Genomic DNA, 466,544 nt, shown 5'->3' with positions numbered 1-466,544 from the left:
CTCCCCCCAAAGAGGCCCACAGATCGAGTTTCCCAGGCCGCTACGTCCAGGTGAGTCCCTGCAGACCTGGCCAATGTCCCCTTCTCTGCAGCCACTCCACAGAGATGCCAGACCAGCCCTTCAGCAGGTGAGCACCGGAGCATCTCTGCCAGCTCCAGCCGACACACCGATGAGGGAAGGCAGCGTGTCTCACCTCCCGCAAGCCCAGGGGATGCGAGAGCTGTGCCGGGCAGGGACTCGCCCCAGCAGAAATCAGATCTGGGCCGCTTCAGAACCAAAAATAACCTGCCAGCTGCCCGGGAAGAGAGGAGAGCCAAGCGTGCACAGATCACGCACATGTCAGGAGGAGAGTCATCTGCATCCATCTTCAGGGATAAGGGGGGGGGAGCACGGTTTTTGGTGCAATTCAATGGATAACAGGAGAGCAGCAGCACAAAACAGCCTCCAGGCTTTTTTGGGCAGCAAAGCAGCAGACGGCCAATACCCCCCCGGGCCCCGTCCTCCATCTGGGGAAGAGCTGCCATGCCTTGGAGCCACAGAAAGCCCCGGTGCAGCTGTGCCGAGGAGCAGAGACCCCTGCTCGGTCCCTCCTCTCCTCCCCCAAGAGGCAGCAGCAGCCAGAGCAGTTGGGAGCCCAAAGAACTTGCAAACTTGTGCTGGGTGGGAGGGCGTTCTCCTACCCCCGGTCGCTCCAGCAGCAATCACCCAGAAACGCTCTCCCAGCCTGAGCAGGGGTGAGCAGTGCTCGGAGCAGGCTGGAGAAGCAGTAAAGAAAATCCAGATGTGCAAACCAGAGTAAGGAGGCACCAGGGTCTGTTCACATCTCATGCCAGCCTCCTGCCAGAGGCTCTTGGTGCAGCCACACCTTGCGTTTTCGAGGAGCAGCAAGAGCCCTGATGCTCACAGCTTTCAGGGAGGAGAAGATAGAGCTCTTTGTCCCTTGGGTTAGCCATGATGGCCACACAGGGCTCAGGAGTGATAGGGGCACACAATCCAGAGCTGCCTTTGGGGTGAATGCAGGCAGTCAGACTCCATAAACAACAGCCCTTTGAGCAGACCCAGTCCATATCAGAAAAATATGTTTTTCCAATTTCCATAATTACGCACCAATCACTACCAGGGCCAGGGCATAGGGTTAGGCTGAACTAGAGGAGCAGCTGGTAACATTTCTGCATCAACCCATACCTCAAGGACTCATTTTTCCCTGATCATTCCCAAATCTTCCACTTCTCTTTACTTCTTCCTGCCAGCTAGGCACTCACAACTTGATGTGTTTCTGGACCTGTCACCTCAGAGCAGGTCAACACCTGCCCCAAAACCCAAGCAAGGAGCAGAAAGACCTGCCGCAAGTCACTCGGCGCCCCAACTTCATCAGTCTCCTGAAGGCACTAGCATTGCTCATCTCCAAGCACCGTTACCACAGCCCAAGGGAGGGCATTCGCAGGACACACCTCATGGAAAAGCTCTATAAAACAGGGCTGAGCCCTCAGCAGGTACAAGCCGACCTCGTAGAGCAGAGCCGCAGCAGAGCTGACCTCAAGAGGAAGGCAAGACCGTTTCCAGCCAGACTTGGGAGGGAAGCTGGCAAGAGCAATGCAAGAGTGCAGCGTTGCAGGATGCCAGCGCTTGCACTCACCCGCCGCCTCCCAGGGTTGTTCACAGGATCAAGGCTGCTCCCACTTTTCCTGAGACAGCCTCCCCGGGCAGGAGGAGACAAGCAGGAGCTTGGTGCTCCTGGAGCCGCCGTCCTCCCTGCTCCGGCAGCAGAAGAAAGCAGCATCAAACAAGTCTTGGGCTGTCAGCTTCCCAGCACCCTTGGCAGTGCTGCCCATGCCAGCACGGCGCTCCTCTGCCTCCCTCCCTCCTTGGCATCGCCGCGTCTGCAGAGAAAGAAGGAGCAGCTCCTGCTTCCCAACCCTGGGGTAACAGCAGCTGGGGAAGGATGGAGCCAATTCCTCCCCATTTCCCAGCCCCAGGGCACTGCCCCAGCCAGAGGGGAGCATCTCCTTCCTGCTGCCCTGACTCCTGGTGCAACAAGAGCCATGAAGGAAACCCCTGCGTGAGGCTGTCACTTCCCCAGGAAAAGTTCATCCACGCAGGGTGGAAGAGGAGGCCCTGGCACTTCCCAGCTCCATCGTCAGCTCATGGTGATGGTTTGGGCAGAGCTGCTTGTCCAGGTCTTCCTGCCCCTTGCTGGAGGGGGAAAGGCACTGGCCCATCTCTCACACCCAGACTCTGCTCGCTGTGCTTCATCAGGAAAGCCTCCATGCAGTTTTGCACCAGAGACTCCAGTTGCCACCTGTAAGTCTTCTGGGCAGGAGGTTTTAGAGCCTGGCTCTGCTCACTCTGCCCAACCAATCTTACTGGTGTGGGGAAAACCCCTTAACTCTGCTCTCCAATGTGGGTCCTCAAAGCACCCACCAGGGATTAAGCCCTTGCTGTCCTGACCCTCAGCATCCCAAAGGACTGAGTGCTAATTCAGACACACAAAGAAAGCAGAAGCTCCACATTGGTGCTCTGCACCATCTAAAAGCCTTTTATTTCATTTCACTTGCTCTCTCATTTTAAGCTAGCCGCCAATACCTTGGAAACACAGGCTAGAGAGACTTAGGATTTATTTTTGAGAGCTTAACATCCATTATGCTCTTAAAAAATTTATGCCCTTAAGCATCTCCACCGTGGCTGCTGAACACCCATTAAAAAAATTTCATCCGTTGCTTAAGCCTGACAAGTCTCACCTTCGAGAGATACCCGTAAAGACCTGGCAAGACACTCAGCTTGAGCCCTGGGCTCCTAAGGCCTGACCATAGCACAAACAGCCCTGGGAAAGACGTTATCCCCCCAAGAGAGCGAGACACCAGAGGTGAGGTTTATAACCTGAAGCAACCACTACGCGCTGGCTTTGCTGCAGACGACTGTGGCAGGACAGCTTGATGTGTCAGTTGGAAATGCAATTAACTTCGATGTGCAAGGGGATAAGGGAAGAACTGAGGTTCCTATGGATGCAGTTGCTTGGCTCTTAATTCCTCTAGCAATGCTAGCCTAGCGATGTTATCCACATTTCATTTCTACCCTTTCCAGAGCAGAAAAAGTTCCCTTCAGCCTTGGGAACGCCTGTGCACGTGGGGAAGTCATGCAGCATGCAAAGCGGCACTGCACCCAGGAGCTGTTTGCAAACAGCTTCACCTCCAGGACCCCCAACCCACAGCTCCTGCTGCTTTCTCCAGCAGCTGCGTTTCACCCTTTGGGGCTTCTGCTCCAACGTCAGAGCAGGAAGGGTCTGGGTTCGGTCTCGTCCAAGCAGGAGTGCGTCAGAAGCAATTGGCTTAGTGGACGCGGTGGGGTGCGCACCTCAGCAGCCTCTGTGCAGGGCTCCTCCAAGGCACCTGCTGCAACACAACTGTCATAACGTGTTAGGCAGCCGTGAGGCAGCTGGTACGAGGCTCCTGAATGGCAGGCAAAGGATGAAAAAGCAAAAAGGAACAAGCAACAGAGCTAGACAGGCCTGCAGGGGAGCCTTCCCCTGCACTCCTCCACCAGACAGCTTCACCAGGTCCCCACGCAGCTCATGAACCACCCCCCCCAAACGCTGTATCAGGGCTCACACAGCCTCGCTGGCGAGTCCCCACTGGGCCAGGCACCAGCACATGTACAGGAGCTGTTTGTGAGACTGGGAGTGTCAGTGACACAGCACCAAGGAGCACAGAGACCACAGGGAGTAAGTGACTGGACCAAGGTCAGGCAGCGTGGCTGCAGGCTGAGCTGTGCAGCCCAGTGCCCAGCACACACCATCTCACCCGGCCCCTGAACAGCCCCCCAGAGAGCAGGCAGGCACAGCAGGAGGTGTTAGACCCAGCGCCCACCGCCTCCCCTGCATCCACGTGAGACAAATTTGTTTCCTCCAACTCTATCGTCCCTGTTCACATGTCTCTATAAAGGATGCACTGGTCACTCTGTGCTCCCACGCATTGCTGTGGGCTGGCCACAGCTGGGAAAGGACCCCCCAGGCTCCTTATTTCAGCATCCATGAGGCAGCAGGCTGGCTGCACTCACAGCACAGAAGCAGCACAGTCTCCCTGCACCCTGGGCTCCTCGCTGCATGCAGCAGCCAGCAGCTCGCCACAGGCAGCCTCTCCCACTCCACTGCTTCCTTCTGCACAGAAAAGGACCTGGTGCAGACTACGCTGCAGCCCAGAAGGGTCTTTCTGTTGCCTTCAATGTGCCCAGGTCACAGCTGCATGGGTTGTGATCCAGCATCCAACCAGACAAGTCCCTGCATGCTGGGCAGCCAGGTCCTGGCACCACAGGTCCCTCCACAGCCACAAGCTCTGATGGGCTTCAGCCCTTCTGCTTGCACCATGCCACTCATGCACCAGGAGCCTTCTGCACCCCGGGGAAGAGCTACTCTGCTCTGGGTACGAATTTCACTCAGACAACCCCAAACCCAAGCAAGACCAGCAGCTCTGCCCACTGCCAGCCAGGCCAGGCACCGGGCTAGAAGCAGTATGGACATGAGTCTGAACTCACAGTATGGACCAGCTGGAGCCCAGTTCCAGGCAGGATCAGGCATGCCTGATACTCTCTCCAACACCTGCACCCAGGAGGAAAAAAAGGATCAAGTGCAGCCCCTCAGCAGGCAAGCACCCAATCCCCAGGCTGCGATGAGGCTGAGCTGTACCCAACAGCCCAGGAGGGAAAGGCTTGGCCAAGACCACCGGGATCAGCCCTGCCACCCAAGCCCTCCCCTTGCCTTCACACCAAAGACAGCCCAGGGGTGAGCTGCAGCATGTGACCCTGGGCAGCACAGGCAGGTCTGGGCCATCTACCCCAGAGCATCACCCAGCACCAGCCAGCTCAGCTGCCGGCTCCCTGCAGCGTCACAACCCTCTTCACCAGTTGCATTTTGGTGGTTATTCCTGCTTTTCCAGTCAGCAAAGTTCCTGTGCTGCGCTCCAGCAGCCCCTCTCCAGCACATTTCCCTGCGAGGGATTTCGTCCCCCTCCGCTGAGGCTCAGAGGGGCACGGAGGCAAGGACCGCCAGGACAGGGCAGCAGGGACAAAGCATTCAGAGGCAGCAAGGTGCCAGCCTGTGGCTGGCTGGCTCTGCCGGGGCAGATGTTTGACAAGACACCCCCATCGCCATCCCAGCACAGGGTCGCCCACCCAGCTGGGGCTCCTACCACGCACCCAAGCCAGCCCCGGCTGCCCCACAGCAGGCGGGAGTTGCCGGGGGCTGGATGCTTCGCTGTCATCTCCCTCCAGGTTTGTACAAGCTGTCTAGAGGTAGCTGCTGGCAAGGGGCCAGGCAAGCCGCGGTGGCTTTGATGTGGGTGTCTGCTGGGCACATGCCAGGGCCAGGCCAGGGTGTTTGGCTGGAGGCACCAGGTGCCAGACTGAATTATGCCAGGGGGGAAAGAAATCTCCAGGTCATGGCTGTGCCACAGCGGCATGAGAAATTGCCCTCGCTGCCCACATGGTCGCTGCTCCGCGCTTCACTCCAGAGCTCTTTATCTGCAGGGCTTACGAGCAGGGATGTCTCCCCTGCGAGGAGACAGCCGCAGCGCTGATTTTCCATGGCACGGAAAGCGCCGGAGGGTTCTGCACCCACCTCCCGGCCACAGAGCACCAGGAGAAGGATGCTCTGGAGGGGATGCAGGAGCAGAGGTGGTCCAGCATCGCGCACGCAGCCCCGCGGCGAGGCAGGCCCATCACCGTGCCGGGCTGGCGATGCCCAGGCACCGAAGGAGTTACTGAGAGCGGGAGATGTCATTAATAACAAAGGCCACGCGAGTGATTTTTATCTTTAAAAAGCCCACAGCCCAGGTTGCGCGGCTCCGCTAGGGAGCTCGCTCGGGCACAGCCACTGCTCCTTTAAGGTATTTAACAACAAAGTGGGTGAACACACTGGCTCCTCCCCGAGACTGCACATTCCCTCCGGGTCCCCCAGCCCCAGCCACGAGTGGCAGCGGGGACCCCCACACCAGGCCCCGGACTACCAGTCCCGGCATCCCCCGGGAACCCCTCAGGGGTTTGTTCCCTGCCGGGGATTGTAGTCCTCCTGCCACCGTCCATCCATCCGTCCGTCTGTCCATCCATCCACGGGGCATCGCAAGGCCACGCTCCTCCCCAGCTGGAAGGGCTCTGCTCGGGGAAGGCTGCAGTTTCCATCGCAGGCAGGCAGCGATTAACCATTTCGGAGCCCGGCATCAGCTGGCAGAATTAATTGCACACGCCTTGGGTCACTTTTAGCAAGGAAGGGGACCCCCACCGTACGTGGGGCCAGGAGCCCAGGCAGGTCCCGCACACCATCCTGACGTTCATTCCCCACTGGAGCCACAGCTCCAACTTTAATACAATTTTTGCCCCGACTGCCCTCCCTACGGAGTTGGCAAGCACAGGGAACACAGAAGAATCTGTCGCTTTGGTTGCTCTCAACCTGGCACCGCGAGCCCTGGGAAGGTGGTCTCACTGGAGATGAGCAACTCCTGTCGCAGGAGTTGCCCAAGGGCCCCTCGCACCAGACGCTGCCTGCATGGTAAGACAGGCCCTGCCCTGTGCAGATTAGCATCTAGAAACCACAGGACAGGGTAGGTGGGAGGGGAAACAGAGGCAGAGACACACAATTAGCCCTAGATCACAGACACCTGGTCTCCATGCCCTCCCATCACCATATAACAGCTTGCTGCCTGGGCTCCTCCAAGAGCCCGCTGGTCCCATCAGTAGGGAGCACAGCTACAAATCCCACTCAGTCCCCAGCAAGTCCCATCCTGCTCCACCTGGGACAGACAGCAAAGGGATCTGCAGGTAACATCCCTCATTCACACTGATGCTGGAGACAGACTTTCCAGTTAGGGTAAGGACTGTCCTCCAGCACAGCCACATTTACAGCTATAACATGGGGTCAGACCAAGCCCAGGGATCAACCCTTGGCTGCACATCACTTCGGGATATTTGACCTAGCAATTAAATAGGGTCTCTATCAGATACCACAGCCCAGCAAACAGCCCTGGACACCTGGGGCATCTCATCCCAGCTGGAAGTGATGCTCTGGGGTCACAGCAGGGAGACCCCAGAGCAGCTCCAGAGAGCCAGTTGCCACCAGCTGCTAGGGGATCCCCCCCTGCACAGACCTGCTTTCTCCAAGGAGGTGGTGGTCACGTCCACAGCCTTCAACAAAACCCACTCCAGGGACCTGGCACCAAATGCAGCAAACAACTTTGGGGCCTTTCTCTTGTTTTTTTCCCCAGGACAATCGGCTGACATGCCAAACACCAGCACAGAGAGGAAGCCTGACTGCTAAGAACACAGCCAGACCATGGGGACAAAAGCACATTTCCCAGGCAGGGACAGAGCTCAAAGCTGTGAACACCAGGCTAAAGGACCTCTTCATAAGCTCTAAGTGATATTTGTTCCTGTCCCTAACCCAAGAGCAACCACAGGTGAAAGCATCCTCCCAGGAGTGACTCCACAAGCCATGGTGACAAGTTCCCTGGGCGAGGGACCTACCCTGACCCCCCTGCAGCCCCAATCTCCAGCTCTGCCTAGATGAGAGCTAGTGCTGAGCACAGCCAGGTTTCACAGAAGCACCCTAAGTTTTCTAGCCCTTTGGCACAACTCCCACACCTGAGCTAGGAAAGCACCCAGGCAGCTGAGCCCAGCCTGGAGCCACACTGCCCTGTAGCCAGGCTGAACTTCTGTGGACTGAGATCACCTGCAAGTCACTATGGAGCAGGGCAGAGGCTGTGGGTACTTTGACCACTGCAGCAGCTCAGCAATACTCAGGGGAGCTCACAGGAGCTGACGCAAGGCTCCTGTGCAAGCTCCCAGGCACCCTGTGCAGGAAGCAGAGAAGTTCCCAGGATCCCTTGTGCCCCCGGGAGGGCAAACACCATATCCATCAGGGAGCTGTGACAAGCTCCCTGGGTGGCAGGGTCCAGGGGAACACCCAGTCCAAGGTGTGAAACACTAGCTTGCTGAAGGGAGTGGACTCCAACTTCATCCCCTTTTCCCAAAAGAGCGACTCCTAAGCTTGCTGCACCCAATTTATCTTGCAGCTTTAGCATCCTGCAATGGTTTTGCAGGAAATTCATGTCCTCCTAATGCCAGAAACAAGGAGACAAGGCACCAGCAGAGACCAGCACAGTAGGACAGGCTTGCTAGAGACCTGGGGAAGCACCTGTACCACAAGCTTTACAACGCTGCTGCTGCAGAGCATCACACCAATGGCTCTGGGTGCCAGGCGAGCCAAGCAAATCACACCAAGACCAACTGGGATGCTGCAGCCTCCCCATGAACACCCACAGCTCTGCTCACACCATTGGCAGCTCATTCCCACCCAGCTCTAGCAAGGAACAGATCTGCTACTGCAGACCAACCTGTGGGGACAGCAACAAAAGTGTGCATGGGCTAAAAAACATCGGTGGAGGCAGAGGCTCCCTCTTCCTTTGGGTCACGTCACCAGATGACCAACACAGCTAGCATTTGCCCAAACACAGCAGGATAGGCAGAGTCCATTGCAGAGATCAGCAATAAGATCCTGGTAGCAATCACCTCCTCAATTCCACCCTCCCAGGATTAGTCAAAGCAAGAGTCATGCAATTCCTGTCCAAGGGGACCATCCAACACCTCCGCAGGAGCACAGAAAGCACCGGGAGAGTTTGCAAACACCACCTTGGGCACAGGGATGGGTTAGGCTATGCTTGGCCATGCAGCAGTGAGAGGCTGTGAAGCAACGGCAGGGAAGCTTATGGGTTGCACCCGTACCCTGCACAGCAGTGCCCAGGGTACAAGACATGTAGGAAACGAGTCAGTGAAGTTAGGTAGGAACAGACCAGATCAAGGTACTGAACACTTCATCCATGTGCCCTGTGCCACAGTGGTGCTTGGAAGGCATTATACAGCTACCCAGCTAAAAGCACGGAGGAACGATAATTAAATGAATGATTTTTCTATATGGTTTCATCCCTATTTTCTCCAGGATTTCATACAAAGTATTTGACTGTGGTACTAGAGCTGTGAGAAAGAGCTAACAGCTACAACAGTGGGGTGACAGCCTTACCCACAGCCCACTCAATCAATACGGATGCATATGCTGCTCCCAAGGCTGCCGGCTTCTGGAGACAACGTGCCCCGTTCCCCACAATGCTGCAGCAGACCCTGTGGGTCTGTGCTACAGGTTCCCCACATCGGGAAGCAGCTTGGGGGGCCAGGCAACATTGCACCTGTCCAGCACAGAGCAGGGCGGGGGGGACAGAGGCCAGCCCTGCTCCCAGAACTCAACCTGAAAACCTTGTTCTGGCTTGTTTTCCCACTAGCTTTGGGTGCCTGACTTGTAATAAGTAAGCCTGAAAAGCAGGCTCCTTTTCAGACATGCCAGGCACCCACAGCTCCAACTCACAGACGCGTCTCCAGGGAGTTAAGTTCCAGGTGCACCCAAAAAACCCTCATGTTTCAGCCAATACCCAAATGCCTCCGCTTCCTTGTCTGAGAAAAGCTGGGCAATGCCCAGGCCCAGGACTCTAAGGCTCAAGGGGAAATTGCTCTATAGCAGCCAGTCTAATTGCACTGAAATTATGAGATCAAGCAGTAAATTCACGTCTGCGTTCATTGCTCTGGGTGGCAAAGCTGCACCGGCAAGTGCCTGATCTCCAATCGCTGCAACTTCACGTTTCATTGGAAAGGGAAGGAGGGGGTTAATGAAGGAGAGCATTGCCAGTTGGAAGTGCTACCTAAAAAGGGTTTCTCCTACTAGCTGAAGCAAAATGGTTTCTCTTGCCAGCTTGTTTACTCTGCAGCTGAGAGCAGCGGACCGCCAGGTTTTGCTGCTGGAGCCTGCTGCAGGATCGACGGCTGTGAAACCGGCCCTGGCACCAGGACATCAGCAGGGCTGGACAGACTGCGGTACAGCTGCACCAGCCCCAGCCCAGGGCCAGCCCCACGGCACTCACACCGCAGACCAGACCCCAGCACCAGCAGCATGTACACCAGGAAACATGCAGCTACAACCCTCCAGACAGCAAATCCTGGGCCCATCCTCGCTTTCCTTTGGGGAAGTAATGGTACTCGCCATTTAATGGCCAGTTAAGAGCTGCAATTACATTTAACCGAGATGGTTTTAGACCAACCGTCCCCTACAGCAGTAGGGTCCTTAGGGCCCTTTCTCATGGGAAGGGCACACAAACCCCAGCGGAGACCAGGGCATAGGGATGCTGGACAGGACACAGAGATTTTCCTGGGAAAGGCAAGCACCAAACCAACCCATCCTGCCCCAGCTTGCCACTGCAGAGCCAGGAAACGGACAGGACTCGTTATCCTCTTTTAGAAAAGCAGAGCTTACAGTCATGTGCCAAGACAGGTATCAGCCAGATTCCTGCCTCTGGGAGATTTTGGAGTCCACAGGCCAAACTGAAGCAGCACAGCTTTCACAGTGCGCAGCCCGTCCCAGCTCCAGGATTAAAGCCACCGTGTCTGCAAACAAAACACTCGCACCCGCCAGGAGAGCCAGCCGGGAAGGAGAGGCAGCCTGCAGCCACCGCCAGCATCGCCAGCCACAGCGCGGTGCCCGGCAGTCAGCGTGAGGATCAGGCCCATGTTTTATAGCCTTTATATTAATTACCCAAAGTCTAAATAAGATTAAAGTTTTAATTCCATCTTCATCTCCTAGAGAATCCTGCTGTGCTCTTGGGTTTTCCTGGTGCCACAAAGCTTCTCAGGCAGCTACAGCAGAGGGCACTTCTCTGACAAGCAGAGACAGCAGCATCTCCCCTGTCAGGCTTGCCCCACGATGCCCAAACAGCCTCGAGGATGCACCACCCTCTGCAAGGCCCTCTGCACCTACATAAACCCGGCACCCCTGCAGGCAGGGCCCTGCAAAGTCCACCTGACCCTTCACTTAAAGCCATGACCCAAGGCTAGCGATGATTAAAGAGCAAAGGGCCAGTGCTGGGCAGCATCCCGAGGCCACATTGCAAGTCTGAGCTGAGGCGGGATGGTGAGCAGGAACTCGAGGTGAAGGAAGTCTGCCAGAGCGATGCTTTGAGGCTGGCACCATCTGCACTGCCCAAGCCACCCCATAGCAGCCAGCCGATGGGCAATTCAGGCTCTTAGCCTGGACCACCTAGGCTGGAGTTTTACAGCTGGAGATGGGCCAGAGAGCAGCAAATGTCAGCTGAGCAAGAGAGGCAATCGCTGCCTGCACTGGCTGGGTGGAAGATGTGGCACGGGCTGGCAGCAACAGCACTTGCTGCCCTGGTTCCCCAGTGCCCAGGAGGCCACAGAAAACACTGCAGAGCCACAGCTGGGGCTCAGTCCACAAGCACCAATGACAACACCCTGCAAGGACAGAGCCTTTGATCTTGCTGACCAGGAGCGAGTCCTGGCTCCAGCCACCAAAACACCCAAAGCTCAGCACTGGTCCCAAGCTATGTGCCCCAAACCCCAGCCCTGCTGCACCCCATATTATCTGCACAGACCAGCTCCGGGTATCACCTCCTGGATCTCCAGCTGCAGTACAGCCACAGGCTTGGAAAAGCCAACCTGCAGGAAGGACTGCAAGGGAGAGAGAGTGGTGGAGGACAGGAAGGATACAGCACAATCCCCCATCTCCAATGCTGCCCATATCCACCACCTCGAGCTACAGCCACCCTCTGGACAGGCTTGTGATTATTTTTCACATTATGAACAAGGAAAGTGGGTCAAGAGCATCCTACAAGAGCTTGGGAATGCACAGTGTCATTCACCCCGGTTTGCGTGACTGAGGGCAGATTGTGGAGAAGGTTGCTCCACAAGCAAGGTTGCACAAGCAAGGAGGACCTAGCCAGCTGCCGCTCAGGGGGCAACGAGCTGCCCCAGCCCCACTGCTGTCCCAAGCACCCTTCCACATGGAGAAAAATCCTCCGTGGAGCTGGGCCTGCTCCCATTCCCTTGGACAGAACACACAAGTGAGCTGAGCCAGTGAAGTCCAGCCAGGCCAGGAAGCAAGCAAAGCCCCCAGCCCTCCGAGCATGCCCCCACAGCCCCGGGCTTTGCACGGTGTCCCCAAAGCTGATGAGTCCAATGACGACCTTGCACGACTGCCCCTGCGGTTTGGTGGTTGCGCTGCATCGGTGGGAGCGTCGGCGGTTTGCTATCCGGTGGACTCTCTACAACCTGCAGATACAAGGCTGCCTGTAGTCACTGCTAAGGTATGCACACTAGCACGTCCCCCAAAGCAGGCACCCAGCATGAGGAACCTCCGCAGTCAGTGGGGGAAACCCCCTCCTCTCTCCCATGCCTTCTGCTTTCTACAGAAGATGCTGTTTCAGAAGCAGCTTTGTAGCTCCCGTTGCCCCACCACTGCGGTCCCTCCCGGGCTCCCCAGCTCACTGCTCCTTTTCCCACCAAGACGCTGCAGCCCCCTGCTCCGAGCCCCCCCAGCTACACGCCTACCTCCAGCTCTTACCTGTTGGCCAAGGGCTGCTCCTCTGCAGTGACACCAGCTTCCCTGAGTACTGCTGCTCCCCAGGCAGATGGCTGGATCCCTCGGTGGCCAGGTCCTTTAGACCAACGACTACGGGGGCAGCCCTGACCCCCTGCACCCCCCAAACCCCATCCATCCATCCCAGAAGCGCCTGCCCGGACCCCTCCCATCGCATGCACCCTGAGGGGGCACCTGTTGGAGCAAGGTGTCCCCCCACCCACCCACGCCACCCTGCAGATTCAAGACCGCTGTGTGCAACAAGGTGGGATGGGAGACCTTAATTAGCAACAACCCGTGCACCGACCTGCTCCCACTTTGGGGGAAAACCAGGTGCGATGGGGGCTGGTGCACGCTCCTTGCTCCCACGCAGGGGGGGGGAACCTCTGGCTCTTCTCTGCCGGCTGTGGGGTGAAGGTGAGAGCTTGCAAAGCAGGAGAAGGGGGTCTCCCTGCCGGGGCGAGGGGGGAACCAGCAGTACTGAGGTGTCCTGAGCTCTTCTCATCCTTTAAGGCTGCAGGGCTGGGGAAGCCCAAAGCGGAGGGGGGATGCACCGGGGTCTGGGGAGGAGGGGGGCAAGGGGCTGCGTCCAGCCGGGGGTGGGGGGGGGTGCCGGTACCACTAAGGGTGCTGGGGATAAGACAGCGCCCCCGGGGGTGTCGCAGAGAGGGAGGTGCAGGGGGCCCGGTGCCCCCCAGAGAGCGGAGCGGGGCGGCCCGTACCGCGAACCCGGGAGGGAGGAGGAGGGGGGGGACACCCCCGCCCTCACGGCTGCTGGGGGCCGCCCACCGGGGCGGGAGCCGCCCCCCGCTCACCTGTGCTGAGGGGAGCGGCGCAGGGAGGCGGCGCCCCGGCCCCACCGCCGCTCCGGCGAGCTACCCGTAGGCCAGCCCGCCGCCGCCGCCCCCCGCCCGGCCCGGCCGAGCCCCCCGCCGGGTCCCCGCCGCCCTCCTGGGCCGCGCCGCGCCTGTCAGCATTTGAACGGCGCGAGGGGCCCGCCTCGCTCCTATTGGCCGCCGCGGCCGCCCGTCAGGCCGCCCGCCGCCGCCCCGTTGGCCAGGCGCGCCGGGAGGGCGGGGCGGGGCCGGCGCGGTGCTATAAAAGGCGGGGGCTGGGCGGGCGGGCGCTCAGTGCCGCTGCGCGACAGGTACCGGCCGGCGGGGGGAGGGAGGGAAGGAGGGGAGGGGCAGGGGGCGGGGCGGAGGGAGAGAGGGGGCGGGGCAGGCGCGCGCGCGCGCGGGGAGGGAGGCAGGGCGGGCAGGCGGGCGGGGGCGGCGCCGCGCGGGGAGGGCGGGGGCGCGCGCGGCGCTGGTGGCGCTGCCTGCACGCGCCGTTGCCTGCACGGAGCGCGGCAGCGGCCAGCAGCAGCAGCGGCAGCGGCAGCAGCGGGAGCCACCGGCGCGCACGGCGATGCCCGCTCTGCTCCCGCCGCTGGCCGCCCCCTGAAGACACCCCTCTGTATTTCCCCCCCCTCCTCCTTTCCCCTCCGCTCTCCAGCGACCTCAGGCTCTTCCCCCCCTTCCCCTTCCCCCCCCTCCCCTTCTTTTTCCCTTCCCTCCCCCCCCCCCCGCCTCTTTATCCTCCTTTTTTGCGACCCTCCGCACCCTCCCGGTTGCCGTGTGGATGCGGCCCGGGGTGCCTGGCTGCGCGGGTGGCGAGAGCAGATGCTGAGGGGCCGGAGGAGGATGGAGTGCACCCTCGATGCGCAGAGTTTGATCAGTATTTCCCTGCGGAAGATCCACAGCTCCCGCACGCAGCGAGGCGGCATCAAGCTCCACAAGAACCTGCTCGTCTCCTATGTGCTCCGCAACGCCCGGCAGCTCTACCTGAGCGAGCGCTACGCCGAGCTCTACCGCCGCCAGCAGCACTACCCCGACGGCGCTCCGCTCCTCGCCATGCCCGCCTGCCCGCCGCCCGCCGCCGCCGCCGCCCCGCCGGAGCTGGCGGCGCTCCCGCTGCCCGCCGACACGCAGGACCGCGAGGCGCGGAGCTGCGCGGCGGCGCGGGGCGGTGCGGAGCTGCTGGAGGTGCCGGTGTGCGCGGCGCCCCCGGAGCTGCAGCGAGCGCCCTGCAGAGACTCGTCCCCGGGCTTTTACCGGGCCGCCGGTAGCGCCGGTCCCGGCGGTGGCGGTGGCAGCAGCGCGCCCCCAGGGCTGCTCTACGCCGCCGGCTGTGACTTCGGGAGCGGCGGGGCGCCGCACTGTAGCAGCCGCACCACGGTGCTGGATTTGGACACTCACGTCGTGACCACGGTGGAGAACGGGTACTTGCACCAGGACTGCTGCTCGCAGTGCCCCTGCTGCTGCCAACCGGCACCGGGGCTCGCTTCCCCGCCGCCCACGCCGGGCACCAAGCGCAAGTATTACCCGGGGCAGGAGGAGGAAGAGGAGGGGGTGGAGGAAGGGGAGCCGGGGGGAGGCGGGGTGGCGGGCGGCCCCCCCTTCGCCCCGTGCACCAAACGCGCCCGTTTCGAGGAGTACAGCGCCGAGCACCCCCAGGACTCTTCCAACATCTCCAACTTGATCTCCATCTTCGGCTCCGGTTTCACGGGGCTGGTGAGCCGGCAGCAGGCGGACTCGGAGCAGCCCCTCAACGGGCAGCTGTGCAGCAAGCAGGCGCTGGCGAGCCTGGGAGCCTGGACTCGGGCCATCGTCGCGTTTTAGACAGGAGCGGGGAGCAAAAGGGGGGGGGGGCGGGTGTGTGCGTGTTTGCAAAACGGGGGTGCGATCCGAGGGACAGCGGTTCCGGAGGGGGGGGGAACCCTGAAACAAAGGAGGGGAGGGGGGGGTTGGGGCGAGGGGAGGGGGGGTGGGGGGTGCCGAGGGGTGCGCAGGGGAGGTGGGAGGGCAGAGCCACGCTAGTGTTTTATAAATTGTACAATAAAGAAAAAAAAATCTAAGATCTTGGGACTTTATTTTTGCAGAGATGAGAGAGAGAGAGAGAAAAAAAACAACAAAAAATAAGCAAACGGAAACAAAACAACAACAACAACAAAAAAACAACAACGAAGCACCTATTTAAATAATCCTCTTTGTGTCCGCTCGGGTTCTCTTCGCGGCGGGTTTCCCGGGGCCGGTGCTGGCGGCGGGGAAGCGCCACGTGAGAGCCGGGCCCCGGCCCCGGGACCCCGCGGCGGGGAGAGACCCCGGCCCCCTCCCCGCCCAGCGGGGTCCCTCCGCCCCCGGCTCCGTTGGTTTTGGGGTACGGGGAGGGGAAAAAGCAGCCGCTGCCGGTTGGCTTTTGTGCGTTTCTTTAGGTATTTAAAAGAAAGAAAAAAAAAAAGGGGGGGGGGCGCAGGAATGAAAACATTTCAACTTTCCTCCCAGAAGAAACGTGTGCGATGTGACTTCTCCTTCCCACCGCTTGTGCCAGGGTAAAGCTGGAGGGTTACGAGAGCTGAAATTTAGGGGAGGGGTGTGTGTGTGTGTGTGTGCGGGGTTGGGGGGGGGGAGTAGGGGGTAAAGCAGGGGCCGGGGGTCCCTCCGGGCTGCTCCCCGCCGCGCCGGGGAGGGGACGAGCCGCCCCCGGCAGCCCGGAGCCTCCGCCTCGGTGTGTGTTTGTGATGCCGCAGGTAACCGTGTAACACTACTCACGTCTCCGGTGTGCTGTGTCGGGTCTCTCACTCTCTTTTTTTTTCCCCCCCTTTTTTTTTTTCCTTAAGTTCAACTGTTCTGGTTTCAGCCTTCCCAATCATAAAACCAGCATTGTTTGGTCTTGTGAAGAGATCTGTCTCCTGTAGAGTCTCTTGATTTTTTTATATATCTTTTTTTTTAAAAAAAGAAAAACCTTTTGTTGTAAAAAGGTGGGTTTTCTGGTCGTCCCCCCACTCGTTTTTTTTGCAGCCTGCCCACTCTTAACTTCACGGTATCAGCAGTATGTATAACTGAGGATGCTTTGCCAAACGGTCTGTTGGGGTCTTTTTTTTTTTTTTTTTCCTCCTTTTTCTTTGTTTGTAAGCCTGTATTTTTGTGCATATGGAATTGTATATCACCGGGTAAAACTGTTCAGATTTGTTTAAATTTATAATCTTAATAAAAAGTCGATTATAAAAGTTGCTGTGCCTTCGCTTGCCTTCACACCGCAGCCTTCGGACACCCCTCTCCTGAGCCGCCGCTTCCCCTCTGCACCGGGGAGCCTTTGCGGACGCTCCGACCCCCCCCGCCGGCCAAACCCCCTTTGTCCCCTCCCCAGCACCATCCAGTTTCACCCTCGCCCCCCCCCGCCGCCGCCCCCCCCAGCTGACAGGAGACAACAAACCCCCCCACACACCCCCCCTTAGCTCTGGAGGTGCCACGCACGGCGAAGTCCCAGGTGGGGAAGGGGCCGGGGCTCCCGTCCCCTCCCCGCTTCCCTGGGCGGGGGGAGCCGGCAGCACCCCCCGGCCCTGCCCCTACCTGCGCGGGGCTCCGCGGCCCGGCCGCCCCCGGCACCTGGGCAGCGCCGCCGCCTCCGCGCTCCTCCGCGTCCCCCGATGGGCTCGGGAAGTTTTTTTTAAGTTGGAGTTTGTTATCACCGCGCGGGGCCGCTGGGTGGTGCGTGCGGGTTTTTCCTTTTTTTTTTTTTTTTTTTTTTTTTGCCCCCCCCTTTTTGTGTATTTTTTTTTTTTCCCCTCCTCTCCTTTACACCACACGAACGAAGCCGGGGGCGCTCCTCCCCCACCCCCGGCCCACCTCGGGGCGGGGGGAGAATTGTTTTGTTGTTTTTTTTTTAAACCCGTGCAAAACGCGCACTTCCCAGCATCCAGCGCAAAACCCGCAGCTGGCGCCGCTCCTCTGCCCCCCCCCCTCCACCCCCCCACGACCCTCCCCGAGCATCCCCAAACCCACACACGGACAAAACCCCCTCCCCAGCTCCGCGCATCCCCGCGGGAGCGCAACCTTCCCTTCTCCCGAAGAGAGAGAAGCCCTAAAAATGGAATTGCGGAGCCGGGAGGGGGGTGTTAAAGCGGGGGGGGGGGGGGGGGTGCCGCTCCGCGAGGGCGTTCCAGCCGCAGCCGCGCCGAGCCGCGGAGCGCTCCCCCCGCTCCGCGCAGCGCTCCGCCACTATAGCGCCCCCTGGCGACCGCCGCGGGAGCCGCAGCGCCCGGCTGGGGCTGGCGTGGGGGGGGGGACACGGACACAAACGCGGCCCCGACCCCACTGCGGGACAAGGGGCTGCCGCGCTGCTCCCGGTCCCGATGCTGCTACCCCCCGGGGTAGCCCCGTCCTGCTTAGGAAGCAGGAGCCCGCTGCGGGGGCTGAGCCACGCTCCCTTCTTCCTGCTGCTCCTCCAGTGAGCCCCAGAAAATAAAGTAAAATTTAAAATAGAAAACCCCTGTCCAGGCGCAGCAGCACTGGCGGGAGCACCGCTGAGCACGCAAACGCTCTGTGAGGCTCGGGAGTTGGATGCTTTGAGCAAGGGAGATGCACCTGTGGACTGGGGAGAAGCCATCTCCCTGCTCCAGGCCCCGGGGTGGGGAACCCAGGGCAGCCCCAAAGCCTCACCCGGCCCCATCCTGCTCCCCTGCCCCGGGAATCACAGCTCCCCAGCATGGAGGAGGCTGGAGAGAGGCCCCAGCAGTGGGATTATCTCCCGCATGCATAGCCTTGGCTGCTGCACACAGTATTTGGGGGAAGTTTTAAAAACCAGGTACTTCTGCAGATGCTTACAGGTCAGCACAGCTGGGTGCTGAATCCCAAACCTGAAAGAGCCCCTGCCCCGCAGCTCTCCATCACACAGCCCAGCCAGAGAGGGACAGAGCTTGCTTTAGCCAAACAGCCACCTGCATGCACTCATCAGCCTCCCAAACCGCTCCCTGTCTCCCAGACCTTGGGGTTTCCAGTGGTAAAGAGACCATCACCAGGAGAATCCCCCGTTCCTGCAGGACTCGACCACCCCAGGCACACCCATCCCTCTGAACGTCCCCTCTCCCGGGGGGAGCCAGCCCTCACCCCCACTCATGGTAGCAGTTTCTGGGGCTTCAGTCAAGGTTTCAAAGGCTGGAATTGGCAAAGACGCCTCTGCATCACCGGTAACCACGCAGGGTCGGGGAGACGGGGTGCATATGCCATAGGGACACTCATAAAAATCCCTGACACTGAGGAATGAGGAGATCCCACAGCTCCACAGAGCCGCAGAGACTCAGACGCTCTCGGCGGCGCAGTTATTTATTTATTTTAAACCCTGGTACATGACATTTCTCTTCTTACGAAGGCAGCAGCAGCAGAAAGCCCATCACACAGCCTCTCTCCTGAAAGCAGAGCCTGGAAACCAGAGTCTCATCTGCATATTCATAAGTACCTGATAAATTAATCATGATGGCAGAAGCATTCAGGCTAGAAGGGAGGTGACAGGGGAAGGTTGCACCCCCCAACACAAGCCCATCCTCACTCTCGCACACGCTCCTTGTCCTCCAGGCACAAAATGTTTTGATCCCTTCACAACTCGGTTGAACCACCTGGGCGCTCCCAGGGAAGGGGGCTGTGCCCCCCGCACATGCCGGTAGGCACCCATCGCCTTGACCCCCCCACCCCTCGGGTCCCTATCTCCGCTGAGAGATGCTGAACAGATGGGCTGGAGCAGGGTGGAGGTCCCAAAGTCTGGGGGAGCTCAGCTTCCACCGCCAGACCCCCCCCAGCCCAGCCGTGAGCTCTGCTCCCATATCAGCGCCCGTCCCCATCCCAGATCTGCCCCCCAGCACAGTTCAACGTGCCCCAGCGCTGCCCGACCTTAGCGCTGCCATTTGCCGATGCCGAAGAGTTTGAACCTAAAAATCCTTCCGTGTCCTCTCTTCTGCTAGTGCCCCCTTGGATGGGGGTGAATGGGCATCACCAGGATTTTGTGCCCGGCAGCCCTGGAGCAGAGCAAGGCACGGAGGGGGCTGGTGGAGTTTGGCGGGCGCAGACCTGGGGGAGGTGGGAGGTGGGGGGTCCTGCACCAAGCCACGGCAGAGGGAATCGCCTCCCCGCACACACCGCTCGCTCTGCCAGCTGTGAGACAGCTGTGGCCTTCCCTTCACCGCGCAAAATGCTCTCCACGGGCAGATCCAGTTCTTGGGGTGTCCTCAGTGTCACTCTGCTGAACCCCCTTGGTTTGGGGGAAGAGACACCCTGCCCCGCGGAGAGATGCTGCCTCCGGTAACAGAGGCAGAAATTCAACCTGAAGCTGGTGCAGCGCCTGAGCCCACCCGGCTTTCCCCAGGAGCTGCCCTCAGCAGAGCAGGCAGGAAGGGCAGAAAGCAGCTGGCAGCTGCCTGCAGAGCCCAGGAGGGTCCGGCACAGCTCTCGCCTTTATTTCTCCGACGTGGAGGCAATCACAGAGGTGGCTGCAGGGCTGGGCTGGGCTCACTGACAGCAGAGGGTCAGCGCAGTCGCCAGCACCCACCGGTCATGGGGCTCTGCCCAGCACCAGCAACACCCCACGGGCGTTTGGAGGGCTCAGGTCTGGCATTAGGAGGTCGTGCGTCAAATCCAGTGCCAAAGCCAACAGCCCGGCCAGGTCCTTGTGCCACTGGAGGGGCTCAGCCTGGGAGAGGACATCGCTGCACACCCAGCAAGTCCCTCCACACCAGGAGGGACGAGGATGGACACGGTGATGGAGAACTGACCCCTCTCACCTCCCAGGCTGCCAGCCCAGCTCTGCCCCCAGCTCTCCTGGGAGGGGTTGGGCACCCACCCAAGGAAAACCCACCCTTGCACCACGAGCTAGGCACTGTTTCCCAGGTGCTGACCCACAGATGGAGCTGCTTGATGTCCTCAACCACGAGCAGCAAGAATGAGACTGCACCCAGTCCCAGCAGCACGTCCCCAGAAGAGCAACTTTGTGCTCTGCCGGTCCCAGTGCAGGACCTGGCCGTCCTTCAATCTGTCGGCTGTGAGTCAGATCCCTCCCATCTCATCTCCCCTGCTCAAATACGAATGAGCAGAAGTATATTTTGGGATCTGCACGTGTTAGCAGATGTTTGGCGTCGTCCCCTGCAGAGAGAGCAGTAGGAGAGCTATGGAGGACACAGCAACGTGGTCGAGAGGCCACTCCTGTTAGCGGTGTGTTTAATATGTTGGGTTTGGTCTAGGCCTGGGTAATTAGCATCTGAGCAGTAATTATTCACACTTGGCCTTTCTATAGCCTGCTTATAGATTTGATGATTAATGTTGCTCCTTGAGTTAAGCCTACCCTGGGTTTACCAGCGCACGTTGGGAAAGTTAAGAGGAGGCTGTTGTGTGACAGAAGATGCTGTCCCTTATATCTAAGAGCAAAAACAATACGATAGAAAAATTAGAGTAAAAAGCACTTGGCACAGAAGCAGCAGACGCTGAGCACTAAGCAGCCATCTCAGCAACACACCGCTGCCACCATCGACGCACGAGTATCGCGGAGAAGAAAAGCCTCCCCCAGCATTCGAAAGATGCCACCGCCGGATGCTTTGGGGGTTTGCTGGCACCACAGAGACACAAGCTGGGCAGGTCCCTGCAGGAAAGCAGGGGCACACAGACCCCCTCAGCCACCTTTCCACCACATAAACCCAACGAGGTGTCTCCAGAGAAGGACCTGCTACCCCCACAAGCTGGGAAATGGGGAAACCCAGCTGCTAACATCTCCACAGCTCAGCCAAGCAAAATCCATAAGCCAGCAGTGGGCTTACCTGCTCTCCTGGGCACCAGTTCCCCCCAGCATCACTGCTGGCCCTGGGCGAGGAGGCTGCGCTGCCCATCGTGGTCCTGGTCCCCCCACAGAAGGACCTGGGGCAGGTTTGCAGCACCACTGGCCGAGACCCTCGGAGGCTGAGTGCTTTTCCAGCTGCTTCTCAGGGCAAAAGGCATTTCCAGCTGAGCTGCTCTCTGGGGTTTCTGTGCCAGGCAGGCAAGACAGCCACGACCTTCATCCAGGATCTTGCCCGATGCCAAACAGCACGGGGAGGTTGGCATGGAGAGAAGGAGCCAGCCAAGCCCAGAGGCAGAGGCTGGCTCCTCTTCCTCAGGGAGGGCACTGACTGACTCCAGGTCCTATAGAGGAAGGAGAGGAACAAAGAAGGGGAAAACCCCACCAAACCCTGCTCTTATCCCCACACCTGCAGGGACGAGGCAGAGCATTAACCCCGTATGTGCTACTGCCCAGAGGAGGAGAAAGGGCTTTCCCTGGAGTGATGAAACCCCCATGAGACACCCAGGATGCTGCTGTGGACCATCCCTGCTCCTTGCTACCCTCCTCCTGCACCTTTCTGATGTGGGAAATGGGGACCGTGGCTGCAGTGCAAAGCCAGAGGCACTTCTGAAGTCGGTCCCGACCAAATGGGCTTTTCATTCTCCCCAAGTGGGGTAAAGTGAAAACTCATGTCTTTTAAGCTTGGGGCTGGACTCCAGCAGCCGCTTCATGGCCCTGCTTGGGCTCAGCCCGGCACGGGCAAGAGCAGCCGCAGGCTTGAGGGCAGCCACACCTGCCTTGGGTCCCTGAGTATTTCCACACTTTCATTTTGGGGGTTGCTTTTTGTATAAACTACCACCAAAGAGTGCTTTCCCCTCCTTTTCCTCACCAAAATGAGGCTTTTGCATTGAAATGTGTGAAGCTGCTTTTTTTCCCTTTTTCCCCAGGTTTTACAACATGAAAGTAGATGTTGATGTGAACAGAATTTTGAAATTGGAGACGGGGAAGTTCTGCTCCGAGAGGCGACTATTTGTTCACAAAAATGCCTCTTTTCAAGCTCCCCGATGAAATTCTGCACAATTATTTTTTTTTTTTTCTCCTCCTCACCCAGCCAGCCTGGTGCCCTGCGCTGCTCCAGCTTTTGTTTCTCCTCCGCTCCCTAGTGAGGATGAACAAAACACCACCACGACGTGCCGTGCCCGTGCCCACTTCTCCTCCTCGCCACGGCTGCCTGCAGCGGCTGCCGCGCACAACCTGGTGCTGCCTGCACCCTGCCTGGTGCTGCCGGCGTTAGCACACACGCTCAGCAGCATTTGGGGCTGCACACCCCAAACAGGAACCTGCTCCTGCTCCATTTCCAAACGGGGTGCTGGGGTGTCAGGGTGCTCAGGATTCAGGGATATTCCTATGAACTCCCCACTAGCAAAGAGCCAGGGCTTGTTGGACGCACAGCTCGGAGATCGGCGTTTCAGAAACCCACTGTTTCATTTGCTTTGGTGCAGGAGAGCAAACGCCAGCCCAAAATCCTTGCGTGAAGTGACAGGCTTCACCCTCATCAGCCCCATGCTGGTGTAAGGCAAGGGAAAGCTTTGCAGATGGCTTCCAGCAGGGCTCGGGTCGGGATGCGGGATGGCCCTGTGCAGGGGCAAAGCGGCACCCTGAGTGTGGTCCTACAGATGCCACAAAAGCCAGGAGGACTCTCAGGGCCAGAGGACAACCCCCAGGTCCAGAGGACAACCCCCAGGTCCAGGCTCCACAGCTGCTCTCCTCCATCTGCTCCCAGCAAAGGCCATGCTTGTGGTCCCCGCAACACCACAAACATCCCGGCTCTTCCACTCCCATACGAACCAGAGGCGAGAACATGGTTAAAAAGCCCCAAAAGCCAGGACGCGAACATCCCAGGCTCTGCAGCGCTGTGTGCTGGGCTCGGTCCTCCGGCTTGGTGACAAGGAGAGATAAGGGGGAGGATTGAGCCTTCAGTTTGTCCCCCTGGAGCTACCGCTGGATTAACTCAGCCTAACATTGTTTAAGGAGCATTTACATGCAGAGCTTCTTCAGCTTGGCCCTCCGGTGCCTGCTGGGTTAGGCAATGCCTCTGGCTTATACCTTGGCTTGGAATCTGTTGACTCTGGAAAATCCCCAGGTTTTGGAGCACATCTATTAAAACAAGCAGCGCTGTGGTCATCCAGGCTCTTCCCCTTCTGCCCATGGACCACGGAGACCACGTGCTCCGGTCCAGCGTGAGAAACGGCGGAGCCGACTGCCAGCCGGAGCGGATCAGCGGTTCCTGGCATGGTGCTTCTAATGGGGCACCATCTCCACAGCCTCGCTGCTACTTTATTTGTCCCACGGTCCTTCAACACCAGCTGGAGCATCTCAGAGATGCATGTTCAGGACAGGCAGGATGAGGGATGCAACCAAAGGCTGGCAGCTCCAGCAAGAGCAGCTCGTGGAAATTCTGCAAGATGGGGGAAACCTGGTCCCTCTGCCCCCAATTTCAAATTTGTCTTTTTTTTTTTCTTTTTTTTTTTTGGTATCTTAGGTTGCAGTAAACAGGACCACACCACCAGGCTGGACTGAGTGGAAACACGAGGAGCTGTTAGAAGTCATGAGATGCTCCAGCCAGGCAGTGCAATGTGCAGAGAAGCCAACCCATGCCCCAGCTCTCTGGATTTCATGTTACTGATGTATTTCTGTCACCTCATGCCCAGATTTACTGGGTTTATAAAGTAGGAGAGTGCTTTTACTCTTGGTCACCAGGTGGGAAACTGAGGCAGTGTCCTTAGTTTAGGTTACAGCGGGGGTCTGCGGTAGAGTAGGCAACTGAGCCCACATCTTCTGAATCCATCCAAACCAGCGGGCAGCTCTCTCATGTATATGCAATTTATGTTTGACTCTCTCCCCTGGGACTCATCTCCCATCTTCCCCCTTTAATTATAAAAATTAGTAGGTTTGAGGTATATCTGAGGGGTTTTCTTTTCCTGTGTTGACAAAGTGCAATACTTGATGACTCTAACCCCAAATTCTCTGTGACACAGATACCCTGGCAATTATAAAATACTTCCAAGCTCGCTCCATAAACCCCTTTGCTGTTGCTATTAGTATGCATTAACATTTTATTGGTGTTACAGGATGAAACATCCAGTCTTGCAGCTCCAGTGGGCTTGGGGATTTCCAGCATCCTGCAATATGTATCCGTGCAGAGGAAATTAAAATGTGGATGGATCAGCAAGATACAGTCAAATCCTCTACAGTAATTTGGAGAAGACTAAACTCTGGTGCTAGTGGAGCATATTCCAAGCTATCTAATAGAGAGCTGATGATCTCTGTAACAGCCTTTTTGTAAGTTTTATTCTTGCCTACAAGGGAATTTTTTCAAAGGGGATATGTAATACCTAAACTAATATTTTTAAAGGTATATGCTCTGAACATGGAAAAGTAAGACCCTTTGCAGAGCAGTTGCTTTCAGTGATCAGATAGTACCCAATAAAAGAATACACTCCAGTATCTTACAGTCTAGCTGGAATTTCTTTCTAACCACCACGCCAGTCAATTTTATATAGTTTGTAGCCATTATAGGACATTATCGACTCTTAGAAACATTGCCATGCTTTGCTCCTTTAGCAATAGTACAACATATATTTCCTTTAGCAGCATTACCACTTGAAACCCAAAGTGTTGCGTCTACACGAAGGCTATAGAAGCGCAGTGCTGGTGTCCCTCATTAACTCTGCATACATGAAGTGGTCTACAGCTACGTAACTATTCACCAGGCTGGACTCCAGCACTGTAGACCTCACCATCTCCAAAAAAAATGTTTCCACACATAAAACTGGGAGGAATTCATGCCAAAATGGAGAATTTGGGCACCCTGACTTGTGCAGTGCAATCTGCTCAAGTTTCTCTCTCCCAGGTGTCTTAGAAACAGAAGAACTGACAAGGAACTGCTCCTCTGCTTTCTCTCCTTCCTCCATTTATAGGCTCAGCAAATCCTTGAGCACATCCTTAATCTATTTTTATAAAAGGAAGTGAGTATGCACTTAGGAGGACTTAAACACACACCTCGGTGCCTGCTGGATCAGGGCCCCGCAGTGTCATTCCCACAAGACCCCACTCCTGTTTCCATGGGTTTGCACACACCAAGCATTAAGGAGCCCGAATTCTGATGAGGGATTTCAATGTTATTTATTATCTGTGTTACAGTTGCAACTGGGAACATGGGGGGTGACTCGTTCCAATTTTAGTGACAACTGTATTTACGCCCTGCGTAGAGCCAGCCGATGTAGACATTCCCAAGCCTAGGCTTTTTATAGCAAGCAGAAGCACCCACTCCACCCCCTCAAAAGCCTTTTCTAACCTCTGAAGCCTGTTCACAGCCTCGTGCTCTTCAGAACAAGCGTATCTCCAAGCTGAAGATGCCCATCATGGTTCAGCCCTCGCTAAATCTCATGTGGAGGCAGCCCTTTTTCAATTTGGCTCATCCTATTTTGAAGTTTGGCACATTTTTTACAAGATCAGTCCAGGGAAAGACATGTCCGTCCCCAGGACGCTCAAGTTTGTTCCGATGTCAATGGGAAGAGTGCTCATCTACCAACAGGGGAGCAACGTTAAAGGATGAAGATCTCTCCTCCTGGCTATTAGAGCATGAAATGACCTCCAAAAGCCCCATTAAATTCTGTATCTGAGCTAGGAGAGTCCTTGTTGAAGCAGCATCAAAATTCCTGTGAGCTTCTCAACCGTAGAAGGTTCCCACCAGCACGGTGGCAGTGCAAGAGTTCAGGTTACGTTAGCAGTTATCGTTAACCACCAATTCCACCTTCTCCCACCCATTTCTGCCTCCTTCCCTTTCTGGGGAAGGAAGTCAACGCAGTTGCAGGGACACACTGCGGCATCCAGGGCTTTTGTGTGGTTCAACACCAGTTCCTTGGGGTACGAAGTACATCTTTGTCCTGGAAACTGCCAGCTCAGATTGTGCTGCTCAACAAATGCTGGTCCTGCAGCGGGGACTTCTTTGTTTATTTAATAGCAGAAACCCAGCACTACGTAATGGAACTGAGCCGCACACCAGGGACAAGTTAATACAGCAACAATGGCATGAAACAGTTCTATTTTTTATTCTTTTACTACTATCACCGCACGAGGCTGCTTCTCTTAACTCTTACTTCATTTATTACTGGCTGCCATGAACGATCATTTATAAAGGAGGGCTGCAAAGAAAGAGACAGGGGAAGGTTGACAGCGATTTGCGAAACGCGCCCCATGTAAAGGCAACAGCTGTTAACCAGAAACACAAACTGGCCTATGTATTGCAACCCCAAAGGATCCAGTTAGGAAAACTGAATTTAAAAAAACTGGCTTGGTCAGTGGGCTGAGCAGGAAGATGGTGAGAAACCCACACTACGTCTGCTTCCCCTTCACTGCACGTCATGTTCACCAAGGGACACGTTCAAGATGAATTCAAGTGCCTTCAAAGAAAACATCTGTGATCCAAGATGACATTTCTGCACACTATCCATCCCTCCACGCTGCTGCCACTTTTAGCAACATGCACTCACACAGTTGGTCTGCATTGATGGAGAAGATATAACCCAGTGACAAGAAAACCAGCATTTGCTAAGCACATCTACGCTAGCTCCAACCGCTCATGAGAAGGTCCAGGTATAATTTTCTATATAAATCCAGCAAAGCTGCTGAGCTAAACTGAAGCTGGAAGTCCTGAGTCAGCCCCTACAGCAGGACAGGAAAAACATCTGAAAAAAAAAGGTTCCAGTTCTCAGCCTGCCTCAGAAACAAGGCTCAAACATCCTTTGGTTATGAGAGTCTCTGATCTTCAAGAGGTATTTGCTGGCCTGGGAATAGGCTTTACACATCACCTACCTGCCAAATCCAAGCTGGGAGAGAGGGGGATGGACACAGCAAAAAAAGTTAAATAAATAAAACAAACATACTATATGACAGAAAGACACCTAGGAAGGATACAAAGACAGACTGGATATACTCGCTTCATGCAGTTAAATAACAAGTCAATTTTGGTGCAAGCAAGAGATAACCACCAACATGGCAAGTGCCTCCACAAAGCCTCTTCCCTGTGCCAAAGGCTCCAGCCATCGGCTTCACTGGCTCTGCTCCCAAAGCCGGAGCAAACCCCAGTCCAAGAGAGACCAACACAGTCACCAGTGCAAAAACACAGAGACTTTAATTAAAACCACAATGTAGGAGGAGATGGGGGAGTGCTGCTTTGGACATCGAGCAGCCCTGGGTGCTGCTATGTGTGCGGACCCACCAGGAGAGGAGCAGAGCCCCGAGAACCAGTGACGGACGTTGGTGGGAGTCAGAGGAAGGCAAGCAGCTGGCTGCCACGTAACGGGGGCACATACCAAGTGGGCTGATAAGACTCAAGAATTAGCTGCTTGAAGTCCAAAAATCCCTAGCAGGACAGATGTGCAGACTCAGGCAAGCAAGAAACACAGAGCTCTACGACAGCCTCCTCCCACCTCCTTGGCAGGTCCCAAGCCCAGGGACACCGTCCCCAGGGAGCAGTGGCTGCAGCTGCAGGGGAAGGAAGCACCTCCCCATCCTTTTTTGGGGCTGTATTTCACATTCTTGGTGTCCCTCCCATGCATGGAAGTCAACATTTCCACCCATCTTCTTGCATGGAAGCCCCATTTCTATAAGATGACCAGGAGAAATGTGTTCCCGACCCTTGGACAGCTTTGGGAAACCAGGGGCTTTAGCTTAGCCACTGCCAGCCAGATGCTGCACAGCTAGTTAAAGCATGGTGACGCTTGCCAAAAGCCACGCAGCAACACGAGGGGGCACAGGTGGAGATGCCTGGGGTCTCTGCTCTAGGCACTGGCTGCTGAACTGCTCTACTGGAGATGGACTCAAGTCCCAGACAACACACAGATCTCCAGAACCACTCCAGGATAGGATCCGTTTGGACAGCCAAAATAAAACATGTCCCATTTTGGAGCAAAACAAGACTTAACCCCAGTCTTCCATTTTCATTTAAAATGCAAGTTTATAGAGTTGTTTCAGGCAGGTGAGAAGATCCTTGCCCCCCACCTCCACCCAGGGCCAAGCCAGGAGCAGACTGGACAGTAGCAGTGCTAGAAAGCTCAGCTTTAGCTCTGCAGACACCTGTGTTTTACTGCCTCTTAATTTACTCTTTTCTTGCTCTTCCTCCCCTGAGCACCTGCAAGAACCTTTACAAGAGGGAGCAAGTAGGTCTGGCAAAAAGAAAATCGTGGGAAAAAAAAAAAATTCATCAACAGGCCTTTCCCTCCACACACCCCCCACAGTAAAGCAGTGCAGCAGCAAAAGCCAAGCAGCCTGGCTGGGGGCAGCACCACCGCCCCCTCCATGGTCTACAGGAGTACCAGAGAAAGGATCCCTGCTGCCCCCGACCCCCAGCAAACACCAGCCCAGAGCCGTGTGTCCCCCCTCCAACACCTGGCCTGGGAACCCCAAGAAAAAACATCCCCTCTCCAGCTGCGAAGCTGTGGACCACCTTGGTCAAGACCTGTGGACACGACAGCTCATCTCAAACCCAGCACCAGCCGTTTCTGCCCTCGTAGTGATGCTGCTGGTATGATCCGGACCACATCTCCATTCATTCACCTGCCTTCAAGACGCTGCTGCTGGTGGCACTGGAAGTGTGGTCCCTCTGCTCGAGGTCCAGCACAGCAACACCAGCAGGGAATGATTAAAAGAAAGAGCATTCTCCAGGTATAACCCGCTGTCCTGAGCTATTTATGCTTTTTGTTTCCAGCGCAAGTATATAAATGCATGTAAAGCTGCATGCTTGCCCCCCCATGCTGCTTTTGCTGCAGGGATGCCTCCCTAAAAGAGCAGGGGAACATGCTGCTTCGTGGGGAAATCCCTTTGCTATGGGGCTGTCACTACAATTTATGACCAAGCAGTAGCAACCACGGTCACCTTGTGCCACTGAGGCCAGCCCAGCCCCAGGGCAGCAAAGCATGGAGGAGGAAACAGGGAGTGCAGAGGGCAGGTTGGACCCAGAGATGGACGTGTGCGAACATGTGAGGTTCTGTGCCCGTTAAGAGGGAGCCTGAGCAGGCGCCGCTCAAGCAGTGTCTTTGCATAGCTGTTCCCACAGAGCCGGGTCCCTCCAGGGACCTTGTGTCCAGCTCCAGAGCCAGCTCAGACCCCTGCAGCCCAGAAGGTTCCCAGCTTCACCCGAGAAGAGGCGGTAGTGGGAAAGGAAGACCCAGGGAACCTTGCAGAAAAGATGGAGGGAGGGGGCTTTCCTTACCCAGAAAAAGGGAGAGATGGCATCCTGGGCTTCCAGCAACCCACAGACATTCCCTACAACTTCCTTTACCCATTTCAGACCTCCCCATGCAGGCAGAGGTGGCTGCCTACAGACACGTGCAGGCTCACACCTCACCCCTCACAGTGGTTTCCCAAACCAAACAGCAACAGGAAACTTAAGTGAAATTCAAAAGGGAAATTGCAGTTACCACTGCCCAACACATACACACGTGCCTTCCTCCCCTCCACATCCCCTCCCTTCCCGGAAGGCAGCCCCTACTCAAACCCCATTCACATGCCCAGAGCCGTACACAGCAGTTGTGCTGCCCATGGATGCAGCAGAGCGGAGAAGCACAGCCCCGGCTTGGTCGCTGGCAAGACATCCCCCATGCTGGGGATGTGCAGGAGGAGCCGCTCCGGGTCCCGTCTCCCGTGCAAGGCCGGCGAGTGCTTTGGATCTGTGGTTGCCGATGAGGATGTGCAGGAATGAATGGGCTGTGTGTAACGGGCAAGGTGATGAGGAGGGGGTGAGGGGAGGAGGAAGAGCGCCGCGCTACGCCTCCGCTGCCTCGACTCCTCCTGCGGCCTCCTTAGGACGTCACAGGCTGGATGGGGAGCAGGCTGCCGAACTTAAAGTGCTGGATCACAGGAAACTTCTCCAGGCACTGCAGGAGGGGAGATAAAGAGGGGTGAATTCGGGAGACATTTCCACCTTACAGACACAGCCAGAGCTATATCCTGCCACTGTGGTCAGGAGGCAGCGAGCTTGTGGCCACTCAGCTCAGCTATAGGCAGAGGGATCAGATCCATGCCTCCTCTTCCACATTCCTGCCAGGATCCTCAGGCCAGTAACACTTCACAACCCCATCCCCTTCCCTTCAGCCAGAGCATTTTGCTTGCTGAAATTCAGACCCGGAGCATGAGCAGAAGAGGCATGTTTATGTCAGCAGCTTTCTCTCTCACCACTTCTCCTTGCTCAAGCTGATTTCTTTGAAGAGCTTCACCCTACAAACACTTTGAGAACTGCAGAAACCCCCCGGGAAAAGACTCTCCCTCCTCAGGACAGTGCCCACACGCTGGGTTCAAGGCATCATCCTGCAGCTGCAAGGTGCTGCCCAAACCGCATTCCAGATTCTCAGGTCTTTGACAGACAAGCACCAGTGATTTTGCTGCCATAGTTTAAGACGTCATCCTCTTCCCAACAACCCCTTACCCCTGAAATTCCCACCCCCCATTGCAGAGTAATGATAGAGGGAGTGTGGATCACAGATCAGTCACATATGTCCACTACAAGGAAGCTTAGCTCAGAGCTGCTTCTTCCAGCTAAGCCCAGGCTCTGTGCAGGGAGACCCAGGCTGCGAAGGCACAGCCCCTTCTACTCACCATCCTGCCAGGGCAGGAAGGTCAGTGACTGTGGTCAATAACCACGTCAAAGTTTGCCAGCGCTCGCCTTGCAGAGCCACTCAGAGCTCTGTTTTTTTGAGTCACTGCAGATTCAGACTGCCCAAAACTCACAGAGAGCGTAGAGCAGACTCACCTCTAGACACACAAACCTCAGCAGTACGTGTACACCAACACAGCAGCTGCATCTACACTAACATCATCCATTTTAGTTGTGAGTAGTTGTGCTAAACAAGGGCCATAGACCACCCCACTGAGCTGCAATGGGGACTCATCTACCAGGTGACTTGGGGGCATGGCTAGTGAGATGGTGGCCACCTCCTTGCTGAAGGCAGAGGGGCAAGTTCTTCCCTCCCTAGACAGCACAATACGAAGAGGAGAAAAGAAACCCAAGTGCCTTGTGTCTTGGGAGGAGAGCCTTTCCTTTGTACGCAGCTGAGGCATGGGTCTGCTCACGGGAGTCTTATTCTACAGATGTGAGGTACATACAATGAAAGCACAGCAGCTACCAACTAACAGGACTCTGTCTAGTCCCAGCAATTCCTTGGCACAAACAGCATCTGCTCAGAGCCAGGGTGGATTGGATGCTGCACTAGGCAGGCGCTCAGCTCCCCACAAGCTGCAGACCCAGCAACAGGAGGGTGTCAAGGCCACACCGGCTCCTGCCTGCAACCAGCAGCCTCCAAGGCAGATCTTGGGGACAAGATGCACGGCTCATTCCTCCAGGCAATTCTTTGAAGCACAGTTTCTTCCTACCTAAGGAAGGCAAGAGCCATGTCGTAGTTACAACTCTCCATCAGAAGGAGCCTTGTGCCCTCCATGGAGCTGAGTTGAACCTGCTGCAGCAGGGAAGATCCCAACGCTGGGGATGGGGAAGAAGTCATGTGCTGCAGACCGCTCTTCACCCCAGGGCAGGGCACAGGCAGAGGCAGGCAGCCTGCCCTTGTGCTGTCGTCATGGGCAAGCAGGAGGATTTGTGCTCAGAAGACCAGGCCTATGGTAATCCCTTTGGAGCCAGAGGTCAGACAACTGGTTCCAGCACAACTGAACTGCCTGCAAGCACACTGGAGCCAAAACAAGTTTGGAGGTGGTGGAAGTACAGCACGGCTATATCCAATCCTGGGGAATAACAGCCATATAGAAAAACACAAGCCTTCATGGCAAGGCACCAAGAAATAAGTCCTGCGACCATCAGGGCACATCACCTTCAAAGCCTCCTAATGCTCAGAGCTGCTGCCATCTCCCAGCACAACCATTCAGACAAACCCTCAGAGGAAACAGTGCTGGATAACAGTGATGTGAGGGAAGAACAAAGAGAAATGAATATTGGAGATGTTGACAGCTAGAAATGTCAGCCCAACTAGCTCCAAGGAGTCCCACGGAAGACCAGACTGGTTTGGGGTCCAGATGAAGAGACTTTACCACCAGTGGGAAGAATGGATATCCATTCTACTTAATACATCTCCAGCCCAGGAAGAGACAAGCAGAGAAACTTCTCCTCTATCAAGCAGGACTAGCACAAGTTTACTGGATTATTAGAGGTGCCAAAAGACAGGACCCTCCTTGCATCACTTATGGGTGAAACTGATGTAGCCAACACTAGCTCAATGGAAGGCACAGGCTTATTTTCTTCTTGCCACCATCTTGATCACAGTGAAAGTCTGCTTGGGACTACTCAACTGGGGAGTAGGTTCATGCATCAAGTCCAACCTTCAAAGATGGAACTGGGACTAGATTAGTTACAGTGGAAAGTATTTCCTGACTGACTACAGCAGAGAAGGAAAGGTCAGGAGACTCAAAAGCAGGCTCAGGGGAAAAACATCAAGGCTGCTGCTTTAACCACACTCTATTCTGTCGACTTCTTAACTCGCCTTTGATGGAGAGAATAAGAAAAGCCCTTGCACTTTCAAGCAAACACGTCTTCACCCATTGTATTTATATTATAAATAGACACATTTGAGATTTCATAAACACACAGAGCTGAAGACACATTGTCTTCAGTCTGCTGCCCATCCACAGATCCTGCAGCAAGCACCCTGGAGTGCCTGGATCCAGACTAGAGCTTCCAGCCACATGGATGCACCTGAGCTTTCTGTCAGCTGTTTGAAATCATCCTATTGAGGGGACAGAGAAGAGACAAAGCATCCAGAGTGCTTTTTAAATGAACCAGGTCTAGGGACTGCCCCACTCCTACCAAGTAAGAACAGGTTGCGAGTGAGCATTTGATTTTTCCTGGGCTGCTTCCAGCAAGTGACCCCTTCGCCCTGCTGCTGCTTCCACTCAAAACCTGGTCACCACCAGTGCTGCCCGGCACCAAGCACTTCTCAGCCCCCTCAGATGTGTTAAGGAGCTGGAGCCTCCATCGGAGTGTCTGATTTCACCTGATCTAATTGCAACGGGTGATCAGAGGGGCAGGGAGAAGGGAGGAGGAAAAAAAAAAAAAAAAAGGAAATCTTGCTCTCAGCCAGTCAGACAAAAAGCAATACCACAACCCCAAACTTTCCCTCTCTTTACTATCACACGCTCTGAGCTCTGCCACAGAAGCTGCCTGCCTTGAGCTGGACGAAGACCCATGTCAGCACTTGGGGGCTGTTGGCTCACTTATCTTCTGCTAATGTTGGCAGTGGCATATTGGAGAAAGACTGCAACCGTGAAGGCTACACAGCTGGGTACATCAAGCAGAAACTTGCTCTGGGAGCCAGCAGCAGACAGACAAGATCTTCAGCAGTGACTCTGGATGCCTAGCCTGAAACACCCAGAAGGGTTCAGTTTTCAGAGGATGAAGCCTCAGCGACTCCTGAACATTGTCATTCCCAGAAAATCAGTCAAAGAGATCCTCTAGTTGCAAACGTTGGTAAAACCTGCACAGCCAGGCACACCATAACTGAAAGCGCTGCCCAGCCACACTGCCATGTTCATGTTCCTCTCGTCTCCCAAGCCAGGCAGGAACCAGCTGAGGCAGTAGCAGGGTGGGAGACTCCCCAGAGCAGATATAAAAAACTAGTGTGGACTCCTCAGCAGAAGTCCCCCCTCTCCTCTGCCCATCCCGGTGAACACGGGCACCATGCAGTGCCAGGAGAGAACATTGCTGCATGAGGATCACGTGCTTAGGAATAGTCCTTTAAGATCTACAAATGTTCTTTGAGGGAAAAAAAAAAAAATTTAAAGCGCTTTGGTTGACTCAACGTTTTCTATACCTTAGTCTAAATCTGTGTCGTTACGCTTCCTAGCAGTTTTTGCATTCTCCCCTTGATACAGCTACATCTCTAGATATTTCTAGAAACCCACCAGTACTGGATCCAGCATTTCCACACAGAATGTCATCTGCTATTCAAAACAGACCAAGGCCTCCAGAAAAGACCATGTCTGGGGTGCACCCAGAAGAGCCAGAGAATCTCCCAGTCTCTAGAGGATCCCCAAGCTGTGCTGTCCCCAGCAGGCCAGGAAGATTTGCCAGCACACGGTGGCCCCAAGACATCAGTGGACATGCACATTGCACTGTGGGCGCATCACTGCCAAGCTCCTCCGGCCATGTATGTGGTGCCCATGTGGGAGCAACCATACAGCACAGGGCACACAGGACACCAGGCAGGAGCACCTGAAGAGCATGGGGCACATGGGGTGACAAGGGAGTACCCAAACAGCATGCAAAGGAACTGGTCCAAATGAAAGGAAGGACCAAGGCAGGGCTGTTGAGGCAGCAGCAGATCAGGCTCCAGGTTTTAGGGGACCCATGTTTCACTTTAACAGCACTCCCAGGGCTGGGGTCTTTCCTGCAGACCCCCGGCTCTCACATCAGAGCCTCCAGCTCAGGGTTCCTGGCAGACAGTGTCTCCAGCCCCTGTGACCACACTGTGAGCGGGGACAGTCCCGGAGGGGCAGCCCAAGGGCACCCCTCTGAGGAGCAGCCAGCGGAGGGGGTTGACCCCCAGCCCCGCTTCTCCTCTTTGGAGGCCGGGAGGAAAGCTGAGCTGGGGGCGGAAGGAGCCAGCAGGCCTGGGAGTGACACCTCGAAGATTAGAGAGGTATGTGGCCTGGAACCTAAACACAGGATGTGCAGTGCAGAGGAAGGGCTGGGGGAGGGAGCACATTGAGTTCGGCACAGTTAACCCCTTTGTGCTCCAGGCCTGAGTAGAGCTGCCCGCTGAGCCTCTGCCATATGTCCCAGCAACAGGAGCATGGCTGATGTGAGCAGAGACCATGGGGTATAAGATTAACTCCTTCAAGCACCACCAGTCTCCCCGGGTGCAGCAGGGAGCTGCTCCATCCCTGCTCCTCCAGCGTCTTTAGCACAGCCAGTGCCTCCCTGAAGAACCAGCACGGTCCCATCCTTCCCAGCAAGAGATGCTGTCTGTCGGCCTGTCGGCCGTTCCCTCCAGAGGCCCAGATGTGGCGGTTCCTGTCCTGCTTCCTCAAGCTCAGGTTTAGCTTGAGCAGGAAGGAGAGATAAGGGAGAGCCAAAACTGCCCAGTTCCCCAGGTCAGGGTTCGCCAGGAAAGCCTGCTGGGGCACAGCCAGCAGAGCCCCGGCGGATGGAGGGCTGCCAAGCCGGTGAGGTAGCTGTGGCCTCACTGGTCCCGCACACTGCACAGAGACTCGTAGTGAGGGGAGATTGGTAGGAAGCATTCAGCCTGCTCTAGGGCTCTTGAAACATGGGATGATAATTTAAACTAAGTCTCCTCCAGCTGGTAAATAGCAGTGCGGGGACCAGAGGGACAAGCAGGTCAAGACATCGGCCCTAATTCAGGGACTTGCAACTTACGCTATGGGAAGACAAGAAATGGCAAAAGTCATGTCTGCAAGGAATGGCCATTTTGGGACTGTTTTTGGGGCAAACACTAGGCAGGCTGGAGCCTCCTTCTAGCCAGCAGCACCTAAACTGCCAAGGGCTCCCAAGCCACATTCAGCACAGGGTAGCAACTGGCTTTGATGGGGCCCCCACACCAAGGAGCAGCAGAAGAGAAGAGCTGACCCACAGTGAAGTGGAAGGGAGGAGGCATGTGGACAAGCAGCCTCCCCCTGCGCACAGCGCTCACCTCTGCCTTGTACATGCGGATGAGGCCTTGGTTGACCTTGGACCAGGAGGGCACAGCGCTGATGTTCCAGAGCTGGTTGGAGTGCTCAGCAAAGGGGCCCGTCTTCATCTGAAAGAGACCCGAGAGCAGGGCTGAGGGAGCCAGGCCAGCCAGGAAGCTCGTGCACCAGCAGTGACTCACGCTCACACTCTCTCCAAGCAAACATTCCCACCAAGCCCTGTGACCCACGCACCAGCCACCTCACTGCGCCTTCCTTCCCTCCCTCCCCGCTCCCTCCCGCTGTGGCCACATCACATGAAGCCGTGGCAATCCAGCTCCCCCCCTTCCCTGATAAAATTAAGCCTTTTCCTGCCACGCTTTCCTAATCAGGCCTCCCTCTGCACACCTCCCTTTTAACGACTGCATTAAAAAAGCCCCACGTCTCATTCTCCCCCCCAGTAGAACTCGGCTCAACGTTGTTCCTATTCTACCCAGAAACCTCCCAGTGCAGCACTGCTGGGCTTTCCAAGAAAATGACTCATTCCCCATTCAGATCAACAACAAGCAGCAGCGACAACCGCCACTGCCTTCCCTGAATACAGAGGGCAGTGCAGGTTGGCAGCAGCTCCGGTGTCCGCAGCCCACTCCACACCTGCCTCTAGCAGAGGGCTCTGGGGGGAGGCAGGAGCGGAGGGGACATGCTCCAGCCCTGCTCTCCAAACTGGCTCCAGAGCTGTGAGTTGCTAGTTTGCAGCAGATGCTTTACATTTTTTATTTTTTTTTTTTAATACTCCAGTGTTTCTCCTCCCAGGGCGAGGGATTTGGAGGAGGGAGGGCAGGAGGGAAGCTGCAATCAGGGACAGTTGCATGTAGATTCCCTGGGTAGTTGTCTCTCCTTCTCCTCCACGAACAAAAAACAGACCCTCGGGGAGAAAAAGAAATACAACGCAGCCACTCTGACTGAGTGAAGTTCCCATGACATCAGAAACCACAAGGCCGAAGCTCACGCTAAAAAGGAGCGTGGGGAGAGAGGAATCTCTTGGACTCTCGTTCTCAACTCAGGGCTCAAACAACTAACCCCTTCCCTCCACACACGCACAGGCCTGGAGTGAGGGTGGGAAAAGAGCCTACAAAATCACCTCTGCCTACTGTAAAAGCAAGCAAGGCTGATCAATCTGCTTTGGGAGATTGCTTGCTGCCTTTCTGCAAGGTCTGTGTAGCACCAGCCTGCAGCAGAGAAAGAAAGAGGCAAGGGAGCAGAGGAACCCCAAAAAGACCACTGCTTAGAGGACAATGTGTTTCAAACCCGCTGACCTCGGGGCTGGAGCACCGGGGGACGCAGGTCTGTAGTTTTGCCTGCTGCCGGGAGAGCGCAGACGCATCCCTGCTTCCCCTAGGCAGTTCTCGTGAGCTGGGGGATGACGGATGAGCCGCTCAGCCGTTCCCGCTCCCCTCTGCTGTGTGCGCTTTCCTTGCGGATACAAGATGAAACGTGCAGACACACAAAGCACGACGCTACCCAACAGAGCTGGCGCGTTAAGTGCAAGGATTTGGCACCAGTGGGCACCCAAGTTAAAGGCTGCCAGGGAGCTCAGCACCAGGCGGTTCGCTCAAAGTGTCCCCCCTCCCCATACGGGAGATCTGGCTGCATGCGTTTTGACAACAAACCTTCCTCCAGCATCGCCACCCTTTGCAGGGGCACAGCTTGCATCAGCCACCACCACCACACTTTGCTTCTCCCCCCTTCCAAAGCCGGAGCGAGTGTGCTGGAGAGCGCAGAGAAGGCGAGTGTGGCTGGCTGGCCCCATGCTCGTGCCTGGAGCCGTGCAACCACCTGGTACGGCCGCCACCATGGCCCTTCTCACCCAGAGCATCCGGCAACGACAGCTTGGCTACAGTTTCAAACTGGGGAGGGAAAAATAAGGGGGATGAGGGGGAACAAAAAAAAATCATCTCCTTCCAGCCACAAAGGGCGAAGAGGGAGAGCCGGGGGGGAGAGCGAGAGGCGGCGAGCGCGCTGCAGTCCCGCAGTGACCCCAGGGGAACAGAGTGAGTCAGAGCAGCCATATTGAGCAGGAAATTACTCACAGACGCGGCGTTCCTGCCTCTCGGTTCCCAAGAGAATCGGCCTTTTGTAAATGGTTCCTCTGTCAGTGCCGGGGGGAGGGGGACGGCTGAGGCCGTGCTTTCCTGTCAGCTCCTTCCCTTCCAGCAGAAACCCGAGCCCTCCCTTCCCAAACCTCCAAATTTAGAAGCCAGATTGAAGCTGAAATTCCTGCTGCCTGCCCTGGGCCCTCAGAGGAGCATCTGGGCGATTGTACTGATCCACCGCAACAGCCGGAGCGTACCCAGTACCCCTCTTCTGCACAAACACACAGAGCCCTGCCATCACTGCCATCCACAGTCTCTAGTGCAGTGGGCACCGCAGAGATGCTCCCAAATCCTCCTCATCCTTGCACCTATGGGTACCACACGCACCCCGCAGCACACTTTGGCTGGCAAGGCAGCAGCAGGGGGATAGCTCAAGTCCCAGCCGGCTCCGTAAATCTCACCCTATTCAAGAACCACACATTCAGGTCCAAAACCACCCCACAGATTTCCCTACAGCAGGCCAGCTTATGCAAGGCTTGCTGCCATGCCTGTGAGCCATGCAGGGTGGTGCTGCTGTAAGGAGGATACCTTGGTGGGTTCAGCCCGGACATCATCTCACTGCTACTTTAAGAGCCTGAGGTTTAAATATACACGTGGCAAACACCACGACAGTGTATATTCATATCCCTGAAACGTCACCCAGGGGCTGAGAAAAATATCTGCTCATGAGAATATTCTCTTGGTTGAAAGAAAACAACCTACCTCAGTTGTAACTTGCTGAAATAAAACCTGCTCTCATGTCGGTAAGATGTACCAGACCTGCTGTGGGAACTGTTGTGGTGCTTAACACCTTTAAAGGAGAGCTGTTTCCAGCTGACAAGCTCCAAAGAAAATAATATCGTTCATTGCTTAAAGTGTTTAATCCCTTCTATCTTTTTCCCTGCTATTTTGTTTTGTTGTTGATTTTGGAGAGAAAGCGTTTGGAGGGCACTCGAGACTGTCTCAGCCCCCCCTAGTGGCAGTAACAGCCTTCCCAGGCATTTGGGAGAGAAAAAACAAATTTTAAAAGCAAAATCTTTACAAAAAAGAAAGAGTGCCTGCATGAAGATGGATTGAAAATACCATGCATTTGATAATCCAGGTTGTTGCCATCCCTTAGCGGCTCACGCCAGGAGGGCCCGAGAGGAGGGCTCCTTGCCACCAGGTGGCACTGAGGAACTCAGCAGAAACACTGAATTCCATGATTCTCAACAAATGTGCGGAAAAAGAAGTGAAATCACTGATTTTAAAAGCCTACTAAATAGCTAACTTTCTGCAGGCAAAAGTAGAGTGACCTGAAGTAGTAGTATGGTGCTGTGTATTTGAAACTTTATGTGTCATCTGTGCACTGCAGAATTTTCTACACACATCAATAGATGTATGTTTTTATGTTTTTAATAGGTTAGTGCACTGTCTGGATACTACAGAGGCCCAAATTAAAATAAATCTTAGAGCATCCTTGGCTCCTGCTTTCCTGTCCTCATTTTGATCTCTTCTGCCAGTGCCTCTTTACTACCTGTGCCATGATTTATCTCTGCATTAAGGGTTAAACCCTGTGAGGTGCTAAGTACCTACAAACACTACTAGATTCAGCAGGACTTGACACAGCACCTCCCCGGGGTTTGGACCAAAAGCTCCTATGAAGATTCCTACACAAAAGGCTAAATTCATATTCTGTAACCTCCATTCTCATCTAATCACTAAATTAGAGAGGCGAGGAGGGGGGAAAAGTGAACAGAACAAAGAGGAAGCACCGAACTCTGTCCTTCAAAATTAATCCCATCAACTCTCTCTTGCCAGAGACAAGAAATCCCTCACCACAACAGAGCATGTGGTTCTTGCTCTCCCTGCCCAGACCGTGCAGCAAGGGGGACAGTAGAAACATGGCCATGTCATCTACTGCAGCTGAGGGCAGAAAGCCATGAGCTCCTTCACTGAGAAACACTGCCCGTGGCTGGCACCAAGCTGAATATCACCAGTTCCTCACCCAAGGGCTCTACAATGCCTGAGCAGAAACATGGTCCTGATAGCATTGCCAGCTGGGTAAATCTCAGCACCATCTCTGCTCTAGATTGTTTGCAAATAAGGTGCATTTAATGGGCAACTCTTTTGGTAGACTCTGGAGGAGACCAAGCTGCATGGAGGTTTAGGAGCCTGCCCTAAGCAAGGGAGGCCCAGCGCCTGCCAGGCAGCACCCAACGGCTGGAGGGAAGGGAGGTTATCTTGGCAAGCCCAGTCGTTTTGCAGCTCCTACTTCATCTTCCTTGCATACTTGCAGACACCAGCCTTCTCCATCCAAGTTCCCACTGACTGATCCAAGTGATGATCCAAGATTATTTGTTTGCTCTTGTTACAACTCCCTTCAGCTGCAATCCACAGCCCATCTAGCTTAATTACACTTTCCGCTCAGCATCCCTGTTCTCTCAATTCAAGGAGAGCACCTCAACCATGCAACAATGGTTCATCCACACAGTTCCATGAGAGCAAACGAGCAGAGGAGGAAGAGAAAACCACAGCCAGAGCCAAGTATCTAATATCAAGAGAACTTCCCTGTGGGACAAACCTTCCAGTCCTCACCTCTGTAATGAAGAGGATGCACTCCAGGAACATGAAGTCCTTATGGTTTTCATTTACCACCTTCTCATCAACAAAGTGCCGAGGCTCCAGATTTGGATGGTCTAAAAAGAGTGAGAGACAATAGAAAGTAACCTGTATGGCACCCCCCTTCTGAGATCAAGTTCAATCAGGTCTTGTCCTGCCCCTCTTCCAGAAGAAACACGATCCTCCCATTGGAGTTCTTCAGAAGTCAGCATAGAGCTGCTCCCTTTCATCTCATCTCCCACTCCAGTGCCTCAGCACTGAGAGCACCTGGTAAACTCCCCAGGGCAGAAAATGTGTTTTCTAGCACCAAAAACAAGACTCTCCATTTAAAAAGCTTGTAGTCATTGCAATAAACACAGATGTACTGTGCAAGGAAGCCTTCCATCTCTCAACCTAAGCAACTAGCTTTATTTGGAAAGCTGAGAAAAAAAAAAATAAATCCAAGCCCCAAGCAAACTCTTCTGCTGTATTACACACAAATCTGATATATTTGAATTTAAAAGTCAGTCCCAAGCCCCATCATCTTTGCAACCTAGACAGACAGGGCAGGGGGCAGGCTGGGACACAAGAAGATTTTTATTAGTACCTATCAGCTGGGAACTGCCCCATATGAAAGGTAGAAATTGGAAGTCATCCAAGCCCCACACGCCCTGGCTGCCAGCAGGTTCCATCCTGTAGGTCTTCTGAAGTTTTCGCATCACTTCTAGGTACCTGAGACCAAAGAGAGAAGGAAGGGTTAAGATAAGGCCGCCTTCTGTTTTCATTGACTTACATGAGGACAAGAACAACCAGTCTGGAGAAGGACACAACTTTATCACTTGCAAGCAGGACCCCCACATACAGAACAGTACACAGAATATATATTCAGCTCCTTTGCCACAGAAAGCAGCCTGATGGTATGTATAGTAGCAAATACAAGCACCTTTTAAAAATTGGGGTGTTTTTTACACCAAATTCACTAAGAAATCAAGTGGCAGGGGTTTATTTTATCTGCAGTGCCTTATGTTGGTGCAGATCTTTCCCCAACCCCACCGTTATCTGAAAACATTGACACTTTGCTCTCCTTCAACAACTTCCAAAAGAGCTCAGAAAGCTTTCCACCTTACAGCAACTGCTGCTTCCACTTTTCAGGTGGAAAATTAAAGCTGGAAGTACTATTGAAGGAAATTGTTTCCACATCACCAAACAGTGATACAGCTGGGATTACATCTCTGGACTCCAAACACCCATTCCACCAGTTCCATCACTACCAACTCTACCTCTTGGGCTGGAAACACATCTAGAACAGCAATGGAGGCCTGCCAGTTTCATAGATGGTTTTGCATTTTTTCTTTTTTAATGCCTGAAGAGATGTTAGATCCTCTGATCAGATACTCCTGTCTATTACAAAGCACAGAGCTTCACCCACATACCTCTGCAGAGCTCAATAACTTGTGCTCAGCTAAGGTAACTTTCCAGAAAGACACTCAGCCTCTAACAGACAAGGTGCTATCTCCTCTTTTGGAGATAGTTATGATGGGTCACCATACAGTCCATTAAAAAGTACATCTGCCTCCTAATTTTGCCTAAGTTTGTCTTCAGTTTTCCCATTCTGCCCTTTTTCCCTAGGCCAGCAAGCCGTTCAGCACTCACGTTCTCTAATTATGTACACGTCTTTGTAGAAGACCCTTGATTTGCCCAGCTCACACCCCAGGAGACTGCTCTTAAAATTTCTTACTCTCACATGGGTGTGGATGAGTGGAAGAAAGGGGGCACAATAAGCCCAGACTACAGGAGGAGTCTGGCATACAGAACAGGCAGTAACACCTCACACATCTCAGACAGCTGAAAGGGGACAGACACTGTCAGGGACCTGCCCCCAAACAGCCCAATGGTTCCAGCCTTTCTCCTTCCATTACCTCACCTGTTAAATACTTTAAAGACGATGGCCATCTGGTCATCCACTCTGAGCACACCGATTTTGCAGAGGCAGCAGAGAAAAGCTGCAAATGCAGCTTCGTGCCCTAGAGTTAAAAGACATAAAGAGGCATGACACTGGTGTCTCTAGTCCCCAGGACAACCTTTCTGTGGACACACAACAGCTCTTCAGAAATCACAGCAGTCACAGTCCCATCTCAAGAGCCCCAACCCTATTGCCCCTATTTAACACCATGAGCTGACAATATTTCATCCCCATGCAGCACCCGCCCAAAGTATATCTTCTAGACATTCATAAGGTGATTATTAACTTTGAGAAAAGACAACTTTTTGAGGAAAAACAGCTCCAACACTGGGCATGCTGGGAGCAAGGCAGGGCCTTCCCCAGGAGCTTGGCACAGCAGGGGAAGTGGAGCACCACAGAGTCATCTGCTTGGGGGATGCGAGAGAACCTCACATCTGCAAGTAAGCAGATTTACTCCCGCTTCAAAAATAACTCCGTGTTGGAAGGATGCAGATCCCATGACGCTGCCAGAAACAGTCTGTCCCAGAAGGTACTGGGATCTCAGGCTGAGCCTCTGCAGCTTGGTCCTCCAGCTAACATCAAGGAAAAGAAATAACCAGCAAACCCAGAAATGTCTTTTAGTGGAAAGGACCACAGAAGAAGGCAGAGTACAAAATCAGCAGCTCCACGCTATGAAGAAGCGCAGCTCCCAGTGTAGGAACAAAGTGCACGTATGGTCTAGCCACTGTGAGCTAGGACATAGGCCTCTGGCTTGGGACACACAGGAGGGGAGGAAAGACTGAATTTTGTTCCCTGAGCTGACAAAACCCCAGCCAGTGGGTCTCTTTCCAAAGACAACATCTCCCCCTGGTGCCGGCGAGCTGCAGCTTTCCTGGCAAGCACTGCACAGCCTCCAGCTCTTCATCCTTTTACCCACGTCCTCCTCTTCCTCTCCTTGCCCAGGTCCAAAGTCACATTTCCTTGCACCCACAGCGTCCTGCTCTCCTGCCTTTTGGTGAGGGAACACCTGTCCTCCAGACAGAGGAGCAGAGCATGTAGATGATTCTGGATTTAGGTCTAACTGAAGCCAGTGTGGTTACTTGAACCTGCAATTCAGTACCTCCTTAGCTGCAAAATGCTTCTACCTTCAGATTTCAAAGTCACTCTGTAAGCAGTGATGTCACTTCTAGGGAGCACCAGACCTCAAGACACCTGCTGCTGAACACGAACTTGGTTCCCACTCTAATTCCAATTCAAGCAATTGTATTTTATCCCTCTAAACTGCCTATGGCAGATCAGCAGGTGCAAGACTGCTGTATGCTTTAAAGCAGCTCCTACAGCTTATTCCAGAACAGCTTGCACAGCTCGGTTCACAATTCCTGGGATGACACATGAAAACGGTATCATAGCTCTAGCACAGCCCTGCTCCTAGCCCCAGCTCTCTCAGTCATAGCCCACATGGGACATAGGGGTGAGGAGGCCCTAGAAGGAAGGCATTTTTTTCAAGCTGGCACTAAAAATAGTGGCAATAACATATTTAAATAAATGCAACACCAGGCTCCAGAGGGTCACTACCACAGGGAGTCCAGCCTTGGCCAGCGTGCATGCCCAGCTACCTGTGCCATAGTCAATGCGGGTGGAGTTCCCCACAGACTCCTTCAGGTACACAGCCACTTCTGGTGCAGCATCAGCCAAATGCTTGGGAATCACTGTTGCGACCAACTTTTCTGCTTCCTGGAAGACACAAAAGACGCCCTCAAGTGAATGCAGATCTGTCACAGTCCCCAGGAACAGGTCACCCTCTGCTCAGACACTGTTGCAGAGTGGGAGCTGCAATGGTGCACTCCTACAATGGCCAGACCCAGCATGACAGAGGAGCAAATTCTCCTGTTGAAGAAGTCATCTCCAGAGGTGAAGCAATCCAGGGAGAGCTTGTCCTAACACTTATCCAGGCCACACGCATCCTGCAGGAAAAAAAAGCTTCACCATCCAAGTACATCAACGCAGTTACCCACCGAGTCACCTCCAGGACAAAAGCATTAACAGAGCAGACCACCTGCAAGCTCATTGCTGCTGGGACTGTGCCTGCACCACCTCCAGAGCTCAGTGCAGGGCAAGTGCTCTGAGCTGAAGGAAGTCAATCAGTTTCACAACCTTCCTGATTTTCTGTATCACCCATCAGCTAGAAGACACAGTGGGGAGTTACAGAGCACAGGAGTTCCTTGGGCTTGGAGGGCCCTCATGGCTCTTCCAGGACTTGGAGACCCAGCCAAGAGCATTTACATGGACCATATGCTCTCATAAGAGGAGAAGACAGCACAAGATCAGGGGTAGAGTGATGCATATCAAGAGGTGGATCCTTCACAGCTTATCTGATCAATTCCTCTGTAGGCTGTTCAGCTGCCACACAACGACAGAGCCATTCTGCTACACCCGCTGGGCACACTGCCCTTCTGTAGGAGCTGCGTGTAACACTACACGTGAAAGACATGCTCACCTGGTCTAGTTTGGCATACCAGGTCCTGAAGGCTTTGTTCCCAAAGCGAGAAGGTTGATCCACTGGCGGGGTTTCATCAATCCATCTGTCAAGGGTGTTCAGAAGAGCCACCAGCTTTTCAATGGGCTACAAAGAAGATGAGGGGTCACGGTGACATAAAACAGAGCAGTCCCTCAGGCTCCGACACCTCTGCCCTGGATTGGAGTCGTTAAAGCCAACACCATCCTTCCCAAGGGCGGCAAGCAGAAACACAACGTGCCAACCCTCCCCGAAATGCAGAGGGGCCGCAAAAGCCATCCTTCCCCTCAGAAGATCAGTCCAGTACAAAGCCCAGCCCGAGGCAGGCTCTCCAGTCGCCCACACAGTCTTTCATGAGCTGTAACAGCACTATGCTCTAAAACCTCTGGGAGAAGAGCTACAGCAAGCTTCTAGCTGTAGGGCATAGAGGACTGAGAAGCAAGAAAGTGCTACGCAATTCAGGGATCTCCAACACAAAACTCAGGCTCTGCATCTTGAGGGTCCTGTGTCCCCCGACAGGACACAGCACAGCACTTACTGTATATCCTCACCAGTGGCTGATGATGTGATTTAGAGGCCCTTCTCAAGGCCTCTAATCTTTGTCCTGAAGTGTCTCTTAGGAGCCACGATTAGCAGTGATAGTGTTAGCATTTGTACAGCACCCAGTGCAGCAGGGCCAAATCACAAGTCAACCTTCTCAGCGTGATTTGTGTTGCTTCAAACTCATACCAGCCAGACTGCCACAGCAGCTCCAACCCAGGTGGCTATCTAGGTGTATTGGGTTTGTGTGGCAAGGTTTTGGTAGTGGCGGGGGGGGGGGTTTACAGGGATGGCTTCTGTGAGAAGCTGCCAGAAGCTTCCCCTATGTCTGACAGAGCCAATGCCAGCCAGCTCCAAGACAGACCCACTGCTGGCCAAGGCTGAGTCCATCAGCGACGGGGGTAGTGCCTCTGTGATAACATATTTAAGAAGGGAAAAAAAGTTGCTCTGGCACAGAAACTGCAGCCAGAGAGAGGAATGAGAACATGTGGGAGAGACAACCCTGCAGACCCCCAGGTCAGTGCAGAAGGAGGGGGAGGAGGTGCTCCAGGTGCTGGAGCTGAGATTCCCCTGCAGCCCGTGGGGAAGACCCTGGTGAGGCAGGCTGTCCCCCTGCAGCCCAGGGAGGTCCATGGTGGAGCAGATCTCCACCTGCAGCCCCGGGAGGACCCCATGCCAGAGCAGGTGGATGTCCAAAGGAGGCTGTGACCCCGTGGGAAGCCCATGCCGGAGCAGGCTCCTGGCAGGACCTGTGGCCCCATGGAGAGAGGAACCCATGGAGCAGGTTTTCTGGCAGGACGTGTGGCCCTGTGGGGGACCCACGCTGGAGCAGTGTGCTCCTGAAGGACTGCACTCTGTGGAAGGGACCCATGCTGGAGCAGTCTGTGAAGAACTGCAGCCTGTGGAAAGGACTCACATTGGAGAAGTTCACGGAGAACTGTCTCCTGTGGGAGGGACCCCACACTGGAGCAGGGGAGGAGTGAGGAGTCCTCCCCCTGAGGAGGAAGGAGTGGCAGAGACAACATGTGATGAACTGACCATAACCCCCATTCCCCATCCCCGTGCGCCGCTGCAGGGGGGTAAGTATTCGGGAGTGAAGCTGTGCCTGGAAAGAAGGGAGGGGTGGGGGGAAGGTGTTTTTAAGATTTGGGTTTATTTCTCATTACCCTACTCTGGTTTGATTGGCAATAAATTAAGTTAATTTTCCCCAAGCCGAGACTGTTTTACCTGTGACGGTAATTGGTTGAGTGATCTCTCCCTGTCCTTATCTCGACCCACAAGCCTTTTGTTATATTTTCTCTTCCCTGTCTAGCTGAGGCAGGGAGTGATACAGCAGCTGCGTGGTGCTTAGTTGCTGGCTGGGGTTAAACCACAACACTGGGGGAAGAGGTAGGCTGGTTTGCCCACCAGTGGCCTCATCAGAGCAAGCATGAGAAGCTCTCAGCTCTCACAGAAATGTCTCAATACAGACACAAAGCTGATGGGAAGACAACAGCAACAGCAAGACAGCAGAGCCATCTTTCTTATACCTAGTGCTGGAAGGAGAAAATGAGGAACCTGCGCAGGATGTATGAGTGCGACTGGAGGTGGCACTGCTGTGGCCATGAAGGAAAAGAAGGCAGGTGCAACAGGCAATACAGCATGATGTCTCAAGCTGTACTGTTAGGACCAGGGCTGTCCAATGCAGGCAACCTCCTCCATGCCTTGCTCATACAGCTGGGGAATGGCTACACCCCACGCACCAAGAGGCAACACCATAGGCAGCACTTTAAGCAGCTCCAGTTTTAGGAGGCTCTGCCGACAAGCGGTCAAGCCTGCCAGAGGCTCTGGAATCCTCCTCGCCTGACTCCAAGCAGCCAGAGAGCCATCAGCCGCCACAGCAGCTGGCCAGGCCCCGGGCAATGTAGGCTCCTCTGTCTCGAGAGGGGATTCCTCCTTCAAGGGGACAAAGAGGACAGCAGAAGCAGCGGCTGGTTTGACTTTGCTGGAGGCATCGACCATGTGAAGCTGGCTGGTCTCCTGGGCTGTGGTTCAATTCTTCACGCTGCCTGCCGGGAGGACAAGAAAACAGCCGAGCCCAGCAAGTTTCCAGCCCTTGAAGTGCCACTCGAAGAGGGCGGGTGGAGAGACAGGCATGGCAGAGCTGTGCTGCCGCTGAACCAGCTGCACATCACTCCCCATGCTCTCCACTCCCAGAAGGAAGGGTCTCATGGCAGATACAGCCTTCTACAGACAGCAGCTCCCAAGGTGTCATGCCGAGGACATGGTGGGATCAGCCAGTGGGAAGCAGGATCGGGCAGAGGAGTATCCACCCACCCCACAGGACCTTGACACTTGGCCACTGAGCCAGGCTAGAGGCTGGGATAGAGGACAAGACCTGAGTGCACCAGGAACACAAGACCCAAGTGCCAAGGGACACGGGGGGGTCAGAAGCTCTGGGTGCCCTGATGAGGCTGCAAGCTGGAGCCGCTAACGGACAAGTGTCCCAGATTCAAGTGGACTGAGGCAGCATGACACACTCTGCCTTCAGCTCCCAGCTGCCCAAAATGCTGCAGAAACCCGGCATCTCCCCACTGCACTGGGCCAGGTTTGGACTCAGCTCTACTCCTTCCTGGCTACTGCATTCCCCTCCAATTAAGCAACAGCGTCCCCAGCACTGGGTTGCATTAAATAATTAAATCGTGCTGGTGATTTATCCGCCGGCACCAGCAGCTCATTATGAGCAGCCACCGTATTTCAAACCCCTCTCAGCAAGCACTCAGTGCTGCATGGATAAATGGCTGGCAAGGACTGGCTCCTTCCCCCTCCCCAGATCTGCCCGCAGGCCTTGGGGAGCACGAGAGTCAAACCTCCCCTTCCCCACTCACTTGCTTTAAAGGGATTAAAAAGCCTAGCCCCACTGAACACAGGAGAGCAGGACCCAGCTGCCGGCTCAGCCATGCCAGTAAATAATTAAAGAGATGCAGCTCGTTTTGGGCTCAAGGCCCTTTGAAAAGGGGGTTACTAGGAAGCAGCTTCCCATTGTCCAGCAGAGGAAACTTGTGCATCCAGAGCTGACCCCAGTGGGGGAGAAGGAGGGGAAGAGCAGAGCTTACGGGAACACAACCATCAGCACCACTGCAGCCTTGTTTTGCTTGGCTGCGTTTTTCAGCTCTATTTTTGCTTTACCTTTCCAGTGATCAAAGCAAGGGCAGCCTCCCCCCTGCTCTCCTTGCTCTTCTCATTGTGCTGATTTTGCATCCCCTTGACCCTGAGTCTGCCATCGGTCCCAAAGGCAAACCACAGAGCCTCCTGCAGAGCAGAGACCTGTCAGCATCTCTCAAGAGCAGGGGCCAGGCAGACGGAGGTGCTGAGAAGGCATCACAGCAGCCAGAGCTGCCCACGGGGACCAAGCCTGTCCCTGTGGGCTCCTTAGGCCTTGTCAGAGGGAGGACCTGCTAAAATCAGGGCATTTGCTTCTTCCCCCACTTCCCTCCTGGAACCAGAGCAAGTCACAAGGCCAGCCAATTTCCCCCAGCGCAGCAAACTGTTTGAAGGGAAGGTCTGCTCCTTGCATGGCCAAAATTAACCTCCTCCTTGCTGCACTGCTCCTCTGATCAAAGTCACAGCTTTGAAAAACTGCTCCAGGCTGCAGCCCCAGCAGTTGCTGCATGGATCCCCACGTGAAAAGCACTCCCTCCAGGAGGAGAAGGCAGGTCACAGCCTATCAGTCATACAACATAGTGCCAGACATAGTGTCTACGCCAGAGTCCTAAACAACAGCTCAGCTATCACTACATGTCAGATGCCTCCAGCAAAACCCCAGACAGCTCCATGCAATTTTTCAGTAAGAGCAGAGCAAGCTCAGCAAGTCTCAGAAGGGGTTCAGCCCCCAAAGGATCCAGCTCTCGCTCCGGCAGACAGTTTGGTATCGACACATGCTACTCTGGAAACCATTAAGCTGTCTCTTTCCAAGCAGAGTAGGCCATACTTTCTTTTTTTTCCCGCAGCAAAGCAATACCAGTAAGTTGCAGAGAGGATATATATTCAGCAGAAAGGATTCCAGGAGGTCATTTGCCAAAGGAAGGCGTCCCCAGCATTTGATCAGGGAAGAAGATGGGACGGCACAAAAGCATATCAGCAGCAGGTACGGCAAAAGAGAAGAAAGCAGAGCAGAGATGCAAGCAGAGGCCACAAGGGGCTGAGCCTTTAAAAGCACAGATAAGCAGTTTGATCTACAAATGAACCCGCGTGAACAGGCAACCTCATCAACAAGGCAACCCTGGGGATGCTCCACCTGTGCCTCAAGTCACAGGCTTCTGCTCTCCTCAGCGCAAGGGGAATGAGGCAAGTTCCCTGCCACTTCCCAAGCAGTCGGGATTGTGTCTCTTGTTTGTCACCTGGACTGGGACCATGGATGGAAAATATTCACTCCAAGAGGCATCTGCTGCACAGACACAGCCCTGATACAGCTTTTCCTAGATAGCTGACAGCTCAAAGGGGGTGGCAGAAGAGGGTTTCTCCCCTCCCCTTTGTTTTGCTCATTTTTAATGCTTTGTTTTCCTAGAACTGCTCTGTGAATGATTGGGAATGAGCGAGATCATGACAGAGACAAAACTCAAAAGTGAAACGCAAACAGCAGAAAGCAAGAGCAGCATTTGACAGCAGTTTCTACTGAATTGAAGGAACAAAAGGTGGACACAAAGCCTGTTAGGGAGGGACTCATTATCCCTGACGCCCCCCATGAACTACAAGCAAGTTTCTCATTCACACACTGGCTCCTAGAAGGGAAGGCTGGCCTTAACATGCCTGCTTCAAACATAAATGACTAGGTTAAAGATCATTGTAGGCTGCCTTCCCATCCGAGAATCAAGCTGTAAACACACAGCCTGCTTCCCATTCTGCCTAGATCTTTTTAGGCTATTCCCAGCTTTCTTGGACAGCCATGATAAGTTTGAACAGTAAAAACATAGCCAAGAATCTCCCCATTGCAATGCACAACAAGGGAGGGGGATCCAGCATGTGACACAGAAGCTAAGCTAGTGGCCGACATAAGCTCTGCAGATCACGGCAGCACCCGGAGAGATCTCAGGCCAACACTGAGCATGGCTGAGACCAGGCAGTAACACCAGTGAGGATGCCTGCCCTTCCCCTCTGGCTCCAAACAATCTCACCATGCCCTGATAAAGTGAATAGGCATTAAAACTGGCCACAGCAGCAGACAGAACCGGATGACTGTCACATTAATGCAAGGGGAAAAATAGATCCTTTCTGCTTAACACCTCAGAAGGGGTGATCCTGCCCCGCAGGCTAAACCTACCTCCCCAGCCCTCTTGCGTGCTCCGTAACCCTCAGCACAACCCTTGGTGAGGCAGGTCCACTTAATGACATGCCTTGAGCTCACATGCTGTCAAACCAGACCTCACACAGCTCAGCTACAGTGTGGACTGAGGAGATCGGTGCTGTTAACACAGTCTGAGCAACAAGGAAGCCTAGGAACAGGGAGACAAGTGGCTTGCCCGAGGTCCTACAGAAAAGCCAGTGGGAGAACAAGAATGGTACAGACATCTCAGCCTTTTGCCTGCAACCAGGAGGGAACACCACATCTTCAAAACATCACTGGTTGAAGCCAGACTGTGAAAACAGGGTCAAAACGTCCTTTCTGCATCCTCCTTGTCACTACCAGCTTCTCTCTACTTGTAACTTGCTTGATTTCCCATCTAGCAAGCACACACAGAGCCTCTGCATCCTGGGGCGACGACTGCAGTCTGACATTTGCATCCCCAAGCACAACCCAACCACATTTATTCTCCCTGGCTCACAGATAAGCTGCCAACTCGTTCCTCGCCTAGGAAATATTCACTGTAGAGCCAAAAAAAAACAAAAAAAAAAAAAAAAAAAAAAAAAAAAGAACCAAAAGAAAAGAAAAGAAAAAGGCAGAAAAGGAGAAACAAGGGGACCCAAACTCTTCTCCTACCTCTGAAACTTTGTATTCACAGGTCAGCTTCTTGCCCCTGACACCTTCATTCAGAGTGAGGATGAAGCCCATGTAATCTGCATATGCCTGCAAACATACCCGAGAGAGCAGGGCGTTAGTGAATACCCACGGTCTGTTTGAACAAGCAACACAGCATGGGAGCACTCGTGGACACCAAGGGAACCTTTCCCAACACATAGTGCTGCTTTCTTGGAGACACCCAGGGTGCAGGGCTTGCTGTGACGTTACTGCTATTTTTGGCAGACCTCAGAGGCAGATGGCGATTGCACCAGGAACTCTGCATCACTGTAAAAATTACAGAGAAGAGAATCCTAAAAAAGCTCGCACTCTGCCCGAAATCCTTCCCTCAGCTCCCTGCCTCCTATCAGGTCAAATTCAAACTCCTCGGCTCTGCAGAGTCTCAGCTGTGCCTAGACACCCTGCTCTGCACTGTTTTTCCCAGACCTGCGCTGTTATCTCCCCTTTCCTCCTTCTACTCTTCTCCCATGCTCACGCATGATAGAGAAGTGGGAGACAGCCCAGGATCCTCACTGCTCTTCTCTTTAAACTCGCTGCTTTTGAAACATCATATCCAGTGCAGCTCCACAGCTCTAAGTCTTTGAAAACACCGGACTAGCACACTGCCACCTCTCTCTCTCTTTGGGCCTCTCTTGCACAGAAATCCGGACCAGGAGCAAGCCCTTAAATGCAGGAGACTTAACAAAGGAAGCTGCACTCAGAAGTTTGCTTGAGACCTGGCTAGAACTTAAGCTTCTCTTAAGACATCAAGACGAGTCATCAAGCAAGAACTTACTCCTAAGAGGTGGGACAAGTCTGGGCTAACACACCAATCCCTCAAAGGGAGAGAGGGAAGAACCTGCCTGTTCCACCAGCTCCACACATAAACAAAAATTATCCAGCAAATTGAAGGCCTTGGCTCCAGAGCTCTTTCCAGTCCAGCAAGGTGGGAAGGCCCCAGGAACCAACCCACCCTGGAGCTATTAGAGGGCCAGGCAGCAGGACCATGTTCAGGCTGAGTTCAAACAGCACTGGGTATATCCAGTATTGATATAATGTACAGGCTAGGTAGGATGAAATAGTTAGCAACTTCTCATCTAGCTTGTTGGGAGGGAGCAGTAATAATTTTTAAGCATCTCTGGTCTCCTTCAACCTCTGGGCTCTTCCTAGCTCACTCCTTTGTTGGAGCATTTGGCTGCTAGACTCCACGTCTCATTGCCAAGTAATTTTCCTACAAACAGGCAGTGACTCTTCTGCTTTAAAACACAAATCAATTTATTTTCCATTACTTGCCCAAACCTGCTTTACCTCGTGGCTGTTCCCAGACCAGACTTGGCTGCCACTGAAACATCATAAGCACTTACCAGTTTTCCCTGACCCCCAAGCCATACCTGAGAGCGCTTCCACTTGGCCATGTCAGAAACCATGTTTATCTCCTTTTTAGGGATCATGAAGCTCTGCTGGAGGGGAGGAGCCACCTCCTCAGAGGTGCCTGGGAGATGCAAAAAAGAGGTAAAATAGAAGCAGTGAAGAAGAAAAAATCCTCTATCTTCCTTTCTTAGAAATCAACATTCATTTCTCCGGAGACAGAAAGCAAACAAATCAATCCCAGCTTGCACCGTTATCTCACCAAGTCCTCCTCACCAAACAATATCCTCCCGATCCCCAGATAATATACTCCTAAGGACACTGCAAGGCTTCAGAAAGTGGCATTACATTTGTTTTCACAACTAAAAACGCATTTTCCAGCTGGACAGAGAGGCTGGTGCAGGAGATAACAAAGACAACATCCAGCTACTTTAATTATTTCTGTCTTGTGAAGACAAGCTTTAGGTCATGCTGAAGCACTGAGCTCTCCTAACAAACTAACTGTGCCTTGTTTTTAGGGTGTTACACCTGAACTGCATTCCTCTAAAAAGGACAACTCCTGCAAAGACAAAGCTGGAGCAATTCAGTAGATGGCAGTCCAGAGCCACAGCCCCTGGTCCAGGCAGCACAGGGGCTTGGAGGATACTGGGACACAGTCTCTTCCAGGTGGAAGCTATGAAGATCATTTAATTTTAAAGCTCTCTCAGAGCCCAGGATGTAATATTTAATGCAAATGCAAGTTGTTAACGCATTAGAGGGGCTCTTTTCCCCAGCATCTGAACAAAGAACCCAATCCTGCTCTAAGGGTGAGCCCTACGCCACGCTCTCCAGAGTTCTGCTCTCAGCTGGCAGCCCCACAATAGGACACTGCAGAGCCAGAAATGCTCCATGAGTTTAGAGGTAATTTGCGTTGTGCTCCTACAAGTGCAACTTTTAATAGCAAGAGGTAGTGCAGCACACCACTGCTAATGTGAATTTATGAATTCTGTTAGAGCCACCCAGTTCATCTTTTTAATTCTAGAAAATCTGAAGACATTTGTTCAGCACCAGCCACCCTGGCAATGCTTCAGCAACTGCTCCCTACACTCCAGCAAGTTCAGGCACTGGCTCCCTAACATACATCACCAAACGCCAACTCCTTAAAATATCATTAGCTGCGTTTACATAGAAAATACTAGCCAGAAGTGTCGGCAGCCTTTTCTGCAGCAGACTGTGCTGTCTAGCAGGCAGATCAGGGAAAAAGAAATCCAAAGTCCCAGGAACAACGCAGAGTCTGCTACAGATTTGCCACATAACCTTAGAAAGTCATTTAACTTCTCTGCCTTTCAAGTTCCACATCTACAGAACAAATGCAGTCTCATCAACTGCCTAGGGTGTTACAACATTTGGTTCATTCCAACACGTAAGTTACAGTAAAACTTCCAGGTACAAGGGCAAGAGGAACAACACACGAGGAATTTAAATGAAAGACACGTGTACCTCTTCTGAAAATTCAGCACACAACTTACAATGGCTCATAGCATCATAATGATGGAGCTCTTATTTTAAAAGAGCTTATGACATGAAAACAATTAAAAACTCCAGAGCAGTGGTGTAAAAAGGCAAACACTGACTTGTCCATTAATACCGGTGATACATAAAAAACAGAGATGTGACCAGGGCAGTGTCTGGCACTGGGGGATCCAGGTATTAGCCCAAACTGTCTCATCACAGAACTTGTTTCATGTCTTTGTATTTGTTTCTCAACCATCACTTCTTCTGACACACACTTTGTGCATTTCCTCTTGGGGAGGAGACCATAGATACTCAAGGAAAGAAACACACTGAGGGCTGCAGGGGTTACAATATTACAAAATGAACACATACGCAAAAGTCCAAAACCAATGATGTGATGGAGACAGGAGCATGAGGAGTTAGTTTTATGATGAAAAGCAACTTGGACAAAGGAGACACTTTTAGTCTTACTCTCATGGTGTGGGGAGGGTGAATCAAACTCAGCCACGAGACGGACCTTCTACACCGGCAAACATCACCCATCTCAGCAACGGGAAACGGAGTCACAAAATATGGGCTACAGATGACAGGGAGCCCCAACTCCAGCTGCTCCAGCAGCCTAAATCCCAACCACCTTGCCCCTGGGATGTGCAGGACGGACACGCACACCCTCGTCAGCCCTCACGGGACAGAGGTTCCCCCCCGCCCCGTCCCCGATCCCTGCCGTGGGGTGCAGATCCCTCAGGGAGCACCAGCCCAGCCCTCTCCCTCTCGGGGGGAGCGGGCCCTAACCGTACCGGCACCTTACGGCCCAGCAGGCCTCAGTCCGGAGCGGGGCCGGGCGGCCGCTGGTGCCGGGTCTCCCCACCCCACCCGGCCGAGGGTCAGGGGGCTCCGGGGCTCCAGGGCCCCTTCGTAACCTCAGCAAAGCCTCCTCCCACCTCACCCCACCACCGGCCCGGGCGCTCGCTGCCGTCACCGCGCCGCAGCCTGGGGCCCGGCACCCCCGGCCCAAAGACCCCCGTGCAGCATGAGGCCCAACCACACACCCACCCCGTACACCCTGGGCCCGGCATCCCGGCCCCGAAGAACACCCCTCAAGGGCCCCGAGCGCAGCCTCCAGCCCAGAAAGCCCCGGAGCCGCCCCCGCCCCAGCCGCCCCTCACCTGCCCGCCGTTCGCTCTCTGCCATCTTCTCGGAGCCCGGCCACCGCCGCTGCCACCCCTCACCTCTCACCTCCGGACAACGCCGAAGCCGCCGGCGGCCATCTTTGAGCAGGGCACGCCGCCCAGGCCAGTCGCTCCCGGGGCTGTCAGTAGGAGGCGTGGCCCCTCCCGGCCACCGTCGTGGCCCACGCCGCCATGTTTGTGCGGGGCACGGCCTCCTCTGCCCACACAGGACAGCGGAGCGGCCATATTTGTGCGGGGCGCCGTGGCGAGTGGGTGTGCGGGGAGGAGAGGGGAGAGGAGGCGCGCCTCGGCGAGCCAGGAGGACTCTTCTCACCAACTCCCGGAGGAGGCAGCTGACAGAGGAGCCGCATCCCTGCTCCGACACCGGCAGCGGCGCTCCCTCCCCTCCCAGCGGGACCCTGCCCTTCCCCAAGATGGCGGCGCGGCCTTCGCCCCGCTCCAAGATGGCGGCGGGACGGCCCCGCCCCCTGGCGGCCGAGCGGGGCGGCGGCGGCGGCGGCCGGTGTCGCCGGTGTCCTTGCGGCGGGCGGCGGCCGGGGCCGCGGGCGGGCGCGGAGCCATGCTGGCCTTCGTGACGAGGGCTGTGGTAAGTGCCAGCCGCGCTCCGAGGGGACACCGGGTGGTGGTGAGGGGGGCTCTAACCAGTCCGGGACGCGGCGGGGGGGGGGGGGAGGATGTCGGCCGGGCCGCGCCACCGGACCTGGAGGGAAGGGGCTGGCGGTGACCGGGTGGCCCCGGGGGCTTTCCCCGTGCCGGGCAGGCGGCACACGGCCCCCGGCCATCCCTGGGCCTCGATAAGGGGCAGGAATCGCCGGCGGTCAGCAGCGGCCGGGGCGGGGGCCTGCGCCACGGCCCCGCCGCAGGGGTGTCGCGGGCCGGTGCCGCCGGGGGAGGCCTCCGCCAGCCCCAGTCTGCCGGTTCGAGCTGCCGGGAGGAGTTTAGAAGGGGCAGGGGAGGAGATGAAGGGGTTAGGGGGGAGATGGCTCCGCAAAGCTCCAGCACGAAGGGCCACCCTGACCCGGTTCCGTGGCATTGCTGCTGTCGGGGTCCGGCACCGCTCCCTAAACCCGGAGGGGAAGCACGGCTGCCTTCGTTAGGGCCATAAGGACGGTGATTAAGGCGCGCTGCAGACATGTGTTTCTCTCGGACGAGGATCCCAGTTGGGAGGAGGGCTGGAAAGGTCTTCGCCACCGGTGGGGAGCCGTGAGAGCGCTGCTTATCCCGGGGTGACAGGGAGGGATGCTGCTGAAGTTCATCTTCCAAGCCGGTTTGGTTTCTTCACGTGCCTTGAGGGAGCACTGCGTGCTGGAACATTCACCAGAGCTGTCAGAGATGGAGGGCTTGGGGCTGGACGACAGCAGGGAAGGTGGATGCTGGCCATGGCTGGTCAGGAGCGAGGGAAGCCCAAGAAGCAGCTGTCTGTAGCTGCAGGCTTCGCCTTTAAAACGTGCCTTTCACTGCGAGCAGGGGGAAGGCTACATACGCAGCAGAGCTGTCAGCCCCACATCTGGTCTTAGGAACTGTTTATTGCAGACACTGACGGATCACAGAGAGGAGGAGGCAGGGCGGGATGACATGATGGATTCACTCCCGGAGACACTTTCTGAGTGGCCAGGCAGGGCTGGTGGTCTCTGAGCTTGAGGGGTTCTGCAGCTTCTAATTTAAAAATAAAAGAAAAAGACAAACCTCTGTCTTCTGACCCTAAATGTTGTGGCCATGCGGGGAATCAGACACCGCTCTGAAGTTCCTCCTGTGCCCCAGCCCCAGACTACAGGTGGATTTCCCACCAGCTTTGCAGGCTCTGGAAAAGGTCATCTGCTGTGTTGGAACGTGGCTCAGGAGCAATGCCAGCCCACAAGCTGGCCATGTCTGCATGCCCTGCTCTCCGTTGGTGTTCATTTTCCCTGTTGCTTGTGGGGAAAGGTGGATTGTTTGCTCTACTTGCTGCCAGCTGCCGCCTCTGTAATCGCTGTTCGTCCTCCCACCAAACACTTGAGTGACCTCAAACCAAACAAGCAGAGGACATAAAAGAGGAAAGATACAAATCTGCTCCACATTTTAACATGCAGTGTTTTCAATTAATTTGGTTTGGGATTTTCACTGTTACCCCAGGGAAAATCTGAAACCATTTGGAATCATCATACTTGATCTTAGCTATGTAGAAGACTATGCTTGTTTGCCCCTCAATCTATTAGACTGACATGAAGGAGGGGGTGATTTTCCTTGTGACTGCACAGTTCTGTTATTGCCCTGCTTTGGAGATAACTTTTTTTTTTTAAGGGTTGACAACCCAGAACTCCCCAAAGTCTCTGCTTGCAATAATGACCGCACACACATGGAGCGTGAGGGTAGTTCCAAACTGAATTTTCTCCCATCTCCAATTAATCCTGCCATCACCTACAGTAATGCTGGGTGACTGTCCAGCTCCTACTGGAGATCTGTCCTCATCTGACACCCTCTGGCCACCTTTGCCTGAGCAAAAGGACTAAATTCCCCATTACCCGCATAAGTCTTCCCTGCAGCTTGTCCCATCTGGTGACAGCCCACAGTGTCACCTGCTTCCAGGATGTAAATTGGAGTCTCCCCTGCCTGATGTTCAGGCTTCTCTCGCAATGGCTGCTGTACTGCAGGTCCAGGCAAAGGCTGAGGGAACGACGTCCCCAGCACCTTCACTTCTGCCATGGCTGGAGGCCCAGAGCTATTGATCGGAGGGAGACTCTGCCCACACAGTATTGATCAGCAAGCACCGACTGGGCAGTGCAGGGCTGACGGTCAGTGGCCACGGGGGGACTTCCCAGAAAGACACCTTCATGGCAGTTGACGCAACCTGTTGGTCTGATTACCCCATCCTCTCCCAAGCCTGTGTCTGGCCTTGAGCCCTCTGATCAGAGCAGTCATGTGGCAGTTCGCTAATGAGGTGACGCCCTGCACGGGCAGCACATTGTCAGGTGGAAGAGGAAACCGAGACAGGCCGAGGGAGAGGTTTACGATCTTTTCTGTCCTACCAGCCATGGATAGGAATCAGAAGCAAGCAGACAAGGTACAGTATGCCCACACTGCCATGATTAACACCCTTCATTTCTTCCCAGCCCCACTCTTCTTTCATGCTTCAGTAATTCCCCCTTCTCTTTTTTTTAACATTCCTTTTCCAAATCTCAATCTCATAGTTCTTGCCAGGTCCTACAAAGAGCATAGGGCATTTTCTCTGGGGGCTCAACACCATGCAGAGGCTTTGTCACCTTGCAGATTTACTCTTTCTTCTTCTCTGTGCTTAACTGCTGGGAGGAGGTGGCGGGACAGCTATTTTCTCATTGCCTTGGAAATCAAAGGGTACGTTCTCACTGGCTTTGCATCCTCAGTACGCTGATGATGCAAAGTCCGGACTCCTGTAGGAGTGTGTCTGATTCAGTAGATCCAATAAAGAGGGAGGAGCAGAGGGGACTGAAAACCTTTAGAATACAATTTAAACATCTTCAAGCTGAAGGATGTCCAACCCTGTTTACCCAAGAGGATGTTGTTATTCTTTTGGGAGAAAACTGGCAAGTTAATTTCCTGGTTATCAGTTGGGTTTGCTCTGTTTCATTTCTCTGCCCAGGGAAATGGTACAGTGCTTTCTAAGGCATTCATTCCCACATGACCCCATCAGATCCCAGGAGTCTGTTGGCATCACCCACAATTTCCTGAACAGTTCTCCCTGTTTCCTCTCCAAAGACTCCTGTAATTTGGCCAGTCCCATACTGGTACAACTGGATAGAGGTTCTCTTAATATAGCTGGGTCCTCCAGTAACTGGGAGGTTCACCGGCGTAAAGGAGCATTGCTCCAAGGCCTAGACATCACAGCCAGTCCTTCTCTGACCATCGCTGGTGACGTACGATCCCTGGCCAGTCAGAGAAGAGGCATTTTAATCCTGCCCCAAACTCACCTAAATTCTGCCTCATCAAAGCCAAAAGGGCAGTTTGATTTGGCATAAGGGTTCTGCTTAACTTCCGAGCCTTACGCTGTTGTAAGAAGTCATGAAACAGTTTCTGACAGTACATAAGATGAATATTTCTTTCACAACTTACTTTCTTCCCACTTACCATGGGATGGAAGGGTTTGACTTTGTTGAACGCATGGAGGTTCTTAGCTGGAAGGTGCCTAGAGAGTGAGATGTCATTATCCTGGCAGCATTTCCTCTGATGAGCTGAGAATCAGTATTTTGGGAGATCAAGTTTCTCAGCTTTTCTGGATATCCTACAACCATCTCTAGCATGCTATCATTAGACCTGCGCCTTGCGTTTGCGCTTTGGGTGCTCTGCTCCCATGCTGAGACATCTGTGTGCCCTCAGAGAGGTTGGGATGGAGACTCCCAGATCCAGGTTATTTGCTACTTTGTGCACATCAGGGGGGAAGTTTTGTCTCGACATTTGCTCTGTGCTTTGCAGGCCAGGCCCTACGGCCTGCTGAAGCCGACAGCTTTAAGCAAGATCCCAGGCAGATTCCAACTTCATCAGGAAGCATTGCCCCATCTGCCTGTGCCACCGCTCCAGCAAACACTGGACCGCTACCTGCTGGCTCTGCAGCCCATCATCAGCGAGGAGGAGCTGAACCACACGCAGGAGCTGGTGGCTGAGTTCCGCAAGCCAGGAGGTGTTGGGGAGAGGCTGCAGAAAGGCCTGGAGAGAAGAGCCAAGAAAACAGAGAACTGGGTAGGTTGGGACTCTGGCCCCAGGCTCTGGTTAGGGAGGGTGGAGGTCTGACGCACACCTCTCCAATGTCCTGGTTGCATCCACTGACACCTGTGTTTTTATGGCATCACCTTCATGACCAGTCTGCTGCTGACCTCCCTGAGCTGTGCAAGCTCCTCACCAGGACTTGGGTGAGCAGATTTATGGCAGAACAGGGAGTCGCTGACCCTGTCTGTGGCCGCTGAAGCCTCTAACCTGTTAACATCACACAGCTGCCCCAAGAAGTTGAAGGAAACCCTCTGCTCAAGCCCTGCACCAAGAGCCCCCACTGCCTTGCTCAATTCCCCATCTACCATTCCATGTGCAAAGCATAAAACCCGAACAGTTTGTTTGCAAAGTGTGGGACAGAACTGGGGGCAGGATGCTGAGACCGTTCAGCCGGGCTTGGGTCAAACAGCAGCAGATGCCATGCCTGTTGCCTTTCTCCGTCCCAGCTCTCAGACTGGTGGCTGAAGACAGCTTACCTGGAGTATCGCCTGCCAGTTGTGGTCCACTCCAGCCCAGGTGTGGTTTTACCTAAGCAGGATTTTCTGGATCGACAAGGTCAGCTCAGGTAAAGTCCTCTTCTACCTTCCCCTAGGTTTCAGATGGGATGAGCTATCTATGCTGTACAGGGAGGAGGGTGTGTAGGCCGATTGGGAGAGCAATTACCATGTGGTCCCCAAGTTTGATAGCTGTTTGTGCTGTGCAGATAAAGAAAGGCTGCCAGGCTGTTAGGATACTCCTGGTTGCACCAGACTAAATATTTCATCAAGGGGGAAAAACAAGGAGTCCAGTGGTTCAGGTACTAAACAGGGACTAAAAGCCTACGTTTCAGTCTTTGCTCTAGCACAAATCTTCATTGCAAGATGGCGAAATCACTGGCTGGAGGCACTGTGAGGATATATCTGACACCCTAAAGACTAAGAAGCACTAAGATTGTGTGTGCAGTTGAAGGAGGCATAAAAAGTAGCCCAGGCATGTAAGGGAGACCAACCAGAAATGCCTCTGGAGTTTGCTAGTTTATAGGGATGAGGGAGCCTGCTGTAGGGACTGTCATTCAGTCTGTTCCTGCAGGGGACTGGCCCCTTCTGTATCATTTCACTTGTGATTTATGGTTTGGGAAACTTAACAGTGACCAGCCTCTGCACTCTGAGCTTTTCCTTGCAATCAAACCCTGCCATGTCCTCTCTTCCTTGTGGTCTCCTTTTAATTTTTAACCACCACTACCAGTGTGTTAAATCCACCTGCAAAGCTTTAGCATTGACCTTTATACAGAGTTACTAGTCATCACTGCTCTGGCAGATCAAAAGTACCACCAGGGGAGCAGTGAGGCTGAGAACAAATCCTCCCTTCCACTCCCTTGGGTACACCTAAGCTGAGGTGCAGAGGGTGAGCCTTATGGGGACAGTGCAAGACTAGACAAACATCTTTGAAACCTCTCATATTATTCACTCTTAAGTAATCCAAATAGAAGATAAGATCTGGAGCACTACCAGTGCCCCAACCAGTGGAATTGAGCAGCTGCATAAGAATCTGGGCTCCCATGTAAAATAGAATCTAAATGCGTGTTTGTACAGTTTGTGGCTGCAGAAGGAAGTTTGACAGCATGGCTTGACACTAAAGCTTCAGGAGCCAAGAGGCAAGTTTAGAAGGTGGAGTTCTCCATTCCTTAATCTGGCAACACTGCTGGCTGAAAACAAGTTGACTAACCCCTCCCCCTCAAGCCCTAACTCTGCTCCCAGGCTGTTTGCTCTCTGAAAAGGAACATAGGCTCTTTCACTGTTGTTTCCCAGCTGTTTTACTTCCTCACATTTTGCAATAAGGCTGGGAAATTTTCATTGAAAACTACTTTGCAGGATGTCTTATTTGTTTAACAGCCTTTAGGTTCTTGGAGTTATGTCCTTAGATTTTTACTAGGGATGGGTAGGCTGAGCAAATCTAGATGACACTGCCTGCAAATGCCAAATGCTTGCACCACTTTAAAGCCTTTGAAGCTCAGCTGACTGCAACCTCTTGTCACAGTGACCTCCTGCCCCCTTCCTCCCATGCATGGGTGGGAGCTCCCAGCTCAGAGCAGGCCAACCTGTCACTCTCAGCTAAGCAGTTTGATGTGGCTTGTCACAGCCTCCCTCCCTGCTGGGAGTTGGCAGTGGCAGTGCTTATGTTGATCCTGGTAAACACACCACCTCAGTGTCAGCACGCAGCATGTCTGCATTTGTTTCAGATCCCTCAATGTCAGAGAAATGCTCTTAAGAGTTGCATTAGCAGCAGAACATTCACTGGGTAGGAACTAAGTCGGCAGTGGTGAGTCTTGGATGCAGGGAGATACAGCTGCGTCTTGGCTTGAAACTCAGAGGTGGCCCCTGGCCAGAGAAGGACAGAAATCCCCTTTTCTTGGTGCTGTTTTAATGCTAAGACAGAACTAGGATGTGATAAAATCTCAACATGTCAGTAACAAATGCTGCTGTTAGAGGGTCATTTATATATACATCTGGACTGAACCCTGCTTTCTTGAAAGTTGTCCAGAGTTCCTTGGTTATACAGTAAGATACATAAAAAAGCGCTACATGGTAGAACTATCCAGCAATCTGAAATCACAACCCCAGAGTGGCTGTATCAACTAACCAGAGATGGGCACAATAGGGACTTGGCAGAAAGGCTTCACTTTCTAAGGAGCAGAGAGAAGCTCTGCTAGCCCTCCTTAGCTAGCTCCTGAGCCCCAGATGTTCTGTGTTTGAATCTCAACTTGTTACATTTGATATTTTTCCAGGTTTGCTGCCAAGCTGATCGAGGGCATCCTGGATTTCAAGACCATGATTGACAAGTGAGTGAGTGACCCTCCTGACTTCTCATGTGTCCTTTACTGTCATAGCAAGGCTGAGCCTAGTCAGTAAATCTCCCTTCCAAATAGAAAGGCAAGAGAAGACAGCAAATATCTGAAAAGAGATATTGTAATCAACATCACTGCTCACTGCCAAGGTCACCACCACTGGGAAAAAGCAAATTTACTTTTCTTTCTTCATGTTGTTTAACTTAATACTTTCATTGGCATGTGTATGTGCTTAGAGGGAGTGAGCCTGACTGACAGTCCTGTGGAGCTACATACTTTTGTTTGCGCATAGAACAAGTTACAGCTCAGGCAGCAGGAATTTGTTTCTCTCGTTTTGGGTTTCTGGTGTTTATCATCTCCCAGCTAGACAGGATGAACTCTGGAGAAATTTGCTCCTCCTTACTCTTTTTCTTCTGATCACCAACAAACCTCTGCTGACCATGCCTTATTTATATTCCAAAAATATGTTTACCAACACATTACCAACATCACACCTTTACATCCAAATTCAGACAAGGCTCAGGGCCAGCTGTGAGAAGGGTAGTTGGAATATGACTGCTCAAGTGATTGGTTGAGTCCCAGTCTATCTAGTTCGTGAGTCATAGATAGCACATCAGACAGTCACCACTCAAAATTATAGCTGAAAACCTCTTTCTGCCATTTCACAGGAAACAATACATCTCCCAGTATATTGTGCCCTGGATTCTTCTCTGCAGACAGCATGGTGTATGCTAAGCTATGTAGTAGGTCCAGAGATTTATTTTTCTGGTGTTACAGAGGATAATGGTTTTCCCCTTCCCAAATGAAAGGCCAGCAAACAGACTTTTTTTTGTACCCCCTACTAAGAAAGCCAGTAGCAGTAGGTAAGGACAGCCCCTTTTTTTATACCATCAGCACCAACATGTTTAGGTATTGCTGGAGTGAGTGACAGCAGCTGCATGGCTGAGCCTATGCCTGTCTTGTGTGGGGAGTGCAGGCCTTCTCACTGATCTGGTTTTTCTCCCCCTTCCTCCTTACCTTGCTGTGTCTCCAGTGAGACCCTTCCAGTGGAGTACCTGGGTGGGAAGCCCCTCTGCATGAACCAGTACTACCAGATCCTCTCATCCTGCCGCATTCCTGGGCCCAAGCGGGACTCCATTGTCAACTATGCCAAAGGCAAAAAGCAGTCCAGACACATCACAGTGGTTCACAACTTCCAGGTATGGCAGCTGATGAGCTTTCAAGGTTTGTTTAGATGCAGGTGTCCCTTTCAGCTAGCTGTAGTCCAGAGGAAAGGGAACAACAGAAAGTCTCTGCCTGCAAGGTTTGCCTCACCAGGGATTCATTCCTGCTCCCCTTATCTCCTTTGGCTTTAGCTGGCCAATAGCTGGGATTGCTGTGTGCAAGCAACAGACTATGAGGCAGAAAAATGCTCTTGTCCTGTTTCTTGTCCCTGCAGTTCCTCTCAAAGCCCAGAGATCATGTCTGGAATTGGAAATTGCAAGTGGAAATTGCATAACAAACCCTACCATCACAGCTGAGTCTCAGAAATAGGAATTCCTCATGTGTTTTGGCCCTTATTACCGTGGCTTCTGAGCTTCTTAAAACCTGGACTGTATTTATGCCCAGCAAGGGAAGTTGGACTTGGGTCTCTCAATTCTGAGCATCCTTTGAAGGTCTGCTTACAGGCTGAGTTCTTAAGTCAGGTCTTACCTTCTCAAAGTGGCTGTTCCCTGTTTCTGAGGCTGGACAATAAATATCTCTCATGTTCTGTCTCTGTCCTTGTCCACTCTTCTCACCTTCAGTTCTTTGAGCTGGATGTTTACAACAGTGATGGAAGTCCCCTTACCACTGATCAGCTCTTCATTCAGCTGGAGAAGATATGGAACACCTCCCTCCAAACAAACAAAGAACCCATTGGGATCCTCACCACCAACCACCGAAACAGCTGGGCAAAAGCCTACAATAACCTTCTGAAAGGTCTGTAGAGCCCCTAACATGCAAGTGCTAACAACCACGAATGCTTGAACTACCAACCTCACTGCTGTGCTCTGCTCAGTTCTTTCCTTTGGAAGGTTGTTCTGGACAGAGAACATGAGCTTTTCACCTCAAAGAAGCAACCTGATTTCATTGCAAAGTGTTGTTATTTTTTGTTTGGAAGGTACACAGGTGAAGTCCAAAGCTTGGTTTGTTAGACCTGAAATCCTAGAGTTTGTTGCCTTGCAAATGGGTGGGACGTAAGAAACATGAAAAAAGGAGGGTGAATGCAGCATGCTCACACCTGTAACAAACCAGCTGACTACAATTTTAATAACTGCATACACCTCTAAATGACCAGTACTGCATTGAGGTATAGTGGTAATCCAACACCGGGTCCTTCAAACCTGCTCTTTCAAATTTCAGTCTCCCTCCAATTAAAATGCAAGTTTTTCAACTCCCCTTCCTTATTTGCTGTTCATTTCTCTCCCAGATAAGACCAATAAGGAATCTGTGCGTACAATTGAGAAGAGCATTTGCACTGTCTGCCTTGATGCACCTATGCCACGGGTGTCTGAGGACATCTACAAGAGCCGTGTGGCTGCTCAGATGCTGCATGGTGGAGGCAGTCGCTGGAACAGTGGGAACCGATGGTTCGACAAAACCCTTCAAGTAAGTGCTGATGTTCTAAAGATCCTGAAGACATGGCTCTGGAGGAGATGCTTTCTCCTGAGACTACGAAGGTCCAAGAAATCCCAGAAACCTGTTGCAGGAAAGTTTTCCTCGTATTAAGAGAGTGGAGAAATAGGGGAGACAAGGTGTGGTGGCTGACAGTATGAGATCCTATGGTTTCCCTTGCAGTCACCACAAGCATTCATTCCTGCCTCAGGGACTTTTGTTTCTTTTACTGCATCTGCCCACGCTTATTCAGTGTAGTGGTTCTTTGTGTTCCTTGTGAATCAATTTTCTGCCTGCAGTGAACAATGCCGCCTCTGCTTGGAGGCAGCCCAAACGTAGGGAGGTCTGTTCCTTGTATCTCCTCTAGGCTTGTCACTTTTCCTGTTTCTGCCAGAAGCTGCCCAATGGCTTTTTGTTTTGTTTTGTCTTTTCAAACATAAGCTGCCATCCCATGGCATCCGTCTGATCTCTTCTCCATTCAGTCTTGTCAAGACCCTTCAACAGCAGCTGCTATTCAAGCTTCTCCTTCATTAGTTGGTATATCCTGGCTTGTGGATAGTAGCAGTAGTGCTTTAAAAGATTCTTCTCATATCTGCTGAACTCTTCATAATGTTTTCAGCTATTTTGTTCCTATTTGGAACTCTTCATTGATCGGATAATGCTTAGATGTTCCAGCTAACTGAAAAGTAAGAGTAAGCCAGCACATGATATTATTCCTGTGTTATGTGTGCATCAAAGTAAATTAAAACCATTGAACCACTCTGTATTGCCCGGACACTGATCATACCAATATGTCTATCAGGCACAGCACACTCTTAATCCAGTTAATTTTGCAAAACTGTAACAGTGCTATCAGATCTTCTAAGCCTGCTGAAAGGCTTCCAGTGTTGTTCTGCTAAATGAGACCTTTGTGGTACCTTTCCAGTGTGCAAGGATAGGATCACTGTCCATTCTGATACAGAGCAGTGAGATACTAACATCTCTCTGGATAGCTCCTGCTTCACACACTGGATGTCTGTCTTCAACACTGTCCTCTCATGCTTCTCTCATAGTTCATCATTGCTGAAGATGGCTCCTGTGGTCTTGTATATGAGCATGCTCCCTCAGAAGGCCCACCCATTGTCGCTCTTCTGGATCACATCGTGGAGTACACGTGAGTCCTGCCTCCTCTAATTTTTCTCAGCATTTGAGATAGATAGGTTTTAAACCACCTGCTCCCCAAAAACATGCCTCTTCACTGCTCACCCCCTAGGAACTTGTTCTGGAGGAAGGGTAGTGGTATGCTAATTAGGTATTGCAGTTCTTGTATTTGTGATGAGAATTAAGTGGTTGAGCTACTCTGCTAAGTTTTGCTGCTGCTTCCATTCTTAGGGAATTGCACTGTTCAAACAGGCCTTTTGCCTGGGAGAGGTGTTTCTTTTGGGCAGAAGGCACAGAAGACATTTCATTCATACCCTTCAAAAAACGCTGTAATGGCACTGTGAAGAATTTTTCAGCCTTTGACTAGTGTCACAAGGTGTTAGGGAAGATCTCCTGTGCATTTCTACTCAGGTTCTGATGTGCTTAGCTGTTCAAGGTCGGGTTAAACATAATCATTTCTCTATGCAGGAAGAAACCTGAGCTGGTAAGATCGCCCATGATTCCTTTGCCAATGCCCAAAAAGCTGCGGTTTAACATCACCCCAGAAATCAAGAATGACATAGAGAAGGCAAAGCAGAACCTCAACATGTAAGTACAAAGCTGTGGAGAGGTCTGGGGAGTGACTGAGGGAGTAATTCATGTCCCCTTTTGGAACATGACAGTGGTTTAAGTGAGGCTTCCCCCACTGCAGCCAGGGAGTCTTCCCAGTGACTTCTTGGGTCAACAGCATTGAACCTAGCTGAAAAGCATACTAAAGCCACCTGCCAGGAATAAAGTCAAAGGTGCTGGAAAGGGGTAATTACTGATTCATCCCATTTACTGAGAAAGAGCAAGGCTTTAGTGGATCTAACTAGGGATACTGGAGCATAAACACATATACACACACAAGCCCATCTAACCTGAAGATTTTCAGCAGTGGCCAGAAAAAGCTCATCTCTGTGGTGCTGCCCAAACAAATCTGTGTGTGATGGAGCGCTCTGTCCCTGCGTAGGTCAGATCCAGATAGCCTGTTCTCTCTGAGCCTTGTGAAAGCAAATCCATACCTTTATGTTACAAGTACAAGCAACAGACAAAGGAACACTTCCTTTTTCTTTCTTTGCAGAATGGTCGAAGACCTGGATGTCAAAGTCATGGTCTTTCATCAATTTGGGAAAACTTTCCCCAAGTCAGAGAAGATAAGTCCCGATGCCTTTATCCAGCTAGCCTTGCAGCTAGCATATTACAGGTAAGACCACCAATAGGTAGCTTCTCAACCTGTTCACCATCAGACTCAAATATGTAAGCTTGATAAAGGTGGCAAAGACAAGTCTCTCGCAGGCTGCTATGGCCTGCTTTCTAAGTCAGTCCCACGTTTTCCCCATGCACTGGGACTGAACAGCAGACTTTACTTGTGGCAACTGCCAAGCAACAGGTGAGATTTACCCTTCTGTACGTGTACAGTCCTAGTAAGGAAGCATCAGAGGTCAGCTGTCAGTGGGACTCACTCCTGTGAAGTCTTCCCCTTCCCTGCAGTTCTGCTTCACAAGAGGCCATTTCTCCCAGGGCAAACTCACTTTTGTGGCTTTCTTCTCCACCTTCCAGGATGTATGGCCACGTTTGTGCCACATACGAGAGTGCATCGCTAAGGATGTTCCGCCTGGGCCGCACAGACACCATCCGCTCCACTTCTGTAGAATCTCTTAAGTTTGTGCAATCAATGGACAGCCCTGACAAATCGGTGAGGATCCTAAAGAAGTGGAGTAAAAGGACTCCACTCCAGAAAAAGAGGAAAGCTGCTTATTTGGCTAACCCTGTGTCAGCTGCTTTCAGCTAAGCAGAACTGCACCTGATATGAAGTTGAGCTAAAACATTGCTTGGAGTGTATAGTCACGCACCTTGGGTTTAATTTGGCTTTATTTTCACGTGTATTGAAAGCCTGGGAAACAACACATGGACATTTCTAATCCCACCAAAAAGAAGTATGTTCCTTCTAGAAGTCTGTTTAGCTACTCAAACTAAGTTTTGCTACTGATGGATGGAGAACTCCATTCAGAATGAAGTAACGCAGCCAACAAAATGATTTAAAAATTAAATCTAGTAAATCTAAAAATTAGTCTAGGATAGACACACAAGGCAGAAATGCCCTCCATCCTAGAAGAACAGCCAAAATGAGGTTTTCCATTCTGCAGAAAAACTTACAGACAGATCTGTGTGTTCTCAGGACCAGGAGAAAGCAGACTTGCTGAGGAGAGCCACCCAGGCCCACAGGCAATACACTGATATGGTGAGTGCCCTCTATGCAGCCAGACTTGGGGTTTTACCTAGCAAATAAGGGTTCTGGTGAAAGTCAAGACTTGAAGAGTTTTCTCTGCTGACATAGCAATGTGGCTGTTAGTGCTGTTGCATATGTCTAACTGATTTGACAGTGTTCTAGGCCACAGACTGAATCCTTTCTCCCTAGCTAGTGGTTTAAGTGTCCCTTGTGACTGACCGAAAGGAGGGAATCAAATATGAAAATAGCTTCAGTTCTCACCGTCATTGTTGCTGATAAATGCTAAAGTTGCATGAGGACCCCTTAAACCACAGGGAGCCCGTAGGCAGGAACTGGTAAGGTTGGTTCCACTGGTATGTTTAATTTCACAGTCCTTACAAGCAAGACTGACTCTTGGTTCTAAAGGCAAAATCTAGTTTCCTTCTAACTTTAAACATTTAAAGATTTTTAGAAGTGTTCTTTTCTTTAACCCAAAGAAATTGATAGTTTTGCTCGCTTGCCTGCTAGACAGGCTTTCATCTAGTCTTCCTTCCTTACAGGCAATAAGGGGCAATGCAATAGACCGCCACCTCTTAGGCTTGAAGCTTCAAGCTATTGAGGACCTAGTGAGCATGCCTGAACTGTTCATGGACACAGCATACGCTGTTGCAATGCACTTCAATCTCTCAACCAGCCAGGTAGGACTCATCCAAGCAAAGACAGAAGTGCTTTCTTGGTTTCTTTTCATTGCCCTTCTTCTCCACATTTCTCCTTCGTTCCCTTATGTTAGAAACTAATCTTCATTTGGGGACAGAAATTTTTAAGGCTTCTACTAATTCCATAAAGCTGCAGATACGATCTTACAGCTGCTACAGTCCCTCTCAACCCTGTAAAAAAAAAAAAAAAAAAACAAAAAAAACACCACCCTAGCATAACCAAAGCCAAGATCACCAAAAGTGTTTGGTGTCTAAATGCAAGTGAGATCAATTGAAGTTAACTGCCAGAATAGCTTTATGTCCATCTGCTGTGCTGTGATTTTTACCAATAGAGTTCTGTTAGTAACCTATTACAAGCTTATCTTGGGGACAAGTACTCCGTTGCAAATGAATAGGAAAACACTTCGCTACTAAATGGTAGAATCCAGCATGCATGTGGTGGTAGGTGAGTGACCAAAAAGGCCCTCTTCTAGAGCATTTTAATGAGATGGCAGTTTCTTCTACTGTTGACAGAGCTGTTAGCATTTGATGGCTACATTTCTCTCTGGTTAGAAATTTTTAATCGCATTGTCTCCACAGGTCCCAGCAAAGACAGACTGTGTGATGTGTTTTGGTCCCGTGGTTCCAGATGGCTATGGAATCTGTTACAACCCTATGGATGAACACATCAACTTTGCAATTTCAGCATTCAACAGCTGTGCTGACACAAATGCAGCCCGCATGGCACATTATCTTGAGAAAGCACTGCTAGACATGAGGATCTTGCTCCAGTCCACTCCCAAATCCAAACTGTAAGAGGCAAACATGATGCAAAACCCCCAACTAAAGGGGCTATCCCTCATGCACTGAAGTTCCCAGTTCCTCAGAAAATGCTTGAGGGAACAGCTTGCCCTGGAACCTAGGAGGGCATCTACCATTTGTTTTCAGCAAGAGGTTACAGAATAGTCATCTGCAGATATTGGACTCTGTGGTGAGAGGAAACACTGTCTTAAGCTGAAGTAGAACTGACTGGTCCTCTTCCATCAATGCAAAGTACACCTTCCTGTTCTCAAAGAGGACTGAAATATGATTTTTATGGAACTTACTGTAAAGGAATACAGAAAGCACTCCCCTTATCAGTATCTAAATCCATTTGGTGAGGAAGGTAGCTCTCCTCCAGGAAAAGCAGGGAATGTTTATTATAATGATGGAACTACTATAAGACCAAGTCTTTTTGCTGGTTTCATCTTCTGAAGAGCACAGCATCTTTCAGAATTGACAGAAGATTTTTCTGCTGCTCCAGCAAAACTTCACCATTGAAATTTGGCAAGGGGAGAAAGAAGTTCTTAAGTCAGAGCAGATCCAGTTGTGTTCGAGTGCACTGCACTACTTATCCCAGGCACTCCAACCACTACCTGCTTTACAGGCCTAGGAATGTTCCCCTCATTTTAGGATGCTGGGTTCTCCTTTCTGTTGCACTGACCCTATTAACAACAGAATATCATTTGCTACAAAGTAAGGTGGTTTTTTTGTTGTTGTTGTTTTGGGCTTTGTTAAGCTTGCTGTTGTGGTCCTAGCCATTGATCTTCAGGCTCAGTATAAAGCTTTTTTCCCCACAAAGTTTCTACAAAACTTCTCTCACACAGGTTTTGCTAGCTTTGGCTTTATGTATGTTAACATTTGTGGAGATGAGAAGGGCTCGCCTATGCATTTAGCAGAACACTTGCTTCATTGTACCTTTCTTTGGAATTGAGGAAAAGAAAAAGATGCTGACGTCCTGTTTACTAGCCAGAAGGCCACATGCCTAGCCTCCTGCAGGGCATGCATGTGAACCTAATGTGATTTTATACCTTACCTTCAGAAACAACATATTTGTGCATAATGTGTTATGCCTAATTTGTGGACAAATAAGAATGTTTCTGATCAGGAACTCCAGAACATACTTCCATTTCTAGCCCACAGAGTTAAAATCTGTTAGAGTCAAAGGAAAAGCAGCTGCAGAATCACCCTTCTTTCACAGCACTCTGCTTTAACAAGGCAGAAAATCTTGAAAAGCAGGAAGAAAGCTGAGAACATGTGGGCAGTGTATATGTTTGTGCACTGTGGCAGCCATTGTTCCTGCAGTTAGCAGTACAGCACCTTTTCTGCCACTCTTCGGAGTTTTTTCTTCCTGCGGTGTTACTTAGATTTGTGCCAGCTCTATTCTGTGAGAGAATGATCTCATGATAGTGTTTTCATGTTCAGTTGACAAACTTGAGACAGTAAAAGATTATATATAAACATTAACATACAAGTGCAGCACAGGAATTTTTGTAAGCACTACTTCCAATGAATCTGCCAGAATCCAAGCTCCTGACTCTACTTTTATTTAGTAAAACTGTATGGTAATGAAGAACTCTAGTGCTATTTCTGCAACAGGAATTTAATATTTGAATTATACACCATTCAAGATGTGGCTGCTGGGACATCACCATAAACAAGAAGCATTAGGAGTCTGATGGCCTGTTTTGTTACCAGGGAAATACTTGATCGTAATTGCTACTTTTTTGATCATAGAACAGCAAGGGACATGATCAAAGTGCCTTGGTGAACATATATGAAGAAGTTTGCACTAAACCTGTTTAAAGAAAAAAAAAATCATTCTAATTTGCTTCTTGAAAGACACAAGCCAACACTACTGCATTTTTTTCCTAAAAGGATGTTATTTCAAAGCTTCTTATACCTAAATAAACCTTAAAGGAAAATTTAACTGAAACTCACCTGCACAGCCAGTGATTGTATGAACTGCCACTTTCGCATCATCTACATGGATTTAGTTGATCTTTTAGAAGAATCCTGAATGGAGTGAGATAATCTAAAAAAAAACCAATAGGAGCACTACAAACCTGCAAGCACACATCCCTGCTCTGTTGACTCCTCTGTATGAATTGGACTGAAAACTGCAAGAGGATACTCAGTATTATCAAAGTGTAAGTGATTGTGTAAATACTACATAAAAGACCAAACCTTGCTGGAATAACATCTGGGTTCATGGAGCCTTTTACATTGAAAAAATATTCCTTTTGCCAAAGTAACCCTCCCCCCATACTGAATCAACCTCTGTTGCTAGGGGATGAGTTATTTCTCCCTGTCTGCAATGCCTTCAACCACTGATGCTACAGTATTGCCACTTAAGTATTTGAGACTGGCCCTTTTCTACTGCTGTCTCAAAGGGGAAGGCTCTCAAAGGAAAGTGCCTATTAAAGATTAAGCAGAAGTATGCACTGCTGTGACTGTATCTCAGAAGATGGGATTGATCTATTCTGGATATCCCACTAGCTTCAGCAGAATACAGCTGCAAGAAGCAGACTATCACACTGAAAGAGATACAAGATTCATAAACCACTTAATGCATCCTTAATGATACACGGAACTGAAATTCAGATGAATGAAGCTGATTTGAAGTGCTTGAAAGGACACTAAAATCATTACAAGGTTTCTCCTTTAAAAAGTCTTTTCTTATTGTACAAGTTCTAAAATGTGATGTCCTTCTGATTCATACCTTCTTGATTTTTTTGCTGTTGACTTACTGAATACTATTTTCCTCCCTGTTTCTGATTGTCTGATTGTTTGATCAAGAGATGTCCATTGTCTTAAAGGCACATTAAGTACAAGAAACTTAAGATCCAGAAAAACCACCGATTTGGAACAAATAATTTAAGAAATGCATAGACTGAAAATATTCAGATAACTCTTGGGGTATGAGTGCAATTTATGACACAGCCTGGTAGTGTTGCATGCTTTGCTGGTTAGCTGTGTTAAATACTGTTTCAGTAGTGTAATCCATGTCATGCAAAGTTTTGAAATGTTCTTTGAATAAACTGAAACATAATAAACAGTAAGTGCTACAAAAATGCTTAAATCTCCTCAAACACTGCAGAAGTTACATAACTACCCTTACAGGAGGATGTTTGTGTGGGGACAGCAAGAACAGTGAACCACAGCATTCTGTCACCTTCCTTTTATTGTCTTAGTATCTCCATCCAGCCCCCTTGAGTACAGGGGAGGAATAGAAAGCATTTGCTTGCAAAGCCACATATTCCAAAGAAAATATTCCATTTCAGAAAACTAGTGGCAGGAGACTTCATACAAGTGTAGGATAATAAGGCAGAGCTCAAATCTTTTTCCTGCACAGCACCATTTAGTTAAGAAAATCCATGGGATCACTAAGGAATTTCTACTATATCAAGTATTGCAAAAATTTCTGGAAAGGTACAGCAAAAGTAGGCAGAAGATGCAGATTACAAACAACTCACAGAGAACAGAGGAGAGTTTATTACAGTGTCTTACAAGAGCTCTTCTTCCTCTCCCTTACTCCTAAGAATTACTGTAGGAAGCTTGGGTTTGAAGGCAACATGAAGTGGAACAGTTTTTTACACTACACTGCTCTCCATGAGGAGATGAAACCTCTTCCCTATGCTCTAGTTCTCAGTAGGTGTTTCCACATATAGTTTTTCCATCAGTCTGTCATAACAGCCTAAGAGAGGCTAGGGAAGTGCTAGCCACTCTTGAAACAATCCACTCTTTCAACCTTGTCCTTGGGGAAGAGAGTTGTGATCTCCCTTCTGGCTTTGTAAGTTAACTTACAAGAGATATAAAGAGAAAACAAATGGTTTTGCAAGACATAAGTGATTAGTACCAGCTTTCAAACTGAAACATATGGTACCACCATGTCATGTGGCCTATCTGATGTCCTGTCTCATTTTAATAGAGCTGTTCTAAGTCAGATCAAATGCCCTTGTGAAAGCTGCAAGATGCCTCTTTATTCTGATGCACCTTCAAAGCAGATCCAGTGCTCAGGTCATTCAGTTGTTAACAGGATTGCTCATGTTATGCAAATACTAAACAGTTCTTAAAAAAAATATTGCTGTAACAACTGAAAACAGTTAGTTTACTACCCATAGCTACTTTAACACAGAAATTTAAAACAGCCTTCATTCCTGATCTCCTAGATCAGGATCACTGCTTTCTACAGTTAACACTCCAGTTGTCCAACAGTTTCTACAGCAGCTCCCACTCCATACAAACACACAAACTCCTATGGCAACAGGCACAGATGAAAACTCAAAAAAATAAAAATAATCAAGATGAACAGAAACACATCTCACTTCAAGCAGCTTTATAATGCAGGAGTCTGATTAAAGTGGAGATAATAGAACAGGCAGCAAGACTGAGATGTGACAGTCATTTTACCTCTGCTCGCATGACTGCATCGAAGGCACACCGATGACCTTTGAGCCAGTTCAGAAGCTGTCCTTTATCTGTGAAAGTTCAAGTCAATTGTGCTTTGAATAAATACTTCTCTATAGTTACACTTGAACTGCTGCATTATGTACTAGAAATACAGAAAGTGTCCATGCACAGCCCTGAAGCACTTTGAGTATAGCCCTTGCCAGGTTAACTCATGGATGACAGAAGTTGTGGGCATCACCAGCACACACAGATGGCAGGCACACTCCCACAGAGACACAGCATCCAGAGAGCTGACTGGCCAAACAAAGAATCAGAACGGAAGAAGGATGGAAAGCAAAACTTGCTTGTAGGAGTTCGGCATTCAAGGTTACTACTGCAGAACCCCAACCAAGCCACTGTAATAACTGGTAGGAGTCTCATGCTAGGACAAGCTCACTACTTGAGTTCACAGTTGGATTCTAACAGGACTCTTCAAGAAATATTTCAGACAGCAGCTGAGCTAGTTATTAATCATTCACCTTGTTATTAATTTATGGTTGTCACTTTGTTCATTCTTAAAAATCCCTCCCTTAATCTTTAACAGGAAAAAAAAAATTTAAAATCCAGTGCTTAAGACAGAGACTAGCAACTGAATTTTGTAAGGCTTTGGGCTGACTCTTAACTGGAGCACAGCACTGCTTATAACCAATGGGCTTTCTAGTGCCATCGGTAGCCCACTCAGTACAACAGAAGCTGCACAGATCACAGCAACCCTGAGGTAATAAAAGTATAAAGGAAGAGATGGAATAAATGTGAGATATGTATGATCTTGCCACCTAGAAGAGATTCTGAGAAAGACACTCTTGCTAATTACACAACAGGAGCAGCAGTGGAAAAAAAAAATAATAGTATATTTCAGTTTTTCCTTTGTTTTACACACACACTCCCTTTAATGGTATCCGTGCAGGCTTCCCTGCAGAACCATCACTAGTGTTAAAAATCAGATCCTTAGTCTTTCTTTCTATCTGTACAAAGTGCAGTTGGAATTGATTTTGATCTCCCAAACTGGTTGCAGAAAGGACAAAAAGTCTTCCTTCCCTTTCTGCCTAGGTCACCCCATCCTAGTTCCCCTCCATACTAAGAAGTTTTTAAAAATTAGAAGCCCTAATTAAGCATGATCAACTTGAGATTAGTTTTGTCGTCTTCTTCCAAAAAAGAAAAACCCAAACAAAAAACAAAAACACACAATCAATGCCTCACCCACCCCCAAAAACAATAGTTCCATTTAAAAAAATAAATAAATAGTGTGTATATTTCATGCTAAAAAAAAAAGTCACAGAAAGGATTCATTTTTGGTTTTCCCTCCCCCAAACATGACACCAGGCATTTTCTCCCCCCTCCCCTGACGTAGACATGATGGTACATTCCAACCGGCAATGTGCATCTGTGTTGAAAATGAGTTTCTACTCCTGCACGGTCCCACATGCATCAGGGAGCATCCAGCTAGCTGCTAAAGCAGAGCAAAGGCTTTCAGGTTTTGGGTATGGTCCCTGCCTGTTCCTTTGGTCCGTCTGTTAAAAGGCTCCTTGCTGCTCCCAGGTCTCTGTTCTTGTCTGTCTCTTAAAACGTGCACTCAGGTCCCCGCACTTCTCGAGTCACTGGAGCTTCGTACCCAGCTTGCGCTGTCTGTTTCTGCAATGGCAACACAGAGGGCAAGGTGAGAGAGGCGGCCCCAACCCTATTGCAGGGTATCACAGCAAACCAGTGTGTAAAATACAGGAGGATTAAAGTAAGGCTCTGCTTAGCTCCACACAAAAATAAAGCTGCCCCCAGCATACTCTACAGGGAGATCAGTCCTTCCTACTCTTTACAGTCCTACAACATCCACTGGGCCTTAAGTGTGTACAAGCTCACATGTGGATGCAAGATTACGAACAATTGCTTGCAAAGAACATGGGCTAGGGAGATGAAATACTGCTGAAATGCAATATTCTTTACTCTCACACTCTGCAACACTCACCTTCCAGATGCAGTAGTTAACACACAACTTCGTATTTCTTTACTCTGCACTATTCTACACACAGCAGCTATCTACATATCAGAAAAATAACTACATCTGACAAGTCAAACCAGCTACAGCTCCTCCACCCCCCAATAAAACTTACCTTGCCTCTGCTCTCGTGACTGTGTATTCAAACCACAGGATGTTAGGAATGAGGCTGGTATCTCGGATTAAAAAGAACTCTGAAATTGGCCTGGAAACGGACAAGGAGGTGGAAAGGGGGAAATAATTAAGATTTTTTCTCCACCACAATTCTGATTAAAAAAAAAAAAAGGGGGGGGGGGGGGCACAAAAACTCCTCCAGACTTAACAATACTATTCTATTACCCTTCAGGCTGGCAAAAGGGCTCCTTGTTAAATTTAATCAAAAAACTCCTTTTTTCTTTCCTTATACAATGTTTCCAGAGTATCTTACATTTAAATGGCTTTGCAATTTCACCAGGTCATTAGATGTTCATTAGGAAAGATCAGTTCTGCATGAAAAGCTTCTCCAGCACTCTGCCACACCTCAACTTTAATAGGGCTTTACAAACTAACAGTTGCTTATACTTCCTCTCTCGCCCACCTGTATCAGGCAAGGATATGTATGGAGGAACAAGTAGGTTACACAACAGTCAGTATGCAAAACTGGAACAGAACCCAGGAATTCTCATTTCTAACATCTGTTACTTAGGTGGATCATAGAAGTTTGAGCAGCCCATTTACAGTCAGGGCTTGCACAGCTACAACTAAAATTTAGAGACTGAAGTATCTTTACATTTGTTTTACTTCAGATGCAAGGTACAATTTTTACACTGATTGATTAGGAAAATTTTCTTTTACCAGGTAATTCTACTATACCTGTGTTACCAACTCATTGCAAAGAACTCCTTTAATAAGCAAAACAGCAATCCACACAATGCAGACTTGCAGGAATAAAACCTCAACAGAATAAACGGACTTACCACGCAGCTATCCTTGGGAAGAGAGGGGTTAATATCTCTTGTGTGAAGGCAAACCAGGCTATGGCCATAATGCTTCCTGCCACACCGCCATATAAGACTTGGCTCCAGGTGTGATAAAGCAAATAAACCCTGCAGTGGAAGAGAAGAGTCACCAGACAGGCTTTAAAACAAGAGGAGGCATGACTCAAGGACTGATGTTTCACTGGACCCTCAGATGTCCTGAGCAAGTTATCCTCCAGATGTTAGAAGTGGCTATCTTACTTTTTTCACTAAAAAGCTGGGGAAAAAAAAAGTGGGGAAAAAACTTTGAAAAACTGTCTTCCCTGCTACAGCAGTTTTAGCTTAGAGCACTTCTAGTTTGAGCTTAAATCAATAACCCTCCACATTCTTTCTCATATATCTTTGGATTAGCTGAGGAACTATTACTGTTGGTTCCCACGAGACTTTTCCAAAGCCAGTAACAGGACAAGTTCCCCCCCCAAGCCACCAAAGCTGTGGCTTAAAGGCTTTTAAGAACATAAACAGCATTTTTGTTATGATTTTGCTGCTCTCAAAAGTGAGAGCAAGAAGGCTGCACTACCACAGCATGCTTACTGTGATTGCACCCATTCAGAAAGCTGTATTAATGGTCTGTTAAGTTATCCACACACATGAGCCATGTTCAAAATTCTTTTCACCCATGTATCATAAAGCCACTAAGATCATCTTATCTGACCCTCTGCCTAGCACAGGCCACCGGATTTCCTCAATTAATTTATTTGAATTAGACCATGTATCTCTTATGAAATTGTCCTGTCAATTTTTAAAATAACCAGTAATAAGGAATCATCTCTACTGTACAGTCAACTGTGCCAACAGGTAATTACTTTCCTGTGGAAAACACGGCCTTATTTTTTCTAGCCTGAATTTGTCTGGTTTCCAATCACTGGAGCTCATTTTATATATGCGTGTGGTTTGGGGTTTTTTAAAATCTTCTAAACAGAAAAAAATTATTATCAAAGTTTCATTTTCTTTATTCATCTTAATACAACTAAATCTTCCAAGTCAAACAGCTATAAATGTTTTTATTAACTAATGCTCAAGCAAAACAGACTGATCAACTGTAGCAATCCACATGCTGCAGATGCTAGTGTGCCAAGGCATGGTGCAATGCTTTCATTAGTGCTGGAAAGAGGGCAAGGCAGTGAGGCTAGAGCATGGCAATGGAACCAATGGGGAACTGGTACAAGCTCAGCTGATCTTGGTTTTTATAAATGCTTCTGTGAAGCACCACACATGTAGCACCTTTGCTTATTTGAAGAGTCTGACTGGCAACACAGCAACTTCCACAAAGCTCTGACTTGTGCAATGCAGTCATCAAGAATTAGATCAGAAATGCAGGATAAGGAATGACAGGTCTGCTGGCTGTTAAAGGCCACAGGACTGTATGAGAGCATAAGACAAACAATTGCTCCATACCTACTATATGAGACTAGCAAAGCCACTGTGACGAGGCAGATGGACAGCACATGTCGCCATAGTAAATCCAGAAACCTCGCATTGTTTGTTTGGTGCATTCTGAAAGAGATGGAGAGCCATTAGCACAGTGGCAGGGAGCTGAGCAGTCCCTATCTCTGTTCTCACTATCTCTGAAACCCTAGGAAAGGTCTACTCCAGTGGGGTCATGGGCAGCTCGATACCATCCCAGCAGCAATCTGTCCCACTGGCAGCAGTTAAAGAGAAGCCAAAAAGCCACACTTCTCTCTCTCCCACTGTTAACAAGGATTGCTGTGATGGAAGGCAGAATGATCACAATTACTGCAACTGATGTGAAAGGCACATGCTGAGCATATGCAACAGGGAGCCAAGACATCAGAGTCCCTCCATCATCCACAAAGCTAGGAGGAACTGTGAGTTTTGTCTTCCTCCACACATGGAGCCACAAGACAGAGCCATGCCCCAGCAAGAATTTCAGAAAAGCACAGCACAGCATGTAAAACCAGTACTTGGTAAGGGAGATGAACTAAAAGGTCATGCAAGTGGCCAACAGTTATTACCTAAAAGATCCCAGACAACCCCACTGACAAAACTGAGTAGACACATGAGAAAGCAGCTCTTCTCTCCTCCTCCCTATTCCCCCCGCACCTTCCCTCACACTGGCAGATAATCACAGCTTAGAAAAAGCAAATCAGGAGACCTGTACCCAGATAGGTGTAGGAGGCCCACCCATACCCTTCAGTTTTCAGCAATGGTAACTACAGTCCTACATTCAGGTTGAGACAGACATGCGTCATCCACCCTAGCCACAGTAAATTGTGTAGTTCCTCAGATTTAATACCATTATGCCTCTGAAGTGGCACACAGCAAGGGAGCCATCTATTTCAGGTGTTTCAACATATTAACAGCCAAAACCTGACATTGAATTTTTACCTTAAATAAAGGAACAGAAAGGAATAGACAGAGAAAAACCACATGAATTGGGAGTGGCTGGACGGCATCCCATATTTTGTGGTCACTGTTGAATGGGCTTCTGGGAAGAGAAGAAGAAAGAGTATGGTCAAGGTCTACTCTGTACATAGCAGCTGGAACACTCCAGATGTGAAGCCAGACCACTCTGCTGGAGTATGTGCACGAGTTCACAGGACATGTCTCTGCTCAGATGGCTCTGCCAGCCTTCTTACACCCAAACATCCAAAGCCAACATGAGGCAAAGGGGAAAACACCCTCTAACCCCCCACAGTTAGCATTCCACTCAAAACTCAACTGACACCATGACACCAATGGGCCATACCATACCTTCGCAGGGCCGAGGTTCCCGGATTACATTTTTTATTAACCAGTTCACTCCCTCGTTGAATGCCAGCCCTCCCAAGAAAGAGATCTGTAAAGGCAAGACAACTGTGTCATCCTATCTAAAAGATTCATCTACTTACCAGGCACTCTGTTGACAAGGCCCCAACCCATATGTTTCTAAATTTTTTTGACTGCTAGAGTTAAAACCAATAGCTTCAAAATTCCCTACCTGAGGAAGAAAAGCAACTTTTTCAGCCCACTTTGTGTATTTGGCAACACATTGTGTATATGCAGCTTTTCAGCAGATGCTACACAGAAAGAGATGAAGATGACACTATATAGCAATTCCAGTAGCATACTTCCACCAGCAAGTGTAGAAAGTGACATTTTTTTAACAGGGCAGGTTTTAAGGGATTGCCTTTCCCCGACGACCAACAGGGGGAGTGCATGCACTGTTATCTGTGTAAATAGCTTTTAAAAAGGTGACTTTTTAGGCTTTCTGGCTTTGTCCTCTATGAATATTTTCATCTTGAAGTTGCTGTCTTCAGTCTAAAATGAAGTCACATTCTGAACTGAGCCAGACTGGTAGCATTTATTTTTACTCTTTAATTCCATAGTCCATACACCTCCCCTAAATTAGTCCTGCTGCTGTGATCAAATTCCCAGCTGGTGATGATAATCTGTCTCCTTAACACTCAGTCCCATTCCAGATGATGAAGCAATTTGACACTATGTCCTGAGCTATGGGTTAAGCTGCTGCAAGCCAGCTAGCCTCTCTCCAGCTCAGTGGTGACTTCCCACATAAAGAACTGGGAATCAGCCTCAACACTTGTGTCGTTAACAACACCTAACAAGCCCCTGTATTCAGAAACCTATGAATTTGTGCAATAGTTACTCTAGCTTATTGTCTCTTTTGGATCAACAAGAAACCTTTGGGTTGCCAAAACATAACAGCTGTCTCTCCTAGCTAGCATTGGCTTAATAAACTAGAAGCCCCATTCCCAGGTCCCTTGAGCCACTGGTTCCCATGACACCATGGCCCTATATTAGAAATCTGCTGCCAAAATCCTTTCACTGGCCCCTATTTTATCTGTTTACTGAGGGCAAATGTACAAGAGGTTTATACCTCCTAAAGGGAATTTATCCATGACACTGATTCCCAACTACCTGCCAGAGCAGACAGAAAGCATTATGTATTACAAAAAAGTCCCTTGTTGGTCATTTGGACAGAAGCAAGTCTCTTCTGTCCCTGGTATTCGATTCACAGCTGGGAAGCAGCCTTTCTAGATAGATCCACTCCTTTGGGAATCTGTAGGTTTTGTATCCCCTTTTCTGCCTCAGTAGTTCAAAGAAAGCACATCCTACTGAGTTTCAGATGCCATCTCCTGCATATGCTGCCCATCTTGGAGGAACCTACTAGTACTACGATCTTACTGGATCTTAGGCGTGTTCCCACTTTGCAACAGCATTGCTTAGTTCCTCAAACATCTCCCTTGATGGTTTTGGACAGATAATGCCCAAAACATACCACAGAATAACAGAAAAGTCAGCAAAGGCTAAGCAGTCTTTTAACCTGGTACAGGTGATAACTGTCTCCTGCTGTTCTTTAACAGGAAGATCACCTTACCTAAGCTTGCTCTTTAAAGAGAGAAAAAGAAGTGTGAATACAGGAGGACCAGGTGACAAAGGAAAATACTTTTGTCATAAGGAGAAGCTGGGAAGGGAGAGAAGGACTCACCGTGTGAAGCTCTCTCTTGAATATGATGAGTGTTACAAAGCCAACAATAATGAATATTGGACCAAGACTCAAATAAGCTAAAAGCTGACCAGAGAAATCACCTAGGGAAACAAACAAGAGAAACAAATCAGTTTGAATTTCACAGGTACTTGCCTGCCACCAGAGCATGGGTCAGTTGGCGCCCTGAATCACTGAGAGCAGAGGGGCAAACTCAGCACTGCAGCAAGTCTCCATTTTGCAGACTACTGCTGCTCCAGCTCAAGAGGAGCCGAGGCAAGGAAGACAGCAGTGCTTACATGCAGGTTCAAAAGCAGGGATGAGAGGAGCTTGGCATCATTCAGCAGAGATTACTGCCAGCCAATTTACAACAATGACCATGGGTGTGGGCCCAGAGTCACTTTAATCCAACATAAGCACAGGCTGCTGCAAAAGAGGCAGCGTCTTTTCCTCCCCCTCATTCATATTGCCTCCCTGTGCCAGCAATTACCAGCAAACACTCCCCAAACAAATCCTTTCCCACTCCCTCACTAAAATGGGTTAGTTTTCAGCTGGATCAGCTCCCTAATCTGTCTCACCATGTGTCTGCACGAACACTAGCATTAGCAAAATGGGGAAGAAATAAATAGCTAAACATAGCGGAAGATAAAGGGAAAAAAAGGAGACTCTACTTTTTAACCAGCAGCCCACTTGTATCACACAGAAGTGACTTTGTGCCTCCACCCCAAATCGCTAACAATCTAGCTATCCCCAAGGGAGAATTGGGGAGCAGCAATGGGATCTCACAAGAGGTCATAAGGTACCTCAAAACCTTTATCTTGAACTACCACACAGAAGTAGACAACAGTAAAGAGCAACTATGTATTTTGATCTAAGTTTCTCTTGCCTCTGTTCCCTGAAAAAGGACACATACAAAAGTATTTGTAAAGAAGATGTCAGCATAAATTCTGAGGAAACAAAAAAAATATCAGAGTAATTTTGCTCCAAGATCAGCAATTCACATCAGGAGAGTGAGAACTATCTACCAGAGAATCTTTAAAGACAGTAGTCACTATAAAAATGTGATATGAACCCAGTGAGCAACTTAAGAGACAGGGTACTTTCTATATTGGTTCTCAGAGACTAGATCTTCACCATCCCATCACTGAACACAAAAGGATCAGCCCCCACATAAATTTATCCTTCCTCCCTCCCCTCATAAGGAAACAGGATGCCTCTGCAAGGCTGAGCATTGGACTCATTCCTAGATCAATTCCACTGCGAGATACTGAGTCTCCCCAGCCCACACACCCACATTTTAAAACTGCACTTGGCAAAATAGACTTTAACCTCAGCCTCTGAATATTGGAACTGATTAAAAAAAAAGTAGTTATTGCACTGCTACAAAGTTCACACTGCTGATGTTATTGCCACATACTTGTGGTTACATCAGGTACAGTGTACAGATCCCTCTTGAATTCCAGACTCTGGGTTAGATTTGGGAACCAGCAAAGTCATCAGCAAAGATTACTTGCAGTTTTAGTTTGCACCACCAGTGAAATTAGGAAGAGTTAGAGGACAAACCCCCTAAGAATACTGGGTTTTCACTTAAGTGAGGTTCTATTTTGGTTTTAACCTGAAAAGCATTAGAAGACACTGAATTTGAAACTTTTCTTGCACCATATCGCAGGTTTGCCTTGCATCAGGTGGGTTCCAAATGCTCCCAAAGCAGAACAGTATTATGGTAACGCAAAGTGGATCTAAGCGACAGTATCAGTTACCTGGCAATAGAGAATCAAGCCCCTTATGGTTTTACATAAATCACAAACTCTAAACAACATGAATCCTTTCTTAAATAAGAGAATTCATGAGACAAGCCACCAGACAATCAAAACTATCCTGAAAGCCTTAGGAATACTTTCCAGTAGTCTCAATTCCAGTGTTACCAGCTGAAGATACCTCATCATCAAGGAATCACCATGTTTCAGATCATTCACTCTGTTAATCCATGGTACATAAAGGCTTAGCACTTCAAGACTAAATGCCATAATTTCGTCAAGTAGAAAGCAAAACAGATTATTTACCTTCTCAGGGGGGTTCTATTTCTTGTGCAGATGGTAGAAGAATACCTAAGGAAGTAGTCTTTTAATTTAAATAGCATCAGTGGTACCAAACTCAAGATCCTTCATTATGTTACATGATAACATACCCAATAAATTAAGCCACCCAGACTTCACCAGCACACAACCCACACTTGAACCTGAGACAAAGAACCAAAAACCATCACTTGCAGATGCTTCCTGCAGGCAGAGTATCAAGTCCTTTACTCAGACAATCTTAACACAATAGCTCCCCAAACATTTAAAGTGGCCATTTAAAATGGAACAGAGATAGCATTAATAATATTTCATATTACTGTGGCTAACAGCAATCAAACAGAATCACATTCTGAAGCCACTTCTTCTAGAGGCGGCAGCAAATAAATAGCTGTGCGCTAACCGAAGGCAGCACTTTTGCTACGCCCTGGGAGCTACACCAGGAACTCACTAATGCCGTCATAAATGTACCTGCTAGAGTAGTGGTTCAAGGCAGAGCTGCATTAACTAAACCAGCTCCAAAATGACTGGAAACCCCCAGTGAAGAAGGCAAAGCAAGCTCTGAGAGAAAGGCGAGCACTGATCACCATACAGCACTCCCAGGGCCTCAGAGCGTGATCACTTGTGTCACTCCTATCTACTCTCATGCTCCAGTGCGCTTGGAGACTTATTCCCAGGGAAAGGGGACTTGCAGCAGAGCTGACAGTTTGAAGTTCAGTCAGATCTAGCAAGCAGGTCCCACCCACTACCTTTTTATAAAAATTAATTTTTCTTCATTTTACTAAACTTGGGAATTTTAAAGCAATTTAAAATTTAATTTTTAACTTTAAAATTTAAAACAATTCCTCCAATCAGTAAGAACAGAGACGAAACCTCTGGAAAAATGCAACAAGAAAATCTCTTTAATATATAGCTTGGGCTTTGTTTTGTTTTAAATTCTGCTTTTTTAAAGTCCAGCCTTCCCTGGACATCATTTGGGGCTCAAGAGGCAAAAATAAAGAACCCACTACCTCATTTTTAGGCACGCAAGATATAAATAGGTAAAACACTCTACATGGCTCAGAAGCACGCTATTTTTTTCAGCCTTCATTCAGCATCTACTTCTGCTCCAATTCAACATTTTACCCAGCATTCTTTCAGTGGAAATATCCAGGCTTTACCACATTAGCTTAACCTGTACATAATGTAAAAATGTGAATCAACAGCACTCTAACCACATCCTACCACAAGATCTAGCTTTACTACCACCACCACTGCTTCCTATTGAAGCATCTATTTGTGGCACTGCTGCTGGTCCTATGTTCTTGACTAAATGCATGTGTGCAAGTTGCACAGACAACATGCAGTGTATGTGTGTCACATGTATTTACACCAGTAAACATTCATGATGGATCATCATTTCCTCTACTTGCGTATATCCTGATACCACAAGCTGTGAGACAGTAAAAATATCTTCAGGAGGCTTTAAATTACCGCATAAAAGGCACACATCAGACAGTAAACTTCTGCAGGAAGATTAACATACAACCCTACATTAAAGAAGCCAAACAACTGAGTGGTATCTGCTTCTTTCAACAGTTACTACTTAGCTACAAAGCGAGCCCTGACTGGCAAGCTACCACCCTAAACAGAAATCACAGCAAGGGTTATCAGACCAAACATTCCTATAGGAGCAACACGTGCTGATACTGAGTAGAAATGAGAACTGCTGAGCCAAAGTACATACACAGCACAAGCACCTTTGCTCCAATGCACCTCTTCACCGACAGGTTGATTCTGCACACTTGCCTCTCCAACTCTGCCTGACTGTAGTAAACACCCTTCACAGCTGAGAAGATAGGAAGATACTCTGTCATTCTGCAGAGGAAGGGTTTGGCACACCAGGTTTCTCTCCTTAAAGAATTTGTCCAATGTGAGAAGAGGAGGTCCAGAAAGTCCCAAAGCTTTAAGAATTCCAGCTGCACTGAAGAGAGGAAGTTTGTTGTTGTTTTTTTCTCCAAATAATAATAAAAAAACCAAACAAACCAGGAACTCGATGTTTCTCCAGTGAAACTCACCCTACAGACAGGAAGTCCCTGAAGATGAGTTTTAAGTCTGCAACACAAAGTCATCCCATGCAAAGCAACACATACGGGAAAAAACAACCCTAATTATACACACAACGTAACAGGATTTAGTTTAGTTGTTATCAAACAAGAAACCCTCAGGCTTAGTACAAGCCCATACCTTCAGAGTACTATTCAATGCTCTGCAGCAGCCAAAAAGGCAAGAACAACATTTTTAAGAGCAAAACAAGTTACTGTTATAGCACTACAAAAATTTATTATGCAATGCTGGTGTCACTGTCTAAAAAAGTATAGTAAACACAGAAGAGGCAAATAGAAAGGGGACAAAGATAACAAGAATGAAACTGTAGCCACACAGAAAATATCAAATAATTCAGACTTTCAGCTAAAAAACAGAGGATACAACAGTTCTATAAAGTCATGAATGACACGGAGAAACAAACAGCAAACATTTGTTACCTCTCACTGCACAAGAGATGGAGAGTGTTTGATGAAATTACTGAACAGTGGACTGACTTGAAGGCAGAAAGAAACAACCACCACATTAAGTTACAAAGCTCAGTGCCAAAGATACTGAGATCCAAAGCAGAAATGGGTTCAAAGAACAGTTAGACAGAGTATAGCTTTTATATATCCATCAAAGGACTTAATCCTGATGCAATCACCATCTGATTACTGGAAAGACATACAGAAGAAGGATTATTCCTGCCTACCTGCCAGCAACCTGACACTACACCAGATCATTCCTTGGTCTCACCAAAGTACAGTTGCTGATATGTAAAGCTCCAGGACCAAACATTTCTAAAAGCGATATCAGGACGACATTTTTAAAGACTGTCTTCTCCAGCAGCGTGCTTCAACACACTGTCAAGTAACACTGCCATTGTTGGTTTCTTCTCCCTGTGTTTGATCTTGACATTTTCTATGGGTAATATTTCAGTTAGGTCTCCAAGATCCCATTACTGAGACCAGTTTGCAGTTGACTACTGCAGCGTTCATCCACTGTTTTGCATTTGATCTTGCTCAAAGCTGACATCACAGAAAGCCCTGGAGAACTGAGCAGCCACACAAGCAGTAAGGATGGGTGTTTGGCATTTTGCACTATATTGCTATTGATAAGGAAACATTAGATAAAGACAGGAGGACAAGCACCCTTCTGGAGACACCTCTCCCCTTCACAATTACAAGCAGAAGCCCAATAATGGGCTTCATCTGCCAGACAGAAATCAGCAGTGACTGCTTTTCACCTGGTCACAGCAAGAGGGACCATCACTCTTGGTAGATGAAAGCTGGGATGACAGCAGTTCTGCACTGGAAGTCTTTAGACGTGAGATTTTAAGAGCCGGTTGCCACAGTGGCTCAGCATGCCACACTCCAGGCCAGCAGCCTCTGGGATCAGCCAAGAGCAAAAGATGTTTGCCACACAACAGTGTATGACATGCCAAGACAGCTTAATAATTTCAGCTTAATAATTTATGTTGGTAAAAGCAGGATCTATTTCTCATTCTGACTCCTCTCTATTAGCACAAGGCTACATTAACTCCATTGTGCTGAGCATACTGCCAACATCACTATTTTATAAATATACATTATCTAGCAGCTTTATGGACCTGGACTTAAGCTATACACAGAACGTAAACTGCTTTCTAAATAAAGTTAGAGCACTTTCCCCAAATCCACGTAAAAGTATCAGACCTACCATCTTACTGCAACTCATTTTTCTAGACCAAAATAAATTAAGAAACTTTCGTACCTCCAGCTGTTTTAATGTTTTAGTCCTTTGTCTCCACTTTATAGGCTTCCATAATTACATGTTTTATCGAAGACAAACACAGTGTTTATCTCCTCAATACGTAACCCTAATCTCAGTGGTGATTTACCCCCTCCACACAATCATCTTCTCCATTTGCCTGTATAAAAGCACTCAATGCAGAGAGAAAATAATCGTGTTATGTCACATGCTTTAAGATCTGACAGATAACCCTTGTGCAGCAATTTCAACCACCTTCATTTCCCAAACCAATCCAACAAATAGTGCACAGGACGCTGTATATACTGCCAGGTTCAGACAAGGAGATAAGATACAAAGATGAATATATCTGTACTACCAGAAAGATTATTCCCCCATCTCCCCCAAACTGTCACATTAATATATTTGTGAAGGGGTATGGCAGAAGAATGTACAGTGTAAATGAAAATGCAAGACAGAAAAGGAAATACCAATCTTTCACACAAAGTATCACAGAAAACCACAAACAGCCATATGGGGGAGGTGGGGCAAGAAATAACGTATTTCCAGCACCAGATCTTTTCAGTGTTGTCACATTTCAAGTCTTCTGGCTAAATGGGTACTTTCAACCCAGAAGATCCCCAAGAACTTTAGATGCTTTAGGTATTGCACTACTGGGAGGAGGTTTCATCACGAACTAAAATCCAGCTATTGAAATAGGACATATAGCAACACTTTATGGCAAGATAGGGACTCACTAGGAGAGCTGGCAATACTGAGACCAGTGTTAACACCAAATATGGATTTTGACCAGATTGTCAATACTAACACTCTGACATTTCACACCCTGCTTTTTCTATTATCTTTGATTACAACAAGCAGCTCAAAAAAAAAGGTAGTTCTTCTATCTCACCCAAGACAGTGCAAAATGCTTGAAGAGGAGCTCCTAAATACAAGTTAGTAATGAGACAGCTGCTACGCGAACACAGACCCATTTGCTCTTGCACACTGATAGATCATAGATCTACCCTACCACAACGTGGGCCAGGCTGGTGGCAAGCAGTGCCACAGGGACACGGCACAGGACCTTCACGGATCATGCCACTGCCCCAGCTGAAACAGCCCATCCTGCACACAGGCACCCATCGCTTCTCATCACTGACTGTACCCAAACCCATTTTTCCAGACGGTGACCTACAAAGAGCCCCGTGCCTGTCATCCTCCGGGCATTTCCCACAGCGCTGCCTGACCAAAGCGCAACAGCGGGACCCACTCCCACCGCAGCCACAAGAGCCGCCTGGCAGCCAAGCCCACCTCAGGGGCACGGCTCCCGGGGATGCTGCGAGGGCCAGCTGGCCCTCTGACACACCAAGTCAGACCTCCGGCATCAACCCAGACACCCAACAGTGGGGCAAGGAGGGGACACCCGGCCCCGCCATGCCGCTGTGGGGAGCGGGCACCCCCTGGGTGGGGCCCGCACCTCGAGGCCCAGGGGCAGCCACACACGGCCAGCCACGCCACGGGGACGAGGCAGCGGTGTGGAGGGTGACAAGGGAGGGCAGGGCCGGTCCCGGGACCCCACGGCGGCGGGACAGGGCCGCACCGCAGCCACCCCCCCCGGTCCCCTTCACCGCCTGGGGCTCGGCAGCCCCTGGAGCACGGCGCCTCGCCAGGGCGCATGCGCAGCAGCGAGTCCCCCCGCGGCTCACTATCCGGCAGCGAGTCCCACCGCCCCCAGCGCGCACGCGCGCCTTGGCCGCCTCAGGGCGGCCGCTCAATGGCTCACTATTTCGCAGCCGCCAGCCCGGCCCTCAGGGGTGCCGTGGAGCGGCAGGCGGGGCCCGCCGCGGGGAGCGGCGCGGCGGCCACCGGGGAGGCCGGGCGGGGGCGAAGCGGAGCTTTACCTGCGGGATACTCGACGTGAGTGAGGGAGACCGGCCGCCACGGAGCGGGGAGCGAGCACTCTCCGACTGCGGCCATCTTACCCGGATACCGGGCCGGGCCAGCAGGGCCAATCGGAATGCACTTAAGGGGCGGTGCGACCAATGGGCGGGAGCGCGGAGAGCGGCGGGCCAATGACGCTGCGCGGCAGGTGAGGCGCCGGCCAACCCACAGCCACCCAATTAAAAATCCAACCCGGGGAGCGGCAGAGCCAATCGTCAACTAGCATCGGTGCCCAATAGGAGAGGGACGCAGGTAGCGGGAAAGCCAATCGAAAGAAAGGCGGGCGTCAGTGCCCTTCGTCATTGGCGAAAGGAGCGATGCAGTTTAGCCAATCACCAGCTTCCATTGCCGCCAGCTCTTAGCCAATCAGCTGCGGCGCTGGAGTGGTTGGCACGGGGGGCTGAGGAAGGGGCTTGTTGGCGACTTGGCGGTTAAAATGGCCTCCCCCTCCCGCCGCGGGCCTGGGGGGCCCCGGCTGGGACAGCCCTCGGGTGTCCCCCTTCGGAGCCGGGCTGGGCTGACGGGGAGCCGTGCCCACGGGAGGACTCCCCCTCACGACCTCCCTGCTGCCGCCCCAGCGTCTCACGGCCTCCTGCTGCGGGGCTTGTGTTCCCTGGCGCTGAGGGAAGGGTGCGGGGCCCGGAGAGGGACGGTGTGGGGCTGGCGTGCTGAGGAGCTGCTTCCTTCTGTGGCCCTGTTGTTAATGAATAAAAACCAAACCCTGCTTTTCTCACGTCACCCTTTTCAAGGGTGAAAAGGTGTGTGTTTAAAAAGGGAATCTTTTCATTTTATAAATGGTATTATTACAGATAGTACTACATAACAGGATTATTGCACTAGCCTAAGCATAACATCTCTACTTGCCCCTGCACAGGAGTGATTAGCTGACACGGCCTAAGCTCTGTTGAGAATGCCTTTTTTTTTTTTTTTTTGTTTAAAATAACACTAGGAGGAAGATGGATTTTGATAGCCACATCTCCTTTACAGGTCTGTAAAGTACAACCAGCTCCTGTGTGAACATGCACATGCTAAAACAAAGCGTGTTTTTGTTCCAGAATCTCAAGAGAAAGCAGGATGCTGATGCTCTGCATGTCCTTTAAAAGGTACTGCAAAGGCCAGGCAACACCTGGTCCAGGCAATACCTTTTCTTTTTTTCTTCCCACAAAATACCTTTTGCCACTGAAAACACCCACTTTTAAGACCAAACTGAAATGAATGTTCCCACGGGTGAGCCCAGAGAATAATACTTACATGGGGAGCCCGAGGAAAAAGCAGAACACAAACAGTGCAGCACTTCAAAAGTGAGATAAATGAGCAGCGTTACACAGAAAAGCTTGAAGGCAGCAGATACACCTTCAAACCAAACCATCAAAGTTAATTCAATTTTAAAAGATAAAACTGACAGAAAAATAAATATGCAAGAGCAGCACAGGAAGTGACAAACATAGCCAAAGGGTTGCCTTTAATTTTTATATGTCAGGAAAGCTCATGGACTAGGATTTCTATCCCTTAACACGTTCACTGTAAAGTAAGATTTCAGAACAGGGAGAACACCCCTTTTCCTGCAGTTGTAATATACCTGTTTTCAGATAGCAATTATGACTATGTCCAATTAATTTCAACAGCTCTTCAAAGCTGATACTTTTCCTGGCATTGCAAGAAGAAAAATAGTATTAAAGTCTTATTATTTTGAAAGAAAGAGCAAATATTTACTGCAGAAGTTCAGCTCTTTGCAGAAGACTGCTACAAGGTAGCATGAGTGATTTACTGCTTTCATTATTCAAGTTAAATAAATCTCCTCCTTTCTAAGCTATTGAATATAGAGTTATGCTGGCAGAGTGGATTACATTTGATCTATGTACCATGACAAGTACTGAAAATTGTGGGCTTCATTGCTATATTCACCCACTCCTTCCTGAACATAAGAAGAAAGTGTCAATACACAGAGCAGCCTTTGCTCTGTTCCTTCAGCATAAGAAAGCACAAAGCTGCTCTGGAGATGTAATGAGTATACAGTCTGACACCATGGAAACTAAGATAAACTCCGTTTAACTCTTTCAACTAACATTCAGGGTGTGGCATGAGACAAAAATTTTCCTATTCATGAACACTTTATTTGCATACATCGTAGTTCATGACAGGCTTGCATTAATGCTAACCGAGGCTTATTTTTTTTATTTTGAAGTGCACGGATGAAATCTTAACCAGTGTGGAAGTAAACAGCCTATCTGATTCAATCTGGTTTCTGTATCATTTGAAAATGAAAGTACTTAAACATACTGTAACTGCTTCAGAAGAGTGAGAAGATGAGTTTCCTGCATTGCTCAGCAGATGGGCATCTCTGATATCAACCCACAGTCTTTACTCTGGGTTTCTTTCACACAGTTTGGGAGGCTGATAATTATGCTACAAGAACTTGGACAATGTTTAAGAGATTCTGTTCCTTACTGGGATTTTTTTTATCACTTTATCATAGTCTGCTAACCTACCTACACCACACCCAAACACAAGCAAACCACCATGGAAAAAGAAAAATCCAAAAAATGAAACCCCACAGTTTTCAACCACTGCTCAAAGTACAATGCATTGTCTTGTTTATTTTATAGCCTGCTTAATTGAAGGACTTGTCTACAGTAGAACCAGGAAGACTCCCCATGCAAACAAAACCTTTAAGTTTACTTGCTGTAAGTTTAGCATTTTGACTCCACGAAGAAAGAGCCTTGTTTTATACCATCACTCTAGCACCAGAGGTGTCACCACAACTGTCACATAAATCAGAAACCAAAGACTGAGTTTCTAGCAAGTTTCACCAGGAAATTTAGAAACAAAAAACACAATCGTGAAGGAAAGTTTTATTTGATTTGTAATGCCCACATCCTAAGATTATAAGATTAAAGGTATTTAAAAAAAATTTAGCTGCAAAGAAAAAGAAAGAAGCAAAACAAGAACAGATTTTTACACCTTTAGGAAATCAAGAAAAAATAGGCACAAGTTTACATTCATTAGTTTCACATATGGCAGAGGAATGTTTTCATGAAGAGGGGTAAATAAAATCCTGCTTTCCCACCTCCTTGTATGAGACAGCACAAGTCATGCTTTTCAAAGCCACACTGATCTTGTAGATACAAGATAGATTTTTCCTCATTTTTTTGTATTAATGTATTTGTGCTTTAAAGATCATAAAGAGCATCCTAGAGCCATTTGGTGTAGTCTCTACGTACATACTAAAGTACTGAGTACGTACTTTAACCACTGGCGAAGCTTGTTACAACCTCCACATAAAAACTGAAAGTCATGCCTATTTGAAATTCTGTTTAAGCATCAGAAACTATGGAAGGATTTTATTTCATAGCTGCTAAGCCACTTTAAATCCCCATCAGTGTTAAAATCTTGCAAAATCAGCCCAGAATGATTTAACCCCTTGAGAATAAGGGTTTATTATAAAATAGGCAAATATCTTATCTCTAGAGATTCTACCTGAATATGTATCTCATCTGCTACTAATACTGAAGAATTTCCTTTGCTAAAACACAACATGCTGGGGAAAGAAGGATTTTCTAGTGATCTCTTACAAAGCCAGAGGGCGGGCAGGCAGTTGTTCCGTCATAACCTTTTACTCTACCCTGCAAAACAGACGAGTATGAGGTGGTTGCTATTTGGGCCAAGCCCTGCTCTGGATGGGATCAGTGGAAGCAGCCCGAGTTCCCGCTTGGGGTTGCATCCAAAGGAGCTGAACGCAGCAGGTCACTGACCACCACCCCTCAGGTCAGGGAGAGCTTCTTCCACAGGAACTGCTCCTCTGAACCCGCTGATCTGCAGTACCCTTCAGAGGCTGTGAACATCTTTCTTCTGCCTTTCCTCTCAAGCTACACTGGGATTGGGGAGGGAGAAAGAGCAGCAATGAAATAGCAGGGCAAGGGTGTAGAGAAGTTCAACATCCTCCCCAGTAAAGAGAAAATCAGTTTGTCTCAGCAGACATCCTCAGCTTGTGCAGGAGCAAGTTAGGGTTGGTGGGTGGAGGGGGAGAACTCAACGTTCAAGAAGCTGTGGACGTTCTCTAGGAAGATTCCTCTTTACCTTCACTGGGGGGGCAATGTACCCTATCTGCAATAAGGGCTAAGGAAAAGCATAAAGCTGTAATAAAACTGTCTTTCTTCCATTTGATTGATTATGAATTTACAATTTCTTAGCTTAAAAAGCTGCAGTGCAAGTTAGTGTTTGCTTCATGGGGACCCTGTTTCAGTATCTTCTCCCGCAAAGATGCAAAAAGACCAAAGTCAGCAGCCAGTGTTCTTGTCTGTACACAAAGCAGGCAGGCTGCCCCAAGCACTGAGGCCAAAATGCACTCAAAGTAGTAAATAAATACACATTAACACAATTCTAAAAATAAGAAATAAACAGCATTGATTGTTTAGAATTACAATCCATCTTATTACATTAATCTTCACATTTTAGCATCTTTTTAACCACTATACGAAGCTGCTGAATTTCTTCTAAACCAGCCATACAAGAGCACAAAGCACTATAAACATTATTTTTTTTTTGGCAAAGTAACTTGCTTTCAGAATATAATATACTTTTGAATCACAGTTTACATATAGCAGGTGTGTTGTGCTAATACAACATCCTCTCTTTCTTCTCTCACTGCATGGCTGCCAGGAGCAAGACACCTCAGAGAACTTTCCTAGTTTCAATTGCTGTCTCTTAAATCCTTCTCATAACAGTTTGTTTCATGCAGCCTCATTTGGGTCAGCTGCTCCTCACTTCTGCCTCAGCACTGTCTTGTTTATTGCATTAATCTGGTCTTCAGGATAAGCCACATCAGTCTGATGTGCTTACAGAGCAACAGATGTTACGTGCTCTACACTTACCCTCTTGCAAGCATCTCAGGAGCATTTATCTACTCCTTTTACATCCTCCTGTTTACTTTTTCCCTGCTTACTTCCTTCCTGCTTTTACCAGCAGAATCCATATTAGATATCTGCGGAGGAAGAACGACATTTGTATTCTCCAAGCCCATGCACTGACTTTCCACTCATATGGAAACTCCAGATTCTTACATATTTTTTTCCCCTTGCAAAAATACGGCTAGATAAGACTTATGCCTTTTACCTGAACAGACACAAGGGATAATTAATCGGTCTGGAGAAAAAACAGTGAAGCCTATGTTTTTGTTAAAGTCCTCATTTTCTCTTCCCTGAAGACCTCCTCATTCTGAGGCTGGGATTTGGAGCTCTATGTGGACTGAAACAGGAGAAACCATGAGCTGGACCCTCAACCTTCATCTGTGGCACTGCACTCACAGAGGACTCAACAAATCACTGCAAAACTCACACAAAATCCAGGACTGCCTCAAGTCCAGCACACTCCCCTGCTGCCATCCTATGCTAGTATCCAACTCAGCACATGTCCTAGAGCAGCCAGATTTCAAGTGCCAGCTGTGCAGTCAGGATCACATCATTTGAGAAAAGCCCATCCCAGCACTACAAGGTGTATGTATATACATATGCATTTGATCTATACCCAAAACTATGCTATGTTTCTTAGGACTGACAGATTATAAAGAGTCTTCCTCTCTAGCAGCTTGACCCCAGCTCTCCAGCTACCTGCACACATAACCCCTTTCATACATCACATCCAACATCTATACCTCTTACTACCTTGTGCATAATAGGAATAGGCATCACACTATACCAGTTCTCTCTGCTTGTGTACACCCCACACCTCCTACTGAGCAAAAACTGCTGCTGGCTCATTCTGAAATACAGCAAGGCACTTTGATGGATGTTAAAGACTTTGTGCATGCACAGGCAGGATGCAAATCCACCCCGTCCTCACACTAGCTTGCCTTAAGGGCAAACATAGACCTCAGCAATCTCCTAAGCAAGGATGACCACGGCACAGAGCCCGTCATCTGGCCTGCAAAGAGCAGCAACACAGAGGGAACAGAACAACTTCCTTAGAGTTTCAGACTGGTTACAAAAGTCTGCATTTTACTTCAGTGCTTTACAGAAGTATTTCTTCCTCCCTGGGAGAGAAATCTTTGCTAGTCACATTGCATGTGTTAAAACATGTAAGGTAAAAATCAGCAGTAATGTCTGTAGAAACACAGCAGAGAAGAACGATAATAAAAATCCCAAAGCAAACAAAGCCTCCTTGAGAAGCTAAGGGTCAAGTGGAGAATTTACCAATGATGTTCCCACTCCCACACACAATTGTAAACGTCAGGGATTATCTCCCAGAAAACGCACAGGCAAAACGGGTACATATGTTGCCCTATTCAAGAGAATTGGGCAAAAACCTGGGCCCAGGCAGTTCATGGTTTATATGACACATTAAAAATAATAATAATAAAAAGAACAGGAAGGTGGAACAAAGAAGAAATTCAAACCATAAGCTGGCAAGTGGTCCTGGATCCATCCCAGCAAACACTACTGGCTACAAAAAGCAGAAGGTCCCACCAGGTTGCTGTGTGTTGAGATAGTCTTGGTGCCACCAATGCACATTGCAGGTAGTTTTATCCATCTCTGGGAGGAAAAAGGTCCTTGTACAAAACTGTTTTCCTCCCCTGATTGACATCAGATGAGCTCCTTCAGTGGCTCATTTTCACCAGGAAGCATGCCATTCATCTCAGGGGAAGTCTCGGTGCCCAGATATCCCAAGAGGATCTCACTGCGCCGCCGCGAGAGCTGCAAAATATCTTCTGCCAGTGACTGCACTGTTGTGTATCTCACGTTGTCCAAATCAAACATGTCCTTCAGATATTGTACTATCTGGTGCTGCAAAGACAAAAGGAAGGTTTACAGTAAGGAGACCTCCTCCCACCTGCTGATACCAGCTGCCTGGACTGCAGCAAGCAGAGAACCCCATAAGGAATTTTGCATGTCTGCCATCCAAGCAAAGATCTGCTTCAGGCTGGGTATTACTTTTGTGGCTAGGCTAGATCCTCTCATGCCTCTGAAACAGGACAGCAGAGCTCCCGAAGTCAGGAAAGCAATGCTGATGTCCATGGCAATATCCATGCAAACATTCAATGAAGGCAACACAGCCTCTCATTATATTATCTACAAGAACAAGAGGATTTAGGCTTTAAGATCAAATACGTAACTTAAGATCCCATGAACTCTTAGACAAGATATTCTTTCAGTATATGCACCCATAATCTTTTCCAATACTGATGGTATAAACAGATCTTATCACACATTTTTGCTATCACCTATGGTAAATTGTGCTGGGAATTCTTATCAATCTGAATTCAGCAATCTGCATCCCAAAACCCAGTGATTTTTAGAAGGCTTTTGTACAGAGCCAAGTTTCTTAATGCCACATCAGTCACCAAAAGCACACATCTGCAGCTTTAAGGCAGAAGACAGCAGCAGTCCCACAGAGATTAGGTACAGAAAAGCCATCTTACCTTGAAGAAACTGCAGACTTCAGATAGTTGCTGCTTGGGCCCCAGAAAACCAAAGGCTAGAACAGGACTGACATGCTCCGATACGGAGTAGAAATGAGAGATAAAGCCATCTGGTACCTGCCATAGGGAAGGAAAGAATTGGTTGGTCTTGGTTCTCAGACAGAATTAGCAGCTGATTCCATATCAGCTACCAAATTCCCTGCCAGAAAGCACAGTGCTTTAGTAACTGAAGTTAAGAGCTACTTAAGAACATCTCTTCCTGCAGAATTACATTTATCTTTAGGATCCCTTGAAGGATGACTAGAGCTTTCTGTCTTCATGTTTCTGAACTACTATTTTGGGAGGAAAATAAATAGAAGAAAATGAAAGGCAACCATCAGGCAGCCTTTATAGACACTATTTATAATCTCTGGACCAAGCCAGGAAAGGGCATGCAAATATCCAAGACAGAGCTACTGCATGAGAGCACCAATACAGCTTCCAACACTCTCATTTATCTTTGTACCATCTCACAAAGCAAACCCAGTCATACCAGCTGGTTGTGGGATATGAGTTGAAAACTTGCCAGAGGCCACAGACCCCATGGCAGAACTGGGGTTATGAAGTTGCAGCTTCCTGTTCCCCAGGTCCAGTAACTCATCTGCTGTGATACTTTAGAAAGCCACAAATTTAAGGGAAGTGCATCAAGTAATAGCTAGTCAGCAATCAGTGCTGAGAAGCGGAGAAGCGCATGAGCCATTCATCGTGCTGCCAGCAGGGAAACTACAATTCAGGAGTAGTCCCTTGTTGTTTGGTGTCTGTGACCATTCCTACAGTATTGTGAGCTGGGAGAAGGAATACCTCTCCTTGACAGGCAACGTTGTCTTTTGAAACCTCACGTTAAGAAAAAGGGAGAATAAACTCAGATTGATTCAGTAAAACACTGGCATGGCACTGGAGCAATGACAGCAGGACCCCAGTGCTCTAAAGCATCACAAAAAATGATTCAGTTCAGTCTTATACCACTTAGATCTTGTATTTTGTCAAGATATAGGTGTTATCTTTTCAACTTCAAATACATTAGGTTCTCTCCCTTTTAATTAATTTTGCTTACCATCAGAAGCCTCCTTTTTGCTTTCAGAACTGACCAGCAGGCAGTTGCTAGAGCCTACAATTAATAGAGAGACACCATCAGTTACTGGGACTACTTTTAAAAAAAAAAAAAACAAAACAAAACCAAAACAAAAAAAAACAGTTTACCAACACATTGCCATCAAAATATCAAAGCAGTGGCCCTTTTGTGCCAACAACTCTAAAATTAGTAACAAAATCAAAATGAACTGAAAGTAGATTTAGCCACTCCAGATCCATTCCAGAAAAGCCGAAGTGTTTTTGAAGATTGCTAATATGATCTGACATAGTTGCCAAACACCCCAGAATGCAGACTGTAAGCAGACCGTTGTTAAAAGGTGCCTCCCAACCATCATCTTCTCAGTCTATGAAACTAATTGGTCTTAAATATGCAGCTGTGGGCCAGGACTAGAGGAAAGTGCTGCTATTTGAGCCTCAGTGTCTCCTGAGGTACCACCAGAATGAATAACCAGGCACAAAAAAACCACACACGTTTTTCCCTACATTTTGATCCTCTTATTCTCATTCATGAAAATATGCATTGTCATCTTTTAACATCTCCATGGCATCACTGATAAAGGCCGCTAGAGAAGTAAGTCTATTGGAGCCAACCAGATGCTTTCAAAATAAGGAAAGCTTTCCTGTACACAATTTACATGTACCAGAAGACTGTTGTTTAGAGCTTCAGGAAAGCACGGTATTTCTAAAGAGAAAACTCAGCTTAGCCAGGACAGCTGAGGTTTTACTCTCCTAGCCTTGGCACTGCGATCTCACGCTCAGCACATGGACTCCCTATTTAACGCACTGTCTCCTTGAAGCTGTCGGACAGCCAGCGGTTGCGCAGCACAGCCAGCACGGAGGAGGGTGGGTTCTCCAGATCCTCAAAAGCATCCATGAGGATGAAGTCCAGCACAATATCAAAGAAACTCATGCACACCACCTGTCAGAGAGCAGAACAGTCTGTAAAGGGAACAGGTTTAAAAGAAGAGACAGACTTTACTCTTGGTTTGAAGCAACAAAATGCAATGAGCTGAAATACACAATGTAATCATATTTCAGCAGCAGTTCTTTCACTCCCGGGGGGTTCCTACACATCCATTATCTTCCAACTCATCTGCAACTTTGTAGAGATAACGTCTTTACCAACCCCTCTTCCCTCCAGCTCCTGCTGAGTGGTCGGCCAGGTCTCTTGCTTCAGTGCATAATGCAGCATCTCCTCATAGCTTTCCAGAAAAGCTTTGGGATTCTGGGAGAATAGAGAAACAAAACACTTAGAAGGTACAACAGCTGTGGACACATTTCACCGAAGTTTGACTACTCTATTTCGAGCTAACATCAACACATGTGGGCGAAGTTTTTTAGCCAAAACACCTTTTGTGCAGAAAGAGAGAATTTATTTCTGGGAGGCATGGATGGCCCCCGGCTCAGCTATGACTCAAAGCACCTATGTTGCTCCACTTTCTTTAAGGAAGTAGCTAGGACATCTGTATGCAAACTGAGCCACTAAGGGACTAACACCGTGAAAGCAATGATCTCCCTGTTCAGGGCATGACCAGTGACTAAGCCAGTGATTTGAGAACTGGTACGTCGTAGTAACCAGCATACAGATGAAGTTTTCTTCTTTCAACACACTGGACAAGTTCTGGGTGGGAATGGAGGAACAAGTGTCCCTGTGCTCAAGACACAGCTGAGTCATTACACAAACTTCATACCTTTTCAGCTTTTGACATCAGTCCTATCACCATTTGCTTCCCAACCTCCCCAAAAAACAGCTGATTGCTTTCATCCTTCAGCAGCTCCTGCAAAGGGAACACAAGAATTCTCCTGTGAGTGCCTACGCCCACATGAATTCTGAGTTGGGAGAAAAAAAGGACAGGACACAAAGCAGTGCAATGCTGCATACACCAGTATCATTAACCTTTATTAAGCTGGAGTCTAGAAATCAAAACTGCTCTCTCCAGGAAGTGAGTTTAAAATTAGGCTGGAACACTGGAAGCGGCAAGAATGGAGGCACAGGAGCCACAGGGTGGCAGTGGGGCCAGGGCACAAAAGCTGCTGTTCAGGCTCTAGACACACATTGCCAGAAGAGGACTGCGGCAAGGAGAAGGAAACCTTGTTCCCCCCACCTCAGAGGTTTGACTCCAGCCCAGTGAAAAGCTCTTAAGTGGGAGTATCAGCTTCTGGGCAACTTTGAAATTCCCAAACTTTAAATTCCCAGAACTAAACCAGCATCAGTGGCCATGTAACCACTGCTCAAGCTGGGCACAGGGACCAGGGGATCCTCTCCCTCTCCAAATCAAACTGATCAGGATGGGATTAGAGCATTACACCAGGGGAGCTTGAGCTGCTGCTGCTTCTGCTTTTACTTGCTCTAGAGAGGCAAAGAGATCACCCCTGTGCTGACAGAGGAGAACGTGGAGAACAGGAACCCAGGAGCCTTGAGCTGTTCTCACCTGGAAGGCCTGCCTGACACAATGCAGCTTTGCAAGGAAATCCTGGTCGCTGTAGCAGCCAAGGAGCTCTGTCCTAGAGGGAAAGGGGAAGGACTGCATAAATTTCAGCTCTCCTGATGTCTGTGTTCCTAACAACTATGCTCCCCCCCCCCCCAAAAAAAAAAAAAACACCACACTTTCTCCTAGGCACAGACTGGGAATTAACAACTGCATTCCCTTTGCACAGCTCTCTGGGGGCCAGAGCATCTCCGCAAAGGCTGTTGCAGCGCAGGACTATGCCAGCCAGCCACACAGAACAGGTACATTTCTCTTTACTAATTTCCTGGAACAACTACCCTTTCCTAATATGTGTCCTAAAATCTGGTGCTAGTTCCCTGAGAAGTCCGAAACAGCAGGAAGGATGCTAAAAGTTTCCGTCCCCAAAGGGTTATTCTGGTTATAGGGCTGCTCAAAGGCAAATAACATGTTCACACTGCTCAAAGGAGCCTCGACACAAGGATCCACAACTCCAGCTGGCACTTCACCTCAGTGTCCGGCATGCAACTTTCCCTTCTTTCACTAACTGCAGAGCTTCTTCATATGCCGCCACTGGCTTAGAGAGGTGGAACGGTATTTCCTCAAAGTGGAGAGAGTCAAAGAGCTGTAGGGGTGGCAAGAGGCATGGGAGGAACAAAATGATCTTGTTAAATATTTGTAAATACTCAGAGACTGCACACAAGCAAGATGTGCCTTCTTCAGCTAGCAAACTTTTGTCAGTGCCAATTATTTCATGCAAAGATGTTTCTTTTCCCACCAGTTTCAAAGCTGTCTCAGCTCTGACACAGCTCAATATCCCCTAAAACTTACACAACCAAGCCACATTACATTAGATTTACAGTACTCTCCTATCTGTTATGGCATGTTTTCTACAGTAGATAGGAAGATGACATGGAAATGCTGGTTGGAAAGGGCTGCACTATGTCCCTAATTAAAAACCTTTTCCTAACATCCATCATGAACTTCCCAGCTTGGGGCTGTTGCTCCATGTTTTATCATCTTCCTCTACCAAGATGGGTTTATCTCCACTGCCTTTGTGGCTCCCCTCCAAGCAGCTGGACTGTGACAAACAGCTGAAACTTAAGTCACCTCTGCTGCAGAGAAGAAGGAGTCCTCGGAAACTGAGCTATCTTCATCATCCGTCCGAAGCCGCAATGACCCATCCGTCAATGGAAGCATTAAAGTCTTCTCTGGAGGAAAGGAAGAAGCTGCATGTATTGGAGTTTATGGACTACCATTCCTCTTAGCTCCTGCGCTCTCTCTCTCCCACCCCCACAAACAGCACTTTGTCACTACTTCATTGCCTGGCTTACAGAAAAGACATAAAACCAGACAGGAAACTGGCATTTTAATATATTTCTAACCCAGCTTCCATACCCAGATCCAGCAGCATGCTGTCTGATGGAAGTGAAGACCCAAACTCTTCCTGGAGGTGGTAGGCTCGGTGCAAGAGGGACTCCAGCTTCTCAGCGAACTCCCTTTTCTGGGACTCCTCCTTGAACATACATAAATGGCACCCTTAGTTAGCCAGCTGGGCAAAGACAGATTGACAGCACAAATATGGAAGGAAATTTTCAGTAAAATGGGATTTACAGTTTGCAGATTAAATGATGATAAGAGAGAGAGAGAGAGAGGACTCATTAATCCTACAATGCAGCTAATAATGTGAGGGAAGGGAAGCTTCTACACAGCCTATTCAAACCCTCTGGCTTTTTAGCTTCACAATTTTGGTTTCCTGATAAAAAAAGGAGGAAAGAACTTAAGAACTTTAACCTGCCATCCAGAAAAACAGGTATTTTAATGAGTTACAGATCACTTAATTCTCCTGACTTGTGACTTCAGCCTAATTTCAAGAGGGAATCACATCAGAAAATCTGTGCTGAATACAACAGAGTATCCAGAACTGGATAACAGAGTAAGAGTCCTTGGATTAAGGGGCTGGGCATAAGCAAAGTTTGCTGTAAGCAGCACAGTAGGACAGAAAAAAAAAAAAAGGAGAAAAATAAGACTTACACAGCATCTTGCCTTCATGCCCCTGTGTCTGCATGAGTATCTCACCCAGAAGACAGAAGCATTAACAAGAAGCATGAAATCTCTTTTGATAATGAATCAACTGTTTTTAAGTTAGTTTTAGAAATACTATATGACTGTTCAAGGAGAGACAACAAGAGAATCCAGATTTGACTTGGATAAATATTATCGACCACAAAAGACAAATATCCCACATAGTTAGTATACTAGACCCTGTTTATAAGAGGCGGGAACACTTTTTGCCAGCGAGAACTCCTGGAGAGTTGGGAGTTTAGCTCTTTTCACAGTCCTGGGCTACAGCTGCTCTCTTTAGCTTCGTGGTTGTCACTGAGCCATTCTAGTTTGAATCTCCTTATCAGAGGCCTTCCCTGCATAGTCCTCAAGTCCAAGACAACAAGGCGTTGTACAAAAATACTTGTTTCTGTAGCCGTAGGCAGAATGAGTTACTCATCTCCCTGACCCACTTGCTCAGTCAGCAGGGGCATACTTAGCTCCTGCCGAGTTCCCACTTTGCTTTACTCATTAATACACACAGGCAGCTGGCCTCTGCTTCTCCACCCAGCTTCCTAGGAAGTGATCATGACCATCAAGATCTCCATTTTCAAACATGTTAAAAAGTTACAGACACAACACTGCCAGGCAAAAAGCTATTTCTTTCTCTCCGGTGCTGTATGTGTTACAGCCTTTTCCTACCGCAGCCTCTGCTGCTGGAGGACTTGCATGACAGTGACTGACATGATGCTGGAAGGTGGGTAGAAAAGCTGGGGAATGAGGGGGCGAGACTTATTAAAAAGAAAAAGGAATTAAAAACACCCACTCACATTGCATAAGGAAGCCGCAGATATAGACAGCTCTTAAACAGAGTCTGGCCCAACTCTGCCCTTAATTTGCTCTTCTTTTAACCTCCTAATTACTGCTTCCCACACCCAGACTGGTCTTTCAGCATGTTCCTCAGCTGACAAATGCAAGGCGAAAGTGGGGACCTACCTCTGGGATGTTCTCAGACATGCCCTCTTGCTGTTTCTTGCTGTCCCAGGGCACGGGAGTGCTGGTACTCACACTGTCCCTCTGCCTGATGGTCAGTGCCTGCTCCCACTTCTGCAGGGCCTCCTCAAACAGCTCCATGCCTGGCAATACAACCAAATACAAGCTGTGAGAGTCCCAGGCCACTTAGGAACAAAGCAATACAGCACGAGTCTTTGCTCACTCAGACAATCCAGCGAAGATGGAAGCCTCTCCCCAGCTCATAAGAAAGAATAAATATATTCTATTTCTTTCCCTTTTAAATATGGTTTAATTTGGATTAGAAGTTAAGGAGAACATCCCTAAACTGGTTAAAACATCAGCTGTGTTACTTCCAAAATACTGTTCTCCAGGGATAAACAACCTCCGCAGGGCGATGTCACCCTTGGCTTGTTTACCTTGAATGTAGAGGCTTTCTGCACTGGAATCACCAATGGCTCCAGCATCTCCCATTGCCTGGGCCTCCCACATCCCTGCTGATGCTGGTGTTGGACTTGAAGAGTTGACTACTACCATCTGCAGGAAGGGAGCAGAGAGCAGCAAATGCCTTTTGAATTCTCTCCAAGGGTAGCAATGTTAAGACCACACAAACACCACCATCAGTTAAATTTCAACGATAAGCCATTTCCCTTCCCCATGTTTGCCCTTGTGTTTCCCCATATCAGTACTCCCTTGCCTGGGAAGGGGAAGGTGTCAAGGGTCACCAGCCCCCTCCCACTTGGGTTCACACTATGCTGTCAACTGCCAAGAGCCCCATGAGAGGGGAGACAAGGTGAGAAGTCCTCCCCTTCTCCACCCAGCACCACAGCGGTGTCTTTGACAGCACATAAAGTTGTGGGGAAATACCTTCCCAACCAATTTACACTGAAGTCTCATTAGGAAATGGTGAGCTGTACAATGATGAGCACTAGCAGGAGAGCACTGATGGAGGCGACAACCTGAGAAAGCTCCAAAGCCGTTGCTACAAAGGCACAAGGATTTTGATAGAAAGTTCCTATCAATCCCAGCTGCCTGTGCAAAAAACACTGGAAGTGGGGGGAAGTGACCACAGTCCAAACAAAGCAACAGATTACCAGCAAAAATGCAGCTCAGGACTTTGGCCAAGGGGATCCTCGCTCTTTTCTTTGTAAACAAACCTCCTGGGAGGGCTGAGCACTAAGGTCCACAGAGCAAATTGTCAGCTTTCTCCAATTTCACACTAGCGCATAAATGTCTTTTAAAGTCTGACTCAGTACAGTGCTGGGTTCAAACACTATCAGTGACCAGTGTTTTCATGTGGCTTAGAGAAAGAAGTCCAAATGTGAGCCTGATACTAGAAAAAAGCTACAATAATCGTCTGACAGATTAATTCTTGCCCTGGCTCCATTGGTTAATCTCTGCAGAGTATTAACAAGTAACCTTGAGATCCAGAACTGCAAATCATCAGTTCACTGCTGCTGACTTATTTACTAGATGGCAAAGACGACCCCCAGGAAGCAGATGAGAGAGCAGGCAGAAACTGCAGCTGTGTGAAGGATGAGCTGTTTTTCCATCAAGTAACATGAAAGCAATGAGTACAGTGTCACAGATGCTCAGCTCCCACACAATGAAGGGGGTACGGGAACAGATCCCTCTCCATGTGGATATCCCCACCCATGCACCAGCAGTGGAAAAAGGAATTTGCATAGTTTTTTATCTAAAGAGAAACAGACTTCAATGATACAAAACCCGGACGGCATCTGTGGGAAGGGAGAAGCCACAGGGGAATTAAATGGACGTCCCTGCAGGGGTAGGGAGGCCGGAGCTGGACACAGCTTGGTCCTCACTGACACATCCCATCATATCCCAGTTACCCCAGGGGAATATGGGTGCAGGGCTGCACGCCCAGCACCGTGCCAGCACTGCCGCCTGCTGGAGACACACTTTGGCCAGCACAGATTTTTGGCAACTTTCTGGTACTTTAAGCATACAGGACAAGCTAAAATACAGCAATGCCTGCACATACTGTAGGGTTCTGCTAGCCAACAGCTCCCTTCGAAGGGGTGATTTTTCCCTCTCTTGCCCCAGTATTGCTAATCAGCCACGGAGCCCAACTGGCTGATGCCGAGGGGGTGTTTCGCAGTAAGTTGCAGTGCACAAAACTGCAGAGGTTGCTTGTGCCACCTGCTGCTCCAACAGCAGTACACAGGGCTTTGAGCAAGGGGGATGTAAAACAGGTCTTGAAGCCACAAATGCTCCCCAATCCTTCTGTGTTTGGACTGACAAGAGGTGGATATAAGCAGTGATGACTTCTGCTGCCTGGTCAAGCCTGAATTACCTGTATTTATAGGCTGCTTTTGGCTTTGGAGGAAATAGAACGACTAGGCTGTGTTTTCAACCTGCACTGCTTCCTGAACAGAGCTATTGGATTTTGGTAGTTAACTTGGCTTTACCAACCAAGCAACCTGTGAGCAGCCCCAGCACAGGAGGGCTGTGCCGGCACAGGGGCTGCTGGGCCACCTAAGCCCCCACCACAGAGGGAAGCAAACAAGCTCCCCATTGCTGTGAGACCCAGCAACAACCCAGCCTCGCTCCTTGAGGGGTCACAGAAAGCCCCAACGAATCCCAGCCATGTCCCACACACAAGACCTTCCTGCAAGCCCCTGTTGACCAAAGAAGTGGGATGTACCCTGGGGCTCTTGGCCACAGGATAATGCTGCTCTAATTTCATGCAGGCAGCTCCAGACCATCAATTTGAGGTTAATATCAGAACCCACCCTATAATTGTGCCATAACCTGTTTTGCTCCAAAAACTTTGGCATTATCCATTGGCCAGCACAAGCCCAAGGACTTTGTGATCTTGTTCCAGGTAGGCGCACTTGCACAGGTAGGCGAGCTTGCATCTCCCAGCCCTGCTTCTCCCAGCCCAGCTGAGAAGGTCCTTACCGAGGTGAGGCTGTGGGAGGAACTGGAATGTTTGCTGGGCTCGATGGAGGAAATCCCACTGAGTGTGTCATTGCTCTTGCTGCCAGGACTCTGGACTCTCTTGCTGGAGTATCCTACAGTTGGGAAGGTCACACAAAAACAAGATTTTAGGCCAGGTCAACTGCAGCTGTGAACAGGGAGGGGAACATTGCCCTGTCAAGTGTGACTGTGGATGGGCAAAGCAGTATCCAATACCTAGAAATGAGTCACAGGTCTCCTGTATGCTCTATTTTGCTCCAAGAGACTAAAAAAGCTGGTATCAGTGGGGATCTGAGGCTCAGGAATGAGTATTTATTTACCACTTATGGATGGCAGGAGGCAAGCACAAGTGGAGAGCATCAAGGAAGAACCCCTCCAGCTTCCCTCAGGCCAGGCAGAGCATGGACATTGCTCCCTTAGTTATTATTAAAAATGCTTAAAGGTTTTCATATGTTTCATAAAACAAATGTTTAATCCCTAAAGTGCTTTGCTGAGGACCTGGGTGAGCCTTACCCCAAAAATCAATAGAATCAGGTGAAGAAGCTGCCCAAGGTCCGGGAGCTGCCACAGAGCTGGACAGACACTCCTGACTCCCCAGCCTGGCCCAAGCCACCCTCCCCTCCGGCGCCCAACCTCACTGACACGGCTGCACGTGGGACTCCTGGGTCAGACGTCATATTGGCATCACCAAGATCAATATGCAAACCAGGTCACCGTGTACTCGCATGCCATTATTATCGGGGGAAGCATGGTGTAACAGGTCCACGGTCTTCCCGTAGGAAGGGGGACGGGAACTGCAAACCTTGGTGAAAACCTCAGTGACACTTTTTTCTTGCAAGGGCTTTGAGCTCAGGGTCTCTCCCTTTCCTCCACTAACCCTGCATGCATGGCACTGTGCTTCAGGCTTCTAATTTCATTCTGCATCAATGCACTACACAAATGGCTTTGCTTTCCTCTCCTCCCAGCTGTCAGGAACTTCCCATCACTCCCTGTACACCCTCTTTACTCCCTCACGAAAGGCTTTTGGAGATTTTCCCTTTCTGCAAGGCCAACCTTTCTTCACGGAGGAGACCCTTCTGGTTGGCAAGATGGGCACTGTGATCCCTCCAGGCTTAAAGCCGCACTTCTCTGGAGCAATCTGCTTCTTTCGACGACGACGACGCTTCAGCTGATGAGCTGCAAGAGCCAACGCAACTGTCCCAAGAGCTGTAGCAAACAGCACCTTACGAAGGCCTGGAGAGAGCCGCAGCTGAGAGAAGACAGACTTTAAACACAAAAGATATGAAAGAGCAACAATGAAAAACCAATTCCACCACCCTTTTTTTTTTTTTTTTAAAAAAGCAGTCAAACATAAGACACCTTGACATTCCCCCTCCCACCCACAAAACACAGCCCCTGCTACACAACTAAGACTTAGCAACAGAGAAACTGCAGAGCATCATTTTGGCAGAAGCTAGAGAACCTGGTCTCAATTGTCATTACCAAAACACACTGCAAAATTTGCACACAGCTTGTAACAGATGCAATCCAGGCTACCCAAATTCAGCTGTGAAACCCTGGTAGCTGAGCTTTATTGCACTACTACAGGTGAGAAATGTATTACTCTTCTTTAAAACAAAAGTCTTTAAGTGTCTTTGACAACGAGGAAGCTTGAAGCTGGGCGTTTCTCCCAGGAAGAGATGTGGGAAGCCCTTCTCTCCCCTGTCCAAGCCCACCCTGAGCAGCTCTCTCCCACCACCCCAAACTGTTCATGCAAATCTTACAAACCCTCAAACTGCCTAGGTCCCCCAGCATCACCCTGTCATGCCTCTGTCCCTCACAACTAACACAGACAAAGCCCAAAGAGAAAACCCAAGGAATGCAACGGAAAAGCTTTTCCCACTTGTTGTACCTGTCCGAACGTTGTATAAACAAACACGGGGATCTCTGCCACGGTCATTGCCAGGGCCTGGATAATGGACATTCCCTCTGTCCTTCTAAATGCCATCTCTGCTCGAGGATCTCAGCACCTCCAGGAGTCACAAAGGGGAAGGGCACTTGTGGATGCTGCGTGAGCTGCTCACAAAGAAATCCAACTTTTCTCTGATATCTGGCTCAGAGTCCTGGGGTCAGCCTTCATCCAGCAATCCTCCTCCTGCAGAAAGAGGAGAAAAATCAAGTGAGTGAAGGGAACACATGACCTGCACCTCCTCATACCGCACTCCACAAACCACACACCGGGTCATTGGAGCAGCAATGCCGCTAGAGCCAAGGAGATCTAAAGCATCTTCTCACCAACAGCAGCATTTTTTTTTGCTTGTCCTACTAACCACAGGGGCAGATTCCCAAACTGCTCTACAGCAGCAGCATCCCTGGACTCCACAGCTGCCAGAGACCTCTACATACACTAAAATTGGCTGCACATGGTTGGGATTTTGTTTGCAGTCCCCACATAAAAAGGTTTCAATGCTGCTTGAGTTTACTCAGAGCTTTCCTGGCCATGCTGGGAGCTGGGGAGGAGGGACGTGCTTCACGTCAAGGACAGAGCTACAGAACGACGTACTGAAACTGGCGGGTGGTTGGTCTTTTAAACACCACAAAGTTATAAACCCTTTGGCCCTGCTCTCTGCCAGGCCAGCCTTTGCAGCAAGCCAGCTTCACTGCAGCGAGGAGATGCTGCTCTCACCCCGCGTGTGGCCATGCTCCAGCCACACAAGGCTCTGGCATCTCCCCACACCAACACGCTAAATCCACCCCGGGTGTTACAGCTGCGTGACAACCCCCCATTCCTGCCTGACCCCACGGCTGACAACAACCTCACACCCCACGGCCCATGGGTTGGCGTAACCCCATCTAGGAGCCGCGTTTGGAATGGTCTCGAGGTGGCAGGATCCCGCAGGGACCAGACACGGACAACGGACTCTCCCCACAAGGTTAAACGCAATGTTTTGGCCAGAACGGAGATGAGGAGAGCAAAGTGCAAGAGATTTTGGGCACAGAAAACAGCCTGGGGGTTACAACGCTTGGCTGGGGAGCACACGCAGCAAGGCACCAGTGAAACCCTTCTGTCCAGGGCATCTCCCCACAGCCCTGCGTGCCCTGGACTCTCAGGGCGAAGCAGTGATGGGACCCCAGGGCGCTGCGGGTGTTAAACCCACCGGCCATGCAGGGAGCTCCCCACGGGACACCCCGTACCAGCACTGCAGCAAGCTGGGGCCCTGCAAACAGGGTTCCCGGGCCCTTTGTCCCCCTGGAGCATCCCCACACCCCCTGCATCCCTGGGCACCCCCCATAACTCTGCGCCCTGAGGTCCCTCAGGCCCCTCGCACCCCTAGAGCATCCCCCGGGCCCCCTGCACTCATGCACCCCGGGGCACCACCCGCACCCCAGGCATCCCTAAACCTCCCGCACGCGTGCATCCCGGGGGGGTCCCGTACCCTCTGCACCCCGGTGAGTCCCCCCCGCCCCCAGGCCCGGTTCTATCCGGGGGTCCCCGTCTCCGCTCCCCCCCCCTCCCCAGCGATGGTGCGGCCCGCCGAGCCCGGCCCCCGCGAGGGAACGCGGGCGGCACCACTCACCGTGGCGGGGGGTGCGCGCGGCCCCGCTCGGCGCCCTCTCCCCCCGCCGCGCGCCATGGCCGCGGAAGGGCAGCGTCTCCTTCCCCCGCGCCGCAGCCTACCCTGGGCGGGGGCGGGGCCGACGGCGGCAGTGCAGAACCACCGCCCACCGGCCCCCCTCCAGCCAATAAGAGCGGGGAGCTGCCTGCCGGCGCACCTATCGGAACGCATCCCCGGGCCTGGCTCGGGGATGCGGCGGCGAGTGCGGCTGAGCGGCGAGGGGAAGGGGCGGGGGGGCGGCGCGAGCGCCCATTCGGCGGCGGCTGACAGCTCCCCCCACGGCCCCGGCTCTCCTTAAAGGGGCCACGGTCGCCACCCACGCCCCCGGCCCGCCGAGGGGCTCCCCGGGGACACCAGACCCCCTCACACCACCTCTGCGTTTCGACACTCCTCTGTTGCCGCCGTGCCTCCCGCTCGCCCGGCTGGCTTTGCTCCGGGAGGCCCCACCGGTGAGCCACAGCCCTTTTAAGAGTCCGCGGCGCGGCTCGAGGAGGGCATCGATCGGCGCTATAAAGGGCGGGCGGCGCGGCGGCTGCGGTGACAGCGGGGGGGCGCGGCGCGGCGGCGGCTCCAGCTCCCGGTGCTGCCATGGACTTCAACGTGAAGAAGCTGGCGTCGGACGCGGGGGTCTTCTTCTCCCGCGCCATGCAGGTGAGGCGGGCTGGGCCGCAGCGCGTCGCCGTGGTAACGGCGCCCGCCTGAGGCGGCGGAGGGGGGGGGGGGAATGGCTCGGGCCTGCCCGCCGCCGGGGCTCCCCTTGGGCCGCCGGGCCTTCCCCCGGTAGCGTCTTCCCGCTGCCTCCCTCCCTCCCATCGCACGGACACGGAGCGTTCTGTGCCGCAACCCGGGACCCGCGGTTCGAGGCCACGGCAGAGGCAGGGTGGGTTTCCCCCCCCGCCAGCCCGAGGGAGGCTGGAGAATGATTTTTTGGAGGTGGATGGGGCTGCCTGAGTGAGCCACAGCCCCTGGAGCAGCCACCTTCGGGCACTGCGGGCTCCGAGTGGTGCTGAATGATCCCGAGCAGGAGCTAAGGTAGACCCTGGTGCTGCTGCTGTGGTGAGACGGTCTGGTAAAGGTTAATAAGGCAAACAGCCCCAGAGATGCTTCTAACCAATATGTTGATTGGGGCACGGGAGAGAGGAGCGTGGAGAGGACTTTGCTTGCCTAATGGTTGTTCTTAAAGAAAAGCTTATCTTGCAAACAGCTGTTAAGTTAGCTGTGCCCAGACCCATCGGGGAACTTTCCCTCTTGCTAGGGAGATGTGGTAGAGATGGGCTTGCAGATGGTCTGCACCTCAGTCCCTCAGGAGGTCAGGTAACAGTAGCTCCCAGGCCCTGACAAAACATGGTACTCTTAAAAGTGATGGGAAGGAGCTGCTGAGACTGAGCAAGCAGTGTCTCGGTGGGCTAATGTGGCATCGGGACCGTCCTTCACAAACTTGAGATCAGGAGCTGCCTGGGGATGCAGTGACTCCCTGGAGCTGTGGCGTGAAGAAACGTGGCTACCCCTGAGGAGCAAAGTGTGCAGCAGGTGGTGAGGTGTGACTTCTGAGTCTGTCCACTTCTCGGACGTAACAACTGGAAAACTGCTTTAGGCTGGGCAGGAGAGGAAAGAGACAAGTCGGAGTTGATTGGGATCCTGCCTGAAAAGTGAAGTCCAGGTGGTGACTCTGGGATTGGGCTTCTTGTTCTACCTATTGTGTGGGGGTTGATAAACAAACAGAGCAGTGCTGTCTTGTTCCAAGCCTTCTGTGCAGTGGAGTAATTCTGGCTCTTTTAGGAACTGGTCTCCTGTAAACAGATATCACCTCCTGTAACCGTGCCAATGAGTCATATGTTATGAAAAAGGGAGATATTAACTACAGGTGCAAAATAAGGAGCAGATGGAAAGCTTAAAGATGCTGTTCTCATGCAAATGACCTTGGTAGCAGAAGAAAGGAAGAAATGCTGTAAAGAAATCTTGTGTTTAGAAGCCTTATTGTAAGTCTCTGATAAGTGGTTTTCAGCTTCAAGGCGTAGGAAGGAGACAGGCATGGGAACAGTGTCTGCACACAGTGATTCTAGAGCAAGGAGGCATTTATAAATAGTGGCTTCTGCCTGCTACACCTACTCCACATAATCCTGTATATGAATATTCATATGCCTAATTACAATAGTAATTTCTTGAAACAAAATGGGCACTGGTACTTGTAGACAGCGTGCAAGTGTTTGTGTAAGGAGGGGAGACTGGAAGGAAATGGATCACTGAGGCTGAAAACCACTTTCTGAGATGTAATTGCTGAGGGAATTAGGCCTATTTGGGCTGTCCCCACAGAGTCCTGCTGCTAGTGTGGGTGAGCACTGCCCTATCTCCACCAAGAGCCACAAATGACAGTTGAGATCTGCTGTTGGCAGTAAGGATTGGGTTTGTAGCACTCTAGCACAGCAGATCTAGGAGGGGAATAGGACCTGCCTAGAATAAGCTTGGTTTTCTATAGCATTGGAGATGCTTTCTTTGGCTCCAGGCATTTAACAAAGTGATGTTTTACTGGAACTGCAATGACTGGGAGATAAATGGACTGGCCATTATGTGCTGTGCCACTCAGACAGCATTAGCTATTGCTGTCTGGCCAACATGCTTCTTAACTCAAAGAAGGGCTGTAGCATTGCTTAGCGAGGGGGAAAGGAGACAGAGCATGGTCAGCATGCCATCTCTGGGCTGGCTTCTCTGAGGCTTAGGGCAGGAGCAGTCCTGGTTTGAAACTTGTCAAATACAACCTAATGTAGGTGCTGGATGGAGGATTTTGGACTAGGACCTCTCTCATGAGAGAAAAAAAACAAACAAACAAAAAAAAACACCCAAAAAACCCAAACAAACAAAACCGAAAAACAACCCAAAACCCCACTGCTGCCTTTACATGGCTCTTCCTAGCTCAGGCACCAGCTAGCAGGACTTCTACCAGAGGAGAAGCTAGGCAGCTTGACAGGCTTATGTGCTCCTGGGTGGATAAATCCTGTACTCATCTCAAGCAGGAGCAGGACAGAGGTGACTGTGAGGAAGCAGGTGATTAGTATCTCCCCAAAGCTGTATAAGCAGTAACTATCTTACTAGGCTTGTGTATGTGGCTCCCTGACCACTCAGTGTCCTGTGGACTTCATGGCATCTCTTATGACCTCCTTCAGAAAAGCAAAGCAGATGGTAGAAGTTGGGGTGAGAAGGTGGTGGTCAGCTCTGCTACCCAGGGAGTGGGGAACAAGCTTCTAGGCTTGGTCAGCTGCAAGGATATAGAACTCTTGTAGGATTCAGCATCTTGCTTGGGGATTGCACCACTGGTCGCAGCCATCGAGTTAGTATCCTCAGAGGGGATGCATCACATAGCCCCTAACACCTGCAGACAGACTTCAAACAGGTCATTCTCTTCATCTTTACTGAAGAAGTATAAGATCTTTCTCTTTGATCAGCTGCACCTTCCAGTTATCAGTAAGTGGGTTTGATCCCAAACTATGTGAACAGCTCCAGGTTCCCTACAGAACTGGCATCTCTCCTTTCAAAGGTAACACATTGGATGTCTCTGTTCTAGACAGGCTGCAAGCCAGGCTCTCTCAGGGTTGTCTGGAAATAATTGTATGTGTCTGTCTTTTGTCAGTTCTGATGTAAACTGGCTCTGGGTGAAATTGCCCAAGCGTGCGTACAGCTTTTGGGTGCTTATCCCACTGCTAATGTAATTACTACCAGCAGCTAGAGGTTGACTTACTCTATCTTGAAGCTCCTGAAGAAAGACAGACTCCCCCATCTCCCTGAACTGTGGTGATAAAATGGACTTTTATCTTTAATAGATAAAATAGACCTGCTGCTTGCTGAACTTACTGGGGTTGATACCTTGGTTGCTGGACACCTTAAAAGTCAAGAGAACAGGAGGTGACTTAAGAAAAGGGTTTTGAAGGCAAGAGGTATGGGCCAGAGCATGTTTCCCTTTGAAACATGCCTATGAATTTACAAGGGCAGTATTTTTTCCTCTTAAATGCCTTGCTCATGAGTTAACCAAGCTGTCCTGTTAATGGCTTCCTTCTGTCCTCTAGCACCATTTCACTTGGCTCACAGCCTAGCTTTCCTGACTCCTGGTGACCAAATACTTGAAACACTCTGTATCTGGTCCAGAGCCACTGAAATTCAGGTAGTTTTTAGATGCTGACTGAGTGGCTATAGCTTCTTTCCTAATGCAACCCTGTACAAGGTGGGAGGTAGATTTGCCTCAACTGATTCTGTCATGCCTCTGATCACCAAAAAAGCAAATGTTTCCACAACCTGGGCATTTTGAGCTGTTCAGAGGCTTCAGAAAATCTAATGGCCCAAATCTGCTGGCAGGTGCAGGAGACTATTCCTAGTTTAAGACTCCTGGCCCTAGCTTGATCTGTGATTTAAGGTGGAAAGTCATAAGTAATATCTAGTTGGAAGAACTGGGCACCCTGCAAGTGGTACAAGGACCTTAACTCTGCCACCAGATCCTCTGCAAGGGGGCTGCAGCTACCCTGTCAGAGCTCACAGCATACAGGCCTGGGCCAGCTGGAGGGGAGAGGGATGGAAAAAATCACAAAAGCCTGGAAGAGACACAAGTCAACTCAAGCTGCATTGTGCGAAACAGCTGTAGCATTGGCATAACTCAGTGGGAGCACTGGGATTTTATTGCCGTCTCTTTTAGGCGAGTAAGGTGCTAATGCTTTCAGCAAAGAAAACGATGCATGTGCTTTTTTAAAGCCTAACCTTGATGGCCTTTAGTCTCTAGGGCTGTAGGCACTGCCTTTTTGGGTATTGTAGCTGTAGTGCAGAGGGACCCATCCAGCTCAGCTCTACTTGCTTGCCCTCCTGACATCCCAGCAGGGTCTCTACCGACTCTCTTGGGGAAAGGGGATTTTTTTTTCCCCCAAGCTGTGAATGCAGACAGCTGCCCTATCTGCAATCCAGCACGGTCTTGCTTCTTTTGGGCCTGTCACCCAAGTGCTGCTCTCCTGATCTGTCAGCCTGTTTGCCCACAGGGGCCCTGATAATGCATCTAGCGTTCCTGCTGGCCAGCCAAGCCTCCCAGAGGAAACCCAACCTTTGGCTGAATTATTGATGCCCTGGAATGCAGCACGACTCTCCTCTTCCTGGAGAGTGAGAGTGGCACTTGACAAAAGGCTGCCCTGCATTATTAATCACCTCATCAGCTTCCCTGCACAAAGATGGGAGTGGTGCTCAGCTGGGTCAGCTGCAGGGATGCTTCCTGCATCAGTGGAGGCTCTCAGCACTGTCACCTGGCACGTGATCCCAGGATGCAGATCCTGGAATTGGTTCAGGGCAGGACTGTTGATCTAACCATCAGGTTTTCTAGAAAACAAATGGGAGTAGTTCTACCACAGCAGGATGGAGGAGCTTAAGGTTCCCAGGCATTGCAACTGCATGCGCTCAGCCCACCCTGACTCCATCCCAGGTGGATATACACCAAGCCTGGAGGTCAACTTGATAAAACCAAATAACCTTCCCATTTGTGGCAGTCTGGAGTATTTGGTGCTGCAGAAGGCAGCAATACCTCTAGTCCAGGAGCAGCAAGACACAAAATATTTTTAATCTGTCTTTTTACAGTCAGGAGGCATGAGTGTATGATCAGCTCATCTGTTCTCCTGCATCTCTTGGCCTCACAGTGAAATCTTATGTCTGTTCAATGGGAAGGAAAAATAATGAAATTTCTGTAAGTGTTATGAAAACAAATTCCTAGAAACAGAAATCCTTTATGGGAGAGTTCTGCCTGAAGTACTCAAGTAGCCAGACTTCATAAACTGCTGTTGTTCTACCTTGCTTTTCACTGGGGACACTGACTTGGGTAGCCAGTTAAGAGCAGATCAGCATCTGAGACCTGTTGCCACCTGAAAGCTCAGATCTCCACTTGCACCAGACAAGAAAAAGAACCAGCTCATAGGATAAGGTGGTGTAACTTACCTCTAATCTCCTTCGCTGGCTGTGCTTTCATGAGAAGCTTCATAAGATCTCACTGCAAGCTGCTCCTGCAAGAGGTGGTCCTGCTCTCCCCTGCACCTGATGGCACAGTCCCAGTAGTGGTGTGAAGTCAAATGAGTTCTCTGACCCATCTAAAAAGTCATGTTAGAGGTCAAGCTGAGCTGGATCAGTGACTCCCCATGCACAGAAAAAGAGGTAGAAGTGTGCTGCAGGGGAGGAAAAAGAGCACCCTCTGCAGAAACCTGCAATGAAATGGTACTAACTGCCCCGAGGCTGTGCCTGGCTCTGGACTTGGCAGCATAGCTGACTTCTGGGACAGGGGTGAGGGAGACACTAAGGGAATTAAGTGCAAATAGGGTAACAGTCTCACAGCATGTGAGTTACAGCTTCCCATGCACTTGCACCCACTTCATGACGTTCATGCTGTGCTTTCCAGTGCTGAAAGAAAGCCTGAATAAGAGATTGTTTTCCTGCCTGACCCTTTGGAGCCACAGGCTGTGACTAAGATTCCTGCCCATCCTCCCATTCTGGCATAGCCCCCAGGCTTGCCGTGGTCATGGTGCCTGTCCTCAGCCCTCCTGCAAGACAGACAGCTTTAGTGCCTGGCTTGAGACAAGAACTGAGTTTGAGTCCTGGCTGCTCCCTGGCAAAGTCCTGTGCAAATGACCCATGTTATTCCACTGCAGCAGGCGAAGGGGTGGGTTACAGAAAACAGCTGCAAATGACAGTGATGCCTGGAGATGCTGCTTGTGAATATAGCAAAGGACCCCAGAGCTGGAGTGATTTAAGAGGCTGGCAGTAGCACTGTGGAGATGCTGGAGGGCTTCAGCAGTGATCTGACTCTGCAGAAATGCTGTAAGAAGCTGACTAAATTCAGCTAATAAGAAACTGGGTTTAGGCTTGACAGCTCCAGGGCAGATGCTGGTGCAGGATGAGTCTAAACTGCAGGAAGAAGAGCTGGACTTGAAAGTGAGATGAGATCTCAAAAAAACTGTCTGGGAAAGGGGGGCGAGAGAGACTGTTATGCTTGCATCAAAGAGTCTTGGCTTGTTTAAGAAAGCTCTTAAACAGATGACTCGAATTGGTGCCAAATACCTGGGAAGCCCCAGTTTGCTGCATGGCAGTGACTCAGCCCAGCCTGGCAGAGTCTGAAAACAGCCCTGGGCTTCCAACAGTGACAGAGGAAGAGAGCCTCAGCCGCTCACGCATGTCTGATAGTCGTGTGTGTCCCCTAAAGACAATCATAGACGTTAGGTACAAAGCAATACAAACACCCTCTCACCTTGAATCTGCTTTTAGCCATGTCCAGCAATAGCCAGGGGACCATGGCAAGACTGAGCTGAAAATAAGTGCCAGTAACCAGGGACTACCGGTGCTGAGGAAGAGACGGGTGAAGCAATCCCTGGTTATGGATGGCTGCAATGACTCTGTCCTCACTGAGCTGCGGGAGGGAGTGTGACTGTCCTTGTAGTTGAGTATCTGTCACCACCGACATCTGGCAAAGCAGTTCACTGGCTCTAGCTCCAGTCTTGCCCAAACAGGTCACTGTGTAAACATACCTGTAGAGCTTATCTATCTCTGACATCTAGTAACATTTGTGCAGGGCTGGTAACAGGACTCCTAAAGGCTGTTTGCCTGCCTCACGTGCTGGTTCTGGGCTTGCTCCTTATCTCACTTTGTTCCCAGCACTGTACTGGATGTGAATGCAGCTGGGGCTGTTGGGGAGCCACAGGAACAGAGCTTGCCAGAAGGCCTTTCAGGAGGGGCAGCAGACACTAGACCAAGACCCCATGAAGAGGGCATCTTGGCCCACCTAGAGCTAGGGATAGGGGAGGGGAGAGGAGAAGGTACAAGTGGCAGATCAGACAGGAGTTGTATTTCATCTAAGAGTTTTAGCTAGGCTTTAATCTCTTGGCACCTGACCGTATCAGGTATTGTACAGTACCACGTCCTGATAACTCAACAGTGGCACCAGAGGCCAGCAACAAGGTCTAAAAGGACAGCTGCAACCTCTGTAGGATCCTAAGTGGCATAGCTGTCTAAAGGGATCTTTTAGTACGATCCAACAAGATGCTGGTTCCATCAAGAGCAGGAAATTGTGCTTAAAAAATACACTGAAGTTGGCCAACTTCACTGAGAGAAGCAAGTGGAAAATGGGGATGGGATGAGAGGGAATGGGCTGTTCTCTCAGAAATCCCCCACAGAAGCAATAGGGGGTATCCAGGCCATTGGACACTATACTTCCAGACTGACAAACCTTGCTTGTCAGATGTCACTGCCCAGTATGAAAACACTGAAGACTTGCACAGCCTGCTTTTCCCTGCTGCTAATTTTAAACTTAAAAGGAATCACAGAGGGAAGGAGAGTCCATTGCCAATATGAATCTGAGTCCTGAGAGAACTCGGACACCATTATGTTTCTCTCAACACCCTGCTTCAGAGTGTGTCCTAGAGGAAGAGTCACTTGCTGGAACCATTTTTATTTAAATCCTGAGTTTGAGCCTCCTTAAACCTCAGATGCTCAGTTGGCAGCTCACTGCCAGCAAAGCAGGAGGTGAGCTGGGAGGCAGTGCTTGCTCAGATGCTGTCAGTCTGATGGCTGTCAGAGGGCACTCACAAGCCCTGTAGCAAAACCGATGTTGTGTACATGCTTGTCTAATAAGATGAGACGAAAGCCTGACTTGTGAGGTGGTAGTGGCATTTCTGATCCCACTGGGTTTGCAGGACATAGAGTTGGTTTGGAGGAGGTGAAGGGAGTTGGCACCTTGCCTCACCGGAAGGATGCCTGTTGCTTTCCTGCATGAAGTACTGCAAGCTGTGTGCACATTTAAATAGATTCCTCACAACTAGAGTATTTTTGTACCAGACCGTATTAAAAGTTACTTATTCTGGAACACCTTTCAAACCTGGACTCTATTTTTAGCTGAAGGCTCGTTCTACTCTTGGGCAAAAATTTGCCCTCTTCCCCTGAAAGATGCCTGGGAACAAAAAAATGACACGTTGAAGGCTTTTTAGCTCTACTCTAAGATAAATGCATGAGACAGAAGAAGCCTCAGTGTCTCTTAATAGACCTGTAGCACACTGTAATTTTGCTTTAGTAGAACGGACCTTCTAATGACTACCTCCTTCCTGCAGTTTACTGAAGAAAAGTTGGGCCAGGCTGAGAAGACTGAACTAGATGCCCACTTTGAAAACCTTCTGGCCAGGGCAGACTGCACAAAGAACTGGACAGAGAAAATCTTGCGCCAGACTGAAGTTCTGCTACAGCCAAACCCTAGTAAGTCCAGCTTCCTCTAATGCTTGAAGGTCAAATATCACTTGCAGCTGAGTGTAAAAAGACATGCCCTCTGGCAGACAGCCCTGTTGCATTGAGTTTGTGGTGGTTGGAGGAAACATGTCTTTGCAGGGCCTGTTCTTCCTTCCCTATGTAGCTGAGATATGACTGGCTGCTGCCCTACACAGCCTGGCAGTGCTCCTGAGGATCAGGGAGGGGACACCTTCTCCTGGTGCTTGCTATCCAATGCATTATTGAGGCCTGCATGGGGTGGGCTGCCCTGAATGCCAGTTCCAAGGGCCCCTCCTTCATCCTCCATCCCGTAACACTGGTGGTATCCTCATTCCAGGTGCCAGAGTAGAAGAATTCCTCTATGAGAAGCTTGACCGGAAGGTGCCTTCCCGGGTCACCAATGGGGAGCTGCTGGCACAGTACATGACAGAAGCAGCTAACGACTTTGGGCCAGGGACACCTTATGGTAAGTCAGCCTGGCTAATTAAAAAGCCCTGGGAATCTACCCCTTCCTAAAGAGAGTATCCCCACTATGGTTTTGGGTTAAGACTTCTGCAGCATGCCTCTCGAAGGGGGCAGGGTAGCCTGCTCCCCCTGTGGCAACCTGCCTATTAGCATGTCAAAACTGTTGCCAGAGAAGAATCTTCTCTAGCACAGAAGTAAACACTACATCTGGAGTAGGAAGCCAAGTCTTACTCCACAGCAAAGCATGCTTCATGTTGTGGGAGAAAAGGGGCAGGGGTCCTTCCATTCCTAATAGTCATCAAGTCTGGCAGAGCTAGAGAAGAAATAGACACATGGATCCAGGGTAGCTAGTGGAACTAGTTACAGTACACAAACTGTTCTGTGCTATTTCTGTGGCTTTCTAAACTAGCCTGAACAGAGTTGCAGTGAATGGCTTTAGCTTTGTCCAGTTAGAGCATATTGTTGGTCTAAGGTGGTGTCTAGTTGCACAGACTTTCTCTAGACTCTGAACAGGAGAACCATCCTTTAACTGTGTCCTGCAAGTGGAGGGTGGAAATCTTTTTCAGCAGAAAGAGAATAAGAAAACAGACTTGGGAAGGTTGGTGCTTGGCTACAAGCCTCAACAGGCCCCTTCCCAACCACGCAGAGCATCTTTCTGCTCTTAAATCCTAAGTTGCCCCTTCGTGGTGGAATTTTGGGCTTCTTTAAGGAGCAGACCTGCACAGAAGCATAGCCTTAACTTCCAGCTGTCCTTGCCTCTGCCATGAGCTTTGTTACTGCTCTCCAAATCAATAGTTGTTCAATAGTGAGTCCTGTTACAGGCAGAACAGCTATAACTGCATCTATAGCCAGTGCTGCCTAATCAACTCATTTTTTTTCTGCTCTGGTGCTTTTTAATTTGCTGCTCTGTTCCTGTGTCTCTGTTTTATGAGACAAAGATCATTCTGTGCAAGCAGGTGTAGCAGTAAAAGGACATAAGTAGAGTAAGTGCCTCAGCAGATAGATAAGATCAAAGCTGCACTGGGAGCAGCTGAGAAGAGGCCTCAAGCTAAAAGCAAACTGTAGTTAGGACTGAAGCTGGTGTGGTATGGGTATGGTCACTTTGCCCAGGCAGAGTACACTGTGCTTTTGTCCCCCAACACTGGAGCATGGTAGCTCTGGGCAAGTTGGCTGAAGCCAACACAATGCTAATTGGTTTCTTCTGGAGTTGAAGGCTCCTGTTATTGCAGGGAAGACCTTGATAAAAGTTGGAGAGACTCAAAGGCGCTTAGGTGCAGCAGAACGGGACTTCATCCACTCTGCCTCAATCAACTTCCTGACCCCACTGCGCAACTTCCTGGAAGGGGATTGGCGAACCATATCTGTAAGTATGGTAGCAGCGAAGGGGAAGTTTGTCACATCACTGAAGATAAGAAGGGTGGGACGAGAGGGAAACAGTGCTGGAAGAACTCATTTTCCTTCCCTATGAGAACGGAGGACTCCATACCTCTCCCCTCAAAGAATGTAAAGATAGGGGAGTACCAATCCTAGATCTGCTCAGGGTTCCCTCTCTGGCAGGGAAGGATTGCCAGTTGATGTGCATGAGGAAGGTAACTCCTTTCCTGACTCCTGCAGCTTAGTGGGCACCACCCACCCGTAGGCTGACCTGTTTGCAGAAGGTTAGCCTGTATGCCTGGCAGCCAGGCCCAAAACTCTTGCTAATGAGATGAACATATCAACTGCTTCTTTCTCCCTAGCATTTTTTGATAAGGAAATGGGTTTGATTCCTTGCTGGTAGCTTGTCCCCAACAGCTCCTAAGCAGTCTGCTCTTACCCATTTTCTGTCCCTTCCAGAAAGAGCGAAGGATCCTGCAGAACCGCCGCCTGGATCTGGATGCCTGCAAAGCCAGGTTGAAGAAAGCCAAAGCTGCCGAGGCAAAAGCAGCGGTAACTTTTTTCCCATGTTTGCCTCTCTGTCCTTCTGGCCCCAGGGCTTGGCTCACATGGACAAAAATTAGGCTGCCCTACTATGTCCTGGCTCTGGCAGGCATGGGTGGGGGAATTCCTCATCTGGTATGCAAGGGAACTGGGAGCAGGAGCCATGTGCCTGTTCCTGAGATGTCCTCCCTTGGGGGAGCTGCTGAAATAAATAGTTCTGAGCTTCCAGAGTCTGGAAACTTGTACTTGACCCAGGCTCCTGCCTCCTGACTGGTAGTGGTTCCTGGATGATTTGTGCTAGTAACTAACAGGCTGTGTCTTCTGAGGACTTGCTAAGTTTCCCTGGGGATCTCAAAGCAAGTCAAGAGAGAGCTGAGCTGGGAGGTGTGCAAAGGAAGAGCATGCTGGGGCTCTGCAGCTGTCCCAGGCTTTCTGACTAGTTAGGATTTTGCTAACTCGGTCTTCCCCAGGCAGGAGTGCTGCAGGAGCCTGTAAGGAGTGGCTGGGGTCAGACTGGCTACCAACAGGTCCTTCCTTCAGCCTCTCTATTCACTTAATTCATGGTGCTGTCTAGTTACAGGCTAGTCTTGCCCTCTGGCTTTGGGGAAATCACGGCAAGTAAACTAGCAAAGGTCCTAGGTCAGAGCAGTGCAGAAGGGACTGTTAAGTCAGGCAGCGTCAGTGTCTGCAGCCCTGAACAATGGGGATAAGCACTTTAAAGTGCTTGTCTGAGGCTGACAAGGCCTGTCAGCTCAAGGTGCTCCCTGAGCCTGAGGCAGCTCCTGGAGCTGGGCTCTCCCTAGGCAGAGGCGGTGTAGCAGGAGGCAGAGATGGTGTAGCTGGGCACTGATAGGTTCCCTTGGAGGGCCTTGTTGAAGCAGATTGCCATCCTATAGCGCTCTGGCTGTTGGCACAAGGACTTGCCAAGTTCTGCTTCTAGCCTGGGGCCAGGAGCTCAACTAGCAAACGTGTGCAATCAGAATAGGCAGCAATCATTGTCAGTCAGTCTCTGGGATGCCAGCCTAGGAGCCCTGCCATGAGCCTGTTTTCTAGCCATCTGCTCAGCTGGGCTTCTGGCCTTGCAGCTCCCTGGGTGGCCAGTTCCCAGGTGTTTTCCCTTTTCTCCAGCTCTGACTGCATCCATGCCATATGGGGAAGCTGTGCTAAGCTCAGTGGCCTCCCTCAGCAGGTCTAACAGAAGTGCTCAGGCCTACGTGGGAAAGCCCTGAACAAAGCTTTGGGTTAACAAAAGTGATAGCTGCCTTTTTAAAAAAGCCTCCTCTCATCAGTCAGGTCACCCAGGTCCACTGAAGGTAACTTTAGGGATCTTTGATTCCCCTTCTGAAGGGGACAGTGCCCCCAGTCTCAGTGGGAAGTGGTGGCCACTGCTTTATCTTAAGCTCAAATCAGAGCAGGAATTCAGATACCTCCTGTGCTTCTTCCCTTTCCACCCTCTTTACCTTGCTTCCTATGTGAAGTGATCCCAAGCCCACTCGCCTGCACACAGACCCTTGGGTGAGGGAATTCCTTGTAGCTGGAAAAGAGAAACTTGGTTTCCTACTGGAACTGCAGGGCTGGGGTGCCCCTGGCAGGATGCAGAGCCAGTCCAGGCTTTCCAGGGTGTTCACCCCAAGCCATGTTTCAGCCACTCTGCTTCTTTGAAACAGAGATCACACAACAGAAGAGCAACCTCAGCTGTTGTTGTGGGCACCCATCTCTTACCCAGTTTAGCTTTAAGCTAGCACCCACCCACCCCCAGGTGGGGTCCCTGGCCTCAGGGCACCTCACTGACTACTGAAGGACAAGGCACAAGTGGAAGCTCCCAGTATGGGGGTGAGAACTGCTGCCTCTGCTCTAGGCATGTTAACTCATCATTAAACCACAATGTTCCCTATAACATGCCTGGAGTCCTGTGTCACACCTCTCCATCCAAGCTGGCCTAAAGTATCGCACCTCTCCCAGCTCACCACTCTCTTGCTGCTCTTCCCCTCTGTAGTGCAAACTTGTGTTTCTACAGCTTCTGTCTCGTGACTGACCCTCCAAGTGTGCTGCTGCCCAGACCTGTGAGCTGCTGTTCGAGTATCTGGGCTTGTGCATTTCCCTCAGACATTGTGCTTTGTCCTTCCTGTTGATGCTGTTTTGTTTACTAACCTTTTTGTTTTGTTTCTTTGTAATTTGCTCAGTGTGAGGGAGATGTGAGTATTGACTGTGCTAACAGTGCTGTGATTTTTTTTCTTTAACACCTCTCATTGTCTCTTTCCCATTTTAAATGAAAATTCATATCTCCCTTGTCCCATTGGGACTGGCCCTGGAGCATGTGCTGAGCGTGGTCAGGGCTGTGGCTGCCTGGGGAAGGTGCTCCAGAAAGATGGGAGCGTCTGTCGGGTGCCTGTAGCCCCTCTGGAGCATGCACTCAGTTCCATCGAAGCTGCTTGCAAGCAGTGCTCAAGAGAGGCAGGGGCTCCTGTAAAGACCCACTCAGGCTCCTCCAGCCATAGGCAGGAGGAGGTCAGGTTGGGTGGCAAGTCCCTCTCCTGAAAGGGAGGCAGCCCAGAGACAATGACAGGCAGGTTTATCTGGTTGTGGTGCTGTTCTGTCCTCCAGGCTCCAGGGCTCTGCTGTTTTTTCCCATTACAAGAGCAGAAAGGGGAGGGAGGGGGGTCCCTTTTGACCACTGCTTGCAAATACAACTTTTCCATGCATAGGAGTGCAAGAGCAGCTTGCCTCTTTCATCCCATGTGCTATGACTAGTTTTGGGACTCCCTGGAGACCAGGGAATGGGAGGAGAGGTTTCTTCAGTTGCTCTTGATCTTTTTTTTTTTTTTTTTTAAAAAAAAAAAAGCATAAGAAGCTATTTCTTTGAAACATATCTTCTCCTCACAGGGAGGAGTCAAGCCTTATTGCTGTCCTGGTCTCAAATCTCACTGGTGCACTTTTCTCCCTATATTCAGGTTTGACTTGTAATAGGAATCACTCCTCCTTATTCCTTCCTCTAGCCATCCCCAAAACTCCTAGATGGTTTAAAAAAAAATCTCATGTTGGGACTGCCTGACTGCTCTTCTACACACTGGTCACTCATTCCAGCAGCCTGCTCGGGGCTCAGCAAATCGGGTCAGCATGTGTATAAGTAGATCTGGGTGAGATGCAAAGAGATTAACCTGGACCTGGGAGAGGAAATGTGGGGCCTGAGAGGATTAACAACGTAGCTGGGTTACAGCTGGATTGTGTGCCAGCCTTGCACACCAACCCACTGCGCAGTAAAAGCTGACCAGGAGGATACCCTGATTCATCGCACCAGCATGATGGTCCTGATGTAAGCTAGCTTGTTGGCTTATCTGTTTGGGTGATGCTACAGCCAAAGGCTGTCCTAGGAGTCTTAGCTTAGCTGAATAGAGAGACCATGTTATGTGATGGTTAGGGAGCCCGCACAGGTGTGGGGATGGACTGGATCCCTTGTATTCCTAATAAGAAAAATATCCAGTGCTTAAGTCTTCCTGCCCCAGGGCAGAGGTTTAGCTATGGAGAAGATGGCTTGGAGGTTTTCTGACCTCTGGGATGAAAACTCATACACTGCCTTTGGCAACAGCAAGGCTTTGGATTAGATCTGCTTTGGCTAAGCCATGCCCCTTACTATAGCAGATCTGAGTCTGTTAGGAGGAAACATGCCCAGAGGCTTGGTGAGAGTAAGAACAAGTAGATGTGTTTCTTCAAAAGGCACAGTGGAAAGGGTGCTCTGATGCTAGTAAACATGCCCACTTTAATGACAAGGCCCTGTACAGGGACACTTCTAGGACTGTAAGTGGGAAGCAAGGGGAAAGAAGGTCCTGCCCACTGGACTGAGCCAACGTGACATGAGCAACCTGCTGGCTGCAAGGGAATGGGAAATGAATTTGAGATTGTGCTGTCTCATCTCCACTCCAACTGGTTGCTGTATGAGCGGATAGCTGTAAGTATAGGCAGAGTTTCTAACAGTAGAAATATCTGCTGTTCAAGTACCAGAGTGACTGCATGAGCCAGTCCACCTCCTCTTGCACAAGCCTGGCTTCCACCTGGGGAGAGCTTCCATGCGCCACTGCCCAGACTGTTGGGAGACCTCCTTCCTGCCGTCCCATAAGAATTGGAACTAAGCTCCCAGCACAGACAGGAAAAAAAAAACCACTAGTCCCTTCTTCCATCCATTGTCCGACTGACTCTTATCGACTCTTCTGCGTGACTTGTACATGAAACTCTATTCCCCCCACTAGGCTGTGCCTGACTTTCAGGAGACTAGACCTCGTAATTACGTTCTCTCCGCCAGCGCATCAGCGGTAAGATTGCCTCCTCCTAGATGTTGCCTCTCCAACCTTTTCCTGCCCCTCTCTCCACCTGACTTAAACTCAGGCCTAGTGCTCTGCTGTTTTCAACATTTTAATGTGACATGGGCTGCCCAGGGTTCCTCTGACTCAACCTTAAGGATGCAGATCACCCCTATTAGGGGTGCATGGTTAGGGTCTGGCACTTATGCTGCTTGGTTTGCTTTACAGTTTCTCTGCCAATCCTTTTCCACATTTCTAGTGGGAATCTTCTGACTTTTTTATTGCTAGTGGAGCAATTGAAAGGAAAAAACCTCAAAGGTTAGCCTTTCTGGATGGTTCCAGCTGTACATTGGCAATGTCACATGCATGACTGCCTGATCAGTACTGTGGTATCAGTGCTCAGAGGCTTTGTCACTGGTCAAGAGAAGCAAAGGTGGAGGAATCACTCTGCCACCCATCGTGTCAATAATGCAGTAGGCTGACAGTGCAGGCTTGTCTATTCTGCAAATAGAGGTCATTTTTTTCCTTTCATCTTGGGGCCAGTCTTTTGGCAGCTGTTATGCAGTCAGATGTGCTGAGGGTGGGTCACTAGCCCCTTGCATCTCTACTGTGTTGCACTGAGTGGTTGTGGTCAAGCGATTGACTTTCTGTGCTGTGTTCACGGCTCCCCGTTGCACAATGTCACATTTCTCGTTAAAATGTTGAAAACTGATCATCTTGCTTCCTAAATAGCATTCAGAACAACACTGATGCCTGTTAGTAGAGTAATTTGGGAGTGGGATCTGTAGATATGAAAAAGGACAGCCCAACCTTCTAGCAAACAAAAAACATCGTGGAAACAAGTTGGATTTGATTAATGGGAAACCCATCCCATTTGGAGAAAGAGGTATGTCCAAGCTGATAGCATCAGTGTTAGTTCCCAGGGGGATCTGTCCTGACCTTCTTGGAGAGTGATGCTGGGATCAGAAATAGCTTTGCAGAATAGCTAGAAAACTATTTCCACAGGTGACAGGCCCATGATGAGACGCCTTAGGAAGAAGCCGATACTGGTGATGCTGTAGCAATTGCTCAGTTTCCATCTCTCCTCGTGCAGCAACTAGCAGTGAGCCTGTGGCTCCAGCTTCTCCCTTGGAAAAGTCTGTTCCAAGGACAGCACAATAATGGACTAAAGCTGAGCTCTAAGAATCAAAGGAGAGAAACTGGGCTTTCCCTGCCTCTGAATAGCTGTGATCAGACCAGGGTTTCCTGATCATTCCCTGAGGCTTTCTAAAGCAGACCTGAAGGCAAGGATTTGTATAATATGCATTAGCATCTTGCAGAGTGCCCAAATGTTCAGTTGAACATGTCTAGTCATCACCAAACTGCAAGCTGATCTGCTTTTGCTGTATTGCAAAGCTGTTCTGGGGAGCAGATACCAAGTACAGTAACATGACAGGAGAAGTAGATTTGGGGTTTTTTTTAGACCACCCGTGTCTACCCTGGCACATCTCTGCCTAGTTCAGTGGTCCCTCTTCAGAGCTCTGCTAGAGAAGCTCTGACAGCAGCAATGATTATATCAGACAGTTAGAGCAGGGCTCTAGAAGACAGACTTGCTCTAGGTAAGCAGCCAGCACTGACCTTGATCACTTAATCATGTTTGATGGTTGCACAGCAGGGCCTTCTACCAGGGGCACCTGTAGGAAACCCACCGGCCTAGCCAGCAGTGGTCCTTGTGGCTTCCAAAACTATCTGTTTCAGAGGTTGCAATTGGTGGTTGAAGTGCCACCTCAAGTCCAGCTGCACTAGCAGGGGTGACTTGAATAACAATTGGCATCTCTAACAAAATATGGGCTGAGCCCAGACTGCTGCCCAGCTCTGTGCAGGCAGGACTGCTTTGCAACAAGCTCTCTAATCCCAGCATTCATTCCAAAGGGTCAGGCACTGCAGCAAGGTAGGAGCTCTTCATACTGTTGCTCTGCTTTTCTTCCAGAGTCCTTATGCTACTTTATCCTTAGTGCGTAGTGACAATATAGAGCAGTGGCTGCTGCTCACCTTGCTGTTGAGCTCTGCTCCTTTCTGGAGTGAGGGATTGCTTATGCCCAGGTAACAACTTTGTCTTACAGGTGAGCAAACAGGTCAGCTCTCTCCTCGACCATACGCTCTCAGCAGGGCTCCGATTTGGATTCTAAATTTATGTTGTTGCTTTTTTGAGAGGTGGATAACAAGGTGCTTTTATTTTTTCCCCCCTTCTATAACAGGGAGGGCTTAGATGGAATTAGATCCATCTGGAGACAAGCACCTCCCTTGTTTTGTATGAGTTGGAGGCTGAGGAGCCATTTCTCCTCTCTCCCACACTGACCTTTTGGTTTTGTGTAAGAAGGTGTACATGGGCTGCGTAAGCCTAAATATCCCTTTCTCTCAGACCCTGCCCCTTGTCACGTGCTGTACTCTTAGGAATGATTCCAAGAAAAACATATTGAGTGCCTTAAAGAGGGTTCCTCTGGCTTGAGCTGGGGTGGAGGAAGACAGGTGCAGATCATGGCCTTTTCTGCCCCCTGAGCTGTCTGAAATGCTTCTGACTAGAGCCACATAGTGCCTTAGCCCAGGGATAGATCTGGGCAAAGCTGGACTGCCCCAGAGCACCATAGGGTCAGAGCTGGAGGTTGCACAGCAAGGCCAACAGAAGAGAAACAGATCTGGCTATGAATTCACTGAGTACTACAATGATCAACTGGGCCTGAAATGGTTTCAGTACTGTCTACAGCATCTAAGTAGGAAGACCTGTGGCCAGAGAGCTTCCCATTGCCCCTATAGTAAACCTTGCTCCAAAAACATGAGGGTCTGCCACGAGAGGTCTTGTGCCAGAGCAGCAGTTCAGGCTGGGGCCTGCTTCTCAGCTGCCTACGAGGCTCTTCCCACCATCTGCCTTCCAGAGTAGGAGCTCTTAGACTGAGAAGGGAAGGGGGCTTATGTCCCCACACATGGCTGGAATTCTGCAAGCCTTGTTTGAACCAGTTTCTGATTTACAGTAACAAAACATCCACCTAAAGGTCAGAGGAGACACCCAGCTGCAGTGCACTGAGCACTGCACAGGGACAGCCTGTGATGGTAAGGGAACCAGCTACAATAACTCTGCAGAAGTAAGAAGAGATGCCAATCAGGCTGTGTACCATGGAACAGGAGCTGAGCTGCAGGCCAGGGGGTGGAAGCCAGAACAGGAGCCGGCAGAAAGCCAAGGAGCCTGGCACAACACCTTCCTCCTTCAGCCCTTCACTGGTGCAGGTAGCTCCTGCAGGTGCTCCTTATATTGGCTGGTGAAGTTGTTTCTGCACTTGGGGCTACCACAGCCCACCTGAGGGCAGTTGCTGGTGAGCAAACCTCAACAAGGCTCAGTTGGGAGATCCTGGGTCTAAACTGAGTGTGTTCTCCCTCTGACACCACAGATTCCAGCACAGGGCTCCTAGGTGCCTGCAGTGCAAATTCAGCCATGCTATGGTGAACTTCCCTAACCTGCAAAGGTGACATCGGAGGGTGAAGCTAAGGTCCTCATCTCTCCCTTGGCTCCACTGATGTGGGGTGTTGTTGGCAGGCTGGTGTGCTCCCAGTTGATCCAGGATGATTCCTCTTCATGTTGCGAGGGCTGAGGGAGTAGTAGTCTGCTGATGAAAGGCCAAGCCAAGGACCTCTGGGAAGGATCAATGTGTTTTTCTACCTCTTCCCTCCCTTTCCCATTGCTGTGTGTGACTTACGTTGCCAATTGTTTCATGTCCTGGAGCCAGATCCCAGCAAGCAGCTGGCAGTGTTGTGCTGCCCCGATCATGCCCCTGTGGGTGAGGAGAGCAGGAAGGAGTAGCGTGCTGTTTTGCCTGGCTCAAAGGCAGCATCCAGCCATTGCTTCCTCCTTGCTGTAGCTAAATGTGCCTGTTGGTAGCACAGATTGGCTGGATTATGATCCCGTTAACCTGAGCTCTCTAGACCAGTAGGTGAGAAACATTGGCCTCTGTCTGGCTTGAGCTCATGGCAGCTCCCAGGCCCTATTCATGGGCTCCAGCAGCTCACTTGCCACCCCACAATCCTAAAAGAAGGGCTGTCCTTCAACATCAGCCTCTGTAGGCTTCAGTAAAGTAACCCTTGCTGTTCAGAGAACTCTGCTGCTTAATTGCTTTCTTCCTGGAGCCCATTGAATGCAGTTGCTGTAACAGCCCTGGCAGGGAGCAGAGCTGGAGTGCTGCTGGCTCTGGTGGCATGGACTTGCTCTTCTATTGTGAAACTGAGCTCAGGGGTGCAGGAATGAGGGGAAGGGGCACCAGTCTGGCAGCTGCTGCTGGGTGAAGGGCTAGCTTGTCCCTGGAGCTGGCCTGTTGTGTCCACGGAGTGCCCTTGCCAATTGGTGTTAATGCCAAGTGCTTCTCGATGTCTCCAACACTGATCTCCTTTCCTGTTGCTCTGTGGCCGCTACAGCTTTGGAGCGACGAGGTGGAAAAAGTAAGTATCCAGCTGAAATTGTGCTCAAACCTTCTGGGAGTGCTGGCGGTGTTCAGGGGGGCGGGGGTGCTGTGGACTCCTTCCTGCTGGTGTGCCTGCACACACGCAGGGGAGGATCAGTGGGATGTTGCTGTTGTCAGCCCCGGTCCTGATCCTGCAGCTCTGTGGTTCAGTGTGACTCTGACAGCAGCTTGGGAAGAGCCTGCCTCGTGGGCCAGTTGGCTGTACCTGGTGTGAGAGACTTCCTAGGCAAACCAGGCGTGCGTTTGTATGTGATAAAAGGCAACTCTGAGAACGCTGCACTGGTGTCGCAGGAGCAGAGGTGATGCACTGTGATGTGATTCAGCTCTGCTCCTGTGGCAAAGGCCCTGCCTGCTCCAATTTTGCATGTGCTATGCAGTAGCCTCTAGTAGCCCCTTTGCCTCCTTGTTCTGGGGTCTGAAGAGGAGCTATAAGCAGAGCTGAAGCAAGGACAGAGGATTTCCCCATGAACAGCTCCAGCTGCTGGAGGGAACAGCTCTGTCAGGAGGGCAGGGTGGGAGGTTTGGAGCCTATTGTGGGGTTGATTCTGTCTGGGTGAGATGCACTTCCCCTTCTGAGTGGATCCATGGAGGCAAAGTCCCAGATCTTGTTTATTTTCTGGGCTCCACAAGGGGAGCGTGGCTTGTCCGTGAAGATGGATGGAGGGCTTCTAGTGGACTAGAGACCAGGGTGAGCTCTCTGTGGAGCTCTAGCATGGTATGGAGCTTCCAGAGACACCTTCTGGGATCCCATTGCCTTTCATACCTCAAACACCCCCAGCAGACGTTAGCCTGAAGCCTGAACTGCAAGGTGGTAGAATGGCACATTCCTGCATGCTGTGCATGATAGCAACCTCTTACTGCCTTATTCTAAATGCATCATCAGAGCAGACTGGCTGTTTTTGAACCAGCTCATCCTGTACTTTAAACCCTTCAGTCCCTCAAACAAATAAGCTGACCACAGTCACCTCTAAGTATGCAAGGCTCTGTTTGTCTATCCTAGTTGGATAGACCAAAGTATGTCAGTAAACTTCAAAGCTCTCTGCATCTTGGAGAAGCACAAGACTGGAAGGGATCTTCCAGGTCACAGTCTGGTGCTGGCTTTATAGGAAACTACATCCTGCAACTGCTCGGAGCTAGCGGGGAAAGGCAGTGGGTCAAATCCCAGGCAGTGCCAAATGGAGCTGGGTCTGCCTGTCACAAGTTTCAAATAGCTCTGCTGCTACTGAAGCCTCTGCTCGGCTCACTGAAGCAAGAATCTCTTGGTGTTTAGTAAGGCATTGCACTGGTATTTCTTGTAACATTCCCCCTTCTCCTTTAAATAATCCCTTTCATACAGAGGATGCAAGAAAATAGATCAGTTGTAGCTTAAAATAGACAAATCTGATTAGAAGACAGTCAAAGCATTTCTTTGTTCTAGCCTAGCTGTACAACAGTACTGGTAGTGCTGTTACCAGATGAGAGATGTAATGGCCCGCAGCAGCTCCTCTAGCTTGCCCTGCTGAGAAAGCTGGCTCTCCTCTGGTGAGACCTGGCTCAAACACCAGTGATGTGGCCTCTGCTCTGAGATTATCAGCCTGTCTGGGATTAGCCCTCTGGGGTCAATTCCAGACAAGTCACTCCGGTGCCAGAATGATCAGGGCATTTCCAAAGCAGCAAAAGGAGCTCTCTCCCAGGACTGGGGCCATGCAGGAACCACTGCACCAAGGCAGGCAGCCCTCCGATCGCTGTACCCTCCTGGAGAAGGGGAAAAGAACACAGAACCCATACTCCTTCCAGTAAACTGAAGCTGAGTGGACATCACTCTTCTGTGCTATCAGTCACAGCACATTCCAAGAGGGAACTGGCATGTTCTGAGTGGTATTAAGGAATAATGCATGCTAGAGAGAACAAATGTGCCTGTCACCTCTTTCCGTCTGGCAGTGGGAAGGGAGAGCAGGCACCAGAGCACCTGACTGCTCCAACACTTCTGGAGCTCTTTCTTTGCAAGGATCCACCTGGGTTTTCTGGTACTGCTAAACTGCCCGAGTGTAAATATGCTGTTTGCTGGTGCGGGAGATATGTTCTGTCTCTTTGGTAAAGGGGGTCTCCAGTATCAGTCTGTCTTTGAATTCCCAATGTCTGCTGCATAGTTCCTTCTATTAACTGTTGTTTAATTCCTCCTAGCTCAAAATAAGTAAGTAGCTTCAAAGGAGAGCCTTGGGTAGAGGTTGGATTGGGGTGTTCATCTCCATTGCAGAGAGATTTAGTTAGTAACATCAATTTGGTAAATGCTCTTGTGGTCTCAGCCTTTGTTCTGTGATGATAAAAAGGATACTGGCAGAAGTTGCACTGCTGGAGAGAAACTTAGGGAGGCAGTCACATTCCTACACCTTAGGCTTAGAAAGAGGGAGTTGAAATGACAAGTGCTGCCATGGGACTGGCTTTCCACATACCTCAGGATTAACAAAGCCTCTCCATCTTAATGTTCTAGTCTTGTGGGATTAGGAGCTTCCTAGCTTGATGCATCAGTCTTGAGCTGCCATTCCATGACCTGCAATGATCCAATGTAGGATCAAGCTGAAATACAGCCAGAGGCCTCTGGGATCCTAACCCAGGGTGTCTTGTGCCTGATGTTCAGTGTCACAGGTGCACGTGGATCCTACTGAGCCAGCAGCACACTTGTCTCGGTGCCAAAGGGGCATGCTGGTGGAGGAGGTGGGTGTTGCCTCTCCCTGGAAGAGGCAGAATAGGGGTCCTTGCCTTGTGCTGTCTTGAACACCCTGTCCTGTTTTGCAGGCAGAACACGAGCTGCGACTCACACAGACTGAGTTTGATCGACAGGCAGAGGTGACACGTCTCCTGCTGGAGGGGATCAGCAGCACACATGTGAGTCTTCCTAGGTAAATGGGGGGGTGCCAGGGACTACACAGATTCTTGGCTCCTTTCTAGAAGAATGCCAAGAGGATGATGGAATCCTGCATTGGGAGTAGAGGTAGAAGAGGTCATAAATTTGGATCCTACAGCAGCCTCATAAGACCTGGAACGCTCAAAGTAAAAACATAGTGAACCATGCACAAGCAGTGCCACTGTGGCATCTGCAGTTCTGCAGTCCTCAAAATGTTTCTAAGCCAGAGAAAAACTAGAGCTGTGGGCTAGCCACATGGGCATGGCTGGAGTGCCCCAAGCAGCCTTCTCTCTGAGATCACCCTTGGGCCTATGCAGCATTCCCAAACTTAACAAATTAGTGCATTCAAGCCAACCAAGTAACCCTTTTAAATGCTGGCCTGCACAAGTCTGCTTCCCTTGGGGTAGGAAGTAGCTGCAGCAAGAGGGTTCCTGCGCCTGGCACCCAAACTCACAGACCATCTTATGGTCCTTCTCCCTCCAGGTGAATCATCTTCGCTGTCTCCATGAGTTTGTGGAGTCTCAGACCAACTACTACGCTCAGTGTTACCAATACATGCTGGACCTGCAGAAGCAACTGGGCAGGTGAGAAAAGAGACTTCTTTTACTACTCCCTCATCTGGTTACCCCTAGCTCAGGCCTCCTTCCCCATCCCACATCATAATGTTGGGGAGAAGTTTTAAAGCCCCCTCCAAGCTCTGACAGAGCTTCTGAGCTTACAGAATGGTGACCAATCCCGATGGCAGTGCATTTAGAGCAGGCTTTGCCATTGGATTCATCTGGGTTTTATGCGTTCATCTCAAAGCACGATGGCTATGAGAGTTTGAACATTCTTCCTCTAGATTAGCCAAATCATATGGGAGACAAATTCCTGTTGCCAAGCAGCGAGCCTGAGTGTGCTCAGCTGCAGCAGTAACTAATTCTGTGCTGCTGGCTGCACATCCCGTGGGCACAGGCAGGGCTGTTTTGTCTGTTACCTGTCACATCAGCGCGGTGGCCTGACCCAGGAGGGGCTGTTGCCTCTACATGGTCACTCACTACTCCTGTTCCATTCTTTTCCATGCTTGCAGCTCCAAAGGAGAAATGTAAGTAAGATGTTGCACACAACTAGCTTTAACAGCTCTCTGACTCAGCCACACTCTGGAGTCTCTGCAGACTCGCTGCAAGGGCCTGAGCTGCACTCCCTTAGTGCAGAGGCGGGTATCTACAGATAAATGAGGCTTGAGCTGCCTCTGTCTAGAGAGCCCAGAAAGCCTGGCAGCCTCCAGTTGTGGTTATCCAGTTTAACAGCAACAATGAGTGTCCTTCTCCTGAAGAACTAGCAGACTAAACAGGTAACACTGGCCACGTGAGAGCAGGGCAAGGACACAGCACAATGGACCCAGTAAAACAGCTGCAGAGCCAAGAATAGCACCTGCCCAGACCCCTCTCTGGTGCCACGCTTCAGTCTTGTACTCTGCAAGTTAGGTACCAGCCCTGTATCAGGACACTGGAATCAAAATAAGCAGACAAATACTACCTGTTGCATAGTCTCAGCACCTGAGAACTGAGTGCATTTCCCCACTTGAAGGGCAGTGTAAATATGTTACAGTTGTTAGCTAGAACTCTTGAGCATCATCTCTGCAGTGTAATTACTGAACAAAAGAGCTCTTTCTTGCTTCCTCATACTACAGACATACTGAACTCTGCTTTTTTTTTATCCTCTGTCAGATTTTCAGGCACATTCGTAGGCAATGCCGAGTCCACATCTCCCCCAGCTGCTACCTCTCCTCCAGCTGTTGCTGCTGCCACACTCCCTGCTGTGCCTACTATTCCAGTTGTGCCCACGATTGTTGGGGTGCCTAATACCGTGGCAGAGAGTGTACTCAACCCAAATGAAGTCAAGCCTCCTGCCAGTGGGACACGGAAGGCCAGAGTCCTCTATGATTATGAAGCAGCTGACAGCACTGAGCTGGCACTTCTTGCAGATGAGGTTGGTAGCTTTCCTTTGCATTGAATTTTGCTATAACTGCCTAGCAGCACATTGCATGCTCAGCAACGTCTTGGTTACTTTTCCTGGCTCAAAAGCCCTGTTTTATGGAACTACTCATAGAGTCTTTTCCTTGACACTAGCAACCACTGAGTTGCAGTAAGCTTGTGCTTGTGGCCATTTGCTGTTTAAGAACACCACCCCAATAACTCTTCTATTCCTATTAGAGTCTAATTGTACTCAGCTAACAAAATACCCCAATACTTAGTGTCTTCACTGTGACCTGCAAATATAGCTACCTTATCTGAGAGCAATGGGATAAGCTACTGGCTGGAGGCCTGGTCTAATCATGCTGAGAAAAAAGGAAATTCAGCAAGTTGCAAACTCTTTTGTTCACTGGACTGAACTTTTGTATTCAGAAGGGATGACATGGCAATATCATGCTACTCTGTATGCAAAAATACCTTAAGTCAGTTTGGAGAATGAAAAGGCAACAGGGACATCACTGGGCAGATTTCTGTAGCTCTTTTATTAAAGCTGCAGATAGCTCTGGGGAAAGGCCACAGATGCCTGCTAAATGAACTTCAGGAATTATTGTTCTTTCAATACCTGTCTGAACTTCTGGGCTCTGACTAATGCCATCTTCTCTCCCCAGATGATCACTGTGTACAGCCTGCCAGGCATGGATCCAGACTGGCTCATAGGGGAAAGAGGGAACCAGAAAGGGAAAGTTCCTGTCACTTACTTGGAACTGTTAAGTTAATTTTCTCCAGGAAGAAGAATGTACAAGCAGAATGCACCCCTCATCTCCTGGCACTTCTAATGCGGATTTCTTCATCCGAGACCATTGCTCTCTTCAGGGTTGACACTCCATTGCTAATACAGGAATTGTGGGAAAGAAGTGGTAAAACTGTTGCAGGAAGGTTTTGGGAAAGGGCTGATGGCACCCAAGACTGAATTCCTTAACTACCAGTGCAGCCTGCTTGGAGGTTAGTCTTGATGGTGCAAGATTCCTTGATTACTTTTTTCCTACCCTACCCTAGCCTTGTTTATCACAGTGGCTTTCCCAGGGCCAGCAAGCTGTCTCCCTCAGCAGCTGCTCATGGAGTTTAAGTTATACTTCCCTTGTGTCTGGTGTGGGTTAGTGCCCGTCTGCCCCTCCTGTCCTCTCTCTTCTTCAGGCAATTCTACTGCTAAGTCAAACCATCAAGCATTCCAGTGGGGAAGTGTCCCACGCAAAACCCTCTGACCTGTCCTAGCTCTTAAGGCAAGGAAGCTGAATTTAAGAATTAAAAGCCTGTTAAAACCCATCCACCTTGCTCACCTGTGGGAGAACAGTAATGCAAGGCTTTCCAAGAGCCATGCTTACTGTCATGGTGCCTGATGGCTTCAGTCTAAAACTGTCCTCTGAAGCTGGAAGGAAATTTCTTTGTGAAGACTGACCTAATAACATAGGGCCTGTATGTCAAAAATCAAACCTCAGTGCAAGGGACCATGCATCTTGCTTGCATTTCCTCTGAGAAACTGCTCTTGGGACTGCAAAGAGTTTACAAGCCTTTTTTACAAGCTTTGCTCCCTGTGTTAATTGTCCAGGCTTTTCTTTCAGTGTGTCTGTTCCAGGCATGTTTTAGCCTGATTTTATTTTCACCCTAGATCACAGATTAACCTAATGCTTCCCCTCCCATCTCAGCAGTGAACAGACTTGGTGCATCCTAGTACAGTAAGGGGTAGTCACACTTGCTGTTATCTCCAACAATGAACTATTCTTGGCCATACACACACTAAACAATCCAGGCTGCCCCTTGATGTATGTGGTGGTTTAGCTCAAAGGGAGTGCTCAGGTGTGTATGCCTTTTAACCCTATAATGAGCTTTTTAGCTAGAGCTCGCCTAAAGGACTTCTGCTGCTGTGTAACTAGTTTTCCACTCAAGACGGATGGAAGAGAAACTCACCTGCACCAAGCTCTCTGTTCATAACCTTCCCCTCGGTATGTCAGAACTAACTTTGCTTGTTTATTATCTTTTGCACTTTCCCCATTGGTATTGTGACCACTCTAATGTAACAGGGCACTGAGCACCGGTGTATGTAGGGCTCATGGTTTTCAGCACTTATTTGCCAATAAACAAACTGCCTGACCTCCTGCCTCAGCATCTTGTGTGGGTTCAGGGCTGCCCTCACTCCCCAGCCATGCAACTGCAGGGACAAGCAGCGCTGGCACAGAGGCGAAGGGAGACATCTCAGATGGGAGCTGTGCCGTTCTGCTATCCCAGTCTTGGAAGCTGGATGTAAAAGCAAAACAAAGCTGGTAATCCTTCCTACCCCTGCTAACCCTCTCACCATGCCTTAAGATTGTTAATGTCTTGCAGTTCCTTTCCCAGATGACACATCTCAGTTGTACTACAGATTCAGGAACTCTAAGAAACAACAGCGCTCTCAACCTGAAGCAAAAATAGAGCAGCAGTATGACTTTAGCTGCTGAGAGACTGGAGATGCTATTCTAGATCTAACAGACTTTTTTTGTTGTTATGGAAACTAGATCTGCTGCTAATCTAAAATCCTAAAGCCTTGTCCCTAGCACCCAGCTGGGAAAGAACTCCTGGGAAAAGCAGCTGTTGAAATGCTCTGTAGTGTAACAACAACGCTTAGTTTTTCTGGTTAAACTCTAATGAAAGGGAACAGGGAAATCAAATCATATTACTATTTTAGTTAGTTTTACAATTGCCATGATTACCACTACCACAGTTTTACCCTTTTATAGATCTAACCTTGCTATTTCCCTTCCTGCTTCCAGTATGTATAGCTTTCCCTCAGGCCAGTGACATCCCTGTTTCCCTGTTATTCCCCTCCCTGGTGCATTAAAGAAAGAACAGCTTTAGCAAAAACAGCAGCAGCTTAATGATGCAGAAAATGGTGTCTCTTTCCTCAGAACAGCCAGAAGGAAGTCTGTTCCTGGCACCAGTGCTCCCTTCCCTCTGCATTAGGAAAGAGCACATGCAAAATCTATTGCTACTTCTAATGGGCTCTCTACAGAAAGATTACAGTCTCATGCTGCTTATTCACAGATGTCATGGTGAGCCACCCACGCTTGGCTGAAGGCTGTTCCATGCCCCTTTGTGGCTGAGGGGCAGGTAAAGGTACAGTTCAGGGCTGAGATGCTGCTGTCTAAAGTGAAGCTGTAGCTCTAAAACACAGATGTAACTAACAGCATCCACTGTGCTTTGCTATCTGGCACAAAGGACTCCTGCCTGGCACATAAACTCTCATTCTTGTGCTTAAGTAAATATCTAAAAGAATGTATTACTTCTCCCTAAATTCTTATTCTGTGCATTCTTGTTGAACATGAATAAAGTGATTAGCACACTGTGGGTAACTTCAAAGGCTGTAATAAAAGGAAAGATACCTACCAGAGCTTTCAAATAACAGCCCTAAGCACTACTGAACTTGCTTAGATGTACTGGCTTCTGGCTTTACTTCACTCCCCATAGCTACCTGTCACCAGTTTGCTATCTTCTCTGCACAGTTCTTCACCTTCAACTCTCCATGTTCGCACTCATAGTTGCCCTATGGCAGAAAGTGCTAACTGTTACAAGTAACCCCAGCTGAACATGATCAGGCCTAGGGCTGCCACACCACCTCCCTCACTGCCAGAACAGCTCACCTCAGTTTTTGGAAGGTTCTCCCTTCTATTTGAAGACCACTTTGCTCCAGCCAGCTAGTTCAAATCTCTCCAAAGCCTCTAGCGCAAGTAAAACTACATGAAACAAGTGTGCTAGAATATCACCATCACTTAAGCTTACAATGAAAAGAAAAAAAAAAAAAAAAAACCACCTCAAAGCAAGATAATCTAATTTTCTTGCTCTAGTCTCTTAAAACCATCAAGATTAAAAAGGTTCTGACTGGTAAAGCAATCAGGTGTCTTGTTAGGAAAGAATTGGTAGGTTACTAGCTCACAGCTACACTGAAATTTGATTTCTTAGCTTAGAAAAGTCTGTCTAGATTTCAGGCTTTATTTTAAGCAATAATCACTGACCTTCTCTTACTGTCTCCATCACACATTGAGTCTTAGAACCTTAAAGTTTGTTGATCTACTTGAGCACACTAGAACAGCACAATGCAACTTCACTGTAGATGGTGTCTTCTGGCTTGAACCAGTGCCCTCCCCTGCTGCTGCAACAGGCAGAGTAGCAGCTTGGACCTGCGCAGAGAGTAATCTGTGCACGTGGTCCACACCATCATGTGCAGAAGAACCATTCCTGAGGAGTATTTTATAGTGATGCTCATTTAAAACCTCCTACGAGTTCCCCAACATTGAGAGTAAGAGAAAGGGAGTGGGTGTGGGAAAGCTGAGGGAAATCAACCTTTGATTATAATCACTTCAAATGGTATCTGGATTGTCACTCACAAGCCACAACTCGCATCACTGTTAGCTGGGACGTCAGCCCAGTTGATGCAGCAGAACTACTACACAGAAGATGCAGAATTGGTGCTGCAGGCTGCTATGCCCAATGCAAAACCATGAACCCAGTTGCTGCCTATAAAGGTTTTAATATCAGTATAAATAGGGCACAGTTACAAAAAACTGCAAGACTGGAGCGATGGAATTTTGACTTAAAAACCTTGAGTGAGGCCTTGCTCTTCAGAAACACACACAACACACAGACTGCAGGGTGAAGGGAAGGCGTGAGCACACATACAACATCTTGCCTTGAACCATTCAGTACAAAAATAGCAGTAGAAAGATGGTCTCTGAATTGCTGGCTGATCCCTTGGTTGTGCCTTAACTGGACTCTGACTGCGAGGGAGAGGCAGATTGCACCTTATGTTACGAGCAGAGTTAATGCCCAGCAGAAAGTTTGTCTCCTCTCTCCATCCAGCCACAGCTTCCCCAGCTGAGGTACAAGCTACAAAAATAAAGGTTTTGACTGTTCAGCACTTGTACCCAGCCAGGATGCTCTAAGCAGATGGAGCGAGCAGCCTGTGCACGTGGGCTGATCACCAAAGAGCTGCTCTCCTTACATTCACTCTGCTACTGGGTTGCAAGAGTTCAACGGGATCTCGCTGCTGATATTACAGCTCGGTTTACACCACTGCCCACACCAGTCCTCCCTCCCTTGTTAGAAGCTCTGCCAAAGGTGATGCCTTCTGCGGTGGACATGAATCATTCTGGTGCACATCCTGAAAAGGAAGGCAGGGGCAGGATAGAATCTATCTCTGCACGTGCCGGACAAAGGCCTGCACAAGCTGAAACAAAGGCTCCTGCCCCTCAGGACCCAGCTTGGAGGCAGACTTTCCTTGGGGAGAGGGAAGAACCCCGCTGGCAGGTGAGGAGGGACCACCACGGCGGAAGTAACGAGACAGGCTGGAGAGCAGCGTACTCTGAAATCAGAAGCACGTAACAAGTTAGCTTCTTTCAAAAACATGCCCCTCTCCCTCCCCAAACAAGGTGCTGGTGGCAGAGGAACAGGCACCAGTATGTGCAGCCCAAGATGCTTAAGGCTGTTGACTCATGCTGGGCAGCCAAAGACAAATGACCTTCTCCCACAAGACACATTTACACTGAACAGCAGGAAGGATGGTACAAGCTGCTTACCAGCTCAGAGCTGAGCTCCTGTTTCATCCGCTGCTTATCACGGGGATGCACAGCTGGGTCTCTCAAGTACCGAACAGCCTGGGAGATGAGCAGGTAGAAACAGTTTTCCATTGTAAACATAAGCAGAGACCTGTGCAAATTAAAACACATCAGCAGGAGCCAAAAAGGTGAGCACACTCTAGTTTCAAGGTTAAATACTCTTAGAAAGACTTCACACACAGGGTACATATGAGGGAACACTGTTACTGTTCACATTCTGCTCAGTGATACCCAAAAGCTATGGTCTGCAGAGTAGAAACTCCTGTTGGCTGTCAGGGAAGTCTGATTTAAATGTACTGATAAATAAGCATCCAACTATCTACATTGCATCTTAGGATGGGATGGCTTCATACACCCTCCCCAAAAAATCCCTGCTTGCTTTGGAGAGCTTCTGATGGGCTATCTCAGCTCCCTGGATTCAGAGCGAGCAGCTCTGAAGCTACACAAATGCCTGTAAACCTCAGTTCTGATCTGAGGAGCATTAGGTTCTGCTCCTTGGCCATGACTAAAGCAAACAGCTAGAAACTTACTTGAGGGTTTTGGTTCCCTCTTGCGTATTCAGCCCTGCTGCCTGAGGGAAAGGTTCCTTCTTCTTATCCAGCTGAGACGGGAAAAAAAGACAGGCATGAGAGACAGGAGATACAAAGAGGAAATACTCCCACTCATCAAAATATCAGTTGAATGAGTGCTCTGAGATCACTGCAACTGCTGTGCTCTCACAAACAGAGAAATAGCTAGTACCTCTCCCAACATGTTAAGGGCCACATTGACTGTGGCAAGGAGGGTCCCGAAGGAAGGTGCGACATCTGAATCAAAGGCTGGTGTGGTGAAACTCAAAACGAAGAGCACATTGTACTCAGCAAGGTCCAGTGACTGTGGAGAAACAGAAAAAGGAGTGAGTGACCCCGAGGCCATGAGTATGTTATTGTCATAATAACAGGAATACCTAGTCCCTGTATCACACTTTTTGTATAGAGAACTAGAAGCACTGAGATAATTTCCCAAATCTCAAGTATACAGATGGAGCAGTAGAGAGCATTCTGTACAGCACTCCACAATCAGACTATATGGCTCTCCTCACATGAATGAACGTTCTCCAACTCCCAAGCTGTACAGCTTGCCACCAAGTGGCAAGCGAAAGTAATGACTGTTTCCAGGTATTTTTCAAACACCCAGGCATATGTACCTAGAGGCACAGGAAAAGGAAGTTAACTATCCAAAAGTTAGCAACAGAACACTGCCAGAATCAAGGATTAAACCTTCCTTTTCTGAACTTGAAGACCAGCCACTAGGTCACACTGACACAGAAGCATAACAAAAGGATGTCTCTTCTGAAGAGTGGCATACTGAGGATACAAACCTAGCTGGGTTATTAGTCTGCTTGAGTAAGTTTACACATACACAGCATTGTGCAGATCACACACAAGCTCAGCCAAGCCTTCCTTTCACACTCATCAGTGCCTGATTCTTAAGGGGAATTCCTTGTGTCCTGCCTTCCTGCTTTGTGCAGCAGAACAGCAGGCAGATGTATGGTGGGGTCACTGTCTCAAGCAGGACAGACTGTGCCTCACTACACAGACCCAGAACATCACTTGAAATGCTGGAAACTGCCCTCCTTCAGAAAGCAGCGTCTCTCCTCTTTCTCTACCTGATCAAGGAGGATCTGGCAGACATCAGGGGTGAAATGGCGCAGGGCGGCAAGAGATTTGCTGAGGATTTTCAAGAGGCTGTACTGCACTGTAAGCAGTGCTTTCTGCTCTGCTGCCTCTGACTCAGGACTGGGATGTTTGGAGGAGGCTTGGGGATTACGCTGCACTCGTGGAGTCACACTTGATGGAAGGGAATCACCATTTTTTGTCTGTGGAGAAAGAAAAAAGAAAATCTTGAATACAGGTACGATTATTTTGCACTAAGACAAATACTTTGAGGGGAAAAAAATGCTATGAACAAAAGGAACGAGGAAATAAGGGACCCAAAGTCTGTCACCTGCTAGAAGCACGAGAATCTACACTTAGTTTATATCAGGGGAGGCACTGCATTGCAGGGAGGCAGCTGCGGAGGCTATTTAGATTCCATATTCCAGAAAAAAGAATCTCTGATCAACACACTGAGCCTTAGCCATGCTGAAATAACGCATCAGTAGCAATGCATCATCTCCGCCTCATGAATCTAAGGATTCCCCATGAACAAGAGCTATCTCTCTTGAACAAATTAAATCAGATCAAGGACACGAGATCAACAGTGGCTTAATTAATGGCACTACAGAGTACCACAGCAATGCAGCCTTCTTGCTGCAGTGTAGGCAGCTATAAAATAACAACTTCATTCAAACACAGGCTGCTGTTTCTCTAGGACTGGCTTTACACAGTCCAGAGTTTTTAGAGTCCTGACTACTCTTTGCATATTTTTTTTTTTTTGCTGTGGAGAAATGCAAATCCTAACTATTGATAATTGTCATTAGTCATCACTAAGATTACTGACAATCAGTTCAATATCCAAGAGCCTGGATATTGAATAATATTTGCCTTTTAACAGGGAGCATGGGCATGCAACACTCCTAACTTACAGTTTGGCTTACAGTCCTCATCCTCACCTGCAGGTAGTGCTGGAGCATTTTGCGGCTGTGCAGGAGGGAGGTACAGGCCTGACATAGGTAACACAGATTCACCTGCAATAAATAAGGTGAGCGAGAAATCTCTTAAAAGCTCAAAACCCATTGTCCTGGTTTCAGCTGGCATAGCTAATTGCCTTCCTAGTAGCTGGTATAGTGCTATGTTTTGGGTTCAGTATGAGAAGAATGTTGATAGCACACTGATGTTTTCAGTTGTTGCTAAGTAATGTTTAGACTAAGTCAAGGATTTTTCAGCTTCTCATGCCCAGCCAGCAAGAAGGCTGGAGGGGCACAAGAAGCTGGGAGGGGACACAGCCAGGACAGCTGACCCAAACTGGCTGAAGGGGTATTCCATACCATGTCACATCAAGCCCAGTATATAAACTGGGGGGAGTTGGCCTGGGGTGCAGATCGCTGCTCGGGAACTGGCCATCTGTTGGCGAGTGGTGAGCAATTGCATTGTGCATCACTTGTTTTGTATATTCCAATTCTTTTATTATTGTCATTTTATTATTGTTATGATTATCATTATTATTTTCTTCCTTTCTGTTCTATTAAACTGTACTTATCTCAACCCGCTAGTTTTACTTTTTTTCCCACCAATTCTCTCCCCCATCCCACTGGGTGCGTGGGAAGTGAGTGAGCAGCTGCATGGTGCTTAGTTGTGGGCTGGGGTTAAACCATGACACCCATCTATTTACTACCATTGGTGGAAGCTAGAAAATCCAGTTAAACAGGACACTGATCATAAAGGATCAATGCAGTCTCTTGAATTCCCAGTATTTTCTCAGTCACCTGGCATTGAGAACTGAGAGTAAGACATTGAATTCCCCAAGTTATTTTTCCAAGCTATCATCTCTCTGTTCCCAACAGTTATCTTTCCTCACTCAATTCCGACAAGGTACTGACAGAACAGACATTTAAATTACCTCAGCAGTAGTTCCTCTTAAAAGAGCAGTAATAAAAGATGATATAGTGCCATTTGATCTTAACACATCTAAATCCCTGCACTCCAAGGCAATGTATTACCTACAGCAATATCCTGATGCCTACCTGCATGTCCCTCATAAGCTGTGGCAGGTGGAAATGCCACTCCTTTGTGAAATTTGAGAGCTGAAGAATGAAGCCAACAGTGTGATCGGCCTCTTCCAGACAGGCCAAGCTCTGTACTGTCCGTACTGCATTCAGGCACTGGGAAGGAGAGAGAAGTAAATCAGGGTAATGACAGGCAAATCACAAAAATCCCGTTCCCTCCTCTAGAAGAAAAAGCTGAAATGCATTCACGAAAGTAGCCACACAGCACATGGGTTAGACTCAGAGAACTTTGTATTTCTTAGTCAGAGGTCAATGCGTTTCATGAACTGTGCTGCCATAGGAGAAGACAGCTATTTTTCTAGGGAGCATGCTTATAAACAGGTAATTCAGCACCTATGTACAAATGACTCTTCAGCACGTCTGCACTGACACAGTCCAGCCAGTACAGGTATTTCAGTATTGCAGGATATGAGAGCCTGCTGACCCAAATGGCAATTGAACCCTGACCACAGCATCTTCATTCTTTGAGCAAGGCTGAGCTGAAGCCACCTCCAAGAACAGCTCTCATACTTTTCTTTCCAGAGCAGACAGCCACAAAGTGAGTTCCCACCAGACTCCCACTTCTGCTACTGTGTTGAGTAGGCATATTAAACACCTGTAGCAAAGTTATAACCCCAAGAGTGAACAGGATGAAGAGATGGTGACTGCCCAGCTCTAACAAATATCATAACAATCATCCCTGCCTGACCGCATGGCTTGTTATATTCTATTCTCCTTCTCCCACTATTGAATTATTTCCACTGTAAATCTTTCTGAGGCAGGAACCTCTTTTCAATGCTTCTGCACTGACATTTTTCCACTGCTATTGCAACACAGAAACCAAGCAAACGATCACAGAGGAAGTATGTGACATACCTGAAGAATTCTCTCTTGATGGACACCGACAAAGTCCAGTGCTTCCGTCAGAAAGTTGTATCTAAGTGTTTTAAGAAGGCGTTCCATCAGTGACATGGAGAGACGATAGACCCCAGGCCAAGAGGGGGCATCCAGAGACTTTCGAGATGAAGCAGATGTCTGAACAAATCAGATACAAAAATAAATGACTTATTTACACTGCTGCCCAGTGTGGCACACATCACAAACCCTCCACACCATTCTGGAAGTCTCCAGTGTGTAGGGGTGGCAGCTGTCCTCCCAGACTGGGAGGACTCTACTCCAACCATAGCCCGCAAGGCAGGGCATGGCAAGCTCTCCTGGTGCATTCCCACCCAAAAAGAAGCAGCACCCACCTGAATGGCTCCATTAGTGCTGAGCTGGTACACACTCAAGAGGGGCAGGCAGACACTCTGTGTGACACCAGCTCCAGCCACTGCTGCTGCTCCCTAAAAGACACAGAACAAACTACTGTTAAAATTTGCATATGTGTCTGCTCTCTGAGACTGAAGAGATTATTTTGCATTAGATATTTCTGTCCTTCGCACTGTCAACATCCTTTTAGAGAACTTTCATCTACACATAACTCTATGCTGTTAAAAATTCAGTATCAAGAAAAGCAACACTGTTCTTCCAGTAAAATCTAACCTGCATAACTGTACTATGAATCCCATTTCGACATCACCTGGTTTGGTACATACATAATCTTTGAAAAGAGTTGGCTTTGGAATGACCTTGCTTTCACCTAAAGCCCCACACAAGTTGAATTTCTGATAGATAAATAATGCTTCATTGCAACTAATCAGAAAGTAGGTTCCCACACTTAATGTCATTTTAACTCGGGGCAGGGGGATAATTTGCATTGCAGAAGAATACATTCAGTGAAAAGTGCCTGCTCTAAATTACAGGTCTGCTCTGGCTGGCTCAGCTCTTCCATCCAAGACATCCCAGTATCAAGAAGAACAAGGCAAACTAAGCAGGCGTACATACAGGACCTAGTGCTTGCCAGCCTCTAAAAAAACCCCTTTATCTACAGATCATTATTCAGCTGCATTGCAGACAGAATAATGAGATATACAGTTCCTATTAAAAATGTATAGCTATATGCTTTCAATTCGCTGCATCTCTCACCTGTTGAGTCCTTGCTAAGGTCAGAAGTAAATGTAATGAGGCCTCTGTGAAGTGAAGGTTTTGTTTAACTCTCAGGCTGATCTCCAATGCAGCAAAGATAGTAGGAAGTACAGGGACTTTCCTAGTAACCTGTAGCCAGTAGTCTCCATCTTCATCAGCTTCACAGAGCTCTTTAGCCAGATGCAGACCCAGAACACACACCTGCAGTGACAAGGAAATGAGAACGAGGTATAGGCTTGACATGGGTAGCAAGAAAATCTTGAAAGCATTTACTTGTGGGAGCAGCTTGGAACACCTAGCATTTGTTTTCAAGAGTGACCGTTAGAATTTGTTGTGCTGCATGTTTGCCAAGCCCTTGAAGAACTAGTTTTACAAGGTCAGGTTGGAGGATAGCCTTGTGTAGGCTTGGGAAGATGTGGCTGAAGACAGTCACAAGTATGTGTATGGAATGTTTTTATCTTTAACTGTTCTGAGGACTGGCAAACATTCCAGCTGAGCCAGATATGCGCTCCTGTGTTAGTAGTATAGGCTGTATGCCGTTAGTTCTTTCTAGATCTTTGTTGAAACATATATAAGTTTGATCCTTTTGTGAAATAAACGGAATCTTGGACAGAGAGCTTGAGCGCTTAATTCAGTCGCAGCATTTACTAACACAACCTAAAGTTCAGTCATTCTCAGAATCATAAACTAAGGCACCTGGTATCCCTCACATTACACTCTGCACACTTCCTGGCTGTATTAGCAATTGTCACAACATTTTTAGAACAGATCTGAAAGAGAGGCAGCAACAGCCAATTTCCCAGACCGACATATGCCAAAAAGACATGGAGTAATACTGAAATAGAAACTGCTGAAACTTCTTTTGAAGGCAGCAGGCTGCAAGGGACAGTTGTTCCAAGCATACATGGAACTTTTGTCTAGAGAGAAGAAACATGGCTGCAAAGCAGATGTACAGGTCCTTTACCCCATCTCGCTGGTCTTTGTGTTTAACTCGGGAGGCATCATCTGTTTCCATACTGTCCTTGTCATCTGTAGCATCTCCCAAGGTCAGGCTGTGTCGAGTCTGGTCAAAGAGTGCAATGACCTCATCTTGGAGTGTTCCACACACACTCAACACCAGCTGGGAGTACTGTGGGATCTCATTCACTGTGATACACACAGAATAGACAACAGTTAACACACAATTATTGTACTTAGATTTCTAGCTTAACTGATAACATCACTGGGCCACATTTCTTGGAGTTAGTATTTATTCTGTTTTCATTTCAAAACATACAAAATGGAATGTGAGGAACTGTGACTAAGTTAGATGACTAAGTCTAGGAGGATATAATAAGGGATTAGATGGACATCTGGATAACAAAAACATGTAGTTTTACCAAGAAGTCTCATAAACTCATGATATCTCAAAGCACAAACCAAGCACTACTATGGACAGATTATTCCATCACTGGTCACTACAGCATTTCCTACCCATTTCCAGATTGCTAGTACTGGCCCATGTAGATTGGGTGCAGTCTATGTTCTGTGAGTCTGTATAATACTACATTCTTATCAAAACCATTATAATAAATTGCACTACCTAAATTGCACTCCCTTTACCAGCATAACTAGAAACTCAAATTCAACAGCAAAGAAAAACATTTGAAAACAACCCAACCCTCCACTTTCTATTTATTTTCCAAAATATATGGGCTTGCAGAGCCCAAGCAGTGGGACAAGGAATACACAGAAAGGTAAGCTGATACAATTCTCCACACCACAGTTGCCTCTGTAGGTGTTGTACAGAGAAATACTGCCCAGATTCCACTGAGGGTCTTCAAGTGCTACTGCAACAGAAGATGCCCCACAAGTGACAGGAGTAATGACCAGACTAGTTTCTCTAGTTTGTAACAAGATGTATCCTCAGAAGACTTTCTTGTGTTTGGGTTTTTTGTTATCTCTAACTAGAAATCCATGTCAGAATCTAAGCTCTATAGTCACTCTGTGAGATGGCATTACTAGGGTGTCCCTCCCACACGTGCTGAGTTATTTTCAAAAATACATAGGAACCCTATCTTGTCTCTATCAAATTGATCAAACACATAAGTTATTGCTGGGGAAAGACAAGAGAACGGAAGACATACACATAGTGTGAACGATAAACCTCTTCTCTTTCTAAAACTAGCTAAAACAAGTAAGAAAAAAAGTAGAAAAGTCCCACAGGTTGGTGACTATTTCAGCATGCTGTACTACTACTAACACCATACACATTTTTATCTTGGAAACGCTAGAGTGTTAGAGTATATTCAGCCATGGCAGCCCTGCTCTTGACACTTGTACATACACCACCTCACCTTTCATCTCCTTCATTTGCAGAACAGTGATAAGAGCTGAGAACACTTTGGCTTTGGTTTTCTCCATCATCTGCTGATCTGCCTGTAGTACTCCCTCCAGAATCTGCGTCAAGGAGTTTATGATTTTATCCACAGAACCCAACTCGCTGACAACAAAAAGGGAGAGCTCTTCAGATTAGACAAGATCCCTCAAATATATTGGCTTGACTGAGCTGTGTGGATCATAAGTTGTACAATCCACACAAATAAAAACAGTGCTTCTAAGTGAAGTTTAAGTCACCACCTGGATCTCACTAAAAGACATTCCACAGTACAGTGAGAATGCAGGACTGACTACCACAAAAGCTTTTTTGATACACTTCACCAGGAAACAGGAAGCCAAACCATAAATGTATAGCTACAAGAAATTTCAGCAACAACCTACAGACATGTGCCATCCCAAAAGAGAACTCTGTGGTAAAGCTTCAGTTTCCTCCCCAAATCACTAAGGGAATCTCACTGGAGCAAAACACTTAAACATAATCTCCCAAGTTATTATATTTAGCAGTGATTAATGATTATCCAAACAAAATACCCACCTCTTCCACTGTTTGAGCAGGATCAGAAGAAGGGTACATAGCATAGACCCCAGTTGCAGACAGGATACTGACATGGGAACTAGGAGCTAAGAAGAAATACTGCAAGAGTTACAGTTGCAATAGTCACATGTAAGAACACTTAAGAAATCCTCAGCCCAAGCACCACCACCAAATGACCAGGTTTATTCTTCAGCAGCTAGCAGCATCAAGGCAACCAGAGTCAGGACCTTCTGCAGGGTCACTCAGTGATTACAAGAATGACATATACAAAATAAAGATTTATGAACAGCTCATCAATTCGGGGAGAGAGACTTTGTTTCAGCCCAATTTCACAGGATCTAAAAAAAACATATGATGGCAAGCAGCTACAGAAATAGAACTCCTCATAGTACAAAGATGAGCAATTGGGAAATTAAAGAACTGACAGGAAGCACCACCTACCAAAACCTTGGTCCCATTTAGCACATCCAGAAACAATTGCTGATGAACTGCAGAATCAGTCAGATGCATTATATCCGCCTAAGATCCACAAAGACAGAGATCAATCAAGCACAACAAAAGATGCACCTTTTTAGCAGTCTAACATCAGTCTACTGTTTTAATTTGTAACTTTAAGAATTCACCAAATTTTATAGCTGCTGCATGATGCAGTTTTACAGAAATCACTGAAGTATTACATAACAGTTGTCAAGAAGTCAGCAATGACTAATTTCCCTAATGGTGCATCCCGGCCTCACTTGATTCAGCAAAATCTCTTCAGGATTACAGAATTACTTAGAATTGCTATAAAAATTATTTACTACCTCCCTCCTCTGCTCAGACAGACAATATGCTCATTTTGATCAAACAGCAAAACACCACCTACTCTAACCTCTGGTACCATGCTCGTGCCAAGTTGTGTTGTAAGCATATATACAATAAAATTGAAAAAAAACCCCAGTGAATTCTTCATTATAACTTAGGTGGCCCTAAGAAGTTGACATTGTATTATTCAAAATGTTAATTTCAAGTTATCATGAAAGATGAAAGGTAGCTCTTACATGGCTAGTAGAGATTATCAGCAGCATCCGCCAGGCTGAGATGAGCATTTGATATTCTGTCACGGAGGCACAGCTGCTACCCTCTGTCTCTGCCACATGATATGCCAGTAACTTCACATATTCTGACCAATAAGCAAAGCGCTTTTTGGTGGAGAAATTCTTCAGCGTGTCTTTCAGGGACTGATCCAGTGAGCCCCTGACCAAATCAAGAGGAGAAGTTATCTTCATTTATTCTTTGGTCAGAAAATATACTTCTTCTGAGATTCAGGTAGGAAAAGCCAAGGACACAGCTTGCAAGTGAAGGTTATTCCACATATTAGACCTGTGCAGGGAATCCCACTTTTTGCATCAAATGTGAAGGAAAAACATGATCCCTGAAGAAAATCTATGGGTTTCTTTTTTTTTTTTTTTTAAGCAGAGATTTTAGTTAATCCTGACTTTTCAACTTATTAAAGGGCAGTTATGTTCAGGAAAACAAAATGAGTGGGAGAAAACTACTAAAATGTTAATTCAACAATTGCTATAGTAGGTGTACTTAGCTTAGTTTACAATTAGTTTTAATAAATACTGTATATTCTCATTCCAGGATACACGGAAAATACTAATAGCAACATTCTCACCTACAGGCTGCAGAAAGACTGTAACATCTCTTTCTGCAATTGGCAATTGCAAGAATCTCTAATGCGTGTTTGTAATTTGTTTATAAATCCCTGTTGCTCTCACATTTTCACAGGATTACATGTACTTTGTCCTTCAAAGCCTGCATGGTCTATCAAGACTTAACACACACGGTTTAGATAATTAAGAAGTACACGGACAAAGGAGAGGCTACCAAAGACTCACTTGACAACATAGTAGATCTCCAAACAGATGATTTTCATGATTAAGGCACAGGTATCCAAGACACTGAGCTATAAAGACAAAAAAAACAAAACAAAAAAACCCAAACAAAATCTGAGCACCTAGCTCTGCAGGGTAAGTGTAATTCTGGTTTATCACTACCCATCCACTTGCGATGACCGATACTCCAGTTTTGCAGAAGACTTGTTTTTCCCACAATAGCAATAGTTACGTCATTCGACCATGGACTAGTGATAATAAGGAAAGAATGCTGTGTTCAAAGTGGCACTCTGAGTCAGAGTACAGGACTTTCATAATGAAGGGGGAAACTTCCATAGAAAGGAAGAATAACAGGAACCTAAACTGATTCCTCTGTGATACTAGTCAGCCTCAGCTATGCATAAAAAAAAGGAGAGTTTCTTTTGCCAAATGGCACACAACATATAGTACGGACACACTACAGACAGCATTTCTTCCAAAGAGTACGTGTTACCACAGATGCTAGGTAACATCTATTTTTGTTTCACATGTGAATAAAGAGCAGAGAATTTCAAAAGACTGTTCATGGCTGTACAGTCTCTGCAAAGCCAGAAAGCATTCACTTCATCTCGTGCCTGTGTTTAAACCACTTGATCATACTTCCTTTTAGAAAACTGCAAGCAGAGGGAAGAGTCACATACATCACTTAGAAAGGTTTTCTAAGAAGTACGTAACTACCTTCATTTTGGTTGGATGTAACTCACCTCTGACGATTCTGAAGGTGGAGGAAGGGTCCCAAAGAGGGGATTGGTTAAATTTTCCCAAAACTTTGGCCTAAAACATATATACAGAAGTAATATCAGTTATATCCCTGATCCCACATGCCTAGCAGCATTTTGACTGCTCCAAACTTCATAGAAAAAATGCTTTGGTAAATACAAGCTTATATAGCTTTGTATAAAAGACAGAAATATATTTGCTTCTGCATATGCACATAGGGGCTTCTCATCTTCTTTCCTGAAAGACTAAGTTCAAAACCCATACACTGCATAACCTTATGAGGGCACACAAAGACTAAGATGCAAATGTCCCTGAAAAGTCTGATGAACCAAAGAAAAAACGTTTTGGAAAAAAGGAAGGAAAATGCACTGTAGAAAAACAGCAACTCACTTTGTCCTCAGAACTAGCATGGCACTATCTCGACGGTCCTGCCACAGAGCATGCAGGAAGGCAATGGCAGCACGGTGCAAGAGGGGAGGGCACCAGTACCTCTCCTGTTGCTTGGAGTCTATCAACTCTAAGACTACTTGGAGGCAACTCCACTCCCCTAAGCTGAATTCCTAAAGCAAAAGGAAACAAGGGGTTACATCGCCACAGAGCCACTATGTAGGCACCTATTAAAGCAGAATGTGCTTGATTCCACTTGAATAATACACAGAGAAATAAATCTTGAGTACATGATGCCATCATATATTTTGTATATGACTACAAGGAATGTAGTCACAACACAGGAAAGAAAAAAAAAAAATATTTTTAGAGGAATAAAAAATGAGTTATGCTAAGACTTAGTAAGATCAAGAGCCTTCAAAAGGTCCCAACCCAAGAAGTCCCTGAACTGCAAAGCACCAGAACAGGTATTCTGGAAAACTTGTATTGTCCATTCTACCTCTATCTTCAGCTTTCTCACTGACTGGCCGCTTGCAAGCACAAGCTACATTTATCTTTACATTAAGCACATCAGGTTACATGTAAGAACTATCAGATTTTAGACTAGTGCCATAACACTGCTATGAATGCTACGCTAAAAGGCTAGTGAGCCCTTGGGCAAGTATCTGCTATTCTACCTTTGACCCATCACTGCCATCCTTCACTTCCAAGTTCAGGAACAGCTCAATGAGCCCAGGTTGTGTCTCCACCGCAACTGTGAGGAACTCCAGTATCATGACCTTAATACGCATGTCCTCAATCTTGCTCTGCAGGCGGGTGAGAAAGGCATCACGGATGGCAGCAGCATCACTACCAAGGCAGGCATAAACAGACATGGGAGCAACCTGCAAAAGGAAAGGAACATCAGAAGGAAAAATAACCAAACTCTACAGAATGCTTCTTGTCTATATAAAAGGTGATTTGCATTTCAAATTGAAACTCCAAAATACTTGATATTGAATCTATGAACATATGTGAGGAAACTCAAAAGTAAGTTGTTGTCATTAAGCAGGAAGAAACCTGCAAAGTGATCAAAATTTTCCTTTTTAGCAATTCTGCTCTCTCTCTCACCTATTTCTCAAGGGTTATGACAAAACTGGAAAAGACAAAGAGAAAAACAGTTTTGGAATAATGTTTCTTGAAATAAATAAACCCAGAGCTGGATTTATATGCTTTAATAAAACTGCAAATACATTCTCAGAAGTTTAGTAGCCAAAAAGAGTAAGTCCAAAAGGCAAAGTTGAAAGCTCCCGACAAAAACTTAAATAAGATCCTCTACTCAGTAGGATGTTAAAGTTCCAGTTAAGAAGGCATAGGAATTGTATTTAAGAGTGTGACTTGAGAAAGTTGCTCAAAAAAGTGGAAAGAGATCAACTGGAGGTGCAAATACTTCGCAGAAAATACCCCACTCGTGAAGCCTTTCAGTGAGATGCTAAGTGACTTCTGAAAAGACAGATTATGTTAAAAAAATCATGTGATTTTTAACGTGTTCTACCTTACAGTTTTCAGTCCACACTGCCTTCAACTGATTTGCATTAAGCTCCCTTATACAAAAAAGCCTGAAGAAAGCCTGAAGAAATTATCTTGAAAGAATTGCAGTGGTAGAATCAGTCACAAGGGAAGAAGCAAAAGAGCACTTATATGAGTCTCATCTTACCGTAGCCAGTCGTTTGAGCAATTGGATGGCCAGGCGTGGAAGTGCAGGGTCATGCTTGTGGTAGATGTATTTGGCCAAGACTGCAATAAGGTTGTTTCCATGAGCACCTGGAGAGAACACAATTAATATCAAAGAGAAGAAACTGCAACAAGATGTAACTATTTACCAAATAATAACTTCCATAGCAAAAGTGAGACCTAAGTCAGTCTTCCAAAAGAACAAGGCATGGGCCCAGCCAGAGGTACTAATGGTAGCTGATTTACTATGTTCTTCAATTACACCCATCTCATTACAAAGCAGCAAACGACAAGCCATGTTTGCTTAATACTTTAGAAACTGTCCCAGAGGAGAAGAATGCCTTAGAGAAGGGAGAATAGGCCTTCTGCCATCACTAGAAACCACTTTTTGGAACCTTGAAATCTTAACTACTCTTTGTAACAAGACACACTGACTATTTGCAAATAACAAAAAAGCATAGCTTCCCAGGTTGCCCCCATGGAGAAATACATACCATGCTGAGTAAGTGCCTGTTCTAATGGAGATACCACGCTAGAGGGGGGTTTCAACCGGATGACATTATTGGTAACTGAGAATGCCAGCTTAACTGTTTGGATCAGAAGTTGACCTTGGCCTTGTGACTCATCACTGTTTCCAAAAAGAAACCAGAGTAAGTAACTGTGTTGACAATCAACATTTATTATTTGCCCAACATTCAAAGAGGAAATTCTATACTCTGTCAATCGTGGGTTATAAGACATTTTTACTCAGAGTGTCACATCACCACATAACAGCTGCTGCAATACACACTGTCACATATCCACAAAAAATACTGTCTACCTAGCCCTGAGTTTTCAACATCAAACAAAAAAGAAAGAGAGCCTGACAGCCTATGTCACTTTTTTTTCCCCTCTTTGGGATACAGAGATTTAAAATGTATTAAGACAGAGGGAGAAACATTTATAGAACCAATCTCCCAGAAATTACAGTGAACTAAAACTGTACGAAGAGATAAAACTGACTCTAAGTCTGTTTTTTTCCCTAAGATTTTCCTTGTCAGATAAACATTGTGGAGAGACATTAAAGCCAAAAAGGCTTCTCAGGTCTCACTTCTTCCTCAACAAGTCTAGATTCCCTTCCAGACTTGTTTTGAAAAAAAAAGCTGGCCGACTATCAGAAACAACCTGCTAGCAAGATTGGCTGGCTATGCGTCAAGTAAAGTTGGCCAGGAAAAGAGAACAGAGGAAAGGAGAGAACCATAGCTAAAGTAAAAGATTCAAGCCTTCAGAGAGCCACATAAGGAAGTCAAGGCGCTCAACACTGAAGACATCTTCAGTACTTTCACAGTACTTCAAAAGCTGCCTTCAGAACCATCCTGAATAGACTGATCATCCCTAGCACTTTCATAATCACACTTCAAGCTTTATCACGATTTATTCATCAGCACAGCTTGACTTGAACTCTGCTGTTACCTGAAGACACAGAACTTCTAACATTGGCTCTAATCCTCTCACTTCTAATTCAGTCATTCAATCTTATAAATTGAGTTCAAGTGAATTCTTTGTAAAAAAATGTAACCACTAGCAAACGTTTAACAATTGAGCACATTTACAGCCACCAGCATGCTCCAAATGTCATTTAGAAATAGAAAACTAAAACGACTGCATGAAGTGGAGAGTGTACAGCAAAGACTATATAGACAAGGCTTGTTCCTCCAGACCATACAAGGCAGGCTGCAACGGCTAGCTGCTACGCTGACCCCCCATTAAATGCAATCAAGTTAAAGCTACATTTTGAATATCATTTGCTTCTTTCCTCACACTACTGAAAAGAAACACACCACTCACCTACTAGACTGGGAGGCCATTACCATATCAATAGTGTCCACACCAATTCCCATGATGTTAATGACAGCTTGCCCTGCTTCAGTGTTGGCCAGGCTGAAGATGCACAAGGACTGAAGGCTGGGGGCATTGCTGCAAGACACAAACACAGGACATCATCATTAGGAGGACTTGCAGTATTTTGCCATGTGGCACTCAGAAAACTACCACAAAGTAACGTCGTAATTTCTACACCCCCGCTGACCGCTACTTTATTCTCCCTTCTACTTTCTTCAGAGTGGATACACCAAACAGTAAAGTGAATGGCAGTCTGTCCCAGGAAATCTATTTACTGTTTTCTCTTTCTTCACCAGGTATTCTAGAAACCAACGTGGTTTGCTCTGTCCCTAATCTTTTTATACCCTTCCTGTACTCAGTAACACAGAAAAGAGCTGAAACCAGCGCTACACAACGATGACAGTTCACTCCCAGTCATTTGCATTAAAAGCTGAAACAAAATGACAGTGACTCTGCACTGTAAGCCAGGCTAGTGCAGATCTGAAATCCATCACCTGTCTTACCTGCTGCGAGGATCCATTTCAGGGCATAAATTCAGTATAGCATGGATCAGCTGCAGAATTAGGCATCCTAAAACAGAGATGAAATGGACTACTCAGTTTTTGGGAAGATCTGTTGCCTCGTTCCTAAAATTTTCAAACAAATCACATCATCTAGTAATACTGGCAGATGTACAAAGCAAATCCCAAATGGCTGCTAGAAAAGGTATAATAAAAAAAAGAGGAAAGATTTGCACATTCTCTCTGAGATACAGGTGATCCTTTTTATCTCCTCCTCCTCCTTCTCCCTCCTCCCTCAACATCCTTACCAATTTTCTCTCTCACTCCATGAGAGTTATAACGCCATTTGTGGTAATTTGGTAACATCTCCTTCAGGACAAACACAATGCAGGGCACAAGTCCTTGGCTCTGGGTGCTACCAAGTTGTCCCTAGAAGAAACAGAAATGTTTTGTTCCCCTTCTGATTAAAAAGACAAGAAACCTTCTCCAGTAAGATATGCCATATATCTTTAAAGTGTGAGAAAACTATCGAGCATGGGGACACAGATTTACAAGTGACTTCTATTCTTCTGTAGATCAGATGAATCAAAAGTTTTTTGAAAGAATCAGACTACAGACAAAGCACAAACAGTACCATGGAAGAGAGTGTCAACCAACGATTACTCAGAGACCTGCTGCACAGGAGATCGATCTCAGACATGGCTGTATTTCATTTTTCTATCATAACAGCTTACAGCTGATTTCGCATGCAGATCATTCGAGAAGCACTCACCCGGACAAGAGTTGTTATCAGGTTCAGGAACGAGATGGTAACACTGTACTCGCCTTGAGGCTGTTCTATGCTCATCAATAGGTTTCCATAGCCCCCAGCATTCATTCCCTCTGCACTGTGAAATAAGCAAGAGGGTTTATTACATTAATAGCAGCATTCTGACATGAATGAGAGATGTCAGATGCACAGATTTCACACTGGCAAAAAGTTCTTATGACTTGTTATGAATAGGTTAGGCCAAAAAAAAAAAAAAAAAAAAAAAAAAAAAAAAAGAGGGGAGAGGATCATGAATACCTAATCACATGATTCATACTGGACACTGGATTGGCAACAAACGGTAAGAAGCCTGTATGGTGAAGGTCAGTCCAAACCTGCAAGAGAAAAAGTACAGATATTCCCTCTCATTCACATATACATGTCTACTAGTTCTCAAACCCAGCAAGCCCAGGTTATTTCCTCACCTTGGCTGGCATGCGAGCAGCCAGTACTGTCAAACAATTGACACAAGAAGCAATAACATCCACAGGGGGAGAGATAACAGTTGTTAGCCTACAAAAGAGAAATAGTGTGCATAAAATGCACTGCCACATGTGGTCTAGCCTATATACTGTTCTTTTAATCAGAAAAGCTTCTCTCTCACTGAAGTACCCAAGTATAAAATCTAAGCAGGTAAGCACAGACACCAGAGTATGCACTTTCAGTCTAGACTTGCGACCTCCCCCTCACACCTGAGTCAGATCAATTTACTGCAAGAGGCAAGGCTGGCAAGACAGCAGACTGTCACAGCAAACAATAATTATGCAGCAGAACATCAATTCCCAGGCAATTAACACTGAGAGGAGAATTAGTAAGTACAACTGGTTTAACACCTGGAAGTTACTGCTCTAATGATATGTTTTATTTCCCTTTCATGTATATATAGCCAGCAATAATAAAAAAAAAAAAAAAAAAGCCCTTAAATGGATAAAGTTGCACAACATTCACAAAGGAAGTGGAAGGGGGGCCATTCTGCTGCATCAAAGCATTAAACAGTGTGTAGCCAGAACAGTCTTTAGAACTGAACACAGGTCTTGGGAAATTCAAGCACTAAGACACACTTCTTGCAAAGCTCTTGGCAAAATTCGTAATTAGCCATTCTTCTAGCTCATTGTATCTTCTCAGGTACCTCCGCTGTTAAGTTACTTCATGCCGATCAGTGACTTACCTCTGCAGGAGCATGTAGATTCGTGACGTGATTGGCAGAAGGCAATCTGCTATTGACACATCAGTGCTGATGACTTTATGAACCAAATCAATTATTGGTTTGACCCTCTGGCAATGCTGAATCACATCTGGGTAAAGAAAACTAACACTAGAATGCGAAATCATACTTAAACAATAATCAAATCTGGAACAATGCACATTAATCTTACCACACATCCCCATGATCATTCCCCATATCAAAAAACATTTATTTTATCTGTCTCAACTTTTCCCTCATCTTATCTCATCTCACTACATGCTCTTGGCCTTTTGCAGTGAATTTTACAGTATTATAATAATAACTTAAAAAAATCAGGTTTCTGAAAAAACATTCCATGCTCTTTCAAAAGTATTTAGAGCTGTTCAATCCTACTATTAACTTCAAATTGATACCAATTAACAATTATTTATTCTTTTTTATAATCCCAGCCTATCTCACCTGCTGTCGATACAACATGGAGCAGCATCTCAATCTCACAGGTAAACAGTGTCCAGCTGCTGTAGGAGTACTCCCATCGTACCAAATAAGCCCGATCATCCAGCATCACTTGGCCCACTGTTCCCTGAGGTATCCGCAGATTTGTTTGACCTAAGCCTAAAGATTGAAGAAGCAGATGAAATAAAGTCACAAATTTACCCATGAATTAGAAGCCAGATAAAGAACTAAATTCCCCAAAGCATTTCAATAAGAGAAGCTTAAGTGCAGTTTCCTTACCAAGAGGATAGAGGAGCTTTGGAGCCTGTCTTCGCCAAAGTGTGCCGTCTTCATGAGAGATCACATCAGGAGGTTTACGCTTGTACAGTTCAATATAGAAGGACATTTTATCCAGGAAACTGTATACCTGCATAGACAGAGAGCTTAAACAATACAGCCGAAGAGCCAGACCTTCTTAAAAATTAATTAGCTGGGTCACTTCCAGGAATAGGGAAGTTTTCTTGACATGTACAATATCATTCCCGACCAAAATATTATTAGACAGCCCACATGTCCAGACAAGTCTCACCTAAAGAATCAGGAACTTGTTATGAGTAAAGTACAACCTGAAAAATTAGGCAGTATCTTAATCTCCAGCTATTAAAGTTGAAGAGTTTTCTAAAAGCCAGAAAACAGTGTCCTGCAACAGCACAGACTAAAAAGGAGCCCTGTCCACTGTTCTTTGACAAAAGCTTAATGTCTGTTATCTAAGATTGCAACTGAGATAAGCACGTCTAATGGAAAGAAAGAATCACACAGCATGTTATCTCTGTCTTGAAATAAATCATCTCCCAAACATCAAGAGAGATCCTGTACCTTTTTTGCAGTAGATTTATCAGACACAAGGGCTTGGAGCAGCTGAAGGAGGGGAGTAAGAAGATGGGGGAACATCCCACACACACTGTCCAGTATAATACCCAGACCTGCAGTAGGTTCCTGGTGGTGGAAACAGAAAACAAATGTCTTATTACTAAAAAAAAATGCTAAAATGGTCTCAGCATACCACAAGGATACAGTTTCTTTTTAAGTCATACATTTAACATTAATCATGCACAAAAGTATCACTCCAGTCCTTGCACAGACTAAAGCATGAGGCAGTGTGCAAGTATAAGGCAGGAAGTAAGACTGTAATGCATTACATATCATCCTAATTCTGTGACAACAAAAAAATAAGCATGATGCTTTTGCCAGCTGTTAGTTCAATCCTTGCAACCCCAGCCCTGGTTTAAACTATCACCTAGATTAAAACTTGTTCCAGTATCCTTCAAGAGTAAAGCCAAGGCTGTACCTAAAAGGCAGGAAAGGGCAAAAGTAAATCAAAGATACGAACAAACGCTAGCTCCTCAGGCCCTCCTAGAAACTAACTAACTAAATACAATCAGTCTGTTTCTTTCCTAAAAGACGATCTTTTATCGGGTTTCAGCTATAAGCAAGGTAGGTCAAAGAAGTTGCCAATACACTCACTGTCTTCCAGAAGAGCTGAGGAATGCTGGAAGCTGCCAGAACTTCACATGCAGCATCAATTATATCCTTCAAAGGAAGAAAGGACAGAGAAAATAAGTTACTTTACACAGGGGATTTCATCCCAACCAAGTTCTGCCACATCTTTGGAATTTAAGTTTCCATGTTACTAGCCAAGGTAACTACTTCCTCTAGTCAAAACAGAAAGAAACACCCAACACACCCAAACCCAGAACACATAGCCAGCCTAAAGCCGTGCTCCTCACCATGAACGGACTGGCCAGGACAAATATGTCCACTGTATCTACAAAGGGCTATATGATGTCTTCTCAAACTTGGAAATGGAGTATGTATTATTTTCATTGCTTTGGAAATAACGCATCAACAATTAGTGTAAAATCCGTAGGACTTCAAGTGCAAGATATGCTCTTTCATTATTATCAGGCAATCTGCAGAGGTGTTTACTAAGTTTGCATTGTGTAAATGCAGTAGGAAAACCAGCAAATTACTCTCTTAGATCTATCTAAGTCACATAAAGTTTGCAGTCTCAAATGCAGGATTATAATTTAACAAAAGTAATTAACATCAGTTATGGCAGGTTATTTTAAATTAGGTAACAAGATGCAATGAGCCTTGGATGCTTACCTGCTGATTGCCCAATGTATGTAATTCCAGTGATGTCAGGACAAAGGAAAGAAGTCCATAAATACACATGCAAGCTGTGCTGGCAGTACACTGGAAAGAAAGAATACACAAGGCCATTATAGGAAAGACTATGAATTACAGAACACACTGTAACTGTACTCAGTCTGCTTTACAAACTGAGCAACTGCCTTTTTCATACAACCTTGCTGCAGTCAGCAGAGGGGCAGCAAAACAGGAAGCAGTCGCTAGTTAAGCTGCACATTAACATGAAATATTTCACCAAAATGAGAAATCTTGCCACTACTATTATCATTAGAAATATATTTCAAACATCAAAAAAAGAAGCACTCAGTGTTCACAGAAATCAAAAGGATTTGCTTTCACTGGTTTCTGCCTACAAAGTAGTTTACCCTCATACACGGTATTGTCTAATGAAACCATATACAGAGAATAGTGCAGAGTTAAAACATCTAATGCTCGAGATCTACAATGGCAAGTACGCTTCCGGAGGCAAATCAACAAATGCGATTAAATGCAATCTATTCTGCTCAAAAGAGATGTAGTTCCTCAACTTATGAAATTTTTTTTTTATTCTTTGGGCATAAAAATCTGTTTAATTTCAGCTTGATTTCTCACTGAAAGAAGGTAAGATGATAAAACATGCTTTACTGCATACTCTGCTTAAAACCAGATTTAGTTTAAAAGAACATTGGTTCAAAATCATCCACTTCCCATCACACCTTTAAATCAGTAGCAGTTAAAAACCTTCAAGAGCTTACACATACAATTATAAGAAACTCACATTCTTCCCCCCACTGCTCAGCGATCGCAGAAGCTTTGTCAGATACTGGAAAACATTCAGCTGGATAGCAGTGCTGCCCATTCTCCTGATGATGTTTGTTGACTCCTCTGGGTTTACAGTGTGACGGAGGAGAGCCCAGGCCAAAAGCACCGGAGCATGATGTGAAACATCCCCTAACTGCAGCAGCTGATTGTCCATCTCCTGCGCAGAGACAAGAGAAAAGCAAAATAACTGAGATCTTCTGAAAGAAGTTCATACTTGGCATGTATATAGCTGATTGTGTCTTCTTGCTAACAGTCACCTTTCCCTTGCAGATAATTATTTCAAACATACAGCTGACCAAATTATATACTTGCAGCCTCAGTCTGTTTTTCTGCATGGTTTACTGACTTATAGTTGGTCTAACCTCAGATGTTCTCTGTCCTAAAAGCACTGACACTACAAATCTTTTGTTTCATTGCCTTCTGGAAACTTCACAATGCCTATTTCTTTGCACACATCTTTCTTTAGAGAAAGGCCCAGGATAACCAAGGAAATATAAGGGGGAGAGGAATTAATTTTGTTCTTATTTGCCCCAGAATGTTACGTGGATGCTAGTTCCTACACTTGGTCAACAAACTCAAGGATCAGAAACTTACAGACATAATCTTTAAACAGCACTGCTTGGGTAATCACAGTAATTTCTGTATTGTTAGACCTGATGAGGGGCTACTCTGCCAGTGCTTTACCTGGTGGATGCGCTCATTATTGGCTAACTTGTGCTCCTCCGTCCTGTCATCCAAAGCACGCTCATGGAGGGAGTCAATTTCCATGCCTTCCACCAGAATAAGAGCACTAAAGTAGCTACAAGCAGGAAAAGAATAAAAACAAGTAGGTCAGAAACCTTATTTAAGAATTCAGGTGTTTTTTTAAAATTATAAGTTGTCAAAAAACAACCTTTAGTTTACTTTTGTTCAGTTCTTTGAAGCAATAAGAAATCACATTAAATTAACAGCAGGTAATCCCAATTTTGTCTCAAAATGCTAGTATATGACAGATTACAATCTTCAGAACTACCATTTCTGGTTGAACAGACAAAAAAAGTCACTGAAATTTGAAGATAGCTATTCCACCTTTGTAACTCTCTGCCACCAGGCAGGATTTTCATTCCCCCTAGCTGCAGCTCGAGTTATGTCCCACGCAGCAAAATGAAGACATTACTGCCATTTGTAAGCAGACCCACAATAGCTTCAACTTAGGCAACACACTTAACAATACAGGTCAGAGAAAAAGTACTAGCCTCCATACAGGTAGCAGCCAGACTACCAGCACAGGACTGTGAAGACGCAATTTCACTTTACCACTAGACCATCTAAGGAGTGGCACTGTGTCTTCATTGCCATTCTTACGAGAGGCAAAATTATGTACTAGATTAAAGCTGGTATACGGATACCTCTCTACTTTGCAATCACACCTTCATTTTGCCACAAACCTCTAATGTGATCAGAAAAGCTATTCTGCCTTCAACACAATAAGCTTACCTTGAAATAGTGGTGATTTTAAGAGGCAGCAGCAAGAAATATAAATGCTTTTCTCCTGAGGAAAACAATTGTTTTGCTCTGTACACTTCACAAATATACATGATGCTTACCCAATACGATCCACTAAGTGATCCATGCTCTCATCTACCAAATGTCTGTTGGTTTGTCTAGTGCCAAATCCCTGTTCTTTGAACATCTTTGCAAATGCCAGAAGCTCATCAGGTGCCATTTCAAAGTATGCATAGTAGAGGAAGATGACTTCCAGGAGCATGGACTGTTCACGGAGGCATTGCACAAACCAACGGGAAACCTGACGTTCTGTCTGCAGAAGAAAAAGTTTCACCATCATATGTCGAAGTTCACAGGTCAGTCAAAGCAACTAAGAAGTGTTGAAGCATTTCAACAGCTAGTGTAGCCAGCTGTTTTTATCAATGGCAAGGAAAGCCACTATAAATACAGAGTGTGCTGATGAAGAGAGATTATGAACAACTACATATAAATGGATCTGTTAGCCTAGGGCTATTAATGGATTTATTACAAGTAACAATACATTTCATGCAGCACTCTGTTTCTTAGCAAAAGTGTGTTCTGTTAGAGAGAAAAAAAATGTTAGGTTTCTTGGATCAGAAGAAACATCCTTTTTAACTGCATCTGCACATACACATTTTCCAATACACTACATATAAGGAAAGACTTTGTAAGTTTGATAAATAATAGCAAAAACCAAAATACCATGAGATTTCCATGTGTTTCCCATGTAGGAGCTTCTGCTTTGTACAGTGCTTCAAACTGTTTCCGGTAATTAGGAACTAGTTCCTTGTCCAACTTTTCAACACACTGGAAGTATTGTGCCTTAAATAAACAAATAAATAAATGAACTTCTCACATACACACTCATGTGCTTTTCACAATCACAAGTGGACAATTACTACACAACTTAAATATTTAGCTTATTTCAATGACATCACAGCCAGGAAAAGGTTCCTGTACTCACTGTGTAAGGGTGCCTCTCATCCTGAAAATAAGTGAGTAGATGGAGGACACAGCGCAGAATGCAGATCCTCTCTTCATAGTAATAGTCAGCAAGCTGTGAATATATAGTGTGATCACTATCAATTTGGTATTGTGTCTAACTCCCATACACTTTCCTTTCCCATACGCTGCCAAGGCCTTCATCACAAGAATATACAGTGCTCAAACATCACTACAGATGGAGTTTCAACTAAGCAGTTAGTAAGTTATCTGAAAAAAAATACTTAATTAACTTTAGAGAACTCAATAAAACATGCCCATAGGGACATGTCTATAATTACACTGCTAAGTGAGAAAACTTGGAAAAGAAAGGCAAAAAGACAGAGAGAGATGATCTGATTCCTTATCCCTATTATCCTCTGTCAGATATGATCATCAGTCTCCATTTCAGAGTTACCACTTCAGACCATAACATATAAACCTATAAGGTTTGGAAAACATGGGAGCGTACGTCTGCCCAGCTAAATTCCCTGAAGCCTATAATTTCCTTTCTGTAACAACTACTAACACTGTTCAAATCTATATGCACATCCCTCTATTTCAGAAGCATCTTCTAAAATTTGTTCTTTATATGAAGGAATTCTAAGATTTTCTAGATCTACAGAAATAAAATTGGTTCTCTGCCAGCAGACCTTTTCGACAGAAAATACAAATGGAAATAACTAACCTTCAGCATCAGAGCCTGACTCTGCCTTTCATCCTGAAGAACTGTCTGTAAGCAAAACATAACAAAATAAAGAAGTATCTACTGCAGAAATACCTACTGACAAAATACATATTCACAAAAAAAAGACTGAAATAAACAAAAGACAATTTTTCTTTCCATTTCTTTTGCAAAGACAGATTCCAAAAGCACAAAGCCAAAACGCTCATTTTTAACTACGTATTTGTTCTTCATCTCCACTCACTCCTTCACAGATCTGTAGTTTTCCTGTATTGCTGCGATAGAGAGAGGAGCTGAGTTCCTGCAGAGAGACTCAAGCAGGAAGAGGTACTCAAAAATTAGCCCTGGATATCTGCTATCCCATTTCCTTAAAGCAGCACTTGAGCATTGTAGGTTCAGAGAAGAAAAGCTACAAAGCCATTTCCAAATCAGAACTCAGACTCACATGTGACCATATGCATCAAACAACTACTGGTATTAAGGAGAAATGTGAAGTAAATAGAACACAAATGGGAGCTATGGACCTTCAGGGAGTCCCTTGTTCCTCTGTAATCCTCTTGAAGATAACACTGTAACAACTGCACACTCTGCTCTTCATCCAGACCCTGGGGGGGAGGAAAAAAAAAAGAGATGCTCTGAAATGAATAGAAGGCAACTGAATTCATTAAAGATGAAGATTCTCTCCAAATATTCAGGCAGCTCTTCTCTTCAAAACAAGTAATTTCCAAAATATGCCAAAAGAAAATCTTTGCATCAGGCAGATGCTTGCTTTAGTCAGCGCTACTGTTTAAAGCAAAATAGGTAAGCTCTGATGTCACTTAGATGTATCCAGTTTAACTTCAGCAAAAGGAGCATAACAGTCATTTAAATAAAGGTATCACCAGCAGTCACTGAATTCTAAACTTCTGGCTTGAAGGAACATAACTTTGCAGGTAAACTGACAGTATTTTGAAACATGGCAACTGATTTAAGGGACATCAGTTTTTAGGTGAGCAGTTTCAGGTGTCTTGAAAGAACCCAAGAAAGACCAAAAGCGAGTGACTGCTTCTGAAAAGCAGGGCCCTTTGCAGCAGAAAGGGATGTTAACCAGAAAAAGAAAAGCACCTCGAGATCACTAATAACTTTTGAAAATTTTGACCTACAGCTTCAACATGTACTTCTAACATTCTCTAGATTATTTTGAACTGAAAGGAACTTAAGTTTGCCTCTATTCAACATCAAGAAGCTTACTTAAATATCAGAATCCCAGTAACAATGCATTCCAAGTACAGGGATAAAACTAATCAGATAGCACCTTCACTTACCAAAAACTTGCTGACCCTCAGACCCAATTCTTTTAGTGGAACAGCTACATCTTTATCAGCTTTTATTTTTTCTGCTGAAGTCGTACTAAAGAAAAAAGAAATTTTAGTCATTAAAAATGCAGCAATCCCAAGGAATGAACTAAATAGGCTTAATTTCAAAGTCCTCAGTTTTATCAGTTTAAACTGAAGATTTGCTTTTTCCTCAATAGCCTTTCAATATTTCATACAACAATATTCTGTAACCTTCCCAGCAGATAAAACTCAACATTGTTCACAATCTTATTACTATAATAAATGCAAGCTATATTCATTCCACCGTTTCCAGTGAGGGAATCTGGATACCTTTCTGGGATAACTGAGTGCCAAGAGGAGTCACTTCTCCACAGGCCACGTACTTGCACGCGATTGCTGCAGCTCAGCGGGGGCAAGGGTTAGGAGCTACCTAATGTTAGTAATGACAGCAGAAACTGCTGTTATTTCTTTCTGGTCTGTATTTCATGCCCCATGTATTTCATGTGGATTAAGTACTTTCTCTTGCTACTCCTCTCCTGAAACCTCTAGTCATGTAAGAGAGTAAATATCTATTTTTATGTAATCAGGTACAAATATTCAACATGCTCCTCTACTTATTAGGAGACCCCATTTTAGAGGTTAATTTCTAAAATCAGGCAATTACAATACCTTGGCGGTTTATAGTATGAAAGTCCCTCTAACAATCTCTGCCAGTGCTTGTTCAATTCTGCTGCAATCTGTGCCTAAAAAAAGAACCAAATACTACTGAACAGGTTCCTCAATGTACACTGCTGAGTATCAGATTTGTTAAATTTAAGCAAAGCAAAGGAATTCCACCACCACAGAGAAACAGGAACACCACAAGACAAGAATCTATGAATCAGACTGATTCAAGGCACATTATTGTATGAGACAGCTCGCTGCCTTGCCTAATCACAGAAAGGAAGAAGAAATAGGAGGCAATGGACTGGGTACAGAAACATTTGGATTTCCAACCTCTGGGCCAATTCTTGAAAGCACGGGCTCTGTCCCTGAAAATAAGGAAGCAGGCTGTGCCACTCATGAATACCCCAGGCCAGCCAGTCTAGAAAGTAGCATTTGTATCCGCTCCAGAAAGGGAATGACCTTTTCACATACGCCCTTCCAGGTAGTTCATGAAGCAACTATAAACAAGGAGTGGAAGAATGAACAAGTAGTGGAAACAGAGGAACAAAAATTGCACTGAGGAAGAGGGAAAAGCAGCAAAACATATTTTCACTAATATTCAAAGAGATGTACAAATGATATATTTGACTATGGAGTCCATTCAGTGATGGACAAACCTGCTTAGCAAGACATGGACTTACTGGTTCTCTTAAAGCTGATCTGCCCAGAAGAATTGTCCATAATTCTCTGCTGCTCCTGTAAACAAAGGGAAAAGGTGGTGAGTATTTTAATGATTAACACTATATCAGGCTTCCATTTAGCTTACACCTTTTCAAACCTGCAATTAACTCAGAGCAGGTCACATTGCATTGTAAGATATAAGAAAAATTATTTAAGGAACATTAGTTTTTAGCTGACCAGTTTCAGATGTCCTGGAAGAACCCAGGAAAGACTGATACAGCAAGGCTTGCAAACTCATATCAAAGAAGCATCACATTTTTATCAGTTTACCAACTCAATTTGATTTTGCTACTTGGACATTAGAGGTTAGTAAAAAGAAACCTAATTAAAGTATAGAGCAATATTTTATTCAGTTACATTCAGTGCTCTCCCCCAAACAAACTATTCCATAACAGTTTCATCCTTCACTCTAAGTGGAACATAAAACTGGGTGAAGTGAAAAATGGCAACACTTTACATAAGGTAGAATGACTGCCACATTTACCCTGGGCTTCTTGTTTCTTTCTGAGAACTCTGTAGAAAAGCCAACCTGCACTACAAGGTATGACAGATCAAATCCTGACCCTGGCACATGCACCCAGAAAAATGGGTCTCCCTACAACAGCTCTGAAAAAAGATGTCTGCCAAAAAGAGCATTTCAGGAACTTAGACAAATGATTATTTGTTAGCAACACAATACAAATCGGGAGTTAAACTTCACAGCTCCCTATACAAAGCCTCTCTACAAAAGCAAGAATACTCATTAACTTGTTTTTAGAATAGCATCATCAAAATAACTCACTATGGCAGTGAAAGTCATCTGCAACTTCTGACACATGGTGCCACTTAAATGAATGACAAGAATCATTATTTCCAGTACACCTATCAACATAATTTCTACCTGCTAATTCCTCGATAGTTAGGTGCACCTCCCTGTGTATAACAAGCTAACAAACCTCTCCTGACTTGGTCAGCTGTGGGTGCAACCTCTCCAACCCACACAGAGCACCAAAAGGCCATACAATTTTACCATGAGAAGAATCGCTTTGTGGAACTGAGCACCAGCCTAGCAGAGCCAACATTTCTACTTCTCATTCCCTCCTAACCTCTTCTGTGAATAAAACAGACCATAGTTTGTTGCCAGTTCATTAATTAGACTCCAAGACAGCTACGGAAGGAAAGCTCTCTTTATGCGATCACATGTAACACTGGTGTTTGTGTCCCCATTAGGGCTTATAGACATTATTTTAATAAAAATCAGACATCTAGGAACACTGCAGAGCATAAAAACGTTACAATAAATGTCAAAAAACATGCTCAGGACAAAAGAAGGCACCGATCTGAAGCGACCACTGAACCCGGGACTCACTGAATAGCTTCCTTTACACATCTTCCACATCTCTATTTTGATTTTCGTATTTACAAAGAGTTCCCCAAACGGTGAAAGCCGACCCCCTGCTCTTCCGAGCAGCTCTGGGGCTGGCAGGAGGTCTGACAGGCACCTCCGAGATCTCAGCCGAAATCGAGACTTCAGCTTCGCAGAAGCTTTTAAAGAGCGCTGCTGAGCGTTCCACCTTTCACAATACGGCAGAATAAAAGAAAGGCAAAACCACCAAACAGTCGCTCCTGACACCGAAATTTGGCCGCCTGGAGGGTCCCCGAGGGGCCCCTCAGCGAGGGACGGGGCGGGGCCTCGCTGCGCGCGCGAGGGGCGGGGCCAGGCCGGCGCGGGCCCCGCTGCCGTTAACCCTCCCCAACCCGCTCCCCCCCCCCCCCGCGACCCCCTCTCCGCCACCCCCCCCCGCCCCGCGGAGGGGGGTCCGCGCGCAGCGAGGGACGGGGCCGCCCCCACCTTCCCCCCCTCTCCCCACCCCCCGCCCGCCGGAGCAGCCGCCGCGTTCCCGCACCTCGCGCACAGCCCGCCCGCCGCCATCTTCGCTCCCCTCTCACGTGACCCGCCGCGCAGAGTCGTTCCCCCCTCCTTCTCCCCAGCGCCGGTGTCACGTGATGGGGGGCCACCGCTCCGCCTCCGGCCCCCAACCTGGCGTTTTGGGTCATGTGACAGGCGGCAGCGCCAAGATGGCGGCGTCCCGTGAGGTGGGTCCGCGCTCCGCTCCCGGGTTTGCGGGGCGGGGGGGGGGCGGTCGGGGAAGGGCGCAGCTCCTCGGCGGGACCCGGGGCTTTCCCGGGCAGAGCTTCCGAGCGGCTCCGAGACCTTCCAGGGGCTAACGCAGGTCCGCCATCCCTGCTGCGGCCCGTGCCCTGGGGCAGCTTCCTAGTAATGACGGCTGGGCTGCGGGGTGCCGCGGCTGAGGGGAAGAGGAGGCGGAGGGCGGCGTGGAAGGAGAGGGCAAGGGGAGCCCGCAGCGCTGCGGGGGACACAGGTAAGAGAGGGAGGCGGCAGGTGGCGCAGCGAGGAGAGGGCTACCGGGCGTTTGGGAGCACGTCAGGGGGAAGCATCCCTACGCAGAGCAGCCGGGATGCTGATCGCGAAACGGGCAGAAAACGCTTAGTCTGGCTTGAAACTGGGGGCGATGGGTCCCATTCGGTGTGTGAGAGAGCAGGAGTGCTGAGGAGCTTCACGTTACGTGAAAGAAGGTGTGGAGGAGGGAATCGCAGCAGGCACAAGAAAAATGAAACAATTCAGCAGTGAAAGACATCGTGTTGCAAATTCACAGGTCACCGGCTTTCAAAGCTGCTGCAATAGAGTAGGAGACCTGCGTTTCACATGGTGAAATTCTTCCTTGTCTTATAGGCCAGCTGGCGGGCTGCCTGCTGGGGGAAGCTGTCATTATTGATGCAAGAGCTGGGTTGCAACCTTAAAGTTGCCAGACTGAGTGGGAGGTCTTTTTCAAGCTTTGGCTAGCGTGTGGTGTTTACCCTGCCTCTTCTCAAATAAGCCTTAAGCTTCCCCCTCCCCTGTGCTCAGAAACAACAAGGAGTGGGACCCCAAAACCATTATTGGTTGTAGGTAGATATTGCCCATGCCAGTTCTGTTTTATTGACTATATGATTAATTCTTCTCCTGTTCTGTTTAAAAATGAATTGTGATGGCAAAAAGATTGTACTTGGCCTGATCTAGCTGTATAGCAACAGTAAATGCAATGAAGTTGTTTGGCAATCAAGTATTTCAGCCTATGTGAATAAGGATGCCAAAAAGCAATCTAGTAATAATTGTGAGTTTTCAATACAAAGTCATAAATAACTAAACTGCTCCAGACCCACAGTGTAAGGGAGTTTGATGGTACAAACTTTAATAGTTACCCAGTAATATTACTGCTAAGATCTCTATCAGCTTTATAATCTGGTGACACCATTCAACACTGGATGAAAACCCAAGCCAAAACTTTAAATAAACTTCTAGCCTTCCATGAGGGAGCTAATGGCTAATGTATATATTAGTAATGAGACTGGGGGAGCAGAATTTAATAAGGGTTTACTGCTAAGGGTGGGCCAGAAAGGATGAAGCCATCCAGAGTTTCAGCTGGAGATATCTTACACAGCAGGGATACATACAACTGGATCAGCCATTCTATTGCCAAAAGACATACAGAAACTGATACCTTCAAAGAACGCAAAAGAGATGTTAGTGTACTGGCATTGGCTTACGTATGGCTAAGACTTAACATCAGATTATGGATAAGGAGAAACAAAGGTTGCCAGAAAGCAATAAATGCTGGTGAGAATTTCACAACATTGTGAACGCCCACAGTACTTCAAAGAAGATAAGATATGATTTAACCTATAGAGTAATTGTGTGCATTGCTGATTATCTCAACTATTTATCTTATAGTCCAAAAGTTTAAAGGAGTTTAGTTTGCAATGCAGCTGTCATTGGCTGTGAGCCTTGACTGAGCGAAGGTGAAGAGCTGTAAATGCACTAAGTCTTAGTAAGACAAGGGAGTGAGGGGATGTAGAAAACAATGACAGCTTTAGATCATGATCAAGAATGTCTTACAGGGTTTACTTACTCTTGAGGAATTTGAGGAAAATAAATCGTACCAGAGGTTAGTTAAACAAATCACTTATAAAGTAATGATGCGGTTTTGGGATGAGACTTGCTAGTATTTGTCTAGTGTCATTAATGACTGACTAACATTAAAATACTTCACTTATTTATACAGATCTAGAGTCTGTGTAGAACAGGCATGCAAGGTTCTCGCTTGGAAAACAAGAGTCAAGAAAGCCGACAGGGAAGAGGCCGTGCCATGTGTTAAAGAGAAATGAAGCCAATACCTTTCTTTAAAAATAAGGAAGAATAAATCAGACTCATTTACTCACCTATGAAGCTGTATAATAATTAAATCATATGGCTACAACACATCCTAGAGTTAAACGGAATATTGCCAATACATCAAGATGGTCTAGAAGCGTATTTCAGAATAGATATCTTTGTAACAAATATGACCCAGCAGTGCTGTAGAAGCAAAACAAATTAGGCTGCTTAATATTAAGGATGTGATAAACATCCTCTCACAGCTACAGGCAAGATGAGGTGTGTTCACTTAATTTTTCTGTGCTCAGATCTCCAACTTAGCTTATCTTGACAGTTCTGCTAATAGATCAAAATTAGATAAAGTATGCCATTTGACAATTTTTTTAAGTGATTGTGATGTTTTCTTTCCTACTTCTATTCTAAATACTATATAGCATTATAAAACACCTACTACACTAATGGGAAGTATTCAATCATAACACCAGTGACAGAAGGAGAGAGGTACATAGGGGGTTTTGCACAGCAGTGGGAAGATAAATATTTAATAAAGGAGGAACATTCTGTAAAAATACAGTGAAAACTGCATATAAAATTAGGTTCTAAAATTACCTTTAAACTTTTAAATTAATTATATTTCAAACTCACATCATCACAATGAAGCCTTCTGGGAATATTTATGGTTTGTTTGCTTCACATTTTCATTCAAAGACACTGCAACAGAAATATTTAAAACTGTATCTGAATACCCCAGCACTCAGTGGTTCATTTCTGTCACTGCAGGCTGACTTCTCCGATTCTCAAAAGGGGATGACAGTTTTGGCTGATCTACTACCTCACTGGTTCTATATTTTTTTTTATTCACCTGTGGGTTAACATTAACAACTGGCACATAACTATCAGTTTAAATTGAGCTTAAGAACAAAACAGCTGTGTGAAAGCTTTAGCTTTTCTAGTTGTGGCTTTAATTGTTTGCTCTTTTTTATTTTTAATAGGAATTGCAGTAACATGAAAGGGAATTCTTCATAATGGACAATTATTGAGCACATCGGGACTCCTGAGAAAGAGTTTGAAAGCTTGAGCCACGTTGGACTGGAATCATGTTAAACAAGCCAGTGCTCGTGGAATCCCTGATAGTGTTCATCATCGTTCTCTTTGTGCACGCAGTGGTGTGGGACCGGTATTCCTGGTGCGCCGTCGCTCTCGCTATCCAGGCTTTTTATGCCCAATTCAAATGGGACCGTCTGCTCCAGCTGGGTGGGGCTGTATTCCAGTTCCGTACAGCAGCGAACAGTGGCCTCCTGCCAGCTAGCATGGTCATCCCCTTGTTGGGGATAACGATGAAGGAGAGGTGCAAATCTGCTGGCATTGTGTACTTCGAACGTTTTGGCATAGTTGTAGCTTCCACTGGCATGCTGGTTGCTCTCTTTCTGTCTGTAATAGCGGTTGGCATCACAAAACCTGTGCCAACCAACACTTGCATACTTACTGGTGTTGCTGGCAGTATAATTATCTATACCATGAAGCACTCTTTGACTGTTTCAGAAGTGATAGAGGTCCTAGAAGTGCTTCTAATTTTTGTCTACCTCAGTATGATCTTGCTGTACTTGTTGCCTCGATGTTTTACTCCTGGAGAAGCATTGCTAGTTCTCGGAGGTATAAGTTTTGTTCTCAATCAGCTCATTAAACGCTCACTGAATGTAATCGAGGGCAGAGGTGATCCCATAGACTTTTTCCTTCTGGTAGCAGTTGTTGGAGTTGTTCTTCTTGGGCTTTTTTTCACTGTGCTCTTCATTTTCATGGATTCGGGTACGTGGATCTCCTCCATGTTTTTCCACATGATGACAGCAGTGCTAGGCTTAGGGGTCATCATGCCTTGGCTGTACCGACTGATCCAGAGGAACCCCTTATTCTGGCTACTCCAATTTCTGTTTCAGACACAGACAAGAGTTTACCTTCTTGTATATTGGACCTTTTTGGCTGCTTCAGCATGTGGCATAGTTTTCTACCAGAATGCTAAGAGATCATCTGAATCTAAAAAACATCAGGCCTCGACTATAACCAGGAAATATTTCCATTTCATTGTTGTAGCTACTTATGTTCCTGGACTAATTTATGACCGCCAGCTTCTCTACGTTGCTGCAGTTCTGTGTCTGGCAGTGTTTATCTTCTTAGAGTACATTCGGTACTTCAGGATCAAACCATTTGGCCAAACTCTTAGGCATTTGCTGTCTCTCTTCTTGGATGAAAGAGACAGTGGACCTCTAATCTTGACTCATATTTATCTCCTCCTTGGCATGTCCCTCCCAGTGTGGTTGTTCCCCAGATCTTGTGCTCCTAAAGGTACCTTGTCTGGGGCAGGAGCACTGGTCCCCTACTCTGGGGTACTGGCAGTAGGGGTAGGAGACACTATTGCCTCCGTTTTTGGCAGCACAATGGGAGAAATCAAATGGCCAGGAACAAAGAAGACCTTTGAAGGGACAATGACAGCTATTTTTGCTCAGATCATTGCTGTGGCTCTTATTCTGATCTTTGACAGCAGTGTGAATCTGAACTCCAGCTATGCCTGGATTCTGGCATCTGTGAGCTTAGTTTCTCTTTTGGAAGCTTATACTACCCAAATCGATAATCTGCTGTTGCCTCTCTACCTCCAGATAATGTTTATGGCATAAAAGCACTTCCAGGAACAGAGGTTTTTTCCCCTTTCTAGAGAAAAGTGGTAATAGAATATGCACTGTAATGAGAGCTCAAAGCTGATCTAAACACTGTTTTTGGTACAGCAGATGATAAAATTGTTAAAAACAGAAATGAAAAAGACCTATTTAAAATAAAGGGTTTGGTTTGGTCTTGTTTTTTCCCCATTTAAAACAGCATGAGTTGCTTTATGTTCTCACAGAAACACAAACACAACTGATAAAAATAGCATTTGTGTTTAGTAATCCAATTTAAGTTTCTTCTGGGTGCCCAGAGGCAAAGGAAGTAGAGGAGGAAGAGGTAAGTCAATGAGAGGGAAAAAGATAAATAAGCAAGCCTCTCAGATGTTGCCACCTCTGTATTGTATCAGAGCCAAAACTTGTTTTGCTGTACTGAGTCCTGCCATCTTGTAAAACTGAATATGTGAACTCCTTGTTTCTGTATAAGCACCATTTAAAGCATGTTTTGTAATGAAGGTGACCACACAGAGTGAGTACAACTGTCCAAATATATCCAGTCACCATCAACAAGAGCCATACTATTGCACTGTGATGCACAAACACAACTTCAAACTCAGTAGCTATAATAGCTAAGTTTATCCAGAGCAGGTGGGAGAGGTTTGAGAATGTAGGAAGAGGCCATGTATTCCAAACAGTATTAACAAGAGGGTTGTAGTTTTAGCCCTGAAGGTTTATGCAACAAGAATGGTTTTTTTTCAAGATTTTAATCTATAATTTATTTGGGATACTATTCAATATAGGGGGGGGGAAACTAAGCAAAGTCACAGGTAAAACTGATTACACATTAATCATGAAAGCAGAAAAAAATGTTAAAGTCAATAAACTTTTCTAATACTATTACAGTTTTCTACTTTTCACATTTTTTCAGCTAGATGTTTAATCAAATAATTTATAAAAATGCTTCTATCAACAAATTGAGTAGTGCCATTTAATTTTGTCCATTTAATTAAAACTACCATTTTGTGGCCAAAAACCCCACCTAAAAATACACTTCTGTATTGACAATCTCTGCTTACCAATTTGCAGAGTGTCCATGAAAACAAAAACATGTTAACACGTCCTCCCTGCCTCTTCCCTTCCCCTGAGAAGTGTCCAAGCAGAGATTTGCATTTCAGAATTCTTGTTTGCAGGATGAAGTTAACTTCTGACACTTCTTTTATTCACTTTTGGGAAGAGTTTTGTGTGAGTCCAAGATACCTTACACAATACTGTCCTGCAGTCCTAGCCCTGAGAATGTGTCTTAGGAGTGAGAATAAGACCAGGGGTAGAGTGAAACTAGTGCTCTGGGCCAGCAGACAGAGCCAGCAAAATTGGCCCCAGAACCCAATATTGCATTTGTCCCCACAACAAGCCAGGACTCAAACAGCTAAGAGGCAGCATTGCCCAATCTACGCCCCTGCCTGGGCAGGGCGCCTGAGATTTCATACTGCTTTTCCTGAGGATGTCAAAATTGTCCAGAGCTGGTTTTGGTTAATAACACAATAAATTGTCAGATACTCTTTGTTGGAAACAAACTCATTAATTGTGCTAGACTGAGTTTCCCCTCACATTTAACAGGAAATCCTGTTTCTTGCTTTTATTTATGCACTTGAACTAGATGGTTTTGTAGATTGCAGGTAGTGGTGCATATAATCAGAGGACAAACTATCACTCTTCAGCAGAAAGGTCCTATTCTAAATTACTGACTTTTCTAATGGAAAGATACAGAAAAAGCTTTAGCTGCTTCCATCATGAGCCACAGCCTTCACCACTAATGTCATAAAATAGCACCAGAGTTGAAGGAAGTCACTTTCCCTCTGCCCTGCTCACAGCTTTCAAACTGTCGAAAAGGTAGGGGAAGGCAGCAGTTGTACCTGCAGAAACTTTGAACTCGACATTACTGCTGTTGCCATTACCCACCTTCCTAATTCCTACTACAGCCACCTGATCATTCCTCTGTGATGAATTCTTTGCTGTACTGAACCTATTCTGCATTGACCAGCAAAGTCCAAAGGGCTGAAAGGAAACTTCCTCCCATAAAGAAACCAGATTTGACAATTTCACATCAAACAAATACCAGAGACAGGCAATATACTTTTGAAAGGGATGAGTCAGTAAGAACTGGGGCTCTCTCTGCCAGGACTTGAAGCAGTCTTAAGGTTACTACGATGTAATTAGTGCATCGATGATACTGGGCTCATATCTCAGGGTTCCCATTGCACCCGTGCCAGTGAAATTGCATCTACACAGCTTCTGTTCAGTTTAGGATACAGGCTTGAGCTTGCCTTGGAAAACTTACTTTTCTTAACATTCCTTAGGTTTCACCTTGCTTTAAGTTGGTTTGGTTTTGTTGGGGTTTTGGGGATATTAACTGTTCTCGTGCACGTTGAGAGTTCAAACTGGTCATCAGACAACTTAGCGCTGGCCCCAGCTGGTGGGACAAGGTCACACTGTGTCTTCCTCAAAGAAAAGATGAGGGAGATGAAAAGGAGAATTTCTGCTTTTTTTTATTTAAATGTTAGGAGTTTGATTGGGGTTTTTTGTTTTCATAATTTCAACACGATTCTTTAAGAACTGTAATATTTTTAATCAACACACCTGGAGATCAAACACTCAGCTGCAGTTTGCTAGAAATACTTAGAAGATTGATTATAAAAGTAGACTTCCTGCTTCATTTTGCCCACAATAGGATTATGTTTAATCACTATTATTCAAACAGTAGGACAGAGACCTAAGGGTAAAAGTCAGCCATCTTCACACAACACTTTCACCTGCATTGCTGGGATCGTCACAACCAAGAAATGCACTAGACAAGCTCTTGACTTAAAAAGAAGAAAATATTGAGTATCTGCAAGAAGAAATACTTCTTAACTAGTCCCAGTCAAGGTGCAATGATCTTCAATGGTCTATTCTCAAGACTGAAGAAGTTTCCTTACCAAAAGGACTGGGCGACTATTCTCATAGTCATAGGGCTTATGCTGAAGTAGAAGCCTCTGTCTAATGCAGGTGTGTTCAGCTGTGTCAAGGGTCCTTGTTCTGAGAAGAGGACAAATTAATCTTGAGAGCTGATCTAGTGAAAGTTGTGTTTAAAAGGAACATGAACAAACAACCAGAAAGGAATATTGATCAGCTATTAACTCCAGAAGCCAATCACTAACTTCAAGTGTAGAGTGATGGAAAAGGCAGTTCGGGAGTTGGCTGGAGCCTAGGAAGCAAGGAAGAGGTAAAAACAAAACCTCAGAGGCTATTCCAGTTCTACGGGTATGAAATCAATGCTAACTGAGGTCCTACCAACAGGAACTGTGTGACATGCAAGACCACCAATAAAAGTTTATCCTGGCTATTGCATTGAAAAGGGTCTAGTTTCCTCAGCTGCTTGTTAGGATGGCAACCTCACCAGTTCTCTTTGCTCCAGCTGGTGTCTTTGGCTTCCATCACATGGAAGGTGAATGCATGGCGAGAGGACTCTGAGCTGTTCAGTTCACTCTTATGGACGACTTCACCATGGATAAGAATGAGTCCACCTGTTTGAAAGAAACATCTGTACTGCTTTTTTTTCAAATTGTGAGTGCCAGTTTTAAAATATAAGGGAAGTTGAAAGTGTTAAAATACAATTTTAGCTCTCTTCTTTTTCTTGAGCTGTAAAGCAGACTTTGGGGGTTGTTTTTACCTTTACTTATAGGCAGAGGTTTGAACTGGCTGTCATCGTAGGCTGGCTCTGACCCTACAAACTCTACAACACGTGTTGAGGTACGTGAAGCTGCACGGACCATTCTCCGGCTAATTCCATCTGCAAATCCACAGAATAAGCAAACACACATAAAAATGAAACAGCTAGCTACATTCTGCACAGCAGAGAAACAGTATCTGTCATTTCTCTTGGCAATGATAAGAACTTTATTATTATATTCAATTTTTTCCTCAGTAACTTGGGTGGGTTTTTTTATTAAGCAAAGATTTAGGATTTTCCAGCTGTGGGAAAAACTGATAAACAACTACCTTCTGTTTGCCTTTCTGGCTCTTTCTGTGCATTGCAACATAGCCCTTAAGTAACACAGATAATCATACACTTATGCAAAGCCAACTTTTGGTCCATTTCTCCTTTTTATAAGAACATAAATTGCAATCAGAGTGCAGCTGACTCCAGAATTTATGAGGGATGAGTGCCTTAAAATCTTAAGAGCACTATGATTACACTCACTGAGTGAATGCTTAGGTGAGCACAGTTTAAAGCTGATTAGCATGCCCTAGAGGTAGTGAAAAACAGAAAACTGCTGGTAATTCAACAGTGGTGACACACACAGAGCAACTACCATCCGTCACAACGGCCATTACGTGAGTCTGTGCTGATCTGGTTTTGTCTGTGTGTTCCCCTGGGACACTGACTGTTCTTCAGTGGCTTGGATGGTGTCCAAGTGATCCTTGCATAGACTTGGAGGCTTTCCTTGTTTACTGAAATTCAGACCAATATTTGACAGTTGTGTGTAAGAGGATTTTTATTCCCCTTACATAGGGCTGTCGGGACTAAAAATTTTATTGGCTAGAGCAAAAAAAGGGGGTCTTTGTGAAGGGGATGCAACCTAGAAAAGAAACAGTTTTGTGAATGGATGGGGAAAAAAAAAAAAGAAAAGAAAAAAAGTGTGATTGAGTGATTTCTCAGTGTATTCCTGCTCTGGAAGGCAAAACAAGGATTATTACTCTTTGCAGTCCAGATCAGACTTGATAAACATTTTCAAGGCTACAGTCAAAACTGTGGAAGGAGCACCAACATATAGTAATGACCTGTTTTGCTACAGGAAGAAAGGACACAGTGGTTTAAGAGCTTCTTTACATTAAAGTCTTAAATCTCAGTGGCCTGGCAAGGAAGACTCTGAATCTTGCAGGGGAAGCTTCTGAAATAATACTGAAATGAAAAAAAAAGATTCAGGAGCAGTTTTAATGGCCCTCAGCTTAACAGATTCTGGAGTAAATAAAAATTCAGGAAGACTGTCCTTCCTTTCCCCAGTGCCCTGGATTCTTTGTTTCTAAGCTAGGTATCAATTTAAAACTAAACAGTGTCAGTCATGTATCCCACCTTTTTTTGTTTTATTAAAAAATATTGTTATATTAGGCTCATCTGATGGACTAGTGGCCAAGAGCAAAGTGAAGCAGTTAACCTGCTGAAAAATGTGGTTGTGGATTTGACAAACAGCATAGGAGGAGATCTTTGCAGTAAAGAAAGTTGTCCTTTCGACAAACAAGGACAGTAGTGTGGTTCTGCAGGCACTGTGCAATGCAGAGAACATAACACGGTCCGTGTCACCCTCCACCCTTAAGCAAGAAGATGGCACACGTTTCACAGCACACACCAAACACCACGACTCTTACTGGTGTGAGAGCCAGGAATGAACCACAAGCAGCCGTTCTCCAGCGTGACATCCTCCAGGGCAATCCAGAACCCCAGGATTCTGCCCAGAGGCTCTGTGTGCAGGAAGGTGGCATCCTGGTGCGGGGTCACTGCGACGAAACAGTCATTAATGTCTTTTAATGCCTGAGGAATTCAGTACCACTAGAAGGATAGCAGACTTGCATCTCCCTGACATCTTGACCTGACCTACCCTGCCCACACATCTGTCATACATATTAAATCTTACATAAAAATACCACCTTTCAGCCTGCTGCAAATGTAGCTCTTTGTTCAAGCTGCATATGATGTAGAACCATTTCTGGAAAACATGGATGCTTTTTAATAATTCTAAGAAAGTTTGGACCACAAAACTCACAGGCTTAAGACCACAAAACCACAGATTCTGAGCCTTTTTCCTGGTAATATTCCTTTCCTAAAGGAGTATTATGTGTAGTGTGATATAGAGATAATATGAATCTCACCTTCACCACCAATGCCAGGTTGCTGCAAGGAAAGAAAGGTGATGTGTGAAGAGTTTCACAGCTTCCCACCTAACAGGGGGGTGGGACAAAAAGACTTGAATTACTGTACCTTGAAGATATACATGCTTTGCACAACTACTGGTCTCTCAAGGCCTAGTTTTCTTCCCAATTCCTGCAAGAAAACTTTTCAAGATTTATGATTGTTGTTTTCCACACACTATAAAGCATTATTCGACAATATTTAAATTTCCTTTTACAGACAAAATTACTATCCTTGGGAGTCTAGAAAATTAAGATTAACTACTCCGTATTTTTTTTTCCCCAGGGCATTCTAGGAAACAGTAACAGCTCACCTGCACCTTGGAGGAGTGGGTGATTTGCTTGAAGACAGGATCATAAGCATGTAAAGCTATGGGGAAAGAAAAGGCTCAGACTGAAGATTTCATTAACAGAAGGGAGCTTGACAGCTCTCAATGATGAGCTGCAGAGACAACAGCCAAGCAAGATAAATTGCAGCCAGAAACTTTCATCCCTCCCAAGAGCAAACATGGCTTATCACACCTAAGGTGATTCAACACTTGTAGATTTGTACAATCTGCTATACAGACCAAAAATATAATCACTCACTGGCCACAAACTGCAGCTATATAAAAAATAGCGTATAAGAGTGAACAAAAATTCAGTATTATGTGATTAAGTATTATATTATGCAAATGCTAATACGACAACCACTATACATGACCCTGAAGGACATAGGTGAATTCACCCTTTTAAAACACAGTTCTTAAGACCTACCAAAAAAAAGTAATTACTGCAAAAACAATCTAGGGCTTATCTTTGGTGCCCTTTGCAGAGGGCCACAGCTTGCAGGTCAGAGCTGTTTGTGCACAGACACTTGCTACAGCCCAGCTGTGACAAAACTGTGAAGCAAAGACTTGGAATCATGCCTCCATCTCATCGTGATCAAATTTGTCACGAGGACACACGACCGGGTCCAGCAGGGGCTGCTCCCGAGCAAGGGATGAGGCAAGACCCAACCAAAAGGAGTAATTACAAAAATTTAGTCTAGAGAAGCCTTTTGAATTGTTACATTGCTTAGTCAGCAGGCATCTACAGTTGTTTTCACTTCCTCTGGGAAAAGCTGAAGTATAACAGAATGGCAGGGGTCTGGGAGGGGGAGAGTGTTTTTCTGAGAAAACCACAGAACCAAGAACTCTCAGTACTGAATTTCCAAGTTTAGTGACGTTTAATCTGAACAGAGTTCATGTGTTTGGAGATGCAGTGAATCCTGCTCTTGTTTTCCATGTGTTGTTTGAAAACAAGACATCAAAATGCAAGTCCAGTAAGTGGGAGAGAGGACATAGGTCAAAGTGAAACTAGTAAGGGTAAAGAAAAGGTGCTGGTGACACCAAAGGAGGGAGGACAGCTTCGGTGTTGGCAACCCACTACTGCACAGGACACAAGACACAGTGTGATCTGTACTAAATGTGACCACTCTTCAGTAGTAAATTCGTTAGAGCAGTCTCTTACATAAAAGAGACAAGGGCTGAAGTCCAAACTTCCTCATGTCAGTGACTCTGTGCTATGCATAGCTGAAAAGCCTCCTAGAAGGGTTTTTTGAAAAGGATCGTAACAGAAGATTTTTAAGTCCTTTGACAGCAGAGCGAGAGGCAGCACAGAGAGAATTGCAGAGACAGTGACAGAGCGACATGGGGAAAGGCAGACCAACACGTAGAAATTAAATTGAAGAATTTCATGCAGAAACCCAGAGTAAAACAGCCCGGGGTTGCAAAGACAGGAGCTGTGTGGCCACAATGGCAAGAGGGGAAGAGCTTTGCAACATTTGATGCAGTCATCCCCAGGATGCACAGAGAAGCAACAGAAGAGTAAAGAAGTCACTTCTCTGCTCAGAAGGGTTTCAACTCAGATGGCCAAGCATATTTATAGTGAGTAGGTCTGGAGAAATCCTCGTGTCTGAAAACACCACATCCCTTTCATCCATCCCTCTCAAAACCCCATCCTTTAAACATACCATGGCCAATCTTGCTGACGGATTTCTCCTTTGGAATTAGAAAGTTACCTATGAAACAAAATCAGAATTTAACATTGCTTGCAAAGCAGGAATTGTCCTAGAGCTGGAAACTGGCCCCTGATGCCTCATTCAGCCTTCTCCTGTCCCCTCCCTGTGGCTAACTCAGGCCAGGGCTTACCTCTCTCATCCAAAGCACCTTTCTCAAAGAAGAATCTAATCTTGTCTCCACTGGTTAGGAAATAATCCGAGCTACCCTGCCAGGGATAAGAGCCCAGTAAAGATAGTATCCTTGTAAAGACATAAACGAACCTTCGGTCAAAGCGTTAATACTCACCTGCATCTTTTTCCCATCAAGCCGCAGCATAAACAAAACAGAGTCAATAGAAATCACTCAAAAAGGCTTTCTACAATGCTAATGTCTTGGCATTGATTACGGCTTTACAAGAACCTCTCACATAGAGGCTACCCTTGCTTTTCTTTTGCTACCTGCCTGGAAAATAACCTATTTTCTGTCTGCAGAACAAGTGCAAAGTGATCTGTGAGAGCTGCTTGTGGCTACCAGGGGCTATAGCATAGGGGCTGAAAGCACAGCAGAGCCACACGCATCCTCTCCTCCTTCACCTTCTAAGACCACCATCAAACATTTGTAGAAAGCTGGAGAGCAAATGCCTCTCACAATGTTATGTTCAGTTAGAAGAGTCATGTTCCCCCAGAGTGAATCCTGAGCAGCTATTTGCCTTTTCCCTTTCTCCTTCCAGTGCTCCGACCAGGACAACCCTGCCCTTTTCAGTACCTGCGCCTGGAGCTGCTCCTCTTCTTTGGTGGAGAACTCGGTGCGGCAGTGCAGTGGCACTTCCATCTCTGCTATGATCCTTTGAATCTGATTCCTCATGCTGTCACACTCCTCTGCAGTGAAAAAATGCTCTAGGACAAGGAAGCCATCCTCGCGGAACTGGAAGAGACGGGGTGACTGCTCTCCTCCAGACTCCTTGGGGGAAGCAGCACAAAGCAAGAGACGGGTTCTGGCCTTTTGCTGTGCCTCAGTTCAGTGTGAAAAGCATCCCAACTTCAGCTCTGCAGCTGGACAACACGCTCTTAATTTTTTAATTTCAGGAGGGGTTTCTATTGTAAAAAGATAATTTGTTAATAAGCTCAGATTCCACACAGTTAAGAACAACATATCTCCACTCCTCAGTCCACAAAGCAGAGAAGATATCACCACTAGAGCCTTTGTGGTTTAAGGATATCTCATCTAAGACGTCCAACCAGCGACTCTTAGATTACAAAGCCTGCTAACATGAAGAGAACAGTCATACCTATATGCCAAATAAGAGAGAGATTCCTTTACAAGCTGGAAAGTATTTTCTCTAAAGGAAAAATCCCTGGGTGGTTTTTCACAGTTCACTACACAATCCCTTACAAAATGAAGCTGTTGGCGCTACTGTTTCTTTATATAGAATACCCTGGAGATTATCCTTTGACAGGCAGATTTCGAGTTCATGGATGAGAGCTGAGCAGCAGAGACAGAAGGGCACAAGAGAAATTCCTCCAAGAGCTCTGTGGGACAAGGTGCCCTCTGGGAGAGTTTGTAGCCACAACAGGGTCCTCACACACTCAAAATGAATGTAATACAAGTAGCTGAAAAGAATATAAAGCATTCGTAAAGCAGATCTTTGCTAGACCTGATCACAGGTTAACTAGCAGTGACCATATCTTACAAGTAGTGTCACCTGCATGCATTACAGACACGCTCCTTCCCGGAGTGCGGTTTCTTACCTTTTGGATCTGATGCTGGGTTACAAACGCCATCGGGGCAGAGCTCCCAGGATCCCACCAGCAACACCACGATGCCACCCAGGCTCTGCAGGGCTGATTCCCCGCCTCTTCACGTGATCCTTTTCCCAGCATGTGATAACAGCAAGCACTGGACAGCCGGACCATTGAATTTTGTTCCTATTTCTGGCCGTTTGTTCCTGGCGGGGACATTCAGGGCTGCAGAGTTTTGCTTTGGCTCTTGTTGCTACTTAAAGTGCACAAGCATTCTGCTCAAGTGCGATCACAAGTTTGAGTCACTTCTTAACTCCAAGGAGGAATCACTGTTTTAATTAATAACCCAGATTAAAAAAAATAGAGCAGTTAAGCTGGTAAATGCAGTAGTAAAATAAGGGTGGTAAAATAAGATTCAAGTGGGATGAAAAGATCTAGAAGTTTTGAAACAAATTTAAAGTGGCAATTCAGGCTCCTACAGAGCCCTTTTTGCTCAGTCAGCAAGTCCTGCCAGCACTTCAGCACACTTACCTGAAAGGGACTTCAGCGACCCAGGAGATGGCAAACATCAGACTAAAGGGTGAGGGTTTGGTAAAATTCATAGAGAATATATCTGCTATTTTCATTCACAGCGGCTCTTTGGCACTTTACACCTTCGCTTGCTCGGTTCGCTCTCTTGTGGCTCCAAATGTGCGTGTAAATAGATAAACGCAAAGCCACAGTTCAAACCAGAGAAAATGCAGAAACTAGATCTAAAAAGCAGAAGAGAGTGAAGGACAGGTGCCAGCCCAGCGGTGGCGCTCCCCGCCAACACATCCTTCCCTTCGCACAGGAATCGCTGGGGAAGATTTTTCTCTCCAGAGAAAAATGTGTTGGCTCTTGTGGGAAACACCGAAAACATCCTTTCAGCAGCACTCCACAAAGAAATAACATCATGGAGACGGTTTTATGCATCACTCACCTAGCCAAAAGAAAACCCAACAAAATGAAGGAGTGCAAAATGCTCATGGGAAGGTATTTACTTCCAAATATATTTGCTAGCAACTGAAAATACATCTTAAAAGATGATGTTTGAAAAAAATAAAGTCCTCTATTCTGTAAGGGAATAAACTCTGGATAAAAATCCCTCCCCATCTTGTTCAAGTCTTCTTCCCTTTTTTTTTTTTTTGTAATGAAAAGGGAATTCAGCGTTTTCACTGGAAAACATCTGAGCTTTTACAGCTTGTTTTCAAGCTTTTCTCAGCACACAAGACGATATGAATTCAGTAGTTTAAACAGCTAAGTTTTGCCAAAGACTTTAATCACTGGGCTACAAACGTGGAGTGGAAACAATCAACCTCCAATGCTGCAAAACTCAAAATAATCAAGTAGTTCCTCCTTCCTGTTAACAGACTCTCACCAACTGATGGAGCTGAAGTGTTTTTAAAGAAGATGTGTCACCAGTGGGAAAAAAAACTGCTGTAGATACTGCCTGTAAGTCGATCTCATGAGCACCCACCTCACCCCTCACTGGGAGGCAGCAATCCTGGAGAAACATGCCTTCTACACACACTCCCATCCCACTCCTCAAGTCCCTCTGTGTTACCTCCGTCATTCATGATGTCATGTACTTCTCATTCCCAGGTTTTTTTGTTTGTTTGTTTTTTAGCAATTTAGCACGTCATCTTCTCCACTCCCCACCTTACGCACACATGATGACTTCAGAAGCTGTTCTAGTTCATACACATGACAGTAAACCACAGCTTTCCTGTTGTATGGATTGTTTTGAGCAATATAAACAGCAGACTACAGCACACAACACGGCAAATAACAAAAGATAACCGATTGCATAAACTGGAGAGGCAACCCTCTTGGTTACAGGCGCATTCATCAGTGTCTGTCCTTAGGAGTCTTCCAGTTCTTTGCCACTCCAGATGTGCTCCTATTTTGAGGCTTAGAAAGACCTTTTCAGCAAGAGGAAAACCACCCCCACCACATAATGCCCAAAAAAAGTCAGAGAAGAACGTCATCTTTATAAATACCTTCTCTTCCAGTAAGTTTAGATAAGGAAGGTAGAAAGTGCTCAAACAAAGCTGGGAAATGAACCCCTTTTCCTTCCCTTCCTTCCCCTCCAAGAGCTCTTTTGCAGACTATTAAACAACATTTTCTCCTGCCAGCTCCGCAAGAAAACTGCACTTCTGGCAAACTCCATTGGAGGCTGCCAAAGCCCATCCCATGTCTGCATGAAAGGTACAGGAGTGACATCTGGAACATGAACAACCCTGCAGCAGACAAAGCACAAGTGTTTCAAATGCCTTTTTGACTGGCACGATTACCCTAATTTCCTCCTTAATGAGAGTTCCTATTGAAACCATTTGGAGCCAAGCCAGCTTGCCAGTTCTCCAGAGCTGGTTTAAGCAGCTCAGCACTCTCGCCAAAATTGCTGCTGTTGGAGCTGCCACAGTTATTAGGTAAGCAAAAGTTTCAGCTAGATCTCTTATCACCTCTCCTGCAGTCTTTGATATGATCAGCAACAAGTGACAGCATATTTAATGAGAAACAAGGAGCACAAGAACAACAATAACCATAATGAGTATTTAAATGGTATTAAATAGTCTATTAGTATTTAAAACAGCATAGATACTTGAATACTTTTGTTTTCCCTATATTGGCAGTCCTTTCTTTCAAGCTAACAGAAGCCTCAGAAATGCAGTAATATTCCATCAAGAGGATTGTCATGAACAGGTAAAACCAAGATGGTTCCTTTCTTCAAAATCAGCAGGGTAAAAAGCTTATGGTGCAGCCAGACTAGAGGATTTCACCAGAATAAAACCAATATAGTTCCAGCTGCCTCTATTGCATCTTTACGCTTTTCAGTGAGCTACGTAGAAAATTTGGAATTACCAGAATTAAAAGTCTTTTTCCAACAAAGACAGACCAGTTCTTTACCCTTGGGCTCTTTCCCCATCACTGTAGTGAAGTCCTGCAGGAATCCAGCAAGCATCAATTTTCTTTGATGGTACCATTCATTCTTTCTTTTTGCTCAGCTGTTCAAAGAGCTGGTAAATCCTTGCCAATAGGAGCTGCAGTCCAAGTGATCTTCAGATGACAGGGACATTTTGTCCTCTCCTTTCTTGGTTCAGTCCTGCTAAGCATTTCATTAAAACTCATCAATGCCAATAAGCAGCATCTAAGACTACCACCCTTCACCTGTTTCAAGCCTGCTCACATTTTCTGTCACTTAAGCAGGGCCAATGTCACTGCAGTCACATAGTCTTGGACAAAGGAAGCAAGGGAAGGCAAAACACAAGAGAAATACCTTTTGATACAATAAGTGCACTGCACAAACTCAAACTGTCTTTGAAAGTTACAGGCTGGTTCTCTGTAACCCATCATGTACATGCTCAGTTAGGAAAGATGCTATCTGCCAGCATTTTCAGTTGAAAGAGTAGTGCACAGGGTAGGCAGACAGCTATGAACCACACTTAACTAATTTGTTACCAGCAGTTGGCTGAAGACACTATTTCTATGGCAACAGGCAGTTTTCTCCATCGACTTCATTCAGTCCCTATCACTTTCCTAGGAAAGGAGAGCACAATATGCATTTTGAAAACCCAGCTGAGTTTCTGTAGGTCTATGTAGACAATAGTCCCAACAATCTTATATTTGGCAACATAAACCATTTCAGCCATTTGTTATAAAGTGATGGTGAAATACGTAAGGCAGTCCAGGCTTGTCACTGAGCAGGAACTCTTTTGCTGCACATCTACTTTTTGCTTATTCATAAAGGAATGTCATAATCCACAAGGACTCATGTGATGAGTAGAAAAAAAACAAGAGTCCTACACAATAGCTGGAATTATTAACATCTGTCTTCTGAAAAGTAAGAACATGAAAGGCTAAGTGCCTTTGCATACAGAAAACTTAAAAGAAAGCAGACATAAAAGGAAAATGCAAATTAAAAATTAAAACTTTTATTCTGTTAAAGTGTCCAGTCTTACAAGTCTTTCAGAGAAAACAATAGCAGCCTTCAGTGCTCAAGGTGGAGGTGCTGTTGATCAGCTGCCCAAACAATCCCACATACAAAGTGAATGTCATGATTCTGAAATGTTACATCAAGTTGCAGGTCTCAGATGCCAAACCACAATCCTGCTCGTGCATTTACAAAATGGGAGTGAACAATGTTTAAGCCATGAGTAGTGTCTTAAATGGACACACTTGTCAGCTGTAAAAGATGACTCAGGCTCATTAGCCCCCTTCTCATTAAGTCTCCTCTAGAAAAATTTCCCCCATTGTTCAATAAAATTCCTTTAAAGGAGACAGAGGGAGGAAGGAAAGGGTAATTCCAGAAATCCTGAATTAAGCCTTTCTTTGAACTTTGTGATTTTTGTGAATTCAGACAAAGTTCACCTTTGCTATTGGGGTCCAGTAATTCAAGTACAGCTATTTTTGAAAAGGGATTTTGGAGATGAGATTTCTGGAGGTTTTCCTACTGCTGAAGCAGTTGAATGCTAAACTAACACTGCAGCTGGAGGGATGAAGGGAGAAAGGTCTGAGTCAAACAGTACTCTTACCCAGTTCCAGTTCTGCTTCATGCACTGTTAGAATGCAGGTAGGACAGAAAACTCACTGTTTTGGGATGTGCTCAGTAAAACTACAGGATCCACTGTGTGGCCAAATAGTGGGGAAAAAAAATTCTTTTTAAAATGCAACAAGAAAAAAAAAGTGAAGTTTAAGCAATAGTTTTACTAGCTAGCATTCACACAGCCTTACCTTAGGTAACATTTCAGAGTAGATTACTGTTTATGGTATGACAATATTGTTTGTCAGTGAGAAGTCATGCCAAAAGTTAAGAAATCTCTCCATGGTTGAAAGAAAAAGAATCAGAGGGAACAGCTGGCTTCAGGCAGAGACTATTACAAACACACTTGAAGGAGCAAGTGCCTCTGTGGAGGCACAGCTATTAATGAGAAAAAAAAAGTTACTCCTCCCCTGAAGGAGGACTAAAAAAAATCCAAAGAACTCAAACCATGCAAGTTCCTTTCCAAAGCAGAAAAAAGGTAAGGAAAGGAAACAATGTCACAGCTGTTGAATCAATAATGTTTGAAACTTTTTTCCATACACCTCATCCTCCATAAAGGATGTGTCATTGTTCTCAAAATTCTTAGAATCATTTGTTACAGAGGAGAGGGGAAGAAAAAAAAAAAAGACTTCAGTGTGGTTCAGCAACAGAAAGCCACTTAATACTATTTATGGTAATGATCACCACGAACTTCAATTAAAATGAAGTGAGCTAAATGGAGTGTATAAATGGTAATAAGAAAAAATAAAAAATGAGGTAGGATATTATCAGGAAGTGACAATTAATACCAAAAAACACCACATCATGAGATACCTGTAACAGCTATTTAACCATTCAGACTGGCGAAGTAAATTAATTCCAGCTGCTGAATTAACTGGGAACCAAATAATAAAATTGGAAAACAATCTTAAACAAAGAACAACTTCAGCTAACATTCCAGTGCATAGTTTCAGAGATACAGCAAGATTTAACACATTTATTAGGTTTGGTATTCCTTGCCTTTCAGCTGGTTCAAAATAATTGGTTGCAACTTATTACTTTTGGTGGTATTTAGCAGGAAAGGTAGAATTCCATTTTACTGACCTTCAGTCCTAACATTGGATAAGCGTACGTGTGATCTACAGGGGCTCCAAGAATTCATTCAGCTCAGAAGTGCTATTAAGGAAACAGTTGGGTTTAATTCAAGTTGTTGTATGGTTTAACAGCTAATAAATAATCTGGTTTGCTACGACTAGAGTGCTCTGAAGAGCGTGTCATGAGAACAAGACGCTGACCAGACTGTTGATTATCTGCTTAATCTGAACTCTTTCTTCCTGACACACAGATCAGTGTCAGAAATAAAACCCCTAAACTTCAGTTTGATGGAAACTTAAAGGAAAAAAGTAATATACACTGATTTAATACTTGCAAATGAGGAAAGACTGTTGACGTAAACTTAAAGGAAAAAACGTAACATACACTGATTGAATACTTGCAAATGAGGAAAGACTGTTGATGTAAACTCATCCCTCAAAGACTGAGCAATCCAGACAAGTATGGGAAGTGGATGACTCACTCTGCTGTGGGTTGAGTTTTGCAGGAGTCCTGAGCAGTAAACACATTCAGGACCTCACGGTTTAGATCCTATCCTTGAAGTTTTAAAGCTTCTTCCACCTCATCATGAGACTGATACTCTGGAATCAGTATCTATTTGAAGGAAGACCAAGAAGCATGTATCAGGAGTAAATAATACATATTGCTGTCTTCCAGAGTGGCAATGTATTTTTCTGCCACCTGTGTTTCTGGTACAAGAAGTTATCAGACTGCTTATCCCAGTTTTGCCACACAGGAAGCTATCTCAAGCCCTAGCAGCCACAACCAGAAAAAAACTGAGCTTGGAACACTGTAAGAGCAGCAAAAAGCTAGTGTTTTCATGCATGATCAATACTGGCCTGTCTTATAATTGCTTTGTAGATCTCAGGCACAGGGCAGTCTCTAGTCAGCAAGCATCAGGAGTATAGCTCTGTTATTTGATCAGAAGTTAGAGACAGTCTCTCACTTCTAACAGAATAGCCTATTGTCCACTTGTCCTATGGACTCAGCACTGAAATACATGGCAGTTCAGAAGGCTTGCAAGCTTCTAGAAGCGCTGCAGCATACTTTCAGGAGCTGCTTATAGAAACTTCTAATGTAGCTGTATAAAGTTTAGTTTGTATAACTAAGACCACAACTAGAATCAAGAGTCAAAGCACTCTACAATGATCTAGACATATAGGAGAAATCTCTCTGCTCCTCTAAGCTAGGTGAAAATCCTGTGAGGTGCTTTGCCCTTTCAGTCCTGCCTAGTCTAAAATACATGTGTTGTAACCAGTTACCCAGTGGCCTTCAATACAAAACAGAGTTCAACCCTCTGTTCGGTAGCCATTACTCTCCAGCACTATCTTTTGGCACAGAGTAAGAAAAAAAAAAAGCCCACACCCACCACACAATCCAAACAGCCCCCATACCCATCACAAGGAACTGACTGGAAAACAGTATTACTGCAGATAAGCCTGAAGCCATTCCTGCTTAAGAAGCATTAAGCCCACCTAGCAATTTCTGTCCTCTCTGTTGATCCAAAATGCTTGTGCAAATAGAATGAGTACAATCCAAGAAGCCTCAATATTTCCCCATCCTTTCAGCAGTTGCCCCAACTCAACATAACTTCAAGACACTAACCCTGGTAGAAACAAGAACTTTTGCAGTACCTTGCCTTCCAGATAAGGAGATTTAATTATATTATTCCCTGGACTGTTTAAACTTTTCATAATGAATGGACTAAGGGAGGCAGAATTTACATCTTTCTTAAAAGCAGTTTTATAAACAGATCTCCTGGATTTTAACGTAGCTTTATTTAAGCATCTGAACATCAACAAATCCAGAGCCCAGTTAACATTGTTCATGGTTTCAGCATGTTTAGTGTATATATTTCATATCTTACATCTGATGAAGAAAGCCACAGCGTGCCTTATTGCCCCAACATCCAAGGGATCACCGTGATTTGCTAAGCCAGGGCACTCACTGGCAGCTTGCCAGGAACCACTTGGAGATGGCTGCAGCTTCCCCATTTTGTACACATGGAGGCCTCCAAGCTTCTCACGCCTCAGCTTGCAGCACTCCACTTTGGAGCCACCCTGCTGGTCTGATGCAGAGTATTACAACCAGGACCTGCAGGTCCTTGAGCCTCCTCTTCCTTCTGATGGAAAAGAGCAGACTTAGGGTGTATTGTAGGCACACCTTAACCACCCCACCTTTAGGACATGATTATCAGTAGCTATTACAAGTTATCTACCTCTGCCAGTACAGAAGGTTGTTTTTTTTGTCAAACAATACCAAACAAGTCAGACTTGTTTCAGTAAAGACTGCTCTGTCCCAGGGATCTAGAGGAGCTCAGTCCACAGAGGATTCTCATACTGCTCCTTAATGCTAAGGGAATGAGAAGGGGAAGAAATAGGAGGACAGGTTTCTTTCCAGCACCAAGTTCGATCAGCATTAGCCTCTTATTTAGGTCAAGAGGTGTTACAGGAACTGACAGCTGTTAAAGCAAGGACAACAGAAAAGAACAATCAAGCAGCTCTGTAGACTGCATTCATGAAAAACACTGGCAAAACATCTAACAACTTAATGGGGTGTGCAAGAGGTGCCAAGGAGACCTGATTGCTCCTCTTTACTAACACCACCAACCCCAGGAGACACCCCAACACACTGGCCAGTTTTATGTTCATATTTGATATGTGACAAAATACCAGGAATTTAAAAGTAGCTTAAAAACTTTAAAAGCCAGATCCTGAAGCAACTCGATGCTTCTGGGAGAGTAAATTAGACAGTCCAACTGCTTTTTATCCAGATCCTTCTCCCACTTGCACTATAACCATCCATTTCAGAACAGGCTAAAGCTCTGGAATTATGTCAGTTAGTGCCTCCAGCACATCAGCTGGAGAAGGATGCTATGTGATCTACTCATCAGCACAAGTGACTTGAAACTCTTAAAATAGTGCAATCTTAAATGAGCAGATAGAGTTTGGGGGTTTGGTTCCTTCTCCAGGGTCAGAAGAGAAGGTGTAGAGCACAAAGGGGAAAGACAATTGGTAAAAAAAACATCCTGCATTGAAGCTGATGTCTGAGATAAGTTTATCCCCCAAATCCTAATGCCAGCATCTAGGTAAAATCAGCTGTCTGTATCCTATCCCACCCCACTGTGGGACCTCACTGACTGAATCTGAGTCAGAGGGGAACAGTACCAGGTGTCACAGAGATGGAGGTTCAAGAGGTTTCCTAGTCTCTTGATCTTTGCTTGTAGGACACTGGATACTCTCAGTCCCTGATACATATAAGCCCCATTTGGAGCAATGCAGCAATACCCACATTTCATTTTTCTCCTCCATTCAAAGGTCATTTCTTCTCACCAGCACCATCCACCTCACCCCACTTCCTGTCCAGAACAGCAACACATCTTACTCCCACTGGCCCTTGCTCAGAGGCCAACTAATCTGTCTTGATCCTCATCCTGATCCCAAGCTTCCCCCATCCTGCATCTGAGGCAAGAAGCTGCCTCATTCAGAGCCATGTTTGTTCAGGGACTCCTTGGCTAGTCTGGTAGTGATAGGAGGGGAGAAAGGGGAGGATCTAGGAAAAATGGGACTGGAATGGCCTTTTGTTTCCTTCTAGTTGGTCAGAGGCTTTTCCCTTTTTTCAGGGGTTCAAGCTTGCTCTTTGTCTGCCCTCCACAGCCGCTCTTTGACTTCCAAGGGCAGTGTGTTGAACAGGTCCTCCTCTACCACAAGCCCACTGCGTTTCAGCAGAGGACATTCTCCCAGCTCCACAGGCAGGCACTCCAAGCGGTTCCCTCGTAGCTCTATCTGCGACAGATTTGTCAGCTCTCCAACCCGGGATGGGAGTGACTGCAGCACATTGTTTCCCAGGTTCAAGGTTCTCAGCTTCCTGCACTGGAACAGCTCTGGTGGGAGACTCTCAATCTGAAAAAAGGAAATTACAGGCAAGGTCACCAGCAAATACAGACACACGCTCATAAGATGCCAACAAACCCACAGAACGCTTCAAGATTTACAGAGCACTTGTTTTCAATCATCCGCTTCTCCCTTGAATGAGCTCCTGCTTTCCACCATAAGGACTGTTCCCAAAGTAAAAGTCACTACACCATGATTGTGTGGATTCCTCTTTCAGACGCTACTGCATTAGTTACAAAACCACCAATGATGGTGGCTAAAGCAGAAGACATCACCAAGGACAGGATAAGAGGACCAGAAGCCTGCTCATAGTTGGCCTATATTGTGACATGCTCCCATTGATATTAGCTTCTTCCCATCCCAACCCCTTTATACCATCATTGGATCATAGCTCCTTTACTTTAAGTAACCATTGTACAATTGGTGTAACTGAACACCATAAAGACTGGATTTAGTCAGGACTCCTAGTTTTGCTGTAGTAAGAGCAGAGGCAATGTGGGTATGATCTGACTCCTGAGAACTGGGACTATTCTTCCATCATCTCTGTAGGGCTTTGAAGTGTTGCAAAGACTTTCTAGGCTCAAAATCACTGGGGTTTTTTTGACAGTGCCAAAATGCAACAAAAAAAAATGAAGCCACCAGCTGTTAGCTTTCCCACCACCACCTCCATATATCCATGAGTCACTAATTTAATAAGGCTTATTTCTATTAAAGCCTTTTAATAGTCCAGTCCTCCCAAAGAATTTCTAGGAAAACAACATGGCTAAGGTTTAACACACACTAGGCTATGAACTAAACGTAGCAATTCTGTATTCTCCCCTTAATTCAAAGTCTCATCTTGGAGGCTATCATTTGCCTTTAAATGCAACCGTGACCTTTTTAAAGCTTAAGTTATGCATGATATCATTCATGGCTAAATTAGACTGTAATCAGTTCTGAATGAGGTGGAGTCCAAGGAAAAGCCAAGATGAGACCAGACCAATTAAAGACAGTTCAATTCAATCATTGCTACCAGTACTGTTGAGTGTTTTGCAAACAGCAACATGCAATCAAATTTTCAAGAGTCTGTGATCATAATAGTGTTATTTAAGGGACAAGTATTGGTTTAGAAAGGAAGCAAAGTGCTATAATACAGCCTGCTTCCCAGAATGGTATACCGGTACCAGCCAACTCCAGAAGTCTCTATTTGCTCAGACTGCTGAGCTAGGAGAGGACATTTGAGATAATTCCTGGCCATGGGAAATGCCAGCCTACCAGTCCTTGTGCTTCTTGCTGTCACCATTCACCACATGTAACCAGGCTATCAGAGCCCCAGGGCAATTGCAGCCTTGCCCAGGCACCTGCAGAGGATACAAACAGCTTAGCTGTTTCACTGGGTCCTCACCACCTTTCACTTCAGAATACACTGGAGTGAAGGCTGCTCCATCCTTCCTGTTGCATTAACTTTTTTTTCAGAGAAATGGGTGGTGCCACACAGTGCTGCAGAAAATGGAGCTGCCTCTAACTTCTTTTCATCCAAGAGATGCTCCACCCCAAGACTGCAGAGGATACACTGCAGATTAACCCTAAGGAAGCTGCACTAGGAAGGTTGCCAGAAGGCAAATGGTACAGAATTATCCTAGTTCTGAACAGTAGCTTAAGAATCTTTAAGACTCCCTTATGTTTGGTTAATGCCATCCTCAGAAACTGCTCATATCAGCCCCACTTGCCCTGAGAAAATATTTTGGCTTTTAACTTAATAGGAAGCGATGTGTGCATACCATGAAGTTTACCAAAGCTTAAGCCACCCATACAAACAGATGCACAGCCACCCAGTCTGTTAGTGCTGGGAAAACTAAGTGAGCAGCTATTATACTGGGATAGCTGAATGGCTGCTGCTTGTCTGCCATTACTCTTCAGTGGCACAACACAGACTTCGACTTTCAGACACTAACTTCAAAATGCTGGCAGGAGTTTTAAGAATCCTGTGTAATACTGAACTGCATTAGCAATTAAATACTTGATTTGAGAGCGTTTCCCCTGTGAAAAGCCAAACCATACTAGAACTGCTCTGCCGGCCTCTCACAAGCAGTTTGACAGTGTTCAGCTATGAATATAACTGGCCAATAGCAGTAAGGATCTTGATATATGACAGTGAAAACTAGGACTGCTCCAGGACAATTCTACTGCATGTTCCCAGAAGAATCCAGAAGCCACTAATTAGATCTGTCTGCAATTTGTAGTTATGTTAGAGTCTTTTGCAACTTCAGGTGATAATAAACTCCAAGAGAAAAAGAGCCCCCCGGGAATTTGCAGACAGAATGAATGAAAGCTTCAACAAGCCACTCAGCTCAGCACATCAGTCTGTGCAGTCACAGGCTGATCTTTGTGACACATGTACGTGAAGTCTCCTTAATCCCAAACACAGGAACAAAGATTCAGGACAAAAAATGGGTTCAGTTTGCTTTAAGCAAATAAATGCCCTCCAAAACAAGCCAAGAAACAACTTGTGTTAATCGGGCATCATAGCACACTTGGTCATCCCCTCTAACTCGCCCCGTGCCTGGACAGATTTAAACAGTTAAGGTTTAGGCTTAAACCATCTGGGATTACACAAGAAAACCCACAGCGATCATGTTTGAGGCATAACAAGGTGCCATCGTATTTCCTCCCCTCTGAAAGTCAAGGAATTGCCACAGTTCACACTTTCACATCTAACTGATTGCCAATTGATAAACCTGGTTTAGTTCACTCTGCCCTTAGTAAGGACACTGCAGAAGATTGCTCTGCTCTCTCCAAAGTCACCTTTGTGGAACAAGACAATGCATTTTTAAAAGTGAGAGATTAAGAACCATTTGTCATAAGTCTGTCCAACTTCTCACAAAGTGCATGCTTACAAGACCAAACTGTGGAGTATTCCCTGGAAATGCAAAGTACTATAAGCAACGTTGCAAGCCACACATGTACATGTCCTAGATGGCTGCTGCTATAGTGTATGTACATTTCTGAAGTACATAGGCTTAAGTGCATAGTTCTAGATCAGACTACAGTTTTTCAGATCTCCGTTTTAAGCCCAAAACTGATGTCAGTCTAGAGACTACAAGCTTCCAACTGCAGAGAAACAACTGACAGGCAGGATTTCTAAACAGCCTCCAATCGGCACTTAGAAGCAGCTTCACTGTTAAGAAAGGAAATGCTACAGAACAAGGGCTGTTCAAAGAAACGCTTACCCCTGGAGCTATTTGCAATGTTTTCTTAGATAAACCCCTCAGAGAGAAAGAAAAGCTTGAGAATTTAAATAGAACAGCAGTGCCAGGAGTATTTCACACACCATTGTACCATGTTTAATCACACAGATAACAGAAGTGCCAGAGTTAATTCTACTCACACAGGAATGCTCCCCTCCTTGCTCACTTACCCTGTTGGCTGTCACAGCTAGATTCTGCAGGTTTTGAAGAAGTCCAACGTCTGGTGGTATGGAAGTCAAGTTGTTGTGGCTGAGATCCAAGTACCGAAGTTTTCGGCAATAGAAGAGCTGGGTAGGGATCTTTTCTATCTTGTTACGATTCAGGTAAAGGCGTTCTAAATTGGTTAGGTTGCCTATTTGCATGGGGATGTAGGCAATGTGGTTGTACCACAATTTAAGGCAAGTGAGACGATGTAAGTGCTGGAAGCTGATGATTTCCTCAATGGTCTTTAGGTTATTGTCCTTCAGGTCTATCTCCTGCAGATTGTGGAGACTAAAGATAGAGTGAGGAATGCGTTCCAAGTCACAACGGATCAGCTCAAGCTCTGTCAAGTTGACCATTTTCTTAAGGCTGTTGAGAACAATGAGCTTGGTGCCCTCATTGTTGATGGAAAGCTTCTGAAGATGCACACCAACATCTGTCACCACCTGTGGCAGCTTGGTGAGGTTACTCTTCAACCTCAACACCTTCAGCCTCTTCAGCTCCCTCAATCCATCTATCACAATGTACCGGTTGTTTTCAGCACTCAAATTCCCTGTCAGATGAAGCTCCTCTAGTGTCTTCAGGCTATAAATCCAAAGAGGAATCTCCTTGATGTCTGTGAACTTGATATGGAGAGATTTCAAATTCTCCCTCAAGAAGGCAAGGGCTGGAGCCTCAATTTTGGCAGCTGTGTGGTAGAGCCACAGTTCCTTAAGGCTGGTGAGCTGAGCAATGCTTGGGGGAATAGTAACATCAGGGATAAGCTCCAGCTTCAAGACCTCCAGCTCAATGAGGTCAAAGACTGTGTCAGGAATGCCACTCAACATGAAAAGATGCAATTCTAGCTTATCCTGGGAGTTCTTGGTGATCCTCTGGCGCAGCTTCTCCAAAGTCCACTCATTGTTGAGGTTCAGCTGCCGCAGTTTGTTCTCACTCACCTCCGACAGAAAGACAGCAAACCGCTTGGAATAGAGGGGGTCATACTGATCAATCAGATGGAGCATAAAAGCAAAGTCATTTTTCACATCAGGAATGTCACTGTAACTGCTCTCCTCCCGGATGGACTCAAAGGAATATTTCTTGAGTGATCGCCTCAACATCCACCAGAGCGTGTACATGCAGATCAAGCCATAGAATATCACCAAACTAATGTAGAAAGATGCCAAGATTTTGAAGAGAGTGGCCAAAGGATGAGCACAGCGGTACATCCTGTAGCCAGTCAAGCTCTCAATGTCCACTTTACAGTCAACGTCAAACGTTATATTGTTGACATAGTAAACAGTATAGCAGATGATCAGAATGAACTTGATCACTTTGATGATGGTCTGTCTCATGTACAGGCGATAAACTATATCTCCCTCTTCCACATGCGTGCGGAACTTTTTCACTTTCTCAAAGAGTGCTTTGGCCTGTTCACCTTCTTTTTTGTCCAAGACACCAGTCTCAGACCGGTCCACAATCCCTTGCTCGATTCGAGACTTTGTTCTCTGCAGCATGGGAACAGTGGCTTCCACATCCTCACTGACTGTGGAGGATTTCTTGTCCATGGAGCCATTCATTTTCCCAAATGCTGGCTTGGTATCACTCTCTTCCACTACTGTCTCAGATAATGCCCTTGTTGTCCATGGAGAGTCAAAACACTTAAGCAAAATAGATACAAAATGCTCCAGCTTGGAGCTGGTCCTTGGGAATTTGAACCAGAAGTTGCTACAAGCCAGGAAGATGAGAGTATGTAGCAGCACCAGATAAGGGAAATACTTGGCAAACCAGTGAAGACGGTTCTCATAACACACCGCATCCACATAGTTATACTGGTGCCGGTCCAAATCATATCGGATCCCCGTAGGCCCTGTATCAGTAGAGGGAACAAGACTGGAGTTATAGTAGGTACGCTCTGGGGTTGCAGCTGTCCAACCTCTGACTGAGTCATTGCAAGAGTCTTTAGTAACCCATTTACAGGGCAAACAAATCATTTTGTCCTGGGTGACCTGAAGCGTCCCTCCGAACACTGCAATCATCAGCATCACTATGGAAATGTAGTCCGTGAAGACGTCCCACCATGGCTTCAGGATGCGGTATGCTGGCTGAGTGTCAGCAAAGTAGCGCAATTCAGTGACTGGAATCATGATTCACCTGAAAGGAAACCAGAAGCAGGCATTACTAGCTTAAACTGTTTTGTTCTGCTTTTCAAGAGGGCATCAGGAACTGATGTTAAGCACTGGCACAGCAAGACTGGAATTAGCTGAGACCCAATTTCAAGTCACTTGGAGACAAATGAATGAGGCTTCCTGTGAGTAATTTACTACAGCTGAGGCTGTGAAATTAGTTTGTTGCTGTCTTCCCCAACAGATGAATTGTCACAGAACATCAGAACTCTACTTACCATGAGCAGCCTGTGGGGCAAGACATTCACACTTAAAGAAAGTTTGCAGGACAGACTTAAACTACCCCAGCCAGACCAGTATTTGGAAGTTCACTGTTTATTTCAGGGATGGAGTTTGCCAGCACTGTTAGAAGTGACAAAATCCACACACAGAGCATAGTTGTCATGAGTTTCTTACTGTTTTTACAGAGCAAGAAAAATAATTCTGCATTTGTGTGGTTCTCAAACTGCAGGGGCAAGGAAGATGATTTACATACAATACAGCTGTATTTCCTAGAACCACTTCATTGATACAACTCAATATCACATTGATAAAGCAAGCTGGAAAAAAGAGAACAAAGTTGCCTGATATGACGACTTTTCCTTCCATGTAAGTAGTTTTGGCTTCCCCCCTTTGCATTAATTCTCCAAGGAAAGATTAGTTACTTGCTGTCTGATAGATTCAGTCCTGAAATCACGTAACAGCTGCTCTTTGCCTTATTTACTTCAGAAGCAGAGGAAGGGGGAGACATACTTAAAAAGAATTCACTTCCCTGACCAACCACTCCCACCTAGAGTTCATCTCAGCTGGGATTTAAGTGTCAAAGGAAATCAAAAGGTTCTGGGAAGCAGAGGCCTTATGGCAGTCCTTGTTCTGTCCTTCAGACTTCCAGATGAAGCTTCAGGCACATTCTTCAACAAGCCATAGAAAGCCCGGAAGCCGGACTGATCCACAGATAACTGTGAGCTCACAGAATTCCCCTACCTGACAGGCAATACAAGCAAAGAACACGAAGTCATTGTAACTTGTTCTAGTGACAGTGAAAAAGCAGTAATACCACATCACACTTCCTAGCAAAATTCAGGAGTAGGACAAGCACTAATCTTTCAATCATTTTGAAACTCACATGAATTCAGTTATAAAAGAGGAAGAGCAAAAATTCAATCATATTTCTCCAACCCATAAGATATCATTTGTACAGACAGTCCCAACAAGTCCTGGGTGACCACAACGTCGATAGCAGGTTTCTGTATACCACTGGCTGGGCAAAAGCTTTCTTTGACAAGTGGAATGCCCACACCACCTGCTTTAGTAGAATTCAAGTTTGTATTTAAAATTAACTTCCAGCACAAAACTGCAAAGGAAGCCCTTCCTAATACAAACTCAAAAAGCACCACATTCCCTAGAGAGACTAAATACAGAACTCCATTCCCTGGTTTGCTGCTTACAACAATAAATGGTAAAATGCCAGCTTTTACTTAGTGCTACTTGGGAAGGCTGCAAGAAACTACAGGTGGTAGATTGAAAGATAACAGCCATCCCTGAAGAAGTGTTTGCCCTTCCACCCATCCAGTTCCAATACTACATCAGTCCATCACAAGAGACAGATTGGGGTAACTCTACAAGCAAATTTTTTTATTATTTCTATTTATTTTTTTTAGTGGGGAATTTTGAGAGACAAAATGGCAATACCTGTTCTAGAAGTTCAGTAAAACAAGGCAGAACAGCAAATCTATTCATTTGTCAGCCAGTAAACTCATGCAATTCTGGCACAGGATGCAGAAACAAGGAATTAAAATGGCCATATACAGCACTGTCACTGTCAGAAGAAACTACTGTCCTGTTAGGCTGCAGAGCACTAGTGAAGTGGCTAGCATGCCTCTGCAGAAAGGACTGCATTGAGCAGATTAGGACAAGAGGATTACACATTCACAGGAGAGGTAAGAACAGGCAAAACGAACAGCATCTGAACAGCTAGAATAAGAGGAGTAACAAGGTGTTCAGAGTCCCCCTCCCACTCCTGTTGCTAGCTTGTTCCAAGGCCCTAGGCAAGGCATTTCAGCCATGCCTAAGCTTCCTTTTCTGAATACATCCACCTCTGGGAGAAGAGAGTCCATTTGAAAGATACATTTGAGAAGAGCTGTCTGTGCATGCTACAGAAATCCCAATTCCAGGATAAAACAAGGTACAGAACTTTTCTTGACACCCCTGCACTCCAGAACCTCAAATGAAGCCAGCAGTTAAACAGCTCCCTGAATCACAATACCTGGTTATATATGTCTCCTCAGTTTGTCCACCTAGACGAGAAAATTCAAAGTCAAAACCCATGTCATATCTGTAGTTTCTGCAGGAGAATCTATAGCTCTGACAGATGCCTTTAATCACTACTGACAGAAGCCTTATACTATCCCAGGCCCTTTACCCACCCATTCCCTCCCACTTCAGAAGCACCAAAACAGGGTATATACCTGATTTTATTTTTTTTTCTTGGTTGGTTTTTTTTGTTAGGACCCCTACTACACCAGGCTAGGAAAGCAAGACAATTCATAGAGAAACCAGGAAGTTCAGCTACCAAAAGGTCTGAGAGCCAGGACACGACCACTGACATACTGCTGAACCACAGGGAAAAACAAACAAGACAAGAACACACTTGCCCTCTCTGCCACCCTCTGCAACCCTCCCACCATAATCAGACTGAGGGAGCAGAGTCCTGCACTTCTACAGTCCAAGTAAGAGAAAGCCTGGAAAGCTTTATAAAAGGTGAATATTAAAAGCTGCTGCAGTTGTCTGCTGGAGCAATTAACTTTGACATGGCTTAGCTTCTGAAATCCAACTATGCTTGCAGGTGAGCACAGCTTCAGTTCTACCAGACTCATAACCCAGGGGGGCTTTGAGAGCCAGAGGTCTCACTACACACCACCCTAAGGCTCCATAAGAGTCTAATGGCGGTCTCCCAGCAAGTACACATCTTTCTTAAACATTCTTGCCAGACATGATGGAGAGCTTTTGTAGCGACTCCTTCTAAACTACATCTAAGAGGTAGTGCAAATGTTGCCGTACCATTCATTGCTCTTCATAAATGCTGTGTAAGATCCTATTCCTCTTTTCTTTTCAGGAACATGCAATGAAAACACTGATATTGTTCATAGAAGAACTGCTCCCTATCTAAACAACTCCTTACTCCTCCTACCCCGCACCAAGGAAAAAAATATATATTTATCTCTTTCCTTCTCTTGTCTAGATACCACTTCTCCCCAAGGATAGTTCTTCTTCCCTCCAGTGCTTCATCACTCTTGGTAGGGAAACCTGCAGGAATTGTCAGGCCCTTCATAGTTACCCCTAGTAGGCTTATGAAATAGGGAAGATATCTTTTCAGGAATTGGGGTTTCATGGCTAAGGCATTTTGAGACTTGAGTTTTAGTGCTGGGTTGCTAGTTTAGCCTAATCCAGGAAATGCCCAATTTCTTCTCACAAGAAATTAACCTTGTGCTCATTTTGATTTGTATCTCAAGATAGCTAGGAAGAAAACCAACAAGAAATTAGCACAGCAGGCTCCCCAATTCTATTTACCAGCTACATGGGGTAGGAAATCTCCCTTTACATTGTGCACCTACAAGACATAAAAAAAAATGTGAGCGTCCCATGACAGTCTATTACAGCTCAGTGTCAGCAATTAAACCCTGGTAGGGTGGAGCAGGAAATCTCCTGCCTTCCAGTAACAATGACAGGGTCACTGGAGGAAGAGAAGGACATTGGTAGCAAGTCCCCACTCCTCCTGGCAGCAATAGAAACCCTTTTCAAGTCCCAGAAGAACAATAAAACTAGGCGCCTCCTTTACAGAAGCTGGAATTTACCATGTCTTATCTAATCTTACTCCCAGCATCTGCAGTAAAAGGGAAAATTGCCCACCAAAAACTTGAGAAAGTAGGTGGGGAAGCTGCATCCCTCCTCACCCAGATTTCCCATGCATGCAATCAATTTCTAGTTCCTGAAAGACAGTTCTGCATCAAGATGCAAACATCATCTTTATTTTGTGGACTCTATTTTGTAATCATTTTAGAACGTGATTCTTGTTGCAACACTCTCCCTTCTGGATTAGGGCAAGCAGTTTCACTGCTGGGATTGATGACAACAGCAGACTAACTCTGAGAAGTCAGATTCTCAGGGGCCATCTCTGTCACTTGACACTCCCCTGCTGCAATAGGATCCTTCCCATAGGGACTGTGATTCCAACCACTATATAGAAACCAAGCAGGTAGCTGAAACACAGGCTCTCCCAACAAGTACATGGGCAGCAGAACAGAATGATTTACAGGGAGGATATTATTCTGGCATAAGACTAGGAACAATCCTTGCATGAAGACAGCTGGCCAAAAATAAAGTTATCTCCCTTGTGACCAAGGCCAGACCAAGTTCCACAGGACCAGCAGACAGACTGCAGAGATTTCAAGCTTCTGCTCTTTTCAGAAGTTGAACTCCAGTGTGCTTTGTCAGCAGGAAAGTGTTTACTGTGAAGAAGCTTCATTTGCTAAGTCAGTTCTGTCATGTAGCCTCACTGAAGGCTGAGCACAGAACACATGAACTGAGTGAAGGAGCTTATAGACAGGAACAGTCATAACTGGAAAGCAAGTACTATGCCAGAGCAGTCTTGTGAAGAAGGATCCAAGCTCCTTCATATATACCTCAACTTGCAGAAGTTTCCAGTTGGAGCTCAGAAACAGGTAATTTGCTTACAGTATAGTTAACTCTACCACATGGAAGGCATCGATACTGAAATTTTGAAAGTGCTTTATTCAAGTTTTAAGGCAAGTTATTCCTCTAAACTTGCATAAGCTGATAGGTCAGAACATCCTTGCCTAAGCTCCTGTCAATTTATCAGAAGCATAAGGAAGTAAGTTTTCCAAGGGTATAATCAAATAGTCAGGCTTCAGATATTGCACACTGAGGGGGGGAAAAAAAAAACCCAAAACTTACAAGTGTCTGTCTCAGAGGTGTTTCAGTTTTTGCATTCCACAGTGCTTTCCTAGCTACCACACAGTCCCAGAACAGACTCTCACCCCCCACCCAAGAAATGACACTACCTTTGAGGGTTTCAACCACACCAAAGCAGCACTACTTTGAGCACTACAATTCATATCTAATATAGAACAGCCCCAGGACAGTTAACAGCAGCAATGTCTGAGATTGTACAGGGAAAGATCTGTATGCTAAGGCCTCATTACCACACAGGAGGATCAATTCAGCCTAAATAAATATGCTCCTGAAATCTTTGCAAATTTCCTGTTTAGATACTACATACCTATTCAGTGCCTGCAGGTTCACCTGGATCCAAGTTTGCATCCCACCATGGACTCCTTTTGCCAGACAACCATCCCTGCATCAGCCTGCTGGGCACCTATGTACTAGGTGCAGCACAGCCTCACCATTAATGCTGAACAGGCTCATACAACAGAAGAAACATCATTTTCAGACTTATATAACCAGCCTGCCAAACCTACCCAGACTTCAGCCAACCATAAGCATCACCAAGTACTAATCCTATGTTTTACTAGACACACCTGGAGGAAAAAGATAATCACTCATGTTAGAAGAACAGGGACATTCTGAGCACACCACACCTAAATAGTAAAACCAGCAGTCAGAAACAAGATTAAACATATCTGGCTGACAGAGACATCATAAAGCAGCATGCACCTTGCTAGATAAAGGCTGACAAGGCTGAGAGCATAAACGCTTTCCACAAACCCCAGGACCCCTGTGATATTTAACAAGTTCAACGTATTAACAGAACATGCGCTGCAGGAGCAAACATCCTCCAATTTGGACAATTCCTCCATCCAAAACCATCCAACCTAAACAAGTGAAGATTGACTTACTGTTGACAGACACCTGTGTGAGCAGTGCTTGAAATTCCTGCCTGCAACTGCTGGCCAGCATATCTAGCTAGGGACAAAGTGAACAGAAACAACATCACTGTTCTGTTTCACTAGCTAGTTTGTCAGCTTGACTCATCATTTGCTGAATACTTTATCCAGCCTCCTCTCTCCTCCTCCTTTCTGTTGGCCATTCTGTTACTAATGGAGCTACTGGCAAAACAGGACTACATGCATGATCTCATGACATGTACAAGAATTTAAGTTTCCACCCCTTACTTCCAGGGCCTCCCTGAAATCAGGGAAGTCCTCCTCACCTTTAGTGGTGTACAGCTTCCAAGTGAGGCAGCCTCATAACAGACTTTTAGATAAGTAGACATGGATGCATTGTATGTTGGGTCTTGCAACTTTTTCATTTTCACCATACATATTCTTAGTTCTCAGTGGATTTCCTTCTAAGATTGCAGACTGCAAAGCAGAAGTCAAGCACTGCTGACAGAATCTTACCTCTCAAAAGCCCAGAGAAAGAGGGAGTTGCTCATGTGCCAACAGCATTAGAGGTAGACAAGGGAAAGAAAAACCTTGATGCTGTTGAGACTATAGCCCTGATTATTGACAAGCTACAACATGTTACAATAAGTTTTCAACAGAGCAGAGCTTCCCTCCCCAGCATGCTGCCACCTGAAATCCTAAAGAAGGGCATGACACAGAGCTCTTTGTTCAAAAACCAGGAAATGCAAGAGCTTTGCTGGTCAGAAATGGGACTGGGAATTTACACGTCTCCTCCCCCATGTTTATTAGGCCCAGAATTAAAAGAAAAAAAACAAAGAAGGCTGAAACAGAGCTGCTTTCAGGCACCCCTCAGAAAACCTTCCAAGCACAAGGACAGCCACGTGACCACCTGGAAAAGTCCAAGACATGAGATGGAACAACTCAAGTGATTTTGTCCTTTGCTCTTTAGAAATAACCAGCAGTGAAGCCAGATGCCAAAGCCCTGACCAACCATTATCCCTACATCAGGCCCTTTCTGCATTAAAAAAAATAAATCCCTCATGTGGGACAAAATGTCTCCTGAGATAGAGAAGTGAACACTTGAAGTTTAAAGGGTCATTTATCATTTAGACTAGTGGATAGAGTAGTGGAACAGCAGCTACCAGAACTTACACTCTTCACTTAGTGGAACAGCCAGTGAACTCAACACCGAGAGCTGGTTTTCACACAACCATCCAGCAGCTCTATGCAACATTCAGCCCCACCCAAGCCATAAGATGCAGCAGGATGAAGTGAACCAATTGGGTCACAACATCTTTACTGAAGCTCATGAAAAGGAATAACCCACCTACACTATAGATAGAACTTTATCATCTTTACAGCTACCCCTTAGTTGACTCTTCCTGTCAGACGCAAGACTGACTTTTTTTTTCTTAAGAGTCTAGCGCAACAGCTCCTGTTTACCGTCACAAAAGCAAGCCTGTCGTAACAAGCACAGGGAAGAATATCTGCACTATCAGAACAATCCATGCCAGAGACCTGGCTTGGCCTGCCACATTTTCTGACTTCTGACAGCATTTTGCCCCAGCTGCACAGAATTGAACACAGTCTGAAGTTATCAGCATTGCTGACACTTGGAGCAGGGACTGTATGTCAGTGTCATACAGCTATGTAAATTTAAGTGCTATCGGATGTCTTGCAACAGTGATGCAAACCAGAGAAAAATGTCTGTGTCAGCTTATAAATTATGAATGTATATGGTCACAGGCTTCCTATCCAAAAATTAATTTTCTCTTTGCCATAAAAAAAGATGCTTCAAGGACAGGGCATTGGAGCTTGTCTTGCAGAAGTACTACTGCCTTATTCCAACACGACACTATGAAACACTCCCTTGTACTGACTAATGCAAGTGATTGAACTAATTCTGTTAGTAACTAAAGAAAAACAGACAGCAACAGCATTAACTTGTAACAATCAGAACAGCTTCAAGCACCTCATCAGCTCCAGGAGAAGGCTCTTCAGCATTTAGTTCCAGCATTGAGAAGAGTCATACAAGGAAAGGTAATCAACTGTTTTCAGCTAAAGACAGAAACGGTGGACAGAGCAGAGCTTTGACATATCTAACAACATATTAAGAAATCAAGACACTAGATTCAAAGCGAGTAAAAAAACACTTTTAAGCAAGGATACTCTTAATTGATTGTTGACAGACTGTCACAACATGCACAAATCCATGGGTGTTGCCACAGCTGTTTTCAAGCTCAAAGAGATAAGCCAGTTAAGATGAAAGAAGATGGAGATGAGAGCAAAGCAAGATAAATAAGACATCAGCTATCAGCACAATAATATGTACCTTCGGTCTGAGGAAAGAAGAGGAATGAGTACATATTCACCCATTCACATATTCACCATACCCTATAAGCCTTGCCTTCAGGACCATCAGCTCCAGAACAGTGACTATGACTTCCAGCTCAGAATATTTTCTGGCTGCATTAGTCTATTAATCAGGGACAGGCCATGTAACCTTTCATCACCAAGATCTGATAAAACCAAGACTCTAAAGGAGAACCTGTTAACTAGTCCAGAACACACCTTTACTGTGCACAAAGGTAGGCTGTAGCTAGAGAAGCAGCTTGCAAATTTGTCACAAGAAGAGCTTTGTGAATTGCCAAGGTAATTTTATAGTAAATGTTAACAATGCTTAGTACACAAGAAGGAAGCACTATTACTTCAGCAGGGAGGTCATGACTGAATAGCTTTTAGTTTCAAATGCACTTTCATAGCAGCAGGAGGGGCCTGTATCATCCAGCTGTATGAACTGGATTTCAAGTTGCAATACAAAATACATGCACCATATCAACAGTTCAGGGAAAAAGCTGCTTGGAAGCATTCAAGGTACGCTCTTCAAAGCATGTAAACTTTTAAGCACCTGTTCAGTATTAGTGTGCATACCCTAAACCGAGGCTATTTTTTAAAAACACTGGGAAAAAATGCACAAAGGAGGCTCACCACACTGTAGCAGAACAAGTTAACTTTTAATCTTTACCAAAACAATAGTTGTGCACCCCACCACCACATTAAGAAGCCCCACACAAAACTCCTAAACCCTTCTTCTGTGCTCCACCACCACTCACCTGACGTTGCACCTCTGTTTTCCTAGATACCAGTTCGGCTCAATTTAACACCAGAAGTGAGTTTCACTTCCTTTTTAAGTACTCTATTGAACAAAATCCTTCTTTAGAATATGGAAGAATTACATGAAAGCCTCTAATAAGCCTGCTCCAATCCCACAGCAATAACACAATAACTTATACATCTGACTTCCACTGCTTATTTAAAAAAAAAAAATAGTATCAGAGAACCCCAAACCATAGACCATCTTTCTGAATGCCTGCAGCATTTACTAGAATGTAATCAACTAAGCATTCAGTAAGTCATCACTGGAAGGCTCCAGGCACTCCACATTTCAGACATTGAAACATTAGCTTTTAACACATGGCTTCTGTCAAACGTTAAGGAAATATCTATGTCTTTGACCTACATGAATAAAGTTAGGGTTTCCAAATACCATGAGAGGATCAGTATGAAAAACAAATCAGTGAACTACCAGAACACTAAATTAGAACATCAGACAAGTCTTAGGGATACTTGTATTCTGGAAGCAACATACTACACATCTCACTGCTTAGAACACAGCCAACCTGGACAGCATTTCTCATCTTGAAGATAAGCATAACATTCTGCAATACCTTTCATCACTATCCTAGTGAAGAACCAAGGAAGCAGAGAGTTTCTTGCAACTAGTTTCTGTCATTGCCTAATTGACACCCACATGGGTGACTAGCCAGTGCACTCCTTAGAGTTCACTGTGAACAATTGCCTAGGAGATGCCTATACAGCAATACAAACACTACCCCCCCAGGAAATGGAAGAGCATCTAGCAAACTGAACAGTTCTTGCTACTTCTCAGCTGCATTCCTTTTAGGCAGCAGTCACCAAACCATTTACTGGACAGACCTCAAGTATTTACTGTTTAGTGCATTGAGAAGTCAGGGTTTATGTGGCCAGGAGCTAGACGTACAGGTGATATATTAACAGTTATATTCTACTTTGGACAATGCTCAGTTCCTTTACTCTTTTCATCTTCAAGCTGACTAAGCCCTCACAGAATTTAATTAGCATACCACCACTCTCCCCACATCACCCTCTGTCAACCACCTTTCCTCCTTGCTCCTTATCAGTCATCTGATCACTGCCCTGCGCTTTGCAACTATGTTTAAGTAGTATCCTGGTCATTTTTTTGGCTTTACTTTACCACTCAAGAGCTGGCCTGTAGCCCTTACCCTGCAGCTGGGTTCTGCTATCTGCACTTCAGTTCTCTGTGCTGGAAGTGGATGATGTTCCTGCGTGCTGGATCCTGAGCGGGTGCTGAAGCGTTGCATTCCCCACACGCCATGGGAACAGCTTCCCTGAAAGGAAACGGAGATTATCAGCAAAGAAGAGGGGATCAAGTTCACAGAGGGACTATGCCATGTAAAAACTTGGTAAAGGATATCTAACAAGCAAGGAACAACTCAGAGGGTCACTGGGAACCAGAAAGAGACACCCTGATACCTAGAAAGGTGGTAAGAGTTCTAAGAGGTAAGTAAAACTTTTAGGAGGAAGGAATCTCCAACATCTGCTATTCCAACAGAAGTTACCAAAAAGCAGGCATTGCAGACCCAGCCAAAGGAGATGCTGAATATTAATATTATAACTAAGGCTAAACCAGTAGAGACAGATTAACATCCTGGAAGAACAAATTTTTTTAGATGGGAAAAAAGATTAATGACTTTACTACCTACTTTCTAGTCTGAAAAACCTGAATATTTTTTAAACTGTTACCACCAGGAGTATCTGAAAATGTAGATCACGTTTCTAACCACTCTGGATTCAAGCAACTGTCCCCTTTCCTCTTAACACATATCTACCAACATGTATGTCTTTAAAGTGGCAGCAGTTTACCACCACCACCAAGAATTAGAACAGCTTTTTTTTCTTGCTTCCTGCATGTCAGCATGGGGCATGGGAAAACAGACAAGGGAGCAGACCTAAGCTTTGAGAGATCTCTCAAGCATCCAGCCTCCTAGCTATGTAGGAGAGGACTGCAGAACATCAGAAAGCATTTTGTCAACAATAGGGAAAAATGAAAAGGAAGAGACATCACTGGGGGAAAAAAACACAACCCTATACTCATTAAGATGTTCAAGAATACGTTCCTCCCGATTCCAAAGTTACCATTAAGGCTGACAGATTTTGAAGCAACACCCTCGTAATCAAAGCTATTCTATTTTAGCTGTGACAGACTGCTACAAAGGAAATGTTTAAAGGAGAGGACTCTCTGACCTTCTCCCCCAACCTCCTCTCAGGCGATGGCCTCAGCACCAGCCCAAAGCCAGAACACCCCAGTACTGGCTCCGCGATCCCACAAACGGGGACTGCGCATCGGCCCCACCTGCCCACAAGCCTGCCACACCACCTCAGGATTTCCAGAAACAGAAAAGACATCCTTTATAAGATATAAATAAAAAAACCAACCAGCTTCCGTCCCCAGCACCGCTGCCAGGTAACAAATGCAGGACTTCTCCCCCCGCTGCGGAGAAACAACGTCCACCGGAGGGGACACCCAGCACACACACGGGACGGCCCTGCCTCACCCCACAGGCATGGGGAGGGGGGGCGACGGCCCACCTGCCCTCGGCCTCCCCCCAGCCGCGGGCTGCCCCGCCGCCTGACAGGGCAGGGACGGCGGGGACACGGAGGAGACACGGAGGAAACGAATTACTGCCGAATTAGTCAGCAAATCCTCCCCGCCCGCCCGGGCGGTGCGAGGGGAGCAGCTCGTCGCTCAGGCCCCACCTGGCCGCTGCCCTCCCCTCAGGGCTGCGCCCCCTCAGGCCCCCCCGCCATCGGACCCCGGCCCCAGCCCTGCCTACCGCGAGGTCCGGTCCCGTTCCCCTCACGGCCGCCCCACCCAGGGAGGGGAACACGGGACACGTCCCCGCAACCCCACGCGTCCTCACCCAGGCCGCTGAGGGGAGCGCGGCGTGAGCCGGGCCGCGGCACCCCGCCGCCAGCACCCACCTGGCCGCCTCGGCCCCCGCCCTCCCTCACGCCGGCTCCGGCTTCTTTTGTTCGCCCCTTACCGCACCGCGGCGGCCCCACCCCGGAACTGACCTCACCCGCCCGGCATTGGAGGCCATCAGCCCGTCCCGCCGCCGCGGCCGCTAGCGGGGAGCAGAGGGCGCCGCCATCTTGAGAGCGGGCACGATAAGAAAGGCATGCCGCCATCTTTGTGCGGGGCGCGAGCGACTGCGGTGGGTGGGCGGCATTTATGGTGGCGAGGGGGGGATGAGGAGGAGAGGGAGAGGCGGGGCAGGGAAGGTGAGGGCGGGAGCGCCATCTTGGTGCAGGGCAGCGCGCAAAATGGGGAGAATCTTAAAGAGGCCGCCCCAATTCCAGCCTTAGCGCTGAGGAGGCGGAGGGCAAGGTGGGGAGCTGAGTGCCTTCACCTGCTGCGAGTGACTTTGGAGTCCAGAATTGATTGTTTTTGTAAAAAAAAAAAAATTTACCTCTTTATTAAGGTTTATGACCCAATCATGATGAAGCCTTCTGTCACGATTTAATTTAATTTGATGCCATGTAGCAACGCTGTCCCACAGCCTGTGGCGCAGAGGGGTGGCAGCCTCTGTCCCTCAGGAAGAAGGGAGGCAAGCCAGGCCTGCAAGGACAGCTTCAGGCCCTGATTCAGGCTGGTGTCACTGCCATGAAAAACAGAAGGGTGAAAAATTATAGCTGCCGTGCCCTGACATCATGTTGTTTCAGTTTTAGCCGCCCCAGCATGGTTCAAGCCATGCAGAGCCCTGAGAGGAGCAGCCGCTCATCTGTCTGGACCTGGTGTGCATCACCTCCAGGCTCACAAATAAAAAGGAGGTTGTGTCTTTCCTTGTCGGGGCCCTACCTCCTCTCAGGTGACATTAAACTCTTTCCTTAGCTCCTAAACGGTTAAAATCAGCTTCATTTGTGGCTGTGCCCTGTGCGGGGAGGAGGGATGGTAGACAGCCCAGGCCTGACCACCCGGTCCTCCTCTCACACACCCACGCCAGTGCCAAACTCTCATGCACACCCGGTTCCTGTCCTTCAAATCACTGAGCAATAACCAAGGCCGCAGACACCATCTGTGTTTAGGGACCAGGGGCACATGGTCCAGATTGGTGGAGGAAATCTGGTGAACATCTCGCTGGATGCCTCAAATAAAAACAAGTGGATATAACTAGTATCAACATTAAGGCTAGTTAACAATAAGAGAATGAAAATAATTTAAATTGCAGCTTTTACTACTTCTTTCCTTAAGGACCAACCTATGTGATATTTCTGAAGTGGAATATTTTGAAAACCCTGTTCCATTTCTCTAACAATAGCTCACCCAACTAAAGCCACTGAAAAATACAGTATGTGTTTCCTCACAGCAGGAATAGTAACACTGGTGTGTTACAAAGATATATCCAACAGTAATTTTGTGGTACTTGAAAAAAGCAGGCTGATGCACTAATGGTTATTTTCATTTGGCTGACTCATTGGAGGACACTGGGCAGCATCATTTTTTTAAAAATTCATGAAGGATGGTTCAAAGGCATTCATTATAATTTCATTAGTGTGCAAGAGGCAGTTCTGAGTGGTTAAGTGCAGCCAATTTTAACTTGTATACACCAGTGATCACTGTTATAGTAACATAAGCACATCTGTGGCTTTCTAGGAACATTAGAGGTCTTAGCATCCTCCTCTAGCCATGGGCACAGGACCTGTACCAGAGGAGCTATGATTCCACCTGCCAGGGGACAGTGTTTTAGACACTCACCAGTCCAGTGCAATAGCTAGATTTAAAAAAAAACAAAAAAACACCAAAAAACATTAAGAAGAATTGTTCATATCTAGATGCACTTCTTAAATTAAAATGACCTGAAGAAGGATAGGGTCCTAATTTTCCTTGAGTTTTACAGTACAAACTCCAAGGTCAGATGTGTCCTTTTCCTTGCTGGCTGCGTGCATATTATCCAGCAATTTCTGCTGAATTTCAAGAGGACGTTAAGGTGAAGTTATATGTTTACTGCTGAACCAATATAAAGGCCAAATCCTGCCAAAGAAGGTGGGGGCTCATGCTCCTGCCCATCCTTTCTTCTCCCTGCTCCTCTCTGCTCTGGTCCCTACCCAGATCTCTGTTTCCTTGCAGTGCCATTAGCACTCAGACCCACCCTCCCCTGAGCCAGTTCAACTCAAGGATCTTACAGAAAACTGTCCACTTTTCTGCCAGGTTGGCTTTTTGCTAATTTAGCAAGTCAAGTTTGCTCAGCTCAGGGGCAAACAACAACCAGGGAAGGTGCAAGGCTGGCAGAGGAGGGGGCAAAGAAAGCATAGCAAGGGCAGCAGGAGGGAGAGGATAAAATGGCATCGAGCTCTTAGATGGCTCAGGATGTGCCGTGTACACTCTTACAGAAACAAACACAAGTTTTCTTTCCATCTGTTTGTTTCAGTGTTTGAGTTAAACAGAAGTTTAGAAAACAAAGAGTTTGCATCTGCCTGCACAGACATTCCCTCCTACTTAGTCACGGCAGGGATGCTGGGAGCCCAGTGGCCGGACGTTGGGTTAGGATTTGGGAACCTTTGGCACAGTGGATGTCAGCCGCTTCCTTTCCCTGTGGCTCACTTTTTCCTTCTGTGAAAGGGAGACAGTAATTACTCACTCAGGAGACCTGCATGACCTGATTCATTGGTGCATGTAAAGCCTTGTCACAAAAGGAAGAGGAAAGCCAAGAGAGGATAATTTGCTCTGTACACCTCACTGCGGCAATTGTCACCTCTCAAACAACTGAGAGTTCAGCTTCTGCATCCATGCACTAAAATCCACCTCTAGGGCTGCTATGTGTCTGCCTGCCCATCCACAGCTCAGGGGTCGGATGATGCTGCAGGATCCTGCTTTAGGTTGTACTGTGGACAGTTGGTCGTTATCCTCTATCACCCTAACACTGGTGCCTCCACCTTCTGTACCTCTGATCCATTCTCTTCTCTAATAATATTAAGCCTGCAGGGTGAAATTTTTGAGAATGTCTGACTGACGTAAAAATTCCATTTTTCAAAATGACTGAAGGCTTCACTCAAAGGGAAATTCCCTGCCATTGCCATGCCAAAGTAATTATAGTCACACCACAAAAATTATCCGGCTATAATTATGCCAGTATGAGCCTCCATCTGAACTATATGCTGGGATATTTTCCCAGGGAGCCAAAATCCGCTGGCAGCTCTGGCTCCAAGCCTCCAGGAGGAAGGGACCTGCTCCCAAAAGCCCTCTCCTCCCTCACCTTGGTGATTTAGAGAGCGACCCGAGACCAACTTTTCCCCGGTACGCTTTTCGTCATCGAAGTGTTGTAGCTCGACTCTTGCTTTCCTGCAGCCTCTCTGGCTCCTCCCAGGAAGTCCCAGCTGCAGATGAAGCATTTCAGAGACAGGGAGAGGGCAGCATGTCTGCAAAGGCAGCTTGGGCGGTTGTGCCAGACTTTCGCAGCGTAAGGCAGCGTGGCCCAGCTTGATGTAAGTCAGTTTTACCTCCGACCATCCCTTCTGGGAGCTGCCTTGTGCCTGCGTGTGTGCACTTGCTGGCTGTTGCTGCTACATTCGCCCATGCTCCCGCTGTGGCGTTGCACCCCATGGTGTGATGGGTTCAGGGGGACCCTTGTCCCCAAAGCCTTTTGAGTGCACCTGTGAGTGGCCAGGCTGGCCAGCACCACAGAGGTGCTTGGGAAGCACCAGGACTGAAGAGACGGCTGGTGCCTGCAGGCTGGAGGGCAGGAGGTGGTGAGTGACCGGTCCCCGCGATGACCTTTCAGCTGTCACCTCCAAAATCCTTAGTGTGCTCTGTCCCGTGCACCCCGCCGAGGCGAGAGGTGCCTCGGCTCCCTTGCAGGGAGCGTGCATACAGGGCAGTCTGAAACGCCCAACCAGGTAAGAGGCTCCCTGAGCCTTTCTCAGGCTTGTTGACATTCTGGTGGCTGACCCCACTCCACAACGTCCAGGGCTAGGGAGGCGAGGCAGAGCCCTCTGCCCTAGCCCCAGTCGGCTGCTCCCACTGGCAGGAGCACCCAGACCCCAGTGCTGCCTCTAGCTCTTTGCAGGAGCCTTCTGTACAGCTCTTACACCAGCTCTGTAGTTTTCTGTAATCCTCTGAAGCCTTTTTTACTGCCACACTTTCGTTTTGTCACGTGCAGAGTTAGTCCCTGCATTCCAATACTCACTTGCTTTGCATCCCAAAGCAGTGTCCCCCCACATCTCAGTGCCCATCCCCTACATGCAGCTGTCCTGTGCGCAGGGACAAGGTAGATATTTCACAGTCCTGAGCAATATTATGCTGTGGCTTCCCATTTTTCCATAAATTGTGCTGTTTTTTTCCCACCTGGGCAAAGAGATGTAAAATCCCACTGGTCTCAGCTGGCAGCCGCTTTGCACTTGCATTAGAAATAACACAAAATGCGAACAGTGGGGACCTGTTTTAATTTATTTTTTTGGCAACTAGGTAAATTAATCCATGGCTGGCCAAAATAAAGGTGCATGCATCCTCCAGACTCACCGCAAGCTTTTATCTCAAGTACCTAAAAAACCATTAACTTATTTTAGCTTAAATACCACACGTTTAAGCAATGCTGTAGAATAGTTGGGGGCACCTGAGGTGAAGGAACAGGCTACATCAGGCACAGAAATTAATTTCTTTGTGGCCTTGAAAGAAAGGTAAACACCAAAATCACTTTGGAGATGGAAGCTGACATCTCATTAATCAGAAAAAAACTTGTGACTAAACAGCCTGGAGTTGCAGGAGCTGAGAGGTCAGACATTCTCAAAAATAGCAGCACTCTTGCTTTGATTTTTTTTTTGTAACCTTAAGAACACGAAGGAAGAGGAAGGCATGGGTTTGTGTGGAGTAGGTTTGCCCAGCGTGCATCCCTAAGGCCCCTTGTTTCACTTTCCAGCCCCAAGAAGCAGGGTGTCTGAACAGCCCTGCCAAGGCACAGTACAATCAGTGAGGAAGGTGGAGGTGCTGCAGGGGAAGAAGGGCAGAGACAGGAGATACCTGGGATCAATGAAACTGGATGGGAAGCTGACGTTGAATACCGAATTTCCCCAGTGCAGAGGAAAGTAGGGGGAGCCTGGAACTGGGGAGAGAGGAGGTAGAAGACGGTTGCACTTGTGGTCCTGACTTTGTGTGTGTCACGGGCACAAAGTACAGTCCTAGCACTGTTTGATGTTGCAGCGACAATATACAAAGCAGCTCGTTCCCCCTTTTCCTTTCTGTGGCAGAATAACCACAGCTTTGGGTCTGGACCTGCCTCGTCCTCAGGTACATGGAGTGTTTGCTTTACTCCTGGAGCCGTGGAGCAGTTGTCTCACCCCTCTGCTTTGTGTCCGCGGGAAATGCAGGTCCATGCCCATAGGAGTGAGACAGCAGAAGCTGTGGCATGCTCAGGAGAGCAGGACCGTCTCTGCGTCACTTCTTGCTGGAGAGGAAGAGCAGCGCTGGATATAGCTCATACGCCAGCGAGGTATTGAATGCCCAACATGACTCTTTCTGGCTGTCAGCCTGGTCCCTGGCTCAGGCTGCAGTGGTGTGGAGCCTGGGGGAGCTCACTACCCAAGAGCCAGCCTTGGCATCAATGGCAGATAGGGCACGTCAGGAGAAGCCACACTGGTGCAATCTCCTCTGTACCCGCTTATTTCCAGGTAGCCTGTTTAAAGAGAACATCTCATAAGCAAGAGAATATCCTTCATACAGAAGAAAGTTCATTGTTTCTGGGGTTGCCTCGTCTGATGGTCTCTTCTACTAAAGCCTCTTGGGTTGCAGAGTACTTGGGAAATATCACCATCCCTCCTGGCAATACAAACATGCAGAGCAAGGAAATCATGTGCAGCAGGGAGTCAGTGGTGGAAGGTCATGGGTGCTAAGTCTTCTACACTTGCACTCAACTATCCTGTCTAGCTGCCAGGAAAATTGCAACTGGAGAAACACATTATTCAGTCTGGGGAGCAGAACAGGCTGAAAAAGATTTGAAGGCTGTGTGGCCCTGAGCCCATGTTGCTCTCCAGCCTGATGGGCAGCCGCCCATGGCAGCATCATGCAGGCTGGGGATGGGATGGGGGGGATGTCAAAGGAAGAAAGTATTTGTCATGTCCCTTCCTGAAAGGGCTGGAGGAGACAAGGCCTTTTCTCAGAACTGGGAATTTCTAGGCTTAAAGCACCCTCTTCCCACTGACCCCCATCACACTTGCCAATGCTGTTAAATTCTCTGAACTGTGGCCAGCAGCAGCCCCACTGCAAAAGAACAGCACTGGAGCTGTTAATATTTCACCTTCAGCTATCTTTTTCTTCCCAAGCCACAAATCCTTCTACTCCCACCAAAATCAGCTCAGGCACTAGGTCTTGCTGACCGTAATACCCATAAGCTTGTGCAGAAATTGCAAAGCAGGGGGCTGGAGGAGAGGAGTGGGCCTCCCCTAGACCTGGGGACACAGCGACTTCTGCTCACCCTTGTCTGCCTGCCTAGCACCACAAGGGAGTGCAGAGTCCCCCTGGTGCCCTCTGAAACACAGGGCTCCTCACCAAGGTATTTGCAAAGATCCCTAGTGAGGGCTGAAGCTGTATAAAAATCTAAAGACCTCAATACAAAATATCGTTGGGGCACTTTTCAAATTCTGGTGCAGCCCTCTGGGAACAGCAGAGGTGAGAAGGTAAGTGGGGAGTTACCACTGCAGTTGAGCCTGGAGAGGGGTGCTGACCTGGTATCCCCCCACCATCCTGGCACAGCAGAGCACAGACCCTCTCCCCTCACATCCCAGCTCTACATCTCACATCTCAGCTGCTTTTACATGCTCTCCTCATCCCTTTTCACATGTATTTTACTTGCCATGGTGACAATCGTTTTCTTGGCTCATTGCTTCAGACGCCCTCCTCGCATCTCCATGCTGGCTTTTCTTGCTGCATTGAGCATCGTTTGTCTCCAGCTTCCAGTCCCTTTGCTGTCTGGTTGCCTTTTCCCTGTGCTGTTTAATGATTAAATTCTGCTTCTGCTGCTTTTCAGCGTCCTCATGATAAATTCCCCATCAAGCACAACTAATTTTCTCCCACTGTGCTTACTCAGCTGGAAGGAGGATTTTGCTCTCAGTTTCCTACTGTCCTTCGCACCCGCACTAGCCATGATGCATGTGGAAATTAGATACCAGTCAGGTGAACAGTACCTTGGTGTCTCCGTACATCAGACTGACATGTGTGCTGTGCTCCCCTGTTGCCTGCACCCACTTGCTGCCTGGTTTCGCATAAACTTTAGGTGCAAAAACCAGCATATTGTTTAGGATCTAGAGCAACTCCCTTCACCAAGGGCTCCAGCAGGACAAAGGAGTAAATACTTCTGCTACTCCACAGAGCAGCGTGGAATAAAAAAGTTTGTCCTTCTAGGAAAAGGGGATGTTTTGTGGCCTGTAGAAAACAAAGAGGTCCTTCTGATGGAGGACGAGAGAGGCTATGGAAGCCAAAAGCCTGAGGTCTGGGGTTATTGGCCTGGCTGTTACAGCTTGGCTGAGCTCATTTGATCCTATGATTTATTCCAACTGAAAATGAAGATTAAGGCATTGCCACCTCCCCACTAAGCGTAGACATGCTTCTTTTGTTCATCTGTTTTCTCAATTCTTGTTGAAACTTGTAAATGAAACATCCTCCTCTGCCAGCTCTTGTCTGTTTGATCTTTCATAAAAAGTCTGTGAAACCTCTTCCAGAAGCCACTGCGTCAGCATTACTGCTGTAAGGTCGGTCAGCAACAACCCATGAAGCAATACTAAAGGGCACGCTTTCTATTGGGAAAAACATACCTGTGGAGGCCATGTCCCCGTCACGCATGGTCCCATTGCCATTTAGTAAAAGCTTCAGACTCACTTTCTGTCTCTCTCTTTGCAGGCAAAAATGTCAAGGCTGGTGCAAGCTCGGAGGTTGGAGGGAATAGATAAGAATATCTGGTAAGTTAAGAGAATATCTGGTTTACCCTGGTGGTAGATGTGGTTTTAGGCAGCCTGACACCACATAGAAACCACCGCAGCCACACAGAGCATAGAGCAGCACAGTCTCCCTCGGCTACTTTGCATTTGTTTAGGAAGCACACCGGGGCAGGTTTGCCCCGGGAGACTTTATCCTGGCTCAGGTCTGTGTCTGCTGCTCACACTTTATGCCATATCAGGTGTTCCGCACCATCCTGCAGGAAGGCAGGCAGGAGCACCTTGTAGTGCATTGTACTCCATCAGGCCCATCCACATAAATGATCCCACCAGCACCCAAATCCAAGCAAAATTGTCGCAGCACACTGGCTTCAGCCCGGTGTCTGCTTCAAGCCCAACCTAGGGCACTGCAAGCAGAGAGGCTGGTGAAGGGATGCTGCAAATGCCATTCCCAGCCTGCCAGGCACAGACACTGGGAAAACTGCATGCTTGAAGAGATTTAAATGGGCTTTCCCCAAAGCCCTGCTGTGCCTGGTTTCAAGCTACGAACTGCTCATGAGCTGGCTCTTGTTTGAGACAAGCACTGAGTTCAGCCTGCCCTTCCCTCTGCAGAGGCCTTCACAGTGTCTACTTGCTAAATTTTGCAGAACTGGTATGAATTTGAAAACCTCCGAGACCTCTCCTGCTCGGTCTGGTCTGATCAGCAGCAGTGCATGGCTTCAGCTGTGACTGCACAGCCAGACAGCACAAAGGCTGTTTCCTTCGAGAACAAATTAAAACCACCCCCCAGTGCAATTGTGCCTCACCCTTGTTTTAATTGGAACAGGTCTAAAATGACCTGTGCTTGGTCCTGTCCACCTGTGAGCAGTGGGATGGCTCCACATGAAGGACACCAACCTCACTCACTTCCAAAGGGATGCTGGCAAGCAGAGCCAGTGCCAGCATGCTGCCCGGACCCTCTGTAAACGCTTGTCTTTCTCTCCCTTTCTTGTCTCCAGGGTGGAGTTTGTAAAACTGGCTGCCACCTACGCTACGGTGAACCTGGGCCAGGGCTTCCCCGACTTCCCCCCACCGGACTTTCTGAAGGAGGCATTCATGAGAGCCCTCAGCGGGGAGAACCACATGCTGCACCAGTACACCCGTGCCTTTGTGCGTGGACAGACCCCCCTCCTCAGCAATACCTCCCGCATTCCCTGTTAGCCTTGGGTGCTTCAGGGCTCATCAGGCAGCAATAAACAGGGCAAACCACAGAAGGCAAAACATGCATCCAGCCTCAGCCCAGGCCCCCTGTGCCTAGGGCTGTAACACCCTGCTTTACCGGGGCATTTGAAGCAGCTGGGCTGGAAGATGCCTTGCACACTCAGTCGCAGGGCACTTGGCTGCCCAGGCCCCTAACAGGGGCTCATCCATGTTTTAGGAGGCTTCTGCAACCCAATTCCCACCTCTCCTCTCACCCCACAGGGCCACCCGCCTCTGGTGAAGATCCTAGCCCAGTTTTTTGGGAAGCTGCTTGGACGAGACCTGGATCCTATGACCAATGTGATGGTGACAGTGGGGGCATACCAGGCCCTTTTCTGCTGCTTCCAGGCTTTCGTTGATGAAGGTGATGAGGTAACCCAAGATTTGAGCTTGTTGCACAGGCAGCCTTCCTCCAGGAGAGCCCTTCCTGGCTGTGGGTCTGCTAGCAGCTGCAGGCTGGTTTTCATTGTCCTTTTCCAAAGCAGAACTGGTTTTATCCCCATTCTCCAGTATCTGAGCTTCCAAAGGAAAAAATTATCTGCTGCAGGGCACTGTCTCATTTCTGCATAAGGCAAAATAACCCTTTTGCCCTGAGTGGTGGTGGTCTTCCATGACACTGCCCACAGGCAACACAGATTCTCCATTCCAGTAATTCAGGGATTAAAATTTCCTGTCCCTCCCATTGCTCTCTGCATCCATCAGGGAAGGTCTGAGCAGGGCCAGGAGGGTGCTGACATGTCTTTCTTCCAGGTGATAATCATTGAGCCCTTCTTTGACTGCTATGAGCCAATGGTGAAAATGGCTGGTGGGACGCCTGTGTTTGTCCCGCTGAGACCGGTGAGTGGGTCAAAGCAAAGCTGTTGAGAAGGGAAGAGTCACAGCAAAGTGAGCGAAGAGGTGAGTGGTAACCAAAGTGCAAAGGTAGCAAAGCAACTGAGATTCCCCTCTGTTCTCTCTAGAAAGCTCCAAAAGAGGGAAAATTGATGTCTAGTGCAGACTGGCAGCTGGACCCAGCTGAACTGGCTTCTAAATTCAGTGAACGGACAAAAGCCATCGTCCTGAACTCACCCAACAATCCTCTGGGCAAGGTAACACTTCTGGCCTTGCTGTGGCTGGCCCTGAAAGCTGCTGGGGGGCTACAGCTCACACCACCACATTTGCAGTGTAGCAGTGACTCGACCTTCCTTACGCACAAGGGAAATGGGTGTTGTGGCAGCACTGCATGCTGCGCTCACTCTTCTGGTGTTTTTAAGCCTGGTCTTTTATGCCAGCCGTGGCTTTGCCCTGTTAGACCATTGCAGTCAGCTCCTGCCCACCCTGGCTTGGGAGATGGCGCGGGCCGGGCGTGCAGCCTTTGCCAAGAGGCAGGGACAGGCAGGGGCTCAGAAATGCTCCTGCTGCATCTCTGCTCCACTCCCTGCCTGCTGCAGGTATTCAGCCGAGGGGAGCTGGAGCTCATTGCAGACCTGTGTGAGAAGCATGACATCCTGTGCATCAGCGATGAAGTGTACGAGTGGCTGGTGTATGATGGGAAGGAGCATATCCGCATCGGTACGGAGAATGGCTTGGCTGAGCTTGGGTGTCTTCTCTGGGTACAGCATCTTCAGGGAAGGAACTGGTGATTTAGCTGGGGTCCTCTGGAAATTATATGGGCTGCTTACATGCATGGCTCTACTAGGCATGTATCCCCATTAGAGGTATTTTGCTGCACTTCAGTCTCAGCCTCCAAACCGGGACTTAAACTGGACCCCTGACTTCCAAAGCCAGTCAGAGGAAATAGAGAGCTAGCTTCACAGACTGACATATACAGCAAAGTGCCTTTTGGCTCCAGTGAAACTGATTTTTTCCCCATACTTTGTAAAACCACAGTTTTCTGAGTATCTCTAGTTTTGGGACATCCATTTCAACATGATTTCAGAGGCCTGTTCTTCCTGTTGTAGTAATATGCAATCACCTTGTTGCAGGCTGACGGTGCTTGGCATCCCTGGGAACCCCTGGGGCTAGGTACATGCATATGAAAACACTTAATTACAAAGAGATGCTCTTGAGAAACCTGGCTCCCTTCTTGGGGTGTGCTTTGAGGCTCATACAGGTGAAAGATGTGCTGTGAACACAAGAGGCCATCATGGATTATCGTGGGCAAAGAGCTCCCACCATGTCATTAATGCAGCCCAGAAATGAGCATGCTGAGCTCTGCCATTGGTGTTTCTCTCTTGTTTCATTGCCAGCCAGCTTGCAAGGGATGTGGGACCGCACGGTGATGATTGGGAGTGCTGGGAAGACCTTCAGTGCCACTGGATGGAAGGTGAGTTCCCCCATGTGGCACCTCATTGTGTCCCCATCCCTGTCCCTTTGCTTCAAGGTGTGGGTCTGATTGCCGTAGCATGGCACTGGGGACACGGCTGCCACACACTCAGCTTTGAGCCTCAGGGTCTGAAAGTACCAAAGCTGCTTTATGATAGCCCTGTCTGGAAAATACAATGAAGCCAGTGCAGGCAAATAAAGGGGAGCCCAAGTAGGTACCCAGAGACTTACCACTTTCCTCCTCCTCCTCTCCTGGCCGCAGGTGGGCTGGACCGTGGGACCCAACCGGCTGCTGCAGCACCTCCGTACTGTGCACCAAAACTCAGCGTACCACTGTGCCACAATTGCCCAGGTAAGGCAGCTCTCTGCAACTGGCCCTGCAATTCCCAAACCCATGAAGCAGGAGCGAGAGAGGGTCCTTCTGCCCATGGCTGACCTGAAAGGCACAGACAGGGTGATGCATAGTGCCCTGGAGAGGCTCCTTCCCCTCTCCCTGCAGTCACCCCATGCCTGAGAGGAAAGGGAAGAATCCAGCCTGCCTGAGGTATAGTCCTTATTTTGCATTGACAAATCTAAAAGTCCATTTGGAGGGGCTGCAGGCAGAGGTCAGCTTGGTGCAGTGAGAAACCACCACCTGCTCCCTAGTCACCTGTGAATCACATGGGAGCAAAGACTCCGGTTCTCAAGCAAGCCTTGAGCATCTGCCCACCGGGTTACCTCTCTCCTTGCAGGAGGCCGTGGCTCAGGGTTTCCAGAGGGAGATCGAGCTTTACGGGAAACCAGACAGCTACTTAGTCCAACTACCCAAGGAGCTGCAGCAGAAGAGAGACTGGCTGGTCCAGAGCCTGGATGCTGTGGGGATGAAACCCATCATCCCTGAGGGCACCTACTTCTTGGTAGCAGACATCTCTGAGTTCAGTAAGTCATGCAGCTGTGGTTTTGCTCAGGCAAAGTATGGGGAGGCTCAGGGCTGAGTAGGGGGGGGCCAGCTCACAGCAGTACCACTAGCAGGGACAGGATCCTGCATAAACCATCACCAAAGCAGGGAGGGACAGTAGTATATTCCCCATCCAAGCTCCCAGAGGTTGTCATTTTGGAGCTTGGCTGAGGCACCCGGCAGCAGCCCCCACCTCTGTGCTGTTGTACTTCTCCTGCAGAATCCGATGTCCCTGAAGTCCCAGACTCCGATGAGCCCTATGACTACAGATTTGCAAAGTGGATGGTCAAGAACAAGGTAAATGAATCTGGCCCTTTCTGCTGCATTTGTCCCGGGTGGGTTTGTGCCCTCCCTGCTGGCTGCACTCGCGTGAGCCAACAGCACAACACCACTGCCAGGTCCGGCAGATCATCCAGGGGGGTGCCTGGGGTGTCTGTCAGCAGCTGGCCTCAACCCTGGCAGCCTGAGCTCAGAGTGAGCAGGCAGGGCACCAAGGGCATCTATAAGCCCATCCGTGAGACTTGCGAGCAATAAGTGGATGGCTTCATACCAGCCCAGAAAGAGTAACCTCAGCTCCACATGTTTTACCCTCCCAGGGACTTGCTGCCATCCCGCTCTCCGCTTTCTACTGTGGGGCCCACAAGAACAACTACAACCATTTCATCCGGTTCTGCTTCGCAAAGGTGAGATATGTGGCAGCACGAAGGCAGCCAAGGTTGGGAGTAATAATCAGGGCTAGTTTAATGAAATGCCAGGAAGAAGTACAGAGCGCCTTGGGCATTAGAGCCTGAGCATGGCATCACAGCTGGTCCAACCCCCTCCTGCAGACATGAGAGCCGAGCTGGGGGCAGCAGGTGTGCCAGTACCATCCTAAACCTTGCCCCGTCAGCATCCCACCTTTCTTGGTCAAGGCAGGGATTCTTCTGGGTGTACTTTTAAATGCCCAGTGGCTATGCCTGCCCCAGAGATGGCTGTGTCCATCTCATACTGAACACGGGGCATCTGTGATGTTCCAGAATGAGAACGGGATTTTTATATAAATGATGACTGCAGTGAGGACAAATGGGATTTGGCTGGAAGCCACTGACCAAACCTGCAATATTTCTTTAGGAGGAAGCGACCCTGAAGGCAGCAAACGACATATTGCAAAAATGGAAACGGGAGAAAACTAGTCCCTGAGTGCACTGGAGAGAAAACCAGGCTCTCCTTGGTCCTCACCTGTCACAGCCGCTCTTCCTCCTTTTCCTTTGCTTGGCTACAAACTTTGATCCGTCCTTAGTTTTGTGCTTTCAACCACATTTTCTGTCAGACAAATGGGTAAGGGGTTTGCCATGCCCAGGGTCTGGGGGACACTTTCTGTCACTGTGAAACGATTGCACTGTTCCTTGGAAGAAGTGAGTCGTGTGTGCTGCTGGTATTTGACGTTTCTTCCTCTTATGTTTCAAGACTTTGATAATCAGTTCTGGGATGCATCCAGCAAGTCACAAGGTAAGGATGGCCCCTGGGGCCTTTTCCACCACCAAATTCTGAAAAGGTGTTTCAGGACCTACCTTTAAGGCCATGCTGGGGGATTACTGTGGCTTGTCTTGCTCCACATCCCCACTCATGTACCCCAGGGCACAGGACAGCATTTCCACCAGCACCCACGTTCCCACAGGACTGTGCAGTATCACCACCCATCATTAGGTTAATTCTTATGATCCTGAAAATTATAAACCCAGTGAAATACTGTTTCCCATAATTAACAATTTTCCCGTTATTTTTTTCTGTGCATCTCTGGGGAAGGTGACCACAGAATCGGTAACTGGTTTCCCCCAGAAAACAGGCTTTCATAAATAGCCCAAATGCTGCCAAACCTTCCCTGTGCACCCCCCAAACTGTCCCTGGCACTTTGTCAGGGTTTGGCAGCATCATCCAGGCTGCAAAGCAAAACCTTCAGGCCTTTGACAAGTGCACACAGTGGCTGGGGAAGAAGGGCACAGTGGCCTCGGGCTGCTCCTGCTGCTGGTGGCCCCTGCAGCCTCCCACCCGCTGGGCTGGTGGGGTAATGTCAGCAGCGCTTTGAAAAGTAATTCTTGCATCATTCGTGATTTCAACCTGGATAAGAATGTAAACCAGCATCATCAGTCACGCAGGAGTTATGTGTAACAGACCATGCAATAAGTATTTGTGGTGGTTAAATTATTGAAGTAGAATTACTGCAATTATTGAAGAGTAAATATCTCTGTAATGATTATGGGGCTGCCGTCACCCGTGCAATATCTGTGTTGCGTCCCACTGTGGTGGCTGCTCGTCCCACCCAGACCGGTGGGTAGCAGCTCCGCAGGTTTTCGGCGTTGGGCTGCAGCTGGCGGTACCGATCCCCTTGGAGCCAGAGCTGCACCGACCCGCCGGAGGGAGGGAGGGAGGGAGGGAAGGAGGGAGGCAAACACCCACCTCCTGCCTTCGCCCATGGGAGACGCGTCTGGTCGCACCTGCCTGCGCAGCCTGGGTGGGTGAGGGTGCTGCTGAAGGCCCTTTTGCACCCATATACGTGCCAAATGCTGGGAGAGCTGCAATCACCAAAACAGATAAACAACCGTGAAGACTAGATTATTAATATAAAGATTAATTGCAACATCCCCACACGCGTGGGCCCTTGCTCTAGGCTGTGACACACCCCACAAGGGGCAGGGTACATCCCCCCCGTCCTCCAACACGCACACAGTGCTTGTGCAAAGACACCCAGACGCGGGTATCCAGATTTTACACCCCCAACACACACACACACACACCCCCACACACACACACCCACACCCCCACCCACCCACCCACCCACACACACACACCCACCCACCCACCCGCCGCCTCCGGGCTACACCTCCGCCCCGCCATAGTACCTCTTCGGTCACCCATTCGCCCGCAGAACGAGACACCCCCTGCTTAGCTTAACTGCCCGCGCAGCGACTTAAACACTACCCCGCCCCCTGCCTGGCCATTGGCCCACGTGACGCCGGCCCGCGGCCAATCACCACCGCGAAGGGGCGTGGCCGTGGGGCGCGTGGGCAGAAGATGGCGGACAGCAGCGCGGCCAAGCGGCCCAAAGGGGCGCAGGTGGGGTGCGGGGGGGGGGCGAGTTGCCGCGGGCGGCCCCTGAGGGGATCCCGTCGGTAACGGTCGCTGTCTCCCACAGGCTGAGGAGAGGAAGGTGGACTGGCGGCGCTGGAAGCAGGAGAGTAAGGGCGGGCCCCCACGGGGGCTGGGGGCGGGCGGACAAAGCGGGGCGCAGCCGCGGGGGTCCCCGGCGGGGCCCTCGGGCCGGGATGGAGCCCTCCCTCAGCGCTCCCGTACCCCGGCGCGGCCCTCACCGCGGTGTCCTGGCCTGCGGCCCGCCCGCCGCCCGCCGGCTCGTTGTTTAAAGCGAGGGCTTGTTCTCTGTTCCAGGGAAAGCGGAGAAGAAAAAATGGAAGGAAATGAAGCTACTGAAGAAACTGGAAAAACAGCGGATGCGGGAGCTGGCAGAAAAACAAGCCGAGAAGCAGAAGGAAGAGCAGAAGGAAGACAAAGGTGACGCCACTGTGACCTGATGGGGAGGCCTGGGTGAAAGATCTGGGAGAACTTGGTTGTAAAAGTCAGTTTGTTTGACGTGTCGATAGGAAAGGTGATGCTCAGCTTCGTGGATCTGGTATAGATCAATCCACACACGTAAACAGGTGTGAACACGAGGCAGTGAGCGCTGCATGAGAGACCTTTCTTAAGAGAAAACTTGTGATTAGAATCTAAGAAACAGAGGTTGCTTTTTTCACCCATCACAACTGCAGTTGAAGTAGTAAATAAAATGCTGTACATGCAGCTGTCACGCTGTGGCTCACTTCTGATGGCACTCTGTTCCCCAGGGCGTCACTACACGCTGAGCGTAGCCCTGCCAGGCTCTATCTTGAACAACGCCCAGTCGCTGGAGCTGCGGACATACCTTGCTGGACAGATTGCTCGGGCCTGTGCCGTCTTCTGTGTGGATGAGATCATAGTGTTTGACGAGGATGGAGAAGATGTAAAGTAAGGAGGAACCATTTTGTTCTGCAGAAAACGTTTCCTCTCTGCGTTCTGTTTCTTCAATCTTTTATTAAGCTAAGACTAGCAAAGAACTGTGTGCACCTCAAGCAAATGTTTGAACCTCTCTCAGATGCCAGGATTACAGGGACCCCTATGCCACTGGACACAGATGTTGACTTAACTGCCCTGGCAACTAGGATCATTTGTCCCAGCATGGGGATGACAAAGCAGCAGGAGATAAGTTCTCCTGTGCTCTTAAATCTTGCTATGGAGGGATGGGGTGTGCCTATATCATTATGCAAGAAAAATTCCTGTTCCTTCAGCTTTTTACCTGGACCTGCATCTGAGTTAACTGGCCAAGCCATGCAATCCTGTAGCATCCAGGTCAGTAGCATCCAACTGCCAGGTTGTGTCAATACACAAATACACAAAGATTAAAAAAAAAAACCCAAAAAACTTAAAAGGTATTTGGCTTACAGAGAGTTCTAAATATGACTTGTTAACAGTCTCTACTTCTGGAGTAGCCCTTCTACAAGGCGGTCCATTTACTTCTTGGGAGTGGGGGGGGTGTGCTACTGTTCTCAGATTAAGGCACAAGGCTTAGTCTTCTGGAGACCAGGCGGTTTGGGGCTGTGCAGTCTCATGCCGAGTTCACAAGCTGCTCTCTTTCAGGAGCGTGGAGGGGGACTTTGAAGGGATTGGGAGGAGAGGCAAGGCTTGCGTGCAGCTGGCTCGGATCCTGCAGTACCTGGAGTGCCCTCAGTAAGTCCATCATGGTCGGACTGCGCATCACATTTGCATCAGAACTGACTTCTATGGGTATCTCGCGCTAGAGGCTATGGGAGCAGGAGCCAGATTCTGTTTATATTGCATAATTATGCAGGAACACAGGATCTAGTTGTTTCACATGTCTGGTTCAGAAGTTTAACTAAAAGAAGAGCAGTGAATGCAGGATACAACCTGCATGATGCATTAGAGGTAGATCAGGGAATTGAGGGAGCTAAGCATGCTTTTCTCTGTACTCAGCTCCTTTGAGTCAGAACAGGGCTAGAATTGAGGCTTGGATTCCTTAGAAACAACTGTTTTCACATTTGAACCTTCTCTAATAACAGGTACTTGCGGAAATCTTTTTTTCCAAAACATGAGGATCTGCAGTTTGCAGGTAATGATTCAGTTGTCTCTGTCCAAAACTATTGGCTTCCCCTTCCTGAGCTCTGGCTCTTGTTTTGCATGGGATGGACAGAATTGAATAACTTTTCCCCACTTCAGAGTGCAGACAAGGGGCTATGCTTTAGTATGGTGGGTCAGAAAGGGAGGGGGCAGTGGAGCAGTTGTACTTACACCTGTGTTCCCACAGTTTGTGTCCTCTCCTTAGCGGTTGCTTTTGCCTGTGCTGTTCTAGGGCTTCTCAACCCCCTGGACAGCCCCCACCACATGCGGGTGGATGAGGATTCAGAGTACCGAGAAGGTGTAGTATTGGACCGGCCAACTAAGCCAGGCAGAGGCTCTTTTGTTAACTGTGGGATGAGGAAGGTATGTCTGTTACTCACAGATCCCAAAACAATTTCCCCTGTCTCTCTGGCAGATTTGAAGTGGACAGGGTGGGTACTGCTGGGTTTCTGAAGGCCATAGTGGGCTGCTGTGGGGTTTAATTCTGTTGCTATCTTGTCCCTTCTGGCTCGTCAAAGTTTGTAGCTTCCCGAGTCCTGGCAGGCCTGCCCATTCCAGCACATCATTGCTTCACTGCTGAAGCTGAACGTTTGAGCAGCAAAATAAGTCAGACTGCTGACCCAGTCACCCTGAGCCTAGTCTGCACTGCATGTACCACACAGGCCCTGATTGCAGAGCTCCTCATTCCAGCTCCAGGCCAGAACAGACCCCCACTTCTTCAGAGGGTTCCCTTCCTTCCCCACCTTCCCCAGTACTTCCAGAATGTCTGACACTGATGGTGACTGTCACTGCAGGAGGTGCAGATTGACAGACAGCTGAACCCCGGTCTGCGAGTCACTGTGCGCCTGGAGGAACCCCAGAAGCCAGGTAATCTAATGCTCCATTAGCATCTGTAAACTTCAGTCCTGCAGCAGCTGGTCCTTCCATATGGCAGCCTTCAGATTACTAATGTTTGAAGGTACCCAACAGCTCTGTATGTTCCCCTCACTCCACACACAATTTTAGTAACACCCTTACCATACCTCCCTAGCTAACTGGAAAGAACTATCAGCTCTTTGACCAACAATAAACAGCCCAAACTGCACGCTTTCCAGAATGTGCTCAAAAGGGTGGTTCTTGGTTGTACACTAAATCAGTGCCCTGCCCCAGAGAAACTGTTGTATGTGGCTGCTCAAATCCAGCTCTCACTAGGGGATCACAGGGGCTGTTAATGTCTTTGCTTCCCTTTCAGAAGCTAAAGTGCGGAAAGGCACCGTGGTGTCCTCACACCACCCTCGGACAGTCTCAGGCTTGTACTGGGGTTACAGTGTCCGCCTTGCCTCCTGCCTGAGTAAGTATTTGCAGGGGTTCTCTGCTCTCTGCCATGTCTCTGCCTGGGCTTCCACGCCAATTTCAGGCCTATTGGCTACACATCTGCAGCATACATTAACATCTCTTTCATAGAAATCAGTTTTGTCTCAAAGGCAGCTTACATGTGTGGGTAGCAGCCATGTGGCAGTGAAATTTAAGGGCTAAAGCTAGGGGCATGAATCACCCCAGTCACCCAGTACTCTGTCCTATACTTCTACTCACCATTGCTCCAAATCTCCATGTTGTAGCAGGAGATAAGAGTTGGTGCTGTCCATCTCCAGCCAGTGCATCTCCATTTCTGTGATAACTACCTCCACTCATTCACATCAGAGACAGCAGTGACATTGAGCTCAAGAGCCCTGCAAAATACTTTTCCAGTCTTCTGATTGACTAGACCTCCTAGGAAAATTGTAAGCCATTAGTCAAGGAATGGCTTCTGGCACCTGCTTGAGCTTTGAGGAAAAGGTGCTGCAGTTGAGAAGGGTGCCAGAGACTCCTGCAGCAAGGGAATTATGTAGTCAAGAGGAATCATTCTTCTGTCTCCTGATGCACTGGTGGCACTGTAAAGCTATTCCTTCTGCTGCTACCTGTAGAGAGTTTGCACCTGTCTAGAAGGCACGCAGCATGGGCAAGGGCACCACATAAATAACCACACATTGTGTTTGTTTCCCAGGTGCTGTCTTTTCAGAGTGCCCGTTCAAGGAAGGCTACGATCTCTCTATTGGCACCTCAGAGCGGGGCAGCTCTGTGGACCAGGTCGCTCTCCCCTCCTTCAGGTTTGTGTCCTGTCTGCTTGGCCCACTCAGAGCCCCCAGGGAGGCCTGCTGCAGGCAGCGTAGCTGCTCTGTGGCCTTGGTGTTCTCCCAGGCAGGAACACTCCTAGATACAAGTGCAAGACTTGCCTGCAGGCTCCCTCCTGTGCTCTGCTGGTCCCTTTTGCACCAATGTGCATTCCTCTGCATGACAGAAGCTGGGGGAAGTACCCCAGGACAATGCCAATTCCTTTCCTGTTTCTCTGGAGTTGGTAGTAGGGACTGTCGCACTGGCCAAGTGCTGTGGAGCTTTGTCAGGGAGGCAGCTGCATTGGGCACTGTCAGCAAGGGACACAGCTCCCTGCTTCAGTGGCACAGAGAAGCTTGAACATAGACCTGGATACCTGAACAAAAGGAATGAGTCTGCTTCTTGCAGATCAGGTTAAGAGAACTGTTCATGTGAAGCCAGTTCTTAATCCACTTGAAGGTTGAAGGCACATGAGCAGCTCCCCTATGTAAAGCTTGTAGCATCTGCCTTGGTACAGGGATAAGAGCCAGTCTCCCCTCACCCTGTCTCTGTGCTCTCCCCTAGGCATGCCCTTGTTGTCTTTGGAGGTCTCGAGGGCTTGGAAGCTGGGCTTGACGTGGACCCCAACCTGGACGTCACTGACCCAAGTGTCTTATTTGACTTCTACCTAAACACTTGTCCCAGCCAAGGCAGCAGAACCATCCGGACAGAGGTAGGGTTGGTAGCCAGTGGTGTGGTGGGGGACGATGCCTGTGTGCACAGAGTAGTGCTGTGTTTCTGCCTCTGGCAGTGACACATACAGCCCATGCATCGTTCCCCGCGATGATGCCTCAGCAAAGAGTGGCTGGCTTGCCTGGTGCTCCTCAGAGAGCAGCGGTTCTGACTGCCGACTGGGTCTGTTCCAGGAAGCACTGCTGATCTCTCTGTCTGCACTGAGACCCCACATCAATGAGGCTGTGAAGACACCCAGCGACAGTTGTGGGAAGGAAAACCACTGACCTTGCCATCAGCTGAGGACTGCCTCGGGGAAGCAGCTGTTCAAACACGGGGTGCTGGGCAAACCACTCCAGGAGCCTGATGGGGCCAAGACACAGTGTGACTAAAGCTGGTAGTGCTGCTTGACCAAGTGTCTGGGTGCACCCAGCGAGTCTGTGCCCTCCTGCCTGCATGGTCCAGCCAAGGGCTGGTTGCTGCCTCTCAGCAGCTGGGACAAGCCTGGCAGCAGACCGGGTCTCAGCAATTCAGACGTCTGGGGTGGGGAATAAAGCAGTATGGAACCTCAGCTGCCTTGAAGTCCATGTGTGAGTGTCTTGGTGTAGAGGATGGGCACTCAGTGTCCAGAGATCCTGCATGCTCAGTACCTCTGGAGCCATGTGGCCTTCAGACTTACAGGAAGTCAAAACTTAATCCTTATGCCAAGAAGCTGTTCCTTTCTCAGTCTGACTTCCCCCAGCCCTCCCCCTTCAACTCTAAGGCTTCATCCTTCCCAACAGCAGGAAGGGCTGGAGCTTCAGTTTTGCCTCAGTGCTAAAGCACATCAGCATAGCTTGTTACAGTTTGGCTCCATCTATGATGCCTTAACCTCTGCCTATAGTGAGCTCAACAGGAAAGCAGCTGGAAAAGTTGGCTCTGTCCTCCCAACTCCTGCTGAGATATTCAGAGCTTTGGTAAGAGCAGATAAGAAACAACCAATATTGTGGGTGTTCAAAGCTTTACTGCTAAAACCATCTTCTGAAAGAAAACAATTGTACAATCCTTTGGCCACAGAAAGGCAGGAACCTTTCCTCTCCTCCCCCTGCACCCATCTTGCTCCCATCCTTCCCTGCTAAATAGCAGAAATGAAGTAACTTCCCTTTGTGTCTTAAGGTGAACACAACTCAAAGGGAGCAATTACAGGGGTATGCTCCATACTGCAGATTAGGGGCAAATTCTAAAGACCTACGATGGTGTCAGACGCCCAGGAGCCTTCTGCAGCACCTGCCCTTGAGACCTGCTGCGTGTGCGTGTTTCACTGTTGCATGAGACAAGGGGAAGGGTAAAGAGAAGCATTGGTTTGATTCTTATTTCTCACATTTAAAATTGCACAAGGAACTAGTGTTCTGCAGATGACTGCTGTGAGTCCCTTACCAGGGGATACCTAGATTTGTTTAGTCGGGGTTCAACGCTTGTTTCCAGCTGTAATGGCTTTCAAGTTACCTGTTCTCTTCAAGATGTTTGGGACAAAGAGGAGCCCTGAGGCTCGCTCAATGCTCTCAATGGGAACCAGGAAGCGTTCCAGGGGGATTTTCTCATCCACAGGGCTGTTGGGCATCACATAAGAGCGCAACTCAATCTCCCCGCTTTCCTTCTCCAAGATGAGCACCTTGAAGAAATGGGTGGGAACGGCCACATTGTTCTTCCCAATAACCTGGTACTTGACGTACATCTTCCCATCGGCCTCCATCCTGCACCAACAGCAATGTCCCATGTTACCTCCTAGTCTGGTGCCACATCCACCCCCTCAGCCCTCCACCACCCCTCCTAAGTGAACCCCCACCCCACAGCATGGCAGGGAGCAGCCCTACTTCTGTGGCAGGGGTGTAAAAAAATTGCTGAAACAGAAGCTACATGACGTAGTGAGTCCGAGCTCTGTATTGGGTCTGCTCCCCCCAAATCCCTTCCCTGCTGAATCTCTTTAACAGCGTTTCCTGCTGCCGAAGAGATCTCAACATTAGACAGCTGCTCTTTAGCGCTATACAAAGATCTTTGCAAATAAAGTCATGCTCTTAAGTGGAGAAATAGTTCATGAAATAAAACCTAGAATCTTTATTCTGCAGGGAAGAGGTCTGTAGTGTAATCTGTTAATCTAATAATCTAGTAACCTATTACTGCTAGATTGTTAAGGACTGCAAACAAAAGCGACTGGTTTACGTTGTAGCTCAAGAAACCCACCCTTACTCGCGAAATAATCAACTGAATGGGAAATACACAAACTAATCCTAAGTAACCTTTCCACAGAACCTCTGCGCACAGCTGGTCTCACTTACTGAGCAGGCCCTTAGCAGATCACTCCCGTTTGGGAGCAGCTGGAAGGCTGCACCCCCTCAGCCTGCCTTCCTTTCCCAGCACGATGCATCTTTCGAGCATGGTCTTGGCTTGGCCCTCGTGTTTACCTGGGCAGGTAAAGGGGTCCTGTGCAGACGTAGACGTTCTTGTTGTTCTTTGCCAAGCTTCTGCTGTACTTCTCGAGGTTATTCCAGGCATTCTGGTTTAAATGAGGATCCTAGAAACACAACCAGGGCGACACAGGCAGCAAAGTCAGTCCCTGGGGAATTTCCTCGCTGTTCAGCGTAATAACACCCGCCTTTTCTGTAACACATCTCACAGTGCCCCAAGCACTTTCCAGAAGAGATCTCCGCTATCGCCTCCGCTGCGCACAGCGAGGTCCAGGTTTGCAGACCCAGGAACAGAACCCGCTCACCTCAACCCACGATTTTTGCGACCGTCCGTCCGCCTGTTTAACTTTGCTCCCGCAAGGAGCTGCCCGGAACGGCGTCTCCCGTGGCTTGAGAGAAACACGGCGGGCCACGTTCGTTTGCAGGATGGCCGTTGTTAAATTTGGCAGAAAACACGGCAGCCCCGAGTGACTGTGGCCGCTTCGGACCCTCTCCGCCTGAACCGCCACAGGGACAAGGCCACCGAAGAGCCGGAGACTCCCCGGGGCGGTTTCCAGCGGGGACCGGCGCTTGCCCTTGAACACGGGCAGCTCCGGCTCGCCCTCCCCCAGCCCGGGGGGGGGACACACGACTCTCCCTGCGGGCCCCCCGCGGCGATCCCTACCTGCGGGGCGATGTTGCTGAGGTAGAAGGTGTCCCGCATGGCTTTCTGGCTCCACTTGTGGTTAGCGGCGGCGGCCAGGTGCCCGCGGTCGAAGCCGCTGCCGCGGTAGTCGGCGTTGGTAGCTCGGTGATATTCGTGCACCGAATCGTCCTCTTGGAAATCGCAGGCGGCGCGGTCCGAGGTGCCGCTGAGCGTCTCCCGGTTGAGCTGCTCGATGACCCAAAGCGCGCTGCGGCTCCGCGGATCGTAACACAGCACGTAGGACTCGCGGCTCCGCAGCTGCGCCAGCCCGGGCAGCCCGTACTTGGTCAGCTCGGTCCGCCCCGAGCCCGGCAAGGCCGGCGGACCCGCCGCCGCTACGGCGGGTACGACGGGCAGGCGGCCCAGCAGCCCCTCCGCCTCACGGCCCTCGGCCCGGCGGCGGGCGGTCAGGGCCGCCCCCAGCCCCGCGCCCAGGGCCAGGGAAGCGCCGGGCAGCAGCCACCGGCCCCGCAGCATGGTCCGTGCGCTTCGGGCCGCGGGAGCGGCCGACGCTTAAACGGGCCGTGGCTTGGGCGGAAGGCGGGGCCCGCAGCGGAGGGAGCATCGCCGCTTTAAGGGCGAGAGGGCGCCATCCCCCCGGGACCCGGCGGCGGCGGCGAGAGAAGCGTCTGCGGCACCGGTGTGCAAAGAAACCATTTTATTAGGACAAAGGCGAGAACAGCGTTAAACGAGGGGCCCCGACGGAGGGGCTCGGAGGAGAAAGTACAAAAATAAAGAGCGGGGCAGGCGACGGGACAGGACGGCGACCTCCCGGGGACGCTCCGCCCCGGCCGCCCACCCGCGGGTACCGCTCTCCCAGCCCCGCAGCATCCGCAGTCGCAGCGTTACCTTTGCAGGTTTTGTTTTTTTTTTTTATTTCTTCGAGAAAAGCCACCGCTCCCCTCTCCCCACGGCCGGCCCCGCGGAGCGAGGCAGCGGCGAGGTGGGCGAAGGCAAAGCCAAACCGTGGTGCCGAAGGGGAGGTGGGGAGGGAGAGGGGGTAGCTGACAGCACAGAGCCACAGCTCACGGCTGCTCCTCGGTCGCTTGGTTCCCCCCCAGCCGCCATCGCAGAGAACGTTTAGAAATAGTGTAGTCGTCACCTGTAGCAGCATTACCTCCAAGCTCAACACGGCCGGTCACGTCACCGAGAGATGTTTGCGCAAAGCCACCCCTTTAGTTAAAGGAAGCATTATAAAAATAGTGTTTAAAAAGAAGCATAAAAGAAAGAGTGTTAGAGTGATAAAGTGTTCTCTATACCCTGTTCTGGCAATTCCTTCCAGACAAGGTAAGGAAAAAAAAAAAAAGTGTTACTTGTTCCTCTCTTTTGGTGAAAGGGCATTTTAGAAGAGTGCTCCAAACAGCTAAAACGAAGTCACTGACAGTCATTAAGGGAAAACAGCCTCTGCTTTCCCAGACTCCCCCAAAGCAACTTCTGGCCTTCATTCTGCTCACTGCCAAAGCGTTAATAATTCTAAGTCACAGAATTCAAACTCCAAATCAGTATTCTGAGTGACCACCATCGACTTGATCTCTAGTATCCTGTTGCTTCTACCTCACTGGAAAAGCCACAAAGTTTCCTCAATCCTGAGTTACAGCAAGGTGCAGGTAGAGCAGACCTCTTCCTCCCAGGGAAGGCTCATCTCTCCCCATATCCAGCACAGTGTCCTGTTTTTCCTTCCCAGTTGAAGATAGGTCCCCCTTCCCCTGCCTGGCAGTAGTCCTGCCTGTGAGGAATGTGTTGTAAGAGCTATTTAAACATCCTCTGTTTAGGCCCCTATGAAACAAGGGGTGCCCAAGGCACCCCAGACTAACACCTCCCAACTCAAAGACCTGCCACTTCAGCCAACCTCACTGCTCCTGCAGCAGATTAGGATTGAAAGAAATCAGAGGTGGAAAGGTCTCAAGGGTGGAGCACTTGTTACTTGGCCACACAAGCAAGGAACCACTAGTTAAATAACATCTGACCTCAACAACAACAAAAATAATCACCAAAAGCCTTTCAGGAATGAAGCCAAGGAAACTCATGAGGAGATTCAAAAGTTGGTAACAAGACTTTCTTTTCTCCCTTCAGAAAATCTGGTTTGCTCTTAAAGAAAGAAGAAAAATCTTAGAATAAAGAAATGGATGGCCTAAGTCATTGAAAAGTGCAACAACTCCTTTCCACAGCCCTTTTCAACAGCATAAGTCCTACCACACAGGAGGTGCTAAGGAGGAATATAAAACAGCTTTTCATGTAGGAAGCAGCTTGCCTGGGTGTATCAAAGTTGTTACAAGTTCTCCCCAAAGAAGGACTCAATCAGTTTAGCAGCCATAGTCTGGATAAGCTAGAGAATTTATCCCAGAGAACCTTCCCAGCAGCAAAGCTCTCATTGCATCCCATTAAACCACTGCAGACTCCTTTTAAAAGCATTTCCTGTCACCCCCTAAAGAGAAGCAAGATGGCATAATATAAAACCTTCAGCACTTCGGAAGGGAAAAGGCAGCATGACACCCATACCCAGACAGCCACCTGCACTACTACTTGAGTAGCCACCTCCCCGCTGTCTTCGTCGAGCGTTTGTAACACTACAGACCAGCACCTCACTCAGAGCTGGGCAACTCCACTGCAGGTCAACCTCAGTACCCAAACGCTACTCTGAAAACAAGCCGAAGTTCACCTACAAGTAATGCTTAAATCCCGATTTGTCTGCTGCCTCCTCAGGCTATTTTAAGGAGGCTTCTAGCCATTCAGAGCAGGAACCCTCATGGATGCTCCTGTTAAGCAGTGAGAAAATACAGCATAAGGGAACCCTGCATTTGCCAGGCGGACCCAAAATGAACAGCCCAGGTATTCAGGGAGGTTGTACATGGAATGTGAGAGAGCTACAACAGTATTTAGAGCAGTTCTGAGGCAGAAATGTTTGGAGGAGGTCCAATTCTGCCTAAGCGTTTGACCCTCCGGTTCTACATTTGTGCCTACCAGCTAGCCATTTGGCCACACGAGGTCTGACTACTGGCCTCTCTAGTGCAGGGTGCCCAAGAGCTCAGGCCATGACGCTACCTGGAATAGCTCAGTGATACAAGGCAGGAAGAACATCCATCCAGTAGTTAGAGCAGACAGGATGCTTCATCACACAGCTGTCCTGGTCTATCAGTTCCATATTTCTTTGAGGAAAACTCTACCCTCTAGAAAGGATTGCAGCAGAGAGGGATACCATTAGCCACAGGTATTAATTACAGATTGTTTTAAGTCTTCAGTTGCTCTTGCTCCACCACAGCAGCAACACCTGGCTGCACCAGTGTTACTCGAGCATCTTCTGAAGAGGCAGAGATTGCTTGGGATTGCCAATAAGAACATAGGTACATGCATCAGCCTGTCCTCCGGTCTCCCCACACACCTTTGTGAGAATTACAGTAGCGTGTAAAGAACCGGCCTTTAGTGAAGGAAATAAGCTGAAGGCTGACCACATCCCTCCTGCTAGGGCGATTCTAGGCCATCAGCAGCTTAAGCAGATCTTACAAAGACGACTGACCTCTAACAAATCAATACCCATAAATACTGAAAACTGCAGTGTCAAAGAGCTATGCAGAGGTGAGCCAGCACAGCACAGAAAGAAAGGGAAAAGCATGCTGGATTAGTGTTCACTCAAGAGCTTCTGTACCACCCAAGCACCTGGCTGCTGGCAGTTCCTCCCTCTGAGGATTAAGGTTTCTGATCAGCTTGACGCTGCCGGCAGGTTAGCAGTTCTCTCCGTAGTTTGTCTTAGCTGATGTTCAACCTGAGCCTGCTCCGCTGTATTTGAAGTGCAGCAGTTTCCCTCTCAGGAGGGACAAGTGTCCAACTCAGGAATGTGACTCCAACAGGACCGGTACACAGAAAAGTGGACCAGCCCCAGCAGTCAGCTAATGACAAATGCTTGTATGCCCACTGGATGACACCAGAAAAGGACTCTTACTTGGAGCTCAGACCTGTACCATGTCTCTTCCTGGCAAGAAGTACGATGAGACAATATCAAGGTTACTATGACCAGAGCTTCTGCAGGGTAATATTATGCAAGCCACTGAGGCAGAAAACCCCAGTGCCATGCCTGTATAAGCCCCTAAATACGGCTGTCTTCATTGCAGGTGACTAGATGCCCATTTCTTGTATTTCACAATCCTGACTGTAGCTGGATATGCTCCGGTTCAGAGCAAGGAAAGCAGCGTGAGGCCTCCCTGCAGCAACAAGCTCCTGCTCTAAGGCTGTGCATAATAAGGCTTGACTTCAAACTGCACTTCACTCATTGATTAAAACCACCACAGTCTTGCTTTCAAGGACACCTTGTTGATAAGGCGATTCTGGATTCAGGCAGTTGCAGTGCACAAAGCCACCAGCTGTAATCGTCTCCTCCCATCTCAACTTCTCAAGGTCTCTTTCCCAGGCAAAGGGGTCCAAACTGCCAGATGTCAGATGACAATCCCCAGAAACTGATGCAGTCTTCTTTGCACACCCCAGGGATGGCCAAGTGCAGACACAAGGGAGGAGAATCCAGAAGCTACTTGAATGGCAGGATGCATGACTTCATCGCAATACATTCTATTCACAGGAGGAAGATCCTTCTATACTCACCCACCAAAATCCACTGGACTGCAGCTTGTCCCTTCCCCATTAGAAGTTACTCCAAGTGTTACTTCCATCATACAGGAGTCCATTCCTTCAGGGATATGCAGACAGATTGTTTCTTTCTCCCCAAACTTAAGTCATTAAAAAAAGATACAAAGAACTGCTTTTGGCAGCACAGAGGCATTTGAGACTTGAAAAAATCTGGAGTGCAGGACCCAAGTAGATGGGGAAGTAATCAGTCCTTGACCTAATAAATAGAGTAGAAGGAAGTCTTCAAGGTGGCCAGTAGCCCAAACACGAAACCTGAAGTCCTGCAGAGACCACTAGGAGCTTTAACGCACCACACTGCATGGGGGCATCTCCTGGGATCCACTGCCATACAGTTTCTCTGACATCTTTTGTTAGGCTCATGGACTATTTGGAATCTTGAAGTTCCTTTGCCTTCTTCAAAATCAGATGAACATCAGAGATAGGATAATCCTGTGTCAAAGAAACAAAGTGACACAGGTGACTACCTAGGTTTTCTTGTACACACTGTTTCACTTAAGCAGGGCAAACCTTGACAACAGTATTCTTGGCCTATTATAACATACGGCCGTATTCAGTTACTCCCTTAACAGCTCACAGTTTCCTGTTTTGTAACTGATCGAGCCTCAATACCCTTCAAGAAAGTTGGTTTGTTTTGTTTTTTTTTAATTTGTCCTCCAAGGGTACAGTAAGCTGGCCTGCTACAAGGGCTACCTTCATGCCAGAAAGCCTTATCAAAGCCAGTATCTTGCACAGCCCAAAGCAGGAACTGGCAGAATCAGAGATTTCCTACTGTGCAGTGCAGGTGTTCTCAGCCACGGGCTCTCACAAATCTCAGAACTAAACAAAAGCCTCCAGCCACTAAATTTAATACTGTTACACAGGGTTTCACATCTTTGCTGGAAAATATTGATTTTTATTTTTTTTTCCAAGAGTGATTAAAAGTCTCTAGTCTATGACAACTTCTCTGTAGGCCACAATGGGTACACAAGCAAAAGGTGACTTGACTTTAATCACAATGCTGGGCTCCAGACAGCAGCACTGTGCCCCACCAACAGAAGATCAAAGAAAGAATATTACTCTCTGAAATAGGGCCCACTGCTACTGTAGCACTAAAAAGGGGGAGGAAAGAGAAGAGATCCATACAGAGCTAGGATGACAAAACAGAAAGTGTACAGCCACTTTCTACACGTGGAAGTGAAAACCCGGTTAGCAGCACAGGGAGCAGAGACACCACCACCAAGGAAGTTAAAGCAGTCATTTGTGATGAGTTCAGTTTCCCAGTGGGTGGTGGGGACCACAGCATGCAGAGATTCATACTTCCAGTAATGAGCATGCTGCAAGATCTACCTTAAGATTTTTCTGCATGCAACCATCAGAAATCTGGTACTTCTCTTCAGCCAGGCATACCCCTACTATCATCCTCTCTCACAGTACTATTTCAAGACTCCTCAAATTACTCCCTATGCCAACTATATTTAATCCTTACCTGCAGCAGCCTCATGTTCAGAGTGAAGTCTCCTTCCAGCAACTGATCCCGGATTAGTCTGAAAGATGGAAATTATTCCAGCTACTTTTGACTCTTTACAGAGGAACTTTAAAAACAGACTTCACTGTGCCCTTATAGAGGCTTTTGAAAATGCTTTTGCTACCTCTGTAACAAGTGACTAACCTATTCACCAGATGCCTTGACACATGCCTACAGAAGACTCGTGGATCCACGGATTTAGATAAAGGACGGAAAGAAAAGAGCAGGAAGGCTACCTCTGTACTTACGTCAACATGGCACAACAGACGAGCAGAAGAAAATCAAACCGCTTATCATCAGCAAAGAGGGAGTCCCAGATACGGATGACGTCTGGCAGCAGGAACTCTTGGGACAAGAGCAGCGTCAGCCAGCGGAAGGCAAAGAACTGGGGTTTGATGTTCTGTTCTTGCTGTCAGACATGCACCAGGCAAAGAATGAATACGTGCTTTCGGCCAGTTCCCTACAAGAGATGCACCCCATGTTTCCATCCCCATCTCTACCCTGATATGGCTCTAAGCTGCCAACTCATACTGCAACATCAGCAAACCCACTGCCTCCTTTGAAGACTCTCACATTCAAGCTAGACTGGGAGAGATTTTAAATGCAGCCATGCTCCATGCCTACAAGCCAGAAAATGCTCCTCTGTCCACAACATGGAGTAAAGGACACTTTTTTTCCTAAAAGCACTATTTGTGTTAGTTCCGTTAAACTTGCCAAGTAATTTTAATGTTCCTATTTGAATAGCGTTTTATCTGCAAAGCCACAGCCCTCCCCCTCTAGCAGAGGCACTGTTTTGTCAGGATTTCCTCTCCTTTCCAGAAGCCCTGTACTTATCAAAAGGTTTACTATTCACAAAAAGAAACAAAGATGGAACAGAGTTCGCACTGATGGTTGGTAAAACATACTGTAAGCACTCCTAGCCTGAAGCTTTCTTGTTTTCTGCTGTTAAATCCAAGGGACCATAAGTTTAACCAAGGTCAAACGAGTTCAGGATCCTGATGATATTCTTAAGGACCAGCTGCTACATGGCCAAGACCATTTCCTGCCAGCCAAACTGTAAGCAGTCTATTTTCTCCCCACTGAATCAGCCACCAGCCAACACCGTGGGTCATGTCACTGTGCTGACAAACCATCTTTTGGATTATAAAAGAAATATATCCTGATTTTTCCAAACACAGAAAAAATCTCAGTGTGATTTGGTGAAGGCTGGAGTAACAAGAACATCTTTCCCTTCCAAATTCTCCTTGGACTTTTACACCAAACAGACTTTTGTTTTCAAAAAAAGCTGCCTTCTGCACATTCTACAAAACTCGTACCAACCCAAGGCACTCAGAGACCCCTGGATGATGGAGAATGATAGAATTAGGTGGGTGGGATGGTCCAGCCTGCTGGATTTCACTTTACTTCTAGAATGATCTCCATGCAGTTTAAGTTAGCGCTGTCAGGGCAACCAGTGGCAACAGAAGTGTGTGCACGGAGTGGGGGCTGTTTTTTGTTTTGTTCTTAAGGACAGACACACAATTCCTGTAACCTCAAATTCCAGAAACTCTACAGTGAAACTCATGTTTTGCCTGATGACTAGAAGAGAGCAAAGACTCCAGCTCCTAACTAAGCCACAACCCAGGTGACCAGGGATTGTGGCCAAGTCACTTCGGACTCACAGCTGGCAGCTTTGCAACAACTACTGTTTGCTTTCACAGTCAGGCAGGAGGAAAGCCTTGCTGTGTCAGCTCGCTCTAGGCTTACTCCAAGGAGAGGTCGTTTCAGCTCATAGATAAAAGAGCCTCTACGCCCCATAGGCAAAGCCCTTCATACACTCTCTCAACCTTTCTATTAAAGCACAGTAACAGTTTAACAAAATTGGTTGAAATTTAAATGCACTATTAAGCTCCATTCCTTGCATTCCAACTGAGACTCAGAGAAACACCTAGCTCCTCACCAGTTTCAAATACAGCTCCACATCTTTTTCCTTCAGGGTGGAATAGACCTTCTCCATTTTGTAGGTGATACCACACTGAGAATCATCCAGGCTCTTAATGAAGTTGTCCCGAATTTCAGCCATTAGATTGGTAAAGCAGAAAAATGTGTCTGCTTCAGCATGTTCTGAAAAAAAAATAAATTAAAAATGGTGGGGGAATAGAGGAAGCATGACTGACAGAGGCACACAGACTTAGAACTGGTTTTGCTCCATAATTTGGTTGCTGTACTGGATTCAAGTAGCAGATCCCACAAGGTCTTGGCTTCCCTGGTCTGGGACAAGACTAGACACTTCTTTTTTTTTTTTTTTTTTTTTTAACTAGAAATGTCTACAGAGCCACTGCAGATACAGCCCCTGTGTGCAACACTAGGTCTTCATGACATTGGGTCACAAACAATTTATCTATGCCCAAGAACATCATCTGCTCTCCCTGCCATCAGCACACACCCTGGGAGCTCCCGTGAAGTAGAAGCAATAAGCAAAGTACTCCCATTCCATTCTTTTCTTACCGTGTTATATATAGTACGAGCAAACAAGAGCTTCTAAAAGGATTTCAAGTTTCACAGAGTGCAACTTAGATCCATGCAAAACAAACAAAAACCCCTCAAAAATCTTCACTTCCTATGTCCTCACCACCCAGAGACCACTCAGTTTCCATCAACTTGCTACGGTCCCCAAAACTCCTCATCTCTTGCTGTATTTGCTTTTTGGCCCTGATCAGTCAAAAGACAGTTGTTTAAAGAGAGTCTCATTCCCAAAACAGTTCATTATGTAGAGAGCATGCAATATGACAGCCATTACTGAGCAGCCAAAAGAGTCTCTCACCTTTCCATTCACTGTTAGGATCTGTAGCAAAGGTGTAGTAAAGAGGCCCCACGATTTCATTCATCCCCTGAACATACGCTATCCCAGGGTTCAGCTTGGCATAGATGAACAGGATTCGCTCCACCACTTCCCAGTGAGCTTCACAGCCATTAGGCAGAACTTCGTACTCGCTCAGAGAATTAGGAGTTGTTTTAAGAGGGGAGCTCACCTGAAGAGCAAGGCAAGACTAGGGCTGATTCAGGATAACCAACTGGCACAGATAGTTTTGTACACATGACAAGCTTGGCTTTTAAATACACATAGCCCCCCAAAAGATCTGGACAGCTTACACCAAGCAGGCACGTGTTCACATAAACCAAGGCAAGTACTTGGTAAGCACAAAGGCACTGAAGTCCTAGTGCTGGCTATCCCTGAAGAGCAAAGCAGTCTGTGCAGCAACAGACAGTTCCCCTGAATCATTGCACCACCTGATCCCACGCAGTAAGAAACCACAGCAGTTCCACTTCTTTGTTAGTGGTATGAGGAAAAGGATAGATCTGTTATGGTAGCAAACCACCTTCCACAACAGCAAGTGGTGCTTGTACTGTAACGCTCATGAAGGAGGAAAGAGAGAACACACATTTCAGCAGATACCCAGCTCTTTTCCTAATTGCAGGTTTATGAGATCCAGTTGTGGAAGACTACCTAAATTCAACTTCAATAAATTAACCCTTCAGTGTTTTGTTCCCATATGGAAAGGCACATGTCAAGCATAAAATACTCACATCTTCCTGCAACTCCAACTTCCACCAGAAGTCAGGAAAAAATAATCCTTGAAATTAAATATACCTATAATTCCCTACTAACTGTCAGGCATGTCAACTGATTCTACAAAGGTGTCTAGCCACCAGAATGCAAAGTATCTGCTGGGATATTTGCTTAATTCCACTGCACAAGCAGAAAGTGAAACAGAAAAAAGCCCAAGAAACAGCCTTCCCCTTATCAGCTAAGACGCCTTGCCCCCCAGACAGCCCCCACCTAGATCTCACATTTGTAACCCCACTGCGGTTTCGCGCCACTGTCTGCGACTTGAGTGTGGTCTGCTCCACCCGCTTGCGCAGCGTCTCAAACTCATTTTGAGGGTCCAGAATTAAAAGGCAGGGGTAGTCTGTTGGGCGCTGGAAGAATGCCATGTCAGGGTATAGCCTCCTAGGACGGATACAGAAGGAAATCAGGCATAAGAAGAAGGAAGTACATGCCCCATGTTGAATGGGAGGCTCGGTTTAATATTAAACTTTGTTTTCAAAGTACAATGTGTTAACCAAACCCCTCGGTTTCATTATGCCTCACACACCTGACATCTTTGTCTATCTGGAGAAGCACTTCGTTATCCTTGAAGTAAGTATTCCATCGACTGTCTGGGTTTGGATTGAGGGGCTAAAGAAATAAACAACAGAAACAGAACAAGCATGTTTCACATGTATCAAAATCCTCAGTAAACATACACTGATCTAACATTTCTTCTGTCCTTCTGTCATCTAGTACCAGCATGCTCCTAGCACATCAGGTTTAATTTTTTTCTCTCACTAGCTACGTTTACTGTTGTTTCTTCACACAGTATGCAGGAAGTGGATCAGAGTTTGTGAAACAAGTGAGCATGCAGGTTCACTTAGAGAGGCAGGAGCCAACATCTCCAATGCCTCTTCACCTGCCTCTTAATGACTTTGTTCCCAAATCGGGTATCTTGTCCTGTGTCAATAAGATTCCTGATTGCAGCTCCAACCTGTACAACAGAGATGGTCTTCGTACTTAGAGTTACCCACTCACAGAGTACTTAGGCATTGTGGTTATTAGTTACAAATACCCTCCTCTATCTTAACTCTGAGAATGCTGATTACGCACCACCATTGTGCCTAGGAAAAAGGAAACACATACTACTATAAACAACCTATCCTGTATCTGACCAGTTTTCCAATATGACAAACTACCTCTCCACACACACACCTTCCTCTCTCCACATCAAGATCCATGCAAAGTTAACAACTAACTGAGAAAAGAAAAAAACAAAACAAACAAAAAAACAAAACAGAAAAAGCAATGTTCCAAGAGATTCAAAGATCACTGTAACCTGCCAATGTGTGCGTGGAGTTTTACAAACACACTAGTTTTACAGCACCAAAGCCTCCAGAGATCACAGCAGCACAGATAACTATGCTAGCAGAGGAGTTAACGTTCAAGACCAGTCATGGAAGCAGTTGTATCATTTTACAGTCTCTTCTGATCAGTTACTTCATTCCCTCCCCCAACACATACACTCTTAACAGCGCTTTCAGAGAAGGGAAAAGCCAAGGGATGAAGGAAATAGTGAATTTAAAAAAAAAAAAAAAAGCCAGCAGCACAACTAGAAATAAGTGAGTCTCCTGCCTTCCATGCCATTGTCCAACTTGACTCTCCTGCTTCTTTTATATCCTCTGTTCCAATTAGCCTGCTCCGAGTCCACTCAGGGACCTGACTTCCTACCACAGTGTCTCTTTGCTAGAGGTACCTCTTCTGAGCCTCTCCCTTTCCCCCTTTCCCTAGAAGACCCATAGCCTGGGCAGCTAGCCCCAAAGGAGGGGAGAAGGGAAAGAAAAGAGCTCTGTTCAGAACTACTGGTGCTTTGCTAATAATTCACAGTGAAGGCTAGTAAGACAGAAGTGCCAGGCTGTACCTCCTGCTAGCAGGGAAAAACGGTTGAGAACAGAGCCAAGAGCAGTCCAGGGGTCCAGACTCCAGAACAACAGTTTATAGCTCTGGGGAATTTTCTGCAACACAAAGGCTTAACAGCACTTACGTGATCTTCTAAGGTCACGTCTTCCCTTGAAACGCCCAGGTTGGCTTTGGCGATCCCAGGCTGGATAATCATTTCCTTTAGGAACTGGGAATACAGATCCCTTAAAGGAAGAAAAGGGGAATTTGCAATGAAGCAGAAGATTAAGTCAACATAAGCACCCAGACTGAGTTCAAATAGATCTCTCTGTACCACCCTGCTCAGCCATAAGGCATTTGATTTTCTCTTCAGTTGAGTTTAGCTGAAGAGGTCAATCCCCCAGAGAGTCTACAGAACAGTGCATTCCACACAAGAACAATTCATTTTATGAAGGTACTTAATTATTTAAGGAACTGTTCTCCTTCTCCGCAGATATCATTAGAAATAAAGAGGCAAGTACCAATGTTCTCACCTCTGTTTCTTCAGCAAAGAGCTCCATAAGGATTTCTCTAAAGGGAGGTAGTTCAGGAGTATCTGCACAGAAGACAGATGCACACAAATTAGCATTTGCAGAATGGGCTGATATACCTGTAAGATGAGCAAACCAAACACAGTGGCTAGAACTGACTCTTTTAAAATACTGGGAGCTTTCTCCAGAAAGCCTAGTACTTTGCCAAGTGACAGTCAGAAGTATTTTGGGGACTGGTTTTTAACATAGACCTATTTGCAGGATTGATCAATAGTTAACCTGACCAAAATGCACTCCTAGCTTAATACTGAGGGCTGCTCTCATGCAAAGAGCAGACAGCTGCTTTCTATCATCCAAAGCCATGGCTGTCCTGTGTCAGTAAATGCTACTGCAACTGTGCCAGTGCTGATCTCCACAAATTACTGTTGATTTTGAGTGGCTTTTAAGCTCTGGATTTTTGCTGTTTACAATTTTAAGTGCCCCAAAATAGCGTGTACCTAAGCAACCCAAAGCATCACTCACAAGAAACAAAAGCAGCCCAAGCAAAACCCACCTTCCAGCACAGGCAGCGCAGCCCACCATCAAAGGGAATTCCTGTGGAACATCAGGCAGAGAAATAACTACGTTAGCCCCAGTCTCACCGCAGTTTGTTAACGTCACCACACAAACAGGCAAGGCAGCACTTTTCCTCCCCAGGGGGCAAGAAGTTTTCACAGGAACGCTATAGGGGTTACACCCGGTGCCAAACTTGCCGGTGCTTCCCAAGGGGGAAGGTACCTGCGGCAGGCCTTGGAAGCAGAAAGCTGGGGACCGTGCAGGCGATGGACAGGGCACAGCTGAAGCAACGAAACCCACAACCATCTCAGAGAGCGACGGCGGGGGGGGGGAAGAAGGGTTCGCCTGGAAGTTTGCGGCTGTGCTCAAAGGCCGGGTGGGGACCGCTGCGGCCTGATGGAGCTTGGGCTTGAAAACGCACCCGCCGGCCTCAGGTTTCCAACACCCGCCGCCCCACAACAGCTCTAGGCGAGGAGCACTCGGCGGTAGCTGAGGCGGCCTTCAGCCCTCGGACGCCCTGGGGCCTGACAGCCCGCCTCTGCGCCTTCAGGCGTCCCGAGCCCCGCGGGGGGCAGCGCCAGGGGCCGAGGGCCGTGCCCTGCGCCCTCCTCGCCCGGGCCGGGTCCGGTCCCCACACCTCCCCGGGGCGGCTCACCGCTGAAGCAGAGGTCGCGGAGCTTGGTCAGAGCCACCGTGGGTTCGCCGAGCACCTCCTGGAAATCCGCGATCCTGAGGGGAACGGAGCCGCGACCGTCACAACGTTGGTTACCGGCACCCCCCGACCCCACAAAGCCCTACACCCACTTCCTCCTCCTCGCCCCCGCAGGGGAAAGGGCCCCAACACCGACCTGCTCTGGTGCAACCGCGACATGGCGGCCCCCGCGCCCCTTCCCCGCGCGCCGCATAAACGCTCCGACTGGAAACCCTGCCCGCGGGGGGAGTGGGCGGGGTTCATATAGACCACGCCCCACCCCCGCCCACCCCACAGGCAGTGGCTCCGCCCCCCTCCCATAGGGGCGGGGCGATGAGCCCCGTCGCTGCCCGCCGCTTTTGTCCCCCCGGGCCGGTCCCGGAGCACCGACCTGCTGCGGGGGGGGGAGGGGGGGAGGCTGGGTCAGGCGGCGGGTTGTGCCCTGTCACGGCACCACGCTCCCACCCGCGACCTGGGGGGACAGAGGGCTGGGCCCCCCCTCCGCACACACCAAGCGTCAGCAGCGCTTACAGCTGCCTGCGCTGCCCGCCTCGGAAGAGACCCCCGTCCCCGCCCCCCCCTCCCGACCGCCGGTCGCCTGGCCCCGCTGGCGGTCGCAGCCCTGAGGGAAGCCCGGAGGCGGTCGCGCTCTCCCAGACAAACCCTGGTGCCTACGGCCCGTGCAAACGGCAGCCGGCAATGGCGAATAACGGCGTCCCCTCAGCGAAAGGGAGGGAGGCGCGGGGCTCTGGAGCCCGGGCGACGTGAGGAGCCCCGGGGAGACCCTTGCCGGGATGCGGTCGGCAAAGGAGCCCTCGCGTGGCGGCGGCTTCGCGCTCTGAGCCGCGCCGTGACATCCCGCAGCAGCACCGCGCTGTCGGCGCCGCTGCCCGTGAGGTCACCGCCGCCGCGCCTCGTGACGTCACGTCACCGCTTGCGGCAGGCCGTGAGGTCACGGCGTGTGAGGGAGGGTCGGGACCGGCGGGGGGTCCCGGCGGGTAACCCGGGACGGGACGGCGGGCACGGCCCGAGCGTTCCGGGCTGGCCGGTGTTTCCGGAGGGGGAAAGCGGCCGCGCTTCCGGTGCGGGCGGCCCGGCTGGCGGAAGTGACGGCGGGGTTTGTTGACAGCGGAGGCCGCGGCGGGGGGAGCGGGCCCGAGGAGGACGCGGACCCCCTGCCCGCCCCGGCGAGCGGCGCCGGCACCAGCCGGGACTCCCGCCGCCCCCCCATTCCGCTGCGCCGGGCGGGGGCTTGGCGCCAGGTGAGTGCCGGCGTGTGCGTGTGTGTCCCCCTCCTCAATCCGACCCGCTGGGCTCGCCCTCCCCGGGGGCACCGGGCCTGCCTGCCGAGGGACGGGGAGGGCAGCGCCGCCCCACGCGGAACCGCCGCCCCCGGCAGCGCCGGCCGGTGCTCTCCGGCGAGGCCCCCCGTCCCCTCCCCGGGAGTACCGGGAGCAGCCGGGCTCCGCCGGGCAGGGCCCTGGGCCGCGGCAGCCCGGCAGGGAGCAGCCCCGGCGCTGGCGGGCGAGGTGACCTCCGAGGGCCTCGGGAACGCAAAGTGGCTCCCACGGAGCGGGACCGGCGCCCCGTGCCGGGGCAGCGAGGGAGGATTTGGGTTGGTGACCGGACAAAAAGGGCTCTCGAGGCTGTCGGGGACCGTCGCGGTCCGGCGGTGGAGGATCTCCAGTGCCCGGGGAGTGGTAACCCAGGGGCTCCCGGGAGCGTCCTCTTGGGCAGGTGACCTTTTGGAAAGAAAGTCCACGATACGATTCAGTGAGCCGAAGGAGCGTTTTTACTGCAGGCAGGTACAAAGATCAGCGTGTTTCTCGGTTAGCACCAGTCACTTCATTTGCGATGTCGGACTCGGCAGGCCGACGAGTTTGGAAATTGCAGGCTTTGCTGGGCCACAGAGTAGTTCAAGCTACTCTTACTTCAGTTTCCCTGCTGTAAGGCAGGGACAGTATTTCCCTGCACAAGCTGCGATGATCCATCAATTAATAAAAACACAGTGATGTGCAGCTGCAAGATGCCAGCTAAAATGACAGTGCAGTTTTCCTTCAAAATGTAACCTGTGCCAAACTCTGCATTTACATTAAATTTGTTAATCTAAAGTCGCTGTAAGGGGTTCACGTCAGTGCGTATTGTTTGCCCTCTCCTTGGACAAGTCCCTGATGCTGGAAAAGTCAGCTTTGCCAGTCATTTTTGTAGCAACAGCGTAAACGTTATATTGTTGGCGTGGAGCCATGGTGAGTCAGGCTTGGCTTTGGGCAGCCGCCTGGAGAGAGAGACTGGGAGAGAAGATCGGTCTGAAGTCCAAGGTAGAGAATATTGGCATGGGCGGCCTCAGGAGTGCCAAGACCGGTCCCAAGTCTCGCATGCCAGCGCAGCCTGAAATGCCGTAACAATACGGATGTAGCCTAGAAATAAGCAATATTTGCCAAAGGGGCTGGCAGGACCTGGAAAGCTGGTGATGGGGGAGAGTAAAGCTGCATGTACTGTGGCATCCTTTGGGTCTATGGATGGTGGGAAGGTGCTGTTACTCCACAGAGAGGGCTGCTTCTGGGGGTAGTTGGATATACAGGCTTTTATATGACTGCTCCTGTGTCTCCAAGGGACTTGATTACTTCGTGCATTAAGATGGAGGCAAATCTATTAGAGAAATAAATTGGAAAAAATATTGGCAGCTGTAGTTCTAGCCACTTTTCGATTCTTGCAGTTGAATTTTAGGCATGTTTCACATATCTGTCTTTGACCCTTCAAAAACACACATGCACTAGACAGCTCATTGCCCATCATTGGAAAGCACTGGTGACAGTCTGCTAGGCAGGCAGCTTGCTCATCTATTGCCTGTGGAAAGCTGCCTGAGGATAATGATTAGGCAAATGTTAATGATTTGTCAGCATTTCTAGTTCATTTATTTTTATCAACACACTGAGCTTATAACTAGAGACAATATTGATCAGTGCAGCTATTGACACACTTAATTCTATCTCGCCCTGCCCACACCTCATGTCTTGAGTCTAACTGAGGAGGGAAAGACTAGCTTGTGTCGTGTCCTGTAGAAAAGGTCACAGCAGCAGCTCTGGGTGCTACTCAAATATCCCTAATAAATCATGAGGATGAATGCTTTGCTTTGGTGTTATTTTAGTGGGACGGTTTAACCACTTTTCTCTATATTAACCTTCTGTATGGGATTTTGTCGGTGGATCACAGGGAGCTCAGAATTTAAAGGGCAGCTGATTTCTCCAGGGCTAGGATCAACTGGCTACATTGTGCTGGTCTCAGCAGAGGGGGAAATAGAGGATTGTCAGAGCCACAGGAAGGCAGTTCTTGCCCTTTAGTGCTCTAAGCTGCTTGGACAAGTCCCAAGCACTGGCCGTTTCCAGCTGCACGTGATAATAGATTGTCAATGGGAATTTGTTTTCGAGTTCTCTAGCCATCTGTAGTAAACAGTGGAAGAACACTGGCTGCTGGGACCTCCTGTCTGATGGCACAGAGCAACTGGTAGGGATAGCAGAACACGTTTCCCGACTGGTTCAGGTCTTCCTGTTGATCTTGCCTTTCTGGAAAGATTCTCTCAAGCAAGCTTCAGGCAAAATCTGCAAGAGGGACTCATTCTGGAGGTAAAGGAGATTCATCTCCAAAGCAGACACAGTGCAGAGCACAGGACAGCTTCCTCCCACCTGCATTCCCTCAGCCAGGACCTAACAGCCAGTGAGAGGATACTCTGCACTCAGTGGCCCATTTCATCCTTGACTTCTCTCCTGACTTAACTATGAAGGGAGAGGGCTGTGGATTATGGATTTCCTTCTTTTTCAAAATTGAAGACCCACCATTTTACTCATTTTCATTGTTTGTACCACATGCATCTCAAAGGTCTCTGAGCTGTCGTAGCACCCTTGAGAAGTCACAGTTTTATGGTATTGTGACCCCAGCTCAGGACTCAGTGACCCAGAAGAGCAGGTTACACCCTTTAAACTATCTCTGATCAGGATGTTAAGTACAATCTTTGTGACTGCTGAGTTTTTGGGTTTGTTTTTTTTCCTCAGCATCTGCTTTTGCTTGGAGACCTTTAGCCTCCTGAGCCAAAACCAGCAGAGAACCTGAGATCCCCACTGGAAAGGCTGTTGAAAGCTGTAGGTCAGAACACAGTAAGTCAGAAGGAGTTTGGATCAGAACATGATCCTGCAGGTTGCCTGCAGGTATAGTTCCCAAAGATACTTACAGCAAGGAGAAACTATCGATCAAATTCAAGTAAAGCCAAAAGACAAGTTCAGCACCGATGCCTGCTTCTGCCAGTAAGGTTTTGTCCACTTACGCTAGAGTGAGATTTGGCCCAGGGAGATGAGGTGAGTGTACCGCAGGAGTGATCCAGCGTGGTTGTTCCTCCATTGCTGAGCAAGGAGCAGTTCTGCTGATCTCCACTTGCTTATTGAGAGGCTCCTTTCTGTGTTGGGTTAATTCCTTGGCCAACTCTTTGACCCTTGCACTGAAGCATGCCCTCAGAACATGGAAGGAAGAAAAGAGCTTTGATTTCCAACTTGTGCTGCTTTCATATTTGCATGGAAATCCATTCTGCAGCACAGGGAGGGATCAGAAGTCTTGGTCACAGCTGTCCTCCTGTCACCCACAGCAACCGTTTGGTGCCTGAATTTGAAGTTACCTCATCCACAGCCTTAACTGATCTTTCGTACAGGTATCATGGCCTAGGCAGTGGCTGAACAGAGCATCTGAAGGGGGAGGAGGGAAGGTGCTTGATCCACCCCGGGTGCCTTTGGGGAGAGTGATTAAGGTGAGGAAAGGGAGTTAAAAAACTCTTCCACCCTGTATTGACACAGCAGGAATGAAGGAAAGAGAGAGCACCAGAGGTTTTAGAGAATCAGAGAGCTGGAGACACAGACAAGTGTCCCAGTCTTTGCAGCTGCAGGATAAAGATCAGAAACAGAATATAGTTAAGGACATTTTGCAACAACTTCCCCAGCACTGGCTGCTCAGCTGTGGCACAGAGAACAACTGACTCCACTGATGTTCTCAATGCCAGCAGGGACGTACATATTGATAAGACACAGGTTTTACATCAAAAATAAACATTTCAACACAATTTTTGTGCGTCCATGGAAATATATAGAAGAGTTCACATTAGGGTTGCTTTTAATGTGATTTGACCCTTTGAAAGTGAAATGGCATTGTTGGTCTTCAGTCCCTTCTTCTAAATACCCCCAAGGCTCCAGCAAGCCATCCTTTAGTGCCAGTGAGTGAGTCCTAATACTAGAGCCATGAGATTTTTTTCAAATAAGAAAATAGACAGGAATAGCTTCCCCCAATTTGCCTTGCTCATCCTTCATCCGGTACTAAAACCAAAGAAGGGCAAAAGTGTCTTGCCTTTTTCCAGGTTAGTCACTCGTACTTTTTTGTGACAGATGTGGAATGGTTTGGGTGAGTCCGTCCCAGGGAGCTGGATGTATAGCTGTCCAGCACATGCATAAACCTTGCTTTACACTGCACTCAAAGGGAAGCCAAACCAGTCTGTATGTTTCTCTGTGGCTTCTGATCCACTTCACAGTCTAGTTCAAGGACTTCCGTGAAGCTTCTGGCTTGGTGCTAGAGAGAAACATTCAGCTTGAACATGAAACTTCACTTGGAATGGTGGCAAACAGAATTACAGGCACAAGATGCAGGGCCACCAGATCCCACTGGGGCCATACAAAGGATTGTCCCAACAGTAAATTTTCTGGTGGTTTATCCAACCAACTCTGAAGGAAACCAAGCAATGTGGTTTCTGCCACTTCCCTTTCAGAGGGCCTTTGTCAGCCAGATAACCCCTGCAATGAGGCAACATTTTTTGCTGCGTAGCCTCATTTCCAAACCTGTTTCATGTTAACTCATTCCCACAGGGTTCCCTGGGGCTGGGGATACCAAGGAATTAAAGCCATACTGCCAGAGAGGCCAAACTGCTGCAGGTTCTTTTGAGGTCAGCAAGTGACAGGCTGTAAATACAACTGTCAACATTCTGCTGGTACAACAGCTTTGCAGGACACTTGCCAATGTGCCTTTCTCAATGCATCTTTTTTTCCCCTCTGCTTATAGCTGTCCTGATGTCCTTGTAAATTCATCCTGGAACTTCATTTGAGGAAAGGATCTACTGAATCAAAAGCTTCCTTCTGCTCTTCCCCTTCCCATAACTTCCCTCAAGATGGCATCCGATAGCCCCGAGTCACTAATGACCTTGTGCACAGATTACTGCCTTCGCAACTTGGAGGGGACTCTCTGCTACCTACTGGACAATGAAACTCTCCGGCTTCATCCTGACATCTTCTTGCCAAGCGAGATTTGTGACAAACTTGTCAATGAGTACGTTTCAGGCCTGTGGAGAAGCTGTTGTCTGGTTTGGGAAGAAGCCAGGAGCTCAGGGAAGGGGGAATATAGTTCTCTAAAAAGAGTGACAGGAAAGGGGGAAAAAAAAAGGAAATAATTCATAGGGCTGCTTTTTTTTTTTTTTTTCAATTGATCCTCATATTAGAAATAAGGATTTGCATTAACTTCAGAAGAAAGTGTCCCCAGGGGCTAATGTACTGCTGTGTATCATTCTAGTTTCTGTGGAAATCACCATTTCCACATCGGTAAACCCAGAGTGAAACAGTCACTGCTTCTTCCAAGAACATCAGTAAGCAATAAAGGAGTCTTCCTATTTCCCACCACTGAAGCATTAAAACTCCCTCTCAAACCAGAGAAATAAGAGTGCAAAGTGCTAACAGATGTTAAATTTTAAGGCTACTGCTCCCACAGCTTTACAAAGCAACCTGTTTCCAGGGATTTATATAATTTGGCTATCACAGTCTCTCTTGGCTGAACTCCTGCCCATAAAGTCTGGCAGAGAACTTTGGCCAGGTAATTTTCTGAAAAGTGAAAAAAAAAAATCAAATTACTAGCCTTAAACAGCTAGGGAAAAAAAAAAAATCTTGGAGTCTGTACTTGCCAGAATCCAGTTTGCTCACATACACACATGACCTTGCACAAATCTTTGCCTGAGATTTTCCTAAGGATCATTAGTTCTGTGCAAGAAGAGGTAATAGGACAGCTCTCATTACTCCAAAGGCTACTCTGGATGATTACGAGGGAGTCTGTGTGTGCTTACGCACTTGGTCACATTTTCTTCTAACCAGTGAAGGTGCTAGAGCTGTAGCAGAGCCTTTGTGTCGTGCTGTGCTAATGCCATTACCCCAATGCAGGTACGTGGAGTTGGTGAAGACGGACAGCATCTTTGAACCCCATGAAAGCTTCTTCACCCTGTTCTCAGATCCCCGGAGCACCAGGCTAGCTCGGATCCACTTGCGGGAACAGATTGTGCAGGACCAGGACCTGGAGGCCATCAGGAAGCAGGTGGTATTGCACTGACAGCTTCCAGCTGCCACTTTGCACAGCAGCATTGCTGCATGGGCACCAGCTAGAATCCCAGGCACCCAGAGATTCCCAAGACTCCATCCTTCACCATCCAAATTTTCTTTGGGAGAACCTCAGCTTCTCCCTTCTCAGCTCCAAGAATCACTGTAGGGAATGGGATGGGGACACTGGTCAAGTCAGGTGATACAAGGTCTCAGGCTCTCCCAGTGGGAGGTGGTGTAGCAAACAGGGTGGGCACTCTACCTGTGAAATATTTCTAACTTCGATTTCCCATCTTCCAGGATCTTGTTGAACTCTACCTGACTAACTGTGAGAAGCTGACAGCCAAGAGTCTGCAAACCTTGGTGAGCTTCAGCCACACACTTATCTCCCTTAGCCTCTTTGGCTGCTGTAATATCTTCTATGAGGAGGAGAACCCTGGAGGCTGTGAAGATGACTGTTTGGTGAACCCCACTCGCCAGGTCTTGGTCAAGGACTTTACTTTTGAAGGCTTTAGCCGCTTGCGCTTCCTGAACCTGGGCCGCTTGATCGAAGGGGTAAATGTGGAAACATTGCTTCGGCCTTTGGCCTCCCTTGCAGCTCTTGATCTCTCTGGGATCCAGCTGAATGACGTAGGATTTCTGACCCAGTGGAAGGACAGTCTGGTTTCCTTAGTGCTTTACAACATGGACCTTTCAGAGGAGCACATCCAAGTGATCGCACAGCTTCGCAAGCTCAGGTTAGCAGATCTGTTGTTCCTTGATTTATCCTTTTCCTACTAATAGGGAAAGGTCTTTTAGGAGTGGTCTACTTGCCTGCTAACAGAGCCACCCACTGCTGGTTTCAAGTTATAAACCTTCCCATGAACAGGCTCACTCATTGACTCACTATACATATCTGACATGTCTAAAGCCAGCCTCCATTTTGCTTGCAGAAGGACACCGCTTAGCAGAAACTCCCTCTCGGAAAAACAAAAACCATCACATACACCCCAAAAAAAGAAAAAAAAACAACCAAACTAACCACCCCCCCCAGCCAAACAAAAAAAGAACAGCAGAATACCTGAGATAGCAAAAAATTTACTACAGATGTGTACATAAACTAATATAGCAATAATCACACTGTGAAACTCAGTCCTCCAAACCACTTGTCAAACAGGATTGTCCAAAGTTTAATTCTGATTCTGAGGTAAAACTAGGAAAAACTCTGAGCTCAGACTGTCTATTTGCTGTGCTCTGTGGAAGCACACTGTGCATGGATGGTGCAACCAAGGGAACAAGCAGTGTAAATAAATAGGCACTCCTGACCTAACAGTGTTGACAGTGAAATGACTTCCTGAAACAAAGTTGAGACAATTGCTATTCAAACTGCACAGTGGTATCAGGAAAGGGATCCAGGACTTTCAAAGCCAAAGAGAAGGGCCTTACTATTCACAAGAAGGATGCTTTGCAATGGCTTTAGTATCATCTCTACTGACTGCAGACACTAGGGGGTACCATGTTAACATATGACCTGGAGTCTCAGAACATCCTGGGTAACATTTTCAAAATCCAAGTTCTTTTACTCCCAGTGACTTGCAGTGAAACTTGGTCTACAACAGGTAGAAGACACTTTTGTGAGTGGGATGTTGGCTCCTGTCTTAGTTTGGAAAAGTCTCTCTCAAGGGTCTTAGCTACTGCTTGGCAGGCAAGAGCAGCCCCTGTCCTGTAAGGGACCCCACCTGCACGTGATGGCTGGTCAGTTTATCCCACCAGTCACTCAGCATCGGGGCTTCCCCAAAGCTTAAGCATTTAAATACCTGAATGAAATCAGGGCAGTGTAGTAGCCTGGGGTGGAAAAAATACAAGATTGGGGAAGCAGACAAAAACTTGTGTAACTTAATTTGTGGGATGAGGCAACATATGTTTCTGAGGATGCAAAGATCCTCTAGTGCATCTTAATCACCAGGCAGAAATGCTCAGGTAGCTGCTGTGATGGAGCTTGGGAAAGGCAGTTCCTGAGCCTGAAGCAGTTTCCTTTGTGATATGTGGCCAAATGATTCATTGTGCTCTATTCCAAGTAGACCTCTACCAGATATTTGTGTGCTTTGGTTAAACACAGGGCCAGATCCTGCTGCTGGATCCTACAGAACCACATTCCTGTATCTTGTGAAGAAGATAATTATAATAAAAAATAAATACAAAATAATAATCACACTTGGCTTGTCATCTTCCTCTCGTAGAGAGGCAGAAGCCCCAGCTAATGCTTTCCAGGCTCTGAGTTGCTCTCTGTCATTTGCAGGCACTTGGATATCTCCCGAGACCATCTGTCGAGTTATTACAAATTCAAGCTGACCCGGCGGGTTCTAAACCTATTTGTGGAAAACCTGGTAAACCTCACTTCGCTCGATATCTCAGGGCACACCATGCTGGAGAACTGCACTATCCCAAGCATGGAGGAGAAGATGGGCCAGACAAGGTAAGGAAGCAGCAATTACTGAGGTCTGCTTGGATGGATAGATCAGTCAAAGATGAATTAAGAACCATTCCCTTTCCTAAGTTCCCAAATTCTGTAGGTCTAATTAAAAAGCAGGATACAACTGTTCCTAGTTTCTCCTGACACTAAAGACTGGTATGGGAATCAGCTGTGATTCCTATATGTGACACATGTAAAGACTTTTAAGAATAATAAAGAATTCATCCTATCTGCCTGCCATACATATCTGAAGAAGTATTTCAGTTCTTCGCCACACACATTCTTCCAGGGATCTCTTGCAGTGGTTTATATTTTTTCTGAAAGGACTCCAAAGCCCTTCACTCGTTTTCTACACAAAACATTCTTAACCTCACTGAAATCCAGGCTTTTCCAAGACAGAACATTTCTACACTGAGTCAATACATCAGTGTTCATAGGAGGGCTGAGTGTTTTAGGAACTTAGAATCTAAAGGCATATGTTCAGATTTGACCTGGATACTGGGCAGATCAGCCTTTGAAAATCCTGGTGCACCTCCAAAGGGGCATACCTAGAGTTCTGTTTTTCCAGATCAGCCAAGAACTCTGCCGTCCTATTCTCTGGCTACTTACTGAACAAAAGCAAACAAGTAGGACAGTACTGGCTCCTTTCCACCAGAGCTGATGAAAAAATACTGGCTCTTGATCAATAAGGAACATGGCAAAACTAGTGTTCTTGCACTATCACAGGAGCAGACTAGCATGTCTATCAGATGACATGCAGTCCAGTTTGCAAATACTTTGGATCAGTGAAATTGACAGCCCTTTTTTAAGAGGAAATGTTCACCCCAGCTAGTGAATTTCCAGGAAAAATTCTACCTGGGAAAGCTGCATTCTGTCTGTGTGAATTCTTACTGCTGTTTCTGTTCAGCACATTTAGCCCTTCACTCAGGATCACCTGGGATGAATGTCTAGTGTTATGTTTAGGAGAAGCTGGCTGATGTACAACTGAAGCGTAGCTATTGTCACTCTAGTTAAGACGCAGTACAGTCAGAGTGAACGGAGAGCTGATAGGTGTCTCTGTGGCAGGAGACACCTGAACACAGTACCAACATGAGTGATCTCTTTTTTTTCCCCTCAGCATTGAACCAGCAAAGAGCAGCATTGCTCCCTTCCGGGGTCTGAAACGACCGCTCCAGTTCTTGGGCCTTTTTGAAACATCTCTTTGCCGCCTGACTCATATTCCAGCCTACAAGGTAAGGAGGCCACAAAAATATTGGCAGTAGGTACTTGGTAGAAGTTAAAAGAACATGAAAATTACTGGCTGCCAGTAGAGTGGAGTTCTTAGGGTCTCAGGTGCAGCAACTGAGCTCTGACCTTTCAATAGCTACTTGATAATGCAGGGAAACTGCCAGAACACAATACCTATACCCCACATGGTTTTTACAAGGGTTAAAAAACATGCTTCTTAGAGAAGGGCATGGAGGAGTCTTCCATGAAGGACCAGGATGTCTGTGACTACAAGAAAAGGACTTAAGACAATAGGAGTCTTACTTGTGACTAGCATCCTCCTGCCCCAGAGGTGCCATTTCTCATTCCTCTGGGCTGAGAAGTGACTCAGCCTCTTTGCTCTCATCCTGGGCCTAATCCTACTAGCAGGGCAGAGGGAAGTTTTATGCTTCGACCTTTCAGAGTTCCTTTCTCATGTTGGTTGTCCTCCTCCATCATTTCTTCTCTGACTCTTTTTGTTCCTTTATGCCAGGTGAGTGGAGACAAGAACGAAGAGCAAGTCCTGAATGCTATTGAGGCTTACACTGAACACCGGCCAGAAATCACTTCCCGGGCCATCAACCTCCTTTTTGACATTGCCCGTATTGAACGCTGCAGCCAGCTGCTGCGAGCCCTTCAGGTAAGCCCCATGCTAGCATTTACTTCACCCTGACAAGGGAAATTTTGCAGTCCCAGTCTTTTCTTCACCCTGGGACACCATATCAGGCCATTCTGGAGAAAGTTCCAGTAGTGCAGTGGAACTGGGTACCTTCATTTTGTAAGCACGTTCCTGCAATGCCTGGGCCACGCGTTCCTTGCAGGCTTGTAACAGTCACTCCAAGACTCAGAACATGTCAGTGGCACTTCATGTTGCTTCTCTGCAGCTGGTGATCACAGCCCTCAAGTGCCACAAGGATGACAAAAACATCCAGGTGACAGGCAGCGCGGCACTGTTCTACTTGACCAACTCCGAGTACCGCATGGAGCAGAGCGTAAAGCTGCGGCGTCAGGTCATCCAGGTGGTGCTGAATGGCATGGAGTCCTACCAGGAAGTCACAGTAAGAGCAGCCCAGCCTCCTTCAGCTCCCGTAGTCCTTCTTCTCTGTATTGAGACTTTAGCCTGGTGTTAGCATCTGGTTCTTCTAAGCCTCCAGGATGTGAACCAAGGCAGACACCAGAGAACCTGTTGCCCAGATCTGCTCCTCACCTTCACTCAGTGATGGGGATTGCATGCAGGGTGCTCCTTATCCACGTGGCGTTCTCCAGAACAAGGGGAAGAAAGCGATGATAGCAAGGCTCCTTTTTATCTGATAATAGTGGTCAAAGGGTGTATACGACACACAGCGTAGATGTCTAGCACTGACTGTGCGGTGAAAAGGGTGCAGGCGCTAGGGGTGTTGAGTCAACAGAAAGAAACTTCATCTTCCACCCTACTGGAAGCTAGCTGACATTGTGATGCCACTGGGTTGCAGAATGGCGACTGCTGCATAGAGAGCTTACAGGCAGTGAGGAATTGGCTAGGAAAGTAATGGGCATTGGATGATTATGCAGCCCTGTGAGACTAGACTGACAGGGAGAGAATACAGGGTACCGATAGAGCACAGCTAAAGCACAGTGCTAGATGGGAGGGTAACAGAAATTTTAGCGGTTGTAGTCAAGGAAGAAGATGGTTTCAGTACCAAGCAGCAAGGAAACATGAGGTGATGGGGTCCATGTTTTTGTAGCCACTTGGCCCAGTGTTTGCTTCCTTTTGACCCAGGTACAGCGAAACTGCTGCCTGACACTGTGTAACTTCAGCATTCCCGAGGAGCTGGAGTTCCAGTACCGCCGAGTCAATGAGCTGCTGCTGAACATCCTCAATCAAAGCCGGCAGGATGAGTCTATCCAGCGCATCGCTGTGCACCTCTGTAACGCTCTGGTCTGCCAGGTGGACAACGATCATAAAGAAGCTGTGGGCAAGATGGGGTTTGTCATGGTTGGTATGGTCCCAAGGTGTCTACTTACCCTTAACCCAAGTTAGCACAATTCCCTTGCAGCAGTCCACCAAATGCATCCAGCCAGCAATCCAACCGTGCAGTATCACGGGAGGGAACTAGTCTCCTAGCAGTGCTAACCTTTCCTAGAACCTATCCCTCCATGTGACATCTTTTACTTGCTTACCAGCACTGGAAATCACTATCTCCAAGATAGGCTGTCTGTGAGAGCAGGGAAGCAGCGTAACTTTATACCTCACCTCTTCACCACATCATATTATTTCCAGAACTGGTACCACCTTGTGACTAGCTCCTTCAGCATCTCCCTGAGTTTGTGACAGCTTCCCAACTCACATCAACCCATATCACTCACCTTTCCAAAGTACTGCAGAGGCCACCGCTTTGCTGCGGTTATACCACATTCCAGACTTTGTCATACAGATCAAAACTGACTTGACTGCAAACTCAACAGCTCGGGGACTGTGACATAGTTCAGCTCTGTGAATACTCGCAACATTAAACATAACCCAGTTCCACTGGTTTAGAGAAAGAGATATCAAGTAGGTTCTCTACAGAGGATCAAAATTGTGTATGCCTGCAAATTGGCTGTAGCCAGCCCTGCCGTACTACAGCAGTTAGTTTTAGCTCTGTGATTCTTGAACTGTTTCTCACTGTTCCCCTTCCTCTGCCCACAGACAATGCTAAAGTTGATTCAGAAGAAGTTGGCTGATAAAACGGTGAGTGTTTCCCACAAAAACATATACATGGAGTATTTTCTCTTCAGTCTGACTTAGGCATGGAGATCAGTCCAGAGTGCCAGCTCAGCTTCTCTAACAAACACAAGGCATCTTAGCTGATGCTACAGAATTTCCTGTCCCAGGGTGAGGGCAGGGCAATGTGAAAGGGAGGCAAAAATATTAAACAAAAAAAACACTTTCTGACAAGTTGAAAGTGAATAACAAGGTTTTCCTACCTCTGGAGCCATCTATGGCGATACCAGAGAGGAAACAAAAGTGGTTGGTTTGCACTGGGCTTCTACATTAGCAAAGCTCTGTTTCTGTCCCTTTCTCTTTGGCTCTGTAGTGTGACCAGGTGATGGAGTTCTCCTGGAGTGCCCTCTGGAACATCACTGATGAGACCCCCGATAACTGTGAGATGTTCCTTAACTACAGCGGCATGAAACTGTTCTTGGAGTGCTTGAAAGTAAGTATGTCCACTGCTAAGTGGACACACAAGTGCCTGGGTGGGATCTCTAAGCAGTACTTCCTATGTTGCACAAACAGAAAAGAAAAAAGCTTGCATATTTTCTTCTTTCTCCCGCCCATCCACCCAAATAGTAGAAGAACAGAGAAACTTACACTCACCACATCTTCCTCTTTCTCCATCTTGTACACAATGCCCCTTAAGTAAGGCAGTAGAGAACAGTGGGCTCTGCCCTCACTTCTCTCATTTCACATATATGTTTAACACGAGAGGTTCCACTTGGCATCTGCTAAAGAGCCATTGCTGACTACCCACAAATACACAGCCTTTCTAGGTATCCTGTACAATCTTTCTCCAGGGTTACTTGTTCTCAGCCCTATGTTTGTATAATCCTGTTCTTTGCTTGCTTAGGAATTCCCAGAGAAACAGGAGCTGCATCGCAACATGTTGGGCCTCCTGGGCAATGTAGCAGAGGTGAAGGAGCTCCGCCCACAGCTCATGACCTCCCAGTTCATCAGTGTGTTCAGGTGGGTGCCTGGCTAATGAACAGCTGGGCTGGGGCAGGGTGAATGCTCTGGAGCTCTGCTCCCAAATCACCTGGAGACTTTTAAACCTTTGGGGCATCAGCACATGTAAATGATCTCTTCTCTCTTGGCAGCAACCTGCTGGAGAGCAAAGCAGATGGGATTGAGGTATCCTATAATGCCTGTGGTGTGCTCTCCCATATCATGTTTGATGGTCCAGAGGCTTGGGGTATATGTGAGCCCCACCGAGAGGAAGTTGTAAAGAGGATGTGGGCAGCCATCCAGAGCTGGGATATCAACTCCAGGAGAAATATCAATTACAGGTGAGGAATAGAAAAGTTTGGCCCACTCAGCTAGGAGCCAGGTTTGTCACAGGAAGCAAGCACCAACAGAGAGAAGGGAAGAAATATAGCTCAGCGTGGAGGCTCTGTTTAGAGTGAAGGAGGAACATCCTTAGGGATATATTCTTTAGTGAGGGTTTTACATCTTCCTTAGAAAAAAATGTTACACAGGCTGCTGAAATTAGACACCTTGCCTGGCAATTCCTATGGGTTAAGTGTGGGAGCCCAACAGAATTTCTCCTGCATGTTTCTGGTGAAATTGCATAGTTCAGGAAACCCATGACTGAGTATTTGGGACTGCCTAAGCATTTTCCTCTGAGACTGCTGTCCTTTGCACCTCTTTAAATCTGTTTGCTTCTGAAAGTCACATGGATTGCTGTAGCTTTCACTGTTCTCTGGGGGATATTTAGACACAGTTCCCAGAAATCTCTTCAAGGGTTAATACAACTGGTGGAATCCTCCAAAGCTCTTCCTGTAAGAGGGTATCAGGTACTCCGTATTCTCTTAGTGCTTAGCAGGCATCCAGAACAAATGGCATTCCAATGCCTGAGCTACAGTATAGACACGTTATTGTTGTCAGAAGAAACACAGCAACCATTGCACATGAGCAGCCAGCTTTGGCTGGGTATAATTTTGCTTTGGCCCCTCTACAGAAAGATCAGTGCTGCTGGGTTTCAGCTGCTGTGAGGAAATGACTGACAAGAGGATGGAAATCAGTTCTTGGACTCAGTTGCATTCGTTGCAGCTATTTATCTGGGCAGCATATTTATGCTAAAGTGGTAGGACCTGTAAGCCAGCCAGTATTGCCATGTGACACAGACTTAGTCTTTGATGCCAGCATCTTTGACATGCCAATGGATTTACTGCTGTGGTATCTATGAGCACAGAGTTTGTATTGCTTTGAGTGGCAAAGGTGCTGAAAGAAGCAGCTCTTGGATTTTTAACAACTTCTGCAATATTTCTGCGCAGGTCATTTGAACCAATCCTTCGACTTCTTCCACAAGGGATCTCCCCAGTCAGCCAGCACTGGGCTACCTGGGCACTGTATAACCTGGTCTCTGTCTACCGTAAGTTCCCTTTTCAAAATCACATCCACTGCACTGTAGAAGTTGAGGGTGTGAATCTGAGCTGGTTAGCTGAAAAAGTCTTCCCACCTTAGCTATGTAGGTAGAGAACCTTCTTTGAATATGCAGGAACGTGCAGGCAGCACAGCCAAACAAAAAACAATGAGACGTAGTGCATAGGAAATGCCTTCAATGTTTTGATCCTTCTGGCCATGCTCTTATGTTCTCCGCCGTTTTGTGTCTGTTGTTTTCACAGCCAGGGCACACCTAGCAGGCTGGCTCCATAAAAAAGAAAAGTTTTGTGGCTTCTCAGGCCACAGGCTTCTCCTTCCCGTCCTGCCACCCTTTATACCACTCCTGTGAAGGTTCACAAGGACCTGTTTTATTCTTTTCTCTGCAGCTGACAAGTACTGCCCACTGCTGATCAAAGAAGGTGGGATTCCCCTTCTGAAGGACATGATTAAAATGGCCTCAGCACGGCAAGAGACCAAGGAAATGGCCCGGTAGGAAACCAATGCACTATCATCAAACATTCAATTAGCTTTAGTTTAGTTTTTATTCTTCTACATAAAGTAAGACTACCAAAGAAAGGCCTGTACTGAGGTGTACAAGAGGTAACAAGCAAACACAGGAGAAGAGCAGGAAAAAAGAGGGTGAAAACACAACACTAGAGAGGTGTTTATAAGTGGACAATACACACAGGTCATTCAGGGCTGATGGATGCCAGGCAAATTGGTTACAGAAGTGGCTTGTTGCACAGGGGAGCCACATGGCTAACTGCATGTCTTACACTGATAGTCTCCAGTCAGCACTATTCTCCATACTTGTGTGGGCTCCCTTGGCTCCACAATCATATTGGCCTGTCAGTAAAACTGCTAACTACACAGTTAAAACGAGAGGATTTTTCAAAAGGTGGAGAGAGTCCATCACCTTTGTGAGCTTCCCCAACTTACTTTGTTATGTTATGTGACCTTCCTTTGGAGTCAATCTTACAGAGTTTTAAAAGCCAGCTGCAGTTTCTCATCTTTGGCAGACTGAGAGCTATAGCTTCATACCTGCAGGATGAATATTAAAGAGCGGTAGAGATGGGCTGGGAATACGTACCTTGTGGGTGAGCAGCAGGCATTCCCCATAGCTGAAGGGTTGCTAAATGCTGGAGGTGACTGAAGCCTGCAGAAGACTCTCACAGTTAGGCAGATTGTATATGGTGATGGGACAGTGCAAGAATGGTAAATGAAAAGAATAGGAAAAGCAGGGACAGATGACAGCAGAGTGAAGGACAAACACCTGTATGCATGTGTTTCCTGATGTGATTCAAAGTTATCTGACAATTTGGATATGGGGGTAATGAATTAAGTCACATGCAGATCTGGATGTATACTAACGTGACTTGAAATCTGAAGGGGATGAACCGTGAGCTCTAAGCTGCTTTTGTGGAGTATACTGGTTTTGGTACAAATACCGGTTGATACATATCTCAGAAGAGACTGCCTGCTGCAAACAGTACACATTTACATAGAGAGCAAGCTGTTGGACAGTTCTTATGTTACTGTCCCACAGCTGTCATGCAATAAGCTTTAAACTAAACCGTCTCTCCTTGTCCTTGTTTTATCCATAGGAAAGTTATAGAGCACTGCAGTAACTTTAAGGAGGAGAACATGGACACTTCCAGATAGAGGCAATCATCTAATGCCTCTTGCCAGCACTGTATCCAGCTTCTCTCTAATTCACTGTATATAGGGAGGACTCTTTCTTACCAACTCGCCTGTTGGAAGGAAGCTTTATGTGTGTGTGTGAGACCCTCAGTAGATGAAGGTGGAACAGGGGAGGGGGGAGGGACTTTTTGCACAACAAAATGCTTTCCTTAAATTAGTGGACTTTTTTGTTATGAAGTTTCAGGTTGAAGTTCTGTGTGTATGATTTCTGTATAAAAAGAAAACAAAAAAACAAAGACAACTACATTATGTATCTTTTAACGTTTTGATTTTAGACCACACAGAGAGCCTCAAATGATCATGAGCTTGAAGACCTAGTTGTGTGATCGCTAGTGTGACATTTTTATTTCCACTTTTTAGAAAATTCCCTTTTGCTGTATTGCATGAGGTCCTGTAATGTCTGCAAGAACACCAGTCCTGAATTGGTATTGGCTGCTCAATGGGGTTACAGGCAGTGATGAGTTATTTATTTGGTTAGAGAGGTTGGGGGACACAATACCAGAGAGTTAGACCAAAAGGACTGACCTTTTTAGTGATATTTGTAAGTGAAGAAATGGGGAAGAAATATCTTTCAAGTCAATTCACTCCCTTAAGGGTTTTTTAGAGAAGACCCACGTTAATGGAAGCATTGCTAACTGTATGTGGGTCATTTGGAATTAAGACATTTCCATTAGAGTCAAGAGGTCTGTTTTGTCCCCTTTGGTGGTACAGTAGGATCTGCCAGCCCACCCAGCCTCGTAAGGTCAGGTATGACCAGTAAAACCAGTTACACATCCTTAGCAACACAGAGCTTTTCTCTCTAAGGGAGCCTGTGCAACAAGGAACAAGGTTTGTTCACAAAGGGCTACACATCTTCATTCCAGTCCTTCGCCGCCTTTTTAGTTGTGTTCTGTTTTATGGGGAAGGGCTACAAATGCCAGAGAGCATTCTTCCCCTCTTCATAATAAGCTCTGCTAGGGCCCAGTCCAGAGCAGCTTGTACCACTTTTGCAAGTCCCAATAATGGACTGGAGCTGTTCTGCTCTTTTTTGCTCTGCATCAGTGGAAGCCGTGCTCAGTGGCAAAGTAATCTCCCTTTACAGGAAGCTCACTGCAGCACAAGTGCTGTAATTGGAGGTGCTAAAGTCCTTTCCTGAGACTGGGCAGTCTCCAGGCACCCTTTGGAGGGTGATCCCATGAAACAGCACCTCTTGTTCCACCCCAACATCTTCCCCCTCTTCTGGGAAGCAAAAGCCCCTATTCTTATCTGACTCCCACTAGCACTAACCAGTGCAGTCCTGCTTGTATCAGCAGTATTACTCCAATTTATGTGATGCAGGTGAGAGGAGAGTCCCACTAAGGTGGTCTTCACCTGTAAGACTCCAGACCTATAAGGGCTCAAGAAGCCAAAGGCCAGGGTTTGCCTCACAGCAGGGCACTCAACAACACAGTGTGAAGTCCATACTTAGAGCACTCTGCCACAGTTTTTTCACAATTCACAAATCTTCCCTTAGAAAAGGTTTTATATCTGGTAGCAGTAAGGAAACCATGGCTATGTGAGTTGGGACATTTCAGGCCTCTGAGCACAGCCTTGCTGCTCTCTTCCCTTGTATACGTTGCTCTCAGATTTGACTCGCTGCTATGAGGTTCTTCTAATGCTCAGAGTTAATGTTGTCATTGCTGAGCACATTATAGACAGATCCTAGATACACAAACTGACACTTTAAATGACAGAACACAGCTGCCCTGGAGAGGTTTACTTTTTCTGCCAATATGGTGTTATTCGATGTCTTTTTTTTTTTTTCCTTTTTAAGCATACATCATTTGTTTTGATATTGTGAGATCTGTACTTTTTTTTTCTTTAAGTATTTTTCAAACTTATATATATTTTTGTGTCACTTTTGAATTGTTTTCATATGGTTTGCAAAACTTGACGAATTATACTTTTTTGCAGTCGTTTGATTGAAATGTATTTTTCTCTCTCTTATTCCTGTTCCCCAAGACTTTGTGTCCCTATGAGCTTTGAGACAGGCAAGCTTATTTCAAGATCTGTTTTCTGTATAACATTTGCTAATCTTCCTTCTGGATGCAAAACTAAGAGAGGCTGCAAGTACTGCCAGCCAGCCTCGGTGCATTAGGGGAGTCAGGCTTTGCTCATTTAATTCTCTATTTAGTGCTGCTGTCCTTTTGAAGTTGTTTCACATGACAGTGCCACCCACTAGGCTTTCTTCCTTTCTAATGCCAATATAGTGAAAGCTCCTGCCACTAAAAATCTTGAATCACATGACAAAGAACACTCAAGATTCTGACTATGTTGGCAAGGTGGGAGTGGGGCAGAAGGGGACACATCACAGATGCGAGAGATATCAGAAACCCATGTTCCTGGAATGCAGCTGCCACACTGGGGAGACAGGTGGAGCTCAGGAACTCCCATCTCAGCTAGAGCAGACCTCAGCCTTGCATTGTAATCAGGCTTTACTCTTGTGATTTTGGCACAACTACATCAAGGTTAATGAACAACCCATGGCTTGGTTCCATCTGCCTCAAGACCCCAAAGGTTTGGGTTTTTCAAACCAGTGCCCCTATAAGTTCAGCAGTGACTGAAGTCTCACCTGCTGCACGCTGGACCATGGTATCCCAAACTAACAAGATCTAAGCTACAACAAACCTTTGTTTCACACTGTAAGGATAACCTCAGTCCTCACTGCTCGCATACCCTCATCAAGCTATACCTGAGCCTGAACCAGGATAAAAAGATTTCAAATTCCCAGCAACATGGAGATTAACGGAGTCAGGCCAGCCTGCCAGAAAAGCTTAGCTTTCTGAAATCTGTCACCGATACCAGGGGGAAGGGGGAACTATAACTGGTCTGTTACAGCTAGGTACACATAAGATTTTGAGTCAGGCCACCAGCAAGGTAAATTCTTGAGAGAGCATTTCAAAAGAAATAGCATCCCTGCTAGAGTAACATGAACTTTGGCTACAAGCTTCAATGTCTTCAAGCCAACAGACTTTGTGAGCTGAAAAATAACATTTCCCTTTCGGCAAGGAGCAAAAGAGAGAAAGGTATCCTCTGAACACCTGAGCATAATCCAGGAATTCCTGTAGTTGGAAGTTTGAAACTAGTTTGTACCTTGGTTTCCCTAACCGAAACAACAGGAGTTGTTGCACTCTAGGCATAATGCATGTACCATGACCTGAAAGCACTCTCTGGAGGCAAAGAGGAGTTAATGAATTGCTGCCATAGATCCAGCACTCAGGACAGAACAGGATAATTGTCTGCAGCCATCATACCAATATTCTGCAAAGGAGGGGAGGGCAAAGTGGCTGATTTTTTTATGAAGGTCTAATGTAAAAGGGGAAGTTGGATACCCTGAAATGCTCAACTGTTACAGAGAAGCCTCTCAGGCCTTCCAGCTTTGCTGGATCGAAGGAATGAACCAGCAGACTTCAACTCCACACAGAATTACAAAGCAAACGACCAACCCTGCCCAGAAAACTAGAACAGGGTTCTTCCTGTCAAATGAAAATCCAGCTGGAGAGGAGTTCATAGTGTGTAAAGATTCAGCAGAGGGGCTCCTTGTGCTCTGTAGTTGTTGTCCCATTCAGATTCTTATTCCTGTTTTCACTACTACATTTCCTTTAATATTCAAAAGCTTGGCAAGCAGAGCATGAACACAACTCAGTATTTCACTGCAGAGACAGTGCCAATAAAGGAACCCTCTACCTTGACTGTATATAGTTTCCTTCCCAGCTGGAGGATGCCTCGTTGTTCAGTGGCCCAAGTCAATGATACAGCAGTCCTCAGCATGCAGGGTGTCAGGTGTCTGCCATTTTCCCCGGAACAGATAAGAGAGCAAATTGGTGAGCAACTTTCCACAAGTGCTTCCATTTTACAAGATCTGTGGGAGGAATTGCTTATACAGATTGGCATCTACTTGTATGAGGCTTAGCACCCAACAGCACCAGCCTTTCTCATCTACACCAAGCCAAGGAAGTGTAGCACTGATATTTGTGGCAATTAGTAACACTGCAGATAATTCATCTGCACCATGGCTGTTAGTACTCTGCACACCTACCTACTGGCTGAAATTATACCTGTTCAGCACTGAATGCTACCCAGCTTATCACCTTAGTTGGGCTTCTGCTGCAGTCACTCTAGTCTCTGCAAAAGATGAGTGGGAAGAAAAGTCTTGGAGCTGTGAGCCTATTCCCTCTCACCACTTGAAGAAGGCAATTAATTACCAGTGGAGCAAGAGCTATAGGGGCACTGCATTCAGGCACTACTCCACAGAAAAGACATTTTCTTGAGATTGTTTAGGGAGGAGCCTGCCACAGCTCCAGTGTTGGAGGGTAGCTTGTGTTGGAAAAAAGAGAATTAAAAGTAGGGAAACAGCTGGTCTCCACGACAACAATGTGTATGAAGCACAGAGGGTAATGGTCATCAGGAATGGATGAAAAGCAACATGGGGGCTGGATGAGAAGACAGCACTTAAAAAAAAGGAACGAGGGAGAGAGATTTCCTGCTGAACTGAAACACTTCTGCTTTAGCAGACTATATTTTGATTTCATATAATTGTTACTGATTCTCTCTGTAATTCTTTTCTTGTTTAAAAAAAATTTTTAAGCTAACCAAATATGTATTTCCTTGTTTTGCTTAAAGAAAATAACCTCAGTTATAATGAGCAAGCATCTGCTTTTACTCTGTCCATTGACCTGCCTAATGTTGAGAGGCCTGGTTCAAATGTTTGTACATGGTGAAACCAAGAAAAAAAATAATAATGCACAACTGTTGCTTCCTTACAATTCTGAATGAATTAACTTTTCTGTTGTATCCATTGGATACCCGCTGTGTATTAAACCTAGTGCTTAACAATGTCTTCTTCCTTTGGTCTATGAATGTGGTTTATTTAGGTACATTACTGGTCCATTTGCTGTCATATATTTCATTAAAAATGAAAGGAACTGCCATGTGTTGATGATGCAGTTCAGTGGCTTTTCCTTTCATCACTCCAAGGGATACAATACTGTTTGTCAATAGAAAAGAGGCGTGGAGGAAGAGAGTATTGTTAAGAAATTATGTGAGAGGAGAAAAAAAAATCAGAACAATATTTGACTGTACGGATTGCCTCTGAACTCTGTAACAGATCTGTGGCTTGCATTCCACAGCCTGAGCTTTGTAAGTGGGCAGAAGCTGAGTGCTTAAGAAAACACTAGCTTGAAACAGTCAATCTGCTTTGAGGCCAGCATGACTTTCTTCTTAAGACCCTGGTCCTGCAAGGGTTCAACTGCCGGTTAATTCAATGGTCATTGTAAACTCTAAAGGATCAGACTCTAGGTGGCTGAAGTAGGAGGAGGAATCACGTGAAACTGAACTGCCTCTAGGAAGCTGAAAACGTACCATGTTGTAGGAGTAGAGAGAGATACCTTAGGCTTCCAACAGCATGAAATTCCTAGCTGGAATGCTGTAAGAATCTAAATTGTCTGCTCAGAAACCTGCTAGTAGAGGCTTTCTAGAACTAAGCCTAATTTCAACAAGTCTTTTAGGTTGAAACCCTTGAGATAGAGATAAGCTCTGATCTCTGTAAAACAGGTTTCAAAGCTGTAAGAAAAGATAAAAATGGTAACATGCACCAAATCATTCTAATCACAAAGCAAGAATACATTCCTTAGGACAGATTATTCTAGAAAATAAAAACGTTTCTACTTTTAAGTGGGTAATATCGTTGCTACTCAAATTGCCTTCATTAAGCTTTAACATTTACACCTCTCTGCAAAGAATGGAGAGACACTACCCACCTTTTCTTTCTGTTTGTAGGCAGCCTGATGTTACTCTTCCGAGCTTCCTACTGTTCTGAAAGGCTTCCTTTGCAACTCAAGGAACAGGAAGATTTTCAGGATATTTAAAGCAGGCAGAGTAGCAGGGCCATCTCACATACAAACTCTGTACATGAGGTTTGGCAAGTGCTGATGCAGTCTACGAGGTGTCTGAAGGAGGATTTCTGTAGGTTTTGCATTTACCTAGAATAAAAAACAAAAAAAAAACCCCAAAAAAACCCAAACAGAAAGCAAAAGGATTTGAGTGGTTGTTGGAAATTCAGATTACAATTTTTATTAACCTTTCAGCACAGCCGTCTCAGATGAACCATTTAAGTGACCTGTGCAGCCAGGTGCTTTCCTGGAATCAGCAGGTGGCCACTGGCTCACTTTAAAGAGACTAAAATAATCAAGAATGCACCATTTGTGGTCAAACAATACCAAGGAATCAGCTACTTTTCAGGTGCTGGAGGATGAATTTGCAAAGAATGTGATTTTTCTTTCCAAATTTTTACTGGGAAAGAAGGTAACAAAAGCAGAAAGATACATCTATGTTAAAACTGAAAAGAGTTTAAAGAGAAAACATTGATTTCAGAATTTTTACAGGTCTGTGATGAGATTCATCTCCCCTAAATAGACAAGACACTCAAATTGTAAATGTATACATCTAAGCTAGTCTTCTTCGCTTTTTTTTTTTTTATTAGCAAGAGATAAAAACACATCTAAGGTGCAATTCAACTGCTTTCAGATGAGAAGAACCATTCTCTAGCCGTGCCTGCTTCCCTCTGCTGCTGTCAGGGGAGTCTAACGACCCTGCTCAGATCCGAACGTCTTCGCTGCAGACATCTGACGGTAGACCAAATCCCACCCCGACAGCCTCCTACCAAAGTTATGTCAGACACTTCCCAAGCTCCCTTTACATTCACAGGGCTGCCTAAACGCGTTCAGCCAGGCACGACCTCTGCCTTTCTCCCGAGGGGATGGAAATCAACAGATGAAATAATCAAACGGGCGAGACCGGAGTTAACGCAGTGCAGCATCTCACTCAGACGGCACCTCCAGCCCTCGCCTTCCAACAGCACACCCCTGCGAGACCCCTTCTATAGCCCGCATCTCCTTGTAGCAGTACTTGCCTCGGGTGCAGAGGAGTTTTACCAGCCACCCTGCGCTCCCCCGCAATACCTGCTGAAATGAAACCCGGCCGCGGGGCCGTGCAGAGCCCGGGGGTCGGCGTGGGAGGACAAGCGGGAAGGGCTGAAGGAAAGCACCTTTCTCCTGGGAAAGGCCTCCGAGGTGGAGGGCCAGCCTGCAGGGCAACAGACGGGCAGGCGGTGTGAGGGGAAGAAAGGCGGCCCGCGGGCTGCAGCCAGGCTTTCCCCCTACAAACGCAGGGCGGGGAAGAGAGAGACCCCGGTTCCCACTCGGAGGGGGGGGGAGCCGATCCTGAGGTGTCAGCACCCGCCCCGGCCCCGCTGCGGGCCCTCAACCCCTCCTCGGCGGTCCGCACCCCCTCAGGGGGCCGCCGTGAGGAGAGCAACCTGCCCCGCTTCCCGGCCGGGCCAGGCCCCGCCTTTGGGCGCTGCCCGCCCTTCCGGGCCGGCGGGCGCCATGGGGGCCAGCGGGCTGTGGGTGAGGACGGCGCACACGGCCCTCAGCGGGGGCTTGGCGCTCGGGCTCTTCCTGCACCGCACAGGTGAAGCGGGGCCGCCGCTCCCCTCGCCTCACACCCGGCCGCGGCGGGGAGGGAGGAAGGGAGGGGGGGGTGCTGCCCGCCCCGGCGGAGGGGGCGGCCGAGGGCCGGGCCCGCCCCTGAGGAGAAGCGGCGACGGCCCCGGCTCGGGCCGTGCCGGCCCCCTGCGCCCCGGGGGAAAGGAGGGGTGTTCGCCCCCCCCCCCCCGGCTCGGCTTCTGGGCCCTGCGGGGGCCCCTGAGGGCAGAGGGGGGGCTGTGGGGCGCTGGGGAGCCCCCTCCGTTACCAGCTTGTCCCCGTCGCACCCCACGCCCTCTTGCCGCCCGATTTCTCCCCGTTTCCCCCTCCCTGTAGGTGCGGGACCCCTTTGTTAAGGTCAGAGAGAAAAATCCTAAGAGCTTCACAAGGAACTACTGCTCTCTTTTTTGGGGGGGTACCTTTCAGATTTTCAAAAGCAAGAGGAGCGCGGGGAGCTGCTGCAGCCACTGATCTTCGTCTTACTGGTTTTGTGCTCAGTCCTGCTGTACTTTAAGGTGTCTCTCATGGATCCGGGTTTTGTTAAGGCTGAAGAGGAAGCAAAGGTATAGCCCTTCAGGAATGGAAGAAAGTGGTGAGGCTGTAAAATCTATAGGCTTGTTTTCTTTTTCTCACTCTGCTAGATAAGAACAATCTGAAAGTTTCTATTGCACTTGGCATAAAGGAAACGTACACAGACCATTGGAGATTAGGCCAGGCAGTCCCCGATTCGAATTCTGTAACAGCAATAGGGTTCACAGACTTCAGGCATGTCTTTTACACCACACTCCTGTTGCAAGTGCACTGTGCCATTTGAGCATAAGTCCTCTCTTGCATCAGAGGCTGCAGTACCCTATGGAATGTATACATGACCTATTTTATGCTAACCACCACCAAGTGGTACAAGTGCAAAAAACCCAGTCTGAATGGCAAGCATGGAAGAAAGTGCTCTCTGCAGCTCTATTTATCGAACTGTTTATAGATTTGTTGCCCTCTCAGAGGACATGTACACAAACAAGTTACAGTGAAGTAAATGGAAATGCAAAGATTCAGTAACTGCGAGACAGCCTACTCCAGGTTCACTGCCTTACTGTTTGTGTAGAACAAAAGCATTATCAATTTTAATCATCCATCATTAATGTAAATCTTGGCTGTGTTATGAATAAGTGGCACTGCTTTTACTGAAAAGACATTGTGATGGGTTGACCCTGGCTGGACGCCAGGTGCCCACCAAAGCCGTTCTATCACTCCCCCATCCTCAGCTGGACAGGGGAGAGAAAAAAAATATAACAAAAACTTGCGGGTCGAGATAAGGACAGGAGACATCATTCACTAATTACTGTCACGGGCAAAACAGACTCAACTTAGGGAAAATTAGCTCAATTTATTACAAATCAGCCAGAGTAAGGTAATGAGAAATAAAACGAAATCTCAGAACACCTTCCCACCACCCCTCCCTTCTTCCCGGGCACATCTTCACTCCCGGATTTCTCCACCAAGCCCCCCCAGCGGCACAAGGGGGACAGGGATGGGGTTTACGGTCATCACACGTTATTTTCTGCCGCTTCACCTCCTCAGGGCGAGGGCTCATGACACTCTTCCCCCGCTCCAGCGTGGGGTCCCACCCACGGGAGACAGTCCTCCACGAACTTCTCCAACGTGGGCCATTCCCACGGGCTGCAGTTCTTCACGAACTGCTCCAGCATGGGTCCTTTCCACGGTGTGCAGTCCTTCAGGAGCACACTGCTCCAGTGTGGGTCCCCCACGGGGTCACAAGTCCTGCCAGAAAACCTGCTCCACGGGCTCCTCTCCCCACAGATCCACAGGTCCTGCCAGGAACCTGCTCCAGCGCGGGGTTCCCACGGGGTCACAGCCTCCTTCGGGCGCCCACCTGCTCCGGCGTGGGGTCCTCCATGGGCTGCAGGTGGAGATCTGCTCCACCGTGGACCTCCCTGGGCTGCAGGGGGACAGCCTGCCTCACCAGGGTCTTCACCACGGGCTGCAGGGGAATCTTCGCTCCGGCGCCTGGAGCACCTCCTCCCCCTCCTTCTTCACTGACCTTGGTGTCCGCAGGCTTGTTTCTCTCACATGTTCTCACTCCTCTCTCCCGTGGCTGTTTCTCACTCTCCCAACTTTTTTTCCTTCTTAAAAATGTTATCACAGAGGCGTTACCACTATCACTGATTGGCTCGGCCTTGGCTAGCGGCGGGTCCATCTTAGAGCCGGCTGGTATGGGCTCGCTCTCTCTCGAACACAGGGGAAGCTTCCAGCAGCTTCTTACAGAAGCCACCCCTGTAACCCACCCCCCCGCTACCAAAACCTTGCCACATAAAACCAATACAGACATCATTATTGTCTTTGGAAGTAAGTAAAGTCTAACCTTGTTTATTTTTGTCCCAAAACATAGTGTTGGTATTGCTGTGCTATCTTTTCCACAATTATTTCTGCCTCTGTATAAACGTTGTTTTGATGGTTACAGTAGCCTGTTCTCTCTCTCTGTACTTTAACTGTCTGCAGCTTCTGTAGGAATGCTAAGGCATTATTTTGTTTAACCTTCCTAATAACAGAGATAACCAGTACTGTGCAACTGTTAAGTAAAAGGATCCAGACAGCCCAGTCATGCCAAGACAGCTGCACACAAAACCTCCTTAGTCACTCCCTTTCTCTTTTTTTGTAGGCAGGCAAGAGTGAAGAACAAAGTATGGTGATAGCCCAAGTTCCAACTCATATTAAGATGCGTCGTTGTGGTTACTGCATGGTGAAGGTAGGCATTTGTAACATGCTAGAAGAGAATGGGATGAGTGATTTGCAAGCTTACATTTTTTGGCAACATCTTTGTTCAGCTGCCGTTGCCAGTGTTTTTCTGCTCTATCGTTGCTGCTCACTGCTCAGTGGTTTGGAGACATGGCAGATCTGATTAATTCTGTCAAAGGGTCACTCTCCTGCTGAAAAACTCACAGAAAAAGTAAATACAACTAGCAAATTGAATTCTGGTACAGTCCTGAATTGAAAAGTGATCCAAACAAATTGTGTAGCTAAAAAGGTAGGAGTGATGGACATTGGCATGTATGCTAGTTTTCCAAGGCTGGAATAAGTCCCTGCTGGCTCACCGAAACAAGGATCTTCTTTTGCCATGGGAAAATTGTACTCCACATTCTTACTGCCATGTCAGTCAGACCTTACAGTATTGTCAAAAAGGTTATTTTGAAGATATCTTGATAGAGAGTCAGAAAGGCAGTTGAGCATAACATACAAGAACTGCTGGTAGCTGTGAGCTTTTTTGGAGGCCTAAAAACAACAAAACGTTAGCCTGAATTGTAAAAGATAGTATGAAGGAAAAATTAGAGCAATTAAATTAGCTCTTAAAACAGTTTGCCTAAAGCCTAGAAAGGCCTGTTTTCAGAGTGATCCTTATCAGTTTAATAAAATCAAGCATTATCTCAGCTTCCATAAATTCCTGAAGAATATCTACCAGGAGAAGTGAGCTTATTGCAAGTGAAAAAGCTGGCAAAACATATATATGCTTCAGGGAACAAATCCTAGGAGGCACTACTTTTCTGAGCCAGATCTTTCATCTTCTCTGTTCCTGGTACTTGATCTGCTTTCCTGTGCAAGTGTCTTGTAGTCACACAGAAGCAGAGACACTTTCCTCCTCTATGCAGTCCCATGAAAACATCCCATCCCTGCTCACTTTATTTGACAGCAGTGGTCCTAATTTTCCACATCAATACTCTGCTCATGCTTTCCTGAATAGACTGACTGGGTTTATCTCCCTCCTTTGCACACTGGACTTCCTATAAATAGGTAGATAATAAAGAAAATGTATAGATAGAAGTAGTGTGGGAGACTCATTTAATTTGAATCTCAGTCATATCTGTATCAGGGAATCATGATCCCCTTTAGTCGTCTTAGCAATGTTTATGCTGTGCTGTTATGTCAAAATGGAGTGCTTTTGGGACAGTACTGCTGTGGAGGAAGGCTATATTGCATGATGTTCTCTTCTACCAAACAGTGAGTTGAACCAGTGGACTGTTACTAGCGTTTGTTTGGTTTTGTTTTGTAGCAACCAATGCGAGCCAAGCACTGCCAGCTGTGCCAACACTGTGTACGGCGTTATGACCATCACTGTCCCTGGATTGAGAACTGTGTAGGAGAGAATAATCACCCCCTCTTCATAGTCTACTTGAGTGTGCAGCTTATAGTTCTGCTGTGGGGAGGTCACGTTGCTTGGTAAGACCTGGAGTCAGCACTTTGACCTCTGAGACTGCTAAAAGTTTTGGTGCTCATAGAGCCCTGTGAAGGGTTTACGTAGAACATAGCAGTGACTGGTTTGGCTTTGGATTTGTATTGTATCTTCACCCTCTTTTGCATTCTGGAGATCAGCTCTTCTGAGTTCCCTAATCTGCTGAGGGACAACTTAGCTGATCAATAGTTGAGCAGAATCTGATGATTTGGGTTTCATTGTTCATCTTTGTCTTAAGCTTAAATTAACAGAATTAACAACAGTACAAAAGCTAACTAATTTTGCTTCAGTTACTGTAATATGATCTTTGTTTACAAATCAAAGTACTGGAGACTCCAGCGGGGTTTCACCTGTACACCTGCTCAGGAGAGGAGTTAACTGAAGAGGATTGTCTCTCAGCTGTCAGGGGAACCAGCATCTTTTAAACTTCTGAGAATCTAAGTCACTACTGGTGCAGTCTCTTAAGAGTTTATAGTATATTAACTCTCTGTAGTACATGATTATCAGAAGCTCACTAGTTATGAGTCAAACTTAAATATGACATCAAGTTTGCTTGGCTTATGTAACTAGTTCTACATCTTTAACTGTGAATTTATTTCTCTTTGAATTGAAAGGTCAGGCCTCTACTTTGAACAGTCCTGGGACTGGCTGCAGCACAACATATTCCTCCTCATGTCCTTCCTCCTGATAGTCATATTCACCATTGTTGTCCTGCTGCTGCTTATGTCACACCTCTATCTGATCTCATGCAACACCACCACCTGGGAATTCATGTCACCTCATCGCATCTCCTACCTGCGACACTCTGAGTTGGAGAATCCCTTTGACCAAGGGGTAGTCCTCAATTTCTGGAAATTCTTCTGTTCATGCCACCTCACTACATGGGAGAAAATCTACTTTCACAGGAACGATGAGCCTGTCTAGTCACAGTAGTACCTACCTGGTAGAGTGCCAACACATCTGCAGGTTGCTGGGTAAAGCTTTGCTGATGCAATTGCTGCTGTTCCCTTGCACGGAACTTTAGTACATCATGAACTATGCAACCTGTTCATCCTGCAGATTACATTTCAAGGATAGTCAGGGTTATTTTTGTATACAAATAACACTGTTAAAGGGGAGACACTGGTTCTGGGAAGGCCAGCAGAGCTGATTTCTGGAGTGGGCAAAGGTATCTCTCTAAATTTACTTCCTTTTGTTAACTGCGTCCACATCTCTCCAGAAGAGATGCAAGAGTAGTGTGAGCATCCATGTTCGCTTCTCTTTCCCAAAGTTTCCCTCTCCTTTTGCTGCAAGGGAGCAGCAGCTATTAGAGACAATACCAGCCAGAATCAATATAATTCCTGTGGCCTTTCTTCAACATAGTTCTCACTGTGAGAACCACAGTGCCTTTTGTCAGTAGTGTTGGACATATAATAGAAATATTTGAGTAAATATTTGGACAGTCAAAAGCAAATTTCATTTTGACCACATGCCTCAACTTAATGCTTTTCACAAAGATTTGAGGCTTAATAATGTGCATGAGAAATGGCTGTAAAGCACCAAATTCAGCTTATGAGATAATTAGCCTGTACTTTGTGATGCCCTGACCAGCTTCCTAACAGTTTTTTCTTCAAGTTGATGGTGTTGTTAACAATTCACAGACTATTTTGAATCAAGTCAGCAAAGAATGATACCATCCACTCTTCTTTGGACAGAAAAGTAATAACTTGCCCACTGAATTATTTCTGCAGGTAATTTCATGCTCAGGCCTTTACTGTAGCTTGTGGGGTGAGTACTTCTTGCCTAGCTCAACACTGCTGGTAATACTACTCCCTCAACATACTAGTAAAATTTGAATAAAAGAATATGAAGTTTCAATGCAAGAGGAAAGATTTTAGGTTCTGTTTGTTTCATTGAGATGAGGGGATGCTGACAGCTTTCTAGGACAGCAGCAAGCCTACTTGTTTTCCATTGTAATAAAAGGTCATACTTCAAGTTTCCATGAGGAACTAAAATAGGAAGTTTGGGGTGACCAATTTTAGCTTTAAAGACAGAAAAGGCTCTGGTGTGAATTTTAGTCTTCGCCCTTTTCTGTTTAAAAAAAACAACCCAAAACACAACACTTAAACAAAACCTTAGTTAAAATTATTTTGTGCTTTAATTGCCTTGGCTCAGGAAATAACACCAGCTCAAGAGCACATCTGGCAAGCTGGTAAGATGCACTCAGGGTTTAAAGTTGACAAGCACACATGAAAGGACAGTATAGCCACTAATACAGCATGATAGTCCAAAAGCAGCTTAAAAACAGCAGAATGATCCCTTTTTTGACCAACTCCAGAGTTTGTAATCTGTGTCCAGTCTGGTTTGTTCAGGGTAGAAACTCTTATCAGAGGGATATCGGAACACTAAGAATTATTTTCATAACAATGGTATACCTTCCAGAAAGGATTCTACAGTTTGTTTGTGTCAGTGTGGTGCCTGCTAAAGTATGGCTCATCTGCCACATAACAATTTCTGGTTCTTCGGGTATTAGTCAAATAAAAATTTGTCGGCAGGTACTACAGCTCAAAACATAGTTTTGCTCTGGTAATTCTTTTTAAAATGCACTGGGATGGTAATTTACAGTCTTTTTTTACTATAAACTATAAATTTAAAGATTAAGTATGACTTTTTTGGTTCTTTATGCCTCTCTCTTTGAACCCAAGTTCTACAGTTCACCTGTGCTAGCAATCCACTGTGCTACTTACCACTTTTCTTAAGGTCAAGGCCTCTGTAAAGTCACAAAATGCACTGCAGGGGCCAACAGCAAGCCAACCATTACTATTCAAACAAGAGTGAGGGAAATGTGTATCCTGCTTTAAACAGACCATTACACTGCAAGGCAGAGCAGGAGGTTGAAAGGATATTTGTATGTGGGAATTTTCAGAAGCAGTTATACTTGGCTCTGAAAATAGGAAATTTAGGTTCAGTGTGAATTATTTCTGTTTTGCACAAACATAGCTCTTACGTTTCTGTGTTGTGAAGCGCTTAGGCCAGCCTTGATTTAATAATGATGACTCACTAGCTGCACCCAAACCTTATCTCCAGATATAGCACAACTGTGTTAGTTCAACTTCTGTCTACCTCTGTTGATGACAAACTGAAAGAGTAATAGGTGTGCATCCCTATTTGTTGTCAGTGTGATTCTTCATTTCTAGATAGCCTTCCTTTTTTTGCCCAACAAGCTAACACTATGAATTTAAGAGAAGAAAATGTATTTTATCAAGTATAATTACAAGATATGTTACCAGGCAAATGAAATCACCTTTAACTTACTGATTTTCCAATATTAATACTGTCATTATTTAGCTATCCCAAAAAGATACAGGATATACACATTGATAAAATCTGTGGAGAAACAACGTGACTGCAGTCAGTTGTACATGACAGCTGATGACGCCATGCAATATGTACATAGACAACTTGAGTGAGAAGGAAGGAAGAAAATATTACTATTGACATTTACAGAGAAAAATTAAATCCTGCGTGTTGAGCAGAATATGGTTAGCCCTGATCTGAAACATTCAGCTAACACAAAGGAGATGAAAAGCTAACTTCATTATAAGGAAAGGTATCTTTATTTAAAAAAAAAAAAAAAAAAAAGCATATGCAAAGCCATGGCTTTTTTATATTTTTAAAAACAATAGCTAAGATGTAGCATCCTCAAAGAAGTAGAGAGAGACTCCTTTTCCTTAACATAGATCACTTGGATCATTATCAAACCCGAACGTCCTTGTCTTGGTTGTGTTAAAATCCATTCCTTCTCTGGCATACACACAGTTATGAGTGGGAATGGGCATAAAATCATTACAAAGAGGGAATGCTGCATATCTTTTCTAGAAAATAGGTGAGAAGCGGCCATTCCCTGTGCTACTATGCAACTTTAAAAAGCTGTGCTACTTAGGTTTTTTGCAAAGAGTAACCTGGGTTGCAGAGATGATTTGATTTCATTAAGTCCAGCTTAAATTCCAAATTGCCATCTATATTCAATGGCAGCAGAAGATACATCCAGTCAAATGTTAATTACTCCTTAAAGATAATTGACGTCTAGTATCCCTCCAACAAATGAGGCTGAAAAAAACCACAGTAGGTTAACTCAGCTTGCAGAACACTCTCATCCTGGGGTCATCAGCACTACCAGTTCTATGAATTCTGTTGACTTTTCCATTGCCCGTGCCAAGCCCTTTCTACCCTCCCTCAATGTGGTAACAATCTGTTCGTGTTTCTTATAGCACAGGAATCAAACATCTAAAAGGTGTCTGGAGACAAAGTCAAAGTCCTTGAAGACATTCTGCTCCTTACAGGTTAGGAGAGCAACCTCCTCTGGAGGAGTAAGGATTGGCTTTTGTGATGTAAACTCTTCATCAAAGTTGCTGATGTCGGTCGGATCTCTTAAAGTGGGCACAAAAGGGGGCTTCAGAGTCCTGGCAAACAACGCATCCCAATCAATTTCCTGTAAAAGAAGGTAGTGAACAGGCCAGATTGACATTAAGATTATTTATGAAATGTCAAAGTAAGAGGGAGGATTGCAGCCTTCCTTCCAGATCATTTGCCACATGTCTTATTGAAAAAAGGCCCAAACCAAACAGCATAGTTGGTGCAGGCCAGGTAGTACAGAGATTCCGTACAGTCTAAGGCTGTTCTTCAGAACACCAAGAAACAGTTACAGCTCAAACTATATTTAGGAAGGACAAAACTGAAGGGCAGCTGTGACCTGGTGTATCTGTGGACTTCCCAGCAATTTCTGCTGACATCCAAGTTCTTCTCTTGCTCCAGTGCAAAGCCAGCCAGGGGCTATAAGGCTAATAACTTCTGGCAGATAGGTAATGACTAGGACGAATGGTAACACCTTTGCCTGGAACAGACGTATACCCTTGACCCAAAGCAAATGTGTCTTTAACCTCAATTTCTCTTAGGATTCATGTATATCCCGCAAATACAGGTGCCAAATAGACTGACTGGCAATCACTGTCATCACTAGACAGCATCTGTGACTGCTGCAGTTTGATTTAAAAAGGGGTATTTGTTGATGGCTCAAAAGGTAGGTATATTTGTATGTAGAAGCAGCACAATCAGAAATAACAAACTGGCTCTGGAAGCTTACAGATCCTACAAAACACACTTGGGGGATGTCATTTCAAACATGAATTGAAACACATATTCCTGAATAGAGCAATGAGGTGCAACAGAAGCTACCACTAAGATCTCACTGATAACTAACGAAAATATGCCTCAATACCAGCAGAAAGCAAGTCATTCTCAGCTCAAACACAAGAGATGAGGGGGAGGGATAAAGTGAGTTCCTACCTTAAAAAAGGCCTGGATTTTAATCTCTTCTGCATCTTTTTCCCCAGCTCCCAGTCTACGCTCTGGACATTTCCGAAGAAGCTGCAGGAAATATCAGTTAAAAATTAAACAATGGAAACAAGGATGGACAGAAATAATGTTCCAGATAGAAAGCCAAAAGAGAGGAGATGGACTGACCCCTCAGTATCTTCTCATTTTCACTTCGCAGCAAGGCCATAATCTGCTAGTAACAGCTCAGACCTAGTTCCTTGTAAACAACTTGCCAACATCAATAAGATACCTGCTATAAACTGCATGAAGCATCCCATCTTAAGTGTGCACCTGTGACTACTGGGTCACATTCAAAAACTGAATCAAGCCATCTCTACTGAATGACTCTGACTCTCCAGCCCTTGAATCAACACTCCTTCATTTCAGAGTTAGCAGCAACAGCAAGAAGCCTGCTTAGTCATCCTTAGACAGAAGAATAGCATTTATGTAAAGAGAAGGAAATGAAAAATATGTGTAAATTTTAAATGTTTCCTTAGTCTGTGTAGGCAGCTCCAGATTACACACACAAATGCTATCCAGTCCTAATAGAGTCCCTCTGCATCCACTTACACAGTAAATGCAAATTCCTCAGGCTCCCAGAGACCCATCAAGCCCGTTACCTTACGGATTATAGAAAGTGCCTCAGACGAAAGGAATCTTGGATACCGGACTTCATCATTGACAATACTGTCAAAGACTTCTTCCTCATCATCTCCAGGGAATGGTGACTGCAATTGTGACATTTTATTATTTAATCCATAGAGCACCCATTCTTCACTGGTAAATAAGGATGAGAATAGCAGGGAGTTGTATGGATTAATTAGTGTTTGGCAAGCACTATGAATGAGAAGAATGTAATTTAAGTACTAATAAATAGTTGGCTACATTCAGCAAAATTTTATCTCAGGTGGTCAGGTACTACTCGCCCCAAGACTGCTTAACAAGATCCTCTTAGAGAAAGGTGGCCTTACCTCACCAACAAGCATCTCATAAATGAGTACACCCAATCCCCACCAGTCTACTGCTCGAGTGTATGAGATGTCCGTCAGGACTTCTGGAGCCAGAAATTCAGGGGTGCCACAGAAGGTGTTTGTGCGGTCTCCAAAACCTATTCCTGTAGGAAAGGAACACTTTTGTAAAATCCAGCACACATTACTAAATGGATCACATGCGGCCTCACCTTCTGAAAACCATGGTTTATCACTTGATAATCTAATGCTGTTAACTGGTTCTCATCAGTGCTTGTAAATGCCAATAAGGAAGTATGAAACCTGAGACTCCCTAACAACTCCAAATAAGAAATATACAGACAATGCTTAAATAAACAGCAAAACCAAGGAAACTTTCTGCAGATTCCATGGCTCATTTACTCAAGTACGCATTTTGTAGTATCCTATATTCTGGCTCCTTTGAACAAGCAAGCATATTGCAAGCTCCTTTGTAAGTTTCCTGAAGTCCTCTTTCCAAGTTCATCATGGCCAGACAGATGAGGGTTTTTGTTTGTTTTGTTATATATTGTTTGGTTTGTTAGGGGGTTTTTTTGTTTGTTTTGGTTTTGGTGGGTTTTATTTTTAAGATGGGGATGAATACAAGTTACACACAACCACCTCAGTACCTGTATTTGTGAACACATTACTAAAGCCCAGATCCTAAACTGGTTCTGATGATTCAATTTCAGCTTCACCAAAGTCACTCACCTTCTTTACACAATCCAAAATCTGCAATCTTCACAAATCCTTCAGCATCTAAAAGGAGATTATCCAATTTCAGGTCCCTGCAGGCAAAAGAGAGGAAAGAAAATGGTGGATGAAGTCTGAGGATTGCCATCCAACCTCTGGTTTTTTGCAAGAGGCAGAAGCTAGGTATTAACAAGGAGAATAAAATCTAAATTGAGTAAAGTCTACACTTGGTTTAAATAATGTATTATTTGGAAGATTCCCCTTAATTTATTGATATTTTCCTCTTAATGAAAGGCTCAACAAAGCAGCCTGGAGTTGGGTGCGGCTTATTCATCTGGAAAAGAGCATCCCACAACAAATTACTTGACTATCAAGCATGACAAATTACTTGACTATCAGTAAAAAAGAAAGCAGTGACTTACAAGTGCCCCCCACAACGTATTGACATGTCACAGAGGATTAATCACCTGCAACATGTCAGATGAATAGCTTCTAGATGAGTTTCTTTACTGTAAGCACGATGAACATGCTGATAGCAACAGGCGATGGGGAAGATAAAGACAGACAGAAAGATTAGAAACACCAGCAGGATAGTGAGCTCCAGACATATAGCTACAGGAAAAATAAACTTCTAAGTTGCTGAACCATCTTATACTTGATTCTTTGCCGCATTACCTATAAACAATTTTCTTCTCATGCAAGAACTGGAGCCCCAAGACTACACAGGCTGTATAAAACCTAAAAGAGAGAAATAGTTATCAGGAAATATATATGACAATCAAGTTTAAAATTTATAGTGCCTGTAAACTAGACTAATTCTAACTCACTGTGCCATATGCTCTGGAAAGACATCTTCATGTATGCGCATCATAAGATCACCACCCGGAGTATATTCCATCACAAAACAAGCATGATGAGGTGTCTGGAAACATGCAAACATGTTCACAAGGAATGGATGATCAGAAGAATTGACCACTTCAAATATTCGCTTCTCACAGTTCAAGCTGCCAGGATTGAAAGAATGAAAATGTCAATGTTAAAACTTGGCAGAAAAGCCTGCTTTGAGAAAGACAAAATGTGAAGATTTTCTTCATTCTAAGTTAGAGAAGTAAAAAGTGAGGGCTGATACAATATTTATCTTATATACTTCCAAACCTTGAGTTTTAGAGTGTTCTTCAGGTGTTATTCCACCAGAAGCTAGAAAGCAGCACTGTTATAGGTTTCCTTATTCCTGATTTACTTACCCAAGCCTTAAGGTCACATTTAACCTTAATAGCACCATGACCAGTACACATCATACCTACTAACATTTGATTACAGGTGTGTTAATGTAGCCCCTGGCAACAGTACCATCAACAAAGCTCACCTATCAATTTCATCTCTCCTAATAATATCTTTTTTCTTCAAGGCTTTGATAGCATACAGCTTCCCAGTTGCCTTGTATTGGGCCAGCAGTACCTGAAAGACAACAGAAAAGCTGTACTTCAAACAAATCTGTTATTTCCTTATTGCATTACTTTGACTGTCATTGACACAAACTATTTCCATCCACTCCAAACAGTCCATTCTCAAAACCAAGCTCAAAATAACTCCAAATATGGAGTACTTTTTTCCTACTCATTGTGCTGCAGCAGTCCAGAAGGATATCAATGTAAGTTACATTCTTTTCACAAACAGTAGTATCACAGCTGGCCCAGTGCTTTATAAGCACCTCAGAGCTCTCACAGCAAGCAACTATGCACACAGTTTTTGGGAATGGAGCTATTCCACTAGTGATCACCATGATAATGAAAGGAATGGTAATGGTGTGCTTTATGAAATGACTTAGCGCTCCCAGGATGGTTTTCTCCAGGCTTTTGAAGCCAGAAATCTTCAGGAGTTTTGACTGTTAACCCCAGTTATCAGCTGCTTGTGTGGTTGGGCTAGGTTTGTTTTGTATATCTGCATTGCAACAAATCTCTTCTGCACTGCAATGTTTCTATTCAGACTCTGAGGCAGATGCCCATCTTCACAACCACAGTCCTACTGCCTTCCTGCACGAAGCGTACACTTCTATACTACCTTCCCAAAGTGGCCACGTCCCAACATAGCAATGCAGTGAAAATCCTCAAGCTGAACTGTCCTTTTCCTGCAGAAAAACAAAGAAGAATTGCTGAGACAATACCCAAAAGATGCATAAACAGATAACAAAGGAGTGTGCATTTGTGTTAGGGGAAGAAGCTCTGTATAGCAAAAGGGAAAGCAAACAGCTGTGTCAACCACTCCTTGCCTAAACTGAAATCCTGAAAATTTAGGCTTGCTGCTGCTGTTCTGCCACTGAAGAGAGGAGTAGGTAACCATACAGTGAGGAAACTGCTCCCAGTGGCAGCAGTCTGACTTCCATCTGTACTGCCAACAGGAGCAACAATTATGACTCTCCAAGGCTTGCTCTCTCTGTTACTTCCCATAATAGGATTAGTTCCCCTCCACCCCCATCCTGGGGGTTGTAAAATTCAATTTCGCCTACACTCCTTTCAGCAGGCTCAACAGCAATTGTGTTAATCAGACATGAACATGTATATCAAGTGCTAGTAGGACAAGGGCATAATGAGAAGTTCTTAAACAAGAATTGGAAGTGAAACGCAGGGAGACAACAGACATAAGATGTTGCTGGAAAAAAAGTAGCTGAATAAAGAGATGCTATAGAATGTTATGTCAGCCACAAGGTGTTACCAAGGAAACTCAGGCTGCAGAATTGCTTGGAAAGAATTTAAAAAAAAAAACAAAAAACAAAAAACAAACAACAACCCACACCCTAAATGCTTTAGTCCAGGATAATCTTTAAAAGGCAGCAGATACTCCATATTCCTCCAGTAAGTGAAATGAAGGGCTAAATACCTACCGATGAAGGACTTAACTCCCTCCTCAGCCTTCTCGGAGAGAAGGTAGGCAGGTGCCTGACTGTATCCTGACTACATGGTTTTGAAGATGGGACCCCTTGAAAGTGATGATGAAATTATGTACATAATTCTATGATCTGAACTGCAAGATCAGCTTAGATTTTGCTATTTGTGATTTTTCGGTCAGTATTTGTTCAACAATGCTAAATTTTTTTTACTTGTCCTGTTTCTCATATATTTACTGCTGTGTATCCTTGTTACATACAAATTGTGTGTATATATAACTGCCATAGACTATAAACAACTTACTGTTTTATGCCACCCTATGTAATGAAAGACAGTGTATCTTGCATATCAATAGAAACAGAAGAGTGTGAGGGATGCCAAGAGTGTTTCTGAAATGTATTACTTAGAATGCAGACACGTCTAAATATGCTACACCATAAAACTTCAAACACAAGGAAGCACCTGAAGACAGTTAAGTGACTTTACCCTCTACTAAAGTCATCTATTACACTGTAGTGTACCGTCTATCAACAGACTAAGTATTGGGGTTAATAAGCAGATAAGGCGCAGCAGACATTCGGACAAGTAAAGTTCAGAGCAGACTTTTCATGGTATTGTCTACACTCAGCACTAAGAGTCTGCTGCTGAGAAACCAAAGCATATTTTGAGCAGAATTTTAGACTGCATGGTCAAAAATTTCAGCCCAGTGCCTCTTTAATCTGCGACCCAGGACAGCCCATGCTGTCCATAGTTACCTTGGAGATGCTGGGATTGGAAATTCTGTTACAGCAGAGCTGCAAGACTTCTCCTCAACATGCAGCCTCTTCAGACACTAGGAACAGAAAGAAAATTACAGTGTGTCATCCTCTGGAATCACCAAGTCAGACCTGAACACCCACATTCAAATTTTCTCCTCTGTCATGATCCAGCATAACCACAGACTAGTTTTTGCAGTTGGTCATTGCCTCTGCTTGGAGGAAAGCAGCATGAAAACAGATTGTCTATGGTCACACAAAACTATTCCCATGTATGGTATTTTTTTTTTTAATAGAGTCAAACCCTTTAAAATAAACGCTTTTTTAAAGTCTAGGATAAAACATTTCCTTTCTAGAAAAAAAGGCATCTCGTGCCACAATATGCAAAGAATGCAGTTTTCTCTGTCACTAAAGCCAAATGAGAAAGGGTAAGATGTAGTGTAACACAGGTCATTAACCATTATACTACTCAAAACAATTTTTCTGCTCCTTTCTGTGAGAAAAGTAGAGCTCTTCTTGGTTTTGCCCAGTTTCTTTAATGACAAAAAAGCCTGCTGAACCTCCTTCCCTGCTTTCTCTGTGCAGCCATCTGTTCTGTACTCTTGCCCTGAACTCTGAATGCTGACCTACCTCCCATTTGGCTTCTCTAACAGAAGCAACTTATAATTTAAAAAAAAAAAGGGGGGGGTGAGGGAAGAAAAAAGGGGGGGGAGGGAAGAAAAAAGGGGGGGGGAGGGAAGAAAAAAGGGGGGGGGGGAGGGAAGAAAAAAGGGGGGGGAGGGGGAGAAAGCAGTGAAACACTTCCGTGAAGACTCCATGCCAAAATAGCTCACTGGATTCGGAATCCCTGGAGATCGGCCAGCTAATGAGGAGGTGCCTACTTAAAGTATAGTTATTTCTCCAGTAATAAACAAATAAGAAGAACCGGGCCTTGAAAGAATACCAACCAACAAAGAAAAGCCTCCCTATTAGCCCAGATGATTACCGGAGAATCTGCAAGTGATGGTGTTGATTCTTTGGAGCTGGCCATCAGAAAAAGGCGTGGAGGCTTGGGTGGTGCTTCATCAGCAATTGTAAGCTTAGCAGCAGGAAAGTCACTGTATTTGTAAGACAAAATTGAAGGAGATTGCCTTAGGGCAGAACATTGTACACAGACACCTTTATATCACCTTTGCTATGTTAGTTCAGTCCAATACACTGGACAACAGGACTCCCTGATTCACACCACAAGTCTGTGAAGTATTAACAAGGCATATGCCCTCCTAAATGAATGAAAAGAAAATGAGCTATTAAGTTGGTGATGGTTAGACTCACATTTCAACACTAACTCTCTAATGCTATAAAATTAATGAAACATAGGTGTGTAGAAATAAGTCACTATGATCAAGAATTTCAAGGAAGTCTTGATTTTAATAGCAACACCCTAATTGACTCGAATTTTTTTTTTCTGTTCCAGGTCTTGTGAATCAGTGAGAATAGTCGCTTAGAGAATGACTAATTCCCTAAAAATTAATTCCAACAATGTTTAAAAATTGGGGGGGGGAGGGGAATTATCTTCTATAGCATATTTAAAAGTTTAGCTACGTACCTGCTGAGTGCTGCATTATGCTAGTGGTTGGGGTACATGTAACCTCATGAGAGAAGAGTGCATTTTTACCACAACAATTACATTGTGACCTTGCATAGAGTTCAGTTACTATATTGGTGAAGACATTTAATGAGTGGAATTTTCTTTCCTTCACAGCGCAGAAACAGTACATCTTTCTGTGTATATAAAATAACTTTTGAAAATCTGCTTTTGGGTTGTTTTTTCTTTGTATCACAGTGTTTACTTATCACCACTTTTATGCCCACAGATCTTACTGCAGAGGAGAAAAAAAGCTGCTGAAGTTTCCCTGGCTCTGTAACACAGTGCTTGTTAGGACAGCAATTCTGGAAATCGGTCCAACTGCTAACAATAAATCAGAGCTAGCCACAGCGTATTGAACACCCCATTAAACCACATTGTTTCAGGCAGCACTGGCTTTTCTTAAAATCCTCAATTAAGTTCCACAGATATATTTTTACAGTATCTTCCTCCATCCTAGTAAGGTGCAAAAGAATTTTAAGACCTATCCTACACCCATTCCAGAATGTCATCCAGCAACACTCAGAATATGACTTACCTACTCAATTTGGACACTGAATCAACATGACTTTGCGGGGAAACCGCAGAGAAGTCTGTGTGGATGGGATCATGAAGTGGGGGACTCAGAGTGCTCATGGAACTACATGGAGGGAGGAAACTCATCATCAGGCGACCCCAAGCAGCAACATTTATGTTCATTTGAGGAGCTCGGAGAAACTCCTTCCCTGGAGGAGTCAGAGTCAAAACACCAGTGAGATTACAATGCACAATTACAATCTCATGTACTGTTAAATTAGCATTTTCCACCCAAACACCGGTGGGTTACTCAGAAAGGTAGCCCACCCTAGGGAGAATGGGCTTTTTTTCAGGGAAGAAAGTTTAATAGTGACGATGATGAAACAGATCCACTATTTCACCTAAGTTCAGCTCCATGTAATATAATATCAGGTAGAAGTTGCATAAAACATTAAAAATTGATTTTAAGTCAGGTTTTCTTCTATTTCAATACTGCCTTTTAATCATGCAGCCTGTTAACAGAAAGTTTATGAAAATGTCTTAAAAAGAGTAAAACATTTGGGATGTTATCATTATTTTTATTACTTCCTGAAGAATGTAAATATAAAATCTCATTTATCCCCACTGCCAGGAGTTCTCAGTATGTAAAGTCTTACCTTATTCAGTTCACAAGAAAGAATTTGCAGACAAAAAAGAAAGTATGCAAGTTATTCCAGTCCCTCAACTATTAATCTGAGATGCCAGCTCTAAAGACTTGACAATCAGTAGCCTGTTCATGCTATAGTCTTCTACAATTCAGAGTTTTCCAGAAAACCTTCCAATATCTGTTCATCAGTAACAGCATTGCTGGTTAAATTAGTACAGCTTGAGTCTTGAATCTTGCCAAGAAGTCCGTTAAGTAACTAGTAATTATATTTTCCTAACGATGTTAATTGTGAATAGAAACACCGCAACAATATCACATTACACACCATGCTGCAGCCAGGCTGCCTGCACTTTTTGTGACTGAAAAGATTTTCACATTCTAATACAGCCCATCTACTTACACACAGTAATTACCAAGCATTTTAAAGTCTCACAAATTTAATGGGATAGGAGTGCACACCAGCCTGCTTGGGCAAACCCTTGCCCTCACCTACACACCCTAGACAGTAAGTTCTTTAGCAGCTTACCTTTCTGTTTGGGGAAAATGCGTTTCTGTCGCTGCAGTTTTGGCTTTCTCTCAATAACAGGATTACAGAACATCACCTGTCAGAGAAGCAAAGGGGATTTGTCAGGATTCTTCATTTACACTGTGAACACGAACTTTCACAGATGCCTGCTCTCTCATCAGATTCTCCATTCATATCTGTTTGGTAAGTTAGGAGTCACTCCCACAGACTCCAGACTGAGTTACTCTAGCTTCACCCTCTAAATGTCTGTTATTTCAACTGTGGTTTTAGATGTTGAAATTTTCTGCTACCTGAAATGCAGGTAGCATCTAATGCAGAATTAAGACCAATTCATATCCCAAACAAAATTAATCTAATTTGTAAAGCCATGCTTAAAGAACACAGCCATTTGTAGGGTAAAAAGTGTCTGTGGCACAGAAGTAAAAACAAAAAAAAAAAAACAAAAACAACCCCCACAAAACAAAACCACAAAAAACAAGAAGGCAGGGAGAGGAGACAAATTTTGGTATGCGAGGTCAAGATCCTACTTTTGGAAAGATAACCATAGGAACTTTCATCACAACACAAAGGAGAAAGTACTACGGCTTTTAAGGGATTATGTGGATGATCTCTTCATTGATGGTACTTCAAACTATTATTAGCCTCAGAAAGATGATAAAATAAGCATACCCAGAGGGAATTTGGATCTCTGATTCTACAGTGTCTGTGATTCAATTTTGACCATTAAGCCATATGTTTAATTAAAGTGTCACTGATGACTCATAATGAAAGCAAATAAAAACGAACGGATTTCACAGCACACACACATATAATTACAGTGGAGCAGCTGAAGAGTCACTCCAGGCTATGGCATGCGTACATCTATTATATCATGTTGTTCCTTATTCTTATATGTGATACTGATGCAAAAGGATTTCAGGTGTCATTCTACCCTTCTAGACTATTGCTCCTTCCATTCCTTGTATCCTGGGTTGAACAACTGCTTTCAGGGCAGGCACCCTAAACACACAGAGTTCTCTGAAAAAGAAACAAAGCTTACGTTTATACCTCTGCAAAAAGCATTCCTTGGGGTTCGAGTGAGAGGCACATCCCATGACGTTCATTATCAAGGAAATCATCCAAGCGTAAAAACTTCACTGCACATAGTTCTCTCCAGTCTCTCCAATAAATTGCAATTTCTAGCTCACGAGACTGGTGGGATGGGTGAGTGGTGGGGGAATTAAAAAAAAAAAAAAAAAAAGCAGAAAAGTTACATACTGCCCCATGCTCTGGAAATGGTACACACACGCTGTTGTAAAAAAATCAGTAAACTAAACAGTATGCGTAAGAAACTTCTTTAATCCTTCTGTTCCATGCTTTCTATGATGTTTTCAGATCATCTTAGCTAGAGACCCTCTTGGAAATGGCTGTCTTGGCTCCCCATTTCAGAAATCCCTGCGAGAGCCACTTTGCTAGTAAGATGAAATAAAACTGCTCAGATAAGGAGAGAAGGACAACAGATGCTGTTCAGGCTGAATCTCTGCCAGAGATGCACTGCCTTCAGGGGAAGACTAAGATAACTGGCACATAAAAGGACATGGGGACAGCAGCAATACACAGTTGAATGAAGTGGAATGGCAGCTAAACAAGCAAATCAGGTAAGGTGAAATGGAAAAACAAATACAACACAGGCAATCTGTGGCCGACTTACCCGGTCCAGCTCAATGACAAAGCTCTGGTCCCACGCCTGGTTATTAACTGGTCCCCAGTTTGTTTGGCCAACAACTTTATTGTCCACTTTGAGCACAGCAAGGACCTCATCTGGACAATGAAGAAAACATGGATTATAATCTTTTACCAAAGTAAATCTCTCATGCTGAAGGTGAATAACCCAATCAAATGTAATTTCCAGGAGAGTACTAGGAAGACCAGGTATAATGCAATTCATTCTTAGTTTTGCAGAAACCAGGTTTCTTATAATTCCACTCATACCAGTCTAACCTAGTACTGTGATGAAAAGCCCCCAGGCTCCCATACGCCACTCACAATTCAACAGGGAACCCCATACTCACTACATGGCTCTTCATTCCGCAGGTACTTCCCTGCAACACTACGGCCAACTCGTGTTCGGGAAAGAGACCTCAAATCACTTGGGCTGCCACAGATAGGAGAAGAACTTGTCATTCGGGAACGTCCTGGAACATTTTCCAATAGATCCTGACACCCCATCAGTCTCACTTCCAATGTTCCTGAGGAATTTTAGGAGAGTAAAGAATATTATTATGTAAAAGGTAAAGTGATTCCTGTCAGCCTGTCCTTACAGGAGTCCAAGAATTTCTCAGGTTCATGATTTCTGGGTTAATAGCTCAAATCTACCCCAGGTTAATAGACTGCAAATCCATATGATCAGAAAGCTCTGGCTGGCCTACGAAGACATAAGTCCAGTTCCTAGAAAATCAAATGTCCATATAACAAGAGGCATTACAACAACGAGAAGAAATGCAACTCATTTTTCCCTCTGTCCTCCTCACAACAACATGCCATGCAGGATTTATGTACCTGTAAGGGCTGTAGGTTTGATAACTGAAGTGGGTTGGATGCTGCCATGCTGAGCTCCCAGGGAGGAAGTATTTACGAGTTCCTGCTTGATGAGTGCTCTTTTCGGGTGATCAGGAGAAAGCTCACTAAGCTGACGTTCCAAGGACAAGCGCAGAAGGTCAATCTTCTGAGAGGACTCTTGCAAACGACCCTGAGCCTAGCAATATGAAGTAGAACAGAAAGCAGGCAGAAATTTTCAATGTACAGCCTCAGTCCAGGTAGTATTAATCCTTTGTGAACTACTAGAGCAAGCTTCAAAAAAAGACCAGGTAACATCTTACTAATAAAAGAACAAGATGAATTATTTTCCCATAGATCCTGACCACCCCATCAGTGTCACTGCTGATGTTCCTTAGAAATTTCAAAGCAAGAAATGTTATCCCTAGAAGGGAAAGTGATCCCAATCAGGCTGTCCTCACAGAGAGACAGGAACTTCCCAAATTAATAACTCTTGGTTAACTCTACTCATCCATGCGAAATCACTAATGTTGAGGCATGAAACCACCCTCTCAAGAAAGCCTGAACAAGTGCTTACCTCAGCCAAAAACTTGCGATCCTGTACCCGACTCCCTCCTAGGATCTTCAGCACATTTTTTGCCCCCTCAGCTACAGCAGCTTCAATGCACAGGTGATGTCTCAGCTCCTCAATATGCAGCTCCAAAGCACTGATGGTGGTCCCCATTCTCACTGGCCATTTGGGAGATAAAATATGGTGAGGATGAAAATTGACTGAGTATTGTGGATCTTAGGGCTTTGGCTGCATCTATTCTGGGTTGTATCAGTTACTTAAAACACCTTACCTGCTGGATCCACTGTATCTTCCATCCCTCCCGCTGACTGAGATACTTTCACAATGTGCATGCGGATTATTTCAATCTTTGTCTTGCTGTCCTGAAGCATCTGCTGAGCTGTAGCCAGCAGCTTCCGCTCCTGCCAAAAAGAAAGCATATGCAGAGAGAGAACCATGCTCATTAAAAATGGATTATGATGATGTGTTCACATATGAGGATGAGGTGGTACCTGCAAGGTGGGTCATAAATGATTCTGAAATGGCATACATAAGCAGTTATGTAAAGGAGACACTGCTGAGGATGAAGGACTTCGAGATCACTATCTCCATTTGCAGAGGGAAAGGACAGGTCAAGGACATGTCCAGTTAATACCAAGCCTTGCAGTCACTGAGACTTGTGGTTCACTGGTTAACCGTGCTTACAGAGTTTTGCGAGCAGAGGTTTTGCACAAATGAAAATATCACAGCCCTGTACGCTGCTGGTCTTACTGAACTAAACTTCATAATAAGCTTGGATTTTTTTTTTTAATTATCCCTTGACTTTTAAATACAATTATGCCAAACTCAAAAAGTAGGATGAATATGAAAACAGTAAACCTCTGAAAATTTTTCTCACATAAAGAGATACCACATGCTGTGCTCTATCCTAATGATATCAAAACATCACACTAACACAGTGTACAATACCAATGCTTTTTTAATATTCTTTCCTCAAGTCAGTGACTGAAAGTACCTCTTATACCACCGTTACTACCTTCCCAGGCTTGGAACAGTTTTTCTGGAGATAGCACTTCTACCACGCCACTTCCTATGAGATACTTTTCTCTGGCTCAAATCTGCCTCTTATCTAGAGTCACTATGCGCATTGAGGATAGATGCATTAACACCTCTATGTTGGCATTCAGCCAGCTAAGTTAAGCATCTAGACCAAAAAAGTAATGTAGAGTGTGTAGCTGGTAGGGAGAGGTAGGTCTTTGCAAAGGGCCATTCATCTGTTCGAGAACAATAACACAAGCTACTCTCTAGATACCTAGCACTTTCCACTGAGACTACAGAAGGATTTACATGGCTAAGTTAAAACAACATGATTCCCAATTCTATCATTAATACTACTAAGCAACGTTCAAGAGCAGAAGTACAAACAGCACCTGCTATTTCAGAACTGCCAAAAGGATCAAAATTGCCAGACTATGCCCGTCTGTCTGGTCTAATAACTCCCCTCTCACAGTGATCACCACCAGATGCTTCAGAAAAGGCACAGACAACCACATCACAGGTCAAAGTGGAATAAACTACACTTTCAGAAAAGCATTTTCCTAACATCCAGTAATTATAGATTGGATTAAGTTCTTGGCAAATGAAACATGCGCCATCCAATTCCTTTCTGATTCCTGCTAAATTCTTGAAATCTGTAACATGTTGCAGTAAGTCTAATGCTCAATCGCAGTATCGATTGTCCTGTGCTTTGGTCGACATTCTGTCACTATGCTGAGAACCAAAATGCAGAGCTAGGATTCAGTCAAGCAAGCTTCGCAAATCAATTTCTTTTACACACTAATTATCAGAGAGAGTTCTTGTGTATGGACTTTAAATAAAAATTTTGATCCGGGAATCCATGTTCCCAAATGGTTGCTTATTCCTGCTTACCTTGGATGTTGAATACATTTGGATCATGTTCTCAGCTCCTTGTTTCACTTTCATTTCAACATGCAGCTGCTTTTTCAGAGCTTCAACCTTTCTTGTCATGGGGTCCGGGTTTCTTTCCCAGAGACAAAGATCTGGAGATACAGATCCATCTGCACAAACAATACAATCAATACCATTAGTCATCTTTTCTCGTGTCATTTCACTGGGTTATAGATGGGTGACTCTATAAAAGAAGGTCAGGCTATAAAATAAGGTACAAAAAGGTCTTGTCTACAAAATGGACTGCAAAACACTATTTCAAATGAAACTCAAGCTCATATCTGTAAATATTTCTTAGTTTATCAATGAACACGTCCTAACAAGCACTCTTCCAATTTTATACTCATTCATCCTGTAAGTTGTTTGGATGTTCAACTGCCCAGAAACTCTACTGAAATCTCTTCAATTCCACCTACAGCCTACTCCTGAATATTGCCCATGCTCAGCACTCTCAGCTGGTCTTCTCCTTACATTGATCTCTCATATCGCCTCCGTTCACCTTTATTGCCCCATTCTCAGCTTTTTACTGCACAGATCATTTAATTAGCTAAATACCAACAGAAGAAAATTCCACTACTTGTGAGCCCTCAACAGAAAAATATATCAATTCAATATATATAAATATTGAAGCAGTATAACAGAATTTTCCTGTCAATCATGACCCAAGACCTACCTGCCTTACTCTTCTCTTTGTCTGTTATTACAATCCTTGCATTAAGCTCCTGAAGTTCCCAATGCAGTTGCTCCAGTTTTCGGTTGGAAGATTTCAGCACATGCTCTATATGAACAAGATTCTTTCTGTCTGTCGTTGCTTTGCGCAGGTTTTCTGCTCCCTCTTTAATCTTCAGTTCTTTCTGTATAGCGCGGCGAAGTAGTTCCTTCTCACACTCCAGTTTTTGCTGGAAGCTTGGATCCATTAAGTTCACACCATTGCCCAGCTGCAAGAGACAGCTGCCCTGCAATCAAGCAGCATTGGGCAAGAGAATTTCAGATATAACACAGTTCAACCATTTTTATGATATAGCAATACACTCATAAGATTCCACTCCTTCATTTTATTTAGAAACTGGTTCACGCAAATTCTGAAGCCAACCTTTTCACCAAATTGTCAAGACCAGACTTACATTTAAATTGCAGAGGACAGAACACAACTTTGATCTTAACATGCCTTAATTTGGTTTTAAACCATAATGGAGAAAAACCTTCATCTTACTTGTCTCCTTGTTATTTAATGTCTACACACATCTTTGTTATCCAAGTATCAAAGCCCAGCCAATATTTGCCCTTGTTCTGATCAACATTAACTTTTACTAGTATGATGTATTAGATACAGATTTTTATCTGAATATGTCTTGATGCCGACTGTTCAAAGACACATCCCAACTAACCTGTTAGAGCTTTTTAGGAATGTCACAAGCATGCATTAACTCTCAGCTGTTACCCCTGAAGAAGAAAAATGTAAAACCTACAGCTATTTCTACAAATGAGCAAGCAAAAGAGTAAGCTCAAATTTCTGCTGTATCTGAAAAGGGAACCAGACTGTTGTCTCAGTCTCTATTCTGTTTATGATTTAGAGGCAGTAAGGCCACTTTAAAACATTGATTCTTTTGAGTTGCATTAGTAGCATTTGAGCTTGTTCTGGGCTTTATTTTACATAATTTTCAATACTACTTGTTCTAGTGATATATGCCTCATTAACAGCTCTGGATGGAGATGCTCTCTTTACAGACTCTGGACATACACAGTATAGGCAGTAGCAGCACAGGTATATCTCACTGACCAAGTAAGGACTGAACTCAGACAGGAGCTGTGAAAGCTTTATCCATGAGGATGCTACCTAACACCGTAGCAAACAGATTCAAGCAAGGGGTTATGCTTTTCTCTTCAACAGGAAGAAGAGTACCTTTAAGGCATTCAGAGCAATTAATGTATTAATAACCTAACGTTAATGACTCATACTCCCTGCTTAAATGCAAAAGAAACGGTTGCACAGTCAAGCTCCACTACACTAACCGATTTAATGTCACACAGCATGTCAGTGACTAAAGACAGAACTCGGGAATCCCAACTTGCTTTCACACTCTTTAATCAGTTGACCACATTTCCAACAATAAACCACACTGGTTTTGTGTTACTTGCGTACATTACTGCACTTTAAGAGTGTGCTCTGCATCCAAAGTCTATGCCACTCACACAGAAACAATTATTTAATCGTATTAGTATATTTTGTTATGCACTTCAAAGACCCAACCAAACATCCTTGATCGGTTTTTGTTACCATTTCAGTCTAATAGCAAAATCATTAAAGAAGAAGGAAAAAAATCTATTTTAAAGTTGGCCTAAAACCAAGTTGGGTCTGCAACAGATATGCAATAGCCAAAATAGGAGTTGTTCAGATTGGTAACAAAACAAAAAGGTTCAGATTAACATCCCGATTCCAGGAAGTTCTCGCCCAATTAGTAAAGCCAGGAACTAAGCCAGAGCTTTGGAAAATGTCCAAAGTTTTGTGAGGAAGAACTTGAATCATGGAGTTCCTGAGTCACAGGCAACCTTTACCAGCTGTAAGTTGGAAAATCAGAAAGCTCTTTATCCAGTCTGTAGCAAGTGACTAAAAGGAGGTCACTGGTTGCAATTTTCATTCAAATAATTAGAAAAAGCATACAGATTTATCTTTTATGCAAACTATGCAAATGGGCATAAGCAATCCACCCCCTGGATCTGCTCAGAGCAATGGAATGAGTAGTGGTGCAAGAGTAATGCCGACAATGGGTACTGAATACAGACACCTGGCTATTGATTCAGAGAACAGGTACAGTCTTGGCAGCTCTCAGGTCCATTTTCCTCCACATCACTCTCTGCCAAAAGCTAGTCTGAATACCAGTTAAAGCACCATGCTAATTTTCTAAGTGTATTTAGAATGTGAGCATGGTATGTTTTCCCAGATCCTTCTTCCCCTCTATGGATCAGAGTGCCATAATATTAACATTGTTTGCACCAGGAAGACAGAATATTCTATTATTGAGGAGGATGGGAAAGCTGAATTTGCATTTGGGTTGATCTGTTTTGCATTCTCACTCAGGAATTTTGGTGGGGTGACAAGATAATGCCACAGCCCGTGCTACAGCTGTTCTTGGGTTCCCAGGGAAGGTCAGTCCTTCAGGGTATGTCTCCAATGCAATCCTGAAACACGTTTACGGCTTGCAGAGAAATACCCAAGCTAGCTTAAATTAGCTTGCTTTTGGTACTTGTAGCAGGGCTGCCAGAACTCACCCAGGGCTTCCGCTAGACTCATGTTGTACCAAAGCGTCTAGACTGCTTCCTAACTAGCAAAAATTTCAGCAGTATCAAAGCTGCACTTAGTCCTTTGGATTGCAGCCCAGGAAGATCCCATCCCCTCAGTTGTTATGCCCAGCCTGGCAATGAGCTTCACCTGCACAAAGCCCAGAGCAGACCTGGCCCTTACAGTTTCACCGCTGACACAGAAATTGAGTTACAATTCAATTTAATGAGCTAGCGATCCCCCCTGCAGACCACACGCGTTCACCAGGACATTTTAAATCACATCTTTCACGGCAACTTCATGCCATAGGGATGAGGCCTGCATCGGACAGACTCACGCTAACCCCATTCACCCTTTATGAGAAAAAGCTACTGCAAGGTTTGGAAAAAGGCAATTGCAACCCTGTCTGGAGCCAGTCCCCTTTCCAACTCCGAGTTACACAAGGGCTGGCAAGGGTGGAAAGCAGCGAGCCCAGGGGGCACCGAGACAGGGAGAGCCCGGTCGGGCAGCAGCGAGCACTCTTTGTGCCGGTCTCTCCATCCCTTCTTTCCCAGATTGGGCTTGAAACGCCTCAAGGAAAGAGGGCAGGGCATCTCTCCCACTCCGGGGAGCTTATTCCAGAAACGAATGTTTTTCCCAGCACGGAGGCTGGCTGCCCTCCCCCGGCTCCCGTGTGCCAGCCCCAGCAGCCGCCTCGCCTCCCACACCCCCTCGATGCCGAGAGGGGATTTCCCCCGTGGGCAACAACTTGGCCCGAAGACCATTGCCGTGAGGCGAGGAAAGACATTTTTAAGGGGCTCCCACCCGCTTCGCACAGCCTCTCCCACCTCCCCAAGGCGCGTCCACCGCGAGAGGCGGAGGACACAGCGGGAAGCCCCGCTCCCCTCACCGCCGCCCCCTCGCCGGGACGGGGGTCTTCCGGCGGAGCAGGGAGCTGCGGTTTCCCGGAGGGAACCCCCAAAGAGCGGAGGGGGCCGCCCAGGAGCGGGGAGTCCGCTCGCCTGAGGCGAGGTGAGGTGAGGCGCGGCGCGCCCCGCCCCGCCCGCCATGCTGGTGCCCCTCCGAGCCCTCAGCGCGGCGCTCACCTGCGGGGTCCCCGCCGCCATTGCTCCGCGCTGCACCGCCAGCAACCGGCACTTTTTCAAACTTCAGCCTTCCCGGGAAGCGACGTGCCGCCGCCAGCGCCCTCTCGCGGGGGTGCGGGCCCGGGAGAGCTGCCGGCGGGCGGCCCTGAGGGAGCGGGGAGCCTCCCCTTCCCCACACGCCCCCCGGCCCTGCCCCGCGGGGTCCTCGGCCGGCCGCGGTTCCCGCCCCTGTCAGTCAGAAGGTCGTCCCGCTGCCTTCGCCCGCCCTGAGGGGAAACGGGCAGCCGAGACCTGGCGGCGAGGTCCCGCAGCGCGCCCGGGATGGCGGCGGGAAGGAGAGAGGCGCGACAGGCCGGACGCTGAAGAGACTGAGGTACCTCCCGCTTCCCAGCGTGGACATCACCCTCCGCGTCGGGCTGCTGGGGAAGGAGAGGCTTTCGGGGGTCCGTGTCCTTTGTAGGCACAAAAATTGTGGGTTCGTGCCAAAGGGACGGTACGGGGACATACACGGTGACAGATCTCCTTAACTCGGGCCCCGCTCGGTTCCTGACACCTCCTCTGGAAGCTGGGCATTGTGAGAGAAAATCCCTGCGGCTGGCCCCAGCCTGGGCCCCTTTTGCTGAGTCGATCAAGTGGTTTCCAATTTTAGTTCTCCAGATTGACTCATAACTGGCGTTTGTTTGTAGGAGAACAAGCAAACTGCAACTCTCCTTTAGATAGGATGCTTCCCTGGAAAGGCCTCCAGTGCCAGTTTTTGACTAACTTTTTCTCTGCAGAACTGCCCCTCTGCATGTAGGAACTGGGGTTCAGCTGAATATTTGAGTGAAAAAATAACCCACATGCATTGGCAAGGCTGGCGGTAATTCCCCAGCTATCATGAGTGAAAAACCACCATGCTGCTGTACTGGCATTGTGTCATGCAGAACTGATAGGCAGTATGTCATAGGCCCAGTGTTTAAAACAAGTGAAAAAGATACTTACTGCTTTCAGGTGGTAAAGACCACCACTTGTAAGATCCCTCCTTAGCAGTATTACATAATGTTATTATTGCACTAATACGCTTTTTCAGTCCTGGAGCAATGCACAACTTTTGAGTCAGAAGGCATCCAGAGGTGATAGTATTCCCACATACAAATTTAGAAATATACTAATAAACAGAAATGTTTTCCTTTTATTTAATTAGAACAGTTTTTCTAGCATAAGCATTTTGTAAGTGATCTGCAACTGAATAATTAGTAAAAGGAAATCACCAGAAAATTTAAAATTTAAATCTAGCTTAACTGAGTTGAATTAATAAAGCCTTAAACTTCTATAAAACCTTTGAACATGATCCTGTTGTTAATAAAGCAAGTGCATTAGATTAATATAAACCCTTCTGGAACCTGTTGCTATTTGTAACATGGTCCAGGCTCAGTTTAGCGTTTAAGGAATTACTTTAATTAGACTGTTCATTCAGTGGAAATACTGGAAAGGGGAAAGTCAAACTAGTAGGTGTGGATAGCGTTTCAGAGGAGCAGGGACACTACCATACCTCCAGCGGACAAAGCCTGTCCCAGCAGACAGGGATCAAGGCTGTGTTTGGCTTGGTCAGCTGGAGAGAGGTTTGGTGGGAGCCCTCGGTGGCAGCGGAGGTTGGTTTGCCCACCGCTGCCCTTGGGGTTCACATGAGGGCTCCCCCTTCTTTCCTTCAGGTCTCATACCCTCCAGGTGAGGCAGGGGGAGGGCTGGGGGGTCAGTTCAGGGAGCCTGGACAGCTGGAGCTGTTGGCCGAGGACCATCTGGCTGAACGAACTCCCCAGGCTGGAGGGATGGGGCTGGTCAGTGGCTGGCCCTCAGAGCACGGGTGATCCCGGAGGGGAGGAGGATGCCTGCTCTGGTTTTGCGGGCCACCGTATCCCCCCTGGTCGGAGATGTCCCTGGCTACCCAGCATCCCAGCTGGCCTCAGCCCATCCTACGGGCACGGTTCAGCTGTCCCCTGCAGATCCTGCGGATAGAGGGGGCCGGTGCGTGGGATCAGCAGTTCCTGCCCACTCGGCAACCTCTGTCCCACGGGAAGATGGGTATCACAGCTGAGAGCACGACGTGCCTGTCCAGCCCTTCCAGGATCCCGCAGGGCACAACTCCTCCGGGTGCCGGGGACGCTCCCGGGCCCGGGCCAGCCCTCCAGGTGCGGCTCCTGCCTAGGTAGTGTCATCGCCGGGAAGAGGGAGCGTGTGACCGGCCCGGGGGGCGGGCGGGCCGCGGTTTCCGAACCGCGGCTCGGGGCGGTCCCGGGATCGAGCTGTGTGGTCTCTCTCGGGCACCTCCCGGAGCGAGTGCTGGGGGTTGAGGCATGCCCTGCCGTCGAACCGGCAGCCCCTGTCCTCCGCTAAACCCGAGGAGAAGGGATGTGTGCGGCAGCGGCTTGTAGACGAATTACGGCTCCAGGAAAGCCTCTCGCCCTTTTGCCTGAGGTTATACGAGCGCTAAAAGGTGGCGGGGGAGGAGGGGGATGGAAAGCACAGGGGAAGGATACCCTCGCTTCCCGGAGCCCTTCGCCTTTCACGTTGGCCAGCTCTCCCGTTTTACGCTCCTTCCCGGCCAGGGAATACCCCTCCCGGATCGGCAGGCAGGAGCACCCAGAGGAAGAGCTGCTACAGCCCGTGTCGGGTGCTGCAGACATCCTCTCAGTAGCAGCGGGGCTGCCGCAGCTCCTGGGCGGCACGGTACCGCGGAGAGCCGGACCCAGAAGGCACGGCTGTGCCTGGGCATGTAAGGAGTCACACCGGCTCTGCTAAGGCTACTTAGCAGGCACGGGGAGTTACGTCTTACAGGACTACCTGCACTAGAGTACATTCACTCAGAAAAGGTGGTGATCAAGAGAAAAGTCTTAGAAGTTTCCATTTTTAATCCAAGAGAGGGAGGGCAAGAGATTAAGCATAAATCCGTTCCCTGGAAGAAGCAAGCATCTTGTTCCAGAGGCACTTGTGACCTCCTGTCACTCTTATCACACTGGGCACCTGATATCCATAAAAGAGAAGCAGGCACTATCAACCTGACCCATGACAGACGATGCCAAGTTTGGGACTAATAACTGATTCTTTTGAAAAAGACTCTTAGAAATGGTAACATCAAGTAACAGTTAAATGTACTTTAATTCCTTCAAACAGAAGGATATCTTGAAGGTACATCAGAGAAATTATTTCATTGATTTCAGTCTCAAAAAAAAAAAAAGCATGGCTTCAAAATTCAGGAACAGTATCCAATAAACAAAGTACTATCGTTATGCACCTGTTTTAGAGTGTGGTACAAAGAGAAGCTTACAAATTCAAATGAATGGCATAAATGACTGAGAAATCAATTCAGATAATGCTTGTTTACAGGGACAAAAACTATGGTGACAAGTATGAATAAGCACACAGATAATCTGTTTAAAAAAACCCAAACCTTTCTAACTGTATTTACACACACGGATATATTTGCTTTCCTTTGGCACTAGAAATTACAGACAAAAGATTCCATTTTATAGCAATTTAAATAAAAGTAACCTTTGAGTCATTTAAGTCATACAGCCCCAGCACAGTAGCTTCACCTTTATTAAATTGCTGTCAGCTCTATATTCTAACCCTAGAAATTCAGGCCACAAAGCCCAAATTCAGCTTCCACCTGTGACAAATTTCACTTGGCAGGATTAACTGGATATGAGGAGCTCAAGCAGCAGTGGGGAATTAATGAGAGATACAGACAGATATTTAATAAGAGTGAATCTCCCATTCTTATCAGAGGTGGACATCTACCTTTAAATGCTCTTTATATGCATATACAAATTAAATCAAGTAAAAATCGATGCCCATTACATATATTCAGCCAAATTAGACATGAAGTGAACAGTCAGAGCACATGATGGCCATCTGTAGTATTTCTTCAGTGTTGCAGAGAAACATGTTAATCCCTATTCATTTCCATTGCTAGAAAAAAAATAAATTAAGATTACACTTAACAAATATGGTTTATTCTTTTAGCACGTTAGTTTAGTCTTTAGCCGTTGCCAGGAGTAAACCCTTAAGTTTCACAGGAAATTCAGTATTATCAGTACAGTAGCAAGAGTGTTTTGACACCCTATAAAATCCTAAGGAATGTGCAAGAAAAATCTCAGAAGTAGCATTTAATTACCCAGACTTCTCATTTCTTGTTCATGGTATTTGACTTTACAGAACCTGAAGATTTGATTACTTTCAAAACAGTTTTTATAGGTCTTCTGTTAGTAACCAACAGGGGTGTAACAACAATGGCACAATATTTTTCCCAAAGCATTAAAGACTAGGAAAATATTATTTTCTTTGAAGAACTACAATCAATTAGGACTACATAAAAATTAAGTAATGAGGCATCATGGCAAGTAATAGCACATCGACCCTCTACCACAACAGGAAGCGGTTTTCAATCTTACAACAAAAAGGAACCAAATGAAAAAGAATCTAAAATTTATAGACTTCATAGGTTTTGTTCCTTCTCTCTCTAGATGGTAAGAAACTGTTACTAATTAACATTTTACTTTGCTCTGCAAGCAGGATCAGGGCAGAAGCTTTTGTTGAGATGGAATAAAATAAATGGTTGCCTTATTTTTGCATTGATCACACGCAGACTGGACGTTGTATTGTCTCTGATAACTGGACTGAATCCAAGCTGGACCAGACACTTACAGAATGTTTCCCTCACACATGTTATTTGGGCATGTCTCAAATAGAGATTAATCTTGTTCTGCTAAGTGTATTCTTAAGCATCAAAATAAGCTGAATTTGACTATAGCAAATTCCGTGAGGAAAAGGAATCAGAGAATATAACAGCAAGTCTTCCCAGAAGACAGTCTTTTCTACACATCCAAAGAGAACTAGCTGTTTGAATTTTAGATTAGCTGATACAACATTTTTTTAAATATTTCAAAAGCACAGCATGTTAAAACAACTTTCATTACACTTTGTGGAATACCAGTACCAACAACCTCTAAGTGAAACTGTTACAAGCTACTCAAATGCAGTCTCTTAAAATGAAAAAGAGTACAGTATATCTAAAGCATATATACATGCTGCTACCAAGGAAAGAAAGCAGTGAAGTAGCAACTTTATACACGAGCTTCACTAAGAATCTTGCTCTTTGAAATAGCCCAAAAATTAGCTTGCACTTAACATTTATTTTCAACTGAAAAGACTTACAAAACCACCCAAATCTTATTATAAGACCCCTTGGTCTTTTTATTCTCAGCTTGCATGGTATTTTCATGCAAACTGATTTACTGGAGATACAGTATTGTAAGTTACTACTTAATAAAAAAAAATAATCTAAGAATCAAGTGATTTTTCTTTTTGCAAAACATGAATATAAACCTCTGTCTTCACACAAGGCATATGCACCTACAGCCCTGTCTTACAGAGTTAGGTAATTCTAGAAACAGAGTGTGCAGTACTAACTACCAAATGAAACACTTTACAAGTACTGAAATAGTGGAAACTAAATGAACTGATTATCAGTCCACACAACCACAAGGTTGCATTACACTACATAAATACTGACCAAATGCCCCCAAAAAATGCCAAGAAACTACAAGAAAGTTCAAAACAGGGTATTAAAACTGTTTCTTTCAGTGAAGACCAACCAGTCCCTTTGTGTACACATTTAGTTTTATTGTAACAAAGCAACTTGTACACTTTAACGTTTAAAACTGAGCATCTTTCTTTCCTTTCCAGTGAAACAAAAAAAAAAAAAAAAAAAGAATTTAAAAATAAACAAGAACAAAATTACAATAGAGAATGTCAATTCCAAATAAGATCCTACAGGTTCTGCTGATTCTCCATCAAGTGGCAGGGCTCAAAGTCATCATTAGGAGAAGATTTTATTTTAAAAGTGTCATCTTAAACTGCAAGGATGTTTGTTAAACATCACAATTAAACATGCCAAAGGAGAAGAAGCCATGTTGTCAAAATGCCCACTTAACCCACCCAAACATCTGAAACCCACCCCGGCTGACCTTCTATAACCCCATTTTTTTTTTTTTAGTTTTTTCTTTTTTTTAAACAAGAGAAAGTAGACAGATACATGTTGGTAAATGCTAACTGTCCATATTCACATAGAGACACAGTGTAATCTCTGAGCCCAATATACAGAGAAAGAAGGAAAAAAGCTAGATTCTATGCACTACTACACAGGGGCCTAGCACTCTTCAGCTTCCAGCAGAGTGAAGGGAGCAGAAGGTTTTCTTTTTTCCCACAGAACATGGTGTGTTGATTCCATAAACAGTTTTTGTTTTGAGACAGAAAGGGATAAAAATGAACTTGAAACAGAAACCGGTAGATTCTTTTCCACTGTATTCTGCTCAAGGTATTTCCCCCAAAATAAATTGTGAACCATGGTGTAGAGGAGAGAAAAAGAGACCTCAAGAGAACAAGGCGACTGAGCACAAGAAAAAAAAGACAGCAACTTGCTCCCAGGGACTGGAGAAAAATTAAAAAGGTAAAAAGGGGGTTTGGAATCCATCAGTGTTCAATTAGTCATCTTCTCCTTCATCCTCCTGTTGAAAGATAAGCAACAATTAAAAAAATCTAATCACTCAACTTCAGATAGCACGAACTTTCAAATGCAATAACCAGAATTGTTTTACTACCCTACAGAGTACAGCCCTACAGTGTTACTCATAGCATGCTATACGATGATCTCTCTTTCCCTCTTCACTAAGGGGTAGTAACACTTGCCATGAGTACCTGTCTACACAGAAATCAGTTAATAACTGGATGTCCCAATGAAAAAAACATCAGGTTTGAAAACTACCGTGACTTAGAATCACTACAAACCTTGACATAAGTTTAATGTTTAGGAAGTGAAGGGGTCATCTTTTTTTCCCCTCTTTTTAAACTCTGAAGAGCAAAATACTTCAACTTTCAGATGCTAAATTTGAGGTTATATAATAGAGCCCAGTACTCTGGTGTGCACAACAGCCCTCCTATCTCAATACAAGTAGTTTTTTGCTGCTGAAATTCAGACACACCACGCCCAATTACGAGAAACAAAGACATTCTAAACTTTGTTACCAACACCCTGAATGCTGTCACTGGAATCCCACTTGCTACTAAAGGAAATTTCTACTTCCTGAACCCAAGAGAGAGTCTTAGCTAAGCTGGCCATAAGCAGAAATAACCCAGCAGGTGGGAGGATGACAGAACTGGATGCATCAACAAAAGCTATTTACAAGTAAAGCCTTGCTAGAATGCTCACTAATAAGAATTTTGTTATGCTAATATCCTAGTTCTAGAGCACCTCCCTCACAAATTTACTAAAACTACTCATTTGCACTGTCTCTCATATACACAAACATACATATTACTACAGTGAAACTACTCCACAAGTTAAGGTAGTAACAGTTCTGCTTCTCCCCTCCAAACACCTTGTCAGTGATTGTACAGAAAAGAACTATTTTACCTTTGTAACAATGGCTCAGTATTCTTTTAAGATCCGTCTTAGAAATTTCTTTTGATTCTCATATACCAGAGATGGAAAATCTAAGGAGTAAGATTACTCACCTCTCCTTCCTCTCCCTCATCGTCATCTTCATCTTCCTCCCCCTCATCTTCATCTCCTTCTTCATCAATATCCTCCAATCCTTCTTCCTCTTCATCATCATCATCATCCTCCTCTCCCTCCCCTTCTTCATCATCCATATCAGGAACCTTAAAGACACATATGCAACATTAACTACAGTGATCAAATTCACTTTCACTTTCACAGTGCTATTATGGGTATGGATCAACAACTCAGCGCTATACTTACCAAGTAGTACTGTAATGGATTTGGCCAGATGTCATCCTTGATGACTTCTCCTAGTTCATCAGCTCCTGCATCAGAGTGGTCAGTGAACCAGGTAAAGAAGCTTTCTGGCTCTTCATGCTGCCTCTTCCTACTGGCTTTGTTCTGTGTCTGGCTTGAACGTTTTGTCAGATCCTGAAAAGAAAGTTAGGAATTTCCCTAAAGAAGTGGTCTTTACGTGGCCTTTTTTTTTTTTTTTAAATAAGTACCATTTAGAAACGTACTTGTCTAAACAACCACAAGAAGTCACTTACCACACCCTCTGTCAGGGAGAAGTCTTTAAGAAACTTTTGGGACCCAAATGACTCACAAAAAAGATACTGTGTTTCTCACAAACATGAGAAAACAGTAAAACCACCTGTTTCTTTTAATGACCTCCACTGAAATACTGAAAAATCACAGGATCTTGCATTTGATTTGTTTCCCTATCACAGGGAAGCACAAGTGTGACAAATGTTTAATGACATACTGAACTTAAAAGATTTCACAATGGCTAAATGCTACTCTGAGAATAGCTGCAATTGCAGCTAAACACTACAACTACTACAAACACACAATTTAAGAGATACTCAGTCTCCACACCTCCAAGCTCTTGTCTTTAACTTCAGATAAAGAACTGCCTAGCATTCTTATCCTAAGATTTCCCGCTTTGAAGTCTTCAGACCATTCTTTGTAGTAAGTGGAAAAAACCACACAAACCGCTAAAACATATGGTCACAAGAACATACACAAGTCCTGCATCTACCACCTTACCCCAGAAGTTTAATAAGTTTGCAACAATCATTTTGCCAAGTCTGAAAAGGAAATTACTATCCGCTATTTAAATCCATTCTTTCTTTGATCATATGGTAACTCCAAACTTCTAGCATTTGTTTTCTTGATAGAATCACAACATTTATAGGTTTAGACGCTTTAATGAAGACTAATAACAGAATTCACGGTGATTTTGTGTTATGTTGTAAAGATCACTCAGCTAGTTTGCACTGGACTGTAACTTCTTGTACAAGAGGAAAAGTTCTAGTTCTCAATGAAAAAAGATTTCTTCTCAGTCTGAGGGTAAGAAAACAAGCAACAACTTAACTGCAACCCTCAGTTCTACTTTTAAATACTAATTTCAAAATCTTCAGGATAACATGAAAGTGCTCCCAACTTTTACAGAAACTAACTACAGCAAATTAATTACGTTTGAATACTGTCTGGATGAAAGACATGCCCACATTATTGTGTGGCTGCAACTTCTCCAAAGATGTGGTGTCTGGAAATGAAGTTGGGGGGGGATAAATCACAGACCCCTATCAGACCCCCCAAAACCCCGCTGTCCTCAGAATTCATAATTTAACAGTTATCTTAAGAAAACAACAAAACAGAGTCTAGATCCACTATAGAGACAGACAAGCTAATGCACTTGTTACTCTCTCCATCTAGTCATACTTGTATTTTCACTGTTTTAATGGTGGTGCTCAACTGAGCAAGAGAATTCACTACAGATCTCCAAACCCTGCAAGATAGGCACAAGCTATGTATGTAGAGAAGTGGAAAGCAGGTTGAGTGGGGAAGGGAGGACAAAGCAGCTTCAATAAAAAAAAGTAAAAGGAACATCATGAAAGTGATGGTATCACATAGAGCAGCAATCATCTTTCCCAGATGCACAAATACATACCTTCCCAGATTTCCATTTGATCTCAGTTGATTTTGAAGATGGATCTCCACTTTCATTGAGGTGAAACTCTTTGGAGAGAACTTTATTTTCAAAGTATGGATTCTCATCAAAATACTGCAGAGTTGAAAGCAAAGAGTTAGAATCCACATAATGTAAAGACACGTGCCAAGTCAAACGTGGTACTAAGTGGATAACTGAAGAGAATAAGTTACAAACTACAACCCAGTACGTGATCACATTTAAAAAAAACCAGAAAAATCACAAGTGAAGGAATTATTTAAAGTACTTACAAAATCTATTCTGTAACCTGATTTGATGTCTTCAAATTCTGTCACCTCAACTCTGGTCAAATAATGCAGTGCTTCCTCATCTTCTTCTCCCAGCAGTGCAGATACTAAGACAGAATTAGGAATCCCACATTAACAAAGCTATGAAATGTGTATCATGCAGATGAAACACAGGAAATCGATAGCAAGTAAGATTTGAAGAGCAACACATCTGTCCAAGCCAACTTCTTGCAGCCCATTTTTTTCAAGTGACCAGCCAACAGACTTAGCATTTGTGTGATTTGCATTTGCTGAGGTGAAAACATTACTTTTGCTTGTTGTAGTTCAACATTAAGAAGCAGCAAAAGCTACCTGCATACATGCACCCTTCTCTCTGAAACCCATTTTCACACGTATAGCTTGCCCAGTCTAAGCAGTCTACAAACTTGTTTTGTCCTCTCAGAAAGTCTATTGTCAAGAGTCCTAAGCAGCTCACTTCCAATTAAAAAAAAAACAAACCCAAACAAACTAGAACCCCCCCCCTTTTTTTTTTTAAAGGGCCCAATTAACTAAGAAAAGTGGAAAACTTGTCGTTTAAAATGCAGAAAGAAAACCACCATGGGATTTTAGTGAACAAGATGTTCCTTTGGTCAACAAGCACAAGAAATAAAAAGCTCATAAAATGCACTCTAGGACAAAAAGGGAGTGTTTGCATATGAAGCGGGCTTCTGTTTAAGCATATGCCCAGCAACAATTCTAGAAAACCCTCAGAGCTGCAAGACACTCGCATAACAAGCAAGCAAACACTGAATTTACAGGAAAAAGAGAGGGCTATTAAGAATATACCTTGTGGGTGGTTGACAAATGTTGTTACCCAGAAATTTGGGATTTTGGCGATCAATTCTGACCTCTTCTGGAAGAATGGTTGGCGGAGTTTGTTGTATTTCTGTTCTACTTTCAAAATTTCCTCACTGGCTTGTTCATTCAGTCTGTAATGGGAAGAGCCACATTAACCACAGGAGAGAGAACTGAAATTTAAAGACACATCATCAGTAGTTAGCTAAAACCTGAGTGGGTCTGATTGGACTAGTCTGCCATATTCAACAAATGACATATCTCAAACAAGAAACTGAGGCCCAAACCTGTAACGACTATTAAGAAACACACTCCCAGAAACAATCTCAGTGATCCTAATGAAACATTCCGAACACACTGTATGTTTTGCAGCATTACATAAGGGACGGACCCTTATTTATGCAAAGCAAAGTCATATTTTACCTCTCAAACATTTTGTTCGCAAAAGACCTCAAGATGGATAACACATAAGACTATCACCTGCTCTTTCTAACTTTTGGGCAGGCAAGCAAGCTATAGCAAAGCAATTTTGTATCCCACACAAGTAAAATCTGAAGACATAACATTTAATTGGTTTTATAAAAAGGCAGAGTCCTGATACTGCAACAGCTTCACGTGGCCAGAGCCTCAATAGTCACCTGCAGTCTTTGCAGGACAGCGTGCATGGTGATCAGATCCAGGCAAATACCGACATAGAACCCACAGAGCTTTCTGGCACATGAAACTAATGTTTCAGTGACAGTTTCTACACACTACTCTACAAGCATGTGAATATATAGTGAAAAAAGAAGTATAATAAAAGCTAACTTTTCAACCAAGTTTTTGGTTCTGCTTACTTTTGCAAAATTGCATACACGTTAACGTGAAAAAAAAACCGAAATAAATTTCTATTATCAAAACTATTACAATTAATTTAAAATTTTAAACTCAAGTTCCACCCTTTTAATTATACACAGTTGAACAAGAAACCAGGATACAACTTGAAATTTTTTATCTTACACAAATACTTCTTACACCTAATCAAGTAAGAACACAACTATATCTGGGCAGAGTTTAAAAAGAGTGAGAACTAGTACCAAGTGCTTACTTTAATAAATATTTTTATTTTTGAAAGTTACATTTTAACTTCTGCTAAAACATTTTGAACGTTTACCTGTCTATTTCATTCTGTACTTCATCAATGTGTTCAATTGCTTCCTGTTGCTCTTTTTCTGAAAAACAAATGAAAGCACATCAAAATCCCTTCATTTTCGAGTCTGACAAATCACCTGGGGTTTTCACTTAAGACCTTTTCTAGTCATCTACTTTAGAATTACACAGGTATTTCTACTAAGTGTCCTAAGCGTTACTAGGCCTTAAAGCTTCAGCTACTTCCCCGGTGTACTATGGCTGAAGCGCCGAAAAGTTTGACGAAACGGCACTCAAAGCGAGTTTAACCCTAGAAATCACAGCTCGCATTCCCCTACACAGTTTTACAAGTCAACTGAAATGGCAAGTCTATCACGGCAGATTAATAACAATTTAATTTAAAAAGTTGTAAGCCATATCTGCTAAGACCAACACATTTGAAAGAACATTTAATAATTTAGGGAGGACAGAAATATCAATAGAAAGAGCCTGACTGGGAACACGCCACCTTCTAAAAACTGCAAAGAACGTTCGAAAGGGCGGTTGCAAGCCAACAAGACTCCCGAGTCGCCGTCTGGCAAGTATTTTCTCCTCGGAACTTCCCCTCGACAAAGCCTGGCAAAGGTCTCCGTCGCAGGACGACTGTTTACCTATCGCGCTGGGCGATGAATGAACGGCAGCGGGAAGTCGCCCGAGCAGTGCAGCACGCTCACTCCTCCCCCGGTAAGTTTCCCGCACGGCTCAGCCCGCGTTAGGGGACAGCTCTCCCCGCTCCCCAGCCGCGCGGGTGGACGCGCTGCCCCCCTCCCCACGCCGGGCACGGAAAAAGCACGTGTGTGACCGGAGCTCGCAGCGGGCGCAGCACCGCGGGGCGCGACGGCGGACTGGATGGAAGCAGAGCGCTTCGCCCTTCCCGCGGCGGCGGCCGGGAGGAAACCCGCGGCGCGGCGACCTTTAAAAATACCGCAGCCGCCCCGATCGCACGTGGGGACGGCGCGGGCGGCTCCATCGCCGCGCCGCCCGAGCACCGCGTGGCTCCGCGGGCGGGCAGGCCCCGGCAGCGGCGGCCCAGCCGGCGCCGCTCCATCCCCGGCGCGGCGGGGCAGCACCACGCGGCCGCGGCGGCGCCGAGACCAGGCGGCGGCGAAGCATCATGGCGGCGGCGGCGGAGCACAATGAGGCTCCGCGGATGCTGCTCCGGGAGGGCGGGGGGGGGAGGCGGGGGGGGTCCCGCTGCTCCGCCAAGGCCGCAGCGCCCCCCGCCCGGCCCCGCCTGCGCCCGTGGGGAAGGAGGCCGGGCCGGGGAGCGGAGACAAAAGGGCGCTAACATGGCCTCCTCCTGCTGCTGCTGGGGCCTGCACATCCGCCCGGCCGACCCCGCGCTCTTCCCGCCTCCGGCCCGGCCGCGGCCCGTGTGGCTGGGGAAAATGGCGGTCGGTGCGGCGCGGTGCGAGGCGGAGGCCGCGGCGGCTGCCGCCATTCCCTTCCCGCCCCCGGCGCGGCCTCACCTGAGGTCTCGTCGGCCCCATCGTGGTTGGAGTTCAGCTCCTTCTTACTGACTTTGGCCGCCGGCGCCGACATGTTGGTGGCTGCGGAGCGGAGCGCGGAGGGAGGGGGGCTGTAACGGGACTGAGCGGAGGGGGGGGGGGCCGGGCACAGACTCCTCCTGCTGCTGCTGCTGCTGCTGCCGCTGGCTGCCACCGCCGCTCTGGCTCCCTCCGCCTCCGGGGCGCTCCGGCCTCCTCCGCCCGGACCTGGGGCTCCCGGATAACAGGGGGCGGCAGCGGCGCTCGCACTGCCTCACGCTCTCCACAGCCAGAATCACCACCACCACCGCCGCCTCCTCCTGCTGCTGCTGCTGGCGAGGGGCGGGCAGCGCGGCGCGCATGCGCAGCAACCCCCCCCTCCGGGGCACGGGGGGGACGGCGGCCTCAGCGCGCAGGCGCACCAAGCCCCCCTCCGGGGCGCTGGGCAGCGGGCGGCGCAACGCGCAGGCGCGCTCCTCTCCCCTTCGCGAGAGAGGATGAGCGCACCGCTCTGCGCAGGCGCGGACACCGCCTCCTCGCCGCGGGCGGCCTGCGCGCAGCCGCAGAGAGGACGCTCGGCAGCCCCGCCCCCGCCAACCACCCCACGCTGGGCGCCCATTGGCCGCGCCTTGCGCCCTCGGAGGGAGCTGGGGGCGGGCCCTCGGCGCGGAGACACAGAGGACGGCGCGAGAGGCGGGAGAAGGGCGGGGGAGGGGGGGGGAGGAGGGAGGAGTAGGGCGGCGGCGCGCGCAGGTGTGCATGTGGGGGGGAGCGCGCATGCGCGCGCGCGCGCCGCGGCCCTTGCCTGGCGCACGTGGCCGCGCGCCCTCCCTGCGGGCGCTGCGCTCGAGGCTCGCGCGTCCCCTCACGGCCGCCCCCGCCCCGGTGTGGAGACCCGGTGGGTGACAGGGCCGATCCCGCTCCTCGCCTGGGGGTGGCCGGGGCCCCCCAGGGGAAATGGCGGGGAGGCTGGCTTTTGGGACCACCGGTAACCAAATGGTCCCAAAACGCTTGCCGTCCCAAGCAGTCCCACTGCCTGTGGTGGCCCCTCTGGACCAGCCCCAGCACCTCCTGTGCCTGGAGAGGCTGCGTGAGGTGAGGTCGCGTTTCCACCCTGCCTGGCTCTGGGAACACGGCGACCCCCATCTCGCTGCACTGCCTCCCGTAGCTGGAACATGACTCAAAGCGATAACTTCAGACAGTACATTTTAAGGGCACAGAGGCCCTGTCAGTCACATCCAGCGCAGCCAGTTAATGTGGGAGCTTAACTCTAGAAGGTCATTGAGCCCAGCTGTCTGCCAGCACACCTGCCACGGCACCAAGAGCAAGCAGACTTTAAATAACTCTTTTTGTCCCTTTCCTATCCACCTGTCATGGAAGAGCTCATTGCAGCTTCACAGCTACAGCTAGCTCTGTTTTGCTCTTAAAGTAACAGCCGAGCCACTCTTTTCTATGAACGTACGCAGCGTATCATTCACAGATGAGTATTACGACATAGATCAGGCTAAGGAGCAAGTACAGCTTTGATGCAGTAAGAACTTGTCTTTAGTGTTTGCTTTCCCGTCACACGGTATTACCATATTCTCCCTGCTTGTTTCCTTTTTTGTCTCTTCAAGTTGGCCTTCCAATGGACTTACTTGACAAGGCCTGGATTAGTTCCTGCCTCCTCAGAGGTCTTAACTATAGTTTTCTGATTCCTGCTCCCACCTGTTGCTTCCAAATCCCAATTGCTTTTTCTTTTGTATTCCCAGCTGTTGCTTCCCACCAGCTATGTCCTTGCTTCCACTGCCACCCACAACTGCTGCCGCATGTCCACGATTTGTATTGTGCTTCCGCGTGCAAACAGCAGGAGAGAGGAGTTGCCATCCATTAGTCCTCTGCTTTCATGTACGGCAGTGAGCTCTCTTAACTGCTGGGCACGAAACGTAAGAAAAGCATCACAACTTTACAAATGCAAGATTATCAAATCCTTCCCAAGAGGGATGTCTCAAGGCCTTCCTGAAGCCCATCACAGTGAGATAACTTCTCATGCTCTGCATCTCCCAAGAGCAGTTAATACGAATATCTTCACAGACGGACAAGGTAAGCAAGCTCATGTGTGTGGCTTGGTTTTCTTCCTTCTGTTTCCTTTGAGTCTACTATGCAGTTGTATCTGCTTGATTTTTTTTCCTCTTTTCTCACTTGTGATTTACTATTCTATTGTCTTTCTCTAGATAAGCCTTTGAAGGTCTATAATTTGAAAATACGGTCCGTATGTTTGAAAGCTAGTTCCAGGCAGGAGCATGATGATGCAAGCAGCATCTGCCTGCTCCCTACTAGAATCCCTTGTTTAGTCTATGAATTACTAGGTGTTCCTGAAGTATGTGATTAAGGTGATCCACTGATATATCTAAAGTCAAGTAATCATTAATTTTAACTGCTGTACTGTTACAATACATTTCCATGATCTGTTTATCCTACCCTCAAACTAGCTATAGTCAATAAGAGTATATATTAATTAGATATATTAATATTAAAAGAAACACGTTTAAAATCTATTTAATTTTGACACACAAAATACAAACCTATGCTTTCATGAGAAAAGAGAAAGCAAAGACTTCAATTTTGGGGGGAGGAAGTAGTGTTCTTTCACATAGTTACTTTCCTTTTTTTGCTTGCTTGCTTCAATTTAGTGCTGGTGGTGTGCTGTTCCCAGCTTCCTAATAAACCTTTTGTCCCAACTCTTCCTCAATTCTCTTCCTGTTAGAAAAGTTATGTTAACATCAATACTACTTCTCCAATTATACATCCTTTCACTCCCAACTGACCAGGTATTATTGCTTTAACAGCCTGTATTTTTTCAAAAGAGAGCCTTGCTTATACAGTTCAACTGTGGTCTGACTTCTGGGTATGTTGCATAAAAGGTCTTAAAACAGCAGGTGCTTACATGCTTCTGGGGCTTGGCTCAAAGAATTTGACAACAGTTCACAGAATGATGCCCTCTCGGCACTCTCTTCCTTGCTTTGTAGAAAAATGAAGAAGTAAAACTAAGCCACTCAGTTAAAGTAGTTGTTGAGCCCTAAGAAGGATGAGAGGAGAGCACTCAGCGGCTTTTGCAGCTGAATTGATTTACTGTTTGTTCTTGCTGCATTGTTAACATGTACGCTCAGGAGGAACATGACTCAAATATTTGTGAAGATGCAAGCAGCAGCACAACTTTCAACTCAGTCTGAAACTGTTCCTCTGTGTAGCTATCCCAACCCCCATATAGTTTCATTACAAAGGAAGGAAAATGGTATCTAGGTGGTATAAAGCCTTGTTACACGAGTTACCTTCTGTTACACAAGATTTTCAGAAATGAGATGTGATGCTTAGACCTAATATGTAACTGTGTTTAATATCCCTGATACTATAACAAAAAAAAAACCCAAAACTTAAGGGTTTAACTGATAAATATTCAGTTACTTCACTTCTTTCTAATGTTTTTCATTATCTGTAACTAATCTCTAAGGCAGTTTTAGTCCTTGAATAACTGTTGAGGGGTTAAAATGTACAGTTATAATCCAGTGATATAGTGTGTGAAGGTATTTAGAGTTGATGATGTCTTCCTTCTCTCATCTTCTTGTAAGGCCTTTCTCAGCTCTGATTACATCAAGTAAAATAGAACAGTAACATTTTTTCCTGAACTATACCGTCCAAGTAGCTATGCTGCCTATATCACAAATAGCTTTTTTCCCTCCATATTAGAGAGTTAGTATTCCGACTTGTGTTTGAACTTCAGGTTGCACAGTTCAAGTTGCAGAACTATACTGTATGTAGCATCTTTCAAACTCAGTGTGTGAGTACTCTGGTGTTGACAAATAAGGGAGTTAGATCTTTGCAGCCTGCTGGATGGCAATGACTTTGTCAGATAAATGAAGAGAATTTGTGTCAGGTTACCTTTATGTATATTTGGGATATATGGGGGATTTGGCAGCAGCTGATAATGATTAATGGCCTTACAATTTACATAGAGTGTAGTAGTAACTGCACTTTTTTCTCAAGAATTGAATAAACAGAGCTTCTTTGTAAAGATAATCTCATATTTGCTCCTTGATGTAAAAGTTCAGATCTCCCAGTATTTCTTTCCTTAGTTAGGTATGTTACTACAAGACAGAGACATAATTGGTAATCATGCTTATTTTCTGGAATGTCAAGTCAGCTGTAAATTTTAAACACAAACCCCCGATTTGGCAAGTGGAATCAGAAAATGTGCTAAATCCTCTCAAATACAATGCAATGATGTGTGAAAAAGAAAGAAGAGTACATTTCTTTCTAAGTATTTCTGTAATGCAAAATGGACATACATAAAATCATGCAAATCAATATAATTAATAGCAACTTACATTTTTATAGCCTTCCATCCCAAAGAATCTCACAGCCTTTACAGAAATTATTGTAGGGAAATATAAAACAAGGATCATTTTACCACTGCTAAAATGCAACCAGCTGCTTAAAATTGTACATCTATGATGGGAGCCTCGTCTTCTACAAAGAACTTGCAGACTTGGGCTCTGTGTTAGGAACAAAGATTGCCCCTTGGAGTGCAAGACAAAATTTTTTAGAGTACATGAAAGCTTTTAAATTACTGAGTACACCAATGACTTGAAGTCTGCACAACATCTCCAGCACACATAAGCTTGTACTTGATAGTAAAGTCTGACTGGCATATCAGTGCTTACTCTAAGCAGCAGGCAGAGACACAGTGGCTGGTTTGCTGCGTGTAATCAGTTTGACAGCCCCCAGGAACTGCCGAGTCTCCATGACCCTAGAAAGACAGTTTGGCACATATATTAAACATTCAAATACCTCCCATCCAACTGTTTATCCATCTCCGCTAGTCACAGACTTTCCCAGTCAAGCACTCACATTGGAACTGAATGGTTAGATAATGACGGAAGAATCTTCCACGTGTCCTCACAGTTGTTGCAGTTTGAACCCTTGGATGAAAATATTTCTGGGCTGATAACTGCCTTTAAAGCAGGATGGTGGTTCAGTAACACCGGCAACAGGGAGTAACTAATAGTATATAGTTGAATAAATCCAGTGATTCTATTTGGATTTATTTATTTATTTATTGTAAAGTTCCCATTAGACATAGCTGCTAAACCTGATTTTTATTTTTTCCTATACCAACGTTTTTAACTTACCAGAGCACTTGCTTGTAATCCGTGAAGAACTGGATGGTCATGTAACACTTGTGCTTGTTCCCAGGTACTAGAGACAAAGAGGCAGTCAAAATATTCTTTAAAATCTTAAATTAAATTCAAAGTCAGTGAAACCTAAGACACTTCTGAACATGAGACATAAGCTTTTCAGGTATGTGGGTGCTTAAGAATGTTTTGCTTATATTTTTCACATAAGGCTGTACAGTTGTGAATTTTGTAGGGAACTGAACTGATCTGCTCCTTCCAGAATATTAGGGGAATTGTTTATTGGAAAATTCTCTTGAAGTTACATTCTGCATTGTGAAATGAAGAGTCCTTGCCCAAAGAGAAATTTGACTGGAGGAGTTTTCTGCCCTTCTTGACTTTCATTCAGATTTTACATCTCAGAAATTGATGTTGTCCTGTTCCTTGGCTTAGATGGAGCCCTGCGGCTGTTAACTACTGATCGACTGTGCCAACAGACACATATATAGATGCTGTTATAAATCCAGAACTACTCTAAAAGCAAAAATGTTTAAATATCAACTTGTCCAGATGTGCTACTACCACTTCCAGATGTGAATATCCATCTCCTCTTGCCTGAGGAGTTCACAGTCCAAGATAGGATCTGAAATGTACAAAAGTTTTATTTGAAAATATGTATTGGGATATGCAAATGTGTCTCTCCACTATCTGCAACACCTGCAGGGTGTTACAAGGGCAGATATTTAGATTTCATTGGTGTACTCACACCAGTGGATGTTCAAAAGCTATCCGTAGGCATACAAAACTATTAGTTTTGCAGGACACTATTGGAGCCAATTCATCCTCCACTGAGGCAATGGAAGACATCAACCAAGCTTAATACAGCTACAGTTTCACAGAAAATATCTGAAAAACAAGATGTTTATTTGAAATCATCTGATGATTGAATGATATATATTGAGGTTTGCTTTGTGTTTATGTTTGAGGCTTTATTTCACTACATACACTCCTGCGTAATGAAAGCTCTAAACAGAAGCTGTTGGAAAAACTGACCACTTAGAAGAAGTATTCCTAGGTAGAATGATCAATCACAGATAAAGACACTTTAAAACTGCAATACTGCAGTATTTATACTGGGAGTTATTCTGGAATAGCTGTGCCAACAAAATTTTTATGTAGAAGGCCCTGAAATAATTCACAGCAAAAGAAGCTACTAGTCTGATTTCCTTCAGTGGTGCTCTGTCTGAAGAAAGGCTATAATTTCCTCACAGCTAAGGCAGAAACTCTAGTGCTAGATAGAGTCTTTCTAATGAGATGCAATAGATATGGATAAAAATTAATGGAAGTTTCAGTATTATAAATGTAAATGAATGCTGAATTAAAGTTTTAGGATAACTAAGCAGTAGGGGTACAGCACTCTTGAGGACTAGGAAAAAACATACTTTGTGCTTCTGTGGATGATCTTCTCCCTCTTCTCCACTCATGGGAAAATTAAAAGGCAGCCAACATTTCTACGAAGACAATTTATAAACGTTTGCTTTCCAGGATTTTAACTCTGGCCAATTCCTGAAAATCTTATTTATCATCTCCTCAGTCCTACAGCAGGAAAACTCTTGCTGAATCCTAAACAAAGTTGAGTAACATTTCAAGATTTGGTCCCTCAGGAATAGCAGTAGAGGCTAAAATTTTACACTACATGTATTCCATCCATTGTCTTGATACCAAGTGGCAGCTGTTTTTGTGGGAATCATCAAAAACTTCCCTTGTTATATAGAACACTATCTGTATTTGAACTCGCAGGGGGAGTAACCTCTGTTTCTATCCAGAAAATATCAGATTAAAATAAACACACACAACATTCCTGAGTGAAAAACGAGTATGTTATTTACAGTTCTGTAGTTTCAAGTTGGCATTATTCAAACATTTGCAGTGTGTCTTGAGTCTTGTGTAGGAGTATAGTGACAGAAAAGGTGAAACAAAAAAGAGGAAAATAGGTAAGGATCTGTCATATACAGTTTTTGCTATAGTATTACATTGTACACATTATTCCTTTCATCTGAGAATGTCAAAGCTCATTAAAAAAATCTAGTTAAATATAAAAAGCTCTGTGAGGAAAGTAATTCTTTTATTGCTAGGTTAACTGAATGCCAGAGTTATTCCTCATTAGAGCTAGAGACACAACTCAGGAATAGAACTAGTCTCTGACTTCGGCTACATAAAATGCTGCACAAGGTGCCAACAGTGAAGATCTGCAAGTGGAATTTGGTTAATTGTGTCCGTCTGTAGGAACTCTTACTATTTTTTGGTATTACAATAGCTCTGAGAGTTCTGCAACTGTGATCCCTTTGCACAAGGTGCTATCTGAACACAAAGCAAAGAGGTGGTTCTGGCTTGGAAGAATGTAAAGTCTTTCAGGTCATAGTTTGACAAACTAATTTTTGTTTTAAGTTCCTACTTAGGCATTCCCCACCACACATTCCTCCCCTCTTCCCCTTCACACTGTCTCTGAATTGTGCCAGTGCAGGTTTTTTTTGTGTAGCCCCATGTTAAATTGAATCAGGAAACTGATTTCAATTAGAAATAGTCCCCATAAAAACCATTTATTTTTAACTTGGACTCGTACTCTGATCTGGTTCCCTGGTACAGATGCATGAACAATGTTACAAGAAAGAGGGTCCCATGGAGACAGGAATGAACAAGGAAAGGGTAAGGAACTGGTTGCATAAGTCTTGCTTACTTAGAAGAGGTGTTTGCCAAACTGTGCCTTTAACTTAGCTTAACCATGACAAGGTTGCAACTGTAACTGGTGTGAAAAAACAGCAATTTTTAAGTTTTGGTTAACACAAGCAAGTGGAATATATCAATAAACAAAATAACAGCTCTGCCACCTCAGGTGGTACTGTAAAAGTTTTCAGAGTAGAATTTGAGATCATTGACAAAAAGTCATCCTTCCCCTTTCAGATTCAAAAATAACATCACTCAGAAACATACAAAGGAAATAACCTTTAAACTCCGTGTTTGTTTTTTCAGTGGTATGACTGGAAAATAATTTTATCTGCCTTTGCGGGGGGGTGTGTGTGTAAAACAAAGTAGAGACCATTTCCCTCCCACCACAGTCGTACATCTATTATCTGACTCACCACTTCTGGGACTCCTTCTGGCAGCACTGGTTTTATTGCACTGAAAATTCAAGTATGTGAAAATATTCCCTATTTTCAGGTTACTTTGTTCGCTGTTTCGTTCAGGTCAGTATTCCTTCCTTTAGAGGTTTGGAACTCAACATTCAGTAAATGCTGGATATTGCTGTTCTTAAGCCTTGTGAGAAGGACCAGCACAGTGGAAAGGAAGGGGGGAGGGAAGGGAAGGGAGAAATGAAAGGGGAGGAGAGTCCATATCTGAAGAGAGACTCCAGACTAGAGAAATTTTACTGACATCCATTCAGTTTCCAGCAGCGTCTCCTTCAAGGGCTTTTACTGAGATCCAAAGGCCCTTGCAATTCACAGAGGCATTTACATGCAACGTTGCCCTCTGGGAGCTAAGGTATAACTGTACTCCTGGATAATAATAACAAAGAATACTACCAGACTCCTATTGAAATGTCAACCAGGCACTACTGTTGTAGAGAGTAACAAAGAGATGCTAATATAATTAATTATGAAGCCTCAGTACCCTCATTAACACATCTTTAGTGCCTAGATCTTTGAAAATCAGCTTTATAAAGTGACTGTCGGAGTTAATTCCTTATAAATTGCCTTCTGTCACATCCCAGCACTGCAGCAAGTTCTCTTAGGCCTTGGTGATGGCAAGAAATCTGGTTTGGTTTTGTTTTTTTTTTTTTTAGTGCTGATGCAGTTGTACTGGTGTTGCTAAAGGTATAAGCTGTTGCATAAGCAGGAGTTTGTCAGGCTAGAATAGAGCAAAATAAAAATGCCTTTAGTCAACCCAGCTTCCACAATTGGTAGCATAAATAGGAAAAGTTTCAATCAATTAAATGGAAAACTAAGGACAAAAGAAAAACAGGAATGAAAGGTGTCACATAATTTGGCATTAAAATGTTTCCGGACCTTTTTTTAAATTTGAGGATCGCAGCCAGTTTATAGCTCTCCCTCCTCCTACTGCCTTTACGACAGCATTTCAGCTCCAGGCCTCATTCCAATGCATCCTCCCTCCCCACCACTCCCGCTTACAAATATATATTTCAATAGACTTAGGCTACATGGAGTTCCAAAACCAGCATGTAACTGGTGCAATTGTCTTTTACACTTCTCCACAGAGAGCCACATTCATGCCTTCTTAAGCCCTGTTTTGTCATGTTTTAACTCCTTTTTTTTTTTTTTTAAGTTAGACTGGCATCAGTACTTGTGTTGGGAACCCTACACACACACTAAAGAGAAAAGTTACACAAGCTGGCTATGTTGGTGGTTCATTCTGTTATTCTGAGTACAAGACTACTATCCTGTCATTCTCCTAAAAGATAAAGGTGCCATCTTACAGAGGTGATAAAAAGAAAGTGATCATTACAAATCACTTGGCATTTTCTGCAGCAGTCGGAACACTCACACTGACATATCCAATTTGTCTATACAAGATATTCTGCTTCCCTTAATCTTCCATGTGCTTTTGAGAAGATGATAATCTTTCTGCAGTGCATAATTTTGTAAAGTTATCTCTGTGTGTGTTTGTGTAATATGCTCCAGGATCCTTTGGGATCCTTATTATACTTGGGATAACAGACCAATCAAAATGGGATTCTTTTATTTGCCATTTCAGAAGTGGCTTTCACACTAAGCGTAAGATGATTTTGCTGGTCTAGCTAAACTGGCAACATGCAAACTCTCTAAATGGAAGTGAAATTTATATCACTAAAAGGAGTCCTTGCAAATCTGTCTTTCCTGCAGTATTAGTTAACATCATTGTAGGAACATTATTTTATTCTCCACTCTTAAATTACATATCCATACCCCAGTAAAGCTATGATGTATTTATTGATTATTTAGTGTTCATAGAAATCATGTATAAGAAATGAAAGTAGCATGCTTGAAATTCAATAAAGATATAGATATCTGAAGAGCAATCAAGAACTATCATGCAAATTCTGCTTGCTTGCTTTACATAAGTACAAATCTGATGGTACTGGGTGGAATATAACTACTTATTTCTGAATGTACTTTTTTGAAAAACCACCTCAGCAAAGTACAGCCAATTCTATTCAGATGAGTAATACCTGTCCGCAGTGCTTTTTGAGATAGCCAGCTGCTTTATACTTATCAATTAAAATTCCAACAATTGAGATACTATAGAGATAGTATGAGTTGATGAAGTGACGTACAGAACAGATAAATAATTTTTAGTCATGCATGGTTACTGAATATGGGATTAATTTAAGGGATCTCAGCATTTTCTTCCACGTTGTCAGCACTGCAAAGGGTCAGCTACCTTTTAAGATTGGCATGCCAGATTGTACTTTTATTTCTGAGATTAGATGGTGGGCATGCTGGTACAAACTCAGCAGGAACTAGAGGCTGCCGAGTCTAAAAGGAGAGAGACACTGCCAATCACTTTGTTGACAGCATCAAGCCTCTGTCCAAGGCAGAGGCTCCCAGCTGCCACCGAGTTCAGAGCACCATGACAGCCAGGAATTGGGATCCCGAGCCTTTCACAGATGCCTCTTTCGATATGCCACGGCTCTTGGCCCTGTGCCAGCTCTCGCTTACCATTCAAAACCCGCTGGCATGGTGTCTTTGCGCCCCTGTGGTGGTAGCTTGCTGACACCTGCCACAAAGCAAGCTTTCCCTGTGCTCCTTCCTGTTTTGGTTATACTTGACTAAAACCTTTGTCTTGTTCTTATCAATGACGGAATGAATATGGGATAGGGAATACCTGTACAGCGCAAGAAATCATACCCATAATATTTAATAAGGACCCCCCAACTCTAATTGTACAAAGCATAATAGATCTATGATTTTAATGGAGGTGCATTCTTTTTATAATGTATCATGTCTCTAGGTGTAACAGAACTTCAGATATAAGGCAACATGTTTTCTGCCTAAATTGAAAGTATGGTTTTCAAAGCAAAAAGGGCACAGCATTTGCAGGGACATTTGGGAAGGGGAACAGGGAAAAGGAGGTCAGAAATTAGAGAAAATCCACGAGCCCTTTACAAGTGGTGCTGGAGAAGAAATAGCTGGAGGATTCACACAGCTTGAGGTAACACAACGAGTCCAGGCAAGGACGTGAACCCTCATTAAGCTACTGAGCATCTGGTTGGCTACACGGACGCTGTGTTCTTAACACTGAAGAGTTGTGGTGACCTTTCTTTCCTTCAAGTTTAGTGAGTGTGTGAATACCTGATGTTTTAAAATCACAAATCTCTAACAAAAGGAAATGATGCGTACATCAGCAACACGTCCACAAAATAAGTATTGGATATGATTGAAACACTGCTCTGCAGTTTAGCAACTTGGGTTCTGTTCTTTCTTCTGCCCTAAATTCCCAGCATGATTTGGCAAGTCATCTAACCCTTACACCTGAAATTTCCTCTGTCAAAAAATGGCACCAGCAGTTCTCTTCCTTGCAGAGCTTTGGCAAGGGTAAAATAAATGCTTGTGATATATTCCAAGTACAAGATGAGGAGTATCGCAGGTAACACTGTAGATAAACAGACTTCAGTCAACTCATTACTTCTTGGTCTTGCACTTGAACTCAAAATCACCACGTACAGTAGCACGATAGCGTGCTGCTGTTGCTAAAGCGCTAAAGTCGCTACAAACTTTTGGGAACAAGCTACACCAGACTATTGATGAAACTAAAGAGGTGTCCTTTTAAATAATGCTGCAGATATAAGAGGCTTTCCAGTAATTTTCCTTTTGGATAGTATCTTGATTATTTTTCTCTAGGAATATTTCCATTTAACACAAACCTCTGAGTCTCAGTGAGACTAACTTCTAGATCAGTAGAGCAAAAAAACTCACTCTCAAGCAAATGACACTCAAGATCTAGTTCAAAACTAAACAGTATGGGAATAACTGATCAGGTATTGTCTACACCCAAACAACAAGCACAAAATGTCAGCATAAAGCCAGTTCAAACTCTATACGGCATACTTCGCTTAATTCAAAGGCAATACGGTTAAATAGCCAGACCCCAGCCAAACCAAATTTGTCATGCTAGGCAACAGAGTAGTGCACAGGTTTGAAATGAACAATCAGAGAAACAGAATTAGGTCTTGCTGGTTATACTAGTTGGGGAGACAAGTAGGTTCCGGAGTGACGATTCTTTGATACAAACCCTTTTTATTGTACGAAGACTTTTGTTGTTTGGCTGTATTTTGTTCTGTGTTGGTTTTTTTTTTAAATAAATGAGAGTATGTAAAAAGTTCTGTTTCTCTGAACAGAACCATCAATCAGTAAAAGGCAATGCCTTTGATCCCATTTCAAGCCCCTCGCTGCCAATCTAAGCCCCAAGAGCTCTTTCTCATGGCCAGGCACTCCATTCTTGTTTTAACTATACATGTTGCTTTCTTCATCCTTACTTGCATCTGTTTGGGGTGGAGGGAATGGAGGGGAAGGTGTAAAAGGGGAAGGCTCAGTTATGTCTCTCTATTTTTAGGTAGAGACTGCTGTTTTGGCTGTCTGAAGCCTCAGCAGAACTCAATTGTTTCATTTATCACAAATAGAGGGCAGCTACTACACCCACTAGTGGGTGAATTTTTACTAAGATGTAGCTTAGAATGTTTGTTTTGCTCCAGGTCACAGAAATCAAACCCCCAGTGTGCACGTTTATTGTTATATCTTATTCTTTTTTCTGATACTTTCTCCCCCAGTGCTTCTTCCCACACTGCTTTCTCTTTACCTCAATCTTCTCTTGTTCTTGTTTGTTTTCTGATGCTGTTTTACTCCATTATGTGAAAGTGAACACTTACTAATACTTTGTCTCATGAAACACAAAGAAGAAAAAGCACAGATCAGCACTGTAGTAATAATAACCACTTTAGAGAGACTTAGTGGCCTCAGGCTAATAACAACCCTCCCCGAATTATCCCTGATTTTACCTTATTTCCAATGTACTGTTACTATGTCAAAACAAAAATATCTACATATCTGATACTGCCATGCCAGAACAAAAAAGCAAGATACAATTTATTGAAATAGTGTTGATATATTGAAACCCCAGCAAATCAGAGATACTGGAATAAAGAAGGAGTAAACTGAAATTACTTAGAACAGTCATCTTCTGGAGCTGGTTGCTCCTTTCTCATCCTCAGGGAAGAGAAAGTCCAGACATGCACCACATTATGGGGAACATGTACTATATTTGCAGTAACTTTGCATATTACTTGCTGAAAAAAATTGTTGATTTGGTTTTGGTCTGTTTCACATATTCAAATCCAGTCTTCTTATCTCACGTTGCCACCTCAAAACCCACTAACTTTTCTCCCTAAATTCCCTCTGACAAGTTATTTAATATTTTTAAATTGCAGTTTGCACTTAGCATTTTTATTATGATCCAGACTGTATATAAATTAATGCTTGTAATATGTACTCTACTACCAAACAGTAATATTCCTTGGCAGTTCTAATCATACCAATTAAAGATAATTTAGTGATGATGTAAGATGATCTATTTATAGGTGATAAATCAAAACATCAAGAACCTCTTAAAAAACCACTCTGCTATTGGGTTCAAATATTTAGTATCAGTTATTCAACACAAAGTAAATTGAGATAAAAAAGTCCCCCTACCTTTAACTATTTGCACTAGAAACACTCATCCAACAATGTTCGCTTTATGTACTTTTAATAGGGTTGTTGAATTTGAGTAGAAAATATATTTATTTATTTCACTAAGGGACAGAAGATCTTGTCACTATTTTGCATCTTCAAGCTGATCTCTTAAAAAATAAGCACTTCTCAGTAAGTGCTGTACTAGGATTTCACTAATAGCAGCAGAGCACTGTTTTACAATATAGCAGATGAGTTCTTGAATTAATACACTGAGGCAGAACATCAAGTATTTTCTCCAGAGAAGGGACTGGAATCCTGCTGTGACAAAACCAGTACATTGTTTCCAATACTGTTATGTCTTTTAAAGCTGTTTTGTAAATGGATGTTTAAAACAAGGTGGAAACAGAAAGCTGGATGAGAAATAAAGATGGTAAAGTACTCTCAAACCCATGGCCACAGACACCTGGTTGAAAATCTAAAGAAGAATTCTAGAGCTGTGGCTTTTGAGATGTTTCACTTGTGTTAAAAATTGGTAGAGAAGGTCAGCAGACTATATTTTGTCATTAAGTATTGTAATTCACATCCTGATATCTGACCTGGTAAAAAATAAGCCATACCACAAAAAAAGGACATAAAACCCCCACCCTTCTTGGTCAAGCCAATGGTCCATCTAGTCCATTATTCAGTGCCACATGGCGCTGACCAAAAGCAAGGTGCCAGGGACCTGCCTATAAGAGGACTATGAAAGTGGTCAGGCTTGCATCCTGTCACTAAAACACAGTCTCCTACTGCCACTGTTAGAGCTTCCACACATACCAGCTGCCTCCTGCTGCAGGAGATGCTGAACTTGAACTCTGGAAATTCAGATTGACTCCTGTGCCAATTAGAGAGAGACTGCAGGGCTAAAAGGACCAGCAGTCCAACCCAAGAACGTGTTTATGTTCTTAGCTGTACTATGGAGTATCACAGAGGTCCACACAAACCAGGGGAAGAATCACAGTAGATACATGGTACAGGATTTGAAATCTGGAGCCATCAATTCCATTGGGACTTTTTTCCCTTGCTTTTGAAGGAGGTGTCACTTAACCTCTTTCTGCTTCAGTTTCACTATCTGTAAAACGGCTATAAAACTTCTTTATCTTGAGTTTTAGGGAATCTTATTTCACTATTATTTGTAAAGTACTTTAAATTCCTCAGAAGAACCGCTGCACTCAGCTCTGACATAAATGGATTCACATGTGCTAAAGCGGTGCTACGTCCATTCTCATGAGCGCCTACTCTGTATCCTGTAATTTTGATTTTTACATACAGGCCAAACTCCTTCCCAGCAACAGCAGGAATAGCTCTGCTGAAGTTAGCGCATCTGTGCCTGCTTATGCCAGGGCTAAATTTAGCCTCTGTGTTCATCACTAAGTTGTTCCAACGGAGTTACATTTAGAAAAAAACCTGTAAGCACAGTCATACCTGTTAAGAATAATTACTTAAGGAAGCTGTGACACCAGTAAATGTTTCTGCGGACACAAGTAGCATGACTGTTATCCAGCTGTGCCCACACTGACAGGCAGATGTTGTACCAGGTTAACTACAGCTCTCCGGTGCACCCAGGGAGAGCTGCCCAGCTCTGGCAACCCAGCTGGCATGCAGAAAACTCAGAGCAAGGTCAAGCAGTAATTCACCCACAGTACGAATTACCATAATTCCCTCAACAAGACCAACCAACACAGACAGGGAGGAATTCAAAACACACGCCAGGTGTTACACACACGTTTTGAGTCGACTCCTCTATCCCATTTCCTCGGCAAGCACGTGCCGCGTACGCTAACCGAAGCCGTGTACTTAAACCCGCGTTTCCAGCATTACAAATAACTCCTCCTCGCCCGGAGCCCCAGGCCCGCTTCCCCGCTGCACGACGGCATCTGCCGGCGGCACCCCGCGACGGACGCCCGCGGCTCCGCAGCAGCCACACGGGACGCAACTCGTACCGCTGAGCGCTGCGGGATTTTTGCGCCGCCAGTCGCCGAATATCAGATTTCTCCTCAAACATCGGTTTTTTTCTCACAATACCGCCCTTCCCGCCGCGGCCTTTCCCCGCGCTCGGCTTTGTCGCCACCCCCCCGCCTCCCCGGCGCCATCTTAGCTCCTGGCACCCGCTGCGCCCTCCCGCCGGCGCTGCCACTGGTGCCCCCGGCGGGGCCGCCCGGGGCGCAGCTCGGGTACGGCCGGAGGGGAAGGAGAAGCCGCCGCCGGACCTACGGCACTAAGGAAGGTGCCCGCCGGGGCCAGCCCGTGCCCCTCTCCCGCACAGAGCCGCCGCCCGCCCAGCACGGACCCTCCGTGCCCTTCCCCAACATGGCACCCGCCCGGGTCAGTTTACCGCCCGCAGGCCGGCGGCCTCGTCGCTCGGGGTGACGTCACGCCGCAGCGCCTCGCCCGTTTCCATGGGAACCCGCGGAGCGGGCGGTGGGAGCCGGCTGGGCCGCGACCCCCGCTCGCCGCCATGTTCGCGGACGGGACGGCGCCCGGCGCCGACGTGGAGTCGCTGTGGAGGAGCGCCCGGACCGCGCGCTGCGAGGCGGTGAGAGACCCCGAGCGGCCCTCGGGGCGGCCCTGGCCTCGGCTTTGGCCTCGGCCTCGCTCTTACGCCGCCGGGAGGGGCCGGGCCGGACCGGCTGGGCCGGAGGCGGCTGTCAGAGCCGCGGCGGCCTGCGCCTTCCCTCGCCCCGGTCCTGCTGAAGGGGCGGCCGGACCCCGACTCGTCCCCTCGGTGCCCGTCGGTGAACCCCCCCGCGCCAGGTCCCGCTGGCTCCAGCTCGGCCCGGCACGAAGACCTTCTCCGCAGGGAGTTTGCGTCCCTGCCGGTGCCCGGGGCAGAGCCGGCGGCGGGCGGGCCCGCGGTGCCGGTGTCTGCCTGCTGGCTCTGCCCCTTTGCAGCATTTTACTAATTTAGGCCCTTTATACAATTTGGCAAAAAAACCACACGTGCAGCTGCCACAAAGCTACTAGTCTGAGAGCTGATAGTACTGCGCTTGTCATCGCATTCGGTGTTTGCTGTTTCCTTTGGAGGCTCCCTGCCTTTTTGCTTCCTCTCATCCTCCCCATTCCGTGCTGTAGAGCACATGGCCTGAATTTGACTGGCATTCAGGCATCTCAGTCTCAGATCAGATCATGTGAAGGTCACAGATCACCAGCACCTGGACAGTTACAGAGGCACCCTGCTTTTAACGATGAACCACAGGTGTGCAAATGTGCTTGAATGTCTTTATGAAATGCCAAAGAGGGGAAGATGCTTTGAATGTTTTGTGCAGCATTCTTTTTTTGTGTTTAGACTATAGACTGTCTGTCTTCTTTTACTAGAAAAGCTGCCAGACTGAGCAAATTTCAACAGTAGAAACTGCAGCACAATCTCATACCAGCCGAGATGCCGCTGTGCAGACGGATCAAAGTAAAGATGCTCTACAAGACTTCCAGCAAGAAGTCCAAGTAGATTACACTAGCCTTCTATCATTCCTTCAGAGAGTGGAGGATGCTGTTATCAAAGAGCTAAATAAAAACTGGAAAAGCCGTGCCTTTGATGGCTTTGAAGTGAACTGGACAGATCAGAATGAAGCAGTAAGTTGACAGAATTCAGATCCTTGTCATTACCCAAGCAGACCTGGTTGCACTGGCTCTAACTTGTTAGTTCTATTTCCTACTGCTATGATTGTTCTTGCCAGATGCTAATAATTAGACATTACTAGTTGTTTTCTTTTCCAGCTTTCTTCTTGCTTGTCACCTGGCCTTGCCTGGTAAAACTGTTCTTCCTGCTAGTGACTGCGTTGCAGCAGCTTAGTGAGAAGGAAGCCTGCAGTTGGTGTAGGCTTATCTTCAGCTTCCAGTAGCCCCTTTAGAGCATGCTAGCCTAGCAGGTATCTAGGAACAGTTGCAGTCAATGATTTGGCAGCTCTTCCTATTTAGGTTATATTTGTTTAGTGTATGGTGCTTGAGAGTGGAAGCAACTTGTATATCAGTCAGTACATGTTGCTACAGTTGTTTTCAAACGATTGCTGGTGAAGCTTAGTGAGTACTGGAGTCATAACTGGAAGGCTGCTGTAAATCCTTACAGCACAACCTTCCAGAGTTGTTGTGCAGCCCCTGAAGTATGCAGTCTGTGAGGGGTAATTATGAGGGGACATAATTATGAGGTTTGGTAGGGTCGTGTACTGTGGGTTTTTTTCCCAGAAAGAATTCAACAACTTTTTCACGTATATCTATGTGCTATTTGGACAGAGGGGAAGCCAACACTGTAACTATGTGATCATATGCAGGGGTGTGCACAGATCTCATTTCTCTGTGTTTGGAGATTGTTGCTTCAGTGCTTGAATTTGATCTCTTCCAGGTGTTGTGTTTGCATACATTGTCATACCCAGAGGCTCAGGATCAAAACCTACAGGTTACCAGCGTCTCATGGAATGCAACCGGATCCGTTGTTGCATGCTCGTATGGCCGGTGAGTATCTGAATGGATTCAGAGTGCAACTGAAGTTGATGCAATGTCTCAGGCTGACCTGAGTTTTAGGTATGTTTGCTTTCTCTGCAGTAATAAACTAGACGTATATATACACCTTCTGCAAGTTAAATAATTCATATTCAAAGAAACAAAATCTCAGGGCAGTCTTAAAATTATGGCTTCTATTTCTTCTACCTTCCCCTCTGCCCCAAAAACAGATACATGTACTCTTACTGATTTGTTTCTAGTTAGATTCTGTTTGGAAAGAAAATGTAAAGAGCAGATGTGTTTGCAAGTAAGTGTAGGTGAGGTTTGGAGGTACGTGCTTATCTTCGCTGAAGATCATGTTTTAATGTGGTCTCTTAGCACCCCAGATGAAGCTGGCACCCATTCACGCATGCACCTGATGGCACGGACATATGCTAACAAATATTTAAGGATTTCTGAAATGAGGGTTGGACAAAACATTCATCTAATCCAATGAATGTCTATAGCAGCCTCTCCTTTCTGTGCCCTACTGCTGCCCTTATTCCTTTTTCGTTCCGTTACCTTTTCCTTAGATTAAAAGCCCCAGCAAAAAGGGTATCCATGAGTGAATGCATAGGGAAGAGTAAAACAGGACAGACCTGTATGTCACTTGCTCCTTCTGCTCTCCCAGTCTACAGCTGTTTTCAGATTAGAATGTGGTTTCTATGTCTGTGGTTACCCTTGGTAGAATTCCATTCCATGAACTTACACGGTCTCTGTGAATCTGTGTAAACTTTTAGCATCTACAACATCCTTTAATAAGGAGTTTCACAGATCCAACTACCCATTGGATGAAAAATCGCTTTTTTTATTTGATCATATCTCTTCCAATAAAAGAATTAAGAGCATCAAATAAAGGAGTGGAAGTCAGGCCCAAAATCATTGCTTCCTGTCCAGACTACTGACTGTTCTGTGGATCTCTGTCCTCCATATTGTCCCCTTGTAGCAAGATGGGAGATCATATTGGTCAATGTGGTGCTAGTGACAGAATACATGTAACATTTTGGTAAGCATCTGATGAATGAAGGAGGTAGAAATAAAAAAGGAATTAGAGTGGCAGCTGTCTGTTAGTATCCCAGAGTAATAACTCATGATCCACTTGTGGCAAACAAGTATGATGGGCATAGGACTGGATTGAAATCTCCAGAGCTGGGGTGCGTGGCATGATTTGTGCAGGGTCATCAACACCATTTGGTGATTGTGAAGAAAGTTCTCTGTTCCTGTGGAGGCACCTGCACTTCAAATCATGCTGCTTATCTCAGGCCAAGCAAGACTTAGTAAGTCTTTTCAGCCCCTATCAGTCCTCCAGGTAAGATATTCCTTGCTGTGTATTCTCAGACTGGATCTTTGAGCGCTTGTTTAGAGGAAACGTGGTTTGGTTTGCAGCTCAGCCAGTTTGCAAATCAGCAGCAATTTGGTCTCTTTGGATTTTCATTCCCAAATACTCACAGCAGCTTTCTGTATGCGCCCTTTAGATTGTTCCCGTTATTTGAATGGTTGGTAGGTCTTGGAATAGTGAATTGTACCTGAGATTTACTTGCTGGCACTTTGTTCTGTAAGTACACTGACATGTACTGTACAAGCCTGCAGAGAAGTTTCATCACCTCATGATCCCTTCACTTCCTTCAAGCCACAAAGCAGCACATTTAAATGACCAATGGGGCATACCAGAGCTCTCCAAGACTGGGATTCTCTGTGGAACAGACAAGGCAAGATATAGCTTTCTCTTCTTCAGATTGGATGGTGGGGACTGGAGCACAGAAAAATCCTACGTTTGTACCTGGAATCTGGACAGAAGAGGATTGAATCCACAGCACCCTGACCTAGTGGTGGATGTTCCCAGTTCTGTCATGTGCCTGGCTTTCCACCCCTCCCAGCCTTCACTGATAGCTGGTAGGTTGCTCTTACCTTAGATCCTATCTGAAATGTACCCTTATTTCCTTCAGCTTGGCTAATTTTTTTGTTCTCTCTCAGCTCAGCTCAGCCTAAGATTTCTTGTAGAAGTAATGGTGTTGCAGCTCCTCCAACTGAGGAACTAATGCTCATCAACATCGACAAGTGCACTGTTGCTTCTGAACTGGGACTTGCTGCTTTTTCAGTGACAGCTGCCTTTATATCATCTCCTCAGAGAGAGATGATAGAAGGAAATTCAGTCCTGGGTGTAAGTGGGAAGAGTGTACTTACTTTGGTAAAGCTATATTCTCTTACACCAGAGCTGACTGTGCCCTGTATATAGCTGTCAGTCCTTTGAAGCTGGTGGGCCTGTTTCCACCATAGCTGCATTTGTTCTGAGCTATTAGACCTTAGATGTTTTATCTTTGTCCTTTCAGGTGGCCTTTTCAGTGGGGAGTTGGTGGTGTGGGATACCAGCAGAACAGAAGACCCTGTGATCTGGAGGACGGGGATGACAGATGACACTCACACTGATCCAGTCTATCAGGTAACAGAACATCTACAGCAGACACGGCTGGGGGAGGCAAGAGTTGCCATTGCTCTATTTATTTCACCCCTTCAGCTCCTATCCGCAGGCTGCTACATTTCTGCAGTTATGTTCCCTTTTGATGGGCTATTTTTTCCCAAATCTAGCTACTGAACAGGCGTTTGCTGAACTTGACACTCACGCTTTAAAAAATAACTTCTCACTGTTCAGGATAAATGAAGAGTAGGCCCATTCCCATGCTGTAACTCTTTATTGATGTAGGTGCAGCTAACAATACTTGTAGTGGTTTAAAAAATGTAAGTAGCAAAGTATCACCAATCCCTAGTTGGAAGCTTAAAGCTACGTGCTTTGAGCATGTCATGCGGTCTGGCTTTCTCATGTTTTTTTGTCCTTCTGGGGTCCTGTGACTCTGGGCAATCTGTGTGTTTTCTCATCTGAAAGTCAGGAAAATGCTCCTGGTTATAGCTGGGTGAAAGTGCTATAAATACTACATCTCCAACGTGATGGCAGGTGAACCATAGAAACTGCAATACAGAATTCAGCCCTGAACACCTAAACACATTTCTCTCCTAGCATCTGCATCCGTGTGCCAGCTCCTAGCAGATGCTGGTTCAGTACCAAGATCACTGGCTGCCGCCTGGCTCTGCTCCTGCGTCGTCTTAGCGGGTCAGGGGACTGCAGGCTGCTGAGTGAGGGCTTGGCAGTTGTGACAGTCCCCCTCGTCATGAGCTCATGGCATTTGGAACAGGTTAACTGGTTACCTGACGCCAAGCACAGAAACAACTCCCGGCTGTTGAGCGTGTCGACGGACGGGAAGATCCTGGTGTGGAGGGAGGAGCGAGATGGTCGGCTGGCCTTGGCCGAAGGATTTGCCATGGTGGCTCAGCAGATCCCTCGCAGCACTTGGATGAAGAAGGTGAGTTCAGCAGTTCAAAGAGGGCTGATTTGACAAAAACACTTAACTCCAGAGCCAATGTGGCAGAGCTTGCCTTCCACATGAGAAGGGCCAGGAAAGGTCCCTTTTGAACATACGCACTAACCCTTATACCCCTCTCCTGTCCCATACTGAAATCACTCCTTGGAAAACTGGCAACAGCCTGGCTTTTGCCCTGCCCTAAGGAGAAGCTGCTGGGATGGAGAAGAGAACTTGCTTGTAATAATATTAATTCACATGAATCCTCTTGTAGGAGGATGCTGCAGAGGTTAAAGGCTGATCAGTCCTGCAAACATTGCAGCTGGTGCAAGTTGTGCAGCGAACAGCTCACCGGGTCCCTGGCAGGGTGGTTCACGCTGCTCTGACCGTGTATGCATTTCACTGGAGCGCCCAGCTCTCACAACAGCTTTGTCTCTTTTTCTCCCAGTTCACCGGGGGAGAGGCAGCCGTGGGTGTGACCTCACTCTCTTTTTCACACTTTGATCACCGCGTGTTCATTGTCGGTGTGGAAGGCGGCTATTCCCTGAAGTGCTCCACTGCAGCGGAGACGCTGGCTCTCCATCCGACACGCAGTTCTGTTCCCCTCAGGGCACCAGCAGAGCTTGCCTTCTCCCCGCATGGTGGGCCAGTGTACTCCGTGAGCTGCTCACCCTTCCACAGGCAAGTGTTGTGAATTTACACTGGTGCTGCCTGTTGGACACAATTGTTGTCTGGCTCTAAACATGCATTTTTCAAATAGCCCCGGGGTGTGTGTGTGTACAAGTTCCAAAAAAGGGTCACCAGCATTGGGAACTTGATCAAGTAACTTCCCGTCGTAGGAGAAACAATGTCGATTGGCTCTAGTGAAGCTGCCCACTTGAATATGCTGCGTGTGGGCACTACATGAGTAACACAAAAAAGCATCTGCACTCAGGCCAGGGAAGAACATTAGCACCTTCCTTCTATCACCCTAGATGTTAATATTAAAGATCAATTTAAAGAAGACATGGGGAGGAGCTGAAAAAGTCATCTATTTATCAGTGGTTAAGTCATCTTGCCCAGTTAGAAATCTTACTAGTAGCTCCCTGAATTTAAATTAGCAGCTCGCATCTCTGCCTGCATTTACCCACCATCCATGGAAGAGGCCCCAAGCCATGTTTCTATGAAACATGCTGACAGCCCAGGTTTGCATTTAATTTGCATGAGACAAACCCAGTTCTAACAATGCCTGTCTCTGGATCAGCAGTTCTCAGGCATCCCTGGCCCACAAACCACCACCAATTCTGAGTGGACAACATGAGCCCTCCTTAAACTTAACTGAGGGCAGTAATGAAGCAGACCGCATCCCTGGGTACAGCTTGGAAATCACTGCTTTGGGAAACACATTCAGACCTCTGCAAAGCAGTAATGTTGTCCAAGATTACACTCCTGTAGTGGATTTTGTTCTGTATCTTCAGCAATAAAGCCAAAAAAGTTTCTTGCTTCCTTCCTCCCCCAGGAACCTTTTTCTGAGCTGTGGGACTGATGGACAAGTTCACTTGCACTCCATGTTGCAAACACAACCCCTCATTTCTCTTCAGTTATCAAAGAAATACCTCTTCTGTGTACGCTGGTCTCCAGTTCGACCACTGGTCTTCGCAGCTGCGTCTGGGGAAGGCAAGTAACTGCAGGTGCCTATTCTCAGACATAAAATTAAGATTGTGCTGGGTATTAATTCGTACAAGTTAATTGTACTGATTAGCACTTCCCACAAGCAGAGAGCAGTGACCATTGTTTGTACTGTGTAATTAGTGTAACCGACCAATGTCTAACTCTAGCAAGATTACTTCAGTCACAGTTATTTTTCACTTTTGACGATACCTTTACTTCTGTTGCCACAGCCATTCACAGGGATAGAACATGGCAAGATTACTGTGGCTAAAACTTATTTCTAGCTTCCTTGTTTTTGACATTTACTTCTAGAGCTAATGGTTTAAAACAAGAACTTTTTCCTTGGAAAACTGCCCAAACATTTTTGAGTTAAGGAATTGAGATTTCACAGAATTTAGCAAGCTGGTTTCAGGTCTCTGACAGCAGAATAAATCTGCGCTGCCTTGCAGTGCTGTCAGCTGTCTATCACAGCCTAGACACCACCAGAGGCAAGGGGAAACAGGTTAAAAAGAACAACTAAGTTCCAGACCAAGTAGATACTCATCTGCTGCTAAATACAAAGTCCAATGCCATAAAGCTGCAATATACATTTCTGTTTTATAGGAGATGTGTACCTGTTTGACTTTGAGAAGAGCTCGCAGAAGCCAGCCATTTCCATAAAGCAGGCTGCAGGTGAATGCCCTGTGTACTGTTTAGAATTTAACATCAAGCAAACTCAGCTCTTGGCAGCAGGGGATGCTACCGGTACAGTCAAAGTCTGGCAGCTGAGTTCTGACTTCACTGAGCAGGGACCTAGGGAAGTGAATCGTCTGGAGCAGCTGGCAAGTGAGATCACGGACTAAGGCAGCAACACAACCAGCTGCGTGAGCCCTGGTACTACTCTGACTCCAGGAAAAGTTGCCTGAGCACTCACCTCTTCCACACTGTTAGCGTGTACAACACACGTGACTATGACAGCTACAGTTTCATCCACCTAACAGTTAAATTTGCATTTAGCCATTAAACACAAGATGATGTGGTTCGACCAGTAACTTTTATTGAAGCACACTGCAATATGTTTGTTTTCCCTAAGAGTTTTAAGCTAAGCAGTTTAAGGTTACATCATAAAGTAACACTGATTATTGTAGAGCACAAAGAGAGAGAGAGAGAGAGAGAGACATGCAGAGCTATAGTCAGCAAACGTGAGCATGTTCTTTGCATCTTTTGGTACTAGTGTTTTAGATCAATTCACAAAGAGTGAACGTGTAAATTCTATGTAGTCATAGGCAGAAGGAAGTTCTCTGCCCTTGCCGTCCATGTAGGGCTTCATGTGAGAAATGCAGTAATCGGCTTGTTCCCGGGTCAGATTCTGAAAGACAAAGACAAAGCGCAGAGGTGGGGATGGGCACTGTGAGGCTGCGGATGGGGCATTTACAAGCAGCCCTCCCATTCCCAGGGGCACACAGCTTGGGGCAGAAGCCAGAGCAGCAGAACTACGCCTCGTGCGGAAATGCTCTGGCTGTTTGCACTGTTTGGTTAAGGGCTGGAAGCTCTGACCTGAGTCTTCTCACTACAGAGAAGACAGAACAGGTAACTGATACGAGGAAGAAGCGCAACCTCTTTATTTCCCTGCCAGCTGGTGGGATTTAGACAGGAAAAACTGGCTGTCTTGGCAAGGCCGTGAGAGGGAGGAGATGTTCATGCTGTCTAAGCTTAGGCTTAAGTTTTCTCCTCTGAATCACTGTCTGGAGAAACATCTCCCTCTAGTCTCCCATGTGATGAAAGGAAAGCGTCAGTTTCTGAGGACAGACACAGTGAATGTATCTCCTTCCCAGGCATTTGAGTAGCTCTTGTTTTACTCAACCCGAGTAGTTTGGCAGTTAAAGCTTTTCCTCTTCCTCTATAGAGCCAAGAAAGCAACTGGGTAGGGCTGTTACCATCACTTCTGTGCAGAGGATACCCTGGCAGGTTCAGAACTGACTCAATCACAGTGACATGAACCTCCAAGCAATTAATGCTGGTCTTCATTAACAATCCACAAACAAAAAGCCTCCATCTGCTCCTCCCTGGTGAGCCACAACCAGTACTTACTTGGTAGAGCTCCTCCTTGGTCACGTAGGGCTTCCCCTCGGAGCTAAGGGCGCGGAAAGCGCTCTCGATCTCCTCGCTGGATTTCACGTTCTCTGTTTCCCTGCTGATCATAAACGCCATGTACTCCTGCAGTGAGACGTGTCCATCCCTGCCAATGAAACACAGCGTGTGAACACTGCTGTCCATTAATACCCGAGCACAGCACTTCCACACCCTCTTGAGAGGGGCTTCAACTTTTCTGGGAGGAGTAAAAGTCTTCACACAGGAGGCTGTCAACACCAGATCATTTTCTAAAGTGAATTTCTTCTTCATGGATGTCACTCTCACCTTCATAAAGTCTCTTTTACATGAATTGTTGTGAAAACAACCATAGCCTCTCCACAACAGAAGTAAGCACAGTGCGCAGCTTGTGAGAGACCTTCAGGCCAACCTCCCAAAGGTTACCGATACAGTATTTTGCAATATAGAAATAAAAGGTCCAACCCACGTACCTATTGGGATCTACAGTGTCAAGAATAGACTCAAACTCTGGGTCTGGCTCTCCTTCCTCAACCATAGGCAGGTCGTAGCCAAGAGAGCGCAAGCAAGACTTAAACTCCTGGTGATTAAGTCGTCCAGATTTGTCCTTGTCAAAGTGCCTAAAAACAAAGCCACAGTTTTAAGTGTCAGTTGTGGAGTACTCAAACCTATAAAAAGTGGCCTGAAAACTTACATTATAACTAGCCCACTATTCTAGACAAATCAGCTTGAATCAATAAATAGTTCTATCTAACATACATAAAAAGTAAGCACAAATTCTTTACTTGGCTTAAAAAGCATCCAAAAACCAGCTATATTCCCAGCTGGAATTCACTGGCAGCCCCAGTTTCTACACCACTGTGCCCACCCACAAGTGAGGGTGCCCAGGAGAGGCTTCCAGGCAGCCGTGCCTGCGGAGGGTCCTGCCATCTGGCAGAGATCAGAGCAGCTCAGCACAAAATCAGGCAGACAACAGAGGAGATACAAACAGATCAGTCAGAGAATCCTGTGAACGGGAGCCATCCACGTGCCAGAAATATCTCACAAACATTTCCTCTGGCATGCTTTCCCTGCAACTCACTTGAACATCATGCTGAACTCCTTAAGGGCCTCCTCGGTGACTCCAGTCGTGTTTCTGAAAAGGAAGAAGCAAAGCTCGTCAACAGTTCCTAAACTGCAGAACTCTGCTGGAGTCCGTTTGCCCCAGGCCAGTGTCTGCATCAGAAGGTGAGGACAAGTGAGCAAACAATACATCACCACAGCTCAACGAATAAATCAATTCCCCCTAGATGTCATCACTGCTAATGGCCAACAGGAACTATTTCCAAAACTGCTAACTTCATCCCTCTGAAGAGAGCCACGAGGTGGTGGGGATTTACGAGCTCACTACACCCATTAGTCAGAGCACAGAAGAGGCTCATTAGCACAGACCACGCAAGGTTTGTTTTCAGACACAAGCAGATGTGTCTCCTGTCTTTTATCCCCCCCAAGTTAGACACGCTTTACGCCACACGTGGGGTAGGCAATACCGAGCTTGAATCTGCTGTTCCAGGTTGTGCTGCATTCTCATCCCCAGCTGGTCAAGCTGGTCCCACTGCTGTGCCAGCCCCACAGTGCTGTGTTCCGTGTATTTGTTGTCCAGGATAAGTGCCTCTTCCATGGCTGCTCCAAGGTCCTCAATCTTCTTCAGCTGGCTCCTCATAGCTCGGATCTCCTGGTGCTTGCGCTGTTAGGAGGGAGTGAGAAGGAGAAAATCAAGGAGTGCAAAAAAACCCTTAAAAAGTCCGAACACAGGCTGGCAGGGGAGGAAGGGTTATACTCTTCTTTTTCTGCTGGGATTATATATATACATATATATATATACACACACTGGGATTTGTGATATAGTATTCAAAACTATGTTTGTCTTCATGCACACTATAGAAACCAACAGGGCTTGCAAACCTGTTCTTCAGAGAAAAAAACCCTCTTATTAGGAAACATGCTGAAAATACTGTATCTTTTCTGCCCTACCCTGCTCATTTAGAAAAAAAGAACAAAAAGGAAAACTACATCAGAGTGGTGTTTAATAGCTTGTGATGCAAGTTGACATCGGATACGTAAATAGGTAATCCCAAAGGTCTCTTCAGTACTCAAAATGTGTAAAATCAATTCAGATTTTGCCATACAATTGCATGCATTTCCATTCCCACCCTGTGTTCCCACGTCATCAGTCGGGAAAGGTGTTTTAGCAATAGGTGAGCATTGCTTACTTTAGTAGCTTCCAACTGTGATTCCAGTGTTCCCGATTCCTCCACCATACAAGACCTAAACACAGAATCACAGTGAGAGAACGCACTTATCCCATAAAAATGGCAGGTGGGGCTTGAAATTAACAGTCCTTCCTTGAAATTAAAAATCTTTACAGCAGTATTATTCTGTAGATATTTAAACATTTTTTGTGTTTCATGTATTCTGACTCATCCTGTTTCAGACTGACATGTACATCTTGGTTCTTATTTCTCTATATAGTTAATTTCTAGCCCCATTTGAAAGGCAACATGATCAGCAGCCACACTTCATGCCAGATCCAAAGCGCCCGCTTTACTGGACCTAATGAAATTAGAAACTTAGTGCAGTCCCACCCCACTCCACCGTGCCCAGCACACACACGCACACACGAACTACAGGTGATTCACTGGAGATGGGCTGGATTTGCCAGTAAGGTACAGGAGCTCTACAGAGGTGTGTTACATGGGAATAAAATAGGGGAAAAAGATCTTGAAAAATACTGTTTTGGTTTAAAAGTAATCTTAATATGGCATAATCTCTGCAGAAAACTACAGACCTCTCCTACACACCAGTGGTTGGTGGACAGTTGCCTTTCCCACCCCACCTCTCCCATCCTGCGCCCAGAGAAACTGAGGCACAGCCACTCCTCTCAGTCCAATTTCCACGCTGAGCTTCTTGGCACACTGCAGTCCCCATGTCAGCATATAAAGGTCACCACTGTGGTGATGGTCTCCAAGATCTACTTCCTATGGACTAGCTATGGAAAGCCTCTGGATGCTGCTCCCCCCCACCCCCCAAGATCCTAAGCAACCTTTAAGCAGCAGTGTTCAAGAATCTCTGTCCTTCCAACATGTATGGTGAGAGTTCATACTGAGCGACCTGTGCACGGACAGCAAGTCTGGGTGCTGTGCAGGTGGGCTGTCCTCTCCTTTGACTCTGTGGTATTTAAGGCACTAAAACCAGGTTCTCATCCCCACTAAAATCTATCCTACGTGCTTTTTGAGCTTCTTGAGAAAGGGATTTCAAGTGCTGAATCACTCTGTAGCAATGAAAACGCACCAAACATCTGGGTGTTTCTCACCACAGGGTTAAGGCTCAGATTCAACGCATGTCTAAAGAGATGAAGCGCACACCCAGAACCCTGAGCAGGAAGCTGGGAACCAGCCGTGGAAAGAGTCAACAGGGAAACAAACCTCCAAGCATCTCTAAGCCGTGAAAGTTAGTTGGAAGGAAAGCGAGCCTTGGAATTAAAAGAGTGCATTTGAAAACCAAAGTGAGGTAAGAAAATAAGAGGAAAAAACCTTCCAGATAGATCATCCCCAACTTCATACTGATAGACACGAATGACACGACGATATGCTATGCTAGTCAAAGAAAAGAAACCAAGTAAATTCCAAAAAGGAAGAAAGAAAGAACAGAGGAAAGAACACACCAGAACACGGCCACCGCAGTGGAGCCACACTCCAAGCCAGCACCACCTTGCAGCAAACACAAGCAAGTACTTAATGAAAGAAAATTATTCAAATGCTGGTTGCACATACACGAAAATAATCTGTTATTATTTTTGTGTAAGTCACAAAAAAGTGAGTCTCACTGAGAGTCAAATTGAAGTCTTGCAGTTAACTCATTTACACTCTTTAAAGGCATTCTTCCTAAACTCCAAATTATTCTTTCTCCCCTCCCAAAAGAAAACCTCCTCCAGGCAGCACTGGGCGCACGCAAGCAGCTACAGCACACTGAAAAGCAAGGTGTACGCATGGCAACTCTTATCTTGAAACTTCCCTGAAGCTCTGCCTGCCCTCTTGCCAAGGAAGGCTAAGCCCAGCCAATGCCTCTTTGAACTAAATCTGCGTTTTTAATCTATTCATGCAGACTTAAGGACAAACTCTGCCTGGCATATCAGCAGCCTTCTGGTAATTTGTTCAACAAAAGAGCTTGGCATGGTGATCTCGAACTCTGACCCTATGTCTTTTAGTAAATGGCTCCTTTCTGTCCACTCATTCTTGGATACCAGAACTAATCTACAACACTACTTTACAAAGGAACAGAGAATTCAGCATCCGTTCCAGGAAAATTTGCTCAGTTCCATTAAACTGTACAACAAAAATGGGGCAAATTATTTTTATCTGGCAGAAACAGCAGAACACAAGACATTGTGATCATTACAGAGCAAATAAGCAGTTATCTGCAAAGATTCCACCCTTTTATTCTGAAAAGCCTTCTCTCTTTATGAGAAAGGCCCCTGCCTCCTCTCCAGCACTTTACACAGGGCTGACACACAGGCCTCCGCACCAGGCCCATCCACGATTTGTTAGCATTTTACATTATGTCTTATTACAAAGCTTCCATTGTGCTGCAGATTTTTAATACTGAAGAAATTTAAATGGACAGACACACGCTCAGAGGGTTTGGCAGTCTGAAGACATTTAGAAGATTTTATTAGTTCCTTTCCACTTCTTGACAAATGACCAGCATGCATCCTCATCAGGAACTATTCCCATGGACACAAAGCGGACTTAAAACTGCCAGCATCAAACTGACTGCAAACCCAGGCAAGTTTGTGGGTTCATGTTGGAAGGTTTTGTTTTCTCCTATCAAGAATATGATCTCTGTGGGGCATGGTTATGCAACAGATTAAAAAATGGGTGGCTCATATTTGCATACTACAGAGTTTTAAGATACATAATTTCAGGAAAGCCTCTTCATAGGAACCTTCCCTCCTCCTTACCCAAAATGGTCAATACTTTGGAGCTTTAATTGTTCTGAGAACAGTTATAATGGAAAAGTTTATTCCACTAGGCAAGGCTCTGATGTTGGAAAACTAAGAATGTCGGCTGTTTTCCAAAGGCAGACTATTCTATGTTCTCCCGTATCTCATCAGATTAAGAGCCTTTTCTTGTGCAAGCCCTCAGAGAAAGCAAGAACAAGAGTCAGGACTTCCACAGTATGCCAGTGGCTACCCATTAATAATTTCTTCTGCTTTTGACTAGGAAATTGTTATCTTTCTACTGGTTTATACTTAATCTACTCCTGTATCTGTGCACCTCAGCCACAGATTGCTCTTTTCAAATAAAAGGGGTTTCAGCGCAGCTTTCACAAGCAATGTAGTGACAGAAGAAAACACACAGACAGAGCAGAACACATCACCAAATTTTTAAAGATATAAAATTCAATACTAACCCATCTAGCAGGTAAGTCCTGTAGAATGTGAAGATCCAAACATCAGGCAGCAGGACAGAGACAAGACAGTAAGAGAGGGACAGAGATTTGGGTGGGAAGCAAACATCAAAAAGTTAAAAATCGTATTTATATTTCATTATTTCATGAAGACACATACAGAACTATTCATAAACACACAGGGACAGAGAATCACAGGATTACAAGAAAACAGAACTCACCTCCTCTGAACCACAACCAGAGTGTGTCACACTTGGCTAACAGCACTGTCCAAGCACAGTTACCTCTGCTTTCTAGAAACATGCTCTTCAGTTCACTGCAATTCTCGACCTTAAGATTTTTTATTTCTAACGCAGGTGATAAATCTTTACTACCCTCTCCCAAGGCATATTACTAGAGAGCACCCCAGGTAAATGATTACAAAGTAGTCTTAAGCTTTTTTCACAGCTTCTTTCTCTATTGAAAATCTAGTTAGATTTCTAATATGCTATTCAATACAAAAGAAGCATTAACAGAAACACCACTGGCACTTCACACCGTCTGCTTCAAGCTGTTTGTTCCCCACCCCCCAGCTGTACTGCAGACTAGTTCAGGAATAACTGGAGAAGAATTAAGTCCTGAGTAACTGGAATTACTACAGGAAAATGAATTCAGAAGCAGAAGTGTTTTTAAAGTCTGGTGTTTCACGGCCTTCCTCTTCCCTGTGGCTAACAGGGCCTCACCTCAAATCCCAACTGCAGGGAATGAACAAGTCCTGAATAGCTGTTTTTCAGCAGGAAACATTTACAACTTAGACAGACCAAAGAGATGTAGGATGGATACAAATATTAGCTTAGTAATTCTGTAAGGGCTGCTCCTGGGAAGACAAACTATACCTGGTCTCCTGAATCCACTGATGGAAAGCATTAGCATGCTGAGCAAATTCCTGGCGCAATTTGTCATTTTCTTCCTGCCTTCGCTGTTCCTTCTGCAGCTCCAATTCACGTTCCTGAGAAATGAACAAAAATAATATCAAACAGAGAAATAATGTGATTGCCCTCATCCTGTCATAAAAACCAAAAACTAAGAGCTGCATACCAGCACAGTTCTGAAGCTCAAAACAAGACTGAGTGCTCAAGGAGCATCCTGGATATCTAGACAAAATCATTTAAGATAACACTACAGAGCATTCCGACTGAAGTCTTGAGAACTGGAATTGAACCAGCAGTTACTTTACTGCATAACATGGACACAAAACATTTTATAGTTAGCAAGCAAGGGGCATGTGCTTTATCTTTTGAAAGACCACAAATGGAAGACCATGAAAACAAGTTTATAGCTAATGAAATTTTTTCTTTGCTGCCAAATTTTGAGATATTTCCATCTGTAGTATAGTGACAAACTTGTGTACTGATTATCTTGGAGGATGACTTCCAGGGAAGACTTGAAAGGTTGTAAACTATGAAAACACTCTCTCTCTCTGTGACTTGCCTTGATAATTTTCTGCAGATTCCTCCAGGTTTCTTCAAGAGCCTCCATAGTAAACCAAGTATATGGGTTGGAGGCTACACGGAAGCTCTTGATTTGGCGATCAAGCTCTGCCAGCTGATTGAAGTCAGCTTGGGCAGAACTAAGTGAAGAACGGAAAGCGTCATGAGCTTCTCGCAGTGCTTTGATTTCTTCCAGTGAGTTACAGCGCACAGGATCTGTCAGGTCCTCTTCAGCATTCTCAAACCAACTGTTGAAGGCAGACGCCTTCTTTGCAAAAGTCAGGAACAGATCCTCAACCTGGAAAAGAGAAAACAATCTAGGTATTCAGTTATGCAGTAATGCAAATATTCTGTATGAGTTGATCTGGAATTAACATGCATCAGTGATAGTTTGCCTTTATTACTTATTTCTTGCAAGAATCTAAAAAATTCTTATGACAAGTCTCCAGGATCTCCATAATCATTAGCTGCAAATCAAAAACTACAGAAGTTACAAGTGTTGTATGTTTTTTTCAAAGAGAATAATAAGATTTTTGTATAGCCCCATGGTTTGGCCACTCACCTTTCTGAAATGCTCCTGAGCCTCCAAGAGTTTCTTTTTCCTGGCAGCAGAATTAGCAAGTAGCTGATTCCAGCGTTTCATCAAGGAAGCATGCCGAGCCTCAATGGCCTTTGACTGGATATGTTTGGCTGCTAGTAGCTGGTCTTTCAGAGCTGTGATGTTTGCAATTCCCTCCTGCTGGAAAGCCTGAAGTCCAGCGTCAAAAGTTTCCTGAAGCATTAAAAGAACAAAATATTTTGGATTGTATTTTTATTTAACTATTCCAATATCCTGCATGTATTTCAAACATAAATACTAGATTCTTGTGTATTCCAGAAGAGTTCACCTGTTCTCTCCATCATGTACGGGGTGGAAGCAGCATTAGCACTAACCTGTTTGGTGAGTAGTGTTTGCACAGAAGAGAGATCGCGTCCATAATCATCTGTCTTCAGACTGTTTTCCTTCTCACCTGGAAAATGAAACAAATGCGGTAAAAATGTCAACCTCTATCTCAAATGTTTCCTCTATTCCAAATAAGGTTACCCTAAAAGCATAAATCAGGTATAGCACTGCTGATTACTTTGGAATTAGGTCTGCTCGTTACAAGAGAAGTGAGAAACTGAGATCTTTTGAAATGAAGGAGCATTTCAGTTTCTTTGTGACAGGATACTGTGCCCCAACATAGAACATACCTATCCATGACTCCACTACATCTGCTTTCCAGTTGAACTGGAGGAAGGCAGAGTTCTCATCCAACTTGGCTTTCCTCTGAGCTGCTGCTTTCTCCAGATCTGACACCTTGCCTCTGAGGCCCTTCATCTTGGCAGTGATGTTCTCCTCGTGGTGATTGTTCTACATGACAGGAGAAAAAAAACCCACCACATACCATATGAGCTTAAGGCATCCTGGAAGTTGGTGACATAGCAAGGATTTCAACTAAAAGACTTTGTTCTCAATGTACATCCACTGTCCAAGAAATAGCTTTGAAAGCAGTTAACACCAACAGCTTATTCAGCTGCAAAAAATGAGTAAAAGCTCTTTTCAAAGAGATGACAAATCAATCCTCAGAGAAGAATAAGTATACTTCAACATGAAAATGTCTTGGGTAGCCTTTGAAGGTTTTTGGGTTTTTTTTTTTATTTACCAGTTTATACTCACCTTTTTAATGAGATCCTCTCCATTAGCACAAACATCGTTCACTCTGTCTTTGTGGACAGTAAAATCAGTCTCGAATGCTTCATGCTTTTTCAGCAAGCCCTGCAAATACAATACACAGTCACTTTTAAAAATAATTTCTCACCACGTATTAAAAATAAAAAAAAGAGAATTTATTGTTATAATCAGCTAGCATAAACTTTTTCTGGCAAAAACTATTAATCTTAGCTGATTAACACAACTTGCTGTTTTTCTGTGGACAAAAGGAGACTGATACTGACTTCAAATATAACTTCAGCCATTTGATTTAACCAGGACTGCCCGTCAGAGGTCAAGAGATGCAAAGCTACACCAACTTGCAAGTCATTTCTACAGGAAATAACATACTTGGAATGCTTTTATAAAATGAATTCACGTTTTTTACAATGTAGGCCTTCAAAAGAAATGAAAAATAGCCTCTAAATTGGAAAGACCGTTAAAGAAAAGGTTCATTAAGCTCTAACCAACAATAATGCAACAAGAACAACAAAGAGCTGACAACTTTCTTCATACCTGGATAGCAGCAAGGGTGTCCCCATAATCCTCGCTGGCTACCAGTGTCATTTTCTCATTGATCCAGGCTTCTTCTTCCTCAACATTTGCTACAAACTGCTGGTACTCCAGAGACTCCTCTAGACGCTGACCCCTGTATGGGAAATGAAAGGTAAAATTAGTCACAGTGTTGCTTTATGGCTTTTAGATATAAGATGTAAAAACAAATTAACAGCAGCAGAAAACTTAAGAATGTACAGAGACTGAACCCTAAACACACAATCACTCACACTTCACTTCTCCAGCAGCAGACTGCCGTGTCTACAGCTCTAAAAATTCACTAGGCCAAAGCCTGCAGCTACTGAAGGACTAAAACGAGTAATTTTCTCCCAACAGCTTCTATTCAGAAAAACATCCTGGTAGTGGATTAAGGCCAGTTAATTTCAAGTCTATGGTTTCTAGCTGGTGCAAGAAAAGGCTAAACACAGCATACCTCAAAAAAACCTCATGTTTCTGCTGAGGAACATTATCACTAAAGCTCTTTTCAATAGTCTCCTAGAGCCTGTCATCACTGACATGTGCTAGTACATCATATTACTAACTAATGACCCGTACCCTAAAACCCTGAAACTCAGTAATATCTGGTCATTATGAGTCCATGTAAATGTTTTAATTAATACTGAATTTTACAAAAACATGTCTCACACACCTAGCAGCTGCCAACTGTTTTAACTCTTTCCAGTGATCCACAAACTGAGCCAGTCTCTGCTGTATCTCCTCCTTTCCAATTGTGTTATCATCTGAAAGCTTCTTACCAGTGTCTAGAACACCCTGCAAAGCAGAGAAACACACAGTTAATGGAACATCACTTGCTTTCTTCTTATGCACTCTATTTGGATTCCAGCAAACCTACCAGTGGCCTTCATATTTGCCACAAGCAAGAAAGACACTGCTTATAGAGAAATATGTCAAGGAGAGAAGCATTTACCTGGATAGCAGGTTCATGGGCAGCTAGTTCTGCTTCTAAGCGCTTGTGTTTTTTCCTAAGGTTCTGCACACCAGTTAGGTCTCTGCCATAGTCCTCTGAGCTAACCAACAGTTTCTTCTCTCTAAGTTCAAGAGGGAAGAGAGAAAGATAAAATTTGAAAATGACTTCTATAGGTGAAACCTGACAAAAGGAAAAAGAAAAAAAAAAAGACTGCAGATAAGAAAATGCTCTACATAGCACAAAAATCTTGGATGTAAAAAATTGTGTACATGAGTTATCAGCAAACAGCAGCTGCCTCCTGGCAGCACATTCAAGAGTAATGTATGGGGGAAAGAAAGGTGACAGAGGGCCTATCATTTCTCTCTGAAGGACAGAGTTTCTCTGTACTGTTTTCTTTCTAAGAACATAGATACCTTTTGTAAAGTTTACATGCTGTTGTCCAATTTTATTTTTTTATTTTACAAGCATGACAAAAAAAAAGTGCTCTAATGTGAATGATTTCTATCAGGCTCACTTCCTTTCCTCCTCCCAGGATACTAACACCAATATGGAAAGAGCATTTGATGAATTACTACAACTGGCTAGAACAAAAAAAATATTTCAAATTGAAAAAGTAAGATTTGAATTTTTGCTAAGAGCTTTCCCAAAAAGACTAGACTAAAATTTCAGTTAACTGGTCCAGGCCTAAACAGCATTACTTTTTCCAGTACAGAGCTTTCCTTCTTGGGGTTTGACCAAAGAAAACTGTAGATAAGAAGCCACACCCGAACTAGTGCTGAAACCATTTTGAATACAGTTTTCCTTGAATGGGGGGTAAAGGTGATTTCTTGTAGAGGCACATACTTGTGGAAAAGGCAAGTTCTAAAACTGTGCTACAGACTATGAATGTTGTTAGCAAGCTGGCAGTAAGCATGTGTCCCCATGCCAGAGCCTAGAACTTCCAAAATACACACTTGATCCAGGATTCCTCATCATCCATATCACGGAAAAACTGATGCAAACGGTGGGACTCATTCAGCTTTGCTCGGCGGGCAGCTGCCATACTCTTAATTCTCTGAAAGCGTCCATTAATGGTCTCACGTTTATCCTTTACTTGGGATGTATCAAAAGCACTGCTGGTCATCAAACTGTCAGCCTGACTGTTCAGGTCCTTGAGACGATCCTGGAAACATGGGTGAAAGTGTGTGAATTGCCTGGATCTCATTTCTGTGTTTGTTACGGCAGTTTAAAAATCATAATGTAACTGCTGTGCAGAGTCACCGTTTTTATTAAGAAAACATGTTTCAACAAGTGTATGACTGCAGCATGTATTGAAGTGTTATCTGTAGAATTTGCTAATTACCGACTTATCTTCCAAAACTAAAACAGAAAGCAATACCTCGTGAGCAGATATATCAGCTTCCAGTAACTGGTGTTTCTTCAGGAGGTTGTTAACTGATGCCAAGTCCTTCCCATAGTCTTCAGATGCCAACAAAGCCTCCACCTGGGGGGGTGGGGAAGGAAAAAAGGGATGGAGAACAAGTTGTGTTTTCACAAAACCTTTGAAATTATAATGTCTTTAAAACCGTGCAAATTAATTCTCTTCTCAAATCTTCTACAGTGAGGATAAACTTTTGCCTCATCACCTGTTTAATTCCTAACAGATTCTATGTAAATATACTACATCTCACCTTATTGTTTATAAATAACAACATAAAAACATCCACAAGATTTTTAGTTGTAATAATTTTTTTTTTTTTAATAAATCTAGACTTGCTCAAAGGTGGACTGGGCTCCACAAAATCTAACATCAGCAAAGGGAATCAAAAATTAGAAAAAAATAAGCCTTACAAGTAAATAATCCCAATCTTGGTTACCTCTGAAAGCCAGAAATCAAAGTCCTTGATTCCAGTATTGAAATTCTGTTGCTTATTAGCTTCTTTCAGTTTCTGACTCTTCTCTGCTGACTTCTGTACCAGGAATTGCCATTGGTCAGCCAGGGCAGCTAGGCGTGCCTGTTATAAAATGGAAAAGATAAATGCTACAAACAAAAACCAAAAGTTCTGATAAATGCAAAACCAGAATAAGGTACAAGTTTTGCTGCTGATTCCAGATAGGCAAATTACACAGTCGCTATTTCATGCTGCCTAGCTATGATTCAGTTCAAATTTTACATCCTGATCATAAGATCAGAAAACTTCTCACCCTTGAGAACAAAGCAGAATGATTACTCTGATTTCTACTGCATAGTTGAAATAGAAAAGCTTCTATAAAACAAGATTTGTTTTTGAGGGACATTCTCCTCCCCCAATTATCCAAACACTTCTCAAAGCAAAAACTAAGCAAATCTTCTAAGACTTGTTGTATCTACCTTCACAGCATCCTCACTGCCAGCACATGCTCCTCTTTCAATCAGCGAGTTCCCCATATCAATGACCCCGCGGATCCGATCTGCATTGGCATGGAGCTCAGCTTCAAAGGCTTGGTGTTTCTGGTGTTTGCTCTGAATATGACAAAAGCAAAACTGTTAGAGACTGGACAAAGGGCTCCTAAATTGTTCTCATGGGTTGAGAGGAGAGCACAAGAGTTATCTACATGCATAAAGAGGTCTGTTTATAGTCTGATCTAAAGAAGTTCTCTCTCTCAGTAGGAATACTTATTGCTCACTCAAATAGTAACTCTCATTAATGTGAGTAACCATCGAGCTTTTACCTAGTGAAACTGTCTGTGAGACAATACATACAACTCAGGCAATATCTTCCGCATTTTACAGATGCCCGTGCAACGTTCCTTGCACTAAGCTTAGCTGTTACTCAAGTAAAGCTTTCTCATTTTCAATGCCATCACCTCTGAAAGCAGCAATTATACATACCCTAAGCAGAAGCACAGTAGATAATCCTTTCTACTCCTCTAGTAATTTCTCAAATTTCTATTTCCCTTCCTCATCCATAGGTAATTAAGAGAAATCACTGCTGCAGCTGCTTTCTGCAGTTTTGGTATTAGTCAAAGTCATATGTGACCACATTATATATTAAAATACTGAATTAACAACCATAAACTCTATAAAAATAACTGTGAATTATTTGTTAAAAAAATTTCTCTGCTGAGTTGAGAGCACCATGAGAACAATAGGAGCCTTGGTGTGGGAGGAAGTGCGCAGTTCTCTCTCATATATCTCATCCACCCACCAGGAAGATAACCGTAGCACAAAAATGACAAGACAGAATTTACAAGTATTAACTGGAAATGCTAGTAACATTGGACATGGGTATACAGTGCCCTGAGAGAATGAAATTAAAGGAATGTTAGATTAAAAATAAAAGATGGAAAATTCTATAGCGCTGGCATGAGAAATTCTGCATGAACTGCTTTATTTTGGGAACTGTTAAACCTGAATGCTGAGATTATAAAAACATACCTTTTAAAGCTAGATTTTCCGACATGTAAAATTCAGCTAAAAAGCTGCCAATTGCATATCTCCATATAATTACCATGACGACAAATCCAAGACAAGCCTTTTTTAATTTAATATAAAATTCTAATTTTTTCAACTAAAAAAAAAAAATTTTTTTCATGTACCACAGCCTAAAGTGACAACCAATGATTCTCTCCTTTTTTACTCTAGTTGCTTCCCCTTTCTTTGTTCTGTCTTCTTCTTCCATATATCCTCATTTTACTCCACTTCTTGGATTCTTACAAGTCCTGTCAGCTTTCCATCTGGTATGTATCTTTTTCTGGAGTGTTCCTTCTGTATTATTCCCTTCTATACTACTGCTGCAAGAACTAAGCCATCTAGGTCTATTTGTTTTATTGAATCCTTCATCTTCAGCATTTGATTCTACAAATGCAAGAGAGTTGGCATTATGCGTGATGTGTTAAATCATCACCACTGAAGATCCAGAAAGGAGGATGACAGGCCCAATAGCCAAATTTCCAAAAAAGCAGGATAGAAACCCATTTTTCTATGGGCTAACTCCTAAAAACCCCCAAACTACATCACTAATGCACTACAAATTAAACAGGTCATGCAGAACACCTGCAAAACAAATACATAAATAAGTGATGCTGAATAGGCATTAACAAAAAAGCCACACCCATAACATGAAGATCAATAGCTGTACCTGGATGTAGGTCAAGAACTAATAGAAAACAAAGAGATTGCATGAACTGATGGATGGAGCAACAGACTGCAACCAGACCTTGTGCTTACACATAAGCTATACAAAGAAAACAAATTCACATACCAGGGCTAGTCCAAACTACTTACCAGCAGTTTGGAAAGCTATAAAACAGATCGAGAGAAGTAGTTCAGTGCATTCATACTACTCCATAAACCAGTATTAAAACATAAGAGGTAACTTTAATTAATTAATCCTTAGGACTGGAAAATAAATGAGACTTCACATTTTAGAACATAAGACAGACATGAGACCCAAGAACTCCATTTCCTTATTTTATTATCTAGATGCTGGGAGAAAGACAGAATAGCTACTCAAGGGGTTTCTTCAGGAAACTTGCTGCTGCAGATACCACATATCTTATTAATTATATGCATCAATAATTACCAAGTGAGTTCTATTTTGGGTCTCCTTTCATGCATAATGAAACTTCCATTTTCTCCTTGTTCAAGGGAGACCAAGTCCAACATGGTGTATTATTCTGTTATCACTGAACAAGAATTCTTGAGCATGTTTTTTCAAACCAGACTATACTTTGCAAAGTTAAAAATTAAATTTTGATTTTTTGAGCTGAGAATCATATTCACCTGGATATTTGTGGGATCCTTGTATGATTCATCACTTGCAGTTTGGAGCTTTTCACTGATCCAAGCTTCTATTTCATCCACATCACGACTGAACTGCTGGAGTGTCTGAGATTCTCCTAGCTTCGATCTCTTTTCAATCATCTGAGCTTTCAGACGAAGCCACCTGTATGCAATTAGATATGTATGTTGAATGAAAAACTAGGACTGCACATGGCACCACGTTTAACAGCTACAAAACCTTGCCAAAGGGCATTATCTTTCTGCATCCCATCTAACAGAGCAATACTGACCTGTCCAGAACCTCATTGCGTCTGTTAGCAATGACTCCTTTTGCATAATGATCAGCAGAGATCAACTGGTCAGCAAAAGACTGTAAGACCGCAATTTTCTCTTCCTATTAAAAACAGAAGCCATAAATTAGAACTGTGGTTCCTTAAAGTCAAGTGATGAGCAGCATCTGGAACAGAACAAGGCTTTTTTTCCTTCTTTAAATACACATTATTGTAAATGTGACTCTATGAAGAAAGACTGTCTTCTGCAGGAGTGGAAATCTTAACTTCAAAACATCTTTCACTTGTGGCATTTAGGAAAAAAGTTATCTTTTGGACTTGAAGCTACAGCAGTACAATCTCTCAAGAAAACCAGGTAGTGTTCTTTTACAAGTAACTGAAAACATACATTTTTCTGTTGCAAAAAAAAAAGAAATCTGTTTCCAATCAGTAAGAGATTTACACAAATACTTGCCACTATTTCTACACCGTTCGTAGACAGTGAAATACATCCCTATCTGCATTAGCCGCTTCTAGACGTCTGCTACAGATCCCAAATGGCTGAATATTTAGAACTGAACTTTAGAAGCCATACACAGTAGTAACTTCTTCTGCTAATAATCTGCATAAGAAAAAAAAAATATTTTCCCCTTACTTCAGCAACACTCCTCACCTGGACGTTGATTGCCTTATCAAAATCTTCATGCTTCTTGATGAGCGCCTCCACACTGTCTAAGGAGTCTCCTTTATCTTCTGTATTTAGGAAAGCCTCTCGGGCAGCCATCCAGTTTTCAGCTTGTTCACAGTCCCGATGAAACAGCTAGGGAGAAAAAACTCCAAAGCATGAGAAAGACAGACCAAAAGCACTGCTCATCACTATGTAAGAATAACTCTTAGGAATTATTTTTCTTTTTAAAAAGGCAGTAGAGTACCTGTAGTTCTAGGCACTGGTCTAGCATCATTCTGCGCTGGACCCAGGCCTTCTCTAGGTCTGTCCGTTCTTGATCTAGAATATCCAGTTTCTCCTTGATCTCTGGGCTGGCATAGTGTCCATGAGCCAGAAGTTGTTGTCCAAACTGTTCAAATGCCTGGAAAGTGCCAGCCCTTGCATCTATTTCAGTGCGGTGTTCCTGCAAGGTACAGAGATGCGTTATTAAATAGATGGCAGAGCTAGAACTGATCTATTTTTGGAACTCTAAATGGAAAGCATCAGAAAAAGAAACATTTGTTGATGTTTATGATACACACTTATCTTTCACATACCTGGTGCCTTTCCAATAAAGCTTCAGCTCCAGTCACATCCTTTGCAAGTTCATCTGAGGAGACTAGGCCCCGGATTCCATTGATCCAAGACATAAGGTCCCTGTGAACACATACTAATGAGAGAATTTTTCCCTCCCTCCATTGAAATAAGTCAGAACAGGAAAAACAGTCCTTTTTTGAACCCTCCCCAGAAATACTCCTGTGGAACAATATGCCATATATACTTTACTAATAATATACCAGACAGACAAACTGGGAGGGAGGGGAATAGCATCTTTACCTGAAGTCACTGAGGAAACGCTGCAGGTCATGAGAATCTCCAAGCTTCTCTTTGCGCTGGTCAGCACGTTTTCCCAGACTATTCCAAGCCTGATTCAACTCAGTACATTTTTCTTGGAGATCCTCAGCAGATTCTGGATGTGACTGAATCAGACGCTGGGCAGTTTCACCGAGAGAATTCACCTAGAATTAGAGAAAGGGAAATGAACACAATGAAAACAAGAAGAATCTTTTCTATAGTGCAATCATTTCTGCTAGATAAAAAGAAAGCTTTTGGTTTTGTCCTCTCAATCTCACCTTGTCTCCAAGAGCTGCCAAGTCCCTCTCAAAGCCTTCATGTTTGCGCTGTAGAGCCTGCACACTAGCCAAGTCATGTCCATAGTTGTCTGTATTTAATGCTTGATTCTTTTCCTCTATCCATTCTTTTGTTTCATCAGCATCTCTGATTTGAGTGAAGGGAAGGCAAAAAGAGAATTAAAATGGAGGTCAGACTAGGATTTCTGATACCTAGCAGGTCACTGATTTCCAGAGAAGCTCTCATAGTTGACTGTTCTATTAAATTACTTCCCAAGATGACACAAGTGAACTTTGGCAAAATAGGACAGTAGTCCAGACCTCCCCAGTCCACAGCAATTACATGCTTTCGTGTTAACAAGTCTTTCTAGGAAGAATATAAAGAATTCTTGTTGGACCACTGGTGGTGTAACTTCCACTGAACAAGCTGGGAGTTGAAATATGATTTGTTTAGAATAGGTCCCACTATGTTTTAGAACTCTTAACAGACAAAGCGTTTTACTGAATTGAGACCAAATATGATACAAACACCTCACCTGTGGAATCTCTGGACTTCATGGGCACTGCCCAATAGCTGGCTTCGCTCCTCTGCTAACTGCTGCAGAGATCTCCAGCGTTCATTCAGTTCCTGCAAAAGAAACAAAAAAACCCCCACTGATATTGCAGATCAGTTTTATAGCATGACTGTTTACACAAGAAACTCTCATGCTGGACTCGCTGAAGCTTTACAATGTCACACAGAAAACTTTAGTAACCAGTAACATTTTGTTCACTATGCTTATCCGCACCTTCTTCATTCTGCTGACATTTGCAAACATGCCAACAACCCCTTCTTCATCTCCGTTCTTATAAGCTTTATTTCAGGAGTCTACTGAGAATACTGATAGCAATGCTGGAAGATTTCCTAAAATAGCTATGTTTCTTTTAAAGTATATAAACTTCATCAAGCAGTCAGTAAGATAAATGAAAAGTCAAGATTGGCCTTTCGGTACAGGTGAAGGTTACTATATTCTGCTTAATTCCAGAAGAATGCACAAATTCAAATACCCTAGTTAAACAAAATAATTTTAATGGTTTCTCCTGAGATGTAACAACAAACAGTTATACACACATAAGAAGATACTGATGTAACCTGAGAAGCAAATGCTGTATATGTCATACTTCTTTCAATAAGTTGATTCAAAAGGGTTTATAAAGAATAATGAAAGACAAAGACTATGGAAATGGAGGGTAAAAAACATTCTCAGCTTTTAAATCAGCTCAGAAAAAGTTGTATAATTACCTTGATTGAGTTAAAGGTTGCCACTGTGTGTACCATCAAACGAGCAGACTGTATGAAAAGGCAGAAATAAAAAAATGTAGCATTAAAGTCAATTCTGACCTATCAGAGCCAAAATCAGACTGAAAGAAAACTCCTTAAAAATCCATGATGACTTGGCCTAGGTCAAAAATACAGACTTTGTAAAATACAACTCTACAAAGTGCAGGAAGAAACAAACACCCTAGATTTTAAAGGTTTCAATAAAGACTGTTGAATTCTTTAATTTTATATACTTCTTTAAAACAGTGTTTTGAATACACTGTTGGTTAAGATGAAAGAGAGAAGCAAACAATAAGAAAATCAATGCAAGTAAATTACAAAAGCAACTAAGAATAATCAGTTGCAATACCTAAGGTATTACAGATCAGAGTAAGAATAGTTAGAAATTTGCAAGTGAGTACTCTCTTGTTAGTGTAAATTGAAACAAACAACAATAGTCTCAGTAAGGACAAAGAAGAGGAAAATTTAAAGGCAACATTCAATAAGTGAATTAAAAAACTCCAAACTCTTAGTCATAAGGACAGGGGAAAAAAACAAACAAAAAAGCCCCACCCAAATGGTTTAACTCTTGGCTGAGTTTTTGGCAAAAATCAGCTTAGCAGTTAATTCAGATATTTCTAGAACATCATCAAAATTGGTGAAGGCTAATCAGAAAAATGACAACCAATTCTCTCCAACATGCAATCTACTTTTCTGACAATGATAGATTACTAGCAAAATTCATCCCTTTGCAGATATACACAGAGAAGAACTTATAGTTTGCTAAGTTACTATGAGGCTCTTAGGATTCAACGTACATGTGTACAGTCTGTGGAAAAAAAAACCAACCCCCAAATAAACCCATCATTAAAAAATCTCCAATTCTTGTTGACATGGCTGCATTTTCTACAGTGCTGTCAAAATACTGCATACTTATCTGGTTTTCCCACATTCACAGCTTAGATGTACAAGCAGCTTTAAGTCTAAGAGGGTGGATGCAAGACATGAAACATGGGAATGAAATACTAGAGAAAAACACAGTGTTGGATAATGTAAAAATATTGAAGATATTTTTGTGCATGAAGAGGTGACAGCTATTCCATTGTATGCCACTAATGAGTGGAGAAAGCCATCTTCTAACGATTGTAGAAAATGAGCTAGATATGAATAATGGAAGACAAAGATACTGCTATACACATACAACATATTCCTTACTAAAGGAATACTGACATAAATGGCTTTGATTTTCAGGAATAAAAACATTTCTTTCTGCTCACTACATAAAAGAACTCATGCTAAGTGAACAGGGACTATTTTGCATCTAGTGGCCATGTAATACCTAAAAATGTTGGTATAAAAATAGTAATCAGTCTTACAATACAAGCTCAAAACAAAAAGGAATTTCACAGCAGAGGTAAAAAACAGACTGTTGGCAACTTCTATGCCTAGAGCAATTCTGCTGGAAACCTATCTCAGTTACTCTCATAATCATACCTGCAAATAGAGAGCTGAAATAGTCACCTGACTTTGCCTAGATGGCTTTTATTTTCAGAACAAAAAGTAGTATCTATATGACATCTTTATATATTAAGAGAATCTGTATGCAAGTATACGAAGGTGAATTCCTGCTGAATGGTCAACAAATTTTTGCAACATGCTTGTTGAAGTAAACAAGCAAAGTGAAACGAAAGTCACTAACCCTAAATCAATACCAATTCAAACACTTTGCTGAGACTAGGACACCATTAAAATCACTTTGTCAACAGTCTTTGGGGGGGGCAGATTAAAAAAAAAAAAAAAAAAAGACAAGAAAAAAGGGCATATGAGAAGGTGTATGGTCTCAAAAAGATGATGTGCTGTAGTTTTTGTTTTACTTTCCTGTTGTGTGCTACTAAGTAGTGGCACCTACCTTCCAAGGAGAGGCTGTCTTAGAATCAGTTTCATCCTGTTTGAAAATGTGAAGAAACAACTTTAAATAAGAAGCAAAAACTAAAGTACCAGAATGTACTAAAAATCTTTGAAACTTCTCCATATTCAATCCGTAACAGACAGAGTAAATAAATTTTTACAAGTATTTTCGTCATTTTGGGTTATCCTGCTCTGCATTGTTTTGTGAGGTGGGGTGAGACACTCAGGAAATAAAGGGATTGAAAATAAGACAATCTTTTTATGTCCATTCAAAGTCATTATTGAGTTCCTTCATGGAAATGAACTACAATTATGGCTGAACTTCTACTTGTACATCCCAAACCTGTTATAATTGCCACGCTATCTCAGAAATTAACACTTACCCTGGGCATCATACCATAGACTTCCTGCAAAGGAAAAAGGACAAACAGAAACAACTTGTTATTTTCTAACAGAAAGAAAGTTTTTACTATTTTGAGAAAGGGAAGATAGCAGGAGATATGCTTCCATCCTTCTTCTACAAATTCATTACTGGTATGTCATTAAGCCAAACAGCACTCGCACAACCTAAATGTGCAGCAGAAATGGGAGTCTGGCTACTCAACCATCTACTGCAACACATCATCTCAGAGTTCAGAAAAATAAACAAGCTGCTTCAATACTCTGTCGGCACCTGATAGAATTATTTACAGAAATAGCACAAGTATGTGAAAAGCTGGCAAAAAAATAGGCACGTTACTAAAAAAACAAAGCAGAAAAAACATAAAACACCTCCACCGTATGTTGAGCTCTATTTTATTTCTCTTTTCCCCTAGCATTCCTCACCATTTTTCCTGCAAAGAAATAAAGCCTGAAATTTCAAATTTATACGAGGCAAAGCTATTGCACGGATTCTCCATGACTTTTAATATTATTTTAAAGACTTTCCATTCCTAAAAAAAAGAAATGAAAAAAGCTCTAGACGGTGCAATTTGCTATAGCATTATTTAAAAAGAAACAATTCAAAGGGTACCCTCGTGACGGCCACACTACAGAACAGGCATTAAGCATCTCTGGTTAGAATACCAGTATTATCAGACCAGAGAGCAAAAATGAACAGCTAGAATCTTGCAATGACACGCAAAGCAGAAGATAACAGACAAAAGAAAGGAAGAAAGTTTTTTGCTTCTCAAGAGATTTAGACTAAGTCAGAGAAAAAGTGGACCTGTTGCTGAACTGCTTGCACTTCATCTGCCATCAACCCTTCTGACTCCAGGTCATTCGCAACCTTGTTTATGTCCTTTAGACGTGACTCGTTAGCTTTTAAATCCTGCACAGAACAGTAAAATATCACAGCATTAACATTCACACAAGCAAAACATGTGGAACAAGTTGGCACACCAGGGGTGCCAAAAAGCATACCGTTTGTAAACAGCAGGAATTCAGCACACTTGACCTTTACAGTTACCACTGAATATACAATGCATGAGAGTCTATGCCAAGAAACCCCAGCTGCCAACACCAAGCGTCAATGGATTAAAGAAACGCACTATCAAAGTTTTCCATACACAAAGCTAATTAACAATCAGGAACAGAATACATTTTTTAAACTGTCAGGTATACAACATAACCAACATGAAGATCAAAAGCTATCATCCATATCGCTGCATAAATTAGCTAAAAGGTCAACTTAAAAAGTAATTTTACTATGACACTTAAATGCTTCCACCCAAACAGACTGACAGAGAGCTTTCTACAAAGCAGAAAGGGAGCTTGGTTAAAAAAAGTACTGGAGAACTTGCATTTAAATTTTAATAGATGACACTATCATCTTCTCACCTACAATACTAGGTTGGTTCAAATTGTGTGTTAGCCAGCTTTCAAGCTGTAAACATAATGTCCACAGAACTGTCAAATCACCGACTTGTCTAATGCATAAGGTCATGCATCTTTGCATTTCAGTGCTCAGTATCTCACCAAAGTGGGCAGAATACATATATCTGCCCAAGCAATTCTTTCACACCTCATGCAAAATAAAAAAATAATAATTAACTAGTATTGCAAACACTGGGAGAAAAAAATCCACCTGAAAGCCTACCCGCATTTTGAAGCGGAGAATTATTTTTTTCTTATCTTGGGAAAAACTCTACAGATGGAAACTAAAATGCATCTTTCCTTTCAACAAAAAGGAATAGAATAGCTTAACTGAAGGTTATGCTTTACACAACATGAAACTCCTGCAAAGCTTGGCAGATTCTGTATTTGAATATGTTGAAAGAGAGCTTCAGTTCTCTGGGAGCTGGGAAGTATGTAGGAACCTGGAGACTGTAACCAAACTGAAGACTTCTGAATGTGGGATTCTCTCTATCCTCACAAAACAAAATTTAAAAAATGCATATATACTTTTTTATTTTCAATCAAAGCTATGTTTCCTTCTCAGCTATGCTCAGTTATGAAAAATTATCATGGATACATGATCAGAAAGCCTGAAGGCCAAAACTAACACACACATTATGCAGCATTACAACATACCTTCTGAAAATCATCAAATTTCTTCTGTAGCACCTCCACCTGCTCCAGATCGGCTCCCACTTCCTCGTTTGTAAGTGCAGCTTCCTTCTCATTGATCCACTGTTGAAGCTCATTAGCTTCACGGAAAAGCATAAATTTTTTGCAGCTTTTTTCTAGCATGCCTTTACGTTTTTCTCCCAGCTCAAGAAGAGAGTGATACCTGGAACAAGCAGAAAAGGAAAACAAAGGGCAGTCAGATTGAACTGAGCAGAGTCACAGTAACTGGTATCACCAAAGACGTGGGAAATCCCTGCAGTCTACACACTGTTCTTCTACAGAATGATCTACTTGTACATAATTTGGTAAGTGTAAACTGTACGTTTCTCCTCTACATGGATATGCACACCAAAACGAGATCTCCCACATGCAAAACTTTACTGTGCAAAAGCAAATCCAAATCACAGCTTAGGTCAGGGTAGGCTCTTAAGCTACAGCAGCATTGCAGGGCAGGAATGACTCCACAGGGTCTTACTTTCTGAGAGGTATTTTCCTATAGTACATTAAGTTTGCCATCATATTATTAAAATCCACTAGCCTCCCAGCTCCTGGTCATAAATGTCTTACCTAGCCATTATTCAGCGCAAGATCTGCTGAATGTTTAAAAAAAAAGTGTTACTTCTTTGATAACACAACTATATTCAACTGGGAAATCCATGAAACTCATTTCACGTACACTGTTTTTGTATCTGTGGAATTCCCAACAACATCAGCGAAATTACTCCTCATTTACATTAGAATAAATGCAAAGTAAAACATCTAAAATGTTTAAACTGGTTTGAACAGTCAAATAAACCTCAAAAGACCCGCCATTTATTTAAAACCACAAGAAAATTGATGTCTCCTATTTGATTCCTGGTAACCAACTAGACACAGATGATCCTACAAGACCTTTTCCAAGCTATTGCTGAAAAAAGCCAACAGAAGTTTTACAGTCATTGATACTGAATTACAGATCTCTTTAGCAATGCATAATGCCTGTTTTTAAAAAAATCTGCATTCAGAAAAGCCACACCCTTAACACCCATTCCTAGTGTTACCCTATTTTAAGTCTTCCGGAAGATGAAATATTCTAGCTGCATCTGTATGGGTTATTTTACATCCCGAATTAGACTGCACATTGGTCTACTACAGTGATCAACATCAGCAACTGATTCTCATTATTAAGCCATAAAGATAACCACTTTGATGTTATTAAATCAAATCATACACGACACTGCTGAGTTACCTGCCAGGGCCTCAAATGGGGAAAAGGCAGCCTTACAATTTTTTCATTCCCCACCCTGGAGCACACAGGCAAACACTGAACAATTAGACCTCCCAATTTGAAGAGTTCAACAATGTAGCATTTTCCTAACCAGTAACTTAGACATGATAAAGTCTGTTGAAGAAAATTCTCTATACCCTGGGCTGTAATGTCTATACATCAAACTGATAATCAACTCTAAGTCTTTCCATGGAAGCGTAGATTTTGTGGTTTCCTGTCTATCCTGGTTTAAGACTGAACAGAAAGGAGCTAAGAATCTTTCGTATTAGGTTTGAATAGAAACATACTACCCTGATTTGAGGTAAATGCTGTTTTGAAGCCTGCCCCGACTGCAGATGTTTGCCTCAGCATACAATTCTAGGTATTAAATACTTGTGAAGCTCATAGAGGATCTGGGGCAAAATTTCTTTAGAAGCAGGCCTTACCTCAAAGTTGCTTTGCAACACTTCAGAGATTAACATAATACTTTTACTTTTGATTCTCAAGAAATATATTCTCTATGAAAAGACAGTCAGGCACAGCCAATGAACATTATTGCTTTGGATTTCCCAGCAATTTCCGAGACCATAATGCAAACTTGGTATTTTTTCCAGGAGACATGAACACAAGTTTGAAAATTAAGTTAATGTTAATGTTATAATAAAAAACAATCATCCTATATAAACAAACTAATGCTTTTTGACTACCCAGCATGAATGTTGCTGTATATGATAAACCATGATAACCCCACTCTTCCCAAACTCTAAGACATTCATATGTGATGTAATACTTGGTATATATTTTATATATATATATACACAAACTAATATTTCTATCTGCACCTCAGAAAATGCAAGAGATGCTTTTTAAAGAAAACAGTCTAGATATCACTAAAGCCTCATTTGGTAAGCAAAATCAGCATAATGGAAAATAACATCATCAACCAATTTAGCAGCGCAGAGGTGACCAACAAGATAAGCAGCTAGCTGGATGGCTGGCTATAAGGAACACATGAAACACATACCACAACACTCATCTAAACTAAAATAATTCACATTGCAGAAATTGTTTCCTTCATGTCTCTTTGGAGCAGCTTTCCCAAAGAAAGAAACAAAGGGAGAATGAACAGTGACAGTATGGAGACAGCATGGTTTAGAAAGGGCTAATCCTACTCACAGTTCTTCGACCTGTTTCATACGCAGAGATACACTGCCGACTTCCTTAGTTATGAGAGTCCTGCACAGACAGAGGGAGCACAGCAAATGCATGCAAAAAATTAGTCAGATTAACAAAAATAATGAAAGAAGCAGCTCCATCCATGGGTCGTCTGTGGTAGGAGATGGTTAAGAGTTCACATTTAAATGGAGAAAATTAGGTGTCATTCAGAAGCAAACAAAGCAAATCAGACCAGGAGTACAATTCACATAAGGAAACCTCAGCAGTACAGTTGAACTCTCTCTATAAGGTCTCCTCATTTCCTGATCATTGTGCCATGTGATTGTAAACTAAAGGGTGGTCCCCTTTCCTTGGCTCTAAAATAAGGCACTCCTGTTCTAGTTCTTAAAAGCAGCATGCAAACCCATAGAGAAAGTTACACATTATTAAAATCCTGAACAATGCATCACAATTTTCCAGCATCCTTTCTTCTCACTGGTACAAGTATTTCTATTATTTTGGTTTGGTTTGGTTTTGGGGGTGGGGTTTGTTGGTTTTGGTGTGGGTTTTTTTTCTTTTAAATTCTAGAGCTAAAGCTAGTAATTATTGTATGTCGCTGTAGTAACTGGTGACTCCAAACAACTGAGTGGGAAGCAATTCTCGTGTAGAATGACAGCGTAGCTGTGCAAACAGATGGGAGTATGCATAAAACTTTCAGCTTTGGCTTCCAAGTGGCTTGATAAGATGAGCCAGTAGCTCACAGCTATCACCCACAGCACTTGCTTGAACTAATCTACAACTACCATGTGCTTTAGGAGGTTATTACCAAGCAGCCATGCCGTTTTCTCTATTTGCAATGGCATGTGCCTCTCTTAATAGAGGGGGGGTGGGGGGGCAAGACGGTGGCACGTTTTAGCTATGTAATGGCAACAAATAATGGCACCACATTTCAGGAAAAGTGGTAATGAGCTAGCACCAAAGTAGTCACAGCTCCTAAGGAGGTCACCTCCAGAGGCAGCCCTGTATAGGGAGGGTACTGTACTTTATGTAACCAAATTTAAGAAAGCTTTTCAAAACAGATCACACATTAAGCAGTGACAATTACAAATACAAGAGCTGCTTAGGACAGATATAACTCACAAACAAGTTTAAGTTGTTAGGTACAACAACAAAAGGAACACATAAAGTACTGAAGTCAGACAGCAAGTTGAGCTCTAGTGTCATGAGTTTTACAGTTAAAAAAATGGGAAAAGCAACAAGAAAATCTAGAATAAAATTACTGAATATGGTGCCCCTGGTAGAGGAGCCCCTTGTTTTGCTCCAGTTAATTACTCCCTAGTGTAAGAGGCATCAACTTAAACTTCTGGCATATGTGAGGCAAAGGCCAAGCCAGCAAATGCTGGATGGATGTCATATCTCATCAGTTAGATCTTACTGGTTGTCAATTTGCTCCTGTCGCAATGCTATGCTGCCCTGCTCTTCGAGGAGATTCTCTCGGGATGCAGACTGGGCAGGGTCTAGTTTCTTCACATAGGCAGCTGGTACAAATCCCTGACGGTCATTAACTTCAACCTTCCACCAGTCCTAGAAAGAAAGGAAAAAAAAAAATAAAAAAAATCAACAACCACTGTGAGGCAAGCACCAAGCATAAAGTATGCTGAGCAAGTGAAAGCTGCAAATTAGAGGCTTCTATTAACGCAAGAAAACCAGTGATGCTCACAACAGTTTGCTCTTCTTATGGAGACCATTTCAAACAAAATCTCTCTTGAAGACATCAAGGTCTTACTTTCATGTCTCCCCTTGTGTTTGGTCAAAAAATTCCTCAACAGTAGGGAAATAAGTTTTCTCACAGACACATGCCCTATAGCATATGTTGTTTATCTGACTTAGAAAAGTTGGCAGCCATTGAGGAGTCATGAGAATGAGCTGAAGTGGTATACTGAAGTGCTGAATGGGAACATGGACTAAATGTGCAAATTCTTTAACTTCTTTGAATGCTCTTACTAAAACAAAAAAAAAAAAAAAAAAATTGCTCCACAGAAAACACAAAACCAAGTGAGCCAAAAGCAGCTCAGCAAACCAGAAGGCAAGAGCATACCTTGTTGGTGCTGTTGAGTAAGGTGAGGATATCTCCCTTTTTCATAGTCACCTCCCGGGGACTCTTCTCTTGGTAATCATAGAGTGCCAGAACAAGCTCTTTTCCAGTTTCATCATCTGTGGGAGCAACTTGTTGCTAATGAAGAAGCAGCAAAAGAAAAATGAGTCGTTCCATGTTTATTACAATCAATGTAGTTGTCCTAAAAAATACTTCAGCCTTAGTAAAGCTACTGCAGTGCCTTAAAATGATTCTTGTTGAAATAAATGTAATGCAGATAGACTTATTTTAGGTGCTGTCTGGGCTTAAACCTTGAAAGCCACCACATTATACTGTTTTCTTCCAATGCAACATAGCTGCCTGTTATGACTATAAAAACAGACCACTAAATTTTTTGAGAAATCAAGTACAGTCTGCAATAACTTCTCAAAAACAACAACTGTTACTAAGCTTTGTCTTTACCTTTTGCTGACCCAAGAATTTCAGCAACATGATTAGCATCCTTCCTTACCCTGCATGACTGGGCCTGTTCCCTTAACGCCTGTATGCTACTGCCGTAAGCAGAAAGATCAGACATCAAAGCTTCATGTTTCTTCAGAAGAGCCTGAAAGCAAAAGATAAAAAACAACATGTACACCTAGCCATTTTACAAATACTACTCTGCTTAAAATACATACTTTGGCTCCATACGCAGGGAATGTGGATTTTTCAGAGCTGCCAGTCTTGTGACTCTCATGAGAATAAGTACTTCTATTTATTCATAGGCTAGATAATAGTCCAAACGCTTCTGGTGCTTTTCCTCTACCTTATCTCAGAAACATTGTTTGTTGTGACCAGGAATACATACCACATATCACTCTGGAAATAGTGTTAAGTTTGACAGTATGCCTTTAAACTGCACTTCATTTTGATGAAATGTCAGTCAGCAGTGTCTGGGACATGGTGTTTGGCCACAGAATGATACCAGTAAAACAACTCTAGACAAAAACCTACTTCCAGACCAATGAACTGCTGAAAATCAGACTTGCACTGCAATGAAACGTCAAACGAGGAATTTGCTGATATTAGTCGTCTTATACTTTACAAAAACCCTATTAAATAGGTGAATACAAACAAAAAGTTTCCTTACAATTGGTTTAATATGCTGAAGAGCAAAATTTCACGTGCAATGATGAAGACACAGGAAAAACTGTCATCTTTGACCCTAAGCCAAAATTCAGTTTGATGAAAGAATCTTCTGCCCTTTTTCTTAAGAATCCTGAAATTAGCAGAGCTCCTTACTTTTTTACCACTGGACAAATCCTCACTCTGTTTATGCAAAACTGATTCAAACAACAATCTCAAATACCTCAGCAGAGTCTTCATCTTTTCCATAGTCTGTACTGCCTACAATGGGCTCCTTTTCCCTCATCCAGGATTCTGCCTCATTAGCATCAGCAAAGTACTGCTGAGCTTGCAGGGAATCCTCTAGGTCTTGTCGACGTTGAGATGCTTTAGCTTTCAGAGAGTCCCATTTTTGGTTTAGCTCATTCAATTTGATTTTCACATCGTCAGCTGCAAAATGTCCTAGGTAACAGAAAGAGAGGGAACTGAAGGACTTAAGGAGACTTAAGTAACACACACTAAAAGATTACTTGTACTTCTTGAAAGTCACAGAAATTAGACCCATTTAAACCTATGTAGCCTATTCCGACTAGAATAGTGAAAGCACAACTCAGCTTGTCGTTTTGCCTCAGACTGGAAAACACTGTACCTGTCAATCAAACTGTACTGGGAATATTTGAATCATTAAGAACAAAACAAGCCACATCATAACACTTCTCAATGATGAAACAGGAAAGGTCATTTCTTTCCAGTGGCAGAGTTTTGACAACAGACAAATACTATTTCAGATGTGCATTCTGAATCCTGGAATCAGCGAAATGTTTTTAGTATTCTGGCACTAAGAACACCCAGTCAGAAATAGATACATGCTTATTTAAAAGCAGGAATGACTCTTACTGTCTTTGTGGAGGATCACCTCTCACATCATGATTATGTGTATCAGATACAAACCTTTAATAGATTTTAAAATGGAGACTAAATATCATAGGCACAAAGCTGTTGAATACAGGGCTCATATGTGTTTGTCAAGAGCAGATGGAGATCTGTGAAAATCGTGACAGGTTCCCACCAAGGAATCTATTTTCAGGTGAAAGAAAGACCAGAAGTTCATTCTGCTAGCAGGTACCTGTCTATTGCTTGGATAAAAACAGGCAGTAATTCTTAATTGTACAGGGCCAGAGAACAAAGTCCAGCACAGAGACCTTTGCATTTCTGAAAGAGAAAGAATTAAAAAACATTGAGACATACCCTCTTCCACCATAGCATTTCCTTTCTGTGTAACTGCTTTAATTCGGGGCTCATGGCCTGCAATTTCTGCCTGCAAAGCCTGGTGCTTCTTTAGCAGATTTTGGACGCCAATTAAGTCCTTGCCTGAAAGACATAAAATCGTTAATCAGCGAATTCAGAGTCATCAGACTAAACAAAAATTTCAAGGAAGCTGCAACCAGTGCTAGACAAACTTGCAGAAAAAGTACTGTCACAATGAAGACAGAGCAGTATGAAAACTAAGTTACCCATTGGAATTGTAGAAGTAACGTAACAGTTAAAGAACCATGGGCAATGGCAAATATGTAACTCCAGGCAATGTTAATTTCAATAAACTTTTCAGAAATTTCCAGGGAATGTTCCATAAACAGACAAGAACAGAACAGTTCTGACATCTAAATCCTGGAGATATCGGGATGGACCAACCTCGGTTTGTTGAAGCTGCAATAGGTTCTTTTTCTCTAATCCAGGTCTCTTCATCCTCAATATCACGGAAAAGCTGCTGCAGGCGAAGAGAATCTGCAAGTTTCTGCTTGCGAGCTACCATGGGATCCTTTAGAGCTTCATAACGAGCTACTAAAGCTTCTTGTTTCTTCTTGATATTGTCAGCATCAAAGTGCCCAGCATCTTGGAACTGGCGTGCCTGGATGGTAATGCCATCTATACGATCCTAAAATTAATTCAGCAATAGCATTATGTCAGAATTTCGGTAAGATGGCTGCAGTGACTGAAAAAATTTTCAGATCTTAGCTAATAAGCTATGTTGTGACAGAAGAGAACCTCAGCTGCACACTGCCAGTGCAATAATTTTGGTAATAATTACAACCTGGATAATATTCAACAAATTATATAAATGTAATAGGTTTTAATCTGTCAATTTCATAAAATAAACAAAAGATTCTTGAACTTACATTAACTTTACAGATGCGCTACTGTAGATGAACCATTTTTCAATTGTTAACAACTGGTAATTCCAGTTGTGGGAACCCAGATTTTGTTGATTTTCTTGGTGTGGATTTAATTCCCCTAAAGATCATTTGCAAACAAAGGAACCATTTGCTGTAAAGTTCTATATTTAAAAACTGATCTGTTCTCCCTCCCCTCCCATTTCTTAGAGCTATATGAAAACAAACTGAACAAGACTAAGCTGTTTGCAAATGGAGAGTCTAAGGGGGGAATTATTTCCTACACAAAGCACAGCACATCTTTTTAAGCTGGTATTCACAGCATAGAACACTGCTGTGCTGTCAGCAGGTCACAGTATGGAATTATTTTACTTTTTCAAAAAGCTTATTTTTGTCAAAGTCATGAAGATACTCTTCTTAGAGACATACACTTTGTTTCAGTTCAAAATTATTTCTGATAAATAAACTGTAAAGCCCAAAGCCACAAAAATAATCGAAATACAGACCTGCTAAGGTCTCTGGAGTGAATACTTTTGAGTGAGCAGATCTAAAAGAGCAGGAAGAAAAATTATTTTCCTTACCTGATGGGCAGCAACATCTGCCTCTAGCAGAGCATGTTTCTTCTGAAGATTCTGAACATTAGTAAGATCTTTTCCATAATCATCAGAAGCCAAGTGTCCCTCTACTTCATATAGCCATAGCTCAATGTCTTCCACATTGCGATTAAACTGCTGTTGTTGATTGGCTTCACGCAGTTTTATACCTGACCAAGACAGAGTGGCAAGAGGAACAGATGACTTAAGTTTTCCACTTCATTTAACTCACTTTCTGTCTTCTCCCAGCTAAACTCTCTAGAAAAAGAATTGCCCATATTCTTCTGAGCAAGTCATACCTTTGAGCTCAGTGGCCTCCAGAAGTTTCTTCCACAAGCTGATAACTTCATTCATACGAGCTGCCACTTCATCAGATGCATAGTGATTGACATCAATCAACTTCTGGCCAGCTTTCTCCAGTGCATCAATACGACTCTGATTAGCAGAAAGCTCTGCTTCAAAAGCCTGATGTTTCTGAACTTTACCTTGCAAGTTTGATGGATCCTACAGATGAAGAAAGAAAAAGAACCTTTCAATCCAAAATTAGTATCCATAGGTCCCTGAAGAATTTTTAAAATTAGACTACATTCATATACATGCCAAGATGTCACCAGAGGATTTGGTGCCAAAAATATGTCTTAAATCAGAACACTTAAGCTACTGAATAAGCGTGATTACAGTATGATGGGAAAATTCCCCTTGGGGTCAGGGAGAAATTACAGTTCCTCCTGTTGCCATTAATACCGCCTACTATCAGCAACAATTTGGCTGACACTGCTTCCTATCATTAGGCTGATTACATTAAGCCTGATATTGCCTTAAAAGTACTCTAACATTAGTCTTTGTGTTTACCTTGTATGCCTCATCTGTTGCAGTTTTCATTTTTTCATTAACCCAACTCTTTAGCTCATCAGAGTCTCGGAAAAACTGCTGCAGATGGAAAGAATCTGCCAGTTGAGCACGGCGGTACATAGCTCTTTCATGAAGGGCATTTCGGCGGCTCAGCAGCTGAAAAAAATAAAAAGGTTTTTAAATTCTTCAAAAGCTTGTAAAAACCACCACTGTATCTGTAACTTTTGAGAGAGCTCCTCTGACTTATCCTGTATTGCAGTCATACCGTTTAAAATAATAAAGCAGAACACGATTTGAAGTCTGCAGTCCAAATCTATTTTGGATACTTACAGCATCTCTGCGTGTAGCAACATCATCCATGGCATAATGGTTATTCTGAATCAATTTAGTAGCAAACTCATCTAAAGCCTAAAGAGAAAATGGTTTCCATTTATTTGGTGTAATAGAAATTGTGCAAGTTTACTTAGTAGTAAATTCTACTTAAGTAGATTAAGTAAATTAAGTAGTACTTAATTCTCAAAAGTTTATCACAGTAAAACTAACACAAAGCCATTAAGATAGCTATTGTTACACCCTTTTTTACTGTACCATCATCTTACATGTGGAAGAATGCAGATTTTTGACAAATCATCATCCACACGTGTGCTGGCATGGTATGCAAGCACTGGGTTACTCAGCTCTCTGAGACAGCAATTGAGCTCTATCCTATCTTTTCCAGTATTTTCCATTTTAGAGACAATACACGTAATTTAGAGATAATACATCCCACATAACAGCAGATCATTCTGCAGAGCAAACCCCACCCTTCTCTATCATGTTGCAGCAGCATCTCCTCTCCAGTCAACAAATTCACTTGTTTTGCTTCTTGCCCATTTAATGATCACCTAATGTAAATGTCTTACTGTGATTTTCTCCTCTTGGGCACTTAGGGATTTCTCAAAGTCTTCATGCTTCTTTAGAAGAGCCTCCACACTATCCAGAGAATCACCAAGGTCTTCATTCAGCAGAAATGCCTAAGGTAAGGAAGCAAACACATTTTCATGTTTCCGTGTTCAGCTACTCTAAGTCAACTCAAGCATGGCCAGTGATGTTTCATACCATAAGATATTATTGAAAAGTAAAGGATGATACACTGGGATAGTGTTCCCTGTACACCTCTAACAGCCAAAGATTCTGAATAATTATTTTTAGCTTCTTATTCAAACAGCATTTTACAAGAGTTAACACACATAAAAGCAATCTCAAGCCAACTTGTCACAACTAATAGCTTCAGCATTATATGGAAACAGTCATTGTAGCAGCTTGGGCAGTCAGATAAATAACTCTGCACAGCACCCTGCTCACTAGTGGCAGCCACTAGTAAATACTAGTAAATTGTTTTAAGTCTACAGAAGACTAGCCAGAAATGAAAATCAACCATATCTGGAGAGTTCAAAGACATGCACTCACTTCTTGTTTGCTCATCCAGTTGTCAACTTGTTCAGTATCTCTGTAGAAAAGCTGCAGGTCCATGCACTGTTCGTACTGTTGTCTGCGAAGCTCCCATAGTTCTAGCAAGGCAGATCTTTCATCTGAGAGGATGGTCAGCTAATGGATTGGGAAGAGGAATATATAATAATTTTATTTAACAGTCCTGGTTCATTTCCATCTCAATGTAAAATCAAGCTGTGACTCTAAAGAAGTGGTTAACTTGGACTGAAAATTACCTCCTGTGTAACGAATCATTCTGTTACCAACATCATCATCCTCATACAGGGCAAGTCTTTTCTCAGCTTATCAAGCCTGCCCAGTGGCTACAACCTTCTGACTTCAGTCAGAAAACTCTGCTTTTCCAAACTAAATCTACACAGAGACATTTAATGGACAACCACTCTCTTTTTGACTGCAGACCTATTTGTAAGTGAAGCTCTTCAGCAAAACATCCTGCTCTCTCAGCCTCTGAAATCTTTTTGGCCCATGCTCACTTATGGCATTTGAACTGTCTGATTGACCAATGTTTCAATATGCAGACTTCATAAGAGGCCCCATTAGTTTGAAAACCAAAATTTAAAAATACTACATATTTACTGACACTTCTGATAGCAAACCTAAACTTAGATAAACAGATAACCCATTTTTCTTTTGGCAGAAAGATATATTAATAGTTCCTAATAGATAGTACTAATAGTCCTAATAGTTCCTACTAATAGACAGGCAGAAGCTGTCAATTTGAGAATGAAAAGCACACATTACTTATATGCATTAAAAAAGCCCTGTAACCTAGAGAGATGATACTTTGCAGCTTATGATCTTAACAAGAAATGAACTTTTAAATTAAGGGACACAGAAAAGACAAAATTCTTCTAGGAACTCTTGCTCTCAACTTACCTTTTCTTTAACTTCATCAGAAGCATAGTGCCCAGCAGCAAGCAAAGCCTGGCCAGACTCATCAGCAGATTTGAAGCTATCTTCATGGGCATCAATTTCTCCCTGTGAAAAGGGATGTGTGTAAGCTGTTACCAACATTTATCTTAGAACAGAGTGTCAGAATATGAAAACTGCTATTGAAAATAACACAGAGACAACAGTCTGGACACCTGAATGATAAACATTCAACTATCTTTAAATACATTACATTTAACATGAAAACTGGAATGAAATGTATTACCTTATGATGCAGATAAGGTAAGTATAAATTTGTATGTTAAAATGAAACTAAAGGTTGGTTTTAAGCTATACTCTTTCTGCTTACATATAGGAATTCCTCGTGATGGAGAATTAAGAGTCATTAGTACAACTGACTGCTATCAGGTCTAATAATTTTTTGTAAAATATTATCATAAGCATTCTTAAAATACTTACTTATTAGTGTATATCTACTATCAAGAAACAAAGTAAAAATATTAAATCAGGACAGCAATCTAGTACCGTGTTAGTTGCATGACCAATTGATTCTAGCGATACAACATCAGCAGTTCTGACTTGGAGACTGTGTTAGACATATGTATCAGTTGTTGAGGGTTGCTGACCAGACTTGGCTGTATAATATAACCTTTATACCTTATGTTCCTGATGTCTATCTAGAAGGGCTTCTGCTCCAGCCACGTCATTGGCAAGTTCATCAGCATTTATCAGAGCCTTCATCTCAGTCACCCAGCTGGTGAGGTCTCGGAAGTCCGCAAGAAAGCGCTGCAGCCTTAGGAAAGCAAAAGCAAAAATGGTTGGGAATAATTTGTTTGCATGGTTTCTCCATCCTTACCTCAACTAAAGGGTTACAAACATAAAAGCTGTTCCTCAGATAGAAACAAAACAAGACAATACCAAAATGCAATCAGAATATTAAATAACTAAATACGCTCTCAGTCAAAAAAAGAAGCCTTTTGAAGTTAGGAAAATGCAAGGTTCAAAACCAATTTCTCAAGGACATGTATTGCATATAACTTACAATGAAAGTTCAAGAAATATTCCTAATAAGCCTGTATGTTGAAGACAACAGAAATCAAAAGATAGTTCTCAAGCAGAATGTTTCAAGATAGCCCACGGGGCTGCTACTGTCACAACCATAACACAGTGTGTGTGTGTGGGGAACTGACAGAAAGTTCCAACTGCACATGCCTCAGCCTTTAAACAACATGCAAACAAATTCTCAGGTTCCTTTCAGCATGCTTTTACAGTTATTGCCTTTGGCATGTGCTTAACACTTATCAGCAAAAGTGATCAGTTTCTGTTTCCCTTTTAAACTTGCTGTTAATTGATCTGAAGAGATTATGAGAGGGAAGGCAAAGGAAAAATGATTACTTGTATGGGTCTCCACCACCATAATACTTGCATCATGGGAGGGAACAAACAGCAGAAAAACAAACTCCATAGTGAACAGATTTGTAATATGTGTATTTAAAAAAAACAGCAAAACTAAAATAGAGTCAGAAAATGTACTTCAAAATGCAGATATCAACTCAGATGGGAAAAAAGGCAATGTTCTAAAAACATCAAGGTGTCTATTTTCATAATTGATCCACATCCACAGAATGACCAAAAGCTGTATTTATTTATCATATAAATATTTCTTTTACTACAAGGTATTGTAAAATATAATTTGGTGAATAGGACTGCTTCTGAAAACACCAGAATCATCCAAAAATTTTGGAAAACAGCATCCCTTTCTTCTCCTCCCAAGAGCCCTCTTCTCAAATTTGAATAAGGAATAAAGGTTGTTTCAGCATGATAATATTCCTACCTGTAGGAGTCATTAAGGCGAGCATGCCTCTCTGCTGCCAGAGTTCGGATCTGTTCCCAGTTGGCAATCAGCTCCTCCCGTTTCACTTGAATTTGAGAAGCATTTATTGGGTGAGACTGCTGCAAACGGTCAGCTTCTGCACAAAGGGCCTTAACCTAAACCCAGTCACAAACAGTGAGTAAGCTTCCAGCCTTTTACAAGCAGGTTACCTTGTTTAAATTGTAGGTAAAATGCATCTCATATGGGTACCTTATCTTCCAGAGCTGCAAGATCTCTTTCCAGGCCTTCGTGCTTACGCAATAAAGCCTGCACACTGGCTAAGTCTCTGCCAAAATCATCTGAGGCCATCAACTGCCCCTTCTCCTTAATCCAGCTGATTGTTTCATCCACATCCCTTCAAAACAAAGCAGAAATTGAAAGCAGGCTATCTTGTATGGAAAAAGGAAGGAAGCAGGATGTTTTCCTGTATGTATGCCAGACATACTGGCATACAAACCCGTATATATAAACACTGCAGCCAACTACAATCATCCTTTAAAAAAATAAAAAAAGAAAAGCCACAACAGAAAAAAAACAACAAACCCCAAACCCACAAACACCAAAAACCTAAAATATTAGACCTTTTTTTTTTTTTTTAAATCTCAAAAAACCTTGAAGAATATTGGCAGGCCATTCTTCAGATAGTGTCACTAGATGTGAACAAGGAATTATAGCACCACTGAGCACCATCACCTAGTAGGTCCATTTCCCACTCTGGACCCTTCTACTTAATTACAGCAAATCTCAAAATGCTGTGGATGGAGATGAGGATAGAAAAAACATTGCTCAAAGACCACCAGAACAACTGGACTGACATCCATCTGACAACAAAAATCCACTCCTTTTAAGGCTCATCTAGGACAGAATTGGAGGAAAAAACCCTCAGAGGAAAGGGAAGCAAAACTGCCATTAGCAGGAATGAACAAAACTGCCAAGTGTTGAAAAGCTAAATCAGAATGACTATTCTAAGGTAATTCTAGAACAACAAGGTCCTCATTCAACAAGTCAAGAGGAAGAGTAAAGCAAAAATGTAACAGACAACAGTAGCTCTTCTCATACTACTGTATGCAGCTGAATGCCTCATGAAACATCCACACAAATATTACATCACTTCAGCAGATCCAGCCAAGATCATACCTGTTGAAGCGCTGAACTTCAGCTGCCCCAAAGAGTTTCCCTTGCCTCTGAAGGGCAAGCCCCTTAAGACGCTGCCAACTTGCATTTACTTCATCCTGTTTGGACTTTATCAGTTCCTCTTCAGGGTGTTGTTCCTAGCAAGCAAAGGAAAAATGCTATTTTTGTATGTTCTGTGATTTTACATCCATTCACAAAACCTTGAAACATAAACTGATCTCTTGAAAAGCAGTAGTAATTACTATCCTTTCCAGATGATCACTCAATTCAACAGTTTCCCTGAAACCTCAGTGTGTAAATATTCAACGTTCTTGCAGTACTTTAAGTTTCCCTATGTACTAATAAGTCAATGGGAAGAGGGCTGTAAACAGTATCTTTTTTTTCCTGGAATGCAATGCTTCCTGCCCTGTCTTCATCCTTGATCAAGCCTCAGATGACATACCAGAAGAGAAGATATATTAATCCTGATTGTCCGAGGGAAATACATTTAACCCCAAATACAACAGTTTCTGTTACTAATCACGACTCTCCACATTTTCAGGAACATTCTCAGCTAGGGCAGTTACTCAAGCTGTTCAGCAGAAGAACAAATTAATCAAATGATGACCACTTAAGATTAAGATAGCCAAGTATCTAAGCACATGTAGAGCAAAGCTTAAAGATCTGCTACCAAACCAGGGGGAAAAGGAGGAAGTTGCAGACAAAAGCTTGCTGTGTTATACCAGACTTGCCAATAGAGATTTTCAACACATGAATGTTTACCTGGATAAGTTTGCCAGCAAACTGGTTCACTTCATTTACTCTTTCCTCATGAGCTGCAAGGTCTGTCTGGAACTCTTCAAACTTCTTTTGCAAAACCTCAACGTGCTCTAAGTCTTGCCCAAGCTCCTCTGAGGTCACTATTGCTTCCTAGCACATTGAGGGAAAAAAAAAGTGAATTTTCAGTTTATCCTATGGGAAATCACCACTAAAAATCAGGAAGCAAACTGTCCTGATTTTGAATAGGTCAAAGACAGTTACAATCACCGTGTTTGAAGTCAGATTTAAAACTACAAGGTTTCCTCCATTAAACTCCACTCCCCCCCAAGTCTGTCCATTATTGCAGGAAACATGCAAGATCACTAAGGGTATTATTTTTTCATCTTCCTTGCTCTTATTCATTTTTCAAGTTATTGAATATAACCAATTCTTCTATCTTAAGTTTTCTGCTCTATGCATGATGATCACTACTACAACCACCTAAATTACTGAAAGAAAATAGGCACAGAGAAAACATCCTTTTAAAACTACAAAAAGATTGCCCGTGTTATTTCAAAGTACACACAGTGACTAGAATTTGTTCACATTTTTAGATTGTTTACGGGCATTTGCTGTAGGCTTCTGATCCAAGATTTCTTTATGAAAAGTGCACTGTCATATACACTAACAGTTACGCAGGGTTTACAGTTTGAACCCACAGTGACACAAAATAGCAAACCATCATCAAGAAAACCTGTGTGATCATTTTGTGGCTTTTTTTCCTTGATAGTGTGGTTTGTGGTCTGTTTCCTCAGAGTTCAAAGAATCAAGAGCCAACAGTTCTCCTGCAGCTAATGTCCTTACAATGTGTATCTAAAGATATTCCAATCATTAAGTAATTATGTACACACTGCTTGCTGGTTAGGCTGGCTACTTTCTATAACAGATCATTTAGAACATTTATAAAAAACATTTGCTTTTACATGTTGTAGATTTCCCTTACAGGAAACTTGAATTTGATTACTATGAGAAATATGAAGGTCTCCTCAAAGCAAAGAAAGAATTGATTATGTTTAACTATGCTCTCCAACATGCAGGCTTCCTCTTAGTCTAGTACCTTTTTTTTTGTGGCTGCAAAAGAAGGAATAGTAGTTTGCACACCTACTGCTTATGCAATGTGAATAAACTAAATAAAATGTATAGGTGCCTTTAAAAGCTCTCTGTGACTACCTGAACTCCAGCAACTCTATGTTGATAGAAAATTTCCACACAAACACATCAAATTTCCCATCAAGAACACAGCAAAGGCAGATAATAATATACCTTGTCATTGATCCAGTCCAAGACATCTTCACATTCCCGTAAGTATTGCACCAGCTTCTGTGCTTGCAACAATTTGACTCCCTTCTCTCTCATCTTCTCCAACAGTAACTCCCATAGTCGGTGCAGCTCCTGCAGCCGAGTCTAGAACAATAGGATGTTGTTACTGAAATCCTGTATCAAAGAAGATTAGATTTATTCCCTTCCTGACCTTAACAGAAGATTTTTTTTTTTCATGAAGTTGTACATCCTAAACCTTACTTTCGACAAAGGGCGGACAAACCTCATACAATTCCAACTCTAGTCATTAGTTTTCAAATGATGTAAAGTGATGTAACAACACAAAATTAGAAATTACTGAACTGAGTTATTAATTAATGAAGCTATCAAATAGTTATCTTTACATAGCTATGAGGTAAACATTTTGAGATAAAATTTGATTTAAATTCCATGCTCACGTGAAGTCAGACCAAACATTTGCTGCTGTCCCCTTCAAATGTTCAGTCTTTTACATGGAAGTCAACTCCCAATAAGTGAATCTCGTCTTCATTTGGGATTTATTTTTATTTAAGATGACACATTTTGTTTCAAGCCAAACTTGTACCACTTTACAGTATTTTAATCATTTCTCTTAGCACTAACCAGTTAATACATTTAGCCAACATTGTTAAGTAACATAATACTGAAATATCATGAGCAATTACTAGTTTTAATACTGAGTCTCTGTCTGGCTGCACTCTACCTTTCAAAACTGTTGGGAGCAACCATAAATTTTATAGACAATTAAAAGAAAAACCACACTCCCACACAGGCACACAACTTGCAAAACAGGAAAGCATCTGCTCCACCCATCATCTATAACGCTTTGCTCATCGAGATCTGAAACTTGAAAGTCATGCTAGAGAAGCTTTTGAACATCTAGCATGGGTGGATACCCATTTAATCCATTTAGAAAGTTCAGTTAGGTAGGTTTCAAGGGAGAAAAGAGCTCACTCTATTTCCTAGGACTGCCCAAAAGGATAGTGCAAATTGTCAACCAAGGAAGAAAGAAGACATTGCAAAAAGAAGTTGCACTGCACAGCCAAAAGTTTCACCTACTCGTATGTGGAACCCAACTTGGATAGCCGTAACTATTGGGCGCTGTGCAGTCCGGTATGGCGTGAAAGACTGAACCATTAAAAAGCAAATTACCACTCCAAACAGAACACAACTTATATTAAGCAGCTAAGACACGGTATTATTTAAGATCACCCAACTGCAAAGCTTTTTTTTTTTTTTTTTTTTCTTATTTGTGGTAAAGATTATACAATCACAATGAAGTTTCTAAAACAATCATTACCTTCGGGTTTTTCTATACAGTGTATTAAAAAAATTCTGCTTTTTTTAGTCCCATCTTTTTGTAGTTATAATGAAACAATAAATGTATCAGCTAAGTTTGCTAATCACTACAAAAATATCACAAGAGTTCTCCTTTTGAAAAGCTGTAACAGCTCACATCCAAATCTTATAAAGGAAAAAGCTTTAAGCAACTTCTTTGCCTTAAAGAAAAATGCAGCCATAACCAACACTGAAACAAGTAAGGCCCAGAAACAGCAGATTTAATAAAATGAGTCCTAGAGAAGAACCTGGTATGCAGAAAACAAGTAAGTGTTTACTGGTGGGGTATGTGCATGTATGTGTGCGCACTTGTGTGTGGGAGTAAGAGAGAAAAAAACCTAACGTAACCAGAGAAAAATGAGAATACATAGGAGAAGGAGAAAAGATAACTATGAAGTCATTACATAAAATCTATAGTTTGCTCAGACTTCTAAAACATTGATAACCACTCAAATACTGTCAAATATAAACCTATCTAGTGCAGCAGCAAAGATTTTAAAAATACATTTGTAATCGCATTACAAAGGTTAGTAGATTTAGAGAGAAAGAAAAAAACAAACCAACAGTAGATCTCAGAAAAGGATTTGAAGAAAGCTTACAGCTTGTTATTGAGGAAGCAGCTGTCCTAAGAGATGTTCACTGCTGGATAAACAGAGCAGACAGAGCACTGTACTTGGAGGTCACAGAAAAAGCCATGGAAAGCAAATTCAAACAGATTTGAACATATGGCCAGTACAACTTAACCAGAAAGTAAAAATCACTAGAGACTTTATCTGAGCCAGAGCACACAGAAATTAGATGTCTGAAGTTTACTGGTATTGTTGCTTGTCTTACTTATAATTTTTATCGCAGAAAATTAAAATGTTATGTATAACCAAAAAATGAGCCGTCAACATCCCTGACACCAGGCCTTGTGATTTGCTGTTTCTTGATATTTGCCATTTTGGGAAGAACCACAAGTATAATTAATCATTTGCCTTGTGACCTTCAACACGTCTTTGATTACCCATGATTTTCCAATCCAAGTTCCTGGACTCCCCTGGCAGACAGTTCACCTCAGAACTGGATCCAAGAAAAGATATGAGCTGGGTGCTCATGAAAGAAAAAATATCCGTAAGCTTTACAAATATAAAATTCTCTTGTGATTTCACTAATCAAATACCTGTAGAATTTTAAAAAGTGTTTTAGAATATGGAGTTACCCATGCAATCTGCACAAAGTGTCTAAGGAAAAGCCTGTAAGAGGGGGGAAAAATAAAAAAAAAATTAACACTCACTCTTATCGTTTCAGATGCAAAATGGCTTTCATTAATCATCTGATTTCCAGTCTCATCCAGTTTAATGATAGCCCCTGAATTGGCCTGCACCTCAGCTTCAAAGGCTTGGTGCTTTTGCAGCTTCCCCTACAAGTAAAAGATCAAAAAACATGACTGAGATTTGGTGCACAGCCCTCCTCCACATTCCCCAGCATCAAGATTTTTAGTGTATTTTATGCATATTCTGTACCGACAAAGAAACAATAAAATAGCGCAGTTGAAATCATAGCTGTATCATGTGTTTCACAAGTGGATTCAAACACCCCAATTTTAGTTATTTTATTATTGTGTTTGCTCTCATACACCAGAGTGTTCAGACATGTGAGAACCCATCAGCTAGTTCCACCCACACAAGTTTTTTTTCCCTATAAATATATATTTTTTGTGGAAACAGTAAGAGTTAATTCATGCCTATTTACAGAGCCAAAGCATCCAACAAATTCTAGGATTAAACAAAGCTGGTTTTACACTTCATTACACTGAGTAACTTTTTTCCTGCTGATTTAGCATCTAATCCATTATTAGAAATATTCCGATTACATCAGTGAAGAAACCAGGCTTTTGAAGAACACTTTGCAAGGCTGTAGGTATTTGCATCGATCTTTCTTCACCACTCTCAGATCAAGTTACATTTATGCGTTTATTCTGTTTATCCCAGTTGACCTGATACGCCCTAAAATTAATAGTACAGGAAACATAAAATGGCAGTGGGACTTGCCTGTAAATTGCTTGGGTCTTTGTAATTTTCATCAGATGCTATCTGCAGTTTCTCTTGGATCCATTTTTCAAGCTCATCTGCATCACGCTGGAAAAACTGGAATCGATAGGAATCTTCAAGTTTTTGGCGCCTTAGAGAAGATAGTTCCTTGAACCTGTGGTAACGGTCCAAAACTTGTTGACGCCTTTCTTGGATATCTTCTGCTGTTTCCAACACTTTTACACCACTTGGATCCATTTTCTGAAAGCCAAAAAAACCCAACATTTTTGTTTGTATTATAAAACAATGGTAGGGCAGGAAGAGATTCATGAAAGAAAAGCCTGCTTCTTTTTTAAAACTTGCATGTGGTTTACTTACAGTCTTACTCTGCGTGTACAGATATGTATATAAAATATAAATATTATACATACAAATAAAAGCACAATTCTAGCAGGAAATAATGGGAAAGGAATATTTATAAAGACATTTAACATCTACTTGTTTTGGAAAAATATGGCTGCAGTCATATAAAGGCCACATCATCCTGGATGGTAGCATGCAAGCATCTAATACAAATGTTAAAAATATGTTTCTGTGCACATATATGTATGTAGATATATAGACATAAAATGTTTCTTGTACAATGTATAAAATCTGGAAACATTTTATTTAAAATACTCAATATAGATAAACTAAAGTAAGAATATTGCTGTTCTTTAAACAACAGCTGATCCACATATATCTATATATATTATACATACATATATATACACACACATCTCTCTGTGTGTGACATATCTCCTCTCTGTTCTCTCAGACGATTAAAAAAGGTTACAAACCCATCCTGCCACTCCCTACATCACCTTTCAAAAGCCAATGCAGAGGCTCACAGTACTTTACAGATCTGACCTTAGACAAGTAAGTCAAGGAGCATTTTGTATAACTACTAATCTTGCTCTGACCGCTTTGACTGAAAATCCTTATACATGGCTTTACATACCTGTTATTGTTACCACAGACAGCAAAGAACTGACTTCTGTTCTGCTTTATCTCCTTTCTATTAAAATTGAGATAACCTTTAATTTTCAGTTCCTAAAGTTTCAAAAAGCAATTTGATTTTCAATAAGAGATCTGTGCATTAGAACAGAACTGTAACACAAATTTAAAAAGTACTATCATTATTGTCATCAGAGTTTGGATATTTATCCACTTACTTGACAACTCACTCGACATATCAAGAAGCTGTTGCAAAAAACACTCCGTGCTTGAACAATTATGCAATTAATGTCTTGATCTACAAGTGTTTACATGTATAGCTCACTTAATGCTTTCATTATAAATTCTGTAAGCATCAAGCTAAATGTACTTCTCATCAATCCTATCAAAGACAGGGAAGAAACCCAGTCTGCAACTGCATACTAAAAGACAAGGGCAATCTCTTAAAATACATTATTAAATATTAAATTGTTATTTAATCATTAGTTAGCCGCATGCTTTAATTAGACGTGTATCTTGCACAATTGTATGAAAAACTCCACAGGTTGGAAAGCGATCTATATGGCCATGTTTTCTGTTTGGTTTCTAAGCACTTGTAAAGGGACCATCTGATAGAAAGGAACATATGGGGGCGAATTCACACATTCCCGAGCTCTCTTCCAACAGTCCCACCCTGCAAGAGGACAGCCATTTCAGCAGCAGTTGTTACTCCCATGAACTCTGAGCCCCAACTGCATTGCGGCAGTTTAAGGAAGGAAAGAAAATACAGCTTTGCTTTCTCTTCCAGGCCTGGGCGTTCCACTCATTATTGTAAAAAGAAGGCAAGGAGAAAAAAAAAAACAACGAAAAACAACACACACACCACAAAAAAACAGTCTGTGTAGACTGTATTATATAAATGAAGTCCAGGTTTCACCAGGCAGTGGTACCAAAGGCTCCACTTGATTACTGTATCTGAGTATTAAAAGATCAAACCCCTGAACGCAACTTGAGCTCAACTACAGATCTGTTTTCCTGAGAAAGCAGCTGTTTTTTTCAAGCCCTGTTTCAGACAGCGTTTTCCCTCCAGGAGAGCAAGTTATTGCTAAAAACTTCTTTCCCTGTGCCGTCACACTGTTTGAATTCCGACAGCACTTCTTTTAAACTGAATTGTGTTCAGAAATAACAAAGTGGCATTTAGTCTAAATGTACTGCACAACTGTAGCCTGTCTCTCTGCTTATTCTGGTTATGGGCATTACTGGGAGAAAATGAAATCCTAGTTAGTCTTTAGAACGCCATACAGTCTTTTGCTGTCAACTTGTATTTCAGTATTAGAACTAACCTCCACAGTCCAAGCAATTTTAGACCTCTTTAAATTATTAAATTATTTAAATTATTAAATTATGCAAATGATTAAATTACTTAAAATTATTTTTACATTTTTAAAAACCACATAGGAGACCTCCTGTAATTTAGCCTGGTAGCTGGTTTGCCTCTCACCACACAAGCCATGCAATCTGGCTCATCTTTTTGCTGGAATTCATTAAAAGAAAGGCTCCTTTTATAACTACAGTAAGTCAAGCTAGTCAATTGTAAAAGAAGTGCTTTGGTCTAGCAATAATAGACTGTTCTTTCCTGCAGCAGATCAGCTGACGTCAGCAAGTCTGTGCTCTGCCAGAGCGCGATCAGCAGTCACTGGGGAGCTCTGAACTCAAAAGTCATCGATGCTGCAGAATGATGCAGTCTACCTCCGATGTTTTCACGCTCAAACTGCATTATGCCCCTTGAATACGAAGCAGTTCTCCAAGATGTTTCTAAACTTTCTTGGTTCAACGACACCATTCGAAGGCATCTAGGATACACCTCTGCACCGCTAGCAAAAGAACTGCCAACAAGAAGTTGTGCTTTACGTTTTTAACGTGAAAAACATAGCTTAGATTGGGAGATACACGAATGCCCAGCCTGACCCCAGATAACCGGCCCCAGCCCCAGCGCTGTGCGCAGAGACAACATTCTCCACATCGCTGCTTGCCTCCTGCGCCGGCTGATAAGGTCAGGCAGAGCGAACCTTCCAGGCAGTGCGGGCAGGAGGAATGGCACTGGCTGGCTCCTGCCCAGAGCCTCAGCCTTCCAGATAGCCGAGGCAGGCGTCATCACAAAGACGTCCCCAAACCAGGGGATCTTAACTGTCCTGAAGGCATTTGCCACTGTACTTTTACGCTGTAAGACTAACTTTAGAAAGCCACTTGTCAGCTTACGTCTAACTAAAAAAAATAATCAGAAATGCTTCTTTGCACTGTACCACTGTGGTGGTATTTTAAAAAAACCAAACCAAAACAAAAAAACCCCAACAAACCAACAAAAAAGAAATAAATTTAAGACAAAAACCAAAACAAACATATTACTCTCATCCTTCAATCTAAAATGATTAGCCTTCCTCAGATGATACAAATTATACAAAGGGTACACGAAAATTTGCATGGGAGTATACAACTGCAGATATTTATAGACACCGCAGTGCAACAACGATGATGTCAGCAACATCATTCAAGTTCGGGAAACAGCGGTATCGAGGTGGGTTAAACAGGAATTACAGTGGTGCCACCAGGGCTGACACACATAAGAGCTGTCAGCACTTCCCTTACCAAAACATGGTTTTGGGGATTTAGAAACTCGAATGTAAAATACATTCAGTGCTACACAGATTTTAGCATATTTTTAAAACCAATTACAGGAAGCTTAAAGAATTAAACTCCTTTGCCTGAAAAGCAATCAGATATCAGTATATAAAGATCACTATCTTAAGATTTAGTAAAATAATGACTTTCTCTTAAGACAAGTCCTGATTTGCGTTACGTATATTCAGCATACGTGACCCTAGTAGTAGCTTGTAATACAAGTACTTTCCTTATCAAAACACTCTCTGCTCCCCAGGTATGCACACATGAGCAGCTTAATGTATTTTTTTTTTTGCATTCATTGGCATTACACATCCTAAGTCTTGTCAAAAGAGCATTTAACTGATGTTGGCTACTCCTTCCTGCCTCCCTCTTCAGGGACAGGAATGGATTGCTGATCTTTCTTCTTTAAGCAAAAAAATTTGAATTCTAATATTGGATGTGAAAATAACATTCAAAAGGAAATGACAGAGGAAAAAAAACAATGCAGATTTTTTCCAACTTTCATTTCTCCCATTCACAGCTTCTTCAAAACCCTAGGGAAGAGGTAAGCCACTACATATGTCTCGAACACAAAAACACCACAACTGCCTAGTTTAGTGCTAAGTTAGTACATACTAGTACTGCAGGTAAATAAAAGAGAATCCTTCTGAAAAGTATGTGCAGCACTGGCTCCTGCTCCCATGAAGGGAACTGCATGAGCATACTGTGTTACGAAGAAGTAACTGAAGGATGTCATATCATATACCCTGTCTGAGAGGATTTAAAACACCACTGAGACAAAATCAAATGACCAGGCATTTGGTTTGTTATGAATTTAAATCTACAAAATAAAGAAATTTTAAGTGTGGACTACATGCAGCAGAACCCTGTGTCCAAATACTCCTGGTCACCGTCAAGGAAGGTCACCTACAGCCTCAAATCTCTACAAATTCCAAGCCAGAAAAATAAGTCAAGTGCTGCAGTACAAAAAAAACCAAGCTGTGTTGAAGTCACTCACTGCTTAATGCCATAGACTCATACAGACTAACCACAGCACAGGTAAAATTCAAACAAGCCCCAAAATTTAAGTAGGTATTACAGGGACACAAGAAACTGTAGCATTAAAAGAAAAAAGGCAAATTGTTTGAACTAAAGCAGGCTGCAAAGCTAGTGATTTAGGCTGATTAGAGGGTTTGTGCACAGCCTTAACTATGCACTTCTGAAATATGGAAGACAATTAAAGACCTGTTCATATTTAGGCACTTAGTCTTAGAATTTTAATTCCACTATTCAAATAAAAGCAGCTGAATTGGCTCTCTGAATTTGGTGCCTTTATGTATGAGGGGTTTCTTGGCTTTGTTTTGGTTTTAGTACCACCAGAGACCTTTGATAAAACTATGCAGTGCTGGCAAGGACTGCACTCTGCCAAGTCCCCCTGAGAAAGCAAATTACCTTGACTGCATTGCAGAAATGCAGAGTTTACAGGTAATGTGATATTACACAATAAATCCCAGCATTTTCCATTCCCATTTGTTATCTTTTCATTGCAATTTTAATTGTAGTATAAACATTTACATTATTATCATTTCCAAATAAAATCTAGTTGCTTATATTACCCAGCTGAAGTTTGGTCCATACATCCTATTTATTTTACCACCACTGAATGGAAAGCCACAGACATGTATGAACAGTTACACCACAACAATACAAGGATTATAAATTTGTGCAAGTGGATGGAACAGGAACCAAAGCCAACTTCAAATGCATAATGTTCTACAGTGTAAATCTTATCACAGTTGATTTTTAGATGCTATAAGTAAGAAGATACTGCTCAAGTACTTTTTTTAAAAAAAAACCTCTTAGAAAATTAATCCACATCAAAACCGGATCATACTGAACAACTATAAAATGTTCACACATCATGCATCACAGACAGAAATTAGGAAATCCAAAGTATTAAAGGAAAGGCAGATCAGACTCAACACTGAAGTACAAATAAAGCACCTGCTATGTAGAACAAACTCTCAAACAAATGGCTTTTTGTTACAAATAGGTCACTGCAATAAAGACAGGCAAGTATGGCGATGACACTTCATGCATTATGTAAAAATACCTGGACTTTGACTTTACGAAACGATGACAACATGATGGAGGAATGTAGAGTCTAAAAGGGAGGTGGAAATGAAGATAACATTCAACTAATGACTAGCATAAGGACATGGCTTAATTCTTTTTTTCTTTTTTTTTTTTTCAAAATACATATTCTGTCACAGTACATGTTTCATACTTTCCTTTTGGTTCCTTGCAACAATTGGCATGATTGTTACGCAAGCTATTGCAAGTGACAGACATCCCCATGCAAAAAAGGTTACAAATATAAACAGGAAAACTTAATTAATTTGGTATGTACTAACCTTTCCAGTTAGTTTAAAAACAAAACAAAACCAAACCTACCATAATCTGAAGGTCAAAACAGAAAGTAAAGAAAGTTAGGACTTGGCAAATGATGCTTCGTGCTGCAGCATCATCAAGAGTTGTGGCTTAATTTAAAGACACAAACTCACTAAGAAGGTTTTGAATAAACATCTACAAAGATGATTACTTTCAATTACCACAGTAAAAAAATGGACAAGTAGCAGTTGTGACAGAAGGTATTTTTTGAGATGGCCAATTATGTAGCTGTCAAGTGTATCTAACCAACTGAATTCTTAGCTAGAAATTTCCTCGCCTCCCCTAACCCTACATTTTCCCCATGCGTACGCTGCAATCCTTGAAGCAGTTCATGGTTCATGGACAACTGCAGTTATGTGTCTTTGTGCCAGCTGAAGCTAGTGCATATCTCTCATGGCATTTGCATAGCTTAATGTGTATCAGTTGCAGCAGTGAGGAGGCAGCTTGCCACTCCATTTGATCCATGGTCAGCTACAGGAGTACAATGCTGGACTACACTTGGCAATCCCCATCCACAGCATCTGCAGTCTGCTCCACCCCATTTTTCTGCTGCCTACACTCCAGGGACAAATGGAAAAAACAAACTCCCACACTATACTAACATGCAGTGGAGAAAAGGGAGGAATTCAATACAGGGGAAGCAATTAGTTGCCCCCCAAAAAGCAATGTATTTATGAATAAAACAACTTCAACCCCATAAATACATTAAGTAGACAAAAATACGGCAGCAAAGACACCAAGTTATATACATTAAATTACTAAGGTTAGGTATAAATATAATAGTTGAGAAATAGGAATTTCACACCAAGAGGTACCACCCTGTCTCAAGAGATTTAAGGCTTCTCCTACCTTTCTGCCGTGCAGGAGAAAAACATGTAAAAAATGCTTAAAAGACAGTCTTTGACATTCAACATTTTTGTTATTGTTGCTACCTTTATGTTATTAAAAAAAAAAACAAACCAAAACAACCACAAATATGTTTGCTAACTTCATCAACTATGGATCTCATAGAAGCATAACGTCTAAATCTGATTTAAAAATAAGATTTCTATTTCAATTCAACCAGTACAGATAATTTTTTTTTTCCCCAACAGGAATGGAAATAAATTACTTCTTGTGAACAATGTAACCCGCTATCTTTGTTCAAGTATTTTCCACAGCTTAACAATTCCATTACTACAGTTACAGATCCTGCACACAATGCAGCAGAAAGCATTCCATTTTCAATCTTTTGTTCATTATTCTCTCTGCACAATTTATAAGTAAGGACAAATGAAGATTTCATGGAAGAACTCACTGCTATTTGCATTTAAATGCATAAAAATCACACAGTGGGATTTAATATTTGTTTTGAACAAATCTGAATCACTGACCAAGGCCTTTCAGTGAATACAGTCATCAGAATCTTCTGGCACTTTGCTGAAAACAAAATGCCAAAAGAAAATGGATTTTTTTTTTCCAGAAAGATACAGAACCATTTCAGGCTGAGTTGCGTTTTTTTGGTCTTTTTTTATTGTTGGGGTTTTTTTTTCCCCCTAATGTGTTCATTCGCCATCTCCAGACAACTGCTCTTCAGAACCTATTTAAATATGTATGAAAGACTGCTCAATAGTCACGTACATTTTAGACTGGAACACGCAGCTGTTTTATAACAAAATAGCTACTAAAAATCCTGAAAAGTCAACATGAACTTGCTCAAAAAAAAGTACTGTGATAATTCCTTGTGCTTTTCCTTAAATATCAGGGCAAATGATTACCCTATTGGTATATATTTATGATGTAGCAATATAGATTTGTATCACTGTAACCAGATAAGGTGCATGCAGGCAATGAATCCGAGAAAAACTTGACTATCATTACTTTGATTTACGTTAAATTAAAAAAAAAAAAAGTTAATCGGGGGATGAACAAATCCTGATTCTTTTATGAAGGAAACCGTAGTGCTTGACCTATATACCAAAATGACACATATATGAAAGGAACACAGGTTGGGAGGATTTCTTTTAAATGTCTTCCTGCTCGGCTAGACAACTCTGTTGTGCATGCTATTTACGTGCTCGTCATTTCAGGGAGATAGCGAGCTCCCTGAGGAAAGGGTTCTCCAGCCATCACTGAACGCCCAGCCCCTCGATTCCTCCCTTTTCTTCTCTCCCCTCGCACACACTCTTTGCTGCATCTCCTGACCTTGGACAGGGCTGGGCTGGCGAGAGCTGAGGGAAGCCATTGCTGTGCAATGAATCCCCTCCGCCGGGTTACCGCAGAGCGCCAGCTTCTCCGTCGCCCCCCCAGGATTTCTCCTCAGGGGAAGGAGGCAGGGTTTTACCACAAACCTCACCGGACAGGGGCGAAGGGAAGGGTGGACAAGGCGGGGGACTCTCGCTCTGCCCGCAGGGACGCAGACTCGCTGTCACTGTTATTTACCCGCCTGTTTATCCCCTCCCCTGAGCGCTGAATGAAATTCCTGCGGCGGGTCTTGCCTGACCAGGGCGGATCCCGCCGCTCCTTGCCCGCCTGCCCTTAATCCGCGCTGCGCCCGGGGCTGATGCTCCCCCGCCCTCCCCTCCCCTCCCCCGAGGGCGAGACCCTGGGCGCCGCAGCGGCCACCCACGATAAAAAAAAAAAACCAAAAAAAAAAACCAAACCAAAACCACGGCAACAGCCGCGGCCGCCGGGGAGGGCGAGCGGTAACCGAGGCGCCGCGGGGAGCCCCCGGAGGCAGGGCCGGCCTCAGGCCCCCCCGCGGCTGAGGGGAGCGCGCACCCGTACACCTGTCTCCGCAGCGGCGGAAGGCGGAGCAGGCGTGGGGGGGCTCTATTTACCCCGGTGGGGTCGGATGAAGGCGAGCGCGGATGAAGGCGTGTCCCCCCCCCCTCAGCCCCCCGCCCGCCGCCTCACCGGGTGGGTGCGCAGCTCTCCCCGCCGGCTCCGCGCCCTCCGCCACGGACACCCCGCGCCGCCTGCGCCCGCCTTTTTATAAGGCGGCCCGGAGATGACGTCAGCGCTGCAGAACGGTCTCCCGGCAGGCGAAAAGAGCCGAAGGGCTTCGGAAAGAATCGGGAACTGGGCGGAGGGGGAGAGAAGGGCCCCACCCACCCGAGCTCAGCAGGCGAACTGCGGGAGCGGCGCATGCGGAGAGGGCCGGAGTGAGCCGAGGGGTTCCGGAAAGTGCCGAGGGGTTCCGGAAAAAGCCGAGAGGCGGAGAAGGGTGCCGGAGGGTGACGCCGGGGCGCGGGGCGTTTGTCCCCCCCTCAGCAGCGGGGCGCTGGGCCGTTACCTCACCCCCCACCGTGACCAGCCTCGGACACGAAAAAAATACAAGACTACATTGGGAATCAGTTAAAATGTCCGTGCGGCATGGCGGCAGCCGGGGTTTCTGCCCCCTTCTCCTCCTCAGCCCGAGGTGCTGCGGCTGCAGAGCGCCGAGGACGGGTGACAGGTTTTTCAATTTAAATCAGCAGGCCAGACTCAAAGCAGCGGCCTCATTAGTTTTACATTATTAAAAATATATATGGGTAAGGGTGTCCTTTTGAAGCAGCATGCAGTGTCACAAAGAAGCCTGGCAAGAACAGAGCATCAAAAGGCTGCAAACGCTTGTCAAGAGAAAGCTATTTTTGAAAAGCCGATGCATAAATTCAAAGGAAAATGAGCCTTTAGTATAAACTAGATGTTTAAAATAGACGTGGCAAAGAAGTTCAACTCTAATCTCTTAATTTTTTATTTTTAAGAGACCTGGTAAGGCAGCAAGAAGTTTATAGGATCAAAGTGCTGAGTGGGTTTGAGTGATTTTTGAGTTAATAATACTTTCTTTTAATAAAGTACTTAAATGGAAAAAGCACACTTGCAGCGACATTGCATCGCAACCCGTGGGACTGCCTGGAACTATTGTCTCCAAGGAAGTGTATGACTCACAGCCATTTTAATGCATCTTGTCCTGAATGCACACTATTTTCACATCTGAGATGCTCTCCTTTGCCATCTTTGATACAAATATGTGTATGAAAATACCATGAATACATTCATAAGGCCTTATTTGCACTGCATCTCCATAACACCAAATGGCTAACATTCAAAACTGCTGAAATGACAAAAAACAGAATAGCATCATACAAGTCAACCATTAGTTCAAGCAGCAGAAGCAACCTTAAGCTACACCTAAAAATAAATATTGATTTATTATGATTCTTTTGAAGTGCACTCCTTATTCAATTAGAAATTCTTACTGGTGTTTCTGAAGTAGTATTTAAGTATCTGGATGCCCTTTACTGAGGCAGACAAGGATACCATGTTTGTTATTTATAAAAAAATATACTTACATTCCCCCCACAAATGTCAGAAAACACTAGTACCTGTCAACAAAAAAGAAAGCTATTGTATCTTACATATATATCTCTCAACGAATCACACCTTGTGTTTTGGCACAGGCAGACAACTGTTTCTAACAGACAGTACCAATTACCATCTTGGCAAAGTGAGTCTCCAACGTAACTAGATATGCGAGATGTAATCAAAACATCTCTACTCTATAAAAAAACCACGAACATTTTCAAGTATACTAATGGAAGTCGTATTGCTTCAGTGTTACCTGGTAAAAGAATACTAGAAGGAGGTTTGCAGTACCCCAGAACAATTACTGGTAACACCAGCCTAAAGAATTACAGAGTCAGTTTACAAAATACATAAACCAAATACAAATTTAACTTACTTACCAGTCAATTTAAAAGCCAAGGTTAAAGGTTTTAAAGGCCTGAATTCCAAAGTACACGTTACAAACTTTTCTCAGAAATCTCAAGAGGTATATAAAAATCAAACTCAGATTCTCATATGGCCTCAACTCCACTTTCTACAGCTTCAAATTGAGGTGCCTCTAGGAATAATAAAAACTCATCTGGTAAAAATAATAATAAATTTTAACTTGCAACAGTATATTGCAAAAATAACACACTACTTTCCAGAACTCAGAAGCAAATTTTCTCATCTTAGAGGCCACCAAAATAGTTCAAGGACAGTGCACCATAAATCAGATAGATCTCCCATCACTCTGATCTTTTACACTATCTATCTCCTGTATTCACCAAGGAGCTGTAGATTTTGACCATTCCTCTTCTACAGAAAAAAAAAAAACTGCATCAGCTTCAGATTAAAAAGAAAAAAATTAAACTTTAATAATAATTTAAACATATTTCTAGAATGAACTATTCTCAGAATAATCCACCATTGGTACAAAAGTATTACAGTACTTGATACATAAAATACCATAACATTGATAAGGAAGAAATCCGTTTACATAAAAAGAGCCCTTAATGAAATGCACCTTAGGTAACCCAAGCATACCATTTCCCCCTCAAATGATGGCAGAACATCAGCAAAAGTGCTAGAATGAATGCACCATTTTGACACTTTTTTCTTGTATTAAGAAAATGGATTATTAGCTTCCATCCATCTGATGGATAACAGACACAGAATTTCTGTAGTTTCAGGAACTCTGCTATTCCCTCATGAAGTTTCTATTATCCATGGAGACTTTCAAAACAGTGAGTGTTCCTCTCTTAAATCGAGAGTACTGCCTCTTGGAGCAAAGTTACATTCAACAGAGATAAGCGTCAACACTGCTAGGCCAACCTCACTGTAGTTTTAAGATGTTGTCGAGCCAAACAGGATGCAAGTACATCAGCATAATTAAAATTGAATTATAAAAGACAGATATAATAAATACAAAAATAAAGTTCTAGCTGTAAATTTCTGACATTGATTAGTCTGCTAAGACTTCATAAAGCTATGAGGTATTTTCACTTCCATGAACAGAACAGCACTGTGCAAATTTTCAATCCAAAAGTCTTTAATCTCTTTAGCCCAGAGGTCATCAGGATACTGTATTTAAAATGTCTTCCACATGTTTAAATATATGAAGGAAGTGTCTTCATTTTTCCACAATTCACTATAAAAAAAAAAACTTACAAAAATCCAAAGTAAAGAATAACTTCCAATTATTTGCAACAAATTAAACACAAGTTTGTTCTGCCCAACATAAATCTTAATGAATTAAACATTAACAGGTTGATGGAATATTTTCTCCTCATTTCTCTATATACAAAATATATTTATTTTGCCTTTACATGTAAACAGGAAGCCAGGTCTGAAAGCACTGACATCCGGGGGAAAGAAATAGAAACTGATCTATGATCTCCAAAAGGAAGACTGCAGAGCACCCTTTGGTAATGGAATTTCCTTCTGCTGTAGACATTCCTAGTGGAGAGAGAAAGACAAAGAAAAAAAGAAATGTGTATCTTAATTTGTCATCTCTTCTCAGGAATTTTGATGGCTCTTAGTGCACACATTCAAATCATTGCTAATAAATTGTACCAAAATTAACTTTGAAGTGAAAGTACAAACTCAGATTATTATATTAAAACATGACAGATTCAGAGTCAACATTCACAAAACAATTTAAATAATCAAGTATTCTACAGTTTTGCAAGCTTTCATAAAAAGATGCAGAATACAATGCTAAACAAACGCTACAGAGAGCAGTTCAAAGTGTCTACTTCCTCATGTATCTAATCAGGACAACAGATAAAAAAAAGCAAACCACTGATAAAAAATAGCTGTTACAGAAATGACTCAGCAGAATCCTCCTCCACCTATACATCTTCTCTCACTGCAACTAGTCTCACTGAACTTCCATTTATAACCAAAATACATTTTCACTGAGGAAAAATTAGATGTGAGGTAAGAAATAAGCAAGATGTTTGCTATCATAACTATCATTAAGTTAATTCAGTAACTGAAAAGTTACAAAAGACAGGTTACATCACAGTGACTGGTCTGGACTATCAGATATGCTGCAAGCAGCACCAGCCTCATTAGCAAAATGATGGATATATCGAATGAAGGGAAAAATCCTCAAAACACTTGAAAACTAAAAAAAAAACCAAAAAACCCAACAAAACTGCTTTACCTCCAAGAATTGCTTGAAACGCATTAAAGAGCCCATCTGTCCAGAGCTGGTAATTGCTTCAATTCTGCAGAAATAACAGCATGTTTCAAAATCTACTCAGACAGTTGGGTTTGATTTACAAGTGGGTGTGGGGGTGAATGGCAGAGATTGGAAAAGATGGACGAGTCATTTAAGAGCAAACACTCATGAAGTAAAAAAAAAACCAAAAAAAAACCCCACACCCAAGGATCATTTCCCATTCCTAACCACAGATATCATACCTTGGGAAATAGTCTTCTCGAATAAGCAACATCATTTTCCAGAACTGAACCTGATACTGTTTCATGAGAGCATTGCCACACACCTATGGTACAGAAATCCACAAAGACCAGGTTCCAGAACCGGGTTTCAGGCTAGCATGACAACTTCAGTTCAATAAAACTGTTCAATATCAACCACTTAATATTCTATCCAGACATTTAAAGACATATACCCAACATTCACAATAAAACAAGCAAATCCTCTAAATGCCATTACTGCTACCACAATCACCTTTTTTTCTTGTTGGCTGTGTGGTGGCCACTGGTATCAATCTTATGTTATTCTTCCTCTCGCTCCAGTCTACCTCTAAAAAGAACACCATTCCCTAATGCCATTTGCTAGGGCATATTGTGGTCGTTTCCCCGTCTTGATTACTGCAGTGTGGATTCATCAGCTTTCTTCATACAGTTAGTTTACAGGATGAATGTTCCTCAAACGTCACCACTACTAACAGAAACCCCATGGTGTATTTCACTTTGCACTTACTTTCTCATTTCTACTTTTAAAGTTCTTTAGAAGGCATTTGATAAGCACAGAAGCTGCTTGTGTTCAACAGTGCTTCTCCCCTGACTTCAGCCTTTAACTTTGGCTCTTATTTAGCATAGGCCTGTATCTTAGGACATGGGATTAATATACATCAGGCTCTGTCCTCAGCCTGAAAAACCCACCCTGTTTTATGAACTAATTCAGCTGGAAAGACCACAGGACCTCAGTCCATTGTACAAACTGATGCCAAGCGCTTAGCAGACCTTACTTTTATAAGACCATGCAACTATTTTTAATGTACCAGGAACCTTAAACAGAACCAAATACAACAACAGAAGTTGCATGTATAAAAACTTCCATTTTCAAATCATTCAGCTCCAAAGCTATATTTGCAAGAATGTGGAATATTCACATTCGTTTCTGAAGGAATAAGGACAAGTTAAAAAAACCTCTTAAAAGCCACAATGAACCTCACCTCAGCAATCCCTTCAGAAACTAAACCGTCACCAATTTAGGTCTCTTTAACCATTAGCAATCCACATCACTTACCTCCAGAAAATCAAAAAGAAGTGTGGCTGTCACATCTGCCAGAGGCTCCATATTCAACATCTGAGCAAGCCAGCGCCATCCATGGTTCAGCCCATGAGGATGTGTCTATAAAGCAACAAAAAAGCTACCCACCACTTGTAAGACTTGCAAAATGCTATTATCAAAACAGGTGGTTTTCTGATTTACTTTCTTCTTTATAAAGTTATTTTATAATAGCCTAACATAAAATTTGATCATTATGAAAATAAAAAGAAAGGAAGCAAAGGTCTATACTACAAATTACTTTGCATTGCTTTGTTGATTACGGTTATGACCATCTCCCTTCAAATACATTATAAGCTGGTTTAAAGTTCAGCTCACCTTAACTACAAATCAAGTTTGCAATATATTTAATGGACTCTTGGGATAGTAACAAGGTTCTAATTATAATGCCATACACACATACCCCGTGTTTGTTTCCATAAGGCCACCGGAGTTGAATGATGGCAGCATAAAGACGAATCATTCCTGACATCCGTTTAAGAAAATGATCTTGCTCTTCCATCTTAGAATCCTTAACTTGATATCCAAGCATCCTATGTATGAGAAGACATTCCAGTATTAGTACAGCAAAACCCATTCACTTGAGTCCCTGCAGTTCTCAGCTTACTTTAAGTCAACTGTACTGAGAATAGGGATGCTCCAAAACCATACAATTACTGCAAAGGCTGATCATTGCCCTCTGGATCATACGTTCCACTATTTTATACCACGTAGAATATTTAGGTTCTGTACTGGATATTTCAACTAGAATCAAGCTACAGCTATCAACTGTTCTTTGAGAATGACAAGGAAGAATAAGCAAAAGAGCACTTCAAAGCTGAAGGACACAGCATCCTCCAGGGAAACAGGGTTAGGTGAGCTGCACACTTGTGAGTGCATCTCCAGAGTCTATGTCAGCACGTCACAGTGCCTACATAATCAGAGGTTAGGAAAAGTGGAGTTCACTCAGAAGAATACAATCTTCACCCTTGCAGGGTTCATGCTGAAAAAGTCCAGTAATAAATTTACCTCTGATACTCTTCCATAGAAGTCCCCTCCTTCAATGCAGGGTAAAACGGCACAGAATAGGGGCACTTTTTGTGCAGGTGAGCTAAAAAGAGGTCTCCAACTCGAGGGTGTATTTCCCAAATTCCTGAGGCCACAACAGCAATTGGGAAAGCTGCATCACGGTGAGAAGCTACTTCTTCTTCTCCTTGATTCTGGAGGGAGGAAAGGAAAGTCATTCCCCACCTCTTCAAGCCATTTCTCAGACAAAAAACAAAAAACCAAAAAAACCCAAAACATCTTTTTTGTGTAATTAGCCTCTACTAAAGAATCCTAATGTTTTCATGGCTATGTAGCCAACCACAGAAAAGCTGATAAAGCCCTAAGTCCTCAGCTCCCACAGAGGATGACAATAAACTTTGGGTCAGGACAGAAAAAAGGAGTTAGCAAATACAGGCACAAAGTGCAAGGCTGCACAGATATTTTCACTCCAAACAATCATTTTCAAATGTTTACAGATCAGTCAGTTTTACTCCATGGGCTAATTTTTGCATATATTTGTCATTGCAGGGACAAAAGAGAGTTTCAAACAGCCCAAATTTAGCAAACAAAGAATAGAGAAAAATACTGCCAACTTCAAAAAGCAACTTGAATAATGACACTTCATTTCTTGGGAGGTGCTAACTACACAGCAGGGACAGAAGTTCACCTCTTGGGCCTTAGCTTCCTCCCACCCCCCGCCAAGATGTAAGGTTTTGAGCATATATACAGTTTTGTGATATATCATAAGTTAACTATCAACCTGTTTTCCACTAACACCGTACCTAACTAGTTCAGAATGTAAGCCTGGAATTTAAAATAGTTCCTCCTCTTAGAAGAGATAAAATAGGGGACGGGAGAGAAAGAGAAACTAAGTTCTTTCACTTTTTCTTAACCCAAAAGCACTTTCTCTAATCAATATGAACATTAATACATGCAAGCTAAACACCTACTAATTTTTTTCTTGGTAGTTGAAGACATAGGACAGTGTCCAAAAGAACTTCTTAAAGCACTAGCTAGTTTGCCACCCCAATAAAGAGAACACTTCCTCACCACAAATTTCTCTGCAAGTTTGTAGTAAACAAAATCCAGACCCTGTGGATGCTGAGTCACTGATACAGTTCGCCCTCCACTCTGAACAGACTTTCCAGAGAGCAGGTTATTGATCTTGTCAAATATTTCTCTCAGCTGAGAACCTGCAAATATAAAAGGAATGTATGGAGACAGAAGATTAGGAAACAGCAGACAAGTCTTAACCAGACCACATCAACTTCACAAAAACTAGACCTACATCCAGAAGGGCAAGGCACCTCAAACTGCATGTTTGCTACATCTGATTAAAGAAACTTAATCATGATGAAGCAAGATGCCTCCGAGGGAAGCAACAGACGTTCAAAACATAAGCAAACACTGTGCTGCAAAGACTTGGACTGTATGCATACCAGCTTTCTGCTGTAGGGATAATTATAGAAACATTGGATGTCCTACTAAAATCTTTACAGCAAAAGGCATTTCAGTTGGATTGGGTTCTTGGCATTTTCCTGACCTGCTATTCTAGAGATCTGGCTCACAGGGATTGTAGCTGCTTTCTGCAAGTCTGTTTTTATCTTCTTAACCTGCAGAACAAGCAAACAAACAACTTCAAAAGCCTTTACAGACAAGTAAACTACTACGATAGTTTGGATAAGCAGACTGTTAACAGAGGCTGCTAAGTTAGAAATTTTTTTTTTTAAATGAAAGCTGTCCTATTTCCCCTAGAAATTAAGATAATTACTCTTCAGCAGTATTAATCATTTGTTCATACCTCATTGTTGTCTTTGCAGTTGCTGATTCCACTGAAAGAAGCAACACACTGCTCCGCAGCATCTTGAAGCTGCTGGTACCACTGCATGGTACTTTCTTCTGCCTTAACTTGAAGTCCTGGTATTAAAAAAAAAATAGCAGAAGACTAATAAAGACCCAAAACTCTAGAGAACCTTAAGAAAACTTTAAAATAAAATTGCAAGGAACTATCAGCTGCATGAGTGCTTTTTCCCCAGAATTTAGTTTAGAAAGTTATGTTCATAAATGAACTACAAGTTTGCAAGCTATACAGGAGTCCTCCTTCTTCAGCTTAGTAATTTATATATGCAGGGTATCTGGCCTTAACTTACGCTCAAGAAAGAAGCCATTTCAGTCTGTTCTTGTATGTTTTGTCATATCATGCATGACTCAGCTACACTCACAAGAAGGCACAATGTTATTCTCTAATACTCCAATATATGGCATACTGTCTAGAAACAGCAGGTTTTGCTCCAGTTAATACAGTCAATTTATGCCGCATCAGTTTCATTTCAAAAGTTTGCAGCCAGCAGTCCTATACCCGTTTTGCTAGTTGTGCTAAAAGTAAAGGCTACGAGAAGGTATGTCATCACAACAATAAGATTCCAAAGTAGTATTTAGTCTAACAGTAAAAGAGTGTGTAAGGGGAGGGGTGGGGGAGGGAAGGGAAAAGCCTAACCAACCTTCCTTCTGCTGCTTTCCCCCTGATTGCTGTGCAGGGGCAGGAGTCTGAGCCTTCATCTGCTCTTTTTTCAGTAACTCTTTCTGCTTTTGTCTCTCTTCCTCTTCATCTCTCCTCCTTTTTTCTTCTACAGCTGCAGCGATTTCTTGCTGCATGCTGGATATCAACCCTCGCATCTCTTGCAGTGCTCGTTCAGTATTGGCCACATCTACTTGAGTAGGGAAACCTCTCTGTCAAGAAACAGAGGAGGTAATATAGCATCAATCTTTTGTTCCACTAGCCGTAGACCAACAGCAAGAAGGAGCCTTTGAAGCATTAGTCTTCAGGTAACCTGGGAACCAACTAAACATTTTATCCTCTTTAGTCAAAATATCTTTTTCTCCTTTATTTGTACATAACATGGGTCACATTTGTAAATAATGTTAGTCCGTGACTAGATCTCACAAGATCTTGGCCAACAAAAATTAATAACACACTTTGACAGTGATAAGCGAACCTCAGTGCAAAGCCTAGACAACCTCCTCTGCAGAAAGCCACCTGTGACAAGCTGGAACAGAGAATTAGCCTTATTATAGTGTTTTATTTTTCAAGGTTTGTATCCCACCTTTACATAGAGAAAAAAATTTTCAAGGAAACCTAGTTACTGCAAAAAGGCTTACAAGTATAGGAGAACCATAACGGTGTGGAGAACCACAACTGCTTTCTCAAAAAGGACCTTTACAGCATCAAGAGTTTACAGTATTTTAATATTGAATCTTTCTCCTGTAGAAATCCTCATGCATTTTTTTAAGCCATTTTCAAGAGAACAGCTAAAGTGCCACAGAATTCTCCTTTTAAATTAGATACTTTATAAGCCAAATATCTAAAAACATTTCTGTGACGTCTTATTTAACAGTCTCATAACAAGCTGCCTTTAAAGAAGGCAGGAAGCTTTATGAAGAAATGACAACCAAAGTTAAGAACAACTCTAGAGCCTCTACCTCGCTTGTGGTGCGGATAAGTCCTGACACCAGCCCACAGATCTGGTTGCCACGATTACTGTATGCAGAAAGATCGATTCTTGGCAAGTCTTTGTGTCTATAATTGGGATCAATCTGCTGGTTAAGCTGCAGCACTTCCTCCTGGATGGAATAAAGGCGACGCAATCTTTCCTGGCCCTCTTCCTTACGCAAACGCTCCAGCTCTTCCTGACGCTGCCTCTGCTGCTCTGCCTCGCGCAGTTTTAGGTTTAATACCTGGGGAGAAAAAGAAACAAGAGACACAAAATATTGAAATAACTCCAGCTTTACAGGTCCTTCCTGGTCTGATGACTAGCTTTACAGGTCCTTCCTGCTCCTACAACACATGTGCCTTTACTGCATTTCCACAACAATGCAGCAGGTGTCTAGGACAGCACCAGAAAATACATTCTCACTACAGGGGTGCCATGTAAATACAAACAAATCAATTGGTCTTTCCAGTTCCCACCGAGTAGTCACAGTCGTTTATGAAAGACAACTCTTAAAAGTCACAGACCTTGGCTCTGTGTCGGTGTTCTTCCTTCAACTTCTCTTGCTGTCCCTGAGCCTCCTTTGAGCTACAATACACATAAAGACAGAAAACCTGTATTCAAGACACGCATAAGACAAAATACAAGCAAACACACAGCAAGTTACTTTTAAAATAAGCCAAGCTAGAGGACCTTTAACTGTCACAAATATAGTCTTTTTCTAACCACTGAAACTGCAGCAGTAACCAGAGAGCTACACTGAAAGACAAACAGTAACAGGATAGTTAATATAAGAAAAGCAGCAGGTGAGATTTTCAAGCACAAATGACTAGCACAGATCCGTCAGGCACAAGAATTAATCCTCACTTTGATTAGATTCTGTAATATTTTAAGGATAGCAGAGCTAATCTCACCTCTTCTCCATTACTTCTTGCAAATCTTGGAATTCCTGATGCTGCTTTAGCTCCTTCAGTTCATCAAAGCGCTTGAGTTGTTCACTTGCCAGGTCATACACTGCCCTCACCATCTGCTCTTGCTGCTCCTGCCGTTGCCTTAGACCCTCCTGCAGATTGCAGAGGTGCCAGAAGCACCACAATGTAGTAATCACCAGAATTTGGACAGAAGAAATTACAAATAAATTGCCCAAAGTGGGCCACCACGGTCTACTTGGGGTTATCCTAAAGTTTACTCTCTAAGGTTTAGGATAACTTACTGTCCTGCTACTTTTATCGGAGCATTGTTACATCTGGTTATGTAGCTCTCCTGTGATTCACATACACCCTCAAGTTGTTTTCTTTTACCTTTCCTTTCAACCTGTGCATCTCTTCATACATCCGAATGCAGCCTTCAACTTCTGTAACTTTAGATGGCAGAACTGCTGAGAAGACTTCTTGATCCATTTCCAGCAGACTAAGATCTTCATTTCCCTGCGTGATCAGTGTATAAGCAAAATCAGTGACTGAATACTGCATCAGCCACTCATGGAGGAAACCAGGTAAATCAAGTCTCCTTAAACTGCATATTACTTGTAGAGAAACAGACAAAGGAGTCAATCAATGCACAACAATTTAGAGTAGTTATATACCTCAGTAGCGCAGCCTCACCACTTTGAATATCCTCCAGCAGCTATATAAAGCTGGGATAATTACTTTTCCCAATCACTAAAATTGGGAGCAGAATACCAAGAGCCCATAGGACATGCATGAAGGCTAACTGTCACCTAGAAAGGCAAGACAGACTCTCCCCACATTCTCTTTACATTCAGTGAAGATGTTACACTGGAAGAAGTCAAGACAGGTTCATACTTTGAATCATCCTTCAGGAGGAGTCTTCAGACTCTCTCTTATAACTTTTATCAGATCTGGCTGCTTCATTAAAATGTTTTTCTCACAATATATTTCTCAAGTCTAAATGGAGCCAAGATGATGCAAAACTTCACTGCTCAGTCTCATTGTTATGTGGTGAAGCCATAATTTAATGCATAGCAACAGACACTTGTTTTCTTTTCAGGTGCTTCATCAGCTTCACTACCTCCAAAGCTCGACTGCTCATTAACCAGCTTCCTACCCTTTTGCCTTGTAAAAGACAGCCATAACACATCTAAGTCATTCAAAGGCTCCAGAGAACCCAAGGGGGTTACTCATGGACTCTTACAACAGGCCTGACCCTACTGTGTGACCTCATCCCTCCAACTGGATGAACCCCATGCTGTTAATCCAATCCATGTAACTATACAGCTCAAACTAAATTCTCCTTAGTTATGGTGAAAAAGGGAGTTTGCTTTTAGCCTACTATCAAACATTATTCTATTAAAATCTTGTTAATACCAATTTTATCTTTACACATTTATCCTACAAAAACTTGAAACTAAGCATGTTTTTCCCCACAAGTTAACAGAGCACAAACCAACCTTTATCAGACAATTTATAGCAGTAAGTTAGTACGCTTTCTCACACAGCTGTTCACATGTGAACTATAATCAGAGAGGTACCTTTGTTTCACTTGGCTCTGTAGATGAAAGTGGTGGAGAGCCCTGGCAGCTAGCAGATGTGATCTTCTCCAGAGAAGATGACTGGTTTGTGCGGGGAGTGGATTCTTTAGGCGTTGAACTTCTGGAGGGTGCAATTTCTTGGGCTGATTGCCCAATCACTCTGTCCAGGACCCAGCCAGAATAAGGGGACAGCACAAGAGGAGACATGCATCCTTCCAAGATATCCTAGAGAGAAAACATTTTCTGTAAGTGTGAAACATACCAAGAAAGCAACATAACATTAATGAACACACATTGAAAACATCTGCACAGATCAGCAGGTGCTTTATAATCGCAGCTCAGTACCCCATTTACTCGGTTTCTGTTCAACACTTTTTCCGAGCTGCCCTACTTTTGCAGGATAGCAGGACCGCCACGCTTGAACCTTCTCCTGTAACATCTCCTCCCTACACCCTGCACTATCTACCCAGTACGGAGGAGCCAGGACTCGACCTGCTGGAAGGGGAGCAGGGGGGCCCAGCCGCCGACAGGCGAGGAGGAGCGGGCAGCAGAGATACCACAAGAGCGATTGAACGTATTTCAGGCCCCGACTGTTAACGAGACAAGGAGCCGATGGATCACCGCTCGGCCAGCGCTCGGAGGGACGAGTCACCGATCTCCCCCCTCAGCCGCCCCCAGGACGCACAGGCCCGGGGGCTCCCAGCCGCCCGCCGGGAGCGAACCCTCACCTCATCCTGGAGCCAGTGGCGGCAGTAGCTCAGCTGACCCTTGCTTGAGGTGCGCAGAGCCGCCAGAGTCTCCCAGCGGAGCTGCCGCGGCTGCATGGCGACCCGCTGCCAAGGGCCCGGCAACGGTCTGACCCCCGCCTCGCCCTTCTTCCGCTTCCGGGGCACCGCTTCCCGCCTTCTGCAGAGCGGGCGATAAGGGCGGTGGCTGCCCCCTGGCGGGGAGGAGGGGCCCCGCCCCTCCCCGCCGAGCTCCAGAGCCGCGGGTTCGAGTCCCGCCGGGGGCGCCTCCCGGAGAGCGGGGCCTGGCTGCGGTGAGAAAAGGTGCAGGGCCGTGAAATACCCGCAGCTTCGCCGCTTTTTCCCTTATTTTGTGTATCCTCGCGGAGGGGCCCCGGGAGGGAAGGCTGGAGGCCTTGAGATAGGGAAAGGGGCTGGAGCGTAGTTGCCTGCACAAAGCCCCGCGGATGCATTCATTTTTCCAAATTAAGGGCTAGAAGACCCTAGATGCAACACAACGAAGAGGAAACCCCAACATAACCAATTAAAGTGTAGTTTATTGTTTGTTTTACCATAGCACCTTTAGGATTTTTGAAGTGTTAAACAAGCACACACACACAATTGCAGAACTCCCAAAAAACAATTAACTTAGAAAACCTTCATGAGAAATACTGCCTAATGACCACATCGCACATAAATAGGATATGAAAGAGATAAAAATAAAAACAATGTCTATTTTTGCCCCCATAAGAATCATTTACTGGAAAGAAAAGGGCAGTAGAGCGCGCATGAGTTTTAGGGACTCAATACATTGAACACCCGATTTTCCAGAAGGTGCAGGCAAGTTTGATGAAGGAGTATCCATAGCTGCTCTTTAATTGGCTTACGACCAAGCCAGTATTTCATGCACACCCTGAACTTGTGTGGCATTCACACCAAGACCCCAGCTGAAGTGCCACTGAGGTTAAACCACAATCTTTCCTTTGAATTCAGATGGTTTTGGCTCAGTCCTGGGGATATTCAGGATCAGGAAATCAGGGTGAGAGGAGTAAAGCAACACTAGCATCACACTCAGGAAAAAAGGTGAGGATCGGGGAATATATAAGAATGAAGTAAAAAAAAAATAAAAATCATTATTTCTGGTATAAAACTGTTTACAAATGCTGTGGTGGTTCAGGAGATAATCTCTTGTAAGTGTAGAGCCCAGGCACTTAAGCTATTTTCAGCTACACACTTCTGGTGGATAGACCCTCTCTCACCATCCAACGTATCAATACAGTGTTCAATAGTTAAAAAAACAAACAAACAAACAAAAGAAACCCCACACAAACAAAAAAACCCACATGATTTCCCCAACACAGAAACAGAATGAAAAAGGAAGCATAAAAGGAAAAGAGCTCTTAATAAACATTAACATGCTGAACAAACTACTGAAAGGTTTTATGAGCTGAAACCATCAGGACCTTCCAGGATGAAAAGGACCTTTTCCATCATATGCAAAACTATCTGGTTTTGGGGCACAGTTTATGGTGTAACACAGACCTCCAGCATCAATCCGGTACTGCTGATACCCCACACTTAGGACATATGCCACCATCATTTTATCATCTCATGCTGCAAGGAAAAGAGGAGAATATCTCCTGACAGTGACCCTGAAATGCCAACCTACTTTCTAAATAATATATGGCTTTGAAATAGGGCTCCTTTTGTGCTTAAAACCAGAGGTGCAAGGAGAGCATTGTCCTCATGGAGAAGAACGAGAGCGGCTGGGAGAGCCCAGCAAGGCACTTTCTCCAAAAACGTTAGCATAGGAAGACTTGAGGAACTGCACGTAGTTTTGCATACTGCGGTTGGTGCTCTCCGACTGCTCCAACCGATCCTTTAAATCCTGTAGGCGGCTTTCATAGCGGCGCTCTGCCTACATAAAGAAGCACAAAACACAGGCTGAAAGACAGTAACATTCATTCTACTCACATTAAACTTAAACTGTTCCCCAAAAGTGCTGAAGACAGCAAGAATTAGCACAGCAGTAGATCACATTACCATAGATGGTGCTATGATATTTATAATTTGTTCTGCTCATTACCAACTCCATTCAGCAACCCGTTGATAAAAACAAGAGACAACGCAGCTAATCAGTTTGGCTTTTGAAACTGATTAGCTATAGTTATGGGGAATTAAACACATTCTTTTCTGAAAAGCAACTTGACCTGATCCATGTGCCAATCCAATTCCAAGTAAAACTCAAGTAACAAGCAGGGTAAACAGGACATCATGAAAGATTCCCCTTCTTTCTTCTAGAAGAAATCATTTCCTCTAGAAGAGAAATTGCATCTCTCTCAGATAACCAAGCACAGTAAGTGAAGTTGAAATCTGCCCATGGCATCTGGTGCAAATCTCATTTGAAGAAAGGTCTGATTCTTTTTGTACACGTACATGGAAGATTAGAGCAAGTTCATTCAGATCATTGCTATAAGTAACAAGCAAATGAGAGTCCACATTCCTGAATTAGTGACGTAACAGACATGTCATATCACACATCTGTCGTGGACAGATAAAACAACATGTCACATTCAGACACAGCTCTGCATGATTTTTGCAGCATGTCCATAGGACCTTGGTTTATGGACTCCAGTTGCTGCCAGGACACCACCAGCACACCAAGAGTATCCCTTGCAAGTCACTCACATCGTCTTTGCTCCGACGCAATTGGTTCAGCTCTGTTTTATTCCTACTCAGCTGGGTCTCCAAATCCAACATCTTGGACTGGGCTGCCCTCTCTCTAGACATTGCTCGTTCTCGAGTTTGTTCCACCTACGTGTAACAACAGAACAACAACTATATTAAAGGGTTGTCTATGGAAGAATGATTTTTCCCTATCCTATTGCCCACAAAAGCCCTATCAAGTTTAATTGGACACATTCTCATACATAAGCAGCAGCTCAGTCTTTGTGTTTTCCTCTCTTCTGTTGTAAACTGGAGCACAGGGTTCAGTTTTTCAATGGTTTAAGTGCTGACAAACAGTACCAGCACATTTTATTATTTGTATTTCACTGAACATGATGATTTTCATGAATTTGGTCATAGGCTGAGGAGGTATTTCCAGCATTCTCGCTGTTCCCTTTTTACAGCCTAGGTAGTTTGGGGAAAATTCACAAACACAAGAAATTACTTACTTGTCTTTTGGCATCCTCAATGGCCATCTCCAACTGACGTGCCAAGGAGCTACATTCACGGGTCTTCTCCTCTAACCGCAGCTGACACTGGTGGATCGACTCCTCACGTTTTGCTATGACCTGAAGGAATTCTATGTTCTGGGCACTCGTTGTCTCTAGTTTTCTAGGTTAAGACAATAAGGGAAGGAAACCTATTCATTTTAAATGGCGTGTGTTTCAGTCTGCCTTTTTGTCAGGTCCTGACTAGTCTGGGAATAGATTCTATTCCCCCTTGAAAGGTGAGTGCCCCAAGAAACACTTCTCCATTTCTCACATCAAAATCTCAAAGATTGAAGGACATACAAAGTACCCACATACCTGCATTTTCCCAGACAATGTCACTAAAAGAAATACTGTAATATGTAGGTAACCTCAAAATTGTCAGGCTAGATTGGGCAAGGAGCTGGTTTATCTGCTATGTAAGCCATCATCCTTTCTAACAACATTCATAACAGGTGCTGCAAAAACATATAACTCTCTCTCCAGTGGACTGCTACTGATTAGAGATCCTTGTGGGATAAACAAATGCACAGAACCCTGGAGGCACATGGGGGACTGGAACAAGACTGAAGCTGTTTCAATCCCCTGAAAAAACAATGGGAAGAGGATGGAAATGGAAGGTTAAGAGAGCAAGAAAGCCTAATATTTCTAACCTTTCTAGCTCCTCCACCTTCAAGGTGAGCTGCTTTTTCTCCTCCTGGGCAGACTGATACCTCTCTCTTGTCATCTCCATTTTGTCCCCCTGGAGCTCAATCTAAAAATTACAGTAAATAATTACTTTATGGAGTAGTCTCTACACACACACAACCAACGACCTAAAACGTATGCAGCTCTCCAGAAGGAAACATGCTCAATTCATAATTTCTGGAGAGCCCCAAAAAAGGAACAGTGGATAGAAAAGCAAAGCACTAAAACATCTATTTTGCTGGTGGTTCCAGTTAATGTTTGGAAAGGTATGAGGAAATTCTTCTGTACTGCAAACGAAAAGCCAGGTCTGTAAATGCTTGCATGCAGAGCAGCTACCTGTAAGCACAGCAAAGCACACACATTAAAAAGCAGCCACATACATGACAGCAGCCCACAAAGGCATTAGAGTCTGAAATACCAGGAAGGTTTATAATTCCAAGCCAATCAGAGTAAAGCAGTCAGACTGCGAGATCATTTGCTGCGTCTTGAGGCATGGTTGTAGAAGTCATGCCTGTCTGTAATTGCCCTGCAATACCTAAGCAGTCCTTCTGGGGACAAAAAACAGAGACTGGGAAAACAACCTGAAATTGAGTGAGAAATTGGGTGAGAAAACAAGGTTGAGACAGCACTATCAGCAGACAACCACAGGAGGGAAAGCTGACAAGATAATGGAAGTAACAGAAGCAAGTGTTGGCATTAGCAAGTGTTGTCACTGCTGCTATTCAAGTCGCAATAAGGTTCTGCACTGAGGGACGAGAAACTTTTCAAACAGTAAGGAATGCTACCAGCTACGCCGCTAACTTCTTGCACAAAGACATACCACACACCTTTATTTTGCAGTGCACGTTTAATCTTTTCAAAAAGAGACGAAAACAGAGACGAAGTTTGAACCTTCCTGTGATTAGAAATTCATCTTGGTCTCAGACTTGCGGATTGCAGTGCTGCAGGTACTTTCTGCCAGTCCCTTACCCGCTGACGAAGATCTGCAATCATGACAGACAGGTCCACGTTCTTCTTCTCATAACTCTGAAGCTGGTCCTGACATTCTGCTAGCCGTGTCTCTGTGATCTTTAGTATCTCGGGCAGCTTTTCCAGTTCAGCAAGCTGGCTCTGGAACTGCTTACGCGCCTACAGTCAAAGAAGAGAACATGAGGAACTTTCAAATGTTCATAAGATCAAGACTAGAAAATTTATCAACTTCAATGAAGCTTTGTTAGTCTGCAACTGTGATGAGACTGTGTGGATATTTGGCCAGTGTTGGAGCTCAAAGCCTCAGGTCTTCTCCTACTCCAAAAGGCTTTCTCTTAGGATTTGGCATTCCCTATGGATGGAGAGAGAATGAGCATCTTGGAACCTGGGCTTCAATTTTACTAGAAGTACAAGCTCTTTTTTGAGGACAGCTGTTCCACATCAGACAATGGTGTAACCTGCATAGTCCACTGTTCTAAACCACTATTTCTGCAGCAAAGGACACACTAAGCAATTTAAACACCTGAAGAACACCATATAGTAAAAAAGAAGCTGCTAAATATTCAATAAATTTTGCAGAAGGAACAAGTCCTGAGAAAAACTATTGGAAAAGGCAAACTCAGATAAGCATTTTATTTCCTATTCATAGCCATTTTTCACTACATTCAGAACATTAAGATCCATGAATGTTCACAACATATCAGTCTTTAGAGGAATAGTTACCAGTTCAATTTCCTTGTTCATTTCATCCTTTAGTGTCTTGTTCTCTTTATCACACTTCTCCAGTTTTGCTGCCACATCATCTGCTTCTATTCGGGTCTTCAACACCTGGACATTCAAAAAAAAACCCACATACTTTATCTGCTATATGTAGTTTTCAACAAATGTGCAATGCTTTGGAGTAACTAAAACTGCTCAAGGATCAGCAACAAGTTTCCTGCCACACTAACCACCACTCCAGAACTATATTTGGAAGTTCACTTTCTGCTTCTGCCACCTGGACAATTTGGGCTTTCCACCAAATGTTCTCCCCTTTTGCCTTGTCTTCCTACTACCACAATATGCAAAATGCTCCCCCCCAAAAAGCAGCCAAGGAACAGTACTTGGCACACTAAAAGTCAGAAGAAAGCATCTCACTATTCCCCTTTACTTTTTGAAAAGGAGCAGGGAAAAGTGAAGTAATTAAAACCAGTCTTTTGTTTTCCATTAATCAAGATCTCTGCTGTGGGAGTCAGTTCTTCCTAATGACCAAGTTATCAGCACATAGTGAGGAAGGCAAGACTTCCACACTTTGGCATACAGCACATGGCAGTCTGGATGCTGCCATTTGAGTAAAAATCAGGCTAATAAAGACAAAAGGACCAAAGCCATATGAAACTGCAACATCCTCCAAGAGCAAACAAAGGGTTAAGGCATTACAGAATAAGCCACAACAGTGAAGGGAGAAAACATGTTTGTGCAAGGGCTGCAGGTTTTGATAAGATGCCTACCTGTGACTTGTAGGTTTCAATCAACCCTTCGTAGTTCCTAACAGAGCTCTTGAGCTGCTGCACTTCCATCTGCGCTTGGTTCAGCTTTTCCTCCATTGGGACCACACTAGCCTAAAAAAGAAAACATCTTCCATTGAGCACTTGGAAGTAAATGCCACGCTAGCTGTCTAACATTGTCTAGACTAAGAAAAAAATACTTTTGTCCGTGTAAGTTGGTAAAACTTTCCAGACTTCAGTGGGTTACCAAATTTACATCAGCAGGGCACAGAGGTTTGGGATGGATGTGCGGTCTTTCCATGTGCCTGAATGAGCTGTGCTACTTGGATTAGGGCCACTCCTTATTTGGATCAATGCCTAGCTTTCCAAGAAGAAAATAATGTAGGTCACCTACAAGATCACAGTGGTAAGAGCTGACAGGAGAAAAATACCAGCCATTTTTTTTATTCTGGAGATTACCATTCTCTCTGCATGAGCTACTATTGTTTGTTCTCTGGCCAGCAGCATGAAGATGTAAGGACAAGATGTAAGATCCCAGCTGGAAGAATAAGTATTTGGATTGGAGATACTCCTAGCCAAAACGTGGAAGAAACCCAGTCATCTCAGAATGTTCACTTTCTTTCTTTTATGTCTCTTTCCAGCATACTTGCCCTGTCATACTCAGGTTATGGTAAAACTGGTTTGAAAATAAATGGCAGCAATGGGTGCAATTCAATTCTGTCCTCAGAGGTCAAGCAACTTGTTATAATTTCTCCTTTTTTTTCCCTAGCATTTCAGCTTCAAACCCCTAGAATAATTGACCTTTAGCCTTTCATTCTCCATTTTGAAAGAAGTGGTCTCTGTAGTCTGTCGATGCAATTTATCCACCAAAGCTTCTCTGTCCTCCCTCATCTTGTCCTCCAGGGTTGTCTGCTGTTCCAGCAAGTCTGCAACACGGCTGCCATACAGAAAGAAAATTAATCCTTAAGTGACAAGAAAGAATAAGACTCCTAACCCTTGAAAATTAGCTTCAGAAACATGGGTTTTCCCTATCTTTTCATCTTCCTTCTCCAGTCACATATGCACACTTATCTGTTACACTGTTCTACCACCTCAATCTCCTTAACCTGCTGGAAATTAACTTGAGTTGTCCCCCTGGAGCCCAGATACATTGCCTCCAAGATACACAGGATAGAGGTACCTCTCTCTTGTCTCGTACCTACCTATATTCTCCTGCAGCAACAGCGGTACTGCAGTGATACCAACACATTTATTTACCTTCACAAAAAAATTGGCACAAACTATACTGCCTATCTCTTCTAATCCCTTCCATTCAAGCATCTCAAACAGACCTCAAAAGAGAGATAACCTTAATTCTTTCAAAGCATTACAAAATGGCAAAGGAACAGAGCTTTAAGGGTCGGCAAACCCTTAAAAAGCCTGCCTTTGCTGTGGCAAGTCAGCAGCAGAAGCCACATCTCTCTCTCTCTAAATTCTGCTCTAGCCCTTAAGCAGTGCTGGTTTTGCTTGGATATTTACAGGCAATCCAATTAAATTATTCAATTTAATGAAATTATTAAATTCAATTCAATTAAATTATCCTTGAACTTAGAACTCATCCCCATTCATGCTTGTTTCTCCACACTAATTTTATTTTAACCTGTTCAGTGTAACAATTTCCAGTTCAAGGTCACTCTTGTCCTTTACTACTTTGTTGTAGCGACTCCTCCAGGATTCCAGAGTAGACAGTGCCTCGGCAACATAACTGTCCTATCAAACAAAAGAAATACATGAGGAAAAGAGCAAGGGTGAAAAAAAGGTCACTGCACATGGGATATGCAGACAATATGCAGAGATGCTGATATGGGTAAGCATGATGCATGCAGAGACTTCACTAAGACTTTTAAAATATTGAGGACAAGTATTTATTTTTATTCTTCCTGATCCTTCAGAAAGGTGTTCTCCAACACTACTGTCAGCCAACAGACATAACAGCAGTGAAAGAAGCATCCTCTTTGAAGGCAGATGAACTATCATAAATACAAAGCATGGCTAAGATTCTACTAGTGGCTCTGGTCCCTGGAATTCTAAAAACAGTGGAGAAAAAAGAAACCAATCAAGTAGCGTGAAACCCATGTTCTCTTCTGATTTTAGTCCTAACTTTTCTACTTTTTCCTGATATCCTTCAGTTGTTTTTCAACAGGAAATTCCAGTACAACTCTAAGTCTTTGTACTTTTCTGCTCTGTGACTAGTTTCTCAATTACCAGCCAACTCTATTCAGAATTTTCAGCCAAAACCACGACGCTTTATTTTATCAGCTTTTGTCAACCCTCAGATGGTTCTAAAGAACCAGGCAAAAAACCAGATCTGCTAATTTAGTATGATCTAAATTATTTTATGTCCTAAGTTAAGGACATGCAGTGAATATAGTGACAGCTGAGAAAACTGGATTTGTTCTAAACTTAGCATAAATGGGCCAAAGCATCAAGACAGAAATAAATCTCATTAGTTGAAAGCAGATACTCTCCCCAGGGCTGCTACCAGAAGTGAAAGATTTAGATGCATGATCTGAAATGAGGTCTCTCTTCCTGTATTATCAGGTACCTTTTCTGCTAGCTGGACAGCTAATTGCTCTGCATACTCTTCACTTCGCTCTGCCCGCTCTTTTTGTGCATGGATGGCTTTTTTCAGGGCCTCTTTATCACGGTCTGCCTTCTGCCTTAGTTCTTTCAATTGTTGCATGATATGTTCGACCTCTGCCTTATGCTGAGCTTCACTGCGCTCCAAATTCTGCAGCAGGGGGAGAAAACACACCACACAGAATAATGTCCTTATACCTGCATACCCAAAGCAGCAACTAATTTCCTAGAAACAATGGAGAGAGCTAGGATAAACCCCCAACCTCCAGCCTGGGGGTACTTGCAATCACATTTCACCTACACAATCTCGTTGCAATGCTGACAGGCATGTCAGCATGACATGTCTTCCTTTCCTTCCAAGTCTTCCTTTCTTCTTTCATAAGCTGCTCTCTAAAATACTGATTTCCTCTCCTGACCAAGATAAATACTGGTCTACCAGTCTTTTGATCTACCTGAGAACATTCTCTTTATTAATTGAAAGGCTCACATATAATAATGTTGCTTTATGCAGCTATATAGCTTAACAGAATTAAAGCTCTTCCAAACCATCAACATACATATGTTCATCTCAACATCAATAGATGTGTTAAACATAAGACTTTGAACAAGATAAACCAGGGCAACTTTCGCCTCCTCATTAATACTGAAGAAAGCATGCATGAGTGTGATCAAATACAGGAAATCATGGCACAGCATTTTTCCCAGAAAGCAAACTAAATAATTTACAATCCGTCTTGATGCTTGCCTAAATTAAAGCCATCTTTTAAATAATTAGGCAATAATTAACTTAGGAAAAAAAATATCTAATTAATGCACATAGACCTTAAGGCTATGATTTTGCCTCATGCATCAAAAGTGAAGAGATTTTCTTCTTCTTACTTCATTTGAAAAGTATGCTGTGTGTTAGTGGCATAAACATCACCAGCCAATATTTCAGTCTACCAGACGCAGCAGAAGAATAGTTGGTGAGTGCTACTTCCCCTGTCAGTCAATTCAGTTCATGAGAGAAAATGAAGAGACAATCCCCAGGGACCACTGAAAACATACCCGTATCTGTATAGACAGACGATTGTTCTCAGCTTCTTTGTTTCGCAACTGTGCTTGTAAATGGCCTCTCACAGCCTCCATAGATTTGGAGAGTTCGCATGCTGTCTTTGCCTGGTCCTAAATAAGAAGCAACAAGACGCATATCTTTTTCCTCAACAAGCTAATAGAAGGAACACTTTATAATATGTAGCAGTCTCAGATTTCTTCACTGAATGATCTCCAGCTACCTCCACTTTCCTCAGATGGACCCTCACAGCAGTTCTACTCCAACAAAATGGGGAACAAATGAGTAGCCATTTATTTTACATCACATGTGAATGACCAGCCTGAAAGATTTGTTCTGAGGCATAACACCCTTTATATCTGATCTCTTCCCCTACGTTCCCTTTTTACTTCCTGAACAGAGAAACAGACTGGAATTTGACATCAGGAACCAACAGAACCTTACACAGAAAGGCAATTCAGCCCAAGCAAAGAGAATACTACCTATTCATCCTTGTGAAGGGTGTCTTATTAGCAGAACACAGAATCCACAAGTGTGTGGGAATTGGTAGCTGTCTGTCTAGTTTTATAAGCAAGCCAGTCATCCCTTAAAAAGTAACCGTCTACAAATACAAACCCATATTTTGGACTACTGGAAGGTGGAGCAGGGAGAAGAACACAGAAAAAGGGAACTACCTTTTCTGTCTGTATCTGAATGGTAAGATTGTCCACTTCTTCTTCTTTCTCCTGAAGCCTCATCTGAAGTTGCTGGGAAAACAAACACCACTCAGACGTTAAGTAACAAACACATTTAGGTTGGCAGCTGGAGGGAAAGAGGTGTAACTGCCTCCCTCCTGAGACCCTCTGATCTACAGCGCACTGTCTGGTATCCGCAGCAACAGCATCCTCAGTGCTAGAAAAAACAGGCTGCATTCTCCTCAAGCAGAAAGCAAAAGGGACGCACATACATTTGTGTAATAGGGCATAGGATACCCAGTCAATAACGAGCATCTGACAGGAATATATACTCCACAGACATAAAAGGGCATTACCTATGTCTCACAGCAAGTTTTGTAACTTGTGGCAATGTAAGAACTCTTTTCTCAGTTTACAGATAAGGGAACGAACAAAAACTGGCACCAGGTCACTCGCTCATTCAGAGACAGAAGCAGACACAGAAAGCTTACCCTCTTCATGCTTTTCTGTCTCTAAGGATAACATGATAAACATACATAAACAGTAAGATGATTTCCAAACTGAAGAATTCTATACTGACCATCAGGCGTATTTTGGCAGTAGATATTTGTTCTCTCCCACCCTCAGAGTTTTCTTTTTAAAGAAACATGTAGTACAATTTTTGCTTTGTACATTCAGTACCATAAGAAAAGGTAAGCAGAATCATTTGTGCTTAAACATAAGAACAGGCTTAAGTTCTCCTTTATAGCTGAGACCTGTAAATCCTAATGGTGCTTTTATATGTAGGTCTCAGCTGTGCTATCCCCATTCTAAGCTCTTGTATTTCAAAGGCTATGAAAATCTATCCACTTTGAAATGTAGGTTATTAACCAGAGGAGCAATGTAGTGGCTCTGATTACCACAAAAGCCAAAGTATTTTTTATTGGTCTAAAAGGCACTAGTGTAAGACTTGACAGCTGAATACAAGACAAGAAGAGCTTGTCATGTTAGATTTTATCATTTAAAAAAAAAAAAGGGGGGGGGGGAAGAGATTGTGGTTTGCTTACTGCTTTCTCTGCATCTGAGTCAGCCAGCCTTTTCAGCAGTGCTCCTTGCCGCTCCAGTATCTTCTGGACATCCTTCTACAAAAGAAATATGTGAGAAAAATTGTTAACTAAAAAGTCAATTTTATACAGATTCTTTAAATGGAGCTGGGCAAATCAACCATTTCCTCACAGTTGCAGCAGCAATTCTCAGAAGATACCCAGAAGCATCAAATTTGCTAAATATTTCACATATCAACCCATCTCAGAAAGCTTTCCCACTTCTCAGTCAAAGATTATAATAAAAAGCATGATGGCAATTTAAGATCTTTCTGAACTCTCCCACTACTCAGGGAAAGTCCTGTGGAAGAACTCAGTCCTTTTATTCAGTCTCACTGGTGGCTGAAAGAACCGTTACCATCAGCCTGCTTTTGTTCAAATGGAATATAAACTACAGGAGGAATAGCAATTTCATTTCTCTATTGCTCTTACAAGCAGCATAGAATTGTTCTGTACAAGCAGTACAGAACCGTTTACAATTTCTCTGTTATTGCTCTTACAGCCTACAAAAATAAAGCTCTGAACATCCTTAGGCTCCCATTAGCTAAGGCCTCATCTAGTCCTCAGACTTCAGCCAACGCAACTGTAGCAGTAACATTTCAGACTAGCATGATCAGCAGATACAGCTGTATCCAGATGAGAAAATGCTGGCAACACAGTAGTGCCTATCTATACCTTTTAATAGAGTCAAAGACTTAGGTGCTCTAACATCCTCACAGCAGAAAAGTCAGTCTTACTGTGTGACATAGACAGGGATAAAAAAAACCTAACCACTCTTTATGACACCGGGTCAACAGAAGGGTTGGAAAAAAAAAAAAAAAGAGCAGTTAAAAGCTCTCAAACTCCACTTCAGTCCACAAGACAACATAGCCTCCTGTCTTCAAGCACACAGCACTGCTCACCTCCCGGTTTTGCTGCTCTCTGAGAAGTTCTCGTAGTGTCCGGTTGGTTTCTTCAAAGGTACTCAATTTCTGGAGCAGAAGCTCTTTTTGTCTTGTCAGTGTGTTAATGTCTGAGCTGCTCATGTGTTTCTCCTAGAGGAAAAACAAAACAACAACAACAAAAAATAAGAGAGGAATCATTCACCTGGAGTTAATGTATGAAGCTGATACAAGCATAAGCAGTGAAATAGTCAGCACCACGCGTGCAGAAGGTGACTGGATGCTGCAAGTAAATACCCCACTTCCAAACAAAACTAGCAAACATCTTAAGCATATTAAAAACCTCCACTTTTCCATATATCTTTCTGGATCAGCAACTGTAATATTACATTTCTAAGACAACCATATAACAGGCCAATATAGCAAAGGCAAGAACAAAAAAGGCAACACCTACAATGTTGAGTCTCCCAATTGTACTTTTCAGGGCATGGATCTGCCTGGCTGCTGCTGCTCCATCCCTTTCTGCCTCACTCAGCTTGGACATCAAACACTCCTTCTCATGCTGCAAGTACTTTTTCTGTAGCCTGTAATGAGAATTAAGCCATCAGAGAAAGAAGCTTTGACAGCTGTACCAATCACTATTGATATACAGTTGATTGGGTTAAAACTCATATAAACCCTCAAATCAGAGGATAAAAGCTCTAAACAAACACTACTTAAGATTTACCCTCTTCCAAGTGTGGCAGTTGTTCTGACAGAAGCAAGTAGAAACCAGAAGCTTGCTAGGACCACAGCTATGAAACAGGAATTTAGGGGGGACAAATTGGGCTTATACAAAGCCTGCACACACTTTAAACCCAAAACACAATGCTGTGCTTTTCCTGGGCACTTAAGCCATACCAGAAATAAGACTCCAAATGGCTGAACATGAAATAGGAAAGCACATCAAGATATACTGCTCCAAGTTTTTAGCCAGGGCTATTAATCTCAGAAGCATTCACAAAGTTTTCTGAAAAAGTAATACCCAGTACTAACTTCCAAGTGATCTTAAGGAAAAAATAAAACTAACTCTCTTAAAACACTAGTGTCCCCCTGGAGACACAAACTTCCTTAATTCTTTAGATACAAAGCAGATACAAAAATGTTAGACTTGGAGACCTTCAGGTCACTAAGAAAAAAAAAATGATTCAGTCCTCTCAGGGGCTGTCACTCCTCTCTCAGTGTGATTTTCACAAAGGCCAAAAATTCTCCTCTAGTTTTCAGCTCCATGTTTATTCATTTGTTGCTCCACCAGTATCATCCCAATTCAAACAGTGTCTCTTAACCTTCAAGATATTAACTGCAGAGCTAGGATGACCCTCCAGTAGGCCACACAAGCCAATCGCTCTCAGGTTCCTCTCAGTATTTTTTCCGTTCCAGTAGTCATTCTAGAGCCCTTCTCTGCAGCTATTGCCATCTGAAGTCCCCCTTCTAAAAGGTGATGAAAAACCCAAGAACATCAGTTCTTCAGCAGCACTGCAACCCAGGGTACAAACTACAGCCTCAAATAATGTTAGCAATAAAGGAGGTAGGTGCCCTGTAAATACCGCTACTTGCAGTAACTACAGACAACTGGAGCTTTCTTACACAGTCAGATCTTTCTCTTCCTTTATGCGCTCAATATTGCGTCTGAGCAGAGTATTCTCATGTTCTGTTTCTACCAGCTCTTGTGTGACCTCATTCAGTTCTTCTTTCTGCTCCTCAAGGAGACGCTTTGTCATTTGCTGCTGTTCCTCCTTTTTCTGAAGCTTGACCTGATGAAGATATTTAAATAGAGCTTAAGACAAACCAGGTGCTTTTAAAGTGATTTTTTTTTTGCCTAGATACTTCTAGGCTGTTCCTGCGCACGAACGCCATAACTTACTTATTGCCTGGAAATACCTCCCATCCCATAAACACTGGGAGACACAAGCGTCCTGGCTCTAAGTCAAACACCAAAAATTGTCATCAACCACGAGACATATGACAGACCTCAAACATGGCAAGAAAGGAGCTCTGGTAGCAGTCCACATGGTGGAGATGCCTCACATTGCTCCACTTGCTTTGTGAGATCCAGGGAACTGGGTGAAATCAACCTAAATAGTCCCTGGCATTTTTGTTTCCATCTACCCATTTTGGATTTCCCAGGACATTCTGTGACAGCTCAGTGTCACTGCTAGTAGTGTGGCTGGAGTTGTGTACAGACTACTCAAGAACTGAATGGGGCTCAGAAGTTGACTACTGCTCCTCATGAATGACATGTGCATCCCATGTGGCAGTTAAGAGCACTACAAACAGTTGAAGATATGCAATAAGAGAGAACATAGAGGGGGGTTGAACTACTGTACTGGACTTGTTTCTTTTTGCAGCAAAAAAAAGAAGGTCACTGGAGATTCCCTGGCTTATACAGAATTAAAGCTAACAAAATTAATGTGATCTTACACCATGGATTTATTTAAGTGACACCATCAAACATTTAGATTAACTTATTAATTAACTTATTGAAAGTATCAAAATGGATTTTTGTTTTACAATCATGCAAGTAATTCCATTAAATTTTGTAGAATAAATAAAATGGAAAACACTTAACAGAAGAATCTACTTGACTCAAATCCTATTCTTATTCACTGATTTGAACTTCATGTAGTTTTGAGTAAAATAATTAGACGACAAGACTTGCTACCCTCAGTGTTAACTCAAAGTTAAAAACGCAGTTTTCCCCCACGATAATGCATCTTATGAAATCTGGAAACATCTCCTACCCACTTTTTAAATTATGTCAAATATGTAAGAGACTATTTATCTGGAAAACACAACATCACTGGGTTGCACCTTTTGAAACGGAGTCAGAAGAAATAATCTTGTTGAGTAAGTGGATTCTTTGACAATAAAACATCATCATACTGTAGTTTTCACCTTCTGGAAGGACCAGTTTTCAGATTTGGGGCTTGGGAAAAGACATTATTTGGAAACTGAAGCACAGCAATACCTTATTAAATGGATAATATTTTAAAATGTTTCATAGTAGGGCTTAGTAAATTTCTCTCTAGGATAGTTCAGCTCTTCTAAACAACTCAGACTGCTTAGCTTGCTTAAAAAAGAAGGAAAAAAAAAATCAAAGGCCTGGGTAATCTTCCATTGCAACAAGACTTGACTCCAGTCTCCAGTGCCAAACAATCAGCTACAAAGCCTGAGTAAGCAGGTAACTTTACACTATCTCCTCACCTCATTCTTCAGTGTTCCCACCACATTCATCAGGCTATCTAACTTCTTTTCACATTTGTTCATTTTGCAGTAAACTGCATCCTCCTCATCTGTAGAGAGGTCACTCAGGCGCAATACTGACAGCATTTTTTCTGAATCTGGAGGTGTAATTTCTAGGCGGTGAGTTGGTCCCTAGTAGAAAAGCAATGAAGAGCATAATTTTTTTAGTATAAAGTTATAACAGTATTCTAACCCTAACTCTGCCACAAACAGAGACCAGGTCACATCACTGCAATAGGGCTAGTAAGGAAAAAAAACCATTTGTAAACAGCTCTTTCATTTCCATCAGGGAAAGGTCAAGAATGCAGAAAGACTAGAATGGAAAAAGAAGAAAAATTAACGAAAATTCAAATTCTTATCTAGGAAGAGCCAGGAATACAAATGGCAAAACTATCAACCCATGAGAAAGAAAATATTACACAATACTACACAAATGCTCCATGCTTTGGAAGAGACTAAGAACAGCAGCCACTTGCTGTGCCTCCAGATGAGACTTTGAAGGGGACTTTTGTCTGGCTTCTAGAGGCAGAAAGGCACGATATGGCCATAGGCTGCTAATTAATTTCCAATTTTTCTATATTAAAAGGTGAAAAAGATTTCAAGAAGACACTTAAAATGGATGGTAGGTGATAGTAGCCTTCTTTCAGATCAGCCCAGCTCCCTCACTACACAACTGCTCTCTTCAACCTCAGATAAACTTGAAAGTTTGTTTTAAAGAGAAAATCATACCTCCCATTTGTAGGTGGACTCCCGGACAGATGTTTTGCCTGGGGGCATCCAGGGGGCCTTAGTTTTCACCCGCACAGCTCGGCACGTGCTTATGGTATCCCCTTTCATTTTCTGTTTGTGCTTTTGCTAAAGAAAGAGAAAATAAAATAAATCACAGACTTTTACGGAACCATTTACGATTTTTGGTGCTGCAAAACCAAATGAAAGTTTATTAATACAAAAACATCACATAGTGTTTCACATGATACATCAGATAAGACAAGCCAGCAGCCATCAGAGGAGGCTAACACAAGCCAGAAGGAAAGGTTATTGCACATTCAGTTGATAGTATGGCTAGGTGTAGTACATTCTTGTCTATCACATAGCAACTCTGTTATATCACCGGGATACCTGCACTTGTGTTGTGACGAGAGCCTTACCCAGTAGGCCAGGGCTGGGAGTTCGGGGAGGGGGGAAAGGAAGTCTCCTCTGTATGGAGATACACCAAAATATACTGCAATACAACCCATTCACGTGAAGAAGGAACAACCTGGGAGATCCCTTCTCCATTCCAGATTCAACTCACAAAAGAGCAGCTATATCATTTGACAACAGCACTACCAGAGAAAAAAGAACAGTGCAGTGTGATTGGTTATGAAAAGCCCCTGATGCGTTTTCCCTGCTTTGCAGTCAACTAATAAATCCACATTTACTTGTGTTGAACTCGAGGTGCTCTAACTGAAGGAAAGTTAAAGTGGTTTTGCACAGTTCTAACCTTAGAGAAAAATCAGATGTTCTAAATATTCCCTACAGGCAATTAACTAATAGGAGTCATTGATCTCACTGTCAGGCCCGTTATGATATTTGCCATTAGCAACAAACACAAAATTAATAGAGTGCTTAGAACAGGATGTTTGCACATAAGGAAGAATGAGCTAGCAACTTCCATCACCTCTTGAGAACAACTTTACATAAACATCCAACTATAAAAGAAGATATGAAATAGCTAGATACTCAACTTCAGTATTGCCTTCTACCTACTGCGGATAAGGCTATGAAGACATCCTCTTTGCTGCATAGCTCAGAGGACTGAGAAGATGCTTAATGCCAGAAGACAGTTTGAATCCAGACTCTTTTTTTATCTAAAAACATTTATTTTAATACAATGAAGATGGAATTTGAAACACCTAGATATTACCTTTCCCCAAACCCTTCCTACAGAAATAGTCATGAAGCCAAAGAAAAACCATTCTCAGGACACAAATCCAGGAAACAAAAGGGAAAAAAAATTCCCCCAAACCACATCACATTGGAAGCAACACTCCTCACAATCACACACTTGAACATGAAAAGTAACTATATATTCTATATCATACTTAAATTGTCTTAAACACAGAAGACATGTTACTGAAAATGCACCATTGAATATGAATTCAAGTCTTACAGTTCTAATACAATGGTAAAACAGACCTTGAAGATTTTGTGGTGCTTCTAGGACCGTTCACCTTCCTCTTTGTAGCCCTTAAAAACACCCAGCTACACACTCCTACCTGGCATTTTGCAGGTGTGGTTTTCTGACCCTTTTTAATATGGACATGGACAGGGGTGTTTTCATCCACATGGACGTGCAAAGGGGGAGATGAGGAACGGTTCTTCATGGCTCTTCTCCCACAAACGGGAAAGGGCAATACAATGAAAGGAAACCTGTGAATAAGGAAACTGGAAATAACAACATTTCCCTCTATGCCAGAGACCAACAATGGCCAGCTTTGGTTAAAGTTGGAGGTTTCTTTCAGTAGCATCTGCCATTTTGAATTGCACACTATTTTGCTGTAAAGCTAGGATTAATACAAGTAATTTCTCTGTTTCTGGTATTTTTTGCTTTTAATGTGGTTATTAAAGACCAAACAGAGTTGACGGATAGCGGGTGTCTGTAAGAGTCATTGGAGTTCACAGTCTTAGAGCAAGTGAGCAAATCAAAGGTTCCAGTAACTAACACAATCTGATTATGAAGAGAAATTTGAAGTGGCAAGAAGAGAAGCATTAATTTAACAGTTCAGTTAAGACAAATCAACAGGAAACCATCAGATCCTTCCATCCTAGAACCTGAACCTGTAAACTCATATGTCCTTAATTTTAAGTGTCTTTTTGAAGTTAAACTAATGCTTAAAAGCTTTTGGATCACGGCATTTCTTTAATCTTCAGAAAAAAGCATAACCTCAACCAATACCTAACACAATGTGGAAAAGCCTAGAGACACAAGCTTAAAGTCATCACCTTTGAGCTTGATGCTTTGGTTGAGGTAATGGTATAATGCAATTGCAAATCTTACAAAAATCCACCAGCAGCACTTATCTGATTCTGGCAGAAAGGTTTTTGTCAGCCTAGGTAAAATTACTTACAGTTATTTTAAAGCTTTTAGCTCTTCTTGACAGTGTGCTCTGTGCAGAGACTGAAGTCACTTCATTGTTGATGGATGAGGGACACCTGATACAGAAATAATAAAAGGACCACTAATAGGAAAAGGTGCCAATTTCTGAACATCATCTTCCTTTTGATTTAAGGCAACATGCAAGCTCAAACATATCAAATGTATGAACCCAAACAACAAAAGTTGACGTGTCCTGGCTTCCTCTGACAAACATGCGATGAGGGAAGGACCAAGATTATAATTCCTTACATACTGATGATGAAAGTTGGTTTAAACAATGGAAAATGTTTTGTACAATCACACGTGATGGGTTTACCCAAAGTTACAAACCTTCAAATTCTAACTGCAATTTTTAACCAGTTTCATAAGAAAAAAGGTCTGAACAGTTCCAGGGTACCTGTACATCCCCTCCCAAACCCCACACCCACCCTAAATTCTGCCATCATCAACAAATTCTGTAAAACTTGACTGAAATGTTGAGATTCTAGGTTTATACAGTTTTGCAGGCTGAAGAGATGTGTCCAAATTAGCACTCATGCTGAAGGAAACCCAGCACCACACAGATTCGTGTTGCAATGTGGTCACTGCCTGCCCAGCAGATACATCAGTACTGGTTGGCTAACCCGTAGCACACACAGAACTGGGAGTCAGCTACAGCACGAGCAGCTTCTTGCCTGGTGGTTCTTGGGGAACTGGAAGAAATGAGAGGGAGGGAAGAGGGATCTCCAAAGGACTAATATCTATCGGGGAGTGACAAAGTGGTGGTATATCAGGCTTAGTTAGCTAACCTTATGGTAACACTCCTTCACAATCTGCTATGTAATGACAAGTGTTACAAGTAAAGTGCTGCTTGTGATGCAGTAGAGCAGGATTTTGTACAATACTTCTGCTAGACTAGAATTTAGATCACTTGTTATAGCTCATTGATTAATTTGTTGGCTTGCCAAGGTTCATGTAATAACCTACTCTAAATAAAACTAATAATACTGCATCTGTTTTTAAGCAGTATGTGTTTAAGACAAAACACACCTGTACATCATGTCAGATTTAGGAACATTACAGAGGGGAAGATGCAGCAGTACTTCCCTTGATCAGGAACAGGAAGCGACAGTTTTCTGAAGGAAAAGGGTCCCCCAGCTTCTAGCTATGAACAACTCCAAACACCGCTGGGCGTTTTAATCCCCTCCTTCCCGAGGAGAGCTTAAACTCTCCTCAGGACTAAACGTGCGCATCAGCTCCAGCACTGACTGAGAACTTCGGCAGAGCTTTTGAATCACCACAGGTGAAACTCAGATGCTGCCACCCAGCTTTCACCAGCAACGAGGTTTATTCCAGAAGTTTAAGTGACCTCTCCTGCCGTCTCTGGAGGCTTTTCAAAGAATCTCTAGCTACCTCGGGCTGGCAGGGACCTTGTCTGGGGTCAGCCTCCTGTCAGAGCAGGACCAGCTCTGAGGTCAGAGCAGGGCTTTACCCAGGCGGGGCTGGAAACCCCCCAGGGGTGGCACACACACACCCCCCCCCACCTCCCAGCAGCCCGTCCCCACGCCTGCCCCGACACCCAGCACACTTTCCGCCCTATATTTGAAGTCGCCTGATAGTTCCCGCTTTCCCTCGCAGCGGGAAGAACCATCCCAAGACAGGAGGTGCTACTGACACGGCGGGGAAGGCGCCGAAGAAATAATTCCCGGGGGCTCCGACATCCCCGCGGCCATACGCCGAGGGGACCCCCCCCCCCTCAGCGGGCCCGGCGCGCCCCTACCCCCTCACCATGAAGGGCCGCGCGAGGTTCGCTGCCGCCTCAGGAGGTCTTCGGCGGCGGCGGGGAGGCGGCGGGAGGCGCTGCCGCTGCCATGGAGACCCCGCAGCCGGGGCGAGGGGGGCGGCGGGAGGCTGCACAAGGGGCAGGAGACGCCGCCGCACTTCCGGGGCCGCCGCCGCGCCGCCGCCGCCCGCGGCTCCCCCATTGGGCGATTCAAACCCTCCTCGTGATCCGGACCGCCGCCGCCGCCACCGTCGCCGCGTCACAAGGCCCCGCCCCGCAACGGGTTCCGTCGCCATAGGAACGCGAAGCGGCCCGGAGGGGCCGGGCCGGGCCCGGCGCCGCGCTCCCCCGGGCCGCCCGCTGGGAGGCGACCCCGGCCGCGCTCCCCTGGGCCGTCACCCCCTCCCCAGCAGCCGGGTGACCGAGCGCTGCTGGGTCCCGGCTGCCCCCGGGTGAGGACGGCGGCCCCGGCGGAGCGCGGCCGGAGAGATGTCGTGTCACCGAGCTGGTGTCGTCTCGGATCCACATTTCGTGTGTGCTGGGGCACGAGGCTGTGCGAGACTTGTCCTCCATCTAGGGGTCACAGAGGCGGGTATTTTAAGTGATCATAAAGGGTTCCTCCAAGATCCTGTCTGTGCGTGTTCGGTATCATTTTCTTTAAAGCAGCGTTACCTGCTAGAACGTTGTTCTTTTCATACCGTGGAACACCAGTTTCAGCACAGAACAGCTTTAACAAATACAGCAAGTCACAGACCAGCAACCCAGCTGTTTTTACTGTAAACATTTTCTTTCTCCCCTCCCTGTCAGATCATAACTGAATTTGTAACTAGTCTTACATTTGCAAAACAACCAACCAACCTCTATCACAACCTTTGTTGTTATACCCAATAACGGTGCCCCCCCCTCCTCGCCCCTCCAACAGAACCCACACCATGCAAGCAGCTGCATTACAGATCGACCTCAGCTGCACCTGAAATATCTCAAACAAACCAGCTTCCCCAAAAACTGCCCTTTCTTCTGGGGAAACAGAACTTTATGAAGTTGACAGTTAAGGAAATTTAAGCCTTGGGCTGCAGCAGATCACTCCCTTTCAAACCTGCATGGTCTCTCACTACGACACACATCAGGCATTTCTACCCGGCACAGCTCAGTAGACTTCGTATTTCACAACGTTACCTGCAGAAACGGCTCCTAATCCAAGTGCTACAGCAGCAAATCCTTTGTTACTCTTGCACGGCAGAAACATCTAGAGATGTCCCGGGCATGCAGATTGCTCTTAATCCTTCTTTTTCCAAAACAAAACCAAACTGATTTTCAGGGGTATTCCAGAGAGCTTTCATGCAAGATAAATCTTTCAAGTAACTGCTGTGCATTAGTGATTTCTGCGTGGGGCGTGCTTTCCGAGCATAACAGGTAAGGTAGGAATCCATAGATCTCACAACGGGCACAGAAAGAAGCAAGCCTTTATCCTTGCAGATTGTACAGAATCAAGTACTGAAAGAACCGTTTACATGGAAGAGTAAAAGCATACAATCTGCCAAGTGCAGCATCGTTTCTGTCATAGGAAGGATGCCTTTCCCAGCACCGTGGATTCCTCCAGTTCCCTCAGCACTGGGCTTACAGGATTCTATTGCAGGAAAAATTGTCATTTAAAGACTAGTATCCAGTGTCTCAGTCAGGAAAACACTTCAGATAACATGGATGAGTAGTGGAAGACAGCCTGAAGTAAAAGCTGCTCAGACCCACCCCATCTGATATGGCTGTTTACTAGCCAAGAGCGTCTTGCTTTTACAGTAACTCGCTCTGAGAATGGCTCATCTAAAAGAAGCCTATTTGCTGCATTCTTCAGTTCAGAGCTTCTCCTTTCCAGCAGCATCCAAGATCCCTTCCTTTTACCTGTCCCCGTCCTTCTAAATACCATGTTCAAACATACACCCCAGCTGGATCCCTCCTGCTCACTGCGACTTGATATTCTAAATGGGACAGTCTCTGTGCCTGCGTGTCAGTCCATTCAACTCTTAAAAAACAAATGCCATTCCTTCTGAAGTTTTTTACCATGCAAGTACTTCAGGAGGGCAGCTGCAGCTGACATCAGACTGCAGCTTCAGCGTTTTGAATGACTTCTTCCATGCGCTGGTACCAAGGCTGAATCTTGGTGTGAACCATCATGTCGTCAAAGGCTTCTAGCCCTTCCATGACTCGGAGGACCCCATACACTGCCTGTGCCAGAGGATAAAGATTAGAACAACACAAAGAGTCAGCAGGGACAACGGCTTAGGGTACCAAGGAGTGTCTGAATAGCCTAGCCAGTCAGGCTCTTTCCCTGTCCTACCATCTACTCCACCACTCTGATTAGCAAGGAAGACTGAATGGCAGAAAGGTAGTTAAGAATATGCATGTTTTTCCATCAGGAAACAGTCAGGAAAGATCAGGATCTATGTGCAGTTATGGGGCAGAAGTTAATTCCATCTTGGCATGAAGCCCCGGTGTGATATGCTCCACTTGCATTCCAAGGAGAACTGCTGGTGCAGGGGATGAATCCTGCTCCACTCTGCACTGCTGCCTGCAAAGGAAACCCCAGCAGCACTGAGTCTAATAAAACCTGTGCAGGTGTGAGGCTTTATTCACCAGCATTCATGAGACAGAGCAGTGTCCTGGCTTGTAACCTGCTTTTATCATGCTTCCACATGATGAACACCACCCACCTGCAGGTGGGAACCACAGGGTCCATCTTAGGAAACTTTTCTCTGGAAAATGGAAATGTAAGTCCCCTTCATATGGGAATCGTATTACTGCACAAAGGACAGTGACAATGTATCTCATGTAACTGACCTTCTCTGCCTATATTTGTATGAACCATTTCACACAGATGAGCAACGGGATGATTTGTAACACACCTAACAATAAATGCAGGAATTAACCCCTTACCAAGTCAGCAAGGTTCGGCTGGTTTCCACCCATGAACAGTCGATGTTTGCCAACTGCTTTTACCCACTCATTAACTGCTTCATACAAGTCTTCTCGGACATTGTCTTGAAGGTGATGTCTGGATAAAGAGAAGAACTAGTTTGAAGACACTAGTTTGTTTCTTTCTTTAACCTTTTATCATTTCTAATCTTATGGGCTGGTCTTTGCCTGGGAATTAAGGAGGTATTTGAGAGTGAAGGGGGCAGTTAGTGATTAAACAGTAGATGAGTAGAGGGGTTCAGTACCTCCAATTAAAGCTTTAAGTATGGGTGTTACTCACATAGGATTAAACAGTTTGGTCTAAAACACTGAGGTTCTGCCCTTTGACATCTGGGGTTCACAGCTAAGGAGGTTAAAGAGCTATTCCTCATGTGTACTTGGTGTTCAGTGGTGTGGTACCAACCTTTTCTTCAGCCTCTTGCTAACGAAGAACATGGCAAAAGCCCCCATGTACTTGGCAAAGAAACCTTCCACGGTGCCAAACTTCCCCTCACGGACAATGTAATCAAAAGATGCCAAGGCTTCTCTCGGGGTACGGTAAACGTTGGGGGAGATGAGGTGAACAAGCCAATCGTCTGCCCATTTTCTCCACTTCATTTCTTCCCTGCAAGCATTCAAGAGAAACTTTTCAGTGAATGAGGTACAGATTGCAGGGTCACAGGAGGCAGGCAGAATCACAGTGGCATTAACCAGAGGTTCTGCCAAGGACAAATGTGCCAGAAACCTGCCCAGCCTTGTGCTCTGGTGACCTCTCTGAAATGCACTCAGGATCATGATCTTTGGCAAGGCTCCTCCAATCTCAAACTAAAATTAAGACTAAGATAGAGTACTAGCTTCTCCTCCCAGTACAAGAACTAAAGCAGAAAGGGAAACCAGCACTCCATAGCATTCCCCTGTGACATAAAGGGAAGCTCAAGAAGGAAACTGGAGGCAACTGAAGGCTAGCATCACCATGATGGTGGGAACTAGGCTGTCTAACAGCATTGTGTCAAATTATGCAAGAAACGCAGCAAAACCACTCTAACTACTGAGGTTTTAAACACTAATGGGGGTGTGACAAGATTTGTCAGCACCAGCAGGATTTTGTATCTACATCATCCCTGAGTACATATGGAGGAGGCTGTGACCCTACTTGGAGAGCCCAGAAACTTAAGAGCACTTACACTCTCACTTCTTTGACAGGATAGATTCGCTTTGTCTCCTTCTCATCCAGCATGAGCCAGTATTTATTCCCATACTCAAATACCTCCTTGCCTTGGTCAGTCACAGTTTTCATAGGAGGATAGAAGGACACGATCTCTTCTAAGCTATTCCTCCTGTGGACAGAAACCCAGTTAGCACTGATCTGGCTGCCACAAAAATGAGCAAGAGCAAAGGACAGATTGAAAGATAACACACTTTAAAATTTATTATTCTAAAAATAAGTGCACAAATTCTATTCGAAATAAGTTTTGAAAAGAGACTGGAACAGCTACTTGCAAGTAACTATTATTAGTGTATATAACTTTGTCTGAGTCAGAACAGAAATTTTTGCAGGCATAAAACTACCTACGATTCTCAAGTGCTTTGTAGCACGGACATAAAGGACAGGCAATAGGTACGGCAAATTTATTTCATTCTATATATTATAACTGGCTAAATGTAAGCTTAGTTCCAGGACTAACTCTAGTCCATGTTTAAGTAGGTTTTGTGCAAAGAGAATCTCAGAGCTGAAAAAAGAGTAGTTCTGAAAGGTAACATCACAACATATATAGGCACCATCCACACCATCACAGCCAGGGTCAGGTCTGCTGGACCAAACACCCAGAGCTTCAGAGACCAAGGTCAGCAAGGTACTTATGACCGACTCTGATAGAGTCTGCTCAATCTCTACTTTGCTAGGGCCATTCACATTCAGCTCTTCTCCCATCATCCCGTTTTCTTACTTGGAAATTAGATAGGTCTTTATTGCACTGATGATCACCGAAGAGTCGTTCAATTGCTGAAAAACAGAATTAAAACAAACTCTTAAAAGAAGTTGGTGAAATTGAAAAGGAAATTCTTCAAAACCTTTTCCCCTGCATGCTGAAGCTCCAAGTTAGTACTGCAGTCCCTTTTCCCCCCATGCATTTCCACAGGAGTCCCTGCACATCTAAAGACAGCCCTACATTCAGATTTCTTCTGTGATTGTTTTAGAGTATCACTTCAAATTTGTCTTTCATTTTGACAACAGAGAGCCTGAGGGTCAGGTACACATCCAATACTAGTGGATTTGGATTTAGGCTCTTGGCAGCGAAGGAGGAAAGCAACACCAACATAAAAAAACAAGCCAACTTGAATCTTCAGTATTCTTGAGATGTCCTCCTTTTCCCATAAGATAAGCAGTTTCTGTTACCACTGGTACAAATGATATGTCCTGCATAAGGGTTGAGAGAAGCTAGATAATCACTGCATTAGTCACTCCACAAACAACATGCCTTGTAAGAAAGGCCAGCAAAAAACTCTAATAAGACCAAGACATAGAAAAGCATGGAGCAAGAAACAAATCTTAGGCTCTTGAGAGACTAAAAGATGATCTAAAGATTACACTGCACGTGATAAACCACATAGATGTGACAGAAACAAAGCATCCAAACCATTGCTTGTGTGGAAACATAGTAAGACTTACCACAGGGCTTCCAGCATTAGCTAGCAGGATAGGCACCTTTCTGTAGGAAGAAAATTTGATCTCTTTCCTCATTATCGGGTTCACTTCCACAATTTCATAGGGCAGTCCATGATAATCAAGAAAAGCTCGGACTTTGCTGCAGAAAGGACACGTTTTATACTGGTAGAGAGTGAGCTGCAGGCTCCCTGCAGGCAGCTGGGGAAGGAAGAGATCAGAAGCTTCCATTTTATACTAAAAATATAAATATTACCTTCCTTCCACCCTTACTTTTGTCGTGAAATCATAGTCATTGACATTCAGTTTCAACATCTGATCATCACAATATCTTGGCTAACAGATACTTCAAATGGCATCATAAATATTCACCTTCCACTGGGACCAAATATCTGTTTTTCTAAACATCTATTTAATCTGCTGGAAACTCCTACTCACAGCCAGAAAAAAAGAAGTTAAATCTAGACAGCTTATCCCTCTATACACAATTCTGAAACTAAAGAAAAACACAACCATATTTTAATCATCCTCAAATGAAAACCAAAATAGCCTCTTAAATCCAATTCCCACCACCCCCCCTCCCACCCTCTGTTGAGGCCACAGGGTGGGGAGAGCAGAGAGTTTGCTGTTGATTTTAGGCATGTGTCTGCCCAAGTTCAGATTCCCAGGATGAACCAACCTGAGTACAACTAAGACAAGACAGGGAGAACTCAGGGCATCACAGAGAGCGAGGCATCAAGTAGGTGAGGGATGTTTTCCAACACTGCTATACTTCAGCGATCTGACAGGCCATGCCAATCATTAGTCATACATTATAAAACAAACGCAGCCATCTCACTTTGCTTCTCATTTGCAATTTATTGGGTTACACAACCCTCCGTGGGTGCTGGGAAAAAGCAACAACAGACAATGCTGCTTCACATCCCCAGCAAGCTCTCGCTTTCTGACAGGCATTCCTTACAGCTCCTCAAAGGGAGTGCTGCCGGGGCCTCCTTTACACAATTTTATGCGGTTTCCTTACTGAAACCGGCGCAAAAGCAGCCACTTGGTCCGCAGAGACGGAAGAAACCGCTCCGCGCCCTCCCTGAAGCTCTGTCTCCAGGGGCTCGGCGCCGCGGCCGGGCCCGGGCCTCGCCAGGGCTGGGGGGCGAGGAAAGGGCAAGCGCCCGGGGAAGAAGGCGGGGATGGAAACGGCAGGAGCCGCAGGGAGCGGCCGGGAGGGAAGGAGAGCGCAGCCCGCGGCCGGGGGTGGGGGGGGGGGGAGCCGCCTCAGGCGGCGAGCGGGGCCCGGCGGCGTTTTACCTCAGCGGCCGAGTGTTCCCGCAGGCGGTGCCGCGCCGCCAGGTAGAGGCCGGCGCCGCCGCCCAGCGCGAAGGCAGCGCCCAGCAGCAGGCGGCCCCCGCCGCCGCCTCCTGCTGCTGCTGCCGCCGCCGCTGCTGCCGCGGCAGCGCCGTAGTCTCGGCGCGGGGCCCGCAGCCGCCAGGGCGGCAGCAGCGCGGCGGCCCGCCAGGCCCTGCCGGCAACCGCCATCTTCCCGGCGCGGCGCGGCGCGGGCGGGCGCCCAGGGGCGGGGCTTAAAGGGACCGCCCCGCCCCTCTGCGCGTCCCCCGCCCCCGAAATGGCGGCACCGCGGCACCGCTGAGGTAAAAGAAGCCGCAGCGGCGTTAAAGTCCACAGCGGGCGGGCACGGCGAGGCTGTCTGGCTGCGGAGAGCTACGGCGAGCGCGGCCCCGCTCTCTCGCAGTAATTAGAAAATCCGGGTTCGCTGAGAAGATACCAAAGTGGAAGTAAAATACTCTGTTCTCTTGCCTTGAGGGCTGCTGCTTCTGACCGGCACGTACCCACAGTGGGAGCGCAAACCTTCATGCTGAAAGTCGTCATCTTATTCGTTGTCCACTAATTACATTAATGTTCAATTTCCCTACTTGGGGCACAACATGGGCTCAACTCAGCACTGTGCAGTGGGGTTACCCCACAGAAAGAAGAGCTGGCTGTGATGTTAAATGAGGACGTAACCTTTTCTTTCTTCCTTACCCCAAATACCTACTTAATAATGGAGCCCTCAAACCGGGTTCATCTCAGGAGTGCTGCTTGAATTAATGCTCTAATTTCAGGTTATTTTCATCCCAGTGACATCTCTCCCGGGGATGAAAAAAACACGCAGCGATTAGATCTCCTCAGGGCGCCTGAGGTACGACTAATACTGGGCCAAAGACAAAGAAGGGCAAAGTGAATCGTGCTCGTTTCTTCAGTGAAGAGGTTTGAAGGTGACCTGAGGGGGTTCAAACTGCTCAGCGGACAAAGCAGGGCTGCATTTTGGAGTTCAGCAGCAAAGCCCTCGCTACTGCGGCCTCAGCACCCGCAGAATGGCCCGAGGGGGCCTCTTCATATCTGTGAACTTATATATGTCATATGTTGTCTTCAGAAAGAAGCGCTGGGTGCCGATGGCGGCCCCTGAGGACGACTTCACTTCGTGCCCAAATGCACTCGCTTGTGCTGGTGTGTGCTGTGGCTGGGACAGCCCTGGGGACGGGGAGGCCTGGGGACGGGGGCGCCGAGGACACAGCGGGGCACGGCGACAGCTTCGAGCTGGGAACGCGCTTGCGGAAAACACCCCAGAAATGGGGAGCGCGGAGCTGCCCGCTCCTGCGCGCTGCCCTCAGTGGCCGCCCAGCTGCCGAGCGCCGCTCCCCGCTCCCGTCCGCGCAACGCACGCCCGGCTCCCTGCGCGCTAACCACAGACTTTACCCCAGCGCCGGTCGGCCGGCCTGCGTGACGCGCGCGACGCCGAGCTTTCCCATTGGCTAGCGACCCTACGGGACCACCGAGGCGCCGTCCGGGCGGTACCGAGGCGCGGCCGGCGGCGTCGCGCAGGGCGGCGGGATGTCGGGGCCGAACGGGGAGCCGCACGTGGCGGTGGGCGGCGCCGGCGGCAACGAGGACGAGGACGAGGACGGGGACAGCTTCGGGGAGGAAGGTGCGTGGGGACGGCCCGGGGCAGTGCCGCCTGCCCTGGCCCGGGCCCCCGGTGGGGCTGGGTGGCCTGGCCCGGGCCCGTGGGCCTGGCGGTGCGGGTGGCAAGGCCCAGATGTGCCCAGATGTTTTGCTGCTTCTGCTTGGGAGCGGTGCCCGACGCCCAGGGTGCGCCCGCTGCGCGGCGGCGGGAGGTGAGGGGCTGCGGGGACGGCGGGTTGTGAAACCAAGTGGGGCTGGGATGATTCCCTCCCAGTGATGGGGCAGGGAGCTCCTGCGTGCTGCCTTGGGGGTATTTTTTTTTTTTTTCTTGTGAAAAGATGATTCTGTGCTTTTGCTGGTGTACGGGGTGTGGGTGACCAAGGAGAAAGAGGATGTTCAGATTTTGACATTGCAGGACAGATCATGTGGGCAGGTCTGGGAGAAGTAGTCACGGGTGGAAAAAGTGAATTTAATGTAATTAGCTTGGCAGATTCCACTTTAAGGCATTTCTACAGCACCTAGGTATGAAATTTCTGATGCTGTCCTGTCCAGTTAGAAAAAGCCAATGAAGGAAGTGAGACAGTGGCAGAACTGTAATGTGTATGTACAGGTCACTCTGGAAACCTTTCAAAGGGTAAGCACTTTGCTACTCTTCTCTTGAAAATGGTGAAGATTTGGGTTATGCTGTTTCCCAAAACACCGTTTCCAGATGTGATTCGCGCAGGTGAATCTCGTAGCTGTGGCTGTGATCCACCTGCAGTGACAGGAGCATCATTTCTGTCCTGAAACACCCCAAGAGCATTTATCGCTTTGCATCATCACAGTGATTCGTGTTTCAAACTTTTTGAAAAGCTAAGAGACACATTGGATGTGATGGAGAAAGTCACTAAATCTGCTCTACATTGAGTCACTCTGCCTGTAATTAGTTGGGGCTTTGTGTGCAGCAGCTGGTCATAAAGGTCTGTAGCTATCTCCTGGTCTTGTGGAGCTGAAGCTGTGGATCACTTCCTTGATCTCAAATCAGAAACCTTGTTTTTGGCAACCGTTCTTGTAAGAATGCAGAATGGTGAACAATGCAATTGCCATGCTCCTGGTCAACATTTTCATTAGGGGATGTGGTTACATTTCCACAAAAATAGACCAAGCTTGCAACCAACAGAAGACAATCAAATAAAATGTTTTTACAGATTATTTTAAAATTGTTAAATTTTTTTTCTCTTTCCAAAGCTGCACAACTTATATAGCCCTCGCTTGAGCTCTAGGCACTGAGAACAATTAGGCTTCTACTGGGATTACAGACTTCTTGCCAAGTTGATGAATATTGCTTGTCAGAAGCAGTTACTGTATCTGCTTGGGATCTACTCAACATTTCATTGGAACATGGTGCATCACATACTAGGTTGAAGTAAGAAGTTCTAACTCACGGACATTGTCACATACCTTGAAACAAGGTTTGAAGAATACTGGTAATTGCCACCTTTTTGGAAAGAATGTGTTTGTGGGATTGGTTTTTAAATGCAAGGACATCAGCAGTGCTCTTGCTTATAATGCCACGTCTGCATATACCTGCAAGGCCAAACTTTTATAAAAAAGCTTAAAAGCTACGTATGCAATTCTCCAAAAAAATTAAAGACTGCAATACTGCTATGAATAGCTCTAAAGTAGTATAAGAAAAGGAGGACAATTGTTTTTTTATAATGAAACTTCTCCTTAACTATCAGTAATGCAAATGACTGCAATATTTAAATATTCACAGTTCTTTTAAAGCTGCTGGTAAGGGCAGTGCCTGGGCCTGGTACACTGGGCACCAGGGCACCCTGCCTACGGAAGCGTCAAGGGGGTGGCCAAGAGGGGCAAAGTTGGGCTTCTGAGGCTGGGGAATTTCAGCACGGCTCAAGCCTCATCCTCCTCGCTTTCTCTATACCCTCCGTTAGCTCAGAGCAGCGCTCCAGCCAGGCACTGCATGTGTCACACTTGGCTCTGACGCTCCCCCAGCTGCTCGGAGGAGCCAGGTGGAGAGCAGCCAGCCCCAGCCGTTGAGGTGTGGGATTGTCTCACCCACGCAGGCATCTTTCCCTGTCCTGCAGCCCACGATCCTCGTAAATGTCAGCTCGCGAGCCACAGCTCGATGCCAGCCTCCCTGCACTTGCTCAGCCCATGCGGCTTCAGCAAGGAACATGGGACTGGTTCCACCTGGGGTCTCCTGTAATGCCCCTGGGGTTCCTGAGTAACTTGTCAGCAGAGGTGTATCTTGTTGGTTTTTCAGTTTGGTTTTTTGTTATTCTTTAGGATGGTGTGAATATCGCTTGGAGCAATCCAAAAGCAAGTGTTTCATCACAGTTTTATCTTCATCTGATTAACAGTGCTAATACACATCCCTGTGAAATGCCATTGTACTGAGGCTAACACTTCTGCACTTGAAACAAATGCTATGAATAAGAAATTGTACCTGGGGAACCAACTGTCAGGATCATCCTGAATGAGTTTGGTTTTAATCTTAAGTACCCAAAGCCACGGTGCTTGAAAATTCTGTTGAACTTGGTATCCCACGCTTACCTCCCTTTGGAAATAATGGTGCCACTACCAGCACCTTTGGGCTCATCCCTGCTCCTGCTACAGCCATGGCTGTGCTGTCTCGGCAGCCTGACCCCAGCCAGGCCCTTGTGAAGCACATCCCAGCCTGGGAGCCCTGCACAAATAATTCACAGAATGTAAACACTTTGGCATGCTGCCAAAATGCCTGTACCTTTGTCAGGAAAGATGATCCCTAAGGAAGCTAAAAAGGTTAACTTGCCCTTGGGATTTATTTGGTACTTTTGCAATGCGGATCACTGTGCTCTAGCACTCAGCCTGCGTCAGCTATTTATGTATGAGATCAAAGGCTGTCAGATACGCCAAGAATGGGTTTGGACTGCCCAGGTAACTTGCCTTAGATCTTGTTACCAGTCCTCCAGCTTCCCACTGGTCTCATTTGATTGGGGAACACAACACATGCAGGATTCAGTTGCATTTTACTTCATGCACCCAGTGGCAAATAAGGCACAGCCAAAATGCTGTGGGCATGTTTAGCAAGAGCTGTCGCTGCCTTCACTGGCTGCAGTGACAATATACTTACATTGTTCAGTCTCTCATTTCCCTTCCTTTTAGAATATGCAGCAATAAACTCCATGCTGGACCAGATCAACTCCTGCTTGGATCACCTGGAGGAAAAAAATGATTATCTACACGCCTGCTTGAAAGAACTGCTGGAGTCCAACCGCCAAACCCGCCTGGAGTTCCAGCAGCAAAGCGAGCAGCAGAACATGGAAGCTGATGTGCAGGGATCACAGCCTCCTGTCTAGTGTGCTGGCCACAAACTCTCAGTTGGTATTGCTACGGGGACATTTACTGGTCACCGATTTAACGTAAAACTTGAATAGAAGAGGTACCTCGTGCCTGTTACTTGTTCCTGTGGTTGTGTCCTGCCATTCACCTCCATGTTGTTTTTCTTTAGCTGTGTGATAGGTGCAGAAGCACACAGGTGGTTGTAGGAGAGCTGGTTCTTTTTGCTCCTCAACACAAGCCTGGCACTGACACTTGGTTAAAGCTTGTTGTAGGAAACCTGATGCTACAGAGGTTGTTTGCAAGCAGACCCTCTTCACAAAGAGTAAAAATTATCTCTGCTCTTTTACACTGTTAAATCCAAGCAAGGAGTGTTATGGCTCTAGCCTCTTCCCTCAAAAAGCATGTTAGGCAGGGGCTGTCCTGACTTCAGGCTTGCCCCTAAGCGTAGCTCTGGTGACAGACTTGGAGAGGGAGGCCCTAGGCCAGCTCCTGCCTTGAAAATACAGCTTCCCCATTATTCACGTTAACTGTGATGTAAGAAATATAGGCTGATGGTCCCAGATCACTGGACACTTCTATACCCTTCCAAGCAGAGAAGACAAGCTACCAGGGTGATGTTTTTGACTGTTATAATTGGAAGCTGCCTAACTCCTTAAGCTGCCATTAAGGTCTCAGGCATTAGAGAGAGGCAGTGCAGCCTGGTTAGCCCCCACCACAGCATTAGCTATACAGAGCAAAGAGGCAGGCCTTCCTGCCATGGGCTCTGAGCAGAGTCCTCCCTGTACATTTTGACAGTACACATGAGCATTCTGGTCTGAAACTTTGTGATCTTGTCAGGATTGCCTGAGGCCAGCACTGTGAAGCAAGTCTTACTGTTCTACTTCTGTAGAGTTAAAGGAGTTTTTTGGAAAGTTAAAGAAGTTATTTATAAGAAATCTGTTTTATTAAAATCAGTTTAAAACAAAATTTGTTCCTGAGAGTCTCCACTATGGGAACAGATTGTATTAAGCCTTGAGTATTAACAAAGGACCAAGATGCATATTCTTGCCTAGCTTAGGACACAGTGCTTGTCCAAGAATGTGCATCTTTGAAAGGAAACTATTCTGAGGAACAGAATTGGGCACACAGTCTCCCAAGAGATAGGTTTTTCCTCTGCCTGGAAAGGAAACAAGGGGAACTACAAAGAATTCTTAGTGAAAAATAAGTTTGCATCCATCTACTTCATGAACTTTGTCCCCTTTGGAATCACATTACCATCTTTCAGGTTCAACAATCCAAGCCTCAGGCTTTCCACATAATTGCTGTATCCCAACTGTGCAAGTAATAACCAACACCATCCTGTATTAGACACGCTAAAGCCAGGCTTATTTTATTCTTAAAATAAAAACAGCAGTAAAGTTGAAGGGTTTTGCTCTATTAAAAGACTCAGAAAATAAACATTTCCAGCAAATATCGTATGTAAAGGACTCTCCCTTTAAGGCCACTCTATCTGGGTTTGCGCCTCGTAGAGCGTCTGCACCCAGCAGAGGTAAGACCGGCTGTCTCACCTTTGGCTAGGGAGGAAGGCTCTGCTGCTGCCTCCTGGCCTGTGTTTACTGCCTCATTCTGTCCTAAACCCACTCCGCTCCCTGGATCCTGGCAGTCATTTGTGCCTTCCTTTTGCCTGGCTGCATTGGCTTCCTCCTCCTTACACACAGTGTGTCCCAACAACTCCCCTACAGTGCGGTTCTCTTCAGGGAGTGGGCAGTCGGCACTAGCGGTAGCGGACTTGCTCTCTTCCTGTAGATTTTCTTCTTCTGCAACCATGATTCCACATACATCGTCAGTCACGCTGGCTAGGCTTTTGCCCTCTGCTACAGAGGTGGCCAGCTCACCCTTACCCTCTGGAGGCATCAAAGCTTGTTCTTGCAGGGCTGACAGCTCTGTACCCTCCTTGTCTATCCCATGATCATCATTCACCTTCTTGCTGGTATCTGCTGTTGTAGCAGGAGGCTGTTTCGGATCATCCAGCAATTGGGAGCTGGAGCCCTGGGAATGCAAAGGAGCCTCGGGGTAGGCAGCTGTGGCACGATGCCTCGCTGCCTTGTATCTCTGCAAATACAAACAAACCAACATGAGAGACAAGCCCAGCTGAGCTACTGTCACTGCAGCAAGTAGCAGCTGGTCCAGGAAAACCTGTACAAAAACAGTGGTGAGTGGCAGCTAGAATCTGCAGGGGCACAACTTGTCTCGGCAGCTCTCCTGGCCTGGCTGCTGAGGCTTTCAAGCAGAGAAGGGTCAGCTCCTGTGAGGAAAAGTGGTGATATTAAAACCTGAAGTCCCTCTCGCATTACTTAATGCTGAGCGAGTGCATGGCAGACCTGTGGCTCCTGAGACAAAAATCATGTTTTGGCAACTGTTAATCTCAGTCAGACTCAGGACTTTGTAGATGTAACAGTGCAGGTGACAGCTCTTGCTTCAGCTGCTGCCAGGACATAACTCTGGACATGGACCCTGGATACATGAGGCTATGCACTGCCCTCAGCTACAGAGGTATGATTTAACGTTTATCAGCCAAAGCAAGACTTAAGTTGAAAGCTTAAGATTTTTTCACTGTGTTGATACAATCTGTGCAGTCAGGGAAACTGTTGACAGGAACACTTCTTGTTACAAGTTGTTGAGGTTCTCTACAGAATAAAGGTAAGCATATCATCAATAAAATTACTCATTTGCACTTGCTATCACAATGAACCAGTAGAGGTCTGTAAAGAGATTAAAATGGCTACTAGCCATTTTCAAGACTGGATTTCAGAAAAACAGCAACTCTGTATAGCTATCTAACGTGCAGTAGGAATCTGGTCTTCAAGACCTGGACAGAGCATGAGCTAAAGGAGTAAAACAAAGCTCCCTCTTTTCCATAGCAGTTCCCTCCACAATCAACTCACTTTCAGCTTTCTGCTAAAGGGTCCCTTGAACTGGGTCTAGCATTAGACCTGATAATTTAAGGAAATTATTTTGAGCGCACTGGCTTTCATCACTGCCTTAAGCAGTGCTACTGTAGTCTGCAACATGGAATTACAGCACATCAGATGGGCAGCTTTACATTATAATTCAGTTTATCCTTGCAGGCTTGTTCTTTCTCTGTCCTCGAATAGTGGAATATGCACAATATCATAATGCACTGGAACTACATCAGTCAAGTCATAATGTTGTACCCAAACTAAACCAGGTGCAAGCATGCCAATTTGTTTTCAGAGTGATTCTGTGAACTGCCTCACCAGCAGACAATTCTCTGCTTTGAAACCCTCTGCTGAGCTACTCTGATGAGAGTACCCCAGAAACTGGCAATGATTTAACTCAGACTGTGACAACCCCAGTGCACCTAGGCAGCCAAGAATAATAGTCATCTGGCTGCAGATATTTAAGGTTGGACTGTTGTCATAAATAATCCCCTCAGATTGCTCCAGCATCTATTTGAAGAGCATCTGATTTCAGCTCTAAGCAGGCCAAAAGGGAGGCATACACACTGCTGCTGCGGTTTCACTCTAAGCTGATATAAAATAAGCCAGGGAAACTGCAAGGCCGATTCCTTCATTCCTGAAATGACTAGCTGCAGGAGTGGGAGAGGATGAGCAACCATGAAGGAACAGCTGTGGTCTTCTGCTACTTGCCATTCCAAATCCACTGCTCTAAGTGCTGGCTTCTGCAGCACCTCACCCCTTACTGGAGGCAGTGACAGTTGACTAGAAATAGTTAACCTGTCTGAAGACTAGAAGAAAAACATGAAGTTTGGGGGGTTTGGGGTGTGTGTGTGTGGTTGTTTTTTTTTTTTTAAACACTATCAAAAGTGGGTAGGGAAGCACAGTGGCTTTTGTTGGAGCAAGTTCTGGGTGCAGGCAGAGGACAAAGTCAGTGTGGGAGCCTCCCTCCTTGCCAGGGTCAGGGAATACCATTCTCCTGCAGAGGCAGGGCCCAGGCAGTGGTCGTGGGAGAGGGCAGAGACAGTGCAAGCCCTGCGTATCCACCACAAGGTACTAATCCAGGCCCCTCACCCCCTGGCAAGTCAACAAGGACAGAACAATGGAGGCAGATTCCAGGCCAGGCCAGTAGGAAAAGCTTCTAGATACAAAAGCAGCAAGGGGCAATATGGCTTCTTTAGGTGGAGCCAGTAAAGCAAAGGAACAGCATCAGCTGGCAGAGCTTTGTGCTAAGGAGTTTCTAGGAAAGGGTAGCAGACAGACAGACAGACTGAATTCCTGTTGCAGGCTGACCCTGGGGACCAAATGGACTCTCACCAGCTTGTAGCTTCCATCACATAAAGAGTCTGTAGTGTTAAATTTCCAGATTTCTAAGATGAATATCTGATTTTACCAGGCCCCTTCATGGATGAATCACACCCACAATTTTGGCTACAGGAGCTGTTCCTGCAGTATCGCATGAAAAGATGCAAATGTACCAGCTTTCTTTAAAAGGAACAGCTTCTGTCTCTTGTTCTTTCCCCATCTTGACCCACGTGTAATTTGTCTAACAGAGAAGAGGCCTAGACTGAAGAACAGACTCCACAGGTTCAGCAAACAGAGCAGACACTCTGAGGAAGATTTCCAGCCAGAAATGGGCAACAAGATGACAGCAGCAGTAGCTGGGAAGCAGGACTGGACTGGTTTTAGATCTACAGGGGTGATGGGAGACAAACACAAAGCACACCAGGAGAAAGCTATGGCACAGTGGACACCAAGGATGATGGAAATGAACTGAAGACAAGACAGCTAACGTGGTGGATTCGCTGAAGACACGCATGGGGGTAACAAATGCCAGGCCATGCAATCGCCAAAGGGTCTAACCTGAAAGTTCTCAAAATGCATCAGGGACTTGCAGTGTGCGAGCCGGGCAGCAGAGTCGCTATGGTAGAATTTGTGACACAGCCTGCAGAGGTAACCTGCGACGGGGACCAGAAAATCCAGGCCTGCGAAACGGGAGGGGAAGGGAAATCACAGATCACATTGAATGGAACTCAAATAATGAAAGCATGTTAAAAGGGAAGGGAAAGGGAAGGAGAAAAAGAAAAGTGGAAAGCTTTGCCTCTGTTAATCACGGATTTGCAAGATGACTTGCTGAATATCTCATCTTACCATGGAATGGCTGTGTGGTTGATATTCAGAGAGAAATCTGGCTGCCAGAGCAAAGAAACTACACAGAGCATTAAGGGGGGAAAAAAAGGAAAAAAGAATACAATGGAAAACTACAGAGAACATGTGATCTAATGTAATGGGATCAAACCAAGCAGAAGACAGCAGGCGCGCAAGAGGAACACGCAGAGAACATTCACAGCATGAATCATTATTCCATCTGCCACACGATACTGGAAGGTTACAGCGATATGGAAGATTGGTGTAAACAGAGCTCTCCTTGGGCACAAAACAGCCTCTGCAGAGCTGCCCTCCTCAGAACACGAGGGGCTGTTAGAGGTTTGAAGTCAGAATCGCTTATAGGGTGGGGACCCAAGACAGCCATCTGGAGGCAACACTGCCCACCAGTCCAGCAACATGTCTGAATAACCACTAGGTAGAGCGTGGGGGTTCTGAAGTGGAGGAAACATGCACAGTCTGGGCTCTGACAGAGAGTTCGATACTGTCAGTACTGCTCAGTATCTCTATACAAGCTGCATTTCTGTGGGAAAGCATTCTAATCAATATGCTTTCAGGGTCCGTCTTTCCAGAGCATCCCTCATTTGCTACCTACTTTCTTCAGTACTCCTGCCCTACTTGTTCCACTTCCTACCTTAGTAAAGTATCTGGCTCTCATCCTTTCTTCTTCAAAGCAAAAGGCAGCTCACAAATATCAATCACATCCTTATGTTTTATCACACAGTAATAAAGCAACGTTTGGCCCTTTCTCCAGGCAGAGCAGTGACCTGCACCAGTCCGATGCAGATGCTGGAGCACCATGGCCCAGTAAGTCCTTACAGCACAGCATGTGGCCAGAGAAGGCTCTGTGGGCCTTTGTGCTTAACTCTGCTTGCTTACCATAGGCTGTGTCTGGACAATACTTCTCGCTTCCTTCGTAATCCTCCATAGACACTTCCTTCAGCCCAGTCTGGAAACCAAAAGAAAATTAGTGCCTACTGTATCTATGCCAATTCCCTTCCTGGGCTCTTACATTTTTCTAGTAAGCTTGGGAGCAAAACAGAGGATTCACATAACAGAGACGGATTTGCACAGCATCTGGTTAGGGCCAGACACAAAACCCAATGTCAGCAGGCCACTTCATTACAAGGGTTAAAAACAACCCTTGCACTCCAAGCCTGAAGTAGCTTACCCATGTATCTCCTTCTTGGTAACTGCTCTCTACTGGGAAAATATTTATCAAGATAAACCTCCACACATATGTTTCCTACGAGACTAAGCTACTGCTGGGCTATTCAAAGAGACTATGTCAATATCTTTGTTAGAAATTCTTTCCCTTGAAAAAAACATTGCTTATGCTCCTCAACAACATCATAATGTTTGAGGACACCAGTAGGAGCTGTACAGCACAGCAGAAACACCCTCCTGCATCCCAAACATAGTGCCCGATTCTCTTTTGCATTGCCCTGTGCTCTGGAAGAACTCCAGAGCCCTCACCCTCCTGCTGTGGGGTGCAAGGAAGATTGACTGGACTTTTGAAACCCTGAGCTCAACCAGCCAAGACCAACTAAGTCACGGGATCCCACAGCAGACTCTCAGACAGGTCACCCTTTCTCCTTTTGCATGGCATACCTGCTTGGCAGCAGAATCCTCATTCTCTATCAGCACTACATCAAGGTCTTCCTCCTCACCAGCTCCCCCCTCCTCCTCCTCCTCTTCATCATCATCATCTTCAAAACAGCCAACAGCATCCACTGTGATCAACTCCTCTGAATCTTCTGGGCTGCCCAACTCCTTCTCTCCTAGCCTCACCTGTCAGGTACAGAAAAGAAAGATCAGATCAGCTTTGCACTCTCCATTTAACCAAGGAAGACCCCAAACTCTGAACAGACTACATTTGACAAGTAGAAGGGACTGCAAGAGAGGCACAAAGCTGTCTTGCTTCTAGACACATCTAATTCCTTGCCCCTTTTTTTCACTCAATTTCTTTAAGGTCTAACAACTGAAGTCCAGCAAAAGATGAAAAAATGAAAACAGGTTGGAAGAACTGCATGTCTTCCTTTCATCCCTGCAATAGTCAGGGAAGCAGAAAGTTAACCTGCTCCACAGTGTAGCTGTCTCCAGTCCTGCGCAGCTCTCCACTCAGGCAGTATTACCTCTTTGGCTTTCTGTTTGTGCTCAGGGGACTTCATATGCTCCACGAACTTGCGAGGGGTCTTGAAGTGGCGGCTGCAGACAGTGCAGAAAGGACGAAGTGAGCGTTTGGCCAGCTAAGGAAAGAAGGACAATTCAGTAAGTCACAAGAGGTACCATTTCAGAGGAATGCGGATAAATCTTGAGTGAAATGAAGTCACAGCCTTGCATCTAAAACAGGGAGGCCACAAAGAGAGTCTTCTTTTCAGCAGAAAGGACTCCCTAGCTCTTATCTGCCAAAAAGATGGCAAACATGCAGAGCAAAACAAATGTGGTTTATAAAAGGTGTTCTGGCACTTCTCCCCTAAGAGCCAATAACTATGATGGCCTGCCTATATTTTAGCTTGAAAATTTACAGACTGCCCACCAATTCCCCCATTCAATTGATTAGGTGAGTATGATAAATATATTGAGAAAAGTCAAGAATTATAAACTAGAGGTGCTTCAGGCCATACTGACACAGCGTGACAACTGGAAGCTCCCACAATGCCAGTGTTCAGAGGCAGGAGGCAGCATGGCAGTGCCCTTAGACAGTGGGGATGTTACTGGCAGAACTTTATGTGCATCTCTCTGCTCCAATCACTTTTCCTTTGCTGTTTGGGGAGCAGGAGATGCTAGACACTTCCACTCAATCCCCACGAATGATCAGTGCAAAAATGAAATCCATGCTATGGTTGTTACCTTGTGTTCTTGGGTCCTGCGATGTTTGATTAGATCCCCTGTGAAGTGTATCTGACAAGTGTTACACCATCGTTGCTGGGTCTCTCTGAAGCGACAACGGACATATCTGTAAGTCACACCTTTTTATGTTCTCCGTGGAATACTGCAGTTTGCAATCTGTTCTCGGCATTGTTTTCCCCAGCATTCCTATATTTACAGGCTCGGATTTATCTTCTCCCCTTCCCAGCCCTTTAGCCCTTGCTTTAGCTCATGCTGACAGAACGGCACCAGTTAAAACAAGCCTCCGACCTGTTCTACGGTATTAAAAACTACACCGCAGGTCAAAGTCAACACTGGTATCCTTCAGCAGGAAGAAAGTTGCCTGAAGGAGATTAAGGCCCCTGAAACCAAAGGGATTTTGTACCTTACCTAGAACACAGGGGCACCCTGGTGCAATGAGGAATTTTAGAACCCTTGTAGGTCCACATTCAGATTGAGTTTTCTGGTACAGGCCAACACTTACCCATCTTTTTCTGCTAGCACCTTCTGCTCCTTCACCATGGGCAGCAGTGAAACAAAACAAACATTGCTCATGTGCTGAATCTCCCCAAGTCGCTGCTGGTGCTGAATTCCAGCCATGTGGGATTGGAAATTCTGAGAGAGAGGTTAGGAGAAAAAAAAAATTTAAATGTATTCAAAATACAGAAAATAATAAGTATGAGCTATGCTTTCCATTCTCTTGACTGCTGTTTAACAATGAAATTGTATAAAAGCTTAAGAGCATGGCTGCCTGTGCATCCACCCACATTCGCTCTCTAGCAGGTTGCTTGCCAGCTCTTCAGGAGAGCTTTATTTTATCTACATGCTTGTCGTCATTTTTTATGTTCCTTGTTCCTGAAGCATGAGCCCTTGCTAACAAGTCTCCTGCTGCACCTCCCCATGGCAGCCAGCCATCTAACTCACTTCTCCTGACCACCCATATCCCAGTCAGACCTGTGGATTTTTACCTGCTGACTGCAGCAGTTGGTCTTGCAGATATAACAGTAGAATTTAAGGACCGATTCAGGGTTGGGATCAGCTGTGCCCACCTCACACGTCCAGTGCCCTGGTTTCAGAGCTGTTGTACTGATAGCTCTGCTCTCACTGCTCTGCTGGATAGTCACTTTCAGCGAACCTCCAGAGCTCAACACCTGCCAAAAGGAGTCAAGATTAAGTCCAATCTCTCAGTAGAAGACACTAAAAGTTACACCTGCTTTTTGTATGTGACCTAGGCTCTCTACCACTTAAGAAAATGCATTTAAGCTTGAATCCACATGAGGCTGATCAGAAAGACTCATACACACTCTTTCTCCCAACACTGCTAAATCAGTGATCCCCATGTCATAGCACCAGGCTTATTAGTACAGATGGTTGTTTCTACAGGCTCTGTAGACACCATATGATCCAGTCTCTGGAGACTGGAGCAACAAACAATGCGTTGGTAAGGGACACAATCAGCTCACATTTCTCCACTGCAGAACTAAAGGCAGCTCAGCACCACACCTGATGGAGTAAGGAACTCAAACAAGGCCAGGATGATACATTTGATCACGTCAACAAATGCCTCCAATTATGGAAGACTATCAAGCCTGATTCACACCATAGATTAAATCTTTGCTTACAGATTTACACAGCATAAGATCCTGCTTTAACATCTAGCATGTGAGCAAGGCATTTCATGCAAAAGACTCTCAGGTTGGGGGCTTCACCTGTATCTCATTTTTGCAAGCTGCCTTTCGAAAGCACAGACTCCCACTATCTGCCCATGCCTGCTGTGACAGCAAGTGCCACAGCAGCTGCATCTTTACTGCCATCACCTGAATTTTTTTACATCTGCTCTTCAGCAACATAAAGGATGTATTTAGGTACGGCCCTCAATACATATATTTTTCAGTGGCTCTTTCGATTCAACTTTCTGTCTTTCCAGATGAATACTGAAATCTTAATGAACCCCAGCATCCACAAACAGCCAGCAGTAGGTAAGGTGCAGGCTAGGAGAAGTACAAAAGCAGCAAGTCAGAGCAGACTGCACATTAATTGCAGACATATTATGCCTTATTGCCAGGGACAACAGCTTACAGCAGGAGACAGAGCTCCAGACGTGGGTGCCATCTGGTTCCCAGTGGCAACGGGCTTCTCCGGGATGGAGGGGGAGGTTGTATGTTCTGCACCACCCCTGCATGGAGTGGTGTCTGCTCACCTCAGGAGCCTTTGGTTCCTCAGAGAATTTCCTCTCTTTAGAGAGATCTTCAGCTGTGTACTCCTTTGCATTGTCTGGACCTAGGAAGAGGGAGTCCTTTTAGCTGCCTTAAATCAAAATAGCAATGACAGAAAAAACAAAGCAGCAGTTGAATGAAGTCAGGGAGCTTTCCTCACAGTGCTGTCGGCCATAAGCCCAGTTCACAAATCTTTCTCCAAAGAAATCCTTATTAAAGAGGGAAACTTCCCATTCTTTGCATTTGGTAGGCAATAGGTTTTAGGGGATTATGTCTGGATTTGGTTCTTGTATTTTCTCCTCCTTTCCCCATCCTGTATGACTGGAGGAGGGACATTTCTGATTAAACCCACGGGATCTACAGATGCTGATCTACAGGTGCAGTACCAGCAAGGAGTGCCCAAGAAGTACAAATCACAGTGCTCAGCAACTCACCATCAGCTTGGACACAGGTGCTTGACTCCCCTACTTCCTTGCTGTCTGTGGCATCCTCTAATGCGGACTCCTCGGTCACACTTCAAGGGTATCAAGAAAATTATTTGCCATGTTACAGACAAAGAGATTCAGAAGACACACCAAGGCACAGGCTGGGGTCTAAACTACTACACTCTCTATGAAACCCCCACATCAATAAGCTAATGGAAGTGGCATTTCAGGCAAGGATTTGGCAGAAATAAATTAAAACAATGAAGAGTGGGCATTCTAGAACAAATTCAGAAACAGCAGCCAAATAATCTGGACAAGAAGGTTACAACCAATTTTTTGGTTCACTGCCCTCTCCTGCAAGAGGCCTGCAGGGAGTAAGTACAGGAAATATTCTTAGTAAGAGCTCTGAGAGCTCACTCCTGTCTTGATTGGTGACCTGCAGGGAAACTGCAATACCCAGACAGTACTCCAGGCTGCTCTGTGCACGAGGGAACCGAGACCTGTCGGAACTGAATGGGTTCTCAATGGTGTCTTACAGGGTTTTCATCATAACTGCCTGCTCTATTTGTATCAGTTGTGTTTTGTTCCAGAGTCCCTACAGTTCTGCTTGTGGGGGAAGTGGAACTGTACAAGATGCAAATCAAAGGGACTTTGCTGGGTTTTATTTGGTATTGGCGATCTGCTAAGGAGAAAAAAAAGATCCTGAGGGGACTGCTGAGAATAAACGGTTGACTTCCAGAGGGCACAAACTGTACTTTACAATATCTTTCTCCAGCCCCTATTTTTCTACCAGGGCTAACACTTTTCGCCACGGCTTGAGTGTCTTCTCTCTCAGGCTGACTTGATATCCCACCCGCTGGTGCCCTTCTGCCAACGGGGAGCAGCACATTCTACACGAGCAAGAATGAAGACTGTGCAGGTACTGCATCCAGTGATCCAAACACACACGCATCGCACAATTTATCAGATTGATAAGTGATAATGTAACTGGGTTACATGGCTATAAATATGCAGCAGGGTTTGGGCAGTGCAAACACGAAGAAAACAAGAGTGGCTGGCATTAACATTATTTGTCAAGTGCTGCCAGCAGGCTCAACACTATACCACACACAGATGGTGACAGCACTCCAGGGCAAGGGTTTGCAGTCTAAACTGCAAATCTAAGGAGCAATCTAGGGAAGCAAAAGCCATCACGAGCATGATCTAAGGACAAAATGCTATTATATGGATACTTGTCAGGCCATGCTAGAAGAAGTGGGTGTTCAAGGAGGATTTGAAGATGATGAGTGCTTTCTGCACTGGAATGAGGATGTTGTTCCAGGCATACAGATGGTACATATGAAAAAAGGCAGAAGTGGGAAAAACCTGAAATGAAGGAGGAGGCTGGTATTCCTGGCCAAAGGGAAATGGAACAACGAAGCATGAAACAGAAGTTTGTGACATGGATGGGGGGAATGCCCTTATCATTTGTGAAGGGCAATATGAGAACAGTAAACTATTTTTTTCAGCGATCCATCATCTGTTCATTGGAAGTAAACATAAACACTTCAAAAAAAAGCTAAGGTATGATCTATTCTAAGTAAATACCAGCCATAATATATGCACAAATCCAGCAGTCGCTAACTACTGCTTAGGGAAGGATTTTCCTAATAGCAGTCTTGCTGCAGTGAGATCTGTCATTCCTCAGACTTGATTCTTTTTTCAATGTATGTAACAGGACTTTGATTAATACCCTACTAAATATTAATGTAATTAAAATTAAATTAGCTTTGACAAACAGATTAACAAAGCATACGCTCAAATGCATTCGACTTAGCTTTAATTGAATTTATTCACTTTCTTACTAATCAGAGTCCATAATTCACAATAGTCCCTGCTCACATAATATTTATCACTCTGTAATGTTTTACATGATCAAGGTAATATTCAAACATCAAAGTAATCCTGGAATATTCTCCCTAAAGCTAGCCATTAATCTCTAATCTACAGATGGGAAACAGAGGTGAAGAAACTTGTCCGAAACCACACAGTGAATTGTTAACAGGGAAGATAAGAGGACCCAGGAGTCCTGACTCACAGTCATTAACATATGTTGGAGAATTCTCAAATCAATGCCTCCAAAAATCTGTATTCACTCCCTCCTCTTCTCCCTCCGCACCAGCTAACAGCGACAGTTCTGGGAGACGTACAGCACCGTGCAGATGGCACCAGGAGCTCTGTGACGTGCCTTCCCACTAGATGGCAATACAGCCTTATCTGTTCCTTCCTGCACCCATCCGGGAGGCAGGGAGTGCCAAGACAGGCCTGCCATGGCCAGCATGCCTGCGCGCTGCACATCCCTTGCGGATAATAGGATTGCCTTTGTCTATTTTTACCAAACAGACAGGGGTACAGGCGAGACAATCTTCGCAGAAGGGATACAGAACTCAACTCTCATGGATACAGGCTTGGATACTAGGGAGTATTGATTCCCTTCCTGTTCTCATTCCTCAAAATAAACTACCCTGTCCTACACCTACTGTCACCTAACAAATTCCAAGGCTTTTCTCTCTGCTGATATGTGGCTGTTCATTTCCCTTTTGACATTTAGGTAAGAAAATTAGAGAAATGTATCAGAATAGAAAATAACCTCTCTGCTTCTTACAAGAATCCTTGTTGCACATTTACATGAGCTGCATCTCTTATTTTTCATTCCCGTAGTTGGATCACCCATAGCAGAGACCCTACAACACCCTGGATCTCAACAACATGAGATCTTCCGAATTGTCCGTGAACATCTGAAATACCTCCTACATGCTAGACATCAGGCCAGTACAGTACAGCCCTAATTATTAGAAAATAAAATTAGACAATAATTCTAAACCCAGTAACTATTTCAATATCCCATTCAATAAATACCTCTTCAGTCTTTTTGCTGCAGGCTCAATGTTCAACACAGATTCTGTTGGAGTTCTTGGCTCTGCAGGAACACAGAAGATCTCCTTAGCAAAGCAGACCATGCCACCTTAAGCATGTTCTCTAGCTGAATGGCCAATGCCAATAAAGCTCTGTTAGAGCAAATACTACTATACACTTGCTTATTCTGAATTTGAGAATTGTAGTGACAAGGTTAGATAATGATCTAAGAGATTTGAGTTTTATTGCAGATGTCACTGTATGAAGTTGTTGTCCAGAAAGAAATCTATGTTTATGTCTACTAAGTGGGTCTTAGTCCTATACCTAGGTGACAAGAGCTCAGATCATAGGAACATTAATGTAAGTCAAGGTGGCATATCTATCTGACAGCAACCATTTAATCAGGTAATTTCGCCACTGCATATACACTGGTCACAACTTCATCATATGCCTCCATTTTTAGATTAGGCACTCTTCAGTCAGAAATAACATTCCCACATCTGTATTGTATCCGACACTGTAAGAGATTCAGTGCCAGCAGTTTCTGTTCTGACAACTGGACTACAAGTACTCTTTCAACTCATCTTTTCCTTAGCATATTGCTTGCAACTGGTTCTGCTTCATGTGTTTGACTCCATGAGATGTTGAGTTCAGCATGGGTAAGGCAATGTGGAAGCCTTAATTTCAAACCATTTTTCTTTTTTTTCCCCTCATCTTAAATGGGGCTCACTGTCAAAGTGACTCCTGAGAGGCTTCCATGCCAGAGATACAGAGCTAGCTTATAAAAACCAAAAATATCCAGGTAAAAAGGATATATAAAGCACATAGCAGAGGGCTATCAGAGGCAGTTTAAGTATTTACAATTAGCAAGAAATGTAGCTGGTTAAGACTAAAGTCATCTCCAGTCTTTGCTGCAGGAATAGCTAAGAGAATTTTATAATGACTAGCATTTCTTTCACTACAGGCTCCCCCTTACCTGTGGATGGTGAGGAGTTGTTCTGCTCTGACCCTGCTTGCACTACCTCCGGGATTTCCATTTTCTCATCACCTTGTGTCTGAGATGAAGAACCAGGATCTAGTTCCCGCTTCCTGTCAGGGACCCTCTGGAAGTCCTGCAATGGGCAGAGAGTCACTGCCAGCTCTTGGTCCTTCTTTAAACCCAACACACTGCCCAAAGCACCCGTGTTTTACTGTGGGGCAGAAACAGGAATTCCAGCACACAGTAATGGAAAAGACTAGATGGTTTACAATGGACCACCTTGCTTCAAGTAAGTTTACATCATTAAACAAAGCAATGCACTTTAATTCCACAGGCAGCCCATGGTATTTCTCCAGTGCTTTAAGTAGCAGCTGTAGAAGACCCAGCTGCGTGCAGAGAGTAGGGTCACTTTAGAGGGACTCTGGCAAGAGTGCACGGGCAGGTAAAAAGAATAGTCCAAAATAATCCCCCTTCCTTTCAACTCTGGAGAAACTACAGTCCAAGAGTGGAAGTCTACCTTATCCACCACATCTTTTTGACAGAATGGGACCAAATATGCAAAAGCTAATCTAAGAGGAGGGAAGTACCGGTCAATTAATCCAAGAACCATTTCCAGGATACAGAAGAATTCTTAATGGTGGAAAGTGAGAAAGGTTTTTTTACCAAAAAAAATGTAGATTTTACAAAATCCACAAGAACAAATATGATCCTGATCTTCAAAAAAGAGAAAACAGCCCAAAGAGGCAGAGTGACATGTAATTGGTAGGAGCAAGTCATTTGGGAACAACAAACTGCTTTGGAAGGCTAATGGGGCAGAACTCTGGCCTCTGTGAAGAGCAAAGCACTCAGCCAGGATTTCTTCTATTATAATTACTTTGAAGCTGGTACTTCTAAAGGCTCCTTTTATATCTTAGGTTTAAACAGTTCTGCTAAGAGGAGTTCTCTCTCTTGGGCAAGAAGTGACAAGAAACATTTGCATCATAAATGTAAATATGGACCACAAGAACCTTAGGGATAGACTTATTCCTGCATTTCTGGGTCAGCAGCATGGTGCAAAAGGTAGTTTTCACTGTAAGGCTCTCTCTCTTCTCTTTTGTTCTCCACCTATGATACAGTCAACTGCTGCAAGTGCAAAAGGAGCACAAAGCCCCCAAACAGTTGGAAACTACAAGCCCACCTTGCGAAAGGTCCGGTTCTGCCGCTGGAAGGGAAGGCTGGGGAAGCCCAGCCGAGTCGGCTTTAAGGACACCCCAACAGGTGGTGGCCCCAGGAGGGAATGTCTTGTAGCCTGAGGGAAAAACTGCTGCAGCGCTGGCGCTGTCATGTTAAATCCACGCAGGTTTCCTACAAATGCAAACACACAGCATATCACCAGCTGCAGCATGCAAAGGAGAGAGAAAATCTTCCACCTGTACGAGCAGCAGGTAGAGAGGGGAAGGACGCGTCCACACAAGACCCTGTACTTTACTGAGCGCTGTATGGGTGCTCTATGCTCTACCCTCTTCAGCCCCCACAGAACAATTTGATATAATAGCAACTATTACTATGTATCAGGCTATTTAATTATAGTTGTCACTGCAGGCTAAGATCATTAGAGCAATTATTTGATCTGAGCACACTAGTGCTTGTGTTTGCAAAAAACAAGGTCTCATTTTACAAAAATTCTCTGTAAAAAAGGAAAATTCATCCCACATTTGTGCAGCTGGCAGCTCACACCATAGTATGGATGCTATTTAACACAAGCCAGTAACAACGTTTCATGTAAAACACTGGACCTTTCAAACAAGAGATTCCACAGTCCTCTCTGCCACCTGGTTGTCATGCAAGCTCAACATGTCAACCTAAACTCTGACACTTGAGACTCTGCCATTTCCAATTATAATGCTCTGCTTTCTGAACAGTTCTTTTCAGCATCCACAGACTATTAACTAAGTCTCAATAGTTTCTTACGAAGGCAGTCCTTGCTATCCCCATTTCAGGGGCGAGGGAATGGAAGTGCACAGATGCCTCAGCTACACTCTCAGAAGCTGTCCAGCATTCTGGGAACCTGGACTTGTATTGCAATTTTTTATTTCTCACTTTAATTAGTGCATACTCTGGCTTTTTAGAAGCTGTCAAAACAGGGCAGAGAAGTTTGGAGACAGATACCCAAAATCTGAAAAAACAAGCTACACTGTTTAAAGCCTGCAACACCATAGGAAGTACTACGCCATGTTTGTCTTCAAAAGTAATCTAATCTCTTATTACTTACCATAAATAATCTCTCACTGTAAAAAGATGTAGCTGTATTAAAAAAAGTCTGTAAAGCAAGAAATCATCTCCTGCTCTTGGTTTAGTACCTTTAAAGAACCGCACATCCATTTCAACTTGAAGTATTTATTTTTTCCTATTCCCATTGCTGAAGCCACATACAGTCAATTAATTATTTATGCTGATGCTTCCCAGGTACAGAAATACTACAGCATCAGATATTCTTACATGTAACCCAAACCCAAATGACCGAAAAATTTCAGATTCCTAAGAAGGGCTACACTGGACATTGCAACCATATTACATGTTACTGGTGGCTAGCTGGTGTAGATCATTGAAAGAGAAGTTGCAACTCAACTCAGCAAGTAGAGGTGAAAAGATGATGAACAATGCTAAGACAAAGTGCATGTAGAGCATTTATTAACATATATTATCCTGCTCTTGTATCTAATTTGCCTCAGGTCCTTGGCATACTATTTAAACACAACTTCTCAATAAGAGATTTCGCCTTAGGGAAAAGGTCAGCCCACGCTAACATCAAATGTATCTGAAAGGAGTATGGCTGACTAAAGTGGAGTCAGACTTTTTTCCTGACACAAATATATACACCAATCTTCAGAGCGTGGCTTGTCCTTTTTCACTGCCAGTTTCCCTACAACCTGAGAGAGATCTGTAGAGAGCCACTGGAGTCACTAGAGAGCCTTCTCGTTAAATGGGCAAGTGAGAACAAAAGGAGTTAACGACATGCAGAATAAATCTATTGTCTCCACATCTGGGCATGATTCACAGGCAAGACAAAAACTGCAGGCATTAATCTAAACTAGGCACTTTAAAACTATTCCAGGTACTGATTTTCTATGTTGAAAAGAGCTGTCAGGTTAAGACACAAGGAAAAATAAAAACAGCTTTATTCCTAATATCTTTATGTTAGCAATGCTACTATTAAGGCGGCTTCATAAATTTGTTTTGAAAACATCACATCTGGCAAAAAAATCCACTTGTGGAAACACAATGATGGAAGAACAGCGATATTATCTACCACACAAATGACAGTCATTTCAGGGAATTGCAATTTTGCAGGACAATTGAACCTGAACCATTTTCCACCACAATATACTTTATTTGTTTGTACTGCACTAAGTTTAGACAAAGACGAGCATCTACTGCAAACAAGGTTAGCATGTATGTAACAGACAATGAAATAAATTGTTTTAACCGTCCAACCAAGAAAGACGAACAAATAATAAAAATCTAAGTATTTTATCTAAATATATTGATTAAAAAAATATTCGCTCCACCAAGTCTAAGAGGGAAGGCATATATTTCGTATCTAACCTGATACCTTCTAGTGCTATTCCTGGTTGTGAACAGTTGGGCACACGGGATTTTCAACAACTGAAGAACCTCTGTGATGTGGACTATGGACAAATTTGAAGAGAAAAAAAAAAAGACAACAAACAGAACTACCAAATACAAGGACTGCAATGGTTCAGCAAGAAATAGCCATACTATGGTTTCAGTCCAGGAAGGATGATTAAATAACTCCAATAAGTAAGCGTCTCCCATAACGACAGTACCTTGCATCTGCTGCATGAGTAAGGCCCGCTGAAGCATAGGATTGGCATTGAGCAGCGATGGTTGATTTGTTGCCCGTAAGCTCAGCATCTGTTGCTGTTGCGGTGGTGGCAAACCCCTGGAAAAGGCAGCATTAATCATAAGAACCCAATAAAAACTGTACCCTTCAATTCCAGGCACCTAACAAGTATAAAACAGAGGAGCAAAGGACAGACGAAATGCTGATATACATGCATGAAAAGATACCATACACCGGCACTGTATCCTCTTTCTTCCACTCTCCTGGAATTTCCAAAGCTGACAGATTGTCTATCAAGGAATTTGAGGTCAGAGAGAACTCCTTAGCACCAAGCCCACATAAAGCCTGTCAAGCAGCATAAAAAAAGCCCAGGAGCTGACTGCAGTTCTACAGAATTATGCAGCAGCTCGTCAGTAGAAACGAGCGATCTAGATCAGCAGCTACATTTAACACAACAACAAAAAAAGTAGTTCTAAAAACCAGGGAGTTTTCTCAGTAGCTTAAAGCACATTTTTCCAAATCGATGCCTCCCACACGGAGCCAGACAGGTCATAACTGTAAACGGTGCCCCCTAACTGCAAGAACCAGATGGAAAAATAAAGCACGGCCTTCATATTTAAAACACGAGGAGGAAGAAGCGAGCGGAGAAGAACTCTCCACTTCTAAGGAGGGTGGAGCAGACATGAGAGAAAAGTCTGAAGAAACTGACAGGCACTTCTTCAGGCGATTGCAAGGTCAGGCCCACCTCTAAGCACAACTGCTGACACAGCTAAATCTGTCAGGGCTGTAAAGAGGTACAAACATGGATCAAAATATCCATGCTGACAAAAAAACCCCAACCCTCTTAACAGAATATACAGCAGCTCATCTTCACGTTAGCTGCTCTAGATTGTTCCAGTCTCAGAGCTGAGATATTGATACCAGAAAAACCATACTTTTAAAGGTGTAAGATGCATCCATGTTAACCAGCAGTCAGCCCCATACTGGCATTTTAAGGGCAGCTTTGTTTACAGTATAAGACATATAATAACGATAAAAAGATTTAGAGGTGGGAATCTTTCGGTTCTACTAGAAATACAAACATTTACCTCAGAGACATATGCCTTCTAAGTATAAAGTAATCATTATAATTTATTAAATAACAAATTAACTTTCTTCTTAAATTCACATCCCATTTCTTTGAATTTGCAGAGCATAAGGCTTTAAAGATAACAGTAACTGCAAATAAACGCATCATTTCAGAGAATTTGTGTTAGTTCTACAAATGTCAGCTCATCAGGGACAACTGCTCCTATCCAAGACAGTTATTTTACCTCCTGCATTTTTTAGGAAAACCCCAGTTATCTGCCTTTTTATTTCTGGAAGATGTCATTTCCCTTTTAACAAACAAAACATGATTTTCTCCATCCCCTCCCTGCCCCACAGTGCTCAGTCACATCCTCAGCGCTGGTGCCACTGCAGAAGTTCAATAATCTCACCCAGAGCCGGGAGACCCAGCCAGAGAAGGAAAATAAATAAATAAGCGAAGTTCAAGAATAAAACAAAGTGTGTCTCTCTCCATTTAGGGCGGCTCCGTTGGGTGGGTACGAGGAGAAGGCGGTTTCCCCCGAGCCCCCTCCTCGCTGCCTCAGCCCGGCGGCTGCCCGGGCCCTCACCCGCTGTGAGGGGAGACGCTCGGCCCCGGAACATTACCCTCCGACGGGCTCTGCCCGGGGTCACCCTACGCGCCCTCGGGGACTCGGCGGCGGGAGCGACCCGGCGACCGGAGGAGCATCTCCGGAGCGCCGGGGGAAGAGTTCAACGGCTACGGCAGCAGCCGCCCGCCCGCCCGCCCTCCCCACAGCGGGGTGTGCCGCCCGGCCCGGCCTCTCCCGCCCTACAACCCCCCCCTCTTCCTCAGGCATCGCCCCCCACACACCACCTCCTGCCCCCCGGCCCCTCCGGCCACCCCCCTTCTCCCCAGGCGCCCCTGGAGGCCTCCAGCCCCCCGGCTCTGCCCCGATCGAGGCCTGCGCCCCCCGCGCCCCCGCCCGCCGGCCCCCGCCTCCCTTTGTCGCCTTCCTAGCCGGGGGAGGGCAGGCCCGCAGCCAGCCCCGCCGCGGCTTTCGCGGGGCGAGGAGCGACGGAGGGGAGGGAGGCGAAGGAGAGCGGTCCCCCGGGACAGGCCCGAGATCCCCGGCCTCGCGTAGCGGCGCTTACCGGCCTCCCTGCTGCGCCGGGGGGTGGTGGTGCTGCTGCTGCTGTTGCTGGAGGAGGTGCTGGAGCTGCAGCAGCTGCTGCTGGAACTGCTGCTGGTTGAACATGTCTGGGGAGCCCCGAGCGGGGCGAGCCTGAGACAAAACACGGGAGGGCGAAGGACGCACCGGCTGCGGGGCTGGCGCCTATCAGCCCAGCAGCCATTGAGCAGGGGAGCCGCCGCCGCTGCTGCCGCCCATTCATTCACTGAGCCGATCCCCCCCTGCCTCCTCCTCCTCCTTCCCCCCGGGGTCATCGCAAGCAGCAGCCTGTGGAGGAGGTTTCCAAACCCCACCTCCCAAAACCCGCTCCCACCCTCCCCTGCCAGCCGAGCCCGCAGCCCGCCCCGCTCCCCGCACGGCGGGGCCGGACCGGGCCGGGCGCCGCGGCCCCTTCCCTTCCCTTCCCCGCCCCGCCGGCACTCACGGCGCAGCCCGCGGCGTTCACCGCTCCCCGCCAGCCGCCTCCATCTTCCCGCCGGGGACAATAACCACCTGCCCGGCCCCGCTCCCCGGCCGAGCCCAGGCAGGAGGCAGGTCCTTCGGCAGGGCTGGAGGACCCGGCCGCCCCCCGCAAGGCTCGGGATCACCCCCGGAGCCTCCTCTCAGGTCGCCCCAGCTTGCGAGACCTCCGTTTCTCATCCCCCGCACAGAGGCAGGAGTGAGGTCCCCTGTCCCTCGAGAGGGCTGGGAGGGGATGGACACCATCTGTCCAGGGCTGGGCAGGGGGAACGGAATAAACGGCTGAAGAGGGGGAGCAGATGGCATCCCACAGCGTGGGTTTTCTGCTCTTTGTTTTTTTGTTGTTTTGTTGTTTTTTTTTTTTAATAGTCCAGGGGAATCTTTGGTAATCATCTCGCCAAGGAGATGGAAAAAAACCCAGCTCAGCCTCTGGCCATTCGCTGTGGTCGCATCTTGGCAAGTCTGCCATGAGAACCTGGAAGAAAACAAATGGGAACTTTTGCAATATTAGTCTGTGCTGTAGACTGAGATGACTTCTAGCAGGTCCATCCTTTTTGGTTGGGGTTTTTTGGAGGGGGGGGGTTGTAGCAAAACCTTTCCTGCAGCACCTCTTTTCTGTAAGTGAATTAATTTTAAGGGTGTTCAGTACATACAGCCTCTGTATGAAAATATACTGTGACTGTCGTTTCTTCTTATACTAAACCTAGCAAGGGTAAAGATGCATTTCTGCTCTTTGCCACTCCAGAGAATCCATCCTGAAATAATTTACTTTATGGTTTATTATTCACGCCAATAGAGACTGCTTGATTCATTAAGGGCCTGGGAATTGATTTTTAGCTGAAAGTATTGTAAACTGAACACAGTTACTGGTGATATACAGTTAGCATTAATAATTTTCAATGCACCAGCGTATGTTGATTTTTCTTTTGGGCCTTTTTATACCATCCTGATTTTACAATAATCAATTTGGAGATGACCATCCATATTAATCAATGACTGGCCATGTTAATGCCCAGAGTCCTTTATCTAGTCACAGCTGCCTGCACACAGAGAAAATGCTCTCCTGTTAAGCATGAAAGCTTAAGTATCATCCCAGGGAATACATACATGGAGCAGAAAATATACATGGAGTCTTTTTCAAATCATTTTGCATAATTGATCCTCTGTTCCTGTAACCATGCTATTACAGCAGCTACCAGCCGGGCTAGTTTGCAGTGGTGGGGGAGAGGTTAATCTTATGATCCTACAAAGGTCTCGCTAGTCGGTGTATTAGCCAGACATGCAAAAGACAGAATTCAGGTTCTATAAATAAATAGATTGGAAATTGATGTCTTCTGTTCTTAATTCTACAAGTAAAGTTCTTCTAAGTATTCTTTGTAACATTTGGAAATCTACACAGCACCATGTTAATGAGCTATGTGAATAACTAAGTCTACAGGGTTTTTTACTGTTAGATACTATATTCTGACATAGTCTAGAGGCTCCCCTCAAAGACTGGGCTTTCTTTTGTGAGGTTGTATATACAAATTATTAAATAAACAGCCTTTTTGAGTTTATGAACAATAAGTCTACAATTCAGTGCATAGATATACTACTGCGTTGAACACAAACCTGGAGATGGATTTAGTCCTGTGCATGCACAACGCAACTCAGGATTAGGGCTGTGGGAAGTGAAAACACATGCTGCTTTATCAACCTACAATCCAAAGGTTCATCTTCAGAGATGCCTTCATGTGCCAGAGGTAAACATCACACCTACCAGAGATGGTTTAACTGAATCCAGAAGAGAAGGTTCCAGATTCAGCTAATCACATCGTTCAGTCTGAAAGTCATAGAGCGATGTAAGGCAACAGTACAGAAAATTGGCTAGGATTCTTTCTTCATTACAGGCAACAAAACAGTGTGTCTTAAGCTGGCAGCCACAGGGTACTTGCTGTCAGTGCCTACTGAGCACTGGTACACAGACCTTGACCTTCCATCTACTGACAGTTGTTTTTTCCTGCAAGGAACATCTCCCTTTCAATTCTTAGCAACTTGCTATTCAGTGTGCAGTGGTAAATACATGTCATAATGTGAGAATACACGGAACTTTAAAAACATAGTGCTACAATACAGACTACATTATCACTCAATAATAACCTAGGTACCCATTAGGCTCAGAGAGTGGTTGCAGAAAGATTGTGTCTCATTGACAATGGGAGTGAAGGAAACAGAGTAAGAATTAGCAGTTCAAGGTAAGAAAATGACCCAGAAAGTACCCTGCAATACCAAGACTAACATCAACTGAGTTATTGGATCATTGCTATAAGGCAACCTGCACTACACCTCTATATGATTAGATCAGGGTTATGAAATTTCTTGGCAGATAAGAAGACAGACCATGTGAATGCTTTTTATTCAGGAGCTGGATTGCATTATATAGCCAAGTTTTTGCTGGGCTATTTGAATTTGTTCCATGTACCAGATCAGGCGTGCAGATAACTGGGGACTTCTAGTTTCTAGCACGACTGGGCTGTGCAGTTGTATGTTTTAATTTTGGCTTTGAAAAAGACTTGGTATGCAACCCTTGGTGAAGCCACATAGCTTTTGAAAATCCAAGTGTTTCTTAGTGCCTATGACAGCATCAAGATACTGTGGTGCCCACAATTTCCTCTGCAATCTGCAAGGATGGTGTTATTACTCATCCATTTCACTAGGATATAAGTAGTTCTCACCATAATATCTTTAAACTTCCCAAACTCCTTGGAGAAAAAGGCACATGGAGTAGTTTTTCCTCCTGCTTTTGGGGCCTATCTGTTGAAAGAATGGGTCAAGTTTCACCAGACCTGCTCTCGACAGCTGATATTAATTACTGGAATTACACTGTTTTCCATGTCTGTTTTATCTGGAGGAAGACTGTATTCACACATGTGAAAGCAGTAGCACACAACTTATCAAAGCAAAATGATCTGTGCATTGAGGGATATTTGCACCCACTCTTTGTTCTATTGCTCTAGAAACCTATTCCCAATATTTCTTGATTGGCAGGCCAGGCCCAAAGGATATAAACTAAAATACTGTTTTTATACCCATTTTGCCACACGGCCAATCAGCTTCTATCAATGATTTTCAGTCTCACAAGGTAAAATATACTCCAGGACCTATTTTGTGTCATCTCACTGGATGTAAGAATCACAGAGAACTCAGCTTTGTTGCTCTTAAAATATTAATTTAAACTCACATCCATGTCCAGATCCCTTTCCTAATGGACTATAACATTCAGTTTATTTCTTTTCTTACGTATATTCTGACTTCTGTGGAGTCACGCTAAAGATAAACCTGACACAGTGTCTCATACGCTAGATTTACCTTTTTTTACCTCTTTTTGAGGCATTTGCAGACTAGTTCAGCAAATTTCCTGTTTCATTTCACTATGTTATTCTTGAAAGAAAAGCTCTATATTTGAAAATCAAAAATTAAGGGCTGCTTTTCTTTCAGAGAGCTTTTCCAACCAATAGGAACACTAAAGAGAAACTTCTTTCTGAGCAACTGATACCACAAGAGATCAATGATGTTACTATGGTATCACTGCTACTGTAGCAGAATTTAAGTACCTATAAAATAGATGCTTAAATTGTTTCTATCTCTATAGGCAGCTTTACATAGTCATGTAAATTTAAGAGGCTAATTTTAATTATGTTTTTAAACTATTTATCAGCTGTATAATGCGTTCTATAATGATACAGACAGTGACAATCCTAGCCCTGAGTCTTTGTGGAACTTACATTCTAACCTCTGCTAACATTCAATTTAAATTCTTATCTGTGTTTATAAACATTTTTTAGGAATCCAGAGGACCAGGAGTGTCCACTTCATGACCCACTGTTCTGAACATTCATTCACAGCTCTACCTGCAGTCAACGGAAACAGTTTGCAGATAATTAGGAGAATCGTCATCTAATTGTATTCCACATTTTTGCCTCTTTTTTCTCTGAGGACTAGATGTGTTATTTTTGCAAGGGCAAGGAATGAGGGACAGAATCCAGCACTCAAGTGTCTATTTCTAATTATGCTAACTAAACTGAGAGTTCTATTTGCATGAGGTGACAAAATCAGTGTACAAAACTGTCATTATGTTGATAGCCATACATAGAAACACACATAGTTATGCCCACATGCATTTTTAGGGATTCGCATTAAAGTACATCCAGAAATATTTATAGCACGGGGGGGGGGGGGGAATCTCTCATCCTCCTTGTTTTTCTTTGCTCACATCTTAAGTTTTTCTACCAAGGCAGAAAGAAACAGATTTTTCCTGTTCACTCCAGTTTATAAAATTCCTTTTTATTTTACATTACACTTTTTCAGTATTTCCCACGAAGGATGATCACATAGTTACATAGTTGTTTTTCCTCCTATAACTGCCACATGCTGCTGTGTAAGTCATAGGTGGGAGGTATTATAGAATCAAAAGGCCTGTTTGCTGCTAACCTTGCAGCAGAGAAAATGGAAGGCTTTAGGAGTGATTCTGAGTGCCTGCAGTTCTCTTTTTCATCAACGGGAGGTGTAGGTTTCTAAAGCTTAAAACCCAAGCCTCACTGCCTCGGATACTCGAGTTTGGGTCTCTCCGGGCTGAGTGATTACAATTGCTGCAGAAGAGTTTAGATAGACTCCACAATATTAATGAGTTCTTGTAGGAGTAACACTGCAGGCATACACTGTGGTCTCCTTTGCTTACAAGCTTGTCTGCAAGACAGGGGAAGCAGGCGCACATTTTGTGCATCTTACAGTTTTACACTAATATTGATCTGCTGAGAAATCTATGTGAAGTTTGCCAATATTTCTGCAGGTTTTTACCACTTCCACTGCTCCTTTTCTTCTTTTCTTGTCTACCTGGAGAGCACCCTGTTAGCTGCCCCCATCCCTCCAGCACACTTTTGCCCTTTGAGACCACAGTAAGTTAGACCAAGGACCCCCTTGGACTGACACCCCCCACACCCATGCCCAAGGACCACATTTCCCAAGAACCAAGTACGAGTTTCACAGAAAAATAAAACCAGAGAACACATGAAAGAATACCTGCAAAGAAGTCATGCATGAGCCTTTCTGCTGTATCAGCTCCTTAACTGGCAACATGAACCCTATTTTTCCCCCCATATAGGCTTCAATATCAGCTGTTGACATACTGTACTTTCAAAATTCTTTCACAAACCTTTCTCAGAACAAATGGATTAGTTTAATTTTAGCTTTCCAGAAAATGGTATACATCTGAATGTTTATTTCTAGACTGGAGTGGGCTCACTCAGAACAAAATACCCGCTTAGAGTGCTAAGCGGGGAGTGGAAAACAGTACTTGCAGGTTAACATTTCTATTGCTAGAAAAATGTTGATAGCCACAATCAAATAGAGTTGCTTTTGTGGAAGTATTAGAGGCAGGTATGGATTCATGGGGTGGCACAGGGGACAAGAAGGGGAGCAAAGGCAAGTCACTTTATGGACTAGCTAAGCAGCTACTGCTGTTGTCAGGGAACAGCAAAAGCAGAGCTGCTCCCCAGGGGAAGAGGGAGCAGCAGCCAAGGCATAAATCCCACACCTGACAGAGGTATTGCCAACCAGGGCCCAACCTCGTAGCACCCAAGGGAGGCAAGCAGGACAGACCAAAGATAGGGGCTAGGTCCAACAAAAAGTCCACATCATAAGGCAACAGCACAGCAATGAGGCAGGTCCAAGGTCAAGCAGAGATATGAACCCGCAGGCCAGGATGAGGATCAGATCTAGCAACCTCCAGGCACACCCATAGCAATGAGACAGAGCTAAGGAGTCAGCCTACAAGTTGAAGTCAAAATCAAAGGCTCCTTAGGCATGTAGGGCTGCAACAGAGCCAGAAACTAACTCTTCTCCATAATTCATCAGAGATTGCTAGCCCTGGGCTGAGTTTAAATAGAGCTCCTGGGCCAACAGATGTGGGAAGAAGCCCCAGGTGAGGCTGGTCAAGGCCATTAAGGCTTATTAGAACAGCTGTTAAATTATGTGAGTTGATTGCAGTGATGTAGCTGGGTAATCTTTCTTTGTATTGAGATTAGAGCTGTGTGGGTGAACTTCAGGTTACAGCAACCTCTGGGAAAAGGACAATTTTCTTCTTATGGTTCCTCAAATAAAGCTTCAAAGATCCTCGTAGTCTGAAGTTCCCTGAGCATCAGCTCTGATCCGGGGAGGAAGGTGACACCATTCTTTAAGCCTTTGATACTCTTCACTGTTCTTTTTGTGGTGACCTCTAACAAGGAGCAGCTATCAAGTTATGAAGGAAAAAACAATGTTTTTTTTCTCCAGGTTCCTTCAACATAAATGATCAGAATGGCTGCACAGATGCTCAAAGACTTTTGTCCACAGTCTATACTGAGTTTCTTGAGCTTGTTTCTTGAGATTTACTGGGCAATTTGCTGAGAGGAAAAAATAGCATTGACAGCCCTCAAAACAGCCCACATATGCCCTGCAATGGTGTTACCCATGCAGATGGAGCAGCTCCCTTCCCTTCCTTCAGTGTTCTTACCTGCACACTGGTGATGTTTTCAGAGCATTTTCCTTGGGCATCTTCACTGACA

The 466,544-nt window shown here is 45.5% G+C and overlaps 25 protein-coding genes and 1 long non-coding RNA gene across 81 annotated transcripts; 10 read left to right on the top strand and 16 right to left on the bottom strand.

Moving 5' to 3' along the window:
- The first annotated feature begins 13,729 nt into the window (after positions 1–13,729).
- IER5L (immediate early response 5 like) lies at positions 13,730–15,170 on the top strand. Its single transcript, XM_075054604.1, has one exon. The coding sequence runs from the start codon at positions 14,119–14,121 to the stop codon at positions 15,115–15,117; it is 999 nt and encodes a 332-aa protein (XP_074910705.1). The 5' UTR covers positions 13,730–14,118; the 3' UTR covers positions 15,118–15,170.
- A 10,063-nt stretch (positions 15,171–25,233) lies between these two features.
- Positions 25,234–55,618, bottom strand: PTPA (protein phosphatase 2 phosphatase activator). Of its 2 annotated transcripts, XM_075054642.1 has the most exons (10): positions 55,473–55,618; positions 52,836–52,936; positions 51,427–51,513; positions 44,913–45,038; positions 44,032–44,149; positions 42,398–42,497; positions 41,081–41,205; positions 40,471–40,571; positions 35,785–35,892; positions 25,234–30,012 (listed from the first exon to the last, which is right to left on the bottom strand). In XM_075054642.1, the coding sequence occupies exons 1-10, from the start codon at positions 55,495–55,497 to the stop codon at positions 29,938–29,940; spliced, it is 966 nt and encodes a 321-aa protein (XP_074910743.1). In that variant the 5' UTR covers positions 55,498–55,618; the 3' UTR covers positions 25,234–29,937. The 2 variants fall into 2 exon arrangements, with proteins under 2 accessions (XP_074910743.1, XP_074910744.1); XM_075054643.1 differs by lacking the exon at positions 44,913–45,038.
- Positions 55,619–55,931: 313 nt separating this feature from the next.
- On the top strand, positions 55,932–73,106 carry CRAT (carnitine O-acetyltransferase). Of its 3 annotated transcripts, XM_075055602.1 has the most exons (15): positions 55,997–56,082; positions 58,434–58,536; positions 59,922–60,185; positions 60,659–60,777; positions 62,977–63,030; positions 64,070–64,235; positions 64,821–64,995; positions 65,486–65,664; positions 66,723–66,823; positions 67,279–67,398; positions 67,913–68,035; positions 68,392–68,527; positions 69,011–69,073; positions 69,601–69,738; positions 70,336–73,106. In XM_075055602.1, the coding sequence occupies exons 2-15, from the start codon at positions 58,507–58,509 to the stop codon at positions 70,549–70,551; spliced, it is 1,884 nt and encodes a 627-aa protein (XP_074911703.1). In that variant the 5' UTR covers positions 55,997–56,082; positions 58,434–58,506; the 3' UTR covers positions 70,552–73,106. The 3 variants fall into 3 exon arrangements, with proteins under 3 accessions (XP_074911704.1, XP_074911703.1, XP_074911702.1); XM_075055603.1 differs by lacking the exon at positions 58,434–58,536 and having other exon boundaries at positions 55,932–56,082; XM_075055601.1 differs by lacking the exon at positions 55,997–56,082 and having other exon boundaries at positions 56,214–58,536.
- Positions 73,107–73,258: 152 nt separating this feature from the next.
- DOLPP1 (dolichyldiphosphatase 1) lies at positions 73,259–90,330 on the bottom strand. 2 transcript variants are annotated; one of them, XM_075055606.1, is made up of 8 exons: positions 90,234–90,330; positions 82,463–82,563; positions 80,728–80,812; positions 80,362–80,461; positions 79,411–79,509; positions 77,953–78,081; positions 77,112–77,201; positions 73,259–76,638 (listed from the first exon to the last, which is right to left on the bottom strand). In XM_075055606.1, the coding sequence occupies exons 1-8, from the start codon at positions 90,307–90,309 to the stop codon at positions 76,602–76,604; spliced, it is 717 nt and encodes a 238-aa protein (XP_074911707.1). In that variant the 5' UTR covers positions 90,310–90,330; the 3' UTR covers positions 73,259–76,601. The 2 variants fall into 2 exon arrangements, with proteins under 2 accessions (XP_074911707.1, XP_074911705.1); XM_075055604.1 differs by lacking the exon at positions 90,234–90,330 and adding an exon at positions 89,363–89,672.
- A 2,780-nt stretch (positions 90,331–93,110) lies between these two features.
- On the bottom strand, positions 93,111–110,908 carry MIGA2 (mitoguardin 2). Of its 3 annotated transcripts, none has more exons than XM_075055294.1 (16): positions 110,820–110,908; positions 109,154–109,396; positions 108,316–108,526; positions 107,245–107,357; positions 104,739–104,856; positions 104,305–104,444; positions 102,664–102,781; positions 102,376–102,476; positions 101,775–101,890; positions 101,251–101,323; positions 100,510–100,596; positions 99,945–100,043; positions 99,603–99,737; positions 98,781–98,834; positions 97,688–97,804; positions 93,111–97,052 (listed from the first exon to the last, which is right to left on the bottom strand). In XM_075055294.1, the coding sequence occupies exons 2-16, from the start codon at positions 109,247–109,249 to the stop codon at positions 96,852–96,854; spliced, it is 1,779 nt and encodes a 592-aa protein (XP_074911395.1). In that variant the 5' UTR covers positions 109,250–109,396; positions 110,820–110,908; the 3' UTR covers positions 93,111–96,851. The 3 variants fall into 3 exon arrangements, with proteins under 3 accessions (XP_074911395.1, XP_074911396.1, XP_074911397.1); XM_075055295.1 differs by having other exon boundaries at positions 102,664–102,778; XM_075055296.1 differs by having other exon boundaries at positions 108,316–108,511.
- A 450-nt stretch (positions 110,909–111,358) lies between these two features.
- On the top strand, positions 111,359–138,259 carry SH3GLB2 (SH3 domain containing GRB2 like, endophilin B2). Of its 2 annotated transcripts, XM_075055297.1 has the most exons (11): positions 111,359–111,509; positions 119,963–120,104; positions 120,451–120,579; positions 121,808–121,941; positions 122,412–122,504; positions 126,740–126,802; positions 131,231–131,254; positions 134,053–134,142; positions 134,645–134,745; positions 135,871–136,132; positions 136,785–138,259. In XM_075055297.1, exons 1-11 carry the CDS (start codon positions 111,447–111,449, stop codon positions 136,890–136,892), a joined length of 1,209 nt encoding a protein of 402 aa, XP_074911398.1. In that variant the 5' UTR covers positions 111,359–111,446; the 3' UTR covers positions 136,893–138,259. The 2 variants fall into 2 exon arrangements, with proteins under 2 accessions (XP_074911398.1, XP_074911399.1); XM_075055298.1 differs by lacking the exons at positions 126,740–126,802; positions 131,231–131,254.
- A 2,399-nt stretch (positions 138,260–140,658) lies between these two features.
- On the bottom strand, positions 140,659–170,778 carry NUP188 (nucleoporin 188). Of its 2 annotated transcripts, none has more exons than XM_075055292.1 (44): positions 170,704–170,778; positions 168,778–168,832; positions 168,101–168,174; positions 167,420–167,504; positions 166,640–166,720; positions 166,119–166,163; positions 165,414–165,506; positions 165,152–165,271; positions 164,530–164,741; positions 163,628–163,742; positions 162,900–163,100; positions 162,098–162,187; positions 161,456–161,521; positions 160,808–160,927; positions 160,232–160,358; positions 159,956–160,111; positions 159,479–159,605; positions 158,736–158,823; positions 158,569–158,645; positions 158,275–158,389; positions 157,811–157,931; positions 157,506–157,572; positions 156,949–157,077; positions 155,616–155,749; positions 155,105–155,211; positions 154,086–154,292; positions 153,412–153,581; positions 153,006–153,075; positions 152,266–152,333; positions 151,423–151,618; positions 150,824–150,901; positions 150,383–150,468; positions 149,805–149,950; positions 148,433–148,614; positions 147,469–147,669; positions 146,694–146,786; positions 146,320–146,478; positions 145,423–145,560; positions 144,325–144,426; positions 143,407–143,616; positions 142,500–142,631; positions 142,289–142,359; positions 141,720–141,849; positions 140,659–141,505 (listed from the first exon to the last, which is right to left on the bottom strand). In XM_075055292.1, exons 1-44 carry the CDS (start codon positions 170,727–170,729, stop codon positions 141,335–141,337), a joined length of 5,241 nt encoding a protein of 1,746 aa, XP_074911393.1. In that variant the 5' UTR covers positions 170,730–170,778; the 3' UTR covers positions 140,659–141,334. The 2 variants fall into 2 exon arrangements, with proteins under 2 accessions (XP_074911393.1, XP_074911394.1); XM_075055293.1 differs by having other exon boundaries at positions 144,352–144,426.
- Positions 170,779–170,839: 61 nt separating this feature from the next.
- DOLK (dolichol kinase) lies at positions 170,840–177,629 on the top strand. Of its 3 annotated transcripts, none has more exons than XM_075055408.1 (2): positions 170,840–170,893; positions 174,005–177,629. In XM_075055408.1, the coding sequence occupies exon 2, from the start codon at positions 174,110–174,112 to the stop codon at positions 175,679–175,681; it is 1,572 nt and encodes a 523-aa protein (XP_074911509.1). In that variant the 5' UTR covers positions 170,840–170,893; positions 174,005–174,109; the 3' UTR covers positions 175,682–177,629. The 3 variants fall into 3 exon arrangements, with proteins under 3 accessions (XP_074911509.1, XP_074911510.1, XP_074911511.1); XM_075055409.1 differs by lacking the exon at positions 170,840–170,893 and adding an exon at positions 170,936–171,180; XM_075055410.1 differs by lacking the exon at positions 170,840–170,893 and adding an exon at positions 171,206–173,291.
- Positions 177,630–177,824: 195 nt separating this feature from the next.
- Positions 177,825–186,048, bottom strand: PHYHD1 (phytanoyl-CoA dioxygenase domain containing 1). 4 transcript variants are annotated; one of them, XM_075055413.1, is made up of 11 exons: positions 185,379–186,048; positions 184,396–184,724; positions 183,781–183,856; positions 183,603–183,650; positions 181,924–181,979; positions 181,680–181,742; positions 181,571–181,592; positions 181,070–181,198; positions 179,373–179,492; positions 179,100–179,226; positions 177,825–178,907 (listed from the first exon to the last, which is right to left on the bottom strand). In XM_075055413.1, exons 2-11 carry the CDS (start codon positions 184,492–184,494, stop codon positions 178,862–178,864), a joined length of 786 nt encoding a protein of 261 aa, XP_074911514.1. In that variant the 5' UTR covers positions 184,495–184,724; positions 185,379–186,048; the 3' UTR covers positions 177,825–178,861. The 4 variants fall into 4 exon arrangements, with proteins under 4 accessions (XP_074911514.1, XP_074911515.1, XP_074911516.1 ...); XM_075055414.1 differs by having other exon boundaries at positions 184,396–184,682; XM_075055415.1 differs by having other exon boundaries at positions 184,396–184,554; positions 185,379–185,522.
- A 3,252-nt stretch (positions 186,049–189,300) lies between these two features.
- On the bottom strand, positions 189,301–212,684 carry LRRC8A (leucine rich repeat containing 8 VRAC subunit A). Of its 3 annotated transcripts, none has more exons than XM_075055407.1 (4): positions 212,568–212,684; positions 210,695–210,820; positions 198,313–200,476; positions 189,301–194,924 (listed from the first exon to the last, which is right to left on the bottom strand). In XM_075055407.1, exons 3-4 carry the CDS (start codon positions 200,467–200,469, stop codon positions 194,649–194,651), a joined length of 2,433 nt encoding a protein of 810 aa, XP_074911508.1. In that variant the 5' UTR covers positions 200,470–200,476; positions 210,695–210,820; positions 212,568–212,684; the 3' UTR covers positions 189,301–194,648. The 3 variants fall into 3 exon arrangements, with proteins under 3 accessions (XP_074911508.1, XP_074911506.1, XP_074911507.1); XM_075055405.1 differs by lacking the exon at positions 212,568–212,684 and adding an exon at positions 212,475–212,561; XM_075055406.1 differs by lacking the exon at positions 212,568–212,684 and adding an exon at positions 212,414–212,530.
- Positions 212,685–215,843: 3,159 nt separating this feature from the next.
- Positions 215,844–227,077, top strand: KYAT1 (kynurenine aminotransferase 1). 2 transcript variants are annotated; one of them, XM_075054758.1, is made up of 14 exons: positions 215,844–215,975; positions 217,854–217,975; positions 220,378–220,436; positions 221,411–221,561; positions 221,874–222,023; positions 222,402–222,488; positions 222,611–222,739; positions 223,082–223,202; positions 223,880–223,956; positions 224,218–224,307; positions 224,687–224,873; positions 225,113–225,189; positions 225,489–225,575; positions 226,003–227,077. In XM_075054758.1, the coding sequence occupies exons 2-14, from the start codon at positions 217,892–217,894 to the stop codon at positions 226,069–226,071; spliced, it is 1,368 nt and encodes a 455-aa protein (XP_074910859.1). In that variant the 5' UTR covers positions 215,844–215,975; positions 217,854–217,891; the 3' UTR covers positions 226,072–227,077. The 2 variants fall into 2 exon arrangements, with proteins under 2 accessions (XP_074910859.1, XP_074910860.1); XM_075054759.1 differs by lacking the exon at positions 217,854–217,975 and having other exon boundaries at positions 215,885–215,975.
- Positions 227,078–227,913: 836 nt separating this feature from the next.
- SPOUT1 (SPOUT domain containing methyltransferase 1) lies at positions 227,914–233,506 on the top strand. The gene is made up of 12 exons (XM_075054760.1): positions 227,914–227,985; positions 228,065–228,107; positions 228,316–228,438; positions 228,768–228,927; positions 229,597–229,686; positions 230,037–230,086; positions 230,327–230,457; positions 230,889–230,961; positions 231,326–231,424; positions 232,118–232,220; positions 232,789–232,936; positions 233,130–233,506. The coding sequence occupies exons 1-12, from the start codon at positions 227,944–227,946 to the stop codon at positions 233,220–233,222; spliced, it is 1,155 nt and encodes a 384-aa protein (XP_074910861.1). The 5' UTR covers positions 227,914–227,943; the 3' UTR covers positions 233,223–233,506.
- Positions 233,507–233,918: 412 nt separating this feature from the next.
- On the bottom strand, positions 233,919–236,588 carry ENDOG (endonuclease G). Its single transcript, XM_075056147.1, has 3 exons — positions 236,044–236,588; positions 235,377–235,486; positions 233,919–234,668 (listed from the first exon to the last, which is right to left on the bottom strand). Exons 1-3 carry the CDS (start codon positions 236,539–236,541, stop codon positions 234,383–234,385), a joined length of 894 nt encoding a protein of 297 aa, XP_074912248.1. The 5' UTR covers positions 236,542–236,588; the 3' UTR covers positions 233,919–234,382.
- Positions 236,589–236,707: 119 nt separating this feature from the next.
- TBC1D13 (TBC1 domain family member 13) lies at positions 236,708–249,691 on the bottom strand. 4 transcript variants are annotated; one of them, XM_075056142.1, is made up of 12 exons: positions 249,607–249,691; positions 249,414–249,487; positions 248,757–248,797; positions 248,207–248,268; positions 247,819–247,918; positions 246,340–246,422; positions 246,035–246,194; positions 245,007–245,214; positions 244,143–244,306; positions 242,452–242,612; positions 242,165–242,222; positions 236,708–241,128 (listed from the first exon to the last, which is right to left on the bottom strand). In XM_075056142.1, exons 1-12 carry the CDS (start codon positions 249,627–249,629, stop codon positions 241,063–241,065), a joined length of 1,200 nt encoding a protein of 399 aa, XP_074912243.1. In that variant the 5' UTR covers positions 249,630–249,691; the 3' UTR covers positions 236,708–241,062. The 4 variants fall into 4 exon arrangements, with proteins under 4 accessions (XP_074912243.1, XP_074912245.1, XP_074912246.1 ...); XM_075056144.1 differs by lacking the exon at positions 242,165–242,222; XM_075056145.1 differs by lacking the exon at positions 242,452–242,612.
- An 862-nt stretch (positions 249,692–250,553) lies between these two features.
- Positions 250,554–273,302, top strand: ZER1 (zyg-11 related cell cycle regulator). 8 transcript variants are annotated; one of them, XM_075056027.1, is made up of 18 exons: positions 250,938–253,072; positions 253,499–253,600; positions 254,146–254,241; positions 255,537–255,800; positions 256,679–256,829; positions 257,132–257,568; positions 259,110–259,286; positions 260,401–260,515; positions 261,022–261,168; positions 261,350–261,586; positions 262,288–262,503; positions 263,197–263,238; positions 263,585–263,704; positions 264,116–264,231; positions 264,363–264,551; positions 265,539–265,636; positions 266,034–266,136; positions 267,252–272,206. In XM_075056027.1, the coding sequence occupies exons 4-18, from the start codon at positions 255,643–255,645 to the stop codon at positions 267,307–267,309; spliced, it is 2,364 nt and encodes a 787-aa protein (XP_074912128.1). In that variant the 5' UTR covers positions 250,938–253,072; positions 253,499–253,600; positions 254,146–254,241; positions 255,537–255,642; the 3' UTR covers positions 267,310–272,206. The 8 variants fall into 8 exon arrangements, with proteins under 8 accessions (XP_074912132.1, XP_074912133.1, XP_074912126.1 ...); XM_075056028.1 differs by lacking the exons at positions 250,938–253,072; positions 253,499–253,600 and adding an exon at positions 250,569–250,711; XM_075056026.1 differs by having other exon boundaries at positions 250,938–253,600.
- ZDHHC12 (zDHHC palmitoyltransferase 12) lies at positions 273,223–285,072 on the top strand. 3 transcript variants are annotated; one of them, XM_075056036.1, is made up of 8 exons: positions 273,223–273,330; positions 273,848–273,995; positions 274,072–274,836; positions 275,277–275,413; positions 277,525–277,611; positions 278,911–279,077; positions 279,705–279,924; positions 284,463–285,072. In XM_075056036.1, exons 3-8 carry the CDS (start codon positions 274,752–274,754, stop codon positions 284,514–284,516), a joined length of 750 nt encoding a protein of 249 aa, XP_074912137.1. In that variant the 5' UTR covers positions 273,223–273,330; positions 273,848–273,995; positions 274,072–274,751; the 3' UTR covers positions 284,517–285,072. The 3 variants fall into 3 exon arrangements, 2 of the variants coding, with proteins under 2 accessions (XP_074912137.1, XP_074912136.1); XR_012654189.1 differs by having other exon boundaries at positions 273,229–273,330; positions 279,705–280,820; XM_075056035.1 differs by lacking the exon at positions 284,463–285,072 and having other exon boundaries at positions 273,229–273,330; positions 279,705–281,189.
- On the bottom strand, positions 281,357–302,665 carry PKN3 (protein kinase N3). Its single transcript, XM_075056024.1, has 22 exons — positions 302,498–302,665; positions 298,806–299,088; positions 298,094–298,242; positions 296,457–296,586; positions 296,192–296,343; positions 295,618–295,813; positions 295,131–295,307; positions 294,770–294,879; positions 294,127–294,270; positions 293,080–293,155; positions 291,930–292,116; positions 290,750–290,861; positions 289,765–289,841; positions 288,186–288,252; positions 287,491–287,582; positions 286,952–287,128; positions 286,800–286,862; positions 286,143–286,219; positions 285,417–285,559; positions 285,066–285,173; positions 284,416–284,496; positions 281,357–283,561 (listed from the first exon to the last, which is right to left on the bottom strand). The coding sequence occupies exons 1-22, from the start codon at positions 302,516–302,518 to the stop codon at positions 283,349–283,351; spliced, it is 2,835 nt and encodes a 944-aa protein (XP_074912125.1). The 5' UTR covers positions 302,519–302,665; the 3' UTR covers positions 281,357–283,348.
- A 5,472-nt stretch (positions 302,666–308,137) lies between these two features.
- SET (SET nuclear proto-oncogene) lies at positions 308,138–316,109 on the bottom strand. Its single transcript, XM_075056034.1, has 8 exons — positions 315,749–316,109; positions 314,266–314,323; positions 313,104–313,246; positions 312,282–312,385; positions 311,992–312,105; positions 310,296–310,466; positions 310,049–310,195; positions 308,138–309,042 (listed from the first exon to the last, which is right to left on the bottom strand). Exons 1-8 carry the CDS (start codon positions 315,819–315,821, stop codon positions 309,019–309,021), a joined length of 834 nt encoding a protein of 277 aa, XP_074912135.1. The 5' UTR covers positions 315,822–316,109; the 3' UTR covers positions 308,138–309,018.
- Positions 316,110–319,463: 3,354 nt separating this feature from the next.
- LOC142043955 (uncharacterized) lies at positions 319,464–331,763 on the bottom strand. Its single transcript, XR_012654174.1, has 3 exons — positions 331,622–331,763; positions 320,935–321,001; positions 319,464–320,552 (listed from the first exon to the last, which is right to left on the bottom strand). It is a non-coding gene; the product is annotated as an uncharacterized LOC142043955 (long non-coding RNA).
- A 210-nt stretch (positions 331,764–331,973) lies between these two features.
- Positions 331,974–340,025, top strand: DYNC2I2 (dynein 2 intermediate chain 2). The gene is given in 10 exon segments (XM_075055859.1): positions 331,974–331,994; positions 331,996–332,214; positions 332,994–333,248; positions 334,015–334,124; positions 335,887–336,044; positions 336,482–336,591; positions 337,340–337,507; positions 337,953–338,185; positions 339,003–339,160; positions 339,758–340,025. Coding segments are annotated over 10 exon segments (1,656 nt in total). The 5' UTR covers positions 331,974–331,988; the 3' UTR covers positions 339,997–340,025.
- A 145-nt stretch (positions 340,026–340,170) lies between these two features.
- Positions 340,171–393,111, bottom strand: SPTAN1 (spectrin alpha, non-erythrocytic 1). Of its 19 annotated transcripts, XM_075055838.1 has the most exons (60): positions 393,013–393,043; positions 389,780–389,830; positions 384,052–384,291; positions 383,295–383,420; positions 381,740–381,808; positions 380,645–380,785; positions 379,346–379,492; positions 378,587–378,720; positions 377,660–377,804; positions 377,411–377,565; positions 376,234–376,369; positions 375,562–375,663; positions 374,644–374,781; positions 374,097–374,207; positions 373,525–373,602; positions 373,195–373,350; positions 372,642–372,846; positions 372,331–372,512; positions 371,271–371,514; positions 370,827–370,949; positions 369,823–370,040; positions 368,986–369,078; positions 368,478–368,612; positions 367,815–367,963; positions 366,401–366,460; positions 363,943–364,141; positions 362,636–362,740; positions 361,815–361,838; positions 361,433–361,468; positions 359,506–359,553; positions 358,760–358,851; positions 358,227–358,371; positions 357,931–358,112; positions 357,651–357,750; positions 357,320–357,517; positions 357,061–357,207; positions 356,409–356,512; positions 356,119–356,281; positions 355,621–355,635; positions 353,725–353,856; positions 353,231–353,368; positions 352,753–352,857; positions 352,328–352,536; positions 351,375–351,495; positions 351,096–351,217; positions 350,408–350,540; positions 349,859–349,957; positions 349,393–349,552; positions 349,093–349,169; positions 348,722–348,931; positions 348,161–348,457; positions 347,566–347,678; positions 346,694–346,711; positions 344,815–344,877; positions 343,495–343,549; positions 342,772–342,968; positions 342,324–342,377; positions 341,716–341,862; positions 341,225–341,372; positions 340,171–340,502 (listed from the first exon to the last, which is right to left on the bottom strand). In XM_075055838.1, the coding sequence occupies exons 2-60, from the start codon at positions 389,810–389,812 to the stop codon at positions 340,377–340,379; spliced, it is 7,602 nt and encodes a 2,533-aa protein (XP_074911939.1). In that variant the 5' UTR covers positions 389,813–389,830; positions 393,013–393,043; the 3' UTR covers positions 340,171–340,376. The 19 variants fall into 19 exon arrangements, with proteins under 19 accessions (XP_074911939.1, XP_074911941.1, XP_074911940.1 ...); XM_075055840.1 differs by lacking the exon at positions 389,780–389,830 and having other exon boundaries at positions 393,013–393,111; XM_075055839.1 differs by lacking the exon at positions 355,621–355,635 and having other exon boundaries at positions 393,013–393,042.
- Positions 393,112–394,077: 966 nt separating this feature from the next.
- GLE1 (GLE1 RNA export mediator) lies at positions 394,078–406,337 on the bottom strand. Of its 2 annotated transcripts, none has more exons than XM_075055086.1 (16): positions 406,183–406,337; positions 405,455–405,679; positions 404,265–404,390; positions 403,878–404,026; positions 403,491–403,551; positions 402,956–403,210; positions 401,977–402,205; positions 401,277–401,392; positions 401,019–401,088; positions 400,526–400,668; positions 399,458–399,648; positions 398,853–398,982; positions 398,408–398,512; positions 397,333–397,415; positions 397,073–397,136; positions 394,078–396,360 (listed from the first exon to the last, which is right to left on the bottom strand). In XM_075055086.1, exons 1-16 carry the CDS (start codon positions 406,276–406,278, stop codon positions 396,292–396,294), a joined length of 2,112 nt encoding a protein of 703 aa, XP_074911187.1. In that variant the 5' UTR covers positions 406,279–406,337; the 3' UTR covers positions 394,078–396,291. The 2 variants fall into 2 exon arrangements, 1 of the variants encoding a protein (XP_074911187.1); XR_012654095.1 differs by having other exon boundaries at positions 396,280–396,360; positions 398,408–398,531.
- A 379-nt stretch (positions 406,338–406,716) lies between these two features.
- Positions 406,717–428,339, bottom strand: ODF2 (outer dense fiber of sperm tails 2). 8 transcript variants are annotated; one of them, XM_075055984.1, is made up of 21 exons: positions 428,204–428,281; positions 425,237–425,321; positions 424,385–424,538; positions 422,856–422,981; positions 422,088–422,258; positions 420,471–420,637; positions 419,299–419,428; positions 418,866–418,997; positions 417,928–418,002; positions 416,882–416,953; positions 416,204–416,320; positions 415,122–415,307; positions 414,177–414,286; positions 413,339–413,474; positions 412,541–412,651; positions 411,774–411,878; positions 411,051–411,209; positions 410,048–410,148; positions 409,356–409,518; positions 408,868–408,993; positions 406,717–408,097 (listed from the first exon to the last, which is right to left on the bottom strand). In XM_075055984.1, exons 3-21 carry the CDS (start codon positions 424,490–424,492, stop codon positions 407,924–407,926), a joined length of 2,469 nt encoding a protein of 822 aa, XP_074912085.1. In that variant the 5' UTR covers positions 424,493–424,538; positions 425,237–425,321; positions 428,204–428,281; the 3' UTR covers positions 406,717–407,923. The 8 variants fall into 8 exon arrangements, 6 of the variants coding, with proteins under 6 accessions (XP_074912085.1, XP_074912084.1, XP_074912083.1 ...); XM_075055983.1 differs by lacking the exon at positions 428,204–428,281 and adding an exon at positions 427,033–427,076; XM_075055982.1 differs by lacking the exons at positions 424,385–424,538; positions 428,204–428,281 and adding an exon at positions 427,033–427,244 and having other exon boundaries at positions 406,717–408,495.
- Positions 428,340–428,472: 133 nt separating this feature from the next.
- PTGES2 (prostaglandin E synthase 2) lies at positions 428,473–434,189 on the bottom strand. Its single transcript, XM_075055987.1, has 7 exons — positions 433,938–434,189; positions 432,642–432,836; positions 431,920–431,975; positions 431,158–431,310; positions 430,398–430,598; positions 429,956–430,073; positions 428,473–429,247 (listed from the first exon to the last, which is right to left on the bottom strand). Exons 1-7 carry the CDS (start codon positions 434,163–434,165, stop codon positions 429,119–429,121), a joined length of 1,080 nt encoding a protein of 359 aa, XP_074912088.1. The 5' UTR covers positions 434,166–434,189; the 3' UTR covers positions 428,473–429,118.
- A 1,263-nt stretch (positions 434,190–435,452) lies between these two features.
- Positions 435,453–439,839, top strand: BBLN (bublin coiled coil protein). Its single transcript, XM_075054719.1, has 2 exons — positions 435,453–435,612; positions 438,738–439,839. The coding sequence occupies exons 1-2, from the start codon at positions 435,519–435,521 to the stop codon at positions 438,929–438,931; spliced, it is 288 nt and encodes a 95-aa protein (XP_074910820.1). The 5' UTR covers positions 435,453–435,518; the 3' UTR covers positions 438,932–439,839.
- A 418-nt stretch (positions 439,840–440,257) lies between these two features.
- CIZ1 (CDKN1A interacting zinc finger protein 1) lies at positions 440,258–459,785 on the bottom strand. 2 transcript variants are annotated; one of them, XM_075054718.1, is made up of 15 exons: positions 459,467–459,785; positions 457,251–457,366; positions 454,601–454,767; positions 453,421–453,556; positions 452,448–452,508; positions 449,559–449,638; positions 449,109–449,188; positions 447,877–448,059; positions 447,393–447,523; positions 446,891–446,975; positions 446,173–446,286; positions 445,649–445,828; positions 444,917–444,986; positions 443,735–443,856; positions 440,258–440,942 (listed from the first exon to the last, which is right to left on the bottom strand). In XM_075054718.1, exons 1-15 carry the CDS (start codon positions 459,568–459,570, stop codon positions 440,400–440,402), a joined length of 2,172 nt encoding a protein of 723 aa, XP_074910819.1. In that variant the 5' UTR covers positions 459,571–459,785; the 3' UTR covers positions 440,258–440,399. The 2 variants fall into 2 exon arrangements, with proteins under 2 accessions (XP_074910819.1, XP_074910818.1); XM_075054717.1 differs by having other exon boundaries at positions 440,258–441,005; positions 459,467–459,783.
- Positions 459,786–466,544: the final 6,759 nt, after the last annotated feature.

This window comes from Buteo buteo, chromosome 23 (genome assembly GCF_964188355.1).
Source record: "Buteo buteo chromosome 23, bButBut1.hap1.1, whole genome shotgun sequence".
Classification (NCBI taxonomy): domain Eukaryota; kingdom Metazoa; phylum Chordata; class Aves; order Accipitriformes; family Accipitridae; genus Buteo; species Buteo buteo.
The sequence above is the reverse complement of the archived record's forward strand: the minus strand, read 5'-3'. Positions and strand labels throughout refer to the sequence as shown.

Coding starts and splice junctions, on each gene's coding strand:
- IER5L (XM_075054604.1), top strand. CDS start 14,119: ATGCTGAGGGGCCGGAGGAGGATGGAGTGCACCCTCGATGCGCAGAGT.
- PTPA (XM_075054642.1), bottom strand. CDS start 55,497: ATGGCAGAGAGCGAACGGCGGGCAG. Junction 52,937..55,472: donor AGAGAGCGAACGGCGGGCAG/GTGAGGGGCGGC, acceptor TGCATCTCCCAG/GCACCTCTGAGGAGGTGGCT. Junction 42,498..44,031: donor CCGCATTGACTATGGCACAG/GTAGCTGGGCAT, acceptor TTTTAACTCTAG/GGCACGAAGCTGCATTTGCA.
- CRAT (XM_075055601.1), top strand. CDS start 58,393: ATGTGGCAGTTCGCTAATGAGGTGACGCCCTGCACGGGCAGCACATTG. Junction 67,399..67,912: donor GCAAAGCAGAACCTCAACAT/GTAAGTACAAAG, acceptor CTTTCTTTGCAG/AATGGTCGAAGACCTGGATG. Junction 68,036..68,391: donor TTGCAGCTAGCATATTACAG/GTAAGACCACCA, acceptor TCCACCTTCCAG/GATGTATGGCCACGTTTGTG.
- DOLPP1 (XM_075055604.1), bottom strand. CDS start 89,507: ATGGGTTTGGGTACAGTCAGTGATGAGAAGCGATGGGTGCCTGTGTGC. Junction 78,082..79,410: donor TTGCTAGTCTCATATAGTAG/GTATGGAGCAAT, acceptor CTTCCACTGCAG/GGTTTATTTGCTTTATCACA. Junction 77,202..77,952: donor TTCCCAAGGATAGCTGCGTG/GTAAGTCCGTTT, acceptor GTCCGTTTCCAG/GCCAATTTCAGAGTTCTTTT.
- MIGA2 (XM_075055294.1), bottom strand. CDS start 109,249: ATGGCATTTAGAAGGACAGAGGGAATGTCCATTATCCAGGCCCTGGCA. Junction 107,358..108,315: donor GGTCTCCTCCGTGAAGAAAG/GTTGGCCTTGCA, acceptor TCCCAACTGTAG/GATACTCCAGCAAGAGAGTC. Junction 99,738..99,944: donor AGGAGCTGGAGGGAAGAGGG/GTTGGTAAAGAC, acceptor GCTCTCTGACAG/GTGGTGTGCATGAGTTTCTT.
- SH3GLB2 (XM_075055297.1), top strand. CDS start 111,447: ATGGACTTCAACGTGAAGAAGCTGGCGTCGGACGCGGGGGTCTTCTTC. Junction 131,255..134,052: donor GGAGCGACGAGGTGGAAAAA/GTAAGTATCCAG, acceptor CCTGTTTTGCAG/GCAGAACACGAGCTGCGACT. Junction 136,133..136,784: donor TGGCACTTCTTGCAGATGAG/GTTGGTAGCTTT, acceptor TTCTCTCCCCAG/ATGATCACTGTGTACAGCCT.
- NUP188 (XM_075055292.1), bottom strand. CDS start 170,729: ATGGCGGCGGGCGGGCTGTGCGCGAG. Junction 158,824..159,478: donor ATCTACATGCTCCTGCAGAG/GTAAGTCACTGA, acceptor TCTCTTTTGTAG/GCTAACAACTGTTATCTCTC. Junction 144,427..145,422: donor AGCTTATGAGGGACATGCAG/GTAGGCATCAGG, acceptor TATTTATTGCAG/GTGAATCTGTGTTACCTATG.
- DOLK (XM_075055408.1), top strand. CDS start 174,110: ATGTTAAACAAGCCAGTGCTCGTGGAATCCCTGATAGTGTTCATCATC.
- PHYHD1 (XM_075055415.1), bottom strand. CDS start 185,510: ATGCTGGGAAAAGGATCACGTGAAGAGGCGGGGAATCAGCCCTGCAGA. Junction 183,857..184,395: donor AGGAGCAGCTCCAGGCGCAG/GTACTGAAAAGG, acceptor TATCCCTGGCAG/GGTAGCTCGGATTATTTCCT. Junction 178,908..179,099: donor AGCTGGAGCAAAGAGAACTG/GTGAGGTTGCCA, acceptor CTTGCTTCCTAG/GCTCCAGCCAACTCCCGAAC.
- LRRC8A (XM_075055407.1), bottom strand. CDS start 200,469: ATGATTCCAGTCACTGAATTGCGCTACTTTGCTGACACTCAGCCAGCA. Junction 194,925..198,312: donor TAGCTGTGACAGCCAACAGG/GTAAGTGAGCAA, acceptor TCCTTTTTTCAG/ATTGAGAGTCTCCCACCAGA.
- KYAT1 (XM_075054758.1), top strand. CDS start 217,892: ATGCTCAGGAGAGCAGGACCGTCTCTGCGTCACTTCTTGCTGGAGAGG. Junction 222,489..222,610: donor TGTTTGTCCCGCTGAGACCG/GTGAGTGGGTCA, acceptor TGTTCTCTCTAG/AAAGCTCCAAAAGAGGGAAA. Junction 224,874..225,112: donor AGCAGACATCTCTGAGTTCA/GTAAGTCATGCA, acceptor CTTCTCCTGCAG/AATCCGATGTCCCTGAAGTC.
- SPOUT1 (XM_075054760.1), top strand. CDS start 227,944: ATGGCGGACAGCAGCGCGGCCAAGCGGCCCAAAGGGGCGCAG. Junction 230,087..230,326: donor TGAGGATCTGCAGTTTGCAG/GTAATGATTCAG, acceptor GTGCTGTTCTAG/GGCTTCTCAACCCCCTGGAC. Junction 230,458..230,888: donor TTAACTGTGGGATGAGGAAG/GTATGTCTGTTA, acceptor CTGTCACTGCAG/GAGGTGCAGATTGACAGACA.
- ENDOG (XM_075056147.1), bottom strand. CDS start 236,541: ATGCTGCGGGGCCGGTGGCTGCTGCCCGGCGCTTCCCTGGCCCTGGGC. Junction 235,487..236,043: donor TCAGCAACATCGCCCCGCAG/GTAGGGATCGCC, acceptor TTGTGTTTCTAG/GATCCTCATTTAAACCAGAA. Junction 234,669..235,376: donor GGACCCCTTTACCTGCCCAG/GTAAACACGAGG, acceptor CTGTTGGTGCAG/GATGGAGGCCGATGGGAAGA.
- TBC1D13 (XM_075056142.1), bottom strand. CDS start 249,629: ATGTCGCGGTTGCACCAGAGCAG. Junction 248,798..249,413: donor CCGCGACCTCTGCTTCAGCG/GTGAGCCGCCCC, acceptor GATGTTCCACAG/GAATTCCCTTTGATGGTGGG. Junction 244,307..245,006: donor TCCTAACAGTGAATGGAAAG/GTGAGAGACTCT, acceptor TTTTTTTTTCAG/AACATGCTGAAGCAGACACA.
- ZER1 (XM_075056025.1), top strand. CDS start 255,643: ATGGCATCCGATAGCCCCGAGTCACTAATGACCTTGTGCACAGATTAC. Junction 265,637..266,033: donor TAACCTGGTCTCTGTCTACC/GTAAGTTCCCTT, acceptor TTTTCTCTGCAG/CTGACAAGTACTGCCCACTG. Junction 266,137..267,251: donor GAGACCAAGGAAATGGCCCG/GTAGGAAACCAA, acceptor TTTTATCCATAG/GAAAGTTATAGAGCACTGCA.
- ZDHHC12 (XM_075056035.1), top strand. CDS start 274,752: ATGGGGGCCAGCGGGCTGTGGGTGAGGACGGCGCACACGGCCCTCAGC. Junction 274,837..275,276: donor GCTCTTCCTGCACCGCACAG/GTGAAGCGGGGC, acceptor GGTACCTTTCAG/ATTTTCAAAAGCAAGAGGAG. Junction 277,612..278,910: donor GTGGTTACTGCATGGTGAAG/GTAGGCATTTGT, acceptor TTTGTTTTGTAG/CAACCAATGCGAGCCAAGCA.
- PKN3 (XM_075056024.1), bottom strand. CDS start 302,518: ATGGCGGCGGGGACCCCGCAG. Junction 288,253..289,764: donor CCAATCCCAGCATCTCCAAG/GTAACTATGGAC, acceptor GTTTTTCTGCAG/GAAAAGGACAGTTCAGCTTG. Junction 286,863..286,951: donor TTTCCAGAGCATATGGCACA/GTGAGTTAGAAT, acceptor TCTCTCTTTTAG/GTTTTATACAGCCTGTGTAG.
- SET (XM_075056034.1), bottom strand. CDS start 315,821: ATGTCGGCGCCGGCGGCCAAAGTCAGTAAGAAGGAGCTGAACTCCAAC. Junction 314,324..315,748: donor TGGGGCCGACGAGACCTCAG/GTGAGGCCGCGC, acceptor TTTGTTTTTCAG/AAAAAGAGCAACAGGAAGCA. Junction 313,247..314,265: donor GTACAGAATGAAATAGACAG/GTAAACGTTCAA, acceptor TTCCCATTACAG/ACTGAATGAACAAGCCAGTG.
- SPTAN1 (XM_075055838.1), bottom strand. CDS start 389,812: ATGTTGTCATCGTTTCGTAAAGTCAAAGTCCAG. Junction 369,079..369,822: donor AAGATGAAGACTCTGCTGAG/GTATTTGAGATT, acceptor TTTTGCTTTCAG/GCTCTTCTGAAGAAACATGA. Junction 357,751..357,930: donor CGTTTCCTCAGTGACTTCAG/GTAAAGATGCTA, acceptor ATGTGTTCACAG/GGACCTTATGTCTTGGATCA.
- GLE1 (XM_075055086.1), bottom strand. CDS start 406,278: ATGCAGCCGCGGCAGCTCCGCTGGGAGACTCTGGCGGCTCTGCGCACC. Junction 403,211..403,490: donor AACACCGACACAGAGCCAAG/GTCTGTGACTTT, acceptor TTTTCTCCCCAG/GTATTAAACCTAAAACTGCG. Junction 398,513..398,852: donor CTTATGGAAACAAACACGGG/GTATGTGTGTAT, acceptor GTTGCTTTATAG/ACACATCCTCATGGGCTGAA.
- ODF2 (XM_075055981.1), bottom strand. CDS start 427,229: ATGGGGGAGCCGCGGGCGGCGGCGGCGCGGCGGCGGCCCCGGAAGTGC. Junction 418,003..418,865: donor GAGAGCAGCAAAACCGGGAG/GTGAGCAGTGCT, acceptor TTTCTTTTGTAG/AAGGATGTCCAGAAGATACT. Junction 411,879..412,540: donor TTGAAACCTACAAGTCACAG/GTAGGCATCTTA, acceptor TTGAATGTCCAG/GTGTTGAAGACCCGAATAGA.
- PTGES2 (XM_075055987.1), bottom strand. CDS start 434,165: ATGGCGGTTGCCGGCAGGGCCTGGCGGGCCGCCGCGCTGCTGCCGCCC. Junction 432,837..433,937: donor GGGAACACTCGGCCGCTGAG/GTAAAACGCCGC, acceptor TTCCTTCCCCAG/CTGCCTGCAGGGAGCCTGCA. Junction 430,599..431,157: donor CCTGTCAAAGAAGTGAGAGT/GTAAGTGCTCTT, acceptor GAATGCTTGCAG/GGAAGAAATGAAGTGGAGAA.
- BBLN (XM_075054719.1), top strand. CDS start 435,519: ATGTCGGGGCCGAACGGGGAGCCGCACGTGGCGGTGGGCGGCGCCGGC. Junction 435,613..438,737: donor GGACAGCTTCGGGGAGGAAG/GTGCGTGGGGAC, acceptor CCTTCCTTTTAG/AATATGCAGCAATAAACTCC.
- CIZ1 (XM_075054717.1), bottom strand. CDS start 459,570: ATGTTCAACCAGCAGCAGTTCCAGCAGCAGCTGCTGCAGCTCCAGCAC. Junction 449,639..452,447: donor GCAGCAAAAAGACTGAAGAG/GTATTTATTGAA, acceptor ATACCCTTGAAG/TGTGACCGAGGAGTCCGCAT. Junction 444,987..445,648: donor AGGATTCTGCTGCCAAGCAG/GTATGCCATGCA, acceptor TTTGGTTTCCAG/ACTGGGCTGAAGGAAGTGTC.